The 574,608-nt window shown below is 49.1% G+C and overlaps 8 protein-coding genes across 16 annotated transcripts in view; 5 read left to right on the top strand and 3 right to left on the bottom strand.

Moving 5' to 3' along the window:
- Positions 1-139,914: 139,914 nt before the first annotated feature.
- On the top strand, positions 139,915-418,048 carry Sdk2 (sidekick cell adhesion molecule 2). Its single transcript, XM_057775509.1, has 45 exons — positions 139,915-140,324; positions 266,000-266,159; positions 299,871-299,977; positions 309,964-310,111; positions 316,891-317,024; positions 326,715-326,826; positions 328,223-328,413; positions 328,565-328,648; positions 331,341-331,535; positions 332,133-332,249; positions 333,040-333,207; positions 334,028-334,130; positions 343,105-343,281; positions 345,898-346,034; positions 346,989-347,136; positions 348,359-348,499; positions 350,926-351,107; positions 351,572-351,687; positions 359,458-359,653; positions 359,805-359,903; positions 360,349-360,540; positions 363,010-363,131; positions 363,451-363,560; positions 363,642-363,792; positions 366,977-367,214; positions 368,520-368,635; positions 369,267-369,456; positions 370,826-370,924; positions 373,274-373,468; positions 373,997-374,198; positions 375,572-375,675; positions 376,166-376,236; positions 377,622-377,757; positions 379,288-379,344; positions 381,111-381,212; positions 381,363-381,478; positions 390,978-391,164; positions 394,214-394,351; positions 397,250-397,411; positions 399,744-399,869; positions 404,163-404,327; positions 405,593-405,733; positions 406,004-406,142; positions 407,823-407,949; positions 416,303-418,048. The coding sequence occupies exons 1-45, from the start codon at positions 140,252-140,254 to the stop codon at positions 416,654-416,656; spliced, it is 6,528 nt and encodes a 2,175-aa protein (XP_057631492.1). The 5' UTR covers positions 139,915-140,251; the 3' UTR covers positions 416,657-418,048.
- A 22,835-nt stretch (positions 418,049-440,883) lies between these two features.
- Cdc42ep4 (CDC42 effector protein 4) lies at positions 440,884-465,636 on the top strand. 4 transcript variants are annotated; one of them, XM_057776675.1, is made up of 3 exons: positions 441,664-442,007; positions 456,897-457,002; positions 462,839-465,636. In XM_057776675.1, the coding sequence occupies exon 3, from the start codon at positions 462,943-462,945 to the stop codon at positions 464,017-464,019; it is 1,077 nt and encodes a 358-aa protein (XP_057632658.1). In that variant the 5' UTR covers positions 441,664-442,007; positions 456,897-457,002; positions 462,839-462,942; the 3' UTR covers positions 464,020-465,636. The 4 variants fall into 4 exon arrangements, with proteins under 4 accessions (XP_057632656.1, XP_057632659.1, XP_057632658.1 ...); XM_057776673.1 differs by lacking the exons at positions 441,664-442,007; positions 456,897-457,002 and adding an exon at positions 440,884-441,019; XM_057776676.1 differs by lacking the exons at positions 441,664-442,007; positions 456,897-457,002 and adding an exon at positions 441,308-441,328.
- A 21,985-nt stretch (positions 465,637-487,621) lies between these two features.
- Cpsf4l (cleavage and polyadenylation specific factor 4 like) lies at positions 487,622-502,187 on the top strand. The gene is made up of 9 exons (XM_057776418.1): positions 487,622-487,724; positions 488,325-488,375; positions 490,572-490,724; positions 495,878-495,973; positions 496,232-496,234; positions 496,684-496,777; positions 497,416-497,461; positions 500,231-500,376; positions 501,705-502,187. The coding sequence occupies exons 1-9, from the start codon at positions 487,622-487,624 to the stop codon at positions 501,835-501,837; spliced, it is 825 nt and encodes a 274-aa protein (XP_057632401.1). The 3' UTR covers positions 501,838-502,187.
- A 4,394-nt stretch (positions 502,188-506,581) lies between these two features.
- On the bottom strand, positions 506,582-515,170 carry C7H17orf80 (chromosome 7 C17orf80 homolog). The gene is made up of 5 exons (XM_057776795.1): positions 514,942-515,170; positions 511,933-513,401; positions 509,572-509,676; positions 508,939-509,046; positions 506,582-506,713 (listed from the first exon to the last, which is right to left on the bottom strand). Exons 2-5 carry the CDS (start codon positions 513,392-513,394, stop codon positions 506,691-506,693), a joined length of 1,698 nt encoding a protein of 565 aa, XP_057632778.1. The 5' UTR covers positions 513,395-513,401; positions 514,942-515,170; the 3' UTR covers positions 506,582-506,690.
- A 115-nt stretch (positions 515,171-515,285) lies between these two features.
- Positions 515,286-539,089, top strand: Fam104a (family with sequence similarity 104 member A). 2 transcript variants are annotated; one of them, XM_057776247.1, is made up of 3 exons: positions 515,286-515,524; positions 521,383-521,482; positions 537,904-539,089. In XM_057776247.1, exons 1-3 carry the CDS (start codon positions 515,301-515,303, stop codon positions 538,138-538,140), a joined length of 561 nt encoding a protein of 186 aa, XP_057632230.1. In that variant the 5' UTR covers positions 515,286-515,300; the 3' UTR covers positions 538,141-539,089. The 2 variants fall into 2 exon arrangements, with proteins under 2 accessions (XP_057632230.1, XP_057632231.1); XM_057776248.1 differs by having other exon boundaries at positions 521,465-521,482; positions 537,904-537,988.
- Cog1 (component of oligomeric golgi complex 1) lies at positions 539,048-550,579 on the bottom strand. Of its 3 annotated transcripts, XM_057776235.1 has the most exons (15): positions 550,229-550,579; positions 547,973-548,214; positions 547,640-547,821; positions 547,347-547,517; positions 546,357-546,513; positions 545,172-545,382; positions 543,656-544,444; positions 543,101-543,247; positions 542,718-542,879; positions 541,802-541,929; positions 540,881-540,989; positions 540,284-540,393; positions 540,134-540,212; positions 539,694-539,728; positions 539,119-539,232 (listed from the first exon to the last, which is right to left on the bottom strand). In XM_057776235.1, exons 1-14 carry the CDS (start codon positions 550,541-550,543, stop codon positions 539,714-539,716), a joined length of 2,817 nt encoding a protein of 938 aa, XP_057632218.1. In that variant the 5' UTR covers positions 550,544-550,579; the 3' UTR covers positions 539,119-539,232; positions 539,694-539,713. The 3 variants fall into 3 exon arrangements, with proteins under 3 accessions (XP_057632216.1, XP_057632218.1, XP_057632217.1); XM_057776233.1 differs by lacking the exon at positions 539,694-539,728 and having other exon boundaries at positions 539,048-539,232; XM_057776234.1 differs by lacking the exon at positions 539,119-539,232 and having other exon boundaries at positions 539,595-539,728.
- The window catches only part of Slc39a11 (solute carrier family 39 member 11), a 434,880-nt gene continuing 410,254 nt past the window's right edge, over positions 549,983-574,608 (top strand). For 2 of the 3 annotated variants that reach the window (XM_057776245.1, XM_057776240.1), the window contains exon 1: positions 549,984-550,162. The gene's annotated coding sequence lies outside the window, so the exon portion shown is untranslated. Of the gene's footprint in view, positions 550,163-574,608 lie in introns of all 3 variants that reach the window. The other variant, XM_057776243.1, reaches the window with a different exon arrangement.
- Positions 571,379-574,608, bottom strand: part of Sstr2 (somatostatin receptor 2) — a 9,937-nt gene continuing 6,707 nt past the window's right edge. The window contains exon 2 of the mRNA XM_057776236.1: positions 571,379-574,608. This exon is cut by the window's right edge and continues 2,004 nt beyond it. The gene's annotated coding sequence lies outside the window, so the exon portion shown is untranslated.

The following is a 574,608-nucleotide window of genomic DNA, read 5'->3' as shown; positions in this document are numbered from 1 at the left end:
GCTTCCCTCATTAACCTTTTTACCTTCCGGTTTTCCACTGAGAGTTCTCCTCGGGGACCTAGAGAGATGCAGCTGAGTACCTTTCTGCTGACCCTGATCACAATGGGGCAGCTCAGAGAAGTGTCCTGGCGCCATTGTCCTGTGGAGCCTCCCAGGCATTTGCTCCTGCCCTTTGGGGTCCTGACATTGAGAGGCAGTCTGCAGCCATTCTGACCATGGTATTAACAGAGCTGTGGGTGACAGTGGTGGTGGACAGTCAGGCAAGGGAGGGATAAGCACAGGGCCCTGAGCCCCTGGGTAGTGTCCATGGAGAGGAAGCAGGTTCCAAAATTTTGTGGTTGGGGGAAAAAGAATCTAATGAGACACTGTATTTTGAAGGTCTGATATAAGAGCATTTACAAAATGACTTCAGGACAGATGGCTTGAAAGGGGGAATCTGAATGAGGGACTCTCATTCAGGTGCATGTCCATTCCTCCACCTACCCACCTCCCTAAAGGTCCAAGTTAACAGGACATGGGAGGGGGAGTGGAGGGTCTTGGAGGCTGGGTTCAAACCCCTTGGTTACTACCTGGTCCCATTCACACGCTTATGTTGCCTTAAACAACCAGGTCCTGCTTGGTCACATGGTCTGATTCCCTTTAGGAGGATTAAAAAAGCTTAATTACATGTATGTATTTGTGTGTCAGCACACGTCATAGTCTGCACGTGGAGGTCAATGGACAACGTGCAGAAGTCGCTTCTCCTATGTGGGCTCAGGGGATTGAACTCAGGTCGTTAGTCTTGCTTGCAAGCATCCTTACCAATGGAGCCATCTCCCAACCCCACCCTGAGAGGTTTTACAGGGAAGGAAGGCAGTTAGCAAGCCCAAGAGAGTATCACTTATGCGGCGGCCTCAACGAAGCCTGTCTGTGTAGGGTTAGGCTATTCTCATTTCCCCAACTCATCAAAAGCAGCAGAGATCAGGCCAGTGGGGCGGGCCCCTGCCATCCTTGCTCCTGCCATCACCCATAAGATCACAGGATGATTTGGGTGGAGGGACCGGCAGAGCATACCCATCAGGGTCAGGGCGGGTTTCTCAGTAACTTCTTATTTATTGGCCTCCTCCAGTCCCGCGGTCGCCAGTTCTGTTCAATATTTTATTCTTGTTGTACCTGCTCAGAAGCAGAGCTGCGGGCAGTTTTGATAAATGGATTGAAAGGAAGGTTTGTCTGGTTTCGCCGAAGCTTCTATAAGTGCCTCTGGATCTTAGGCTGAAATGATATTTTCCCAACTTCCTGCTGTGATCTTACTCCCCAGCGGCGCTTCTCTTTCTCCCTGCTCGCTCTCCCTATGCATGCCACCTCCCAACCCCCAAGCAGGCACACACGTGCCAGGTTGCACAGATCTGTAGACTCACTCAGGACCACTCAGGGCACCACTGTGTGAGGGAGCAGAATGTATCTTCCTATTGGAGCCCATGTGACACTCTTACGCACAGATGTGCCCTCGGTGCACACGAGGGCAGATGTGCATGCCGTCTGAATTCAGCTAGTCTGACTGCAGGGGAGTTCTGGATGAGCACACGTAGAGATGAGCAGATCCCAAGAGGGAGAAGCCTGGAACTCTGGAAATCTCTGCTGAAGCTCCCATGAGCTTCAAGGAGCCCTGCCCCCATCAGCTGGATACCTCCAGCCTTCCCCCTCCCTCCTCTGCCTGCCTGCCTGCCGGCCTTGGAGGTCCCACTGGGCCAGCTGGAAGCTGTATTCAACCACATCTGAAATGGTTCAGGATCTGGATCTGTGCCTGGCCGCCTGCCCTTTTCCATAAATAACTTGCTGAGCCTGGCTCCTTGCCCTCCTGGTGATGTCATTGGCGTGGGCCCGGTGATGAAGTCATAGGCTTCCCTTCCCTGGGCCCTCCCTTTGGGTGGAGTGTGAGTCTCCCCGTCCATCTTGTGGGTCCCCCGCCATTTGCTGGGAAGCTGCCTGTCTGCACCTCTTCCTGTTCCCATCCGGCCAGGTATTGGATACAGGCTCTCCACCATCTGGACCGACTAAACATGATGGTGCCAGACAGCTCTCATCTTCCCTCCCCATTGTTTCCAGGTGACAGCAGACTTTTCCGTTTCAAGGGTGGCAGAGAGTTGGCAACTGGATGCAGCTGTATGCAAGCCGTCCCAGCTGGGTGACATCAGACGAAAGTCTTTGCACCTCTGTGCCTCGGTTTCCTCATCTTTAAAGTGAAGATAGTAGTAGGCACTATCCCAGGGCTGGCTAAGTCTTCTGTGGGTCCACGCGGTGGAACACCGAGCCTGGAGTATCGGTGCGCTGAGTGGGCCCATCATGTGACTACATTTCCATGAAGCTCTAGGGTTGTGTGTTTTCTTCCCTGTGACTTCACTGTGGTGCTCATGTCCAGAGTGGGCACATTTCCTTGGCACATTTCTTGCTGCGTCACCAAGGATGACCTTGAACTTCTGACCCTTCCACCTCCATCTAAGAAGTGCTGGGATTCCTTATCCCTATATAGTTGACATTTTTCACTCACTTCTGGTACTACTTGCCTTGGGAAAGGAAGCTGGAAGAATCAGGGAGTTGAGGCTCTGGTGGAGCATCTCTGAGGTGTTCAAACCCTGACTGTCCTGTACCTATGGACAGAAGGAAATGGTCCTCCTCCTTGGATGATCTCAAGGGAGCTCCTATGGTGTAGGAGTTCCTTATGTTTATGTGTTGCTTTCATTGGTTAGTGAATAAAGAAACTGCCTTGGCCTAGTTGATAGGGCAGAACTTAGGTAGACAGGGGAAGACAGAACTGAATGCTGGGAGGAAGAAAGGCGGAGTGGGACAGAGACACCATGGAGCCACCAGAGACAGACAGACGTGCTGAATCTTTCCCGGTAAGCCACTGTCACGTGGCAATACAAAGATTAATAGAGATGGGTTAAACTGAGATTTAAGAGTTAGCCAATAAGAAGTTAGAGTTAATGGGCCAAGCAAGTGTTTTAATTAATGCAGTTTCTGTGTGATTATTTTGGGGCTAAGCTAGCTGGGCAGCTGGGACGAACAAGCAGCTTCCTTGCAACACTCCTAGGATTGTCCTTATTTTCTATATGAAGAAAATGAGGCAGGCCTGGGGAGCTATCTCAGCCAGTAAAGGCTTGCTGTGCAAGTGCGAGGACCCGAGTGCAACGCTCAGAACTCACACATAAGCCAGGCACAGAGGCGTGTTCTCAGAATCCCAACCCTAGGGGATGAGGCTAAGTCGGTCCCTCCCTGGGGCTCATTGGCCAGCCAGCCTAGCTAACCTGTGAGCCCTGGGCCAGAGAGAAGGTCAAGGCACTCTGTCTCTGTCTCTTGCTGCCCCCCCCCTTCACACACACACACACACACACACACACACAAACTGAGGTAGAGAAATTAAGCATCTTACTACAGGGACAAACATCAATGGCATCCTAAGACACCATGGACTTGCCCAGAACCCTTGCCTGATTCCCAGTTGTGTGCACCAAGAGTGTTCCCTAGAGATCATATCTCTGAACTCAGTAGTAGAGGTGAGGCACGTTTTCTGGGTCCCACGTGGTGGCCATGGAGCCTCAGGAACTGGGTCAGTGAGATACACACCAGATTTTGATGATTTTGTATGGGAAAGAGAACACAAGAAAGCTCAGGAATAATTCCTTGGGATTTATTATGCGTCGAGCTGATAATGTTTCTCATGTGTTGAGCTAACTAAAGTATGCCATTACCATCACCTACTTCCTTTACTTTTATGAGGTGGTTATCAGAGGTTTAAAACCTCTTGCATGGATCTGGTTAGATTTCTCTCGGGTGGCTGTGTTCTGGTGCCTGGCTGAGTACTGAAGAGGGTTTGGTATTTTTCCCTGGCCAGGTTTCTGACCCAGTTAGCAGAATGCCATCAAAGATGAGGGCTGCTGCCTTCTGCCAAAGTAGCCACCCATCCCTGCTCTGGGGTTTAAGGGATAGATCAGTTGATCAGGTAAAGCTGCTTAACTTCCTCTTCATATGTGATCCAGAACGCTGAATTCGGCCTTACATTCTTGGGAGAGAACCTCGAATTGTCCAGGTGCCGAATGGATGCCACGCCCTTGGTCGGGGCCACACCTAGCAGTATTGCTGTCTGGGTTCCGTGCTATCGCTCATTTGTCCTGAAGCCTTGGTTCTATTCTCCATTCACATAAATCTTACTCATTCTTCAAAACCCAAATCAGAAGTCACCCCCTCCAGGAAGCCTTCCCAGGCTCTTTTTGTATATGTATGTTGTGTTGTGTCTGTGCATACATGTATCTGAGTCCATGACATGTGCATATGTAAAGGCCAGAGCGAGACTTGGGTGTCGTCCTCTATAGCTCTCCATCTTATTCCAGGGTCTCTTGTCTTTTTGGCTAGGCTGGCTGGCCGCAGAGCATTCAGGATCTATCTGTCCATACCCTAAACAACTTTGGTGTTACAGGCCTGTGAAGCCATGTCCAGCTTTTTTTTTTTTAAAAAGTATATTTTATTATCTAATATGTGTATATATTTGTGTGCTTGTACCACATGTTTGCCTGGTGTCCACAGAGGCCAGAAGAGGGCCTCAGATCCCTTGAAACTGGAGTTTAGAGTTGTGAGCTGCCATGTGGGTGCTGGCACTAGAACCTGGGTCCTCTGGAAGAGCAACCAGTGCTTTTAACCACTGAGCCATCGCTCCAGCCCCCATGCCCAGCTTTGTATGTGGTATTGGGGGTTCAAACTCAGGTCCTCAGATCCCCATGCCTGCAAACGCCACCGTGCCATCGCTCTAGCTCCCACAGCACCTTCAATGTGCATTTCAATTATGCTGGACCATCAGAATTTATCAAAATGTTACTAAACCACGGATGAGGACCTTCCCTGAGAAAAAGTGGTATGAACATAAATCTCCATTCTCTGACAAGGTAACTACTGGGATAATTCTTAATTTCATGTGGGAAAAATGAGGTGCAGAGCAATGAAGTAGCTCACCAAGATGGAAGAGTTTAAAAGCAGAGAAAGCAGGACTGGGGCACTTCAAGTCTAGTTTCAGGCCGACTTTCTTCTGAAGACCAAGGGTCTCAATTACAGCCGTGGTGTCCCTGGTAGCCCTTAAGGGACAACAGCATGAACCAGGGCACCCGTTCACCCACTACTAAAATCCCCACGGCACCCAGCCAGGTCCTGCATACAGTGGGTGGCCAATAAATGTTGCCTGAATTATATCAGGAATGGGATGGTGGCTCTTCACTGCCCCCATCTCTACGGTGCCTTGCTGGTGTCCAGATCTTACCCTGGCTCCACACAGCTCCGTCTGCACTGTCAGCCCAGTGGCCTCTCTCTCTCTCCATCGCCTCCCCAGGGTCCTCTCTGCACCTGCTTAACACTCAGTTACTGTCATTCGACCTCTGCCAGCCGGGAATTAATTCCCCAGGTTACCACTGCATAAAAACCAAACTCTCCTTTTATAGTCTCGGCATGTGATGCCCTTTCTTTTTATGCAGGCCCCACCACACTGCCGGGGAATAAATAAAGACAGTGCAACTTTCAGCATCTTTTATTTACTGTAGGCTGCAGACTCCCTGGGCCTGGAGTTATACAGAAGCCCAGCCGCTGTGGCCAGGTGCAGGGGAGATGAGGGGCACCAGAAGGATTCTGGGTATGGGACTTCTAAGCCTTGGGGCTTCATAGATCCTCTGCATGTCCTGTCCTCACCAGAGATTCTCAGACCCCTTTCTGGGGCTGTGTGTGTGCGTGTGTGTGCGTGTGTGTGCGTGCGTGTGTGCGTGTATGTGTGTGTGTGTGTGCGCACGCATGTGCTTATTCATGGGGAGAGACAGGGTCTCTGGTTGATTGGCCAGGCTGGCTGGCTAGCAAACCCCAGGAATCTGCCTGTCTCAGCCTCCCTAGCACGAGGATAGCGTCCACTCACCACCACGTTCAGCTTTGTTTACGATGCCTCTGGAGACGGAGCTCAGTCTTCACATTTGCATGGCGAACCCTTTCCATTCTTCATCCTCTTCCTGCCTCACCCTCCTGCTCAGCGGTTCCTGGTGTGACCCACTGAGCAGCACCTGAAAGGGATAGCCACTGGGTAAAACAGCAAGCCAAACCATGGTCTGGTAGAGATGGAAATGGTGGGCACAGGGTCCTGGATACATCAGTCACTCTCCTCCCACCCCAGGGAAAATCATAAGAGGACATTTCTTTGAGGTTTTCAGACAGTGACCTATAACCCCAGGGGTCACTGACTTGGATGCTAGTGTCTCTGGCCACCTTGGGAAGGGAGCCGCCTACTGGAGTCCAATGGTGGTTCAGCAAGCTCCCATCTTGCTTGTGTGCCTGCCTGGCTCTGCCCCCAGGGGACCCAGACTTTCTACTTTCTGTTCCTGCTTGCTCATAATTTCCCCCACAATGTTTTCCATTGGTCAAACAGGAGGATATCTCTGTTGTCCTGTTTGCTTCCGAAAGATCTGGTTGGGTTAAGTCGCAGCTCTGTGGTGAGTGTGGAGGCACCAGACTATGGAACAAGCCACTGCTTGGTGGTCCTGTTGATCCCACCGCCATCAACCTTTGCAAAGTCCATCTCTGTCAACCATTGTCTCTTTTTTTTTAAGCAACCCCTGGACTGGAGAGATGGCTTAGCTGTTAACGTGTTTCCTACAAGACCACGAAAACCTGAGTTCAAGCCCCCAGAAATCATGTAAAAAAGCCAGGCATGGTGGCATGTGTATGCAAGCCTAACCCAGGGGAGGGAGACAAGAAAATCCCTGGGACACACTGACCAGCCAACCTAGTCTAACTTGTGAGCTCCAGGTCTCATTGAGAGAGCCTTTCTTAAAAACCAAAGTGGCCAGCACTCTTGTAGCAGAGGCAAGCAGATCTCTCTGAGTTCAAAGCTAGCCTGGCCTACATAGAAAATTCCAGGCCATGCTCTGTCTCTCTAGTTTACTGGGCATCCTGTTGTCAGTCTGCCTATCCCAGCCCTGGCCATGGCTTGTGCTTCCAGAAGGGACTGTGGGGTCTGAGGATACTCTGCCCTCAGAAGAGGGTTAAGTCATAGCCCCTCCCCCCCAACTCTGACCAAAGACTATGGAGGAGGTAGTTGTCCCTTCTGGATAATAGAGTGGAGCTGCTGTCTCCTTCTGTCCTATAAATCTCACCTTAGCCTAGACTCCCTCAGCCTCTCCCTAAAATCCAGCTCTCAGGGCCCCTGTGAGCTCAGCTCCCCAGTGCAGCTGCCTGCTAGTTCACTCGCTTCCCACCCGTGTGTGTGTGTGTGTGTGTGTGTGTGTGTGTGTGTGTATGCAGGAATAGCAGAGTAGCCTTCGGGGCTAGTTTCCACACCCACTTTTGCAGCTTTCACACACGGTGACACTGTGGCCCTAGTTCCAAGGGAGAACTAACACACAGCCAGGGTGAGGCTATATCTGGGGCTTCCCAAATGCTACACCCCCGTCTTCTTGCTCCCCAACCTCCACAAGAAGTTCCCGGAGCTGGGAGAGCAGCTATTTTAGAGATAATTGCTTAATTAGGGGAAAATTACTTAAATTTCAGTGGCAGCACCGGCAGCAGCGGCAACAGTTATGGTCGTAAAACCCTCCAGACTCAGTTCCCTCAGAGAGGGGAGGTTTGCTCACACCACACCCGCCCATGGTTGCTTCGCCTAGGGGGCAGAAGCTGTGTCAGGGTCTTTCACCCATGCACATACACACACACACACAAACATGCATGCACACACAGCGTGGTTGAACAGTCCCCCTCTAAACACACATCTGCCCAAACCCTGATGTTCTGATGTTCTGTGTGGTGATTAGAGATGAAGCCATTAGAAGGTGGAGAGACTGTAATGGTGGCACAAGGTTGGAGCCCTCAGGGTTGGATTAGTGTCCTTATTAAAAGGACTAGATCAAGTAAAGGCACTTACAACCAAGTCTGATAACCCGTGTTTCATCCCCAGGTTCCATATGGTAGAAGGAGAGAACTGGCTCCCTCGAGCTGTCCTCTGACCTCTGTGGCATGCATGCACACACCTAAGCACCAGACAGACAGACAGACAGACAGACAGACAGACAGACAGACAGACAGACAGAAAACTGTAATAACCACTTTAGGGAGGAGAGCTGCACCTTGCTCACTCCCTCTCTCCTCCCCCGCCCTTGTTCACGCTTCAATATCAGACTTCAGCTTCCAGAGTGCTGAGGTTTGAATGTCAGTTGCTAAAACCTGAGACCCAAGCCTATGGTATTTTATTAAACAGCCCAGGCAGAGACAACTCTGCAAAAACCGATGGTAAAATCCTGGCACGGCAGGCTGCCTGGTGCCTGCCGTACCTACTCTGCTGAGAGAACCATGCAGACAGCCACCACGAGCAGGGCTTCTGCAAGAGGACACAGCTGTGTTCCAAGAAACTGTGATGAAAACTAATATGTGGGGGTGGGGCCGCCCAGGCCCCTGAACCAGTTTGCCGGTATAGAGGCTGACTTGCGAGCTGCCCTGTCTGCTCAGAGGTCCTTGGTGCCTGAGTAAGGGCCTGTGGGAGCAGTCCAGCTCCCCCCCACCCCCAGACACACACACAAGGCCAGGCGGTTCCCAGTAGGGACTGTGCTAGGCTTCAAGGCTGCTGTAGATGTGACTATGAGCTTTGGGGACATACAGTTCTTGTGATGTGATCTTGTGCCAGATATCGAACTCCGAGCGTTTCCATTTTCCCGTCCCCAAATTGATAATAATCGTCGCTCATTCCTGCCAGGGTCACGAAGGTAATGAATTCAGATGGCTGGGGAACTCGGAGCTGGTCGGCCCTATGCGCTTGCTGGCACCAGCTTCCAGAAGCAGGATTCAGGGGGAATGAGTTGGGGGGTCTCAGTGTTTGGACTTTCAAGAATGTTCTCCATAAGAAAGCTTAGGGGGTGTCCAACCCTTGTCTGGAGGCCATGTATACCCCAGGATAGCTATGAAGGCAGACCAACACAAAATGATAAACTTAGTTAACACAGTGTGGGGTAGATTATTTAGCAATTCTTTTTATAACATTATTGTGTGGTTTAAAGCATATATTAATTAATTATTATTCTGTGCATGTATAACATGAGTCTATAAGTACAGGTGTGTGTGTGTGTGCCACTGCATACATGTAGAAATGACAAATCCTTGTCTGGCTCTCTTCTTCCATCTTGCTTTCTGCTCTTCTGCTTCTCCAGCTGGCCTGGAGCTCCTGGGGAGGGGGGTTCTCCTATCTCCACCCCACTCTCACCACAGGGTGGTGGGGTTACAGAGGCATACATACCACCGCATCCAGCTTTTAAAGTGGGTCCTGGGGACTGAACTCAGGTCATCAGGCCAGCACAGTAAGCATTTTACCCATAGAGCCATCTGGCTGGCCTGACAGCATGATCTTTGAGTGTGAACTTTGTTAATGGCAGTATGGTCCAGAAAAATCAAAAGGTCAGACACCCCGTAAAAGATCTATCTTATCCCCTTGCCAGCTGACTACCATCCCTGCCCTCCTCCCCTTCTGATTGTGCTCCTGAGTACTTGCTGGGCCCCTGACAGAGTTCACAGAAGCATACTGGGGAGGCACAGGTGAGTTCTGACCAATATCCATGACTGCCCGGGTGCCTCTTAACAGAACGCCTGGCCTACACCAGCTGCCTTAACCTCACAGTGGCCTTGGTCTTGCCATTCTGACGAGAGAGCCCTAAGCTTGCAATGAGCCTTGTCCTGGCAGGGAGAAACCCTTCACTAGAGAGTGGCATGGGGCCTTACCCGTTTAATTTGCCTAATCATCTCTCCTCTTTCCACACTGATTCTAGTCACCCCCAAAGTCACTCCAGGACAAGGCTACACAGCCAGACACTCCCCTGTCCCCCAGAAGCCCACATACCCTCTTCTGGAGTCCAGTCCCATGGCCTAGGGAGAAAGCTTGGTGTGTAAGCTGCACTGCCACAAAGCTGGACTTTAGGTGTTGGTATCGGTGCCAGGAGAGACAGTTTGCGCCTGCTTAAGGGCCAGAGAGCTGCTAAGTGTGGGGTGTAGAGAGGGACAGGAGGGAAACTCCAGTAATGACAATGAACTGGAAATGGTGGCAACCCGGAGCCCAAGGGAGTCGAGACTGTGAGGGCAGAGAGCAGAAGCCAGCGAGCTGGGAGGTAGCGCAGTTTGCTGCATAAGCACAAAGACGCGAGTTCGGGGCCTCACTACCCACATAAAAATCTGGGTACTACAGTATGTGCCTGTAATCCCAGGGCTGGGGAGGTGGAGAAAGGAGGATTCCTGGAGCTTGCTGGCCCATCAGTGGAGTGTAATTGGTGAACACCAGATCCCAGAGTTAGACACAGTCTCAAAAAATAAAGTGGAGAGTGATTGAAACACCCATGCATGCACATGAACATAAACACACATACATGCACATATGTGCACATACACATGCACAGAGAGGGGGAGAGGGAGGAAGGGAGGAGAAAGAGTCATTCAGAAGCAAGAGCTACTCCAGACCTAGTCCCAGGGGAGCTACATGCCAGGGTTCAGAACACTCAGGAAATAGGCATCTCACCATGGACCCAAGACGAGTGGCTGCATTGCACTCCAGGGAGAGCAGTTTCAACCAAGAGCTATTGCACTTACACGCAGGTGAGACCCTAGGGTGGCCGTGGGAGGGGAACAGAACAGAAATTCCTGCTTATGTCCATGTGTTAGTGAGTGGTCAAAGACCCAGACCCAGGGTCTCCCCGGGAAACCATTCCAACCTGAATCAAGGGGTGTGTGCCTATGACATGACCAAACAACATGAGGTTAGATACAGTTGCCCCTAAGCCCCAGTCAAATATTTTGTGTGGTTTAAATACTGTCTGGCTCAGTGGCCCTCAACCTTCCTAACGCTACAGTCCTTAAGTACAGTTTTTCATATTGGTGACCCCAAACATAAAATTATTCCATCGCTACTTCATAACTGTAAATTTGCTACTGTTATGAATCGTACTGTAAATGTCTGATCTGCAGGGTATTTGATCGGCAACCCTGAAAGGGGTCGAGACCCACAGGTTGAAAATCACAAACTGATCTGGCCAGCAGAAAAACCAGGACTCGGTCTTGGAACCGGAAGCCACAATGGAGATTATCCACTCACTGGGAAACTTGTGGGTGAGCCTGGGCTGCTCGCTCGCTGACTGTCTCTTATGCCCGTCTTGTCTGTTCACGAGCGCCTACCTAAAGCAGTTCAGACAACTGCCTGCTGCCATAGTCCTGAAGAGTCTCAGTCTTCCCAGAGTCGTCTCCCTCCTGTGGGCATCAGGTGGGCCAGAAACCAGGTCTTTGAGGGTCAGTCTAGGCAGGGCCCAGGCCACTGGGGCTCTGGTTCTGAGTAAGGCTTGGCAGAAAGAAAATTCGAGGCCAGCAACTAGGTACTTAAACCTTCTGATAATGAGGTTCAAGCTGCCCCCGTCACGCCCTGCTATTCCTAGGCCTGGCATGGCTGCATACCGTGTGTGACAGACATTCAGACAGAAAGACAGGGAATTACGCACACACACGCCTGGGAGTGTCTGTTCGCATACGTGACAGATGTGTGTGTGGGTGTGGAGGCCACAGGCCGGTCCCAGGCATGCTTCCACCAGAACCATCTATCTCTTTTGTGACACAGCTTCTTTCCCTGGCCTGAAACTCTCTCCAAGGAGGCGAGGCTGTCTGGACCATGAGCTCCAGGGATTACAAGCACAGGGTGGCACAGCCTGATTTTCACTCTTGTGGTTTTAAATGGGTTCTGGAGGTGACGTAGAATGCAAGGTAAGCACTTTGAGCCATCTCTCCAGCTCCAGCGTGTGCTTCTGACCTTTGCATCCAGGGCCAGATGAATCTGTGACCGTCTCTAGTCTTGGAGCCCCCTTGTCTACAGCAGTGTGGCCTTAAAGAGCCCTGGCACAACTGCTCACCTGTGCAGCCAAGGGGGCCTGAGCTCTGACCTCGGTGCCCTCAGCTCCAAAACCAGCCTCCTGCTTTGCCCCCCTGGAGCTCGAGCTCTGCCTAGGACCGTGTTTCTACCTCCCCAGCCTTGCCTTCCTCCCTGCTTTCATCACCAGCTGCTTCGGCTCCTCTGAAATCATGTCACATTCCTGCCACCGGCAAGCCCTATCTGGGCCCTATCCCCACCCCTCGCCACTATGTCACCAGCCTGCTGGGAACAGGCATTCTCTTAAGCCTGCCCTCTCCTCTCATCATCATCCCTGCAACCATTTCTCTGCCCTGGTCTCTTTGTAGCCTGCCATCTTGTGTCTCCCCCTCCCCCATCTCCGTTCTGAAGGCAGTAGATCCTGGACTCACAGTGACACCTGGAAGCTGGTTGGTTAGAAAGGCAAGCTCTCCCCCACAGCCTAGACTCGAGTCAGACACTCTCGGGGTAGAGGTCAGTGATCTGTTTACACAAGCCCTCCAGATGACGCTGTCAAAGCTGAGAACCAGTGTTGTAGATCATAATAAAATGGCCCCACACTAGCCCAGACTGGAGTATAATAAAGGTTTCTCTATTTAGGGGTAGATTCACAGATCAGCAGTTCTCTGCATGAGTGGGGAACAGGAACTGAATCCAACAGTCAAGGGACCACACACTTTTTTACATCTGTGTATATATAGTACATGTGGCCATGCCCAAAGGGGGCCAGTATCTTAAAGGCTATTGGCTAAAGGAGTTCCCACAGCAAACCAGTGCCTAACATATCCTCTCAGCAGCTTCAAGAATATTCTTCCCAAAGTCCAGGCCAACTCCTTGAATTCTCCTACATAGCATCCAAGGGTTACTCTCTTCTCTTCTCTTCTCTTCTCTTCTCTTCTCTTCTCTTCTCTTCTCTTCTCTTCTCTTCTCTTCTCTTCTCCTCTCCTCTCCTCTCCTCTCCTCTCCTCTCCTCTCCTCTCCTCCCCTCTCCTCTTCTTTTCTTTCCATTTATCTCCTCTCATCTTTTCCTCTCCCCTCCCCTTCCTTATCTTCCCATCTTCTTCTCTTCTGAACTTCTTCTTCCCTCCTTTTCTCTTCCTTTTTCCTACTCCCCCACCTCAACCCTTACGGCCCCTCCCTCTCCCATCTTTCTTCAGAATGAGCTTCTTAAATACAGGATTTAAGGTGCTTTGCATCTGGTCAAGACATCTTTTTTGGCCTCCTGCCCTCTTCTAGTGAACCAGCCTTTTGCATCAAGCCATTCTTCCCTTTTACTCCCAGAAGAGCTCTACCCAAACAGTAGGTTGTGCTTCTCAGTATTCTGAGGCCTTGGCCCTCCCTTCCTCCCAGCCACCCTTAGCATAGCATAACTACTTAGGGACACATTTTTCTTACTGTTCACATTGAAGTTCATAATCTGGGGTAATGTTTGTGGTCTAATTTAACATTTTAACCCTGGGGCTGGTCACTGGGTTGAGATCAGTTGTCAATACATACCTATTGATGACCCTTGGGCTGAGATCAGTTGATACAGGCCTGCTGATGACCCCTGGGCTGAGATCAGTTGCTGATACAAACCTACTGTTGATAGGGATGACTATGATCTCTCAATCTGTCTCTCAGCATCATACTCCACTTCTTGTTGCCCTACCAAGTCTACCTACTCTACCTTCTTGATACAGTGCCTCTACTCTTAGAGCCTCCCAGGACAGCTGTTAATTCTCCTATATCCTGTCGCCCTTATGGGCCAAGTCATTTCCATTCTGCTAGCAGATCATAAGTCAGAAGAGTGAAGGAGAAGCCTTTTCCTGAGGCACCACTGTGCCGCCGTGAGTCCATTCCCCACTCTAGGATTGTTGGTGGGAGGCATCCTCGGACTCCCCTTCATGCTCCTTTAAATGGCTCCTGCTAACAGATGAAGACATCTTACAGCGTACTTCTGACCTCTGGCCACCCTCCTGCAACTTTTTTGACAGGAGCAGGAAACAGTCTGGGTGGTGCTTCTTTATCCCCATTTTTAGCCTCATCCCTTCCTGACTAGATCCACATTTCTGCTTAGGGATGGATTTTAGAATGGGCTTACATTTCCTGGACATGTAACAATGGCTGGACAGCCTAGAAGTGGGGTAGGTGGTTGGTTGAGAAACAGAGAAACAAGGCTCTTGCCTCAATCTACAGGTACACACACTTTGGATTTTGAAATTGACACCTAGGGGGCATCGTAGACCTGCTAATTTTGAGGATGGATTGAGTCAAGAGGCACACTGGGGATGTCTGTGCAGGATGCTCATGCCCAGATGAAGAGACCCAGCTCTCATGTGGGGTGGGATGTTACCAGGGTCCTTACATCTAGCTCTCGGTGCTGCTCTTGAGGACTTGACCCAGACCCACAGAGCCTCTTTAATCCCAGTCAATATAGTCCTTCAAAGCCCAGCTTCAAAAATGGGGGTGGGGTAGTAAAAGGAACATGTGGATGGTCCCTCGCAACCTTCTGCCCCTGGCTGAACAGATGAGCTCAGTTTGGCCCAATTTCCCCCTCATCCACCTTCCTAAACAGCTTAAGAAGAGCACACTGCTCCTCCCTCCCCTCCTCCCCACAACCATCTGCTCAAGCTTCTTCACAGTGTCCTGGGGTCCTGTCCCATTTGCCTTCTTGGAAACATCCTATTACCCTTCAGCAATGATGTGCTAGAGATGGGCTCCGGCTAGCCCCAGGTCGCCTAGCAACCCTGACAGGCAGCCAGCCTGGCCAGTCACCTGTGGCCGCTGATATCCACCTACCTCCAGAAGCTACAGGGAGTCACAAATCAAGTATTTCCCCCTCCGTTCTCCCTGCCACCAACATCTGACCTTCTTCGAGCCCCTAAAGAGGCAGCCCGATGACCACCGCGCTCATCTCACCCTTTGCCCCCACCTGAGCCCCATTCTGCAGTTTAATCTGTGACATTTAACATAAATAGTTTTCTATTCCCAGCTGACCTTTAATGGCTTTTTATCATCAACTGTGGTTCCTGGCAGCCGTACAAAAGCTGCTATCTGTTGCCTCTGTCCCTCCCGATAGAATACCCAAAGAGCCCCCCTAGCCTTCTCCATGTGAAGCCGGGGGGCCCCTGGAGATGTCTGTTGAGCCTGGAGCGCTCCACTATCCACCAGGAAATATCGTTCTGTGTTTCAATTAGAATTAGTGGGGAAGCCGGTTATTAAGTGGTTAGTTATTAGGGTAATAGAGACGCTCCACAGTATCGGGGGCAGCTGCTCGCCTTCTGCTAATGGCCCCTTCCAGCCCTGAATCCCTCCCTAATGCTCTAATGCAAACTTGCAGGATGGAAATGGGAGGGAGCAGGTCAGAAGCCCCCTACTGCCTACTGCCCCCCTCCCAGACCATACCATCCCCAAGAAGTGAGGTGCTGAGGTCACTGGCCAACCCAAATGCATATTCACCCTCCCAGAAGCAGAAGTGACTGTCCAGGCTGGTGGTCACGGCCCTGAAACCCCTCTGAGCTTCTCTGGTTGCAAGTGGTCTTTGTGGCCACTGGAGGCCTCCCTCAGGGGTCTGGGATATTCTTGTTGCCGTGGTGAGGTGGAACCAAGAATCTTGCATATATGTTCAGCACACAATGTACCACTGAGCTACAGCCAACCCCTGAGGTTTGGGTTTTGGCAAAGGCTCTATAGATTCTGAAGATGCAGAGAGGTGACCAAGGACTCCTAAGCTTGAAGGCAGTTAGATGACTCCAGATAAGTCACATGACCCCTGGGGAATATTCCAGCCTCTCCTTGAAATCATAGGTTTGGCCTCATTCCCAACCACCCTTCTTCCCAAGGGCACCCAAAGTGCATGCCTTTCATTGTAGAAGCAAGTCAGAGAGACTTTCTATAGTCACAGTAGCAAAATCAGACGGAGCCTGTCAATGTCTGCAGTGGGGGTCCTGACCCTCTGGTCCTGTTTCACTGAATCCACACTCTCCTGTTTAACAGAGATGCTCTCAGAATCCCTTCCAGCCACGTTTTCCTTCTCCTTCCCTGGCTGGGCTGAGTAGCAGCAACTCTGCAGACTGCTGTCTGTATCCTTCCTGTGGCTTTCAACCTTGTGCACCACATGACCCCAGATGTCACTGAACCCTTGGGCCCTGGCTTTCCTACATGATCATCACATTGTGGGGGTCAGTAGCCAATACAAGGGAAGCACCTGCCCAGGGCAGCAAGAGCAGAGCTCGGTCCAGGCTGTGGTCATTAAAGCTTGCCACCAGGTGAAAATGAAAGAGAAATGGCAGCCCAAGGTGGCTGCCTTCTCTGAGCACCCTGTGGAGTATTTGAGAAGGGAAAGAAAAAGAGACAGGGAGCCTGGAGATGCAGGAATGAGTGGGGCCAGAGTGCAACGGCTAGGAAGGGGGATGGATGGAGGGATGGAGAAAGAAGAAAAGAAACAGGGGGTGAAGAAGAGGAGGAGGGGAAGGGAGAGGAGGAGGGGAAGGGAGAGGAAGAGGGGAAGGGAGAGGAGGGGGAAGAATAAAAAGGGAGGAGGGGAAAAGGAAGAGGAGGAGGAGAAGGGAGAGGAGAAGGGGAAGCAGAGGAGGAGGGGAAGGGAGAGGAGGGGGAAGAATAAGAAAGGGAGGAGGGAAAAAGGAAGAGGAGGAGGAGAAAAAGGAGGGGAGAAGATGGAGCACCCCGTAGTTAGAGGAGCACCGATGGGAGGTGGGAGCCAGCACCCGGAGAAGGGCTTAATTTGTTTTCTTCTGCTCAGCTGTGCCTACAAAAAAGCAAATGAACCTGAGGAGCCCAGACAAAGTAGCTGAGACCTGATGCTGACATGCACCTCGGACCAGGGAAAATTATCTTCCTAACCTCTACCTCGGTACCATAATCGCACTCTGGCTCTTGTGGGGAGGGGCTGCAGGAGAGCCCCTGCGTTTGATTCCTTTAATCTTTGACACCACCTGTCACGAAGGAGTGTGTAATTAGGACGCACTGTACCTTCCCAGCAGCCCAAGTGCCTGGCAAGATGCGAGTTGCTGCCGTGCTGCTCCTAGAGCCGCAGCAGTGGACTGGCCGCATTCTTAGTTGGTTGATAAACCTTTCTAGGAATCTGCCCACTTTCTCAAGGGATGGAGCTATGGCTGGGACTGTCCTTCACAGAAAGCATCAATACATATCCTCAGGGAACCTACCTCTAAGGGGCCAGGCATCCTATTGTGGTGCTGTTCTATGGGCACAGCGGTGGTGATTTAACCCTAGTCTTCTAGTCACTGGTCTGAAAATGTCCACACATGTTCCTTAGAGCCACTCCATGTAACCGGATAAACCTAGTTGCTCACACATCTGAACCTCCATTCTAAATCCACCTAACCTGCTATACTCAGCTCTGGGAGAGCTTGCTGCCACCCCAAGAGCACCAGAGGGGACACACTTGCCAGGGCAGGGGAAGACTCGTATTTTCCATACTGGGTAGCCAGAAAGGGTTGTAGGAGTTCCGAGGATATGTAAAAGCAGAAAGGACCTGGAGGTGATTAAAGGTCCCAAGGTACATCTTTACAGAAGGGAGTCATGGAAACTGGATTACCTGGTTAGAGCCAGAGTCATGAGCAAGGCCAGGCTACCCTCTTCTGGGGCTGCAGGATTCCAGAGGTCTACATAGCATTATGACAATCAGTTGGGTTCCACGTAAATCAGACCAGCTGCCAAATAAGTCCCAGCTTCATCACAGTGCTGTGTGACCCGCTGGCCTGTGTGCCATTCCCCACCTTGCCCAGCTCTGTTTTCTTAAATGCAAAGTGGTGACCAAGGAAGTATCTGAGTTCTGTTCAGAATTATGAGCATCAAAGGTGACAGTGAATGTCAGAGCTTGGCACAGGGGGAAAATGAGTGTCAGACCTTGGCACAGGGGACTAGCGTTCCTTCTCATCAAGGCCTTTGACTCTAGGCAGGACAAGTCTATCAATTTTTAGTACCTATGCTGCATAGAATGATATCTTCCAGGTCTCCCTGGCCACGATCATCTTCCAGGATGTCCAGTCTAGCTATCCCAAGGACCATTTCATTGTTTAACAGTGGACCCAGAGAAGGAGGCTGTTGCTACAGCCTGAATGTGTGTGAATGCCCAGGGCATATGTTAGAGACTTTATTTCTTCTGTGGTGGTAGAGATGACACCCAGGGCCTTATGTACACTAGGCAAGCATTCTACCACATGGTTCCATCCCCTGCCCTCTTTCTACTTTTTATTTTGAGACAAGGTCTAAGTGAATTACCCAGGTAGGGGTTGAACTCACTTCATAGCCCAAGTAGGCTTTGAACTTTTGGTCTTTCTGCCTGAGACTCCTGAGTAGCTGGAGGTACAGGCCTGTGCCACCAGGTCCAGTGTGACTTGGAAACACTGTTGGGACATGGGTCCCAGTAAGAGGTGGTTTATTCATGAGGTGTGTCCTGAAAGTGAATCCAGTCTAGTCAGGCAGGATGATAGGGGCCAGAAACCCTAGAATTTGGGAGGATAAGACTGGGGGACCAAGAGTTCAACATAGTTTTCAGCAACATAGGGAAGTCCAGGCTGGTTTGTAATCTGCGAGCCTGTCCTTATTGGTTTTCTAGTATTGTGATAAACACCATAACCAAAGCCACCTGGGGAAGAGAGGTCTATTTGGCTCACATATTCCAATCAGTCTGTGGTTTAGTTTTGTCAACTTGCTACAAACCTAGTCGTGTGTGGGAAGAAGGACCCTCAGGTGAAGAACTGTTGCCATCAGATTGTCCTGTGGCCCCATCTGTAGTGCACTTTGTTGATGGATGTGTGATGGTCCCGGCCACTGTGAGCAGTCACACCCCTGAGCAGGTGGTTCTCGGTTGTGTAAGAAAGCAAGCTAAGCAAGCCAGTAAGCAGTGTTCCTCTATGGTTTCTGCTCTGCTCCAGCTTGACTCCCTGCCCTGACTCCCCTCAGCAATGGCTTTTGTGTGTGTCAGTTCTTTTTCTGTAGATGTGATAAGATTCCTTGACCAAAAACAAACATGGGAGGAAGTTTATTCTGGCATGCAGTTGCAGAGGGGTCAGAGTTCATCGTGGCAGGGAGGCATGGCAGCCTGAGCAGGACACTTCGACTTCGAGCTCACATCCTCAACCATAAGCACACAGTGTGTGCATGTGAGGGGGGAGGGGAAAACTGGAAGGAGGGCAAACCTATAAAACTCTCAAAGCCCGCCCCCAGTGATATATTTCCTCTGGCAAGCTCACATCTTCTAAACCTCCCCAAACAGCATCGCAAACTGGGAACCAATAATTCAAATACACAAGTCTATGGAGGTCATTTTTTTTTTAATTTAAGTCCCCATAGAGATGCCTCCAAAACAAAATAAAAAAAAATGGATTTAGCCTTCTTTCATGCTTTCTCCTTCCTTCCTGTCTCCCGTGTCCTCTCAAATTCTGTCTTCCTCCCTGGGCTGAGAAAGCCCAGAGGCCTTGACAGACTCCTTACTCTCTTGTCCTTGAGTATCCCAATAAATTTCTGAGCATTATAAATGACCCATCTCACACATTCTGTTGTAGCCAGTAAAACAGACCAAGACCTTTGTATTTTGCTCTGGCCTATCCTAAGTTATGACTAGAGTGAATAATACCACCACTTCAAGGATTACCTCAGGATGACCTCTTAGGGTCACTGCCCCTTCAGGTCTGGCCTACAGACAGGCTGAGTCACCATTACCTGAAACCTTGTGAGAGACTCAGAAACCCTTGGGATCCTTGGTCCAGCTCACCAAAGCAGACCTGAGTTTTGGGTCAGGTATCTAGGATTGCTGTAGGGTCTCCAAGAAGACCACGCAGGTCCTTGTCCTGACTGTATTGTTTCAGAGATGTAAATTATCATTAATTACCACCATAGAACCAATATGGCCAATAATGTCACTTTTTGAAAAAGGAAAATCTGGGGCTTGTTGCCCTCACACTTGATTCTCAGGTTCTTCTTTCCCTCTCTCTCTTTTTAGGGGGGACTAATCTGAGACAGCTCTGGCTATCCAGGAACTCATTTTGTAGATCAGTCTGGTCTTGAACTCACAGAGATCCACCTGACTCTACCTCCTGAGTGCTGGGATTAAAGGCTTATGCCACCACTGCCTGGCTCTTAAGTCTTTTCTTAAGAGAGAATTATGATGATAATTCAGATCACTGTTCTGATAATTCTCTCTTAAAATAATTCAGATAACTGTTCTGTTGCTGTGAAAAGGCATGCCATGACCAAGACAACATATGTAAAAGGAAATTTTTAATTGGGGAATTGCTTATAGTTTCAGAGGATTAGCATGTAAATGGAGACTGTGCTTTCATTTCTTGCTTTAAAAGCCCAGTCTCTGTTTACATTAGTCCGTTATCATTGATCATGGCAGGGAGCATGGCTGGGAACATGGCAGTACTGGAGCAGTAGCTAAGAGCTACATCCTGATCTGCTGGTGGGGGAGGGGGTGGAGATGATCCTAGCATAGGGGTTTGAAACCTGAAAGCCCACCCCCTAGTGACACACTTCCTCCAACAGGCAACACCTCCTAATCCTTCTCAAACGGTGCCACCCCCTGATGACTAAGCACTCAAATATATGAGCCTATGGGTCCATTCCTATTTAAACCATCACATAAAGTAAAAACCATGCCCAGGTGACCCAACCAGTGTGTGTCTTCTGAAGAAGATCATGGGTCAGACCCACCCTCCCCATAGGAGGGGGCAGTCAGTCATCTGATGCAGGAAATGCACACCTTGCTGCCCATTGCAGCCATGTTGCTGTTGGGTGATTTGTTTCTAGAAATTTCTTCCTTTGTTGGTCTGAAAGATGACCGCCTGAAACTCCCAACCAAGGTCCCTCTTCAATCTCCTACCCCATACAGAACAGCCTAGTTTTTAAAAAGAAATTACAGCATTAGTTTTTATGTATGTGAAGGGGAGGATTGTTTTTGTTACACACGGAGGACAACTCAATGGAGTCAGTTCAAATCTCTTTTTACCATGTGGGCCCAGAGCTCAAACTTAGGTCACTGGGCTTGCTGACAAGAATTCATACTAAGTCACTCTGAAATCTTCATTAAGATAACATCTCTTATCATTTTCCTTTTGCTGTGGTAATTGGGATGCTTGTTCTGGCACTTAAAACCCTGGCAACTCTTTAGGGGTCATCATTAAAACCACCACACTGCCCATTTGTAGTGAAGAGGCTAGCAGGTCTACTTTTCGTCCTGGCTGGCTCCCGCACAGCTAACTTTACACCTAAAATAACAACACACGAATTGTATTCATTTAAACACTGCCTGGCCCATTATCTGTATCCTCTTATTGGCTAATTCTCACATTTTGATTAACCCATTTCTAATAATCTGTGTAGCACCATGAGGTGGTGGCTTACCAGGAAAGACTCAGCATGTCTGACCTGGTGGCTGGCTCCATGGCGTCTCTCTCACTTCCCTTCTTCCCAGCATTCTGTTCTGTCTACTCCACCTATCTAAGCTGCTGTCCTATCAAAAAGCAAAGGCAGTGTCTTTATTAACCAATAAAATTAACACATAGACAGATGACCCTCCTGCATCACCCATTCAGATGGACACACTCTCCAGCTATCATATTTTACCTGGGCAAAACCAAATCCAGAGATCCTTGAGCAGGTGTGTTCACTGGGTATGACCAGAGTGCCCCTCTTCTAATGGGGGAGCTGAAAGACATTGGGTGGCCCATGGTGAACAGTGCATACCATTTGGATAGAGAATTAGACAAGGAGGTTATCTGCAGCAGAGATGGGAGCAGAGTGAAGTAACTGTTGTTTCTGAGACATGAGATTCAAGGAAGTGCTCACCAGCAGACTCATCCTGGGCCTGGTGAACTTCAGAACATGAGAACTACTTAAGCATCTAAGTGTGCATGAGAGGAGTAAGGGGCAGTCCCACACCTCTGCTCCCCACAGCACCCCACCATGTTGTGAGGGACACAGTCCTTTTCCTGACTGTTCCCATTAGAGATGGTGCTAGGTAGAGGAAACAGGAGGTTGATGGGGAAGTTTTGTTAAGTAATTATCTTCAAGAGGTGGTACTAAGTTGTGGTGTGGCTTTCTGGGACCTGAAGAAAAATGGGCACACAGTCCAGGTGCTCTCTCTCTCTCTTGGTGGTTCCCATGCAGCACAGCTGAGCTTGGACTCTCAATCCTGTTTCATGAGTTTTTCCCTTATAATAAATAAAAACATAATTGCTTTATCTTTTAGCTAGCCCGATTACTCCCTGAATTGAGCTAACTTCTACAATTGGTGCCCAACGTGGGGATCAAGTCTCCAGTGGCCATAGCCAGCCACCGTCAGACCACATGTCATTCGAGTATAGAATTCCCACACAGCAACCTTGAGTAGCCATTGACCATGGTCCTTCATATTTTCTCATTAAATGTCTCAGAGAACCTTGGCCACCCATGACTGTGCAGCTGGCTTCTGGGTCCAGTATGGGATGTGGGCTTCCTGCTTTCTTTCTCTCTTTGTGCTGGTGTGGCTTCAGACCAGTCATGGACTTCTGCTAGGCACACAGTCTGTGATTTACACTAAATAACTGTTTTTAATCTGAGCATATCTTTCAGCATTTAATGTTAAAATCAGATTCAAACCAACCACATGGCTACAAGTGCACCACAACACCTACTGGCAGGTAACAGTTATTGCACCTACTCCAGCTCAAACTCAAGCACAAGTAAGATTTATAATTTAAAATATAAAATATAAAGTTATAATTTAAAAGGGCAAGATGATGGACAATTTAACAATTCAGGAGTTTAATAGCCTTTTCACTTATACCATGTATGATGTTATGCAAGGTTTATATTATTTCCCTCCTACATCCCTGTATTTGACTACAGGGATTAGCTTTGTCCTTCATATTTTCTCCTTAAAAACATGGTTTGATAATAGGGTCAAGAATGAGGTGCTTTTAGAAATGATATAGTCTTTACAGACTTATGATGACCAACTAAAAAGGAAATTCAGCACTCTGGAGAAGGATACAACCAATTTGACAAACAAAACCCAGTCAACTACAGAGGGTGCTGAGACATTGTCTGAGAGAATTCATACTGCTGAATGTATTAATTGTACTCTGCCAAAGGGTTATGATAAATTGATTGATAGAATGTCTGTCTCTCCAGGAAGGTAATATGCATGCTATAAAAATTATGCTCAAGGATAAGACATTATCTTTACTGGACAGACTTTACACCTTGGAATCCTCAATAAGGACATTAGAACAGAACACTGGACAGGAGATCCAGGCTCTACAAAAGGCAGTGGTAAAAGGATTTTAAAAGATTGAGCAACTTGTAGAATTTGATGACTAGGGGCAAAAGGTACAAGGACAAAATTTAGCCTCATCAGTACATAATAAACTCTGGGATAGTTTACCCAGAGTTTTACCTGCGTTTCTAGTGATATCATCAGAAAGAGCATCTGGTACCAAATACCCTAAGGCAGTCAAAGAATATATATGGGAACCCATACGTGTGACTGATCAAAAGGAAATACATTCATCCTTCATTAGAAAAATAGTCAAAACGTGGGCTTCAAGCAACAAAGCAATTCCACAAGACTAGATTCAGTTAGTCTCAGTGGTCCTAGAAAATGAACCTCAATTGCTTTGAATGTGTTACTAGAGAGAAGAGCAAAAATTTTAGAGCAACAGAAAAAGCAAAAGGACTTGAGATTTCCCAAGATCAAATTCTGGGCAAGGGACTTTACTCTGATCCTCAGGATCAGGCTCTTTACAATGAACACATCTTGTCCCTATGTAGTACAGCAGCTTTAAATGCTTGGGACAGGAGTCAGGAACTGAGAAAGAGAATTGAATCATAGGGTTAAACAGTGTTAGAGAGAACCCTTTAGTGACTTTTTACAAAGATTAACTAAGGCTCTACAGATAGAGATAACAGACCCAGAAGCTAGATGTGTACTAATTAAATTTTGGCTTTTAAGAATGCCAACTTAGAATGCAAAAAGATCCTTGGGTCTTTAAAGGTCAGATCAGCACCAGTGAATGAATGGATCTTGCATACAATGAATGTTGAGACACTTGACTATAGTACTCAAGCTTGGGTAGGAGAAGCAATTTCCAATGGTATGAGAAGACATCAAAATACCAAATGTTTTAATTGTGGTAGAATAGGACATCTGAGAAGGTATTGTAGACAAGGAATTCCTAGAAATAATGTCTCCTCTGGGAATGGCAAGAATAGGAGAACTCAGCCTTCATGTATATGTAGGAGGTGTGGCAAAGGCTGATATTGGACTAATGAATGTAGGTCAACAATGTAAGACAGACAAAACCCAATACCATTTGGAAACTCTTTGGGGGGGCCTCTCACAAGCCCCCATGATGAATGTGGTCTAATCATTCCCAGTTACTCTGAAGACCATGTCTTACAAGGAAAATTTAAAAATCCAGTGCCTATTGTAAAAAACCATAATGGTCTGGATGATGAAACGTTGTATGGGGAATGGGCTGTGTCCCGCCGCCCAGCTAGCTTAGCCCCCCAAACAATCACACAGAGAATGTATTAATTAAATTACTGCCTGGCCCATTATATCTAGCCTCTTATTGGCTAACTCTCACATCTTGATTAACCAATTTCTATTAAATCTGTGTATCACCACGTGACTGTGCCTTACCGGCATGAGCCTAACCAGTGTCCATCTTGGGCAGGAGAACCATGGCATCTGCCTGACTCTGCTCTTCTTCCCAGAATTCTGTTCTGTCCTTCCCACCTACCTGAATTCCGCCCAATCAACTAGGCCAAGGCAGTTTCTTTAATGACCAATGAAGGAAACACAAATACAAAAAGACCTCCTACACCAATGAAATAGAAGTGGAGGATGAACCAAATATTCCAGCATGACATAGGAATCCTATCTCAAGTGAAACCAAGCTCAAGATGGGTCAAATGCATAGGGCTAGAAGGACAGAGAGGAAGGCTGAGGCAGTGAATTTGTGGGGTCATGATCTATTGCAGTAATAGAATATCCAGATTAACATTCCTGCAGCAGCCCTAAAAACTTATGTTTCTGGGAAAGATATTAGAAGGTATTATAGACAAAGGTTACCAGCCATTCAGGCTGTACAAAGAACAAAAAGCAATTGACAAACCTTCAGAGGTGCAAATGGCCCTGCCTTTAAAATGATTAACTGAAAAATCACTTTGGATTAAACAGTGGCCTCTAGCAGAAGAAAACCTACAGACTTTAAAACAGCTGGTATAAGAGCAACTAGATGCTTACCATATTGAAGAATCTACCAGCCCTTGGAATTTTCCTATATTTTTTGTTAAAAAGAAATCTGAAAAATGGAGAATGGTGACAGATCTTAGAGCTATGAACAAGGTTATTCAACCTATGGGCCCTCTACAATCTGGAATTCCTCTGCCTTCTCTGTTACTAAAGTGATGGCCTCTCATAGTTAAGGATTTAAAGGATTGTTTCTTCATTACACCTTTACAAAAACAGAATAGAGAAACATTTGCCTTCACAGTGCCTACTTATAATAATTGTCAGTCTACTAGGAGATATCAATGGACCGTCGTCCCATAGGGAATGCTCAATAGCCCTACCCTGTGCCAATACTTTGTCAGCCAGCCAATGGAAATAATACATAAGCAATTTTCTAAGTCTATAATCTACCATTACATTGATGACATTTTGTTATCTGATTCAAATGCAGTAGCGCTATCATAAGGCTGGTTTTTTGGGTACCAGCTGCTCAACTGGTGCATCTTCTAATGACGTTCTGGCCAGAACTTCAAATAAGAACGTTGGAAAAAACCCTATCAACTGCATGGAAATTGTTTGCAACTATATTAGACAGTAATCTTGAAACTTAACCATCACTTTACTTTTGTAGGATCCCATAAAGAGAACATTGCCCCCATGACAGTGGGAAGCAATTCTAGAGGACAACCTCCCCTCTCCCAAAAAAGTTTGTCTTCAGGGTTGGGAACACCGTTTCGGGGTTGTTGATTATTACTTGTGTCAGGTAGAGGGTTGGGATGGAAACTATGTAGGTTCAGAGCTAAAAAAAGGGGGGGGATAATAATAGTGGGTAATAGAGTGAATACTTCTGAGCTATTATTTATGGATAATTTACATCAATATAGTTTTTGTATATTGATACAAGTTCAAACTTCATTTGTTATTTTTATTTACAAATTTTGCACACCTATGCAAAGTTATTCTGTCAGATTGTATACATGCATGTTTCTACCTCTCTTTAGGGCATTTTGTATATTGATACAATGTTTAGGAAATATTTTCATACTGCATTAAATATTATTCTTACCTCTGATCAAGATATTTATACATTATTTACATTTTTGAGGTCATTGTCCTCATTTGCTGCAAATTTGTTTACAGATTATTTAATATTCTGACATGAAGTCTTAGTCCTTAAGTTATACAGGTATTAGATATTATAGGCCAATAGTTGTTCATGTTTGTTATACATATAGTCAGATTAATTAGGTTCTTTAGATACATAGAGATTGTATTCTGCTTAGACAGGTAATCTTCAACCACTTCAGGATCTGTAGAACATGGCATTTAAATAACTTAGGGTTCTGTTGACATGAGACATGATTGCTCCTGACAGCACCAATCTATTCCCTTGAGAATGTTGAACACCAAAGACACTCCACTCGGAGTTTGTTTTCTTCTTGGCACAACTGGCCTTTGGACAAGGAACTGCCCATGTCTCAACCACTGACAAAGTACATGGTATCTGGACTGGATAAGCAGGACACAAGGAAAAGGACTGCCAAACCTTGCCAAGACAGGGTAAGATGGTTGTGAAAAATTTCTTGCCTCTGAAAATGGTCTGTCAGTTTCGCTAGGCCTTAGCCAAAGTTGGTTGCTTCGATGTTGCCAATGAGACTTTGGGTGATTGCTCAGGTAGCCAATTGTCTCCGTCATATACCACTCACTTTGGAAGCTGCTTGATTGCTCCTCCTGCCTACTCAAGTAGCATTGCCTCTCTTCTCAAGCCTTCAATGGGGTTGAAGATTCGATAGTCATAATTACCATCCTCTTATGGTTTAGCCAAGCCTATTTCTGATGCAAGACTTAGACTCTTTGGAATAGAATGTTCATTAAAACATTTACCCTGTATTCCTTGCTTAATATTGTTTATGTTGTTTCTAATACTTGATATCTGCTCCTATTGTATATAGTTTTGTATTGGGATTGGATCACTCTTGTTTAGACAAAAGGGGAGGTGATGGGGAAGCTTTGTTAACCAATTATCTTCAAGAAGTGGGACCAAGTTAGGGTGTGGCTTTCTGGGACCCAGAGGAAAACGAGTGCATGGCCCAGGTGCCCTCTCTATATATAGTTCCCATGCAGCATTGCTGAGCTTGGACTTCTCATTCCTGTTTTGTGAGGTTTTCCCTTATAATAAATAAAAATATAATTGCTTTATCTTTTAGCTAGCCTGATTATTTCCTGAATCAAGCTAACTTCTACGGGAGGTCACTGTGAACCCCTCCCCAAGGTTAGTACATCCTGTTGGTGATGGCAGACAGGTTCTGCATTTATGTGAGGCTTGTCTAAGCATGGCATATGAGTCTATAAGAGTTTTTCCATGAATCCAGGTTTAAGTTGGAGGCTGAGGTTAAGCCTTGCCTAGCATGGTACCCTCTGGGCATCTTCCATAGGGTCTCCTGCCATCACCATACCTGGCCAAAAGTTCCAGGCAGTTTTCCTAGCCTCCCTCTGCCCAGTCTCACTCTTGCCTCTACTCAGAATTCCTGCTTTCCAAAGTACTCTCCCAGGACCCTCTCACGGGACCATTGCAATGCCCTTGGTATTCATTCATTGGCTGCTTGTGACCAAGGCTGAGCTTCCGGTTCAGATAATGAATAATCTGCCCCTGACTAAACAGTGCAGCATGGGGGTCAGACCAGGCTCCCCATCCAGCCCTCCCTACTGCTCCTTGCTGCCAAGCATCTTAGACCAGACAGCATGTATCAATATTCAGTGGTCCAGAAGAGGCTCAGGACCAATGGTGTAGTCTGATCTCCTCTGACAAAGAAGAAAATTGAATGAACATTGACTCCCGGACTGGCAGGAAAGAGACCTGTCATTTATTTATTTATTTAATGTATGTGGACTGATATCAGAGGTCAACCTTGCAGGCTGTTCCCTAGGTGCACCTTTTCATAGCCCACATGCATGCCCATTGGATCCCCTAGAATTATGGTTAGGGATGGTCGGGAGCCACCATATGGGTGCCTAGAATCAAACCCGCATCCTTCAAAAGAACAGCACATGCTCTTATCTGAGCATCTCTCCAGCCTCACCACCTTGCTTTTGAGACCAGGTCTCTCACTGGCCTGAAATTCACTAAGTAGGCTAGCTGGCCAACTGGTGAACTCTAGGGGATCATCTTGTCCCATCCAGTTCTGGGATTACAAACGTTTGCCTCTATCGCCAGTGTTTTGTCTATCTGTTTGTCTGTTTGTCATGGGTTCTAGGGATCAAATTTAGGACCTCAAGATTTCAAGACAAACACTTGCCTGACTGAGCCATTTCCTTCTGCTTGCAATCTGATTCTTGAACATGCCGAGAGCCTCCACACCGCCACCAACAGATGGCCAGACTCAGATGGATCAGAAGAGCCAGTGTGTGCTTGACTCCCAGGACTGCTAAACCAGCCAGCACCCTCTCCTGCCTTCGAAGCAGGGATCTCTGGCTTCAGTCACCAGTGCTTGATTGAACTGCTCACTCTTGGCCTTTTCCCAGTGGCTCTGTTTTCTAGACAGGACTGGGGAGCCAAGATGGCTGCCCTCTGTATTCTACACTCTGCCGCTGCTATCCTGCCCTGACTCATGAGACATGAGCCCCTCCCCATCCCTAAGCCTCCATTAGCATCCAGTTCTAACAGGCAGGTGCTTCCAGCATTGGCAAGGAGCCACTCATCCAAAGCCCTTGGGATGCCCCAAATGATTGCTCTCCATCTGAGCTGGCACAGTTCGCTGGGACGAGTACCACCTGTAGGTTACTTAGACCCCAGCCAGTGGGTCCCTGAGCTGTTCAAGATGGTATTTGTCCTTCCTGCCAGCAACAGTGGTGCCCATCCCAGAAAGGGCAAAGAATCATCTGCCGGTTGTCCTCAGACCTTGTTCTTTAGTCTGCATGGATTTAGTCCTTGAATGTATTATTTGCTGACCTAAAATCTGTCGCTCAACCTCCCTGAATGTGGACACCCTCCTCTATAAGTCAGGGTTATGATCTGGATTTTAAATGACCTTCAAAATCTCTTGTGTTGACGACTTGATGCTAGCCTTTGGTGTTTTTGTTGTTGTTGTTGTTGTTGTTTGTTTGTTTGTTTGAGTGAGGTGGGGAAGAAGGGTGGCACAGGGGTGAGGGTGACAGCTATTACTTGAATTGTAGACTCGTCACCTCCAGATCCTGGACAGAATTCGGTTCTGTAAGCCCTTGGAAGCACTAGCCAAGGAGTGTGGTTACATGACGACCCTGTGTTTGGGAAATACCGAGGCGAGGCCAGCATTTCACAGCTGCAAAGCAAAGTGAAAAACCACTGTGCTGAAAGAGGCCCAGGGGACTCTCACTGTAAGACTCCGTCTAGCTGGGACACACTCGTGGGCTTTTGAGTCCTTGTGTGTTTTCTGTATTTACTCTCCATGGGACCCTTTCACTACGAAACACAGGGCTTATGGTCGGACATTCTGGAAACTTCTTCTCTGAGGACCATTCTTCACCAAGAGTTTTCACTTTCTTTTTCTTTTGCTTTTTTTAAAAAAATTCTTCCTTCTGCCCCCTCCCAGAAGACTAGTTGAAGGGCAAAGCATCAGGAACCTAATGCATGCTGGGTGGGGAAAGGGATGTGGGGTTCCCTGCACCCTTTGCCCTGACTCACAGGGCCTAGCCCGGACCATCTCCTTTATCAGACATGCTGCAGGGCTAGCTACGCTCTGTATTTTATGGCCCTATCATGTGTGAGATCTTGCCCATGAGGGGGAAGCTGTCAGTGCGAAACATAGATTTCAAGACAGACGTTCTGCTGCAAGATTATGAATAACCCCTCTGATCATTAGAGCCAGAGCATTTTTTAAAAATCCAATTTGTTTCTCGCTTCAAAACTCATTTCGTCTGCTTCCTGTCATCTGTGTTATGGAGGGAGGGCTGAAGGCTTCCAGAGTCTTGGCTCCTAGAAACGTAGTACCCTTAGAAACCATCCATGACCCTCCTCCAACACCCCTATTTCCCCTGCGATAACCTGAGAACCATCGCTTGCAACCCAGCCCAGGTGTTTCTATTGGAAGGCATCTCTGTTACAAACTGACAGAGCAGGAGAGAGCCTGGACACTGGGTCAGTGTTTCCAAGACCGGAGCAAGACCAGGCCATGACTGAAGCCCAGGGAAGCATTGCTGAGTATGTCCTTGCAGAAGGTACCGATTCTGACTGGCCAAGTCCAAAGCCAGCATGCATCAAGATTTAGAGAAAACAAAGGAGCATGAAAAAAATTAATCACTCCATTGCTGCTTCTTCCCTCAACAGCCAGAGACACCAGCACTGGGGCTTGGAAGGTGGGGGTGATGCCCCTCGCCCCCCCCCTTGTGCATGCAGACTCCTCTCTTCTGCAGTAAAAGCTGACACATTGGAACACGTACCTTCTTCCCCCCACGTAAGCCTACCTCAGGGACGTGAGCCGTTCATCTTCTTCTTGGCTCGGTCTCAGCCTCCAGAATACTTGTGCGGGGCACCTTGCCCAGTTCTGAGCTCTGACGAGGCACCAGGGCCCTTCTGAGCACTTGGCACTCTCCCAGGTTGCATTTTGTCTGTTCATCCACCTTCAGAGACCAGACTGGACAGTGTCTTCTGGCTGAGCCAGGCCAGAGTGGACCATGTCTTTGCTGCAGGCTGCAGGATGAAGTTTCCAGGAAGCCTGGGATGCAGAGGTTCCACCCATCTGTTTCATCTCTCACGAACCCTCCTCCCTGCCACAGACCCTGAGCTGTGGGCTGCAAACAGCAGATGAGACAGCTCGCACTCCGTGCCCTGGACAAGGTCAACGTCCTGGAGGGAAGAGACAGGAGAAGCTGTTTACAGAAGCACCTGAGTTCAGGAACAGGGGCGTGCGCAGGAAGAATCTGCAGCCCTGAGAAGATGGATTTGGACTCCAGGAGGCAGCTGGGGAGGGTCAAGAGAGAGGGTGACTTGAGCCAGGTCTGCAAGGACAGCTAGCAAGTTCATCAGGCTTGCTTGTCTTGCAGGAAGCCATCTCTGAAGTCATGGTTCCCTGAGGTGATTGCCGTTTCCTGAGATGACCCATTTGCTCTTCCACCCTCTTGAAAACATCTAAATTTCTGTCTCGCCTCAAATATAAACAGTGTGAACTCTTCGGCTCACCAGACCGTCCTGGTGCCTTGCTTAGGACATAGTGGGTACACAGAGCTGCGAACTAGATATTTGGGGAATACAGGCACGGGGAAGGAGGGGTGGGGACAAGGCCCAGTGGAAGCCAGAGTAGAAAAGACCTTAGCAAAGAGTGACAAACATATACCAAGCCCCTGGTTCCCAGAATTCTCCAGACTCCCCTCCCCAGACACTGGGGTAGCCTTGCCAAGAGAGCAAGAGCTATGAGGTTTCCCTCCATAGCTCCTAGATGCATCTAAGGTTGCCATGGAAAAGGTTCCAGAGACATCCTGGGCCCAGGCTACCCCCCCCCCCAGCAGGAGTGGAAAGACTTGCCCTTATCCCATACCTTATCTTGGGCACCTTGGTGACCCAGCCCAGCATCTCGGGAGCCTGACTGCCCCACTTCTGCCTGCTCTGAACCTCAGTCCTTTTAGCTCGAATTTGTAAGTGGGCTTCAGCCCAAGCAAAAGATTCAGCGGGAATCCGGCCGGGTTCCCAGACGCTTAATTGGAGCTGGGCTCTTCATTACCCGCACACCTGTTCCCCAACACCATATGGTCCGAGGTAAATAGACTGTAATTGTTTATCCAGAGTCAATTCTTCCATGAGTGAGTGAGTGCCGGTGGGGGCCCACAGTCTCCTCAGCCTCCTCTCGCCATTCCCAGCTCCAACCTCTCCAGGAAACTGAAGGACAAACCCCTCGCAAGGTTAAGATGCCTCGCATGCTGCCCCAGCAGAACACACTTCTGCATTGGGAGACTCATCTTGGACAACTCCCCCAGCTCCGAAGAAAAGCCCCACCCAACTCTGCCAGCTGGCGGATACTTGGCAGCCAGGCTTCTCTGCCCTTGCCTGTGTGATTTAGCAGGAAGGCACCTCTCTGGCCCTGGGCTCAGTTTTTTCTTCTTCTTCTCCTATGGAAGCCAAAGGATGTCTGAGATGGACTGAAACAGTGCCAGCTCTCTGGCCCCCATCACAGCTCCACCACCGTTCTACAGCAACCCGAGCAAATTCTGTCAAATCTCAGAGCCTAGGCCAAATGAAGACACACGACCTCAGTGCCACATGGTTCCTAATAATAGAGGGGCTAGCATCGTTAAGCTGGCCTCTCATGGAGGAAGACTGTGGACTGCTCATACTTGAAGGCTTAGGTTGGTGAATGCCCTTGGTCAAGGTCACCCAGGCAGGGGGAGAGAGATTCTCACCCAGTTCTGTGAACCCCAGAACCAGATCCCTCAATCCTGTTCCAATTATACTGTGGATAACACACCCAGCGAGCCTGGCCTGGTGCCTGTCATCCAAGAGGAAATCGATAAATGCCCGTTTTCGTGTCTCTGTCCTTCAGTGGACATATCCTGCCTTCCATCCTGGCTCCAGGACCTGGGCAGCATCCAGAAGCTCGGGCTTCAAAATGTCCCCCCACAAGGTGAAGTATAAATAGGGCAGATCCTTGTCCCCTCTTCACTTCCTTGGTCTCAACTCTTGGTCAGTCACCAGGGAGAGGCGTCACTTCCTCCTCGGTCTGGCTGTCCCCAGATAGTCCTAGACTGTGGTGCTACCAAGCATGACATTCGTGCCCAGGGGGAGGAAGGCTGCTGGAGCACCCATAACGGTTTCTGGTCTCCAGTGTATGGCCTCCGGAGACATCAGATGAGTTCATCATTGGGAAATGCAAGAGCCAGTTATGGTTGGGAAGATGGCTCTGTGGTTAAGAGTGCTTATTATGAAATCAAGAAGACCCAAGTTCAAATCCTCAGCATCTATGTAAAAGGCAGGCAACTCCAGCATTTGTGGGGTTGGGGGTGGGTGAAAACAGGTGGATCCCAGGAGTTTGCTGGTCAACCAGCCTGTAATCTGGAAGGACAAGGTTCCACTTCAGTGAGAGAGGCCCTGTCTCAAATCAGAGCAGAGAGAGAGATAAACTGCTAGCATCATACCTATGCTCACAAGTGTGAGCACTGATGTCACACATGCTGGAGGTGTGTGTATACGCATGCGCGTGTGTGCACATGCGTGCATATGAGCACACACATACACACAAAGAAACAGCCAGAGCTCCTGTGCATTCTTGAGATCTGGCTGATAGTCAGTCCCAGGAGGCAGACTTCTCAGTACGGGGAAGAAAAGCAGAGCCACTTAGATGCCTGGACACTGCAGACACGTGGGGCCTTTCTCCAGGGACTCTGACAAGGCTTCTTCTAGTGGCTGTTCCCTCCCCTGCTCAGAATTCTTCACTCCGAGCCCCCACCTCCCATCCTGGCTGCCCTGAGGATGAATGGCTTCCTGGGGCTTAAGAAAATGGATTCAATGTCCTCTTAATTTTCACTGAATCAGCCCTTAATATGATGAAGGGCTTCCCAGCCAATCCCCTCTGATGCCCCTCCTCCCGACCAGATTATAGAGTCTACCTGGGCTGGTCAGGTTACCATAAAGGTGAGTTCATGTCCCCAGCCCAGGCATTCTGCCAGGCTGAGAAAGGAGGCCGAAGGTCACCTTCTGACCGCTGTCAACCCTCTGGATGGAGATACGCGCACCTGTTGAACTACCAAGACAGTTCCCTGTATCAAACACCCTGCTGTCTGGGAAGAAGCATCGCCCCAAGGGGAGCTGAAGGGAGGGGCAGAGAAGACTCTGGAACCCTCAGGGTGATTACACATTCTCTCTACAGGAGGTCTCCCAGGCCCGGGGGGGGGGGGGGGGCTGGAGGTCTCTAATTCCCACGGCTCCCTGATTATTTCATGGAAGTCAGGGGCTGAGGTAGGAGCAAGAATTCTGTAATCAAGAAAAAAAGAAATATGTAAGAAAAAGGGGGCGGGGAGAGCTTTTCCTAGCAAGTTTTCCGGGCGCCCAAGGGGACAACTTTGAAGGAGCCTGATGCCCTGAGCAGTCGCGGCTGCCTCCCACAACTTTATGAATGGGAAGGAGTTTTAAAAGATATTTAAGCTGCTGCATAAATTGGCCCCTCTGGGGATGCACGTGGTTCTGCCTTAGTCCAGAGGCTACAGGGCTATTTTCCACCCCAGGCATTGGGCAGGGGGTTTCAGGATTGGCTGATGGGAAAGGGGCGGGGCTTCCTGCCCTGGGCCTAGGATGAAAGCAGAGTGTGCTAGAATCAGGAGCTCCCCCTCACCCCACACACCCTCCCCGTGACACTGCTGGAATGGGAGCCTCAGAGAAACTCATCACTGGATCTCACGAAGCCCTCCAAAGGAAGTGTGTCCCTCAGCGGGGACCGTCAGTGGAGAAAGGGACGGGGAGGAAGATGCACACTTAAGAGTCATTCTCCATTTTGATGAAATTCCTAATAAAAGCAAGTTCAGGGGAAAAGGGCTTGTTTGGGCTCACAGTTTGGAAGTATAGTTTACCATGAAGGGAAGCCAGGGTGTCGGGAGCCTGGGGCAGCAGGTCACATTGCATCCACAGTCAGGAAGCAGAGAAGGACAGAGGGCTGAATAGGCAGCTTGCTTTCTCCTTTTCATCCCCTCCCAGAGTACAGCCACATTTAGGGAGGAGGGTCTTCCCACTTCAGCTATCCTAATCTAGAAACTCCACACAGATATGCCCAGAGGTTTGTCTCCTAGGTCTATAGCCCCATCAGTTGACAATACTAACCATAAAAATACAGAGCCCCACTCCATGACAGTCCCGGGCTGGGCATTTAATGAAACAGTTCAACCCTCTACCACTACCTTGCCATTTCACAGATGAGGAGACTGAGGCTTGGACAGTCAGCATCATTGCCCAAAGTCATACGACCAGAAGGAGCCCAGTGGCTTCAAATCCAGACCATGCCTCTCTTCAAATAGCCCCTTAGAGAGGGTCTAAAAGGGGCGGAGCTGCTGTACGGAGTCCTCAGTTGCTCATGCACACGTTGGTATGGGCTTTATGGGGTGGCTTTGGGCCCCGAGGTGAATGCAGGAGGCTGCCTGAACTGGCAGAGACTGAAATCCCAGAGAAGGGCGGTTACCCAAGCTTCCTCCTCTGACCCGTCCCTCCCGCCACTGTCATCTGCTGTGCACAGCTCCTAGGGTCTCCCTGTGCTCCAAGCACCTACAGATGTCCAACTGGGGCCTTTGCTCAGTTGGGGTGGAAGTCACGCTCCAAAGCAGAAGACAAAACCTTAGGGATCAGACTGGAGTTGAAGGGTGAGACTTCTGGGCTTGCCTCTTGGGGACACAAGCCTTGGGCTTGATCCCCAGCACCACAGAAAAACAAAAGACCTCTCCCCCCAGAAATGACTGCCATCCACTCTGCCGGATGTGTTTCTCCCAAGCTAAGCCGTCTCCCGTGCGTTCCCTGTTCCTCCTGCCCTTTAGTTTCTTTATCAGGAAGAAGAAGTCCGTTTTCTCCTGGAGAGACAGAACTAATAACCAGATTACAGGAACTCACAGACAGGGGCATCAAATATTACACAGAGGCTCCAGGTTCCTATCACTCCATCTGTAGTGTTCCATGGCTGCCGTAATGGCCGCCCGGCCCTCTCATTGATGAAGTACATTATAAGTGCTAAGTAATAATAATACTGTAAAATGCCTCAGCGCTCAAGCACGAGCTCCAGGCTCCAGATAAAATGCCAGACAGATAGATTAGCAGGCAGAGGAAGTACTCAAGAGTGCCGTCTCCCTGCAGCTCCCTGGGCCTAATAGATAGGACCAATCAACCCACTTCAATTACAGCTTGGGGACTAATAGCCAAGAGCTGATTAAATTCCTTGTGCCGGAACTGGTGTGACAGTGCTCTGTATGTTCTGGTGTCGGAAGAGCAGGTGAGCACCATGGGCTGGTGTGAGATTGCTTCACCACAAAACACTGTCCTATGGAGTTCTGTTACTAGCTCAGGCTAGCCCAGAGCAGGCCTGGTATCCATTTTCACCCTCTTCACCTTTGCTTCTCCCCAAGCTGAGAGACTCTAGTTGGTTCTGCATCAGTAGAAAAGTGGGGGAGGGTGCTGTGGGTTGAATGTATCATTCACTAATTCTCCCCCACCTTGAAGTTCATGTGTTGGAAATGAGCCCCTCGAATTTACTCACATGCTGATAGTATTGAGGGTCTGACTTTGGGCAGGGGGTAAGGAGAATTCATGAGGGTGGTCCTGGTTTCATTTCCTGTCCCCATCATGAACTATCTCAACAATATCAGCTTAGGAGAAAGCGTTTATTTTTAGCTCAGAGTTCTTGGCTACAACCCATCATTGTGGGGATTGTCATGGTGACTAGAACTTCAACTGGTCACACTGTATGCACAGTCAAGAGCAGAGAGGTGGGCAAGCGTGCATGCTAGTCGTTCAGTCCAGGGCTTAGCACGAGCAATGGTGTCCTGCTACATCCAGGGTGGGACTTCCCACCTCAGATAATCCAATGAAGAAAAACCCTCACAGGCATGCCCACAGGCCAGGCTGACGAGTCTGAATCGATACCGCCTTCCCTGGTGATTCTATTGTGTGTCAACCATCAGAACTAAGGGACATGGGGACATTAGAGCACCAGGGGCTTTACAAGAGAAGGAAGAGGGACAGACAAGGTGGCATTCTCCAGATGCTGAGTAGATGCAAGGGCTGTGTTCCTGTGTTGATTGTTGTTTTTAACTCTTTATTCTTTGGGTCTTTGCTCTCTGAGGGGCCACCACCCAGCTCCCAAATAAATCACACATGGAGCCTTATTCTTACTTATGAATGCCCAGTCTTGGCTTGGCTTATTTCTAGCCAGCTTTTCTTAACTTAAAATAGCCCATCTACCTTTTGCCTTAGGCCTTTGCCTTTTCCTATTTCTGTTTATCTTTTCTTTCCTTCTTACTCCATGACTGGCTGTGTAGCTGGGTGCTGGCCCCTGATGTCCTCCTCTCCTCATTTTCTTGTTCCTTGGTTCCCTCTTCCCAGATTTCTCCTCCCTTTTATTCTCTCTGTCTATCCTTTCTCCTGCCTTGCTACTGGCTGTTCAGCTCTTTATTTAACCAATCAGATGTTTTAGACAGGCAAAGAAACACAGCCTCAGGGAATTAAACAAAAGCAACATAAAAGAATACAGCATATCTTTGCATCATTAAAACAAATGTTCCACAGCATGAACAAATGTAACACATCTTAAAATAATACCTCACAACACTCTTGGACTTCCCAGACTCCTGAGCTGCAAGCTGTAAGCCATTAAGCCATGTGAGCAACTTCTTTCCCTTCATCTCCTCCCCTCATCCTTCTTCTCTTTTTTTTCCTTCCCTCCCTCTTATTCTCCCTGCAGAACTCACTTTACAGCTCTGGCTGGCTTTGAACTTACAGCAATACTTTTGCCTCTGCCTCTTGAGAATGAAGACTGTAGGCATAAGCTGCCATATCCCACTCACCACTGCCATAGGTTTCTTAGAGCTACAGAAAACAGGCTAAGACAAGGCTGGAGATGGTCAGGAAGATATGGGAGTACAGGCAACTGGAAGACAGCTGGGTGAGGGAGATGACTGTTGTACCAGGGAGTCATCAGAACCAACTAAAGGTGGACTAGACTCACAGAGTGGGTAAGGCTGACTGACCTCAGATGTCAAGAATGAAGGGAGGATGCTGGCCAGCAACATACGGGAGAGGGGCCCCATGGGTGTGGGCTCCAGTGACGGGGACTCATGGCGGCCAGGGGTAACCCAGAGAGTCTGGTGGTGTGGGAGGTCCTTCTGTCTATGTGTTGCTTTTATTGATTAATGAATAAAGAAACTGCCTTGGCCTGTTGATAGAGCAGAATTTAGGTAGGCAGAGAAAACTGGACTGAATGCTGGGAGATGGAGGGCAGAGAGAGAGAGACACTATGGAGCCACTGCCAGAGATAGATGTGCTGAAACTTTGCCGGTAAGCCACTGCCACATGGCGATACACAGGTTAATGGAGATGGCTTAAATTAATATGTAAGAGTTAGCCAATAAGAAGCTAGATCTAATGGGCCAAGCAGTGTTTTAATTAATACAGTTTCTGTGTGGTTATTTCGGGTCTAAGCTAGTCAGGCAGCCCAGAACCAACAAGCCGGCCCTCCTCCAAAAGTCTGGCATTGTTGGAAGTGAACCCTGCTGAGGGAGGGCTGCCCACATAAACATCCCAGAGTCACATAGATAAGTTATCCCCCACCCTCATGTTCTGTCTCCCCATGACAGGAAATGCCAGAGCCACTGATCCTGCAGATTTTGGGGGACAAGACTTTCCCAAGTGGGAAAAGCCCTGTCAAGCTGGGCAGTTTTTTATACCTGGGCTTGTTGACCTCCTGCACAGTATGACACAAGGCACATAGTCTAGATAAGGAGAAAGGAGGGAGATGAAGAGGGGGAGAAGGAGGAAGAGGCAGGGGGGAGGAAAAGAAAGAGGAAGAGAAAAGGGAGGAGGAGGGAGAGGAGGAGGCAGTGTTGAAAAGCAATTTGCACGAAACTTGTATCCGAGAGCAAACACAAAAACGTTTGATTCTGTCGTACGCCTTCAGAGAACAAAACAGTGTGAACCGTGCTGAACATGTGTTCCTTCAAAAATAAAAACAGAGAGAAGGAAAATCAGATGCAAGCCTCCCAAGAGCTAATTCTTAAATGCTCCCAGTTGGGTTTGCTGATCCTCGGGGACCATGTGGGAGGAGATGGGGAGTGAGCTGGTAGACATCAGCTCCCGGAAGCCTCTGGCCCAAGACTGCGGAAGGGAAGGCAGAGTCATTGTCTCTGCTGTGCAGAAAAGAATCAAAGCCTATTGCACAAGGGAGCCGAGCACCTACATCCAAGTTCAAGCTAGGGAGGGCGCAGAGGAGGAGCAGATGGGAACTGGGCCCACCGAGGGGCCAGGGAAAGGAGGCTCTGGTATGAATATTGTTAGGCAATATAAACAACACGAGGAGAGGCCACGGGGAAGAAAGCCACCGTGGAAGAAGATCGGGGACAGTCTCACAATAGGAATTGCAATGAAGGGCAGGGAGCTGTGGTGTAGGAGAGAAGACCACAGAGAGGGGCCTTACTCTGGAAGTCACACGATAGACACGGTGACAGGCTGCTTCTTGCTTGCTTATTCCAGAGAGCCTGAGAGTGAGGGCCAGAACCTCCTGTGGACAACAGTGTGGCTAACTGAGCCCGGGTCTGAACTCTAGTGAACCATGTGGTTTCTGATCAAGTCTATGTTCTTTCCTGATCCTCCTTTGGGTTTCTATTTTAATAAATGGGGTGGGGTGATGATGGGGGTAGGGGCAGCAGGCACTTCACAGTATTTGCCCAGTTCCCTCCTCCCTGACAGCCGCTCTGCTTTCCTTGGGGGCACCTGGCAGCAGACATGGCTCCGCCTACCCACCAAAGCCTAGGGGTCATCTGAGTGGCCTTTGTTTGGCATGGCTACTGTAGCAAGGTGCCACAGGCTGGGGTGACTCACACAGCAGAAATGTTCTTTGTGGGTCTGAAGTGTAGAAGTTTGAGCGCCTGGCTGGTTCGTCTCTCCTCCCTGACAGCCACCTCCTCTCCGTGTCCTCACATCCCTCTGGAATTAATCTCTTTCTTGTTATGAATTAATCTCTTCTTGTCTTAAGGACACAGTCGTGTTGGATTAGGGCCCACCCTAGTGGCCTCAATTAAAATTAATTACCCCTTTAATGTCTGTGTCTCCAAACCCAGAAGCGCTTTACAGGATTGGGGGTTAGGACTCTAGCGTCTGAGTCTGAGGAGGCAGAATTGAGTCTGTGACAGGACACAGAGAGTGGCACTCAGGGCCGGACGCTGTGTGGAAATGACAGGCCCCACTTCCCACTCTTAGTCCCTCCTTTAAGTCCCATAGAGTGGGGGTCTGGTCACCAAAGCGGAAAGTTGGCCACCTCTCACTGTGTACCTCCAGGCTGTATCTACTTCCCCCCCTTACTAACTTGGCTGGCTGTGTCCCATCACCCTATGCCTCCTGCAGGCGTAGGAGCCCTGGAAGAAGGGGCCAGGCTGTTCTCACAGCCCTTTCTTGTCTACCTTTTCTCCCGTCAGATATCAGGACTCCTTGAGGGAGACGAGGGACTTTGACTAAATTTGAGGACAGTACCCCACCTGGGTGCTCGGGTTCAGCAAGGAGCAGAGGAAGGAGAAGTGACCAGGAGAGATGGCCTGTTCGACACAAGGGAAGAGGACGCCACATGTAGCCTCGTCTAGCCGTGTAGGGCTCTATAGGTCTCCAGTATTTCTAGGCCACAAATGAGGAAGGGACCTTCAAATCCTCCATGGACAGTAGAGCTAGCCCAGAGTGTCTGGAAGCTTCTGCATGCCATACCAGCGAGGATGCGACCTGGAGGTTCTCTCTGGTGGAGTCTGGCTAGCTGGATTCCTTTCCACTGTCACATTGCTTGCTGTCACTACAGGTTTGGTCCTCAGGCCATGCATGTCTGTCTCAGCCCTGAGATCTCGAATCTAGGGTGTCAGGGGAGGTTGAGTAGAGCCCTGGCACAAACTAGAAGTAAGCAATGAGCCCACCCACAGCCTGGAATCCAGGGTGACGGGATGTTTGGATACATAGACAATCTCCAGAATTGGGGCAGAAAGGTAGTTTAATCAAAGCACTGGAATGTGCTCTTGGGGCCTCATCTGAGGAGGTCCTGCCCTGACAGAGCTGATCAGAGGCTCTAAGGGCCAGGCAGAGAGACTCCCAAGGCCATGCTGTTGGCTCGGTGTCCTTCTAGACATGGGGAAAGGTGCCTGGAGGTTTCCGCACCTGTATGGAGGAAGACACTCTCCCCAGGAGGTCAGCTCAGATCACCATGAATACTAACATAATAGCAAGGCAACGGTAGACACTCAGTTCAGCCAGCCCCAGCCGGTCTTCGATGCTCCTTTGGGAGTGACACCGTACTGGGGTGACTGTACTAACTAGGAACTGGGAGAAGCTAGAGTAGGAGACAATCACTGGGTTGTTTTGGGGGGCCTCGGGTGGGTGAGTGAGCCATCAGAACAGTAAGGAGACAGAAGATAGACTCCCTGAGTCGGTGTGACCTCCACGAGACTTAAGATTCTGTTTGCAAAAACGGGGGCCACAGAACCCGTGTCTCTGAGAGAACTGAAGGGATCGGAATGTAAAACATCCAAGAGGACTTGGATGGGCGAGGTTCTGGGCGTGCCAAGCATTAGCATGCACAATTGGAAGCTTCTAGAAGCTTAGACAAGAAAGAGTCTTGCTCTGAATGTATGATAATAAAAAGGGAGATATTAGGTGATGTAGAAGGGAAATGGGAAGAAGACAGGGGGGAATAGTAACAGAAATAAATGCTATGTGCATACGTGGAAATGGCATAATAAAACACCTTACTTTCTATAATATAATTAACACATGCTAAGAAAAAAAAGGAAAAAAAAGGAGAAAATTCCTTTCAGTAGAACCCGAGACTTTAGTGTTTGGGGGATGGGGGTGCATGGGTCAAAGAGCATGAACCACCTGACAGGAGAGGAAGCTTGGGTTACAGGCTGCCTTGGGGTGGGGTGGAGGAGTAGGGGCTGTGCGGAATAGGGCATTAGAGACACGAAGGACGCTCAGGTGCTAAGGAGCATGGGAAACTGGCAAGTGGTATCCATGTCCTTTGCATTTTGTTAAACCAACATCACTTCTAGAGAATAGCTACTTGGAACAGGTGAAGGGTCATTTTATTGCTTTTATCTGCCTGAATGGTGTTCCCGGAGACCATAGACAGGACCCTGGGAGTGTGCAGAGAACTGATTCTTCTCTCAGGCTGCAAAAGTTACCCAGTCCTCAGTGGGTATCATAGGTTCCCATCCATCAGCAGAAGGTCAAGAAAATGAGCCAGGCTCCCAGAAGACAAGTTCCCTAAAGGTGAAACACAGTATGTCAGAATTAAACTTGTAACACCCAGGACCGGTCCAGCCTCCCTCCAGGCGGCATCGCAGCCCTCGGCTACCTCCCCGGGTAATTTCCAGGGCATTTCAAACGGCAAAGACAATTGGATGTCAGAACTGGTTTGGGTCTGCAATCAGACCAGGGATTTTCATGGAATTCCCAATGGAAGAGCCTCCAGGCCCAAGGAAAATTTCCCCAGTGGCAGCGCTCCCTTCCCAACATGCCCCTCGCCTCCCCAGCCTGCCTCTGTTATTGGATCCAGCGTGATTGTCTCCCGGGCCCCTAATGGAATTTTATCAGGGATCTCTGTAACTGGATTGCTTATTTGCAGCCTGCGCCGCCAGCGGCCCCAGATAAAGAATGCGGAGTCTGCACTGTGCGTCAGAAATCCAGCCCTGTCGCCATCCATCACTCTGTCAAACATCACTGCAGACAGCCTGCTTCAAGCCCCATCAGGCTGGGAATTTTCTGCCCAAGAATAACAAAAACGGCCCCAGCTGGAGGGGCCTCTGTCCCACCTTATGCCTTCCATACAGGTGGATGAATTTAGTTCCACCTTCTTCGTGTCTCGCCTCCATTTCTTTAGAGTCTGGAGCCGCTCACCAGCCCTTCGATAGGTCTAGAAGCCTCTAAACAACACTGTGGATTTACAAAACCCTAAGCATGTAGAATACAGATGTGGGAATAACAGTTCTTTGCAGGTAGAAAGCATGTGTGAAATGTGTCCATCAACCTTCTCCCACTGATATTTACCTCCACCGTGAATGGGAGGTAATGCTATTATTTTCTGATCGGCAGGTGGAGTTAGGTTCAGAAAGGTTAAATTACTTCTCCAGGTTTTTGTTTTGTTTTGTGTATTTGTGCGGGGGTACATTATGTGCAAACACGTTGTGCACGTATGCACGTGTGTGTGCATGCATATGTTCCATCACATGTGTGCACATATACATGCAGAAATCACAGGTCCATGTCAGCGACCTCTCTCAATCATTCACCTCCTTGTTTTTTTTTTTCCTAAATAACTTTATTTCTTGTGTTTTAAACTTTATTTTTAGTATTGGTATGTTTGCATTGAAATAAAATTACATCACTTACCCCTCACTTTCCTCCCTCCCAACTGCCCTCTCTCGAACCCCTCTGCTATCTCCCCTCCCTTAAAGCCCTTCCACATCCCCCACTCTTAAATTGATAACTTCTTTATTATTGTTACACGAATGTGTGTGTGTGTATGTGTGTGTGTGTGTGCAAAGACAGACCAAAACAATGGCAATATCAATCAGCATGTTAACATGGAAGGGGGTAAAATTCATGGGGTCCCTTCCCTAGACAGAGAACCACAGACAGCTGCCAAAGAAAGAGAATGAGCCTTTCTTGGGAATGATCCCCCTTATTGGTAGTCCAGTGCAGAATGGTCAGTGATGATATCATATACAAACTGAAGACTTAGCAGGTTGTGTTTGTATACACAACACACTATACACAACACACACCCATATGCAGGCTCTCTTATTAAACTTGGAGCTCACTGATTCAGGTAGACTGACTGACTAGTAAGGCCTGGGGAATCCTCTTGTCTCTTCTTTCCCAGGTCTGAGGTTACAGGCATGCCCCCACACCTGGCTTTTTCCCTGGGTCCTGGGACTCTGAATTTAGGTTGTCACGCTGTATGGTGGTTTACAGACGAAATTGCCTCCCCGCCCCCTCCTCACCCCCCAGCTCATTCTTTTTACTCCAGATCGCGAACTCTTTTTCCTTAGGTTGCAGCTGTTCTTTCCTCCCCGGACTCTTCTCTCTTCAGTTTGGTCCTTCTTGGCTGTCTGTCATTCCCACCGTGGAGTGTGGGGCTGTTCAACACTGTCACTGCCCTGGCTTGTCTGCAGAAGGATACTGATTGTCACCCAGTCTGCCCTCTTCCTCTCTGAATCACACTAGCTGTGATCAGTGAGTGTAGCTCCCCAGGGGCCGCTGAACTGACACAGACCCATCTTTGGTCTCATCAGTTCAGGAGCCCAAGCCAGCGTAGGTCCCTTCTTTGTGATAATGAGCCCAGGAGCCCAGCACATCCATCAACCCCAGCCAAGAAGCAGAGATCTGAGACTCGACACCCCAGGACACAGCTGTCTGTCCTCGCTCAAGCCATCTGAGAACACTCTGACTGTCTCCACGGTAATCCTTCAGATGTAGCGATGGGTAAGTGGGGGCCTGCTTGACTTATTATAGTATAGTAAAAAACTGTTTCCAAACCCAAAGGTAATGTGGACCCCAAAATGGAGGAGGAGGAGGAGAAGAGTTGGGGGAGCCTCCCTGAAACCTTGGCTAATGACGCAGGGCATGAGAGAAAGAGAGTAATAGATACATCTCCATCTTCAGCCATGGACCCCAGGAACAGAAGAGGATGCAGTAGATAGAACTGTTCCTAAAAGGTCAGTGTACCCCAGTCCCCAGAACATGTGCATCTTTCTTTATGTGGTCTTAGTTTCATTTCCATGTTGTGATAAAAATACCCAGACAAAAAGCAACTTAGGGGACAGATGATAACAGACCATTACTCCAGTGGGGAAGTCAAGGCAGGAGCTTCAGACACTGAGTCACATCACAGCCACAGTCAAGGGCAAAGAGAACCCAACCTATGCGTGCTCATTTCCTCGCTTCTGCTCAGCTCTAATTCTCAACTCTTATCCAGTATTCAGGGGCCCTGCCCAGGGAATGGTGCCACACACACACTGGGATGAGTTACTCTACATCGATTAACTGAAGTCAGTTCCACAGAGGCAGGCCAAGAGGCCAAGCCAATAAGGACGATCCTGCACTGAGACTCTTTTCCAGGTGATTCTCGAATATATCAAGTTGAGAATTCAAGTCAACCGTCACGTGAGGTTAAAATGAGAAGAGTCTCTTTGGTTCTCTGAGTGGAACCCAAAGGAATTCAAGAGAGGTTGGGCATAGAGAGGAGAGCTAACCCCAAACAGTAGAGAAGAATGCAGAAGCAAGGCCACACACCAAGGAAAGTCAGTGGTTACCAGAACCCAGGCAAAACTAAGAGTCCCAAGGGGATGAAACAGATACCCTAAGAAGTAAGAGCTGTGGAGGCAGTGGACAGAGCCCTTCTCCTGGGACCAGCACTAAGGAGGATGGTAGGGAAATAAGTGAGTGAATGGGGTTGGTCTGGAGGACACCGAGGGAGGTTTCCAGAGCTCGGCTGGAATACAGAGTGTGAGATAGATGAGGACAACCAGGTCATAGGAACAGAGAGGAACCTAGGGAGTCTTGTGACTTTGTAAGAAAAAAAGACACCAAAGACACAGAGAGAGACCCAGGGAAGGATGACTTGTGGAAGCAGAAACAGGATGTCTTCTCTCATATTCAGAATGAAGATTTTCTTTTTTTTTTTAAGAGAAAAAGAGATGAAAGGAGAAGGAGACCAATGAGAGAAGAAAGGAGGAACAAGAGGGCATAATGGGGCATGCATGACTATGATCAAAGTCCATGATATTCATGCATGAAAATTCCACAGTGAGTCCTATCATTTGTACAATGAACATACACTAATAGACATCAAAGAGACAGGCAGAGGTTAGACTCATGGGGTAAAGGATGTCAATGACATCCAGAAGCTAGGAAGGAACAAGGACAATCTGCCTGTTCCTCCCCAAGGGCTTATTACCCTGTAGAATCTTGATTTTGGACTTGTAGCCTCAAATCGATTAGAGAACCCATTCTTGGTTTTAGCCACCAGCTTGTGGTACTTGGCCTTGGTCATACTAGAAGGCTGATTGATCTATTACATTCTGTTGGGGTTATGAAGGCCCCATAGGCTTCAGGCATCTATGAGATGTGCAACTAAGATCTCTACCAGGGATGTGGCTAAAGAAACCTGCAGATAGAGATGGAATGGGGGCTGGATGCTGTGGGAACCAATAGCCTTTAAGATACCAGCCCACTTTGGGCATGGTCTCATGTACTATAAATGCAGCTGTAAAGCATGTGCAGCCCCCTTGGCTGTTGGATTTGAGGTTTTAGTTCCCAGCACATGCAGAGGACTGCAGGTCACTACTCTTTTTGTGAGTTTCTCCCCTAATAAATAAACCTTTGGTATACTTCATTCTGGACTAGTGTGGAACTCTTTTGTATGGCAACAGTTTGGTGCCCACATGGCCAGAGTCTATGCCGTTGCCGGGCCATGTCCAGAAGGTCTGTAGCCTTCTCCCACCCCTCACAGTCTAACTACCCCTCCACAGCTGACTGTAGTGGAATGAATAGCCAAGGCTGAGCCACTTCTGGTTAAGAATAGTACTCAAGAAATACAGAGAGGCCGGGCGGTGGTGGCGCACGCCTTTAATCCCAGCACTCGGGAGGCAGAGGCAGGCGGATCTCTGTGAGTTCGAGACCAGCCTGGTCTACAAGAGCTAGTTCCAGGACAGGCTCCAAAACCACAGAGAAACCTTGTCTCGAAAAACCAAAAAAAAAAAAAAAAAAAGAAATACAGAGAGTTCAGGATTGACCCCAAAGTAGTATCATGAATCTTGAAGAAACAAAAACAAAAATAAAAAAAACTTCCAAAGGGAGATGACAATGAATGAATGAGGAACCTAAAGAGAACAGTGCCCCATAATTTGTAGAAGGAAAAAAATACAAGTTATTACCATTACTCTTGATGGCTCACTCCATCCTATTTCTGTAGACATCACTGACACTGAAGGCAGGACACAGAGAAATCAAGGAACGGAGCTGGAAGCTTCCTCTGTCTTGGACAGCATGGCCGCCAGAAGTGCTACACATCCAGCTGAGGAAGAAAATCCACCAGCCTTATCCTCTCATGAACCCTGCATACTACAAGAGTTCCAACCTGCCAGGTAAGATATAGTCACAGACACAATAGTGGCACGGCTGTTTGTGGAATAACCAACCGCTTTCTGCTTGAATTTGAAGCCACTCTACAGGAAGGAATGCTTGCCTGGGATTGTCAAAAGCCCATGGTTGGGGAGATCTTAAATTCTTGAGGAGAAAATACTACTGGTGTTTTGCTAAATGGGCATGGAGGAGAGTTACACAATTCTGTCTTTTGTGTCTAACATGGCCATTGAAGTTACAGGAACAGAAGCTACCTACACAAGAAGCTGGGAGAAGAAGGCAATTAGCAGGCGTAGGAGGAGACAAGAACAAGAGAGAGTAATGGAGGGATAACTATGATCCCAATACAATGTATCCATGTATGAACTTGTCCAAAATTTTTAAAAGAAAGAGGTTAAAATACAACAAAGCACCTTGTGCCCCCTAGAAGAACCATTCTCTATCCTGGGATCTGAAATGCAAAGCTCAGATATAAACAAGCAAAGCTAACTAGCTCCCAAAGAGTTAATTCTCAGTATGCAACTAGAAAAATAAATAAATAACTCAAAATATCTCCAGGCATCACAGTGCACAATTAATTAACAAATGAATTGCACAGGCAAAAATTGTGTGGAGTTCAGAGGACAGAGAGAGCACCTAGGGCTTCAATTGTTAGGGATGGCTTTGCTAAGCAATAAGATTAGATCCAGGCTTCTAAGAAGGAGGGGTAGACACTGTATAGGGAAAGGTGTGGGCTGGAGATGGTCAGGTCTGCTCAGCAAGCGCCTTTATCTGCTGAGCCATTTCGCCAGCTCCAAATAGAAGTCATTTTTTTAAAACATGGAGGTGATGGACCTAAAACTGTATCTCAAAGCTACCCCACCATCAGGGTGGATTAGGCGGCCTGGAGGGAAGGAATGGATAGGATCTTGGGAGACTTATGGTAATTTATTATTGCACAGAGAGGGGACGGACAGTATGCATACAGAGGTGCCAGCCACAGGAGTGAGCCAAAGGCCTGCTGATGGAGGAGTTTCTGGAGAGAGTGAGGTATACAGATGGAGGAGAGGGAAGTGTTGGCTGCACTCTTGCTGCTGCTGGGAGCTCAGACCCTACCCCTGCCTCCTTAGCAGGGGCATCCCTGTCTGCTTTGATTTTATCTCCTTCTATGTGTGTGAACGGTTACCTCCAGGGCTTACAACAGGGTTGGAGCCTGTGGTGGTTTGGATAAAATGTCTCCCATAGTCTTGGACATCTGAATACTTGATCCCCAGTTGGTGGTTCTGTTTGGGTAGATTTAAGAGGTGTGGCCTCGCTGGAGGAGGGCTGCCACTGGGGTCCAGCTTTGAAAAATCAAAAGCCCACATCATTCCCAGTTCTGTCTGCTTCCTGTTGGAGATATGAGCTCTCGGCTCTTCCTACAGTCACATCTTCCATCTGTTGTCAAAATTCCCTGCCATGAGAGACTTGTCTCCCTCTGGAACCATAAGCCCAAATAAACCCTTCTAGAAGGTGCCTTGGTCATGGTGTTTCATCACAGCAAGAGATAAGTAATTACTACAAGACGCCACTCTTCTGCTTAGCAGTCACTACTGTAAGGGTCTAGGGTGCAGCTCCAACCTCTCAGGGGCTTTGGGGAAAGGTAGCATGTTTATTACCCCGTGGAGGGCACCTTCAGGGGCTACCTTCTCTTGCAGCCTGCGGAGGTGCAGCTTCCTGCCCTTTATTACCCACAAAACCTTCTGCAGCCAATGCACCGAAGAGGGAAGGAACTGAAGAGAATATTCACCCTCTTTTTGTCTCCCAAGTTCAGAGCTGGCTCTCGCCCACAGTTCAATTTCGCAATCTCTCCTCTGGTGCACTTTAATATTTATAGTTGCGTGGCTAGAATATGGAGTGTGAGAATTTTTCAGTCTCGTGAATAGAGGCTTTAGAGAGCTGTCACCCACCTGAGGCTCACTAATCTACAAGCACTGATCCCAGGGCCATTTCTGCCCCCACCTCCAATCCCAGAGCCCTCCGAGGCTATCTGGTCGTCTCAGGATCCCTGCCTTTATTAGCTAACTGCTCCTGTTTCAGTGATAAAACACCCGACAAAAGCAACTTAGGGAAGGAAGGGTTGTTTCGGCTCATAGCTTGAGGGTGCAGTCCATCACGATGGGGAGGAGTGGCATCAAGGGGAACTCTAGCCATAGCAACAGGCGTGTGTGACAGGTGGTCACATTGAGTCTGCAGTCAGGAAGCTGAGAGAGGTGAATCCTAGCTCTCCAGGTCTTTTCTCCTTTTCATTCACCCAAGGACCCCAGATGCTGCCTGCTTTCAGAAGGGGTTTTCCCACCTCAAGTACCTCACAGACTCACTCAGAGACGGGTCTCCTCAGTTATCCTAAATCCTATCGTGTGAGGCTTGAGAGATGGTTCCGTGATGAAGAGTATGGTATCCAGGAGCCTCCTCCTGTGCCTGTTGGACACCCAGCATGTAGCCTGTATGAGCCCAGAGACTAAAGGGCTTCATTATACCATCTTTGTTCATTTACATTTGGTTTTACTGGCTACTCACAGGTGACCTAGGAAGGTGGGGTGGAGTTTCACTCTCTAGCTGGTAGCAGAGGGTCAGTCTCTTAGTCTCTGAACCCTCGGAAGCTGCTCATCACGGCTGTGGGAAGTGAGCCCTTCCCACGGTGACTACAGGTAACAGGGGCTTTTTACAAATGGCCTCATGGGAAGCAGGCCAAGGGGCTGATGAGGTGGCTCAAGGCGAAATGCTGGCTGAGCAAGTGTGAGGACTCAAGTTTGATCCAGCGTCCGTATGAAAAGCCAGGCATGATGATACACACTTGCAATCCTGTTACCGGGGAAGCGCAGGCAAGCAGATCCCTGGGACTCTCTGGCCAGCTGGCCTAGTTAAATCAGCAAGTTCTAGGCTGTAAGAGACCCTGACTCAAAATAAATAAATAAATAAATAAATAAATAAATAAAATGGTACATAGCTCCCAAGGAATGACATCCAGTCTTGACTTCTGGTGTAATATACGTACCACTGCACACATGAACCCTCTCCACATTCGTGTGTGTGTATGTGTGTGTGTGTGTGTGTGTGTGTATGCTCACACATGTACACCATACTCTGAGTGATAAACCTAGAGCACATCCAAGGGACTACATTTCTTTATTTCTTTATTTCTTTATTTATTTATTTATTTATTTTATTTATTTGGTTTATTTGTTCATTCATTCATCCCTTCATTTATTTGTTTGTTTGTTTTTGTTTTGTTTTTATATTCCGACCATAGTTCCCCCCTCCTCTTCTGCCAGTCTGCCAGTACTCTTCCACCTCCTCCACTCCAGTCCACTCCTCCTCTGTTTTTTTTTTTTTTTTTTTTTTTTTGTTTTTGCTTTTTTGGTTAGAAAAGGCCGGGCCTCCAGTGACTATCAGTCAGCTACGGCATGCCAAGCCAACCTGCAGTCAGACTCGGCACCACCTCTGTTCCATTGTTAGCCAAGGCAATCTGGTAGGAGGGAAGGGTCCCCAAAAGCAGGTAACAGAGTCAGAGACAGCCCCTGCTCCCACTGATGGAACCCCACAAGAAGACCAAGCTATACAACTGTCACATGTATGCAGAAGGCCTAGGTCAGTCCCATGCAGACTCCCTGGTTGTGGGTTCAGTCTCTGTGAGCCCCTATAAGCCCGGGTCAGTTGGTTCTGTGCCGTTTCTTGGGGTGTCCTGGACCCCTCTGGCGCCTACAATCCTTATGTGGGGGCTCATCTCTAAGAAGATCCCACGTACTGCAGAAGGAGGTTTCTAGTCTAAGCCCCTCCCTCTGCAGTGGGCACTAACATCTCCATTCTTCCCCCACAGGCAAATAGCCACCTTCCTTCTCCTTGTCTCCCTTCCTTCCATTTGCCCACACCACTCTCTTCCAGATTATTCTCTCTAAATCCTTCTCAGGGAAGAGAAGTGCCAAGCCCTGAGCCACGTCCTCTGGAGGCCTCAGCCCCAGCTACCTGGATGAAAGAAAGGCCCCAGGACTTAACCCAGCTCAAGCTTGGGCCATCAGCTCGGCTGCTTAATAACAAATCAGCTCGTGCCAGGCAGAATCCCACAGGATTCGATGCCTGCTTCTATTCCTGGTTACAGGAGTGCTCAGAGAAGAGCCGTGGAGCCTCCCGCTGGAAAACTGATTCACAGAAGCATAAGTGTGTCCATGGACCCCAGAAATTGCTGGTCCAGTCAGGGGAGAGAGACCCAAAGGCCAAGATAGCAAAGATCTCTCTTCACACCACATCTGCAGCCTCCCAGCTGTATCCCACACACCGACCAGCACATCTGTATTTTAGGCTGCCTGGTAGGGGCTGTGTCTCCTCTTAGATAGGAAGGAACAGAGAAATGCTGTGACTGAGAATCTCCATAGCTGTCCTGGAGCCCAGCGCATAGGGCCTGTGCCCATAGGCTGCCTAGTTCAGTACTGTATGCTCTGGGCATCCCCGCCTTACCTGCTTAACAGAGGTGCAGTGTTAGCTGCTGCTCAAAAGGATGGACGGAGATCTAAGGATGGGTAGCATTAATGCCTCCATGATTGGTGGGCTTGAGGTGTGTGGGTGAGGTGCCTCTCTCAGGCAGCCCAGGGTGTTAGTGGACCGTCAACATACACGCCAGGTGCAGATGCACCTCCACTGGTATCCAGTGCCCTCGTGAGTCTGGGATTGGCAGGTTGATGACTGCGGCTGCCCTCTACTGAGGGAGCAGTAAATCTCACTCTAAGTGTTCAGTGTTCACCTGCTGGCACGCATACCCCACTGTTTGCCTGTCCACACATGCACGCGCGCACACACATACACACACACACCCCTTCTTTCTTTCCCCACAGGCGTACACTTTCCCGTACAAGAATTACTGGCTCCTGGCTTACCCAGTTAACTCCTATACCTATCAATGAGCAGTGAGCTGTGATTGTCCCTGGGGCTACCCAGAGCTCCTTCCCATTCTTGGAATTGGAACTACATGGCCCTCCCCTTTATCCTGCACTCTGCAGGGCTGGAGGCAGCAGCAGTAGGTGGGTATAGGACTGGCTGGAAGACACCCAGGAGACTCAATTCATGCTCGGGACATGACTTTCATTGGTTGAGAGAGAAAAGTCTCTCTTCTCTGCAGGCCGGAGCCACAGGTCCATCTTTTCTCACTAACCCAATCAAAGAGCTGGACCCAGAGAGGGCATAGGGAGACACAGAGGAATCAACCCTGATAGCACTATTGACCCCCTCCCAGGTGCCAAGGGTGGACATTCTAATAATAAAAGAACCCTATAAGAGATGCCCCTTCCTTTTTGCTCAGCTAAAGTCACTTAGAGGTACTTATTCTGTTATCCCTACCCAAGAGGATGGGTAAGGAGTCTTTCCCCCAGTCTTTCTGCTAGTTCTCCTGCTAACCCACATGACCTACCCTGCTACCCCTTGCTAGCCTGGACTCCATTCAGGAAATTGCCTGCCCAGCAATGCCCCCAGAGGCCCAGATTTGCTATGGTTGTGTAAATGCCAGAAAGGAGGTTCCTGGGAGCTGCCCTCAGTCCCATATAGACAGGCAACCAGCCACCAGAAGCTGATGTGGCAGTTACCTTCATAGGAAGAAAGACCCATGTCCTCTGTATGTCTACTCTTAGAACAGCCTGTCCAGCAGCTTCTGCTGCATTCCTGAGGCCCTTGGAATCCCTTGCCGCAAAGCGGAGACTCAAGGGCCCTAGACACCCAGCGTGTTGCTTCTAACCACTGGCCAGGACCTTTATGAACCAGCCACCACAGTCCCCTTGTTATGGGATGACAAAGGAATAGAGCCTGCTGCCTCTGGGCGACAAGAATCAGAATCACAGGCAGATCTAAAGGTGAACCAGGACCCGAGGCTATTCTTCGTCCCTGCAGCCTGAAAAATGAGTAACAGCATATGGTAGCCGAGGTTAGGCACAGGGGACAACACCATTATGTCAGCTTTCCTAGCCTCATCAGGGCTGAAATCACGCCTTCTGGAAGTTTCTCTAAGCCATCCAACTTTTTCCGAGCATGACCGATTCAGGGAGAGTCAGCATTAGGTTTTGAAAGGCAGAAGCCATCTTTCTAACACTCAATATTTATTTGCCACCAGTGAACTGGAAACATTGTTCTTAAATCTCTCCCTCTCGCCCTCTCCCTCTCCCTCTCCCCCACTTCTCTCTTTCTCTCTCTGTGTGTAGATACTTTTGTCAATGTGTACATGTGCAGGTTGTTGGCAGAGGAAAACCAAATGGTGCCATGCCTCTGAAGCTACATACTTACTTTAAGACAGGAGCTCCCCTGGGCCTGTGTCTCACTGGTTGGATTAAGCTGGCTGGCCAGTGTGCTCCAGGGAACTATAGTCTCTAGCACCACAGGTCTGGGGTCACAGGTGTGTTCCACCAGGCCCAATTTTTGCCAAAGTGCTAGAGGGCTGAACTCAGGCCCTCATGCTTGTGTGGCAAGCACTTCAGCAGGTGACCATCTTCCCAGCCTCTGAGAACTTTAGTTATCCTATATATAAGGCCTCTATAGTCTTTGGAATTCACCATATGGTGAGACGGGGGCATAAAATTCCTAAGGAACAGAAGTGGGTACCAGACAAGGAGCTAAGGTAGAGCAAGGGACATGGTGGCTGATCCCAGTCTGATTATCAGGTATGGACTTCATCACCAAGGACTGCCATCTCCTTGACATACACAGGACTCTCTCTCTCTCTCTCTCTCTCTCTCTCTCTCTCTCTCTCTCTCACACACACACACACACACACACACACACACACACACTCCACCTTCATGTCAGCACTTAGTCCTATTTTTTTTCTTAGAATAAGTTCTCACCTGAGGATGCATAAATAACCGGGCACTTCTTCCTGGCCCGGCACACTAGGGCTCCACCCTTTCCCTGCTGCCAACATTCGCAGGCCTGCCAAGCCGACTGGATTTTGGAAGGGAAATCGGTTGCAAATTGGGATTCAAATGCATTCCAAGTAGAAGTGATGCTTGCAATGTTGGCTGTGGGCAGAGCCTTGCCGTCACCTCCTCTGTGTGGAGTGAGGGCGAGGGTGTGGTGGAGGAGGCTTGGATGCTGGGTTTTCCGTTCTTCGGAGTTATATTGTAGGATCTTCGGGGTGAGCGGCAGCTCTTGGTCCCTTCATCCCTGGCTGCTCCTAAGGTGTTGTTCAAGGTCAACCTGATGCCTTTGGGCCTGTGGTCCCAAGGCCGGACACTGCTAACCACTTCACTCCTAGGGTCTTAGGCTCCTGGCACCGAAGCTCCTAAAGTATAACCCCCTTGGCCCTGTGAGCCTGGCTCTGATACTTTAAGACACATGCTCCTGGGGCCTGATGCTCTTGCCCCAAACTTCCCTGTCTAACATGTTAGACCATGGTTTGTTCCAGGTCTGACACTCCTGGCCACATGTTCTGAAGCCCGATGTTCCTGGGTTCTGATGCTTCTGGCCCCGTGCTCCTGGGGTCCAGTGCTGCTGACCTGGGCCTGATGCTCATGACCCTGTGTTCCCAGGGCCCTAATGCTGCTGACCCTGCACTCCTGGTTCTGATGCTCCTAGCCCCATGTTCCCAGCCTTGTGTTCCCAGGGCTTGACATTCCTGGGTTCCAGACTAACGCTTTTGATGCAGTTCAAGTCTCAGCCCTATGGACGTCACCTGGGAATCTTCTGCCTGTTTCTTTCAGACACTCACACAGGGTTGCAAGTCCAGCCTCAGCTGACAGTGTCCAGCCTCTATTCGTCAGCCGACTTGTTCTCTTGTACCCCTAGGGACACTGCCAGGATGAAAGTTGGAACATCCATCCCCTTCCTGGGAACTCGCGCTCCCACCAAGGCCCTCCCCGCAGGTTCTCTGATCTCAGAAGTGCCTTCCATGTATACCTAGATTCTGTCCCTGCTCCTGAAGAAGATTCCTGTGTGGAGACATAAGAGAAGCAACAGCTGGAGGGAGTGTTCCCCGGGGCCTGTCACAACCCGAGGCTGAGCCTGCTGGATGGAGCAGCACCTCCACTCCCAACTTCTCTCTGCTGTCACCCTGAGCTGGGTCTACATGAAAAGAGAAGGCAGGAGCTGGGACTATCAAAAGGCCCTATCCTTCCATTAGCAGGCAATCGGAACGTCGGCCTTGGTGGTGCGCAATTGTAACCACAGTGTTTATTCATGAGGCTGAAGCAGGAGTGTTGTGATCTGGAGGCCAGCCTATAGTCTCACTCAGTGAGCCAATCAAATGAACAAAACCCCAGGGACAAAACCAAACACAATTCGACATAAAAGCTGGGTCCGGTATCACAGTCGTAAAACTCCAGCCACACATGCAGGATGCAGAATGCTGAGGCTAGGGGATCTCCAGTCCAGGACAGGTATGAGCTAGAGAGTCCAAGGTCCACCTGGGCAATGTAATGAGAACAGCCCAGACAGAAACCCCCAAATGGAACCTGGTGCTCTTGGGTCTCTCCTGAGGCCTGGGAACCAGGCGAGGCCTCTTTCACTGGCCCAGGCCCTGTGCCTTCATTGGCTGAGCCAATTGCCCATAGGTCTGCATTTCCCATTGAGTGAGCCTGGGTAGAGCCAGAGGGACCCAGGGCTAAGGAAGCGACTGACCCAGTAAATAGTAGGAAGGGGAAGATCTGTTTTCACTTCCTGTCCCATGATGTTCTTCTCTTTTAATTTTTTTCATCCTCTGCCCCTCCCCCACTCCCATTTTTATGTATGTGTGTGTGTGGTGTCCATGCGTGTATGTATGTTTTGATTGTTTTGTTTTGTTTGTGTACAAATGAATGGAGGCTCAGGTTGACCAATCCTTCCTCTACCTCATTCATCCATAGAGGAAGGATCTCTCAATCAAGCCCAGAGATCGATCACGTGGCTAGTCTTTCTAGCCAGCTTGCTAGAAGGATTTTTATCTCTGCCTTCCAGAGCTGGAATTACAGGCAAACTGCCCCATCCTCCTGTCACGTACGTGGCTTTCTGGGTATCCAAACTCTAGTCCTGGGCTGCACACGTGTGTGGTAAGTGTTTAATCACTGAGCCACGGAACCATCTCCCACGCCCCTCACCCCAACACTGAGGGTTTGCGGTGAGGCCTGAGGATTGACTATCGACAGCTGCGTTCCCAGGACACCGACTGTTCTCCTAGTGTCCTGTTGGGTGAGTCCACTGTGCCGCTTCACAGTCTGCATGGACACTTCGTGGGGAACTGAGAAGACACCCAGGCAGGAGGCAGTCTGGGGATGCTCTCCAGCACAGGCCTACACACCCTACCTGCCTCGGTCCAGATCCTGCATCCCAGCCAGGTCTGGGAAACTAGGAAAGACTGCTCTGTATCGGGGATGTGCACCATATGGCTTCTGATTTGAGACCCTGCAATGTGTCAAGATCCTATCGCTTTGAACTAAGGCAGTGATCACCGGGCTGTTAGAAATCACTAGATGCTTCCCAGCCAGCCTTCCTCATAGGTCCAATGCGTTTACCCACATCAGTGAATCCATTTAAGATGGGAGTCCCTGGGGAAGATGCATAAAGTCGTCCATTTTGGATTTGGGCGTGAGCAGCTGCCTGCTTGATTGTCGTGCTAGGAAAGGCTCTGAAGCTGTGTCTCAAGTCAACAACAGATAAACTACCTCGTCTCCGGGAGACATGTTACTGCGATCCGTTTATCACTCCTGTCCCAGGAGGTTATCCCCGACTCAAACTTTCTGTGCGGAGCCCCAGCCCGACGCTATGTTGGGTGAAGATTCACAAATGATCCTGGGGACTGTGCAATGCCTGTAGGGCTCCCTCTCCAGCTGCAGTGCAGCCTTACACAGGGGGCATCTTGCTGGCAAGCCTGCTCCCAGGAGCTAATCTGCATGGGCAAGATGCCTTCTCAAATTAGCAGGGCTCTTGGATAAACTGTCACCACCAGCCTAGTCCCAAACAGAGCTGTGGCCCATCTAAGTATGGATGCTGTGGCACCTGCCTGTTCCCATCCCCTCCTCCCTCCTTCCTAGAAGTCAGGGCCACAGGTGCACTGACTCTGCTTCCATCCTCAGAATCTCAGACCCAGCTTGCTAGCTAGCGGAGAAATTCCCCAGGAGACAGAGGCACTGATGCAAAGGGCTTCTGCTATGACAGGTGTGTCCTTGAGGCCTTCGCAGCTTCTTCAATGCCAACCAGTCACTCCCAGCGGGAGCATATGCTGTAGGGTCTCCAAGGCAGTCTTTGCGAGCAGGCTCATCTGTCACCCAGGAGAACAGACTCCCTTCCTGAGCCCCTGCAATGTCACAGAGCTCTGATTCAGTGACTTCTTACCTGTCCTCTCAGCTGCAAATGGCAGATCACACACCTGCACTCCACCCTAGCCCTCTTTCAACTTAAGTTGCCCCTGAATTTAACCCTGAAAGTAGTCCCAACTATCGACCAGCCTTTGTATACTAAGTGAGATGGGTAAAATGGAAGTAAGTTACAGACACCCCTTTCGCATCCATGAGGAATAGTTACCTGTACCCCTCCCTGATACCAAAGTTCCCATGTTTTCGGGTCCCCTCTACAAATCAGTGTTTGTGTCTACATTGTGGGTTCCAGGCCAGCCAGGACTACACAGTAAAACTATATCTCAAAACAAACAAACAAAAAAAGCAAAGAAGAGATACAGTTTAACTGTGTAGCCCTGGCTGGCCTGGAATGCCCCTTGTAAACAGACTGGCCTAAACCTCACAGAGGACTTTCTGTCTTTGCCTCCTAAGTCCTGGGATTAAACAGATGAACTTCCATGAGGGCAGTTAATGTTGCCCACATGCCTATGGATGGAGGTTCATTCACTGGAGCATGGCAACTTACCAGTAGCCATAGTTGCTTTGAAAACTGACTCCCCTCACACAGTAGCCATCAATTGCCAGTAACTCCTCAGCTAGGGCTGGCTGGAGCCTCATGAGACCCTCCTGTAACCATGCTGGAATATTGACTGCCTTGATCTTCTGCAAATAATAACCACGGCTACCTCCTCTCATTTATTTTATATATATGTGTGTGTGTGTGTGTGTGTGTGTGTGTTACTATAAAATAATAATAAATCAATATGTATATACATTTATTTTATTATTTTTATTTATGTGTACATGTACGTACCTTGTATGCCCACCAAGTCAAGAAGAGGGCATCAAATCTTCCATGCTGGAGTTACAGACAGCTGTAAGTTGTCTGACGTGGGTGCTGGCAACTGAACTCTAGTCCTATGCAAGAGTAATGCCTGCTATCTCCCGAATTCTCATATATTTTAATAACCAACCCAGTCTAAATGCTGTGTAAGCTGTACTGGCCCGCATCATTTAGGGAATAATGACAAACAAACAAAAAAAAAACGGTACTGTTTGGTGCAGATACAATTCTTTCACATCTTTCCCACCCAGAGTTTGTTGGATCTACAATATATAGAACAGGTGTGAGAGCCAAAGTTACATTTTCAAGTTTAATTCTTATGCCTAAGAGAGCCATGAAACAAAAATGCCTGTGAGCGGCAAGCCCCTTGCCCAAGCAGGAACAATTCCTGAAGCACTGGAGGCTGTTGTTTATGGGCGATAACAAGCATTCTCCTAAACAAATTTGTTTGACCCAGCTGCCCCACTCAGGGAAGTGTCAGTCAACAGAACCGGGCGGTGGTGGCGCACGCCTTTAATCCCAGCACTCGGGAGGCAGAGGCAGGCGGATCTCTGTGAGTTCGAGACCAGCCTGGTCTACAAGAGCTAGTTCCAGGACAGGCTCCAAAACCACAGAGAAACCCTGTCTCGAAAAACCAAAAAAAAAAAAAAAAAAAAAAGAACTTGTGTTTTCAAGGTTTGCTCACCACGGACAATGAGGTTAGGGTGAGCATCGTGGGAGTGGGGACCAAGAGAGGGAGCTAAGCTCCTGTGCCGTTAAAGGGAAGGGTGACTTCTAAAATCCCACAGGCTGGATGGTGACTCCTGCCATTGCAGGTAGCAGATATAAGTATACGGGTGGACAGAGACACTAAAGAAATCCAACCCCACAAGTCCCATGTCACCAACAGTCACGACAAATGAATGCCCCATGTCCAAGTGGGTAACTGGCTGAGGTTAAGCCTGCAGTACTTGCCTTTGAACTCTGCTAGTATGCTCTTAAATGATGTCAAAATAAGTCATTTAAATCTGCCCAGACTTCTGGCTAAGGAAGGAAAGTTTAACCACCTTAGATCCTGACAAAGAATGCTTTTGCTTGGGGTAATGGAGGGTTCAGAGGAACACTTCTCTGGGGAACTCTGGACTGTGTCTTACTCAAGGCGGGTCATATGTGCCTTTTCTTGGGTTGAAAGGCACCCAGAACTGATTCAACACATCGCCCCCAATATCTCCACATCTTGTGCCTTCATCCTCATCCTTTCCTGTCCTGAGGCCTCCCAGATCTAAGCCTCTCTGTTTGTTTGAATGGTGTGCTGGAGAGTTTCCCGTCAGCTCAACACAAGCTAAAGTCATCTGAGAGTCAGGACCTCAATGGAGAAAATGCCTCCGTAAGTTTGGGTTGTAGACAAGTTTGTCGGGCATTTTTTTTTTCTTTGGTTTTTCGAGACAAGGTTTCTCTGTGGTTTTGGAGCCTGTCCTGGAACTAGCTCTTGTAGACCAGGCTGGTCTCGAACTCACAGAGATCCACCTGCCTCTGCCTTCCGAGTGCTGGGATTAAAGGCATGCGCCACCACCGCCCGGGGGGCATTTTCTTAATTAGCAATGGTTGGGGGAGAGCCCAGTCCATTGTGGGTGCCCCCACTTCTGCCCATGCAGTCTCAGGTTCTATAAGAAAGCAGGCTGAGCAAGTCATGTGGAACAAGCCAGTGAGCTGTACTCTTCCATGGCCTCTGCATCGGCTCCTGCCTCCAGGTTCCTGTCCTGCTTGAGTTCCTGCCCTGACTCCTTGTGATGATGAACAACGATGTGGAAGTGTTAGCCAAATAAAGCCTTTATTCCTCCACTTGCTTTTTGGTCATGGTGTTTCATCTCAGCAGAAACCCTAAGTAAGATGAAAGTTTTAAGAACAATCCATGAGCCTATAGGAGCTGACATTTTCTGTTTCTGTTCTCAAAGTTTACAGAAGAGCAGGTTCTAAGATGAGGGCCCAGAACACCCTTAGAGGATGCAGGACCAGTCTGAGGAGGCAAAAAATGGCTTGGGGAAGACAGCCCAAGAAGGACAATACATCAGTCCATTGCCATGTGGGAGCCCACATGGGTTCCAGAGACCTGTTAGCAATTGTCCCTGGTTCTCCCAGCCAAGGGGAAGATACTGGACCACTGAGGGATGCGCCAAGTAAGTCCCCTCATGACAGACAAAGCTATGACATTTCAAAGAAAGCCCTAGGGCAAAGAAATGAAGAAAATGGCATCTGGGAAGCAAGAAAAAATTCCTGGAACCTGCCAGCAACAGGATATAGCAGTGTTGGTGACATGCTCTCTCCTCACCTCCCGTTAACGCCCTTCCTGCCATCTCCTTCTCTCAAAGGAGCTGAGAGACAAAGGTTGGTCTCAGGAGCCTCTGCGCCCTCCTGGGCTTTTTGCCTGGCTGCAACCTGGACAGATAGAAGGCTCATTAGCTCCAGGGCAACCAATTGCTTCTAGAAACATCTTGAAAGTCCTGAGACCCATAACCAAAATGCAAGCACCCTAGGGCTGGAGACAATTAGATGTGATTACAAAGGGCCCACTGTCATGTTCTCCTCTCCCTGGCAGCAGATGCTCTTGTCATGTGTTTGAAGAAGTCCAGATGTGTTTGTGCAGGAAGCAGAGCCAGGGCCTCCCAAGAGCAGGGATGAAAGAGCAGCTGGTACACAAAAGAGGCTGGGGGTACAAGCCAGGCCTGGGGCAGGAGACCTCACACACCACAGAGTGTGCTGGGCTGTCCCATCGAAGAAAGAAAGCAAAAAAGACATCAGCAAACCCACTGCACGGGGTTCTCACAAGATAGGAGCCAAAGTGGGAGCAGGCATTGGTAGGTGCTCCATTGGAGACAAAAGTCCAGAGCAAATGATGCACCCACAAAAGCCAGAGGGAAGGAGACAGACCTGTGAGCCTAATGAATAGATGGCAAGTGTATCATAGCCCTGACTGAGGGGTGCAGAAGCGGAGACACGTGGCATTGCCAGGACAGAGGGCGAAGTGTCCAAGGTGGAGGCAGAAGTGGGTTCCCCTGTACTGTCTTCCCTCCACAAAGAGCAGCTCTCAGGCTAAAACCTAGGTATTTCCTCTGACTCTGCCTCCCAGACTCCCAGCATTGGAATGAACGCAGAGTGGAATTAGCTCCCGCTACAGTCTCTATTACCACCTGCTCCCTGTGGCTATCATCTTTTTACATGTGTGAGATGAATCCACCTCCCTGCTCCAACTTCTCTCCCCACCCTTCTTGACGGATTTTCCCTGAGCCTTAGAGACTGGGTTCGCTTGACCTCCCATGCTTCCTCATGGCCTTGAACAGTGAGTGTTGAACTAATTCAGACCAAGACTCAAGATACTGCTCTGATCTCTGCATTTTCACTCCTATGGTTTTCCACTCCTAGGTATCACGCTGCTGTGGGTTCACCTTGACTCCCTGTGAATACCATTTTCTAATGTCCCCACAGATGCAATCTGAGCCTATGATAACAGAAGTAAATCTCAATGATAAGCCACACAAGAGTAGGAGTGTGTCCACTTCACTGTCTTCACAGAACTCTCCTGGTATCTAGACTAGGACAGAAGCTTTGGAGTCTCCCACGAGGTTGAAGTGAGTGACCAGCATTTCCACCTCATAGGCCAGGCTATCTTTGTGGTCCTTGACTATGTCTCTGAGTCGATGCTGACAGAAATTGTCTTAGTGGGAGGGCAGCATCAGGACCTCATCATCTGTATCCCTATGTCCACCTGATGTTTCCATGTCCATGTTCCCACCCACAGTCACTGTTGAATACCAGATGGTAGATGGGTAGGCGGAAGGTAGAATGGTCAATCAATGGATGGGTAGATCAGTGGTGGATGGGTGTATAAAGGGGTGGGTGGATGAATGTGTGAGTAGATGGGTGGACAGACGGATGATGAATGGATGGATGAAAGTGGATATTGGATGAATGGATTGTGAAGAATGAGTAGATAGATGGAAAGATTGATGAGTAGATGGTTGGATACATGAGGGAGAAAGTCAATGGATGAGATGAAAGTGGATGGGTGCTCAATAGATGGGTGAAACGGGGCAGATAAACAAATGAATGGACATGTGGGTAAATGAATGGATATAGGAGCAGATGGATGTATGTGTGAGTTGTATGCATGCATGCATAAACGTGCAGGTGGATGGTTAGATGGATGATGGATGGATGGATGGATGGATGGATGGATGGATGGATGGATTGATGGATGGATGATGGATGGATGGGTGGATGGATGATGGATGGATGGATGATGGATGGATGGATGGATGGATGATGGATGGATGGGTGGGTGGATGGATGGATGGATGGATGATGGATGGATGGTTAGATGGATGATGGATGGATGGATGATGGATGGATGGTTAGATGGATGATGGATGGATAGATGGATGGATGGATGGATGGATGATGGATGGATGATGGATGGATGGTTAGATGGATGATGGATGGATGGATGGATGGATGGATGGATGATGGATGGATGGTTAGATGGATGATGGATGGATGAATGGATGGATGGATGGATGGATGGATGGATGGATGGATGGATAGATGAACATTGCGAATGAGTGGATTGATGATTGGTGGGTGTGGGGGGAATTGCTTACTTGGATATAAAGGTAGATGGGTGATTGGATGGATAAGTGAATGAATGGATGTTTGGATGAGTGAGTGTATGCATAGATGGATGGGAAGATGAAACAGGAGGGAAAACAGCTAAAGATGGCTAAATCTTCCAGCTGGATGTGACCTCCTATGGAGCTTTAGCTCAGTAGGCAGGTGGGATCCAGTCAGCAGACACATCCCTGCCCAGGCACGAGGGCGAGGCAGACAAGTGTGCCTAGGTTGCCTACAGAGCATGCGACAGTCTTGAGGTGCACACATAACTGAGAAGGCTGCAGCTCCTCAGAACCAGCAGGGGACAGGCGGGCCGGAGCCATCGAGAATGGTTTCTCAGACCATGGCAGGTCCAATCCACACTGAGCCCTAACTCTGCTCAATTGCTATCTGTGTTTATGGGCCCATAATCAAATGGAAACAGCAAGGTCCTCACGAGGCTCATCCGTCAACATCACGTGGTGGTTGGGCCTGCGTCGGGAGGCTGAGTTATAAATACCATGCTCAGCCCGAGCTCGGCTCCAACTCTGGGGATTCGTGGGTCATTTTTCAACCCAGCACTAATCTGAGGAACTGGTTCTTCAATCAGACACTGTGTCTAACAGGCTGGGATACTGATTGTCCCTTGTGGGATCAAGGAAGTGAGAGAGATCACAGAAGATGATTTCTTGAGCCACACTTACCTCTCCTACAGGCCAGGGGGCCTACAAGGAACCTGCACCCTGAACCCCACCTGGTAATTGTGATCCCAGGGACAGACACTTCCAGACACCCACCACAGCCATGGAACTGAGAGCCATAGGGACACTTTTTGAAAGGTTTAAAGGAAATCCGTGAAAAGAGGGGGAAATGCCTGGAGTTCATTCATCACCAAGAAGAAAACTCCTTAACACCGTGTGTGTGTGCGTGTGTGTGTGTGTGTGTGTGATAGAAGCATACACTGTGTGTACACATGTGCATGCAGGTGCACATATACAGGTATGTGTATGGTTGTAGAGGCCTGAGGTCAACATTGGGTGTGTCCTCCTCTGTCACTTTCCACCTTATTTTTTGAGGCAGGGTCTCTCCTTAAACCCAGAGCTAGCCCAGACTAGCAAGTGGGTTTCATGAATCTGCTTGCAGCCTTCTCTTTCCCTTTCCTTTCCTTTCCTTTCCTTTCCTTTCCTTTCCTTTCCTTTCCTTTCCTTTCCTTTCCTTTCCTTTCCTTCCCTTCCTTTCCCTTCCCTTCCCTTCTCTTCCCTTCCCCCTCCCCCCCCCAGCCAGCTCTAATTTTCTGGCCATTCTTCCACATCACTGTTTTTCCTACAGCATAGTTTTTCATTGTTAATGGCCATATTAATTTTCTTGGCCAGTTCCTCTTACTGAGCAGTTGGTTTGTTTCCATTTCTCTCACAGCATAAAAGATGCTGAACAGTGCACATTGCAGAATTCTTTGTACCAAATATGATCATTTCCCTGAGATACGTTTGTGGGAGGAAGATTGTGCCAGGTCAAAGAATGTAGATATTTTTAGAAGCCTTTTTGGTATTCCTGCACTGTCTCTTCTACTGTGTGTCATAATAAGGAGCCACATACTTGGAGTGGGTAAATTTAACTGGGGACTACTCTAGAGTAACTAGAAAAGTAACTAGCTGCTTACCCTTGTGTGGGTGGAGCAGTTCATCTCTGTGCCTGCTTGGGTATTTTCAGAGTCATGGTTTATTCATTTGGGCACCTAGAGCAGATTGGAGACGTGGTTACAGCCTAGAGCAGTAAATTGTCTTAAGAAATGATCTCTGAGCCCCTAAACTCCTTCCAACTTGTTGATGCTTTAGAATTATGTCAAGGTAACATCAAACCTGCCCTTTGCTGCTCAAGAAGTTGACCTGAACGTATGTAGTTAATTGGGTGGAGGTGGGTGGGAGCCATCATAGTCAAGGTGAAAGGAGGGAGGATGCTTAGGTGGAAAGAACAGTAAGAAAGAGGCAAGCAGAAAAGCCAAGAAGAGCAACTGGAGAAGGAAGCATTGTGAGTTCCCTAGGACCATAGACTTTGACCCTAGGACAAAGTCTGGGGCAGGAGAGATGGCTCCGCAGTAGAGAATGCTTACTGCTCCTGCCTCTGCAGCATCCACATCACGCAGCTCACGGCTGCTTGTAACTCCAGGTGATCCAATATTTTCCAGCCTCTGAGGACACCTGCACATGAGTGGTACATGTTGCACTTGCACATGCAAGCCTGTGTGTGTACAGAACATGCACTTGTGTGGGTCAGAGGTCAACATCAGGTGTCTTTAAGACAGGGTCTCTCACTTAATCCAGACTCCATCAGTTTAAGGAGATTTTCTGAAAAGTGAGTCCCAGGATCCTGTCTCATCCTTCTCCAGTACTGGGGTTACAGGTGCATGCAACCATGATAGCGCTTTTAAACATGGATTCCAGGGGATTGAACTTGGGTCCTCATGCTTGTGTGGCAAGCACTGTACCCTCTGAGCCAGCTGGACTGAAAGCTGTTTTCCTATGGCCGAGCTGCGTAAAAGCATGTGTGGTGTGGAGTGATGGAAAACACACCCCTGGGCATACCAGAGCATAACAGGTAGGGGCAGGGACAGAAGAACTTTGGTACCTTCTTGCTCACTGCCACGTCCAAACTCAGAGAGATGGCCCCTGAGCCTCCTGTACTCAATCCCCTGACAAAGGATGCTCAGTAGAGCATCCCAGAGCAGAACCCGCCTCAGAGAACATCACCAAGAGGGATGAAGTTTTCTGTAAATATCCCCAGCCTCCCTGACAGCATCTTTTTCTTCTTTGGCACTCACTGCTAGGGACACAGCTCCAATCACCTGCTGCTTTTTGCCTTCTGGCATGCAAAAAAGAAACAGAAACACCTTCTATCCCAACACTCACCTCACTGCTTAGCGTCAAGAGAGTCCGTAAACATCCCTGATGCTTTCTCTGCAGAATGGATCAAAGACAGTACTTCTATTTCTTCTTGACATGGTCATAAACAAGCTCTAATAAATGCTGATGCCCAGCACACCAATAGAAACTCACATCCGAGGCCCCATTGGTGTTGTTTTCCATGTTTTCCTCACCTATAGATTCAGATGTCACTCCCAAGTGGGCTGGTCCTGGTATCAAGGCCCTGGGTGGTCACTTTGAAAAAGTGCAGATCAACTAGGTGAGGTTAAACATTGGTGAGCTTCTGTGGTTTTAACTTAAATAAATAATCAGGGGTTTAGCTGCAAAATTGATCTTGATGGTGTTGTTTATAACACCTGGGAAACAGTTGCAACCTAGGTACTGAGCAGCAGAGGAATAAATAAAAGATCAAACACACACAGGGCAAATGACTACCAATATAAATTTCTGTCGGCCTGAAGGGTTTTGCATTTCTTTAATGATTCAGTGATAGCTGGCCATCTTGTTATAATACACTCTCCATTTTCTTTTAATGTGGTCCTCCAGTTACATGATAGATACATCTTTACATTCAGTCACTATTTCTAATGTGTATATGCAAAAATGGTGTGTGTGTGTGTGTGTGTGTGTGCTGTACGCATGCATATATGTGTAGATATTAGGGAAGGATGCTCAACGCCCTGCTGTATTATGTCTTGAGACAGGGTGTCTCTCTGAACCCAAAGCTAGGCTGGTAGCTAGCCCCTGGGATCATTCTGTCTCCTCTCCCAGAAGTACTGGGGTTACAAACAAGCCCACGTCCAGCTTTGTACACAGGTGCTGGGAATTTGAACTCGGATCCTGTTGCTGACCCACTAAGCGCTCTTACCACTGAGCTATCTTCCCAACTCCTCTATTTGGTTATTCCAGTTTTTTTTTCCTCATTGGTTATCTGAATACTTTGTAAGGCAACTAATTGGCTTCCCGTCTGTGACTGCTGCTGTGTACCCACTTTCATCCCTTCCTGTCTCTATGTTTCCACTAAAGTTTGGATGTTCCTCAAGTAGACTAACCAGCCTTTTTCTAGACAGTTTCTGGATTCTGCTCCCCACTTTGCAAACTAGTTCTCATTTCCCATGTTATAAATATATTTACCCAGATTTCTCCCATAATTCTTATTGCTTCATTTTTAAAATTCTTTTAGATACTTGAACCATCTGGGCTATATTTTGGTAGGCAGAGTTAGGTGGGAATGCAGCTTTATTTTTTTTTCCCCAAAGTGTTAGTCAGATATTCCAAACCACTTATTGGATAATCCCCCCTTCAGACAAATCCTTTCGATAAATCCTTTTCGGGTGGGGGGGGGCTCACAGCATCCTTTGAGCACCTGATGAAGGATGCAGATCTCCCTGGGTGGAGGAGGGGAAGTACATCCAGATCTCCCTAGGGAGGGGGTGCACTTCTTATAGATACTAAATTTCACACATAGTCTTAACGAGCCCTTCGACCTCCCAAAGCCTTTTGTGGACTCAGAGGGCCCTGTCTTCTCTGCATAAAGTCTCTTCGCTTCATTCAACAAAAACTGTGCGGATGCAGCAGGATACAGATTTCAACACAGACCAGTGAGCAGCCACATTGGAGAGAAGAAATTGCTAAAAGTAGTCTCCAGGCCACGGACTCGATGAATAACCCTCTGGGCCAGCAGAGAAGCCCAGGGATCTACTATTCCTCATCCTTAGAGTCCAGAACATTCTAATCACCATCCTCCTGGTTCATAGCATCCAATGGTTGCTGCAAAATCCCCAAAGATGGACCTTCCTTTCTCAAGTTTAGGAGGCTTATTGAACACTTAGGTGATGGGTGATATAGGGGCATGGCTTCTCATGACTCGTATACCCTGGATTTGACTCAGTCTCAGCCTCTTTCAGATTCAGACTCTCCTCTGGGTCCTTCCTCCCCCTAAGCCTTTGCAATGTCTCCAATTCACTTTTCTGCAGGGATGAAGGAAGGTCTGTGTCACCCAAGCCCTCCCACATGTTCAAGGTGTACCTTATCTGTCTGTTCTGTCCTGTCTTGGTCATGCTGACATAAATACTGATCCCTGCCTGGATTGTAGTGGCCTCTCTGCTTATTCTATAAGAACTGGGTCCCACCTGCTGACAGGGATCACAGGACCAGGAAACCCATTGGCTGGATCTGGACCCCTCCTGGTTTCCCATCATGGCACATGTTCAGAGGTGATACTTGCTTCCAGCTCAAACCCTTTGCTACACTGACTGACTGCAGCTTAGGCCGTTGGAGGACTGTGCCCCCCGGAACTTCTGCCCAGGCTTTTATGCCCTTCTTTTTCTCTCTGAACCAGGGACTTGTCTTGAGGCTTTCGGACCATGTCTACCTAAGTTAAGCAGGAATGTGGTGTCCTGTTGCAGCTCTTTGTTTACCAACTCTTCCCTGGGCCCACTCTGCTCGCAAACCTACATGATTTCAGCAAATGATAACTTCTACTAATCTCCAGTCACTGTGCTAGGCAGATGATGAAAAACCAAGTCCTTGCTCTCGAAGTAGCCCGTCCTCTGCTTCCTGAAAGTGGAGGGTGCTCACTCGAGAAACCCATGCATGTTCCTCAGAGCCAGAGCCAGAATGTTCAAGAAGGCTATGAACCCATTAAAACATCAGTTCCTTGAGACTATCAGCATTGAGACATTCAATTCATGGAAACTGGTAGATGTCAAAAATCTTTGGGGGACTCCGAAATGGTGCTCTCTGCCTTCTTTAGCTTCCATTTTCACATTATTATATAGGAAAATAATCATGTCTACACGGCTGCCCTGACAGGAGGAGGAAATGCCTTCACTCAGAATGCTCACAGTCGACACGTCCAGGACATATCTGACTCCTTTTGTTTTCAATATATTGATATTATTTTACAAATAAATAACCTTAACACGATGTGCTCAGAATAACTATAGAATGGTAGAAGCAGAGATTTTAAAAAAAGAGAAGTGGTTACTTTAGTATGAGGAGTGGATGATTGTCTGGGGAAAGTCTGAAGGATGAGATGATATGACCAAATAGATGTGAGTAGTGGTTGACAGAATAAGTGGCAAAAACACGGGTGGAAAAAAACAACAGCAAACAATTAGAGAACAGCAGGATAATCAAGGAAATAGCATATAATGGATTATTCTGTTTGCAAATGATCTGCTTCACTGGTAGAACAAGCCCCTCCATTTGAAATGGTAAATCAGACCCCCCATGGTAAGTCGGAGCAGTCTATAAAGCACAGCAGTAAGGAGGAACAGCAGAGGGCTTGGATGTAGCTCACTGGGTAGAGTGCTCACCCAGCATGGACCAAGCCCTGAGTTCAATACTCAGCACCATGGAAGCCAGGTATGGTCGTACAGGATTGATTCCCACACTTGGGAGGTGAAGGCTGGTTTTTGGCAACAAGGTGAGTTCCATTCCAGGCTAGCCTGAACCTGTATTCACTCTCACACACACACACACAAACACACACACACACACACACACACTGAGGGAGGGAGGGAGGGAGGGAGGGAGGGAGGGGGAGGGGGAGAGGGAGAGGGAGAGAGAGAGAGAGAGAGCAGAATTAGAAGTCAAAAGAGTCAAAAGCTCAGGGTCTGCTCACCTGGCCCACAGAAAAAGCTAAATCATCCTTGAATTTTAAGCCTTGGGCAGCTAGGAATTCTGAAATACAGTCTCAAGCACCATTGCTTGAGTGCAATGAGCCAGTAGGCCATCTCAAGACCCAGCAAATGCCTGGCTCCTCGTTGGTGTTTAGTAAGTTCTTGGTGGTTGTCTTAGTCAGGGTTTCTATTGCTGTGAAGAGACACCATGACCATGGCACCTCTTATAAGGAAAGCATGTAATTGGGGTGGCTCACTTACAGTTTCAGAGTGCTGGCTACATCTTGGTTGGAAGGCAACAAGAAGTAGACTCAGTATTGCACTGAGCAAAGAGTGAACAAAAGAGAATTTAAAGTCTTCCCCCACGGTGACATATGTCCTCCAGCAAGGCCACCCTTCCTAACAGTGGCACTCCATTTGGGGGGCATTTTCTTTCAAACTGCCACAGTGATGAATCAGCAGCAATGGGAAGAGTCAGACTAGGAACATGGATGCTGAGCGTCAGGGTCACCTCCTTCCCTGGCTTCCTGCAGCTCAACTGTCTCACATCTTCCTGGAGGAGATTGGTGTCTCCCTGAGTGTCTTCAGAGGCGACAGGAAGGGTACAGGGCTGCTCACATACAAATGAGTCCTAAAGATGCTTTTTACCTCTTTCCAATGGTAAGGTCCCCGTAATAAAGAATTTAATAACCCACTGTGCCTGAGCAGGAAGAAAACTCATTTGTTTAATAGGCGGCGGCTCGGCTTTGTCATGTTCATTTAGTTGTTAATGACACACGGTTGTGCCAATATTGATTTTAGCTTATAGGGACTCAAAAAATTTTACTGTCTAGATGGATCAAAGATGCAATCATTTTATCTCACCTTCCCTGAAGATCAGGGACTCCAGACCTGGCCTGGGAGGGGGCTTTGCTAGAGGGCCAGGACCTTCCTGCTGGCTGCCAGTTTTGTGTTGCCCCTGCTTCATCTCTGGCCATCATCATCCAGGAGCCAGACTGTGACTGCAGCAGGCGTGAAGGGTTTCATCTCAGAGCAGGACTGTGTCAAAGAAACAGGGGTTCATTTCCAGGTGACTCTCTGCAACAGGTTATCTGTGCCTATGTGTGGTCACGTGTTTCTGCGCGCATGCGTACACATGCGTGCCCACCCAGACCGCGAAAGAGGGTACCTTGGGAAATTCAGAGAGTAACTTCAAATGTCATTTGGACCCCTGGGCTGGACCATCTCTCTTTAATATGACTTACCATGCTGTTTTTTTGGGGGGGGAGGGGGTTTAACCCAGGGACTGTATAAAAGCAGTAAAACAGGGTTATGAGAGGAGCTCAGATCTACCCCGTGTGCTCTGAACAGTTCATTTAAGCATAAATACATCCAACAGGCCCTTGATATTTGCAGGTTTGACATTTCTAATCTCAGCCGCGTGCAGTTTCAATTATTCGAGACGAGCACCGAAGAGTGGACGGGAATAATAACAGTCAACATTTACTCAGCGCCGACGATGTGCCTAGCGCACGGGGCCACAGTGATGGGCCGGAATTAGCTTGTCATCTTCGCATCACTACTTCAAAGTGGGCAGCTGGGTAGCTCTGTCTCCGTGTCAGATGTGACTTCTGCCTGGAGACGGAAACTAAGGGGTGAAAGGCACCTGGCCTTGACCCCACGTGCGCCACTGTTCTCTGCGTTTCTCCATTAGTCACTTTCTTCTTCGGCTGTGATAAACTATCCGACAGAAGCAAAATTAAGAGAGAAAGGGTTTCTTTCGGCTCACAGCTTGAGAATGAAATCTATCGCGACCTGGGAGGCGTGGAGGCAGGAGAATGAGGCAACTGTTCACATAGCATCTGTAGTCACGAAGAGTGTTGTGTTCAGCTCACTCCCTTTTAGAAAGTCTGTTTAGTCATGTAGCCCAGGCTAACCTTAAATGCACTATGCAGCCAAGGGTAACTTTGAACACCTGATCTTTTTGGCTCCACCTCCTGAGCTCCCAACATGAGAGTTTATGCAGCTCTGTGGACAGAGCCTGGGCTTTACACAGACTAGACAGGCATTCTACCATCTGCACTGTATTCCCAATGTGCCTTCTCGTTTTCATTCAGTCCTGGACTCTGACCCATGGGATGGTGCATTTCACATTTGGGGTGAGTCTTCCCTCCTCCAACCTCTCTGGAGACATCCTCACAGACAAGCCCAGATCTGCCTCAGTGATTTAAAGTCCTATCGAGTGGTGACAACCAATATTAACCATCACATGGGCCAGGAGATGTCTCAGTAAGTCATGAGGAATTGAGTTCCAGTCCTCAGCATTCATATAAATGTCAGACATGGTGGGCCCTGTCTGTAAACCCAATACTGGGGAGGCAGAGACAGGAGGATCTCTGGAACTCACTGAATAGCTAACCTAGGCAAACCAAAGAGATCCAGGTTTAGTGAGAGACTGTCTTAAAACATAAAGTGCAGAATGATCCAGAAAAAGACTATTTATGTTCATGCATGCATACACACACACACACACATACACATAGGCACACATGCACACACACACACACACGCACACACATGGATTGACCATAGAGGGCCTGGGATCTTACCTCACTCATTGCTGTTATCTGGGGCCCAGGATGTGACCCCTACTTGGGGTACACAAACATCACACCTCACCCCTAGGAAGGAGAGGCCTGGCAAGAACATGAGTCCCTCATCCAGGTCACACACACAAATATTTATTTCCTTGCTGCGGTTGGATACAGCCAGACATCTCTCAAGAAGTCATTGTCCCTTTGCATGGCGTCTTTCTTTCCAACTCCTGCTTTAACATTGAACTAAGGCCAGCGACAGAAGAAAGGAGATGGCTCTGTACACAGCCCATTACGATAATGAATCATATTAAATATAATTTCAAGTCGTTGGCCTGCTTAGTCCATTTATGTAAGTTTTAGCACCCACTTCATTCATCTGATAGCAAAGTCATTGGAGATTGATTCTTAGATTCCCAGAAACCTGAAAGGCCTTGTGAATCATCTCCAGTCCAGTCCCTAAGAGGGGAAATGACCTACCCAAGGCTGCACAATTAACTCTGCACTTGTGGCTGTTTTTTTAAAAAGAGAGATTAGCATTTGCACCCTCAGCAGGAAGGTGGACCCCACAAGAGCCTGGGTCCTTGTGGATAAGCAGGTTTCACCAACTTCATTTCAACCTTCGCTGCCATTTCCACGCTCAGTAACCACCCCGCCAGACTCCCAGATCCACCCCCACCAGTCTGCTGTGGCTGACTCTGCTGTTCTCCCTGAGAGCACCGCTCCTCCACATGGGCCTCCGTTCATTGTTTCTTCCTGCCACAGGACCTTTGCTCATGCCCGAGTTCTCTTTGGAGGACCGACTGCTAAATGCCTACTCTTTCTCTCAGAGGTTAATGAACCAGGTTTTCCAGGTCAACCCTCCCAAGGGTCTATGTTGTCAGTCTCGCGGCCCAGGTTCCTCACTGTTGGCATGAAGCTGACTAGAGATTTTAATATCTATCTATCCAATTGGATGCCTTATTCTTTAATAGCATCATCCAGTCACATGACCCACGCTTGACAGTTTAAGACAGTCATCACCTCTCGTTCATGAGTTCGAGGGTTGGGAATGTAGGAAAAACCCAACTGGGCAGCTGTCACTGAATTTCTTACATAGGCATACTAAGATAGCAGCCGGGCCATGGTCATCCTGTTGGAAAAAGTCCTTCCCTGGGAAGATGTAAACAGTATCAATCTATTTCTCATAGGTCCCAAGGACAAACCAGTTCCACCACGGTTTACTGTGGGGGACCAATGAGATTATTAGGCTTGCTCAGAGCATGAATGAGGAGTTGCTGGCAGGAACGTGTGTATGATCCTTAAGCGGACGCATTGGAAGGTCTGGATGATGGATAGCTTCCCCCAACATCTATAGATGGATTCCCTTTCTAATCTTCCATCCTAGATTACCCAGGGCCAATGGCTGGATACCAGTGAGAGTCTGGCAATCTTCCTACCCCTTCTACTAGGAGGGAAGGTCAACAGTGTACAGGCACCAATAAGATGGTCTCTTGCAAGCAAACTCAGCAGTTATAAGGTAGCTGTTTTGCTCGGGGGATCATGTTCTATAAACCACCCAATAGCTCAGTGGAGCTGGGCAATCAAGATGGTTCCCTTAGTGTTCTGCCAGCTCCATCAGGCGGGTTATAAGTCATAACAATTGCACATGCTCCTCCACACACAGCAGGGACATCTCAGGGTACCTCAACTTCTCACCACACCTAAGGTGAGCTGCAATGGCTTTTTCTGATTGAGCCTTGGGGGGTGGGGTCACTGTGTCCCATTGCTTTGCCCTATATCACAGTAGGTATAATATAGTCTCATTGTCAGATAAGGCCAGCTGAGATTCTGAGGAGGACACAGACCCCACCCCACCCTTTGATGGGGAGAGACAGAGCCATATTGCAAGGATGTATGAGAAGAGAGGAGGTGTCTTGGTCACTGTTTTAGTGTTGTGAAGAGACTCATGGCCAAGTTAACTCTTATAAAAGAACGCATTATTTGGGAGCTTGCTTAGAGTTTTAATGGGGTGGTCCATTATCATCATCGTGGGGAACAGTGACGCACGGGCAGGCTGGCCCCAGAAAAACAGGTCAGGGACAGGAGAGCTGGGCCTGGAGTGGGCTTTTGAAACTTCAAAGCCCACCCCTAGGGACACACCTCCTCCAACAGGGACACACCTCCCAATCCTTTTTCTTTTCTTTTTTTTTTTTTTTAGTATGAGATCTCTTTTAACAAATAGTGCTATGAACTTTCCTCTTAGCAGCCCTTTCATTTAGTATAGGTTGGTCGTATATTCATTTTCATTAAATTCTAGAAAGTCTCTAATTCCTTTCTATATTTCTACCATTTTTAAAAGTATTTTCTTTTTTTAAAATGTATTTGTTTATTTATTATGTATACAATATCCTGTCTGCATGTATGCCTGAAGGCCAGAAGAGGGCACCAGACCTCATTACAGATGGTTGTGAGCTACCATGTGGTTGCTGGGAATTGAACTCAGGACCTTTGGAAGAGCAGGCAATACTCTTAACCACTGAGCCATCTCTCCAGCCCTCTTATTTCTATCTTGACACATATTTCCAATCCTTCCCAAACTGTCCATCAACCAGGGACTAAGCTTGTAAATACACTAGCCTATGAGGGCTATTTTGTTTCAGCAAAGAGACAGGTAACTAATATAGCATGTGTAAAAGATGGCTGCCATGGTGGTTTTTAGTTACTTGTCTGAAACAAAATAGCCAATTAAAACAACCTGAGGAAAGGCGGGTTTGTTTTGGTTCACAGTTTGAGGGGTACAGTCAACCATCATGGGAGAGTCATGCCAGCAGGAGCTGTAGCCAGCTGTTCACACTGACTCCTCAGTCGGGAAGCAGTGAGAGATGAATGGCCTGAGGAAGGGTGGGTTTGTTTTGGTTCATAGTTTGACGGGTATAGTTTACCATGCCGGCAGGAGCTATAGACAAGTGTTAACATGCATGCGCAGAGCTCTGTGTCTCCTAAGTGACGCCAACTCTGGTCAAGTTGAGAACAAAGATTCACTATCACAAATGCTCTGGGCCATCTTTTCTTCCTCCACTGAATACCTGGTACCCAGCACACAGATTAAATACCTGTTGGATAATCAGATGGGTAGATGGATAAATATACACAAATATATAGAGATCCATGAGAGCAGGGAAGAAGGGAGGAAAGAGGAAGGAAGAGAAAAAGAGGAAAAGAATGAAAAGAGAAGAAGGGATGAAGGAAGACAAAGGGGAGGAAGACAAGAAGAGAGAGGGGGGAAGATGCACGGGAAGTACTCGGAAGGAAGCATAATCAGAAAGCAGGAGTAATTGAGTGTGAGCACTGTGCAGTGCTAGCTGGCTTTGACATTTGACTTTCCATGTTCCCATCCTGATGTGGCCCTCCTGCAGTCACCCACCTGATGCCTTTGGGGACTCTGCCTGTCTACTTGTGGGTGTGGACACAAAGATGACCTCATCCCAATATCAGGCAGAGAAAATTGTGCCAAGGAGAGCCAGCGGCTGAGAAACAGAGATGACGCCGGAGCCAAACGCACCCAGTGCATTTCGAAGCCCGGAAGAAATATAATTTAATTACCTCGGCCTCCTGATTTTGCGTCTGTCACAGCAGAGAGGTGACTCTGTTTTATGCTGTGTCACGCAGCCGGGGGCACTTGGGGCACAGACAGCGCCTGTGTCCCTAAAGCGAATGATTCAATAATGTGGACTTCTTTGATTTACTCCCCTTGGTGGGTGGCAGGTTAATAAAACTTCAATCAGCTCGGTGAGGCGTCCTTCCCCATGCTGGCGATGGGATTGAGCACGCGTGTGTTCAGCACTGAGCGTTCTGTTCTCTCAGCTCTGCCTCACCCTCCCCACGGCTATGCACTGTGTGCCTGGTAGGGACAGATTCATGGGCACAGTCTGTCCCCCTGGGCTAGCCTGGCAGGTAGAGCATTTGGTAAAGCAGAAACTTGAGTGTTCCAGGAACCTGCCTTTCAGGGGGTCAGGAGTACCCAGCTCTTGCTAGGTCAGGTACCTGTACACCTGTGCCCCTCACTATCAGCAGCGCCCCCACCCCCAACCCACAGTCCCTGAGGCCATCAGTCCTCTCAGCATACAAAAAGGCAATTGACAGAACACTCTATTGACAGACCCTCTTTGAATACAATTACCCAACAGGAACCATCCTGGATACATTAGCCAGAGTGGAACAAGCTGTGCTCTGGTGGGACTCCCAACATCCAGGAATATTGCCCATCAATAACAAAGTGCCATTCTTTCAAAAGGTCTCAGAGTAGCGAGCAAGTATCTAAATCATATAGCCTCCTTCCTAGCACATGCCTTCCCTTCCCTAATATGTCCTATTGGTCTGGATCGCTGTGAGATGCTCAATCTATGGTTTCATCCTTACTGCTTAGGAGGGGCTCAGCTTCATTCTCCACCTGTGCATGAAGACATCGAGAGGGAGAGAGGCACAATGGTCAGCCGCAGGTGTCTTTTACTGATACATGATAGAAAACCATCAAAACCCAGCTCCCACATCCAAAGCTGAGGCTTGACATGGTGGCCTCCAGCCAAATAAATTCCCACAACTGTCCTGGGGACACTGCTCACAGTGGAAGCCACATCCTATGCCCATCTTACTGCCAAATGACTGGCGTGTCCCTGGCATGGTTGGATCAGTTGCAAACCCATTGAAGTTCCTTTGCTTCTTGGATATGAGAGGCAGAGCCCCTCAGTCTGTGCTCAGCACCCCTGGAAATCAGCTTCTCAGGGAACGGAGGCTGCCTCAGAGGGCTGTTCTAGGGATTTCTCAGAATCCCACACCTGGCCAACCACTGTGGAAGTCAGGTCCTGACATCCCATTTTATAGAGGAACCAATGGAGGAATGAAGAGGGCAATAAAGCATCCTCAAGACTGCTCAGTTAGAGTATAGATTTGACTCCATCCTTAAGTGCCCATCGTGTACCTCGCTGCCCACAGGTCGCTCTGTTACCAGGCCTCCCGGTTCCCTTGGGCCTCGGTAGCCAAGCACCGCAGAGTGTGAGAGTGGATAACAGAATCCTGTTTGTTTGTCAATGGAAGCATGTTTGCTAGCCATATTGGAGGCTGGACATCAGATAGCAGGAGTCCACAGGTTGGTTTTTCCTGAAGCCTCTCTCCCAGGCTGTAAATGGTCATGCTTTTCCTACAGCTTCTCCTTGACTTTCCTGTATGCCCACATGTCCCTCATCTCTGTTTGTGTCTTGATTCCCTTTTCTGGAAAGGACAGCAGCCATCCCAGGCATGGCAGATCATGTTGTCTGAAGTTTCTGTCCCACAGGGTCCTGCAGCCATTAAGTCCCAAAGAATCACACAGAGTTCTACATTAAGTATAAACTGATTGTTCCATTAGCTTAGGCTTCTTATTCACTAATTCTTATAATTTACATTAGCCCATAATTCTTGTCTGTGTTAGCCACGTGGCTTGGTACCTTTTTCGGCTTCCTCTGTGGCTGGGTCACGACGGCAGACTGACTTTCCTCTTCCCTGAATTCTTGTTGCCCCGCCTCTACTTCCAGCCTGGCTACTGGCCAATCAGCGTTTTATTAAAGTAATATTGACAGGGTACAGACCATTGTCCCACAGAAGGATCGCACCTATAAACCCGGCATTCAGGAGGCTGAGGTAGGAGCAGCACTGTGAGTTCAAAGTCAGTCTTGGCTACACAGGTAAGACCCCATCTCAAGTTAAAATAACTTTGCACTTATCTCCATGGGGAGGCACACGATTGACACCATAACCTTAAGAATGTCACTTTTCTCAGGACGTGGCCAGGACAGGAGTGAGATACTGAAATAGCATGGAGCTCTTTTGTCATCCTAAAGCCTCAGTAGGCTTTCCTCTTCCTCTGCAGGAGAAGGAAAAGCAGGGAAAGCAGATATGCCTCAAAAGCATTAATGTGGGCAGGGGCATGCTTGAAATAGTACCAAGGTCAGTTGTCCTTGGTAGGGGCAAAGAGCCCCTGCTGGGAGGAACCCAGAAGGAAGAAGTTCTTAGTGACAGGAGTTCTGTGGTACACTTGAGGGGGGCACTATATTCAAGGTCAGCTCTAGAAACCCCAGCTCCTCCTAAGTTCCCATTTCAATGGAAGCCTACACTCCCTCCTGCCCTCCAGTCAATAACTCACTGAGTCTAGGGCTTAGTTCTTTCACAGGCAGTCCACAGACAGAAGACAGGCTGTGGTCTTTGTTTTGTCCTATATTGCTAGGACAAAGCACCAATGGCTAGATTCTAGATTATATTATAATCCTTCCCTGTGGTAACTAACCGTGTCCCTGAAAGCAGCCATGACCCATTCACAGTAGCAGAGTCCATGGCATAGTCAGCCCTTAAAGGTCCTCCTGGAGGTTTCCCACACCTCCACCTTGGGGGCGACGCTCCGACATCCATCATCAGACTTCATGGTTTGTGCTGACGCTGGCAGGTGGAGAGAGCCTCGGGGAACTGAGTGGGCTCTGTCTCTCAGATTCCAAGCAAGAGCACCATGCTCAGTAAATCAGTTATTCACAAAGAATGAACCTCGAACCTCTCATCAGAAAGAATTTGAGTTCAAAGACAGCAAGTTTGAGCCCCCTGTGCCTAAGCGGTTTGCTGTGAGGGGAGGGAAGAAAAAAAACCCGAAAACCAAACAAAACAGCTTACAGATCTTAAACACTAACAAGGAGAGTAGTGTGTCTCAAGCCCCGCTTCTCCCTGGGCCCTGTGGATGCTAGGACTCCCTTGGCAGCCCTACCCACTTTGATTCCAGAGGCTGTGGTGCGCGGGATCAATGAGAGAAGAGCTGCATTTTCTGCACCCTGCATTAGAGGCAAAATGCATGTGGAAATAGAGAAATCAATTCCCAACCTTGGAGCCTTCCTGGGAGACCATTCCTCTCTCCAGAAAGTGAAAATGAAGGGGAGGGTGGTGGTGCCCAGCCCTCAGCATGACTGACCTTGGCCTTGAGGCCAAGCTGATGGGTTTAGCAATCAAATCCTCTTACTCTTCAAATACCAGAGAGCCACAGAGGCTACAAGGCTGGAGCACTGGAAGTGGGGCTGATATCATGTCAAAACCTATGAAGGATGGAATGAAGCTGTGATTCTTTTATGTATTATGTATGTGTAACTTGTATGTTATCACCACGTGTGGTTTTCTGCACCCTGAATTAGAGGTAAAATGCATGTGGAAATAGAGAAATCACGAGTTCATCATGAACATGTTTACACATATGCCTGTTCCTGTATGTGTGATTGTGTGTGTGTGTAGTTATGGCCCTTTGTACTTATGTATGGACATATGCATGCATGTACAACTATGTGTGTGCACTCATGCACATATATGTCAATGCTTGTGCATTTGTGCTCACATATATGTGCATGTATGTACAATTGTGTGTGCTTAGGTACATGCATATATGTGACTGCATCTGCACACATTGGTAGTTGATGCTCTTATGTGTGTGAGATCATGCACTTATGTGTGCTCATGTATATGTGTGACCATTTATGTGTGGTTATGTGTGTTCATGAGAGTGAAGGTGATGTGTGTGTTCATAAACATATATATATATATATGTGTGTGTGTGTGTGTGTGTTCATGTGTGTACATGATTATTTGGTGGGGAGTAGACACATGGAACCATGTTATTGATTCCTGAGACTCCCAGCTCCTGCAGACAGGGAAGAGCGGGCCTGAGGGCCTAGTTACATAGTTACCCGGGAGTGTCAGGGCCTACGGAATCTTGTCCTGAGACAAGCTCCCTGGGCATCGAGTCTGACAAAGGGATCCTTCTTCAAATATGGTAGGGAGGGGATAAACTTTGAGAAACTTGTAAGGGGGTGTAAGAGTGTGGTTAGAGCAGGAGAATCATCAGACAAATACAATTTCCAGGGAGTCTAGCCTCAGATTATCCCACAGGCACCTCTACTCTAGGGACAAGAGGCTTGGGCCGTTCTACCATCTATCTATGGCTCATTCCCAAGGACAGAAGTGAGCAAGAACAATGATCCAGATATCTTTTGTTGTATGTGCTTGTATGTATATAGGTGTATGTGCATCCGTATGTATGCATATATATGTATATGTGTGTGTTTGCACGTGTGTGTACGTGTGCATGTGCATGTGTGTGTGCGTGCGCGTGCGCTCTTCCTTCTATTGTCTTTTCCATGATGAAAAGTCAGGTAAAACGCGTACCCACCAGCAAGCTCAGTCCTCACCCAGCTACCTTGTAACTGCTAGAGACTTGATCTGGCCCCAGCCCAAGCAAGGAGACACACACGTCAACATGGCACTGAGAGCTGCGCTGTACTCCTGGCCCTTTGTAGCTCCCTGTTTCTTAAAATACAAAAATAGGAGGCAAGCTCGAGACAGCTCCACTGCCTGGCTCAGAGGATCTCAGCCAAGATAGAGGAAGGAGGGGGAGGGGGAGCTCGCAAAGGGAGAAAGAAGGAAAATCAGCCACTTAAGGTCAGAGCGGTGAGAATAACATGAAAATGCTGCCAAGCGAGTGGAAGCAAGCCGCCTTCGAGGTTGGAGATGTGACAACAGAGCTGTCGTTGCCTCAGGGCTGGTGTCACCATCCCAGAGACAGGGATGCTGCACGGGGGATGTGGAGGAGGAGGCTGGGCTCCAGATCTCAGGTGGGGTTTGTCAAGGACCTCCCTCCCTTGAGGAACTGGCTACTGGTCCTGCTGGCCTCCTAACCACCAAGGGTGGGCGCCTAGGGCCTCTTCATTCAGCTCTTGGAGGCGGATGGAGTAGAATCCTGATAGGTGGCGTAGGATGGGATGGCATGGAAGTGCATGCGAACGAGGCGTCTGAGACCAGCCATGCTGTGTTTCTTTATTTAGTTGAAACCAAAGAACTATATGCTCATTGTAAACAAATCAGGAAATTACAAAAAGCGGCCAAGAAAAAAAAATCAAAACCCTTTGTTAGCCCCTCCACCCAGATTAAAAAAAAAAAAAAAAAAAAAAAAAAAGACACAAACCCCATTACCAGCATCTTGGTGTATATTCTCCCAGACAATCTTCAGCTCATACATACATAGTTTCTTTTTCCCAAACCAAAATAACTTCTTATTTTACATGCTGTTTTGCAACCTGATCTTTTTTGCACTGGAAATGTATTATAAATGAGTGTCAGGCTCTCTCATACATCCGGTGGAATCCCCACTCAGAAACTCAGGCGGTACCCAGCTTTTTTAGTCAAGTTAGAAACACCGTGCCCTAATTGAGGGGGCAAATGGGAGATCTCAAGGTGCAGGTGAGTCCTGCCCATTCAAGGGACCAGGTGTGTGACACGGATCCAGAGGGGTGGGGGCCAGGTGTGTGACACGGATCCAGAGGGGTGGAGGAAGCTCAGACCACAATGCTGTGAAGTCAAGTGGAGAGAGTGGGCGTGCCACTCAGATAACGGTCTACAGACCAGAGCAAGTGGTATAGACAGCTTGCCACTGTCCTTGCTGAAGGCCATGGGGCCCACTGGGAGTCCTTGCCAGCTGGAACTGGGATTAGGCAGTGTCCCAGGGCGAAGGAGAAAGGAATGCATCCCAGTAATTCACTCATCTCCTCTCTTGCTTTAAGGACTTGGCAGCCTAGCACTAGTACCCCACATCAGCTTTGCGAGGAAGGATGAAGAGAAGCCAAGATCAGTTCGAGCTGATAGACACTCGTCAAGGGCAATGAAGATGCTGGATACAGTGTCGGAATTGAAATATTCCTTGCACACAGGGTGTTTAAGTAAGAAAAGTTAAGAGTTGCTCCACTCACTTCAGCTGTCTTCTTCATTCCTAGCTGTGTGTACTCTCCCCATATGCACTCTGTGTTAATCCATGGCATCATTTGAAGCCTACCATGATGGTACATCTTCACTGACCACTTGGCTGGATTCGGAGTCACCTAGGAGACACACTATCGGGTCAATCTGTGAGGGTGTTCCCAAAGAGGTTTATTTGAGAAGGGAAGACCCACACTGAATGTGGGAAGCACTCTCCCATGGGAAGGCGTCCCAGTTTGAATACAAGGGTGATAAAGGAGACTGTGAGCACCCCTTTTCTGTGAGACTTGTAACATTCTGTGAACACAATGTAACAAGCTACCCTACATTCCTTTACCCATGCTTCATCACCATGGACACTGTTCCTTCCAACTATGAGCCAAAATGAACCCTCTGTCCTTTTAGTTGTCCCTCATCAGATATTTTGCTTGGCAAAGAGAAACATACACATATGTCTACTATATTCCCAGCACAGGTGGTGTTGTAGGTAGTAACTGCTTTATTCCTAGGAAGCCATCCTTCTGCAGATGGAGACTGCTGAGGGCCAGAGAATGGTGTTAACTTTCTAGAGTCAACAGGCCACAAAAAGTATGAATTTGACTGCTTCAAGACCCGAGATAAAGGGTAGGGGATTGATGGAGAGTTACGTTCATTTAATAAAGAAACTGCCTTGGCCCATTTATAGGCCAGCCCTTAGGTGGGTGGAGTAAACAGACAGAATGCTGGGAGAAAGAAGCCGAGTGAGGAGTCGCCATGATTCTCCCATTCCAGACAGACGCAGGTTAAGATCTTCCCTGGTAAGCCAGCTCATGGTGCTACACAGAATATTAAAAATGGGTTAGATCAATATGTAAGAGCTAGCCAATAAGAGGCTGGAACTAATGGGCCAGGCAGTGTTCAAAAGAATATAGTTTCCGTGTAATTATTTTGGGGCATAAGCCATGTGGGCGGCCGGGTGCCGGGGACGCAGCCCCGCCGCTCATATTACAACAGGGGATGTTGTTCTGTTGCTAGAGCAGGCTTAGCATGTTGGAGGACCTAGCATCTATTCTAAGCTCCATAGATACAGAGCAAGGTAGCATGTGCCTATGATCTCAGCATTGGGAAGGTGGAGGTAGTATCAGAAGTTCAATATTCTCCTTGGCTGAACAAATAGTTCAAGGATGGCCTGGGCTTCATAAGACCCTGTTGTTGTTGCTTGATGGAGGTGGGTCTTGTATTAATCTGTTGCTTTCATTGGTTAATTAATAAAGAAACTGCCTAGGCCCATTTGTTAGGCCAACCCTTAGGTGGGTGGAGTAGACAGAACAGGATGCTGGGAGAAAGAAGCCGAGTCAGTGAGTCGCCATGATTCTCCCACTCCAGACAGATGCAGGTTAAGACCTTTCCTGGTAAACCAGCTCATGGTGCTACACAGAATATTAGAAATGGGTTAGATCAATATGTAAGAGCTAGCCAATAAGAGGCTGGAACTAATGGACCAGGCAGTGATTAAAAGAATACAGTTTCCGTGTAATTATTTCGGGGCATAAGCTAGCCATGCGGGCGGCCGGGTGCCGGGGACGCAGCCCCACCGCTTGTATTACAACAGTTGCTATTGTTGTTTTAAAGACTCCAGAGAGTCTTCATGTGGTGAAATGCCTCAAAGGACAGGGTGCAGAAGGGGTGACTTGAAGACCCACACTGTAGAAAGAAAGGGACACAGGGCAAGCAATGCAAGGCTACTGGAGAAGCTGAGAAGGGCCAGTGTTTGGAGAGAGCCTACAGGAGTGGAAGTTACAGAAAGATTCTCCACTGGCACGTGTGCAGAACACCATGGATGTCCAAGGAGGATGTTTCGGTCTCATTCTGCTGCAGGACAAAGAAAGACCCATGACTAAAGCAGCTGAGGAGGGGAAAGCATTTATTTTAACATACATGTTATAGTCCATCGTTAGGTGACTTAGAGCAGGAGCTTGAAGTTATACCTGTTTTTTTTTTTTGTTTTTAAACCACATGGTATTACCTCAGACTAACGAATTTATGTTACAGCCAAGGAAGCAGAAGCAGGAAGGAATGTTGCTCACTGACTTGCTCATATGTAGGCTCATGTGCAGCTAGCTTCCTCAGGATTTTTTTCAGATTTATTGATATATATTTTTTAAATTGGTTTTTATTGAGCTATATATTTTTCTCCCCCTCCCCTCCCTTCCTCTCCCCTCCTCTTCTACCCTCTACCATGATCTCCATGCTCCCAATTTACTCAGGAAATCTTGTCTTTTTCTACTTCCCATGTATATTATATCCATGTATGTCTCTTTCGGGGTTCTCTTTGTTGTCTAAGTTCTCTAGAATTGTGATTTGTAGGCTGGTTTTTCTTTGCTTTATGTCTAAAAGCCACTTATGAATGAGTAATATAATATTTGTCTTTCTGGGTCTGGGTTACCTCACTCAAAATGATGTTTTCTAGATCTATCCACTTTCCCACAAATTTCAAGATATCATTATTTTTTCTACTGTGTAGTACTCCACTGTGTAAGTGTACCACATTTTCCTTATTCATTCTTCTGTTGAGGAGCATTTAGGTTGTTTCCAGGTTCTGGCTATGATAAACAATGCTGCTATGAGCATAGTTATGCACATGTCCTTATGGTGTGATTGAGCAACTTTGGGTATATACCCAAAAGTGGTATTGCTGGGCCTTGAGGTAGGTTGTTTCCTAATTTTCTGAGAAATTGCCTTACTGATATCCAAAGGGGCTATGCCAGTTTGCACTCCCACCAGCAATGCAGGAGTGTTCCCTTTACCCCACATCCTCTCCAGCATAAGTTGTCATCAGTGTTTTTGATCTTGGCCATTCTTACAGATGTAAGATGGAATCTTAGAGTTGTTTTGATTTGCATTTCTCTGACGACTAAGGATGTTGAGCACTTACTTAATTGTCTTTTAGCCGTTTTATGTTGCAAGGAAGCTGCTTGTTCGTCCCAGCCACCCAGAACCAAAATAACCACACAGAAACTGTATTAATTAAATCACTGTTTGGCCCATTAGCTCTAGCTTCTTATTGGCTAACTCTTACATCTTAATTTAACCCATCTCTATTAATCTGTGCATCACCACAAGGCCTTAGCCTACCAGCAAAGTTTCAGCTAGTCTATCTCTAATGGTGGATCCATGGCGTCCTCTCTCTGCCTTCCTACTCCCAGTATTCAGCTTAGCTTTCCCTGCCTACCTAAGCTCTGCCCTGCTATAGGTCCAAAGCAGTTTCTTTATTCATTAATGGTAATCACAGCACACAGAGGAGACTCCCACAACAGTTTTAAATTCCTCTGTTGAGAGTTCTCTGTTTAGGTCTGTACCCCATTTTTTTTACTGGATTATTTATTCTTTTGATGAGTTGTTTCTTAAGTTCTTTGTATATTTTAGAGATCAGCCCTCTGTCTGAGGTGGGGTTGGTGAAGATCTTTTCCCATTCTGTAGGCTGCCATTTTGTCTTGTTGACCATGTCCTTTGCTTTACAGAAGCTTTTCAGTTTTAGGAGGTCCCATTTATTAATTGTTTCTTTCAGTGTCTGGGCTACTGGGGTTATATTTAGGAAATGGTCTCCTGTGTCAATGCATTCAAGTGTATTTCCCACTTTCTCTTCTATAAGATACAGTGTGGCTGGCTTTATGTTGAGGTCTTTGATCCATTTGGACTTGAGTTTTGTGCATGGCAATAGAAATGGATCTATTTTCATTCTTCTACATGTTGATATCCAGCTATGCCAGCACCATTTGTTGAATATGCTTTCTTTTTTCCATTTGATATTTTTTGCTTCTTTGTTGAAAATCAGGCATTCGTAGCGTAGGTGTGTGGATTGATATATTGATTTATATTTTATGTGTATGATTGTTTGCCTGCTTGTACATGTGTGTATCGTTTGTGTACTTGGTGCCTGCAGAGGTCAGGAAAAGACATTGGATCCCCTGGAACTGGAGTTGTGGATGCTCGTGATCCCATGTGAGTACTAAGGTCCTCTGCAAGAGCAACAAGTGTTCTTAACCCCTGATCCTTCTCTCCAGTCCCCTCAGCTAGTTTCCTATACAGCCCAGGATCACCTGCTCGGACAATGATGCTGAGGCTCTGACATCAATTAGCACTGATGACAATCCTTCACAGGCATGCTACAGGCCAACCCGATCTGGGAAACCCCTCAGTTAAAACTCTCTTCTCAGGTGACTTGAAGCTGTGTCAAGTTAAGAATTAAAGCTATCAGTACAGGGGACCAGACCAGGCTGTCCCATGAACCCTAAGGGCAGACAGAAGGAGTTAAAAAAAACGGTAAAGGCTATCTCCACTCCCTGCTTGCTGGGTGAGGGGCACTCATGACCTCGTGGAGAAAAGGCAGAACCTGCCTGGTTCCTCTAAAGCCTGGCTCTTGGCTACCTGCTTGCTTCCAGCTCCTGATTTCGCCCCCTGTAATCACAGCTTAGTGCCTGAAGTGAAAGCCACTTTGGGCAGGATTTATTAAGCTTCTGCCTTCACTGCTAAGCATCATTTGTTTTGTTCCACAACGCTGGTGGCTCTGGTATGGTATGGCGTTAATGGCCTATTTGGGGTTCACAGTCCTCCCGTGTCCTCACCAAGGCTGGAGGGGGCACGCACAGTTTTTATTTGCCCATTTGGCTTGCTTTTTAATTACACTGGGGTGGGGTGGGATGGGAAGCACCGGCTCTCGGCAGGGGGGTGGAGTGGGGGAATCACTGCAGTCCAGTATTTTTCATTACCGTTAATATTTTCGCTAGCAGCGATCCCAGTAAATGAGAAACTGTAATCCAGAGGATTGGGGCTGTTAATTGAAAAATAATGCTGGGGAAAGATAGGGCAAGATAGATGGAACCGAGATGGAAAGGAAAGGCAGGCTCACCTCCTCCCACCGAGGTGAGGCCATTTTGTTCTCAAAGAGAGCTGACCTGCACCCAGGGAGTCTGAGGGAATGCCGTGGATTTTATTATTAACGTGAATAATATTGATGGATGTGGTAGTGTGTGTTTGCAACCCCAGTGCTGGACAGGCAGAGGTGGGTGGATTTCTGGGGCTCACTGACCATATCCTGTTTCAAATCACAAGGGGATGGCTCTTGAGGTCCGACCTCTGGCCTCCCTATGCGTGTGCACACACTAATATTAATAATAATAGTATTGTTATAGAAAGCATGTTTGAAGTATTGGGGCTAGGATGGATGCCCTGAGGAGAGCCTCAGACAGTCAGGAGGCCTGAGATTCTTTGAAGTTAGCTCCTTCATCAACTACTCCTATCGCTTAGGATGTAAAAAACTGGAGGAAAAAAATGCTAATAGGAACTCCTGGAGCCAGATGGGAGCAGTGGCTCTCCAGCTCAGCCACCGCAGGGATAGAACAAACTTGTAGACCTTCGCTGGAAAGCAGTTAAAAATAGGAGCCAAAGCATCTTAAATGGACAGCCTCCCCTCAGCAGTTCCAAGTCTCAAAATGTGACGTGAGGGATGGAGTTACACGTGACTGCTGTCAATAAGGATTTGGGGTCAAGGCCCCTGGCTTCTCTGTCACTAGACAAGGCTCTAGCACCGTGTCCAGTAGGATGGTCACTGGCCACATGGAGTCACATGAGCCCAGAGCAGTTCACTAAACCCAGCACCCTTTGTGATGTTAGAGCTCACTTGTCTCACAGCCACATGAGATGTGTGGCTGCCATAGAGAAGAATGAAGTTGTAGACTTTTAGACATCAAGAAATTCCTTTTGAGGATTGGAGAGGTGGATCCGATGATAAAATGCTAGCCCTAAAAGCACAAGGACCTGAGTTTGGATTCCTAGCACTCATGCAAACAGTTGGGTGTAGTGGCACAGCCCGTTCCTACAATCCCAGCACCAGGGAGACACGGACAGGCACATCCCTGGTGCTTGTGAGCCAGTCAGTGTAGTCGAATGGGTGAACCCCAGGTTTGATGAGAGATCCTGCATCAAAAAACCAGATAGAGAGAACGAGGGAGACACCCAAGGATGACCTCTGACCTCCACATGCATGTGGACACATGCGCATGCACACATTAACACGCTCACACAATGCATACAGGTAACACATATTAAGTGAATCAATAAACAAAAGCTAGCAAGCAGATGCATCTTTACAATCAATGGGGTAGTTATCTCCCTCCTAGCCTCTCAGTAGCCAGAGTGACGTATCGGGAACTATCAGTGCTGGCTCAGTTGGGTGAAAGTGTTTACTGCATGAGCCTTCTGACCGGAGCTTGAGCTTCCAGAACCCACATAAAAAGTCAGACAGATAGCACACATCTGTAACCCCAGCACTCCCACAGTGAGGTGGGAGGCAAAGACAGGAGACTTGCTTGTGAATTTTTCCATTAGCTAGTCTAGAATATGAAGAACAGTGGCAAAGACAGAGACCCTACCTCAAAACAAAGTTGGAAGTGAAAACCACTTTCTGAAAGTTGTCATCTGACATCCACATGCCCTCATGGTATAGATACCTACACACACACACATATACATACACACACACACATGCATACATACATACATACACACATGCATACACAAACATATACATACACACGTGCATACACATATATACATATACACATGCATACAGACAGACATACACATATACACAGACAGAAGACACACATGCATACACACATGCACAGATACACACCACATACACACATACATATACACACATGCATACACATACAGACACATGCATACACACAAACACACATGCGTACACACATGCATATATGCACCACCACATACACACACAAGCACACACACATGTACATGTATCTTTACACACACATGCATCTATAAAACACACACACACACACACATCTTTCAAATTCCAAACTATAAAAGGAAAATAGAAATGCTGTCCCATCATACTGAAATTGATTCGGGTCCTTCACAGTGTTCCCACAGTGAGAGTCAAACCCATGAGTCTTTCGGGCCTCACCTTGGGCCAATCTCTGCCTTATCAGATCTCAACAGCACTGACCTCCCCAGAGTACAGAATATTCAAACCCTTTCCAGCTTCAGCCCTTTGGGCAGGTCGCCCCCTCCACTTCTAAGACAGGGCTGCTGATCTGAAAAACGAGCTTGAGAACAAAGCTGGTCAACCAGAATCTGCCAGGCCAGGGTCTCATGGGCCCAACCGCCTCCTCCTCTGTGCCCTCCTAGCAACAGGGGGCCTCTGGGGTCTCTTGGTGGCCTTTCCCCATAGACAGGAAGTCAGGTAGAAGGTCAGTTTCTGGAGGTTGCAGAATACTGTGTGGTGACGTGTGAGAGGCCAGAACTGTGTCCTGGTCTTTCCCCTTACCACATGTGCCTCCGAGCTTCCTGCCTCATGGCAGACACCAGTGGGCAGGCTTGGACTTCATAGTCTCCTAACTATCACCATCACCATCCCAGACACCCCGGAGCCCTCAGTGTGGATCCAGGGAACCCATATGAAAATCCATACATGGTAGCATACAGCTATAATCCCAGCACTCTTAGGGCAAGACAGGAAACAGAGACAGAAAACAGCTATGGCAGCTACTCTGTGTACCAGCCCCTTTGGTCCTCTGTTCTCTCCAGCTCCTCACCTGTCCCCCTGAGCTGTCGTTGACTCCTCCCAGGCCCCACCCCTTCTGCAAAGGGTCAGCTCCTCCTGTCCTCTTCCCCTTTCCACCTTCAGGCCCATAGTGTGGGTGGCCCAATAAATGCTTGTGACATGAAGGAGAGAAACAAGAAGCCTCATTTCTGCTTCAGGAACCTAAACGAGAGGTTGCCCGAGAAAAGCGGCGTGTTTACAGCTGGGTACCGAATGGAGTTAAGGCGTAGCTAATGATCTTAATGGGTATTGTTATTTTAAATTAACTAATTAATCTGATTTTAATGTGCTCTCTCGATGCAGCCTCGTCACCATCACGATCATTACTTTATAGCTCTCTGAATCCAGCCTCACATTACAGCCACTGAGCTCCCGTTCACCAGGTGCATTCCCCCCATTCACTATCTGGGCACACATTTCCAGGTTTCATTAAAGGCATCCAGCGTGGACAGTCAGGAACGCTCATTGCCGCTGGCCTTGCCTGTTATTAATGTCATTATTCAAATTCCAGTGTCTGGAATGGCATCGAATAGCCAGCCCCTCCCTTGGAGATGAAATGAAGATGAGGGAGCAGATAATGAGACGAACTATACAGCTCCTATCCTAGCACCCGCTCACCATGGTGCAGGATCGCTCCAGAGCCCCCTCGAGGCTGTTTCTTTCTTCCATCTCCATCCCTAACTTAGGGTCATCTTAAGCAGTACCCTGTCCTTCACCCACTGTGGCTAAGGTCCAAATTCTCCACTAGTTCTCTCTTCTCTCTCATTTCTTCTCGCTCTGTTTGCTCATGGTTAGGGCGAGTATCCAGCCCCAGGACCATGGTCTCCTTTGCCAGATCTGCATTTGTAGCCCAGCCACGCTCTTCTTCCAAACTCTTCCTCGGCTCTGGTCTCCAATCTTTTCTTCAACCTTCCTTCCATACCCTCTCTCTAAGCGGCTGCCCTGTGCTGAGCCCTGGGCATATTAAACATACCATGTAGCCAACCCTGAGGGGAGGGCGCGGCTCTAGGAGTAGATGGCTATTAAAGTAAAGAGGGGAAGACAGACAGACAAACAAGTGCCAAGTGTTGTCACTGGTGGACCCCAAGTGCGGAGAGAGTCTTGCGTGCTTTGAAGGGCTTCTGAGGAGCGGTGATGTTGATGCCCTCTTAAGGTAGGCTATCACATGAGTCCCCCCGTCCTCAACTGCACCGTCCTCCCTGCCACAGTGTCCTCTGCACCTTCTATGTATACAAACCCTCACCAACTGAGGCAGCTCAGTTGTCACAAGCCCTCTGCTGCACCTTGGGATTCCTTTGTTTAGGGATCTGAGCTTTTAAGTTAAGTCCAAAGTGATGGAAATCCCTTTGATGGGTCTTCTCTTTGGGGGATGGCCTCACCCCAAATGTCCTCAGAGCTTACCCCTTCACCTCCCTCAGGTCGCTTTGTGCCCATCTACTCCCTGCTCCGGATCATTCTATCCCCCTTCCTTCATAACAACAAATCAGACTCTTTTGAGTTTTCCTCACAAGTTCGTATTTTCGGATAATATCGTATGTATTTTCATTTGTCTGTGATATCTCCCTCTGCTACGACAGAAACTCCACCGAGTGAAGATTCATGTCTACTTCCTTCGGTGTTGTAACTAATGGCCGCCACAGGGCGCAAGGCACACAGCAGGAGCCTAATCTGCGGCTGTTAATCTAACGGAATGAAGGACGGGAACACAGTCGTGCTCTGTCTTTTCTGGAAGGTGGCTTTGCAGAAGTCTCCTCCCTCGCTCCCGGCAACGTGACTATTACCAGAGAAAATCTCTCGGTCCCTGGAGGCCTTGGGGAAACGGAACTTGGATCTCATGGCTCCTGTACCCAGGTCACTCAGAAGACCTAGCTATGCCGGCTAAGGAGCCAAAGGCTGCCTCCCCCTTGCTACTGGCCACGCCGGGGTTTCTGGCTCAGTTTGACTGATCAGCCTCAGATCAGGCAGGGATATCTGCAGGCCCCGGGAAACACACATGCTGTCTACTTGCCATAGATTCTGAGCAGAGATCCCTGAGGCCCCAGGAGAGGGCTGGGAATGGTTTCCTTAAGCCTGGTCCTCGTGACCTTGGCTTCTTGCTGAATGACCAGCGAGTCCTCTCCTGATCTCCTGCTCTTCAGAGCCGCTGTCCTTTCCTTCCTAGGACTCAGCAGGTGGACTCGGCACAGAGCGTTCTAACCACGATCTCGCTCCAGGTGCGAGCTTTCTGTCGTGGAAGAGGGCTCCCACCCCATCCAGTGTGCCAAGGGCTTGGGGGTTGTTTGTGGCTACTGCTGTCCTCAACTCACAGAGGACAAAACACTGGCTTCGGAGACGGTGAACAGTGTGCCAAGGTCACACAGTGGGATCTAAAGCGTCCTCCTCAGCTACAAAGAGTAAGCAAAGCTTACTCTCCCCCAGCCTCATATCCCCCCCCCCCCCCCCCCCCCGCCGCCGGGCACTGTTCCAAAGTCGGGACTCGCCTGACCTCTCCTTCACCTGCCCCCACCCTGCTATCTGCCCTGGCTTCAGCACATTTGCCTCCACCACAGAGTCAGAGGTGGCCCTTGGGTACCACGTCCCATGAGGGCTTCTGAGGCTCAGCACACTCTTCCTTGCGGTCGTTTCTCACACTCTGCTGAAGTGTTCTAGCTTCCACCCCACTCTTCTCTTCTATTTCACCTTTTTCCTGCCTCCTTGAATTCCTAACAAAGGCCAGGGCCCAACCTGGGCAAGCTGCTGTGTGCTCAGCGTGAATCAGGGCTTCAGGGAAACCGAAACCTAACCACTGCTAAGTGATAGAAACGGTAGGCTTCCCCTCCCCTCTTCCCCCTCCCACCTCCTCTCCCTCTCCTCCCCTGTTCTCCTCCCTCCTCCCCCTCATCCTTGATACAGGGCTTCACAGGACCTAGGATAGCCTTAAACTAACTGTGTACAGAAGAATGACCTTGAACTTCTGGTCCTCCGGCCTCCACTCCTGAGTATTAGGATTCCCGGAAGGTGACACACACCCAGTGTGCTGTTTAGGTTCTTTGTCATCTTGACACAAGTTAGAGCCATCTGAGAAGAGAGAGCCTAAATCTAACCTAAATGCCCCCTACAGATTGGCAAGTCTATGGAAACATTTTCTTGATGAACAATTGATGTGGGAAGGCCCCACCCACTATGAGAGGTAGTCATGGGAACAAGCCAGTAAGCAGTCATCCTCCATGATGTCCACTTCAGTTCCTGCCTTCAGTTTCCTGTTTGAACTCCTACCCTGACTTCCCTCAGTGACAGACTGCAACCTGGAAGTATAAGCCAAACAAACCCTTTCCTTCCAAGTTACTTTTGATCATGGTCTTTTCCTCAGCAACAGAGAGCAAACCAGGGCACGTGGTACTTGTGGGGCTGGGAATGGAGCTCAGGGTTCCCTGCCAGGCTCATCAAGTTCTCTTCCATGTGGACTATAGCTCCAGTATGGGTCTTTTGCTTCCTTGAGAGCCTCACAGTCACAGGTTCATTGGCACGCCTGTCCTCGCCACACAGGGCCCAGGTGCCACACAGGGCCCAGGTGCAAGGGCATAGGCTCCATGCCTGGCTCCCCTCTAATGCAGCTGGACCACAAGCACCAGGGCCTGATGCCTGGAGGAACCCTCTCCACAGTGCTGCAAGGTTCAAGATCTGGGGGTCGTGCACACGCTGCCAGTTCTTGAGCCTGTTAGTTTGATTGACACATGGCAGGCGACCTCCACTATCTCCATTCAAGTCTGTGCACTTGGCTGATTGTTGGTGACCCCAATATCTTTACTCAAGCAGCATTCTGAGAGCTTAATGTGCATATGGACCTTAGAGAGATCTTATTGACATCAGCATCCCACCCAGCAGGTCTGGGGTGGTCCTGAGGTCTCGCATTCTAGAAAGCTCCAAGCTGATAGTGGTGGTGGGGACATGAATGCCACTTTGGGCTGCAGGAACTTCAGGGTACCAACCTGTAAACAGAGCCAACTGTCACCCCAGAATTACAACAAAGAAGAGGTGACGAGGCCACAGCCTCTGACTCTATGCAGGGTGCCAAATACGGCCCGAGTCAGAGTCAATTACACATCCCTCGGCTATCTGCAGCCGCACGCCCTACGCTGGCTGTGATGGATAAAATATGTTCATTTTCAAGTGCTCGCGAATCCATAGTAACTTCTCAGCTGACAGATGCCAGGCCTGTGGAGGCTGGAGGGAGGGGAGTCTAAGGGGCTTCCTAGCCTGCTTTCTTCAGGGCCTGGTGGGCAGGAAATAAGCATTGGAAAGATGAGTACCTGTGGGGGGGACTGGTGGGAGGGAGACCCCCCCCCAGGGAACAGGGACCAGAGAGGCAGCTGGCAGAGCAGCTTCCTGGAGCAAGGTAACAGGCAGGGTAACACAGTGCTGAGACTCCAACATGCTCTCTGGGTTGGCATGGAAACAATCAAGCATGTAAACAACTGACCCATACTTAATTGGCAAAAAGAAAACAAGGGGGGCCAGGGTGATAGCTCAGTCAGTCAAGCGCTTCTTTTGCAAGCGTGGGGACCTGAGTTTGATCCCCTAGGGCCCACTTCTTTTTTAAGATGCACATAGGGGTGCACATTTACAATTTCAGTGCTGACAAGGGAGAGAGAAGGTGATGCCTGGGACTTGAGGCCAAGTAGCCCAGCCTACTTAGGAAATTCCGGGTAGATGATGACACCTGAAGAGCAGGGGCCAGGATTGTCCTCTGGCCGCCACACACATATACATGAACACACACACACAACTCAACACAAACCTGGACATATCTAAGAAGAGGGAATCTTAATTGAGAAGATGCCTCTATAAGACTGACCTTTATGCAAGCCTGCGGGGCATTTTCTTGATTAATGATTGCCCAGCCCACTCTGGGTGGTGCCACCCCTGGGCAGGTGATTCTGGGTTATATAATAAAGCAGGCTGGTCAAACCATGAGGAACAAGCAAGCAGTCTTCCACCATGGCCTCTGCTTTAGTTCCTGCCCTCAAGTTCCTACCTTGAATCCCTGCCCTGAATTCCTTTGGTGATGGAGTGTGACCTGAAGTTGTAAGGAAATAAACCCCAAGTTGCTTCTGATCATGGGATTTAGCAAAGCAATGGAAACCTAAGAGAGCAGTGGATGCCGATGGAGGCCTAGAGACCTCACCCTGCTCACTACCCCCAACATTGTGTGGATGGAGCCAGTCCTACCCATGATGAACAAGGCCAGGAGAGACCCTCGCTGCAGTACAAGGACTCAGTAAACATCTCTGCAGAGACAGCAGCAGAAGTGACAGGACTCCTTTGTAACATGAGGTCTGCTTGTGGGGTTTCTGTCCCGCCTGGTCCCCCAGCCGTTTAGTTCCAGAGAAAATCACACAGAGAGTCTACATTAGGTTATAAACTGATTGACCCATTAGCTCAGGCCTCGTATTAGCTCTTATAATGTATATTAACTCATTATCCTTATCTATGTTAGCCACATGGCTCAGTACCTTTTTTAGTGGGATAGATCACATCCTGCTTCTTCTGTGGTCTGGGCAGGACTGAGGGAAGAGCTTCCTTCTTCCCAGAATACTCCTGTTCTCATTGTCCCATCTCTACTTCCTGTCTGGTTTTCCTGCCTATACTTCCTGCCTGGCTACCAGCCAATCAGCGTTTATTTAAAACATGATTGACAGAATATAGAATTGTCCCGCACTACTCCTTCACGCTGGTCTACGCACCACACCTTCCCTTCCCTGTGCAGACAAGGACGCCTAGAAAACTGTTGTAGCACCACGTTCTAAAGATGGAAAACCGAGACTTGAAAAGATGAAATGACCTTTTGAAGGTCACAGTAAGCAGCTGCAATGACCCATACATTAATGGTTGATAGTAATCTTCATTGCCAACTTGATGGGGTTCAAAATCACCTAGGAGATACGCCTCAGGGTGAGCCACTGAAGGTGTTTTCAGAGACATATAAGGAAAGGCCCACCCAGAACGTGAGCAGCACCATCCCGAAATCTGGGGTTCCAGGGTGAATAAAGGGGGAGCTGGAACACCACAGAGCACCAGCATTCGTCCCTGGCTGGGGACGTGATGGGACCAGTCACCTCATGCTCCTGCCACGGTGCCCCTTCCTCACAGACAGGGAGACACGTAAGCCTTGAAGATGCTTTTGTCAAGTATTTTGTTACAGTGTTACAATGAGAAGAACAGTAACTAATATAGTGCCCTGTGCATTCATTTGTCTAGCTGTGTGACCTGCTGTGACCCACAAGATGCGCTACAGTCAGGGCAACCAATCCAGGCCAGGCTGAAGGAAAGCCCATTACTGAGGCGCTATTCCCTAGGGCTACGCTACTGTATGTGAAGCCCAGCTATTCTGAGAAACGGATGATTGATGGGGGTGGGGGAAATCCCTCCTGCCAGTGATCACTGGCAAGGCTACAGAAGAACCGCCTCACTGAGTCCGCCCAGACGACAAAATCACTACCACTGGTGGTTCTTTAATGGTGAATTTCGGAGCCCAACTCTATCCCTACAGTATGGAACAGCTTCCCTTCCTCCTCCACACCTCCAGCCCCAGCTCCCGCTCTCTCTAACTAACTCATTGGCTGGGACAGGTTCCTCTCTCTAACTCATTGACTGGGACAGGTTCCGCCCTCTAACTCATTGGCTGGGACAGGTTCCTCCCTCTAACTCATTGGCTGGGACAGGTTCCTCCCTCTAACTCATTGGCTGGGACAGGTTCCTCCCTCTAACTCATTGGCTGGGACAGGCTCCCGGAAGCTCTCACAGTCCCACTTCTTGCTCTCCAAGCCATTCTCACTGCATCTGACCCTGTTGCCCCCACACTTCTTTCCATCTGCCCCCCTGCTCTAACAGGATGGATCCCCAGCTTACACCCCAGCCCCCTCTGCTCACTTCCCATGAGCATCGAACACACTCTACTCCTCCGTCCTTGGGAGCTTTCCCCCACTCTATGGATTCCCCCCAAAGATAATTTGCTGTGTTCTCTGATCACAAGACTGGTTTCTCCTCAGTTTTCAGAACTTGGGGTTCCTCCACGAAATCAGGAAGGTGAGGTGCATTTTATATTCAGTAAAATACTTTTATCTTGGGCCAGCAACATGACTCAGTTGATAAAAGCACTTGTCACCAAGCTGATGTTCAGTCCCCAGGAGCAGACATAATAGAGAGACAGAACCAACTCCATCTAGCTAGTTGTCCTCTGTCAGCCACCTGAAAACTATGGCGTATTATTGCCACCTTCCCCACCACACACACACACACACACACACACACACACACACAATAAGGAGACAAACAAAAAATTTTTTAAATGCCTGAATTTTAAGTGCATAGCTTGGTGAGTTTTGACAAATATTTCCATGGATACAACCATCATCCAGATGAAAACTCTTAGAATGTTTCCAGCAAGCATCACTTAGATGGAAATACGCAGAGTCCCACAACAGCAGCTTCCCGGGTCCCCTTTCAGTCAGTGTTCCATCACTCGGCTGTCAGTGCTCTGTGTACATGACAAATACCCGACCACACACAAATATATCCATGCCAAATGCTCTACATATGAATCACATACATATACATGTATCACACTGACACACAGCACACATTCACCATTCTTGCACACAGCACACCATAGACACGTAATAGATTACATACTACATGATTTACACATGCAAACAGCCTCTTCACTTCATATTATACTTTATACACATTCTATATAGGCAAACATATATATATATATACACACACCACACTAGAGGCATGTGATACAATACATACCACATACATATCATACAGGTATACAACCTACATGCATATATACAATACAACAGTACACATGTGCAGTATGGACAAACACATACACATATACTTTAAACATATCACGCACACATACATACTAGGTAATAAACACATAAACACAACACACATGCACACAACATACCCAAATACACAGTACATGCACATGGCACATCTGCACACACACACAAGCTCATCACACACACACACACACACATACACATGTACACTCATTCCAATAACTCTGAATGACAACATATATCTTTATTATATTTAAATACTCTCTAGAATTATTTTTCTTCTCTTTTGAGTCATTTTCTCCTAGTTCATATAATAAAAATGCTAATCTTATCCACTAGATTGATTTCATGACCTGTTAATAGATTTCTATGTAAATGCAAAAAAAGTTTGGGTTTTGTTGTAAGAGAAAAGACTCAGAAGGGTTCTTTCGGATAGAAGAGTCATGTGACCTAAACTGTAGGGTTTTTTTTTATTTAAAAATGTATCTTTAAACATTTTAATGGGAGACTATAAAGATGCTCTGTGCCCCTCCTTCCCATCATCCCTTTCTACTTGTTTCTCTGAAACAATTTAAAGCCAATCCTGGGCATCTTATCAGCTCACCCCAATGCATCCATACACATTACTAACAAATAACAACAGAATCATCTCCTAACCCAGCGGAAACAGCAGCGATTAGTCCCCACCTCTCACCTGGCTCCTCATCCATTTTTCTTGATTGTCTCAAAATGGGTTTTTTATACTTCGTTGATTCGAAGCAGGTTGGGAACAAGCTCCATACATCTCTCCCCTCCGGCTGCATTTCTCTATATTTCTCCTTCCACCCCCTCTCCTCTCCCTCCTTCCTCCGCCCTCAGATAGACAGGGTTAAGTTACACAGAATGAAAGGAATGATAGGACGAATTTGGGCAATCGGAGACACCTATGCAGCGATCTCTCAAATCAGTATCTAGAACGTGGTCAGCTCCCAAAGTTCCACTCAGGTTCTCACTCCTAATCCAGTAACGTCCTCGCCACTGTTTCCGTCATAGATCTGCCTGCCTGGCGTGAAGTCGTAAAGAACGTTCCTGCCTGGGCTTGTTGGTTGTCGGGCTCGTGCCTGTTGTGTGTGTCTTAGTTGTTCCTTCCTTTCATCGCTGAGTTGCATCCCATTGAGTGGAAGGAAGCTTGGTATCCATTCTCCGGTTGACAGACAGCTATTCGGCCCTAGCAAAAAATTTTCCAGGCCTTTTTTGTGGGTCTATGTTTTTGAGCACCTCAAATAACACCTCATTATTTTTCGAGACTAGCCCTTCTAGGTCTTACTATTTTCATGTACTTTAAGAGTAACTGACCAAATTTTTCTTAAGAAACCTGTGGGAGCTCAGTCCGGTGCTCCAGTGTGGGTCTCTGTCTCTATCTCCATCCATCGCTAGATGAAGGTTCTATGGCGATATGCAAGATATTCATCAGTATGATTATAGGATAGTTTCATTTCAGGTTCCCTATCCTCAGGTGCCCCAATGAGCTAACTGGGGACATTGCCCTGGGCTTCTGGTAGCCATTCCAGGTTCAAGTCTCTTGCCAACCCTTAGGTGGCTCCCTTAACTAAGGTATGAGTTTCCCTGCTCCCCCATCCAACCTTCCTTTACCCCCAATCACCCCGATTCCCCCAGTTCCCCTCATCCTCTCCTTCACACTTTTCTCTCCCCATCTCCCCTCATCCCCATCCCACCCCACCCCCCAAGATTCCCATTTTTTGCCCATCAATCTTGTCTATTTCCCATAGCTGGGAGGATATCTATATGTTTTTCCTTGGGTTTACCCTCTTGTTTAGCTTCTTTAGGATCACAAATTATAGACTCAGTGGCCCCTATCCATGGCTAGAAACCAATTATGAGTGAGTACATCCCATGATCTTCTTTTTGGGTCTGGGTTACCTCACTCAGGATCGTATTTTCTATTTCCATCCATTTGCATGCAAAATTCGAGAAGTCATTGTTTTTTACCGCAGAGTAGTACTCTAATGTATATATATTCCACACTTTCTTCATCCATTCTTCTATTGAAGGGCATCTAGGTTGCTTCCAGGTTCTGGCTATTACAAATAATGCTGCTCCCAAGGTTATAATGAGGAGCAGAAGGAGAGAGAACATGAACAAGGAAGTCAGGACCATGAGGGGTGCACCCAACCACTGAGACAGGGGGGCCGATCTATTGGGAGCTCACCAAGGCCAGCTGGACTGCTACTGAAAAAAACATGGGATAAAACCGGACTCTCTTAATGTGGTGGACAATGAGAGCTGACGAGAGGCCAAGGAGAATGGCACAGGAACTTTCATCTGGCGATGGATCGAGAGAGAGACAGAGACCCAATTTGGATCAACCGTCTGAGCTCTTAAGGTCCAAATGAGGAGCAGAAGGAGGGAGAACATGAGCAAGGAAATCAGGACCACGAGGGGTGCACCCACCCACTGTGACAGTGGAACTGATCTATTGGGAGCTCTCCAAGGCCAGCTGGACTGGGACTGAATAAGCATGGGTTGAAACTGGACTCTCTGAACAAGGCGGACAATGAAGGCTGATGAGAAGCCAAGGACAATGGCACTAGGTTTCGATCCTAATACATGAACTGGCTTTGTGGGAGCGTAGCCTGTTTGGATGCTCACCTTCCTGGACCTAGATAGAAGTGGGAGGACCTTGGTCTTCATGTAGAGCAGGGAATTTGGACTGCTCTTCAGTATCGAGAGGGAGGGGGAGTGGACTAGGGGGAGGACAAGTGGAGTGGGGATAGGGGGAGGGGAACAGGGGGAGGGGGCAATATGTGGGAGGAGGGGGAGGGAAATGGGAAACGGGGAGCAGTTGGAAATTTTAAGTAAAAAAGAATAAAAAAAAAAAAAAAGAAAAGAAACCTGTGGGAGGCTGGAGCGATGGCTCCGTGGTTAAGAGCATCAATTGCTCTTTCAGAGGACCTGAGTCCAGTTCCCAGCACCCACATGGTGGCTCACAACCGTCTGTAACTCAGGGATCTGACTCCTCTCTGGCCTTTCTGGCACTGCGGTCATGCAATAAAGTAGCCCCCCCGGAGGCCTCCACCTTACACAGAGAAGTACAGGCAGCTAAGGAACACTGAGAGTGGGAGAGAGTCTGCCCATGGAAGAGCACACGGATTAGTTACCCAGGGCCAAATGATCAGTCTGAAGACACATACACAGTAACATATAGACTGGCTGGTTCTATTTAGGAATAAACATGTATAGACATGTACGCATGTAACAACAATTAATGAGAAAAAAGCACATGAATTTGAAAAGAGCAAGGAGGGGTGCGTGGGAGGAATGGGACGGGAGAAAAGATGCCATTATAATCTCAAAAATAAAAATTTAAAAAGCAATAAATAAATAAATCTTAAAAATAATTTCCTATGTTTATAATTATGTCTTCTGGGTATAAGAGTTGTTTTCTTCCTTTCCTGTTTTTGCAGCTTTAATTCTGTATCTTCCCTTCTTTCCCCTCACTGGTCCTGGGCATCAGCTGCCTAGAAGCAGTAAGAATCACTCTCCTTGTCTCCTTCCCAGTCACGGGGAAAAAGAATCCTAGTGTGTCACCCACAAGTATGATTTGACCTTTGATTTCTAACAGATGCCTTTTATCAAATTAAAAACCTCGTTATTTTCCTTTTAAAGTTGCCTTAAAATATTTCTCTCACAAGTAGGAGTTGTGTCTTATCAAATGCATTTCCTACATTTACTAAGAAGACTAAATATTTTTTTACCTGCTTGGTCTTGTTACGTGGAACATTGCCTCACGAAGCCAAAGCCAGAAGCTTTAACAGTACTGAAATCAAACCCATGCCCAAACACACAAGCTGAGTGTGATGCCCGCACACAAGCTGAGTGTGACGCCCGCACACAAGCTGAGTGTGATGCCCGCACACAGGCTGAGTGTGACGCCTGCACGCAAGTTGAGTGTGCCTCCTACCATTGAGTTCCATCCCATTTGTTTACGAATGTTCAATTAGCTTTGTATTTGTTGGGGGGGGGGCGGAATCCCACTTGTCAATGTGTTATCTTTTAAAATATTACTGGTCAGGGTAGGAGAGATGGCACAGCAGTTAAGAGCATTTGTTTATCCTACAGGGGGCCCAGGTTTGGTCCCCAACATCCACATGGTGGCTCATCTGTCATTCCATTTCTGGGGGATATGACGCCATATTGCCACCTCCACAGACCAGACGCACACATGCAAGAAAAATATTCATGCACATAAAATTAATTAATAAGTTTAAACATTACTGGTGCCAGGTGTGATGGCACGTGTTTTTAATTCCATCACTCAGGAGGCAGAAGCAGGTATATCTCTACAGGTTTGAGGCCAGCCTGATCTACATAGTGAGTTAAAAGCCAGCCATGGCTGTGTACTGGGACTATGCCTCAAAATATATGAAGCTTGTGATGTCACCAGCTAATCATTTTCTTTTCTAGAAATGTGTCAGGTTTAGTCTTGGGGATATCCTGACCACAGGAAATGAATGGGAAGTGTCTCCCTCATTACATGCACCATGAGTGGGATATTCTCTCTACCTTAAAATTTTGAGAAAATTCACTCAAAAACTACTTAGAGCTACTCTTTCCTTTATGCTAAGCGTTATTTTTAAATTCAATTTTTAGAACCAATATATCAAATGCTATTTAGATTTCCCATTTTCATGTACTGGGTTGTGTTTTTGCAAGGAATCTTTCTATTTCACGCAAGCTGCTAAATTTATTGACACATGATTTCTTACGCTGTTACTATACAATCAATCTCTTTCTGTCCCTGAGATCTGTAGTGATGACATCTCTTGTTTCTAATGTTGGAAATTCGTTCTCTCTCCCTCCCTCCCTCCCTCCTCCCCCACCCCCTCTGTTTGGTTCAGCATTATTAATTCTATTAACCTTTCCCAAGCTTTAATATTTTCCATTCTCCCAGTTTAATTTGCTTTTTTTTCTTGGTCCCTTCAAGTAAGTTTGAAGCCTTTCTTCTCTCTCTATTACACGAATCTCCATCTGTAAATTTCCCCGAGAATATTAAATTAGCTTCATTGTGCAACCTTCGATATATTATAGCTTCATTTGCATCCGATTTAAATTGCTTTTTAATTACTTTCTTCGGCCAGTGGATTACTTGGAGCTGTGTTGCCTAATTTCCAAGTATTTGCAGGTTTTCTAGGATCTTGCTGTTATTGATGTATGATTTAATTATGCAATGCTTGGAGACGAAACTATGTTTCATTTTTCAGTCTTTGAGAACATTTCCCCTTCACCTAATACATGGTGAGTCTCAGTTTGTATTCGTGTGCCTTGAAAGGAAAACGCTCCCACTATTGCTGAGTGCAGATGGTTTCCTAAGAATCAGCTGTGTCAGGCTGTTCAGTGGCATTATTCAAGTCCTATTTGTCCTTCACTGACATCTTGTCTCCTAGGAGGTGGTAGAATCTTTAGATATGATTATTTTTGCTTATTTATGTCATTTTTCTTTGCATATTTTAAGTTCTGCTGTCATGAGTTTTAACCTTAGTGCTGGGGGTAGTGGGGGAAAAGGTTTATGCTTCTCATGAGGATCCCTTCTTGGTTATTAACCTCTGAGCACACTGTATTCCTCATGCTGTTGTTTGTATTGTTGTTTGTATCTCTTCCTACCTACACCTTTAACGCGACTTTATATTCAATTGTGCCAGCCTCCCCTTCCTGCCTCCTCCTCCTCCTCCTCCTTCTTTGTGTGTTTGAATATCAGTGTGTTTACGTGTGCATGAATAGTATGTGGGCATACTGAGAATGTTCATGTGTTTCCATGTGCATGCTGCCTGTGCATGTGGAGGTCAGATGTCATTTCTGAGGTGCTTTGCTGGCTGGCTTTTATGTCAACAGGCTAGAGTCATTTTTGCTGTGGAATAGTATTTTAACTAGGCAAAGATGTGCTATATTTGTTTACGCTGGGGAATATGAGTTCATCTGTATAAAGGTGTGTTACCTTTGTCTCTGCTGCCTCTGTTAACAATGTAAAGATGTCGTCCATTGGTTTATGCTGCATTTGTTTGATTATGAAAAGATGAGTTGCTGTTTACCTTGCTTGCCTAAGGCACCTGATTGGTCTAACAAAGAGCTGAATGTCCAATATAGTTAGGCAGAGAAAGGATAGGCGAGGCTGGCAGGCAGAGTGAATAATTTGGAGGATCAATTTAGGCTCAAGAAGAGAAGAGGAGATGAGAATGAGGAGAAAAGAGGGACATGCCTGGGGCCAGAAGTTAGGCAGCCGCTAGCCAGTCAACCACCCAGCCAGAGACAGCAGGAAAGTAAGATATACAGAAAGCCCTGAGGCAAAACGTAAAGAGAAATAGTTTAAAATACAAGCTAAGGAAAAGCTGACCATGCATAAGTAATAAGAAGACTCTGTGTCATGATTTGGGAGCTGGTGGGTGGCCCAAAAGAAAAAGCCTGATACACATTTTAGAAAAGAGAATCTCACTTGAGAGTAATTCTCCCACCAAATTATCCTGTGGGTGATCTTAACTGATGGTTGATAAGGGTGGGCCCAGATTACTGGGAGAACTGGTACTTCTAAGCTGGTGGTCCCGGGTGCTACAAAAGGGCAGACTGAGCAAGCCATGAGGAGAGAGCCAGTGAGCAGTATTCCTCCATGGCTTCTGCAACAGCTCCTGCCTCCAGATTCCTGCCCTGGCTTCCTGCGCTCACCTCTTCTCGGTAATAGACTATTACTAGGAAGAGTAAAATGAAATAAACCCTTTCCTCCCCCAAGGTTTTTGGTCACGGCGTTTAGCAAAGCAATAGAAAAGCTGACAAACACACGTGTCGTCCCTTCTCCCCTAAGAGACAAGGTCTCTCACTGCCCTTGTTGCGAACTCCTTTGGTAAGACAGGCTGCCTGGCCAATGAGTCCCAGGCATAGGCCAGTATTAAGCACACCACAGTGCCCAGCTCTTACACAAGGGGTCTGGGGATCGAACTCAGATACCCAGGCTTGCAAGGTAAGCACTTCACCAATTGAGCCATCTCCCAAATGCCAAACTTGCTTCTTGTAAATGAGATATAGCTAGATATTAATGTGTCCATTCTGGCAATCTCCATCTTTTGAGAGTTGGGCTCTTCTGTGCTTTAAAGTTCCTGATCTAGAGACTACTTTTGGCATTTGTGTTTGTCCCAAGGCCTGTCACCATGTTATCAAACCCCTACTTCCTTTTGGGGTTAACTGTTTTCCAGTGTTCTCTGTCTCGTCCACTGGTATTTTAGATATGTCTCTTCATGTCTCTGTGTGTGTGTGTGTGTGTGTTTACTCTGAGTATGCACACTTTCTACTTAATATAGTGGGTTTTAAACAATTTCATACCACTTCATAAACAACATAAAATTCTGGCTGCATAGTTTATGTCTACATAAAAAAATAAAGCACATTAAACATTGGTGCAATTTGTGCATTATCTGGTAATCTTCTGCAGACAATTTCAAATATATTCACTCTCATAAAATACAAATACATTTTTACTAACTTCAGATTGACACCTTTGGGGTCTATATGAGTTAGCTCTCTTGATGCTGGGACCACATACTGAGGAGAAATGACTTGGGTGAGTGAGGCTATTCATTTTGGCTCATGGTTCCAGAGAGTTCAATCCATGGTCATTTGGCTCCCTGTGCTTGGGCAGAACCCATGGGGGAGATGGGTACCTAGACAGAAAGCAGACATTGAGGCAAGGAGCCAGAGACAGGGTACCACCAATAACCAATAACCCAACCTCAATGCTCCCTTACCCGCAGCTAAGCCCCACTTTCTCAAGGTTCTGCTAGCTCTCAAATGGCTCTGCTGTCTGGCAGAGACTGCTCAACATGATGCGCCTTGGGGGTGAGATATGGCTCTTCACTTTCTCCTTCTCTCTCCATCCCTCCCCTCCCTATCTCCTGGGTTTAGGGTCTTCTGGGAAGTTCTTTTTCTTTAGTTCACCAGTTCACCCACCCCCTGACTTTACCTTTTCTAGTTATCCCTTGGAACACGAACCACCTTGCATTGTATACAATATCCCTTCCAGCTGTCCGGTTTTATTCATCTTTCTTGGGGGTCTGCTCTGCAGGAGAAAGGGGGTCTTGGGATTTTGCTATCCGAAGCTGAGTTTTACAATCAGTTTGGGAAGATACTTTCACTTAGATATAAGATATAAAAACTGAGATAAAAGACATACAAACCTGACATCTCTATTTGGAACCCTCTAGAGAGATCATGTCCTTGTCCCCTGGCTTCTCTTTTTGTTGATGAGCAGCTCATTCTGACGGCAGTTTCCCTGGCCATAGTGCAGGAAGTTGGTAGCTTGGGCGGTTTGCTCGTTACGGTTATTTTTCAGCAGTTCGACTGTTCAGTGTCTAGGAGATTGTGGAAACTCTTGGACCTGTGAGCTAATGGGCTCGGTCAGTTTGGGAATATTCCTGTCTCATCCATTCAAGCATCTGTTTTCCTGCATTTCCCTGCTTTTATTCCAGGACTCTGATTACGCATTGTCTTATGTCTTGTTTGTAGATGCTGTCTCTCCAGGTCGTTTTGATGTTTTCTCTTTTCTTCTCTAAGCCAGACGATTTCTTTCAGCTCATCTCCCACTACCCTGTCCTCTTATTCCACACTGTTGAGTCTGCTAGGAAGCTGACTGATGTGAGATTCCCCTCTGTGGACTATGAATATGCTTTATTCCCATTGGTTAATAAAGAAGCTGCTTTGGCCTATAGCAGAGCAGAATATAGCCAGGATGGAAGAGATATAGAGAAAGTAGGCAGAGTCAGAGAGACTCCATGTAGCTGCTGAAGCAGAAAGATACCCTGGAACCTTATCGGTAGGTCACAGCCTTGTGGTGATATACAGATTAATAGAAATGGATTAACTTAAGATGTAAGAGTTAGCTAATAATAAACCTGATCTAATAGACCAAACAGTGTTGTAGTTAATATAGTTTCTGTGTGGTTATTTGAGTCTGAGCAGCTGGGAAACAAACGAGCAGTCAGCCTACAGCTGACTGAGTTGAATTTTGTATTTATTATGAAATATATTTCAGAATAACCATTTTTCTATTTTAGAGTTTTGATGCTAAAAATTCACCATCTGAGGAATAGAAATGTAGTTCAGTTGGTAGAATGCATGCCTAGCACGGAGGATGTTCTGGGTTCAACACCTAGCACCGTGTACGCTGTCCATGGTAGGGGCACTTGAGCAGTAGAGACAGGAAGATTGAAGGCTCAAGGGCATCCTCAGCTCCTTAGTAAGTCTAAGGCTACCCAGGGATATGTGAGATCCTGCCTTAAAAGAGAGAAATCGTAAGGTCAGCAAAACGGTTCGGTAAGCTGAAAGTGCTTACAGTTAAACTTGACAGCCTGATTTAGATCAGTGGGGCCCATATGGGCGGATGACTTGATTAGGATTTCTATTATTGCCCTGAAACACCATGGCCAATAGTAACTTGGGAAGGAAATTCATCTCATATTTCCAGGTAACAGTCCTTCACCGAGGGGATGTGGAACGAGAATTCAATGAGGAACCTGGAGGTAGGAACTGAAGCAGAGGCCATGAAGAACCTAACTGGCTTGTGCCTCATGGCTTACTCAGCCTACTTTTTTATACCACCCAGATCCATCTATTGATGGAGGTGGGTCTTGTATCTATCTGTTGCTTTCATTGGTTAATTAATAAAGAAACTGCTTGGCCTTTAATAGGACAGAAAATTAGGTAGGTGGAGTAAACAGAACAGAATGCTGGGAGAAAGAAGCCGAGTCAGGCAGTCGCCATGATTCTTCCACTCCATACAGACGCAGGTTAAGATCTTTCCTGGTAAGCCAGCTCGTGGTGCTACACAGAATATTAGAAATGGGTTAGATCAATATGTAAGAGCTAGCCAATAAGAGGCTAGAGCTAATGGGCCAAGCAGTGTTTAAAAGAATACAGTTTCCGTGTAATTATTTTGGGAAAAGCTAGCCGGGTAGCGGGACGCAGCCCGCCACTCCACACTACAATCTATCCAGGGGTGCCATGGATAATAAGCTGGACCCACTCAATTCAACCACTAATCAAGAAAATGTTCTACAGGCAATCCAGACGGCGGCATTTTCTTACTTCTTCCCAAATGGCCCTAGCTTGTGTCAAGTTGACATAAAAACTAGCTGGCACAGGGACAGAATAGAGCTGACTCCAAAACTTCTTTTGTCCTCTGATCTCGACATGTACACTCTGGCACGTGCATGCACCCACACGCATGTGCACATGTGCACATGAATGAATGAATGTTTTTAATCACCCTCTGTTCTCTGCTCCTAATGTTGTTACCGCTCATTCAGATAATGAATGTTGTCATTTAGAGATCTTGCTGGCTGTCGCAGCTCTGGGTGAGCAGTGGGTCTGCTTCAGTGGCTCTCCCCAATCCTGATTAGAGGGCACCAATCCCTGTTCCATCAAGTGTTTCATAATTTTTAATTATATTGCAGGCATTGTGCATAAGAGAATGGTCGAGGCAAAAGAACATAATTGCTCACTGGGGCGGGAGGCTGAGTCAGCTTAACCTGTGGCTGAGCTGAAGACTCTTGAGCTAGGCTGTGCCTTTATGGGCAGCCCGTTCACCAGAGACATCACATGCTTTGAGGGCTGAGCCAGGACTTCCTGTAGGCAGGCTTTGGAGTTGACTCCAGGAAGCTGTGTCTCTGAGTTAGTGCTGCATGCTGCAATTGGGGTCGTTAAAGGGAATTCTTTGGGTTTTGAGTTGTAACCCTGGCTTTGTCCCTCAGTTGGAAACTCTCTGAAGACTGCCTTTCTGTACCTGCTCCCTTAGCCTGGCCGTGGTGGCGCACGCCTTCCATCCCAGCACTTAGGAGGCAGAGGCAGACAGATCTCTGTGAATTTGAGGCCAGCCTGGTCTGCAGAGTGAGTTCCAGTACAGGCACTAAAGTTACAGAGAAACCCTGTCTCAAAAAAACCAAAAGGGGGAAGGGGGAGATATAGCTTGACAGTAAAATGTTTGCCTTACTAGCATGGGGACCTGAGTTCGATTCCCAGAAACCACATGAAAACATAGTGGGGTATAGCAGTCCCAAGGTTGTCCTCCATCTCTGACACATGTGCATCTCCAAATAAATAGACCCATGCACATCTGAATATACATACACAAGTGCATACACATAATTGTTATATAAAAGAAAGAGCACTGTACCTGCCCCTTCCTTGGTTTGCCTCTACCTTGAACATGCTGCTGTTCTCAGTCCACGCAGGGATTTCTCAAGTAGCTCCATTTCCCCCTCAGTTCCTGCCAGACCCAGGGAAAGAACCAGAAGAAGAGAGGGGGCTCTGCAGAGCGTAATCTGTCTTGTGACTATTATGTCTAATGTCTGTTGGTCACAGGTCTCTTCTTGGGACTATTAAAAGTCATTAGATTTGACTTTTTTCCTTTCAGGTTGTATTTATGTGTACATGTCTGTATAATCAAGTAAGTGTGCTATCTGTTCATGTATGTGTAGGCAAGAGCATATGAGTACACACATGTGTACGTGTGTGTGTGTGTGTGTGTGTGTGTGTGTGTGTAGGCCAGAGCTTGACATCAAGTGTGTCTCCATCTTGTTCTTTTAGCCAGAGTCTCTTCACCAAATCGAACTACCCTGGCGAGCCAGCAAGCCCCAAATGCCCTCCTGACCCTGCCTTCCAAGCACTGGGGTTACAAGCCTGTGGCCCCACATCTGGCTGTTTTACGAAACTGCTGGGTATCCAAACTCAGGTCCCCCTATGTGTGTGGTGAGCACTTCACTGAGTCATCTCCTCAGCCCCAGCTGGATCGTTCTCATCCCCATGCGTGGTGGATTTACCCCTTCTAAGGCTAGCCTTACCGTTGTGGGTTCCTCCCAGCCCAGGAACAGCCTGTGCATTTGTGTCTTCGACTCTGTTATAGATTTTTAAAAGATGTGGCCATGTCGTTTATCATATTTTCATCTTTAGAATGGAAGGTAGAGGGACGGCTTCTTGTAACATTCTGCATCCTCACCCGGAGCAAAATTCCATCCCCACCAGAAGCAGATGGCCTAATAAATAATTATTAGGCCAGCGTACGTGGCTTCCTCAGGGAGAGCTCTGGAGCTCCCTGTCTGTCTAGAGGATGCTCGCTCAGCCTACACGACTTCCTTCTTAAAGTCTTTCCCAATTTCCCCAGTAGCCCTGGGCAGTTCTTTTCCTCGGCGCCTCTGTTCTTTGATCCTGCCTACATTAAAGTTATTTTTCTTACTGTACCATAATTGTTTGCATGTCTGTCTTCTGCACAGAACTTTGAGTTCCTCAAGGGCAGCAACCCTGTAGTTAATAAATTATATACATATAAATATGTATGCACAGCAATGCACATGCCTATATACATACACATGTGTGTGTGTTATACACAGAGATAAGATCCTTTAATGTACAGTCATTACAAAAACACATATTTCTATGCAACTAACACTCAAGTTTTCATCTTTTTAATTTTTATCATTTAAACTTTTATTTATATATTTATTTGTAGGTGTATGGGTGTTTTGTCTGCATTATGTATGAACATCACATGCATACCTGGTACCCAAGGATGTCAAAAGAAGGCATTGAATCCAGTAGGACTGGAGATGGCTGTGAGCTGCCATGTGGGTACTGGAAACTGAACCAAGGTCCACTGAAAGAGCAACCAGCTCTCTTAACCAACGAGCCTTCTCTGCAGCTCCATCATTTTTATTGTTGAATTATATATTTTGTGTGTGCACATGTGTGCAAGCCTGAGGATCACGTGGACGCCAGAGGTCAACCTTAGATGTTCCTTGGGCACTCTCCACCTTACTTGTTGAGACAGGGTCTCTCGCTGGTTGAGAGCTCAGCAATTCAGTGAGGCTAGCTAAGTGGCCCAGTGAGCCCCTAGAATCTGCCTGTCTCTGCCCTTCTAGCTCTGAGGTTACAGGTGTGCCATCATGCCTGGCATCTTTAAACATGACATCTAGGGATCAAACTTCGTGCCTTCGGAGGAAATGCTTTACCAACTGAACCATCTCCCCAGCCCCTGAATTTTCGCCTTTTGTGGTTGGATCTGGTCCTTCGGCTGACAGCTGGTCAGCACAGAACCCCTGTCTACGGAGGTAACATAAATGACTGACTACACAGACCCTCGCTCTCTGTCCCTGATGTTCTGCCAGGGCTGGATGTGGGCAGCACCTGTCATGTTTTGCTTTCTGCAAGATGGGAAGGGGGCTGTGTATGTTTATTTGCATATGCAAATTTTTGATTCTGCCTTAAGATTCTGAACTTTGGGTATTTGCTTTGGGGCATAGGTGATAGGCAGCTTGAGCCAGTGTCCGGAGATGGCACTCAGAGGAGTATCTGGGAGCTAGCCCAGAGCTGGGCTGTGGTTGGCGGGAGACTATGCTGACTAAGAAAGTGCATTGCAGGGAAGGGGGAGCTGCCCCAGCAGCTCTCAACCTGTGTGTTGTGACCCCTTTAAGGGGGGGTCAAATGATCCTTTCATGGGGGTCTCTAAAGACCTTTGGTAAACACAAAAGTTTACATTATGATACTCAAAAGTAGTAAAATCACAGTTAAGAAGTAGTAACAAAAAAACTTATGGTTGGGGGTCACCACGACATGAAGAACTGTATTAAAGGGTCACAGCATTAGGAAGGTTGAGAACCATTTTGGTGGGGAGACAGGCTGAAATGCTCTTTCATCAGAGCTGCTGAGGGCATTGGTGGGAGCAAGGGAAGAGGAAAACGAACATTCAGGGCAAAAAGCTGGGGTAATTGCAGTTTCAAAAGGCTCGGCTTGGCCATCCATCCTCAGTATGCCAGTTTAAAAAGAAACTTGGACTGAGGAGATAGCTCAGTTGACAAAGTGCTTATCTTCCAAGCGTATGGGCCTGAGTGAGCAGGATTCTAAATCCCCATGTTAAAAACAAAAACACAAAAGGAAAGGCATGATGGCATTGCTTAGAGTCCCACTGCACAGGAAAGTGGAGACAGGTACATTCCCAGGCTACCTACTGGCCAGTGAGTTCCAGGAGAGTGAGGGTCAAAAGTAAAGAATGACACTCAAGGTTAACCTCTGGATTCCACATGCACAAGCATAGGCATGTATATTGCACATATCATACATATCACCTGCACACACATATCAACACCTGCACACACATATCATCACCTGCGCACACATGTAACCTGCACACACATATCATCACCTGCACACACATGTAACCTGCACACACATATCATCACCTGCACACACATGTAACCTGCACACACATATCATCACCTGCACATGCAAATCACCTGCACACACATATCATCACCTGCACATACTTGTAACCTGCACACACATATCATCACCTGCACACACATGTAACCTGCATACATATATTATCACCTGAATATACATATCACCTGCACACAGGAACACACACAGAGAGAGAGAGAGAGAGAGAGAGAGAGAGAGAGCAGTTATAAGTGGAGATGGAGAGATTTATTCAATTTATTCAAATTGGCCACATAGAGAAGAGGAACAGAAAAAGGGGTCCAGTGACTCCGAGATTTCATAAGATCAGGATGGTGATTTTAGCTTTAGATTTGGGCTGGGGTAAGGGGCAAGATGCTGGCATCTTTGGTTCAGTGTGGTGGTCTGAAGTTGCTGCAGGAGGTTATCTGGTTCCTGTGAGATGTTCCAGAAGGCAGCATAGTCCTCATGGGTGATCATTGTTCTCTGGGGATGGCCTGTCCTGCCAGGTTTTGTACTGCCAAGAATCCAAGGCGACTGCGGGTTTAGGGCAATGATTATCTCTGTCTTCAGTTTTGAAGTATGATAAGATAGATTCAGACACACTGAGTGACTAGCATGTCAACTTTCCGAAGTAAACAAGTGACCCAGAGCTAAGGAGACAAACGCAGAAGGAAGGCAGAGCTGCCGGGCTTAGACTGTGCTCTGTGTTTACCCTGTGAGCCAGCCCGGGGAGCCGATGCTTTTTTTGGCAAAAGAAAACAAATCTAAGTGCCTTTCTCAGGTAGGGATAATGAGCCCCTGCATTCATCAGCAGAGTTGATGATATCTGCTGGAAGAAGAACCACAGGCCCTGCCAGGGATGCAGAGTCTTGGCCTCGTGGGACCTCCAGGCCAGGCCGAGCATACTGAAGCAGAGATATCAGTGAGCCCACAGCTGAAAGCAGTCCACTGAGGATGGATAAACGTGTGATCTGAGAGTGAGACTTTGAAATCCACCCCGTGAACTTGGGGGCAGGACTAAGACGCAGAGCAGGGCATGCTGGGAAGGAGAGCCAAGGTCTGAGAGAAACATCTTAACTCAATTCAGTGCAGTAAGTAGTAAAAGAACTGACCTGTCCGGATTTATCTAGCATCTACTCAGAGTCGACCAAACCCAGACAGAATGTCCGCACCCCATGGGGTAGGTATGCTGGTCATCCCTCCCAGGTAAGGATACTGCCACTTAAAAGCAATAAAACCAAGATCCTGGGGAAATGGCTCGATAGGTGAAGAACTCGCTGTGTAAGCATGGGAACCTGAGTTCAGAACCCCTGCACCCACAGAAAGGCTAAGCATGAAAGCAGACGGCTACCACTCCAGCCTTAAGCAGATCTGAAACAGGAGGATGCAGGAACTCACGGGCAAAACTCATGATCCCTGGGTTCAGTGAGAGACCTTGTCTCCACAGATAAAATGGAGAGAGATGGAGTAGGACCCTCAGTGCTGACCTCTGGCCTCCTTACGTGTGTGTTTGCACACTCGTACACACACCTGCACACATAAACAAGATTTTTTCCTAGGAGTGTCCGTGTCTAATGCTCACATATAATCAATTTCCACAGGATCAGGCCCCTGATCTTCAACCCTGTAAGTCTCTGTTGGTTGGGGGAAGGGAGACGGGGACAGACACACGTGGGTGGGTGGTTCTAGCACTTCGATGTAATGGATAGCAATTCTAAGAAAGTTCTCTTGGCAGGATTCAGATGTTGGGAGTTTGTTTTCCCACTCCCTGCAGGAAAGTTAATCAATTTCAGAACCAGCCCCTTCCAAGCTGCGATGACAACTGGGAAAAGGGATTGTTTTTTTAGCTGCTGGGTTTTCTGCCTAGGCCCTCTCCCACCTCCGTGGGGCTCCTTATTGACATTGAAATATCTTAACAATAAGCAGCTATTGATGCCCACCCCCCAGGTCAATACTGAGACTCATTGACCCAGACTGCAAATATGGAAGGCGGTGAGTCCAAGGTCACTATTTACCTGAAGGGATGAAGAATATATCTTGATAAGAACCAAAAAAATCGAAATCAATATGCAAGCCATGGTATGCATAGCTACATCCTGCCAGCCAGGAGGCTATTTTAGGCCTTTTCAGGGTTCTTCTGACTCAGAAGCAGAGGCCAGGACTAGAAAGGAAGTGAGAACAGAATACGATCCTTCTCTGATTGCCCCAGCCAAGGAGACTGGAGAGCTATACCGCTGGCCTGGATCAGTTCTGTTCCCATGAACCTCAGTTTCTCCAGCCACTCTGAATGAGTCCTTTGGATGCAGAACATAACAGAATTTCTCGTCACAGAAGCTGCAATGAGCCAGCAAAATGGTTACTTCTTATGGGCGAGGAAGATGGCTCAGTCGGTAAGGCGATTGCCGCACAAGCATGAGGACTGGGGTTTAATCCCAAAATTCAGGTAAAAAGCTGGTTACAGTGGTACAAGCTAGTCATGTCAGTGAAGGTGATGGTAAGATGGAAGGCAGAGGCAGATGACTCCCTGGGGCTCACTGGCCAGCTAGCCTCATCTACTTGGTGAAGTTCCAGGTCAATGAGAGACCCTGTCTCCAATAAAAAGTGGAAGGGGCCTGAGGAACGATACCGCGAGTTGTACTCTGATCTACGCATGCGTGTACGTGTAGGTCCCAACGTTAGCTTCTTGGAGAAGGTTTCAGGGCAATTAGCAATAGCTTCAGCTGCTGCAGAGACTTCAGGGTCCAAGACGGAGAAGGGAAAACAAAGGTCTGAGGCAGGCTACCTGAAGACCTGCCAGGGCCTCCCTGACATAAACATTTCAGACTTGAGTCGCTGTGACATTTCTTCTGAAGGGCTATTTTTATTATAATTATTTGTTTAGGCTTAATTAACTTCTTTCCCAATTACAAAAGAAATCCACGTTCTCTGTAGAAAATGTCAAGCCAGTTCGTGCCGATCTTCTTAATCTGTCGAGCCTTCCGACTGTTTGATGAAGGAGGGGAGCACAGGTCCGGAATTCAGAGAGACCTGAGTTCAAGCGACGAATCTGCAACTCAGCAGACTCGTGGCGCACCGGCGAGGTAGGGGCTGCCTCTCTTGGCTGCCATTTCAGATAAGAGAAACCTCCTTGGTGCAGTTGATATGGCAATTAAATAAGGATTTATGCAAAATACCCAGAAAAATGCTATAAAGTTGACAGATGTCTGACAAGTTGGATCATTAAGACACACAGGGACACGTGCAGAGAAGCAGCATCGGGGACAGAAGTGGGAGAGGCGCTGCTGAAGCAAGGATGGCTTTAAAAATTACAAGATTTTATAGACAACTAAAGCCTCACAGATGTGAACAGCAGTATGAAATAGGTGATTTCTTAAGCAGAGCAAACAGCTTTTCAACGTAACTAAAAGTAAATCTCAAACGTCCCATCACAAGAAAAAGTCAGAAATTTGAAGTTAATTAGCTTTATTTAATCTTTCTCTTTGTATTAAAACAATCACCACATCACCTTGTACACTATACTCACATGCAATTATACATTGTCAATATGTAATATGTCAAAAAAGAAGCATAAAGGTAACTGATCCAAACGCATGAGTGGGGATCTTACACCAAGGTCCCCAGGAGTTAGGGGCCAGTGAGGAAGTAGGGGTCCAGGTGTCAGACCAAGGTGGTTTCATATAAGAACTTGGTTACAGAGGTGATATCCGCTGGGGAGCCTAATATGGTTGCCTAGCAACAGTTGCTAAGAGGACAAGAGAGGAGCCATGTCTAGCGGGGGTCAGTCCCACTGAAGCTGAACTCACAAGGGAAAAGTTGAGGGTGGTGTCAACTTGACATAACCCAAGAAAGGAGCTGCCATTGATCAACCACTCAGGTTAGACCTTCACGAAGACACACCTGCGAGGAAGTATCTGGAACGCTGATATAGGAGAGCCCCACCCCTATGGGTGGCGCCATTCTGGGGGCAGGTGGTTTGGGGCTGTTAAGTGTGAGGCTGTGAGGGAGTCAGCAAGCAGCTTCAAAATTCCTACCTGATTTCCTTCCCTTCGTGAGGGACTGTGGCCTGTGAGCTGAAATAAACCCCTTTCTCCCCTACGTTGCTTTTGGTCAGAATGTCTTAGGACCGCAACAGAATGAAGCAAGACGTGATGGTAGTCGTAAAGTGGATACAGTTGCTATCACAGATGCTACACAACAGGCAGGGAAGCCAGAGAAGACCTCTTTCTACCTTTCTGTCCCTGCCTCTCATTGACTGAGGGACCCGGAAGCCCAAGAATGGGTTTGGTTTCCTATCGAGGATCAGACTGAAGGAGTGGTCTTTAGCTTTCTGTCTTTTGTTGCACAAGGACATGGCTTCCCCTGGAAGCTGGGAGCAGCTCTCACCAGACGCCAATACTGTCACATTGGCTTTGGACTTCTAACCCCTAGAAATGCAAGATGCAGATTTCTGTTGTCTATAAAATACCCAGTTTCGAGTGTTTTGTGATAGCAACACAAGCAGACTAAGACAGGTTTGACCTCTCTCCAGGCTTATGAGGTAAACCGCTGTCCATCACAGTGAGCCTTTTTCTTATATTGAACCCTCTCAATAATAAAAGATAGCTAGACTAAGGGGAAAGTTTCAACCTGGGTGAGTCTTCACGGCCATTTTAGCAAACCAGTCGGAAATACTATGCTCACAGTTATTAAAAACCAATCGGACTAAAAACGGTTTTGATGAAAGTTTAAAAGCGTTCATTCCTACCATTTAGCGTAACCATGGGAGTATAAGCTAATACGATGAGGAAATAAGAAACGTGCAGTATCAAGAAGAGGCGCCCATGAGTGTGGGAGATGAATAGGAAGCTAGAGAATACAGGAGAACCAACTGTCTCTCTGTTAGAACAAATAGAATCCAGCGGAACTTAAAGTCAATAGACAAAAATCTGGTAGCTTTTTCTATTCACTGGATACACCAATTGGAAAATCAATAGGAAAATGTGTGGCCTAGGATGATGCTGCAGAACCTATAAAATGCCCAGGCAAGATATCTCTCTCTCTCTCTCTCTCTCTCTCTCTCTCTCTCTCTCTCTGAAAATGTGGAGATCAGAGGTCAACTTTAGGTGTTTTCCTTCCTACATACTTTACTTTTAAAAATAATTTTATGTGTATATGGGTGTTTTGCCTACATGCATATCTGGGCACCATGTGCATACCTGGTATCTATAGAAACCAGGCAGCCGTGTGGGTGATGGGATCTTGGGTGATGGGAATTTAGGTAGTGGGAATTGAACCTGGGTCATCTGGAAGAACAGCCAGTGCTCTTAACCACTGAGCCATCTCCCCAGCCCCATATATATAGTCAGATCTCAATTAAAATTCATAAAAGAGATTTTTTCCCTCCTAATCCTAGGGGTAGATCCCAGGACCTCATATCTACAAGGCAAATGTTCTACTACCGAGCTAAATTCACATTCCCTCCCCCCTCCCACTTCTCAATTTTGAGAAAAGGCCTCACTAAATTGCTCAGGCTGCCCTTGTACTCCCTCTATTTCCCAGACAAGCTTTGAACTTGGAATCCACCTGCCTCAGCCTCCCAGGTAGCTGAGATGACAGGTCTGCACCTCCAGGCCCTGTTTATATTAGAGTTTTAAATAGCAAGTCATTTCTAAATCCCATATAGGGAGAAAATACCTTTGAATGGCTAAAAATGTTCTTCATTTTGTGTGTGTGTGTGTGTGTGTGTGTGTGTGTGTGTGTAGCTCAGAGGACAGCTTTCAGGTTCGTTCCTTGCATTGTGTGGGTTCTAGGAATCTAATCCAGGTCGCCAGGCCAGATGGTAAGCACCTTTACTCCCTGAGCCATCTCAATGGCTCCTGAGAGTGTTTTGAGGAGGAAGTAGCCTGAATAGGGTTTCACCCAATAGGTAGGAAAGCACCCTCTCCAGGCATTTGTTACCTGAACTGTAATGATGCCAGAACAACCAGAGGGGTCCAGTGAGGTGAAGAGGGGCCAAATCAGATGCTTTTATATTCGACAGTTTAGTTAAGGTTTGAGTGACATCTCAGAAGAGGGTAACCTGGGGAGTATACCGTACCCGCTTCTCCAAACAGTTCATCATACACATAAAGGAACCCCGAGAGCTGAACACAAGCAAAACTCAACCTTCGGGAAAATGTAAAGAGTGGTCAGAGGACAAAGGGGCTTGTCCCCAAACCAGACAACCCAAATTCAGTCCCCCTTGGGACCCACTAGGTGGAAGCTGTCCTCTGACCCTACCCGTGGGCATTCTGCCAGGTGCATCCTCTCAGGCCCCCTGCCACACAAGCAAAATTAAAAAGTGCAGAAATATTTTTATGATAGAGAAAGAAATTTAATGAAGTATCATAAAATCTAATTGCCATAAAGGCAAACAATGTGATCAAACAATTAAAACAATAACCACAGCCCAGGTGACAACGTGGGAAAAACATTTACGAGAGTTAAATGAGCAGGAACAATTTAGAAAGGAGCTCGAAAACATTCGCGAGCTTGTTTGATTCTTTTTAAGGCCCAAATGCTCATTTTTAAAATGAGAGGAAAGATGCAAGTAATTAAAGGGAAAAATTATCAATAAGTAATTTTAAACTACTTCCTACTAACTGGTGGTAGAAAAAGGGAAATGAGACAATGTTTATTTTTTTAATACTTGTTATGTAGCCAAGGCTGGCCTTGAAATGCTGGCTCTCCTGCCTCTGCCTCTGAAGGGCTGGGATTACAGGCATGGGCATGTTTATGGGGTGCTTGGGCTTGAACCTGGGGCTCTGTGCTTGCTAGCGGTCCCAGCATCACATTGTCAACTTGGCGTATCTGAGAGGAAGAACATCAGATTGGCCTAGGGGGCATTTTCTTGGTTGCCAATTGATGTCAGAAGGCTCGGCCCACTGTGAGTAGTGCATCACCTATGGTCCTGAATGGTTTAAGAAGGCCGGCTAAGCAAGCCATGGAGAGCAAGCCAGTGAGCATTGTTCCTCCATGTCTCGGCATTAGCCCCTGCCTCCATGCTCCTGCCATGGCTTCCCTCTGTGATGGACCATAAACCAGCAAGCGCACACAAGGTCTTCCCTAACAAGTTCCATTTGTTCACCGTGTTTATCACAGCAACAGAGAAGCAAGCTAAGACATCAAGCAAGTGCTAAAAAATACCCCATCGATATGTTAAATACAAACTGTAGATTGTTATGATCCTCCAACCCCTTTTCAGGGGATTCCTGATGTCCTAGGAGTGGGAACCTTTCCTATGGTCACTGAAGCATGGTGACTTAAGCCTTCATGGTGGAATCAGAGCTGGGCTTTCTCAGGATCTCCTTCCAGTCATCCGGACACCTTGGTAACCGACAGGCTGTATTAAATGCTTCCATAAGCACATAGTATCCATTTTCTCATGAGAAGCAATTGTGTAAGTTATTGCCTATCAGTATTATGAAATAAACACAATAAACCTTTTTTTTTTTTTTTTTTTTTTTTTTTTGGATTTTCGAGACAGGGTTTCTCCGTAGCTTTTGGTTCCTGTCCTGGAACTAGCTCTTGTAGACCAGGCTGGCCTCGAACTCACAGAGATCCGCCTGCCTCTGCCTCCCGAGTGCTGGGATTAAAGGCATGCACCACACAATAAATCTTTTTAAAAACAAGGTAGCTATGTATGGTCTTGGAAATATTTCCGAGACATCTTGTTAAATGAAACAAGTTGCATATGTATAAGAGTATCCAATTACATTTTAAGGACATATTCACATGCGTCTACATATTTGTGCACAGGCAGCTAACATTAGGAAGGACCTCCAAGGCACAGGAAGTTCCTGTTGTTTTGATAGAAACCTCCTGGCTTGTCTCAAAGCACTGAGTCTCCCAAGCACTTGGGTGCCTTAGGTTTTATATTTAATTGTGTGTGTGTGTGTGTGTGTGTGTGTGTGTGTGTGTGTACATGAGTTCAGGTGCTCTTGGAAACCAGAAGAAGGTATCCGATGCCTTGAAGCTGGAATTATAGGTGGTTATGGGTCACCTAATGTAGATGCTGGGAGACTAGAATTCAAATCCTCTGGAAGAGCTTATTGAACTATTTCCTATCCTCTGCAGAATGTGTGTCTAGGGCACCAATAATGCTTACAGTTCTTGCTTATTAGGTCCAATTAATATGACGTCATCTAGACACCCAGATGCCCCTGAGACAGAGAGTGGGAGAATTAACACAGCCCTGGAACAAGACAGTGGATATATACTCACGCCAGTCCTGTTAATGCAAACTGTAGAATCCTCCCACTTGGACTGGAGAGATGGCTCCGTGGGTAAGAGCCACTGCTGTGCAAGTCCATGGACCTAAGTTCAAATCCGCAGCATCTGCATTAACCCCAAGCATGACTGTTCAAGCCTGTAACCTCAGCGCAGGGGGTATAGCCAGGCAAATCCCTGGAGCTCGCTGGCCAGGCAGCCTGGAAATCATGAGCTCCAGACACAGTGAAGTTCTGCCTCAAAGGAATAAGGTAAAGAATAATAAAGTGGGATAGTCAACATCTTTCTCTGACCTCTATGCATGTACATAGTGCTCACATTCACATACATATAACCATACACACAAGGCCTTCATCTTAGGGGTCATTGAACAGATCACAATAGCCAGGTCAGGAGCTACATGTACACTTCATAGCTGCTCACCCCATTCCGTTAAAGACATTCCATTAATCCAGCGAGCACAGTTGGACCTGGAACTTGATTAAACTTGACACCGGTAATGATTCACCTCATTTTCATAAGGGCCAGACATTGTGATTAAGAAGAAGGACTACCACCGCTGCACCCTAGAGAGTTGGGGACATTCGCCTCTGCCATCCCTCCCACCGAGGATGCAGGTTTTGGTTTTGCTGTCCTGGTCTGCTGGGGTGGGGTGGTTGTCAGTCTCAAGAAGCCCACCATCCTTTTCCTAGCACAATAGCTTTGCTTGCTGTGCAGTCCTCAAAGCACCAAACAGACTGAGAAATAAAGATGGGAATCTGTGCCATATGGAAATGGCCACCAATTGGCCTGGGAACTCAATGGAGTCTCTGTGTAGACAGCCCTGACCTGGAGCTCTGTTGTCCCCTGACCTCATGTGTCTCTAGTCTAGGAGGGAAGCCACAGGAGCACATTGAGCCAGCCTTCAGATACTGTATCAGTTAATTTTCCTGCATCAGTGATAAAACTCCCTGAGAAAAGTGACTTAAGGGAGAAAGGTTTGCTGGGGTTCATATTCCCAGGATTCAGTCAGTCTTGGTGGGGAAGTGGAGGCAGCAGGAGCTTGAGGCAGCTGGTTATATTGTATCCACAGTTGGGAGGAAGAGGCAAAGACTGCTGATGCTTAGTTAACTTTCTCCTTATGTAATCCAGGTTCCTAGCCAAGGGAATGGTGCCACCCACAGTGGCTTCCTCTCTCAATTAACCTTAGCAAGATAGTCACCGCCACCACAGGCCTATGTCCCAGGTGATTCTGGATCTCATCTAGTTTATCAATGTTAGCTATCATTAGCAATCTGGATTATTATTTGGCCTTAAAAATATCTGAACAGTCTCTTTCCTATCATATGGCTATCTGAGCCAATGGACTGTCTTCTGACAAGTGAGAGACAGGAATACTTCTAAGGGTCCTGGGGTGTCAGGGGATCCTCCGTCACTACTGATCACAACCACAGGGTATCACATTAATAACCCTCAGGTCCTACTCTGTTTGCATTAGGGCTCCTGCTTTAGTAGACAAGTTGTCAAGACTAAGAGTTTGAACTTCTCTGAAGTTTTGTATCTCATCAAATTAGATTGTGAGTTTGGTTTTCATCATGTTTGGGTCTTCCAGCACTGGACTGGAAGATAAGGACCTTGTGTCTGAAGATATCTGTTCTGAGCTGATGATTAATTGTCTTGGGTCTGTCATTTTCTTCTTTTGATGCTCCAGGGGCCCTCGGAAATAGCCTCTTAATTTCATAGCCCTTGCGATGACTGTTTCCACTATATTGTTCATGTGCCAGAAATATTGCAAAAGCTGTTCCATCCCCTTGTGACTGAAAGCTGCCGTAGAAACCATGTTGTTCCCATATGCCCAGAGCAATCAATCCCACCACCGCTAACGCTGGGGTTCTCATTGTCAGCGGGTCATCTAACTCCAGAGTCCCTTGGAGTCTGCTTCTCTAAAATCTACTGCCTTAAAGCCTGGAACAGAATTTCCCAGCCCTTGGGCCCCAGGCTAGCCACAGTAGATTGCTTACATAGAACAGTAAAGCCCTTGGGGTTCTTCCTCAACCAAGTGAAACAGAGACTCGGGTGGGGGTGATGGATTCTGGTGTTGTGCGCTTTCAAAAGGTCTGTGAGTCATCTTGTACAGTCTAATGCTTGAGGATCAGACGCCTTAAAAGAAGAGCCTGGGGTGGGAAGCCTCATGCAGTAGCTGGAGAGGAAAGCAGAAAGAGACGAACAAATCAAAACAACACAGAGAAAAACACTAAGTGCCTTAGTTACTCTTCCATTGCTGTGAAGACACCATGACCAAGACAACTTATAAAAGGAAGCATGTAATTGGGGGCTTCCTTGCCATTTCAGAGGTGAGTCTGTGGCCATCATAGCAGCAGGGAGGCGTGCTGCTGGAGCAGCAGCTGAGAGCTTACATCTTATTTGAAAATTGGAGGCAGAGAGAAAAAGAGAGACTGGGCCTGGCCTAATGTTTTGGCACCCCAAAACCCATCCTCAATGTTACATCTCCCCCAACAAGGCCACACCTCCGAATCCTCCAGAACAGTCCCACCAGCTAAGGATGAAGCGTTCAAATACGGGGACCACCCTCATTCAGACCATCACACTAGGCAGAGCTGTGGATCCCATTGGAATTCTGTCCCAGTGACAGGGAGCGCTAAGCATAAATGATCCTACAGTGTTAATTCCGCCATGCCACCCATGCATACCCGGATCTGTTGCTCATTGCCTAAGACATCCCTGCCAAGGAAAATGGAGGTAAATTTCCCGGCTGCTTCGTATGGCCAAGGGCCATTCTCTGAAGAGCAGCTGTGACCCATGACCGACAGCCCTTGGAGTTTGGGCACAGGCCTGTGGAAGGGGACTGAACGGACATCAGTTCCAGGTACCTACAGCCTGTTAACTTTCTTCCTCGTGTAAAAACACCAGGAGGCGATGAGCAGTGTTCTAATTTCAATCTCCACGGATGTGGCAAAATACTCTGGCCAAGAGAAACTTGGGGAGAAAGGAATTTAGCTGGCTCACAGGTCACAGGTCATCAGTGAGGGAAGTCAGAGAAGGAATTCAAGCAGGTACTCAGTGAAGGAATTGTGGGAGAATGCTGCTCACTGGTTGGCTCAGTCTAATGCTTAGGTGACTTAGCCCTCCCAAGACCTCCTGATCATGCAATGGCGCTGTCCATGGTAGGCTGGGCCCCCTTGTCAGTCACCAATCAAAGCCATTCCCCCATAGACATGCCCACGGGCTACTCTGCTCTAAGCAATCCCTTCCCAGATGACCCTCAGGTGTGTCGAGCTGCAGTCAAAGCTAACTAGGACTTCGGGGAGGGGTGCGGGCATGTTGGATGCAGAGTCAAACAGGTGAGTTTTGAGCCCCAGCACCAAGTGGTCAAAGCCAAGCGGCTTTGAACTTGTCCTCTACCCATCATTTACAATATGAGCCGATACTGCTCTCCTATGGTTGGGAATGTCAAGTTAGATGATGCATATAAAACCGGACTGTAAACTTTAAACCGTACTGATGTTATACAGTTTACATTTCTGTTAAGTAGAAAATGAATACGTAATTTACCTTTGGTGATGGGATTTATTTTACAGACGGAATTGCTGGGGCACAGGGCTGAGCACTTTTATCTTAACTAGATATTGCCAAATTGCCCTCTCCAACGATTGCATCAATTCATGCTCGTACCAGCAGGAGCATATGAACGCCTCCATTGCCTCATGACCTGGCCACTTCTCACTCGTTTATTCTGCCCAGTCTAAATGAATACATGGGGCAGGTGCTTTAGGAGACAGCCCGTCTAACTACGTGTTTTCCAATCTTGTAGTCAGAGATAAAATTGGAGATAAGTGGAATGTATCTCATTAAGGGAATGAATAAATAAACCCTGGTGTATTCAGAGAGCAGATTGCTGTGGAACGGCCAACAATGGCCAAGCTAATTGATAACATATTCACACACATGCATATAACAATATTGGGTGGAAAATAGAAATTGCAGGTTATGTACTATACTTGGTCATTTATTCCTTCTTTCTTTCGGATTAATTAATAAAAATTTGGGCTTTTTTTTTTTTCAGACTGGTCTCAGTATGTAGCCTGGATCAGCTTTGAATTTGTGGTAATTCTCCTGTTCAGCCTCCTGAGTGCTTGGATGACAGCCGCATGCCACGGACTGAGGAGGCAGCTAGGTGGGCAAGGTGCTGAGTGAGATCCCTAGAACTCACAGCGATACCAGCCTGTGAGAGTCAGAGGCAGGGACCCCTCAGGGCAAGCTCTGGTCAGCCCAACTCAAATGCTGAGCTCTGGGTCCTGTGAAAGACCCTCACTGAATATGGAAGGTGGAACCTGGTCAAGGAAGACACCCAACCCCCACCTGAGCACTCACAAATGTTCACACACACAAGCGCGCGCACCACACATGCATGCATAAGCGAAAAAGCTAACTAAATTTAAAAAACATATACTATAATACCATTCCTATGGACACAAAGATTTGTAATAATTTTTAACTATACATTGAATGTAGCTCAAATTCATGAAACCAGTTTCTTATGGGGAAGATAAAGGCTGAGCCTGGAGAGGGAAACATGAGCGATTTTTCACCGTATCTCTGCATTTGTATTCTTTAATAAAAGAATAATCATAAAATATATATGCATGAGAATGCTTAATATTTGCTGATCTTGAGAAACATTTCCTCTGCAATTTTTTGTTTCATTTAAATTATTGCTTTAGTTGCCGAAGGCAGATTCCTTTAGAAGGGGACTAAGGGTGCAGGAGTCCCTTTCTTCCTGTCTGTCTCAGGTTAGGGGGTGCTGTGGGGTGCATACTCCAGTGAGCAGAGGATCCCCGATCATTTCCTTTGTGGAATGCAGGCCTCAAGGGGGAGACAGACCAGATCTGTGCTAAACAGACAGGAAGTGAAAGCAAGCCGGGATAAAGAAAACCGGAGAGATTACTTTTAAATCAAGGTGTTTCTGAAAAGTGGATTATAAAGTGAGGCCTGAGGGTTAGCAGGATGGGATCCTGAGCATGCCTGGGGAATGCAGAGCTGGTTCTTGGCCTTGGGAATAATGTGGGATAAACCCCCAGGCAGGAGCGGTTTCTTTGGGAATTTCAAGGAACCGGAGGGATACACAGGGAGAGCCCAAGATTTAAGATTCAAGCATGAGATAATCCTGGAGCCCTGGTGGGGCAGGAATAGACAGGGCCTGGCAGGCCCAGAAATATGTTTGTCTGGAATTTTATTTTATTATGGTGAGTAATGGGATTTCTCATCACATCTTCTTCCTTTCTCTCTCTCTCTCTCTCTCTCTCTCTCTCTCTCTCTCTCTCTCTCTCTCTCCTCCTCCTCCTCCTCCTCCTCCCTCCCTCCCTCCTTCTCTCTCCCATTCTCTCTCTTTCTCTCTTTTCTTCTATCTTCCCTCCTTCCTTTCTTATTTTTTCTTTCTTTTAATTTTATGAGTAATGAAACCCCCTTGCAATCCGTGTCAGAACTCTTTCATTATAAAAACTCCCTGCTGCCTTCAGAAGCAGAGCCACTCAGTAGAAGCCTGCCAGCCTCGCTCCAACGTGGCCAGGCTCTGCCTTCCCTGCCCGGCTGGCATCCTGTGGACAGAAATCCAGCCCACGGTATCACTTCACACATCAGTATTGCAGTGTGTGCCTCTGAAACAGACGGGCTCTTTCAGAGATGAAGTGACCGAACTTGGAGTTTACATCTCATGAAATAGTAATTTCAGGACAAAATCGGGTACCGGGGTTTTATGCAGGAGAATCCATGATGTTATTTACCCTTAAAATATCACCCTGGCTACTCATGAGCAGAATGAACTAGAAATACAGAGGCGGATTACAGAGGGCAGAGCAGAGGTCTATGAAAGACACAGATGCTAGCCAGGGGTGGCCAGAGCCAAGCGTAGATGCCGGGTTGATTTTTAAATATTTTAAATTTGCTCTTTGAAAATTTTATACACGTATACAAAGTATCTTGAGCATACCTAGCATACCTTCTGTCCACCCTCCCCATTTTTTGTATTTTTGTATTTTTTTTTATTGTATTGAGCTATACATTTTTCTTCGCTCCTCTCCCTGCCTCTCCCCTCCCCTTCAATCCTCTCGCATGGTCCCCATGCTTCTAATTTACTCAGGTGATCTTGTCTTTTTCTACTACCCATGTAGATTAGATCCATGTATGTCTCTCTTAGGGTCCTCATTGTTGTCTAGGTTCTCTGAGATCACTATTTGTAGGCTGGCTTTCTTTGCTTTATGTCTAAAAATCACTTATGAGTGAGTACATGTGATAATTGTTTTTCTGTGTCTGGGTTACCTCACTCAATATGATGTTTTCTAGCTCCATCCATTTGCCTTATCCATTCTTTGGTTAACCATTTCTAATCTCCCCCTGGAACCCTAATTCCCCTCCCAACTTCATGTCTTTTTTAATATTTTATTTATTATTGTTGTTGTTTGTTTTTAAACCCACTGAGTCCAATTAGCATGGACCACATGTACATGGATGTGAGGTCATCCACCAGGTCATGGTCATCCTCCACAAAGAAAAAGGATTCTTCCTCCTTCCCCAACACAGCCACCAACAGCCTGTAGCTCCTCAGTTAGATATGGGCTCCACGCTAGTTTCTCCTTTCTTTCTTTCTTTCTTTCTTTCTTTCTTTCTTTCTTTCTTTCTTTCTTTCTTTCCTTCCTTCCTTCCTTCCTTCCTTCCTTCCTTCCTTCCTTCCTCCTTTCCTTCCCTCCCTTAAACTGTTGTGTAGTGCCTGAATGTTTAAACGCACACCAAGTGAATGCAGTTGACCAAGGAGGACAGAACACTTTGGATCCCCTAGAACTGGAGTTATGGGCAGTTTTGAGCCACCTGACTCCTACCACGAGTCCTGGGAACTGACCTGGGTTTTTCTGAAAGAATAGTGAGAACTCTTAGCCACCAGAGCCATGTCTCTAGTCCCAGGTGTGATCTTGTTCAGGCCTTGCACAGGTAACCACTGCTGCAGTGAGTTCATGTGTGTAACTACCATGGCATGTTCAGAAGTCAGCATGTCACAGCTCTCCTCTGCACCCTCTGGCTCTTGCAATCTTTTCACCTGCTCTTCCTTGATGGTCCCCGAGCCTTGTTGAGAGATTGACAGAGATGTCCCATCTACAGTTGAGAGTAGTTCTCAGCTCTTTGAACATTTATGAGTCTCTGTTTCTGGGTGCTATCAAGAGTACGGTGCACTGACATGGGAGTCCTGGGGAAGCAGCAATGAGTGGGCAGAAAGGGAGGCAAAGAACTGGGCCTTAGGGAGTCTCTTTCCTTCCTAGGAGCTTGCTAGAGAGGCCAGAAAGAGAAGCCTACCCCCTCCCCTGTCAGAGGAAGGTCATTGGCTAATAAAGAAACTGCCTTGGCCCATATGATTGGCCAGCCTTTAGGTGGGTGGAGTAAACAGAACAGAATGCTGGGAGGAAGAGGAAGTGAGCTCACACGCCTTAGCATTGCTCTCTGAGGCAGACACAATGAAGCTCCCACCCAGGATGGACATAGGCTAGAATCTTCCTGGTAAGCGCACCTCAAGGTGCTACACAGATTATTAGAAATGGGCTAAATTAATACGTGAGAATTAGCCAAGAAGAGGCTAGATATAATGGGCCAAGCTGTGTTTAAAAGAATACAATTTGTGTGTTGTTATTCCAGGGCATAAGCTAACCAGGCGGCCGGGACCTGGGTGGCAGGAACACAGCCCACAGCTCCCTTCAACACTCCCCTCTTCTTTCTCCTCCTTTACACTGCTGTGTGCTTGGAGCGAGCCCTGGAAGGAGGGGGCCAGGGCTGCAGACCAGAGAAGCAAAGGAAACACTCGTCTTTCCAGAAAGGCTGTGCACTACGTTCAGCCAGGGCATCTGTCCTGTATGAAGAGTGAATCCTGGCATCTAGTGTCTTCAAGCCCCCCGATCACCTCCCCAAACCCAAGCTTCGTTCCTAGAATCTCTGCACATCTATGAGAGTTGAACTGTGACTTTTCTGTGTGTGAAGGTGATTGTTGTTACCAACCTGGGAGAAATACAGATGTGCCAGGGGATTTGCAAAGTCATTCAGAACCCTTGGGTAGACTAGAAAAAAATGTCCCTTCTGGGCATATGCAGCACCTAGGCATGTATCTTTGATAGCTGGCTAGTGTCTTTCCAATAATAAATGTTAAAGAAGAGGTTTATTTCTAGGGTGGTGTGACCCCATCAGGCTGTCCCTGGGTAGCAGGAGAGAACCACAACTTTTCTTTGCAGGGGCCCAAAGCCTTGACCTTCCCTTGGTTACTTTTAATCTAGCCAGGGAGATGTGATAATCACATGTTGTGAATAATTAGATCATCATCTACCCTGACCTCTATGTGCACATGTGCACATGTGTGCATGTGTACATGTGCATGTGTGTGCGCATGTGTGCATATGCAGAGGAGCCAAGTGTATTCTGTGATGATAATTTAACAGTCTGAAAATGTCTCTCAGAAGTGCAGGCATGAGCTGAGTGTCAGGACCAGGGTGGGTGAGGATGAGCCTTGTGGATGAGGGCATCCCCATCCTTCCTCCAGTGGGATCAAATAACACCACAATGACCTGAGAGTCAAGAGAAAAGAACTTTCTGGAAGGTCATGGTAGTCAGCCACAGCCAATACTGCTGGGGCACCTGAATGTAAAACAGAGTGCAAGTCTTTTGGGAAAGTTTTCTTTCTTTCTTTATTCTAGAGTGGTGAGTCAGATGCCCCATTTCCAGGGGTTTTGTAAAGAAACAGAGGCAGAGACTGCTTTTGCATAAATTTAAGGAATCTGGAAGGAAGAGAAAGTTGAGAGATAGGATGAGCGTCTGGGGAGACAGAGGGGTCAAATGAAGCCTTTTCAAGTCAGGAAATGCCTGCTTCTATTTAAAGATGTTATGAAAAGAGTCCATGAAGAATGGGAGGTTGTATGTACCTGAGAGGACCCACCACATAAAAGAGAAGGGTCCCCTGGGAATAAAAAGGCTCTTTACCTCAGAGAAGGGCAATGCCCAATTTCTAGCTCCAGAGAGATGTGAGAAGGGATTCTGGGATGGATGTGGTGACAAGTGAGGGGTGGCCTTAGTCACTTTAAGCACATACGAGGTGAGGCTGAATCACAACAGTGGTTTATAAATGTGTATGTACATTTCTTGGGGGTTCTGTCAAATTCTGTATCCAGATTCAGAACATTTAGGCTGAGGCCCAGGGTTACAATTGATCATAACATCTGGTTTCCTAGAGCCCCAGAAGATGGAAAAAGACAGCATGAAGAAGAGAAAGCATCTTAGAGAAGAATGGAGCCTATATCCCAGAGTGAAAGGGCTTACTAGCAGGATGGGTCAGGAGGAAAGGCCAACATAGAAATGAAATCTTCCAGAGGTAACAAAGTTGTAATAACCATAGGCTTTATAATAAATGTGGGACCTCTAGTATCAACGATGTTCTTGAAACTGGGTTTTATATACCTAGCCAAACTATCCCTCCAACAAGAAAATTTGTGGCTTTATATACCCAGCCAAAACTAACACTCACTTCCTTGGGAGGATACTTTGACATAAAGCACAATTTTGTTTACTTTGAGATAGAATCCTGCTATGTACCCCAGGTTGCATTAAAACCTAAGAGCTATCTTTCTCTCTCTTACTGAATTCTGGGATCATAGCCCCTGTGTTACCACCTCTAGCAAACCAAGACTCTTTGATGAAGAACCTTGGGATTCTATGTGTCCAGGCATCTTTCAATGAGTCTCTTGATATAAGGGTAGTCTGTTATAGTATAGATCACCAGGTCTTTCTCTAGAAGCCAAAAGTTGAATGACACAGGGGGAATGGGATGCATAGTGACCTAAGAATGGGAGTAAACACACACTCGTGTGTGTGCACAGACACACACACACGCACACACACGCACACAGATGCACACACAATATCAAAAGTAAAAGCTTTCTGAATATGCAAAAAAAGAAAATTGACTCAAACCAAATGTGCTCAGGTGTGTTGCATCACACAGCTTCACTGTTTCTGAACATATAACATGTGTGTACCTTCATTGCCCATGTTGTCTGTCCATGTAATGCCAACTAACATGCCTGAAATGTCATGACTCAGGTCTGAGACTGTTGTATGCTATGAACTGTGGCATTTTTTGCTGTACACGGAATTTCCTGGCTATAATAATAGAAACAGAATGGTTCAATTATAGAAAACAAGAACTTTTAATATATTACTCTGTCATTCCTCAGGATGTATCAAATTAGTATATCTTTGGATGGTATTCTGTTAGAATGTTTTGGGTTTAAAAATTGCTGTTTGAGCTGCTGACTTGAGTTTCATTTTGAAAAAGATTTTAAAGTGAATTTTGGCTTGGGATTAGGACAGAATTTCCAACAATTTCTGAAATGGCCCTAAACGTACTTCTAAAGTTTTGTATTACATATTTATGCAAAGCAGTGTTCTCAGCATTGATGACTACAAAAATCAAAATATTGATCAACTCCGAAAAAACACTGAAGATGCTCTATATCCTGCAGTACCAAATATTCAGCAAAGATTTGATTCTTTATGCATAAATAAACAACCTCACCCATCTCGTTGGAATGCACTGGTGTACTGTAGCAAATAATTGCTTTAAAATAATTCCTTTGTAACTTGTTACCATAGAAAGTTTAATTTGTTTAGCTGTTTTATACATCTATACACCAAGAGCTGCACAATTTTTCTTCAAGCATACAGTGGTTGTGAGCCAAAAAAGTTTAAGAAGGCCAGTGTTAGATCACAAAGTGTGAATCAGGAGTCAACGGGCCTGGAGTATAGAAGGTGTTCCCACAAGCTGAGCTGATCTGTACCTGAGACAGAGATGTGTTCTCTACCTCACTTTTGTATTCATAGATTCCTGCTAAGTAGGGTTTATTTTCAGCCAGATCAAAGTCAGGTTTGAGGAAGTTAGAGCAACAATGGTGAGCTGCCATCTTCAGATGTCTTGGGACAAGTAGCGAAGGACTGGCCAGTTCTTGCGTCAGCAAGACAATGGGAAAAGCACATCTGGGCAAGGTATGCGCATAGCCAATCCCGATTCAAAGGCCAGAAGGATGCATGGATGATCCAATTCAAAGGCTGGAAGGATGTATGGAAGACCCAATCCAAAGATCAGAAGGATGCATGTATAAGCTGTTTTTCTCTGCTTCTAGAGCAAGAATTAGCAAACATTTACAAAGGACCAGATATTTAATATCGGAATGTATTTGCAGTGAAAAAGACCTCTGTTGCACCTAGGTAACCTTCCTTAAATATAGCATCTGGCTGTTAAGAGACCACAAGAAAATGAACAGAGAACACCAAGGACCAGAGGAAGTATCTTGGAGGAGAATAAAGCCCGACCCCACATGAAAGGGCTAAACTAATGGCAGACAATATACAAATGACTAGGTGTGGTGAGTTTCAATAAAACTTTATTTAAAAACACACCAAGAGGGCCAGATTCAGGTCATAACTGTAATTTGCCAACCCCTGCTCTACGGAGACTTCTGTTTTCACTATCTTGAGAACTGCCAGATCATTTGAAAATGTTAAGTAACCACTGAGAAATGAACTTTAATAAAAATGGCTAATGTTATTATGAGCTTATTTGATGTCAGACCTTTTATTATCTCCTTCGACCTTCCTAACCTTACAACACAGCTGCTTTGATCAGTCTTACTTTGTACGTGAAGAAATTAACACTTAGATCTGCCTCTGACACTGTGTCCCAGCCCATCTCCACTCTTGTATCTTGCCTTCAGAAAAGAAAGCCTCCATTACTTCAAGTCCTGGTTCACACTAGTCTGGGAAATTAAGTGGAATCCTATTTTATGTGTGCTGACTTTTACAAATTCTGTAAAGTTTTACAAAGAGAAGAGTCCATTTCAGAGGGAAAGTGAGCATGCCTGCCTCATTCAGAGCTGAACACGAACGTGCATGTCTTGTGCGTAGCCATTGAGTAACAGTAACCTGGATTCCTCAACACTTCCACCCCTCGCTGTCTTCAGCTTGCAAAGCCTCGCTTCTTCAAAATGAAATTAGTGCACGTGGCTGTACGTGCGACAGATAGTCATCAAACATTGGGTTAATTTTTAGAGATTAGTGAGTGTTTGCTGTGAATCTGAATATCGGAAAACACACATTTGAGGTGTAAATAGCTTAATTTGCAAGGTCAGAATAAGCAAAGACACAGTAATGGACTAGAGAAGCTGTCCATGCTGAATGCATGTGTTCTCTTGTTGTTTTAATTACTTTGAGCGTGTATCCAGCGTGGGGCTCCACGGGGAAAAATCTCTGCCTTCGAGGGGCTTGCCGTCCAGTGAGGGAAGATAGGCAGTAAGGAACTAGGCAAGTTAAAGTGATGGATTGTAGCCCAGCATGTCAGTTGGTGGGGTGGGGGTGGGGAGCTACTATGTAAGAAAGCTGGGAATGGTGGCACACGCTTCTAATCCCAACACTGGGGAGGTGGAGACTGGCAGAGGCAGACCACTGGGACTCACTGGGCAGCCAGCTTCATTCAACCTGCAAGGTCCCAGAGGGACCCTCTGAAACAACATGGGTGGTGCCAGGGATGGCTGGTGCTGCCAATCAATAGCATCCAGAAGCACCTGGAAGATGGGTGGTGCCAGGGATGGCTGGTGCTGTCAATAACATCCAGAATCACTTGGAAGATGGGTGGTGCCAGGGATGGCTGGTGCTGTCATTCAATAGCATCCAGAAGCACCTGGAAGATGGCATCTGAGTGTACCTGTGAGAGATGACCTTCATAATGTTAACTGATGGGGAGAGAAACATACTAACCAGACCTGGCGGGGGGGGGGGCACTGTGCTGCAGCAGGTGCTATCCCTCTCTGTTTCCCGATTGTGGACGTGATGGGACCAGCTGATTCTGCCATGTTGCCATCCCCATTATGACAGGCTACCCTTGAACTGTAAACTAGAACAAATCCTCCTCTCTTAAGTGGCTTTGGCTGGAGTTATTTTATCCCAGAAGCAGGAAGAGCAACGGGGACATCACCTGTGGAAGAGAGGCTCATGAAGGTGACATCTGCCTCCCCCATACACATACCTGTACACAAACGTGTATCTGGCCAGGCAGTGGTGGCGCACGCCTTTAACTCCAGAACTGGGGAGGCAGAGGCAGGCGGATCTCTGTGAGTTCAAGGTCAGCCTGGTCTACAAGAGCGAGCTCCAGGACAGGCTCCAAAGCTACAGAGAAATGCTGTCTGTCTCAAAAAACCAAAACCAAAACAAAACAAAAAAAATGTATCTGAACACACAGAAGCACGTGTATACATACAGACATGCATATGTATGTCCCCCCACACACACACACACATATAGATATTAGTAAAAGAGAAAATTGGAGTGGGGAGTATGTGTGTATGTTGGTCACCTGTGTGCACACTTGGGCTGGTAAGCCACAAGGGGACACAGAGGCCAGGTGCCCAAGCTGAACGCTTTGAATCTCTCTCTAGAGTGGGATTGCTCTTTCAGAGTGATTGGCAGCAAGGCCTCATTGGTCAGGTACCATTTAAAAGACGTTGCTGTGAAGGCGAAGGGGTGAGCCCCCTGGCCATTTGGAGGGCGGGCAGTGCAAGCACGGGGAGCAACAAGTGCAAAGTTCAGGGGCAGGCCCGCATGTAGCATGGCTGAAAGGGGTCAAGCTGGCCAGCTCTGTGCTTGGAACTTTGATCAAAGGCCCGTGCCCTTTGAGGTGTAAAAACCTAGCTCTGGTAGCCCCGAAGGGCAGATCCACGGGTTCACTCTTGTTCTAAGCAGAGTAATAAAAACCTCGCTCGAGTCAGAGTTTATCACTCCGAGTCTGAATGGTCCTCAATGATTCTAAATCTTCATCCAATTCAAAGATCAATGACCCAGCCCCCAGAGGCAGGTTTCTCTGTGGTTACATGCTCATGCACTTTATGGCAGACACATTAAAGACATTGTCGAAGAAAACGACTCCTAAGACCGCTTTTGCAACTATCACTAAGTATGGGTTTGATCACAGGCAGTTTCCTCTTCCTAGGCGCGTTCGCAGCACATTTAGAGCGCCCTCTCCCGTCCAGTGCTATTCAGCATCCTGCTGGGAGCCCACTCCAGACATGAGAACCTCTGGCTCCCCGTTGCAGGAACAGTCCAAGATACAAACGATGCTTATCTTTTCTCACGCACGCTCTTTCTGTCCCAGACTTGCCTACATTTTGCAGTTTCACTGTTTAAAAACCCTGTCTCCTGCAGTCTCGTTACCTCTGTATTCTCTGGCTTGCATCTGGCTCCCAATCAACAAAGCCAGATTTCCACACAGGCGTCTGTGCTTGGAGAACCTTCTCAGTCTCTCTAAGTCTCTGGCTCTCTTTTCCTGGAGAATGGGTGGGCACTGGCAGGAAAGAGGAGAGATCTGCTGTAGCGCCTGCACTACGGGATGGTAAGTGTGCTGGGGACTAAGCTGCAGACTTAAAAACACACACACACACAGACAGAGACACAAGGACACGGGTCGTCCTAGATACAAGAGTGCCAAGAACGCCCACTTTATTGTGCACAGGGGCAGCTTATATAGGGCTCTGGCCACACCCCAGTTCTAGCGATCTTTTAGCTGCAGGCTGCTCAGAGCAGAGGAAAACAAGTTGTTTACAAGAAATTCAGGGTCTGGTGGTCCGCAGTCCCCAACAATCTGCCCCCAGCAGATCCATCCCAGGGCTGGGAAGCTAGAAGCCCAAGCTGTGTGGATTTGGGCCTTGGCACAGACAGGCTATAGGTACTGGCTGCCTCAAAACCAGACAGGGGTGAGCATCACCCTTGTTAGGCCCCTTTTTCCTAAGGGAAGGAAAGAAAATTTTAATGAGAGGGCCTGTGTGAGTTTGTACATGTATCATGTCAGCATGACAGTGGAAGGCCTTCGGGAGGTGGCTGGATTTAGATGAAGTCATGGGAGCCGAGAGCAGGAGATGATGGACCTGTTCCTTCCTCCCTTTCTAACTCTTTCCTTCCCTTCCTTCTCAACCCCCCCCCCCTTTGTTCCTTCCTTTCTGTGGAAGCAGGGTCTCTTGTATACCAGACTAGTCTCAAACTTGTTATGCATCCAAGAATGACTTTGAACTCTTCATTCTCCTACCTCCGTCCTTTCCTGAGTACTGGAATATAGGTGTACCGCCATTCCCGGTTTATACGGTGCTGGAAACTGAACCCAGGATTTGATGCTTGCTAGGCAAGCATTCTACAGCCAAGCTAAGATAAGGAAGAGTGGGGGTGATGGCTCACGCCTGTAATGCCAGCAATGGAGAAAGAGACAGTTCTGAAGTCAAGTGGGGTTGCACAGCAAAACCCTGTTTCAGAAGAGAGGAGACCATGGGTTGTCCATGCCAAGAAGAGTCTCACTAGAAACCAAATCAGCTGGGACCTTGATCTTGAACTTCCTGGCCCCCAGAACTGTCAGAAATAAGTATCTGCTGCTAGAGCCACCCTGCCTGTTGACTCATCGTGGTTGCCAGGGTGGTCAAGACGGGGACCCAGAACCTTCCTCTTTCTATAGGCTATTGATAAAAACACACCTTCTTCCTTTCTCTACTTTCCAACAGACCAGCATGGAAGAGACACACAATTCCCTAGAAGCTTTATCTTAGGGCTTGGGTGGGAAATGGCGACACCTCTGCCAGGCACATGCACTTGGTCCCCAGATGGTGGCGCTGTGGGAGAGGTTGTGAAACCTTAGCATCTGTAGTGTCTTGCTGGGGGTAGGGGTCAGGACGAGGGCAGGGATGGGCTTGAAGGTGATATCCTAGGACCTCTGTCTTTGCTTGCGGATCTACCAAGATGTGAGCAAGACATACCACAAGCTCCCATCGCCAAAGAGGAAGTCCTCTCAGCCGCCATCCCATCTCTGCTGTGATGGATGGATGGCTCTCCCTGATGCTATGAGCTAAAATAAGTCTCTCCCTTCTTAAGCGGCTCCTGGCAAGTGTTTTGTCACAGTGATGAGAAAATTTACTAATATGCTTATATTTCAAGGTAAGCCGTTCTCTCCATTCCTTTGGGTGGGGAAACGATGCCTATCTGAAGGTCCCTGCTCTGATGGTGGTGGGGGCAGTCTGCCCAGTCCTATCTGCAGCACCCTGAGCTCTGATGGAGAGAGAACTATATATACCTGGAAGGGGATGCTGAAACTTGTGTTGGGAAGGATACAGAGAATCTGTAATTTTGCTCTGAAAATCCATAGCTCGGGGACCACTTCAGCCGTGACTCTTCTCTGTTCTCCTTCATTTCTCTCCCGAATTGTGTGGTGTCCGGTTCTTTGGCTGACTGTTTCTGCCTTCTCGACTCCAGCTAAGCAACCACGGGAGCGGGTGTCACAGCTATGGGTGGAACCCTGTGACTTGAGCAGCGTCCACCCAAGGTGACTGTGGAAGCTTCTGTCTGTGCCTCCAGAGTGTCCCCACTGGTCCCTGACACCACTCAGCGCTGGTGGAGCACACAGCCTGATCCTGTAATTGAACACTCTGTTCTAGCTCCAGTTATGCTAGAAATTGAAAGAGAAAAAAGAAATTACACAGTAACAACATCAAAAAGCTGACTCTGCCTGACCCATCCCGAGCTCTGTGCCTGTGAAAGGGCACAGGGGGTGGGTTTGGTGTCCAAGGCTGGTGTTAAAGAAGTAGCTGCCCCCACTTCCTGCCTCAGCTACCATCTTCCTCTTGGACACAGTGAAATGACCCTCCCCTTTTATAAAGTCTCCCCAGCAAATAACACCCTCTCACTAACCATGTACAGTGGAGAGGTAGTCCTGTGGTCCATGGATGTTTTCCTAAGAGAAAGCACACACATGGAGAGGTGCACGTGTGTACAGTAGTGTGGAGGCCAGAGGCAGCCGCAGCTGTCAACCCTCGGGTGCTGTCCAGCTTTTTTTTTAAAGATAAGCTCACCAGGGATCCACCTGTCTTCATCTCTCTAGCACATGAACGCCTCCTGCCTGGGCTTTTTGTGAGGCAGGATCTGGGGGAGGGTATTGAACTCAGGATTTCCTGTTTATAAGGCAAATGTTCTACCCACTGAGCCATTCTTCCTATCACCAGGGGCACTAAGAACAAGGGTATGAGCCTGGCAGTGGTGATGCAGGCATTTAATCCCAGCATGCAGGAGGCAGAGGCAGGTGGATCTCTGAGTTCGAGACCAGCCTGGTCTACAAGAGCCTAGTTCCAGGACAGGCTCTAAAGCTACAGCAAAACACTGTCTCGAAAAACCAAAACCAACCAACCTAACAAACAAGAACAACACCAAACAAAGAGGGCATGGGGTCTGCAAGTGACTTTCTCAGAAACGAGCTCCTGACAAAGGGACAGGTTTCCCACACCAAAAGTGATAAGAAGAAAACTACATTGATGAGTTTGCCTAGCCTGAGGCCCCCAATGCCAGAAACCTCTCTATTCCGGATGGATGGAGGCAGATTGACTGAGAGCTTCAGGAGAGGACCTCTCCTTAACCATTCAGGCATGAAGACTGTCTACAAAGACCAAAGAACACCCTCCCTCTCCTCGCCCTATCATGGGGATAAAGCTTCTAGGTTTGCGGGAAACACCTGGTTTTCCTAAGGCCCGCTCTTAGGAAAAAAAAGCACAAAAGCCATTTGGGGCCAGAGCAGCAGTCAGTTCAGACATTTGCAGTTACAAGTCTGGGCTCTGGACCCAAATGGAGGAATCCACCAAGGTTTCAGACATTGCTACCCACAAGAACTCCAGCCCAAGGGCACAGACAGCCTGCCTCTCAGCTGCTGGCTTGCTGGTTAAGAAGCAGTTGCTGCAAAACTGACTCTCAGGCCCCCTCTGTGAGCAAGCTGTGTAACAACACCCCGAAGCTCAGCTGTTCTGATGGGCTGGGCAGGGCCTGAGCTCTCAACTGTGCAGTTCAGAGTCTGGGGGATGGGGTGGGCAGGATCTGGGCTTCTGCGCGATGGGAGGGGCCTGACCACGGGGGGTGGGGGGAGCCGCCACATCTAGGTTGCCTGGCCCCAAAGCTACTCTTCAAAACTCAGCCAGACAGCAAGCAAGCCTTGGGCCTGGACTGAGCAGGGCCAGCCAGGAAGAAAGAGGCAAACCTACTCTTTGAAGTGAACGAATGAAAAGCAGAAGAAAGGCGGGCTAGTTTTTCATCCGGTTGCACTAAATGCTCGCAGCTGTTCCAAGGCAGGTGAGGAGAGAACGGAAGAGGACAGAGAGATATGTGCAGTGACGGTGTCCCTTCCACAGCAATGACAAGAGGCGCCCTGGGACGGAAGAGGATAGGCCAGAGCCCTCAAAGTCAGTCAGATGCCTGAAGGGCAAAGGCCAGAAAAGGAAGACATGGGGAGTGTAGTTCAGAAGAGGGCCCCCCCCCCCCCGCAGGAGGGATGAAGGGGAAAGCTGCAAAGGTGAAGGGTCTCCCTCCTTCCTTTCCCAGCCGAAACACCAAGTTTGCACGGCTGACTTCTTTCAGCAGGCTCAGTGCCAGGGACTACAGTCTTTTAGGGAATCCACGGAAATGTTTTAATTTCTTTTAAAATCAGGGGAAAAATTAAATGAACTTTTAAATGAAAGAAAATGTTTTAATATGTAGTAATATATTTGTTTTTATGCCAACACGACCGAAAATATTACTTTTAATATTTTTAATGGAGGAAAGAGCCCACGGAGGAAGAGGCGCCTGTTGCCTGTTGAGTGCAACGGTCAAAGGGGTCTTAACAGCTCCTGGGCTTCCCACACCGGACAGTACATTCTGCTCCGTTCCCTGGGCCACAAGGGAGGACCCCTCTGGCTCTCTCCATTGTGTCTCCGCTGCTAATGTGACTTTAAAAAGGGGAGCTCAGAAGGCTAAAGAAGAAACAAAGAGTGCACGAGTTTGGCATCAACTTCACTTTCTCAGCCTTCTGCGAGTCCCAGGCTTCTCCTTTATCTTGCTCTCCTCCCTGAGCGGTTCCAGACTTTTAGAGTCTGACCTGGGAAAGAAAAACTGGAATCAACCGGCCCACCGACACACATCCTACACACACACACACACACACACACACACACACACACATTCTCTTCCCAAACTGTCCTTCCCTGTCAAGTCCAGAGTGTTGGGGACCCAGGCCTATGGAAGGTCTGGATGAGTCCTTCGAGGGAGGGAGGGAGGGAGGAAGGGCGGGCTGAACCTGGAAGAAAAGGCCTGAGAGAGAGCGGCACACTCGCCGCCCGCACTACTACTGCCCTCCGGTGGGTCAGCGGCCGCGCACACGGATTGGGTTTCTGCGGGGCTCGCTCCCGGGCCTGGCTCCGAGCCGCCGCCGCCGCCGCCCCCTCCCTGCGTGCAGGCTGCGCTCCAGTCGCGGCCACGGGGTAGCGCTCGGCCCCCCTCTCCTCGTCTCCGCCTCCGCCGCGCTCGTCCCCGGCTCCCGCTGCCCCCGCAGCTCCGGCTCGACGCAGGCAGACTCTCAGGCTCGGCAGCAGAGCAGCTCTTAAGACGCTGAGCCCGGGCAGCCCAGGGCTCCGGGCTCCCTGAGCCAGCGGCTCCAGAGGTGGGCGAGCGGCAGGCGCGGACGAGGCGGCGGAGCGGGCAGGCCGTGTAGACCCGGGGTCCCCGCGCTGGGCGAAAACGCCGGGCGGCCGAGGCGGCGCCGAAACCCCGGAACCTGGAGCTGCCGGCCGAGCTCTTCCCGTGCGGCACGCGCGGAGCTCCAGTCAGGGCACGGCGGAGAGCAGGACCCGCTAGTCTCCTCCACCGGATCGCCCGCAAGAGGCTCCGCGCCCCGGGCGCTGGCTAGAACCTGGGCCGCCCAGCCGGGTACCCGAGCCGGGCATCCATCGCTGCCCGCAGCTGGCGCAGACATGGGCGCACGGGGCTGCGCGTCGGGCGGCAGGTCCCGCAAAGTTTGCTAGCCGGAGGGGCGCAGAGCTGAGTGTGAGCTTGGTACCGAAGCCCCCCGGGAAGATAACCCTGAAGTCTCCTAATTGGGCGCGAGAACCGCGGAGCTGAGAAGGGTGGCTCGGCCCTGCCAGGTGCCGCCTGCAAAGTTAGAAGAGAAGAAAACTTCGGTACCAGGAAGACTCGGACCGTTATGCTAACCGCACCCCCCGAAACCTGTGCCCCCTCTGAAAGACACCCGGCACCCGCGCCTGCAGCTGTGCTCTGCTTGCATCCAGTCCCGGGGGCCGGGCGCCTGGAACCACGGTGACTTACGTCGACCCGGGAGAACCCAACCAGGGGGCGGGGAGGGGCGGGAGGCGGGCAACGTGGCCATCAGGAGGAAGTTTCCTGAAGTTGTCCTCTCATTTGGGAGCCTGGTCAGCAACCAGGCAGGATCGCAGGGGTCGCTCTGCGTGCGAGAAGTAGTCGGAGTCGGAGTGCTAAGGGATATAGGAACCCCGAGTTTGAAAGGAGACTTGGTCTCTTTCTGCTCTCCCCACGCCTTGCGGAGCAGCCAACGCAGAAAGAGGAAGAAGCATTTGGGGTCGCCGGCGCGGCCCCTCCGGGCATAGCGTCCCGGACTCGGCCACACAGTCTCCAGGGACCAAAGCGCGTACCGGGACCCCACAGGATTATAAAGCAAGTCGCGAAGAGGGTGCACCTTAGAGAACCCCTCTGCAGGATGGCCAGCATGTGGAGGCTGCTGGTTTGGACTCTACTGGCCCTGCATAGGATCCATTCGGCCCGAGCCCAAGGTACAGTATGGGCGACTCCACGTGGGACTGGGGAAGGGGTTGGGTGGGCGGGAAAGGGGTACCCCCTGAGAAGCCGCGCTTAACCCAGGCTGAACCATCTCCTGGGAGTCTCAACGCTCTCCCCTTCTTCGACTTTTGGTGCTCTCTTTGGGGTGGGACAGTGTCCCCTAGACTTCTGGCCTTTCTGGTTGGGGATGATGAGGTCGCCGGGGAGGTGGAGAAGCACCTAAGGTGCGGTAGGTGGGCCTTCGTGGGTGCCCTCTAGCTGGGATAGGAGGGGCGCATCATTTCATAACCTGGCTCCACTGAACTCCCTGGGTTCCGGGTCCTGCTTGGCATCCTAAAGGAAGGGCAAGGCCGTGCCTGGCAAGCACTAGGTGCCCCGGGGCGAGAAGATGGGTTAGGCAGAAGGAAGACGCCGTAGTGGGGCTCAGGGTGCCTGCTTGGTTTCCCCTCAAGAACAGTCACTCTGCTTGGCCACGTACGGGAACCCGCGCCTGGCTGCCTCGCCGACCACTGGAGCTGGGGCGGGTTGGCGGCACAGGCCTGGAGCGGTGGGAATAGCGGCAGATCTAACCCACCCTCCAGACACACCCAGCGGGCAGCCCCAGACTCTGGCTTCCACAGCTAGCTGGGTGTCAGACCACTGCTGCTTTGATCTGTAGCCGCCCAGAAGAGCCAGCCAGACGGTGAAGGTCTAGTGGGGGTGAAGATCTAGTGGGTGTGGAGTAGGTGTGTTGAAAGGTGTGATGGGGTTGTTTCTCTCCACCTCCTGCAGCGGATGCTCAGCCATCTTCCGGGTCCTCTGGAGGGTCCCAGTAGGTTAGGGCGGCTGCGCTGGAGCTTTCTTGCCTTTGGGGTTCGAGGATCCAGGTGGTGGTGGTAGCGGTGGCTGAGCGGCGCCTGCTGGGGGCAGAGGGAGAAGGAGTCTAGACTGAATCCCCAGACTCACGGATTTGGCCTTAGATTTTTGTTGGTTTTCCGGGCTCACAGGAAAGTCGGACCTACCCAAGAACCAGGTCGGGAGGGACTGGGTTGGAGGCGCCGCCCCCCCCTCGCCCCCGCCCCTCCCCACACAGAGCCTTTTTCCACCTCTGGGGTCCCAGAATCTCGGAAGGAAAGAAAGAAAGAAAGAAGGGAGTCCACTGTGTCCCAAGTCAACCAATCCTCAGAGCCAAGATCGGAAATAAAAATTATCAATTGTTGCTCACAGGGTTTAGGGGAAGACTTTACACGGTAATTTAGGTAAAAGCACTTGGAAATTTTCTAATGAACTCTATAAATGTAAGGCAAGAAAAGTTATTATTTTTATAGTCACCGTAAAACCTTCCAGTAGGCAGGGACCTCGGAGGTCATCACATTCTAGTAGCCATTTAACAGATGGGGAAACTGAGGCCCATTGCAAGGAACTAATTTGTCCAAGATCATACTGATATGTTGGGTGGGAGTCCTGAGCCCCTCTCTCTGCTACCAGGACCCTCTGTAGCTGACGCCTCTTGTCTGGAGTGAGATTTTGTGGAGAGCCAGGGCAATGGCCTTGACAGAGTAGGAATGGGTTGTCTTCCTCTCTGGGTACTGGTGAGTTTGTTTTGAGGTGGCCATAGGAAGGTTTTCAAGGGGTAACAACTTGGTGGAACCTTCTAGCCCCACTTCTATGCAGACTCCAACAGCTGTGTAACTCGACTTGGGAGGGGCAGGTAATTCACCAGGTCCTCCTGTCCAGGACCAAGCCTCTATGGAGTCTCCAGGGCACCATCTTTCAGAGCCTTTATGTCCCACCCACTTCCACGCCTGCCTGAGGCCAGGATGCCAGCGTCTACTGAAGTTACCACCTCCCATCCCTGTGCTTCTCCCAGAAGAGCTCAGTCCTCCTGACAGGAAAAGAGAAGCCCTTTCCTGACCGTTTCTCTGTCTCTCAAACTTCTGGTTGCTGTTTTCTCTTAATGGGGGGGGGGCTCGGGGGGGGGCTCCCCTTCTACTCTGATTATGTTCTCTGGCTCTGAGGATGTTTGTCTTCCAGCACTGCCGACCACCTTCCATTTGTCTCCCTGCAGAGAATTATGGGAAGACAGTCTCCAGACTCCACCTTGGAGACAATGTTGAGTTTGCTGTCTGAGGGTTGATGTTAGGGCATAAGGTCATGTTTTAAAATCTGCTTTGGGGTTTGAGGCCATGCCATTAACCCTTTGAGGGTAGTTAAAACCACCAATACTGCCTCTGAGTTCAAGGGGTCCATTCTGCAGAGGTGACATACACGGGCACCCAGCAGCTGTTCCTCCTGTGAGATAAGTGCCCAGCAGTCACTACTATGAATATTATGAAGGATTTTTTCTAGTTCTCTTTCCAGGGGCTGGACTAAAGCTACATTCCCTGGTTGTACTGAAAAACTATCATTTGGCCATTCCTCCCCAAATTGATCTTACATGATCCCTGCTCTTTTCCCAGACAAAAATGCAATGGTAGCACAGAAAGAGCATTTGCTCCCAAACTAGGAAGAAAGGGTTCGTGGTCTGGTCAGGGCAGCTGCAGAGACGTTGCTGAAAGACCCTGAGCTATGGGAACACTATCTCCCTCTTGGAAGAGTTGGTATAGTTAGAGGGATTCCAAGGAGAGGCCCCAGGAAGTCCTTCCTATACAGGAGTGGCAAACTTCCTTCTGTGACCACCGTGGTGTTCCCTGGAATGGTCTGCAGGAGCTAGTCACGTGTAGATTCCACCATTGCTCAGGGGCTGCTAGGGTTGAAAGGCCCCAGTGAACCTGAGAGCCTGAGGTTCTCTTCATATGCTTGTGGACTTGACCTTTGCTAGAAAGCATCTCCTTGCCCAAGCAGCGGGGCAGAGGGCAGGAGCTGCCGAACCAACTGGCCATTCTAGGAGGTTCTTTTTCAAGAGAATTGCACCTGGTGGGTGGGTGGGGGACAAGAGGGCACTGCAGCTGAGTGAACCAGACAGTGGGGAAACCCTTACAGAGGCCTGGAAATGCCAATCCCGAAGCTCCTGGACGGCCCCAAAGGGAGCAAGTTTAGTGCTGGGAGCTAATCACGATAAAAGCCAAACAGCACACGGGGGAATGGGATGAAAGTTTAATTACATGGTGTGGCTAAGCTGTAATTATTAATTACTGACAGCAAAAAATAACTTATTGATCAGGGCCTCTTGCTAATTACCAGGAGGCCCTAGTGTCATGCTTGCCTGGGGCTCAGCTGTCAAAAGCTCGACACGAGCCTGAGCGTGGGTGGGGAACGGTCCTGCTTCTCCCTGTCCCCTGCTCTTCTACCCCTGTCTCTCTCACCCTGGGTACCCCTTGACATCAACTGGGGAGTCTGGAACATTGTTGGTACGGTGAGGTGAGTGATGGAGTTTAGTCCTTGCTAGCGCTGTCTGCAGAAGTTCCCCTTTATAGGGTGGGGTCACCTGGAACCCCAGAGCCAGAGGCCAAACCATGCAGGGAGCCCACACCTGCTGAGGAAACTCTCATGCATGGTTTGGCAAATGCTTATCGACCATCTCCCCCCCCCCCCCCGCGTCCTCTCCTGGAAGGCTGGAGTAGGGGCCAGGAACCTCATTCCATCAGGGAAAGGGGGCTGGGAAGGAGGCCAAAATCCTTTACAGCAGACCTGTGTTAACGCAGGACCTCGGCTTTAAGATGGTGCGTTAAACTGCATATTGGGACATATTTGACCTTGATTCCTAGGACACAGTCAGCTGTAAGCTAAAGGAGAGGGAGAATGGGCTTGTTTCTTGTCCTAGAGGTTCAAAGAATACCTGGGGAGTATCCGAAGCTGCCCAGCTTTCATACTCTTGGCAATGGAGGGCTCATTACCTTATACCAGCTGTATATATGTCTGATATATATATGTATGTTTTATATATATATATATATCTGTTAGACATTGTCGCATGTTGAGGAAGGAATTGGCTTGTAAGTTGTTGGCTATTCTAGAATTTAATGGGTTCCCTGCTTGGCAGGAAGCCCTTTCCCTGACTCCTGGTCCCTTGGGGAATAGGGGACTGGAGTTGGAATTGACATTGGGTCTCTGAGCAGCTGGGGGTTACCCACTTTAGCTCCCCCATCCTCAGCGCAGTGCTGCAAAGGCCCCTGGAGCTCCCTAAGTGGTAAGAATTAGTCATTGTAATTTGGGGCCTTGGGATGCCAATAGCAACAAATGGGCCAGCAGCGGAGCCGTCTACTGCCTGTAATGGAAAGGAAAACAAGTCAGTTGCCGAGACAGCCCTGGTTACGTACCACTTACCAGTCCCGGCTACCCATATGCTGGGGAGAGGCAGAGCCAGGGAGCCTTACTGGATGAAGGAGTATTAAGACTTCCCAAGACCCCACCCCAGACAGGAATGAGAAAACGGGCACTTCTCTGGGCACACTCAGGGAAGGGAGTGTGAACCAGGCTATGACTGAGGGGGAGCCTTGGCAAAGCCCTCCTGATGCAGGGGAGTTCCTGGCTTGGGTCTGCCCCTCTCAGTGCCCACTTCGGTCGCCACGCAATACTGAACTGAGCCTGCTTCCTCATGTCTGAGGTGAGGGCATGAAGTACAGCCTCTAGCTCCCTGTGGTGGTTTTGGGTGGTGAAGTAAGAGTATACAATTAACTTTGTAGTTGCTCTCGATAAGCCAAAGACTTCGCATGTCTGGTCACATGGCTACAAGAACGGCTGAGTCCCTCCTCTGCTCCCTCACCACGTCATCTCCACGCATCCAGTTGTATGGAGCTGTGTAGACCCACATGTTCTTGGAGCTCTCTGTAAGCCAACCTCTAGCATTGGCATAATCGCTTACTGACTTCTAGTTTCCTCAGGACCCATCCGATGCCCCTTCCCCATCTCTGAACACCTACACTGTGCCATCTCAGAGCAGGCAGTGCTGTCTCTGCCCTTCCTTCTGCAGATCCTTGGCCTCCCAGTACCTTGATATGATCCCTAATCTTTCGTCTATCAATTTCTCTCTTGTATTCACTTCTGAGTTCCCAGTCTCAGTAGCAGTGCCTGGTACACAGGGACTCAACAAATACATATGAATAAATGAATGAATGAATGAATGAATGAATGAATGAATGAATGATGCTCTTTCCACCTGGCCCTGCTTCTTACTTTTCCAGCTTCCAGTCTTGCAGGGATGAGTGGCTTCTAATGTGTCTGTGATCTCCTTTGTCCTGTGGAAACCTCCTCATGCCAAGCAGCAGAACACTCCAGACTAAGAGCCTGACCCCAGCAGTTGGAGCCTCTGATGGTGGCACCACCATGCTGCCACTGAGGGAGGATCCTGCTCAGACATTCTGGCCTCCCAGCCATTTTTGACTCTGAGTCGGCCAGAGATGCTAGCCTTGGGGCCACTACTGAGTCCCTGCAAGCTGCCCTCTACCCTCATGGAGTACAGGAGCAGAGGAGAGGGGTGAAAAGTTTGGGGTGACGCCAACCTGTCCATAGATGTACTGTGTAATACACAGGATCTTGTAGAGGAGAGGAGCCAGGACACATCATGCCAGCATCCAAAGACATCAGTCCCTCTTTTAACAGCCATTGGCCCGCACTGACTATGGTCCCATCCAATATCAAGGGTGAAAAGTAGAGAAACTCAGCAAAGCTGACTGCCCAGGTAAGACATCTGGCTGAGACATCAAACCATCATAACCTCGGGATTCTGTGATCCTAATGTGTGTCTCCTTGCCATCGCCCAGGCTGCCCCTTGGCATCTTCTACCATCTTCTCAGTGAGACTTCACCCAATGGCCTGGGAGCTGCTCAGCTGTGCTGTTGGGAGACAGGATTAGTCTAAGGGAGGCAGCAGAGCTTAAAACAACTTTGGGTTTCCTCCTCTTCCTCCTCTTCTTCCTCTTCATCCCCCTCCTCCCCTCTTCTCCTCCTCACCCCTCTCCTTTCCCTCTTCCTCTTGGTTTTGGCCTCCACCTCTGTTGTATTCTCACAAGACTTGAGCTTCGCAGAATTCAGGATGCTATCCCTCCTCCTTCTTGCCATCTCCTGCCTGGGGCATCCCAGAGCTGTTGGAGAGGCCTTCCTCAGGTCTCTTGAGATTCTGATGACTGGCTTGTCAGTGACCAAGCCCCACAGAAATCTCCCAAATGGAACAGGGTTCTGGATAGGGGAGAAATGAGGTAAGAAAGACAATTAAAGTTTAATGCCAACTAGGAAGCAATTAGTGGCCCAAAGGGGCCATGAAATTTTGATGTCGTGATCATCCAGGGAGAAGGAAATATTACTGGCATGCAGCTCTCATAGGGAACTGAGCTGCTGTGGTGGCTATGGAGACTCTTGAGGGGCTGCTGGAACCAGGACCCTGGGTACCCCTCTGGGTAACCCTGGAGATGCAGATCAGGGAGGCCGTCGATATGTGATTTAGAATCCAGGTGATAGAAGGGATATGGCCCAGCGCCACTGCATAACATAAGCTCATGTTATGAGTTAAGCCAGATTCTCCATGTCTTTGTAAACTGTAGCCACCAATGCTGCATGAAACATCAGAGGCTCAGCCAGGGCAGCACAGATAGGCGGCCTCAATCATGGGTGGACCCCTGGGTTCCTACTTACCATTTATTGCCTGGGTCACCTTGGATGACTCACAGAGACTGTAGGTGCCTCGATTTCTTTATTCATAAAGTGGGAATCACAGTTCTGTCTGCCTCATTGACTGTGACAGGGTTAATGAGATCAGCTAAGCTCCTAGGACACTAGTCAGTATACAGTCAGCTCTAAATAAGTGTTGTTATAACATTATCCCTTCTTGGTAGAAGAGAAACAACATAAACTGGGCCTGGGAGTAAGCAGGTGCCCTGGCCCGAAAGAGTTCTGTTTCTTCTGTCCTTTACAAGCTTCTAGGCATCTGAATTCTGCACGGGGTGTTTATTAAGTAAAGACACTCACTGTCTCTAGCTGCAAATGCAAACATGCTCCCTGCCCCCCCCCCGAAAGCAGACACAGTCAGTTGTCCTCAGCTGTGCAAACTTCAGGGTGAGTGTTTTTACTAGATCCTTTCATAAAATGTCAAGTTGATATGGGTAGCTTTTCAGTTCAACCTGTGAAGCAGGGTGACAGAAAAAAAAAAAGATGTTAATAACATTAGCATCCAATTCAGAAGCATACAGTAACCTGCCAAGACCACTTGATCTGGGAGAAAGAGATGATGACATGTGCATGCCCTGGGTTTGATCCCCAGCACGGCTGGAAAACAGACACACAGACAGACAGACAGACAGACAGACACACACACACACACACACACACACAGAAAGGGAGGGGGAGGGGAGAAAGAGAGAGAGGAGGGAGAATGAGGGTAGGGAATGAGAGAGAGAATGAGAGACTATGAATGTAGGTCAGCTGCCTCCCAGGGCACTGCTTTTGATCTGGGCAAGATGGCACCCTCAGGCACTCCCCGCCACACTGCTTTGGACCCACAGGTCCAGGGATTTGCAAACAGTCTCCTGTGAGGCTTTCCCCCAGATTTTCAGGCACAGGAGCTGGGCAAGGGATGCCCCTAAACTGGCCTCCTGCACTCCAAGGAAAGCCCAAGCTTCCCTCAGTTCTCCACGTGCCCACCCACAGGGTCTTAGCCATTGGTGCTGAGAGCAGAGACCCCAGGCTGGTGTCACCATCCACCACCACCTTCCCTGTGCCTGTATGCAGGCTCTAATCCAAGTTCAGGCTGCCCTCTCTGCCAAGGGACCTGTGAACACCCATCTTTTCCACTAACCCAGATTCCATTTGTCCTCCAAAGTCTCATGGGAAAGCATCATTGATTTTGTAGCACAGGCCTCAAAATTCCCACTCTCAAGACCCCCACAGGCTCGGTGTCCCATCCCCTCAAGGTGCCCTCAAACTAGATTCCCATCATTTCTGGATGCCTGAAGGCTGGGAGCCCCGAGAGGACAGGGTCCTCTCTCGCCTCAGGATACCTACTGGCTGGATGATCTGCCCTCTCAGGACACCCAGGCATTGGTACCTGACCCTCTCTGAATGCCCACATACTGGGTGCCCTGTCCAATTGGGGCCCACAGATAAGATATCCCACCCCCTCTGGATGTCTGCAGACTGGTACCCCATCCCCTCAAAATGTTCATGGCCTGGATGCCTCATTCCTTTAGGATGTTCACGGGCAGGATGTTCCATCCTCTTTGGCCTTGTTGTGGCTGACTGATCTTGTAATGTGTGTGAGAGACTGATTTCTTTAATTACAAACTCCTTGAGTCTGGATAATAACGCTTCATCAACAACCATAGAGGTATTAGACATCAATTACTTTTCCCAATTAATAAACTTAACCCTTTAAAGAGCGAGCTGTGCGAGTTTATGAAGCCAGAGAGAAGAGAGCAAATTGATGATCCCAGAGGCCACCACTGTGATTCTCACTGAATCCTTCTGGGTCGGGCTTTTTGACCCTTGTGGCTAAAGAGTCCACACTGGGAAGGTATAGAAGCATCAGTAGCAGTTCCTAAGTCACCCAAGATCTGGCTGTCATGGTGGAAAAGGGTGGACACCACCTAGGTGGATCTGGCTGGATGACCCTAATCTACTCCCCATCCACATAACCTTTTCCTTTCTACTATTTTATTTTCCAAATAAATAGAAATTTTCATTCCACTCCATAGCATATCTGAATTCCATTTGCACACACAGAGACTATTTCAAAGCTAGATGATACTGGCTAAGATGTTTAGTGTACTTTCCCCATGGCTTCCTTGGACCTCTGAAGGTACATGGGGAGAAAAAAATGAGATGATTTCTTAGGTCATGTCTTCCAGAATATTCTAAGGTATCTGGCATATGTATTCCAACCCATTCTCATTTGAACATTTCTGTCACTCTCTAAAGCAATTGAGTCACACAGTTGGATGGGGGCCATGGCAGCCACCTGCCGGGATGGTTCATGATGATGACTTTGAGAGTGGCCAGTGTGAGGATTGAAGTGGGCTGTTCTGTTGTCAGGTGCCCCTGCCATTGGGTGTTTCTGGTTCCTTGGCTTTGGCAGGTCAGTTCCAGGCCACTAGGGGCTTGTCTCCTGGCTCCTCCTTTCTCATTTTGATCAAGACTGGACAAACCAATCAGCAGCGTTGTTACAGAAGCATTGGAGCCAAGCGATGAGGAAGACTTGCATACTCTCCTTAGGGACAAGACCTCTAGACATTTTGTGTTGTTTACTTTTTTGTTGCTATAATAAAAAATGAATGAAACTTATGAAGGGGTTGTTTGGGCTCACAGTTGGGGGTACAGACTGTGGCGTAGAGACCTCATGGCGGCAAGAGCTCAGAGCAACTAGCTATATTCTATCCATGGTCAGGAATTCTGGTGACTGGTTCCTTTTCTATTTGTTTGCTCCAAGACTCCATCCCATGGAATGGTGCCCCCCCAACACACACACACACACACACACACACACACACTCAGAGTGGATCTTCCCTCTCCACTTTCTAGAAACATCATCATGGGAATCCCAGAGGGGTAATTTCTAGATACATCCAAACCCAGGCAAGTTGGTGATGAAAATGAACCTGGGTGTCTTCCCGGAGAACCAAGGTGACTGTTGACCTGGGAGCAGCTGACCTTTGTGCACTGTCTTTTTCTTCTAAGTCAAGTGACCTTGGCAAGTGACCAACTATCTCTTAACTTCAATGCTCGCAACACTAATATTTCTGGCCAACTTCCTTATTGGTCTAGGTGAAGGGCAAATGGCATGTCTGTGGACATTACTCATGTAAATTTGAGGTTTTATGAAAAGATCCAGTAAAAACAGTCACCTAAGGCCTGGGTAGCTGATAACAGCCCAATACGTAGCTTTCTCCATGGCATGCTTGAATTTATCTTCTAGAAAAGACCATTCCGGCAGAACATAGTCTCTCTCTGGCAGCGTTGGGCACTGAGCTCTGCCTGGACAGTCAGCACTAGCTAAGTGCTTTTAACGTGATTCCATCATCTGTCTGCTCCTGGTGTGTGTGTGTGTGTGTGTGCGCGCGCGCGCACGTGCATATTTGTACAGGTGAATTGTGTGTGTGTGCATGTTCATATGGGTGTGTTCACATATGTGTATATGTATGTTCCTATGGATACACGTGTGCATGTGCATGTTTACACAGGTGTGTTCACATACATGTGTGCACATGTGTTCACATGGGCGTGAATCCATGTGCACACATGTTCATATGGATACAAGTGTGTATGTATGTGCACACATTTGTATGGTTCATATGTATGGGCATGCACGTTCATATAGACACACATTTATTTGCAAGCATGTTGATATGGGTGCATGTACAAATATGTGTGCGTGCATGTAGAAGTAAGACGACAACCGTAGGTGATGTTGTTCAGGAGCTGTCAATCTTGTTTTTTGAGATGGGGCTGTCACAGGCCTGGGCTCACCCATTCGGCTAGGCTGGCTGACCAGCGAGCCCAGGAGTTCCTCCTGTCTGCTTCCTCCACATTGGGATTACAAGTATGTGCCACCGTGCCCAGCTTTTTCATATGGGTTTCTAGGGATTGAATGCAGGTCCTCATACTGGCAATACATGTACTTTACTGACTGAGCTGTCTTCCCAGCCAGTCTCCTCCTGACTTCTCTAGACATTTTGTGCTTTGGGAGCCAGACTCCCAAAATGTCAGTCTAGCTTCCCAAGCGTCCCACCTGGCAGCCAGCCTGAACAGCACCATTGTTTGTCCCTCACTGCCCTGGCACAAGGTCTTGGAAGCCAGAAAGGAGCAAGGCAATGCCCAGGGTTTATGCCTACTGTCCATCATCCCTATGATCACCTCTCTCTGGGCAGCATAGAGTGCTCCTCAGTACTATGACCCAGGATGTCGCTCTTCAGAGTCTTCTCCCCCTGCCTGGGTGTGGTTCCTGCATCTGGGGGTTGGCAGATGGGCAGTCTCAGGCCAGGCTGCCAGGGAGGGCCGGGGGAGTTCCTCATTAGCTCTGCTTCAAGTTCATTATCAGTCCGCGCATCACTGGGTGAGAAATGGCTGTCGTCAGGACAGTAATAAATACACGCCTGTCAGGGTTGATGTGATTGGAGTAATGAAGAGAGAGAAGCCACTGAGAGAAGGATGCTGCGGGCTAGGGCTTCAGGTGGCAGAGAACTCTGTCCACCACCCATCCCCCCCCCACCTAAGAAGCAGAGGACTGGTGCAGGGGAAGGGGGGAGCAGAAGGGAGGCACCGGCATAGAATGTCTTTCTCCTACAACTGTGTTAAATGGAGAGCCTAGAAAGTTCTGGAAGCTATCAGGTAAAAGGGACATGGTACAACACCAGGAAGAGAGAAACGGGGTGCCAAGGCCCCTACCCTCAGCCTTGGCCTGAGCAGAGGCAAACAGGACCAGTCTTTGGATAGTAGTACTTTTGATGGCTCCTCATCCTCCTTCCTTCTAGCCCTGGTTCTAGAAGAGCCTGCGGGAAGGCGTGGGGGGAACACAAGGCCTATTATACACACCGCCCTGCCTGCCACCTCGCCTGCAATGTTACAATGCATTGTGTATCCAGGAACTTGGAATGCCCAGCACTGAGTGTGGGGAGCAGGCTTCCAGATCAGCTTCTCTCCCTCTCTTCTAGGGAAGAACCTGGGGGCACTTGGCCGAGTCCAGACAAGACCAGGCTGGCCCTCCAAGACTCCGATGGATAGGGAGAGGGGAGGGAGCACAGACTTGTGATGCCAGGCCCTGGGGCACCTGGAAGAAACTGGAACAGGCAGGATGGAGGGCGGGGTGAAGCTGTGTCATTCTCTCTGCAGCCCCAGGAACCACCTGTCTGGTATGGAGTGAGGGTGGCCAGGAATGGCAGATTCCTCGGAGGGCTTATTCAGACCCCCAGGCCCCATCCCCAGAGCTTCGAAACCAGCAGGCCCAAGGTGAGGCCTAGAACTCTGCATTTCTAACAGGTTCCCAGCTGACACTGGTGCTGGTCCAGGACACACTCTAAGGATACCTAGTGTCAAAGTTTGGCCAGAGCAGGGATGTCCTGGCTATGACTGGACCAGGTATCCTCCATCCAGAGGGACTGTGTCTGCTTCGGCTGCAGGGCTGACCTTGCTAACGCCTGGACTCGAAAGCCTGTGGCCTTGTGCTCCAGTAGAGGTGCGGCTCGGCCTTCTCATTTCCTCACCAAGTTCTTGCTCTTGATGTCTGTCAGTTGGCTTTCCATGGCTGTGACAAAATGCCTGAGCTAATTGGCTTAATAAAGGAAAAGGGTTTACATATGCTACGGGGTTTGGAGGTTTAGTGCATGGGCTCTTGGCCATGGTGCTTTGGGTCTGGGGCGGATCAGAACAACCTAATGGTGGCGTGAGGCGGAGGAGGAGGCTGCTCACCACTTTGCCTGGGGAACGAGAAAGAGGAAGGGGATGGTGCCCCAGTATCCCCAAGGACATACTCCAGTCACTTCACTTTTTTCCATTAGGCTCCCCTCACCGTGTGTGTGTGTGTGTGTGTGTGTGTGTGTGTGTGTGTGTGTGTGTGTGTGCGCGCAATACTCATGAGCACACAGGTGTTTTGGAGGGAGTGCACACATGTGGAGATTAGAGCAAAACCTCAACTGTCATTCCTTAGACACCTTGTTTTCCTTGATACAAGGTCTTTCACTGGCCTGGAGTTTGCTAAATAGGCCAGGCTGGCCGGCCAGTGGGCCCCAAGGAAGCTACTTGTCTTTCTCCCCTGGACTTGCAAGGGCATACCACCACACCCAGTTTTTTTCAAGTGTGTCTTCTGGGATTTGAACCCAGGTTCTCATGTTTATGGCAAGCACTTCACTTAGCTACCTCCCTAACCCTAGGCATTATCCTATCTCAGTGACTCCACAGGCTGATGACCAAGCTTTAGCATGTGGGCTCTGGGGAAACCTTCTCCAACCCAACCCAATGTCTTCTGTCGAAATAGACATGACAAGAACAGCCCACAGACCTCTGTCCTAGGAGGTCTGTGACTCTCCTGAGATGATGGGAAACGAAGGCTATTTGTTCTCCAAGTGTCCTCCAAATGCCTACAGGGTACAGGGTGCAGCATGTGGGCCCCAGCGAAGGCTCAGGCAGGTCCCTGGCATTGAGCTCGCCAGTGGCATTTGGGACGACATTAGAGGCACTCAGTGCAGGTAGAAACCCTGTGATTCCGGGGTGAATAAGGGTAGCTGACAATGCTGCCCAGAAGTGTCATCAGAGGGGAGGGATGGGAAAGTGAGTTGTGGAGGGTGGGGGCATCGCCCAGTTCTCTGGAACATTGCTGGACTTCTTTTCACTCTCTTCTGTTTCCAAGTGGGTACTGTGACCTGAGACTATGCACCTTGTGACCTTTCACTGCTAAGGTGACATTGTTCTTGATCTGAGGGGTCCCTCATTGCTTGCCTCCCTCCAGGCACCCTGATTCTATTTCTTAGAAACCACGCAGCTTTAAGATGGACGTGGCAAATGAAAACCGGGCAAATCATCTCACTATTGTACGCTTGTTCATCCCGGCCCGCCCGGCTAGCTTAGCTCTGAAATAACCACACAGAAACTATAGTAATGAAATCACTGTTTGGCCCATTAGCTCTAACTTCTTATTGGCTAACTCTTACATATTAGTTTAACCCATTTCTATTCATCTGTATATCACCACGAAGCCGTGACCTACCAGAAAGTCTCAACGTGTCTATCTCCGGCGGTGGGTCCATGGTCGCGTCTCTCTGACTCTGCTTTCTTCCTCCCAGAATTTAGTTCTGTCTTCTCTGCCTACCTAAGTGCTGCCCTATCAAGGGCCCAAAGCAGTTTCTTTATTCATTAACCAATGAAAGCAACACACAGACAGAAGGACCTCCTACAAGATCCCACTATATATGTTTGATGAGTAAATGCATATGGGGAGTTGCCGCTTCCTCTCCAGTTGCCTCCTTTGGTCCCAGGTTCCTAGAGCCTCCTCCAAAGGGCAGTGGGTGTGTCCAAAGTGTATCCGAATCGCTAAGACTAGGTTACAAAGGGCCTCCTCAGTTTGTAGAGGAGGGTGTGTAGCAGAGAGAGAAGTGGGAGTTCTGGGTCCCCCTCTCTTTGCAGTATCTGGTTTTCCAATTGGGAAGTCAGCCAGCCAGGCAGGACAAGGGTCCTCCAGTCATTCTTCTTGACCCATCCTCTGTGCAGGATGGACACATCAGCAGAAGTGGGAAGCCAGAAAACTGCAGGTCAGAGGGCCACTTCTTGTCCTAACAACCTCTGACTTTAGGAGCCCTGTGATTCTTTGGTGAAGCTCGTATCTCCTCCCAGACCTCCCTAGACTCCTCCCCGCTGCTGCCCCAAAAGCTTATCCCCAGGCACATGAAGCTCCAGAGCTGAGTTCAGAGGAACCTGCAGTTCTCCCAAATAATTCACTTTTATGGTTTCCCAGAACTAAGGTGTAATAACAAGAGGCCCCATAAACAGCCTTTGCCACCCTCCCAGGCATCCTTCTGAATGTCTTGTATGACTTCTATGTTTACAGTCTCTGTGAGAAGATGTGGTAGCTCCAGATGGATCAAGAAATGGAGGCAGAGAGCCCTAGCAACTTGCCCGATGTCACGAGCCTGTGAGCAAATAGATTCAGGAACCATCCCACGCATTAGGCTCTGAGTCTGTGTTCTCCACCAATGGGTGGCTCAGCAGGCCCGTTGCCTTTCCTGCCTCCCACCCACCTTTAAAGAGGCCCCATTCCCATGGCCAACCTGTAACTTGGCCTAGCTTACGAATATGATTTACCCTAACTAAATTAGCCAAGCCTCTGGTTCCCTGTCTGTTAAATGTGGTTTAAAACAGATGAGTGAAACCCCTCTTACGCAGAGGCTGTGGGGGAGGAGTGTCTGGTTTAGCCCTGGAGCTGGCCTACCACCATGGCTGGCCTGTTTGGGTGGAGCTGGGATTTCTCTAGAAGCCACTGCTAGGATCTATTCACCCAACCTTTGTAGCCTGTGTCTATGCCCTTGTGCTGATCTCTCTTGCCCTTTCAATTTGGGGGTCCCCACATGTGTTCCCCAACACATATCACCCTGAAAGTCTGTTTGCAAGGAAAGAGAGACACTGAAACATGTGATAGACAGGTGCCATTATTGTCAACGTGGTTGTCATCCCTGGCCTATCTTTGATTCAGGACCATCGGCTGTAAGGTGTGCTATGCCATTACATGCCCCTGAGAAAGAAAAGAGGAGGAGGTGCTGTGTTGTCTATAAGGTACATTCTACTCCACAAATGTAAAACAATGAAAAGGGAAGTGGCTTATCCAGAGAGTAAGGTGTGTTGGTGGCTCTCCTGTCTACACTGCTTATGCTCCCCAGCTTCCCTTTGAGCCCCTCATGTCCCTATGGTAGCCCATGGATTGGCCTTCACCACCCTGAGTGGGCCGGTCAGGTTGGTGCAGAAGATTCATTTCTCACTCATACAGCAGCGCTGCTGGGCTCCCATTGGAGCCCATTCCCCAGCCAGAGCTGACTTCTTGGCTGTAGCTGGGAAGGCAAACACAGAGACAGAGCTACCCAGTAAATGACCCCTCAACAGAGCCAGGGAAACGACTCATTTGCTGGCCATGTCCTGAGTTTCAGCCCCAGAACCCACATGCAAAGGCTGGGTGTGGTGGAGTGTGCTTGTAACCCCAGTGCCGGAGAGGCAGACACAGGAGGCTCCGCTGAGCCTTGCAGGCCAGCCAGCCTGGACCACTTGGTCAGTTCCAGGCCAAGTGAGAGAGCCTGCCTCAAAAAACAAGGTGACTGGCCAGCACTTAAGGAGCAATTCCTGAGGTTGTCCTTGGACTTCCACACTGATGTATGTATGCATGTGTGTGTGCGCACACTCAACATGCACGCGCGCGCGCACACACACACACACACTCAAGCACACATATACAAGAGACCACCAGTGAGTTACACACTACCCCTTCTATCCCCAGTACAGAGATTCTAAACTCTTAGGGTCTAACCATAGACCAGGTGTCCTAGGCAAAACCTCCTACTCTGCCCTAGTGTTTAGACACCGCCCCCGCCCCCCCAGGTCCCTGTCCCACTGCTTTCTAGAATGTCCTAGGCCGAGGAAGCCTCTCCCCACCCTGCCTGCCACAAGCTCACATTCCTTCCTCAGCTGCGCCCAGTGCCAGCACCTGTTTGCCGGGAACGTGGGCCCCGAGGAGTGAATGCCTGGCATGGTTCCTGACAGGGGTAAGGGAGCACCCCCTCCCCCACAGCTGGGACTGCCAGGCCAAGACATAGCCCCTTGCCATGTCCTTTCCCCTTTGGCTAATCCCAAAAGAGAAATGAAGAGCTTGGTGGCTCCTGTCCACCAGGATCCTGGGGACAGGCTGGCCCAGCTGTGCCCTTCCACCCTGCCCTTGGGGTTTGTTTTATGAAGGTTTCCTTGGAGAGGCAGGGCCCTGGGACAGCTGCTCCCCTCCCAGCTTCCCACTCAATCCCCCAGCCTTGACCACCTGGGTAGTCTGTCACTGCAGACCAACCTAGGGGACAAGGAACTCTCTGTCACTTTAGTCCTCCTTGCCCCTCCCTGAAGAAGGCCCCCTTCTTGCTTCTGCTGCCTCTCCGATGGTTTCTTTGGTTTCCTTGGAGCTCCAGGCCTCCAGGCTCTGGTTCTATGGATTCACAGGCTTGCAGCAGCCTTATCCACAGACTCCTCTGACTGCCTCAGCACTATACCGTCACCACAGTGTGACAGCTACTTTAGAGGGCGGTCTGTCTGCTAACTCGCTGGCAAGGCAGGCCAGCTTCCTTATCTGCAGGGCCCAGCATAAGATGAAAATGCAGCCTCTTGCTGGAAGATGGTTGTGAATTTTAAAATGACGTCAGGGAGAATTAAACCAAAAGCCTAGAGGTGACCGCACAAGTCCCCTGCCTAGAAAGTCCTTCTTGTCTAGGTGGTGGGGACCATGGAAATCTCTCTCCAGAGGGCCATTTCATACTCTGAAATTCTGGTCACCAAAGTGCTGGTTTTCTGTTACCCCCTTCCCTGAACCTGCTTCCTCTCCCTGGATGGTGAGGCAAGGGGCCCTCTCATCACAGACCCCAAGGCTAAGTCGAGGGGTGGGCTGAAGAATGGTAAGCAAGCTTGGAAACCTCCCGTGTTCTCTTCAGTTTCATACAAGATGCCAGGGAATGAGAGCCAGGGGCTGAGACTTCAGTGCCAGCATGCCTGGTCCTGTCCAGTGAATGATGCTTTCTCTGCTTCTGGCTCTTCACTTCACACGAGGCCAGATACAAAAAGCCACAGGCTTCACAGCCTTCACACACACCAGCAGGAATCCCTGCCCCACTGCTTGCTTACTGTGAGACACTCAGAGAGACTCTGCAGCTCACCCCACCTTGGGTACCTCTGCTCTGAAGAGGCACAGGTACTCAACTTGCGTTAGCCGACTCGGCTCCTGGTTTAAGAAGTTTCTATCCATGATCCATGGAAACCCCCTGTTGTCTGGGGACCTGTGATGAGGTGATTAGTCATGGCGGGGTAGGGGGGAGGTGACAGAGCAAAACCACTCACTTCGCGGTTCCATAATTTCCTCCAAAGATATGCTTTAATGACCCAAAGACTTCCACTCTAGCCCGAGTTCAATCAGAAATAAACCAAAACACTAGCAGAAGGTTTTAGACACTTCAATGTTTTGGTGCATGTAGTGGACACTCAGTAATACCCCGTCCTAGAAACTGTGCCGCTGTGATGTGGGTTGTGCATGCTGGACCTCCCCCAGGTGGTGCTAGGTCCCTGGGCTCTGGCGGTTCCTATCCTGGAGTGACTGAGAGTGTGTGCTGAGGCTGGCAGCAGAAGCGCTCAGGGGACGGGGCTGGCTGCCCCAGATGCAGAAACTGGGGCCCCACCCCCGGATGAGCAGCAGCCACTTTGGATTCCCCAGGTGGCAGGTGTGCTTACCAGAGTCCGGGAAGCCCTGGAGCTGGCTGGCTCAGCCGTGGTTATTTTGGGAGCTTAGAGACCTCAAAGTCAAGTGGCCAGCTCCACATGCCTTCCCGGAATATGTGGGAAAGTCGCGTTGCATGTCACAGTTAACACTCAGCCCTTTGGAAGCCCAGTTTTCTGTCTCGTGCCTCAGCTGGAGGGAGGGTGGGGCGGGGCGGAGCGGGGAGGCTTACCAGCTGGGCCTGCACTTCTAGAGCCCAACTCTCCCAGAGGAAAACCTTCCCAGAGGCCTCAGATTTGTTAAGGATTGTTTGCAGAGCTGCTGGGAGGGGCTTCCTTGGTATAAGAAGGACTTGAGAAAGAATCACCCCTTAAATAAACAAACCCTCAAATTCTGTAGGGACCAACAAGGAGAGCGCTTGCAGGAGACATCATTTATTTAAGGGCAGATCCCGACAGTGTGGTGCAGATCCATTAAACAGCCAGCCTGGGCCCACAGGCGGAGGAGGGGAAGCTGCAGAGGGAATTGAGTCTGGGGGCTTCAGGAGAGCTGGCCCTGAAGCAGTCGGGCCCAGTATCAGTCGGTGGAGAACAGCCAGACCTGACTGCTCCCCCCTGCCCCACTTCCGCCCCTGCAGAGAAGGGAAGGAATTGGGAGGAACTGGCAAGGGTGCCATCTTAATTTCCCAGTTGGTCTCCCTCCCCTTCTTCCTCTCATTCTCTGAGAGCCTGGGAAGAAGGCCTCTTCCGCTACCTGCATGCTGAGCAGGCTTCAGTTTCAAAGCATTGAGAACCACTGAGCTCAAGAGTAACTTAAGAAGCCCAGAGGCAGATGTGTCAATGGCCTTCGGCAAGCCTTTTAACCTCCCTGAACCTCAGTTTCCTCACCTGTACCTCACGAGGTAGCAGTTACTCTTGAGGTAACAATAAGGATTGAATTCTTTTATAAAAGGTCCTAGGAGAGGTACTGGCTCATGGGCGGCATGACATAAATATGTATTAAATAAGTAAAACTGAGATGGGAAACGATATTCAAATCAGGAAGAGAGGGCACTCCGTGGAGGAAGCAGGAAGATGAAACCTTTGAACTGGATACAGGAAGATCCATCGTTGTTAGGACCTAGAGGTGCAGGCTGATGTATGAGCGCTTGGAGGTCACCGAAAGAGCAAAGGTCCTGAAGGCAGGACCATCCGTTTTAAAAAGGATGGATGATGTAGCAAGATGGGGCCTGCAAGATGGGGCCAGGGAGTCAAGGCTCTTTAACCTCAGCCCAGAACTTTGGAGATACAGCTCCACCAAGCTGGAACACAAACCAGCCAAGCCCCACCTGTGCAGGCGCGGGGCACCTAAGCATTGCTCTTGGACCTTCCTAGATCTGAAGGTTTCCATATGGTCCTTCTGGGGCCCTCGCCCAGTGGGAGGGTTCAAAAGATGCCATGCGGGTAGGATATGGGAGGGCAGATATACTTGGGCGGCAGCACTGCTAGCCTCCCTCCCACTAGAATACTAAACCACTGAGAGGGGGGGACAGCAAGGAGAAGGAGAGGGAAAGATCGAGGACTCCCCCCCATCCTTAGCAAATGAAACTTGTCCCACACAAAAAAACAGTTCCAGTTTGTAGAGTCGAGAGGGTCAGCCTGCAGGTCAGGAAGGCGTCACCCGAGGAGGAGAGAGAGGGCTGTATTGCTGCGGAATCTGCCTACACAGGCACACAGACACAGCGGGGCGTGGGGCGTAGGGGAGGATCCAGTGTGTTGCTGATTCTCTGGCTTGCCAGAGATGAAAGAACTTTTTCCCCTTTAGCTGACCCCTCTGCTCCACAGGGAGAAAAGCACTTTAGTCAGTCGCCGAGCTGGAATGAGATTGGAAAAGCCGTCTGAAGTTGGAAAATGTGGAGGACAGCATTCCCTGTACAGCATGGGATGAAGGGGTGCGGGAAGCTGAATCAGAGGAATGCACGCATGGGTCCCTGTGTCCGCATCACACACACACCCCCCTTTGTCCTGCTGTTGGGACATCCAGGATATGCAGCTGAAGGACACAGACTCCCCTGTCCCCTTTTCAGATCTTAATCATAGGGTTTCAGAAATTTGACAATGATATGTCTAGATATGGCTTTCCTTTGTCCTAATTGTGCTTCACTGAATCTGTATACATGTATTTATTGTGTGTGTGCATATATGATGTGTGTGTGTGTGTATATATATATACATATATACTTTTATTCATTGTGTGTGTCTGTATGCGCGCATGCTCACGCGTGTGCATGCGTACAAGCACACGCAAACCTTTGGGAGTCTATTCTGTCCTTCCACCTCTACGTGGGTTTCCGGGATCAACTTGGGTCATCAGATATGTGCAGAAACTACTGTGACTCTAAGATATCTCACCTGCCCCCTTGAATTTCTATGTCTTTCACCAAGTTTGGTAAATAGTCAAATTATCTTCAAATATTTTGAGCTTTTCAAGACCATTGGCTGTTGTCCGAAGTGGTGCTGTGGGTATGTGTTTGCACACAATTGAGTATCCGGTCTCAATTCCTTTAGATATATGTTTCTAAGAATGTGATTTCTGAATCCCATGATAGTTCTTTATCTGTTTTTAAGATGATGTGTACACTTGTGTATCTGTGTGTATGCACCACGTGAATGCAGTGCCCCCAGAAGCCAGAATTGGAAGTCAGAGCACACAGAGCTAGAGTTGCAAGTGGTGGGAGCCACCAAATACGGGTGCTGGGAAGTGAACCCGGGTTCCTCTGGAAGAGCAGTGCGTGCTTTAACCTCTAGCCCTAATTATTGAACGGTTTTACATCCTCCTTGGCAGCGTGTAAAGTTTCCAAATCTCCTACCATTTTCAGTTTTCTATAACTCTCCTGGTGGGGGTGACATTGTATCCCATAGTGAGTTTGAATTTTTATATATTATTTCATGGACTTTAAAAAAGTCAATCTGTCCCCCTTCCCCCCTGCCCTCCGTTGTGCTTCTGCCCTTCTCCTGATGCTTCCTCTCTGCCCCCCCAAATGGTGTCCGTTCCCCAAATGATTTCCCTGGCACAGGAAAGGAGTGGATTTGTGTTTTCCTGATGAGCAATGTTTCTCTCACTTCTCCCATGACTGTTAGTTGGCCATTTGTATGTCTTCTCTGGAGATATTTCTATTCTTTCTTTTTTCGTGGGTATGAATGTGTGATGTATGCATGTGTGCTTACAAGTGTGGGATGCATTTGTGTATGTGTTGTGTATGTGTGTATATGTAGATGTATGCACATGTGTATCAGCCTGAGGTTGATGATGTTAATCTTCCGCCAATGCTCTTTACACTTTACCTTTTGAGGCAGGGTCTCTCAACCAAATCTAGAGCTTGCCCATATGCCCAGTTTTTCTGGCCAGCTTGGTCTGGGCATCCCTTCTTCTAAGGCTAGAATTACAGGGAAGCTGCTATGCCCATGGGGCATTTAAATGGATGCTGACCATACCAGCTCCAGCCATCTTGCTTCAGGGCAATCACTTTAATTGCCTAGCCACCTCCCCAGCCCTTCCTATTTTTAGAATATGTAGGGTTTGTTGTTGAGGTTTAAATTCTTTATATATTCTAGACGCTAGATCCTTGTCAAGTATATGCCTTATGAATATATTTTCTTCTGTGAAATCTTTCTGTTTTCTTGATAATGCTCTTTGAGAAACAAAAGTTTTTCATTTTGATCAAATACACCATCACTATTTTGCTGTTCTTCTCTTTTCTTTTGTTTTGTTTTCCTATTGGTATCTTATCTAAGAATCCATTAATAAATCCAAGTTCAACAAGATTCAGCCTGGGCTATGTAGTGAGTTCAAGGCCAGCCTGGGCTAATAGAATAAAACTGTGCTTTAAGAATATATAAGATAGATGTTTTTATCCTGTATTTTTTTTCTATGAGTTTCATGGTTCCACTTTTCTAGTTTGGACATTGATCCATGTAGAAGGAGCGGCGGGCCGCTTTCTGCCACCTGGCTCCCGGCCACTGGCTAGCTTTACCCAAAATAATTACATGGAAACTGTATTTTTTTAAATACTGCTTGGCCCATTATCTGTAGCCTCTTATTGGCTAACTCTCACATCTTGATTAACCCATTTCTAATAATCTGTGTAGCACCACGAGGTGGTGGCTTACCAGGAAGGATTCTAGCCTACATCCGTCTGGGGTCGGAGAATCATGGCGACTGCCTCACTTCCCATCTTCCCAGCATTCTGTTCTGTCTACTCCACCTATCTAAATCCTGCCCTATAAAAAAGCCAAGGCAGTTTCTTTATTAACCAATGAAAGTAACACATAGACAGATGACCCTCCTCCATCAGATCCATTTTGAGCTACTTTTGTACATGGAGTGAGGTAGGGCTCAACTTCTGTCTGTGCATGTGTACATGTGTTCTTTATCACACGTGCATCATTTCCAGTTACTCCAGCCCCAGGTATTGGAGAGACCTTCTTTCCCATTTCTTGGCCATCATCAGTTGCTGCCATCATTGATGTTTGTTTCTGCTCAGTCCACTGTTGTCTCTGTCTTTCCCTCTGAGGATGACACAACATTCTCACTACTACAGTTTCGTCCCATTGCAAATGTGGCTTCCTGGGCTGTGCCTTCAAGTTCAAGGCCATAAAAACATTGTCCCAACTACTCCTTCAGAGAACAAAATCCCTCCAGAAAACCCTGCCTACTCCATCTTGCATGTCTGTGCCTTGCACTGGTTGCTTTTTGGCATTTGGTCTGGAGTTTGTGGGATGGTTAATGGCATGGGTGTCACTCAGCCATGCAAAAGTAGGGCCTATCTCTCCCCTTCAGCCAACTATTGCTTCTGTGGTTCATAGCAACAATGGTGGTGTGGAGGAGGGCATGGAACTTTCCTGCCCCTGTGCCCTGAGTCCCCTGTGCTCTTGAGTCAGTAGCCTATAGATTGCCAAGGGGAATTTCAGTTCAGTTCACTGGTTTCTCAGCCCTGCCTCGGTCACATGGAGCCTTTCCATAACTCCTTGCCGAATATTTGAGAGTCCTGGACTGTAAAAAGGCAATTGGGTGGTCGCTCTGTGATTTTGTCTGGTGTGCCCGGGTGGATCTGTTTAGGCAATAGTGAGTGAATCTGCAGACATGCTGATCTTTACCTGTTTTGTGGGGAGGGCACACTGGCATCAATGGATGTTTGTGCTCTAAGCCAGAAGCAACATTTGAAATGTGGCCAGGCCAAGGGAGGGATGCTAGTCCAGCGGACATTCCTAAGTGTCAGAAGAGTGTTGTTTGCAGGCCAGTGAAAGGGCATTGCTTCCAGAACTGCTCTTTTCCCTCCTTGCAGGTCAGGAGGTCTGTTTATTGGTTGCCAATCTTTCCTCACATGGTGTTAAGCCCCCATGCTGTACCCTGCTGATCTCTTTCTGGTCCAGCCTCCAAGAGGCCTCCTGTGCTTGCCCACTGCCGGTAACTGCTGCAAGAGCAGTTAGGCTGGCCCTACCCCCTCTGTTCTGCTTGGTTTTGAGGGGCCAGTGAGGCCCTGATGCATTCCCAACCAGGGTTGTTCACTGGTTAGGTTCTGTCAGGTTTTACTAGATCCCTGATGCAGGGGAATGGAAGTGATGACTCCCGAGGGCTCCTGGGCTCCCTCTGGTCCTCATCCCTTTTCTCCAGGAGGTAGATCAAGAATTCTTTGGTTAATGGGCATAAAGTGCTTTGAAAACATAAACTGTTAAGTGGCACCGGGGACGGGCTTACTAATTATTTATGATTTCAGAAGAGCCAGTTAATTCACCGGGAGAGGGAGGAGCCGTGGAGGAGGGGGGAGAAAGAGCATTTGGAAGGCTACAAATAGCACACACCCCTATATACCATACCTGGATTTGTGAAGCAGGGCACACTCTGCAGCCAGGGGAACAAAGTTGGTAGGTCAGGCCTCCTGCAGTCTGGTCCCCTCCTCAGATCACCAGGGCTTCAAGACCAGTCAGGTTCTCCCTTTACCCCAGACTAAGACTATATTCAGCCCACCCAGAATAGAGAGATTGATTGGTACATCTCAGAACTCCCCAGAGGAACGAGGCTGGAGGGAGAGCTTAGAGTGTAAAGTCAGTCTGCAGTTGGTAAAGCGCTTTCTGCACAAGCATGAAGACTCCAGTTCGGTCTGCAGAACCTTAAAAATGCGGGGTGCGTTGGTGCACACGTGCAGTGTGAGTTCCAGGCCATTCAAGGACCCTGTTTCAAAAGTGAATATACCAGAGAAATGGCCCCCAAGGCTGACCTCTGGTCTCCATATGTAAGAACACACACACATATGTTCATGCCCGCCCACTTGCCTCTGCGGCAGCCCTTCGTCTCATCAAGGCCAGCCGTCTCGCCCACAAGTGTGCTCCCAGCTATGGCCACTTGTGCCTCTGTTCATTCAGTAAATATTGCCAGCTGCCTCCCCCATGCCAGGCTGCCAGGCGTAGGCATGTGAAAATCCTTGCTCCCACTCCACATCCTCTCTTTATCAGCCGCTTCCTCAGGAGAATGGCTTTGCTGCCCACCCCCACCCTCCCTTCTCAGCTGCCCCACTGGGCTGAGTCCCAGACCCATTGCAGTTCTGCAGAGAGCACTTACACAGAGCCCCTCTCCCAGGCCTCAGGCACTGCTCTAGGGCCAACCAGTAGTTTTAACTTCTCTGCTGTGTTTAGCTGCATTGGGCTCTTCCTCCTATTCTTATATAGTGATTTAGAACATTCTTTGTTCCCAGCCTCAACAGCCAGGGTAAAAACTCCATTATTCTAGAAAATGGGCCTGTCCTATTCAGTGAGGAGAGCAAACCCAACCAAACTATACCACTACACCAGTCAAAGACCACACACTCAGGGTCTAAGGGTACAGTGACTGTCCAGAAGCCCTGGGGTCAGCCCACCTCTGCCTCCTAGAGTACCTATGCAGACGGTCAGAGTCTGTGAATCTGCATAGCATTCTAGTCTGGTCCTGGGGAGCTTCTGAGGCCTCTACTGGGGAGACATGTAAGGTCTCCAGAATTTGCCTAGCTTAGGAAAGGGAAGGAAGGCAAGGAAGCCTAGAGACCTGGGCAGCTAAGGACAGGCTGGGCAATACCTCTAGGTCAGTTTGCTGAGCAGCATCCATGTGGCATTCTGGGTAAGAGGAGGTACCAACTCCAGAAGTTGGGTGATGTGTCCTCTCTGGCAGTCCATCAAGCTCACAGTGAACAGGATGCAGACCACTGCTTGAGGATGGGGTCTGGGTTCCCATCATTTCCAGGGAGCAGAGACAATATGCCTGCTTCAGCTGAGATGTTCTCTAGGCACTGAGAAATGTTCTCTATCACACAGAACCCTGAACCCCCATTGCCTTGTAGGAGTGTTTGGTTCTTACCAGTCCCTTGTAGGAGGGCAGTGGGCTGCACATAATGGGCTGTAATGCCAGGGGGCCAGCATCTGGATCTGTTCTTCTGGGGGCTGGGACCTCAGATAACTGAGAGTCACCTCCCCTTAGCTGTAAGGGACTCATTACAGGACCCTTGGAGGATAGCACCAAGGCCTGTGTGTACTATGTTCCCTATACTTCCACACCTATGATAGCTTAATGTATAACTGAAACTCAGTAAGGCATTAGCAACAAAGGGAAGCCAGTAGAACAATGGTAGCATATTCTATATAAAAGTTATTTAAAACTTTTGAATTATTTCTGGAATCTTCCGTGTACTATTTTTGGACTGTGGAAAGTGTAGTCACAGGTAAAGGGGAAGGCAGGGTGTTCTCCATGAAGCCTGGAGTTCAGCAGCAGCAACAGCATGGTGGCAAAACTGGAGATGTCTAAGGCTGTCCCCAGCTGTATCTCCACCCAGACCCTTGAATAGAACCCCATGTCGTGAGGCAACAGCGTTCACACCAAGCGCACGCTTGTTGTGTTCTGGTACGGTTCACAGGGCTGGAAAATAAAATCAAAACCAGCGATGATAATAGCGACAGAGCGCCAGCACTCGGGGAGCAGTTGTTTCAAACCAGGCGTGACTTGGGCAGCAACCGCTGAGCGGCCTTTACGAGACACTGTGATAGCCTGTCTCAATCCTGACCTCCAGCCCAGCCGAGGCTTGCAGTCCAGTGTGGGGCAAACACACCACAGTAGGAAAATCCAGGACTGCTATCCCAGGGCTAAAGGTCAGCTCCAAGCTCTTTAGGAACCCCTGGACAGGCATGTGGTCTGCTCTGAGTGCCTCTCTGGGCTCTACTATGAAGCCAGATAGCTAGGCACAGGCTTGCAGGGGAATGACGGGAATACCCCAGCAAAGGTGGGGAAGGCCCAAAGAAATATCACACTTGGGAAAAAAATCAACACAGGAGCCTAAATCATGGCAGGGATAGAAGCAGGGCAGGAGGCTGCTCTAGAGAGGGCAGAGTGGGCTGAAAGTTATCTCCTATGTCAGTGACTCGCAACCGTTCTAATGCTGCAACCCTTAATACGGTTCCTGATGTTGCAGTGACCCCAGCCGTGAAATTATTTCATTACAACTTCATAACTGTAATCTTGCTACTGTTATGAATTGTAATATAACTATCTAATATGCAGAATATGTGATATGTGACCCCAAAGGGGTCTCAACCCACAGGTTGAGAACTGTTATCTATGTTTTATACACCAAGAGATGGGGTAGAGGGTTTGCTCATCTTGTTTTCTGTCTCCTTTTCCTCTTCTGCCTCCTCATCTTCCTCATCCTTCTCCTCTCCTTCTTTTTAAGACAGGATCTCATGTAGCCCAGGCTGCCCTCAAACTCACAGTGTAGCCAAGGATGACCTTAAACTCCTGGTCTTCTGCCTCCACCTCTGGAGTACTGAGATTTGGGGCCTGTGCCACCATGTTCTTTACTAGGTGCTAGGGATTTGATCCAGGTTCTGGTCTATACTAGGTAGGCATTCTACCAACTGAGCTATACCTACAGCCCCTCTTCCTTCCTTCCTAACTTCTAGAACTCTGGCTGCACTGTGGAAGGTGTTTGCTTAAGTGCACAGATTCCTTCATTCTCCAAGATACTCCTTACCTCTTCGCTGCCTTGCAGCAAGTCTCGGGACCTTAGTTAATTCCTTCCCTATCCCTTGCCCCTGCTCCTCCTCCCTTCCCTCCCCTCCTCCCTTCCTCCCAGGGGACTTGGCTGATGCATCCCAGGCCTGGCCTGCTGGAGCCCAAAATAGCAGGGAAGGTGGGGCAGCTGAGAGGGGGGAGATGCCACTGGCAGAGGGGCCGGCCAACAAAGGGGTCCAGGACAGCCTGATGGATGGATGAGCACATGTGGGGGGAGGGACCACACAAAAGCTCTGATTTCAGAAACTGGCCTCCCCGTGCCTGCAAACAGCTGACAGCCATGGAAAGCAGATGAAACGGGATTAGAACAACCTTTCCAAAGGCAGCACAGACGGCAGAGCAGGACAATACCATCCCCAGTCCAACCAGCTCCGTGCATGATTCTGCCAGCCTAGAACCATCTCTCCCCTGAGACCTGGGGCCAAGGACCTGAAGAGTGGGGGAGGGGAGGGACAGTACAGAGAGAAGCCACCATTGGTGTCTCCAGGGAGACCAGGCTTGGACCCACAGAGGGCCCTGGCTCCTGCAAAGAGCCTTGTCCATCTCCCTGCCCCCTGCCTGGTCCAGGGCTTATGGAGTCTTTACAGAGTGGTGCCATGGTTAACTGGCCTTCACTCAACTCTGCAGGGACCTGGGTAACAAATTCCCAGGGCCAGCTGCCCTGTACCCCCATCTCCCCAGCATGCCAGTTAGCCCACAGCACCGTTACTCTGTAAGGTGGCATTACTTGGCCCACACTGTAGTCTTGGTGCACAGCACTGAGCTGGTGCCTGAAGAAGCCGGCATGCTGCTGCTGTTATTATTACCATATCTTTGGCATCACTGTTGGTTGTCTGCTGTGTGTATGGATCCCCTTCTCTGGCATACACTTCCATACCTGATAAGAGTCAGGCTGGAGAGAAGGGGCCTGAGCCAGGGGAATAGAGCCATCCTACTTGACCAAGTCACGATCTGCAGAAGACCCATTCTTGGCTTCCTCCATGGCAGGGCCCCTGAGACAGTGACGGATTCTGGGACCTTCTGAACTAGCTTGTAGCCCACATGCAGCCAGGTCACGGCTGGCCGCTGTGTATTTGTGTTTGCCTTCCCTTGCTTGAAGAGGCTGCGGCAGGGGTGAAAGGAATTGATGTTTATTTTGATAACGAGTTCTCAATGCGTTTGCAAACTAATAAAATCAACTCATTAGGCTGCATGTTTAATTCACAACTGTACTGTGGGGAGCCTTCCCTGGTGGCTGATGGGTAATGTGGGCTCCCTCCTGAGATGGGGGAGGTGTCTACGGTACTTAAACTCTCTGTGACCGGGCAGCACGTGGGAGAGGAGGATCCTGTTCTTTTCCTCCCACTTGGATCCAGCCCTAGACCCAGTCAGAGGAGCCAACGCCAGAAGACAGCTCCCTCTGTCCCTGGCCTCTGGTTGCATCTCCCAGGATGTGGGCTACAGGGTCAGAAGGACAAAGTTGGTAAGGACCTGGGTCCTGAGGGGATGAATGTAGGTAGAGCGGATAGACTTTTGAGAGCTAAAGTTGAACAGGGAACATCTTATTGGAATCATGTGGCATGGACACCCTTGTGACTTTTTCCAGAGTCGCATCTTGGAGAAGAAGCATGACAGCCCAATGAAGGAAGGAAAGGGGGTCAGGGGTCACTGGTGGACTACTAAGCCTAGAGACCATAGAAACTCAGTCCCATAATGACATACAACAGGTCTTAGACTACAGCCTCCTTGGCACATGTTCTCCTAACCAACCAAGCAGAGACACTAACACCCAAGAGAGACCTCAGCAAGGACTATGTTGGGGCTGCTCCCAGACACTGTCCCAGGGCTCTGGATGTCCAGTAGGGGCAGCTGTCGCAGCAAACAGCTCAAGCCTTGTGATTGGAACATGATCCAGAAGGCCTTGGGGAGTGTCCCGTGCCAGTCATGGTAGACCCTGGCCCATCTGTGGAGAGGATTCTGGCTCTACCATGGTCCTCTTAGGAAGTCTTGGGGCTCTGGGATGAACTGGGCCTTCCTATATGATGGCGTTTTTTTTCTCAGAGAGGGGGTTCCCTCAGGAGGTCACAGCATAGGACGAGAGCGGATGTTGGCCTAAATCCTCCATCCTTCCCAATCATTTATTTACCTCAAGGCGTATGAGTTTGGATGATAATTCAGCCTTTCTGACATTTTGGGGGGCATCCTTTAAATAATGTCAGCATGGTCAGTGTCTGACCGGGTCGTGTCTTAGAATTCCAGTAACATCCAGCATCGCTTCACAGAGAAGAAAGGACTGGGAACTGGTTTCACGTCCTTTGAAAAGTTGTACCTTGTTTCTGACAGATCTTCCTGTTGGTGAAGTTGGAGCATGGGGACACGTTGTCACCCAGGCAGGCTCTGTTGCTTTCCATGCTCCTTTCTCTGCGTGCTCACAGCTCATGCATGCTTGTCCCTTCCCCCAGCACAGTAAATACCTATGTGTATACATGAGCACGTGTGCGCACACACACATGCATGTGCTCATATGCCACAGTCTCTTGGACACATAATGCACCTTTCAGACACACGCCACTGTGCACAAACACACACCCAGTTGTACACTGGCCATGCACATGCCCAGCCTCCCCCTCAGCTGCTTTGGGAAAATAAGCAAATGCAGTCACTCTTCCAGTCTTCAGTATCTTGACTGCACTGGAGCAACCCTGTGAGTCTGAGACCCAGAGGGTGACCCAGATACAAAGACTCATACAAGCCATCCTTAAGTCTTGCAGCCACTTGGGACATGATGGGACAAAATTCAGAATGATGACAGAATGGCTTATTGAGTGGTCTCCCCTTTTCTTCAGTGTCTGGGATGGGGCAGAGAACTTCTGAATTAGAAGTGGGGGATCATATATGTGTCAGTGTGCCGCCAGTGGCTGGAAAGGCCCTCTGCCTTCTGAGGGGGCTTTGTCCTCAGGAACCTTTGGGTCCTTTCTTGGGCAATACACATACATGCTACACATACACCTGTATGAATGCATATACCCTACAATACACCCTACACATACATGCTACACATACACCCTACACATACACCTGTAAGAATGCATACACCCGTAAGAATGCATACACCCTACACATACACCCGTAAAAATGCACGCCTCTTAGGATTTAACTGCAGGACATTTTAAACCCTGCCTGTAGAGGCCTTGGGACAGAGGCTCAGGAACAGCTAGGTTTTACAGTACCTTCCAGAGGCCTGGAGGAAGGAAATGGGTGTCTCCTCCTGTCTTCTCGGAGCTAAAAGGGCCAGTGGAATATGCAAGGACCCAGGGAACCCCCTATTTTTCTTGGTAGGTTTCCCTGGAGAGTACTCGCTGCAAGCCTTGCTGGATTGACCAGTCTCGTGGCTGCCTCTTGGTTGCTGCAGTGGGGACCACCCCTACCCAAGAGGTTCTGGAGGATTCCAGGAGAGTCTTACATAACACCCCAGTCTTGGTCCTAGCATTCCCCACTTCCTCCCTGTGCTTGGCTGCTTTGATGTATGAAGCGGCCTTAGTAGGCTGTTACACACATTACCAAAGACACCTGTTGCTTCCATCTACATCACCCCTAGTGGTGGAATTAAGATTTGTGGCTTCTCAGGTCTTGGGCTATTTCTAGTCTGCCCCTCCCCCTGACTGCTCCCCCTTCCGCCACACGTCCTCGCTTCTTCTATGACATACGGCCTCCATTAGAAAGATTTTATTCATTTCTCCTGTCCCTGACTCCCTCTTCCTTTTCTCTGTGGTCTCCTACTTCTGGCTTGAACTCCTGTACCCTGCTGAACTGCCCTGTGGCATTGGTGCTTAGCCCTTAACTGTCTTCTCCTCGAGTATCCTACCCTTGCCTTGGCACCTCCCTCACTGGCTTCTCTAGACGAGAAAACTGATGTTGATGTCAGGGCATCCTGTGACCCCACCTGGCTCTCTCCTCTTCCCATGCAGACCTGCCCCTTGGTGATCTCACCACATCTCCATGCCTGTGACTTCTCCAGACATTCCTCCAGCCCAGACCAGATTCTCAAACTCTGAACTTACTTATCCAACTTGCTGTGCACAAAGATGGCCATACCATCGCAGTCTAGCATGCCCAAGCTCCCAGTTGTCTCCTGAGACAGTCTCTTCCCTGGGCCTTCTCAGCTTTGTAGAGGGCAATGTCAAGGCATGCATGTCCAAAAAGCCAGGACTTTAAAGTACCCTTGGCTCATGCTTCACTGACGCCCTATCTGCAATGAACGAATCATCTCGTAGGCAGGGATGTGCCAATGACCCCATTAAGTTCAGCACCCTGATCCACTGCTTCAGGGTCCCGGGCAGCAGTGTCTCGACCTGAGCTGCTGCAATGGCTGCCCTCTGCACAGTGCCTGTTTCACCCCTTTACAAAGAACCAATCATCCTCCCAGAGTGTGGCTTACACTTCATAGATACCTTCTAAGCCAGTTGTATCCCTAATGAAACAACCCTTTAATACTGTTCCTCGTGTTGTGGTGACCCCCAACCATAAGATTATTTTATTTATTTATTTATTTATTTATTTATTTATTTATTTATTTATTTATTTATTTTGGTTTTTTGAGACAGGGTTTCTCTGTGGTTTTGGAGCCTGTCCTGGAACTAGCTCTTGTAGACCAGGCTGGTCTCGAACTCACAGAGATCCCGCCTGCCTCTGCCTCCCGAGTGCTGGGATTAAAGGTGTGCGCCACCACCGCCCGGCCCATAAGATTATTTTTATTGTTACTTTATAACTGTAATTTTCTTACTGTTGTGAACCATAATTTAAATATCTGGTATATAGTATATCTGATATGTAACCTTAGTGGAAGGGTAATTTAAATCTCTCCCCCCCGGGGGGGTCTAGACCCAGAGGTTGAGAACCACTGTTCTAAGTACACCAAGTGGAAAGGGAGTTTGACCAGGCACCTTGGCAACAGAGAAACCTAACCAACCTTATCTCCTCGGTGGTTAAGGCTAATGTCACCTGTAATGAGTCACATAGACGTCTGTCCCCTTCTGGGATGTGACATAAAGAACACCTATGGCTGTGGTCTTCCATCCTTCTCCACCCCACACTCAAAAGAAAATCTCCAAACGAAGGCACATTATGCACTGTAGCTAACTCAGTTATAACTCAAAATGACCAAGATTATCACAGACTATGCACGCATGAGGAATGGCCACCATGTCGGAGAATCAGAGAGACACGACATGCGAGTATAATATGGGATCCTGGGTGGCGTGTTGGGGACATTGGGGAAAACTGGGAACATATGATGCACGTGGAGTGTAGTGGATGGGATGTAACAGACTCTTGTTGGTTCCCTGGTTGTCACGTGTATGGCAATAGACAAGATGTTGACAAAGGTGACACTGGGTAATGGGGATACAGGAAGCCTTCATTTTATCTTTAAAGCTGCTGTACAGAGTCCAAAATTGCTCCCTTTGAATTTTGGGTTGTTTGGTTTGTGTAATTTTTTTTTTAACACAGAGTCTCATGTAGCCCAGGCTGACCTCAAACTTACTGTATAGTGGAGAATGACCTTGAACTTCTGACCTTCCTGTCTTTACCTCTGGAGCACTGGGATTACAAGTGTGCACCAGCATGCCAGGCTTCTATGTAGTGCTGGGGATCGAACTTAAGGCTTCTTGTATGGTGGGCAAGCAGTCCACCAGCAGAGCTACACCAGTGCTGCTCCAGAGTTACCAGATAGACACCAGAGCGTGTGTACCCTACTCAACACCCACAGTGAGAGCCCCAAGAGTGAGATCCGGGGCTTATGAGGGCTCTGAGCTGTGAACCACTGTTGCTTCTCTGAACCTCTAGCCGCATGGCCTCTTCTAAGCCTCGCATGGCTATGCAGCTACACTCTAGAACCTTCCGGTCAGCTCGTTGTACTACCTGGGATATTCTACCCAGGGAACTGCTGGGCTCTGAGTTGGAGCATGTCCTTTAGGCTCAGGTCTAGCTACCTCCCCCATGGAACATAGCAGCCTGTGCCCAGCCCCTCTGTCTTTACCCGAGACCTTGATGTTTTTATTTTCTTCGCAGCATATATGACCCTCTAGTACTTTATATCATTTGCCTGTTTACCTTGCATGTTGGTGATCCTCTTCACACACCCAGACCAACTCCCAGAGGTCATCTAAACCCCAAGGGTAATGACCTCGGTCTCAGTGGTCCACTGAAGGATCCCTTAATGCCCAGGGCTGTGTCTTGGACTTGCAAGTATCAAACAACTGCAAATTGAGTTTTTGAATGAATAAATCAATAGGTGTGGACCTCACTATGAGGTGGGGCTGGGAAACTGTTAACATGTGTTATAGTATGGACATAGAGTGTTCCCACAAAGACCTACATGTTAAAGGCATGGTCACCGGACATGGCAACAGTAGAAGGTGGTAGAACTTTTAGGAAACAGGGACTAATAGGAAAAGGTTAAGTCATTAGATCCATGTCCTGGAGGGGATGCTAGGACCTCAGCTCCTTCCTCTTCTGTGCTTCCTGGATCGCACAGAGTGCCACCATGATGGAAGCAGCAGTGTCAAGCAACTGTCAACTGAAACTTCTGAAGCTGTGAGGCAATACTAAACCTCTCCTCCTGTTCACCGTTTGCTGTTTCCGGTGCTGACTAAGGCAGACAGTCATATCCCCCCAGGTCATGGCACAGACTAACTGTAGTGTCTGTCTCACCTGTGATGTCTCAGCCCTGCTCTCCACGAGGACCGTTCCCAGGAAGGTTCCCTGTTGCCGACACCTCTTCCCTCTTTGAAGCTCTGGAGATAGTAATGTGGGTCCCTCTTGATCACTCACCATGCCTGCCCCTTCTTTAACACTTGGCTCAGCCACTGCCTTCTCTGGGGGATTCATCTCTCTCTGAAAATGTGAGGTCAGGACGGTGAGGTGGCTCCGAGGTTAAGAGCACTGCCTGCTCTTCCAGGGGACCCAGGCCCGATTCTTAGCACCCACATGGCTGCTCATAACCATCTGTAACTCCAGTTCCAGGGGATCCCATGCCTTTTTTCTGGGCTCCATGGGCATTGCACATGTATACACCAACTTATTGACAAAACTCTATACACATAAAATTTTTAGTAAAGAGAATGTTAGGTGGACGGGTTATACCCAGAGAAGGTAAGACGTGAGGTGCCATCCCGATTGGCTGCCCAGCCAGCTACAAAGTCTGGCTCAGAGCCTCACATATTGGAGAGCCCCTATTGACATAAAGTATTCCTAGGCTCTTGCACCTGGCAGCCTTGTTCCCCCAGTCCTTTCTCAGAGCTTCAAGCTAGGTACCTCCGGATGCTCATGGCATCTACTCCTAACTCACTGGCTCTCCCTTCCCCTTTCTCACACAGGACTGGAAAGTCCAGATAATCCAAGACGGTATCTAGTATGGTTCCAGGGCGAACTCTAGAGTGGGCCAAGGTGACGAAAGACCAGTGTCCCTGTTTACCAGTCAGGTCATTTGGGTCAGCCGACACCACCTCCCTGAGAGTCCATATGCGCCACATGGACCCTGCCATCTGACCGTGCAGAGAGTGTAAACAGAGTGTACTGGAAAACCTGGTGCTGAGTGAGCACCAGCAGAAGGGTAGCTATGGCTATCTTCTTACCATGCCACACACCCCTAAGCTTTTCTCACAGTTCCATCACCCCCAGGAAGCTCCCCTACCATTCCTTGGGAGAGGAGTGCTGTGGGCTACCCAGCCTCCAGCTGTCCTGCTCTCCTGAGGAGGGTGGGATGCCACCCCAGATCGGTGGACCGCTGCCACAGCGTCTGAGAACCACAGGCTTTCGTCAGAAGTCCATACATGCTAGTTGAGGCATAAAACAAAGTAATAACAAGAAACAAGCTTGGCGTGCCACCCCCCGACGTGCGCCCCACAAATAAATAAGATGTTTGTGCTAGAAAAACCAACCCAGCCCCATCTGTGCTAATTGGATCTCATCATCCCTCCAAGAAGGCCACCTCATTTGGTTTTGTTTGGTTTGAGTAGCTTGTTTTCTTACTTTTCTTAAATCACAGGAAGGAAAAAGCCAAGTCCACAGTTTTCTGTGGTCTCACCAGGTTGGCAGGAAGTAGGGTTTTCAGCTTTGTCAGGCTTCGGGAATCTGAGGGGGGAGCGTAGGGGTTGAGAGAAGAGTCCATCCACTGTAAGTATGACATCACCATAACGTACCAAGCATGTGTTGAAGAGCGGGTGACATATGGGTGAACATGACCTGTTGGCTCGTGTGTAGAGTCAATGGTGGGGGCATGTGTGTAGAGTCAGTGGTGGGGGCATGTGTGTAGAGTCAGTGGTGGGGGCATGTGTGTAGAGTCAGTGGTGGGGGCATGTGTGTAGAGTCAGTGGTGGGGGCAGTGCATCTAGGCATACAAAGAGTTGAACACCAAGGAAATCCTTCACGAGGTGATGACAAGCCAACTCAGATAGGAGTGACAAATTATTAGTGATGGTTCTCCCCAGGAAACAAAAGATCCCTTCAATGGGGTCTCTTTCCCCTCCAGCCTCCAGAGTGCCTCTCCTCCTCCCCTGTATCTGCTCCTGTCTTCACTGGTTGGAGGCGGGTCTTCAGTGAGCCTGCACTCACCCAGCGTCCCTCACCCCTGCCTTCTCACCCAGGCCTTTAGCTCCTCTCTTCCCAGCGTCCCTACTCTTAGCATACAATCTCGCATCTGCCAGTCCCTCTCCTGTGCTGGTGTCTTCCCTACACACCTCCCAAAAGTGCCATCACCACTTACCTATACCCTTCCTTGGAGGCTTGGTCAAAGTGTTCTGTGATCCCTCCATCCAAAGTGATCCTCTCAACTTCTACCTCTGTGTACTTGTTATCTTTATTGAGAACCCTGCCTGTTACTTAGAACTGGGGTGAGCCCCTTGTGGTATCCCCATTTCTCCCGCACCCCTTGTGTCGAGTGACCTAGCCAGGTCTCCTGGATTTAGAGATGAGTTGCTGGCTGTCCTCAGCTCCAGGACTCTGTGGGGGAGGAAAAGGAAGATGTGGTGAGGTCCCGGAGTCACTGCTTGTCGCTTTAAGCCCACAGCCTGTTGATCCTTTGGACTGTTGTGTGCACTGGCAATGCTGTGTTACCGGCTGGAATTCCCTCAGGGCAGACTGAGGTGTCACAGTGCCTACCTCACTTCTTCCAGACCTGTGTGCCATGCCTAGGGAGAGTTCTGAGGATGCCAGTGGTAACCTTGGCTGCACACCCTCCGGAGATGACTTCTCCATCTTTCCTGGAAGGGATGTGGCTGTTGCCTATGCAGGTTGGCTCCTCGGCTGGTCTGAATGGGCCTCTGTTCTGAGGACGGGCTTGTGGGGAGGCAGCTCAAGAAAGCGTGTGTATGTGAGCATGGGTTTCCATGACCCCCACCTGGAGACCGCTCCTGGCCTTGCCCTGAAAACACTCTGTGGCCAGGCAGGCTGACGTGTTGGCGCCTGTGTCCGGGAGCTGCCCGGCGGGCGTTGCCTCCATGTGGCAGACTCCAGGGGTGTGTGCTGCCCATTTGGCCCTGGGTTCTAAGACAAGCATTGTCCTCCTGCCAGATGGACCTCTCTCTCTTCCCTCCACCTTCTCTATGCCCTCTCTGAGGGGCTCCTATGGAGAGGACACTCATGTTCTCTGGCTTCTGCCCCTTTAGAAAGCAGCCCAGGCTAGAGGAGAGCATCAGAGAACAGGGATGTGTCAGGGCCTGTGTGGTAGAAGGAGACGCTCAATGCTGTGTTGTCTCTGGCAACTTCTTAATCTCCCTGAGCCTTGGTGTCCTCTGCTTTAACAGTGGCACTGCCGCCCCTCCTCCACCCCGTTTCTTGTACTTTTAAAAGAACATAAGTTTGAAAAGCCTCCAGCGCAGGATTTTGACACTCACGTGACCACTGCCATGTTCCTAGGTTCAGCGCGGAGGGACCCATAATCCCTGTGCCTGGGAAGCCTGTGTCACCTGCGCGGCATCATAATTCCCACAGTGTTAGCTGTCTTTAGACTCATGAGTAGCTGTGATTTAGAGAGGAAGGTATCGTACCTAACATCATGTCAGTGTAATAGGTATGAGGGCATTTTAGAATCTTCTAGAAGGGATGTTGGTGCTTGGCATGAATCCTTCATCTAAAGTTAAACATCTCTGTCTGCCACATAGTAGTCTAGCCTATGCCTAAAACCCTCAGACAGGGGGCTCCATGGAACGGCAAAACACTAACGGTGGGAAGCAATGGTCCCCGCTCCCAAGGCACACCCTGCCCCTGCAGTCCCGTGGTCAGGTATGTGATGATTTGGGGTAGTCTGGAACCTGTGTCTTCTGCACCCCAGAAGAGGTGTGGCAGTGTCTGCAGACACTTTGGGTTGTCACATCTGGTGGAGGAGTGTTGAGGATGTCCCACATCCAGTGGGCAAAGGCCCTGCTAAGATCCTGTAGGGTGCAGGGTGGTCCCACAGCAAACTGCAGTCTAAACTCCAGACCATTTCGCCAGCAGCACTCGGGTGGAGAAACATTACTTTAAACTAACATCCTCCCCAAGGGCGTGCCAGCCCCAACACAGGACTCCTTGTGTGAGCTTCTTACATTTTACGGACGAAAAGTAAGGGAAGAAGCTGTCCAACTCCACGTCCACGTGACATCTAAAACACGAGCTTCGCACAGGAACTGGTAAAGGCTCGTATGTTTCTGCCATCCACATACTCATGAATTAGCACCTACCAGGCCCCTGCCAGCCTGTTCAGTACTCGAGATTCCTACATTCTGTGAGATGAGGGCTCTTGGGGGCCTTGTGATGGGTGCTGTGTGGATCTGGGGAGACTGGGGAGGGACTGGGCTCTCATCATCTAGATCCAGCCTCTTTCCAGGCAGAGGGCTGTCTGCTGTGCAAGATTGCAGTCTTCTGTGGTCTCTGAGCCTCCATGAAATTCTTGGAAGGCAGAGGTTCTAAGTCCAGTCCCATAGCCGTCAGTGCCCTGTGTTTGTGACGTGATATAAACCATTTTAAATTCTGGGCCTCAGTTTCCCAAACCTGCTCAATCTGCCGCCTTATCCAAGTGGTGTAAACCGAGTAGCTTGAGGCAGTTCTGAAGGCCAGAAGTCCAGAATAGGTATGGACAGTGTGGGCTCCCTTGGGAGGTCAGCAGGGACTGTGTGTTGACATTGTGCCTGCCTTGTCAAATAGCTTCTTTGCATTCATCTTACGGGTGCTCTGTGTCTCTGTGACATTGTCATTGCAGAAAGCCCACCCACTCCCCTGAGACCTTGTTTTAATAGTCCCACTGTAAAGGAGAGGGACATTAGGGCCCAGAGAGGATAAGAAAGTTGACAGAGGCTTGCTACATGGCTTGTGAGTAGCTCCTCCTACCACACAGGCCCAGGTATACTGCTGTTCTCTAAGGATGCTCTACCTGGGCTGGTTCAAACGATGACCGTATGTCCAAATGAGGTCACATCCTGATATTCTGAGTTGACATAAATTTGAGAGAAATATTGTCCTATCTAGCATGTACCCCACGGGTGCATTCAATTATACTCCTTTCATTAACAAAGATACAGAGGATAAAGGCCCTGCACTTCTCCCAGGTGAACTGTTGGGTCCAGATCGCTGTATCTTGCTTCCTGCCCCACATTGGACCCAGCCTGGCTTGGGCAGATGCAGAATGCTAAGGGGAGAGCTGCCTGGATTAGTCAGTCTGAGCTGCTCCAAGGACAGAAGAAGGGTACCCAAGTGGGAGTGGAGATGGACCTGGCTGGGCATGGGGGATGGGGACCGTTTGTTTGCAGGACAATAAATGCCTCTTGATGGGTTGTGGTTTTCACAGGGCCTTGGTGCCAGATCGAGTTGTCTGCATTGATTGGATGGCCACAAAACCTGTCACAGAAAGGAGAGGAACTGGCAGGGGAGCCTGATGGCCTGTCCCCAAACCATCCCCAGGCATCCCCAAAGGTGTCGGGAAGTTAGGTGCTGAGTGATCAGAGCTTGCAGGGGTGGCTGCCCTAGAGAGGCCCTGGGTACCCTGAGCTAGGACAGCTCTGAGCCTGGACCCAGAAGCTTTTCCTCTCCTCACTCCCTCCTCCCTCAGGATGGGCAGAGGCCAGCAGGACTATTGGGAGGAAATGTAATGAACAAATTAAAACCCTTGTTAGCAGCATGGATAGAGCTTTGGAAGATCAAGGGAGCAGGGACTTGGGAGACAGCCACTAATTTAATGAAGAGGATGAATTCCAGATGTGGTCTCTGGCCAGCACACAGCTGCTGTCCTTGGGCACTTGGGGAGAACCCTTAAGCTACAGGACAGAGGGAAGGAGGCAGAAGGATCAGGCTGCCCAGGACTCAGGCCATAGGGTGAACATCTCCTCCTTTTCCAGTACAATGGCCCAGTGTCAGAGAAACACAGGCATCACCCTGTGCTGGTGACTGTCCTGCAATAACCACAGCTTGAGGAAGTGCATGGTAACCGAGGCGGGCTCCAAATGCAGGCTTGCCGCTAATTGCGTCTGTATCCTAGTAACTTCACCATCCACCACTGATGGCCCATGGGTGTGGAGGTTGTAGGTCTATGTGCAGATGGGGTTGCCCACTTCCTGTACTGGAGGAGCTCCTGGGAACAGCTCAGAAGCCCTCAACCCCCATGCTGGAGACCACAGACTCAGCTTTCTGGAGGACGAGAGCAAACTAGTTTCTGGCAGAGTCTGAGGAGGAGCCAATCTGGCTCCATCCTAGGTCTAAGTAAGTAGAGGGTTAGCTGGGGGATGGGGAGGACACAGAGCTGAGCTGTGCAGAAGGGAGAGAGAAAAGGCAGACGTGGGTTCGTTCACATTGCTCTTCCTCCATCCATCTTCACCCTAGTCCTCTCTCCCTTCCTTTCTCCTCCTCTCTAAACCTTTATGCTAAACCTTACCACATGCAAATCATGGGGCAGACCCATTGTGTAGGAGGCAACAATGCTAAACCTCCAGCCTTTGCCATCTAGAAGCTTCTGAGTCTTCTAGAAGTTTCCAGAAAATTAAAAAGAGGGGGTGGGCCCGTCTGGGGAAAGTTACCCTTCCCACTTGCTCCCTAGCCAGGAAGTTCTGTTTTCATTTTCATAGACTAGGGACCTGTTTGAATTTTTACTTATGTGTTTCTGAGCTTGGGAATAGCTCAAGGACAGCCACCTCTGTCACCATACATTTCTGTAGTCAGAGGACGCTTGTTTGTTTCCTGACCTCCCAGACCTGAAATAATTACACAGAAACTGTATTAATTGTAATACTGTTTGGTCAATGGCTTAAGCGTATTTCTAGCTAGCTCTTACATTTTTTAATTAACCCATTTTTATTAATCTATGTATCACCACGTGATTGTGGCCTACTGGTAGGGTTCTGTCCAGCAACCGGCATCTATCTCCTATGGCGGCTACATGGTTTTTCCCTGACTCTGCCTACTCTCTCTATATATCTTTTCCAGCCTGGCTATATTCTGTCAAGCCATTGGCTGAAAGCAGTTTGTTTATTAACCAATAGCAATAAAACATATTTACAGCATACAGAGGGGAATCCCACATCACACTTCCTCAAACAGTGGTTGTTGCATCAATAATTCAATCTACTCTCAGTTGGTAGAGTGCTTGCCTAGCTGGCACAAAGTCCTATATTTGATACTCAGAACCACATAAAACAATACAGCAGCATGTGTATCATAATTTCAGTGTTCGGAAGGTAGATGCAAAAGGACCAGAAACTCAAGGTCATCCTGGGCTATATAGAAAATTTAAGGCCAGCTGGGACACATGAGACATTGTCTTAAAAACAAATGTTTTTATGTTGACATGGTGGTACATGCCTTTATTTCCAGCACCCAGGAGGCAGAAACAGACAGATTGCTATGAGTTCAAGGCTAGCCTGGTCTACATAGTCAGTTCTAAGTCAGCCAAGGCTACATAGTGAGATCCTGTCTCCAATTTTTTTTTCTTTATATAAAGCAAGGAAAGAAAGGAAAGGGAAGGGGAATGAGAGGGAGAAGGGGGGCTTAGTTGAAGGAGAAACAAATGGCTGGGGTCATCAGTACTCAGTCCATTCCCTGTGCTGTAGAAATAAAGGTGGAAGCCAGAGGTGTTCAAAACCCATCCAAGACCTCACTGTTCACTGCTGTTTGAGGCCACAGACTTGAGGTCCCCTCACTCTAGGCTCAGCACTTTGCCTGCCACGTGATGACCCAGATGAAGGATCTGCCACCCTGGTGAGGCCATTTGGAGCCTCTGCTCAGAGAAGAGGGCAGCCATCAGGGTTGCACCCAAGCCTCACACTTAACTGGCAGCTTCCTGTCCTGGAGGGTCATTTACTGACAGTGATGGGTTTCTAGTGATCCAGATTCACAAGTGGTTTCTATAAAGAGCAGGGCCTTGTCCTTGGGAAAGTAGAACTGGGGGTGAGTCATGAAGGGGGGTAACCGGGAGAGACAGGCACTATCAGGGTTATGGATTTTATCGAGTCCTAACCAAGGTTGGAAAATAAACAATTAAAATTGGCTGGAGCACAGGGCTTCTGGGCCAGCTGGCTGTCAGGGAGGTGTGTGGAAACAGAGAGGCCATGGTACCTGAGTATCCTGACTGGAGGGGGGGGTCGGGGTTAGGGTCTTGGAAGCTCCCCATTCTCCATCCCTGTGGCTTCAGGATTAACTTTGGAATACATTTGGAGGCCTCAGTATTGACAACCACCAAACGGGGCGGAGAGAGCTGACCCATGCTATGGGAGGGTAATTCTCATACCCTCATCCAGGGTAGATGGGATCGAAAGAAGTCCTTCCCTTGGGACATCTGTGTGTTCATTGGGTCACTGGTTGTCTAGGTAATGCCTAAGTAGCAATCAGAACTTCATTGGAGCTCTGCCCCAGGATCTGTAGCTTTAGTGAGAATATTTGTCCATGTATAGGTGCTGTAATAATAATAATAATAATAATAATAATAATAATAATAATAATATAGTTAACTACAGCCCCACGGAGCAGGAAGTCCCAATTCTCAGAGCTGTAGAGACAGGTGGAGGGAGGCTGGAGTCCTGAGAGCTGGGACCATGTTGGGTACATCATGGGTCCATTTAATTCTGTGCCTTCAATGCTCAGGGGTGACGCTGGCAAGGGTTGTCTATAGCAGGTAGCTGGGTTTCTATACTGTTTAGCAAAGCTGAGGTCACAGAAATTAAATTCTCCCCCAGTCGGAGGGTCCTGAGTGCCAGCTGACCTCCCATTGCAAATGCATCTCTTGCGTTCAGAATCTATACATTGAGATACACAGGGGCTAGCTTCTCCAGGCCTTGCATTCTTTCCAGCACTAGATAGGCTGAAGGCCTGCATAGGCACTGCCTCCACCTCATGGACCCTGTGAAATTCAACAGTCTAAATTATTTGAAAACAAGTCATGAAGAAGGAGTAACATGCCGAGAAGCCAGAAAAAACAGGAGAGCCTGGGAATGGGTTCACTTAGGACAAAAATGGACCCAGGTATGTTGCAGGGAAGATGAGTCAAGGGCCATTGGGCTTGGCTTCCAGGTGTGATACAGGGAACCTAGTAAGGAGAGGAGATTGTCCCTGGGCCCCCAGGGTGTGCAGCCGGGGTTCCCAGGAGGGAAGGCCTCAGAGTCCTACTTGTGCCTTTTCAGGCAGGTGATAGAGGGAGACAAAGGGCCCCCTAAGGCAGCGGTTCTCAACCTTCCTAATGCTGCGACCCTTTAATATAGTTCCTCATGTTGTGGTGAGCCCCCAACCATAAAATTATTTTCTTTGCTACTTCATAACTATAATTTTACTACTATTATGAATCACAATATAAATATCTGTGTTTTTGATAGTCTTAGGTGACCCCTGTGGAAGGGGTCATTTGACCCTAAAGGAGTTGTGACCCACAGACTAAGAACTACTTTCCTAAGGTCAAAGTTGGCACCTCTCTGTCACAGCCAGCCTGATCTCCCTCCTTCGTTCCAATGCTTCAGTCTGTGCCGAGATGGTGATCATGGGAAGGTCAGGGAGGTTGGCACCAGTCACTCGCTGCTGTGTATGTGACTCTGCCCCTTTCTGTCTCCCTCCTGAGAGTTAGGGAACCTCTTTGAGAGAGGCGCGTGGCCACAGGCTGCCAGGACATGGCATGGGAGTCAGGGGGTGGGGGGATAAGCCACCAGCTGTCACTTCCTATTAAAGAGGAGATGCCAGGGACTTTGCATAAACAACCATACACATGAGCATGTGGATGAAGGAGAGATGTGTCATGGCATAACATGTGTCTGTGCTCAGCAAACCTTGAGAGATAAGGGAACTAAGCCCCCAGAGGTTGAGTGCTGCGACCTCTCCAAGGTGTCTAAGCCAGATGCACCAGGTCAGGCATCTTCCCCAGGGACAGGAGGAGGCATCCTCTGGGTCATGCAGCTGAGTGAGGAGGAGGCTCACTTCTCGCCATATTGCCGTTCACACACCAGGTGCCTTCTGTCATGTATTCTGCCCAGGCTACCTGGTGGCCAAGTCCCAGAGACTCCGTGTGGCTATTTACTACCTCATATCAGGTTTTCCTCTGTCAGTGAGAGACCAGCATGTCAGCACAGGCAAGAGAAGAGGGGCTGCTTGGGATATAGAGACTGAGAACCCTCTGACATGTTAGCATCCTCTGAGCCCTGGCCTCGAATTTCTGCCATATCATAGGCTTCCCCACCAGCCCATTTGGGCCATATTCATGACATCTCCAGCTGTTTGGTGACCCTCCCAGATGGCAGAGAGCCTGACAGGGACCCCTGGAAGCACTGCAGCCCTTCCCTTCCCTTTTGGATACCCCTATGAATTCCAAAGGGGACAGACTCTTGCCAAGACTTCAGGGACAGATATCAGCCCTCCTCAAGACAGCCTTCTGGCCCCTGTCATCTGGTTCTCCCTGCATTCCATCTTCCTGCCTGTCCCTCAGTTGTTGGAAGCAACTGGGACCAGCTGGCACTGGCCAGGGGCCCCAGGCCAATGTCACTGACTCCACACCTCATCTAGAGGTCACTTGTAGCACTAGAGTCCAGACAAAGAAATAACTTTCCTGTGTTGCCCCTCTAAGCTGCTCAAGGAATGGTCTTGCTATGCAGAGCTGAGGGACATAGAGGTAAGGGGTGAGGGTCACATAGGTGAGAGCCTTAGAGATAAGAGCCCGGAGGGTAAAGACCAGAGGTGAGGCCACAGTGATGGGGACCACAGGAGTGTTTCTTACGAGTGTCAGGAGCTACGGAAGTGAGGGCAGCAAGGACGAAGACTATAGAGTCAAGAGCCACAGAGATCATGGGTGCCATGCTGAGAACCACAGAGCCCAGTGCCATGGAGGTGAGGGCCACAGAAGTCAGACCACAAGGACAGTTCTGAGAAACTCCATGGGGTCAGTCTTTGTACAACACAGGCCTCCCTCCACCACTGTCCTGCCATATGCCAATATTGTGCCCTCAGCTAGGATTTAGACGGCAAGGAGGCCATGCAACAAGTGGTGTTTGAAAGCCATGACGCTGCCTCCTGCCAGTCCTATGCTCCGACACCCATCTCTCTGCTCTCTCTTCCTGTTCCACCCCCAACATCTGTCGCACCTGTGGCCTGTCTTGTTCACAAGCACAGCCATGTAGGTCCCAGGAACACACCAGGCCCCTTGGCACAGCCTGCCTTTGCCCTGGGCTGCATCTCCAAATGCTTGTTCCCACCCTCTTTCTTCCCTGCAGCCATGTGGCATGCAGCATCTCTGCTTCTCGTTCACACCTCCTCACTCATAGGCCGTTCGTTCAGCAAATGCAACAGGAAGTCTCAGGCATCAGACATGGACCTAGGAACTGAGGGGCAACAAGGAGCAAGAAGAGCAAAGTTGCTATGCCCAGCATACGACATGGACCTTCTTGTGGTCAGGAGAGCCAACAGAGGAAGAAAGTGATGACATGTTGGATGCTGATTAGACCCAGGGAGAGAAGTCTGTGTGTGTGTACATATATGCACTTCATGTTTACATGTGTGAAGTGCTATATGCATAGGTTTAAATGTGGGTATTTACACGTATATGCATGTATATATGTGGTATAGTGTATGCATGGGTTTGAGTGTATGTTTGCATATATATATATATATATATATATATATATATATATACATTACAGTCTGTGTATGGGTTTGAACTGTGTGTTTGCATGTGTGTAGTATAGTGTTTGCATTGATTTAAATATATATGTTTGTATGTGCGTAGTCTGTGTGCATGGATTTGAATGTATATGCCTGTATGTATATTTACATGTTTGTAGTGCTGTGTATCCATGGTTTTATATGGGCGCTTATATATGTGTTTGAAAGTGTGCATATATGTAGTATTTGTGTGTGCTCTTTCACTCACCCTGGGGTGTGCAGGAGCCTAGAAACAGAACACTGGAACACTTCATGTTCTCCCCCTCCCTGCCCTGCATGGCAGCATGGTGGGTTTGCCTCTAGAGCAATGGTTCTCAACATTACTGATGCTACAACCCTTTAATACAGTTCCTCATGTTGTAGTGACCCCCCCAACATTAAAATTACTTTCCTTGCTACTTTATAACTGTGATTTGGCTACTGTTACAAACTGTAATGTAAATACTTCTGGAGACAGAGATTTGTCAAAGGGGTCATGACCCACAGGTTCAGAACCACTCACTGATCTACAGTCTTATGGAGAGGTACTAAGGGCATGGAGGGAGGGTTGTTCTCTTGTCCATGAGAGCTTCCGGGAATACCAGATGTAGTCCAGTGATAAAGGCCAGCACACCAGCCTCATGTGGCTGTCACTATAGTGAGAGGGGTCCAGCAACCAGCCTACCCTCTTGTGTCCACATCTTTACCTTTGCTGCTCTCTCCCTGCCCAGAATAACCGCGGAGGCAGCAAAGGTGGACAGTGCCCAGGAGTCCAGGAGGCCCTTGAGATGGATCGTAGCAAATGGATTTGGGTTGGCATCCCAGGCTTGCTTTATTACTGTAAGCTGTGGGGCATCTTCTTGGCCTCGCTTGTCCCTTCTGTTAAATGGGTCACTCCAACCTCTGCTGTAAATGCCCCATGAGAAGCTAAGAAGCCAAGAAGGCATGACCTGCCCGTGCCCTTAGAGAAGGAAGGACATTGGGTATGAGCTGCAAAGTCAAATGAGGGGCTGGGGTTCTTCAAGCTATATACCCCTCACCCTTCTTCCTAGAGGGAGACAGAGAGTACAAGGCCAGACTCCTGCCCACTTCACATGCCCAGGTTCTTAGGTGGTTTAATAACTTCTCTTGCCACATCTCCTCGATGCCTTTCAACTAATCTAGTTAACACCGTGCTGATCCGATTACTCTGGTACTCAGTGTAAGAACCCCCAAATCTCATCATCAGGCAATGTGTGAGGGGCATGGATTGGGGGTGTTCTAGAGAAGGATTTCCATATTGATCATCACCTGCCCCTTCCCCTGGGGCCCCAGCTCTCCTGAGCTGAGCGCTCTGCCTCTAGGACCAAGTCCTGAGCCACCTTTCCAGTCCCCTGTACAGAAAGAAAGTAGGTGCTGTGTCCGCTACCCAGAATCCCAAGTAGTCATCTCATGGCATCTGGGGGACCCTCTCTGACATACCAGAGTTGTCCTGTGGGTAGAGCCTAATGAAGAACCAAGAGAACCAGGGTGTGGGGTGCTCCTGTGGGATTTAGGAGCCCCTCTAAATCCAGTACTCCCCACCGGCACTGGACATAGATCCACTGGAAGGGACAGGAGCAGGCAACCAAGTGCATAGCCCACCCAGCCTCCAGGAAGAAATATAGGCAAATCCAGGCAGAAAAGACAGGTGAGACCCTGGTGTGTGTTTAGGGGAGTCCTCCTGACCTCCAAGTCTTTCCTGGTATGCAGTAATCTCCCCTTATCCAGGGTTTCACTTTCCATCAGCTGAGGTCAACCACAGTCCAAAAATAATGAAATGGAAAATTCTAGATATAAACAACTTTCACTGTAAATAGCTTCTGGTGTAGTGTGTTGTTCCAGTTGCTTTTCTTCATCTTTCGTTATTGCAGGTAAGGGGGACGTCTACTGTAGATTGAATGTGTAGGTGGGGATAGCTGAACTCATCTTTCTTCCTGCCTCTTCTTGGTACCCTGAGCGGTGCACAGCGGTCCCTCCCTGGGTGGCCATCCCTGCCCCCATTCCAGCGAGCAGGATGGGCTAGCTGCCTGGGTCCCACTCTTGCTGCCTCCCCTCCCCTGTCCTCCCTCTTCCCCAGCTTGGCTGGAGATTGCAGTTCCTAGAATTCCCAGTTAGACTCCAGACAGCTATATTCCTGGAAGGTAGCTAATCAGGCCGGGAGCTGATGGGGACAGATAGCTGGAGGCTGGCAGGGAAGCCACCCCGAGCTCCATGAAGTTGCTCTGGCCACAGACTCCCCCACTGGCTCTCACTGGGTCTCCACTCCATTGTGACCATTCTTCTTATCCCATGAGCTCCCTTCTGGCACATTCCAGTTGCACAGGTTCAGAACAACCTCAGGGAACCAGTCTCCAATTCTATCATGACAGAGACCCAGGACCTCAGTCATTGCTGGTGACACAAGTATTGGCCTTTTAATTGGGCTTGGCTGAGGATGGTGGGCTTGGCTGAGGATGGCCATGTGTGATTTCTTCAGGCTAGGGAGCTACCTTCCTCTGTGCTGTGAGTGGGGTGGGGACGAGGTGATGATGATCCAGTTGTTGAGCTGAGGAGGTTGAGGAAACCCAGCCTCTCCTCTCACACATACCAGCTGAGCTAGCTGGTGCCACAGGAGAAGTGCCCCCAGAGAAGCTATGCCTGCTCTTGGCAGCCTGTGGCCTCTAACTGAGCCCTCAGTGTGCTTCCCAAGCCATACCCATCTCCTCACTGCCTGCTTCTCACTTGCAAGGTTTCCTGACAGCCCTGTGGTAGCTATTCTCGAAGACTGCCCTTTCTGCCTTAGTGGGGAGAGCTGGCGGGGACCTGGGTATCGTGGTGCCATTTAAACTTGTCTCCCGTGCCATGTCCCAGCCTAGGGTTGCTCAACCTTCCTAGTGCTGCAATCCTTTAATGCAGTTCCTCATGTCGTGGTGACCCCTCAACCATAAATCACTTTCATTGCCGCTTCATAATTGTAATTTTGCCACTGTTATAAATCACAGTGTGTTTCCTGATGGCTTGGGTGACCCTGTGAAAGGGGTCACGACCCACAGGTTGAGAACCATTGTTCTGGTGCACTGTGTGACCTCCAAGTACATGGACTTTCAGATCAGTCAGGTCCCAGGCACATTTACATGGCCAGTAAACGAGGATTCGTCTTACTCTTTTAATTAAAAATAATGCATGAATATGGGTTCCTGTGAACCTGTGCAGAGGTCAGAGGTCAACCTCTGGTGTCAGGCCTTACTTTTTACATTGTTTGAGATGGGTCTTTTGTTCTAGGCTGCATGTGCCAAGCTAGCTGGCCTGTAGGCTTCTGGAGATCTCTTGTCTCTGCCCCCCACCATCTTACTGTAGAGCCCTGGGTTATGGACATATGCTACCATGCCTGGTTTGATGTGGGATCTATAGATATGAACTCAAGTTTTTGTGCTTGGGGGCTGGAGAGGTGACTCAGCCATTAAGAGCACTGGCTGCTCTTCCAGAGGTCCTGGGTTCAATTCCCAGCAACCACATGGTGGCTTACAACCATCAGTAATGAGATCTGGTGCCCTCTTGAAGAAGAGACCTGGTCAGTGATCCTCATCGACTTAGACCATGAAACCCAATATGGACAAGTTCAACAGAACCGCCATATATGGGCTGCCCATGCATGCTTCAGCACTGCCAGGGCGTGCATTTCATTCAATTCATTCTTTCTCATGCTTTGGCGGTAAGTGCTTTACCTACCAAGCCATCTCCCCAGTCCAGAACCAATCAGTTAGCATAAGTGTTCCTCAACATTGTGGGTATATCCTACATCCCCCCAAGTCTGCTCTACACAAGTCCCAGCCCTCATAATCCAGGGTCTAGAAAGAGGTTTCCCCAGGGATCCTGGTTCACATATGGCTAACCTGCCAAGTCCCATATGAAACCTGGAACTAAAGGAACTAGTGCTTTCCTGGAGGAGGGAGATAAACAGGAAAGAAGACATGATACCCCCAAACTATTTCCGGGTTACTTGTAGGTATGTCTGACTTCAGTGGGCTCACCCCATTCTCTGCAGCAAGAGCAATGTAAGCAAGCCCAGGGTGGATGGTCCTGATGGGGACACCGTGGTGGGTGGAGTCCTGAGATTTAGAGTCTTTAAGCATCACTGCAATGTCAGAATGCTGCAGCATGATTGGCTAGGGTTTGAAGAAGCAGCCAAGAATTTGATAGAACAGAGTCAGTCACTCTATCTAGCAAATGGTGCTGGGTCTCTGTTCTTGTTCTCCATGATGGGCACAACCAGCTCTGCACTGCTGACATATATTCTGCAGGACCCTCAGGCTTTCCGGCATCATTCCCACGGGGCCATCAAATGCCTGGGAAGGAGGGGCTGGCTGCCAGGTTGTCAATTCTCACATATTCCTGGTACTCAGCCGCGTTCGCACATGCCCAGATTCCGGGAACAGCCTCTCACCCGACCCTCTGATCCAGGCTCTCCCCCTGCATCCTTCCTGCAGACAGCTGTCCAATTCATCTTGCTAAAAGTCCTCTTTCATCGCACACCTTCCCCTGCCCAAAGGCCCCCACCACTCCCCGGTTCCGACAGAGCCAAGACTTTGATTGCCATCACCTTTTAAACATCTGTACCCTCCTCTGTATCTGCATCCTTGCCAGAGGCCTGGTACCCTCACCCCAGCTGGCCCTCTGACCATCGGAAAAAGGCCACTTTCAGAACAGAGCACACACATTTGCAGGTGCTTCTGATGACAGCTGCCTGCCTTCTCTTTAAGGCTGCCCCCTCTTCCAGCCCTTTGCAGTTCACCTGATTACTACAAGGACAAAGGCGTCATTAGGTGCTAATGGCACTTAGTGCTTCCTAGCACCTGTTAATCCCCAGCCTTCTGCAGGCTGGCTGTTCAAAATCCAGCACACTGCCAGGGACGAGGACCTATTACTGCTCTGCCCGCTTGCCAGCTTGCCCACCTGCCTGCTCTTAGGCTCCACCTTGGGCCAGAACTTCATGCCCCAGCACCGGCCAGCACCGTAGGAGCAGTGTGAACAGAGTGGATGCTGGGGACTGTTCATGTATTTTCCCGTCTCTCTTTACTAGTGCTGGGTGGCTGACAGCAGTGTCCCCATTTCACAGACTAGGAAACTGAGGTTGGGGTGGGAGGAAGGCTTTAGCTAAGACTTATAGTACTATTAGGCAGTAGGGCAGGATACAGAGCCACATCTGTCCAGCTTCAAGGTTACCCTCTTGGCTCCAGGCTCTTGTATGCGTTTAACTGGCTTCCTCTCTTCAACTCTATAAATCTGATCTATACCCTCACAGCCCAGATCCTCTGAGAGCCTCACTCGCTCCCTTTCTCCCGTTGCCTCAAGTACCTGAAACTCTATTGGGAGAGACCAAAAAGACACATTAGTTATTGTGTGTGTGTGTGTGTGTGTGTGTGTGTGTGTGTGTGTGTGTGTGAGCAGTAACCTCTCTGGAGCTAAAGGGTCCAGTTCTTAAGCATCCTGCAAGCATACCGTCACAGTGGTGCAGCTGGGTTGAAGAGGAGAGTATACAGTAGGCACTGACTAGCAGACTGAGTGAGCAAGCAGTTGCAGCACCTTCCTTTACTAGATCACTGTATACAAACCAAGCCTTTCCCCGTGGCATACTTTGTGCAGCGTGAGGGGTTTGTCACCCGCCCTAACTTCATTGTTCCACTCCACTGGGACACCTTAGCTTGAATTATCTGCCCCCTCCCCACCCCGCACCAAGGAGATCATTCACGGAGCCCACTTTAAGAAGACTGTAGTAGAGCGGGAGGTGGGCTGACCGGTATGCAGCACCCACCAATCAGAGAGCTCCCTGGGGCTTCCCTGTGTCTGGGCCCCACCCTGGAACCGTGCTGCCCTAGCCTATGAGGACTCTGGAGGGCTCTGTGGTGTCCCACCCCCGCTCCAGTGTGAGTTACTAGGTACCCCAGCCTCATCCCTGCTGGTCTCTGGTGCCAGGGCATCCTGGGAGGCAGTACTGTGGCACTGGATGCCAGTGTGACAACTGAAATATCTCCAGACATTACCAAACATCCCCTGGTACCATAGTGACCATGACCACTGAGGAAAACCAGTACGTACCCCACAGCCTGGTCCTCAACCTAAGGGCACATCAGCATCTCCTGGGAGACTCTTTAAAACCCACACTTCTGAGCCCCACCCCAGAGGTCCTGACTCATGCTCAGAACCAACTTTCCTTAGGGGTCCCTGAAGACCCCACTTTGAGAACCACTGTACAGGTATCCTGAGAACACTGTTGGGCCTCTGATGATGGTGAGTCAGACTCCAAGCTGAACTTCTGAATAGACTCAACTCCCTGGGAGTGTGCGAGATTACAGACTAACCCTAAGACTGGCAAATGAGCAAGAACAGTAGACTCGGAGGATAAGGAGAAAACTGAGAAGGGAGGCAGCTGTACGTTTAGGAGGAGCCCATGCAGGGAAAGAGGGGAAGTCAGATCCAGAGAGGTCAGAGGGGTTGATGTTTGTGGAGGAGCTCGGGGCTAGACCTCTCAGAACCAGATGGAAAAGCACACTGGCCAGAACCAGCGGAGCCAAGGACAGAGCACTCTACCTGATCGGGGAGTCATCAGCTCCAGAAGTGGCTGAGCGTCTCATCTGTGAAAGACTAAATGAATCCCGGCGCTGGGGAAAGCCAAGATGATAATGTGCAGAGACACCCCTGTCATCAAGCCCAGGGGACAGAGATAGATGCGTGCCCACAGCTGCTCAATAGAGTGGCGATGCCCAGCGACCCAGGAAGACAGGCGTGCCACGAGTAGCCCCGGGGCAGTGACAGTGCAGTTCCTTGGCAGCACTTGGCGCAGTGGGGGCGGCAGCAGAAACTTGGCCCAGCTTTGTCCAGCGTCCACCTCTGTCCCGTGGCTTGGGGATACACAGCCAGGCCAGGACTTAGTGGTAGACTCAAGCCAGCAGGCCCAAGGGGCCTATCCCAGTGACCCCAGACTCCACAACCCAGAGACAGAATTTCAAAAGCTGGAATTTGAGTCAGAGACTATGCCAACGTGTGGCTGGCTGGATCCCCCTGGGTGAGTCACTGAAGAGACAGTCTGTTCCCTCGCAGCTATAGGCTAGACATGGTCCTGGACCCATTAATTGGGACATTTTATGTTTCACTCTAAGCCCATATAGAAGAGGAAACAGAGGATCAGACTGGCCACTAGGAAGCAGCTGAGCAGGAATTCTGTCCAGACCCGCCTCTGAAGACCGTCTTAAATGTGGTTTTTCTGCCTCTCAACACGGCGCTTGCGTGCCCTCCACATCCCCACATAGAGATGTCATGAGAATCAGACAGGACAAATCTGAACATTACAACCCTGAGATTGCAAACACAGCCACTGAACTCCTGAGCCTTTGGGTCTCAAGAGCCAGGTGTGCTCCTCTCCAGGCAGCAGGAGACACGCTTCGGCCAGCCAGGGGGCTGGGAATCAAATTGGGGTGTCCCCCCAAACAGGTGCCCACCCCTCACCCCACCCTCCACACAGTGTACCGAAGCATCCAAAATTAAATTTCACGCCTGGCTGCACAGAGATACCAACTCAGCCCCGTGTGTTTACGGCTCGAGGAAGAGATAAGATTTGATTAAGAAGGCCGCTATTAATTTATGAAGTATGCTGGCGCGAAGGGAGAGGCTGCTTTTAATTAATAGCCAGAAGGAGTTTACGCTTTGGGTCTCAGCAAGGGGGAGAGGGCTGGGAGGCTCACGAGTGGATGGATGGATTCATCCACTCTCTCACCTTCTTTCTGAAGAGGATATAAATAAATAAAAGGCAGTGGGGAGGGGAGAGGCAGTTCGGGCTTGGGAGACTGGCAGGTGGGCTGGAGAGCCAGCCAGCAGTCGGGGAGAAAATAGGGAAGTGGGAGGAGGAAAGGGAAGAGGGAGGGAAGAAAGGAGGAAGAGTTGGAAGGAAGAAGGAAGGGGGAGGAGTTGGAAGGGGAGGAGGGAGAAGAAGAAGGGAGGAAGGACATCCAGACAGAAGGGAAAACCCTTCAGAGGGAGGACCTTGCCTTGACTTGCTCACAGCCCCAGGAGGCTACAAACATCCCCCAAAAGGATCCAATGTAAGCTGTGTCTCCTTTCCCCAATATTGATATTACCTTCCAAATGTAGTTCCAGCCACCTACTCCTCGTCCCCCAGGACCTTTGTTGAGTCCCCCAGAAGAAGTGGCAACATAGAAACTCAGAATCACAACGCTTATGTGGAGTTCTGATCCTCTAGCTGGCTCACAGTCACGAGTACAATGTCAATGCTGCATCAACGGTCTGTTGTTTAGGGACCCGGCATGGACGGAGTCAGTGTGTGTACTACAGACTGAATTTGGGAGGTAGTCTTTTCATCTGATGCTGGTTGCTGGTCATTCATTGATCACAGCGTGTGTGGGTACAAGGGTGATTCTATGCACTTCTAGTCTTAACCTTATTGTGGATAAGAAGCTGGGGGCTCAGAGAAGCCTAGTGACTTAACAAAGTCAAAGGGTTGCTCAGCAGAGCAGCCTTCTCCATGACGCCCTCTACAGGCTCACAGGAGAACTTGGCTCATTCAGGCCCCTGTGCTATAGACATCAGGGTGGTCAGGTTTGGTAGAGGGTGGAGACCACCCCAGGAGTGGTGGGGGAGGGGGACTAAGCCTGTACCTCCTGTCTGGTGGGTGTGGGAAGCTCTGGCCTTTACATCCCCATCACACCACACAGCTAGGGTACTCTTACACATTTTGAGATAGGAAAGGAACTCTCATGGACTTTATTTGAATGATGCTCGGAATGTGGCACAGACTGGCAGTGCCAGCGTTGACCAGTCACATCAGAGTACCAGGGCAGGCTCGGGGACCTGCTGTCCAACAAATCTTCCCGCCATCATTCTCTCAAGAAGCAGCTTCATTTTACAGACCGTGAAACAGAGGCCCCCAAGTATCCCAAGAGCACAAAACGTGATGGCAGACATGAGTAGGCACTAGCCCTGGACAGACTCCTAATCCTCATCCTGGTAGCTTCTGTGCTAGTCAATCCCAATAGTTGCTTGCCTGGCTCTAACAGAATATGGGACAACTTGGTTGTTTTGGCTTGGGCTTGTTTTTGGACCCCAGTGTGCGAGCACAGTCCTTCGTGGTGGGGGATGTGTGGTTATGGGTGCTCGGGGCAGCTGTCTACGTTACAGTCTCAGAAAGATAAACCCTGGCACTCAGTTCAGTTTCTCCTTTTTATTCAATGACCAGAGCCCGTGGGCTCAGCACCATGGGACGGAACCACCTGTGGTTACGGTAGGTCCTCTCACCTCACTTAACCCAATACAGACATTCCTTGACAGACACACCCAGCTGTCTGTCTCCTAGTGAGTCACGATGCTGTCCAGTTGATGGTCCATATCAGCCAGCACAGCCCCCAGCCCCCCCCCCCAGCGGGATGCCGCGAAAAGGCCATCCGAACCAGACAGGGCTGGCTTCAGATCACAGCTTTGCTTCCCGTTGCGTAGCTCTGTGAAAGTTTCTCAGCCCCTCTGAGTGTTCGCTTCCCACGTCTTAAATGGCTGAGCAGCAGCAGCAGTGAGCTGGCACCCCCGCATGCCAGGCAGGATGGCGGTAAGAAACCAGCACAAGGCCACCACCCCACCATGCCTTTGGGACAGAACTGGGGTGGGTCCTGAGCAGAGCAAACTTTCCTCTGTCCCCTTCATCCCGTCTTTCATCTTCCCTTGGACACTGGTTTCTAATCAACAGTGACCACAGCTGAGCGCTCATCAGCATCCATCACCGCCAGCAAATCGCCAGGTGTCAACCTCTGAGCCCCTGCTTCTAAATCACCCTGTGCTCTGTGATGGAGGATGGAGACCAGGAACCAAAGCCGGGGGTGTACTGGTGGGAAGGCAGGAAGGAACTTCAGCCAAATGGAGGGACCCTGCTTCAGTTGGAAGCATGACGTATTTGGGGAAACAGAGGCACAGAGGGAATGTGGTATCCAGGCTTTTGGCAGAGCTAGAAGTAATCTCCACCTAGGACCCTGCACAGGATCAAAGCTCCTTTTCCCAGGGTGTCTAGCATACAGCTATTGTTCCGTGGGTCCCTGCTGGGACCAATTGCCTTTCAGAGCCCCATCCAAGCCTGAAGACAGGGCAGTGTAGAGGTAGACATTGTCCTAACCTCTGAAGAAAATGTCCTCCCTGGGTACAGGGCATCTGGTCCAAGGACATACTAGCAGAGTCAGCCCACCGCACCCTATTCCTCTGGGACCAGCAGGCCCTTGGGGTAGGATGTTACTGTGTATGGGCATCTCGCCAGACCTACCCCGGACCTATGACTCCTACCCATACCCACACCTGGAGCCTGCCGGCTGCCCACCCTATAGCTGGGATTGAGTGAGCCAAGTTCCCCATGGCCATTCTCAGGTGCCCAGCTCTCCCAATAGCCATTGTGTAGAGGCTCCCTGCTTTTTTGGGCACCACGTCTCTTCTGCCTGCCATGCCAGCGAAACTCCAGCCATCCTGCAGTGGCCAAATCCCTGCACACCCAGTTCCCCTCTACTAAGCAATCCAGGTGTCTTTCCTGGTTGCAGCCAGTCCTTAGAGATCCACTCCACATGGCCATGAGGACCACGCCTCACTGGCACATAGAGGCCGAGCATGTTAATAGCACTTCCTGGCCCTTCTCCCCTCATCCATATGATGTCTCTTATGCCAAGACCCCTGGACCTGAAGTGGGGAGTCACAGACAGGTGATGAGGGAGCCAGCCATGCCCTGCCCCTTCCCAGGGGCATGTAGCCCCTTCCCAGGGGCATGTGTATATAGCAATCCCAGTAGCCTCAGTTTGACAGCAGGGGTGATTTTAGCTAAGGCACAGGACACAGGTAGCCCATCTCTTCCTAACCTGATAGCCAGTCTTCCTGTTTTTGCCTTTCACAGTGGTTCTCAAGATGTGGGTCACGACCCCAAATGTCATTGTAGTTTGAATATAACTGGCCCCATAATCTCATATGGAGTGGCCTTCTTCAGAGGTGTGACCTTGTTGGAGTGAGTATGGCCTTGTTGGAGGAAGTGTGTCACTGTGGGGGTGGACTTGGGGACTTACTATGCTCAGAATACTGCCCAGTGTCTCAGTTGACTTCCTGTTGCCTGCGAGCCTAAATGTAGCCAGTACCACATCTGTCTACATGCTGCTATGCTCCCCGCCATGATGATAATGGACTGAATCTCTGAAACTGTAAGCAAGTCACCCCATTAAATGTTTTATTTGTATTTAACATAATTATGGTGTGTCTTCACAGCAGTAGAAACTCTAAGACCATTATGATTCAAAAAAGTAGCAAAATTAAGTTATGAAGTAGCAACAAAAATAATTTTTGGTTGGGGTCACTACAACATGAGGAACGGTATTAAGGGGTCACAGCATTAGAAGGTTGAGAACCACTGCTCTAGAGTGAGGGAGACTGGTCCTGCCTTGGGAAAGGAAATGGATTACCTTGTACAGACCAGGGAGCTGCTTCCAAAGGAGAGCATCAACGCCCCTGCATATGGGACAGCCTGTGCCAGCTGCCCAAGGTGCCCACTCAGAGCAGCGAAACCAAGGTCACTACTGCTACATAGCATCTAAAGCCTGTGTGAACCAGGACCCAACCACAGTGTCTCCTCCTTCAACCCATGGACATTTAGTAATTGACACCTGATGAAGTCAGCAATGGGCAAGAAACCGCCCTGGTCTAGAAGTAAAGAAAGAAGTTAGCTTGACACTTTTTCGAGCTCCAGAGGAACTGACAGAATTCTCAACATATCCGCCAGTGAATCTATGCTCTAGAATGGGAGGCAGGATTCAAGATCTTCCCAAAGACCAGTGAAGCCGACCCCTAAGGGATATATGAAGGAATAGGTAGACAAAACTAAAAGATAATTGTCCAGACAACAGAGGCAGAATGTGTGAAGGGGTAGGGGTAGATGTGGGGAGCTCACCTGATTTGGGGGCCTGGAAGAAAGTCAGTAAGGAAGACTGTCGGGCTCTAAGGGGCTTATGCATGGGGGTGTGGGAAAACCAAGGAGACAGACATGAACCTCCTTGATCATACTTGTGCCCACAGTATGATAGTACAGTGGTGGAAAGAATGGAAACTTCTAGAACGCTCTCTAGATAGATAAATCTAGACTGTTTTTAAGGGGTAGAAGGCTGCCTCCCAGACAGGGGAGTATTTCTGTTCTGATCCACGGGTCAGCAGAACAAGAGGAGACATAGAGGGTCAGTCAAGGGCACAGTCTGGCCTGGCAGTGAGGTGGCTGGGACAGGATTGGTTGGGGTCAGCAATGAGTGGGGGGCAGGGCAGACCATTTCCCCAGAGCTTGTCCCTTGGATGTCACTCTTTTTGGCTAGCAGGCTGGCAGGCTTCTCCATTATTAATGGTGACACATAGTAAACATTTTGATAATTGTCACAGCCACAGGCTTTGCGAGTCAGCACCAGCTGTTGCCAGCATGAAGAAAAAGCAAATTGCTGGCGCCTGCCCGCGTACCAGGCTCCCCACTCTCTTTATTCTCCCTGCCCCTCATCGGTCAAGTGCATCTGCCTCGGCCTGAAATGGGACACTCCAGGGGTGCAGGAGAGGGACACTCCCTGCTTTCCTCACCCAGCCCCAGAGATGGGGCTCAGCCACGCTCTGTGCCTCCCTAAGTGACAGAGTAGGGTTTACAATCCCCAGTAGGTTAGACTGCCCTCCCCAAATAACACTGTTCCCACCCTCTACCCAGCCCAGTGCCTCCACTGTCCAAATAAGCTCTGTCCTGTGGAAAGGCCCCAGTAAAGGAGGAATGGGATGCAGGGGGACCTTCTGGTGGGAGAAGAGGGGTTTCTTCTTCCAGCTGTCCGTGGACAACAGCCCCTTGCAAAGCTGACATTCTGGGAATGTGCCTTCCCCAGAGTGGGCAGATGATGACAGGTGGTTGGTGGCTGGTCCATGAGGCTCCTGTGTATAAGTGGATGTCATCCTGAATGTGGAGACCTGGCCAAGTGATGGGACACCAGTGACAGAGTATGTGTCAGTGTGCATGTTAGAGCTAACCTGGGCAGCCTGTGGATCAGAACTAGAGCCCTGAGGCATAGATATGAATGTCAAGTCCCCCTCTGGGAGCCTTGGGAAGTCACCAAGGAAAAGAGACTGGCCTCAGGAGCACTTCTGGGAAACAAGCTAAGGCTCGGTGGTTTCTTCTGGGGCTGACTCTGTGGCCTGTGGGGCTTGGCGCAGCGTGGCGCATGAGGCATCAGCGACACGGAGTGGGTTCTCTTCCATCTCTCGTCCTCTACGATGCATGTCTGCTTCCTCCACAGCACTTTGCTTACAGAGCCCGAGGTCAAAGGTGAAAGCATGGAGAATTCCTTAAGCCGAGTATGGGCCATGCATCCTCACACCTCTGGGGCTGTGCTGGGTCCCTGGGAGCCTCCGTATTGCAGAGAAGTGAGCTGTAGTTAGAAGCACCATCCTCGCGAGGGAAGGGACAGGGCAGGGGACCAACTCAGGGTACAGGATAGAGCTGGGGGTCGTATGCACAGGGTGTGGCCAACTGTAATAGGAATTCGTTTTTGAATGAATACGGGAAGGAAGCAGGGATCTGTGGGAGAACCCGCTACCGGACAGGATCAGGGAAGGCATCTGGATTCATTTTTCAGTCCTAAGAGGGATTTGTTTCTTGAGGTCCTGGAGGCGGCAAGGTCAAGAGCCGAGGGTAGCAGGATCAGTTTCCTCTGACCCTCTCCACAGCTTGCAGGTAGGCCATTTCCTCCCTGTGTCCTACAATGGTCGCCTCTCTGTGCCTGTCCAAACCTGCTGTCTCTTCCTCCATCTCCCATAATGGTAACAACCCCAAGACTTTTTTTATGGTGGGCAAGCTCTCTGACCCAGCTACGTCCCTAACCCCTGTTTTTCTGAGATGATGGATTGCTGTGTATGTGATCCAGGCCGGACTGAAACTCAAGGTCCTCTTGCCTCTGCCTCCAGAGCACAGTGGTTACAGGGGCACATGACCAGACCCAGAGCAAATCTCTTCTTACAAAGACAACATAGTGAATTGGAGTCCCCTCTAGTGGCTTCTGCAAAGTGTCCCCCTCTCTTAGTCAGCAGGGACTAGACCCTCGTGGGAATCAAGGAGCCACATATCCTCCCATAGAAATGTCCCTGACGAAGTGCCGTTTGGACCGGGATTTAAACAAGGACTTTAAAGACAGTGACCGGAGGGGAAAGCTCTTCCAGAGAGATGAGCACTGCCCAAGAAGCCTCTGGGGTTAGCCTGGGGCAGGTGAGGGCAGTGAAGAAGATTCTAGAATATGGTACCCAGTAATTTGCAGAAGACAATTGTGGTTGATGTGGGCCTTGATAAGAATCGTGGTCTCTGATCCGAGAACCTGCAGCTGATTTGAGACGATCGCTCATCTCCTTGACTGTAGTGAGAAGGGGCTGAGAGGCTGCATGGGGTCAAGTGAGCGGCCCTTGAGAGGGCAGGGGAAGACGGCAGCAGCTGGACCAGCACCATGACTTTGTGATGGGCAACGTATAAGAACACACAGAGGAAGAAGTAGAAGCATTGGTGGGGACATTGTGCCGTCTAGGGGTATTGGAATGGCTCCTGGCCTTCTGCCTGGCCAGTGTAGAATGTCTGAATGAGAGAGAGCATAGTAGACAGGACCCCTGAGCAGGGTGCCTGGGATGGGGACACTAGGTTAGGTACATAGTGACTCTTGAGTCTTGGAGATACATGGCGGAGATGAGTGAGAACATGGGGCCTAGAGAATGCAGATTTCAGAGGGATCAACCATATGTAGGCCACTTTCTCGTCCCCTTGGTTCTTTTGCATTTAGACCAGTGTGAGGACACCACCCACCTGGAAAGTCCAGGATGCCCAGTTTTATAGCCCAATGATCCAGATCCTCCATTCTATCTTTGCCATGGAACCCAAAAGGGTGGGGGCCATCTCCTTTCCACTAAACTCAGTTCTTGGGGTCCCTAGCCTCTGCCTGTACCTCCTCAGTGATGCTCTCTGTGTTTGTAGAATAAATAAGATGTTGAACAATGGAATCCGCCCCCTGAAACTCCAGTACCAACAGACTTAAGTGTCTTTGGGATTCTCTCAACAGAAGCCTTTATAGGCCCCTGGAAAGCCCTTATCTTCAGCTAGTGTTGCTTTGGGCATCACATCTCTGCATCCCTTGACTCCAGTTCCGTCTCCCAGAGACCACTTTCAAAGCTCTTTAAGATTCCCTCCTCCATTTCCTGTCCACATCTTATTGCGAGGGACATACACCCTCTTGGAGGCAATACAGGTAGGGCTGGGTGGAACCCGGGAAAATGGTAACTCCATGTCCTCAAAAGCCCTCCATTGATCAGAAATCATGGTGCCTCCTTATCGACTTACTTGTTGTCCTTGGGAGTTGATCAGGGTAAGGCAGGTCAATTCTCAGAACTACACAGAAGGCCTGGGTGCCAATGGGGCAATATAAGTGGCATGTTGGTTTGCCAGCCAATGGTGAGTGAGGTAGTTAAGGCGGAGGGTTCATAGGAATGACTGTAAAGATTTGCTGACAGGGGGACAAAGTCCAACAAGGCACAGAAGCCCTACTCCACTGTCCCCCATAAGGAGGAAAGGGGAAGGAGAAATATTTGACCCCCAAGGAGCCTGAGCTGGCCAGGGTCTCAGAAGTTAAATGTTCACCCTCAAGTGTTAGAGCTGGCAGGGACCCTGAAGAGAATGTCCTTCTTCCTCTACCCAGAGGATGCAAGCAGCCAGCAAAGTTGGTGTAGCATCAGTACTGGATCCTGGGTCTCCAGACTCCTTGCATGATGATCTCACACTTGAAGCACAATTAATAAAAACTCAGAGACAGATACTGGGGTTCAACCTGAAGATCAGAAAAGCAAAGCAGTCAGCCACTGGCTCTTACGATCCTGCCTCCAGGAATCTCAGAATGAGACTGAGACTGAGAGCTATTTCTTCCCATTTTATAATCCTCTCTAGTTCTGGGATTAAGGGTATGCACCACTATCGCCTGGTTTCTATGGCAAACTAGTGTGGCTCCTGGGATAAAAGGTGTGTGTCATTGCTACCTCGTCTGTAAGGCTGGCCAATGGGGCTGTTTTACTCTCTGATCTTCAGGAAAGCTTTATTTATTAAAATACAAATGAAATGCCACTGCATACGCTAAAATATACAGTGGGCAGGGTGGAGAGAGGGCAATTAGTGATGTGCTTGCTGTGAGACCATGAGGACCTGAGTTCAGTTCCCCAAAACCCACATACACACTGAGCATGAGCAGTAGAGAGCTGGCACAAAGCAAGCACAAGGCTGATTTTGGAGGGTTTTTTGCTTACTTATTCCATAATCTTTAGTAAAAAATATGAATTTTTTTTACACTTACAGTATTTTTGCTTATATATTATGGTTTTTGGTTTTGCATTTTTATAGGATTCCTGTGTGTGCAAATGTGTTTGTCTCTGCGTCTATATGTTTCTTGTGATTTTTCTTCGGCTCTTTTTATTTTTTCTGTTGGTTTGCTTGTTTTATTCTATTCCGGTTTATTTGTTTTTATTTTATCTCATTCTGTTTTAGATGCCTGTTTGTTTTCTAGTGAGTGAGAGCAAGAAAGGAATTTGGTAGATTTGGATTGATGAGGGGGTAGGAAAGATCTAGGAGGAGCTGGGGGAGGGGAAACCATAATCCAAATATATTGTGTGAAATAATCTATTTTCAATAGAATGAGGAAGAGGAGGAGGAGGAAGAGGAAGTGGAGGAGGAGAAGAAAGTTTGAGCATGGTGGTTACACTTAGAATCCCCATGCTGGCGAGGCAGGAACAAATGGGTTCCCAAAGTGCTTGACAAGCTCAGCCAATGAGAGACTGTCTCAACGAAGTGAATGGCTTCTGAAGAGCAACATCCAAAGTTGTTCTCTGACCTCCTCGTATGCATTGGCCCACATGCATGTGCACGTGCACACACACACACATGCGCACACACAAGCGCACAAGTACACTGTTGCTAAGAGAAGTCAAGATTCTGCTATCTCTAGGTACTAGGGATGTTTCGGGGTTACTCAGGCCATGAGGGGTCACTGAGGGGGTCACAGGCGCAGTGCCTGCTGCAGGCTGACACCTACATGGTACAGGTGAGGTGGGCTCACTGCTCCTCCAGCCCTAAGTGTCTCTTAGTGTCTTCCTAGCTCCCTTGGACTGACCCTGAACTCCCTGGGCCTGCCCAGATCTTCTATAGGTTTAATACTGGGGAGTTTCCCCCTTCTGTAGAATATCCTCTTCATCCTTGGCCTAACCTTTCTATCCTTGGGGTATTGCCCGCCCCATCCTCGGAAATCCTTCTTCAGCCTTTTGCCTTCCAGCATGTTCTGTATTCATCTGTGTCCCCACCTCCCAAACTCTTCCTTTTTGACTCAGGAACTTAACAGCTGTTCTGTTTTCTTTAATAAGAGCCTATTGGTCCTGTTTTGACCTTCAGTGAATCTTTCCCCTCCCATCTTGCCCATGCATCTTGCCCAGGTCCTTTCCCGGTACCCACATCTCATTACCAGGGTGGAGGGTGCCCACAGTGCACTTTGCCATGTGTCTCTTTACTCCGTGAGTGTACAAGCCTCCAGAGACCAGAGCTCACTCTCTGTGAGCCCCAGCCTCCAGATCTCATTCCTATTCCTCTCCTGGGCCTGACATGGCTGTGTTGCAGGCGTCTGGGTGCACGCTCTGTCTCCCACGCTAGGATCAGCTCCTCGAGCACAGCAATTGTCTATTCATCTTTAATTCCATAATTACAAAGACAACAATCCTATCGCGCCTGCCAAGTGCCAGGCACAGTCCTGAGTGCTTCATACATATTAACTCGCTTAATCCTGACCCCGCCCCGGGAAGCAGATGTGACGATGACCCTGGTCTATAGACACAGTAGAAACACACAGGGAGGTGATATGGCACGTGTGGCAGGTTCTGTGGTCATCGAAAGACAGAGCTTTAGCTCCAAATGGGTCTGCCTGGTTCAGAGTGACTTGGACAGATGCAGGGTCTGTGAAGGAGATACCTAAGGTTTCTTCTAATGTAAGTATGGGTCCAGTTAGAGTTCATTCAGGTGTGTTGTGTGTGTGTCTGTCTGTCTGTGTCCATCCATCCGTTCATCTGTTGGTCTGTCTGTATGTCTGTCTGTGTCTATGTATGTATCTATGCGTGGGAGCCAAAAGGCAAGTTTAGATGTTATTCCTCAAGACACTGTCCACCCTATTTTTGGGGGACAAGATATCTCACTGACCTAGAGCTCTGAAAGTAGTACTGGTTGGTGACCCTCAGGGATCTATCTGTTGCTCCCTCCCTAGTGCCGGGATTACAGGGGTGCACCACCACACCAGGCTTTTAGTAAAAAGCAGGTTCTGGGGATTGAACTTGGATCCTCATGCTTGCACGGCAAGCACCTTACCATCTGAGCTAGCTCCCCAGCTCTCCCCGGTCACGGTTTTGACCTCTGCTGCCTCCCTATTAGGTTAGGCAGGTGTCTCAGCCCAGCACAAGCACCAACAGCAAGTGGTAGAAGCAGGGTTGTCTGATTCCTGAGGGAAACACACACCCAGCTGATGCCCAAGGCTGCGTCCAGCTCAAGCTCTTACATGGAATCCAGTTTGTCACTGAAAGACTAAGTGAGGGCCAGCTGGCTTCCCCAGGCCTGTTCTGTGCTGAGGTACAGATGCAAACTCCTGGCTGGTGTCCTCTCCAATCCCAGAGGCCTCTGGGGTGTCCCCTAAGCTCCCCCTCAAGATCTGGACTTCTCATGAGTTGGAACCCACTTGGTTCATTTCTTCCTGAGCCGTACCTGTGTGAGCGCCTGATACCTGACTCAAGCCGTGATGACAGGAGGTGTCTAGAGGCATGTGGGTGGAGAGGCAGGGGCCCGGCGCCAGCTTGGCATTAAATGTTTATTAAGTTGGAGCTAGATGGTTAGTTAGCACACCTACTACTTCAGGAGGGAGGTGGAGGGGATGCCGTGCCCCTGGGGGACTTTTGTCTCTTGAAAGACAGCTGTGCCTGATGGGGAGGGTGGAGCTGAATTACTTCAGGGATTACTCCACCACCACCACCACCACCACACACACACACACACACACACACACACACACACACACGTAATGATCACAGAGTTATTACTCCTGGGAGAAGCAGCTCATTAGTTGTGTGGTCCACAGCACTGATGGCACAGATGAAAAGGGGGAGGGTAAGAAGGGGTGTGTGTGCTGCCGGGCATATGTACATGTGCCATGTCGTGTGTGACCTGGTTTTCCAGCTGATTTGCCTTCTCCACACTGACCAATGAGTCAATGAGTTTGACAACTGCTAGCTATCTCATATCTCATTTAATAACTACTAAGCATCTTCTGTGTAGCAGACACTGGTTTAGGGCCACGGGTTCAGGGGCGAAATGACATAGAGTCCTTACCTTCCTAGTGTTTCCACCGGAAGGATGAACGATCTTGAGAAACAGAGATCCATTCGAGGGTTCATTCTGTCTCTACCACTGCGTAAGCACGGGCTCATTACTGAGAAAAATAAGTAGGTTAAAGAAAATAACAACAAGCAGGTGTGGTCCCTGTGCCTGCTGGCTAGTTTTATATCAGCTTGACACAAGCTAGAGCCATCTAAAAGGGAAGACCCTCAAGGGAGAAAATGTCGCCATAAGATCTGGCTATAGGGAATTGTTTAATTAGTGTTTTGAGCAGAGCCATGCATAGACTGCTGGTCCTGGTTTCTATAAGAAAGCAGGCTAAGAAAGCTGAGAGGAGCAAGCCAGTAAGCAGCACCCCTTCATGGCCTCTGCCTCAGTTCCTGCCTCCAGGTTCCTGTCCTGCTTGAGGTCCTGTCCTGACTTCTTTCAGTGTGAGCAGCAATGTGGAAGTGTAAGCCATGTACACCCTTCCCTCTCCAGGTTGCTTTGGTCCTGGGGTGACATCACAGCAATTGTCACCCTAACTAGAGACATTGTGCTAGTTTTTTGTCAACTTGACACAAGCTCAGTCATCTGGGAAGAGGAAACCTCTAGAATTGACTGGCAGGCAAGTCTGTGGGTGGTGCCACCCTTTAGCAGAAGGGTCCTAGATTGTATAATTAAACAGGCTGAACGAGCCACAGGGAGCAAGTCAGCAAGCTGTGTTCCTCCATGGTCTCTACCTCAGTTTGTGCCTCGAGGTTCTTGCCCTGCTTGAGTTCCTGCCTTGACTTCCCTCGGTGATGAGCTGTGATTGGGTAAGCAAATAAACCCTTTCCTCCCCAGGTTGTGTGAGTCGTGGCGTTTATCACAGTACTCGAAAGCAAACTGGGGCAGTGTCCTGTGGGTAGGGTTCTGATGATACTGGGGGAAAATGGCCAGTATGCAACTAAGTACAAAACTACAATTTGATAATGTCATATATGCTAAGGAGGAAAAGAGCGGGTGATTGGAGATGGAACTGGGACTATCAAGGCCTGGAGAGTGGTGGCATTGGCAGCCGAGAGGCGATTGGGTGTTCTGGGAGGTGTGGGTCACCCGGGCATATCTCCATTTCCCTGTGCTCAAAGATGCGCAGCTCCTGATAGGTGGGAGCTATGACATGGCAGGACAGCTTTGCACCCCATAGCATCCACCCCGACTAAGTAAGGATCAGTGCATTCAGCTCTGACTTCTCTGCTGGAGCCCTGGGTTGCACAGCTGTGAATGTAGGGGAGACACCTGGATTGATTCCTGAAGTCTTGCCTGCCTGAGCTTTAGGCCCCAGCAATGACCATTATCCGCAGGGTTAGTTGGGATGCCACCACCAATGGGGAAAGAGAAGTCTATGCAGGGACCTTCTGGGCCTTTCCTTGCAAGGGGTTCACAATAGCCTACTCTCCTCCCTTCTGATTAGATGTCAACCTGCCTTTGGGGTAAGGTTATCAAAGTGGCAGAGAGCACTCTGGGCCACAGCAATGACAGACCCATAGGCTGGAAGCTTCTCAAGGAGGGGAGTGCCATCCATGAAACCCCATGGGACAACGAAGGCACATGAGGACAGGCGTTGGCCAGGTCCCAGCCACACTTACGTTTCCTGGAAGACTGGCCTGGTGGGCCTGGGAGACTGTGTTTCCAGTAAGAAGACAGAGTCAGGCTGGGCACACACCCCCTCACTCAGAGAAGGGAGCTCGGGGATCCTCGGGAGTCCTAATGACTGCTGCAAAGAACTGTTTACAGCTAAGTGAGCTGTAATGGCTTTCTGCGGTCATTAGATACAGGCTGCCAGAGCCCTGAGGGGCTGCCTGGCCTGGCTCCCACACACTCCCCCAGGACCCCGATCAATGAACTCAGGATGGGGCTGGGGGACCTCAGCTCCCTGAGCACAGGTGGTTACTGGGACCACACAACAGCTCATAGATGTCACTCTTGACTTTTAGCCATGCACTGGGTAGCAGGAGTCCCCTTCAAGGAGCAAGAACCCTAAGGGCATGTGGAGTGAGTCACATTTCTGGAGGCCTGGCCCAACCTGGTAGGGAGACCACTTTGGGCTGAGTTGGATTGTTTCAGTGAGGGCTGGGAAGAATCTAGGGGCCCCGGAAAGCAGACCAGGTTCCCCAGTGGCTCTGGTGTTTAAAACAAGGTCTAACCTTGAACTCAACTCTGGCCCAGGCAAGGTTGTTCCTTTTCTGAGCTCCAGTCTTTCCATCTCTAGAACGGAGCTAAAATAACAGTCTGGGTAGCCGTGAGGATGCGGTGAGTGGTGGGTTGTCTGTGCTTGATGTGTCCCAAGTGCTCGGGGAGGATAACTGCCTGGTCATTATCATCACACTGCCATAGCCACACCAAAATCACCACCACCACCATTATCACCATCACAATCAACATCACCATCACAACCATCATCACCACCATCACCTTCACCACCAAAATCATCACAACCATCACCATCACAATCAATATCACTATCACAGCTGTCACCACCAACATCACCATCATCACCAAAATCATCATAACCATCACCATCATCAACACCACAATAAATACCAATGCCACAACCACAACAATCAGCATCACCGTCACCACCATCACAATTAATATCATTACAACCATTACTACCACCATCACTCCCATTATCACCATCACAATCAACATCACCTGTATCACCATCATCACCAAAGTCATCACCACACCACCACCATCACAACCAGCATCATCACCATCACAACCATCACCACCATCGCAATCAATATCACCACCACAGTCATCACCACCACAACCATCATCACCACCATCACAACCATCATTGCCATCAACATCACTACCACAACTATTACAACAGTAACATTGCCACTACCCCTATCAACATCACCACCACAAACACTATATCTACCAGTGTTACCACCCTCATCACTACCAATATCACCACCAAACCACCATATCCACCAATGCTACCATTTCCACCATCATCATCCCCACCACCATCCTTGATATTGCCAGCAGCACCATTATCATGCCACCTGCCCTTTCTCCTCCACCACTATTTAACCACTGCCATAGGAGGTTTGCTTCCTAGGTGTTCTTTTTCTTTTGTTTTTCCTCCAATCTAGTTAAAATCAGCAGAGCAAAACTCCCATTAAATTGTTCTGAGTCTGTTTATTGAGCATCTTGTCTGTGCTGGAATTTAGGGAACTTCTCCTAACGCCTAATCTATGGGTCACGTGATTTCTGGATTAGGTGTTGGGAATAGGGTGGGGATGGCCACATCCTGAAGCCAGGTAACTTGTTTTGTATGTCATTCTTTCCTGTTGTTGTTGTTGTTGTTGTTGTTTTCACACACCCAGAACTGTATTGGACTGTATCCTGGCCAATGTGAGTGACACATTGTGTCAGTGTGACATAAAGTTATTTGGGAAGACATTAGCCTGGGCTACATGAGACCCTATCTCAAAAAAAAAAAAAAAATCATTTTTTACTGAGAGGAAAAGAAGCTCACTCTAGGGTGTTTGATTTTTTTTTTTTTTTTTGATTTTTTTCGAGACAGGGTTTCTCCGTAGCTTTTGGTTCCTGTCCTGGAACTAGCTCTTCTAGACCAGGCTGGCCTCGAACTCACAGAGATCCGCCTGCCTCTGCCTCCCAAGTGCTGGGATTAAAGGCGTGCGCCACCACCACCCGGCTTTCTAGGGTGTTTGAAATGAGGTTGTATTGTTTGCCTTCCCCCCACCACTGCCATCAAAATCTACCTGGAACGGAACTTTCTAGAGTTCTGTTGCACTGTGGAGTCATCTACAGAATTTAAACCTCTAGGTACGTTAGAACAGTTACATAGAGAGTCACAAAGTCTTTTTCCCTCTGAAGTTTCAAGACAGGGTCTATGTATCCCTGGATGTGTTAGAACTCATCTAAAAGCAGGCTGGCCTCAGACTCACACAGATCCTCGTGCCTCTGCCTCCCAAGTGCCTGCGATTGAAGGTCCGTGCCCCCATACCCGGCTATAAGTGATTTTTAAATGTTATTAATTCCGCTAAGATGTTTGAGGTGTAATGTAATTTATAAAATCAGATCTGCCAATTCCTAGTGAGAAACAGCAAGCAGATAGCACCTTGATGACTGGAAATTGCCCGTGACCAGTTTGGGCCTTCATCCTGGGAGACAGCACCTGCCCACGCCTGCTTCCAGCAGTGGGCAGATGGCCACGGGGAGGGGGTGGCAGCAGAGCCACACCTGAGCAGAGCCACGTGCCATCTGCCATCCCCTCCTTCCTTCCTGAAACCGTGAACATCCCTGAAGTCTGAGTTGGCTGTCTAGCTGAGAACTCTGGCTTCCTCCAAGTTCTGCAGCCTCAGCTACCTCCCTCTCCTCGTCTGAAACAGGAACATAAAGAGACTCACCTTGTAGACCTGCTCTCAGAAAAAGCTAAAGGGACATACAGAATGGGGACTCAACATTTACAGGGCCTGTGGTACATTCTGCAGCGTATCCTACTGGTCCTTGGCTCTTCACTTCTACTCCCTCTGCCAAGCTTAGTTTCTTTTTCTCCTCCCTCCTTCCCGACGATCCCAACCCAGTGTCTAACCTCATCTCCCCTGTCCTCAACCCTCACCTAGTGACCCGTACAGACACTCGGGACAGCTCCTATCCCCCTCCACGCCTGACACGTTCTCTTTCCCTCTTATACAGTAGCAGTGTCCTTTTTGCTTCCTTTGAGACAGGGTCTCACTATGTAGCCCAGGCTAGCCTGGAACTTGTGATCCTCCTACCTCACGTGAGACCACGGGTATGGTCTCCATAGCTAGGCTGTCGTGCCTAGCTCATGTTTCTTTGTCCTTTGAGCCTCATGAGCCCTTGGACTGCATGTGCCCGCTGGCTTCTCTCATTTTGCCTGGGGAAGGAAAGATTTTCAGAGAACAGGAGCAAGGACAGAATTTGAGGAGGTACCCCTCAAAACTCAGCAGTCAAGTCAAGTAATATTTTAATGTACTGTTTGAAACTCCAGATGAACACAGACATCCCCACATGGACCACATAGGAAAACGTTCCGTGGAAATAGCACTCCCTCCTCCACTTTCTGGATCCCCCTGCCCCATCAGAGCGCATCTCTGTCAGACACTTGGATTTCTCACTCCTGGTGTGAGTTTTCACGTTAATTTGGGAGGGCCACATCTAGGAACCATTTGTCTCAAATGCCCAGTTGGGGTATCTCGCTCTCGCTACCTCATTCCAAGCTCCTGAACAGAGGGTCCTCAAGTGCAGGGACTTCACTCAGGGGAAGCATCTTGGGGTCTCCACACTAACGAGAACTGGGAGCTCGGTTTTTTGGTGTTATTGTTGTTGTTTTCAGTCCAGCTTCGTGGCTATTGGACGTTCAGTCCAGTATCACACGCAGGAAGAACATAAGTTGTGATACAATGACCCCAAGGGTCCCCAAAGAACCTATGTCCTTTGTACCTCAAGGGTCCATGATGGAAGCTCCACAGTGCCGCTTGAACAAGAAAGGCACATACCCTATGTCTTCTCGGTACTTCTCCCCAGCCACGCTATCCTTTGGACATCTCCCACGGACCCTGTGGTGACGTCTGCTGTCCCCACCCAGCCTTTTTTGGGTGTGTCTCCCCCACCTCCCACAGCCCTTCAGCTTCACCGCCCTCTGTATGAGACCTGACCACAGGGAGGGACACGTGGGGGAAGAAGGCCCTCAGGAGGGTGCCCAGCCCCACTGACCCTGTCATTGTCTCCCCGGCCTGCCCACAGTTAGCCACCACAGCTCTCTTTCCAGTTCCAAAATAACTCGCCCAGCTCCTCCCTTGACCCCTCCTCAGCCACAGCTAGCAATGCCAAGTTGTGGAGATGAGGAAAGAAGTTACCAGGTTCCCCCCAAAACTTGGACAGAAGAGGTGGGAGCAAACAGGTCTCTCTCCTTCCTGAAGCTGTGGGCAGTGAGGGGAGCGGGCAGCCAAAGTTTGTGGGGGAACAAGGTTACATCCCATCCACTCCTCATCCTGACCTCTGCCCTGGATCTCTGAGTCCTGGCTGCCTACGGTTAGGGGAATCCTATGTGTCTTTAAATCACATTGGGGGTGGGGTGGGAGCCCCACTTGTGAGCTCTCTGACCTTCACATTAAGGCTGGAAGCAGAGATGTGGCCCCGTGTTTCCCTCCAGCAGCATGCCAGGTTTCTGGATGCTGAAGTTCTGTTCCCTGTGCCCAGTCTGTCATGAACCAGTATCCGGACAGCTCTGGAACATTCTAGCTTCTGGCAGCAGCAGGACTGACGAGTGCTTAGCCCAGTCATGACCATTCATCTCTGTTCTGGCTTAATATATACTGATACTTATTATATGTATACTTTATAACCCAGGTTAAAGCCTTGAGCACTTTTAATGACCCTGTCTACACTTTGTCCTGGTAGTTTTGGGTGGTGGGATTAGCAGTAACCCCTCAGACACTAAGCTTAAGTGCTTAGTGCACACAAAGCTGCCCTTGAACCTGGTCCTCTGTGCTCCTTCACACAGGTTTCACACTGCACCGTGGATCAAGGCAGAGAGACAAGGTAAATCTATTGGGGGCTTATACGTACCTCCTGTGGTGAGACAGCTGAAAGGATCCCCCAGCTCTCCCTGACACCAACCCTGGAGACACACACACACACACACACACACACACACACACACACACTGAGCCAAGCAATGGAAGGTGAAGGAGCCTTGCTGAGTAAGGGGCTCTGACCAGCTGTGTCAGGGCTTCTGTCACTGACAGACTAGGAGGCAGGAAGATAGAAGGGGGAGAAACTGGCCTCTCCTGCCCCTTCCCTCTCAGGCAGCCTATTTGGCCCTTGCAAAGCTGGGAAGAGCCACTCTGTGGTGCAGTATATGGCAATGAAAGCAGGACTGGCTGAGGAGATGGCTCAGTTAGTAAAGCTCTTACCGCATAAGCGTGAGGCAAGTTCAATCCCCAGCATACCAGAGTAGTTATGCAGACTTATGATCCCAGTGCCAGGAAGGCAGTGGCAGGATCCCTGCGCCTCACTGAAAGGTGAGAGACTATCTCAGGTAACCCAAGGTTGACCACATCCACACACGGGGGTGCACACTCATGTGCACGTGTTCACATACACAGGAGCGAAAGGCAGGAGCCGAGCCTGCGCCCCACCGTCTTCTCACTTGCTCAGCCTGGTGCTCTGTTGTCCCTCTGTGTCCCTCCAGCCACTTCCTGACCCCCTGTCAGCAGAAAGTTGTCATTCCTAAGATGCCATGGGAAGAATGGGCCTGTGAGTTACCGCATTGTTATGTAATAGCGGACCCCATCCGTCGCATTGTGCTCTATTCTGCCACCTCTGTGCCCGTGGCATCATCCCTGTCAGCTACTTGGTTAGCTACTCTGATTTCTGTCCCAATCGCAAGCTGTGTGAGAAGGCCACTACCTTACTGGGAAGCAAACCCAAAATTCAAGGAGCTTAACCAGTCTCCCAGCATCTGCCAGAGAGACCAAATCCGTGCTCCCTTACTGTTCCTTCTGGGAAGGGCCTGGATGTAGCCTGCACCTCAGGGCAGGAGGGAGGAGAATTCCAGGGGTGGGAGGACTAGAGATAGCAGCCTTTTGTTCCTGCTCTATCCCATCAAGAAGGCAGAGGCGGAGGCACCACTGTCTTGCTGAAGTGTTTGCCTTTCTTTGTGTTTTTGGCTTTTTCATTTTCTGAATGGAGACTCAGAGACAAAGCCCAGAGTAAGTGCTTTGTCTGCAGACCCGGTTCTGTGGCACTGGAGTACCTCCCAGTTCAAATGACCAGGATGCTGGACTGTCGGAGCTCAAGTAAGGATGCCTGTGGGTGCAGGGGGGCACTACCAGAGGTCCCCTCAGAGGTTCAGTGGAAAGGACTGAGGCCTAGTTCCAGGACCCTGAATCTTGTAGACTTGGCCACTGACTGCTCTCTCCCTCCCTCTCCACTCCATCCTTCCTTCCTTCCCTATCTTTAAGCCCCTTTCTATCTTTGCCTGAATAGGGTCACTGTCATTCACAGAGATTCTAGAAGGTTCTAAAAGAAATATGGCAGAACTCCGCTCAGCTGATCACATTCACTAACTACTAGGTCCCCCACCCCCTTCGGCATCTGCGGTAACACTGCAGGCTGGAGGGCTTTGCTCCCTGCCAATCACCCAGCAGAATGTGGAGGTTCCCTGTTGGCAGCTGACCTGTACCCCTTCCCCTGTTTCACTCGTGAGCTTGCAGACAGATGCCGCTGAGTGGTCCTGAAGCTGAGGTCTGCAGCCTGGTGCTTGGGGTGGTCTGGTTACAGAGGGACAGTGCAGGAAGAAATCGCTAGAGAGGAAAAAGATGGGGTCCTGGCAGGGAAGTCTACGAGGACGGCAGGAGCCAGGGGATGCTCACTGCCATTCCTGCCATGTTGTCCCGAGGTGCCTGTGCCTGTATGATGTCTCCACAGTAGAGGTCAGAGCAGATCCCACGGAGGGCAGGAAGTCTGGATTCCTGGAGTTCAGAACTTTCCTCCGTGACAAGAGGACATGCTCATGGCGGGGCTGTGATGGGGAGGAGGGGACGACACTCAGGATCCCATGATTTCTGTGCTCCATGGAAAGAGCAGCTCCAGCCACAAGAGAAAGGAGGAGGAAAGAAGGAAGGGAGGGAGGGGGGAAAAGAGGAAAGGAAGGGACATTCTTTCAAGGTGCCACAGCCCTTATAAAGCTCTGACTTAGACCTTGGTGGGGTGGCCTGGTCCAACACGGTCAACTGGTGTGGGGAGGGGGGGGCATAAGCTTGTCATTCCAGGAGCTTCACCCGCTTAAACATACCTGTTTATGTGGAACATATCACTAGTCCCATTTTACAAAGACAAGTGAAGTGATTGGCTTGGGTCACGCAACTAGGGTACTCTGTATCCACTAAAATACAGACACACTCAAAGCTGACTGCCCCGAGGCGCTGTACCCTCTAGCTGCTGGCGACTTGTGAGGGAGAACTGAGGGTGGATTGGCGCTTAGGCTCAGCTACTAACCAGACACGTGCTCTAAGGCTGGGATGGATGGCTTGTGTTTTTTAAAAAGTTTAAAAAAAAATGCTTACAAGGCCTACGCAAGGAGTTTCCATGATAACCATTACCCCTTTGTCCAGAAGGCCACACCTGGCTCTTCAGAACAGGTCAACTCCCTCCACCCTACCCCAGAACTAGTCGGCCACTTCCTCACCACACACTTAAAGGAAGCTGGCCGCTTCACTTGGTCCTACACTTCAAACCCAGGGCTCTCTCAGGCCAGGCTTACCAGCTCCCAGTGTTGCTCATGGCAGCCGAGGCTGGGGCTTTTCCGTTCTGGAGATCTGTTTGGAAAGACTCTACTGCGTTCCTTGCTGATCACCTCCAGGCCGACTGCGTCCGTCGTCCCTATCAGGAGAGTGATGCCCACCCCATGTCGTTTCCTCTGCAAGCTGGCATTGCCTTGCCAACTGTCTAGCAAGCCCGGATCCTCCTGGACAGTGCCCCTGTGTCTCCTAAAGCCCTGGGCGCACCCCTTTAGTCCAGGAGCCCATGGGGCCCCTCTGTGTGTCCACAGCCCCCTCTCTGCAGGAACTGTCCACTGCCTGTGGCCAGCAGAAGGACTGTGCCCTCATCCTGCGCATCCCTCCATCCATCCCTCTGTCTCAAGCTCGAGGCCCTTTTCCTTTGGTGCGAAGCTCCGAGGCCTGAACCCTCCCCAGGTGTTTAGACTCTGCATCGTTTCAAGTCAGTGTTTGCATTTTATAAAAGGGAAGCCAGCCTGCCTGTAGAATATTAATTGGCTCAGGCAGCTTTGGGAGGCAGACTTGTGAATTCATCGACATCTGCCCATGTGATCTCGGAGCCCCGCAGCCCCGTGGTTGTCTCCCTACCTCAGCCCTTCCTTTCCTACCCAGTTGAGCTCTGAGACCTTAGACAGAGAGGCTACCCAGCTGTGTTTGACCAGTGACCGAGAGAATGGCCTCTGAGGCCCAAAGCAGATGCCTGGCTGAGACCTCGGGCAAGCAAGTCCCTTCCTTTCACAGGTCTTGCTTGACACCCCTGATAATGGGGTAAAGGACAAACTATAGAGCATCCACTGTCTGTTCTTCCTGAGTGCCTGGTCCAGGCTGGCCCACCAGCCTCCCGTCTATGTGGCTCCCTTATCAGGGTCTGAATCTTCTTGGGGTTAACAAGGCCAGTTCCTGACACTCTTCAGGACTAGGTCAAGACCAAGTTCCCTACAAGGACCCTGCTGGTTGATCACCATAGATAGCACCTCCATTATTCCACTTCTCCCTGGCCCCTATAATTCCCTATGCTCTACTCCAGCTTTCTTAGAGACAGAACCACATGCACATCTTTTACAACACTCTGGCCAGACCTCCACAAAATACTCAGAGACTGTTTGCAGTTTTACCAGACATTAATCTTGGAATTTAACCGTCATTTACTTTCACAGGATCCCCTAGAATGTCGCCCCCATGACAGCCAGTTTAAGGCTTGCCTGGAATCACAGGAACCTATCTCAAATTTTTCAAGAGACTTAGTTTATTTTTAAAATTGTGTGTGTGTGTGTGTGTGTATATACACGAGTGTATGCATGCATTTGCGTACACATGAATTCTGTTCTTGTGGAAGCCAGAGGTGTTGGATTCCCTACCCCCAGGCTGAGGTTACAGACAGTTGTGAGCTGCCTGACATGAGTACTGGGAATCAAACCCAGGTCCTCTACAAGAGCAGTATGTGTTCTTCAGCACTGAGTCATCTCTCCAGCCCCTAAATTCTTCTCAGTATACTGCAAGTTTGCTTCTAAATTGAAGACGTAATAAGAGTGCTAAGGTCACCATGGGAACCCTTGTATTAAGTAAATGATGTCCAGGGATAAAGCCCTGACTCTGGAAATGGCGGGCTAACATCAGCCTCCCTATGGGAGGTGCCATAGCTCTGGGCACTGGCTGCTGGGGCCTATTACACCTCAGCTCTTGACTCTGGTAAGATCTAGGAAGAACATGCACCAAGTCCTGGAGATTGGGTGCCTCAAATTCTGCACTGCTTCCATGCCTGGGGGAGCATGCATTCTCTTCATTCCCATTCCCCAAATCAGCCCTCAGTCCATCCATTCAGATAAGCATTGTAAATCTATAGAGCAGGAGACTCTTAATCTCAGGGTTGTGGGTTCGAGCCCCATGATGGGTGCCAGGTGTAGCACATATAATAAAAACACAGAGATGTATATTGGGGATCAAACTGAAAGATCAGAAAAGCAAAGCAGCCAACCTCTAGAGAGTTCTTACCTCTACAAAATCTTCAGCCTGAAAGAAGGTTCCTGTCTCATCCTGCCTTATATATTCCTCTCTAGTGCTGGGATTAAAGGCATGCACCACCACCGCCCCGGCTTCTATGACTAACTAGCGTGGCTGCTGGGATTAAAGGTGTGTGCCACCACTGCCTGGCCTCTATGACTAACTAGTGTGGCTGCTGGGATTATAGGTGTGTGCCACCACTGCCTGGCCTGTATAGCTGACTAATGTGGCTAGCTTTGCACTCTGATCTTCAAGCAAGCCTTCTTTCTTAGATTGTAAACAAAAAATCACTACAGTGACAAGTGCCAAAGGGCAGGGCTCAGTGTACGACACACTTAGGGCCCTGATAGTGCCACTTCTCAACAGCTCCCCTAAAGGTGACTGTCCCTATCTCTGAGTGCCAGACAGGATGCGCTTGAGCTGAGGGGCTTGCCAGGCAAAGCATTAACGCGTGGAGCAAATGAAACCAGAGCAAGACATGCCAGGGGGTCAGTTCCAAAGAAACCCTGCCAGAGACATAGCCCACATCATGCCACAGTGGCTGATGCCACATGGACATCAGCTGTGGGCTCTGCAGTCAGCTGGGCCAAGTTCAAATCTTGCTCCCTGACAACCCTACCATTGAGATCTAGCACAGACCACTTAAGCCATAAGTCTGTTCCTTCTCATCACTGACATCAGCTATGACCCAGTGGTAGAGCTCTTGCCTAGTATGTCGAAGCTCTAGTTTGGATGCCTGGCCCAGCAAGAGAAAGAGAAAAACAATACAAAGGTGGTCATGGCCATAGTGCCTACCTGGTTACTTGGATGCTAGGAAGTGAGGCCAGGTAGCAGGCATTGAACACCCGGTGCATGTGGCTCCTTGTAATGAGCTGAAAACACAGAGAGTCTAAAACAGAGGACCAGGAGCCTTTCGTGCCACGGACTCTTGTTCCTCCACAGCAACAGGCTGGCTTCATTGCATGGTATCTCTGCCCAGCTTTTTTCCCTCCTCCAGATGATCCTTAGCTCTGGCTTTGGCTCAGATAAATAGGATGTCTGTCTGCCTGAGAGGCTTTGCTCCCTGGGTGCAGATGATCCTGCATTGCTAGGCTCGTACCTCGTGCCCATGAACACAGAAAAGGAAGTAAAGAGGGATGGGGCAAGGAGAGATGGGGTGCGTCCAGGTATTCTTTAAGATCGGCAGTGGCCAAGGACAGATGTGCCCTCCAGATGAGCCCTCCCAGGCTGGGACCGCCACCATTCACCCATCCCCCCAGCTTGAGGATGTCCACCTCCATCACCCTACCCCTGCCACCCTACTTATGACACAGATGTCATGAGTCCTCACCAAGCTGCCTTACCATGAGGGAATTCTATCTCAAATATGTTGCACAAATGAATAATAAAAACAAAGGAAAATTACCCTCTTTATTGAAACTCATTTTATGAATAAAACAATTATTCTGGTAATTGAAAAAATGTGTCGTTAAATTAAATGCAGTGGTTCCTATTAAAATTTTAGTGCGTTTTTGCTGCTGCCGGCTAGAGGCTGGTAATTATAGTCAAGAGTTTTGCTTTCTCTTTATTGTTTTTTAATCTCTCTGTGCTGCGGATCTCCAACGATATTTTATGTCAAAGAGATTTAGAACTGTGCCCCAGAAGGGGGGGGTGAAACTGGCCGGGGGAGGGGGAGGCTAACAGGGAGACTACAGCGACATCTGCCTCTGACTTGGAACTTGCCTGTCATTCCAGATGTCCAACAGTTTTGGTTGGTCGCCTCACCCATCTGTCAGCCTATTAGCCAATCACAACGCTCGAAATGTAGTTCCCGCCCCTTTACTCTCCTCCCTGACAGAAGCAACTGGAGTAAGGTGCCCAGGATGCCTGGGTCTCACCGTCTCTGGAACCTAGGTTCGGAAAGCCGCTAGGTGAAGTGGGTGGGACCAACCAACGGAGGCTCCTCCTTCCTTAGGGGTGGGGCCACTGAGAAAGGGTACCTTGGGGTTTGTAATAATACTGAGGAGCAGACAAGTCTGTGCCCTTCCTTATCCTTAACTGGCCTCTGTCAGTTAAGGTGGAGAAAGGAAGAGGAAGGCTGGCCCACTCCCTGAACACATTTCACAAGTAGTAGGCAAGATCCCCAAAGCGTCACAGCTTCTGCTCCCACACTGGCAGGAGCCTCGAGACTCGCAGGCTGACTTCGACACGACCGCCATGACTGCCCTTGATGTGTTATATGTTTCTGGCTCGCTTCGCTCTGTTCTTTGTCTGGGAGATTAAGCTCCTGGTGGGCAAGGTCTCTGGCTGCGCAACGTGCCACTGGGAGCTTGATGGATGAAGCTGGGCTGAGAACATCCTGACATTTATCTCTAAGACACCAGGAGTTGATTAGGATCCAGATGCCATTGTCCGGTGATGCAGGATGAGGCCTGAGTAACAGACAGTAAGGAAGGCAGAATGAGCCAGAGCGCAGGCTGGTATGCCATCTTGCTCCCCTGTGCCCACCTGGACTATTGCTTCCTAGATCCTTTTCTCGGCCTTGCTATAGTTCATTTTGAATGGCACAGAGCTTTCTTCTCTGTGTCCTGAGCTCTGAAATTAGCTGGCTTCAGGCTGGGTTTAGCTAATGGGAAACCCTGGCAGGATACGGGATGTGGAGAAGAAAGAAACTGGGGTATTTTTAACCCCCTCTATACTGGGCACTCCTGTAGTGGCTATGTCTGGCTCGTGACATCCTCTCTCAGTGGGCAGGTGACTCACCCTGGTTTTAGAGCCTCCTTCCTTCCTGACCCCAGCACCTTGGGGGAGATTGAGGCTTCCTGAATTGTTGACCTCTGGGTTACTATATTGTCCCATTTGGCTTAGACACCCTCCCATCACGGATAGCCAGTTCCTTAGAGCAAACTTCAGTGTTAGTAAAACAGTTAGCTTCTGTTTTCCTCGCAGGACTCAGATGAGACACCCACCCTGGTAACACCCCAGGAAGGAGAAATGGCTAGCCCAGGGCTGTGGGTACCCCGCTGAGGATGGGAGAGATTGTGATCTCATAAGCTCCCTCCTCCCTCTAGCTTCCTTTCTGGACGTCCTATTCCCCAGGTAAAGAGACTGTGTGCAGTAGCTGGTCTCCACACTGTCCTTGCCATCTCTCCAAACAAGTGGCTCTGGTGTTCAGCCCTTTCTGATTATTGTCAGATGCCACCCCATCCACCCTGGTACAGCCCCTCAGCTTACAGGGACAGTGATTTTCCCAGTAGGCCAAAGGGTGTGGTGTTTCCATTGACCTTAGGGACGAGTGGCTAGGAAGCCAGGATCCCACTCACCTGTCACCCTCCTGCCTTTTACCCTACACTGTATCCTGGTCAGAACTCTAGCAACCTTAGCTCCAGGGCCACTTAGCTCACTCTGACTTGGAAATGCCCAGGACCTCAGACCAAGGAAACACATGACAGCCACAGAAAGGTCTGGGTGCTGCCACCAGCTGTCAGCTACCCTGGGAGCCCCAGAAGCGAGGGTCTCTGTAGCATGGAAGCATGACACAGAGTTTCGGGCAGGTGACAAGCAAGATCTAGAATTCACCTGCCTCTCTCGGTCACCCTAGCAACGTCCATTGTTTCAGTCCAAGATTTTGGTCCCAGGATCATGGTCCCTACCTGGTCTCTCCCTTCAGGCCCCAAGCTGCAGCCAGCATGATCTTTGGATATAGAAATTAGTTACTCTTTGGTGGCTCCCTCCCTCTTGATTACCCCTTTAGCCACCCTTCTCACTACTTCCCCAGAATCTCTACTCATCCTGGTATACATGGTGTCCCCTATACTCTTCCTGACATACATTGATGGAGGAAGGTCATTTAACCAATGACCTTCCTCCATCAATACATGGTGTCCCCTATACTCTTCCTGACATACATGATGTCCCCTATACTCACCCTGGCATACATAGTGTCCCCTATACTTACTCTGGCATACATGGTGTCCCCTCTTCTCACCCTGACATACATGGTGTCCCCTCTTCTCACCCTGACATACATGGTGTCGCCTCTACTCACCCTGGCATGCATGGTGTCCCCTCTACTCACCCTGGCATGCATGGTGTCCCCTCTTCTCACCCTGACATACATGGTGTCCCCTCTTCTCACCCTGATATACATGGTGTCCCCTCTACTCACCCTGGCATGCATTGTGTCCCCTCTGCTCACCCTGACATACATGGTGTCCCCTCTGCTCACCCTGACATACATGGTGTCCCCTCTACTCTTCCTGACATACATGGTGTCCCCTCTGCTCACCCTGACATACATGGTGTCCCCTCTACTCTTCCTGACATACATGGTGTCCCCTCTGCTCACTCTGGCATACATGGTGTCCCCTCTGCAGACAGATTTATTACATTTCTCTCCCACTCCTGAAAGGAGAAAGAGAGAGAGAGAGAGAGAGAGAGAGACCCTCTCTTCCCACCCCTCTCTCTCCTGAATCCCCCTCTCTCGACACTCCTCGCCCTTGCTTCTTTGCCAGCCCCAGAGCATCTTCATGAAGGAAGCCTGCTGCTTGCTGCTCCTCTTAGCAGGAAAATCATCCCTTTATCAGCCAACAACAGGGCCAGGGAGGGGGCTGCTGGTGTCTGGGCAAACAATGAGAAGACCAATGGCGTCATGGTGACAGGAGTCCTTGACGTGTCTTCTTAGGAGGCAGCCAGGGTCGTCATTGAAAGTCAGAGCGGCTAAGGAAGAGAGACCTGACAGCAGCCGCTGCTGCTGGTGCAGATGACATTTCTAGGGTGTCCGTGCTGGCAGCTGGAGCCAGAGAGGACCAGGCTGGGCCTGGGAAAAGCTAGAGTCTCCGTTCCTGTCCCCTGTGGCCAGTGGCCACCTTGACAGAGCTGAAGGATTGGTGGGTGATCTGGTTTGTTTCTGTTGCTGTGGTGAGAGACCCTGGCAAAGTCACTCAGGGAGAAAGGGGCTTATTAGGCTTAGAGTTCCAGGTCACGGTCCGTTCTGTCGGGGAAGGAACTTGAAGTACTTAGTCATATCGCATCCAGCGTAAAGAGCAGAGAGAGAAATGAACGCATGAATGTTTGCTTCTGCTCAGAAGCCTAGGGAATGGTGCTGCTCACAGTGGACTGGAACGTCCCACATAAGTTAATGTAGTAAAGTCAGTTCCCCCGTAGACACGTCCACCGATCCATCTGATCTAGACAATCCCTCATTAAGACTCTTTTTCCAAGTGATTCTAAGGTGCATCAAGCTGACAGTTAAAACTGACCATTGCAGTAGATAAGAGGGGAGAAGGCTCTCCCGGCCTTCCAGATAGTGTCGAAGTTCAGGACAGGGTCCAAGGTCATGGCTTCCCACAGAGCATCCCGGGGCTTCTCTGAGCTCTAAGGTCTAGGGACAGCAGAAAGGAAAGAGGTCCTAGGGTGGAATGCCATCCTTGCCCCCTTCTTGCTCTGTAACGTTAGACCTGACATTCTGTCTACCTCAGTTTCCTCACTGTGTAAAGTGGAATCGTCATACAGCATACCAGAGATACAAACAGCATCTGCCCTGTCTGAAGTAGAGAAAGGTCAAGGGGCTCCCTGCTTCTCCTTTCCCTCAACCTACTGCAGTAACGCCTGTCCTGCATGCCCATGTACTCATAGGCAATGTTGCCACTGCCACCACCACTGCACAAAGAGGCTTACCCTTCAGAACACGTGTGGCCTGAGCCCCTATCCAAGCTCTAAGGGAGGAGACACTGTGTAGACACTAGCAGTGTTGATTAGCAGGACCAAAACCCAACCAGGTCTCCTGAGGTGGACGATATAGCTCCAGAGCCAAGTCCCCAGCCGTCCCATCAGTGTGACACAGGGACCTGACTTAGAGTGCTGGTGCCATCAGGCTATATGGTTCCTGCACCTCTCAGAGCTGCCTACCTTCAGGTCCCTTGAATCAGTCACCAGCATTTGGGGGAAAAGAAACCATCCAGATTCTGAACATAAATTCGCCAGCAGATGACAAACCTGACTGTCAGACCAAAAGGGATATCTGGGTTATAGATACTTCCTTCCAAAGACTACTGAAGGCCTAGAGACGACATGGAAGGGCTCTGCTGAAGCCCCAGTCAGGCTTGAGAGGTAACAGGCAACCTCTGATTAGATGGAGACAGAGAGATGGCCTTGGCGTGACCAGGAGGTAAACCATCATTGCGTTGCTCTCTCTGCCTCACCTGCCTCAGGGAGCCACCTGACCTGCGGTTCCTACAGCTTTGAGCATGTCCCATGCCATAAAGTAGCAGCTGGCCCAGGTGCCATATCAGAGCAAAAGTGCCCATTAAGTCACCACTGGCTGCCAGGCCCACAGTGTCCCAGGAGCAGTGTCAAAGATATGTCAGCTTAATGAATTAATTGATTCTTTTCTGCAGCTGCCTGAGGGGGTGTGGGGGGTAGTCCAGGGGCAGCTGGAACCCAGCCAGACGCCTGCTCAGCCCCCCTCCTTTCTTACAAATTCCCAGAGGCAGTTTTTCTACCCTCAACTCCCTCTTTGGAGTGGGATCTGAGTCTGTGATGGAGTCCACCTTGTCTCTAGGTTATACCCCATATCCCATGTATCCCTGAACTCAGCCTGCCTGCTCTACCCAGTCCACCGAGGCAGAGAAGGAATGTGTCTAGTCCCCGTATACACCTCCCAGCTAGACGACCCTCCCTGTCTCTCCTAGTGGTACTGAGAAAGTCTTATCTCAAGATGGGAGGAATGGGGCTATCTGTAATCTGGGGAGCAGTGTTCAAGGGCCCCGTTTCTCCCAAACACAGGTCAAAGTCTTTCCCCCAGGTTCCCTGTGATAATAGACAGATGAACTGAGCCCAGAACCAGTCCCCACCTGAAAACCTTGAGATAGATTTGGGCTGCAGCAGGCCACCCCTCCACCCAATCCCAGAGCAGCTGGTGGCTGGACCATAAAGTCTGGTGGGTCCATCCATTAATCGGCTTTAATCAGATCAGGGGAACCATCTGGAAATGGCAGCACTGTCCCCAAGTGTGACACTCCTAATCAGGTTGCTGGGGCCTCAGGCAGTGGAGTGGGGGGTAGGGCTCCTGTGTTTCTCTGACCATCTCTAGCCTTTAGGCAGGACAGGGGTAGATTGGCATCTGCTCTGTTCTGTCCCCTCCTCCAGGGCCCCTCTCAGGCACTTGTCCCTTATCTCTCACATCCTCCCATCTCCACATCGTCTCTCAGATAGTTCTGGCAAGTCTGCATTAAGTGCTGGGAAGGGGTCTCCAGCCAACTGTCTGGGCCGAGCTGGGAGACAAATTGGGTGGGTGAAGGGGAGACAACAGGCTGGCAGCTCGGGGAGGGAGATAGGATGAAGTGAATCCCATGGGTGAGCTCCCCTGATCTCATCTTGGACCAAGATAGCGGCGCAGAAGCCCAAGACCTGACAGGATGGTATGAACTTGACAGACCTTTCTCTGAGGAGACAGGAGGGAAGGAAGAGAAGTCTCGGGGGTCTGGGATCTGTGATTCTCCATGTGATGAAGGACAAAGGACCTGCTGTCCTGCAGCCCAGGTGATTGACAGGCCCTGGCGTGGGGATTGCAGAGCTGGCTCTAACCCTGCCTGCCGCCTGTACTCCTTAGAGGTCTCATGGGAGCCATCTCTCCTCCTTGAGGCTCTGTTTTCTACCTGCAAAGTGAAGGGGTTAGCTTAAAAACTAGCTGAGGTAGGATGAAACATGCTGGCTAAAATGACAGACATGGTTATGAGATTGCTATCCCTATCTGTTGGTCTGTCTGTCATCTACCATCTGTCTTGTCTATCATCTATCTGTGTGTCTATCATTCCCATCTATCATCTACCTATCTGTCTATCATCTACCTGTCTTTCTATATATCTTTCTCTTTATCTGTGTCTATCATACCTATCAAGTACCTACCTATCATCTACCTGTCTGTCTATCATCTATCTATCTATCTATCTATCTATCTATCTATCTATCTATCTATCTATCTTCTCTCCCTTCTTCCTTCCATCCACCCAACTAGCCAACCAATAAACAAGGCACCTGCTACAGTCAGATCTGGATGCAGACTCTGACAATGGCCATGATCTAAGACCCAGACAAGTCTCACCCTCATACAGTGCAGAGTTTGGTGGGGAGACAGATATAGGAATAGTAATAAATAAATAGCAAATTGTAAACAGGCAATAAAGAGGTACTGAAGAAGGGAACCTGGGAGAATGCACATGACAGGCCAGCCAGCCAGCCAGCCTGCTGGGATCAAAGAAGGCTTTCTGGAGGAACTGATGGGAGCTACGGCCTGGAAGCTGCATACTCGGCACACTGGCCCCAAATGCTAGACATTTTCATGAGTCAAGTGGAAGTGGGGGCTCTTGGCAAGCATTGGTGGCCTTTAGTGTGTGACACATTGTAGTGGTCCTTGTCTCTAGGTGTCCTGACCCAGTGAAACTTCCTTCTGTCCCCTGACCCTCCGTACCCACCTCTCTCTTTACTCATTTCCCCCTCCACTCACATCCAAGACCATGCTGAAGAGTGGCTTCCTCTTGAGTACTTCCGTGTCCTCTGATGTCCCTGGGCTTCCAGCTTCTAATTTCTGTACCTCCTCCCCTGTTCTGGGCCATGCTTGCCAAGCAGCTGCCTCTCCCCCTGTGTCCTGGGCTTCTGTCCTGCCTCCTGAGAGCGGCATTTTATTTATTTATGTATGTATGTATGTATGTATGTATGTATGTATGTATGTATGTATTTATTTATTGAGACTTTTTGTGCCTAATTTTCTATTTGATATATTGTGTTCCTGATGAGAGCCGCTAACTCCAATAAGCTTCAGGCTCCTTGGGGTCCAAGGCTAGAGAAGAAGCATGCAGAGACCCAGGCCCTACAGTTCCTACCAGCCTAGGGCCCCTCCATAGTGCCTACAGGGCCCCTCCATGGTAACGTCTCAGTTTTGCTTTTCAGGAGAGGGCTCTTCTCTTGGAGCCCCACAGCCTGTCCTATCAATCACCACCCGTCCCCACAGTCCTGGCCTGGAGACCCCGTTCTCCTGAGGCTGTTCTTCATCCTTCATTATTGTTGAGCTGCTTCGCAGCCCCTTCACCAGGGCACGTGCCCAGGAGGAGATCAGGCAGCTATCCAGGGAAGTACAGACATTCCCTCCTCACACCACTGTAGATCGACTGTCCTGTCTGTGGATAGTAACCACTGTTGCTACCCGGCAGACCTGGTCTAAGCTTCATTCTCTGAGCCATGCAAGTCCGAGGAACTTGTATCCAAAGGCCTAGAAGTAGACCTTGCATGACACAGGCCACACGCCTGTGGCGTCCAGTTTACTTCCCTCCCCCGTGATCCTGGGCATTTTAGATGTTTCCTGGGGCCCAGGATCCCTAAATACAGCTTTTCCATTGTGTGACACTCCACCCTTTGCATTGTGTACCCCACAGATGTGACTCTGTTTCATCCTGTCCCAACACCTGCACTAAGGGAAGTGTGACCGTCACATTAACAGCAGACTGAGGCTCAGGGCAGAGGGGTCTGTCCCAAGGGTCTGCAGGCAAGCATAGGCCAAAACCAGCTTCCCAGGCTTCCTCTTACCATGCCTCAGCCCATGAACTAGGGCCTCATGCTGGCTTTTGTACTGTTTGCTTCCTGGGGAATGACTCCAACAACACACTGCTTTTTATTCAATGTCCTCTCCCTCTGGCCCCTCCATGTGGCTCCTCCCCTTCTTTCTGCTGCTGCATGCTGAGTGAACTCATTTTCATATGAAACCAGACAAAGGCAGAACAAATTAGGAAGGTGAGAAAGCCCCAATAAATGCTGAGGCCAGCAGGAGTTGGGGGAACTCTGGCCTGGGAGCATCTGGGATATGGACGACAGACGGGTGGCCCACCACAGTGTCCTTACCTGTGAAATGGGGACATCCCAGTCTCACCCTTAGAAATAGAAGGGAGGGACCCAAGAGGAACAGGAGTGGGGCACTCAGCGGCTTGCCCCATCACTGACTGACTGTCAGTCCTCCTGGCCTCTGACCTCTGTGTGTTAGCCTGGGGACCAGTGCCCATGTGTCCACTTGCCAGCAGGGAGAGCCAGGCCCTGGCACTGTCCCATCTTTAGAAGGACACTGAACACTTGGCATGCAGCCCAGTCCCCACACCACAGCCCACTCCCTTCAAACCCTGGGGACCCAACCCTTCCCCCTCATCAATGTCCCAGCTTGAGTGAGGAGGGGTACCCTCACAGTGAAGCTGGGCAGCAGCTGCAGGCGACTCACAGGGCATCTGTCAGCAGCCATTTGGCAGTTGGCTAGACTGGGACCACATGGGTGGGGTGAGTGGAAGCAGAGGGGATGCCACAAGAAGGGCGTCTGGGGAGGCTGAGCATGTGGTAGCAGCCGTAGCTTGGCATCCTCCATCCAGTCTACACTGGGGGAGATACTGGACCGCCTAGCTTGTCTCCTCATTCAGACCTGTTTAAAGAGTAGACCAGAAGCCCAAGGAAGCACAGGAAAGGACCTTGAATGGGGATCTAAGCCTGGAACTCTGTTGCTAGCAGATGGGTATGGTGTTTTGAAAGAAATGTCCCTCCCAGGCTCAGACATTTTAACACTTGGTCCCCAGCTGATGGAGGCATTCTAGGGAGGTGCGGCCTTAATAGAGGAAGCGTGACACCAGGGTCCAGTGTTTGGAATTGATAGCCCTACTCATGTCCAGTCCATTTTCTGCTTCATATTTATGATTAAAGACATGATCTTTCGGCTTCTTGCTTGTATGCCTCAGCCCCATGGTGATGGACTCTGATCCCCCTGCAGCTGTAAGCCAAAACACACCCTTTCTGCCTTAAATTGCCACTGGCCGTGGTGGTTTTGCCACAGTAAGAGAAAAGGGACCAAAACAAGGAGTGTCCTCAAGTTTGACCTACCTAGTCAGCCTCAGTTTTCTCATTACTCAGTTGGTTATAATAGCACGCGTCATGCATCACCTCAGGTTCTGCTGAGAGCTTCACATAGGTGAGCCTTGATATTCCTGAATTTAAAGTGCTGTCCTTGCTACAGCCAGAGACATTGAATTCAGATACAAAGAAGGTGTGTGTGTGTGTGTGTGTGTGTGTATGTGTGTGTGTATGTGTGTATGTGTGTGTGTGAGAGAGAGAGAGACAGAGACAGAGAAACAGAGAGAGACAGAGAGACAGAGAGAGACAGAGAGAGGTCACTTCCTGCTGGTCTTTAAATTTAAAACCAAACAATCCAAAGCTGGAGAGATGGCTCAGTGGTTGGGAACACTCATTACTCTTGCAGATGACCTGGATTTAGTTCCCAGCATGTACAAGCTCATAATGACTCACAACCATCTGTAACTCCAGAAGGCCCTCTTCTGGTCTTCACAGGAACTGTACACGTGCGGTACACATACATGCATGTAAGCAAAACACTCACACGCATACACTCCAATAAATGAATGAATGTTTAAAAGTTTAAACCCAACCTCAGTTGAGGACTATTCCACCAAATATTTTGATAGCACCCTAAAAACAAGGAACCTTGAGAAACAGAGTTGAGGTGTGGAGACTCATAGTTGCCGAATGTAACATGCTACCCTGGGAGTGACCCTAGAGTAGATAATAGGAGAAAACTCCAAAGGCCGAACGGAATGTGTCCTGTCATTGATAAGAATGCACCAGCATTGGCTCACCCCCTTTAGTAAAGGTACCTGGGGATGTAAGACATTCCCAAAGAGGGAAACTGCGTATCCCATACATAGGAACTCTGACTGTTTTTACAACTTTTCTTACAGTGAAAACTTAATCAAAATCTGTTCCTACTGTCAAGCATTGCCTTCCATCTGGGCACACTGAAGTTGCTCTTTTCGATTTTCTGTCTTGTGTTTAACTGTTTGACACAGAAGTGCTCTGACCATTACAGAAATGACGTAAGGGAAAGATGTCTTGTTTGGGCTCATTGCTTCACAGGGCCTTAGTCCGTCACGGTGAGGATGGCAGTGTTTGTGGCTGCAGGAGTGTGTGGCAGAGGCTCTCCACATCATGGTGGACCAGGCATCAGGTACCAGCAGCCATGCTACTTTCTTCCAAAGTCCACTTGCAGTGTTCTACTTCTTCTAGTCAAACGCCAACCCTTGAAGGGTCCACAAGCTACCAAAATAGCGCTACCATCTGGGGATCAGACATTCAAAACATGAGCCTATGGGGGAGTGCTTTAACATCCTCCCTAAACCTTGCTTACATACCTACAAATAGAATCTGTGGTCTCCACTTGATTCCCAAGTATGTGCTATGGCCGTCTAGAGTAATGGAGGCAGGGAAAGCCAGGAGTCAGCAGCAGAGACCCTGACCCCACAACCCACTACTGGGTTTCAGAGTTGCTCATGGAGGAGTCTGTCTGTGCAAGCTGAACTACCCCTGAACCTCAGCTTTGTCGGGGGCAAATCAAGAAAGTAAACATGGCAGGGCAGAGGCTCCCATCTGCTATAGATGTTCATTAAACAGACCATGTTTTCCTTTCTGTGTGTGTGGACGTGGAACCATGTCCACAGAACCCTGGTAATCCCACAAGAAGGGCTCCTGGAAAGCTATGGCCAAGTTTTCAGAGGACCACAGGCAGCTCAGACCCGAAGCCAAAGGAATAGCCTAGAAACATCTTCCGGATCCCACTGTCGCCATGATTCAGCTATTGGCATCTGCCCTGATCTCCTTCTGTCTATCTTCCCTCTTTTGATGGGCAGCCCACTGACTTAGCTGCCCTGTGATTCTCGTCTTTATGGCCACTTTGCCTGTGGCATGCTCTGCTCTAGGGCGCAGAAAATGGTCCTGATGTAGAGAAAGCATACAGCCTTTACATTGCATGCACCATGTAGAAGAGTCAGTATTACTGATGGGGACAAAGGAAGCCCGGGAAGCAATGATAGGACCAGATCAAGTGTCTATAGGGAACAGAATAAGAGCTGCTGGGGCTAAGTCACCCACAGAGGTACCCTGAGGAGATGACACTTTACCCTGAGTTAACAGAGCTGTCCAGGTGTAGGGGAGGCTATCTATGTATCTCAGAACAGTAGTAGAAAGTGAACATTCGGCTGCCACACAAGCTGCCAGGCTGAGTCCCCTGAAAAGAAGGCCCCAACTTTTCTTGAGGGTTGGTAGAGGCAGATTGAAATATGGTTTTTCTTTTTATTAAAATGAAATATAGATGAGCTAAACACATCTGCATTATACATCTGCGTTTGTGCAGATCTGTGGCACTGAGTATATCATAGTCCGTGCAAGCATCACCCCCATTTGTCTGCAAACCATGCCACCATCCCAAACTGGAGCCGTCTGCATTGAGCACCCACTTCTCATCCTCTCCTCACTGTCCTCCCACCCCCATTTTGTTTGTTATCTCTGTGGATCTGACCACTCTGGGGACTGCATGTTCATGAAATGATAGAATATTTGCCCTTCTGTGATTGGCTTAGTTCACTTAGCTTCATGACCTCAAAGTTCAGAAACAGCGTGGCTAGTGTGAGCATTTTCTTTCTCTTCAAGGTTGGATAAGATTCCATTGTATGTGTACACCACATTTGTTTATCCATTCAGCCCTCAGTGGGCAGTTGGGTTGCTTCTACTATGAACAATGGTGTGCTAGTATCTCTTAGAGACCTTGCCTTTAGTTTTTCTTGATCCATACCCAGCCATGAGATGACGGGACCGTATAGTACCAGAGAGGATGTTTAGAGCATAGCAATGAACTAGGTTTGTTTGCTTTATTAAAATGCAAACAGGTGTAGTGGTGGTACATGCCTGTAATCCCAGCTATTGGGAGGCGGAAGTGGGAACTCTCAAGTTTGATGCCAACCTGGGCTATAAAGCCAGACCCCCGTCTTACACAAACAAGATGCTCCCTGGTGGTTAGAATTCCGTGCTCCCAAACAGAAAAATGAAAAGTTTAAAATGCCCACCTAATTGTTGAGGGATAACTGATAGACAGTTTGGGGGCAAGGGCTACAGACGGGAAATATGACCCAGGTGAGAAGTAACATTGGATTCAGGGAAGTGGCTGGATGCTGCACTATGCCTTGGTAGAAATGACCATGGGACACGCTGACTAACTGTCTGTGGAGCTGACAGAGTCAGGATCAAGGACGACTCCTGGGTTTGGAACTGAGCTGACCTGGGTCTGGATGGCAGCAAGCCTTCCTCCCTAGATGGCAAGCTGGGGAAGCTTTACTGGAGAAACTGGGTCAGGGTGAAGTGGGCCCCGACCGTATTATTAGTTTCCCAGAGCTGCAGTAACAAAGTGCCACCAGCTGGGTGGCTTAAAACACCAGGAATTTATTGTCTCCCAGCACGCAAGGCCAGAAGTCTGAACTTGAGCCATCAGGGCCAGGCTCACTCCCTCTGAGACTCTGAGTACGATATTTCTGTGTTGGCCCCCTTCAGCAGCAAGTGGTGCCGTGCTGGGCTTTCTCTGGGCTACCAGCTGCGGTGCTCTGGTCTCAGGCTCTGAGGTCCACATTGTCTCTCTGTTAGCATTCCCTTTACCCTCTTGTTAGGACCTGACCGTGCCAAACTAGGGTCTACCTCCACGCTACCAACTGGATGATATCTGCATACTCAATATTTCCTAGTAAATGCACTCTTAGATGCTAGACAGGGTGGCTTGTGTATGCACACAGGTCATGTAACATGTTAGGCCGGCACACATGATTCAAGTGAGAGGTGACAATGGGGGCTGGGGAAGTGAGTAGATTCTGATATACCTCTTGGTAGATGTGACCACAAGACTTACTTAGGTCACAGGCTCCACGCCCAACTACCCCCCCCCACCCGAATGGCGTGATGTGACCCCTTGAGTCTCTGGACTTCCCTATAGCTCCAGGGTCCCAGCTTTGGTCTCCCCTCTCCCCTCCGTGACCCTTATCCGTGTCTGCCCCCCTTTATCTGTGCTTAGCAGAGCCCAGGTAACATGCATGTTTAACCCCCTGCCTCCTGTTGTCCTGACCGCTGCTCCCCCTCTCTCAGAAACTGTCTCCCTTCAAGAACAAAACAGTAGTTTCTCACTTGCCTGCCCAGAGTTGTTTTTCCTCTTGAAGGAGCCTGTACAATGAGTGATGGCCAAACAGATGTCAAGTGACAAGGAAGTGTCCCCAATGCATCTCCTTAGCTCCTTTGGGAACTCAGGAGACAGAGCAGGCGTAACCTGAATCCTCTCCTGTTTGCAGATGGGGGCTCCAGAGGACTCAAGACATGGAGGCTGACCCTCCACCTGCCCTATCTCTTCCCTTCTCCTGAAATCACCTGTCCTGGCTTCTTGGGAATTCTCTATATCCAAGGTGTCAGTCCCAAATTACAACAGCAATAGATCAGAAACTAAGGAACCCACAGTTTTCAGCAGCACCAGGTTGATGGAGGAGGGGGCAGTCAGAGACTGGGCTTCTAGTTCCACTTGGCTCCTAACCAGACCTCGCTCTAGAAAGTGGGGAATCCCATAGCCAAGGTCCTCTTGAGGTGAAACTCTAGTATCCTGTGGGTGTCAAACAAATGTTGCTTCCCGTTCTCTTCTACTAACGTGGCAGTGAGAAGCTTTTGAAGGAACCAGATGTCCTTCTCTGGACTGCAGTGTGACTTGGGCTGAGTCAGCCCCAACTTAACACTGTTTGCTAGGGGCCCAAAAGGCCTCTTGTGTCCATCTTTATAAATGGTATCCATGCATATAAACTTGTTTGTGTACTTTCTGTTGAAAATGTACTTGAACTAGCAGGGCGGTGGTGGCGCACGCCTTTAATCCCAGCACTCAAGAGGCAGAGGCAGGCGGATCTCTGTGAGTTCGAGGCCAGCCTGGTCTACAAAGGGAGTTCCAGGACAGGCTCCAAAGCTACAGAGAAACCCTGTCTCGAAAAAAAAAAATGTACTTGAACTTGCTAAAACCAGCCCCACATAGTGAGCGTCTAGCAAAAGGCCTTCGTGGATCCTCTCAGAAGATAGCAGAGACGGGGGCGGGCTGACAAATACTAGGTAATAGTATCTATAGCACCGACCAAGGGACGGATAGGTCAATCTACTGACTTTCAGCTCTGTGACCTAAGGAAGTTGCCCAGCCTTCTGTGCCTCAATTCTCCCATCTAGGGGGAAAAGCACAATCATGACAATAGTCCAGACCTAAGTGTGTTTCTTGAGCCCTTCCCACCAGACCCAGACATCACAAGTCTCTGTCTGCTAGAAACTCGCCAGAAGACCCTTGGCTAAGTCACTGTCCTTGCTCTGCAGAATGGGGAGAAAGATGCTCGTTCTGAAGGGATAGGTCTTGGGTAGCACAAAGGCCCAGCCATCCAGGCCAAATGCATCAGGCTTCTGCCTGCTGCAGCCTCCACCCCCTCAACCCCAGAAGAGCTCCTGAGCTCCTATCCACTGCAGGACCAGCCTCTCCTCCCTCCCATCCCACAGCTGCCTCTCCATTAGCAGACCCAGAGCCCCATGAAAGGAGCCCTGTGAGCCTGGTCGGGTCAATAGGTCTCACTTTGGGAGATAAAAGCATGGGGGTGGGGAACGATGTGGGAATGGAGATCGGGTGGGCAGGGACTGGGGCAGAGTCAGGAGAGTGAGAGAAATTGAATTCCGAGAGGCCCAAAAAGCAAAATTGACAGATTGGAAATCTGCTTTGATGGCCTCTCCGTTTATCCCCCTCGTTAACAGACGTGTCCATTTGGCAGGGGTGAGGGCGGCAGGGCAGGAGGCTGGCCAGGTTTCAAGTTTGATTTCTCGGGGCTTACGATACATCTCTCTTTGCATAAAAAGGGATTAATATTTGTGCCTAAGTATTAACTGAGCACCCAGGCATGAGCTTGCAGACACACACACACACACACACACACACATACACATCATTATCATGAGCTGCCAACTGGAACCAGCATAGTTGGAGACCCATCTTCACAGTCTCCAAAGCTCCACACCCCAGGTTTCACTCCTACCTCCCCACAGCTGGCTAGAGGAAGGCTTCTCTGGTCCCTTATGTAAACAAAGGACAGGGACCAAGATGTTGATCCCATTATGGGAGGATTAGTTACTCTGGAGGCCAGGAGATTAGACTATCAGCCAAGAGGGGGAGGGGGGACACCGGGGAGGAAGGGAGGGGGCAGCAGTTGCACCCTATTTAAAAGAGGCCCTTCTGGCCAACTGTGTCACCTCCCCCAGTGTCACTCTGATTATATGACAGAAACTACCTATATACCATTAACATTTCTTTCTCTTCCTAGCCCCTGGGTAGGTGGAGTGAGGACCTCAGTCTACCTCAGAGAAGGACAGCAGCAAATGCCTCTAACTTCCCTGGCATCTGGGTCCTCCTCAGCTCAGCCTGCCGTTCTCCATATCCCCACTGCCTGTTTTAGATGGGTTCTTTCTTCAGGCTAGCAGTTCTAAAAGTTTGGTCCCTAGACTAGGGACTGTACAGTCACCTAGATGCTTGCTACAAATGATGGCTCCTGGAGATGGCGTGTACTATGCAGTAGCGTTGTAGCACATTGTGTATGGAGACTGATGCTTACCCAGGGGACAGAGCAAATGCAGCCCCGGTATGCACTGGTCACAAACCCTACAGGGCAGGGCCCGAGGCTTGTGAGCCATGTAGGCAGAATGCATAGAAATCACGTGAAATGAGCACAATGCTAAGTCAGGCGTGGTAGGGAGGGGAGAATTAGAAAAGATCCTCAGTGTTTGACACGCGCACGTGTGTGTGTGTGTGTGCATGTCATGGGATGCTTGAGAAGGTCAGAGGGCAACTTTTGAGAATTGGCGCTCTCCTTCTTTTACATGATATGATGGTTAGCTTGAATTGTCAACTGTACACAAGCTAGACCTACCTGGGAAAAGTCTCAGTAGGGATTGTCTATACATTGACTTGTCCTGTGGGCGTGTCTCTAGGGGACTGTCTTAATAAGTTAGCTGATAAGGGAAGACCCAGGTCTACTGTGGGCAGCACTATTCCCTAGTCTGGGGGTTCAGACCGTGTAAGGGTGGGAAAGGCCAGATAAGAGCAAGCAATCAAGCATGCATACATGCATTTCTCTCTACTCCGGTTAGCTGTGATGTGATCTGCTGTCTCCAGCCCCTGCCATTGGGAGTTCCCCAGACTGATGGGCTTTCACCTGGGACTGTGGGCTAGAATAAGCCTTTCCTCCTCGGAGTTACTTATTGTCTGAGTGTTTTATCTCAGGAACAGAAGTGAAACTTGGATACGGGGGTTCCAGGACTTGAACTTATGTCATCAGGCCCACGTGGCAAGTGCTTTTGCCTGCTGAACTGTCTTGCTGGCTCAGCTGTAACCTTTACAGAGTGTTTGTGCCACCAACTGTTGGCTCTCAACCTGTCCCAAAGATGTGTCCACGAGGAGCAAGTACTTAAGTCCATGTTGCTGTGTGCCCAGGGGCTCGATTGGCCTGACCCTGGATGGGTCTGATGGGCCCCTACCAGCAGACCCATAAGTCGAGGGATGTCTACTCACAAACCTTAGTTAGGTGACATACAGGTATATGCGTTCTGAAGCCACTACCCACCATGCACCTCTCTTCCCAATCTGTGTCCCTTGATGTCCCACTGACTGACTACAGGGTAGGCAAAAGCAGCCAGTCAGAGTCCTTCACCTTTCTCCTGGAGTGTCGGAGTCAGACATTAAGCAGGGTACTGCTGGCTTCGAGGACAGAGGAGCAAATGGCATGCTTTCTTTTTTATTTATTTATTTATTTATTTATTTTTTTTTTTTTTTTTTTTTTTTTTTTTTTTTTCAAGACAGGGTTTCTCCGTAGCTTTTGGTTCCTGTCCTGGAACTAGCTCTTGTAGACCAGGCTGGCCTCGAACTCACAGAGATCCACCTGCCTCTGCCTCCCAAGTGCTGGGATTAAAGGCATGCTTTCTTAAGGGCCCACCGGACTGCACAGTGCCCACCTCCCTTCACTCAGCAGATATATGGAACAGCAGACTGTAAAGCTATCCGCTCCTTGGCCCTGGTGGCTGCCATTGTGGTTAGTGTTTCCGGCTTCACTTCCCAGAGGAGTATACAAGCTCAGAGAAACAATACAGCAGTTCCTAAGCCACACAGCCAGCAAGTGGCCTAGGAGAAACTTCAGCCACCATGTGGTGTGATTCCTATAACCCTACACTTGAGGAAGATGCGGGAGGTGGGGGGGTTGCACAGGACATATGCACTGTGAGGGCAAGCCCAGATAGGGCCCTTGGGCTGAGATCACTATAGACCCTCTGGTCAGGACTGCAAGTAGGAGTGTGTGGTGACTTCCATGACGTCACTAGGAAAGAAACAGGGCCAAGGCTCCACTCTTGCCCCTGCAATTGCAGGTTGTTCCAGAGCCTCCCTGGAGAAGGTTGGCTGCTCTGGGGACTGCAGTTCCCTTCTACCTGGCTTCCTTCCACCCTGGCTGGCGGCCACTGGTCTCAGAGCATCCCCGTAGGGAGCCCTAGGAGACTGGGGGAGTCCAAGGAGCCAGTCCTGCTGCCCAAGGCCTGAATAGAAAGGAACTTTGAGTAATAGCAGGCACTCTGCCGGAGAGGAGAGGAAGGGAGGCCAGACCTCAGGCCTTCTCCAGGTCCAGGCTGTTGTTCAAATGCATGGCATCAATCCACGAATCACAGAGATTTCTTCCCAGTCCAGTCACACGTCCTCACCCAAGCCAGGGCCACCCCTCTGACATTTTAAGGCCACAATCCGTAGCTTCTCCTCTTCTACCAATCTTTGCACCCCCCTACTTTTGTGATGCCATCTTTGGTCCTTCTCCACCCCATCAGCCTTTCTTCCCACACCCCACTGGATCCCCACACCCTCCTCTCAATACCTCTCCAAAAGCCCCCTTCAGCCCCACCCTCTTTGGGGAAGGCTCTTCCCTAGGTTCCTGGAGCAGAGAGCATCGTCTTCTTCCGAAAGGTGGGCAGTTCTGTGTTTCGCTGCCCATCAGTTCATAAATGCCACTCCCCTTCTCTCAGCGGTCCACTCCGCCGTGTCTACTCATGGACTGGTCTTCCCCCAATCCGTTCCTTTAGACGTGCATTCGTTTATTTATTCTAGATTGTATTGAGTTTTCACTGCCTGTTCCGCAGTGCACTGTGCTGAGGAGCTGAATAAAAAGAGCCGGCAGCCCAAGTCTTCTGGAAGCTTATTGGGAGGAGGAGGGAGGCGGGGTGGGAGCAGCTGAATGGCGCCTTGGCTCCAAGCAGAGGTGCAGATGTTGCCCCCGCATCGCTGCGCTCTTCCTGCTGCCGTGTTGTGTTTGGGAAGTGATGAATTTCAGCACGAGCTAATTAGTCTCTAATTAGCAAGTGGAGTGTAAACAATCACAGCAGATGGGGGAGAAAAGGCATTAGCAATAATGACCCTTCTTTCGGGGGCACCATCTCCGAGACGGGCACTTCCTTGACAGAGCAGGAGCCGGAGGGCAACTTAAGAAGGCCTGCTGGTGACACGCTTGAAGGCCTGCTGGTGACAGGCTTGGCCGGGATGCAGGGTCTCAGGGAAAGTACTCGTTGGTGCCCTCATGGCTTCCCTGGTTTGCCTGGGAAAGCAGGTCCCTTTCCTGAAAGAGTTACTATAGTCAGGAATATAGCCCGTGTTGCAGGCCAGAGCACCTATAAAAGCGAGGACTTTTTTCTTTTGCTTCAGTTATTATTGTTACATATACATACATATAAATATATGCATCCGAGTTCCTGAGTACATTTAGTGTTCTTGGTATATATATGTTTTCAGGGCTGAGCACTTGGTATTGGATAGCCAGTTAGGGGGCTCATTCTTGGAGATGATTAATTTTCCCCCTTTTTAACTGTCATTAATTGCCTGTAGCTCTTCATCTAGGGTGGGACCCCATGAGACTTCCCCATCTATGCTGGCATATCATCTGATGTTATCATCGCTCAGGTCTTACTTAGTCTTATCAGCTACCCTATTGTTGAGATTTCATGGGTACAACTTTCCTGTCCTATATAAAAAATACAATCTTTCAGCAGATATACTATAAATGAATATGAGGACAAGCAGGAGCATTGGTCTAGACTCCAGAGAGAGGCATGGCCTCTGGGGGGCCTTGGGGTGTGTATCCAAGGACCTGTAGGGGTATGAGACCATTCCCCTACTGCTGGGGATATAAATCTATGTTAATGAACCTGCTAAGTGGTATGCTTGCCTGCTCTGGGGTTGTCCCTCTAGGCTAGGCAACCTGTTCCTGAAGCTTGGCCAAGCCACCATGCCAATCAGCCCCCGGGAGACTTGAGCATATCCTGGCTCCCAGCCTGCCTAAATCCTTGGCTGCAGGGCCAAGGATTCTGAGGAATTGGGTCAGAATGGGTTCCTGGCACCTCTCCATTAATATGTACCTAATGAAAAGAATACTGGTAAGATGTCCTTGATCTTCCGAGATAGACGGTTGCTTTACCTGCATCCCTTCAGAGTCACCAGGCTTCCCCGGAGGACTGGATGAGAGCATTCAGCCTCCAGGGCGACAACCAGAGAGGACCAGAGGCAGCACTTGAAGCTGAGAAGAGAGAAAGGATGTGATGCCCAGTCTCTCCCTTATTTATTGTGTGTCATCTAGGCACATTACTGGGCTAAGGATCACAGGAGAGTTATCCAGTGTGTCCCCTGTGGCTGAAGAAGCCATGTCTGACTTCTCTGTCCAGCCCTTTCCTAGGTCCCGGAATGGCAGCTATAGTGAGATAAGCCTTTCTGCCTCTCTGCAAAATGACAAAGCTCAGCCTCAGGCTGAATCTCTTGTGGGACAAGAAAGAGCTACCATCTAGTCCCTATCCCCATTTTCTGGAGAAGCGTCCCCTTCACAGCTGTTATTACAGGCCTAATTAACAGGCTTGTTTGTATCATCTGCCTGGCAGTCCGCGTTGGTAAGAAGGGCAATTTCACTGTCTGGCAACAGTACCGTGGCCCTGGCAACTTGTTAGCTAAATTGGTTGCATCCGCCCTGGATCCTGAAGGAAGCCGGCAACTCTCTAAAGACGCTACTCTCCTCTGCCATTGTCCTTGCCACCTGATTCGGGTCTGGGAGACAGCCAGCTGCCTGCCTTTGCAGCCTCCAGTTTGCAGAAGGGATTGGACTGTGTCCTTGAGCTGGAGTATGAAGTAGCTACTCAGCAAGCTTCCAACAAGGGCTGATAAGTGGCAAGGACAAGGTGTGGTGGTTTGAATGAGAATGCCCCCCCCCCCCCCGGCTCATATATTTGAAGACTTGGTCCCTGTTGGTGGAACTGTTTGGGAAGGATTAGGAGGTGTGGCCCTTGTTGGAGGAGATATGTCACTGGGACAGGCTTTGAGGAAGATTCATGCAATTCCCAGTATTTGTTCTTCTATCTATCTGTGTCTGTCTGTCTGTCTGTCTGTCTGTCTATCTCTACTGCCTTGGGTTGTGGATCAAGATGCTCTCAGCTGTTCCTTTGCCCTGCCATCATGGACTCTCACCCCTTGAAACCATAAGCCAAATTAGATGCTTTGTTTGGTGAGTTGCCTTGGTTCCAGTGTTTTGTCACAGCAATGGAAAGTAACTAAGACACAAAGCAAGGCCCCCAAGTGTACAGATTACCTTGCTCAAGCCCCAACTGAGGTTCCTCAGTCTCAGACTGACACATTGAGCTGGGTCACTCCTTGTGATGGGCCTGTCCTGAGCAGTGTGGGTTGCTCTAGCTGTCAGCCTGCCTGCCATACCACCTTGGCTGTGGGACCAGGGATTCTGAGGAACTGGCTTGGAACCCAGTTTCTGGGGCCTCCTCATTGACATATTCCAAATGAAGGCAACACTAATGGGCCAGGCAGTGATTAAAAGAATACAGTTTCCGGGTAATTATTTCGGGGCATAAGCTAGCCATGTGGGCGGCTGGGTGCCGGGGACGCAGCCCCGCCGCTCCTATTACAACAGAGTGGCACCCAACGTGCTAATGAACTCCACGTAAAACCTGAGAGGGCTTAAAAAGGACACAGAGAGAGAATTTAAGACAGCTTTTTGCTGTTTGTGGGTTGCGTGCGGCAAAGAAATTGTCCTGACTCAGCAACAGAAAAAAAATGGCTGTTTTAAAATGCCGGCTTTCTGGGCTGCGCTGCCATCGCAATCTCTGTCTGGCTCCTGCGGGAGACAGAGTCTTTGAATGGATCATTTGGAGTAAAGTGCTACTACGGCTTGCTTGATGGCAATGTGGACTGCTGTGTGCCTGGAACTGCGTGTGGCTCAGGGGCACCAAATAGCTCTGAGGCAGGAGCGGCTCAACTCCGCCATGCTAAACTGTGCTGGTCTCAGGCAGGAGCTACCGTAATTACTGTAATAACAGCACAGTTAAGGTTTAGACTGGGCAGGACACAGGCGGTACCATATTACCCCTACATGGTGCAACTTAAGTTTTTGAGAACTGCTTAACATTTTAAGAAATGCTCCTGGATAGTAAAAACATTACAGATTCACAATGGAACTGATTCAGACACTGTTGGATGAATGTACGTAGGCTTGAGAGAAATATATATATATATAAAAAATAAAGTTAATGTCTTAAAAAAGGGTAAAGTCTTTAAAGAGACAGAGTACAGATAGTTATAGATTAAAAGAAATAAAGAAAAATAAGCCATGTAAAAATGGAAAATTCACAGAGAGTCTGGATTCTTTGTATTATTGTGCTTTCTTTAAAATTTTTGACTGTAAAGGAGCTAAGTGCAGAGAGACATTTCATTATATGGGCTGCCAAGCTAAACCAGAATGGATATAAGGGTATTATGATTTCAGAATATGGGTCTAAGGATATGATGCTTTGGAGAGGGTCTTCTTTTGTTTTCACAGAGGATGCGACTCTGTGGATTTCTTCTATCCCAATATGGTATGATAGACCACGCCCTCCTGAAAGGTTACTGTGAACACCCTCAAAAAATTACTTCACTCAACTGCCAACTGAGATGACCCTGGCACACAGGTTATCCCATAAAAGACCTGAATAACAGCGCCCCCATACAGCAGGAAGCAGTTTGGAGAGAAAAAACTGCGCCCATGTTCCCAAATATTGTTTATAAATGTTCTTTTACATTTAAAGGGGGATATGATATAGATATGAATAATTTACATTGGTATGGATTTTAAGGTCAATTTTGTTATATGTATATGTATTTCTGATCTTGATTAAGGTATTGTGATTATGTAGTTCATCTAAAAATGTAATGTATAATTAGGAAATATAGGTTGTTAATGGATAATCATCAATAATAGTCAAATTTGTAGTCATGTTAGATTTTCTAGATATATAGAGATATATTTCAGTTGGATAGGCATTCTTCATATCTTTCAAAGACTACAGAATATGGCATTTTAAATGTTTTAATAACTTAGGGTTTTTCATGACAATGAGACACGTCTGCTCATGGCAGCACCAAGCTACTTCAAGAGGAAGATGGGCATCGAAGAGGCTCCTTATGGAGTTTGATAGCCATTTGGGCAAGAAACTGCTCTTGCCTGGACTGTTGCATAAACTGGACACAGAGAACCTGCAGAAAGAGGACTGCTGAACTTGCCTAAAGGTGAGATGGTTTTTCGGGGTTCCTGACTCATAAAAGAGTCTGTGAGACATTCTGTAGGACACAGCAAAAAGTGACTGAACTGTCTTTGGAATTTCCTGCTTGATGAAAATGTCTGCTGGATACTATGGGCCTGAAGGCTGAAGATGGATGCCCCAACAGTACAAAAGAAGTTTGGGTGACTGTCCAGGCAGCAAGATGTCTCTGTCATTTCTAGAGTTTTGGATTTCTTGTTTACTTAGGTAATATTATATCCTTCTGGAGTCTTTGATGGAATTGAAGAATGGATAGATAGTTATAGTTTTCCTTAGTTATGATAAAAGATAAAATAGATATAAATATTGTAACTGTAATTCTTGCTTGATAACTATTTTGTTATATGTAATCTTACTATGTTAAAGTGAAAGCCATTTTTTGTTTAAACAGAAAAAGGGGAAATGATGGAGGTGGGTCATCTTTCTATCTGTTGTTTCATTGGTTAAGTAATAAAGAAACTGCCTTGGCCCCTTTAATAGGACAGAAAATTAGGTAGGCGGAGTAGACAGAACAGAATGCTGGGAGAAAGAAGCCGAGTCAGGAGTCGCCATGATTCTCCCACTCCAGACAGACGCAGGTTAAGATCTTTCCTGGTAAGCCAGCTCGTGGTACTACACAGAATATTAGAAATGGGTTAGATCAATATGTAAGAGCTAGCCAATAAGAGACTGGAACTAATGGGCCAGGCAGTGATTAAAAGAATACAGTTTCCGGGTAATTATGAGCATTATCGTGTCCTGCTTCCTGCAGGGAGGACTGGAAGAGAGCAGTTAGCCTCCGGATCAACAACCAGAGAATGAGAGGATGAACCAAAGATGCCTCTTATTGCCAGGGTCACCAAAAGCAGTCTTTCTCATTGAGAGTCAGGAGAAGTAGAAAATAGGTACATGAGGACACTGTTATAATGGGGCATGGCAGAGCTGATCACAGGAGGTGAAAGATGACCTTGTAGGATTCAATGTCAAGGTCAAGTAGGTGTGTGGGAGCTCAACAGGCAAGAGCCTGAAAGGGCTGATAAGAGTGTAGGCCAAGGATAAGCCTACATGGTTTAAGAGGTGCATTGGTTACTTTTTCTGTTACTTTAACAAAATATGTACATCAGCAACTTAAGGAAGGAAGGGTATATTTGGGCTCACAGTTTAAGGGTCCAGTCCATCATGGTGGGGAAGGCGTAGTGGCAGGAGTTTGAAGTGGCTGGTCACATCGCATCCACACTCAGGAAGCAGAGAGAGAGATGCATGCTGGTGCTCAGCTCACTTTCCCCCTTTTTATTCAGCCTATATCTCCAACCCACAGGGCAGCATTGCCCACTACTTAAAGTGAGTCTTTATTCTTCAGTTAACCTAATCTAGATAATCCCTTACAGGCCTGTCTCCAGGTGGCTCTAGATTCTGTCAAATTGACAATATTAATTGTCATAATAGGAAACTACAAAATGTCGAAAATCTATTTAACTGGTATTTTCTAAACATCTGCCACATGTGTGGTTAAATAATAGAGAGGTCTGTGGATTCTTTGCTAAGATAGGGGATTCGACCTATAGACCATGGGGTCCTGTGCATGTGCAAGAAATTTGAACATGAAACACATAGTTAGATATCCCTTTCATTTAGGTATACCACTGAGCTAATAACATGTGGTCAGAGGTCAGCGAGGGCCTGGAGGATGGATTCCAGAGCAGAGAAGAAAGAGGCAGGGCTGGGTGATTTGCCAGCTTCAGTAACACTTAGGGTGCAAACCCAGCTGGACTAATTGCTTAGTTATTTCTTAAAAATGTTTATTAGCTACTGCCTATGGGTCCCATGCTGTGTTAAATACCAGGGTTAGTGCAGTCATAACATGGCAGCTGGGCTCACACACAGTCTGGTGGGTGAGTAGGTGGTGGAGGTGGCAAAGAAAAGACACAAAAGCTACCATTGTATCCAGCTTGGGTAACTTGGCCCAAAGTGCCACTACCTGTACTAGATAATTAGGGGAACCCTACAAGTTTACAGGACCTTGAGTGTTGTATTGGATGTTTTATATTTGTGAACATGATGACCACCAAAATATAATTAACTTATTCAGGCAAGAAGTGAGGATTGAAGATAAGGGAGGTCCATCCATTACACAGTGGCTGAGACCAGAAATGCTGATATTCTTGCCTAGGGAAAATGATGGTGCCAAGCAGAAAGCTTGAGTCTGTGATGTCTCAGAGGCTGTGGAAGAAGAAAAGGCAAGGAGGCAGTCAGGGACTTGGGTAGGACCAAGCTAGATGGTGGTAATGGAAACCCAGGGTTAGAGAGAACATGGAGGGGATAACTGTCAGCAAACTCATGGCTTGTGACAACCATGAAAAACAGACAGAGGGAGTTTAGATAGTGAGGATTCCCAGAAGTTTAGATAGTGGTGATTCCTACCCAAAGTTACCACAAATGGCTCACTTCTTAAAGGAAATACTGTGCATCTTAGTCCATTTTCTGTTACTCATAACACAATACCACAGACTGGTAAATTATGAAGAAGAAAGGTTTATGCTGGCTTTCTCAGTTCTGGAGGTCACAGGTCAAGGGGCTGTATCTCCTGATGGACTTCTTGCTGGCAGAGTCATGAGGTGCTGTGTGGTATCTCCTGGCAAGAGACAGCAGATGATGTAGATGTGATTTCTGCTTTCTCTCAGTCTCCCTATAAAGATAGCAGGATTGCATCATAGGGTCCTACCCTGATGACTTTATTCAGTCCTAATTACTTCCTTCATATTAAACATTTAGACATTGTGGCCAAGTAAATCTCCACGATAGGAACTAGAACCAGAGTGAGTTTTAGGAGGAAAAACCATACTGAAGCCACATCATGCCCTGACATATGTTAAGATGATAATGGGAGAAATTTTTTATCAAGATAGATGGGAACAAGCCTGTGAGATGTATGAAAGGCAGGCATTTGGTGATGCTTTGTGACACAGTTGTTGTCATCTAACCAACAGTAGATTCACCATCTGTAATTAGTCTTTGTCAAGGCTTTAAAAAGCCCCTACATGTGAGTGTAGGGAGTTGGTATCCCATGTATCTTAGGGAGAAGAATATCACAAATGAGACATCAGAAATGAAACATGAAGTCTAAATAAGCTTGCCCTTCTTTCTTTTTCAAGTTCAGTACATAGAAGGACAGGTTCATTCCCCCTGGATCCATGTCCATGTAGGTATCACTCAACGCCTACTGGGCACTGCACAGGGAAAATGGGAGTGGTTCAGGAATAGAGAAGTATCTCTCCCCACACTTTATACCAACTGTATTAGCTTTTTTGTGGCTGCTGTAACAAGTTACCACAAATCATGTGGCTTAAATAAAAGAGATGTATCATCTGACAACTCTGGACCACAGATGTCTGAAATCAAGGAGCCAAAAATGTTGTTGGTTTCTATGGAGGCTTTGGGGGCGAGCCTGCCTCAAGCCTCTCCTAGCTTCTAGTATCTGCTGTAGTCATTACTGTATTTAAACTTTAGATATGCCATTTTAACATCTGCCTGTCTTCACATGCTTTTCTTTTTTGTGTATCTCACTTTCTTCTCATGGTTTCCTTATAAGGGCCCTTCTCATTGTGTTAAAGGATCATTTTATTCAAGTGTGACCTCATCCTAACTAAGTATACCAGCAAAGACTCTAGTTTTCAAGGAAGCCATATTCGAAGAGCTGGGTGAACAAGAGTTTTGATAAACACCATTCAGTTGGTTTCTTAGGGCCAGAAATCATGAAGACATGAGAGGCATGATCACCCATGTAGTATCCAGAACCAGAGACATGGATGTTCTCACTTAGGGACATGCCAAAACAGAAGACTGGAACCCTCAATATTCCAGAGGTCAAGAAGGCAGAACAAAGTGGGAAGATAGCAAAGGAAGAAAGAAACCTAACTTACTGTGTTTATGAGCCACCTCCCATACCAGATTCTTGACTGGCTTGTTTACCATTATACACTTCATTCTAATGCCACTAACCCATCTCCAGATGAAAGCATCAAGACACAGAGAGATTCTGTCATTGCCCAAAGTCTCCCAGCTCACCATGCAATCCCTGTGCATCCAGCCTGGTGTTCCCTCCACTGCATCTCAGCTTCCTACATCCTTACCACATATCATAGCCTGACTCCCTGGTGCCTACTCATAAGCACTTCTTGCTACAAGCAAAATTACCTCATTTCTCCTCAGAACCATCTTTCTTCTGGATAGGGAGATATTTTCCACCTATGACTGAAAAGAAAGCTAAATCCCCCAAAGTGGGTATTTACAGAAGGTTCAGAATGGCCAAAATGATCTAAGAAGACTCAAGAGGGAAAGAGATGGAAAAAACATGCAAGCCCCATGAGAGCCAGCAAGAAAAGTGCTGGAAGTTGGATAGAGTGCAGAGATACAAAAGCAAGAGAGAATCCTAGATAGTGCTGCTTCCCTGGTTCCTTCCATCTATGTTGGTACCATAGTTCAAAGGATAATGAACTCACTGATGGTACATATTATCTGTGTGCAGGAATAACCAGAGGGATTTTTCCTTGCCCAAACACAGAAGATCTGACCTTCAAGAGATAAAGGCATTATGTGCACATGAGGCATGGAGAGATGGGTCTGTTGTCCCATCTGATAACCCTACTGTATAGAGAATGAACAGAGGAGTGGGAAAGCCATGGAGAAATGGGGGTGGGGCTGTAACTACCTTCTTGCAAGAACACAAGGCAAGCTGCCATCCTTGTTCACCTGGAGCTTGGCATGGAGGCAGGTGTCCTTGGGACAAAAGTCTGAGCCAAGGACTTTCTTGGCCAGATCTGAATGTGAGTCCTCCTCTGCCACTCACATCCACATGACCTTGGGCACATCCTCTCTGTCAATTCACTGCTGCCTCCCCATCTGTTAGAGGAGTGATAATGACCTAGAAAGATTGGCATGTGGATGTGTATATATCTCAAGCACCCCGGACAACCTGGCATCTTGCAAATTGGCGTTATGTGGTCGCTGCCTCACTGCACCTGCAGACTATGAATAGGGCTGATCTGGAATGGAGAAGGAACTCCATGGGACAGACCAGAGAGATGCCTAGAAGTTCCTAGCTCATCACTCTCCCTTTCTCTCTGGGGAATTTTGCAAGGTACACAGCTCCAGTTTACCCCTAGATAAGCTGATGGTTCCAGAGTCCCAGTTCTAGACACACACCTGAAATTCCCACCAGGACATCTAATGGACCACAGCTATCCCCAACTGGACCCAGCACCTTTGCATGGGTCCACTCTTACCCTAGTGTGTTCCTGTTAGTATCCAGGACTCTCATTTCCAATTCTTCCCAGTCCTGCCTTAGTGGAATCTTAACTATCTTCTGAAGATCCATATGACAAAGACTGGGTCCCCAACAAGACACTACTTGGCAGTGATGGTCATTGGGAACTTGTCCTTTAAAAAGTTCTGTGGAACCACAGTCTCTTCCTTTTCCTTATTTACTTGCTGGCTGTGAGATGAGCAGTTTCTGCCCTGCCACATGGTGCACTATCCAAAGCCCCAAAGCAATGTGTCCATGGCCAAACACTTCCCAAATTGTGCCAAATGAGCCTTTCCTCTCATCAGTTGCTATCCTGGGTGATGGACAGCTGACTCGCGCATCTTCAGACAACCCTACCCTCTCCTCTGCTACAATTCCCAGGGCTGTTTGCTCCACACTGCTTGCTACCTTCCTCCCCGCTCCCAGCTCCCTGCAACCACCAGACTCCAACCAAACTGCCTGCTCCGCTCTCCCCTTCATTCTCCTGAATAACAACAGAGAAAAGCAAACAACTCCTGAGGAAAACAGAGTGCCACCTGGAAGGTCATTGTCTTTGTTCCTTCTCTATTGCTGTGATAAAACACCATGACCAGGGCGGCTTATAAAAAAGCGAGTTTAATTGGGCTGACAGTTCCATTCCAGAGGCTTAGAGCTTATGATGGCGAGGAGAAGACATGGAGGCGAGTGGCTGGAGCAGTGACTGAGAGCCCACATCCCGATCCACAAATGGGGCAGAGGTCACTAATTCAAAATGGCACCAGACCTTTGATTCAAAGAAGACCCCTAGAGACATACTTCCTCAGCAAGCCCACATCCCCAAAGACTATAGCCACCAATTGGGAATCAAGTGTCCAAAAACACGAGCCTATGGGAGTTATTTTCATCCAAACCACCCTACCATCTCTGTCTTGGATCCTCGCTCGTCTCTCAGTGTCCACTGTGACATTTTTAGTTCACATCTTACTGAACTTCTGGGGGTGGGTGGCTATGTAACCTCAGTGGCTTCCTGTGGCCCTTGAGATAAAGCCAGTCTCTGGCTACAGCCTGCTAAGAAGGCTAGGGACAGAAACTTGTGCCTTTTCGGAACTTTGTTTGCTTTCCATTCACCACAGATCCAACTGTGGAGCGTCTAGTTCTAATTGTCAACTTGGCACAAGCTATGTTCACCCGGGAAGAGCATCTCCACTCAATAGAGTCTGCGGGCATGACTGTGGGCAAGTGCCTTATTTACTAGGACAGACCCAGCCCACTGTGGGCATCACTGTCCCCCACAAGGGGTCTGGGGCTCTATAAACGTGGAGAAGCCACACTGAGCACAGAAAGCAGGCAAATACGCACGCATGCACTCATTCTCTCTGCGCTGGACTGTGGAAGCGATGTGATTAACTGTTTCAAGTTCCTGCCATGACTTCCCTGCAGCGGTGGACTGTAATCTGAAATTATAAGATGAAATGAGCCCCCTTCTCCCCTAACTTGTTTCGTGTCAGGGTATTTTATCACAGCAGTGGAAACAAAATGACTACGGGGCTCCTTCTGTCAGGTGCGACTGGGCCCGGCCACCTTCCCTCCCATCCTCCAACATGCCTACGGGACCTTCCCTCTGTACTGGACACAATCAGCCAGTTCTTGTTACCTGGCTGTGACTTGTGATAAAAATGTCACCTTTGGGGGCTCTCTGCTGTGCACCCCCATTGCCCTGTCACCCGTCCCATTGCTGTCACATCTTTTCTTTACTCTTGCAGCCTCACTCTCAAGCCTGAGTATCTATAGACACGGCTCCATGAGCTCAACTATGTCATCCTCCTATGCCACCCCCACCGCTGTCCCTGAGAAGAACTGTCCTTCCAAAGACTTCAGTTTAATCAATGAACCGATGACTCACAGCTGCCTTGTCTCTTTCCTTTTGTGGAGCTTTACTGGCAGCCCTGCCAGTCCTCAGTGGCCCATGCTGCCTTATGTGCCCATCACCCGATTTCTGTACCTTCCACAAGCGTGCTCAGTGATGCTTCGGGGCCTTAGTCATCTCTTGCCAAATGAATCCTATCTCTGCAGCCAGCTGGCCATGGCCTCCGGGCAGGGGTGGTGCTCCCAGGGCCTGGTCCTCAGCTGAGCCATAGACACTATCAATGAAATAAGTTGCAATGCTGAGAGCCTTATGCTGAGAAGCCAAGGGTCCTCACTCCATCCTCATCCAAGGCCAGACGAGAGCACCTCAGTCTCTTCTGCCTGCTCCAGGTGGTGGTCTCCCTGGAAGAAGCTGTAGATGAAGGCCTTGGCTAGCATGAGGACCTGGGTGAGGAACCACCCAAACCATCTTCTGTGTATACACGATGCTTTCTAAATTATTGTGGATTCTCCGTTGCCCTTTGGGTCATTGCCAAGATCCTTGATGCTACCTATAGGCCCTTTATTCTCTGGGACATGGCCCTTCCAAGCATCCATCCATCCATCCTTTACTTCCTTCCTTTCCTCCTTCCCTCCCTTCCTCCTTCCCTTCCTCCCTTCCTCCCTCCCTTCCTTCCTTCCTTCCTTCCTTCCTTCCATTATTCATTCATTCATTCATTCATTCACTCAAAAACCAGGAACTGGCTTGGAGAAACACCTGCATCTAAGGAAGGAGAGTCTGGTACTCACATGCCATCCTCTCCCCAGGTGAATAAGCCAGCTTGACAAGACTAGATGACTTGACCAAGGTCATGTGGCGTCCTCCTGGAGAAGCTAGGTATTGGATTCAGCTCATCGTACAAGGCCTGCTCTTCAAGTCGTCAGGTCCTGGCTCCCACCCAGCTTACACCCTCCCACCCATCATGTCAAAACCAGTGAAGTTCCCAGAAGTCACTGTGTCTCTTACACTCCCTGACCTTTGCACAAGTTGGATCTTCTGCCAGGTCGACCAGACTCTCCCGCCAACCTTGAGACACCTTCTTCCCTTTAAAACATTGTTTGGGGACTCTTCTTACCCCATAATCGTTGCAGTACACAAGTTCTGCCCCCTTGGCAGGCCTTGCCTGTCAAAGGCTTTGATCTCCAGTGTGTTGTCTCTATGTCAAATGATTCCTCCACCACCTGTGTACCTGTGAGCTCTTGAGAGCTAGGGTTTGCTGCTTGCTGGCACATAGTAGGTGTTCAGAAAGCGCATAGTGGGTGTTTAGAAAGCACATAGTGGGTGTTCAGAAAACACGGTGAATGAGCGTCATGGGCTGGGTGAGCAAACCTCCTGTAGTGCATGATTCTGTTATGGCTCAGGGCTGAGAGCATTTATATGGAATGAGTCAAGGGCACCAAAAAAATGGGGGTGGGGGTAGTCCATGAAGGCTTTGTGGGGAGGTGAGGATGAAGGAGCCAGAGAAGGAAGGGGATCTGCCGTGGAAACCCTGCCCAAGGCTGATTGAGTGAAGGGGGGGCTAAGGCGGCCTCTGCCCCGCAGTTTTCCTCCACCGCTCTGACACCCCCGATCCCATTATTTCTCCTCTGTCCTGCCTCCCATCCATCCTGTTGACAATCTCACATGGGGCTGTTTTGGACCACATGTTTTATCCCCTGTCACCAGCCACACGGCCCTATTATATTAATTTATTGTCCTTTCCAGTAACTTGTAGCCTTCCTGTAAACTCCCCTTTTCCCATGCTGGGTCAGCCACTGCCAAACCACAGCTCAACACTTCCCTCCTGCCCAAGGCTGGGGGACAGGCAAGATGCCAAGCCAAGGTTTGCCTCCAAGGGCCCTATTGGTCTGTTCCCCATGAAGGCCCTTTCTGGTACCCTCTATCCCCCTGTGTCAGTTCCCAGCGAAGTTCTTTGGGCTCACAACACTAATAAGGAACCCTCTGCTGTCCCTGGCTTCTCACTTCCAACTCTTTCTCCCTTATTTCCTAGTGTCTAGGGAAGACTGGGTGCCAGATCAAAAGGTGAATGGAGCCTAGAAAGTAATCTAGTTGGCAGGTCACACAGGACCTAAGGGACATGGGTGTCTTTACAGCTTGTCACAACCATGTGAGGCAGACGATGGCTTGGCCTCTGGTGGCAGCTATTCTCTCGTGAGCTATCCCAGGCCAGCCTTGGCCTTTAGAAACTATGGTAGCAAGTTGGAGCCTTTGTCTCTGCCTCTCTCAGTGCCATGGCTGCAGGGGGCGTACCTGGAGGTGACTTCATTTCTTGTCCGACACACTTTGTGCCTTTTAGGGGTTAAACAGGGGCTTGCAAGACAGTCCTGCACTCAAGCTGTGAAGCCCTCACGGCCCCTGAGAAACGTGGGTGACCACTCTTGTTCTCAGGTATCAGTTTTCTCATTTTAGAGCGGGGCCATCAAACTTCCCAGGATGCGGGATTACACACAAACAGCACAGAGACCGTGCCCCATCTCCAGGCCAGGCCAGCCACAAGAGAGAAGGGGCAGCAAGCATATGGCTGTCACATCACTCTCTGAATGAGAGTGTCCTGCAGGAAAAATAGTGGGGTACAAGGAACATTTTATACAATTCCTGGGAACAACATATATCCCATCCAGTGCCCCTACTCCCCCACCCCCAGCTACAGGAATGAGCAGGGCCTCTAGTTCTGGGAAGGAAGAGAGGGCAGAGAGAAGGCTGAAAAGGCCATGGGCAGGGGATGTAGTGCTCTCCTCCCCAGAGGCCCTGGCTTCCAGGAAATGAGTTGAAAATGGTCCATGATGTAGAGTCATCTATCATGTTCTTGCTGCCTGCCAACCTGCCAATCCTGCCACCATGGGCTCCCTGCCACTCAAGACAAAGTCACTTACCATTAGCTGTGCTCTGGTCCCCCTGCAGAGAAGCTGGCATGCTGTGGCTAGGGCACAGGGAGGGCAAGCCGAGGCCTGTGTTTAAGGTGACCAGGGAGAATGGGAAGCGAGAGGTGGAGGGCTGGAAGTCATCGTGCAACATTCTGGAAACAAGAGGATTCTGTGTAGCCATTCCTTCGCTCTGTATTTGCTGAACTTCTCCTCGGTGTGGGATTAGATACTGAAGGTACTAAAAGGGCCGAATGCTGGTGGCATAACTTGGTCATAAAGTGCTTGCCCAGAATGTTCAAAAGGGGCTAGGCTATGTCTGCTAATGGGCTAGCGTTGGGAGCATTTAGACATTTAGAGGCATCATTCTGGGTTGCCCTCCAGTGGGTTTGTGAGTGAGCACGCAGAGACTATCTCCACTGGGGGGATGTCCAGAAAACCTTCTCATAATAAAGGACTCTGTGCAAAACTGGCTTGTATTTGGGTGTGTTTGTGGGGGTGAATTAACTTTCTAGGGATCCCCGAAAGCACCCCAAGTTAGTGGCTTGAAACAACAAGCCCTTCTCATCTCCCTGTCCATCTTGACTCTCAGAGGCCAGAAATCAAGATGTCAGCAGAGCCATTTGCACAATCCCTATAGGCTATTAGGGAACCTCTGTCCTCAACATTCCTGGTTCCTGGCACCAAGGCCACCCTTGGTATCATTTACCTGTGACTCTGCTTCTGTCCTCATGGGCCTCCCTGGGTATTTCTGTGGCTGTCACCCATATCAGAGAATATCCCTCCCCAGGACCCTCATCTAAACCTAATGGTGTCCGCAAAGACATCACTTTCAAATACTGTATACATTGCCCAGGGATGTAGCTCTCAATTCATAGACCCCTGGGTTCCATTCCCAGAACCACAGAAACCAGATGTGGTGGTGCTTGCCTGTCATCCAGGAGGTGAGGACAGGATCAGAAGTTCAAGGTCATCCTTAATAACAGAACAAGTTCCAAGCCAACCTAAGACACATGAGACCCTGCCTCAAAAAATAATAACAGACAGGCCACAGTCACAGGTACCTGGTGAAGGGTTCTGTGTATGTTTATGAGAGACACAACTCAACCCATAGCAGGGTTCTGCAATGCACGTTTGGGAATCCACTCTTTCTCCCTATCAATTAGTAAAGACAGGGCTATCTGAGGGCCAGGGGCTGGGATGGGGGAAGAATCTGAACTTAGAAAGGGGCAGTGAGAGTCTCCTGAGCCCTTGCACACAATTTAGAATTGGGGAAATGAGTCTGTCAAGTGACAAAGAATAACAGGATTAGGAAGCCAGCATTCGAGTTCTCTGTTAAACTCCTGTGCCTCAGTTTCTCCATCTGCCAGTCAAAGAGCTGTGAGTTAGATGAATACCACGGCTGTCTCTCTCTGGAAAAGCTACAAGGGGGAGGTGGCCAAAGGATTCTACCTAATAGGGACCAAGCTGAATCCCCAGCTGTCCTGGCCTCCAGGCCAGGCTCCTCTGACTTCCAGCTAAGTCTCAAGAACCCCCCTCACCCCACCTTCAGGAGGGTCCAGGGACCCAGAGACAGAACCCCAACTCATTTCTGTGAAAACCACTGTCCTGATGGAGCTGTTCATTGCAAAATGACCTGTTTTGCCTGGTGGCTTTCTTCATCACTCTGTCTCTCATTTTCTTTGGCATCAGCTACAGGACTCAGGCTTCTGTGGGAAAAGACCCTGGGGTGGGGCGCGGGGGGGGGGGGAGGTGAGGCACTTAAATCATCAGTGTGTTGGCCTTTGTGGCACTGACTGTCAACAAAAGCCAACAAAGGGGATTGACATGGTTCCACCACACACACACACACACACACACACATACAAGCATGCACGCACACACACCCCAAGATAAGCTGGGAAGATTTGAGAAGCTTGGGCGCTAAATCAATGTCAGAGCTTCTGCCAGTGCAGCTGTCTTTCATGTCCCATCTGCCCCTGCGAAGCCCAGGCTTCCTGCCCCCATTCCAAATGCTCTGGACCCCAAGGCTGATGAGAATCAGTGGGAACCCAGACCCCTCTGGCACCCAGAGATCAGACTAGCACCCGGGATGGAGAAGGTGCTCCTGGCGTTGGACAAGCCAGGGGTGAACTGCTGCAGACTGAGCCCAGTGGCTGCCTACAGAAACAAGCTGTTGCAATTCCTAGGCATCCCCTCCTAAGGGCTGCCTGGGACTAGGCATGGAGTCAGAGGGCCAAGGAGGTTAGGGTCTGGAGAGGTGGGGGAGGGGCTGCACCTGTCAGCTGAGATTCCACACAGTACCAGAGCAGGCAAAATTCAGTGACATCACTGTCGTGTGCGGCCACCCTTCTACTTCACCCCAAAGCCTTTCCACCACCCCACCAGCAAACCTTGTACCTATCAAAAGCCACCAGGTCCATTTCCCTTCTCCCAACCACTGCACATCCACGTTTAGGGACCAGCCTGCCTTGGGTGTCTCCTGGAAATGACATCATGCTACCTGGGCTCATTTCTACTCTAGTGATAAAAAGAACAGAGAGTGGGGCTGAAGCTCCTGCAGGTTCTGCCTGAGCCCTGCTCCGAGGAAGTCTTTCCAGAGGCAGTGGGTCAGTCTGCCCATCTACAGACCAACCTCCATAGGGCTCTGTGTCCACAAACTAATGACCACTCTCCCCAGATTTGGGCCTCTGCACAGCAGCCCATATGGTGATCTCAGGCAAGTTGTCCCATCCCTCTAGGCCTAGCAGTCTCTGCTGATGAAGCCTCAACAGGCTGCCCAAGCTTCAAAGGAGGGAAATGGAGCTCCCGGTGGAGACGGGAAACCACTTTCTTTTTCAAGACTTATTTTCGCTATTTTAAATTATGTGCATGGGGGCAGAAAGGGGTTACATGATTGCAGATGCCAAGGGCGATCAGGAGTGTAGGGTCCCCAGAGCTGGAGTTACAGGTGCTTTTGAGCTACCTGCTCTGAGTGCTGGGTACCAAAGCCCTCTGCAAGCACAGTATGCATTTTAAACCACTGAGCAATCTCTCCAGCCCCAAAGGGAGCTACTGTGTCCCCTACACCTGTTCCAGCAAGGGCCTAAGACTGCCGGGCAGGGGTGGATGGCTTCACACCCAACTGCCAGGAAGGAGGCCAGGAAGATGGGCCAATGGAGCAAGTTCTTCATTGTGCCAGGGAGGGGCCGTATGCAGCTGTGCAGGCCTCTGTGGATAATCCAGCTTGTAAATTGCTTGGGGACTCTAACTGTGGAAAGGGCCATAGAGCCGCGTGTGTTATTATTTATGATAAAGCGCAGAGGTGCCTGCCAGGGACTGGAATGGGCTGAGCGCTGCGCACGGGATGGACGGCAAATTGAACTCCAATTTTCTGCTCCGCAGTCTTTGTTACACGCCACAAAGCGCCGGTACAGCGGGGTCACCAGCCTGATGAATGTGTGCTCTTCCTCGTAGGCGGGTTCCATCTCTCAGCCTCTGTATAGGGAGGGTAGTCTAGCTCCTGAGTTGCTTTTTCCTCTTCCCCCCAGCCCTGGTAGACGCCTTTCCTGAGATCAAATCCAGCTCCTGACCCTAAGAGAGATCAGAGGCCTTGGCAAGTTCAAACCCCATTCTGTCACTGGTGTTCACGTGACCTGTCTCTCTCTGCAAGAGCTTCAGATGAGAGAAATAAAGGGGTGGTTGATTGCAGGGTCCCACCAAGGCAGCTAGAAGGATTAAATGAGACAGGAGGGGCTCGCTCACATGGATTAGGCCCTTAGCCCATGCCTGCTTTCCTTTCCTTTGTGGGTTTAGCTGCCCGATGCTGACACCAGGGAAGCAGAGGAGAAAGAAGCCAGGGAAATTGAGTGGATAACACTGACAGGATGGGGGAGAGGGGAAGGGAGGCTCAGCTGTCTCCCACCAGACTTTGGATATTGTTTCATGCTAGGGTTAAGTTTGTCAACTCCCCGAGTGCCTGTCCACCTGTCATCTGTGTCTTGGTGGATGAGAATCCTGATTTCTAGTAAAGATATGCAGAGTTGTTTCTGGGAGTCATACCAGCCAGATTCAGAGAACCAAGGGCCCGTTCTTTGCTGCAGAGCCTTCTGTGTCCTGTGTCCTGAGGATGTGTCTGAGGATGCTATCCTCAGTCATTGGGGTGGACTCCTGAGGCCTCTGGGCCGTGGGCTCTCCAAAGCATCTTTCTGATCTGTGGATGGCCAGTGTCTCTCTGTCATCACAGTCCCCCGACTCAGTGGATGATCTGAGAACTGGTACCTTGTAGGGCAGCAAGCATCACCTGGGAGAGTGGCAGGGCTGGGGTGGGATCAAATCACAGAGACCCTGGATTTGGAGACAGCTAAGCCCCAGTGCTGACCCTTGATTAATTTGTGAGGCTCCTGGGTCCCTCCTATAACTGGAGAATTGCCCCAAGCATACCACCCCGCACTGAGGTCACCAAGGACAGTGTGTGGTCCGTGCAACACGATCGAGTTCCTGGAGTTGGTGTAAATTTTTATTATCAGTGTTTTACGGCTCGAGTGACTCTGACTACTCCGACATGATAATAGAACCGTTAGGCACAAACATCCTAATCAATGGATAAGTTTAATCTCTGAACCCTCTGGCTGAGGCGGGAGAAAGGGCTCCCTCCTCCTGTTAATTAGAAAATAAGCCCACGGGGAATGAGAACCATTTTTTTTCCACGCCAGGCTGGGGCTGATCCGATGTTATTCACCTTAGCAGTCCAGCATGGAAGGCTCCAGCTGCGATGCTGAGCAGAGGCGAAGGGTGACAGTGGCCTCCTCGCTAATGCTCTGTCCGAGCCACACTCAAGTCATAGCACCAGCCCCTCTCGGCAGCTGCAGGTGTCAACCCAGTTTCCAGGAGAGGAGACAGAGGAGCAGGGAGTTCATGCCTAGGCTCACGTGGCTAGGGATTGGGAGGACCCTCTGGAGCTGAGCCCAAGAGGTCCCATTCCAGGATTCAGTAAAGTCAGGATGCACTCAGCTACTCAGATCTTGCTGTAGCAGAGCTGAAGAGGCGTGTGTAGGGATCCTCTTGGATGGCCAATCACTAAGAGGAACATACCATGCCCAGGTCTACAAGTCACCTGGACATGTAGACATCCTTCATGCAGTCTAGTGCCTGACTCTGGGTATAAGAAGGTTGGAGCTCCTCAACCTGCCTTCTGGCACATGACGTGATAGTGTGAGGGTCACCTCCATACATCTCTGATTCTTGTATTGCTGTGAGGGGCATACCCTCCACTATCCGGGCATACAGACGAGAGCTCAGGAAGAAAATTCGAGAGAACACTGCATTTGAATTTCATGAGATGCATCTAAGACCCATATTTTCCCAGGGAAGAAGGAGCAAAAGGGATTTCTGTGGGATAGAACAGTATTGCAGAGGCGCTGGGGTAGGGTGCATGGTGTATCGGGGGCAGCTCTCTAAGGACTCTTGGCCTCTGCCGTGAGTGAGATGACAGGCACAAGTTGCCATGAAGCATCCTGTGAGTTTCCTAGATTGGCCATAACAAACTCCTACCAACTGAATGACTTGAAACTTATCACCATTGTTCTACAGGGCAGAGTCTGGAGTCTGTTGGCCCCTTCGACAGCTCTGGGAAGAGAGTCTTCCTCTTTCCTTTTCCCCATGGCTTCCCCAGCAATGCCTGGTGCTCCTTGGCTTGTGGGTTCATCAATCTAGTGTCTTCCTGTCTCCACGTGGCCTTCCCCTTCCCAAGATTCTCAGCCCTTGCGTTAACTCTCCTCTTCTGGTTGTCAGGCTTTGAGCCAGTGTGACAAATCCCTAAGGATTTGGGAGGAAAGATTCTTCTTGGCTCCTCACATCTGTGGTTTCAGTCCAAAGTTGACTGGCTCCCCTGTAACAGACACAAAGCCAAACATCATGGCTGGCAGCCCATGGTAAATCTGAGCTGCCCCCCCCCCCTCATTGCAAACAGGAAGCAAAGCAGAGATGGGAAAAGTGGTGCCAGAGACAAGGTTTGTCTTTCAAAAGCGTGACCCCTAGTGACCAACTTCCTTCAACAGACCCAGTTTTTGCAGTTATGCTGCATCCTGGTAGCCTATTTAAATTCTGAGTCTATCAATGCACCAACCCACTCAGGAAGAAGAGCCCTCATAATCCAATCACTTCCCCAAACTCTACTCTGGATGTTTCTGCCTCCGGAACTAAGCTTTCAAGCGTGTGCTTTTAGGGGGGGACGTTTCCTGTGTAAACCATAATCCCATAGCACCCTTTACTATGCACTGGCGACTGAATAGGATGCCTTGCGCATCCTAGGCAGCCCTCCTCCCCTGGATTATATCCCGAGCCCATTTATTCATCTATTGAGACAGGATCTCACCAAACTGCCCAGGCAGGCTTTGAACCTTTCATCATCTTATCTGACCGTCGGCATTTGAATGAGAAGTGTTCATAGGATCATATATTTTCAAATACACTTGGGATTTGAAATCAAAGTCACTTGGTCCCCAGTTAGTGGCATTGTTTGGGAAGATTATGGAGCCTTTAAGGGGTGGAGTCTTGCAGAGGAAGTTTATCACTGGGAGTGGGCTGTGAGGGTTTATAGCTTCTCCCCACTTCCTGTTCTCCCTCTTTATCTCTGCTTCCAGTACAGGGATGAAATTCTATCTCTCTGCTTCCTGCTTCTGCTGCCATGCTTTTCCTGTTGTGATGGGCTTTTGTCCTCTGGAAGAGAGAAGCTAAAATAAGCCCTTAAGTTGTCTTTGGTCATGGTAGTTTATCGTAAGAGCTGAAAACAAAGTAATGAATAGGCCTGTGTCTCCTGGCCTGCATTACAACCTCTTTTAACAACATCCATCACATAGAGCTAGTTCTACTCTTGTGTGGCTTCATCTTCTCTGATTCCATCAGCAATGATTCTGTTTCCAAGTAAATTCACATTCTGAAGTTCTTGGGAGGGGTTTTTCAGGGGAGAGAGGAGTGTCACTGTTCAATCCAGGACAGCCATCACTTAAGTCTTGTCCCGAAGATAATATTTTCACCACCCATGGCTTTAGGGAATCCCAGAAGACCACAGTGCTACCAGGTCTGATCATTCATTCACAAGGTGCTCCCAGAGCATCGTGTAAGCCCCGGGCCCTGTACTAGGCCCTGTACCTGCTGGGGTTGTAGACAGCCCAGAGCCATCAGCTCAGTCCTCGGGCATCCTCACTGAATAAATATACTTCCCTGTGTCATCCTTTGACTGGCCATTCAAGGGGTCCAGCCCAAGGGAGCCTGTTGGGTAATGGGGTCAGGCACATGCTCCCCTTTCCCTAACTGGATCCCTGCCACCCCAATTACAATTCCCCAGGGCTTTGTCGATGCTAGGTTATGCTGGCTGCCCTGGTAGCCGGGCCCCCCTAATCAAATTAGATGTGTATTCAAACAAATTGATGATCCGTTCCATTAGATGCTTTTGAACATGCTTTTCTGAGTGAGAAATTCATCCGTCCGCAGCTGTGGAGGCTGCGGTGGAACTAATTGCCGCACCCTCCCAGGCTCCCAGCGTCAGAGGGTCACCAGCTCCTGAAGGTCACCGGCAAGGATTAGATTAAGGAGGGCAAGAGCCTTCTTTCCTGGCTAATGAAGCACTTGGCATGCGGACAGCAACAGGCCAAGAGGGCCAGGCATCTGCCAGGAGACAGGGGAGGAGCATTGATTAGCCTCTCATTTATGGGCATGCATCAGGAGAGTGGGGGGCACAGGAGTTCAAGGCCCTGGCTCAGGTGGGCTAGGAGTGGGCAAGCAGGTGTGCCAGACATGAGCGTGGAAGCGAGGGAAACAGCTGGAAGTCTGGGTCTCTTGCAGGGAACACCTGCTGTGCCTCCTCTGCATTGTGTACCCCCAAAACATTCTGCTGGAGAACAGGGGCCAGAAGAGCCCTAAAACCTCCTCTTGAGCTAGGATAGCCTATTCCTGAGCCCCCTGCCCAGAGTTCAAGCTTAGTACTAACCTCTCTGCACCCCATATATCTGGGCTTCCATGCCCAAAAGACCTGTAGAGTCACAGACATTGTGGGGAAAGCCCCATAAGAACTTATACAAACCTAGCTTGCCTCTAACCCAGACCTGAGCTAGCTTAAAACCATACCGTTTGGAAGCTTGAGAAGGCCTGGCCTGAGCCCTTGCTCTCTTTCTGATCTGACCTCTCCTCGGGTACTCACCATCCAGGTTTCATGCATACAGGCTTCCAAGCCAGACAGCCCTCCGGGAAGCTGTGGAGGTCAGGACAGAGATGGCTGACCAGGGGATACAGGAGAGAAATTCCTGAATCTCAAAACCATAGCGTTCTATGACCCAGGACACTTGCTGGCTCGCCTGGAGGAAGAAGGAGTTGAGGGCATTCAGAGCTGGAAGAAAATTCTTCTCTGTTTAGTGGCTTTTGAAACTTTCTCTGAAGGGCAGAGGGAGGCCCTTTGGCTAATTAGGAGCCTGGCAGAGGATGCCTTCACCCCAGCTTCTCTTCTGCCTCTGGCCAGTATTCCCAGCAGGAATGGCTCCATGGGAGGTGCTAGTCCCGGGCCAGACTGAAAAGTGAAAGCCCCTAAAAGATGAAGCTGAGAGAGTCTGGCCAATCAGGAGAAAGATGGTACTATGTAGCAGAGGGACTGGCGGAAGAGGGCAGTTTAAGTTGAGATTAGCTTCTGTATGGAGCTATTCAGCTTTCAGCCTGGCTTCCACCGGTGACAATGAGGGTATTTAGTGGCAATGTCAAGAGGAAATGGCAGTCAGGGCCTCCTGACCTGACACGGGAAATTAGAAGGAAGCCAGCACTAAGACCTCTTGCTGGCCTCTGCAGGCAGCAGTTCATTCATGGGAGTCAGTCTCTCATGACCAGGGATGCCCCCCGCTGTGTGGCACTGGTGGATCACACACAGGGCCTGTTCTTCCCCTGTCCTCAGCGCAGTTGCCCTGTAACCATTCTCACTGCCCACATACACTCCTGGGTGCTCATGGATGGAGGTCGGAGCTCAGTTAAAGATTGCTTGCCTACCATGCACAAAGCCCATAATCCCAGCACCACATACACCAGCATGCCTCCAACCCCAGCACTGTGGAGGTAGAGGCAGGAAGATTAGAAGTTCAAGGTCATCCTGGGCAACAGAACAAATCTGAGGCCAACTTGAGCTACAGGAATCCCTGTCTATAAATAAACGAATACGGCAGTAGCAGATTTCGTCAATGACACAATGGTGGCTCTCAATGGTTGTTCTGGGGTCCCCTGCCATGGAGGAGTCTCGTACTGGAGATGCAATCATTCTTTTGCTGAGTACCCTCTGCATCAGCATGCAAGTACCACAGCTCCGAGATGCTGCCATCCTACATATGCAGAAGCAGAGACAGGGAGCTGCGTTTGGAGAGCTGGAGGAATGGGAAGGTTGTAATAGAATTGTCAGGTTGCGCTCCATAGAAGGCATACCAGGTCCCAGCTCCGAGAGGGGTGTGTCCCCTGGACACCTGCCCCCTGCACTCCACTTGAGTCCATTGGGTCTTACACTCTTACACCTTGGCGGAGGAGGGGGGATGGGGTACCCTGTTGTGACTTACTACACTTGCTTCATGAGGAGGTCAAACATCCTCACCTTGTCTAAACCATTTACATCCCTGACCCATTGCTACTGCTTGTTTAATCTAATGGATTTATGAAAACATTTTTTTTTTATGAGGCAGGGTCTCACTATGTAGCCTTGTCTGGGTTGAACTCACTCTGTAGACCATGCTGGCCTCGAACTCATAGAGATCCACCTGCCTCTGCTTCCCGAATGCTAGGCTTCAAGGCCTTGTAATACTGTACCCAGCTGAGAACATTTCTTTTCTACAGGCAACTCAGATCTTTGTCTGTGATAAGTGTCGAGAATATCTTCCCCCAGTCTGTCATGTGTCGCTGCTTTTGATGTGTGGGTTTTCTCTTCCCTCTGAAGAATTTTCGTAGAGTTGAAGGCATCGTCTGTCTCCTGACCGTCTGGAGCTCTCGTGGTACTTAGAAAGTGCTTGGCAGCGTCTTAACTCTACCAGCATTGTGTATTTTTAAACTTTTGTGATTTCACCCCTCAAGTTCTTTTAGAATTTCATTTTCATGTTTAAAACATCAATCCCTCCAGTGTTTATTTTGAGGTAAAGTGTGAGGAAGATATTCAGTTCTATGTTTTATTCCCACATGGCTCTCTGGCTGTTCCAAAGCACTGTGCTGAGTAATTGATCCTCCCCACCCCCACCCCCACCTTGATTTGCAATTCTGCTTTCATCGTACATTAAATGTCCTATTATAGATTTGGATTCATTTCTAGGGTCCAAGATCATTCCTTCATCCCAATAGTCATAAAGACCACATTGTCTAAGTGGTGGCTACTTTATCTTACACTTCAGCATCTGGGCTAGTCTTTCCCAGACATTTAAAAAAAAATTTTTTTTTCTTTTTGGTTTGGTTGGATTTTGTTTTGCTTTGTTTTTGTTGCTGGCTTGTTTGTTTCGTTTTTTAGCTTTCTAAAAGATTTTTTTTAATTTAAATTGTGTCTGTGTACTTGCAGGTGAATGCAGGTACCCCAGGGCCTAGAAGCATCAGGTCCCCCCTGGAGCTGGAATGACAGACAATTATAAGCTGCCCAATATGAATGACAAGGGCCAAATTTGGGTCCTCTGCAAGCACAGGACATGCTCTTAGCCTGCATACAAGTTGAGCCATATCTCCAGGCCCAGTTTTTAATCCATTTTTGGAGGTTTTTTTTGTAAATTTTAGAATCACTTTGTCTCACTTTGTAAAATCGGGGTAGAGGGGGAGCAAGATGGATCAGTGGGTACCAGCTCTTGCTTTGCAAGCCTGGTGGATAAGCTTGATCCCTGAGCCCATGGTGGAGGAAGAGACCTGATTTCCACAAGTGGTCCTTTCACCTCCTCAGCGTGTACACTAAGGCAGTGAACGCCTGTCCACACGTTCGTCATCATCGCTGTTGTCAATTTAAGTATTTTAATAAAGATTGGGGGGGATGACATGCCTGTAATGTTGATTCTATTTACCCAGAATTCTCTGTGCAGTTACCCCTTCTTGCTGCAGGAGCCTCACCCGTCTGTGGTGGACATATAGTTCTGCAGGTTGAGCACAGCTTCGTCGGAAAACAAAAGCAGAGAAGACCTGGCAGCCTCCGCTACCGGAGTACTAGTTTCTATGCATCACGGTGTGCCCATCCACGTATGTGACTGGTGGGCGCAATCAATGTCTTCTCTTAGGCATGTGCCGGCTTCTGGTCAGTACTTATTACTTTATTTAATCAGTGCTCTGTGCCCATTTAGTCTTTGCAGTAAACTTGCTCCCAGCTTACTGCTAAGAAAACTGAGGTGCAGAAAGTCAGTGACTTCCAAAGCCTACGGTCTCTCCGTTCCTGTGAATTCATGAGCAAACAGGAGACAGATTTCCAGGTACAGATATGCGGGGTGGGGGCAGATGTGCCCAGACACTCATAGACACGTCAGATACACATGTGGGCATATGCATACTGGCATGTGTACACACACATGCATATGCACACACAAGCACAAGTCACACCCTCACAGTCATCCATCCTCCTGTGGACCACACCCCAGCTCCTGCTTTCAGATGCTCTTGGGGCCTACTGGTACACTTCTACACTTCCCAATGTTTCTTTTGAATAGAGCCTCCCTCCCAGGGTCCCTGTACCCAGAGGGCAAGGAGCACTAGAGCAAGGGTGACCACAAAGCAGTGGCCTGGGGAGAGGCACTTCTGTCCCTCTGTGTCACCTCAGGAGGATAACATGAAAGAAGGGATGGGGAGGACCAAGGCAGGGCCTGGTACCCAGCAGGTGCTCAAACATGAGCTCCCTCTCCTTCCCCCATGGCCATTATCTCCAGCAGCCACTGAAATCAAACCATCCGAGCACGAGGCATTTGCCCAGGTTGTCCACTCCTGGGGCCTGGGCAGTGAGCTGGTAAATTCATTCGGAGCAAGTGACCCATGAGCGGGCCCACAGAGGCTAGATATGTCAGTGCAGAGCGTGGTGCGTGCGTGTGTGTGTGTGTGTGTGTGTGTGTGTGTGCTCGCATGTGTTCAGACACACCCACCGCCCTCCTCTTCCTCTCACAGTGCTGGCTCTGAGTCAGCCCACATCCAAGGAAGGGATTTAATCACGCGGGGCTGGGAATGTTATTGTTTTAAAACAAACGAGCAATGACAGCCTCAAACCGAGGGTTTTTAAAACCGCGATTCAAAGGGCTCTTGAAAGCCGCTGGAGAATATGAATGCTCCTTTGAAGTGAGAATGTGCCCATTTGTTAAGCCGAGAGCAGCACTGGCTGCCTCCTGAGGTGGCAAGTCGCTCTTCCCTGGCAAACAGGTACCCACTGGCCTCTCTTTACCCAGCCAACCAGAACCGCAAAGACACAAGCACCTTGGAAAGGACTCAGCTTTGGGGATCCAAAAGAGGCGCCCTTTCAACTACTCATCCTGTTTCTGAGATGGGGTCTCATATAGCCCAGGCTGGCCTCCCTCACTAGCTTTTAGTCAAAGGGCGCCCTTGAACTGTTGATCCTCCTGCCTCCACCACTTGAGTACTGGGAGGAGAGGTGTGCATCACCATGCCTGCTGTGTACAGTGCTGGAGGTCAAAGCCAGAGCCTCCTGCATGCCAGGCAAGCATGCTACTGATTGACCTGCATCCCCAGCCCCCTCAATTGCTCCTTAGGCAGAACAGTCACAGGACAGTTGCAAAGAGAACCAAGGAGACAGTATGAAAAGGCATTGGTAGTGCTTGCTCTCCAAGCTACCCTCGGGCTTGTCCTCTGGGGCAGGAATTCTAGGAAGAGCCCCCTCCTTCAAACTGTATAATTTATGCACTCATAAAATGGAGTATATAAGTGGTGTACAAGGCTATAAGGTTTAGGAGTGCTACGTCAGAGCAGGGTCACTTAACTGGTCCCTCAAGAACCCACTGTAACTTTTACTGAGGTACAAATCAGTCCTTGAGCCCAGGTTAGACCTGGAAACAAAAGGTGAACGTGACTGTGAGTGGCCCATTCTGGTAAAACCAGAGGATGAGAGGAGACCCAGGACCAGAGATCATGGGCCCCAACCTGGTATGCAGATGGGCCCAGCACAGCCCTGTCCAGCCCGACTGTCCGTGCCCCTCCTCCTCTTCCTTTCCTTTGCTCCCTTCCTTAGTCCCAAAGCACACTGTCAAGTGTTTTAGGGGCTTTCCTAGTTCTAGGCTCTCAGGGGAGCATGAATTCTGACCTAGCCAGCGCTGAGAATGTCAGTGCCCACTCCTGCCACAGACACCCACATAGAAATAGATATAACCCCACATGGACCATCCATTCTCAGAGGAAGGCCTAGGCCAGCACTGTGCCAATCTTTTTTTTCTGTACCCCTGTTTCTCCTTTATATCCACTCATGGCAAAACTGAGATTCTTAAGAGCCAGTGCTTGCCCTCTGCCACGCAGCTGACCAGCATGGGATGAATATAAGACAGTGGCCTGCAAATGCTGCAAGAGCTCTTGCCACTGGCCTGGAGGTCAGGACACCCACACTGCCCGGCTGGCGACTTCCTATGTGACTCTGATCTCTTGGAACCCGTCGGCAGCTTATGGGTTTAGCCTGGAAAGGTGGGATTCGACCCTGTATCTGCCACTGAGTGGTGTGTGGTCCTGAGTAGGCCTCTGGAGATGCTCTAGATGAGCTGTAGGGGTCGCTCTCTGTGGCACACTTCCTCAGGCTGTTGACGCCTGGACCAGGGCACACAAATGTTGAGTTCACCTCTCACCTTGTACTCACCTACTCCTGTAAGCCCTGGCCCAGCTACCTCCGTCAGGGAGGTAGCCCAGCTTCCCCAAAGGAGGTAGCTGGTCCTGTGGTCTGGATTTTTCTTCTCTGCTGTATGATCTTCAGTGTGACCTGGCCTCACTGTGCCCTTTCTAAAACATACATCCTATCCTCCGGAGTCATGAAGTCGCTGTGAGGCCCAAAAGAGCATATGTGGGATCTTCTAAAATAACAGAACCTGTGAGGACTAGGGCTGCTGTTGATGCTCTTACCAGATGTTGACATCTGCCCACTACCTTGATCCATTCCAAGTTCCAAAGGCTGGCGATGCAAAGATGGCCTGGGAACTCTGCCCCCCAACCTCCCTCTCCTTTTCCCAACACCCTGGTCTAATCCCATCTCCCACCCTACCCCACTTCTGTCCTCTTCCCCATGGGGAAGAAGGCTCCCCTCCATCCTGAGTCATTTGCCTGAGCAGTCTGAGTCTGGGGAATGAAGCATGTCACTCCTTTGGAAGGAGCTTGGAGCTTTCATACTCCATGTGGCTGAGCCAGGCCAGACAGGGGCAGTGACTCTGCAGGGCAGTACAGCAGCTACCTGGGCCTGGGAAGCCAGAATGGGGAGACTAAGGCTGCCTGGCTGGAGGCCAGCAGTCTGGTGGCAGAGGAGCTAACTAAATAGACTCTACTTTTGAGGTGCTTTCCAGCTTCGGGGAGGGACCCTTCTATCACTTGAACCTTGTGTCACCTCAATTCCGTGTTTCTTTTCCCTTTGTGTGTGCATGTGTGTGTGTTGTGTCTGTACATGTATGTGTACAGGTGCATTCACCCCACACATGAACATGGAGTCCAGAGGAGGATACTGAGTATGTTGATGTCACTCCCTGCCTTATCCTCTCCAGACAGGGTCTCTCATTAACTTGGAGCTACTCTGGCTGGCACCCAACAAGCCCCAGGGATCCTTCTGCCTCTATCCCCACAACACTGCTGGGGATATAGGTGTATGCGCCAAAGCCTGGATGTTTATGTGGGCACTGGAGATTGTAACTCGGTAACTCGGGTCCCCATTCCTACACAACAGCTGAGCCATCTCCCCGGGACCACAGCTCTGGGTCTTCCTAGTGAAGCTTACCTTCCCTCCGGCTGAAGCCCAATGGGCATCCCTTTTCTTTCTTCCCTGGAGTTTTAAAACCCAGAAGCAAAAGATGAGAACTGGACAAGACTTCCAACAGTGGCGGGGGCTGGGGGAACCAGAAGTGATGGACGTTGGGGAGGGTGGATCAGAGGCAGAGGTTGGAAAGAGAGGGGAGTAAGCGGACAAAGCTTTGCTTGGTAGGTGAGGATGCTGAGCACTGAGCGCCAGAGTCACACTGGCCCGAGTTCAGGTCCTTCTCAGCGTATGACCTTAGGCAGGTTACCCAGCTGCCCCTGCTCTGTCTGCCTTGGGTATCCGGTGGGCCAACACGTGGGGTTGAGCAAGTGCTAACTGGTGGTTCTGTGACCTGTTTCCCACAGATGATGTTCCGCCGTACTTCAAGACAGAGCCGGTGCGCACACAAGTGCATCTGGAGGGGAACCGGCTGGTGCTCACATGCATGGCCGAGGGCAGCTGGCCGCTGGAGTTCAAGTGGCTGCACAACAACCGGGAGCTGACCAGGTTCTCGCTGGAGTACAGGCAAGTCATCCCCTCCCGTCTGCCTGGGGCTAGCCTGTCCCTATCCAGAGAAAGGAGGGTGGGAGACTTGGGTACATACACAGGTCACAGGCTCCCATGCAATACTCCTGAGAGGCTGGGACTGCCCTGCTCTGGAGCTGACACCCTACTCTGGTGATGCCTACACTAGATGGCTGAGCAGTAGGCCTGAGTGTTGCCGATATGACACTGGATGGGGCAGAGATGGCGTTGAGGATGTAACTAGTGCCTTTCTCACCTCCTCTCCCCTGGAAAGAACCCCACCATGTCTAGAAAGTTCTATTGAAGGAGGCTGGATTCAATGGAATAGGACATGCAGCAATGGGGGAGGCAGCAACGCAGGAGACATGCCTTTGGGGAATTGTGTGGATGGGAGATGAAGGGGACCTGTCTTGAGTATTGGACTTCATGACTCCCCCCTTCCCTCACTCTGGCTGAATAGGGACACATAGGGAGTGAGAACATGGAGTTAGCACAGGTGGATTTTTGCCACCAGTAACATATCTGAGGGGCCCTCCCCCAGTGGAGCCTGGCCTCTGCTTACTTCCTGGCCCTGCAGAACAGGGACTCCCAGTGCTCCCACCTCCCACTCTTATCTTCCCATCTCTGCCTTTTCTTATTGGCTCCCAGCCCCTTGCCTGTGATTAATCCCCAAGCCTGATGTGCATAATCGGTTTTGTTGGGGAAACAAGATTGTCCTGCCCTGGGGATGCTGATACAAATCTGTCACCAGGGATGAAAATGCAAATAAGAGGGGGATTCGCTACCAGAGCAGCTGCCCACCCTCTCCGGATAGTCAGCCTTACCATTATGAAGCAAGAAGGCCAGAGTTTGGGGTGACCTCCTTTCGCCATCTGTGACCCCACTCTGGCTCAGCTGGTGCAGGCTGATTGTATCAGCCAACAAAGGAGAAGAGGCCACACCATCCCTTCTGGGGAGGTTGTGTGGAGAACACCCGGAAGTAAGAGACCATCGTCCTCTGCCAGCTATTATAGACCATCCATCTCCTACACGGAGGCCAGAAGGACCTCTTCAAGAAGCCTACATGAAGGCTTTTATTTGGGTACCTGGAGCCATTCCTGACTACCAAATGCCATCACCGGGAACAGTAGACAGTGTGTAAAAAGGTCCCTACATCCTCTTTGGTGGGAACTTAGTTGAATGGGGTACCAAGAGCTTTCTAGAAACATATTGTAAGTACAGGTTTAGAAGCAGCCTCCTGCTTGCCCTTGGCTAGGGAGCTGGAGAAGGACCCTGGAGGAAGAGGCTTTGGTCCCTAGTTGGATCGGAGCCCCTTGTGGTATCCTATAGTGCCAGGGCACAGGTGGGTGCCACTCAGCAGCAAAGCCCAGTTTGGATCATGGATCAGTGGTATGTGTGTGCACATGTGTGTTCATGCATGCATGAGAGCAGACGTGCACATGTTCATATGTGCCTGGAGGCTGGAAGAAAACCTCTGTGGCTGTTCTTCCTTGGGTACCATCCACCGTGCTTCCTGAGATAGGTGTCTCACAGATCTGGAACTGACCAGTTCAGCGAGGCTGGGAGGCGAATGAGCCCCAGGGATCTTCCTGTCTCCATTTCCCCAGCACTAGAGTTACAAGCGCATGCCACCAGGCCAGATTTGGAGGAAAAAGAAGTGAGCTCTGAGGGTCAGAGTCAGGTCCCCATGTTGGCACAGTGAGCATTTCACCAGCTAAGCTATTCCTTCAACACCACAGCACTGCCAACCATCAGCTTCGCTCAGCGATGGAGTGGGCTACCTTTGGAAATGGTTCTTGGCCCCGGCAGCATCTAGTGAGCCATCCGGATGCAACTACTGCAGATGCTACCACCAGGTACAATTGCACAGTCACCAATCCCGGCCTTCGAGAGCCTAAGGGCAGGAAAATATTGAGTCTAGGACCAACCTGAGCTACCTAGCAAGTTCCTGGCCAGCCTAGGAAAAGGATGTAAAGGATGAGATGAGACTCTGTCCCCAAAACAACCCCCCCCCAATCGTCAGCCTCAGTTATGATGGTGATAACCATGATCCATGAAGAAAAGACTCATAGAGGGTCGGCATGGTGACGTATGTTATGGGGTAACACCACTGGATTCTGCCAAGAAGCCTGTGAATTTCACAGATGCATAAACTGGAGCTTAGACGGGTTCAAGGGCCCATCCAAGGTCAGCCGTGTAAGCTGAACTTCAGCGATAAGCTACAGAGATTGGGGGACGGCTCAGTGGGTAAAAGCGCTTATGAGCCTGGCCACCTGAGCTGGGTTTCCCAGAACTTATCTAAAAGGCCAGATGTGGTGTTGCACATCTGTAAAGCCAGCTCTCCTACAGTGAGGTGGGAGGCAAAGACAGGAGGTCAGGGACCAGTTTGCCTGGAGTATGTGGTAGAGTGGTAGAAACCAGTAAGGGAGACCCCCACTTCCAGGCAAGGCAGAAGGGGAAAGCGACTCTCAAAAGTTGTCCTCTGGCTTCTACACGTGCTACGGCGTACGCACATGCACACACAGCGCACACGTACAAACTTTTTCTTATAAGATGAGCTGCGTGACTCCAGAGCTGAGAGTCTTTTCCATCCACCACCCTGCCTCTCAAGGAGAAAGGATCGCTACAATTGTTTCCTTAATGTGTATCCTTAGCCATCTTTCTGCTAACTGTGCTCTGCAAATTCTAGAAAACAAAGCAGTGGGGAGAATGCAAATATCCTGCTTTATAGCTGTGCTGGGTGGAAGTCATCCAGGGGAAATAAATGAGCTTCCACTTGGGAAGCTCAGCCCATCGCTTTGCCGCTGCAGGAACAGCGGCTTTCATGGTATGGCGGCAATGAGATACTTGAATGGGAAGCCGGTCAGATGGCCGGTTCATCAAAAACTAGCTGTGGCTGTGAGTTAGGGCCAGGCTCCTCCGTGTGACCTTAGCACTCTTCATGGTCAATGTCCTTGGCGTCTCCTGGCCTCATGCTGGTTCCCTGGTTCCATCTAGGGAAGACACTGCCAGCAAGCCAGACAGTTTATGGGTCTCCAGACATGTCCTGAATGTTTATTTTCTCTTGCCTCTTTGTCCAAACTCTCCCAGCCTTCCCTGGGCCCCATCCAAGTGACTTTCAGAAAGCCCAGTTTTGTATATCTGTGTGTCTGTCTATCTATCTCTCTTTCTCTCACTTTCTTCTCTCCCTCTGTCCCTCCCTCCTTCATTCCCTCATTCCCTCCCTCCCACTCTCTCTGTCTCTCCATGTCTGTATGTATGTCTGTCTCTTTCTTCCTCTCCCTCCCTCTCCCCTTCCCCTCACACATGCGCGCACACACACACACTCGCCTCTCTTCTGCCTTTTGTGACTATTACATCCCATGATCCTTTGCCTTCTGAACAGTATGAACAGACCACAGGGCTAAGGTAAGAACCTCCACAGCATTGATTATTCCAGGAACTGTGGGTCTTTGAATCCAGAGCTTGGCAAATCCTAGCCCTCTTCCCTATAGACTATTTTGCTATCCCTACCTCTGGATTCAGGCTTCATTCCCACACAGTGAGTGGCCTGGAAGGCCACGGGTGGCAGGTTGTGACTATTCTTGACTTCCCTAGAAACATTACTTAGAAAGTTGCAGAAGAGGACCTGATCGGGCAAACTCAGACCATCTCCAGCCCATTACAGTAGCATGCTCCCTGCGCCTAGCCAGGTCTGTCATGTGCCCTGTAGCACAGACATTCCTCCATGCTCCAGCCCCAGGGTAGTAAGAGGAGGACAGAAGACATTAGCAGAAGTGCGGGAAGGGGTGATGGGCAGATAGAAGCCTCTTGTTTCCACTACTTCCCACCCTATGCCCAGTGGGGTCCTGGCCAGAGTTGGTGCTTTTTCTCATGTTTAGGTTTTCAATTTTGAAAATTGTCAAGTCTTAGGAAAACAGTAGGTATCACACTGTGAACACCTGCACACATCTTACCATTTACCCATCACTCACATGTGACCCCCTTCTCTCTCCACGTATGTATATACATATGCACACTGGTTTTGCTCAACTGTTTAAGGATTGGTTGTGGATATAGCTTCCATGTTAGGTAATGTTTCTTCAGGACAGGCTGTTCTACAGAACTGTGACATGGTAGAGACAGAACATAGATACAGTTCTGCCACCTTGAGTACATTCATATCTAGATCTCTCATTTCTGCCGTTCTCAAGCAGCCCCATCCCTAGCCCAATGTGCTTCATGGCCATTTAGTTTATCTTTGTTACAGGGTCTAGTCAAAGAGCACTGGTTCATTGTCCTGGTTCTTTCTCCCCCAGATTAACTGGCTTGGGTATATGTGAGATACCAGCCAGCTTTACTAAATTTTCCCCAGAGTGGATTTTTTCCAGCTTCATTGTCCTGTACACATTCTCATTTGAGCAATGTGACATAGATGTGGCATGGAGGCTTCAAACTGGAGGCATCAGCCATTGGGTTGCCTGCATCAAAGGTGATGTTCTTTTGGCTTACATGTACACATTAATATGTGTGCTAGTGCACATGCATGTGTGTGTGTGTGCTAGTTCACATGCATGTGTGTACATGTTACTGTAGTAGCTAGAGAATTTGATGTTTTGTTCCTCAGGTGCCATCCATCTATTTTAGAGACAGGGTCTGCCATTGGTCTAAAAGTCACCTAATTAGGCTAGCAAGTTCCAATGGTCTTCCTAGGTCTTCCTGATGCTGGGACTCCAAGCATGCACCGCCATGAATGGCTTTCTTACATGGGTTCTGAGGATTGGACTCAAGGTCTCATGTCTGCACAGTGTACATTCTGTAGACCGAGCCACACCCCCAGCCCTGATCCGGTTTATCTCTTTAAGGCGACACCTACTAGATCTCTTTTCTTATCAGGGAGTCAGGTCAAAGGTGCACTCAGCCAGCCTACCACAATGTCTTCAGGCCTTCCCTTCCACCTTCTTACCTGAATACTCATTGAGGATCACATGATGCAGTATGGATGCGTGGTCACTGACATGTCACACCTCACTGATGACCAGTGATGGGACCGCTATTCTTTCACAGACTCAGCGTGTAGAGAGTCTGTGTATGTGTGTATGTGTGCACATGAGTGCGTGCATGCAACTTATACCAATGCAGTCCTATGCATCTAAGTACAGTCATGCATTCCTTAATGTCCAGGATGTGTTCTGAGAAATTTGTCCTTGACAATCCTGTCATTATCAGCACATGAAAGGGTGAACTTACAGAAGCATCAATAGCAAAGTCGGCTGATTGACGTGGGCTTGTGACTCAGTCAGGAGACACAATGAATACTACCACGGGCATAATAACGCATGCCATTTTACAATACCTTGGTTTTATTAGCAGGCAGAGTGCACGTGAAAATAATGATAAAAAGTATCATGTAGTCAATATATAACCCAGCCCTGTATCATCTAGCATGTTCTGTTCATAACTATGTGGGTAAAACTTTTGTGTGATCAGCTGTTGGCTTGAGACACATCAGCACAGGCACAGACATGGTGCATTCCATGCTGGGATGTCGTGATGGCCACTGTGCAAAAAAACCAGATCTTTTCAGCTCTATTATATGTTACAAGATGGCTACCATAACTGTGGTCCATTACTGACTTTATTATTGCTGTTATATGGTTAATCTGGTCTTGCTGGTGAGCAGATCCAGGGGCAGAAACTTTTGAGTTGGCAGTAGTGGGTTAGTGCCTCTACTGGTTCTATTATCTTGGGCAGTATTAGTCTCCCTGATTCCATTGTCTTCTCAGAGCAAATCACACTGACAGTTACCTTAGAGGGGTATTCACAGAGACTGTTTGTTCGTTTCCCAGTTGCCCAGATCTGAAATAATTACACAGAAACTATGTTAATTACAATATTGTTTGGCCAATAGCTTAGGTATATTTCTACCTAATTTTTCCATCTTAAATTAACCCATAATTCTTGTCTGTGTTAGCCGCGTGGCTTGGTACCTTTTATCAGCGAGGCATTCTCATCTTGCCTCCTCTACATGGGTGTCAACTGCAGACCAAGCCTTTCCTCTTCCCAGAATTCTGTTCTGGTGGCCCTGCTTATACTTCCTGCCTGGCTACTGGCCAATCAGCATTTTATTAAACCAACACAAGTGATAAATCTTTACAGGGTACAAGACTGTTGCTCCACAGTAGAGAGGTCCATGAGATTCTACAAGTCAAACCCCATCTCCAATGTAACAAACATGTAATAAATGGTGCTGTAGGATTATATAGGTCATCTGTCCTCATATAAAACCATGGGACAACTCTTATAACCAAGCTGACATACTCAGGATTCAGAGAGACCCACCCCATCCTCCAATACCTGCTGCTGTGCACACCTGTTCCACCCTCACTGCCACGGCCCCGAGACCTTTTGAAAAGAACCCCACAGTGGCAAGTGCCGGGTTGGCTCCTTGTTGGTGACAGGCCTTTGTTCATTTTTAACCCACTCTTCGATTTGAATTCAGGAAATAGCATTCAGGTGGGAAGGCTACTCTAGGCTACAAAACGAATCTTAAGAATGGAATTACGTTTCTCACAGGTGTGTAGAACTGCCAGGGAGACCCTCCCAGAGGTTACAGCCCTACGACCCACCCTCCCCTCTAGCAGATGTCCAGTTTTACCGAGGGATGGCTTACTGGCAACATGCTGTGGAACCAGGAAGAGACGAGATACTCTCCTAGATTCAGATGGTCTAGCGTGTCTGAGAGTGCATCCCTTCAGTCCCTTCAGTGGGCATAGCTTTCCATCATGGGCCCATCTGTAGGGGTATCTGCACTCTGCAGTCTATGTACAATGATGGCAGTGTCATCAGGCAGGCTATTCTGTGTCATGATGGTGACATAGTTGCTTTCACACTTAAAGAAGAAGAAAAGAATTTGATGTGCCTGGTGTTCCACGTATACACACACAGAGTCCCACACATAGCTAACCGGACTTGCACACATTCAGAGGAGAGCTGCTGTCTAGCGAAGCTGACAATGCCCATCAGAGACTTCACACTGGCCATCTCGTAGCAGCTCTGTGAGTTGAGTGTTATTGCTCTTAGCCTCTCATTCTCCACACATGGAGCCTGGAACTCAGAAAGGGGAGGGTGGGTATGCAAAGAGTTAGTGCAGACCCAGGAAGTCTGAGGTACACAAGTGTGTTGTCTTTCTTGTACAGACCCTCACAGACATTCTAACTAGACCTCTTCTGTCCCCTACCCCATCACTGGTTGCTGCCCTTCTGTCCCAATGGGGGGAAAAAAAACTCAGGGCCAGGTGCCCAACACTGTTCCAGTGGGGAAGAACCGGCATAGAGGAAAAGCCAAGAGAGCCAATTCTCTGGCCAACCCTACTGCCCAACTGCCATCCCTCGGGAGGGAACTATGGAATCTAGGAGCTCAGAGGTAGCCTGGAGAGGCAGGAAGAAGGGGAAAGCCCACGTGTGACAGCCCGTGAGAGGCATAAGTCAGGGACATGTGCAGACACAGACAGCATGTAGAGCCTTTGAACCTCTTCAGAGAAAAAGGTGGCAAGCTTGGCAGCCAGGCGACCCAACTGTGTCCCTCCCTCCTCCACCAGCCCTATATCTAGCCTCTTCTTAGAAGTGAGGGTCACTGACAGAGGCAGCAGCAGGGAAGAGAAGCCAGTGGCCTTCCCAGAAAGCACCTGTTCTCCCATCAGGGTGGGTGGCTGCAACCAGTCAAACCTTTGTTGGTAACAACTCTAGGACCCTGGCTGTCCCTGCCTTTTATCTAGGAATTGCCAGCAGCCTCCCACCCGCCCAAGATCACATTGCAGCAGTATTTGGAGAATCCTGGTAATCTTTTGAACCTCAGTCCTGTGTTCTTCTCCCTGGTCCATGCTGCCCCAGGGTGGGAGGGGTTGTCCTTTCCCAGAATAAGGCCACTTGCAAGTCGCAGCCTTTTGAGTATGGTCCCAGTCAGTCATGTAAATTCACAGTGTAGAAGATGAATGCTCCCGAGGACTCTCAACCAGCGTTAACCCCAGACCCAGCCCTGCTCTAAGCACCTCGTGTCTGTCTGTTAACTGTCATTAACAAACCCTCCAAACCAAAGGGCTGATTGATGGATGCCCTGCCTGGTCTGGCGACTCCTTTGGGTTCCTCTCTCCAGCCCCTCCCACTTCATCAGACAGTTGTTCTGGGCAGAGAGGGGAAGGAGGTGATAGTAGAAGCCTAGTTTGGGATAGCCCCAAGAGTATGCAGCTCTTGGCTTGAGTAGGGAAGAGCTGAGAGGTATGAAGGGAGGTACACCGAGCAGGAGGAGGTGACATCACAGACCACGCGGGTCCATGCAGTCAGATATTGATGCTTGCCATACAGTATGATGATGACAGATCCTTGCCCCAAAAGGACAGGAACAGAAGTAAATAATGTTGCCGGTATTGACAGGGGACAGGCATCAAGAAAAACTACCAGAAGTTTCCATGAGGGATATGAGACTCAAGATGACCCAGGCCCAGAGGAGGAAGCAACAGAGACACACACAAGAAAGCCAGAGGAGCAGAAAAGTCAACTTAACACCCCTGCCTGCCTCTGCTCACCCCTCCTCCACACCTCTGCTCCCTGACAAGCCCCGGCTGGCTCAGCTTCTGAGATCTAGCACAGCAAAAGGCGGGCTTCCCAGGCCTGCATCCCTATGCCCTCACCATTCACCTTGGAGCCCATGGTTTCTTTCAGCCCCCACTGCCAAGTCTATGAAATGGGAACAACTGAGAAGCTAGTAGCTACTTTCCAGGGTGGTCCTAGAGGTGAAGATATAGACACAGGTGAGCTCTGAACGCTGAATAGAAAGAAGGGTCTAAGAGCCATCAAGAAAATGACCCCAGCCCCTCTCACCTGACTTCTCTTGTGGGACTGGCAGCCCTGTCTCCTTTGTACTCGTGGTCTCTGTCATTCTGTCCCAGGAAACCAGAGCTCTTTCTTTCCATGAAACCAGCCCCATTGTGCCTGCCCAACAGCCTCCTGGATAGTCACTCCAGGCTGACCATCACTTCGGGCATCTGAAAACTGAAGGCCAACGCGAGCCAGCTGAAGTGCAGGAATCCACTATGATGGACGTAAATTGAATTTTAATAGAGATGTAGGTGGCATGAAGCCAGTGTACTGGGGCAGAGGCAGGGCAGTAATTAGAAGTTAACGAGTTTAGAAATGTCGTAATCCACAGGAGAGCGGGGAGGTGGGCCAGGAGGAGGAAGAGGACCCAGCCTGGTGTCCTTCCCCAGGACCCAGAAACTGACTCCTTTCCCTTTGGAGGAAGGCTATAGGGAATGTGTGTGCTGTCACAGACCCACCTCCTGCCACAATAGCTTGAAGGCCCCTCGGGGCCCAGCCTCATTCTATCTGGGAGAAAGGAGGACTAGAGCAGGCTTTCCCAATCCGGGTGCTCCTAGTATTAAGGGAAAGGCAATTCTTTATTATCGAGGTATCCATGCACGGCAAGGTACAGGTTACAACCCTAGTCTCCACCCACTAGATCACAGTTGCTGCCCTCTGCAGATGGATGTGACAGCAGAAACATAAAACAAAACAAAAAAGCCCCCAGGCTCTATGTATATGCCCAGAGGAGCATCACCCTGCCTTGGGGACCTGTGTCCAGCAAGGCCCCGATGTCCCCAAGGTTCTCGCAGCTGAAGCCAGTGCTTCCGTTTCTGAAGGTCCCTAGATCAACACAATTGGAAAGAACAGAGACAGCTGGCTACCCAGTAGATCCTCTTGGGGCCTTCTTTGGTCCCCTCTCCTTTACACGACAACCCAATAGGGTGTTTCTCCTGTCTGGTTAGTTTTTGTCAATGTGGCCCAGCTACTCATTGGACGTCAATTGAGAAGATGCCTTCCTTAGATTGGCTTGTAGGTAAATCTGTAGGACTGTTTTCTTTTTTTAAATTAATGATTGATAAGGGAGGGGCCAGTCCATTGTGGGTGGCGCCATTCAAATGGTCCTAGGTTGTATAAGAAAACAAACAAAGCAAGCCACGGCGAGCAAGCCATGAGGAGCGAGCCACGGGGAGCAAGTCAGTTAGCAGTGCTTCTCCATGGCCTCTGCTTCAGTTCCTGCCTCCAGGTTCCTGCCCCCAGTTCCTGCTATGGCTTCCCTCAATGACTGACTGTAGACTGTAAGCCAAATAAACCCTTTCCTCCCCCAAGCTACTTTTGGTCACGTTTTTTTAATCACAGTGATAGAAAGCCAGCTGGAACACAGTCACTCTGGTATCCTTTTTAAAAATTTATTTTAATCAAAATATAATTGCATCATTTTCTCCCTTCCTTTTTCCTCCCTGTCCTCCCTCCTTCTCAAATTGATAGCATCTTTTCCTTTGATTATTATTGTTACGTGTAGGCATGCATACAAATATATAAATACAACTTGCCAAGGCCATTTAGTTCTTTTGGCAGGTGTATGGTTTGAGGGCTGACCACTTAATATCAAATAATGAATTTCACCCCTGGGAAAGACTGTGTCTCCCTTTCTCGGCCATCTTTAGTTACCTGTAATCCTATGTCTGTGGGTAGGGCTCTGTGGAATTTCTACCTCCCAAGTTAGTGTGCCTGAACAATGGTATAACAGACATGTTACCATGTCTTTTAATGATGCCCCAGCTCCTTGGCCTCAGACAAGGAAGGCTGTCATTTACATACCTCTAAAATAAAGGCTCTGAGGGGCCCTAGAGTCTGGCCATGCCCATGCAACTGTGAGCTGGCCTCCAACCTCAGCCCTCAGATATAGAAAGAACCCTCTCTGGCCTCCTCCAGGCAGCCTTGTCAAATGCATTGGTGGAGACGGTCAGGACACTGCTTTGAGAGGACATGGGCTGTGGCCGTGGATCTTGATTTCCTGTGACACCCTTGATCCATTCCCCAGAGATGTTCAGAAAAGTCTCCTGGTACAGCCTGAACTCCAGCTTAATCCATTTGCCAGGGAGGATCCCTGTGTCCCTCTGTGCAGGTTCTGCCTTGACCAACCTGGGGTGCAGGCCTGACTTCAGCGTCCTCTGTGAGTGGCAGGAAAAGCCAGAGGAGAGGCATATAGGAGAGAGAGGAGTGACAGGGATGGCCTCAAAGGGTCAGGGCTAGCAGTGGGTGGCAAGAGGCACAGCTGGCTCCTTGTGCCTCCGGTGGACATTGCAATAATTATGTCAATTAAAACTAATAAGTTCAGAGTGTAAGTGGAAAGGCAGAAAAAAAGCAGGCAAAGTCTCAAAAACCTTGGCTGGCTAGGTTTCCATGGCAACCTGTTTCCTCACCCTCTCCTTTAATAGGCTCTGATTTGAGAGGAAGTGAGGCCTTCATTCCCCCATTCCCAAAGAAACTGGGTTTAGATGGGGGTGTCACTCACTGCACCTGAGCCTAGGGAAGGGCTTGCTGAGGGTGAGGAAGGTGAACACCACGGACCTTGAGAGCATCCCACAGAAGGCTTTGCCCGGCATCTAGGCCAAGCCATTGGTCTCCCAGTTGGTCCATTATGGCTGTGAACAGAAATGACTTCCTAGAGGTAGGGTGAGAACTGATGTAAGTTGGAATTGAAACCCATGTCACCCAAGATGCCCCCTAGTCCACTCAAATCCCCCTGGGCGAGTGGACTGGGCAGCATCCTGTCAGATAAAAGGATCTCAGGAGCTGGCTTGATTTGGTATCATCCCATCGAGTTGGGCTGGGAACCATGGTAGAGTTGACTGTGTTATGGGTAGGGACTCTAATAGGGCGTTCGCCATGCTGAAGGTAAGACCCCCGAATCAGAAGTTCCATTCTGCCCTTACTCCCATGGATATCTGCTAAACTCTGTCAGGATCTTCATGTGTCACAGGGACACAACTGGGGTCATCGATCAGAGAATGGTAGGTAGCACAGGACACGTCCATGAATCCCTGGATTCCCTGTGAGGCTGGGGCTGGCAGAGAGGAGCTGTGGTCTTCAGGTGTTGTGGGTCCCACTCTGACTCTTGTTTGTCTGTCCGTCCCAGCCCGACCCCAGCACTTCCCAGTCATTCAGGGTACCTTCATTCCTGTTCTCACTGGTCACTCATAGGGTGGCATAGGAAGCCATGACGAATTTATGGATACAGAGACTTGGAGTATGTGCGTGTGGGAAGCAGAGGCAGGAGGCCATCCTGGGCTACACAGTAAGATCCTGTGTCTAAAACAAACAGTCTAAAAGAAGAAGAGAAAAGAAAGAAGAAAGGGAAAAGAGGGATGAGCAGAGGAGAAGTGGGAGGGCAAAGAGGGTGAAGGAAGAGAAGAACAGGAGTAAGAAGAAGAGACAGTAAGTCCCAGGCAAGCAGAGTGATGTATGTCCAGGGTCACAGCGCAGACACAAAGCAGGTCAGGCCAGGGACCGTGAAATCATCTGGAATAATACACATGCCTAGCCACGTCCTCTCTTTTCTCCTATTGTGCCCTCCCTCTTTTCCAACAACCAATGAATTTCCCATGGCCAGTCCCTGTAACCCTGGGGACGAGGAGCTGCACCTCCAGGTTCCCCATATTAGGAAGCAAGGAACATGTAAATGAAGGGCTGGCTGCTGCTGTATACACGAAAGACTCCCGAAAGCTCGTCTCTGATGAGCTGAGGCTATTTATTTCTACCACGAAGAAATTTAACATGCAAATTAAGACGGATTTGATCATCCATCACCCAAAATTGACATGCTCGAGTCTGGCCCAAATCCCTGGTAACCATCACACATCGTTGGGCGTAGGGCGTGCGTGCAAGGTCTATAGGGAGGTAGAGAGAGTTGAGTTCCACCGAGGCCCATATGGTTCTGATCTGGGCCCTCTCAAGGCATGCAAATGAGGCGATCATTGCCTCTTCCCGAACAGCTGGGCTGGAGAGCACAGCTGTCCTGGGGGGGTTCCCCCTCCCATGCTTTAAGTCTCCCTGTGCCCCCTACCCTTGGCTCTCAGTCAGGACACAGGCATGGACCCAATCTCTCTCCACTGTGCTCCAAACTGTACAGATAGCTGACCGGGACAAATACCTAGAGAGCTGACCAAGCCCCTGCTCCGTGGGCTGCCTTCTTACCTGCCCCTCACCACTGTCATCCCTCAGAGCCTGACCTCTGAAGTTTCCCCTGGGATTTCTCTGTTGTCTTTCCCCTGACTGTTGTTCCCCACCAAGGCCCGCCCACTCTTCTGATGTCTGCCCTGTGGCTTTAAACTTCAACCTGAGTCTGTTCCTAAGGGTTGTCCAAGTCCCCAGGGCCACAGAAACCCTGAGATTGGGCATAAGCAGTGGTGAGGGACACGGGAGAGTTTCATCAGGAACCCTAGTCCCTGAGGCTGAGAAGTGGGAGGGTGTGCGGGCTCAGAAAGAATAAGCATGCAGGTGGTTGTCAGGCTCTGAGCTCCAGAAAGCTGGGGGAAAGATCCTTGTGAGCCCCAGAAGTCTGCTGGGAGAGGTCTTTTTCAGACTCAAATATAGAACCCAGGAAAGGCCATCCACTGAAAGAGCCTGGGCACGAGCCTAAAGGACAGCCATAGCCAAGCCAAGGCCTGCAGCCACTGTGCTATCTCCTTAGCCTTAGACCCCTTCAGAATGGGATTGCTGCCTGTGAGAATGTGCTCACCTCAACCGTGAGCATGACTTCTAGCCAGGGATCTCCTGTTGCATCTAAAACCACCCCCAAAATTTGGTGACTTAAGCAAACTGCTGTCCGTCATTTCTCTGCCAGCCCCTCTTATCTTCTAGTAGTCTACTTGGGCTAATTCCTGGGGGAGCTCGAGGCTGGCCCCCTCATGTGGCCGCTCCTTCCTGACATGGAGGACCCTGAGTCAGATGCTCTGAGAGGCACAGGTAGAAGCTTCAGGCCTACTGAAACCTGTGCTGTCACTCTTGGGGAAATGACAAGGCCAGCCCAGATTTGGGAGAAGGGAGATAGAGCCTACATCCTGGGGAAACTGCAGAAAAATACCAGGTTTGCACTCTTCAGTCTCCGAGCCTTCGCTCAGCTTTGGCCAGTGTCCAGTGGCTTCACAATCACCGTTTCCAGATGGTGGCTCCCAGGCAGGTCCCCTTGGGCCTAATTAGCACAGTTCTGGTCTACTTCATCCAGAAGTTGCCTCCGAAGTCACCTGCAGGGGTGACTTTGGAGAGTGGAGAGAGAAGGCGTTGGGGCAGGTGGGCTGGAGGAACAGGGGTGGGGTGGGGAGCAGAGTGATGGGGCTGCCTCTAGATCCCTGGTCTGAGCAAGTGTTCTGGGGGACAGAGAAGAGTCCACTCAGGGAGCCAGGGCACAGTCGTCACCGACACGCACCTGGTACCCATGCAGCACTAGCAAGGACTCTACCCCCAGGCTGCCTGCAGGGCGGGGTTTCACCTGGCTGAGTGAGCCTCGGGCATGGATCAGGACCATAAGGAGGACAAACGGCTTTGTTCCTTGCTGCCAGGATAGATGAATGAGCCAGCTAGAACAGCAGCAGCAGTGACTGGTGCTGAGTCAGACAGCGTGTGTGGCGTGCCTTATGGCAGGCCCTGAGCACACTGTCTGTGCTGTCGCCCTTAATCCTCATGGTACCCCTTCAGGCGGGAGCTATGTTGTGTTCTGCCACCTGCCAGCTGCAAGGCCCTGAGGCACACGCCTTCACCTCTCTGCGCCTTGGCTTCTTCATCGTCTCCATCTGCCTAATGGAGATACAGTTCTAACAGAGGGCGATTCATAAGGCCAATAAGAAAGAGATAGGAAAGACTTGTTACTGTGGCCTGCCCTGGGGAAGAGCACTGTGGATAAAGTTTACATAGACAGGATAGTTCAGTGATATAGATAGAGAGCCAACACAATGGAGGAACTCAGCCATACCTTGTCGTGGGGACTGTAGGTCATTGCTGACTTTGAGTCTGGTCTGCCTGAGTCAGGAAACTCAGTCTGCTCAGACCCAGTACAGTGCCTGGGTTGCTGATGGTGGGCCCTGCAGGGTGCCAGGGAGGCTTCTTCCCAGTCTCCCCCGTCTGCCGCCCACCTGCCTGGCAAGTTGTAGGGAGTCCGTGAAGACCCTTGGCTCAGCCTCCAGGCTTATCAGCATTCATTCATCCCACAAACATCTGGCCTGGGGAAATCAAGAGCCCGGGGCAGCCCAAGGAGCAGGGCTGGGCTAGGTAGGAATCTCACGCCAGCTGGGTAGAGCCAGGCAGGGTTCATTATATCCCAGCTCACCTGTGCCCACGCAACCCCCACCTCAGTGGTCACTCAGTGTCGCCATTGCACACTCATCCTTCCTCGTGATGCTTAGAAGGGTCTGTGTACTACAAAGTCATTCGTGTCCACAGATACACAAATCCTCATTCTCTTAAGGTCCCAGGGACCCAGAGATGCTAGGGCAGGGACAATATTTAACACCATCCCTTCTGTCTCCAGAGAAGACTCCTCCGTGATCTTGGTCATGGATGGACCAGAGGTGTAGCTGGGGATCAACTCTAAACCATGACAACAGGCGTTCATCTGATTGTAAGGATGATGGCATCACTGTTGCTGCTGCCATTGTTACTGTTGATATGCAGAGCCCCACACAGCATCTGGCCATGGAGCGTTCCAGGGAGGGGAGAATGAGTCACAATGAGCTATACAGAAAAGCCTATTTCCTGACTCCTGACTCACTTTCTGGGACCCAGCTAAGCTGTTGGCAGCCCGTTCTGCTATGATGTAACTTACACATTCGCAAATATCCCCATGCCACGCAAAGTCACGCAAAACTCTGCAAGGCCTGTGGGGGAGAGAGAGGGGACATGACACTCAGAATCTTCCTTGGTGGCACACGGAAAAGGGGGGGGGGGTGTCTGATAAAGGTGGCCGTGCGGCTTTGCAGGTGTTCACTGGCTAAGAAAAGCAGAATGCTACCGCAGGGGTGATGCTTTGTTGGAAGGGCTGGAAGTGGGTTTTTGAAGTGGGCGTCGGAAGGAGTGCGGCTGGTGAGCTTTTTGTGGTGATAGCGGAAGAACCATCTACAATCAAAAAGAATGTCGGAACTCAGGTGTGAGTGGTAGCAACCTCAGGGAGCTGAGGACCCTGGAGTTTTGAGTATTTGGTGCATATGTGGTGATAGATTCAGGTTTCTGCCCGTGCCTTTCATTTCTTGTAGACAAAACCATGCATAGGACCTACATGGGTTGGGCTGTCAGCATTCTGTGGTGGCCCCACCCCACCCTGAGGATCTATGGGCTATAATGGTTGCTGGGGGAGGAAGAGGCGTTTGCTTCAGTGATGTAGCCCACGCTCTGTAAACAGCTCCTCACACATCCTCCTGAAGGCAGCCATATTGAAATTCACAGACACTCTGCACACGCTTACACACACACATACACACACACATACACACACATACACACACACACACACACACCATGAAAGCAGAAGGGGGATTTAGTTAGGAAAAGAAAGGATATTCCCCACAACTGTGAGAGAATAATAGGAGGTGAATTATGATCAAAATACATTATATATCACTAATATATACACAGGCTAGAGATGGTTGGAGGATTAAGAGCACTCGCTGCTCTTCCTAGGGCCTGAGTTCAAATCCCAGAACCCATGTTGGGAAGCTTACAACCACCTGTAACTCCATCTCCAGTGAATCTGACCCCTTCTTCCTGCATCTTCCCGCAGTTACAGTTACAGCTCCTGGATGCAGGGAGAACAATCCAGAAGCTCAAGAAAGCCAGTCCCATCCCACCCGAGAGCTGAGAAAAAATAAACACTTGCATGCTTGTGTGTTCATTCTATGGATTTCTCCACTCTGCTCGGGTCAGGACCCCTTACCTAGGGAATGGCGTCCCCCACAGTGGGTTCCCACATCAATTAACTTAGTTAAGACTCTTCCTCATTGAGACTCTCTTCCCAAGTGATTCTAGGTTATGTCAAGTTTGTGATTAAAGTTACTTATCATCTATAAAACCCATTATTATCTATAATTGTTAATAATATATGCTAATAACTCTGAAAACCATGCATATGCATTTCTAAAATGCACAGGTGCTCATAGCATTTTTTAGTCTTTCTGAAGGATTAGACAGATGTGCGTTCTCAAAGCAAGCCCTCCAGCTGACCTGTATTTATGTTTCTCGTGAGGCAGCTGCCCTGATTTTGGCCTGACTTTGAGATGGAGTGTGTAAGGTTTGATGAAGTTTAGTCCTTTGTCTGAGGTCATTCAGGGTTGGCTGAGGTCATAGCATGGGCTGGTGTTTTGGGACCCTATCAAAGTTGTTTCCCAGATGGGGAAAGAGAGGATGGATGAGGCACACCCTGCCCCTTGCTAGCTCCAGGAGTTCCTCTGTTCTGAAGCCTCACTTCTGGCCTCACCTCGGCCTCTCCCTCCTCACAGTCTGGGGTGGCTAACATGGCCTCACCTCAGTCTCCCCCTCCTCACAGACAGTCTGGGGTGGCTAACATGGCCTCACCTCAGCCTCCCCCTCCTCACAGACAGTATGGGGTGAATAACATGGCCTCACCTCGGCCTCCCCCTCCTCACAGACAGTATGGGGTGAATAACATGGCTTCACCTCAGCCTCCCCCTCCTCACAGACAGTCTGGGGTGGCTAACATGGCCTCACCTCAGCCTCCCCCTCCTCACAGACAGTCTGGGCTCTTTTGCCTCCCTTGGGAAGTCCAGGATGCACTACATTTCAAGTGGCCGAGCTGGAGGAAAGCTTCCTCCTCTTGGTCAGTCCCACCTGAGCTTTGGAGATGTTTCCAGAGAAACCATCATTCCTCATAGCTTCCAATGTCTTCCCTTCTACCCTCACCCCTTCCCTCAGAACCCAAAACCACCATACAGAATTCTCTCCACTTCCTGGGCATGAGACCCCAGAACCCCCATACTGTCCCCGGAGATGGCTCCCATCCTTATTCCCTTTGATTTCTCCCTTCTGCCAGAGTTCAAACCTGTTCAAGGATCATGAGGCCCCTCTGTGGTCCTCATTCCACCCGTATGCCCTTTGTATTTTCTGTCCTCCTCATTCTTCTCCTCAGCCCATGTCATGTTTAGTTTTATGTCAACTCGACACAAGCTAGAGTCATTAGGAAATTGGGACTCTCAAGTGAGAAAATGCCTCCATAAGATTCGCCTGAAGGCAGGTGTGTAGGGCATTTTCTTAACTAGTGATCGATGTGGGAGGGCCCTGATTAGGTGAGTGATGCCACCCCTGAGCAGGTGACCCTGTGATGTATAAGAAAGCAAGCTGAGCATGCCATGGGGAACAAGCCAGTAAGCAGCACTCCTCCGTGGCCTCTGTATCACTTCCTGCTTTCAGATTCCTGCCCTGAGTTCCTGCCTGAGTTCCTGGCCTGGCTTCCCTCCGTGATAGACTTCTAAGCCATAAAATGGAATAAACCCTCTCTTCCCCAGGTTGCTTTTGGTAATGGGGTTTTTATCACATCAATAGAAACCATAAGACAGCCAGGACCCAGTATCCCACTTACTCAGTCCCTTCTCTCCTCAACCTGCTGTGTGCCCTCCACAACTACCCCACCACCAACAAGGGTTGTCGGCGTTCTTGTGCCTAGTCAAAAACACCTGTCGATCACCCCCAATCTCCAACACCATCACATGGTGAGCCCCATCTCATCCCCCTTGTGCCAAAGACCAAATTGGCCTGCTGTTGACCTTGACTGCCTCGTCTCTCTACCTGCTGAGCGAGGGTTCTGTGACCATATTTCTCCACACCAGGCTAGGCAAACCCTTTCTGAGAAGGGATCTTGAGGGGGTCTTTTCTGAGACTCCAGGAGACACAGCTGGGTACCACTGCCCTCATCCACGGTGGCACAAGGCAGTCACGGATGATGCAGATGGTGCCCGGGCTTGCTCGCAGGTACTGAGACTTGAATCTCACGCAATTTTCACCTCTCACAAAATTTGTCTTCTTTTGGTTTCGTTCCAAAACCTACCCATGTAAATACTATTCTTAGCACGCTATTGTAGATCTGAAGCGCCGTGGTTCGCCTTCCTGCTGTGTATCTGGCTTCACAGCCTCCCCCGATTCTTTCGTCCTAAAGGAAAACCCAACTCCTTAGCCTGGCCCAGGAGAGCCTATGGGACTCACAAGACCATCAGCCCAGCCTCTTTCCTGTCCACCCTCTTCCTGGATCTGGCTCTCCAACATTCATTTGTCATGTTTCCCCACCTCCTATCCTTCCTCTCCTTCCTTTCTTTTTCCCTTTGACAACAGGCTCCTCCCCAAAACCTTTCCTTCATTTGCTCCCAGATCCCTGTTCCTCCCTCCATCTTGGACCCTCCCACCACCCCACCCCTAAAGTTCACCCACTCTCATCTTTTAACAACTACAAGGCTAGACTAGAACCCCAGTCATTAGACCATGAGTATCTTCGAGGACCTCTTGTTATGGAATGAATTGTGTCCCTTCTCTCCCAAAATGTATGACAAACCTTCCGCCCTGGCATCTCAGAATGAGGTTTCATTGGGAAGATCATTGCAAATGTAGTCAGCTCAGATGAGGTCACCCTGGAGGTGACCAACACAATGACTTATTTACAAGAAGGCTCTAACAAAGGTACAGGAAGAAGTCATATGAAGACGTAGATAGCTTGGAGAGATGCAGCCACAGCCAAGGAATACATGGAAACCATGAGAGCTGAGACAGGCAAGGCAAGATTGGGGGTTGGGGGGGGCTTGAGTCCCAGCTACACCTTGACTTCAAACTCCTGGCCCTCAAGGCTGTAAACAAAGTTTCAATTGGGCTGAGCCACCAGATTCCTGGCACTTTGTCATTAGAAGAAACAGATTGGCCCTTGGATTCAGTAGAGACCCATGTCCCTAAACCCTTGGCCACTTGATTCAGGACCCTCCTGCTTTGGAGGGACAGGAGGGCACCAAGGCCCAGATTGTACTACACTGAACAGGTCTAACCCAGACCTGGAGACAGTTTCCCCCAGCAAACTCTGGCGCTGGCCGAGGCCTGCAGGAGACAGGCCATGATGCTGCCCTCAGCCCTACCCGTGTGGCCAGGCCTCCCTGAACCAGCCCTTGGCTCCTTGAGACCTGATTCCATGTGATCTCTTTATCAGTGTGCTGTAATCTGGTTTCTTTCTGATCTGCCTTGGAGTGAGAAGGATCATAATGAATCATACGCAGATGCCAGGTGCCCAGGACAAAAGAGCCCTCCTGGCCCTGGGGCGGGTAGCCAGATGGTGGGCTGTTTTCTGGGAAGAAACCTCCAAGCCACCAAAGCAGAGTGAGAAGCCACGCTCCCTCAGTTTGTGATTGTGTTTCCTTGTATTTGATTTTTTTTAGCGTAATAACCACACTGCCCCCACTAAGCTTTGGTATTTCTAATTTCCCAATTCATATATATCTCTAAACTGAGAGATCTCTGGGTGAATTCCTAGCACCATAGATAAGTGCTGTACCCCACAGCTTTTTATTCTTTCCTGCTCTTAGTCGGATGTTTGACACCTTCTGACTGAATGATCTAGGAAGTGCCCAGCCCTCTCTGAGCCCAGGCCTCAGAATGAAAAGATGACTAGCAACCACTTGTGGTTCACATGGGAGAATAAACCAAATAACGACATCAAGTCTTAGACTCAGAATCCGTTTCTACTCCCATTATGGGAGGAGGGTTTCTGTTTTAGCTCCAGACAGATGGTCCCACTACCACTGCTGAGTGGCTAGCCCCATTCTCAGGCTGACCAACCTGGCTCTCCCCTCAGTGACCACACAGCTTTCACTCCCATTTCCCCAGCCAGCCAGTTGCAGGTTGAATAGGAAATGTCCCCCACAGGCTCATGTCTTGAATACTTGATCCCCAGTTGGTGGTCCTATTTGGGAAAGTGCTGGAAACTTTAGTTGTCACTGAGGGTGAATTGAAGTTTACACTTGATCCCCAGCCCCCCCCACCCCAGGGTCCTTGCTCTCTGATTCCTGTCCCCACCATGAAGTGAACAGCCTCCTCCTCCAGGATGCTCCACCCAAGTGTAGGTGACCTGGCAACCCTGGGCTGAACTCTCCTAAACATTAAATCAAAGCAAACCTTCCCTTCTTGTCCCCTTGGGTACTTTTGTTACAATGCTCCTGAAGTAAGAATTACACAGGCCTCTCGGGGATGGGGGTCTCAAGCTGATAGATAACAACTTAATGAAGTCTTTGTCCTTGTTCATTGAGATCAGTTAATTGGCCAGAAGGTCATAGGGTTGATGGACATGCAGCCCAAGCTGGGGCTGTCACAGTGTTAGCGGCCCCGGCTCAATAACACTGCCAGCCCTCTCACTGAGGATCGATCATAGCAGCATGGACTGCTGCAAGGGAGAATCAGGGTGGCCAGGAGGCCATGGCAAGCCTGGACGGCTGAAGACAGTTCCTTTGCTTCTGCAGCAAATGCCCTTTGCAAGGGGTCATATGAGCCCATGGGGTACAGCGTCTGAACGCGGTCTTCAGGGACCAGAGCGACTCTGGCTCCAGAGTAACCTCCCACACCACCTGCTTCTTAAGAATCTGCAGGAGTTGATGAGATGGCTCGATGGGTACAGGTGCCTGCCACCAAGCCTGATGACTTAAGTTGGACACTGGGACCCACATGGGAGAGAACTGGGTTCCTGAAAGCTCTCCTCTAACCTCCCCACGCATGCCCACATACGTGCATATATGCACTAAATAGACTAATCAATAAACTTGTTAATTAAAATGTAATTAAAATAATTTTCAGAGCAGCTGGACCCTCCTTATCTACTAATGCTCACTGAAGCTGCGACCTACATCATCCCTCCGGGGTCCCCAGAAAGAGTTTTCCTGCCTGTGTCTACCTCAGTCTGGGGAAGCCAGTTGTGTTAGTTCCCCTGACAGAACAACAGATCATCATATACTTAAGGGCTTGGATTTAAACTGAGACAAACCTCAGTGATCGAATGCTTGCCTGGCATGCTTGGGCTTGTCCCCATCAACACACAGACACACACTCCACACCACACACATTCACACACACTTTCACACATACATGCACACTCCACACCACACACATTCAAACACATACATACACACACACACACACTTTTTAAGTAAGGTAACAGGGTCCAGACTTAGGATTTCAGTGTCTTGTTTTTTAGCTACACTTACTTTGTTTTGTTTTGTGAGATAAGGTTTCTCTGTAGCTTTGGTGCCTGTCCTGGAACTCGCACTGTAGACCAGGCTGGCCTCGAACTCACAGAGATCCGCCTGCCTCTGCCTCCCGAGTGCTGGGATTAAAGCTGTGCACCGCCACCGCCCGGCTGATCCACTTATTTTTACTGTATATGTATTTCTGTGTACCATGTGCATGCAGCACCCACAGAGTCCAGAAGAAAGCATCAGGCCCCCTGGGACTGGAATTATAGGTGATTCTGAACAACCATGTTGGTGCTGGGAATCAAACCTGGGTCCTCTTCAAGAGCAGCCAGTGCTCTTAACTGCTGAGCTGTCTCTCCAGCCCCCAGAAACTCTTTTATGGAGATACAAATCAACCAACATGCAGCATGAATGGCACATTTATGAACCTTGGGGAGTAGAGCACGGGCAACTTTAGGGCATCCCTAGGCCTTCCCTACTGGTTGTTCCAATTCAGTCACCTAGAAATTAAATGTATGACAATCTAAGCAAGGTGGAAGGATGACAGACATGGCCTCGGGGAATACATGGATTACTTTTTCCCCCATGCTCTGACAAAATGTCTCATAGACATAACTTGAGAAGGTCTCATTTTGGCTCACAGTGCAGGGCTTTTAGAGGGCACAGTGTCTGGTGGCTCTGCCTACAGTTGCACAGTTTATGACTTAGTGGAGCCGGAAGCAGGGCATTCAGGCTAGAAGTGGGGCAGGACTCTAAGCTCTTGAGTATAAGATATGTCCTCCACAGGCTCATATCTGGACACTTGGTCACCAGGGGTGGTGCCATTTGGGGAGGTTGTGGAACCTTTAGGAGGCAGAACCTTACTATAGAAAGTTTGATGCTCTGAACAAGGTTTGAGGTTATATAGCCAGGCCCTACTTCTAGTGCTCTGTTTTTCTCTGTCTCTATCTGTGTCTGTGTGTGTGTGTTGCTTTGTCTTTCTGTCTCTGTGTATGTGTATCTCTCTGTGTGTCTCTCCCTGTATCTCTTTGTCTCTGTGTCTCTCTGTCTCTCTCCGCAGCTCCCGTGTATGTGTCTGTAGTCTGTACATGTATGAAATGTGATCAGCCGGCTTCCTGCCCCCTGCTAGTATGCCTGCCTGTTCTTCCCCATCATGAACGACTGCCCCATCAGGAACGACTCTATCAACTGGAACGATGAGCCAAAATAGGCTGTTTCTCCTTGAAGTTGCTTCTGTCAGGGTATTCTGTCACAGAAATGGAAAAGGAACTAATTCAGGCCCATCTTCCGTGGTGTGCTTCTTCCTTATTAGACCCTACCTCCCAAAATGGCTACAAACATGGTACTTGTGGTAGTTTGAGAGTAATTGGCCCCCATAAACTCACTGGGAGTAGCACTTTTAGGAGGTGTTGTTTTGTTGGAGGAGGTGTGGCCTTTTGGAAGAAGTGTGTCACTATGGGGGTGGACTTTGAGGTCTCCTATGCTCAAGATATGCCCAGAGTCTCAGACCACATCCTGTTGCCTGTTGTTCAAGATGTAGGACTCTCAGCTCCTTCTGCAGCACCATGTCTGCTTGGCACACTACCATGTCATGCCATGATAATATGGACTAAGTCTCTGAAAATGTAAGCTACCCCAATTTAACACTTTCCTTTATAAGAGTTGCCGTGGTCGTGGTGTCTCTTCGCAGCAATAAAAACCCTAACTAAGACAGCCACCTGCTGGGACAGAGCATTCAAATACACAAGCCTGTGGGGGACATCTCCCATTCAAAACCATAGCAGGAAGACATGCGCCAGTAGACAGGATGTTAAATTAAGTTGTGAAAAACACACCAGCTCTGGCAAAAGAAGACCCTGGAGGATGACAGGGAGATTCCAGAAAGGGCTCTGGAGGAAATACCTTGGCTGAAAATGTAGAGGAGCCTTCCAGGATGAGATTTAGAGACGGAACCAGCTGCTTTTGCTGAAAGCTGCCAGACAGGAGTTTGCTCAAGCCTGAGAATGTGCTGTTTGGGGCCTTGCACATCCTAGAGACAGGGCTGGGTCTTCCGTGGCCCTGAAGCTCAGCCCAGTTCCTGTTTGCTGCTGCCGCCACCCGTGATATAACCAAATGCTCGCTGCTGCCTGCATTTCCCTTCTTATCTGTATCACAAGAAGATATGCCCAAAATCTCAGCCTCCCCCACATGCCTGTGTGGACCAGCATGCATATATGTAAACAGACCCGCTGCCTGGCCTGGCATCAGCTTGTCCTCATGTCCTGAAGATGGTACATTAGCTGAGGTTCAGCCTATGCTGAGGTTCAACATAGAAACAGACTCAATAAGATATCCATGTGTATAATAGTATGCCATCCTATGTGTGAGATTTCAGATGAGGCTATGAAGACCAAGAAGTCTCACAGTCTGAAAGTAGAGACCTAAGAAAGATAGGTGTGTAAAACACATGAGTATAAAGGCCTGGAAGCTGGGGAGGTCACACTTCTAAGAGTCTAAGGGCTTGAGCACCACGAACTTGAGCATCTAAGGCCAGGAGGAGATGGACATATCAGCTCAAGACAGATCCAATCCCTCCTTTCTCCACCATTTGGTTCTGCTATAACAGCCCTCCAGGACTGGAAAATGCCTAGTTGTATTGATGAGGGTAATCCCTTTTACTCAGTCCTCCAGTGCAAATGTTGGTCTCTGTCAAGTACCTTCGTGGACACCCAGAATCAATAGACCAGCTTGCTGTGTGGTGGTTAAGTTCAACTGTCTACCTGTCTGGACGTGGAATCACCCAGGAGACACACCTCTGGGCATGAGAATTTTTTTCAGAGGTTTCATTGAAGAGAGAACATTTACCCTGAATGTGGGTGGTACCATCTCATGGGTGTCCCAGACTGAATAAAAGAAAAGAAGCAGACTGAACACCCCATCCATCCCTCCAATTCCTGACTGAAAACAGTGTGACCAGCTGTCTCACTCCCTGCCACCATGCCTTCCCTGCCACAATGATGAACCATGTCCTCTCAAACCACGAGTCAACATAAGTCCTTCCTCTCTTAAGTGTTTTTCTCAAGGGTTTGGTCACAGCAATGAGAAAAATGACTAACCCTGAGTGTCCCTTAGCCTGGTCAGGTTGACTCCTATAATCAACTTTCAGAGTCACAGGTTCCTCTCCATCTTGTCCACAGTGAGCATCATCCCTGCATCTTCCAGGGCCCTAGGTGGCAGGGGAGCCTATTATGCTCATGTCTGCCCATATCTGAGAGCGACTTTGTCTCTTAATATCCAAATGTCGATCTAAGACCCTTTTTAGCCCCCGAAAGATGCTGGCAGACCTCACTTCCCTGTCTGGGCCCTCTTGCCGGCTCCTGTTCCTTTCCGTGGGTTCCTCATCAACAGGTGCTCCTGCCCCAGCCAGAGTGCAACATCCTTCTTCCCCAGATGCCACTGCAGAAGCCAGTTGAGTGTGTGTGTCAGACTCTTACCTGAGACGTGGAAGGGAATTACAACACGAGACAAACGATGCTTAAAATAGAAGAGTGGAAATCATTGCTCCCAAATTGTCCCTCGGGTGCTCACCATGACGTCATCCTCAGACTTGCTGTGCTTCCTGTGCAGGGGAGTGACTCTCTCTCTCTCTCTCTCTCTCTCTCTCTCCCTCCCTCCCTCCCTCCTTCTCTCCCTCCCTCCCTCCCTTCCTTCCTCTCTATTCTTTCTCTTCCCTTTCCCTAACCCCCAACTCCATGAGCTAAGCTTTTAGTTGGGGTGACTTTATCATCCACCACAAGGTGACCCTAGCTGTCTCAAACCTTTCCATTCCTTGGTCTCCCCTTCCTTCATTAAAAGGCCCACCCCAGGAGGAGGGTGAGATGATTCAGTGGATAAAGGTCCCTGTTGCCAAGCTGATTTCAATCCTGGGGACCCACATGGTGGATACACATATATACAAAATAAATGTAATTGGACATCTTTTAAAAGGCTCAGTTCTGGCTTCACACAAGCCATCCACACCTTCATCCCAAACCTCCCTCACATCACTATCTTCCGGATCCAGTTCTTAACCAGCTCAGAATGGCTCTCTCCTGCTGGGCATGGTGTCTCATGTCTGTAATCCCGGTACTCAGGGCAATGAATCTGGAGAATTACAGCAAGTTCTCAGTAAACCTGGGCTGCAGAGAGGGATCTGAGAGCTACGTGTGGTGGTGGATGCCTTTCATCCCGGCGCCCTGAGGACAAGACAGGCAGATTTCTGTGACAGCAAGGGCTACCAGGTGAGACACTGTCTCAAAAAGGAAAAGCTGTCTAAATCAACAGCCCGCTCCCCACCAGCATGCAGAGCTTCTCCATGTCCAAGAGAGCAGGCAAACTGCTCTTCAGAGTGAACCCCAGGAATGAAGGGCTCCAAGTTCCTGCGTGCACACCCATGCGGGTCTCATGTCCTCTACATGCCAGACTGCGCTGACATACGGTGTGACCACGACAGGTTAATGACTGTCTCCGACCCTGTTTTTCACCTATGAACAGAGGCTCCCATGAGCCGCGATTCTCACGTTTGTTCAGGGTTGAAGGGAATTGGCTGTAAGTGTTGAGGCCTCGGGACGCTGATGTTTCACACAGCCACGGCAGGGGTTGTCAGGTGTGAGCTGCACAGTGGCATGTTGTTACCACACAGCGTGTGTCTGTGGCTCCCTGTGAAGCGCAGAGCCCTCTTTCTTGAAGACTTTTTATGAAAGCCAACTCCAGCAGCTAAGAGTGTACGAATCTCCTCTAGAGGACCCAAGTTCAAGTCTCAGAACCCACACCAGACAGCTCACAACCACCTGTAACTTCAGCTTCACCAGATCCAACACCCTCTCCTGGCCTCTACAGGTACCCATGCTCATATGCACAAACCTACACTCAAACCCACACACACGATTAAAAATAACAACAACAACAAAACCACTAAAACGCAAAAGCCGACTCCATCTCTAGTTGGTCAGGTCCCATACTATCTTTGTCCCCTGTGTCATAAGCAAGCTGAGAACATACGCATTCACCTCCATTCTCACAAGCACATACCTGCATACATACATGTACTTACACATGCATACACCTACACACATGTACATGCACACATTGTGGTGCTTGCTACCTGCTCCCTAAGACCCTATGAGGAGACTAGGAATGCTCTCTCCCTGACTCTAGTTGCTCGATACTGACCATGAAAGCTGTTGGTCCCAGCTGTCTATCAGCAGGTGGCAGGCACAGGGTCCCTGCTGACCACCAGTGGACATAGTGGCCCTCTGAACATGGTTTACATGAGGAAAAGTGGCAGTCGTGAGAGCTGGGACACGAGTGTGTGTACGCCTGTGAGTTTGCGGGCTGCTGCGATCCCTGACCATATACATACACGCACAGTAGTGTGTACAAATGGTGGTGCATGCTGTGGATATGCAGGAGTGCACTCTGCGTGTGGCAAGTGTGCTCCCTATAAGTGCACGTGCATGTGCACCCTTCCTCCCCATGAGAGTCTGGCATGCATCTCCAGGCATCTGATTTATTAACCAGGACAATACAAGGAGAGTATGCCTATTATTTCTGCTGTCCGCATCAGCTCCTGACAGCTTCGTGGAATTGAAATATCTTATTTAATGTGGGTAAGAATCATTTTAAATATCAACCGTGACACTCAAGGACTCCAACCAAAAAGGGCATTGTGTGTTCCACCGAGCGCTGGAGACGACGCAGCACTTGTTAGGCGGTTATTCGCTCACTTCCTTGTCTCTTGTCTCTTTAAAAATCCAATTATCTCTCCTGGTCCCCCTCCCCCATAGCTAAGCTGCACACTCTACCCCAGCCCTTCTCGACTTGAGAGGCGGAGCCGTACTAAATTAAATCAGGGGCGCACTTTGACAAACATCAGGACAGGTGTGGATTTGTGGTATAACTTCCTGCCCAGTCCAAAGCCCCTTCCCTGCACCCCTCTGCCCCCAGCTCCCTTGGGTCAGCTGACTCAGAGAATGGAAAGTTGCCTGCATCCAAAGGAGCCAGCAGATGTGACAAAGTCCAAGGCAGAGCTGGGCAAGGTGGTGGGAAGGTGTCTAAGACACAGTCACCAAGGAGGGGCCTGGGTTTGCCTGGTTGTGAAGGAGAGAGGTTGACACTTGAATTTTGCTCACATTTGTGTAAAGAAGTTTCGAAGATGTATTGAAGAAGGCACTGCATGTGAGCTTCTCCATGTGTGTTTACAGGTCATCAGTGACAGGCAGCTGGGGTGCAGGGAGGGTGGGACGGCCTACCACATGTTTCCTGTTTTAGTCTTTGAGTTCTGACTCGTGGGGAAAGTCCTATAATTGAGCCTTTGAAGGAACCAGAGCTGGGAGAATTCAGATGTTCAGAGCCAGGCGCAGGCTCCTCCTCTTTGAGAATAAAGGGAAATGACTAGGTTAAGGGTTTCAAAGCCAAGCAAGGAAGTCTGAGCTCTGCTGGTGCTTAGCACAGGGGTCATACATGTTCTCTTCTTGGTCCTCCCCTCTGAATCCCCCCCACAGCATCCCAGAACCTTCCACCCGTGGTCCTTACATTTGCTCTCTCATTCAACAAGCCTTTTGTGCAGAAGCTGCCCTATGCCTGGAGACGTTCACATCCAAGTAAAGTGGGCCACCATCATGCCCACTTTACAGATAGGGAACCTGAGGCATGAAAACTTCGGTAGCTCATCCAAATGACCAGTCTTGAAAGTCTAGCCTGCATCTTCCCTGCAGGAGAGTCCTGGTACTTTTCTCCCTCACTATGTTTCCTCTTGGTGTGGCAGGGACAGTCAGCATCTGCCCATCCATGACAGCTCTTCCATGACTGCTCCTCATGGACCTGAACCAGGGCTGGCTCTTCCAGTTCCTTCCTGGCCAAGAGGCCACAGGCGAATGGAGTAGACAGAGCTGTGGTTCCAGGGTGTGTGTCTCCTCCGCCACAGCAGGGGACATAATGACAATAATGAATATGGTTACTGTCGTTCCTGGGGCTGCTTATGGTGTGTGCTGAGTCTGAAACCAAGACACTGGCTAGCTGACTCCTCCCATCCCAGGCGGGCGACGAGAGCTGCATTCTGGTGCTATGTATAGAGCTCCCCTGGTAGAGAGGCAGTGTGTAAAAGTATTGATTTAAATAATGGGACCTGCAAGCCTGAAATAGGTCTCCCAGGCTGGAGCAGTAGCGTTCAGACAGTCAGGGAGGGAAAGGCAGGAGAAAGGCAGGGAAGCTACTAGCGCTGCTAGGCGAGGAAGCATGCCTGCCCTCCACTACAAGAAACAAGAAGGTATCCCCCAAAGGTCAGGGAATAGACGAACAGCCTGTGTCCTTCCTCGGGACCCCCAGGTGGGACTTGGGGCTGTCTGGCTGCAGGACATGGACATCGGTTTTTCAGCAGAAACTGGTTTTCGTTAAAGTTAAAATTTTGCCACGCATCACTGACCTTGGCAAACAAACTCAGCTTGAACGGGTCCCTGGTGCCTTTTTAACGTGTACTTAGAGTCTGTGCACGAAGTGCGCTTTTTAAGTCTCATCTTTAAAATTAAAACAATCCATGTATATGATTAAGATGATCCCAGTGACATAGAGAGATGTAAAATCAAAAAAAGTACACATGGCCCTCCCCCAACTTCAGTCTTGGGTTCGTCTCCCAAAAGAGAAATAACTCATTATGGATACAGGGTCTCAAAAATATTTGTGTGATTGTGAGTGCACACTTGTGTACATGTGCACACATACAAATGAGTATTAGTATATACATTAAAAAAATTAGTGTTTCGATTTGCCCAGATAATGTCCTAACGTGTTTTTTTTATTTATTTATTTTTTTAACTTGAGGATAGGGAACGATCTCAATTGTTTTTATTGAGTCAGTTTCCAACCATTAAGGATTTGATAACACTTCTCTAAACAGCAACAGCCAGGGATCCATTATATCCATGTTTCTAACAAACAGTCAGTTCTGAGGTTGTTTAGCCCCACTCACAGCCTTGTCTTTGTGTTTTGATTCATGTAACTCTTCTGTCTCCCTGCTTTGGTTTCCCTTTCTCACCCTGGGTGTCTTAGAGACTTTTTCTAGTTCATCCTACACAGGTGTTCTTCTCTCACTCAGGAACCACAGCATCCTTTATTGATCTAATTCTGGTTTGATGGACAAGTCTGTTGCTTACCGTTTCTCTTTGTTTTTCTCTACTACCACAAGCAGTGCTACAGTAACATCCTTGTACACATTTTTTTATTTTCTGTCACACTGTTGCAAGCGTAACTAAAGAGCCACCTCCAGGGAGCACAAGTTCTTGTCAAAGAATTTACATGTTCTAATTGCCATAGATTTTTGCCCCAAAGGATAGATCAATTCCCAGTATCACCGACAAACCACAAACAAGTCTCTTTCCCTCCCCTCCCCTTCCCCTCCCCTTTACCTTCCCCTCCTCCTCCTTCCCCTTCCCTTCCCCTTGCCCGTCCATTCATTATTGTGTTTTGGCAGTCTGACACGCAAACAGGGTCTTGCTTTGATTTCAATTTCTTTTATTGCAACAGAGGCCAAGTGTCTCCTCATGAACGTCTCAGCTGTTTCTCTTTATTTTCCTTCCCCTGGTGTTTTGTTTGTTTGTTTGTTAGCAATAACAGATGGCATTCTTTTGCTTCTCTTTGCCATCATTGTGTGGATATGTGTGGGCATGCACACCTGTGCTGCACACACGTGGTAGTCAGGAATCCTCTGCCTCCACCTTCACTCAGGTTCTGGAGATCAGACTCAGGCCCTCGGGTGTCACTAGCTTCTACCCGCTGAGCAGTCTCACTGGCCTCCAGGTCCCATTTCTAAAAGGAGATACTTTTTTCAGTCCACCTCTTCTCCCGCCATCCTCCCGGGTTACCCTGCCCCTTTCAAGACCCAAGCAATCTTCCCACAGCCTCTTGGCTCAGAAGAGTTGGGATAGCAAGCAGAGAGCAAGTACTTGGGACAGGATTGAGAATAAAGAAGGGTACTATTTACCAGAGCTTAGGCCCCTTGACCACAAGGGTCAAGACAGATGTGACCTGTGGCTGCTGGCATAAATAAGGGGCTACAGCAACAAGAAGGTTCTGGATGATACTGCAGGGTCCGAGAAACTCTACACATGCTTGGGCAGTCCCCAGCTGAAGGTGGATCTCTTTTCGGGGTGTGGCCTCAGCCTTGAGCTACTTCACAGGCTCAGTGGGACCCGGACCCTGCCTCTTATTATGTGTGGAACTATAAGTCAGTGCCAAGGCGTGTCTGATCCTCAGAACTCTGAAATGGCTTGCTAAGTACCCTCCATCGTGTTAATGTGAGGACCAAGCCAAAGCCCCTCCAATGCCAGCAGGGACAGAGTGCAGCAGCTGTGCAGGTAGCATGTTGATGTAGCGGTGTAGGGAGCTTCACATAAAATTTAAAGTATTGTGTAAGTTACCTTTATATTAAGGTTCTTTCTTATCATCTCAGAAATATCTTTTGGGGAGGGTGCTAGCCTTTTGTATTTATTTTTCTCTCTCTAGCACTTTACAATATTATTATTTTCTGTTTTACAATGACTTTCCCTTGATTCAGTTTGCCCTTTGGTTGATTGGTTTTAATGATCTTGATAAAGTTAAAAAGTTGATAGTCTTACGTAAATCCATATTTCTGAAGTGCCACTCGTCCAAGAGTCAGGGAATGGATGTATAAAATGAAGAAATCTATGAAAAGCATCTGGAACACAGATGGTGCCATGATGGGGATGGTGACAATGGTGATGGTGGCAGTGAAGAGGATGGTGACCATGGCGATGGGATGGAGATGATGATAATGGTGGTGGCAGTGGTAATGATAGTGATGGTGGAGATAATGATGGTGATGATGGCGATGGTGATGGTAAGGACAGTGACCATGATGGTGATGGGGAGTTGGTAGTAATAGTGATGGGGTAATGACTATGACCATGGTGATGGTAGTAGAGGTGTTGGCAGTGATAGTGGTGATGGTAGTAATGGTGGCAAAGGTGGTGGTAATTATACTGGTGACGATGGCAATGATTATGGTGGTGGTGATGACAGTCATAGAGATGGTTAAGGATGGTAATGAGAGTGGGGGAAATATTTAAGAAAATGGCGACAGTGATGATGGTCTCTGTGATGGTGATGGTGAAGATAGTGATATGGTGATGATGATAGTTATGATGAAGTAGTGATGATCACGGTGGGGAGAAATGATGGTGATGATGATGGTGATGGTAGTAATCATAGTGATGATGTGGTGGTGATGGGATGAGGGGTGATGGTGATCATGGTGGGAGGACAGTGGTGACGATGATGCTTGTTATGGTGATGGTGAGACCACCAGTGAGTGATGATGGTGGAAGTGATAATGATGAAGACAACAGCGATGATGATGGACAGTGGTGATGGTGATGGAGGTGACAGTGAAGATGTTGATGTGATGGTGGTGATCACGGTGGTGGTGGGATGGGTGATGATGGTGATGTTCATGGTGATGGTGATGGTGGAGATGATGGGTAGTGGTGGTGATTATGATGACGGTGACAGGGATAGTGCTGATGGTTATGATGATGATGATGATGATGATGAATATGATGGTAATGTAACAGTGGTGATGGTGATGGCAATTATGATTATGGCAGTGGTGATGATGGTAGTGGTAGGAGCACAGCTCATGGTGGTGCTGGTGGCGGTGATGATTGTGGTGAGGTGGTAATAATGGTAGTGGTGGTAGTGATGGTGGGTCCAGATCAAGACTCTTAGAACACTAGCAACAACTCCTGTGAATGAACTACTCCATCCAAGTCTTGGCGTACCCTGGAAATAGATGGCTTTGAATCTGTCCACCAAGGTACCTGGACAAACTCAAGGACCATGAGAATTGGGGAAAGATATCAATGATCCTAAGTCCTCTTTCCTCTGACAACCTGCTGGACCATGGCCTAGTAATGCCAAAGGGAATCTCTCAGGGCCACCATCCCCATCGCATTTACCTAGTGTCTTCTCCACTGATCGCCTCATTCCTGCCTCTCTGGAAGGCAAGTTCACCATAGACCTGCTCTCCTGCCACCTGCCCACCAGTGACAACTCTCTGGTCCCTTGGGTGACAAGCGCCTGATGATCTGGCTGAGGGCTTGTCTCTGAGTCAGGTACGTGGACAAGAGCCAAGTCCTCTGGCTCAGAAGGCTCTGTCCCCAGCTCTACTGCACAGCCCTGTATGTGGCAGAAAAGAAGAGCTGATGGAGAACACTTGGGGAGACGTGTAAATTTCCCTGCCTCTGTTACCTGTCTCCTTTGATTAGTACTTACAACACAGCCCTGTGCCTGGCCTAAAACCAAATGTCCCTGTCTTCTCAGTGAGGCATAGGCAGGAGGGGACAAAAACTTCTTAACAGAGCAGCCCTGGGCAGGGAGGGTTGGACATGAGCAGAGAAAAGAACTTCAAGCTGAATCCTGAGCAGATGAGCAAAGTCCTGTGGCCTATGGGAGGTACCATATCCTGTTGATGAGGACCTTGCTGGGATTACATGTCAAGGCCCAAGAGCTTTCTCTAATCTTTATTCAGAATAAGGTGTACATGACCTTTGACCCTGAGCCCAACTTGACCTCTGCACCTCTAAAACTACCTTCCTTCCTTACTGACTGTCTCCTCTGTCCCCCAGGTACATGATCACCAGCCTGGACCGCACCCACGCTGGCTTCTACCGCTGCATCGTGCGTAACCGGATGGGGGCCCTGCTACAGCGGCAGACGGAGGTCCAAGTGGCCTGTGAGTATACTGGGGACTTGGGCAATAACGGGGCCAACACTGTTGTTTTTCACCCCTGTTCCAAATCACTGGAGCTATTCCTGCATGGCCAGGCCAGTCCTTTCATTTTATGCCTGGTAGAACCGAGGCCCAGAGAGGGCATGGGAACTCAGCAAAGCTACACAGCTCATCGGTGACTTACACCATTTCTCTGTGCCATGACTGGAGAGCCCAGCGCTCCCTGGCACTTCGTTCCAGCAAAACATAACCTTGACTCTGCCACCCTCTAGCTCATTCGGCAGGAGCAACGGTTGCCTTGACTTGACTGTGATGGAGGAAGGTCATTGGTTAAATAATAAAGAAACTGCCTAGGCCCATTTATAGGCCAGCCTTTAGGTGGGTGGAGTAAACAGAACGGAATGCTGGGAGAAAGAAGCTGAGTCGGGAGTCGCCATGATTCTCCCACTCCAGACAGACACAGGTTAAGATCTTTTCTGGTAAGCCAGCTCGTGGTGCTACACAGAATATTAGAAATGGGTTAGATCAATATGTAAGAGCTAGCCAATAAGAGGCTAAAACTAATGGGCCAGACAGTGATTAAAAAAATACAGATTCCGGTGTAATTATTTCGGGGCATAAGCTAACCATGCGGGCGGCTGGGTGCTAAAAACTTAGCCCCGCCGCTCCTTATTACAACATGACTGTTCTCGGAATAACCCGCCTAGAGCAACCAGAGCATAGGCTTCCCGTGATCTCCAGGAGGCATAAGTGGGAGAGCAGTAACCCTATGAGGGGGCAGGGAATGATGTATTGGGGCTCCCAGAAGTACCAAGGGGGCAGGGAGTAGAGTAAATCGGTCACACTCAACCTTTAGTGGTTGACTCCTCTTCGGTACCATCAAAGCCCAGAGAGGTTTCCTCTGGTAAGGGGGAGGGTCGTGTCAGACTCTCAATTCCCCAGGGGCAGGGGCCACCACCCCTCAAAGCACTCAGCATCCCTTCCCCAGACCCGCTGCTTCCTGAAGAACCTGCCGCCTGCTACAGCCGAGACCCATTGCAGGGTTCTTCTAAGCTGCCCAAGGCCACCATCGGTGGTTACAGAAGTCTGGGAAATCTTCATGGGTGCTGAAGCTCCCAAGAGAAGCCACCCTAGCTCTGAGAAAATAACTGCAGAGTAAAAACCAGGAAGAGGCTGCTTTGGGGAGAGAAGTCGGGGATAGAAAGAGCAGAGAAAGCCTCACAGCGTGTCAGAGAGTGTGTGTGTGATAATTAGGGAAAACAGTCGTAAAGAACAGCCGAGGACAGGCGGCCCATAAGCCAGCATCAAAGGCAATTCGGTTTACACCCTAAGAGCAAAGCCCTAATCGCAACACTGGGTTTCAGGAAGCTGACAGCCCTGGCTGGAGGAAGGGCATGGGGCATCTTCCTCTAGTGCCAGGCATGCCCACCTTTGTGACACTTTTGACATGCTGTTTGTCATTTACAAGATTCACTCTCAGAAACCATGCTTTCAAGTCACAAAAGAAAACACACATACACACATCGCGTTTGAAGTGCATTTCTGATTTTGTGTTGGCCACATTCATAACCGTAGGGCACCTGCAGCCCATGGAATATGAATTGGACACACTAGCTTCTCTTCGTGTCCCAGAAACCTGCAGGCACAGAGCTGGGGAAGCCTCTGCGTGTATGTCCGTGTACATGTGAGTATATGCACATGTTCAAATGTACTCGTAGAGGTTGATCTATCTGCCTTTTGGATCGTGTGTGTAAGGAGAATGAACATGTCTGTGTGCACGTGTGTACACATACACATGTGTCTTGAATATGTGTAACTGTGTCAGTCTGCCTCTGCATAGCAGCGCATGTGTTTGTGCAGGTGTGTGTTCATGCATTGTATGGATTTGTGTGTGCAAATGTTCACACAGGGATATATATATATGTATATATATACATATGTATGTATATGTGCACATATATGTGTGTGTTATGTGTATGCATGCATCTGTAGAGATGTAAAGGTCTAGTTTGGCCTGTTCTTTCCTCTTGGTATTACAGAAGAGAACATGCTCTTTCAATTTTCTCCATCAGTCTGTCTATCTGTCTGTCTATCTTCTTGCACAGGGATACCATTCTAAGAGTGAGTGGTACCTGCTGTTTCTCCCAATCCCTGGCTCATTCTCCCCTCTTTTGCTGCACCCACCTAGGGGTGGGAGGAGACTCTGGACCTGTGACTTCAAGCAGCTTGCTCCCCAGTCCCTTTTAAATGGATCCCGGAGCTGACAGGCCCCACCCCAGCTCCTGCCCCTCTCTAGAGAGGCCTTGTGACTTGTGTTCTAATGAGAAATTAATAAGGGCAGCTGTCTAACAACTTATGATAATGGCAAGGTCATTTTTAAAAAAAGATTCTTTACATGTTTTTAATTACAGCAATTAAGGGGAGTCAATAAAACTTCTCCCCTGACCCGGCTCCCTCCCTGATCCCACTTAGTCTCTTCTTTTGTGTTTTAAAAGTCACCATAAATTTCTGCCATTGTAAGTAGAATGAATGGCCAGGAGGTTGGAAAGGCTCTCCAGACTTGGGATTCCCACAAACCAGGCCTTCACCACATTCAGGGTCTGTGGTTACCTCTCTGATCCTCTCACCTGGGTGATGCCCCTCCCTTTTCCCTAGACCTTGCTGACATGCTCAGAATGGTACTTGCCAAACCATCCCATTCCATCCCACAATGCCAAACTCAACCATACAGGATATGGCAAGGACCTGCTTGTCCCAGGAGCCACTTCCCGTGTTAGCAGCATCCTTCTAACCACTCATTCAAAACGGGATTCAGGATGGCTCTGTAGTCACGGGACTGGCCTGACACTGATTGTTCTGCTTCTCCTGATTTCCCGTCTACAGCATAAAAGTGGGTGAAGGATAAGATAGCAGGGGCTGTGCAGACATTTGGGATGACGTGACAGGTTTGTCATGAGCGTCCATTGCTGAATATTTACATCAGTCATGAACGGCTGTAACTATCCAGATGAGTGGCATATGCCTGGCATCCCGACTCTCAGGACGCTGGAAGAGAGGGATGTCAGTGGATTACAGGCCAACCTCAGAAACATGGCAATGACCTGCCTGGAGAAAAATAAAAAAAATAAGGACTACAATTACTGTAGAATGTCCCACGGCATTCCCAGCACTTGTCCAAGTAGTGATGATATAGCAGGAAACACAATCAAGATCCCTCCCTCCAGGAAAGCTAAGCAGTCTGCAAATATAATGTAATATAATATAATATAATATAATATAATATAATATAATATAAATGAGACTCATGAATGAATGCAATGTATTACAAGAAGAGTGGAGCCTGTGAGAGGAATAGGGGACAGCGGCAGGGATCCTACTCCATGAAATAATGGAGAATGGCCACTAAGGATCTGAAACCGAGCAATCTGGTAGGCAGGTGGGTGAGCCACATAGAAAGAAAGATCATCCCCAGCCAGGGAACAAGTGCAAAGGCCCTGTGGTATACTTGCAGGTCTGAGGCGGGGTGGCTGGAGCAAAGTGAGAGCAAGAGAGAGCATCAGAAAGTAGACTGGGGATATGGGAGCTTCGGGACAGACCGTGGGCGTAGCACGCTGTGCTCAGAATGAGCTGAAGTCTTTGATGGTGGAGGCAGGGCTAAGGTAGGATCCGGTGGGGGGGGGGGTATTTTCATGATAAATCCATAAAACCACAAAGAGAATCTTGGGCGTGTATCCTATGGGATACACCTATGGGATACATGGGATACACCTATGTAATTGGTAAATTGATGAGATTAGAGAAGTGGTGGGTGGCATAATTAGTCAAATTACCATGTATGCACCCTTCCAGCCAGCAATTGCCTCTTTGGAATGGAGCTCTAGAGGGATCCCAGAGCCTGTGTGCTGAGAGGGCCCTGGAGAGGGGGGTGCTGTCCACAGCATCAGCACCATGTGACCTGTGTACTGGGAGGACCATAGGGGACTGTGCACAGCATCATCATCATGTGACCAGTGTGTGGGTAAGGCCATGAGAAGCTGTGCATAGCATCAGCATCATGTGACCTGTGTGCTGGAAGGGCCCTGGGGGGCTGTGCACAGCATCAGCATCATGTGACTTGTGTGCTGGGAGGGTCATGAGGGGCTGTGCACAGCATCAGTACCATGTGACCTATGTGCTGGGAGGACTATGGGGGGAGAGGGGGCTGTGCACAGCATCAGTATCATGTGACTTGTGTGCTGGGAGGGCCATGAGGGGCTGTGCATAGCATCAGCACCACATAACCCAGGGAATTCCAGGAAGCTATGAAGATGGCTGATTTGAAAATCAGGATTTCAGAGTGGGGGAAATGCCACTAAAAAAAAACAAAAACAAAAACACACACACACATTATCCCCCACCCACCCACCCATACAGAGTAAGCCCAGAGGTGAATGTTTAAAAATAGGTTGAATTAGCCACAAAAAGACTGAGTAATCCCTGTCTGTGAGGCCATATAGGTAGGTGGCCCAGCATTTTGGAGAGAGGTTAGCCCTGTAGAGGCCAGAATGGGATGGGGAGGCAGCCGGGGAAGGGGAACGGAGTACCCACAGCATCCTGACTTTTAACTGGGTGCTGCATACAGACAGGGATGTTAATTTTTCCTTCAAATTGTACATATAATATATTCATTTTTGTATGCATGATCCAGCTGATGATTTAAAGATAAGTAGGTGGAAGGATGTAGTCTTCAGTGGAATTCTCTCGCACAGGCCCTTTAAGCTCTAACAAAGACATCAAGGTAAGTGGGTGCAAGGATGTCGTCTGCGGTGGAATTCTTACCGCACAAGCCCTTTTGAGCGCTAACAATGACATCAAGAACTGATCTCCCGGCCACACCCGCTGTGCCTCGGGCCTGCAGACCTCTGCTCTGGTGGGAGTGTGTCTAGAAGGCTGGATAGGTCCTGCAGGGCTTAACGTGGTGGGTGGGTAGATGGATTAGCAGCATTTCAGGGAGTTAGCAAAGGGAGTGAGGAAAGTTCCCGGGAGACCTGGACCCAGCCTGTCCCCCGCCCTTCCTCAGTCCAGCTCCTGCACTGACAGGCTGACCTCCTCAGTAGCCTCCCCCTGCGCAGTTCAGTTCATCCCAGCGGTGTGCAGTGGGCTGAAAGGGGCGGGTGTATACAATGGATGCTGCCTGCTTGGGCCAGGGGCTCTCTGAGTGGATCTTGGAGCTCATGTGACATTAAAAGGGAGAGGATTCCTGGGGCCTGGGAGTCACGGTAAGGTAGGGACTCTGAAGTAGAGGGGTAGAAGATGGGATCTGTGCAGACTAGGGACCAAGGCTAACTAAGCCCATCTTTCCTCTACGCATCCCACTGTAAACGTATACATGCATGCCCACCTACAACCATCCACATACAAGTAAAGCATATCCAACCATCTAACCCATCACACACACACAAAACCATCTACTCTACATATCTACACCCCTCCATATATGTAATCATCCACCTATACATAAACCATATATAGCCACATGTAATTCTTCCAGCCATACATACAAATAGCATGTATACATAGAAACATAAACATACATAATTCAATAATCTAGCCCTCCATCCCTTTCTTCCTTTCCAGTCCTCCATCCATCCGTTCACCCATGCGGCTCTCTGTCTCTTCTTCACGGCTGACCTTTTACTTGCTGTACACCCCCTCCCTCTGCCCCACCTTATACCTTTTTTCCTTACATACCACATGCACACATACACACATATGTGCATCCACACACACGGGTGCCACACGTGCACACACACCTAGCTATACCTACCCCTTTTTATGCCTCACCTTGAAAGATGCCTCCCAGCCTGAGGAAGGCTTTGTTAGCACCTCTCAGAAAACTCTGTCCTTTCCTTCCCAGCAGCTGTCACAGAAGCCACTAAACACTTTCTTATGCCCTTGTCTGCCAGGCCAGGTTGTAAACTCGGTAACCAGGTCTTTCCTTTCTTTAAGATTTTTTTTCTTCATTTTATGGGTATGTGTGTGTCCCTATGTGAATCTATGCATGCCACGTGCACATAGAAGCTCAGGGAGCCTAGAAGAGGGCGTAGCATCTCAGGACCTGGAATTACAGTATATGCTGTGCATGCTGGGAACCGAATCTGGGTCCTCTGCAAGAACAGCTCCAGGAGACCAGGTCTTTCCGCCTGACACACAGTAGGACTCCATTAGGAGCTCTTGGTTCTAGGAGAGCCCATTTGACACACAGTAGGACTCCATTAGGAGCTCTTGGTTCTAAGCAGAGCTAGGACCTAGCCACCTGGTAGGCAATTGCTCGTGAATACAGTAGGCCCCATATGTCCGTCCATGCTGATCACTTAGAAGGAAGTAGGAAAGAGCATGGGTTTCCATGGAGAATGCAAACCGCAGCTGAGCAAGGAGGGTGTGCAAAGGGAGGCGACACCGTGCTAGACCCTAACTGCCTAATGTCGGACTGACCGCTTCATCTCCATGAACCTTCATTTCCTCCCAGTCCAAATGGAGCTAATAAAACAAGAGAGAGTGGGGAGAAAGAAACACTATTATCATGAAATTGCTTTAAATTGTTTAAATCTATCTTCTTAGTTCTGCAAAAAGTTTTAAAAAAAAAATAGATGAAAATTATTATAAGAACTAAAATCCACCTGATTTATTGATGTGACTTTTTTATAGAAAGGACCAAATAATAGAAATTAATAAACAACTAAAAATGCATATTTATTAAAATCTAGCTTGTCATGTTATCAGAGGCTCAAATGAGATAATGCATGTATAGTCTGTCTGGAAGAAACCCAGAAGAGGGTAAATGCCGGGTTTTCATTCTATTTGGATGGTTTGGGATAATCTTTGTTGAGGAGGAAATGTTTACACTAAATCATGAAAAATGTACAGGATTCCAGTATTTTAATGCTGGGGATATTAGATATACTTATTTGACAGTTTTACATTCTCCCCGTTTCTACGACTGCATAACAAATGACCCCAAGACAGCATGGTACAGAACAATGGCTTAAAACTCACACCATGAGTCTGGAGTCTGGGAAAGGCACAGTGGGGACAAGACACAGCCAGTCCTGCTTGGCGGCAACTGAGGTCTCCGTAGTGGCCACAAGGCTGCAGTGAAATCACTCATGTTCCTCTGGGCCTCTAGGGTTGATGGCGATCGCCTGGGAAGCCCAGTTCTTCTCCACCACGATGTTCAATGGAGCCTCCACACAGCATGGTGGCTGGGTTCTAAGGGCAAGCATCTCTCAAGGAGAGCCGGGTAGATGCTGTCTCCTTTGAATGACTTCACCTTTAAGACCATGCAGCATCGCTTCCAGCGCGTTCTATTGATAGAATAGTCTTAAGCTCCCGAGACTCGAGGGGAGGGTATCTGTGGGGGAAGTGTGAGTCACACTGTAATAAGAGCATGTGGAAAGGGGGATAAATATTGATTCAGGCACCTTTGGGAAGATGCAATCTGGCATATACACATCATCTCATACAGCCCTCGGTACCACTCACGAGGAAACTACCCAGGCATTTCACTCTTACGGGAGAGGAAATCATCGTCCCCCAAGGTCGAGGGTCAAAGACTTGGAGTGTGTGGGGCTAGGAGTTGAACTTGACCCTTGAAGTCTCCGAAGTTACTATATAATATATTCAGTGCCTGCCAAAGTTAAAACAAAGATGCCGTCTATAGCTGTTTTCTTTTGAAACCCTAAGTTCCGTGAAGCAGGATGCTAGAGAGCCAAGGTACCATGGTGAGCTATGGCTCATCCTAGTAACATCTGTGCAGGTGCCTAACAAAAAGCCTAGCGTGGCGAGTAGGTTATATATGCCACTCAAGGTGTCAAGACGAGACTTGGGCATTAAAGCAAGAGAGGCTGTTTGCTGTCTGGTTGTGGAGGACCTCGAATCTAGGTGAAGAGGATCTAGACTTTCCTGGGGCAATAAGGAGACCCCACAGGCTCTAAATAGAAAAAGAAAAACAGCCTAGGATAACGTACGGGGTTGGGGGATGATCTAGATCAGGACCAGTGGCTCTACAAATGGGCTAACTTGTCGGGAGGGCCTTGGCTCATGAAATGGTACCCAAAGGAAGAACTGAGGACTTTGTGGGAATTGGGAAGAAACATCTGTGACTCCAAGGATTTGAGCTAACGTGGTTAGGGCAAAGCGGCGGATAGAGGACAGTAAACGGCACAAAAAGTAGAGCTTGTTGAAGATGTAGCAAGGTCTCCCTGCCTTCCCACCCCTCACCCACAACCACCCACAGGAGACTGTTAGGAATGGTGCCTTGGAGCCCAGGGAGGAGCCGGAGACCTGGAAGTTGTTTGCAGAGAACTCACAGTCGAGGTTCGGTGAGCCAGCAAAGGACCGGGATGCCTAAGAGTGTCAAGTCCGGGGCTGGAGAAAATGAACGCGCGTGTGCTAGCAGCCTTACACTTCGGAGTGCTGCAGCATCTGCGAGCAATGGAGTCAGGAACTCAGAGACCCAATTGTGTTCCATGGGGCCTCCCATGTCTTAGGGAAGTGGGGAGCACCCTAGCAGGTTTGCCCAGTCCCCAGTAACTGCCTCTAATAGGGTAGAAGAGCCTGGCTGCCTTCAGCCAACACAGCAGGTCTCAGGCTTGGCTCACTTTAGAAATACTAATGCCTGAACCCCGTGTTAGGAGTTGACATAAAGTTTCTGTTGCAGTAGGGCACGTGTTTTCGTAGTTAGGAAGGGGACCCTGGGTAAAGGAGAAACTAAGGCTCCATAAGTCATAGTCTGAACTCCCAGTACATATAGGCCTGCGGGTCAGGCTAGCCCAGGTCTAGCCTGTCACAGTAATAGATTAGAGGGCGGAGTGGGGACTAACAGGGATATCCCCATCCACTCTACACCAAAAAAAAAAAAAAAAAAAAAGGAAGCTCGCGGGAGGGGGAGATACCCCAACAGCATTTAACTCCCGTGCCTCCGATGCATAGTCAATCAGTGCTTGTCACAGGTGGGCATGGGTGCTCTTCACTGGGTGTTCTGAGAGTCTATGGCTTCTGATCAGCAGGTCCAGGGGCTCTAAGACTCCACAGGATACCTGTGCTGTGGCTTCAGGCTGCACACTTGGAGTCTCAAGGATACACATCCATTGTCAAGGTCATAGAAGCCCAGTTGCTTTTTCCCAAAGCCCATTCTAAGACAGTGCTGTGGAAGCCAGCCCTTTACCCCAGCCCAGCTCAGCAGGCAGACGTACAGGAGACCAGAAGACACCCTCCAGTGATTACTCTGTTCTGTTTCCTGCTGGCTTACAGAAGGTCAGGGCTAGCAGCAATGCCTCGGCTTATCTGCCAAGGGCTGGGCATGCTTTGAAAAGAGCAATGGAGTGTTTATGTTCAAGGGAGGCCTCACTCATTCCAACATACCCACCCTTCCCTCTGCCTAAGGGCACAGAGGTCCCATCCCCAAGACTCTACAACCTAATCTCCTTCTCTACTGAAATAGCTTCACAGGGCAAGGAAGGGGAAAATGTAACCCAATTCCAGAGTTCAGGGTCTGAGTTCAAATCCCGGCTCTGTTCCTTGCTGGCTATATGACCTTAGACAGGTTAATTAACTTAGCTGAGCCTATCTGAGCAGGTTTTTTGCCATTGTAAAATGTAGGAAACAATAAGCCTCTCATGGCTGTTGGATAAATTGAGACAAGGATGCATGGGTACAAATTACACAAAACCTAAATATCAAAGCAGGACACATCACACAGACTGCTAGCATCCAACACCATGCCCCGTGACAGAGCTTATCATTTATGGACGTGTTGAACTGTATTCATAGCTGTCCTGGAATGCGGGCAGCCAGGCGAGGGCACAGGTTTGACACGCCTGGTGGGATGTGGGGCGCTCCAAGAGAAGTGGCCTTTTCTTCATGGTCTTCCTCTTCACAGCGTTCTCCCTCTGCTGAGCACGCCCTGAGACTGGATTGACCCCTGACCTCTGCACCTCCTCTCCCTACAGACATGGGGAGCTTTGAGGAAGGTGAGAAGCACCAGAGCGTATCCCACGGAGAAGCTGCCGTCATCCGAGCACCCCGCATCTCGAGCTTCCCCCGGCCACAGGTGACCTGGTTCCGTGATGGCCGCAAGATCCCGCCCAGCAGCCGCATGTGAGGTCCTACTTGGGGTAGACTGGCGGGAAAGACCTGGGGGAGGAGATCTGGGGCCAGATGAAGTCTCCAAATGCAAAGGAGGAACCTTCTTATAGAAACGTCTTAGTAATTCTGTAACGCAGCCAGCTGGGCACTCCCCTGGACGGTGAGAGAAGTTCAGTTTATGAGGGACCAGGGTGTTACCTCCACATTCAACCGGAGGATAATTATGCTCCCAGAGGATTTAAGTCACCCAAACATGCCCATGCAAAGGCACTGTTGCCATAGGAACGTGCCCAGGACTCAGGCCATGGCAGGGGTGGGTGTGTGCAGGTGTTTATGCTTCTCGGGTGTGGCTGGGCTTGTTCAGTGTATTTTGACTGCAAGGAGATGGTGTGGCCAGAGAAGGCTGGAATAGACACACACACACACACACACACACACATCCCTTTCAGCATGCACAAAGGCCCTTTTGTCTTGCCCTGGCCTCGACTGGGGGTTTAGCAGTGAAGCCAACACCCTTCACCCCCAAGCAGGCTTCACCTCCTGAGCTGCTTGCTGTCTGGAGCTAGCCCAGGCTTTCCTCTCGCTGCTCCACTCCAACTATCCCTTCGTTAGAGAAAGACTACCTTCTCCCAACCTGCCCTGGCCAGCTACAACTTGCTACCTGTGCAGACTGCTGGGAGCTCCCCACAACCCCATCACCACGGTCTGTAGTGAGTGTAGGAAGATGGGGGCAGATGTGCCTTTGGGAAGCATCAAGTCCCACAATAGAAGCACAATAATAGTAGCATAGTAATATAGCAATTTCAGAAGCTGCAGGCAGTGGAGTTAAGTTCTTGGGACCGTGCTAAGCACCCACAAATGTATATCCCCTCTCCCCTACCCACCCCTTATCCATGGCTGATGTAGCCCCTGAGGAAGGAGGAGCTCTGTCTTGCTGTCTTTCCTATCCCAACTTTGTTGCCCAGTGCTCAGCCCTCACAACAGCCCTCTGACGCGATTGATTTTATCCCGCAGCAACCATAAAGCAAAGCAGGCAAGGTCCAACTCTTTTTCCAGATCTTTCCTAGATGCTGAGTCATGATAATCCTTGCCTTCTGTGAAACATATGTGCAGACAAGCACACAGACACAAGTAAGCAACTGTGCATCATAGAGCTGATCCTGATGTAGCAATTCTCAATCTGACCCCCGTGAGAACTTTGAAATGAGCCTATCCTTAGGTTCTTGCCTAAGGCATTCAGATTCAATTTAAATGGGATGCTTGCTGTTTGGCTGTCAGAATTTTTTAAAGCTCCCAGTTTGATTCAAATGTGTAGCCAGAGTTGAAAACTATCCTCAGAGCCAGGCTTAGTGGCACCCGCCTTTGATCCCAACACTTGAGAGGCAGAAATGGGTAGATCTCTGTGAATTCAAGGCCCACTTAGTGCACATAGTGAGTTCCAGGACATCCAGAGCTGCATAATGAGACCCTATCTTGGAAAAACAAAACAAGGGAGGAGAAAGAAAAGAATCCCCAGTATGTATCAGCTATTTACAGCATGATGTTGCTGTGTAACAAAACATCTCAATAGATCAATAACTATTTACTGTGTTTTTCTTAGAAGTGTGTGGATTGGTGATCTAGCCTGAGCTAGACTCAGTCCTTCTTATGGTTGGGCTCACTTGTCTGGGATTGTCTGTTATTGACTGCCCTGGAATGGCCTTTTGCTAAATGGCAGGACACTTGGCCATGCTCCACATGCCTCATCCTCTAGCCTGTCAGCCCAGTGAATTCTCTGGATATTTCAGACAAGAAAGGAGGAAGTCCACACATAACAAGCTTGTATTCACATCCCATTGACAGAAACCACAACATGGCAGGATTCAGGCAGAAGGCTCTCTGTATCCACACCACTAGGCTCTGGGTCTCTTCCTGAACAGATGGCTAGCAGACAGCATGACGCATGGGTACCCAGCAAGATGAGAGATGGAGCACGCTTCAGGTGAACAGGTGGACAGCTGCCCTATGAGTCAAAGTGCACGAGCACACACACAGAGACACACACACACAAGACACACACACACAGAGACACACACACACACCACCCAGGCATAAAACTCAGTAAAGCCAGTTGAATGGATCACCCATCATGAAGATATTGAGATCACATTCTAGAAGGGAAATGTTCTACCACAGAGATGCTGGGATATGTCAGTGAGTCCCGACCCCATCCTCAGTCCCTTTTTGAGCGTAGCTCTTGGAACCCAGGTGTATCAATGAAGGCATCCTGCAGGCTAACCAGTTGGCAATGGCTGCCTGGAACTCAGAGCTGGAAACAATTCCGAGGCTCCATCCACACTCATGGGAAAGAACATCATGAGTTGATTAGTAATGTCTGCCCTGACTGTGAAAGGGGGCATGATGGCACTCACTCCATTTGCAGGAGATAATGCCTTTACTCCAGGCTCTGTCTATGATCACCTTCCTAATACCATCCTTCATCCTTTTCTCATCCCCATCCTCCATCCTCATCTGCTTCTCATGCCCAGCACTTTTGCTAACAGGACATAACAACCTTGACCTGCGGAACTACATACGTGCACGTGCGCACACACACGTACACTCCTGGTTATACATGACCACGCCTGCCCACTTTCATTAACACGTCCACCAAATTTGTGATGAAGCATTGGAGTGGTTTTATTTTGGTAATTACAGCAAATTAATATTCATAGGTGAGCAGAACAGCTCCCTGGAAGCAAGTCCCCTGTGGTGTGTGTGTGTGTGTGTGTGTGTGTGTGTGTGTGTGTGTGTGTGTGCGCGCGTGCCAGTGCTCCATATCTGATAAGTGCTATTAGCCGGCAGGCTATGCAGAGCATGAAAGGCTCACTATCTATAGAGTGTGCCTCTCAACCACCAGGCAGGGCTCGGCCCCGAGCCTGCTGTTAAAAGGGGACATGATTCCTAGCAGAGACACATGCTGGGGCCTTTGGGCACACTGTAGGATGGCTTACTCTCTCCTTAATTAGATTACAGATCCAACACTCTTGGAACTGAGAAAGGAGCTGCTGAATGAGAGCAGTGAATTAAAGGCAGAGCTAGGGTTAGGCTATTCATGGCAAACTGAAGGAACAAGGGTAGAGGACCCAGCCCCTGCCTGAGAGGTGAGTCTTGCTATTGGCGCCCCACTCAGAGTTCCTCTCCCCAGCTTCTCCCAGTGTGGGCATGTCTGGGGTGCAGCAAGCTGGATGCTATGAGCATATTGGAAATGAGTACAGCATCCTTCCACAGTTACCTGAAAAGGGACCGTTGACATGCACAGGGCTAGGGACCCCTCCTGAGAGAATCAAAGTGACAAGTCAGAGAGCCTGTGGCTCCCAGGCTCCACGGCTGCCAGGCTAGAGTGCTGGAGCAGGCAATGCCAGTCACAATAACCATTAGGCCACATTCCAGTGAGCTAAAACTGCAGAAGGTAAGGTTTTGCCCATCCAAATTCCAACTTGGAGCAATGGACAGGAAGGGTGACTTCATATAGTCACTTGCAACCAGAGTCACTAGAGCGCTGTCATCACCAAAACTGGTCTCCAAGGTTACCCTGCTCTAACAGACGGGAATGGGACAGGGGTTCCCATCTTCCAAGAGTAGCTGTGTCCACACACCCCACCCTCCTCACCCCATTGAGAAGGATGCAGAGCTGTGCTTTGCTGCCCAGCAGCTACAGCCTCCTACGGAAGAAGCTGCTTATGGCCCCTCTGCAAACAGGCTTTTACAGCATCTTAGCCCACTGCCCACTTCTACTTGTGCCAACCTGCAGACTGACTGAGTTAGAGAAGGGGCCATGTTTTGACTCCTGGATCTAGAGGTCCAAGTTTGAGGGACCTTAGCTGGTCATGACCTTGCTGGCAGAGTCAGGAGGTGGTACGGGGCATCATATGTCTAGAAACGTGTGTGTGTGTGTGTGTGTGTGTGTGTGTGTGTGTGTGTTCTGATCTCTCCCTCTTATGCAACCCCCAATATTCACACATACAGTTCTGCCCTAATGACCTCGGACCCCACCCTAATCAAGCCCTACAGCCCCACCCCCTAAATGCCAGGGTCAGGTAAAGTGCCTCCTCTCTTCCTGCCTCATAATGGGGATTAGATGTATTGAAACCCATCAAGCTTGGGGCAGACATTCAAACCCCACCCAGGCCACAGCATTCAGTCTCCCACTGGACATCCAGGGTCAGACATGTTCCCTTGGGGACGTGCATCCTGGGCTTAGGCAGAAGTCCATGGTGCTCTCCCACAGCTACGGCAACCAATTGTCCAGCAATCGTAAGAGGTCCACTGGGAGCAAAGTGACTGCTGCCGGCTGAGAACCTCAAGCAAGGCGTATGGTGTCCATCACACTGTCATTTGCATATCATTAGCCTTGCAGAACTGCCGCTCCCGTCATGCAGCGAACACCGTGCCACAGCTAGAAAGCTCCCTACGAGGACAAAAAGTGGCATGAATCCTATTCTGGGAAAACCTCAACCTGTTTCTAAAATCTCCCCTTCGCTCACGAGTAATGCCTCCCTCCAGTAATTTGCTCACAAAACGAGCTAGCGGGACTCCCAGTGTCATGGGACGGAGGGGGACAAACAGAAAAAATGCTCAGAACCCGCACAAAGTATAGCTAAACCTGAGAATGGGAGGGGGGGTGGGGGGAAGGCTGGGAGAAGTCTTCGCAGATACTCCCATCCACCTTTGCAAGGGCAAGAAGATAGGGTCCAGCTAGCCCTGGAGGAAATACATGATCCTCAGAGTCCAGGGGCCCAAACCACAGCTCAGCCCCACCACCCTGCACAGCCCAGACCCTTCCTGCAACTCACAGCTCTGTACTCCACAATCCACATCTAAGGACCAGGGCTCTAGGTGAGACAAGGAGACCCTCAGATGGGAAGATGCTCACCACCGCAATCCCACATCTGGCATTTCATATGTTTTGGCATGGTGCTGGGAAAGCTGGACCTACATGATCCAAACACCCTAAAAGTCCCTCCACTCATCCTGAAGCCAGACCATGCGGGGTGAGGGCTGGGGAGACAGATCAGTTAGCAACGTGCTTGCCTTGAAAGCCTGAGAATATACCAAGCACAGTATGGGGGCTCCCACTTGTCATCCTTGCACTGAGGGGTGGAGTGCAGAAGCAGGGAGATCCCAAGAGCTTCCTGCCCCTGCCCAGCCAGCCTAACCTACTTAATGAGCTCCAGTCCAGTAAAAGACCCTGTCTCGAAGTGGGTAGACAGCACCTGAGAAAGAACAACCAGTGTGGTCCTTTGATTGACACACACAGCGTATGCACGAGGACCCACATAAACATACATCCATACTCTTGTTTGCACACACAGAGAGAGAGAGAGAGAGAGAGAGAGAGAGAGAGAGAGAGAGAATTCTAGCCTGTCTATGATCCCATTCCTGTCACCTCGTTAGCTAAAGAACTCTGCATGAGGAAAACAGGGCATCGCTAGGGTCCCTAAGCACTAGGGATCAGAGAGCTTGCCACCTTACTGCCCAGAACTCCCCTGATGGTATGAGAACTCTCAGTCTGAAAAGCCCCCAAATGAGGAGCAAAGGGGTGGGGGCAGCACCACCAGGCTAGGAGAGAGCTGGGCCAGAGAGACATTAGTGAGAATGTTTATCTGAAAGCCTGTTTAAAACTCTGTAACATTCACCTAATGGGAAAATTTGAAGAGAATTCAACTGGATTTGTCCTTGTTAAACTAACATTAAGGATGTTTAACAGCTGTCTCGGGCACATCGCATTACAATCTGGAGACAGACTTGGCAAACTAATGGTTTGGTTTGTCATCAGGAGAATGGGTAAAAGAAGCTGGGCAGAGCCGGTGTGGGCAGCCCTCCAGAACCACTTCATACCCATTTAAGGGGGTCCCCGGCTCCCTGTTTTCCTGCCTGCTGAACTTGTGATGAGGACTGGGAATGAGAGCAAGAGGCTCATACACTGTAGACCAGCCCAGTTTGCAAAGGAAAGGGAAAACTGATCCCCAGGGAGGAGACTAGAGGTGTATGGCCCTGGGAAGTCTGGTTCAGGCCAGCTGTGGCCTTTGAGTCTATCTACTTAAACAGCTTTAGAAAGTGACCAACCCCAGGGCTGGGGAAATAGCTTCATCCAGAAAGTGCTTGCCTTGTGAACACAAGGACCTGAATTTGATCCCCAGAACCCAAGTGAAAAAGAAGTCTGGTGTAGCGAGCCACAGTTTTAACCCCAGTGCTTACTGAGGAGACAGAGACAGGCTGACCCCTGTTCACTAGCCGACTGGGTTAGCTGACTCACTGGGTTCTGGGCTAGTGATGAGCCCTGTGTCAACCAATAAGGATGGACACCTGAGATTGACCTCCGGCCACACACACACACACACACACACACTGATCCTGGATTTCACTTTTGAAGTCACTCTGGTCACTCGTCGCTCATTGTCAATCACTCATTCGCTCTGCAAACCGCGAACTTTCGGCAGAGGCAACCTCATAAAGCGCCAAGGCTATGACATGGACAGGAACATAATTCCTAGAGGATTGGAGAAAATGGCCCGAACCTGACCCTGGGATAGGCCCTGAGAAAGCTGCAGCTTCAGGGAATAGAGGGACGGCTGGGGTGCCGTGGTAGATTCTCTACAGACACTGTCAGTGGGGTGGGCTGGGGGGCCTCTTGGAGGCTGCCAGAGGAGTAAGTATAGTCAGACCACTTACCTCAGACCCCCCAATCACAGGCCCCTGGCTCCAAGCCCTTTGGGCCCCTGTCCAAAGAATCTTTTGCCTCTCCTCAGAGCCATCACACTGGAGAACACCCTGGTCATCCTGTCCACGGTGGCTCCTGATGGTGGCCGCTACTACGTGCAGGCAGTTAACGACAAGAACGGAGACAACAAGACGAGCCAGCCCATCACTCTTGCTGTGGAGAGTAAGTAAGCGCGGGACCGGGGACCATCACCAAGCAGAAACAAGGCGGGTCATTAAATCTCAGGAATGGGGCTCCAGGGGGCTGTTGGGAAGACAGAGTAGTAGGGAAGGCTAGGGCTGGGGAGGTGGAGCCATCTCCAGAAGAGGAGGAGCCACAGTCTGAGTGGAGGGACGTGGTGGTGGTGGTGAGCCAAGCCAATGAAGGTCACGGGTAGGGGGAAAGTGGAGTTCTGGAAGATGCTTCCATGGCAGACACAGCTCCGGGAAAGGGTAAATTTATTTTTACCACTACCGTGTCCACTGGAGGCTAGAAGGAGGCAGAAGCAAGTAAGAGAGTGTGTGCTCACATGTGTGGGTGCCAGCCACCCCAGGCTCAGGTGCGGATGGAGAGAACACCCGGGGAGAGCGGAAGCTCATTTTAAAAGAAGTACACTGTCTGCCCAGCTGGCACATAAAAGTGCTGTTTCCGCTCGGAGCCAGGCATTCCTCTCAGCAGGCTCGCCTCCAGATTTCCACCTCTGCCCCTCTTCAGATGCCTGACGCCCCTGGAGAGATAGGCACAGGAGCTCAGCCCAATATAACCTGCCCCAGTGTCCTCCAGCACAGAGACACCCCCCCCCCCTCCGGATGAGACCAGAGCGGGAATGTTTCTCCTAGTCTGGTTCTCTTTACCAGAGTGGCCTCACCCTCAGAGCCTAACCTCAGGCTAGGCAAGGTGAGGTGGATGGCCAAGGTCCCTCCTGGGCTGGGAATCACTAAAATGAAGTCAGGGTTGGGTTTGCACTTCCTAAAGCAGCTAAGCCCCACACCAGCTGGGGGAGCCAGATGTTCACATACCTCCACATCTGTATGATTCCCACTCCCACAGCACATCTCATTTATCATCCTGCTGCGCCCATATGCATCCGTCAGCGGCAAGTTGAGTGTCTCTGCCACCTTGTATCCTAGCTTCTGTCTGCCAGTGTCTAGAACATTCCCAGCCCCTGCTGTCTCCTCCCTGGGCCTTCTGAGCTCTGACGGGACTCTTTTCTGTAGACCCAGTTGGTTCCTATCTCCAAGCCAGTTTTCCATCTGCCTGGGAAGAAATCTGAATTAGGGGGTGGAATATCCACTCTGGATACTGACCAGTGAGGGTCATGGATGTCACCTCTGACCTTGATCTGAGCCAGGACTCTTTGTACAGGAACAAGGAATTTGATGACAAGGAGGGATTGTTTTTCTAGCAATTTCTTAGTGGTAAGCTTACTCAGAGTCTCCTGGGATCCAGACATCTTTTTGAAGAATTAGTGTCAAAGTGGGTATATAGCTCCGTTGGTTGAGTGTTTACCTACCACACACAGAGCCCTGGTTTCCCTCCCCAATGACACATAAAAACGAGTATGGTGGCAAATGCCTGTAACCCCAGCATTTAGGAGGTTGAGGCAGGAGAATGAGGAATTCAGGGCCATCCTTGGCTACGCAGCAAGTATGGGATAGTCTGAGACACAAGACAAAGAGACAGGTTGGGAGTGGTGGTGCACGCCTTTGATCCCACCACTCTGGAGGCAGAGGCAGGTGGATCTTTCATTATGTAGATCAGGCAGTTCTTGTCTAATGAGATCCTGTCTCAGAGAGAGAGATGGGGGGGGGGGAGATACACACTGAGAGACAAAGTCATGGAGTGAGTTGTCCAAGTTAAATCCAGGCATCTTCTTGAGTGACTTAATTTACCCCAGATGCATGGTCAGAGAGGCCTTCTGTTTCTCCTCCAGCATCTGACTGTTCCTCTTAAGAACTGAGGCAACCCATGGCGGCCCTTTCTGTTCTACCTCAAACCACCCTCACGCCTTCCAAACAGCCCAAGTGAGGCCAAAGAGCCCCTTCCGCCCCCCTCATCTGCCTCCATCCCAGTCCCACCCAGCCGCCAGTCTCCCTTATTCCTAAACCCCTCCATTGCTGCATCCTCAACTGAGTTGAAAGCTGGATCCAGCGCAAACTCGCCTGATTTCTAGCTAATTTCCCTCCCACGAGGGATTACACTTCAAAACCCTGTGCTGCGCTGACATGGTCCCCCAGCCTGCCTGCCAGCCAATTTGTGAGAGCAATTGCCACCTCGCCCGCCCACCAGCGGCTCAAAGCCCCTGTTACCTGGCTTGAAGCCACACCCTCCTTCTCCTTCCCCCTCCCTTCCTTTACCCATCAGGCTCTGTTCCCACCAGCTCAGCTGCTTCCTGCCAAATTCATCGGGGAGCCATGCTCACTGTTAACAGAGAAAGAAAGAACCAGGCTGGTGACCCCAGAAATTACACCTAGCGTCACAGTCCTGAAAGGTCACACCCATCTGATGAACACACACACGAGAGAGAGAGAGAGAGAGAGAGAGAGAGAGAGGAGAGAGAGAGATCAGACATGCCTGTACTATTATATAGAATAAAAAAGAATATGAGCCCCACATATCATTTTAAATTTTTCCAGTGACCCCATTTTTATTCATTTATATTATTTGTGCGTTTTATTTTTGGGTGTTGGCTTTTGTTGTTTTGTTGTTTTTGGGGGGGGTTAATGGAAGCAGAATTTCACATAGACCTTGAACTCCCTGTGTAGTTGAGGTTGGCCTTGAACTCCCCATCTTCCTGCCTCTGCCTCTCGAGCACTGGGATTGTAGGCACACACCACCACACTGAGGCTTACCTCATTTTTCACAAAGTAAAAAGGAATAAGCAGAATTCGTTTTATTAATGTGTTTTATTTAACCCGATGTATCCAAAATATCCTTTTAGCATGCCATCAATATAGAATATATTAGCAGGATATTTTACATTGGTTTTTTTTTTTTGCATGTTAAGTCTGTGAAATCTCTGCGTGTCTTACACTTGAAGCACATCTCAATTTGAATGCTAAATCTTCATCTGAAATACGTGATCTGTATTTAGATTCCGTCAGATTTAGAGCCATAAAGGTATATAGTCTTACGCCAAAGTTCTTCCACTTCTACTTAAAAGTGTTCTAATAACTGGATTGGGGACTCTGTTTTTAATTAAATGTAAATTAGTTAAAATTAAATCTCATTAAATCAAAGGGACGCAAGCCACATTGCAGGAGCTTGGTGGGCATGCGTGGCTCGTGGACCATGCTAGATGGCCTGGACTTTGAGGCCTGGATGCTCTGAGGATGGAGAGCTATTGTCGGAAATGAGCAGGTGTCTGTGTCCATCAAGTCTTTTCAGGAAAGAGCTAATGGCCCTTTGATGCCCACTTGAAGCTCTTGGGGCCAAGTGAGTGACGTGTTCCCTGAGCCCAGCTACTTCCGCTATATGGTAATGTCTGAAGCAGTGCTGAGAGAAAGAGCACGGAGGGAACTGTCCCTGGTTGCCACTGTGACAGAAATAGTTTAAGGCTGCTGGATCCAACATGGCTTCCATGTGGCAAGCTCCATCCGTCCTTGCCCCTGGGACCCTTTAAATCAGGAGTTCTCAGAGAGATGTCCTCCCTGTTTGGGCTTGCCTAAGAAGTCACAGCTTGATTGCTGAGGTTCTAGCTAGCCACCACAGCATCCCAGGACTGTGGGAAATGTTGTGATCTGCACACTCCAGAGCCACCTTGTTGAGTCTCCATCCCAGCCATGGTTGTGAGGCCCTAATCCTCCTCGAAATCAGTAGCCCCTGCCAGGTGCCAGGTCTTGCCTCCCCCACCCTGTCTGGTGGCAGGAACCCCATAAACATGAGCTGAGTTCCCACAGACCCCCAAAGTTAAACCTTGGCTTCTGCCCATTCTGCATTGAGGTCTTGAGGGCTGTCTTTAAGCCTTTATCCGGAGCATGAGTTGAATGCAGCACACACTGAATGCATTCTGGAGCCTGGGCTGTGCCTCCTCACAAGAGGTCACAGGAGACCTGGTGGCCAGACTCCCTGATTCAGCACAGTCTCCCAGCAGACAGCTCAGGACAACCAGGTATATCCTACAAAGGTGAGTCGCGCCATACCTGGGGGCTTCTGGCATCACCTTTGTTATCCTCCATGCAGAGCCATTGCCTGCTTCCTCAGGACTCAGGACTCTGGGCACTCTGATGGCCTGCTGGTGTCCTCTTACGGCAGTCGCCGGGGGCAGATGGTTAAGCTGTCATTATCCGTACTTTATATGACGGTTATTGGAGGGTACACATGCCACAGCTCCCACTCGAGAGTCAGAGACAACCTGAAGGAGTCTCCTCTCTCCTTCCACCGTGTGATCCTCAGACCTGGTATCACGTGCCTGTCGCTGCTGTGTCATGTAACTGGCTCCCGTTATCCACATTTCACAGGTGACAAAAGCTGAGGGGACAGACCAAAGAAATCATATCATCCACATCCCAGTGGGTTTTCCTAATCCCTGACAGTCAGGCATGGGAGCCACATTGGGTAGCCACAAAGCCTGGGCCCTGGGCTCCACTGTACCCTCACGCAGTCCATATCAGGAGGAAAACACAAGTCTCAGGTCGCCGATGTCTCCCTCCCTGGCTCTGTTAGAGTCACCCTAGCTAGGCTACCTCTCTCTGCTTCTTCCCATCTTGGATGCCAGCCCCTGCCCCTATCACCTAGACACCCCATTCCCTCACCCCTGGCCTGGCCCTATCTCCTGAACTGTAGGGGCCTACACCCCACACTCTGCACCTTTCACGGGTCCTCCCACACCACCACTTCCTGTTGCCGGAAGTGAGAAAGCCCAGCATCCAGGCTCAGCCTTCATCCCTCACTTCTGAATGCTTAAGTTGATGCCAAGACCACACCAGGAGGCCTCAAGTCTGGCACCTCTGAACATCTCCAGCCATCCAGACATCCCCTCGCCATCTCAAACAATGCGACAGAATCCAAGCACATCTCCCTTTAAAACCTAGTTTCTCCCCGGACTTTCCCACGGTTCTATAAAGGGGTCCGTCACTAGGCTTCCTCTCTCAACCATCATGACCCTTCTGCCCTCTTCCTCTGCCTCTAGACAATCACTGAGATCTGTTGGCTTTGTCCCCTTGTCCCAGCTGGGCACATGTATCTTCAGCCATCAAGCCCAACCCAACCCAGCATACCCCAGTCGAATCTGGTTCACCCCCACAGCAGCAGGGATGGAAAATGGGCTTCCTAGCATGAGGTATCGCTCACCTTTTGTTTGCCCTGTGCTAAGAATGGTGCTGGGAACACAGGTGGGTGTGGCTGGGTAATGTATGAGAACCCCTGAGCCCTTCCTCCAGCAGGCCAAAAGGAGTGGTCTGGGGAGGGCCAGCAAGCCAAGATCATGAACACTGCCTCCCCCCTCCTTGTCTCTGAGTGCCACCACTGTGGTGTCTACACCCTTGAATACATAGTTAGAACACCCTTCTTTCTTCTCTCAAGACCCCTCAAGTCTAGGAACTTCTCTGAAGCCGTACACCTACCCCCGTACACTTACCCCTCAAAGGCTGAGCATGGCTGTCTCTCTATCAGTTGGGAACCCTTGAGGCTCTGTAACTCCCACCTCTCGGTATAACCCCAAGGCCCAACACTTAGCTGTGGGGTGATGGGGCAGCTCTTCCCAACACAGGTAGGTTGTTGCCAGGAGGACTAACTTCACTGAGCGCCTACTTTGCACAGCGCATTCTGCACGCATGCTGGACCAGCTGAACCGCTCCTTCCAGCCCTCGCTGTAGGCATCCTTAAGTCACTAACGCGCTGGTATTGGTGAGACTCCCAGCTTTCCTCTCCAGGGGGACAGTTCCTACCACCTCTCTACGTGGGAATTCCCCATTCCTGGTATCCACCAAGCAAGATGTGTTGAGCGGGACCTGAATTCACACCACCCAGACAAGTGCTACCATTTTTTTTTTCAGTATTAGGAATCGATCTCAGAACCCAGAGATAGCTGAACTGTGTTCCCTAGTTCCTCTTAGTTTTTATTTTGAGACAGGGTCTTGCTGGGTTACACAGGTTGGCCTTGAATTCTCTGTCTTCTTGGTTTAGTCTTCATCCTCCCCACCCCCACCCCCACCAAGCAGCAATGATAATAAGCTTACATCACCTAGCCTAGCTCTGGTGGTTATTTTAATTTTTTGGTTTGGAGGCTATTGTTGTTGTTCAGACAGGGTCTCCTACAGCTCACACTTGACCTTGAACTCCGTATATAGCTCAGGATACCCTAAACTCCTGATCATCCTACCTCATGCCTTCTGGGATTACAATGTGCTGTCATGCCTAGTCATGGTTTTGAAACAGGATCTCACCATATAGCCCTGGCTAGCCTGGAACTCACGCTGTAGACCAGGCTGGCCTCAAACTCACAGAGATCCACCTACCTCTGCCTCCCAGGCGCTGGGAATAAAGGCTCAAGTCACCACATCCACTACCGTCCCCTAGCTCTGCTACTTCTCCCAGCTACCACATTGGAAACTGAACCCAGAGCTTCCTGCATGCTAGGCAACCACTCTATCCTCTGAGCTATATCCCAGGCCCCAATAAAATGACTTTTATTACCCCTTTGTCCTGAGAAAACTGAGTGAAATAAATCTCTGTCTCTTCTCTTCTCCTCTCCTCTTCTCCTCTCCTCTTCTCTCTCTCTCTCTCTCTCTCTCTCTCTCTCTCTCTCTCTCTCACACACACACACACACACACACACACACACACACACACACAAGACCCGGGACAAAACAAGCCCCCTCCCTGTACCAAGGGTCCTCAGCCAGCACGATTCCCCTCCAGCCCCGTAGGCTGCTGCCTGGACCCAGCCACATGCTGGGGGGGGGGGGTGTTTCCGGTGTCACGCTGGCAGCCCTCCTTATTTAATCTCTACCTCCCCGTAACTCGCCTTCCTCCAGGCTGTCTGTTTATCAGGCCAGCAGCACCGACTTGGACTCTAACAGTCTGTCTCCTCGGTGTGGCCCATTAATCTGGGCCATGGTACCTGCGCGCGGGCATGTAATAAACAACTTAGAGCACACGTTTATGGATTCAGCTATATCAGCAGCTTTCAATCCGATCGCACTTTATGGCACCTACATGAGGCTTTATATTGTTGCAATTACTCTGCTTTATATGCCGCCTCCTTGCCCCTTCATTTTACTTTATTTTTACATTTTATTCCTATTCTTCCTTGGCTGTTTCTAACAAGGCCAAGAGCTCAGCTCAGGAAACCTGCCTGGGGCTGGCCACGGCAGCTCACAGTGGCGACAAGGATATAATGTGCCCCCCTCCTGGCCCACAGAGGATACCCCCACACCTACACCTGTGCAAGCTGTCACAGCCGTCTCCCTCTAAAGAGTCCTGGAAGGGGGCCAACTAGATAGATTTGTCGTGCAAGAAAAAAAAGTCCTCTCAGGGTGTATTTTAAGAGCTAGGAACAGGTGCAGAGTGGATGCCAAGGCTATAGGCAGTGCTGGGCCTGTGCTGACCCCCTAAAGAGGAGCCGGGCGCCTCTGGCAGGGCCCAGAGTACACAAAACGGCCATGACACCACCCTGTCCACACAGCAGGGGTGTTTCTTTGCCTTTGATTTCATAAGCCCTCTCGTGAAATCTATCATTCATTTCCGTCCTGTGTCCTGGAAGACCGACAGTGACAACGGCAGCTGTAGCAGTTTGTCAGTCACACAAGTGTGTTTGCACACCTCCCGACCAGCGTGTGCATGTCCTGTGCTGGGGACGTAGTGGCTGCCAGGACTAAGCATCAGCTCAGGGGCTGTGACAAAGCCGTATGCCCAGCCTTAAGCTGTGGCCATTCATACTGTCACGGGTCTGAAGTTAGAGACCAAGGTCGGGGAGTCACATGGCAGAGCCTGTGAGGACATGATTCCTGACAGGGACCTATTGCCTGCTCATTCACTGTGTCCTCATGTGGCTGAAGAAGAGAGGAAGGGAAAGAGGGAGGGAGAGAGAAACAGACCGAGATGGAAGGAAGAGAGAGAGGAATGGTAAGTGACAGAGATAAAGAAAGAGGTAAGAGATATTGAGAAGAGGAGGGCAGGAAGGGAACAAGAGAGGCTGAAGGTACCAATCCCATGGTGAAGGTCACACCCTCCCAACCCTAGCCAATCTCATCAGCTCTACAGGCTCAGCTCCAAAGCTATCGTGTCAGCAATAGGGCCCCAACACATGAACCATCAGGAGACACAGTTAGGCCCACAGCCAGCACCACCTCAGCTCCCATGCCAACATCTGGACTGGTCCCATGTGGTCACCATAACAACATGCCACCGCATGAAGGATTTTTAGCATAAGAACAGACTCTTTTGGTGGGTCTGGAGGTAAAATCGGAAGCCAAGGGGTCAGTAGGTCCCCATTGTCCCTCAGGGGGCTCTAGGGACCACCACAGCCTCCTCTGCTGCTTGCAGCTGGTGGCATCCGTGGCATTCCCTTCTTGGCTCCGGTTTCCACCTCCACCTTTACTCGGCTTCTCCCAAGTGGGTCTTGTATCTGGAGTCCCCAATTCCTGTGCAGAAGGATGCCGTTCCATTGGATGGCGAGCCCATCCCAATGCAATACCGTGATCTCAGCTGAACCAGTTACACCTGCAAAGACCCTGTTTCGAAGGGAAGTCACATCCACAGCTGCCGAGTGGCCCTGAACCAGGAGAGGAGACTACTGGGAAATGCCTCCCCCTTCATTATAAGGTGTCAATGACAAGCCAAAGTAGAATTACATCCAAGCCCCCCCCCCGCCCCCGCCCAGGTGTACTAGTTGTTTTTCGTTGCTCTGGTAAAACAATTTTGACTTCCGGTCTCAGAGGGAGAGTCCATGATGGCAGGGAACCATGGCCACAGGCAGCCAGGGCAGGGAGCTAAAAGAGCACCCATCACTCTGCTCAAACGTTAAGTAGAGCAAGCTCAAAGGTGGGCAAGGGTGTAAACTCTTGTAGCCTGCCCCCAGTGCATACTTCCTTCAGCAAAGCTGCACCCCCTAAAGTTCCCATAACCTCCCCAACAGTACTACCAACTGAGGGCCAAGAGTTCAAACGCGTGAGCATGTGGAAGACGTTGCTCATCCAAACTACAATACCAGGGAACCAATGAGTTTACCAGGCTTACTTACAGAGCTTGGGAGAGGGACTATGGACAGGAGCTTGGAAACCCCAAAGCAGCCATATTGGAATGTCTTCACCCTGCATGGTATTGGCTTCCCCATAGCCATGTAGCTTCAAGCCCACAGAGTAAGCTCTACCACCACCCGACCTTGAAGCCTCCTGAAATTAGGGCTTAATTGCAGACAGATGGCTAAGAGGAGCAGCCAGAATTTCAGGTGAGAGTGCAGTCGCTCCCCACCCCTTCCTTCTCTGAGGGAATCTCAAGCATCCTCAGACAGGAGTCTAATGGACTCTTGCAAGCCTGTGCCGCTGATCTGAGGAAGATGGCATCCGCTTTGCTTGGAAGATTCACCCAGGAGGGACGGGACACTGCTGTGTTGGGTGTTGAGTGTGTGGGGTCTGGTATAGGAGTCAAGGATGAATGGCAAAGTAGGGTCAGTAAGGCGGATTTGGGCCAGGAGGAGTGTTTTTGAGGGGAGTAGTGAGTGGAAGGGTGTGGCTGACTTGCAGGTCTCCGAGAGCAAAGGACCCCCCCCCCCCAGAGCTCCCCTGACACTTAGACTCATGAGGAAAGGAAGAGGGCAGTCCCAAGTCTGCCCAGAGGTACAGCTATGGGACTTCCCGTATAGCCACCTACTCTGTGCTCTGAGGACCAAAGCCTCTGACTCCACCCTCCTAATACGTGACCTCTTCTCAGATGTCGGGGGACCCGCTGACCCCATCGCGCCAACCATCATCATCCCACCCAAGAACACTAGTGTTGTGGCCGGAACCTCGGAGGTGACCATGGAGTGTGTGGCAAATGCCAGGTGGGTGACACTTCTTTGGTTGAAGTGGAGTCAGGAGCACAGTCGTCTTTCGGGAGGGTCCGGAAGCCCGGTCAGAGGAAGACCAGTGAGAGCAGGAGGGATGGCAGGTGAACACTGTAGCTCCAGAGTGTCAGACACGCACAACTGTGTTCCTTAGTCTTGGGTGTCCACGGGGAAAGGGCCAGCCATGGGGAGTTGGTGGGAGATAGATTTTGCCCAGTCTGTGGAGCCAGAGGGTGGATCTCTGTGCTCCCAACACAGAGTGGTCCAGAGAGGGGAAGCCGGTCCCTCAGAACAGAGCCTTTCTGTATGCAGGGTACGTAGAAGTGGGTCGTGTATGGTAGATGACACACAAGGTGAGCCCAACATGGACTTTGTAAGGTACTATTGTGTCTCTCCAGTTCCCACAGAGGAGACTGTTAGATCGTCTCTGAGCCTCCTCCTAAGAGGACTGACTGTGTGATGAGAACTTTCCATGGGGCCTCTTTTCCCCCCAACATGACATGGGTGCCAAGAGCCCTACAGCCCAGAAAGGGCAGGCAGTCTACACACAGTTACCCATGTGGCCAAAAGCAGGGCTGAGCTGAAGTCAGCTCCCCTGGACGCCCAGCTCCCTGCTCCATGATGGGCCTCAGTGTGCTTGTCTATGAGTGTGTCATGACGCACAAGACACGCAGGGGGTGTCCTGACTGCAGCCTGTCCTGCCTGGATACCCTGTGGAGGTGAAGTCATGCTGTAGCTGGAGAATTAGACTGACGGTCCCAAGGTCCCCTCCAGCTGAGGATTCCAGAGGATTTTTCTGGAAGATTCTGAGTGCCCCAAATAGCTAGCCCCACCCACTTGGGGAGTTCCATCCTTAGGAACCGCTAGGAACTAGGAAGGAATATCCAAGCAAACCAGGTCCCTGGAGTTTGGAGTACAGGGGCCCATGGTAGCGGGAAGGGAGCTGAACTCTCCTTACTTCTCAAAGATGAGGGTGGGTTTGTCTGTCTGCCCTTGTGTCAGATCTCTCCTTATCATTTCCCCTCACCCTCCATACCTCCTAGGTCACATATTCAAAGAAGGGAAGGTGTGGGCCCTGGGAGAGCTGAGCTGTGGGACAGGCTCCTTCAGTGCTGTGTGTGCAGCTTCCACTGTGTCCCGGCCCTGTTGGGAGCTTTGTCCGTGACTGACAGGCTCACCTGTCACCCAGGGCTGCTACAGCTGCCCCCATCCTACAGATGGGGAAGCTGAACTTCGAGGCATTTTAGGAACTTGTCTTAAAGCTTCCTTCCACTAGGAAGTGACAAGGTGCTAGCCAGCTCCGTCCTGTTCCTTCCCGTACTTGCCCTGCCCACCCCCCATCGCCTTCCAGACACCCTTGTCTGAGGGCAGCTTTGCTTCCCTGGTCCCCTAGGCCTCTGATCAAGCTGCACATTGTCTGGAAGAAAGATGGAGCCCTGCTCTCCAACGGTATCAGTGATTACAACCGCAGGCTCACTATCACCAACCCCACCATCAGCGACGCCGGCTACTACGAGTGTGAGGCCGTGCTGCGCAGTAGCAGTGTGGCCCCCATCACCCGGGGAGCCTACCTCTCGGTGCTGGGTAAGTCAGGGAAAGTACTGGGGTTCCTCTGCTGTGGGAGAAGGAAGGAACAAGCAGAGACTGCAGCAGGTGTGGCCAGCTGCCATCTCCACCGTGGCTAAATATAAAAGCAATAAGCCTCTAATCCTGTCTCCTGGTCCTTCCTTGGCAGAGCCCCCTCAGTTTGTCAAAGAGCCCGAGAGACACATCACAGCAGAGATGGAGAAGGTGGTGGACATCCCATGTCGAGCCAAAGGTAACACAGAGGCAGGGGTGTGGGAACAAGGACCCCAGACCACCAGCCTCTCCCACCCCTGTCAAGACATCTTTAAGCCCCACCTCCCTCTTCAGACCACATCACTAAACAGTGACAGGCTGGCTAGGTGCTGGCACCCAGGAAACAAACAGCCAAATTACCGTAATCTCAGGCTGCAAATCAACCAACGTAACTCCAGGGTTACAAATGAGCCCAAATTACCGTAATTTCAGGACAGGTGACAGACCCAAATTGCCCATAATTTGAGAGTTGTAGACAATGCCGAATCACCATTTTGCCAGCATCCGCAGACCTGGTGTGTCTCACCTGAACGAGTGTCACCCACTCAGCCCATTTGAGGTGGGGGTTGCCTGACTTGGTCCTCTCCCCCTGCTGGTCCTACTTAACCCGTGGTTTCCCATGCTCACTGCTCCCATCCTGACAGAGCCGAGCCTAAAGGTAGCTATAAACAGGGGATAGAGGGTTAAAGGGTACTATCGCTTGGAGTGTGGGAGCTGAAGCATCCTAGCAGCCAGTGGCTGAGGCAGGAGAATTGCTGTGAGTTCCAGGCTGCCCAGAGAATAGAGAATCCCGAGCCAGGGAATAGATATGGACCAAGTAGCGTAGAGGGGTTTCCGGAGCTGCATCTCTCCTGAGACCCTTGGGCAGAGGCAAAGACGAGGACCCGTGGGAGCAAAGGAGTGGCAGGTGGACACTGCTGCCACAAATCTCAGCAGGGTCGCTCACTCTTGGCCACCCAAGGGGAGTAAGCCGGGCTGCGTCCACAGATGAACCATAGAGCCAGATCCCTCCTGTTTTCCAGCATACATATTTGCAAAGAGATGAAGAAACCAATAAACAAATAAAGATGCCTTATTTCATCTCATTCAAAATGCCACGAGCCATGAGGTGCCCCCTTATTTTATGTGCCACTAAGAAAGAAAAAAGGCTGCCAATTAAATCATGACAAGCTGTCGATTGTAAGCCACACCCTGATCCCCATCATGTTACAATGAATAGCAGGGAATTGGTGTCATCCAATGGATGAAGCGTGGTGATGACGGACTGCAGGGTGGGAGGGTACAGGGGGTGGGTGCAGAGATGTGGCTGCCACTTGAGAGTGTAGAATGCCCCTGGGGAAGTCAAGTTTGAGCAGAGTCAGAGGGAGGGAGGATGAAGGGGACTTTTGGAGAACCAAGAGACATCTATGAGGAGAGAGAACCAGACCAACGGATGGAGACATCCATCTTCCTCTGTGTGAAGACCAGAGATGGGATTTCTGGGCACCTGCCACAGGACAGAAGCCCCTCTGTCAGCTTCTCCACCTGGGCTCCATTGTCAAGGGGTTGGGAGAAGCATGGGGTTAGCACAATATACAGAAGGCTGAGCTAAGCGTTACCGTAAAAAATTAAAGCCACACCTGCCGTCCCTGCTCAAGAGGCTGAGGAGAGAGGGTTGACATGAATCCAAAGCTAGCCTGGGCTATAGTGACTTCCAAGACAACCTGGGCTATCGAGCAGGGCCTTGTCCAAAATACGTAAGAATAAGAATAATGAAGATGTAGAAGTCAATGAATGCAAAGCCAGGGATGGAGAGTTTGCTCAGTTAGCAGTGTTTGCATAGCATGGGCAAAACCCTGCTTCAATTCCCAGCACTGTATAAACCAGGCGTGGTATCACACACCCTTTGTAATACTAGTCTTGGGAGGTCCTGGCAGGAGGATCAGAAAGTCAAGGTCATCCTTGGCTACATTAAGAGTTAATGGGCAGCCTGGGCTACATAAATCTCTGTCTCAAAAATACCAATAGGGCCTGAAGAGATGACTAGCAGTTAAAAGCACTTGTTGCTCTTGCAGAAGACCCAGGTTTGACTCCCAGCACCCATATACATGGTAATTCACAAGGACCCATAATTCCAGATGTCCTCTTCTGAACCCTATGTGCACCAGTTACATATATGATGTAATACATACATGTAGGAAGAATACTCATACACATAAATACATATAATAATAGTAATAATAATAATTATTATTAATAGCTCAGAGGTTAAAAGTTCATACTACTTATGCCAAGGACCTGGGTTCAGTTCCCAGGATTCACATCAGGATTCTTACCACTCACATCTCCAGGTCTGGGTGGGATGGATGCCTCTGACTACTTTGGGCTCTCACACACACACATACACACACACACACGTACATACACATACACGCACGCAAGCGCACGCACGCACATAATTTAAAATGCAAGTCTTAATATAATAGGAGCAGATGGGATGCCTCTTTGGGTAAAGGTGGTTGCCAAAAAAAAAAACCCTGACAATCTGGGTTCAATGCCTGGAACCTACATAAAGGAGAAAACTAACCTCACAAAGCTGTCCTCTGGCCCCTACATACATGCTGTGGCACATGCATGCCCTCTCCCCATAATGATACATAGACATTTAAACGACAATAGTAATGAATCTCCCCTCTAAAAAAAATGCCAGTGAAGCATTTCTGTGGAAAACTGATTCTAAGAAATTTTAATTTTCTGAAAACTCTCTTCTCTATGCCAAAAGTCTTGAGAGTTTTCCAAGAACAAACTCTCTAAAATCAATGTCTAGGAGAAGCTTCTAGAAAGCAAAGTGCCCTAGGACCTCCTGCAGACAAGGGGACATAGTGGCTGACGGTGGCCCTGGCCTCCTACAGGGGTGCCACCTCCCTCTATCACCTGGTACAAGGACGCTGCATTGGTGGAGGTGGAGAAGTTGACCCGCTTCAAGCAGCGCAGCGATGGCAGCCTGCAGATCAGCGGCCTACTGCCCGATGACACTGGCATGCTCCAGTGCTTCGCCCACAATGCCGCTGGAGAGGCGCAGACCTCCACCTACCTGGCCGTCACCAGTAAGTGTCCTCCCTGTGCTGCCACTGAGCTGCCCCATGAGGCACAGTGTCCCTCCCCACCACCGAGGAGTACGGTGGGTCGGGACCGCACTAGGATAGGAGCCTATCCTTTGTAGCACCAGCTCATCGGGTCCTTTCAGCACTACATCTTGCCAGAGGAAAGGGAACCTGCTCCCTCGTGACCATCTTCGGAGGTCCTAGGGCCCCTGATGCCCTTGGAGAAGAGCCAATCCTATTTGCTGTGTCAGGACACAGGAGTCCCCCAGGGTCCTGGAGCCCTAGCACAAGGCAGCTCTCAGCTGTGCATTCTTAGACAAGCTACTGCACGTTCAGTGGAGGTCAAATCCTACTGACTTTGTCTCTGAGGCTGTAAGCTGCCCTCTGGGTTCTCTGTTTCCCCTCAGTGGAGGCCTGAGGTTCCAGAAGGCAGAGCTATCCTGACAGGTACGTCTGGATCTCTCATAGGCCTCCCTGCAAAAGACCCTGTAACACCAGGGCCAGCGAGTGGAGAGGGCCCATCTTTTTGTGGGCTCGGAGCTTCTGGCCCCTGGTTAGGTCTCTTCCTAGGTTAATAGATCCTGCTTTCTTCCTCTACAGGCATTGCCCCTAATATCACCAGGGGCCCCCTTGACAGTACGGTAATTGACGGAATGTCGGTGGTCCTGGCGTGTGAGACCTCGGGGGCACCGCGACCTGCTATCACATGGCAGAAAGGTAGATGGGACAGACATTCAGAGGGCATAGCCATGTGACAGTCAAGAACACAAATCTCATTTCAGAAGCTAGGCAAATCGAGTTCCACAAGTATAATTGGAAAGGCTTTACAGTGTACCACCCATCTTCACAAACCGTGTTGCTCTGTGTTTCTCTCTCTCTCTCTCTCTCTCTCTCTCTCTCTCTCTCTCTCTCTCTCTCTCTCTCTTTCTCTCTCTCAAGACCTCTTACATCCCACTGTAAGAGGTCAGTCCTGACCTGGTGGTATCTTTATCCATCTGCCTGTCTTATCAGTCTATCTCTTTATCTCTGTCTCTCTCGCACACGTCTCCCCCGCACTGCCCCACTGCACCCCTCATTCATTCCTCTCCTCCTCAGGTCCCCTGAAGGTGACTCTCCCCAGAAGCATCCTGTCCTGTGGCAGGGTATACCCATCATCACCTTGTCAGCCTGTCTCCTGCCCTCTCTTCCCAACCCAAATGCAGTTGCCTCCAGGCCATGGCCATGGGTGGCCGGTGCTAGCATCAATAGCACACAGAGCGTGGCCTCCTCTGGTGAAAGGCAGACATGGTGGTGGGTGGAGGCGTGGCAAAAAGGGTGACCTGTAAGGGGTGCCACTACCCTGTGTCCCTGTGAGCCTGGGCCTGTCACCAAGCCCAAGCTCAGGCCTGTGTCCAACCCATTTAACATTTCCAGAGCTGGGTGGGTACCTGAGACCTTCTAGGACTGAGCATCTAGGGCCAACATCAAGGCTGCCTCTGACACCCCGGCAATCGCTTTGTCACCTCAGGGGAACGTATCTTAGCCAGCGGCTCTGTCCAGCTGCCTCGCTTCACCCTGCTGGAGTCTGGCAGCCTGCTTGTTAGCCCAACCCACATCTCCGATGCTGGTACCTACACCTGTTTGGCCACCAACTCTCGGGGAGTCGACGAGGCCTCCGCAGACCTGGTCGTATGGGGTGAGTGACTCTTCATAGTTGGGGGCTGCCAGCATGTGCACTTTCATATTGTGTTGCTGACACAGCCAAGGCTCTTCCTGTCACAGGGATGGTGACAAATTAACTTAGAAGCCAAGAATCAGGGGGTGATGGCTCTGCCAGCAAGGCCACGGGATGGGGAGGCTGTGCCATGCTTGGCTGAGTCCAGAGATCTGTAAAAAGTTGTCTTGTGTATTTTAGGGGCAGAAATCAACACAAGGCCAGAGTGTAAATATTTTTGACTCTGTGGGCCAGACGGTGTCCCTCTCAGCCCCTTTCCTGCCCTTGTGCTGCCAAGAAAGCAGCTGAGACATTAGTGGCATTGGTGGCATAGTGGTAAGGCCCATTCAGGTGAGCCACCTGACGCTGATCAGCCTGGAGAGATGCCACCAGATGTCTCAAGCCTCTTCCACTTGGAGTGTGCACCCTGACTGTGTGGCCACCTGTCCAGGCTGAGCCCTAGGCCCTGGGGTGAATAACTAGACCCTGCCTGTCACCAACAAGCTGCCCTAATGGTCTTGATGACTCTCAGCTTGCAGCTTCCCTTCCCTCCCTGGCACTCTGAGTCCCCAGCATGTTTGTGGCTTCTAAGGATCAGTGTCCCTGGGACATTTTGTCCTTTCCACTCTTCTGAGAGTTTTATATGGTATCCACACCTGTCTACACATGAGGTCATCGCACATCCTCTCCTAACATCTGGATGTACAGCCCCAGATCACCTCAGGAATGTCCCTCCTGTGCCAGCCCCACATCCCTGCCACCATATCCCTGTTTGCTGCACTGTCTCTACCTTGTCTTACAGCCCGGACCCGCATCACCAAGCCCCCCCAGGACCAGAGTGTCATCAAGGGCACCCAGGCCTCCATGGTGTGCGGAGTGACCCATGATCCTAGAGTGACTGTCAGGTACTCCAGGCAAAGTGGCGGGGGTTGCTGATGTCAGGATGACATCATCAGGAGCTGATCCCAGAACTGGGTATGGATGAGGCTGAGTGAGCATCTGGGGACCCCGCTGTGAGAGCTGTGTGGACAAAATGGAAGGCAGAGAAACAGAACAAAGAAGAAGATCTGGGAGATGACTCAGAGCTAAGAACACTTGCTCTGGAAGCATAAGGACCCGAGTTCAAATCCCAGCTCCCAAAAGTTGGGTGCAGCTGCTGCATACATATATCCAAAGCAGGATGTAGCTACATAGATGCTTATAACCCTAGCCCTGTAGAGAGGCAAAGGAGGACTGTTGGAGCTTGCTCAGCCTAGTGCCAGGTTCAGGGCAAGACACCGTCTGAAGAGAGCTATAGACAGGACACCTAATGTCCGCCTATGGCCTCCACACACATATGCATATACACCATGAACATATTACACAATATACTGAACACATGTGTGCATATGTGCACACACACTACACATATATGTGCATTTGCACCATGCACATATTGTACACACACAGTACACACACGTGCATATGTGCACATACACTACATACATGTGCATATATACCATGTATGTATTGTACACATACACTATACACATGTGCACATATACCATGTCCATGTTGTATGCATATACTACACACACATGTGCATATACACCATGCACATATTGTACACAACACACACATGTGCATATATATACACCATGCACATATTGTACACAACACACACATGTGCATATATATACACCATGCACATATTGTACCCATACACTACACACACGTGTGCATATTTGCACATGACTACACATACATGTGCATATAACCATGCACATATTGTACACATACACTACACACACATGTACATATACACCATGCACATGATGTTCATGTACACCACACATGCATGTGCATATACACCATGCACATATTATGCACATACACTACACACATGTACATAGATAACATGTACATTTTGTGCACATATGTTGCACACACAAAGAAAAGGAACCACAAAAGAGGAGGAGGGAAGGGAGGAAAGGAAAGAAAGGCATTTAGGATGAAGAGATGGAGGACTCCAAGGTGCACGCTCCCTACTTTTCAGACCCCCAACTAACCTCTTGTGAACTAATTAGTTTAAGCACCTATTGTAAGGTCTTCATGTCTTATTTTAATATTCATAATGGAGTGATCTGGTTAGGAAAACAAAGAGAGGGATGGAAAGATGGCTCAGCGGTTAAGAGCGTTGGCTCTTCTTCCAGAAGACCTAGGTTCAATTCCCAGCACCCACATGGCAGCTCACCACTGTCTGTAATTCTACCTCACAGACATACATGCAAAACATCAATATACATAAAAATTTTAAAAATCTTTAAAAAGGAAGAATACAAAGAGATGAACATAGAGATAGGACAGGAGCTGACCCCAGGGGATGACCATGGAAAAGGTCTTGTAAGGGAAAATTCCTGAACTGAAGTCACCCCTTCCCTGCTGTGGGGAAGCCAGGACCTTGACCTTAAGGTATTTAGTTCTTCAAGAGCTCAGTGTGGCTCTAGAAGCCACTGTAGAGAATGAGAAAGTCATCTGTGTACTGAAGTTTCCAAATACCCAAACTTGAGCAAGGATACCCGGTGTACCCCCAAACTGTAAACAGACTGGAACTACAACCAGGAGACTGTGTGGTGTCCCTTTGTGCTCTGAGAGCTCCAGAAGGCTGGGAGTCGGCGTAACTCCCTCTTTAGAAGACCCCAGCTTGTTGCTGTCCTGCTAAGGAGCGGTAACACTATCACACAATTGGCGTGAAGGCCAACGGGGTGGGCACTCCTGCCTCCGGCAGACAGGGCCTCTTAGCTACACAACTGTATCCTGGGGCGCCACCTGCTGGTCACTGGACAGAGGACCAGAGCAGAGTCAGCCAGTCAGTATAATAGAGTTCTGAGGACCCAGGAATGCAGGGCAGCAGGCAAGGAATGACTCGTGAAGGGTTCGACGTGGACCTTTGGGGGCATTTTCACATGCCAGCACAGAACACAGACATAAGCCTGAAGTCACGCAGAGCTGGTCGGGATGTAGGCAGATCAATTTCAGGATCCTTAGTCATGACTTTATCAGACTTTTCTCTAAAAGAAAAAGTTAATAAAGCAACTGTGAACCTGTCCTCAGGGAAAAGCCACATCCGTGCCACTGGGACTCATGGTCTGGCAAAACATGGTAGTGTCCTTTTCTACAGCCACTAGTTGAAAAACCTGAGTAACCACTGTTAACTCAGCAACTGTTTCCATTGTGTGTGTGTGTGAATATTTGTGTGTGTGTATGCAAGTGCGTATGTGCCCTGTGTGTGTACACACGCATACATGTGTGTGGATGTGTGTGAATATATGTGTTTGTGTATGCGAGTGCATAAGTGCCTCCTGTGTGTGAATATGTGTGTGCATACGAGTGTATATGTGCCTTATGTGCACATGTGGGTGTGTGAATATGTGTGCATGGGAGTGCATGTGTGCCTTGTGTGCACATGCATGCACATGTGTGTGTATATGGGAGGAGTGCATATGTGCCTCTGTGTGTGTGTGCATGCATGTACGCAAATACATGCATGAGCATGCAGACCAGAGATAAACATCAGGTGCCTCACTGAACCTGGAACTTACAGCTTGGCCAGATCAGCATGCCGGTGAGCCCCAGAGATCTCCATGCCTAGGCATTGAGATAACACACATGTATGGCCTTGCCCAGCTTTCTACACAGTACTGAGGAGCCAAATTCGGGTCCTCATTCTTGCATAACAAGCACCGTATCCACCGAGCCATCTGCCCCAGCCCCTCTGTTGATATTTATGTATTAAAATGTCACTTATTTCTATTTCAGAAAGACAGTGCATCTTATTACACTTGTGGATGGTTCCTGACAGAATAGAACTTGGGGTACCCTTGCTTCTACAGACCCACTCTCTGGGTTTCTTAGCAACTTACATATAGGAAACCCCTGGTGGAACTTTCCTAGAAGTCATCTGTAGCATGATTAATAAAAACCCAGAGACAGGGGCTGGAGAGATGGCTCAGTGGTTAAGAGCACTGCCTGCTCTTCCAAAGGTCCTGAGTTCAGTTCCCAGCAACCACATGGTGGCTCACAACCATCTGTGATGAGATCTGGTGCCCTCTTCTGGCCTGCAGGCAGACACCGTACTGTATATATAATAAATAAATCAATCTTTAAGAAAAAAAAACCCAGAGATAGAATTTGGGGTTCAACCTGAAGATCAGAAAAGCCAAATAGCCAGCCACTGGCTCTTACCTCTACCTCAGTTCGAGATGGCGATCCTGCCTCTGGGAATCTCAGAATGAGACTGTGTGAGAGCTGTCTCCTCCCATTTTATAATCCTATCTAGGGATGGAATTAAAGGCGTGTACCACTACCACCCAGTTTCTATGGCAATAGTTTAATCCCAGTGTAGCTACTGGGATTAAAGGTGTGTGTCACCACTGCCTGGTCTATAAGGCTGACCAGTGGGGCTGTTTTACCCTCTGATCTTCAGGTAAGCTTTATTTGTTAAAATACAAATGAATTATCACAACACACATCCCCACCTGAGGATGAAGTAGCCATGCCGCATAATCTTCTTATGAGGAGAGGAGAAAGAAGTGAGCTCTTGTCACCACCTCCTCCTCTGCAAATTGGTAGAATGGATACCTATTCTATCCAGAAGACCGGCCCTTTGTCTCTACTCCCAGCCTGTGTCCCTCGGGTGGTGCAGGCTGCTGCTGTCCCCTGCAGCCTTGAGATAAATGGGTGGGGAGGGAAAATCTCAACATTTTGAAAGCTCCGCAGTGATTCTGATATTTTTTTTCCAGAAACAAGGCATTCTAGCTACAAAGCACAACAGGGCTCCCGGAGCAGGCTAGAAAGGGGTAAACCGATCACATTGAAGCCTTGGCCGCTCAAATCCCAAGTGATGTGTTGTCAAGACAAAGCTGGGTCCTAGGGAGGAGGTCCAGACAGCTGCAAGCTGCCAGCATAGAATGTCTTTAAAGCCATTCTAGAAGAATCTATTTCGTATCTAGGTCCAGATCTAGACAGAACCTGATGGATACACTCAGAGACATTATTACTATTAATAAACATTTTTTTTACTTTTACTGTGTAATGAATCGATTACATTTTAGGAGGAGAATGCAGATCAACAAAAAAGGAAAATGATGGAGAAAAACACCAGCTAACCGTTCCCCTTAATTAGACACCGTCGCTAATGATATTTGAGTTCCATTAAGGGAGCCAGACATTCTCTGTTCTCTAATCTTTTTCCCTTAAGGACCTACTGTGCCCCGTGTGCCATGTCAATAAATATTTTTGCATCAACTCAATTACAGGATTGCTTGGAGTCCATTGTGTGGGTGAAATATAGTTTGCCAGTTCACACTGACTGCATTTTTTTTATTATTTCTAAATTTTTGCTAATATGGAGAAATCTCATTATAAGCGTTCTGGTATCCAAGTTGTTGGCACGTCTCTGATTTGTTCAGGATTGTCTATTGTGATCTAGAGCCAAAAGGGTCCCAGAAGGACCGCTGGCCACATGATTTGACAGACAGTTATATAACTAGATTAGTCTGGAAATTGTCCACCCTCATGAGCTGAAGAGACTTGGAGGTTATTTATGTTTTTATTTATTTTAACTTTGATTTGTGAAAAAATAATGCTAAGCCGGGCGGTGGTGCACGCCTTTAATCCCAGCACTCGGGAGGCAGAGGCAGGCGGATCTCTGGGAGTTCGAGGCCAGCCTGGTCTACAAGAACTAGTTCCGGGACGGGCACCAAAGCTACAGAGAAACCCTGTCTCAAAAAACCAAAATAATAATAATAATAATAATAATAATAATAATGCTAAGTGTGATTTGGGGAAAGGGAGAGAGGTGTGTCTGTCTGTGTGTGTGTGTGTGTGTTCGTGTGTCTCTGTGTGTGTGTCTTTTAAATAAGGTCTTATTATATAGCCCAAGGTGGGCTGAAACTTGTAGTCATTCCCCTGTTTCAGTGCTAAAATGACAGACATGAGCCACCATGCCTGGCTAAGTATAGGTTTCATTTAATTTTGTAATAAACCATCCAAGCCAGGGTTGATGGTACACATCTCTAATCCCTGGACTCAGGAGGCAGAGGCAGACAGATCTCTGTGAGCTAGAGGCCATCTTGGTCACATTGTGAATTTAGGTCACCCAGGGCTACATAGTGAGACCCTGTGAAAAGAGGCGGGGAGAAAACAAGCACCCAACCATCTTCAAGATTGGTAGTGCACGTCTTGGAGGAACGAGTATTCCCCTGGCAGGCACTGGATGATTGATGCTGGCCATTCTTAGTTGTGGTGTGGCTCTTGATCTTGTTGCTGTTCTGAGGTTTGTTTGTTTTTTTAATTATGCGCATATGTGTCTGGGGGTGGGGTATGTACCTATAAGTGCAATGTCCATGGAGTGCAGAAGAGGGCGTCAGAGACTTTGGAGCTGGAGTTACAGGCAGTTGTGAGCTTCCTGACCTGGTGCTAGGAATGGAATTCCAATCCTCTGTAACTGTATACACTCTCCACTGCTGAGAGTCCAGCCCATTGGCTGCTCTAATTTGCATTTCTCCGTGGCCTAGAAGGAGAACATCTCATTTCTGCTTCCCTCTGTGTGTGTCTTCATCAGACAGGTGCCTGTCAAGGACTTCAGCTGGGTTTTAATCGGGCGTTTGTTTTCTTATGGTTGCGTTTTAAGAAGTCTCTGTATATTTTGGATAACAGTATCTTATCAGACATTTGTTATGCAAACATTTTCTCCCAGTCTGTGGCTTCTCTTTTCAGTCTCTTGGCAATATCTGTAGAAGAGCAGAAAATTTTAATTTTGACAAAGTCCATCTTATCAACCCTTTCTCCCAGGGATCAGGCCTTTCGTGTAGTATATGGAGTTAGTACCAAAGGCGAGGCTGTGCAGATTTTACATTACCTCCTAGCATCTGGGGGATCCTGCATCCTACATTTAGATTTGTGATCAATTTTGAATTAATTTTTGTGACAGGTACGAGGCTTGTGACTACAGCTCTATCTGTCCTGCATGTGACATTCCACTCAAGGTTCCAGCATCATTTATGGAAAGGACCTTTCCTTTTGTCTTATCCCCGTCTGTTGTTGGGAGGGAATTTTTACATTGTTTCATTGTGTGAACGTGTGGAAGGCAGAGGAAAACCTAGAGGAGGAGTCAGGTCTCTCTTCCCACGGTGTGGATGCTTGAGTCATCTGGCTGTCAGGAAGCACCTTTACCCGCCGAGCAATCTCACCAGCTCTGTTTTTGTTTGGGTTTTATGTCATTGAGTCATTGTAGAAACCAGATTTTATAGCACAGTGGCCAGTCAATAAACCATTTCTATAAAGGACCAGAAGTAACTGTTTTAGCTTTGAGAGCCCCATTGTCTTTGTCACCACTAAGCAACTCCATCTGTAATATGTCCACAAATAGGTATGTCCATGTTGCAATAAAACTTCCTTATATGGGGCCTGGAGAAGCAGCTGAGCAGTTACTGCTCTTCCAGAGGACCTGGGTTTGATTCCCAGCATCTATATAGGAGACCACACAATTGTCTGTAACTCCAGTTCCAGGGAATCCAATACTCTCGTCTGTCCTCCATAAGCACTAGGTACACACACACACACACACACACACACACAGAGAGAGAGAGATATGCACAACATTAAAATAATAAATCTTTGTTTCATTTTTAAAAAATAACTTTAAATATATAAGCATGTAATGGGCCATAGCTCACTGAGCCCACTATAGAATATCTACATTCTGGATTGGTACACATACTGTCCTATGCTGCTAACCTATCCTTCTAGCCTTGTATTCCTAATTAGAATCAAGTACCTATTAATTAGATTCGCGTTTAGTAACGAATGCTTCCCAGGCAGGGACATATGCTCCCTGGAGCATCATGTCCTAAAGCAAAGAGTGTCTGCTTGCCATGAGTATCTCTTAAGCAGCAGTAACTCTCTGCAAATAGATCTGCTTTTAAGGAAAAGCCTGCTCACTCCGCGGACGCTAGCAAGGATCATTCTTTTCTGGGTAACGAGATGAATGGGAAGTGACTGCTGTTGTCCATTTCTAAGCATATATTAAAAGCCTTTAAAATTAACTTGGCAATTTCACTGCTGATAATTTATCTTCAAAGAAGTGGAGTGCAGGTAAACATTTTTCAGCGAGGGTGTTCACCACATTATTAGGTACAGTAGAGGGAAAGGCGGAAACAGTATGTCCAACACTCCCGAGTCAGTGACGTGACAAAGGGACTGTATGCGAACCCTCTGCCTCTGAGTGTTTGTATTTTTTATGTATGGTATGGAAATAACACATGAAAAGAGCATATGATACTTTGTTGAGAAAAGACAGTTTTAAAAACAGTATATATGAAAATGTGGATGATGGATGGATGGATGGATGGATGGATGGATGGATGGATGATGGATGAGTGGGTGGATGGATGGGTGGGTGGATGGATGGATGGATGGATGGATGGATGGAAATTCAAAGGGAGATGTTGTGGGTGGGTAAATAAAAGCTCCTATAGATAGATGAGTGGATGGATGGATGGATAGATGGATGGATGGAAACTTAGATAGGCAAATGGTAGGTAAATAGAGTAAATGGATGGATTGATAACTAGAAATCATTGATATACATATTCTTCAATGGAAACATCATGGCTGACTCTTACTGACCCTTTGCCACGTTTGGGACTCCCCTAAGTATTCCATATTGGCTTTACCAGCCTTACTACCTTAGGAAGTCAGAGGGTCCTACGTGTTACAGATGGCAAACTGGGTCACAGATGGTTAAATAAACCTACCCACAATCTCATCGCAAGCTGCTGGTGACAGGGACAGCCTTTGGCCGGAGCTTCTAACTCCGGGACAGAGCATCACTGCAGCCCCCCAGCAGAGCACAGAAGAATCTAGAAATAGAGATTTATGTTCCCATTTTAATCGTAGGCTCCCAGTACTGGAAAACTTTTCTTTTCTATGGTCCTTCTTTTCCTCGTTTGTTTGTTTGGTTTTGACTTTTTTTCTTGCCAGTAGTTAACACCTCTGTTGATTTTTCTATTTAAACTCAGGGTTAAAATACGGCAGGTATACTCTCACTGGTAGTCTTTCATTCTCTACCTCCAGGTAACCTTAGGACCTAAGGCTGACCCAATACTGTCCCTGGGTGACATCTTGCACTTTTGAGAGCTATAGCCCACCCTCCCCGGAGGGCACTGTCCATCCCACCTCCGAGGAGCAGGTTCTTGGAATATGTCCATGACAATGATAATGGCTGTGTTTTCTCCCTAACAGCTCTAGAGGAGGTACTTTGTTCTGTCACGCACCGGTGTGTATGTCATTTCTCAAGTCTCCCTTCGTTCCGACTGGCCACAGCTAAAGTGATTTTTTTGTGGACACTAAGGTCAATTTGTCACAGTGATGCATCGATCTAATGATCCCCCTCGTAGAACTAATTCCAAAATGTAGTCTCCCCAGAAACTTTGATTTCTTCTCCAGCTGCAATCTTTTAAGAGCTTCAGAGGAATTCCTTGGGCTGGCTCTTTCCCAGAGGCTGTTTTGCGATGGCTTCTGGCCAAAAGTAGCAACATTTTGACCCAGGTCTGAACCCAAGGTGTAAATGACCGGTAATGGCCTGCTGCTTGAATGCTCCCGGACCTAGCCCTTGTCCCAGGAGCGCTGGACTTCCAGGCTTTTCACCAAGAAACAGCCTCCTCCCAGGCCCTGTTCCCTGCCCACAAGCCCAATCCTGGAGGCAGTCTATGTGAGGCCTGCAATGGCCTCCTGTCTCCCTTTGGCTGATTCCTCCCAGGAGGAGGCTTGGGCATGGCTGACCCTAGAAACTTCCCTATCTCCTTTCACTGACCCATCTCTCCTCCCACTCCATAGATACGTGTGGGAGAAGGATGGAGCCACCCTGGCTGTGGAGACCAACCCCCGGATCCGCCTAGACAGAAATGGCTCCTTACACATCTCGCAGACATGGTCAGGGGACATTGGCACATACACCTGCCGGGTACTCTCAGCTGGTGGCAATGACTCTCGAAATGCCCACCTGCGCGTCAGGTAAGGACGGGGGGGGGCACCAGGAATGGCAGCACTGGCATATTCGAAGCCATCCAGCTCCTTTTGTTCATGACAAGAAGTCATGTATGACTAGGCCCACCCAAGTTCCCTAAGACACCTCCTGAGCATCCTGCTAGGTCTGTTCCTCAGCTCAGGGACACCCTGTGAGACGCAGAAGTCTGCAGAGGCCTCTGACGGGGCTCTAGCTCCAGAGAGAAGAATCTGCAGGCACAAATGTTTACACACTCCAGATAGGTCACCAAGACATCAAAGGATGCTTCCACCCCAGTCCAGCCCAAATAAGTTTCTTGGACTTACTTGCAGGTGGATGGGTGACCCCAAGGCAGCTGTGTCACCAAAACGTCCCACTCCGGTACGGATGGTGACTTCATAGTGGCATTGATGGAGTCCCCTCTTCAGTTAACCTTCTACTCTGTATTTACACTTCTGAGATCACATGCAGCTGGAACAGGATTATAGGCCTCCCTGGGGAGGGGAGGGAAAGAGGGATCGGTGGCAATCTCAGGTGAGAATCTGATAACCAAGCCTCCCTACCTTCCTCTATGAAGGCGCATCAACAGGCAATCTTTCCTTTTCCATTTGAGGATTTCATGCTTGCATAGTGTGTACTTAGATCAAATCTACCCGCGGTCTTCCCCTCCAAGTCCTCCCCACACCCCCACCACTTCTCCCTCTCCACTTCATGTACTTTGTTCTGAAACCCACTGAGTTCTCTTAGTGCCACCTGCATGGGCATGGGGGTAGAACCATCTACTGGAGTATGGATAGCTTCTCTGGGATTGCACCCCTAAAGAAAAGGGATGATTTCTCAGCCAGCAGCTGGCAGTTTCCAATCAGATATTTAGCCATGGGTCAGACTCATGAGCCCTTCCCCCTTCCATGCTGCGATTTTGGCTGATTTGGTCCTGAGCATCCAGCCATAGCCACTGTCAGTCCCTGTGTGCAGTGTTCCTGTTATGCCCAGCAAATACTGTTTCTGTGTAGCAGCTCACTCCCTCTGGCTCTTAGGGTCTTTCTACCCCTTCTTCCCAGATGATCCCTGAGCCCTGGTGGCGGGGGGGAGGAGGGGCGTTGATACAGATGTGTCATTTATAGCTAAGCACTTCACAGTCTCTTCCTATCTGTACGTTGACCAGCCATGGGTCTCTGTATTCTTCACCATTTACTGCAGGCAAAAAGCAGCTTCTCTGGTGAGGACCAGAAAAGATAAAAACCAAGGAGGCAGTTAATTTCTTTATCTACTTAGGACAATGATGATATTAGATTTTTTTTCCCCCTATGAATATAGGTTTTAGGCCCCTTTAGTGGTATCTGGCCTGAATTCCATCTTGGGAAGCAGGCCTTGAATCCAAGCAGAAAAAAAAAAAAGTGGCTGGTTACTCCTATGACATCTGTGCCATTATTGTACCAATGAGTGTATCTTGCAAGCCTAGTTGTTGTTGTAGCTTGCAGGATTCACAACTGTATAAGACTATTGATTACTTTGACCCCCCCCAATAGTATATATTGAAACTTCCAGAAATATAAAAACAAGCAAGTAGGGCTTCAGGTTGGTGCCAGTTTGATTTATCTATGCCCTGTAACACTAGTTTACGGTGTCCTCAGCATCAAGCTCTGAAAGGTAACCAAGAGCAACAGCAACAGCCTATAATATTGGAGAGACAGTTATGGGATCCCTTCGACCAACAGCTTAAAAAAAGGACACCCTATACATGGCACTAGACTTTTTTTTTATTGGATAGCCTATAAAATTATAGGCTGGTATCTAGGCGAGCCATTGTACCCCTAGTAGAGAGTAGCTCCATTTGAACTCCTTTTGTTTTTTATTTAATTTTTTTTTTTTTTTTTTTTTTTTTTTTAAATATTTATTTATTTATTTATTTATTTATTTATTTATTTATTATGTATACAATATTCTGTCTGTGTGTATGCCTGAAGGCCAGAAGAGGGCGCCAGACCTCTTTACAGATGGTTGTGAGCCACCATGTGGTTGCTGGGAATTGAACTCAGGACCTTTGGAAGAGCAGGCAATGCTCTAAACCACTGAGCCATCTCTCCAGCCCTTTTTATTTAATTTTTAAGATGTGTTTATTATGTATACAGTGTTCTGCCTGCACTCCAGAAGAGGGCATCAGATCCCATTATAGATGGTTGTGAGCCACCATGTGGTTGCTGGGAGTCGAACTCAGGACCTCTGGAAGGGCAGCCGGTGCTCTTAACCTCTGAGCCATCTCTCCAGCCCCTGAACTCCTCTCATATATGTATATGTGTGTACACATTTTAGGAAGCTTCTCCGGTAGTAGGTTTCCATATAGTAATCTGTGGGTGATCTCAGCTACTTAGCTGAGGATGGTAATGGCTGCCAAGCAGCACATGCCTATAATCTAAGGATTTGGAAGGTGGAGGGAGGAAGATCAGAAGTTCAAGGTCATCTTGTTCTACAAAGCAGGTGGAAGACCAGTTTAGCATGAAGGGCAGCATTATCTAGTACACGGTGTCATGGAAACATAAGACTCGCTGAATCTACAGCATTGCTGTCACCCCGTGGCAGAGCTTAGCACTTGGGATGGGCCCCCACACATCTCTCTCCTCCAGGCAGCTTCCCCATGCCCCTGAGCACCCCGTGGCAACACTCAGCTCTGTGGAGAGGCGCGCCATCAACCTGACCTGGGCCAAACCCTTCGATGGCAACAGTCCCCTGATGCGCTACATCCTGGAGATGTCAGAAAACAGTAAGGTCCCCACCGTCACCTTCCTGTGTCCCTTACGACCTGGGCAAAGGGGCACATGAGCTGGAAGATGGCCTGTATGTCGGCCACCCCCATAATACTCTTCCGGGCCTCTGAGATCTTCCCCCTGGGCAACCATGGCTTCCTCACGTGTGAAAAAAACAATGATCTTACTTCCAGGATCACAAGTGACCCCCAGACAGTTGGTAGGTTATTATGACTTCCCAACAAGACTTGCACAGGGGAGCCTTGAATGGGAGTATAGCCTGTAACCCCAGCATTTGAGAGGATGAGGCAAGAGAATCATGAGTTCAAAGCCAACCTGGGCTTTGAAATGTAGGGGGAGGGGCTTGTGTGGGACCTGGCCCAGCAGCAGTCTCAAAGACATCAGTTATTCTTCTTACAAATGCCCCACTGCGAACTTCAGTGTTAGCCAGTGCAATCTGAATGATATCCTTGGTGCAGCTTTTCCAGAGCTCATTGGTTCAAGGGGATGAGGCATCTCAATTCCCATGAACCCCTGCTTCTACTTCCTCCCATCTCCCTCCAACCCCTGGGTCACATGGGCTAGTGGCATCCAAAAAAGCTGGCATGGTGACCTATACTGGACCAAGTTAGGGAGGCGCTCACTATCCTGACAACCCAAAGGAGAAGGATGGGAATAAAAAGTAAAATCCATCCCATCACTGGCTGGCAAGATGGCCCAATCAGTAAAAGCACCTGCTTCTGAGCTTGATGACCTGAGTTCAGTCCTTGGAAGCCACGTGGTGGGAGAGATCCAACTCACTCAAGTTGTCCTCTGACCTCCAAATAACACCGTGGCTCATGCATACCCATAGAAACACATATATACACACAAAAGGAAATAAATTTGAAAATTAATATAATAAAAAAGGAGCATGTCTCATCACCCACCCCCACAATGGCCCCCTCTGCCCCAACCCTATGTGTCTGCAGATGCTCCATGGACCATTCTCCTTGCCAGTGTGGACCCAGAAGCTACCTCAGTGATGGTCAAGGGACTGGTTCCCGCTCGTTCCTACCAGTTCCGCCTCTGTGCTGTCAACGACGTGGGCAAAGGACAGTTCAGCAAGGACACAGAAAGGTGAGGGGCACAGCTGTCCCCCTAAGTGAGACTCCACCTGCCTGCCACCAAGCCAGGGTGACACACTGGGGCAAACCACAGGGTGGGTCTGGTTCAGTGTGTCTGCCTGCCCGAGGCCATATTCCAGTCTGTAGAATGGGGGAATGGTATCTCTGACTTGTTTCCCAGGGAAGGCATGAGACTTAAATGAGATGACTGAGGTGGCAGAGATGAGCAAATCCTGAGGTTTCTGATGTCTATATCTAGTCTGCATGCATATGCATGCATGTGCACACACACACACACACAGAGGCACATATTCACTCCTCCCATACACACACACACATTCACACACACACACACATTTACTATGTGCCAGTCTGGGTTTGGCCCCCAGGTGGCACACTGAACGAACGGTGGTTCAACCACTGGGAAGTCTTGCAGACGCAGCAGGGAACCTTGGAGTGCCAGGAGCCCCTCCCCACTTCTGCTGTGCCTGTGACTGTGCTAGGCACCAATTCGTACTTGGCAGGAATCTCTGTGCTTATAGCCCCGAGACACCGCTGGAAAGGTTAAAACTCCCTCACTTTAAAAGCTGGGAGCAGACAGGACTCTTCGAGAAGCTATCCATCAGAGAGCAGAAAAAAGAAAAAAGGGGAAAACATCCATCAAAAATAATTAACTTTTGTTTTTAATGGACAAGTGTCAGTGGCGTGAAAAATAGGCTCGGGCAGAGCACTGTGTACCCCAGCCATGCTGTAGACAGAAATGCGGTGCTTAGTTTGAGAAAGCAGGCTAGGGGCTGGCAGGCTGGGGGCTGGGGCTCCTCCCCAGAACCATGAGCACACACCTGTCCTGGGACTCTGCTTACCCAGCAAGGGGGTCTAGGTGAGGCCCACCACCTGAGCCTCTGGGACATAGCGGATCCCTTATTCCTGAAAAACTCAAAAGCCTGTAACCCTATCCTCAGGAGGCTGAAGGAGGAGGGTCACAAGTTCAAGGCCACCCTGGGCTGCAAAGCAAGACCCTGTAAAAAAAAAAAAAAACTACAAAGAGACAATAACTGGGCTACTCAAAAGCACACAGCAAGGGTTTCAGAATTATCCCCAGACAGTGTGTAATGTGACTGGCCCCTTTGTCAGCTATCACATGCCTGTGTAGACGGGGTAGAGATGAGGGGGTAGAGATGGGGTAAAGGCCTAACCATACTTACTGCGGGTTTTTTTTTTTTTTTTGGCTCCAGGGTTTCCCTCCCCGAAGAGCCCCCCACGGCCCCTCCACAGAACGTTATTGCCAGCGGCCGGACCAACCAGTCCATCATGATCCAGTGGCAACCGCCTCCTGAGAGCCACCAGAATGGGATCCTCAAGGGTTACATCATCAGGTACAGGCCCACCCTAGGGCCAGGAGGGCACCCTACCCCGAGGGAGATGCGAGGTGGGAGTGGATGAGAAAACGGTAAAACTCCATGGTGGATCCTTGCCGACTCACAAAGACCAGCTGATGAGAAATGCCCACGCTATGGCAGGAGGGGTTTGCACCGAAACGGCAGAAGAATGGACAGCAGTGGTAGCCTTGGAAACTAGCAGGAATGGCTGAACAAGGGTACAGTTTAATTCCTTCAAGGCTGCATGAAAGACAACGCTGCCATGGGGCAGGGCTGATGTGGGAGCAGACAGGGAGAAAGAGTTGACTATGCCCACACAGCTCATAATGGTCTGCTGCAGGCCTGACTTTTAGAATAAGGTGTGCCCAGCGCGTGGACCGCGTGTGGCAAGGCTAGCTCTCAGTGAGTCTCGACAGAAAATCAAAACTTATTTAAAATGTTATGAGATATTTTTTTTTTTTGCAACTTCTGTCTGGACTTCATTTGCACAGCTCTCAATAGGAACTTTGTAGATGACTGTGGTGGTGTCACAATAGCCAAAGGTTGAACACGTCAGCCAGATGGAACTCGAGTGGAGAAATTGACAGGGAAAGAATTGACTGAAAGGAGAAAGTTATATCGCTGGTTCTTGCTGAACACAAAGGCTGGTTCTGTGGACTTCTAAGCTTTGCATTTGGCTGAGAACTGTTTCACTAGGAACCTAAAAGAAAGCATAGGAGCCGACCAGAGCAAAATACGCCTAAATTCAAATAGCTCAGTGAGTGGCGATGCCTGCTGCCAAGCCTAAGGATCTGAGTTCAATCCCCGGGATTGGAGAGGGAAAAACAGTTCCTACTACAGATTGTCCTCTGACCTCCACAAGTCTGCTATGGCATGGGCATGCCCCCCCCAACACAAATAAAAAATTTTGAATAATTTTTGGGGGCTGAAGAGATAGCTCAGTGGTTAACTGTGCTTGCTTACTGCTCATCCAAAGCACCCAGGTTCAATTCCCAACATCCTCATGGCAGTACCCACCATCTGTAAGGATCTAATGCCCTCTTTTAGTCTCCCTGGGCCCCAAACACACATATGGTGCACAAATAGACATGCATACATGCAAAAACATTCATATACATATTTTTAATTTGATAATATTTTTTTTAATTATCTTGGGGTTTGTAGTTACTAGAAATACCTATCTGTAGTCTGTAATGGGCTGGCTGCAAAATGCCTTTCTAAGCCTGTGCCTCTTTCTTACACATCAATATCCCTGGGTGCTAGAGGGCCCCACAGTTAGAAAAGCCCATGTCCCTGGCTGTCCCATGACCGGTTGGTTTTGCTATGGTTTGGGATGATCCTAAAGGTTCTCAGAGTGTGGCCCTAACCCAACAAGGTCAGCACTACCTGAGCACTGGGCCGAGACTCTAATTGTCAAGTCTGTCCCCAAGATGTTCTTACTGGGCAGCTAAGAGGATGGCAAACAGTCTGTGTTCTAATGAGCCTCTGGCTTGTACTATTCCATGCTAAGGTCTAGAACATACCAGCTCTGGCGTTTTTGGGATGCATAAAAACACTTTGGGGGGCTCTGATTTTGCAACTGTTAGACCCCAAAATAGATAAGCAATATACTTCTTGCTAGAACTAGTCCCCTGTCCATGCAGAGCACCCCACATTTGCTTGCTGGTATCCCCTCCTTTGCCATGGTTGCTTTACAGTAGAAGGTAGATATGTGGAGGTCAGTAGCCTTGGGGGTTCTCAGTCCCCCTCAGCAAAGAAACTACTATACCAGGCAAAGAAAGAGAATGAGCTAAACTTGAGGAGTGCTTTCCTGGCAATGATCCCCAAAAGCTGACACCTATGACACCTTCCCCAGAGACTCTCAGCCTCCCTGGATGGCAATCTTGTCCATGTTTCCCCAACCCAACAAAAAGAATGTCCCAGGGGTAAGGGATGTTTGAGGCTCAGCTGAATAGGATCAACTAGCATGCATGAAATCCTGAATTTGATATCTAGTATCAGAGAGACTGGGTATGATTATGCAAATCTGTAGTCTCAGCACTGGGGAGAGGGCAGGAGGGGAGGAGAGGATTAGAAGTTCAAGGTTACCCTCAGCTACATAGTTTAAGGCCAGGCGTCCTGGGCTACATGATTAAACACGCTCTCTAGACCTAAACTATCCAACAAGGTAGGGTGCAGTCAACTGTCATGACTCAAAACAAAACTGCACCAAAGTCAAATCCATTCCTCATTGGCACCAAACCCATGTCACATGGCTAACAGCCATGACCTCTAGTGGTGACCCTATTAGACGGCCCAGACGCAGCCCTGTTGATGGAGAGCTCCCGGAATCATAGAACGTTTTAGCAGACGGCACCACTGTGGGTAGTTTGCTACGGACAAGTCTGCAGGCCTACTCAACCCACTTTCCCCTCTTCCTTCAGATACTGCTTGGCTGGGCTACCTGTTGGGTACCAGTTTAAGAACATCACGGATGCTGACGTCAACAACCTGTTGCTGGAGGACCTCATCATCTGGACCAATTATGAGATCGAGGTGGCCGCCTACAACAGCGCCGGGCTGGGCGTCTACAGCAGCAAAGTCACCGAGTGGACATTGCAGGGAGGTGGGTGGGGAAAGGGGCCGTGCAAGAGCAGGTGTGGCCCTTTTTCCAGGTCCCCAGGCCTGTCGGCCTGCATGCCTGCTGGGCCATCCATGTGTCCAGTCATGAATACCCCAGTCCATGTTGTTGACTTCGCCTGGGCCTTGATCATGGTGGTTGGTGTCATCTGCCCCCACCCTGCCTAGCTCCCACGGGGCAGATGGCAGAGAGGAAGAGAGTGGTTAAGAGTCGTGTGGAAAGAGGCAGAGGGACCTTCTGTGATGCTTCACCTTTAATTGGATCACAAGACAACTTGGGAGGTGACCCAGACAAATGTATTGAATTTGAATTAATCCAGGAAGTAGGAGAGGAAGAGGAGCTTTGGTTTGGTCAAGCATTGTCTATAGAGTCTGCCTGTATCCTTTACCATGATGGACAAGATGGCAAGGCAGCCCCTTAGCTACAACCAATCTCTTGATCTCCTATAGTTCCCACGGTGCCCCCAGGAAACGTGCATGCAGAAGCCACCAATTCCACGACCATCCGCTTCACCTGGAATGCCCCCAGTCCCCAGTTCATCAATGGTATCAACCAGGGCTACAAGGTAGGTGAGGGTCTCTTTTACCCTTCAAAAGGACTCTGAGGGACTCAAGGTGAGAGAAGGGAGAAATGGGGGCTCCAGGGAAGATCAGTGGGTCACTGTGGGTTTCTAAAACCAGACTCCAGCAGGTAGAGGTCAAAAATAAAGGCAGACCCCCCCCCAGAAAGAGGCCACCCTCGGTAAACTCCAGCCACAAACAAGGCCTGTACACCTGGACAGAGCCACAGTCCATTAGAACAATGCAGCCATCCCTCCTTACTACTATGGTGTGGTTCTCACATGCCACCTGCCAGGCAAGTCTCCATGGGCTGTCCATGTCCCCATACACAGTGTGGGACAAAGGCGTGGGATTAGGACTCAGGCAGACTTGGACTAAAAATCCCAGCTTGCCTCTTGCTGATTGATGTCTTGGATTTTGGTGTGAATATCACGCCCACTCCTTATATCCTCATGAGTGTCCGTGCCTCATTCTCTCTTCTTGCAAGAGTGCCAGTCACACTGGGTTAGGGTCTGTCTCTGATGGCCTCACTTAACTTTAAGCAGCCCTTTAAAGGTCCAAGTTCCAAACACAGCCACCCTCCGGGAGTCAGGCTTAGAACTTTGACATGTGAAGTCAGCACAGGCTCGATCCAGCCAACAATAGAAGCATCCGTGCTGTAGCTATTCCGATGATAGTTGGTTTTCTGGCTGGTTTAAGTGCTGGGCATCTGGACTTCTCAGACATCCTGTCCTGCATCCCAGGTCTGGAGTCCTCTTGTCCTCCTGCACGGAGGCCTGCTTTCCTCTGAGAGAACTAAAGACAGACCACATAGTACAGGGCAGACTCCACATTTGAAAGATGGGGCGCTTGCCCTCAGCACTCAGGGGCAGGTAGACAGATGCCACATGCTCATTTCCAGGGGTGAAAATAAAACAAGCCAGGAATTTAAGGTGCTGGGAAGCCAGGGGAAAGGAGAGAAAACTACAGACTCTGGGTTTGAGCTATGGCTCCCAGTGATTTCAAGGTGACAGCTGCCATATCCTCAAGTCTCCTTCACCGAGGCTGCGCATGTGCCACAGCCAAGATCGTCTGTAGGACAAGTGCCCGCACCATTGTGACTGTGAGGTTAGGAAGCAGGAGAAGAAGGAAGGGCAATTGTTTTGCAAAAAGAATGTTCTTGTACTAGGAGCAACCTAGGGACCAGGGCTGGAGCCAGTGGGCCACAACGCTTACACTTCCACAAAGACAGAGAGCACGGGCCAAAAAAGAGTCTTTCTGGGATAGGGGCTGCAGCCCAAGCTTACGGTTGCTGACTGGCTGGAAAAGGCTGCTAATTGGGACTCAGGGGAGGGAAGAGGTCTACATGGCTATGGAGCACAAAGCCCGGCTGGGAACAATTAAGCTTCTGACTGCCAAACCTAAGCAGAAGTTTTATTCTACGTGTGGGAGGGATGAGCTACCAACTTCCAAGGCAAAAAGCTCCCCGAGGGCTGGAAGGCCACCAAGTAGCCAGGACAATGAGGGCAATGGCCTGTAGTGACCCAGAACAAGAAGACAACGCACAAGCCCCCTATCCTGATTGATCCCAAGCTCATCCCGTCCCTATGCTCAGGAACTGTGCAGTATAGGCCAATGGCCACCAGCTGACCGATATGTTGAACTCAGGAGCTCAGGAGATGGTAGCAGGACATCACACTGATGGGGGCATACCCAATACCAGGCAACTAGCTACACACTTCATTCATTCTCTCGTGCAGGACCCCGAAAATTTAAGCATTGTGATCATCACCCCACTTCCTAGAGGAAGAAACTGAGTCATGGGGGAGAAGTCATTGTTCACAGGTTGAACATAACTGAGAGAGCACAGCTTGAACCCACAGCCATGCTTTTTCTTACATTAAAAAAGAAAGTATGGATCGGCGGCTCAGTAGTTAAGAGCAATCGCCATTTTTGCAGAGGACCAAGATTCAGCTCCCAGCACCAATGTGGCATCTGACAGCTGCCTCTTAAATCCTGCTCCGAGGGATCTGATACCCTCTGGCCTCTGCAAGCACCTGCATCTTTGTGGTGCACATAAACTCATACAGGCACATACACACACACACACACACACACACACATAGCATTAAAAAACAAAACATGAATGCTGGACGGTGGTGGCGCACGCCTTTAATCCCAGCACTCAAGAGGCAGAGGCAGGTAGATCTCTGTAAGTTTGAGGCCAGCCTGGTCTGCAAGAGCTAGTTCCAGAACAGGCTCCAAAGCTATAGAGAAACCCTGTCTCAAAAAACAAATGATATGTAGACAGACAGACAGACTGACTGACTGATCGATGGAGGCTCATGTAGCTGAGGCTCTGGCCTTAAATTCAGTATGCAAACAAGGGTGGCTTTGAACTTCTGATCTTCCTGCCCCCACTTCCAAGTCCTAGGATTACAATATGTACCACCACATCTGGTTTATGAAGTGCTGGGGATTGAACCCAGAGCTTCAAGCCTTCTAGGCAAGCTCTCAACCAACCGAGCTACATCCTCAACTCTGTATCTAACTGTAAAATGATACCTACAACTTGATATTTTCAGAGTACAAAGGAATAGAAGTGAAAATCATTTCTCTCTGCTTTTTCAGCCTTCAGAAATCTTAGACATGTAATAAGATAGATTCCCTCCTTTAAATTATTAGAATGTTTGAACATCTACAAGAGTTGGGGAAAGAGTCAGATGACCACCTAACACCCATCTCCAGCTTCTACGTGACCAAGTCACAGTCAGCTTTGTCCCTGTGCCTCTCAGATCCTCCTAGCCTGTAGCGTGGTGGTCTTCAATGTGCCAATACTGCCATTCTTTAACACAGTTCCTCATGTTGTGGTGACCCCAACCATAAAATTATGTCATTGCTACTTCATAACTGGAATGTTGCTACTGTTGTGAATTGCAATGTAAATATCTGATATGCAAGATATCTGATATATGATCCCTTTGGAGTCACAACCCGCAGGTTGAGAATCACTGCCTTAGCCCATCCCCAGAAACGAGCTGAAGTGAATCCCAGGCAGCTGGTCGCATCATCACTAAATGTTCTTGGAGAGAAAGCTTCTATACAAGGTCTCTCTATTAAAAAATAAACTCACATTGATTATATTACCATGCCCCAAAATGTCACCCATCCCATTGCTACAGCCTTTGGATTTCTATGATGATCTTCTAGCCAACTCCTGCTGCTGGTTGGTTTTTATATTCCTGGATGGAGATGAAGGCTACCCAGTTGCTGTTGGTTAAAGGTTTAAGTCTCCATTGATCTTTGAGTCTCCCCCTCTCTCTCTCTCCCTCCCTCCCTCCCTCCCTCCCTCTCTCTCTCTCTCTCTCTCTCTCTCTCTCTCTCTCTCTCTCTCTCTCTCTCCCTCTCTCCCTCCCTCCCTCACTCTCTCCCACCAGATTTATTTGGCGAAGAAACTTAGTCATTCATCCAATGAATTTTCCACAGGCCTGGATTTTGCTGATTGCCTCCCTGTGGGGTCATTTAATGCGTTCCTCTGAGTACCATGTCTGCAGTAAATTGGAATGTAGAACTAGTGGCCAATTGGATTTAAGTTTATTTGATTACCTTTTTTTTTTTTTGCAGGGCGGTAGGGGTCCCCCAAATGGTGCTGTGTGTTGACATCAGAAGGTGCAAAGTTTGCTTGCCTCTTTAATCGTGAACTTGGTGGCCACAGACAGCCCTTGTAGGGTTTATGATTTTAGTAGGAGTTATAAAATGAGGGTGAAGACAATACCGTCTTTTCCTCTTGATTAGCTGAGATGCCTCCAGGAAGGAGGGAAGGAGGGGGAGAAAGGGAGGGAAGGAAATCAAGAGAAAAAAAGAAAGGAAGATGACGGTTCCCTTAGTCAGTTTTCTATATTAGGAAAATATTAAAAACCCCATTCTTTTCCATGGCTTCTCAATTCTCAGCATTATAAAGTAGCTCCCCAGCATCTTCTAAGGCGACAGTGAAGGTCAGGTTGAAGGGGGTATCTTTGGCTCCATTTTGCTTTTAGTGATGTCGTTATATACTTAAGAATTTTTAAACACATCTGCTATGCTCCAATCCGCTGTGGTTATTATCCCTACTGTTGCCAAATGATCACTGGCCACTTCAAGTTGACTTCTGAGTCTTTCAGCATGGTCCCAGGAGTCTCTGATGGCTGCCTGACTGGCTGGAATGACAAGATGCTTCAAGCTATATAAATGTATATGAAATTTACATACAAAGGTTGCCAGGGTTGGCAATGAGAGCCGGTCATCCCATCCATGTGGGGAGGCTGAGGCAGAAAAGCCACACGGTCCAGGACTGCCTGATCTGTGAGTTCAAGGCTGTCCTATTCTGCTCTCTGTTGCTGTGCTAAAGACCATGACCAGGAAGCAAACTGGAGGAGAAAGGCTTTATTAGGCATACCAATCTTGATCAGTCCATCACTGAGGGAAGCCAGAGCTGAACTTGGAAGCAGAAACTTAAGCAGAGGCCATGGAGGAGTGCTGCTTACTGGCTTGCTCTCCAAGGCTCGCTCAGCCTGCTTTCTTATACAGCTAGGACCTCCTAGTCACTGCCCACAGTGAGCCACGGGCCAATCTGAAGGAGGTGTTGTCTCAGTTGAGGTTCCTTTCCAGATGACTCAGCTCCTGTCAAGTGCTAAGGGGAGGGGAAAAAAAAAAAAAAAAACCTACGATAAGGCAAAACTGACCAAGTCAGTGAGTCCCTGTCTCAAAATAAAAAGTGAAGAGAGTATTGGGTATAGCACAGTATGCTTGTCTAGCATATGTGAGTCCCTAGGTTCAATCCCCAGCCCAGGGCTAAATAAAAATGTCTTCACTGTACCTGGGGGTCAGACATTTTCCCAAGGAACTCTAGATCCCTTGAGATAGAAATAATAGATACCGTGATGTGTTTCTTGCTCCAAAGATAATATTGTTTCTAGACTCTGTTAGTTGACAGCAGGGAGATAATTTTAAACAAAGAACACACCGATGGGGCTGGAGACGTGGCTCAGTTGGCAGTGTTTGCCTGGCATGCAGGAAGCCCTGGGTTCCATCTCACAACACCACATAATTCAGGCAGGATAACACCTGTAGCGCTAGCACTCAGATTGTGGAGGTAGTAGGAGGATCAGAGGTTCAAGGTCACTCTCTGCCACATCACAAGTTCAAGGACAACCTAAGCTGCATAAAATCCAGTCTCAGAAAAGGGGGGGTATTGATAGTTTCCATTCAACATCAAGACTGCAAGTTTTCTCACAAGTCTTTTGTTTGCAACTCTTCTGTCCACAGTAAAAAGTCCAGTTCTTGAACAGATTGCTTGGTACCAGCTCCCTCATCCCGCAGACAGAATAGCTTCAGAACAGTGATAGGGGTGTGAAACTACGGACCAACAGCTCCAGTTCTCGGCATCTTTTATGGTCTTGGGATATAACCCACGAGGGCCACACTTCACACAGCTCTGCTATGGTCTTTTTCGAAGAGTCTCCCTTGCTGTAGTTTTTCTACAGCTCAATACGCTACTAGGTCCATCGGTTTCATGTGGGGTTTGATTTTTAGGGATTGATTTTTTAATTTAATTTCATCCTATAATCATGTACATTATTTACATGGCTTCAAAGCCAAATCCACAAAACAGTTTTTAAGAAAACCAGCCTTGGGCAGGGGACTCACTTGCCATACAAGCCCAACAACCTGAGTTTATGACAGAAATGAGAAGCTGGACACAGTCACCACTCACATCTGTTATCTCAGCATACCCTACTTGGAGAAGGGAAGCAGAGCAAAGGCGACCTCCAGCAGCTGGCAAACCAGCCAGCCTGGCACACACAGCAGCGAACAACAGCAGAGACTGTCTTAAGCAAACAAGAAGGCAAGGGAGGACTCCTGAGGCTGGCCTCTGAACTCCACGTGTGTGCTGTGGTGTGCTCAAGCCCACGCTCACGTTTGCACACATACATGTCATACACACTGAGAAAAGGAAGGCGGGAGGGAAGGCAGGCAGGCAGCCAGGCAGGTTGGTTGACTCGCTTGGCCCAGCTCTGTAAATTCATCAGTGGATTAACCCATTGATTATATAAGAGCATTTATTAGTAAATCACCTTCCAGGAAACAAACCTTCAACACGTGAGCCTTTGGCCAGGAGGGTTGGGGTATCCAAATCATAATACCAAGAAACCTGGGGAACTTTGTGACCCTACAGTTCCATATCCCTGTAATATACATATCTGACAAAGCTGTCTTGGGATGTCTTGGCCCTGCTGCCATTTTGGGTCTCAGGTGTGGAACTAGGGGAAAAGTTAATATGGTCGGTCACAGAACCACACTTCCTTTGCCTCGTACTCATCCCTACGAGTCATTTTTTTGTGGACAAGAGCCAGAGATACTATTTTAAGACATCTGTAAAGAAACTCTTTTTCCTTTATTTTGTTTAAAATGGTAGTGATTATTATGAGTTTAAGCCCAACAAAATAATATTTACCCAAATTTTACACTTGCTGGGGAACACACCACACAATTAATTCCAACAGCATAATTAATTCAAATTTACATTAATTAAATTAAATTAAAACATTAAACTCATTTCTTCATCTACTCCAAGGAAGTTGGGCAATTTAATTGCTATGAAACAAGATAACTAAAATAAAGAGGATATTTAACATACTTATTAAATGCCACTTAGTATTTCTGATTAGTATTTTTAGGGTCTAATTAGTGTCTAATTAACTTGCTATAGGCTATCTTTTCACAATACCAATTAAATTTCAAAACATCCTTTATAAACATCCGGCCCTGAAAAGGAGAAGATTAAGCATTGTTACGGGTGCGAGTTAATCAGGAGACATTGGCGTGGTATTGTTTTATATCTATAAATACCATGCTTATTAAAACTCCTCGAGTGTAGCTTTTCACCATTAATTGCTATTTAATCAACTTCAAATAAATGAGGAAATCTCTGGGACCAGCTGCCATTGTTGGAGACAGATGAAGGGCTCAGGAAACAAGAGCAGGAGGTAAGAGTGCAGGAGAGGAGGGGCGGGCGCGGGATGAGGGGGAGAAGAGGCAGGCTATCCAAGGATGGAAGGAAAATACACAGGGAGACGGGAGAGAAAGCCGTGGGGGTCCAGATGGGCTCTCTTGCCATCTCCTCACCTCTGGGTGAAATGTGAGATCGACAGCCTGACCTGGAACAAGGGTACGACAGTAGTGACTGACACAGCTGTGACATCGGACCTCGGAGAACCCCATGGGAAACTAGCCAGTGGAAAAACAGGGGTGGCAACTGCAGATCCTCAGCTTCCCCCACACACACACTGTGTGATAGCGGGCAAGTGAATTGGCCCTTCTGAGCCTCAAGTTCCTTGTCTTTGCACTAAAGGGGTGGATGCGCGACGCACATGGTCACCCAGGGCTTCAGGCTTAGGAAAGCTTCCCCTGGTGAAGTGGTCTGCTGTAGTCACTTGGGAGGAATTTCAGAACTAATGGGTCTCTGGCTCGGGTTCTGTGCCCAATCTTCAGATCATGGAAATGGTTCTGGTGAAATACTTCCCTTGTCGGATAACTTGGAGAATGGGTGACGGGTCCCTAAGGGAAACAGCCAGTACCATCCATGTCTTGCCTGGAGTCAGGGACCAAGACACCCAGAGCATCAGAATGCACACAGGGGTGACCTGTCTTACTTCTCTCTTCCCTGGGATGAGTGGCCACAGGAACAGTGTCCATTGGCCTAACCTATGGGATGGAGCTTCATTTTTTTCTAGAACATTCTTCTGGTTTCTCCTCAGCTGATTGCCTGGGAGCCAACCCAAGAAGAGGAGGTTACCATGGTGACTGCCAGGCCCAACTTTCAAGACAACATCCACGTGGGCTTTGTGTCCGGTCTGAAAAAATTCACAGAATACTTCACCTCGGTGCTGTGCTTCACCACGCCTGGAGATGGGCCCCGAAGCAGCCCCCAGCTGGTGCGCACCCATGAGGACGGTAGGTGTCACGGGCCTCTACTCTACCCACCCACCAACCCAGGCCCTTGGGAAGTCCCTGAGCATGCTGGAACACAGCAGCCATCTTACCTTGGGCAGCCATGTTCTGACTCTAATGGGCACTGGTGGGTGGGGGACACTTTTGGGGACAGTGCCTGGGCCAGTGGGACACCTGAGCTTCAATGACATCCTGGACACCTCGCTGAAGGTCAGCTGGCAGGAGCCTGGGGAGAAGAACGGCATACTGACAGGTAGGCATGCTGATGCTGATACTCCTGAGCCCAAGGGTGGGGAAGTTGAAAGCCGGGGTTATCAGCTATCTGTGCCCTGCCTGCAGCCAGCTCCTGTCCAGACCTCCCCACTGAGCCACACTCTCAACTCTTAGTTTTGAGCTTTCATTCTGCAGCGCTTCTCAGGGCCCCTTCCTCAACTCTGTAGGGCCTCAGAGTTTGGAGGACCTTAAGGGTCTGTCACAATACCTAACTCTCTCTGCCTGCAATCCCCCCCACGGGACACCCCACTGAGACTCCACCTGGGTCCTTAGGCATCACACCAGCAGCTCCTAGCTCCTTTGGTCCCTCTGCTCCTTGAGTGAACCAAACCGCCAAGCTAGAGAAGGAGCGAGAATTGGAATAAGGGTCAGGGGCAATGCACAGTCCCCACCCAGCTCATGCTACCTCTGTGGACTCTCGCCAGGGTACCGGATCTCCTGGGAAGAGTACAATAGAACCAATACCCGTGTGACCCACTACCTGCCCAACGTAACCCTAGAGTACAGAGTCACAGGCCTCACAGCGCTCACCACCTATACTATCGAGGTGGCCGCTATGACCTCCAAGGGCCAGGGCCAGGTGTCAGCCTCCACCATCTCATCTGGTGTGCCTCCAGGTGAGTGCTCCCATCAGGATTCCTGTCTCTGCTCTGCTGAGCAGCACTTGTTCTGAAGGGGGCTCTGTCTGTCTGTCTGGTTTGTTGGTTAGTTGGTTGGTTGATGTTTGATTGGTTGGTGATTGATTGATTGGTGGTTGGTTGGTTGGTAGTTTGCTGGATTAATTGGTGGGTTGGTGGTTGGTTGATTGGTGGGTTGGAGGTTAGTTGGTTGGTGGTTGGTAGTTTTTTGATGGTTGGTTAATTGGTTTGTTAGTAGTTGGGTTTTTTTTTTTTTTTTGGTTGGTTGGTTGGTGGATGAGTGGGTTGATGGTTGGTTGATTTGTTAGTAGTCGATTGGTTTGGTGGTGGTTGGTTGGTTGATGATTGCTAGGAGTTTGTTAATGGTTGGTTAGTTGGTTTGTTAGTGGTTGGTTTGTTTGTTGGTGGTTGGTTGGGGATTGGTTGGCTGTCAATTGGTGGGCAGGTAGCTGGTTGGTTTATTTTTTTTATACAGGGTCTCATTCTGTAACTCAGGCTGGCATTAAACTCACAGTAGTCCCATTCTGTAGCCTCCTGAGTAACTGGCGTTATAAGCATCAGACAGTGCACCAAGGTTCCGTCTATTTTAGGGACAAAATCTTACCATGCAATCCATACTGACCTCAAAGTTTGTAGTACTCCTGTCTCAGACTTCCCGGTTCTAGGATTACTAGTGTGACCATAATGCCTACCCTTGAAGGGGCTCTGTATTGGGGTAATGTTGATATTCCTTCCACAAGGTTCTCTACTTTGCTTGACTCTATGGGCCCAGGGTCCTCCCCTGAGCAGACTTGGATCCCATGACCTTGAGTCCTAGGTGAAGAACTGTGTGGCTCACTGTCCTCCCCACAGCCCTGAGCACAGTAGATGGACTAGGAGGACTCCACCCTCTCACTCCCTGCACCTTCGTCCCATAGCAGACAGACACCCTGCCAGACAGCAATGCTAAGAGATAATTCTTACTGCCCACACTGGACTGCAACTTGTGGACAGGCGGCAGGGTGGTCGAACAAGATGGGAATAATCTCAGCCCTAGATACAAACACTAAACAAATCAGGCATCCCCTCCAGGCCTCAGTTTCCCCATTCATACACATATAAAACTGCACCAGGTTACCATGTGGTCTTATGCAGGTCAGAAAGGCTGTGCCTGCATGACCCACCCAGATGACCTGGACCCACCTACTGAGGTGGCCAAGGCACCTCAGGCTCCTTCAGCCCCCTGTGATGACATGTATCAGTAATACTAGTAGATATCTGTGTGGGACTTCCCAGGCCTAAAGTTCCTGGATTTCTATGCCTCCTCAGGGCAGCTCTCCCTGCCATATGTGGTCATTGCTGTCACCATTATTCTGGGACATAAAGAGGGAAGTAGATTGCTATGTCAGTAGCTCCCCTTGAAACTCTGACAGGACTCCTGACAAACACAACTTAAAGGAGAAAGGGTCTATTTTGGCTCACAGTTCAAGGGTTCAACTGTCATGCAGTGAAAGTCACTTCAGGAAGAGCTCATAGCAGGTAACATAGCATCTGGGAGCTGGAGGGTCGGGGGTGACATGACACATGACGCTGGTGCTCAGCTCTATCTCTCTGTTTTGGGGGGGTTTTGTTTGTTTGATTGATTGATTGTTTTATTTTTACCTCAGCCCAGGACCTCAGCATATGGAGCGATGCCACCTGCAGTTAGGGCGGGTCTTCCTGTCACCCCCTTCACCCCCTACCCCACCCAACCTAGAAACTCACTCACATGTGTGGAGGCTTGTCTCCATGGTGATCCTAAACCCTGTCAATCAAAGATACAGTCTGTAGTGGAAGGGGGTGGAAGAGTTAGTTTCAAACTGATGTGTGTGGATGGTTTGTGCATTTGTTCGTTTGTTTCATTTGTTTGTTGGTTGGGTTTTTGATACAGGGGCTCACACTATAGCCTCAATTGGCCTGGACTCACTATGTAGCCAAGGTTAGCTTCAAACACACTGCAGAATCTGCATTCTTTCTGTCCATCCTGAGCTCGAAGAACTCCTGAGCTCCTGGCTGGAAAAGAGAAGCTGGCTCCTGCCTGCCCCAGCCCCACCCCTTCTCATCTCTCCAGGCATCACAGGATATGGAGGGCTGCAGCACTGTGCGGACAGAGACAATTCTGATCCAAATGCTTGTTCTGAGCCTAGCTTGATTTGTGCAGCTTTGTGGGCATTTTGCTTATTGCCAAACCTTCCGAGGGAAGCCCCCGGCACACATTACTCCAGGCGGTCTGTGCCCTCAGATCTGCCCCAGCCTCCCAACAGGAATGCGGTACCTGTAAGACAGAATCAGTGTCACAGATAGGCCGTGGCTGGGCTTCTTCTGAAATGTCTCCAAGAAAAGCCAACTGCTCCCATTCCTCCCTGTTGCAGAGTCCTGTTCCCAGGGGAGCCACCCTCTTACTTTGTCTACCCTACTCTTTCTTCCCAGAGCTCCCGGGGGCACCCACCAACCTGGGCATTTCCAACATCGGCCCACGATCCGTGACCTTGCAGTTCAGGCCTGGCTATGATGGGAAGACATCCATCTCCCGCTGGGTGGTAGAAGCTCAGGTAAAGCTTGCTAGAGGGGACCCAGAGTCCTCCCCAGGCGGCCTCAGGTGACCCTGAGAAGATCCTGTAAGGGGTGGGGGGCCCACTGAAACTACAGGTATCTGGTCTATCAGCTGGTCTTGGGTTCAGGCCTAAAAATGCGTTTACGCAGCCTGCTGTGAGGCGCTAATGCAGGAGACTTCGAGCCACCCTGCACTCAGCTGTGGCTTTCAGACTAAGACCTTCCGTGGGTGGGAATGATGCCTGCTAGGGAGTTGGGGAGTCAGAGCATCCCACTCAGGCACAGCAAGTTGGACAGGCCTTAGGTTCCCTTCTCCAGGTGGGCGTGATCGGGGAGGGAGAGGAATGGTTGCTGATCTACCAACTCAGCAACGAGCCTGATGCACGCTCCATGGAGGTTCCGGACCTTAACCCCTTCACTTACTACAGGTAAGGCACAGATGGGAAGGGACGGGGGCGGGGGGGGGCAACCCCCTCCATACCTTGCTCATTCCTTCCACCCCACCCCAGCTTCCGCATGCGCCAAGTGAATATTGTCGGCACCAGCCCACCCAGTCAACCTTCCAGGAAGATCCAGACCCTCCAGGCGCCCCCAGACATGGCCCCGGCGAATGTGACTCTACGCACAGCCAGTGAGACCAGCTTGTGGCTCCGATGGATGGTGAGGCTCCCTCAGGGGGGCAGTGGGGATGGGCTGTTCACAGGACTGTCCCCACAGGACTGTTGCAACGTGGTGACCTCCAAGAGGTCATTGACTGAATATCTATAATTCTTTCTCTTTACTTTGGGTTGGGGGGGGGTGCTGCTGTTATGGTGTGGTTTTTACTTTTTGATATTTTTAAATTTCTTCGTTACTAACCTGGAAGGTGCCCAGTAGTTCACTGTGGCAAAAGGAGAGGAAAGAGCTAGAAGATTTTCTGTATGAGTTGGGGAGATAACCCAGTTACAAAGAGCTTGTTGTGCTGGATGTTGGTGGCGCACGCCTTTAATCCCAGCACTTGGGAGGCAGAGGCAGGCGGATCTCTGTGAGTTCGAGGCCAGCCTGTTTTATAAGAGCTAGTTCCAGGTGTGAGGATCTGAGTTCCAGCCCCCAGCATCGACCTTTTAAAGCCAGGTATGTTAGCATGTGCAAGCAGTCTCAGTGCTGGGGAGGCAGAGACAGGAGGATCCCTGGGGCTCGATGGCCGGCCAGCCTCTCCTTACTGTCAAGTCTCAGGCCAGTGAGAGACTGCCCCAAACAAATAAAGGATGGAAGTTGGCCGTGGTGGCACAGATCAAAGTTGTAGATGGGTCTCTGTGAGTTTGAGGGAGTTCCAGGCCAGCCATGGATACCTAGTGAGAGACCCTGTCTCAAAAATAACCAAAATAAAAATTAAAAAGCAAAGTGGGGTGACTCCTGAGAAATCACACACACACACACTCACACACACACACACACACACACACTTTGCATACCTGCACGCACTGGCGGCTTGGAGGGCAGATAAAATGCTGTTTACCAGAAGTAATGCCAGATGCCAACCATCCTAAACTTCCTGCCTCATTGACCCCTCCCAGGAACATTGAGAAGGATGCAGTCTTGTCCTAATTCACAGCTAAGAACACTAAGGCTCAGAGAGGTTAGGAGCTTGCCCATGGACACACAGCAACCACAAAGTGGACCTAGGATTTAGAAATGGCCAGAAAGTGGGCACCTGCTGCTGGGGTAGAGACTGGGAAGGGGCCACTCCCACAGGTCAGGGCTGGACGTGGAGGGTCACGACAATGTGACCTGCAGGAAGTAGCTTTCTGGTGTGCTGTGGCCTCCTCTGAAACAGGAACTTTATTCAGACCCTATCTTTAGACGCTCTCATTAAACCACAACAGAAGCATAAGGCTAGTCCCCATTTTGCATAGAAAGAAACTGAAGCAGGGGGGCTGGAGAAATGGCTCAGTGGTTAAGAGTACTGATTGCTCTTCCAAAGGACCCGGGTTCAATTCCCAGCACCCACATGGCAGCTCACAACTGTCTGAAAATGCAGTTCCACAAGATCTGACACCTTCACACCAATGCACATAAAATAAAGTTAAATAAGTCATTAAAAAAAGAGAAAAGAAAGAAACTGAAGCAGAAGGAGGTCACATAGCCTCCCCATGACCCCCCCATTCCCTGAGTTAACAGCAAGAGACTGAGCCCCCAAATCCACAACACAGGCCACTGAGCAAGCACATTGTCCTCTCACAGCCAGGAACCAAACACTGCTGTGCCCCTCATGCCACACTGGCACCGTGCACCTCAGCGGGAGTCCCAGGCAGCAGTGCTAGAAACCTGTGGAGTGAATGAGAATAATTCTGAGAGTCGTGAATGAAAGCGAGGGTGGCATCTGGCACCCTATCCTCCTTGGGACACCCAGAAGCCTTGCAAAGAAAGAGCCCGCTCAGTGGCTCTCCGGTGCCTCTAAGAGAGAGCACTCATTGGCTGTGTAAACTAATACAAACCCCCGCACCAGGGAGCCATGCTGTCACTCACAGACTGGGACGGTATGGCAGAAGGAGCTGGTGACTATGAGAAGACTTGGCACCATAAGCCCCAATGGACAGTGGTTATTGATAATGGCTCCTCTTCAGATGGCAGGCACTGAGCAACACTCTGGGGCCAGCCCAGTGGCCCAGGGCACTGTGAGTGTGTAAGTGGGACATATAGCCTCTTGTGACCTCAACTTCAGCTCTTCCCTATGCCCCGCCAGCTGATCTCACACACACACACACACACACACACACACACACACCACTTACTCCTTAATTGTCTCTGAAGGTTTCCAAACATAAAAGTTAGAGAGTGGGTGACTGGGGTTCCGGGGAGACGGGAAATCAGCAGCCACTTGGCTCATAACAGTGCATGGCCCATTACCTCTCCTTAGCTGGTAGGGGAGTCGCATGCCAGGCCCATCTCAGCCTCTTGGGCCCATCCATTTCTGTCTTAATGATCTCTAGCTCATGCCAGTAAGTGTCTGGAGAGGCACATGGAGGCAAGAGAAGGCTGGGTGGGTGAGGGAGAGGCTAGAAGGAATTGGATGAAGTGGGTTAGGAGGTGGTACACTAAAGATTGTGGACATTTGGAGCCCTGGAAGGCAAATTGGAGAGAGAAGCCCACAGACACACCCATTTCAGAAGAATGGGTGCCAGGTTCTCAGCTGACGTCTGCTTCAGGCTCAAGGCCCACCTCCACCACCTACCAACATCACCAGATTTGTCCCACCTTGAACCCACAAGCAGGGCCCCTCCCACTGAGCTTTATGACCCAGAGAAAGAACCTGCCTGTTCCCCTTGGTGAGACCCTAATCAGTAAGAAAAAGATGAGATCCAGCAGGAGAGACTGAGGTTTGCTGGATTGCAGGATTTCCTGGCAGTGACACGCATCCTGTCCACATGAAGGTGCCTCCACCCTGGTCTCTCTCCTCTGAAGGGCAGCATGAGCAAAGGCCAGGTGTTGTAGGCAATTAACAAAGTGTGTGTTGACAATCCGAGTAAGGGGGCTAAACAGGAAGACGGCCAGAGCTAAAGGGTCCGGTTTGTCAGCACACTGGGCGGACAGGTTTTGAGCGTGCTGGAAAGGGCCAGCCTCGGGGGAAGGACATGAGTCAATCACGTCAACCATGTGCACAATGAACAAAGGTGTTGCCTCTCGTGGGAGTCCAGCGGGGACAGATGGGGAGAGGGACATGGAAACAGTGTTACCAGCTCAAGCCCAGCTTAGGGATAGCACCTCTTTGGGGCACCGGCTGCTCAACCGGTGGCTGGGGAAGAGGGAATACAGGGTGGTCTCCCTCCTAGCTCCTCATCTCTCTGCCCCTGCTTTTCCCCAGCCCCTCCCAGAAATGGAATATAATGGCAACCCTGAGTCGGTGGGCTACAAGATCAAGTACAGCCGGTCCGACGGCCACGGCAAGACACTGAGCCACATGGTACAAGACCGTGTGGAGCGGGAATACACCATTGAGGACCTGGAGGAGTGGACGGAGTACCGCGTCCAAGTCCAGGCCTTCAACGCCATTGGGAGTGGGCCCTGGAGCCAGGCAGTGGTGGGCAGAACCAGGGAGTCAGGTACCGTTGCCCTTCTTTTGAGACCGCCCAAGAGCAGGCCACGCTGCACCCACTTTCTACAGACAGCTTAAACAGCTATCTATCCCATGTTCCACCCATGGCAGAGCACCCTGCCCCGCTCCTTGGTGCCCAGTACTGCCCTTCCCTGTGATAGGCCCCACTCTGGGGGAGTCAGTGGGACAGTGAGGCAATACTAGCTTCCAAATAACCCACCCCACCCCACTGCCCCGACACCCAGCTTTAGCCCCAACACCCAACAGAAGGGTTTGAGCTCAGAACATTCAGGAAATGAGACCTCCTAGGAGTAGGAAGGCATTATCATCCCTAGACTATGAACCCCGATCCACAGGCAACCCTTATTTGTTCAATTTGTGGTTCACTGCCCTATGGGGTTGTGTGTGTGTGTTTGTGTGTCTGACTGTCTGTCTGTGTATGTGTCTGTGTGTGTGTGTTTTCCTTGACACTTTTTAACTGACAGGTGTGCCTTCTGGCCTCCCTGATCCCCTAGCTTTGCCCTCCTTTACTGACTGGAAATGCAAGGTCATCCAAAGTTATTCTGGAAGCAGGGTAGGCTGAATTCCTGAATTCAAAGCCAGCCTAGCTACATAGTGATAATTCATATCAAAACCAGGTGAAGGTAGACGACAAGATGGTTCAGCCAGTAGAGTCACTTGTCATACAAGCCTGGTGACTTGAGTTTGATTCAGGATACATATAATGGCAAAAGGAGAATCAGCTAACGCTACAGTGGTGTCCTCCAAATACACACTGGGGCATGCACACACACCCTTCACACTCACCACATACACAATAATAATTAATAATTAATTTTAAAAAGTTAGACTGAGCAGACAAAAGCAAGGGAGGCAGGGCTGAGGATACAATTCAGCTGGCAGCGTGCTTGTTTGCCTAATATGCCCTAGACTGCATTCCCAGCGTAAACTAGACATGCCCATTGGAACCTATAATCCTAGTACTTGGGAGGTTGAGGCAGGAGAATCAGAAGTTCAGGATCGTTCCTGGCAGCATGGTGAATTCAAAGGCAGTACATGAGACCCTGTCTCACACCTCAGATCCCCAGAAAAGGAAAAGGAGGGGAAAAGCTGACCCCAGAAACCGCATCTGCAGCATCCCCAAACCATCGTAGGGTCCTTTGTAGTTGTGGTCCGCACGTGCTGTCTTTTCTCTCACGGAGCTGGTGACATGGAGCTGGCTCCTCGGGTGGCCCCACATCTTGCTCCGCTTCCACCACTGTAGGGCTATCCTTGGGTCCTTATTCCTCCTCTTCACCCCTCGCTCCCACAGTCCCATCCTCTGGCCCCACCAACGTGTCAGCGCTGGCCACCACCTCTAGCAGCATGCTGGTTCGCTGGAGCGAGATCCCAGAGGCAGATCGCAACGGCCTTGTCCTGGGCTACAAGGTAGATCTCGGGGTCAGTGGGGTTTATTGCACCATCTTCCCCGGGTCCCCCGTCCAGGGTATCCTGTCCTTGTCTTTTTTCCTCTGGATCTCTGCCTCACAGAGAAGGCATGGGGTATCTGTCTAGCTTCCCATCCAGCAGTCACCATAGCAACCAGGAAGTCCTCCTTTAGGGATAAAGAGACATCCAGTGAATGACAGCGTTCTTCAAACTGTTCCCTTCTTCCAGGAGGCTGAGCTTGGGAGCCCCAAATCTTATCCTCAGCCGTAAGGAACCCAGTTCAATTACTATGATCTTCTAAAAATTCCTTTCCAAATTGTTCTGGGCTATGTGGCCATGTGATCATGTGGCCTAGCCCTGGCCTGAAAGGGAAGAATCATGGGATTTTATCACCTCTGTCCCTACTCCCTTGTGGGCCTACAGGGACTTCTAGCTGTACAGCTGAGTCTCCCCTTGTGCCTTAAGCCTTCCAAAAACAATAGTAGTTTTGCAACTGACCCTTTGGGGTCAAGCCCCTCAGAGGAGCCTAGTGTGCCTGCCCCATCCCCCGTCCACTCCTGGAAAAGACTCCAGACAGAGGCTGGCAGGACCAGACCAGTGCTAAGACCCTCATCTGTGTTGGCTATGGCAGGTGAGGTACAAGGAGAAGGACTCAGACTCCCAGCCCCGGTTCTGGCTGGTAGAAGGCAACTCGTCTCGCAGTGCCCAGCTCACAGGCCTGGGCAAGTATGTGCTCTACGAGGTTCAGGTTCTGGCCTTCACACGCATCGGTGATGGCAGCCCCAGCCACCCTCCCATCCTGGAGCGGACACTAGATGACGGTAAATCTCCATCCCAGTGAACCCCAAGGGTCCATCCTTCCTCATACCCTGCACCACCGGCATCCCCAGTCTCAGGCTCCTCCTATGGAAAAGAGGGTCATTTTCCATATCCACTGCAAGAAGATGCTATTCCTAGCCAATAGGGGAAAATGGGGGAAAAGCCATTGGATATCTCATGGTCACTCTGTAGGGCAGGTAGCTTGAACAAAAAATTGGTGTTGGTTTTTATTTTATTTCCACCTGAGGCAGATTTACTTGCCTTGAGCAAAGTCTATGGGAGAAAAAGTCTTAATTCCAGGCATGAGCCTCCTTCCTGTTTGCCAAAGACTGACACCAGCAACGCTCCGCATTCTGCAGAATTCCCCAGCCTCGGGCTGACAGAGGCCTCTATCCCTCCATTCTCCTGCACGCAGTCAAACGGCCTGCCCACCACAAACATTTGCGAGGCCTAGACAAGTGCAGAAGGAAGCCCCAGCACCGTATGTCTGTATATTCTAACTATAAATCAAGCTAATGAGCTGTTAAATTAAATATGTTCTATCCTCCTGCCTTGACAAATAGACCCACATAATGACCTAGAAGGCCAAGTCTGAGTTACACATCTCATCTCCTTGACATTCTGGGCTGGAACAGAGTGTCACAGGAAGAGGTCCCCTCCCCCTCCTCTGTCACTAGGTCCTTCTCACTGTCCTTATTTCACCCTGTCCTCATCCTCATGCTCCAGCCGCAACCCCCAAACAACGCTCCCTTGACCATCCCCAGGGCACATAGGAGCTAGATCTGGGGAACAAGCCTGCTCAGAGTCTAGGAGTACCCTTGGGCCCCCCTGAACTTTTAAATGCCAGGCTCCCAGAGCCGGGTATGGAGAGAGGATTGCCCCAGGCTCAAGATGAGCACTTTCCTGTCTGCCACAGCTACCTCAGGAGGTGGAAGATGCCACAGTCGGGCCTTCTACAGCACAGACCAGGCTGGGGTCTGCAAGGCCCTGGGTGAATGGTCTGCAAGACCCTGACTGAGGCCCCCTGATCATTCCAGCACAGATTTAGAAACAAATACAACTTAGAAAACCAAGAACGCCACACCCACTCCGAGAGCCCATGCATGGACACGTAGAACCCAAGGAAGTCAGAGCCTTGGGTCCCCCACCAAATAATTAAAGCCTATTTGAGGAGTCCACACTCCTCATCTCACCTTCTAGCCTGTAAAATTAGCCTGAGGATAGATCCTGTTTTGTGATCCTTTGCTCAGAGATATATACTATACACGAGCCCACTGAGCCAAGGGATTCCCTTCCCTCAGTGCCCAGCTGATCCTGGACTGGGTTTGGGATGGAGCAGCAGCCTCACCTTCTCCCTTCTGCCTCCTCCAGTCCCAGGCCCACCCATGGGCATCCTGTTTCCGGAGGTGAGAACCACGTCCGTGCGGCTCATCTGGCAGCCCCCCGCGGCCCCCAATGGTATCATCCTGGGTAAGTCTGCACCCTTTCCTGTGCCCTCCCTAGGAAGGAAAAAGGGAGTGGCATGATTGGTAAAGGAAACAGAGATAGGATAGACCTGAGAGGTGTCCTCGGCCCCTGAGGCATAGGATCTGACGGTCCAGTCGTGGTGGTCACACCTGTAACCCCAGCACTTGAGAGGCAGAGGCAGGAGGATGGGGAGTTCAGGGCTGTCCTTTGATACCAGCAAGCTTGAGGCCAGCCTGGGCTACACGAGACCCTGTTATTAGTTACAGAACGGCGTGACCCAAAGCCGAGTTTATTTAGGCATATGGTTCCAGAGGGAGAAAGAGTCCATCCTGGAGGGGAGGCAGGGCAGTGAGTGGCAGGCATAGTGACAGCCAAAAGCAGGAAGCGGAGAGATCTCATCTTTAACAGAAATCACAAATCAGAGCAAGCAAGCTAGAAGTAGAACGAGTCTTTGTAACCTCGAAGTCTACCTCTAGGTGATGTACTTCCTCCAGCAAGGCCTCGCCTCTGAAACATCCCTAGTGTCACCACCTAAGGGTCGAGTGCCCAAATACCTGAGCTTATGGGAGATGTTTCTCACTCAAACCAACACACCCTCTCAAAAAAAAAAAAAAAATGAAGTCTGAAGACCCAAGAGTGATGATGCCCATTATGTAATGCCAGCTCGAAAGAGGGAAAGGCAGGGGTTGCACTGCAACTTTGAGACCAGATTGGTCAATATAGAAAGTTCTAGCCCAGCTAGGTGCGCAGCGCAGGACTCTCTCATGATGGGGGCCAGGGTGGTGAGGGTGATGGTGAGGAGGGTGATGGTGAGGAGGAGGATGGTAGTAGTGATCATGGCAATGATGGTGGATGGTTGGGTGGTAATGGTGATGATGCCAGTGGCAGTAATAATGGTGATGATAATATCTTGGCTTTCATCCTCATTTCTTCTCCTATTGTAATAAAATGCCCTAGCAAAGGCAACTGATGAGAGAGAGGATTTATCTGACTCCCAGTTCCAGGATAGAGCCCCTCATTGACAGAGACGTCACAGCAGCAGGAGCTCAAGGCGCTGGTGACATCCTATCCACTGTCAAGAGCAGAGCAATAAACCAGTGCATGCTCAGACACCGCTGGCCCTCCCCCACCCACAGGATGGTCATGTCTACCATCAGGCTAGGTCTTCCCAAATCAGCTAATGTCGTCAAGACGATCCCTTGCAGGGATTCCCAGCGGCCTGCCTCCTAGGTGAAGAGCTGTCGAGGAATGCTGGCCAGCAGTCTTGTTTCCTCTGCTGGAACTTTGAGCCCATCACAGTATCTGCAGGAGAGCAAGGTCAAGGTTCAGCTCTCCTAAGAACTACGCATTGTCTTTATCCTTCCCAGTGCCTCCAGCCGGTCTTCTTCCAGCTTTCCATCCAGTAGACTTTGGTTAAGCTAGATTCCCTCTACATGCACACACACACACATACACGAAGGCTTGAGGAGTTCTAGGCCAGCCTAGACAGCCTAGCAAGTAGATCTTGTCTAAATAATAATAATAATGCTTTTAAATAAAATAAACTTGGCCTGGAGAGAGGAGTCAGTGGTTAAAAGCACCAGCTGCTCTTGCAGAGGACCTAGGTCTGGTCCTCAGGGCTCACAACCATCTCTACCTCTAGTTTCAGGGGATCTGATGCCTTCTGACCTCCATGGGTACCAGGCACACACATGGTATACATATATGCAGATAGGCAAGAACATTCATACAAGTAAAATAGATTCTTTTTCATTTTTAATTAAATAAACTCATGAATATACACCCCAAAGGTGACTTGGTCTACCTGCACCTCTCTCTTGGGCTTGTTTGACACTAGTCTTGGAGGAATGGCACACCTGAGAAGACCAAACGATGAAGGATATCAAGTTCTTGCCGGGTGGTGGTGGCGCACGCCTTTAATCCCAGCACTTGGGAGGCAGAGGCAGGCGGATCTCTGTGAGTTCGAGACCAGCCTGGTCTACAAGAGCTAGTTCCAGGACAGGCTCCAAAATCACAAGAGAAACCCTGTCTCGAAAAACCAAAAAAAAAAAAGAAAAGAAAACCTTGGGATGTTGCTTCAAAGCCAGGTGACTTGGCCTCTCTCATCCCCATATGGACTAATACTGGCATCTAAGACGCTGTGCATTGAACTCCTTAGCCCACCAAAGCACGCCTTCCTCCACCATAGCTGAAGGCATAAGGGTGACGAGAAGAATGTCACACAGCCAAAGCAAAGCCATGGAGGCCTGACGGCATGTGTTGCTGTACCCATGTAGGGCTAGGTTCTCTCACAGGGCACTGGGGCTGCTTTCTCTGCTGTCCCTCATTGCCCTTTGCCTTTCTTCCCTACAGCCTACCAGATCACACACCGGCTCAATGCCACTACAGCCAACACCGCCACGGTGGAGGTCCTGGCACCCAGCGCCCGCCAGTACATGGCCACCGGCCTCAAGCCAGAGTCTGTCTACCTGTTCCGCATCACGGCCCAGACCCGGAAAGGCTGGGGAGAGGCTGCTGAAGCTTTGGTGGTGACCACAGAGAAGAGAGGTGACTGCCCGCAGAGCGGGGCAGACCTGGGGAGTTGAAGCGGGGCTCTGTAGCCCACCCGGAGGCTTAGTGCCCCTCCTAGTGGGTGACTGGGATAAGCAGTGAAGACACATGATGCTTTAGTCTACAATACAGAATGGGCTCTACAGAGAATGGAATGGGGGATGGTGGGAATGAATTCCCACAGGGAAGCATGGCTCACTCCCACTCAGGCAGGCACAAGGCAGGTCCCATCTCTGTCAGTAGCAGAAGCAAATGTGTCAACTCCTCTGTCAGAAGCTGTCACGAGAGGCACGACTCTCCAGGCACCCAGGGCTCTGGGAGCTGAGGGCAGGTCTCACCTGAAGACTCGTGTGTTGACTTCTGGCAGAAACCATACAAGACTCACAAATGTGGAAGTGAGATAGAGTGGAGGCGTCTGTGTCCAGTTCATAACACCTTCTCCCTGCCCTGGAGAAGGGACAGCCGCTCCACTACCACCCCTACTCAGGCTATCCTGTCTCACCTGTGTCCTCCCCTGCCTCCCAGACCGCCCGCAGCCCCCTAGCAAGCCCGTGGTGCAGCAGGAAGACGTGAAGGCTCGCAGCGTTCTGCTGTCCTGGGAGCCAGGCAGCGATGGGCTCTCCCCAGTCCGCTACTACACCATCCAGACGCGTGAACTGCCCAGCGGCAGGTGGGCCCTGCACTCCGCATCTGTGAGCCACAATGCCTCTGCCTTCACTGTGGACAGGTAAAGCAGGGTTCGCACCCACCTCTCTGTTCCCTTCTCTCCCGGAGACCTCCAGTAGTCCTTGCAGGAGGGAGGGGGTGGTTTCTGAGAGCACCTTCAGCTGGTCACCCAAGTCTTCCTCGGCTCACCCCACTAGGCACACTCACCCCTTCCAGCTCTCTCCCCCTCCTTGGGAAGCTATTAAAGCTACCTCTTAATTATCTGTGGACCCTGCTGGGCTCCCTTAGCGAAGCGCTTGCTAAACTTCATTAGTGATTCTCCTGGCTGCCCGCGTCCTCCTCCTATCTCTAATAGGGGTATGAAGCTCCTCTCTAGAATGCTGGCCTCAATCTAATCTAATCCCTGGTGGATGTATTTTTTCATATTCCAGTCAACGTGACCTGGAACCTGAGCGAGGCTTTCCTCCTTCTCCCCCAGCCCTGTAAATCAAGAAGAAAGACATTTATCGGGAAGAAAATGAGACTCATAGAGACAATTCGTCTTGTCTCTGGGGAACTCCACTCCCCACCTCAAAAAAAAATTCTAATTTTAGGAAAGGCAGTGTAACTGGTGGGGAACCATACATTCAATTGTGTGGAGAGAGAGGTGGGAATGGTTTGGGTTTTGGTTTTTTCAAGACAGGGTTTCTCTGTGTAGCCCTGGCTGTCCTGGAACTCACTCTGTAAACCAGGCTGGCCTCAAACACAGACATCTGCCTGCCTCTGCTACCTGAGTGCTGGCATTAAAGACCACCACTGTCCGGCATGAATGTTTTCATGACCACCAAAACATGGGTAAACATAAACCTGGAGATGTATAGCTTATGAGTACAGTGAAAGACAGCCTAAGCAGGGATGGTGTGGGACCTGGCCTGGGCACTCAGCGTCTCTTTGAGCCTGTCCCAAAGTGACTCCTTCCCCAGCCTTCATGTTTCCATCTGTGGGGCGGGTCAGCATTCACACCTTACTTTCTCCCCTGGTTCCCCTTCCGGCAGGATAGATGAGACCCCACAGTTGAGGTGTGTGGGACCGGGTCTTGAAGAACACTATGTCAGTCAGACTTGTCACTGTGACAATCTCCAGGAGGAAGCAGCTTAAGAGGGAAAGATTTTTTGGGAACACAGCCTTAGAGGCTTCAGCAGAAGACAGCTAGTCTGTTACTTTGGAGTGTGTGACAAAGGCTCATGGTGACCAGGAAAGAGACCTAGAAGGAGGACATAAGGTGTACCCTCTTATGCTCTGTCCCCAGTGATGCGCTTCCTCTACCAAGGCCCCACTTCTCAAAGCAGTCACACCAATTCAGAAACAAGTCTTTAACACGTGAGCCTGTGGGGGATCGTTCATGCTCAAATCATGGTTGACACCGTGGTCCTTGGCCCCCAATTCCCTCTACAGACTCAAGCCCTTCACATCCTACAAGTTCCGAGTGAAAGCAACCAACGACATCGGGGACAGCGAGTTCAGTGAGGAGTCAGAGTCGCTGACCACCCTGCAGGCCGGTCAGCGCCACCTCCCTGCTTGGAGCTCTTGCTCTTGACCCTGATCGCTTCCTGGGCATGAAGTGTTCTCCCGTGGGAGGGGCCTCTAGGGGTGAGAGAGGGCTCACTAGACCTGCTAGGCCTGTCTGCCTCCAGGCCACAATGCCTCAAGGTCTGGGACCAAAGGGATTTTTCCCAGGGTGCAGGGTCCCAACCCCAGCCTGGAATTTGAGTGGTGCCCCTCCAGCTAGCAGGAAGTAGGGGCAGATGCCTACCCCAACCCTACACCTAACAGCATCCTAAGTACTATGGCTTTGAGGGGCTCCAAGGCCCTGGCTTAGGCTAAAGTCAAGCCCCCAGTTCACCCCGGCTGTTTGCTCTGAAGAAATAGGGGTCGTGGGTGTCCGGGACCTACCTAGCCATCCAATGTTGACAGAATCTGGTCCCTGTGTTCCTGGGTGGTGCTGACACTCCTGGTCCCCAGAGTTCACTCCTCTGCCTCTCTCCACAGCCCCTGATGAGGCACCCACCATCCTGTCGGTGACACCCCACACCACCACCTCTGTGCTAATCCGATGGCAGGTACGGCTAGGTAGACAGGGTGGGTTCATTTCCAAGGACTCGAATATGCTCTTGCCTGAGACTGAAAACTCCACCAGCCCCCACCAGAGCTGCCTTTGCCTCTGCTCTACACCCACAGAACCCAGAGGAAGGCATGAGAGGTATAGGCATGTTCACATCACAGAGCACTAGATACATGTGTGTCCATACATGCACACACTCCGCCTCTGGATACATACGTCAGGCAGACGAGCACAGACTTGGGAGGGGCGTTCTGTGACCTGAAGTCACACGGCTCAAGTGACAGGGTTAGTTTCATGACCCCTGGTCATGAATCTGTGTATAGAAAAGCACCTGAATGCTGTGAGGAGCCCAGGGCTCCACAAAGTGCAGACACGGAGATCAGTGACAGGCTTCCCAACAGAGACCTGTGACCCTCATCATGAGTGGTATCCCCTTGTCTGGGTAGAGTCTCCCCCAGCTGTCTGCTCTTTGGTGGGCACTGTTGATTCTACCAGGGCCAGAGGCAACCTCATCAATCAACCTGCCCGTGAGCTCTCTGAAATCTAGTCTTGGGCTCAATGGGTCACCCACAGAAGCCCTCCCCCAAAAAGGCCAGCTCCTGTCCCTACTTCTTGGGATCTGAGGAACTGGCCCAGCAGCAATTCTTGTGCAACTGAAGCCTGGGAATCCCAGAGGGGATACCCACTAAGTGGAAATGACTTGGCAGCCATACGTGAGCCAGAGGAGGCTGGAGTAGATAGGAAACCCTGACAAAAGGGCCAGGCGATGCCTATGGCAGCCAGGGAAGCAATTAAGAAGGTAATAAAAAGGCTGAACCATTTCAACAGATTTCTTAGAAGATGTATCATAAAGAGCATAGTTTCCACTTGGCAAAACGCCTGTTCTCCAGCTCAGCCAAGGACAGGAAGAGAAAAAGGAAAGAGGGTCCGTAGACACGGGCATGTGCATCTTCACGCATACTGTAGTACAGGCAGAGGGCTCAGCTCATGGGAAATACCAGGAAGTGGTGGCTGGATAGTCATCAGCCCTGGGGAGGCCAGAAGTGAGTCATGGAGTTCCTGGACAGGCAATGGGTGGTGACTGCAGAGGTGTATTGAGGTCTTATGGCTGCTGTGTGACCATGGCTCAGTACCTAATGTCTCTGAGTGTGTTTCCTGCTCTGCTAAAGCTGGGGCGGGGGTTGCATGGTGATTCCTACCCCTCCCCACCTCCAAGGGACTGTGACAACTTCTTCGGAAATGTCCCAAGCCATTCCAATTTCTTTTTCCGGGTTGAGACAGAGTCCCTGCTGTGTGGCTGCAGGAGGTGGGGTGGGAAGAGGGGGAGAAGTGAGGTGAGCAGTAGGCAAAGGCCCTCCCCATACTTGACCCTCATATCTGTAGCCTCCAGCTGAGGATAAGATCAACGGCATCCTGCTGGGCTTTCGAATCCGGTACCGGGAGCTGCTCTATGAAGGGCTGAGGGGCTTCACTCTTCGAGGCATCCACAACCCCGGGGCCAAGTGGGCTGAGCTCACCTGTAAGTAGCCATCATAGGGTCTTGGGGAGGGTGGGGTCATCATACTCTCCTCCCTGCCCTGAAGCTCCCAGATTCCTTGAGTCTGCTAACCTGCAGCCCTCCCCCACTTCCCTCCCTCCCCTTCATGTTCCTTTCCCGACCCCAGTCACTCACTTGCTGAGCATTGTTGAGCACCTTCTGTATACTCCAAGATACTCTGAGCACACACCAGTGGTTAAGCAGATAGGGTCTCTGGCCTCTTGGATCAGTCTGATGGACGAAGAGTCAGGCATTCAGTCCATAAACCCCAAAATAGATGTCAAGGACCATGGGCATGAGAGTGTGGGAGAAAGTTCCAGAAAAGTTCCAAAGGACTCTCGACATGGGAAGATGATTCCAGCTTAGGCAGGCAAATGTGTGTGGGAGGAGTCACCAGCTTAGAAGGACCATCAGGCTCAACAGCTAGACCCCCACCAAGGACAACAGTCAAGACCCCCTCCTAGTCCCCAGCCCTACAACAGTCAAGACCCCCTCCTAGTACCCAGCCCTAGGGCCAAAGAAGCCAGCCTTCAAGCATAGAAGACAGAAAGGGGGAGGCATGCTCAGGTGGGAATCCCAGGGAGAGAGGATGATGGGAAATTCGTGAGCAAGAGGAGGGTGTGAGTGGACGCTGGGTTTGTAGGACACACCGGTGCGTGGAGGTGATGACCTGGCTGTGGAAGGAGTGCAGGAAACAGTCAAGGAAGCTTTTATGTTAACACAGCGCATGAGGCCAAGTGAAGGAGACAGGCTAGGTCTGCCATGGATGTAGATTCCACAGGGCTCCATCTCTGTTCAAGGAGAGGAGAGGGAGGGCGTGTTGAGGAGGAGGAGGAGCACCACTGGTCACCAAAAGAAAAGAAGGAAGGGAAGAGAAGACAGCCTGGGTCCCTGTGGTCTGTGGCGCTATGTCCTGTATCTCCTAAGCTTGTGGAGTCTTAGCTTCTGGGAATGTTCACAGACAACAAAATGATGGAACACAGAGTGAGAGAATATTAAAAGAAACCCACGGAAATACCCAATCCAACAGCTCATGTTATTCCCTCATCTTTATTTATTTATTTTGGCTGATGTTTGCCTATGGCTGTGGTTTTATATGGCCTGCATCTAATTCACTCATATTTCCTGACAATAAAATTGTTTCTGGTTCATATGAGAAAATTGACAATGCCAATATTTCACCATGGTTTGCCGAGAGCTCCAAAGTTGAAACCAGGGAGCCAATGGGATGAGAGGGTTCCCCCGGAACTGTCCCCAGTGTTGGTAGGCTCCAAGGGGCTCCCCCATAGTCAGTGTACACCAAGGGAGGAACACCAATATTTCAGGATCTACCCTCTCCCCGATTCCCATCTTGGCCCCTGCCTCAGCACCAGGAACTGGAAGCGTGCCCCTGCGTACTCCATCGCCAACTTTGTTGTCCTTCCCAGGCCTGGTTGGTTCCCGGTGGGTGGGATGCCTGTGGACACTAACCTCTGTCTGCTGTCTCCCTGGCTCTCACCTCCTGCCCCCTAGCCTTGTACTCCATGAGGAACCTGACCCGGCCCAGCCTCACGCAGTACGAGCTGGACAGTAAGTTCCTTTGCATGGTGGTTCCTCATAGCCTAGGCCTCCTGGGATGGGCTGGGGAGGGGTCCTCAAGAACACCTGGAGCCAGGCCAAGCAGGCATCCACTGCCCTCGTTTACCTTCTGTTGCTGTAATAAAGAATAGGACAAGAGACTGAAAAGATGGCTCAGTGGTTAAGAGTTCTTTCAGAGGTCCTGAGTTCAATTCCCAGCACCCACATGGTGGCTCACAACCATCTATATGGGATCTGATGCCCTCTTCTGGCATGAAGGTGTACATGCAGATAGAGCACTCAGATATAAAATAAATACATCTTTTTTTTAAAAAAAAAAAAAAAGACTAAGAAAAAGCACCTTGAGGAGGAAAGGGTTTGTTTGGCTTACACATCCCAATCATACTCCATTGCTAGTGGAAAACAAGCAGGAACTCAAGGCAGGAACTGAAACAGAAGCCATGAAGGAACGTTGCTTCCTGGCTTGCTCCCCCATGGCTTTCTCAGTCTGCTTTCTTATACCACCCAAGGGTGGCCCCACCCACAGTGAGCTGGTCCCTCAGACTTCCCTACAGGCCAATCTGATGCAGGAATTCTCGCAGATGAGGTTCCCTCTTCTCAGACACTCACCCAGTTTGAATACTAGGACCGTCTGTGGCACGTATGTCTTACGAGCTTGGGAAGCAGGGTCCTATCAACACTGAGTAGCAAAGTATAGATGTGAGTGGCTGAGGGGCCAGCAGGTCAACAGGAGGTAAAGCATACTACAGGACAGGTAGGCAGGCCTCTACTGCTATTACCTGACCTGACCACTGTAAGGAATGTTGGCCCTCGCTGTCTCCCTAGCCCTGTCTGAGGCTCCTAGAGTTATGTGGCTGGCTCACTTCTGTGCCTTCTCTGTTTCTGAAGCCTCAGCAGGTTCTTATACACACACATGAACACACGCACATGCATACGTGCACACAGACACACACATATACACACATGACCTTCTGATCAGGAAAAACCAACCTCAGAGTCTAGACTGCCCTTCTCTCCTCAACATGGTCTACTCCATGACAGAACTGTCTTCCTGGGGAACAATGGTGGGAAGGAGACGGGGACAGAGAATGGGAGGACCAACTGGCCACCAGGGAAAGAGATCACATCTCCCATCCATGACAACAGAACCCATTTTTTGCAGCAGCTTCTGTTCACCAGGCCTCCTCCCCCAAGCTTGACTAATACATGAGATTTCTTGACCCAGAATTCACATTCCATAAGCTCTTTCCCTCTAGGACTGAGCCAGTAGGGTGGGGTGGAGTTTGGAGTACAGCTCACTAGTAGAGCTTGTGCTCAGCCTTCTAGAGATCCTGGATTCCATCCCTGGTCCCTGAGAGAGTAGGAAAACAAAAGAGATGGTAAATGGGGACAGGTAGGACACAAAGGAACATGGCTGAAATGGTTTGCATCTGCCAAAATGGGAAAAAGTTTGGCCCTCTGGTCCAGGGTGGCCAGGACTGTTAATATGGCCCCCTTCAGTCTCAACACTATTCACTTGGAGATGCAATGGTCTGTTTGACCCTAGAACAGGAGGCTGCTTTGTGTCATGAGTTCTGTTGGCAGGGTACAGCCCAAACATCTAAGGCTTGCCTCTTACCTGTTTCCTCCCCAATGCCACATAGGGCACTAGAATGCTAGATATTCCTCCTCCCTCCAGTCGGTAGCTCTAACCTCCATGGAGGACTCCTCCCACGGGCTCTATGACCTGTGTTCCTGATCCCCACTCTTGTCCATAGATCTGAGCAAGCACAAGCGTTATGAGATCCGGATGAGCGTGTACAATGCCGTGGGAGAGGGACCCTTGAGCCCACCACAAGAGGTCTTTGTCGGGGAGGCAGGTGAGTGTGGCCTCCCTCATGAATCCCAGGTACTCGTCCAGGGTCCCCACCCTGCCCTAGCCACCTCCTCTTCCATAGCTCACTCACCAACCTTCATGCCCTAGGCACCTCCTCTTCCATAGCTCACTCACCAACCTTCATGCCCTCCAGTGCCCACAGCAGCACCTCAGAATGTGGCCATTCACAGTGCTACAGCCACACAGCTAGATGTGACCTGGGAGCCACCCCCACTGGACAGCCAGAATGGAGACATCCAAGGATACAAGGTACGAGTGATGCGGCAGAGGAACGAGGTTGCAGAGGGACAAAGGGGTGGGGGAAGGGTTGGGTGAGTCCCAAGCCTTAGGATGATGCCCCAAGCCCTTTCTGATCACAGTCCCGTGTGTCAGCTGACAGAAGTAAATACTGTGGTGTTGTAGAAGGTACTTACATTCTGAGGCGGACTGAGCTTGGTCCAAGGAACTCAGACCACACCTTGGCTTATTCCGCTCTAAGGCACACAGTTCAAAACTCCACCACCTTCAGCCCCTTAGTCACTTAAGAGTTCTGAGGAGTAGGGGCTGGGGATGTGGCTTGGTTGATAGAGGGCTTGCTTCACCTGCACAAAGCCCCAGGTTCAAACCACAGCACCACATAAGCCAGATGTGGTCTATGTAACCCCAGCACTCGGGAGGTAGAGACAGAAGGACTGGAGTTCAAGGTCAACCTGAACTTTATAGCAAGTTTGAGGCCAACCTAGGCTACACGAGACTCTGTCTCAAAAAAAATTTCAAAAAGTCTGTGAATTCTTAGGCCCTAATAATGATTAGATTATCAGTTTGCCAAGCACCTCCGGCAATATTTGAAAATTGGCTTGAAGGTCATCTCTGATTCAGGATGCTGTGTTATTATGGTGGGGTTCGTATCTGCAGAAACTAAACTAAACTCCTGCAGGCTACCTTGTGGCCATTAAGGCGCATTTTCTATGGATGAGGAAACTGTGGCCCCGCTGATGTGGTCGGGAGAGGTCACAAACCAACAGGTGTTAGAATCCAGTGCCCAGTCCCACCTTGCCAGGAAGCAGAAAACACAGCGGGTCCCGGGAGGAGGAGAGTGTGGAGCACATGGCCAGGTCCTGGGAGGAGGCAGAGTGTGGAGCACATGACCAGGTCCTGGGAGGAGGCAGAGTGTGGAGCACATGGCCAGGTCCTGGAAGGAGGCAGAGTGTGGAGCACATGGCCAGGTCCTGGGAGGAAGCAGTGTAGAAAAATAAAGAGCTAACCAACCTCATTCCTTCGAGCACATAGTCCCCAGCTGTGACCAAAGCTTGCCTCCCTAGCCAGCATCTGGGGGAGACTGGTTCCTGATATTTGGATGGTATTTCAGAAAATTCACCCCATGCAGTGACCCTGGAAGCTCTGGGTATGCAAACCACAGGATCCAGTGGCTTTCCTGGCCCAGCCTGTCATTCCACAGATGACAATGAGAGTCCACCAGGGTGAAGCACTGTTCTCTGTCACGCAACCTGTGGAGAGAGGCCGCCCTGATGTAAGGCAGAACCCAGCATAGGAAGCTTTTCCATCCAAGCTGGAGGAGGAGAAAGAAGGGGAAGGGAGGCATCATGCCAAGGAAGCTCTGAAGATGGGTGATATCCCCTCAAGGCTTTGCCCAGGAGTGCCAGCTGGGAAGACAAAATATTGCATCCCATAGCATATGCCTCTGGAGGGAAAAGAGGCGCCAGAGGGAGCCAACCACAGTGCGACAGTCACTGGACTATTGAGGTTTAGAAGGTGTGAATTTAACTACAGATCCAGGAAATGTGTGGGTGCCCAGGTATCATAGAGAACACAGCAAATGCCTTCAGTTTCCAGAAAATATAAGTAATACATGAGTCTGACGTTAGGGATAGAACTGTCGTGTCCCGGATGCGAGCTAATCAGTGCTGTGGCATTCAGCACCCATCGACGGGGCCTGATGTGTTCACATCAGCATCCAGGCTGCAGGCGGGGGGCTCAGCTGCCAGAGTGCTTACCTTGCATGTGTGACATTCTGGGCTCTATCCCCAGCACCATATATCCAGCTGTGACGGTGCACACTTAAAGCCCCTGTAACACCTGTGTGTGACACCTGTAACAAACACCTGTAACCCCAGCACTCAGGAGGCAGAGGCAGAAGCATCAAAAGTTCAAGGTCATCCTTTGCAATATAGCAAGTTCAAAGCCAGCCTAGGCTACATGAGTCCTTGGAAGAAGCAGGGGAAGTGGGTGGTGCTGGTAGATTCTGACAGATGACCCTGGCGTGAGGGAAGAAGCAGGAACATGGACAGCCCCACAGCCGGGGAGCATCAGCAAGACGAAGCCTCAGTCACAGAGAAGGAAAAGGGAGGCGAGCTGGGGAGACCCAGAGTCTGGCTTCCATTTCAGAACATCTTGCTAGTCACCAAGAGAGACTATGACACTGTAGCTACAAGCAGGGCTTAGGAGGAAGGCTCCGCCCCAGAGATGTGCACCGTAGAGTGCTCAGCACGTAGACTGTGCACCGGCACAGATGGAAAACAAAAGACCCAAACCTGAGCCCTGAGGGGAAGCCTGAGTGATGCTGACTCAGAGTGCAAAGGAGAAACTGCTTCTGCGGGGAGGGAAACGAGGATTGTCAGTTCCTGGTGCGAGACAGAGCAGGTACAGCCCGGGGAGCAGTTTTTCGGGGTGCTAAGAGAGGATTACAACCCAGATGGTTTGTGGATTTTTTAAAGATTTATTTACTTTTTATAATGCAATGTTCTGTCTGCATGATTGCCTGCATGCCAGAAGAGGGCATCAGCCCTCATCACAGATGAGCTTCCGTGTGGCTTCTGGGAATTGAACTAAGGAACTCTGGAAGAGCAGCCAGTGCTCTTAACCGCTGAGCCCCAGTTTGCGGATCTTGATTGGTTTTATCTAAAATATCAGAGGGTCTGGGGATGAGCTAAATTGATTGGACCCAAAACCCGGGGTTCATTCTGCAGATGGCATAAACCAGGCATGATGGTGCACATCTGTAATGCTAGCACTAGGAGGCAGAAACAGAAGGTTCTGAAGTTCCAGATCATCCTTTCTTCCTTGACTGCCTAGTGAGCTTGAGGCCACTTTGGGCTATGTGAGATCCAAAAAAAAAAAAAGATGCTGGAATTAGGCCAGATAATTCAATTTAACAGGATTGGCCAACTAACTGTAGCCCATAAGCCAAATCTGGCCCACTGTCTTTGCATAAATAATGTTTTGTTGGGCTATAGCCATGCCTAGATATTTACAAATTGCCATGGCTACTTTTGCACAAGAAGGTGCTGAGCAGACCTGAATACTTGCAGCAGAGGCTAAGAGGTCTGTGAACCCCAAACCTTGATCAGATAGTCCTCTGCAGAAAAAAAAAACATAGTCAAGGTGGTCTTAAATAGAGCCAGCAGAGCCGTGGAGCCACACACCTTTAATCCCAGCACTCAGGAAGCAGAGACAGGCAGATTGCTGTGAGTTTAAGGCCAACCTACTCTATGTAGCGAGTTCCAGGCCATCTAGGGTCTCAATTTTTAACTAGTTAATTAAAAAGTGAACCATTAGGCCAAGCGTGGTAATCCATGTATAGATGGTAAGAGGGGCTAAGACAAGAGAATTTTAAGTTCAAGGCCAGCCAGTGTTACAGTCTTGAAAATTAATGGGAAAAAAAATGGATGGATGGATGGATGGATGGATGGATGGATGGATGGATGGATGGATGGATGGATGTGGATGGATGGGTGGATGGATGGGTGGATGGATGGGTGGATGGATGGATGGATGGATGGATGGATGGATGGATGGATGTGGATGGATGGGTGGATGGATGGATGTGGATGGATGGGTGGATGGATGGATAGGTGTGTGGATAGGTGGGTGGATGGATGGATGGATGGATGGGTGGATGGATGGATGTGGATGGATGGGTGGATGGATGGATAGGTGTGTGGATAGGTGGGTGGATTGATGGATGGATGGATGGATGGATGGATGGATGGATGGATGGATGGATGGATGGAAAGAGAGCCACCGGGCCAGGCATGGCAGTACACACCTATCATCAAGTACTGGAGTGGAAAGTAGAGTTGAGGCAGGAGAATTGTGAATTCAAGGCCAGCTTAGGCTATCTATCAAGACTCTTACTCCAAAATAACAGGAGTGAAGTTGGAGACATGACTTATTAGTGAAGATCATTTGCCGATTTTCGCAACATCCACATCTGGCTATAACTTCAGCTCCAGGAGCTCTGGCACCTTCCCCTGACCCCTACGGGCACCTGCGTTCATGTGCACAGCCACAAACACAAACACATGCACAAATAATTAAAATATCAATATAAAATAGAAACAACAGCTATAAATTGGTTGTGATATACATCCATAATCCCAGTATTCTGAAGGTGCAGGCAGGGAGATTCAAACTCCAGGCTGGAGAGATGGCTCAGAGGTTAAGAGCACTGACTGCTCTTCCAGAGGTCTGGATTCAGTTCCCAGCATCCACATGGTAGTTCATAACTGTCTGTAACTGCAAGATCTAACACCCTCACACAGACATACAGGCAAAACACCGAGACACATAAAAATAAAATAAATTATTTTTTTAAAAAAGTTCAGAGCCCTTCTCAACCGTACAGCTAGTTTAAAGCCGTACCAGGTTACATGGGGCTATATCAAAGTAAACAAACAAAAAGGGGCCGAGAACGTTAGTGATAGAATTGTTGCTTACCATGCAGAAGGCCCTGGGTTCCATCCACGGCACTGCCTCCCCCCTCTCCAGGAAATAATAACTAAAGATGGGAGAAACACAACCACCGTCAGGACGATAGGAGACAGCAGAGAACCGCCTGGTCCCTTCAGTCCCCATCTCAGTGCCCTCCTGGGAGTGAAGTGAGAGGAAGGGCAAGGAAACGGGGACTACAGCTGTCTATTCCCAGGGGCTCTCCTGTGACGTGGAGTCAGCCTGCCAAGGATCGTAGACACTGGAGGGAAATGTTGGGCCTGACATGTTCCCTGTTCCCTGTTGGTATTCCCTAGACAGTGTGCTGCGACAGTGGTTTACATAGCCTTGACCTCGCGTTAGGTGTTCTTAGCAATCTAGAGATGGCGTGAAACTCACGAGAGGCTGATGGAGTCCGTGTTGCTGTAAGTGGCAGGATTGCCTTCCTTTTAAAGCAAAATGATATGCCGTTGTGTATACACACAAGCACCACGTTTGTCTCCTCACCCACTGACAAATATTTAGCAGGGGATTTTGGTCTGTGTTTGTTTTTGAGACAGGGTCTTATGTTAGCTCCGGCTGGTTTCAAACTAGCTCTGTGTTGGAGGCTGACCTTGAACTTGCGACTCTCAGCCTCTACTTCCAAGTGCCGGGTGACAGGTATGCAATAGGGTGCCTGGGTTTTCTACATCTTGGCTACTGTGGATCTTCCTGCAGTGAGCACAGGAGTATAAATATCTTCTTCAAGATCCTCATTTTAATACTTCTGGATTCATTCCCAGAAATGAGATTGCTGGATCATATGGCAATTCTATTTTTAATTTTCTTTGAAGAACTCCAGACTGTTTCCCACAGTGGCTGGGCCATTTTGCATTTTCAGCGATGGCACAGGAGACTTCCAGTTTCGCTCCGTGGGGCTGGTTTTCTTTTGACATCTTGACAACAGCCACCTACAGGACAGGCCCTTGCAATTTGCTTTGTTTGAGACAGGGGCACATGTAACCAAGGCTGGTCCTCAACTCACCATATGGCTAAGAATGATATTTAACTTCAATTGTCTTAACCTCCACCACCAAGTGCTGGGATTACAGCCACGTGTCATGGTGCACAGCTGGTCACTGTGGCACGGACTTTCCAGGTTCCTCTTAGCCATTTATTTCTCTTCTTTTTTGAAACGGTCCATTTGTTTTCCTGCCACAAAGCTGTATGAACCCAGAAGTCATTGTGTTTAGTGAAATAAGCCAAACACAGAAAGACTGGTCTGCGTGACCTCACTTATACATCAAGAGTCCTTGGATAGCAATAACAGAGTAGTCTAAGTCATGCGCCCAGGAAGTAGAAGGTGGTTGCCAGAGGAGGGAAGGACTGGAGAGATGTTGGTCAGAGGGTGAACATTTCAAGCCAGGCGTGGTGGTGCATACCTTTAATCCCAGCACTAAGAAGGCTGAGAAGAACTTGGAGTGATCCCAGGCCAGCCTGAGCTACATGGTGAGTTCCAGGCCTTCATGAGTTCCAGTGAGACTAATCTCACAGAAATAAAAAAGAACCCCTAGCCAAAAGAGTTTCAGGCATCTAAATTCTCGGGTCTAACCTGTAGTACTCTAGCTGTGACTGATAAAGCTGTAGCGAGTACCTGAAACACACAGAGAATCTCACTGTTCAAGCTTCTCACTGCGCATGATAAAAGCTAACTGTCTGAGCTGATGGATGCCAGTTAGCTTGGTGTGACGATGTTCCATGGTTTCTGTGGATATCAAAACATTTGGCTCAGTTGGTAGAGTGCTTACATAGCATGCATGATTCCCGGGGCTCAACCCTCAGCAGGCCTGAAACAGTCGTGGCAGTGTACACTTTTAATCCCAGCACTTAGGAGGTAGAGGGTAGAGGCAGGAGGATCAGAGGCTCCAGGTCACATAAAAAGTTCAAGAGTGGCCCAGGTTACAGAAATCCCTGCCTCAAAAAAAAAAAAAAAAAAAAAAAAGCACAATAATGCATGCTTGCCTAGCTTGCATAAGGTCCTGGGTTCTGTTTCTAGCACTATAAACAACAGCAATAAATAAATAAGAACATTAATTATATATCTTAATTATATTAAAACTTTGTCAATTATACCTCAGAAAAGTTTTCAAAAGGAAATGGGGCCGGGCAATGGTGACACACACCTTTAAACCCAGCACTTGGGAGGCAGAGACAGGGCAGTTCTCTGTGAGTTCAAGGCCAGCCTGGTCTACAAAGTGAGTTCCAAGACAGGTTCCAAAGCTACAGAGAAACCGTCTCAGAAAAGAAAAAGAAAACAGGAAATGGGCTAGGGATAAAAACAAGTAGATGAGAATAGGGATCGGAGTCACTGACTGCTGCTCCATCCTGTCTGTATCAGGCGTTGCCCCACATGACATAGGTCTGTTGAGTGTCAACCATGTGTCAGGTGTGATTCTAGGTGCCCGAGACACAAAGGAGCCAGATGGAGTGGGATTCCTGCCCTCTGGAGCCCGCAGCCTGGTATATACCCACTTCCCCGTGAGTGGGCACTCTACCCATCAACCAGGGAACCAGGAACCGGGATCCAGACTTAGCCCCCTTGTCCTTTTTACTGTGTATCATCCTCTTACAAAGGTTTCCTGGCAGCAAACAGGGGTCCTGTCTCTGTATGTTCTACACTCTGACACTGCCCTGCCCAAGCGCATGGTTCCCAGCCATTGTCCTTGTCCCCCCCAGAAGCACTGAGTATCTCCCTCTGGGGCCTGTCACCCACAGCAGGTCATAAAGGCTTTCTGAAATTTGTTTCCTCTTTTGTTCATTGTTTAGTATTTTTCTACATAAAATATGTGTTTGTCAGCATGAGTTTGTGTCTACCACATGCATTCAGGAACCCAAGGAAGCCAGAAGAGGACATCAAATCTCAAACCAGAGTCATAGGAAGTTGTAAGCCACTAGATATGGGTCCTGGGAACCAACCTAGGTCCTTTGCAAGAGTGCTGCTAACCACTGAGCAATCTCTCCTGCCCCTTTTTTTGAGGGGTGGGGTATTTCGAGGCAGGGTTTCTCTGTGTAACAACCTTGGCTGTCCTGGAACTCGCTCTGTAAACTAGGCATCTACCTGCCTCTGCCTCTGGAGTGCTAGAATTAAAGGCATGCACCACCGTCGTGCGGCCCTTATTTTGTCTTTTAATACCCTTTCCTAACCTCATGTTTTTGTTCACATCTCATTATTTCCTCTCTTGGTCCATTTACTGGAGAATTCAAGGCCATCCTCCGTGGGATGGGGAATGTAGCTCATCTTTAAAGTGCTTGACAACAGTTTGCTATGCTCCGGTGATACACAGGCGTGATATAGTATACATAAAACCTAAGCTTCATCTTCAGCAGAGAGAGAGAGGGACCAGGAGGGAAGGGAGAAGAAGGGGCAGAGGAGGAAGGGGGGGAAATCAAAGACAGTCTCCCGGGCTCACTGCCCCTCTCACTCGGCCCTCTATTCTCTTTCCCAAACCTCACTCCAAGTAGATCCTCATCCCCACCACCCTTCCAAACCTCATCCTGCTAAGGCTGCTGATAAACACACCGTGATCTTCATCAACCCCATCCCAGGCTTCACTCTGCCTGTCTCTGCAGTGGCGTACCTTACACAGCTGAGCCACTGCATTCTCCTGCCCATTTCTCCTCATGCTGCCTATTGCCCCCCTCAGTCTCCGTCGCTGTTCCAGCTCCCCCTGCACATGAGCACAGAGGTTCGGGAATCCATCTATTCCTCGCCTCTGGCTAGAAGAATCGGGCAGTCCTCTGGGCGTGCTCAGCAAACTGCTGGTGCTCAGGGAGTGTGCAGATCTGTAAGACTCCAGCCGAAGCTGTGTAGCTGCTGTAGTGGCCTCATAGTCAATGGATGAGTGATTTTATGAATGAAGACCTCAACTCTCCATATAAAGAATCAAAAAAAGAGACAAGGTTGTAGAAAATCAAGGCTTTTGTAGTAACAAGATGTCCTAACTGCCGTTTGTGCATGCTGGGGGCGGACACTTTTATTAGCTCTTTCTCACTTTTATTGGTATAGAGAAAATGAAGAGCCAATGGCATACAGAAACCTCTTTGGCCAGCAGGTGGCGCCAAATGATCTCTGATCTTGTGCATGGTTTGGCACTCCAGGCTTTACAGAGGGTCCCAGCTCAACATTCCTAGTGTAGTTTGAGAATCTTCTATGTGTGTTTAAAAGCACTAACCCATGCTTGTTGCAGAATGCCTGGAGACTCCATAGGAAGCTCCTGCTGCGTCGAGGACCTAACATCTTCCACAAATATGCCATATCTTTCAAAGCTGACCAGTTCCCCTGGGGAAGCCCTGCTCCCTCTTCTTCAGTTCTTATGGCCTGCAGCTCTCATACCCTGGAAAGTGGGAGTTCTCGACCCCTGTGTAGCTGAGAGAAATCATGCCTGACCAAGTCACATGGCTAGCAAATGGTGCTATCAGAATTCAACCCTGAACCAAATGCCATCTTACTCCAGTCTTCCCCTGCAGCAGGCTTTGCAAACTGGCATATCTACACGTGTCAAAATTGGATTATACACAACCACCACACAACTGTAGTGTGCATACATGTGTGTGTGTGTGCGCGTGTGTGGTGTGTGTGCGTGTGTGCGCATGAGCATCATCAGCGGTCTTAGTAGCCTGCAGCTACTGATGTGGTCAGGATTGAGACCCTCTGCTCCTCACCAATTCCCTGGCATTCCCAGGCACTTGTGCCCCAAACATGAAACAGAGTCCTTGTTTGCTCTCACCTCTACAGCTCAGACTCTTGAATGACAGATTCCTATCCTGAGGTTAGCATGTCTGTGTCATATGCTACAGATACCAACCACAGTGACCCAAGATACACAGTTTACAGTCTAGGCATTGCCTATTAAAAGGAAAGTTCTGGAACCTTTCTCAAAGAGCTCTGAGCTACTTCCTGGTTGAAGGCAGATGTGTCTTTGAACCCTGCGGTGGGCAGAGGCAGAGGGGAAACCTAATATCTTTACCCTGCTCACTCCCACTATCATTGGGGTCTCCATAGATTTATTTCTGGGAAGTCCAGCGGAGGAACCTCACCGAGAGGGTGAAGACGCTTTTCCTGGCTGAGAACAGTGTGAAGCTCAAGAACCTGACAGGCTACACAACCTACATGGTCAGCGTAGCAGCCTTCAATGCTGCGGGGGATGGGCCACGGAGCACCCCCACCCGAGGCCAGACTCAGCAAGCAGGTAAGGAGAAGTCTTGGGGAGGTGGGTTTGTGGGGGACTCGAAGACCACACCTGGTATCAGAGCTGTCTCGTGCAGCCAGGAAGCTGGGTTTGATAGCCAGGCCCTGCTTCCAGATGCCCTGCAGAGAGAGAATCCAGCCTGCCAACAAGGTTCTAGATATGAGTCAAGACAAAAAAGAAACTCTCACCATGAACCTGGAGACAACCCCCATATCTCACCCAGCCTGTTCTACCCACCTTGTCTTAGCTTTGGGGCTAGCCTCCACTCCCAGCCCCTACCTGGCTTCCTCCTCCTTTCTTTTGTCTCCTTGACTTTGTTCACCCCACCAATGTTTATTATTTTCTATGAGCCCACACTTTTGATTCATCCTGGTGATGTAACAATAAGAGAGAAAAAAAACAATGTCTGCATCCTAGTGAGAGCCACGGATGGTAAACAAACACAGATGAGCTGGCTGAGAACGTGGTAAGGATGGAGAGTCTAAGAGGAGCAGGTATGGGAAGCTTTGGACAGGCCCGCCCACAACAGCCTGGCCAAAAGATTTGAATGAGAGAGGGCCCGCTGCTGTGGGAAGTTCTGGAGACAGCGCAGGAAGCCAGGTTCCTGTCAGAAAGACCAGCAGGTGCAGAGGTTTGGGGGCTGTAGAGAATTAGAGAACAGAACTGGGTGCTGATAATGAAGTGGGGTGAGTCTCCAAGGGTCTGGAGGATGGGAATTTGCATTAAGTGTAATAGGAAGACACGGGAGGTTTTGAGCTGTTGAGAGGTAGATCTTTTTATATTTGGGAAAACTGGCTCTGCCTTCTGAACTGGGAGACTGGAGGGAGAGGTGGAGAGAGGCAGAGAGGCCAGGTGGGGACTAGACACAGGACAGGGCAGCGGAAGGAGAGAGGGTGCAGATCCTCTTGTCCTGAGGTGTCCCAAACCACTCTCGGTTAGTGTCACACTGGGTCCCCCCATAAGTCCCGGGGTGAGCAGAACAGTGTCCCTTCTTTATCACAATGGGCAAGGGTCACCCCAGAAAGCATGCTCTTTGCCCAGGGTCCCCTGGTAAGCCATAGGGGAAAGAGCAGATGCTGGAACCAAGGGCATCCAAGGGAATTCAGGGGTTTTTCTGTTTGTTTGTTTCCAATGTGGACTTGTTCCAGCGTAAACACTCAACCCTCCAAATCCGTGAGCTCCAAATCTGCAAGAAAGGAAAATATTCCCCAAAATCGCTCCTGCCTGGGTGTGGCAGCACAGACCTGTAATCTAAGCACTTGGAGGGGAAGCCAGGAGGATCAAGAACTCAAAGTCAGGACCGTCAAGATGACTCAGCGGTTAAGAGCATTTGACTGCCCTTCCAGAAGGCAGAGTTCAACTCCTAACACCCACACCAGGTGTCTCACAACCACCTTATGGCCTCAATCCAGGGGCTCCAACTCCTTTGTCTGACCTCTAAGGGCACCTGCGTTCATGTAACATACACACAGACACATATACGCATAAATGAAAATAAAAATAAATCCTTAAAATAGATAAGCTCAAAGTCACCTCCAACTATGCGGCAAGTACAAGGTCACACTGAGCTACACAAGAATGTCTCAAAAAGCAAACAAAAAAAGTATCTGTACTGAACATGTATAGACAACACCACATAAAAATTATTTGGCAATATTGCATTGTGTCCAGAATCATAAGTAACCTAGAGAGAGTAAAAGTATATGGAAGGGGCTAGAGGAGAGCTCAGTGGTACACCTCTCGCCTAGCCTAAGAGATGCGTGTCTTGGCTTTAATTGCCAACACCACAAAAGAAGGATGCATGTAGCTTATATGCTGAAGTGACACCATTTTATATACGACAAGCATCCTCAGATTTTTGTTAGATCCAATTGACTATGGATACAGAAGGCAAAAGGACAGCCTTCTGCCTTTGCCCAACCAAAACCAGCTTTTCTAGCCCGATGCACCCCTTACTGTGGTTCCCACGATCCTTAAGGAAAGCAAGCTACTAGAGACAGTTCCTAACCAGAATCATCTCTGGGACAAGCCCCCACTCCAGGGGAGCCTTTCCTCCACTGGCTCCGCCAGCTCAGCCAGAGGCTGAACTTGGGTGTGCTAGCCTCCATCTGTCTGTCTGCCTGCCCATCTCAACGATGCTCAATATGAACCCCGGAGACACTAGAAGTTTCCGGAGCTGTAGCAGTAGAACAGAATGTCCTGTCCCATATCCTACCCCTGAGTGTGTTGGGGTGGGGGTGGGGGGCAGGAAAGGACCCTGAGTTCACCTCCCCCCTTCAAAGACAGCAGGGGAGATGAAGCCGGAAGCTGTTGAGATTAGTTCTGACTTGGAGGGAGGCAGCACTGGACAATAATAGCCTGGCCATCCACCCAACCAGCTTGGGATGCTGGGAGGAAAGGAATGCTTCCCGCCCCCCCCCTCCCACTGCCACACACCAGAATATTCCATCTCCGCGTTTTCAGAGTTCACCCCAGGGGTCTCAGTACAAGCAAACATCCCTTCCAGAGGATCTGACTGTCCTTGGCCTGGCTCCTCCTGACAGCGTGGTGTCTCTTTGACAAGCCCCTGCAGCCCAGGAATGAAAGGAAGGCCATGTCTCCGGAGTTCTGACGTCTTGTTTAGGGCCCACTTTGAGGCAGAGACACCCCCACCTTCTCCAGCAGGATTGCTGAAAGACACACCCCACGGTGCCAGGAAATGGTCTTGCCCCACAGTGACTCTTGAGGATGCAGTGGCTGGTCCCATGCTGCTAGCCAGGGCTTAGAGCCACATAGGAAAGAGGCCAGACTCCCCATCTTTAAGGAGGGCTTTTTTGTCCCAGGGCCGGGGCCTCTGATGCTAGACAGCTGAGTGCTAATGATGTCAAGGGAGGAGGAGAGAGGGTTCAAGGGCCTCAAGTGACCCTTTCTGCCTTCTTTTTGTGCCTCGCTTCACTCTCCTTTCCGGGCATGGACCCAAACTCTCCTGCTAGTTGCTTGGAGCCCAACCTGAGGCTTTGAACTTGCACAGAAAGAGAAAAACACAAGCCCTTTGCTGTCTCTCCAACAGCCCCCAGCGCCCCAGGCTCAGTCAAGTTCAGTGAGCTGACCACGACTTCAGTGAATGTGTCCTGGGAAGCCCCCGAGTTCCCCAACGGTCCTCTGGAGGGCTACAGGCTGGTGTATGAGCCCTGCACCCCCGTGGATGGTGAGTAGGAACCTCCCACATGGCCTGAACTCTCCCCTGTCTAGGGCTGACTTGCACCCAGAGATCATATCAAGATCACCACTCGGGAGTTAGAGGTGGGGACAGTCTTTCCTTCTTGTAGAAAGGGTGCTTCTGAGACAAAAGCCTCTGAGGACAAAGTCGAAGCAGCCACCTAAGGCACGCCATCTTCTGTGCTGGCAGAGGATGGACACTGGAGGGAGGAAGGGAAGGAAGAAGGGAGGGAGGGAGGGAGGGAGGGAGGGAGGGAGGGAGGGAGGGAGGGAGGGAATCCAGGCAAAATATAGTTGCCCCAAGATGGGACAGGACCCCAGAGAAAAGTCCTCTGATGTCCCTCTCATTCTATCCTGGCCCTCTTCCTAACCTCAGAGTTCTCAGCAGCTCCCCCATTGGAGGGTCGGAGGCCCCTTTAGAAATCGAGTCAAAGCCTGGGGAGCGTCCCCAGGAGGATGTGTGAGAGTGGCAGTTACTGACCCCTGACCCCTGCTCTGCACGCGCCGACTGTCCTAGTTCAGGCTTTCTTCAGACCGGTCCCTCGCAGTCTCTACCCTTCCCAGTTCCCCAACAGGATCCTGCTCCTCTTCTGGGGCTCTCAGGAGGAGCTGGACTGACAGTCCCGACAGCTGACATCCGGTACCCGCCAACTTTCTCACATAGCATAGCCCAATGCCAGCTATGCTATTCCCAATGTAGGAATGAGGAGGGGTGGGTGAGCAGAAGCCCCCAGAAGTCACTGTTTTATTCCCTGCCGTTATCGTAAGAGAACAAGGGACTTAGAAGAAAGGAAGGGACTAGGTTCCTCAGTGTCTGGGTCTACTTACAGCAAGGCATAGGGATGTGACTGCCTTAGAAGTGACACCCTGGTGGCAGGAAGTGACCACTTTTGTGGTCGCCTCCCCCTCACTCTCTCTGCCCAGCACTGGAACCTGGCAAGAACAAGGGGTGGAGCCTGAGAACATTAGGCAGCTAGCAGTTCTGGGTCAGTGGTGGGAACAATGGCCCTCAGTCTTTCTTGCCGTCACCTGGATGCCAGCTGCCTGTTCCACAGAGCAAAGCAGAAGCAAGGGAGAAGCAGGTCCTGGGGAGAGATGCAGTCAGGAGCAGGGCTAGGTCAGAGGTCAAGAAGACCAAATGCAGGGAACCTAGACAGGCCCCTGTCCCAGTGGCTTCTACCTGACCTGAGGACCTCCCACTGAGAAATGGATCACTTGGCCTCTTGTGATCCTGTTCCATCAGGGTTTAGACCACCTGGCTAAACTCCATCTCCCTATAGGTTTCTAACTTCTTTAATGGCCTAACTAGTAAGTAAGGGGCACCATCTAGCATGTGCCACAGCTCTGGAGCAGGCCAGCAGCACCCCATTTTCTTATAGATCTAGACCAGTAAAGGGTTTGCTCAGTGGTGTCTAAAGCAGTTGTTCAATAAATAAATAGGGGTTAGAGATAGGACTCCATTGGTAGAGGGCTTGCCTGGCATGCGCAAAGCCCTGGGTTCCATCCTCAGCACCACATAGACCAGCCACGCTGATCCATGCCTATAATTCCAGCGCTCAGGAGGTGGAGGCGGCAAGATTGGGTGTTCGAAGTCATCCTTAGCTATATAGCAAGTTTGAGATCAGTTTGAGCAACTAGAGACACTGTCTTAAAAGTAAGTAGGACTAGCCTGGAGGTAGTGGCACATGCCTTTAAATCAACACTGGGGAGGCAGAGGCAGGTGGATCTCTGTGAGTTTGAAGCCAGCCTGGTCAACAGAGTAAGTTCTAGGTCAGTCAGGACTACGCAGAGAAACACTGTCTCTAAATAAATAAATACACAATAGGGCCTGGAGATATGGCTTAGAAGTTCAGGGTACTGTCGGCTGTTCCAGAGGACCAATTCCCAAGCACCCACGTGGCAGGTCATTGCCATCTGTAACTCCACTTTCAGGGAACTCAGTGCCCTCTTTTGGCCTCCTCAGGCACCTGGCATGCAAATGGTATGCAGATATGCATGTGGGCAAATCATCCATACATGTAAGATATAAATTTTTTAAATTAAATAAAGTGCCTACTATGTGTTTGGTGCTCTTTCCCCATATGTGAGACTCCACATCCCTATTGGAGATGCTCCTGACACTTCAGCTGAGCTGTAAAATAAACTGAAGCCAGCTGGAGGCATAGCTAAAGGCACCAGGCCAACTCCAGGACACAAAGCCTGTCCCTCTGTGTGGTGACACCTTACACAATGAACCTTGGTCCTGACTCTCAGGGAGACTTTAGGCTTGGGAAGCCCAGAGCACACAGTACCGCCCTGTGAAAGCCCTCGTCCTGCCCTTGGCTGCCATGACCCGAGGTGCCAAAGCATCTCTACTTTTGCCCTAAAAGTCAAATGGTACAGATGATGGGGCTCCTGAAACTAGGTTCTCATTGGCCAAGAGGAAAGAGGGACCATAGGGTTAGTGCTGGGACTAGAGCTGGGGCTGGAATTGAGGTTGGAGGAGTCACTAGATGCCATCCAGCTCCAATTCTGGGGGTGTCTTCACAGAACTTCTCAACAACAGAGGATGCCTGGATTTCAAGTTCTATGAGATGTTGGGGTGGGGGTGAACTGAGGTGGGGCATAGAAGTGAGACAGGAGGGGGACTTTGTGGCTCTTCTGGACTGGGCAGACAGGACATAGCTTTTCCTCCTGGTACCTTAACCAGAGAGCCATCTTTTCCTGAGCTCACTTACAGAGCCCATGCTCCTGACACAGCATTGGCAGCATGTGGGCTTGAGTGACAGCTCAACCTATTTCAAAGGTTGGGGCCATAACTGTCACCTCTTCCCAGTAGCTGCCGGTGGCCTTAGTGGCCCTACTCTCGGCAGCGACTACAGCCCCTGCTCACAGTCCTTCCCCACAGGGGTCAGCAAGATTGTGACAGTGGATGTGAAGGGGAACAGCCCACTGTGGCTGAAGGTGAAGGACCTGGCCGAGGGCATGACCTACCGTTTTCGCATCAAAGCCAAGACCTTCACCTATGGGCCTGAGATAGAAGCCAACATCACCACGGGCCCTGGAGAAGGTAGGAGAGATGCCATGCCTCCCTATGCCCCGTGTCCTCAGCCCTCCTACTAGGAGGGGACCCGGAGCTCCAGAGCCAGAGCTGAAGACTGTGAAGCCGAGAGCTTACTCTTCTAACCCCTATCCTAAGGTCCCTCCCCCTCCCCCTCCTTCTTTCTTCCTTTCCCTGACTCCTCCTCCCTCCTTGCCCCTCCTCCTGACAATTCCACTCTCTTCCCCCATCCTGGGCTTGCTTATATCATCTAAGTCCTCAGGCTATTCCAGCCCCAAGCCTGGAGTGGCCCAGACCTCTCACCACCAGCAGGCCCAAACACACAGCCCAGGCTGCCCCAGGGTGGGCCTCACTATAGAGCCCTGGTTAGCCTGGTACTTATGATCCTCCTGCCTTGGCTGCCCAAGGGCTGGGTTTACAAGAGTGAACCCCCATGCCCATCCTGCTTTCATTGTCTTTCTTCTTCTTCTCTAACCTTCAGCCTCTGTCACCTCTGTTGTCACCTCTGTCCAGGAAGCAGGCTGCCTGGCAGGTGTCCAAGCCTCTGGGCTAGCTAGAAGCACCTCCCCATGCCTCCCCCTCCCCCCACCCCAGCAGGGGCTCTCAGAGCAGAGTGCAGAAGACTCACCCCTCAGCACTTGTCCAAATGTACACTCTCTGGGAGGATACAGAGGTTCTCATTGCCATGAGATGCAGGCATCTCCTCTGACCACCACCCTGGAGGTGGTAATTAACACCTCCAGTAACACTCCTCTTCACAGTCAGGCCAGTGTCTCCAACACCCAAGACCCCCTTTCCCAGCTGCCTTTATACCCAGAAGGCCACTTCGTACTTCCCTGTCAGCGCCCAACCCTCTGCTCCTCCCCTAATCACCTCTTTCACTGCCCCCACGACCTTTGTCTTGCTCCACCTTCAACCCAGAACCCTGGGGCAGTCAGAGTTTCGTCTCCACAGGCCCTGTCATGGCTTCAGGTTTTCCCATTCTGAACATGAAAACCACCTCTTAAGCAACCCTGCTGTTCCACCCCTCTCTTGAGGAAGCATCCAGCTGACCCACTTCCTTCAGAAGACCACCAGAAGGCCACCTCCTCCTTCCCCCTCCCTGCCCCATAGCCAGAAAACCCGCGGCCACCCTTCCTCAGCCCTGAGCGATGTCCTGTACAGAGTGAACAGCAAGGACTCTGAAGGCCACCACAACCTGAACCCCACTCTCAGGTCGTGTCTCCCCTCTGTGGGCTGCAGGCAGGATGCTCCTTAGAGAAGGAAGGGGGGAAGAAAATGAGACCCCCCCCAAAACTGCACCTTCAGGACCAGATATAGGGGCCTGGCGATGGGATATCCAGCTGTGTGAGGAGCCTCTGGTGTCCTGTCTGAGTTGACCAGCTCTCCTGGGCCCCAGAGGGCTTCAGTGGGATGCTGGACTCATCTCTCATCCCTTCGGGCAGCCAGAGGCCACTAGCCTGCACTCAAGCACACAGTGTTGCCTCAACCCCTGGGACTATGAGCATACAGAAAGCACCTACTGTGTGCTGTGCTCTAGGGATGGCGAACTCCATATCTAGTGGGAAACAGGCTCGGTGGGGACCACACGTGGCAGGAGTCACAAGGCAGGTACTAGGTTTATATTGGCACACTCCCAGGGAAGTAGTGGGGATACAGAATAGACAGATGCCTGGCCCAGTCCCGTGTCAATGCAACCTGCCTCCTGGGTCTTATTCTGCCTTCCTCCTCCAGCATCTCAGTATGCTAGACATATCTTTTCCTAAGTTCTCCTCTTTAGGCTTCCTAGGGCCTGAGTCTACTCTCTCCCCCACCTAACCTAACAGCACATGCACATGGGGCTAGGAGATTTCAAGTAAGAGACAGGGAAGGCATTATCCATGCCAGGGAAGGAGATGGTGGAGGGACCTTCAGCCCTGGGCATGTTCACCATCAGCTCATTCGCCTCTGCTGCTCGCCATGATTCCTCCTTTCAGGATTTTCTTCCACAAGGGCCCTCATGGATGGGTAAGATGAGGTACCCACCCCTGAAGGAGTCCATGAATGGATCACGTAATACGTTCTGGCTGGACTTCAATGCCTCAGCCCTCTGAATGATCATCACTTACACCCTACCTTGACCTGAGATTCGGAATGTGGGGTGTAGGGAAACAGGGCAGATGGTAGTCACACTCTGGTAGGCCTAGGCTGAGACACCCTTTTCAGATACAGGATTTGCGGGGGTCTTGGAGGCGCTGTGCCTAGAGCTGGTCTGGTTGCCCAGCCCCCTCCCACCAGCACAGGTTGTTGGAAAGCTATACTGGCTCCACGGACACCCTTACCCACTGTGGGGTGTTTGCAGGTGCCCCAGGACCACCAGGAGTACCAATCATCGTTCGGTACAGCTCAGCCATCGCCATCCACTGGTCCAGCGGAGACCCTGGCAAAGGACCCATCACACGCTATGTAATAGAGGCCAGGCCGTCAGGTATGCCCGCCCAGGCTAGGCTGTTCTCTCTCCACGGCCCGCTTCCTGCCTTCCTCCTGTTCTTAACCCTTGGACTTGTGTCTGTCCTCCATCTGTCAAAGCACGTGCGTTGTGAAGTTTAGCACCTTGTACAGACCAGTTAAAGTTGAAGATCATTCCAGGAGCCAGAGGAGGGGCTGGGGAAATGGTTTAATCAACCAGGTGTGTGGGCAACGAGGATCTGCATTCAGATCCCCAACGCCCATGTTAAAAAAAAGCCATACATGGTGGTGCCCACCTATAATTCCAGCACTGATCCGATGAAAATGCGAGGACCCCCGAGAGTCTGCTTGTCAGAACAGGCAAACTCTAGTTTCACTCTGTCTCAAAAAGCTACGGTAGAGAGCAATTAACAAAGACACTCAACACCCACCTCTGACCTCTACACAGAAGTGCACACACACATGCACACACAGACACAAGAGAAACTAGGAAAGCAAGGGTTTGGCTCATGCTGGTTAAATACCCATGTCCTACTTGTGACTAGCTCTTGTTGTTCTACCAACGTCTCCTGTCAAGCCTGAAATCCAATCACAAGAACTTCCGAAGCCATCAGAAGGAGAGCGGCTGATAAGTCACTCCTGAGGGGGACTGCTCTCCGCTCCTCTTTCACCCTCGCCCGTCCCTGCACCTGCTTCCCAGGCTCCATCTCCCTCTGTTGCTAGGTTTCCAAGCTAATCAGGGTGGCCCAAGTCAGCCAAGAGCTGCAGGCTTGCTCTTTGTATTCAGAGGATCTGTGCCTAGGTGATAGAAGAAAGATAAGTCTTTGTTGCCCAAATGAGAATTATAGTCAGAGGCAGAGGAACCTGGAACCTATCAGTAGTTGGCGTGTGTGTGTGTGTGTGTGTGTGTGTGTGTGTGTGTGTGTGTGTGTGTGTATGTGTGTGTGTGTGTGTGTGTGTGTGATGTTGGTACAAACGTGCATGCATGTGGAGACTGAGGTGAGCCTCAGGTGTAATTCCTCAGGTTCTATCCACCTTGTTTTACAAGGCAGGGCCTCTTCACTGGCCTGGAACTCACCCAATTAAGCTAAGGCTGGCTGCTCAGCAAGCCCCAGAGATCCTCCTGTCTCTGCCATGAGGTCACAGATGCTTACCACTGTACCCATGTCCCACTTTAAACAAAACAAAACAAAACCTGGGTTCTGCCCAGCATTCTGTTCTGTCTACTCCACCCACCTATGTTCTGACCTATCAGGCCAAGCAGTTTCTTTATTAATTAACCAATGAAAGCAACAGATAGATAGATGACCCTCCTCCATCACTAGGGATCGAACTCTGATCTTTATTTACACTTGCAGGGCAAGCAGTTCGCTGGCTGAGCTGTCTCCCCATCATACTTATGGAGAATTGAACCATCCCCACCACAGGCTTTCTATTCCTCAGGGTGGCTTGGTGCTCATCACCCCAATAACGAAGAGTAAATTACTCTGGGAGGTCCTGGAAGCCACCCCCACACCATTGCCCTTATCTTACACTAACCAGAGTAGCTAAGCATCTAGAGACCTCAGATCCACCGTATCACCCACGCCACAGGTGCCGCTGGCTCTCCCCCAACTCCAGATGGTCCCTCCCTGGACCTCCAGCACCGGCTGTTGCGTTGGCCCAGAGTTTTCCACATGCATCTCCTCACCAAGGCCTGTGCCTGCTTATTCTGCCCAAGCAGGCCCACCTGGTGCCAGGCTGTGGCATGTTGGCCCTGGAGCTCAGCTTGTTGATTTTCCAGTATTCCCTGGGAGGCCCAGCATCAGCCACTACCCTTCCAAGTTTGGGGGCTGTGACTTGGTGCACACCGGTGGAATGGAGGATAGACTGAGCCAGCACTCAGTGGCAGGCCAAGAAGGGCCAAAGTCGGCAGCTCCAGGGAGGGCAGGATGATTGGAAAGTGCAGAAGGGAGCCAAGGGGATGCTAGAACAACCCCTAAAACTGTTGGAAAGTGAGCTGCTTTTCAGAGATGGGTATCCCCCTCTGGGATGTCTGCCCCCTCTTTTATCCTCCCTCCATGCTAACAAGTTGAAATAGCCCTGGAGGCAGCAAAATACCCCTGCATTGCTGTGGGGGTGGTGGGGGTTTGTTGTTGTTTTTGTCTAGAGACAGGGTTTCTCTGTGTAGCCTTTGCAGTCTTGGAACTCGCTTTGTAGACCAAGCTGGCCTCGAACTCACAGAGATCCACCAGCCTCTGCCTCCCAAGTGCTGATATTAAAGGCATGCACCACCATGCCTGGCTGCTGCACTTCTTTCTACACAGACTAAACTAAACATACTAATTGCTTCAAGCCAGAGAGCTGCCAGGCAGAACAGAGCTGGGGGGAGTCACTCGGGGACTGACAGGCCTGTGTACTGCCCCCCCCACACACACACACACCAACACACACATATCTGCTGACCAGAGGACTAGAAGCCACTGAGGGACATTCCAGCAGCTTCTCTCACTGCCCAGACCCCATCCTTTGTTTGGGGGGGCGGGGGGCGGTAAATTAGGGGAGGTACAAACAGCAGGCAGGAGGCTCAGCTTTTAGAAGGCAGCACCTATTAGCAAACACCAGTTACACCCAGCACTTTCCTGGCCACCAGGAGGAAATTCAGTGCCAGGCTGAGTCAGGTAACTCAGTAGAAAATGCCAGGCTGCCGGCTACCCACGGTGGTGTGACCTTGGGAAAATAAGTTAAGCTCTGTGAGCCTTGGTTCTCTTATCTCTCAAACGGGAACAGCAGTTCCTACCTCCTGCCATTGCGGTAGGCTTGAGAATTTAAAACTCAACACCACCACCACCAGTTGGGTTGCCTTACACAGGAGCGTCAGCTTGGGGGCGTGGGACATCTTCATGGCTTACAGTAGTTACATGAGGAGCTGAACCCCAGTACATCTCAGGGAATGAAACGTTGACCTATGCACTGAGCTGCTGATAATACTATGACAAACCCTGGGGAAAGTCTGCAGTCCTTGGTTTAACACACACTGGGAAGGTGTCTGAGCTAAGTGCCATTTATAAAGAAACAAAGACAAGCCAGGCGTGATCCTGCCCTTGAGGATTTCACAGCCTGGGAGATTAAACAAAAAGACCATCGGGTAACTAGATGTGCTAGCACAAGAGAGGAGACTGAGGCAGGGGGAATGAAAGTGCCAGGTCTGCTTGGGCTACAAAATAAGACCCATTAAAATTAAAATAGTGTAGGTAATAACCAAGTAGATACTCAAAAGTACCAATGATGGGGTGAGGAGCATGGCCCAGTAGGCCAAGTGCTTGCTAGCCATGAATCCCTGGCACCCATGGAGAAACTGAGGTTGAATCTGGAACCTTGGTACTGGGAAATGGAGGCAAGCAGGGATCCCCATAGTCCATAACCAGCCAGTCTAGCCGATTGCTGAGTTCAAGATTTGATGACAGGCACTGTCTCAAAAGAAAAGGGGGAGAGAGAGTGATAGAAAGGAACCCAGACATGGTTTCACATGTTCAGGTGCAACACACGCATTATTTGGGCGAACTCACATCTAAACATAAATTTCCTTATGAGATATACTTTATACACTTAGCCCAAAATTAATTTTATGCACTATTTTAATACTTTGTGACGTAAAGTTTTATCGTGTGTGGTCTTTCCACTTGATTGTTACAGGTCTCAAAATGTTTCTGTCTGGGAACATTTGGGATTTTATTTTTATTCTTTTAGGTCTCACTGTACAGCCCAGGCTGGCCTCAAACTTGGAGTCCTCTTTTTCCTTGACCTCCAGACTGCTAAGATCATAGGCATGTCGCTTTTAGAGTTTAGCTTCTCAGATTAGGGTGCTCAGGCTGTATTGCTTTGATTGTTGGAGAATTTTTTGCACAATATGTTTTTTTTTTTTTTTAAAGATTTATTTATTTGTTATGTGTACAACATTCCTTCCATGTGTGCCTGAATGCCAGAAGGGGGCGCTGGGTCTCATTATAGATGGCTGTGAGCCACCATGTGGTTGCTGGGAATTGAACTCAGGACCTCTGGAAGAGCAGTCAGTGCTCTTAACCACTGAGCCATTTCTCCAGCCCCACAATATGTTTTTTTTACATGCTTTCAAATGTTTTAGTTTTAAAGAAAAGATTAAGAGATACCCCCTCCCGACATCCACAAGACTTCCTAAGAGTCAGGCTCAGTCTCAGTGTTGAGCCACTGACCAGATGGGACCTGCCCTCAGGGAGATGCAGCTAGAACCAGATGGCGTGGGGAGATCTGAGACTCCTCCACCTCACGGTGCCTCCTCTCTGTGCTCCTGCAGACGAGGGGCTCTGGGACATCCTCATCAAGGACATCCCCAAGGAGGTAACTTCCTACACCTTCAGCATGGACATCCTGAAGCCAGGCGTGAGCTACGACTTCCGGGTCATCGCAGTGAATGACTATGGCTTTGGCACCCCCAGCAGCCCTTCTCAGTCTGTGCCAGGTACCAGCCTTTAGGGTGACAGATCAGAGTCCTTGAAGAGCCTGATGACATGCTTGATGGTGGGGGCAGGGAGACAGACATCGGGCAGCGGAAGCATCAAGGTTGGCATTCAAATGGACTGTCAATCTCTCCCTCAGTCCCTCTAACTGTGAACTCTGGGTCCCAATCCTGATGTATCTCAGAGTTCCGAGGGAATGTGGACGCCATGGAATAGTCAAGTCACAAACTTTGTTTTCATGGAAACTGTTTCACCCCACTCCCAAAAGACAGCTCCCAGGTGGGCCATGGGCTAATCCTGGTGCCATCTGAGACCTCACTGAGTGGCACCCAGGTGGGCCGTGTTCACTGTCTCCCCTCCCCCTTTCTTTCATTCCTCTCATCTAGTTCAGCTCTGGGTCCACACAGGACACTAGGCCTCCACTTATGACCCTGGTCACTCACTGACCACTGGAATATGAAGGTAGAAATTCAACTCAAAATTGTGCTTCTGCTCTCTGGTGGGGCATTAGCAACCCAGCTCCTCTTTTCACCCACATACTTTCTCCTATGCTCAGATGACTGGCACCAAATTATAGAAAACAAAGAGTCTGAGACAAGAATAGAAGAACCATCTCCTCATTGGAAGTGACATGGATTAGGAGTTTCTGGGTACAGGAAGCAAATTACTAGGGGGCTTTGGTAGAAAGGGAGCCCTACCTGGCAGAGGCATTTAAAAAAAGCCCACATGTGATCTCTCTCCCAACTTCTCTAGCTTTCTGCCATCAGTAAAAAAAAAAAAAAGAAAGAAAAAGAAAAGAAAAGAAAAGAAAGAAAGAAAAAGAAAGGAAAGGAAGGAAGGAAGAAAAACTACAATTTTGAGGGTAGTTTTCCCAGACTTCCTGAATGCCAGAAAAGCACCCTTTCCTACACAAATTAGAGTCTGTCCATCAAGGTCTCTTTCCCCAAGGCAAGAGAGTGAAAAACAAAAGCAGCTAACATACTGCTATTCTTCCTTCCTGATCCCCTGACAGACATCACTAATCAATCCCAGCAGTATTCCTTAATAAATCCAAGGGATTCTTAATCAATTAAACCATAAAACTCTGCTCGAAACAGTCCTCCAGGCAAAACTTTGCCTACAGATCAAAGCTGGAATTCTGAGTGCACAGGTCCCATCTACCCATAACACCCATGAACAGTTGGTGGAACCCCAAATGAAACAGGAAAGTCTGTGGCAGGAGGATGTGGAGTACCCTGGTCCTGATGCTACCCTACCCCCGTTGCAGCCCAGAAAGCCAGCCCCTTCTATGAGGAATGGTGGTTCTTGGTCGTCATAGCCCTTGTGGGCCTCATCTTCATCCTGCTTCTGGTCTTCGTACTCATCATCCGAGGTCAGAGCAAGAAGTACTCCAAGAAGACAGACTCAGGTGACCCAGCCTGCACCCCCTAATGGCAGACTTGACTCTTGGGGGTCTCCTTCCCATTGGTTGGGGGGGGGGGGTAGGTCTCTTTCCTGGCTATGCATCTTCTCAGGTGGAACAGCCAGGAATTCCTCCACACAACCTCCAGCTCTAATCTGGGTCTTGATGCTAACAAGCATGAAAAAAGAGCATGCGGGCTAAGTGAGAGAATGGAGCTGGAAAGGAATAGCCATGTTGTCTGATGGGTACCAATCCCCACCACCACCCCATCCTTAGGAGGCAATACCAAGTCAGGAGCCCTTGGTCATGGGGAGATGCTGAGCTTGGATGAAAGCAGTTTTCCCGCTCTGGAGCTCAACAACCGGCGGCTGTCCGTAAAGAACTCTTTCTGCAGGAAGAATGGCTTGTACACCAGGTACTGTCCATCTGTCTGTGCGTGTGGGGGCAGAGGACAGAAGCTTGAGGGCCTCTTGTGCCAGCTGGGGAGGAGCATGGAACATGCAATGCCCGCTTGGCCTTCCAGGTCCAGGAAAATAGCATCCGAGCTTCAGAGCTGCCAATGGCCAGCAGAAGGTCATGAAGGACCCCAGCAGCACCCCCAGGGGTCTGTGTTAGTCCCACCAAACCTAGCCACAGCTTAGGGAATGTTAGAAAATCCACGAGGAGGTGGGTGGGTACTAACAGTTTTGCTGATGGCTGCAGAATGCAGAAGCATACAGCCTTGTGGAAGCCAGCTTACAATTGTTCGGAGTCAGTTGCACTAGTAACTGGCCTTAGAGATGGCCGTTATACCCCAGAGATGAACTGGACTCAGCTGAAGCACCCAGTGGGAGGTACCATTGTTGCTTATGCTTTGCTTAGCAAGGGAAGAATAAAACCTTCTTCCCTGAGCTTGACTTACTCCTGTTTGAGGGTGTCCTCCTGCCACCGTCTTTCAGCCTCTGGAAACAGCCTGGAAAGGCCTTGGGGTATTGCTCATCAGGCAAAGAACTTGCCTGCCATGCATGAAGCCCTGGCTTTGGTCCCTAACACTGGAAACTAGATGTGCTGGCCCATACCTGTGATCCTGGCAGGTACTTGGGAGGCAGAGCCACAAGGATCAGAACTTGAAGGGCATCCCTAAATTCCATAAAGTTTGAGGCCAGCCTGCATTGCATCTGACCCTTTCTCAAAAGCCCAAAACAATGAAAAAAGTAGAGGCTCTTGGTGGGAGCCAACTTCCACTCCTGACTTCTTCATGACTCCAGTCTCTCCTGGACTTGCTTCCCTGGAGCCGTCAGGCTGCCCCTTTGCAAGGGCAGGGATTGTTCCTGAGGCCCGCCTGCTCCTCTGATAGGATCCAGGCAGTTGTATGCTTCCAGAAGCTCAAAGGAGGTTGGGGCCACAACCAGAGGGACTCCTGTTTCCAGCCTCAGCCATATTGACATTCACAGCTCACTGGAGGCAGCAGGCTGGGAGAGGCGGGGCAGCTTCTTGAGGGAATTTCACAAAGCCCTTTCTGTCTCCTCTTGAAGGGGTAAGCCAAGGGGGCGGAGGGAAGGCTGAGGGCAAGCGGGCAGGCTCTCATCCCGCCAATCCAGCCTTCCAAAGAAAGAGGCATTTGAAGCTGTGGTTAAACTCACCCAAGGCCAGCATGGCTACCACAGCCCCACTGAGCAAGCTCCTGAGCCTGCCACAGGGAACAAGGGGGCATTTTACCCACGGCCACACCTCCCCTTGTCCCCTTGCCTCTCCTACTCATAGGACACACACATGGAGGTTCACATGTTCCTGTGCCCCCATGGGAATGAGAAAAATCTTGTTTTCACCAGACCAGACCTAAATTGAACCTGAACTGCTCTCACAGTGATGCTGTGTGTGCCTGGGCACACAGACACACATACCGTTTGCCCTGTATGATCAAGAACATAAGTGTGGCATCCTTTTCTCTCCCTCCTCTTCCTCCAAGCCTCTCTCTGTAGTGCCTGGGCTGACACAGAGTTTGTTACAGGGAGGAGGAACCCAGGACGGAGGGGCTTGTAGCCTGTGTTCCTCGCCTGTGTTCCTCCAGACCTGTCTGAGGCCACCTCTCTGCCTCATTCCCTTCTCTCCATAGGTCCCCTCCCAGGCCCAGTCCAGGCAGCTTACACTATTCTGATGAAGATGTCACCAAGTACAATGACCTCATCCCAGCCGAGAGCAGCAGCCTGACAGAGAAACCCTCGGAAATCTCCGACTCCCAGGTGAGGGGCACAAGGGTTCAGTCGGTGACCGGACAGGTAGTGTGGCTGCTACCAAGTGGGGATGAAGGGATGAACAGTGTCTCATCCCACAGCCAACCTTCCTCCGTCCCTCCTTCCCTCCCTCTTCCTCCCCCTCCTTCCCTCTCTCCTCCCCTCCCTTTCTTCTTTGGCTAGTGCTATAAAGACCAAAGGGCCTGGAGAAGCTCTCCAGAAGTCATTTATAGGTCAGTCACCACCACTTCCTGTTTGCCCCAGCGTGGTCACCTGAGACCTGAGAGCCTGGTCTCCCACACTCGCCAAACTCCCTCCCCCGCCCCCCCCCCCTTGTATCCTGGGTTCTCAGTAACTGACTCATGAGGAACCTTGGTACCGAAGATAAAGAGTTAACTAAAGGAGTGCTGTGTGAGGGAGGGCTAGGGCCAGGCAGCGGTGGGGCACAGCACCAGAGGGATCTCAGTGAGTTCGAGGGCAGCCTAGTGTAGAAAGCAAGTTCCAGGGCAGCCAGGACTGTTGCACAGAGAAACCCTGTCTCAAAGAACAAAACAAAACAAAACAAAAGGAGGAGGGGGAGGGGCTAGGCATGTTGTTCATTGGACAAGAGTACTTACCTAGCATGCTAAAAGTCTCCCAATCTGTCCAGTCAGTGAGACATCTAAAGGAACCAGACATTCATTTCCACTCCCTCTAGGTCATGTTTACAAATAACTTGTAGAGTTTCAAAAAAAAAAAAAAAAAAAAAAAAAAACAGGAAGAGGAAATATAATCAAGCCCACCATTAAAATGATACTCCCATCTCCCCAGAGGGCTGCAGTGGGGATATATTCATTCGAAAGGTAGCACTGGGCTGTGATATGATGCCTAAACCTGCAAGGAGTCCACTCTGTCTCTTAGCACCCTGTGTCTGGGACGGTCCTTAGTAACCCTTCACCCGCACAGGGCGGGTAGTGTGGTACACTGAGCAAGATGAAGTTGAGCCACGCAGCGCCGGGCTCCTCACAGGCTCGGGAAAAGGCACAAAGTGGGAATCAGGTCTTTCAGGTTTTCACAGTGTTCTTGAAAAACCAAGCATTTGGCTTTAGCGCCACTGTAGAGAACCCAGGTTCCAGGGGGCTGGGCTAGAACCCTGGCATCTCAGAGACAGGAGTGCCTGGGAAGACACCGAGACCATGGTGTAAGAGAACACCTCCCCATGTGTAGCCTTGCCTTGCATCCCTTAAGATATAAACTATTTGCCTGGCTGCTGGTAAATAGCCAGATGCCCAGGTTCTTAAGTGTCTTCAAAGGGACCCCAGGCAAGCAGCTTTGCCGCTCTGTAATTACCAGGAACACGGACCCTGATTCATCTGGGTGGCTTTCTTCTATTCTAGGATTGGCAGCCATGGGAACTGTTTCTGCATTATCCCAGGGCTTAGGGCAACTCCAGCAGAATCATAGAGGGTGGGGCTGTCTCTGATTTCTCTCAGATTTTCCTGCCTCTCTGGTCCTGGGAATGGAACTTAGGGTCCCCCTAGTAAGAATTTTACCTCTGAACCACATCACTGTCCTCTGGCTCGTTTCCTGAAACTACACTCAGGTCATGGAGGTGATGGAGACATGGCTGTGACCGCCAGGTGCTCCTTCGGATCTGCAGGGTTTAGACCTGGATGTACAGCAGCTGACCTTATCCCTTGGACACCCTTGTTACACACATCTGGGAACCCTCCCTCCCAGAGCTCTCTGGGTGATCAGTCAGGGTCAAGAGTGTAACATATCCACCCCAATGATAGTCCTGGGTAGATAACAGATTCGGTCCCTGAAGATCAGCAACCACTCCCCCTCAGTGTCACTGGCTTTTAGAGAATCACTGCCTCTTTGGGCTGTCCCCTCCCCCAGGTCTCCTGTGCATGGGCGTGTATGGGCAGCCTGGCTTATACTGTGAGTCCCGTTCTCCACAACTGGTGTGAGCGCATTCTGCCTCTCTCCTGTGAGACAGCCATAAACAAAGCATCCATCTGATTTAAAAATAAACATAGATGATGAGATGCAGTGTGAGAGAGACCGCCAAGTGTGATGCGGGCAAAGGGTGAGAGGAAGAGACTTGACTCTTCCCAAGGACCCAGGGCCGTGCCTCTAGAGATGCTAGTGAAAAGAGCCCCGAGCACAGTTAAGGCACGCGCAAAGAGATTTGCCTGTGGCGTGTTTGATGGACTGTCTCAAAATGCAGCCTGGCTGCGTTCCAACTCCATTTTCAAAATAACAGTAGTAAAAAAGCACCGTATTTAGCACACAAACACATGCCAGTGGAAAAGAAACGCCAAGCTCACCGCGCGTGCCTTCTGATTTTGAGCTCCAGCTCCTAGCAGTTTCATGGTCGGGCGGCTTCAAGCTCGTTTGAAAAGAATTAAATCTATGTGGAAAAGTATAAAGAAAATGTGTTGGACCAATCATATCCTATATGACATTTGTTGAGTGTGTGGAACACTTACTAGTTGTCAGGATGGGCTCCAAGAATTGGGGGTAAATGATACCGCTGGGTCCTCAGAGTCCCTAGGTGGTACTGGTGGCATTATGACCACTTCTAGACTAATACAATAATTGAAAGAGTGAGTGGGTGGTGGGGGTATCACACATATATAACCCCCCAACAAATCCAGAACCCCCTAACTCCCTTTTATACCTTCCCTAGTACAACTTGACGTAGGTCAGGCACATTGAGGAACTCAGTGCTGACTCCCAGTCTTTGTGATGTCCCTGTTATGGTCTGGAAGGCTACCTGTGCATAAGTAACCACGTATTTCAATTCTTGCCCAACCGTCACGGGACCAGAATGACTAACTGTAGGAAGAAAGGAATGTCTGAATGTCTCTCTGTTTCCTGTAAGGTTTGAGGAAGTTGAAGCAAGGAAAAGAGACCTGGGGGAAAGGTCACTGCCCAAAGGCATACAGTAGAGGGATGCAGGGGGTGGGGACAAGGGTCCCAGAAGAAGCTGGCATTCAGTCTGGTGTGTCCATGTCTGGGCCAGGCACAGAAGGAGCCATGTGGGTCTGAGTCAGGTACATGGTCCCCTTCCTGCATGGCCTCTGCCTGCTGCAAATGTCTAGGATGCTTCTGTCCGGTTTTGTTTCTTTGTCCATCGATTGGGCCATCCCTGGTATAGGGTCAGCTAAGGCTTTGTCTGTCTCTCATTCTCCTTAGCCCAAAAAGAAAGGTCTCTAGGGCAGAAAAGCTTGCGATGGCTTTTCCATGCTAAGCCACCTGCCTTGTGCATCTCATTTAGCGTCCAACAGCCCCACCGTGATAGTGGGTTGGTCTCCCACATAGCACTTGGGAATGCCGAGACTTGGAGATAGAGATGTCAAGCATCTAGCTCCTGGTCACAGAGCTCAGGAGAGCAGGTCACTGAGACTCCGTCTACATCCTGCTGACCCTGAGGACAACATCCACTCCAAACCTATCTCAGGAAGCTCCCTCAAGGCCACTGACCACAGACATCCCTGACAGCTAGGCATCTGTAGGCCATCACTTTACCTGCAAGGGCACAGGTTGGGAATTCACATTGACATTGTCTAAGCTGATATTTTTCAAGCTGTTTTCCCTCGGGGAACCCAGAGGTCTGACAAACGATCCTTCAAGGGAACATCAGTGGAGTCCTCTGACTTAGGAGCCCCTTTAGCATGGCGTCACCCTAGCCCTGCAGAAGGCAGCAACTCTGCCTTTGAGGTCAGCACATCCAAGGGGCAGGGGCAGAACTGTGCCCAGAATCTCTCTCTCTCTTTCTCTCTCTCTTTCTCTCTCAAATATGTCTCAAAGTCCTGGGTCGCTACATCCTACACCTTTGGAGATGAGCAGAGAAGCAAGGGGCTTTGTCTCCTCTTTTGGGTTTCAGCTTTTTCTCTGGGGTTGGCTTTCCATCTGGGTCCCTCCCCCACTCCTATCCCCCAGCCTGGCATCTGCCCTCCTGCTCATGAGACCCGGGAATAGCTGATTGAACAGCTCTGAAGAGCTGTTAAGAGGCCAGGGAACTGAAGCAGTCACTTGATGGCCTGACAGGCCGGGCCCTGAAAGCCCCCTTTGTGCTTGCCCGCTCCTGGGAAGCTGCATTCAGTTCCTGAGAGAGAGCAGAAAGCTGTCATTGGAGCCCCTGGTCCCCGCGCTCGTTCTTCTCACCCCCGCCCCCACCCTGAGAAGAAACAGATGTTCAGGGAGGTGGAGGCGGGAACTGCTCTGTTTGTCTGAGGCAAAGACCACCCCCCTTCCTCCTTGGCCTTGGGGAGCTGGGGGGAGGGGCTGACCAACAACTCCGACCCCACCTCCTGGGCACCCTCTCTTCTAGCCTTCCCATCTGTCAGGGCCACTGTCCCAGAGGGCCAGGCATCCAGTAGGTGCTCAACAGAGAGCCTCTGCTGGTCTGTGACCTGAGGTGATGAATGGGCTTTCAGATTTGGCCCCAGAAGAGCCAGAGAGGACCCACCCCATCCCCAAACCAGGCCCACCTACTGTGGGTTAGCAGGGGCGGGGTGGCTGCCCCGTTCTGGTGACATCACTGAAGCAGCCTCCAATCCCTGGCTGCTCCTGATCTCTCCGAAGGGGGCTCTGAGTCCTCCCACTGAAGCGCCGGCCCTGCCCCAGACTTTCTCCCCAATAGTACCATTTACTTTCTTTTACCCTTGCCTGCTTTGACTCTTTTTGACTGATTAGCCACAAGCTACCATTTTACAGACCAGTCCCCCAAGCTGAAAACCTGAGTGGCAGCTACAGTCATGCTGGCTAGGGCCGCGCCACCACCTCTCACCCCAGAGGCTCAGGCATTGTAGGAGTGGCACACACTGATCTGGAGCTTTCCTCAATGACTGGACTATAGCATCTATCCCACTCGAATCCCCAAGACTGCAGCCCCTGCAGAAGGCAGCAACTCGGCCTCTGAGGTCAGCACATTCAAGAGGCAGGGGCAGAGCACTGTGCCCAGAACGTGGTCAGGTAGGATGGAGCCTCTGGTAGCCCAGATGAGGGAGGGGATCACTTCCAGTCTCTTAGTCTCTGAAGAACCTACCTCTGTCCTCAAAATACACACACACACACACACACACACACAAATGTATGGACTGTGCCTTCTGGAGGAGAGATACCCTACCCACCCACCACCCCCCACCCCACCCCCACCATCACCCCCAGCCTCCCTCCTCAGGGCATTATTAGCCTGGCCTCAGCATATGGAACCCTCCTGTCTATATGTCTTTTGTTCTGGGTAGGCAGCTGGGCAGACACACACACACACACACACACACACACGCACTCACCGCTCACATTGTGCTGCCTTGAATCCATGGAGAATTGACTGAGGGTCTGTCCATTGTAGGCTCTACCCTCCTGGGGAAGATGGCTACTGAAGAGGGCTAAGGGGAGAAGCTGAGGCTGCAGGGGTGGGTAGGAGGGGAGGAACAGAAAGGAGGGGTAAGCCAGAGAAGTAAATTAGCAGATGTCTGGGGAGCATTTGTCTCCCTGGCAGGCGGGAGGGGGCTCTCATTCCCCTCTAGGAGCTCCAGGTGGGAGTAAGGGCAAGAGCAAGTGTGGGTTTCAGAAAATCAGGGTGATCTGAGCTGAGGTCCCAGCAAAACCCTCCCTCCCTCTCTCTCTGCACTTCGTCCACTTCAGCACTCAGCAACAGCCCTTGCATCACACATTCCCTGCGTCAAACAACAGGGCTTCAGCACACAGTCAGTACATAGTACCAGGGCCTGTGTGCATCAGCAGTACTCACTGGGCCTCAGCATCCGCGTTCCTTCACATAGCATCGGTACGCACACAGAACAGATGCTTACACGGCATCAGTACCCATGCAGGTACCCATGCAGCATTAATACTCACATAGTAGTCACAGAATCAGTGCTCAATCACATAGCATGAACTATCACTCAGCACCAGTACCCATGAAGCATTAGTACTCACATAGCACCAGTGCCCTGCAGTAGTAGTGCTCATGCATCAGTACTCACCCAGCACCAGTGCCCTGCAGCAGGAGCACTAGTACCCACGTAAGATCAGTACTCACAACACCAGAACCCATAGAATCAGTACTTGCACAGCACGGACACTCACATGGTGACGGTTCCCATGCTCACAAACACCAGTGCTACATGGTGTCCGTACTCTGGCAACATACACACGGAGGCAGCCTTAGCATTCTCCTAGTGGAAGAACAGAGGTGTGAACACTCATTACAGAGATGCCAGGCCAGCAGCTCCTGCCTCCCCAGGAGCCTGAGAAGACACCATAGCTTTACCTCTCTTGAGGGTCTAGATGTCACAGAAGATTTTGTCCCTAGAACACTTCGTGCGTTCCATCTCCTGTGTCTCAGGGAACAAAGCCACCTCCAATTTCTCCACTGTCAAACAGGATGCAGTGGGTCACCCCAAACTCACTGGTGTTGGCCAAGCTGGGTTTTGTTGGCAGCACTCTCCCTGACAAGCATGTTTTCCTTAGGTTGGCATAAGTAGTGAACTGGGCAGCTAGGGACACTGGTGGGCAGGAGTGAGGAAGGCAAAGCATGCGGAGGAGCCAGGCAGCCTTGGTGGCATCCTCTGAGCTGCACGTCGCTAAGTGTGCCTTCCACCATCCGAGCTGGTCTCTTCCCGAGTCTCCATCTGTTGTCTTATTCCTTCTCAAAACATTGCTGGAAGCTGGGGGTGGGGGAGGAGCGGGTGATATTTTTAGTTCTACAATTGGGAGTTGACAATTCAGATTGACTTGTCTCCTGCAGAAGACGCATGTGCACAGAACTGCAGAATGTCATGGCGGAGTTAAGAATAATTGAATAGCTTATGGGGGGCGGGGAGGACCTCCAAAGTCATCACAGGAGAATTTGGAGCTTTTCTTGGCAGTTAAAACTCTTTCTCAAGTGTTTCTGTGATTCGCATACATATGAGTGTAGCAGCCCAGAGAAGTCAAAAGAGGGCAAACCCAGGTCCTCTGGAAGAGCAGGAGATGCTCTGACTGCTGAGCTATCTCTCCAGCCCCGTTGACATGATTTTCATGATGATTTTCTGACTTTAGCTTGCTTTTACTCTGAATCATGTATTCAGGGTGGGCACCTGCATTTTCACTGCCCCCGGGGTTTCCCAACTCTTAATCTAGCTCAAACTTAATCTCGTCACAGAGTACAGGGGTGGCCCAGGTTAGAATGTTTCTTAGGGCTGGAGAGATGACTCAGTGGTTAAGTGGTTCTCTTTCTGAGAACCCAGGTTCAATTCCCAACACCCACATGATGGCTGGCTCTCAACTGTCCATAACTCCAATGCCCAGATTCATTTTCCTCTTCTGACCTGTAGACACCAGGCACACACATGGTATACAGCCATACATCTAAGCAAAACACTCATACACATTAAATCAATCTTTTAAAAAAATTGATAGAAAGCATCTTGTCATGGATGGTGAGGGTTCAGAAATGGAAACTATCCTTAAAATCACTGGGCTAAGTCAAGGACACCAGATGCAGCTGGGCATGACATGTGTGATTCCAGCACTCAGGAGGCTGAGGCACGAGGATTGTCAGACCCTTGAGGCCAGCCTGGGATATATAGTATGTTCTAGACCATCTTGGACTAAACAATGAGGCTGTTTCTCAAAAAACAATGAACTAAAAGAAGACACTAGACATAAAACTATGTAGTGTGGCCCATCAGTATGGAGAATTCAGAACAGGTAGGTGTTCCTGAAGAGAAGTGTGGTTGTGTTGGGGAGGTGGGGGGGACAGGGAAAGAGGGCTTAATAGATCCAGGGTTGTACTTTTGCGTGATCAAAATACCTGGAGCTGGATAGACCTAATAGCTCACAATGTCACAGACTGAACAGTGCTGAATGGCTCACTTTAAAATGGTTGACTTTATGTTAAGTGAATTTTATTTCAACTGGGAAGAATAAAGGGTTTGATTGTGTTGGTCTGTCTGTCTCGGTGGTGTGGGTCTGAAATCCTAGCTATCATGAAGCTAAGCAGGAAGAATACAAGTGAGTTAAAGGCCAGCCTAGGGAAACCCTGTCTCAAAATGAAAAACTAGAAAGGGGGATTGGGTGTGACTCAGCGGCAGAACACTCGCCTAGCATGGGGGAGGCCCTGGTTTTCAAGCCTTAGTACCACAAAAGGAAAAGATGGCCTTCTGGTCCTGGACAACACTTGATGGTAGACCTCTCAAACTGACTCTCCCTGAAGCGGGGAGGGGGACATGAAGAGACAATGTGGTAGCCATGGTAGCGAGGGGTTGAGATGTTCAAGATCCAAGGCCTGAAAGGGGCAGAACCGAGAATGGAGCCAGAATGCTGTGCCTTTGATCCCTGACCTCACAAGGACACTGACACCCCTGGTTCTCTGTCCTCCTAGGGTAGCGACAGCGAATACGAAGTGGACACGAACCCCCAGAAAGCCCACTCCTTCGTCAACCATTACATCAGTGACCCCACCTATTACAACTCGTGGCGACGCCAACAGAAAGGCATCTCCCGGGCCCAGGCCTACAGCTACACAGAGAGTGATTCTGGTGAACCTGACCATGTCACTGTCCCCAATAGCAACAGCACCCAGCAGGGCAGCCTTTTCCGGCCCAAGGCCAGCCGGACTCCAACGCCCCAAAACCCCCCAAACCCTCCAAGTCAGCAGAGCACCCTCTACCGTCCCCCCAGCAGCCTCGCCCCTGGTTCCCGGGCACCCATAGCCGGGTTCTCCTCCTTCGTTTGACATCAGAAGAGGAAATAGGATGAAAGAAACGACACCAAAATCCTCCTTTGACACTTCTCAAAATGCCTGCCAGAAAATACACAAGAAACCCCCACCAAGACATCGGATCAACTTTTCACCTCTCGAGTTTATTTTTCCAGAGATTCCAGGGCCAGCCAAGCCGGTGTGGAGGAGGCAGGGGAAGAAACCCATGGGACTTGGACGTGTGTGACCTGCAGCAGCTTCACATCCTTGGGGTCCATTGTGCAGTGCGGAGGGCTGGAGACCAGTCACTTCTACCGAGGACAAAGAGGCTTGGGACTCTGGAGAGAGGGGGCTATAAGGCAGGTGGGGCTGAGAGATGGAGATGCAGCCAACTTTACCATTCCCTGTGGGCTAGATCTTGCTATCCTTGCTCCTCTGCAGAAAGGATGGGTGTCCCCAGAGGTGAAGCCTGCCTATCGTCTCCGGCTCTCCCTGGCAGGTGTCCCATGCCTTGCCAGCCTCCTGCCCGGCCTTAACACCCTCCAAGGGCTCACCGCCGTTGTTCAACTTCTCCACCAAGCATTTGGTTTATCTGGGGAAGGGGAAGAAAAAAGCAAGGGGTGAGAATCCACTTAGCAACTTCCTCATTCCTAAAGAAAAAAAAAGCAATTTAAAAAAAATTGTGAATTCAAGGAAAGAGGGCCTGAGGGCTGGGAGAGAATCCTTACACAGCTGCGTAACTGAGCCCTGCCTCCTGTCGTTTGGATTCACTTCCCTGAATGCAGATAAGGAGAGGTGACATCTGGGAATGTCCCCTAAGGTGCTGGCTCCACACTAGGGCAAGCGTTAGGGAGGTGTCCTGCAGGAAGTCAGAGGTGCAAGGACTGTTTTCTTCCCATCCACCAGCCCAATACAGAGAAAGAGAATGGGGTCAGGGTGTGGGGGCTTAGGATAGGAAGCTCAGCTCAGGCCCCCTAGCTGTGTAGGAAGGTTGTATGCTTAGATATACCATCCCACGCCCTCTGAATGTACACCTTCCTGTTAACCATGCACCTGCCCCCATGAGCCTGTAAGGAAAAGGGTCCAGAAATCCCTCCCAAGAGGGTACCCTGGGATTTCTTCGCCCAGCATTTTCACTTCAAGATCTGTGCGCCCCGTATCTCCTCCCACAACACACAGGTGCCCAAAGGGTTGCCCAGTCCCAGGTCCTGAGGCTTTACAAAGAATCAAAGATCACTTGAACCCCTTCTAACATCTCCCAGGCTAGGTTCAGAGAAGCCAGAGCTGGGATGGACCCATGAGGGGCCAGACAAGAAGCTCTGTCCGAACTGGACACGGCAGTTGAGATGCCTGGTCAGCCAGGAGAGGCGGGTCAGATAGGATCGAGGGACAAGAATAGCTGTTACTCCCTGGAATGTTCTGGAAAAAAGCCACGGGGGGGGGGGGTACTGGGGAGGTGAACTTCACTTCAGCTTTAAGCGTCTAAGGCAAGGGTTTGGGGAGGAGGTTTTCTGATGTCCTGGGATGGCTGAGGTCCTTGGGGACACTAAACAGCCCCCTGACTGAGGCTCAGCCTACTGCCAGGAATACATGACTACCTCCTTCAGAGGCTCCAGTGGGGCATGTCCAGTTCAATAAAGGACCAGCTTTAACACTGAAGTTACTCCTGGCCCTATCAAGAGGCCCAAGGGGGGGAGCCTATGGCTTTCCTCAGCAATCCCTAATTAGTCACTGCTATTTCTCACTGGTCAGGGAGATGTGAGTCAGAGCTGGGATAGGTGGCCGAGGAAATGTCTGAAGCCAGGTCAGCAGGCAGGTGACCCAACTGCTGTTTGTGAACAATGGCTTTTCTCAGTGACCTCTCCTAAGCAGGTCCTAAAGATCCTAAGCCTTGTTCCCCAAAGGACAACAAAGGGCCAGAGGCCTTGCCCCCCTGGGGAGTCAGGTTCCCAGGGCTACCTTGGACTTTGTCAGTCAGCTGGACCCCCATCCCTTCAGCATCTGGCATCTCCAGAGCCACACACATGCAGACGCTGCCTGAGCTCGCACTGCCACGCTTACTTTTCGTCCTTCATGACTGTTTCAAACAGCTTCATCTTTTTTTCCCCCTGTCTTTAGAGGCTTTAACCATTGAAGGGTGTTCCCAGTTTACATTAGGGAATTATTAGCCTAGCCCAGCCCAGTGAGGGAGCGTTATAGAGGAGGCAGGAATTGGTGTTTTTTTTTTGGTGTTTTGTTTCTTTAAAAAATATTGTGTGTGTTTGTGTGCACGTGTGCGCGCTTGTGTGTGTGTGTGTGGTGTTGCACATGACAGCAATTTTCCTTTGCCTTTAATGAATCACCTGGTGCACTGAGATCCCCTCCCCCTTCTGTGTGCTCATTGGAACCCTTGCTAATGTCCATGTGCACATGCAAACGTGTGCTCGTGTACAAGCATGCAAAGATATTCAGAGAACATACATGGATGTGTGGTAGCAAAGGGCCTCTTGCCATGCTCTCTGATGTGCCTCATCTCCAAGAGGCATGGGTAGCCTGGGTCACCGGCATTTCAAGTATCACTGGGACTTATTGCCCAAGCAGCTGGGTGCATCATGAACTGTAAGCCCTTGATGAGCCTAGGATAAAAGTCTCCCTTCAATCACTACCTGCCCAGGGGGATTATTGCCTCCACCGCCCCAGTCACATCTGGACTCCTAGTAGGTTTCCAGCTGTGGAGCTCTGGGTTGTTTTATGATATCTCCGGGCCCATGTTTACATTTCTGCTAGGCAGTGGAAGGTCCCAAGAATTCCACCCAGACATTGTGGTGGGTGCCCACCCTGTGTAAGGCGGAGCTTTCAGTCTCCTCAGCCATTAAGACCAGGGTTACTGTCTTGTGACTCTGTGAGAAACAGGTTCACAGAAGGACATGCCGAGCTTGTCCTTTTGGTGTTGCCTCTCTGTGCCCTGAGGAAATCTGCAATGTATTCAGAAGCCCACGCTTAGCATGCTGGGGCTGCTCTTTCCTCTCCTGGCAGTGCCTCCTGCATTCTTGCAGGCTCTGCACCCAGATTGCCAAGACTAACCAAATAGCTGCTCTGGGTTCCAGAAGCATCTTCCTCCAGAGAGCTGCAAGGAGTTTACAAACCCACGCTGCCTCTCCCAGGCCCTCTCCACCCCAAACCCGACACTGCCATGAGTCAGAGGGAGCAAGAAAAGAGCCAGGCTGCCTCGCCAGCCCATGCTCCTTGAGGCCTTTTGTCTTTGTTGTCCATGCCTGTCCTGGACATCTTTTCTAAGGGTGCCAGAATCTCGCAGTAGGCGGGCCTAGGCAGGGACTCCCCTCGCCTTCTCACATGGCACAGGGAAGGTGTCACGTTGTGCAGCCAGCCAGGTGAACCATCGGCAGGGGAAGGAGGGGACCCATGAACAGCCACCACCAGCTCCTGAGTGCCTCTGTGGTCCCAAACAGGGACACCAACCCTAACCAACACCTTGAGCACAGGTGCCCCACCCCTTTGGGACAATCCCCCGCTCCTCTGTTTCCATAGAACCAAATCCAAAGCATTTAAATGTGTTACCTTTCTTCACCCATATAGACTCCCAAAACGAAACTCCATACAAATCTTTATTTTTTGATTTAAAAGCTATAATGAAAAATAATGGGGAGAGTATTCATTATGGCAGGTGTCTATCTGTAAGAAAAAAAGTATATATCTATATGTCATATAGCTTGTTAGCAAGTTTATTTTTTAAAGGAAAGGTAAGAAAGATTGATTTGAAATATATACCATGAGAAGTCCCATGTCCTGTCAAACTGTCAGTATTTTATAAATAAACTTTTTCTTTTGGAGTTGTGAAGTGGCCGTCCTTCTCCTCACTAGACATCGTGTTCCTCAAATGTTTGCTTCTATTTCTAGCCACGTGGGGATTGTACAAAGCAAGCCAAGGGCAGGAACCTCTGCCCTGTTAATTCATCAGCAGGTGGTCTCAGACCTTTAAACAAAAGATCCTACTTCAGGCTGGGAGTGTAACCTGGTGGTAGGACTCAGTCCAGCGTGCAGGTTGAACCCAGGTTCAGTCTCAGGAAGAACGTGTTGTTTTAAGTTTGGGGGATAAGAGCCCCTCAGATATGTGATGCAGCTGATAATCGTCAATAATGATGGCAGCAGGGGGTGGGAGAGATGTCTCGGTGGTGGTTAGGAGTGCTTGTAGGTATTGCTGAGGTCCCAAGTTCAGTTCCCAGCACCCACACGGAGGTGGAGGCTGCTTGTTTGTTCCCGGCCACCCAGACCTGAAATGATCACACAGAAACTCTATTAATTACAACACTGCTTGGCCTCTTAGCTTAGGCTTCTTCTGAACTAACTCTTACATCTTAAATGAACCCATTTCTATTATTCTATGTATTGCCACGAGGCTTGTGGTTTACCAGTAAGTTTCCAGCGTCTGTCTCCTTCAGCAGCTATGTGGCATCGCCCCGACTCTGCCTCCTTTTCTCCTCTATCTCTGTTTGGAATTCCTGCCTTGCTCTATTCTGCACTGCTATAGGCCCAAAGCAGTTTCTTTGTTAACCAATGGTAATAAAACATATTCATAGCATACACAGGGAAATCCCACATCACCCACATGATTGGGATGCCTACAACTAACTGCTGTGACTCCAGTTCTAGGGGATCCAACTCCTTTTTCTGACCTTCACAGCCACCTGTACACACACACACACATATGAAATTAATGATAAATACGTGAAATTATAATGACAGTAAGAGGTGACACATACATGCCACACTCCATGACCAGCACGGGTCAAATGATCACTTGATATGCAGTATCTGATGATGCCCTTGTGACAGCCAAGAAGGGTGAGAGAGCATTTTAAGCTTGTTCTCTGGAGGAAGCAAAGTCAGGGATCATCTATACTACTGTATTCTGACCCTGGAGGCGCGCACTCCCACAGATCTGGTGAGCATCCCCGCCCCTCCACTTAAGGTTGCTTTTAATGTTTGTAGTAGGACTTTTTGTTTTGCATTTATTTACTTTTTACCTTTTTTTTTTTCTTTTTTAAGAGTCTTACTTCCCATACTGGCCTGGAAGTCACAACAATCCTCCTGCCTCAGCATTCCAATTGCTGGGATTACATAACTGTTGAACTGATCAGAATTCAATTAACAGCACTTGGAAGGTAAAGGCAGGCAGGAAGGTGAGTACAAGACCGTCTTGGTCTATACAGTGAGTTCAAGGCCAGCCAGGGCCACGTGGTGAGATCTTGTCTCAAAAAGAAAAAAAATATATATATGTGTAGATTAAATAGTTTTTGCTTAAAATGCACAAATGTAAATTCATTCACCAGTCTGCTGGTATCGAGCCATGGCATTATTCTCTTTCTGCAACTTGGCAGTTCTCTGTGATCATCTTTTTTGCATAAACCACATCTATTTTACATAAATCACACTTACCATGCAACACTAGTGCATTCCTCTTTCTGCTTCTTCCTTTTTCTTCTTTCCTTTCCTCCGCCTCTCACTCCTCTTCTTCCTGTTTCTTTTTAAAGTTGTTTTTGAAATATTTTTTATGTGTAGAGGTGTTTCTCTTACAGGTGAGTGTGCACAGTGTATGTGTAATGCCCTTGGAGACCAAAAGAGGGTGTTGGAGCCCCTGGAACTGGAGTTCCAGACGGTTGTGTGTTACCATGTGGGCGCAAAAAAATCCAAAATGAGTCCTCTGGAGGAGCAGCCAGCACTTGTAACCACTGAGCCATCTCTCCACCCCTTCTGTTTCTTGAGTTTTTACTCCCAGACCGGCCTTGAACTCAAAGCGCTCCTGCTTCGGCGTCTGAGTGATGAGGTTATAGAAGGTACTACATCTGACTTTGTTTGTTTGTTTGAAGAAATCTCTCCCTCTGTAGCCCAGGTTGGCCCAGAATTCACTGTGTAGTCCAAACTAGCCTGAAGCTCATAGCAATTGTCCTATCTCAGCCTTCTGAGTGCCTGGATTACAGGCATAAACTATCATTCCCAGATTAAATTTCTATTTAACTGGACATGGTGGCACATGCATTTAATCCCAGCCGTTGGGAGGCAGAAGCAGATGGATCTCTATGTGTTTGAGGCCAGCCTGATCTACATAGCAAGTTCCAGGTTGGCCAAGGTTACCTAAGTAAGACAGGGTCTCAACATCATCCCACCCCAAAAAATACTGGGGAAAAAAATAGCAATGTGTGTGTGTGTGTGTGTGTGTGTGGTGTATAGGTGTGTGGTGTATATATGGCTCATGTGCAGAGGTCAGAGAATGGCTCCTCCCACAGTTTGGGTCCAGGGTCATTACTCAGGTCATCGGGCTTGGCGGCTAGCTTCTTTACCCACACAACCAGCTGGCCAACTCTGAGTTTCTGTTTCTTTCTTAGAGTCTGGGTCTTTTCTTTCTTCATGTTCCTCTGTTAAGCCATGAGTTCATAGAGGGTAGGCTCCTTCCAGCAAGCTCTCACACAGCCTGTTTCTCCAGGAGGCGCAGGCTGGCGCTGCAGGTGAACCCAGGTGCTGTTCTCCTTCTGGTTTCCTTTTTCCTTTGATCATTCCCTTGCCCGCTTCAGGAGATGATCTCAACTCTCAGAGAGTTTACTATGCTTGCGCGTGCGTTAATCTCTCGGCAAGACTCTTGCCCTTCCCTTGCTTGTTTATGGCGATGCAGACAGCACACTGAGTGACGCTCTGGCCTCTCCAGTTTTTTCACAGTGATATTTACAGGGCGTTCCATTTTGAGCAGTGCTCATTCCTCTGATGTCTGCGACGCCACCCTTGAAGATACATGTACCCAAAGGACTGACCCCCCCCCCATTTTCTACAATGCCTAGAGAATACGCAGTGGGTCCCTCACTCTCCTCATTTTGTGTCATTTTGAGGAATTGATGGAAGTTGGTGGTTCTGGTTAAAAAGATGAGTTCCTGCTTTTTGGTTTTGGTTTTAGTTTTAGTTTTTCGAGACAAGGTTTCTCTGTAGCTTTGAGCCTATCCTGGAACTCGCTCTGTAGACCAGGCTGGCCTCGACCTCACAGAGACCCACCTGCCTTTGCCTCTGAGCGCTGGGATTAAAGGCGTGCACCATCACCACACAGCTGATTTCCTATTTCTTTCTTTTGCTCTTTTTTTTTTTTTGCTTTTTTTTTCTCAGAGACCACGTGATGATTTCCTATTTCTTTAAGGAAAAGCAGTTTACAGAAACGACCAGTTGCTGAGAGAACACACCTCTCGCTCTAATGACCTTTCCCAAGATCCTCCACAGGTCTTACCCATGACTATGTCAACAAGGCTTTATGTTTGTTTTGTAGCTTCCCTTTACCAACAGGGACATAATTTGCAGAGAAATAACCATTCTCTGTTTTCCACTCTTATTTTACATCTGACATCATAGTTTATGAAATTATGTAAAAGCTACTAGAAGGTCTACCAGCATAAACAAGTCTGGGACAACTGGGGCTTTGTGGAAGCCTGGCTCAGAGAGGGGAAACATGCCTACTCTCAGGGCTCTAGAGGGGTCGGTCGCCTTGCTCTGCAAGGGAATCTAAGGCATGCATTGAATCCAGGAGTCAGGTCAGAAGAGGTCAGATAAGAGATATCTGTTTATATCACATTGCAAGCCCTGTGTGCTATACTTTACAGCCAATTGATAAGGGGTTCTCAGTGGTCATTTTGACTACACATAATTTCTATCTTGTATATAATTTGGAACCCCATTCCCGCATTAAAAGTAACTTCCAGACCCAGAGTCTGAGGATGTTTGCTTAAGGTATAATAACGGCCTCTTTCAGGTCTTGGCTTCAAGACGAGCAAAAAGACAAGGAACAGCCGTCTCACTGAAAAGGGCCGCAGCCATGTGTAGTAAATTTCTTGTGGGAACCGTGCCCGGTGCAGGCCCAAGGACAAGGCCATTTAGACTTCATCGTCGTTGAGACATCTGCATCATGGACATTAATGAAACAAGTGTTTTCAATGTGTATGTACTTCCTGAGCTCTGCGTCAAGCTGCTACACCACAGCGTGAGCTGTGCCCTTCATAGCAAAGTGCTCAGGGGCGGATCCCATGAAACCTGGAAGGACCAAGCAATCCCACCTTAACGTGGACACGACCCACAACCTCCACCAAAGCCCACGTAAATAACAGGTTTCATGAGAACAGAAGAAAAGCCATCTGGAGCCGGGCGGTGGTGGCGCACGCCTTTAATCCCAGCACTTGGGAGGCAGAGGCAGGTGAATCTCTGTGAGTTCGAGACCAGCCTGGTCTACAGAGCTAGTTCCAGGACAGGCTCCAAAGCCACAGAGAAACCCTGTCTTGAAAAACCAAAAAAAATAAAAAATAAAAAAAATAAATAAATAATAATAAAAAAAGGAAAAGCCATCTGGGGAAAATAAAATGGAGATTCTATATAAAAAGAAAAGTATAATACCATGGGAATCAGGAGGATTCTAGAACTGTCTGTTGGGACTCAGAGTGCTTCCTTGTTTTCTTTTCCTTTCTTTTTAAAAAATATTTATTTTATGTGCATTGATTTTTTTTTTTTTTTTTTTTTTTTGCCTGTATGTATGTCTGTGTGAGGGTGTCAGATCCTCTGGAACTAGAGTTACAGACAGTTGTGAGCTGCCATGTGGGTGCTGGGAATTGAACACAGGTCCTCTGTAAGAGCAGCCAGGGCTCTTAACCACTGAGCCCTCTCTCCAGCCCCATTTTTTTCCTTTCTTTTGTTCTGTTATGATAGAATTTCACTATGTAGATTTGTTATGGAGCCCAGACTGACCTAGAATTCATGATCCTTTTACATCCATCTCTCAAGGGCTGGGATTACAGACCCGTGCCTCCCTGCCCAGCCCTCCGAGTTTACTTAGGAGAATCCATGAGCCCTGATCTACCATCAATGAGATTTCTGGGGATGAGGGCAGGGAAGCCAGGAATGGTGGCACATGCCTTTTATTCCAGCACTCAGGAGGCAGAGATAAACAAATTTCTGTGAGTTTGAGGCCAGACTGGGCTACAAGAAGCCCTGTCTCCGAAAATGAAACAAGGGGCCTGGGGAAATGGCTCAGTGGGTAAGAATGCTTGCTCTGCAAGTATGAGGACCTGAGTTCAAATCCCAGTGTAAGAAGATGGGCAGGAGTGTACACAACTGCAACCCCAACACTGGAGGTTGGAGAGAGAGAGAGGCACCAACTCTTCTGACTTCCATGGTCCTTTCCAACTGTGCTCCTCTCTCCTTCAGGATGTTCCATAGCTGCAAGCTAGGCCTGAATAAAACCTGAATCCTAGGAATTCAGGAACCCTTGGGAGGAGGTAAACAGGCCTATCAGAGTCCACAAGGCAAGCTTCAAGACAAACTTACACCCAGATGAGGCTCAGCTGGGGAAAGGTAGGGAAAAGATTAATGCTGATTAGGTCTATTTTATTTTATTTTGGAAACTTGTCACAAACTACAGTCACCTGGGATGAAGAATCGCCTCCATCAGACGACCCTGCAGGCAAGCCTGTGGGGCCTTTTCTTGATTGTTGATTAATGTAGAAGGGCCCAGCCCACTGTGAGTGGTACTGTCTCTGGGCACGTGGTCCAGGGTTGTATAAGAAAGCAAGCTGAGCAGGCCACTGGGAGTAAGCCAGAAAATAGAGTTCTTCCACAGCCTCTGTGTGCATCGGTTCCTACATCGGCTTCCCCCAGTGTTGGACTTGGCCTGTAAGCTGAAATTAGTGTGTTTTTTTCTTTGTTTGTTTGATTGGTTGGTTGGTTTTTCAAGACAGGGGTTCTCAGTAGCTAAGGAGCTGAAATTAGTGTGTTTTTTTGTTGGTTTGTTTGTTTGTTTGGTTGGTTGGTTTTTCAAGACAGGAGTAGCTAAGGAGCTGAAATTAGTGGCTTCTCACAGCCACGGAAAACAGCTCAGGACAAAATCGCTCCCCTCAGTTGTTAGTAAGGGACAGGAAATTACAAGGGGTCTGACAGCTGAATGCCATTCCCTCTGATGCATAGTGTGGCCAATGGCAAGGGCTTTCTAGAACTTGCAGAAAAGGTTGGAGGGAGAGGGAAATACCCAGTGGAGGTGAGGGTGGGGTTTACCCTGATCCCATGCCTTTCTCTCCTGTCTGAGACCCTTATAATCCAAATCCAATTCCCAACAAGAATTTGGGGATGCTAGAAAAGACTCCCTGTGGGGTACAGAATAAGGCAAGGCATAGGCGTGAGGGCACCACAAATAAGAGACGGCAGGCACATAACGAAGTCTACTGGTGTTATTATCCCCATGAAAAGTACCACACTTGAGTCTACCACATGTGATATGTACTTCCTGTACAGTGTTTTCTCAGCATCCCCTTAGGGAGAAACAGTTGGGTTTCATGAGGCATATTGGCTTCTCTATTGCTTGCTAGTATGGCCACATGCCTGCCCTGAGACCCCAGTGGTACGTCAGTCAGTCCTCACAGCACCCCAGGGTGTGGAAATATCCCACCCACATTCCCTAAAGAGACCAGATATGGAAACACTAGAGCCAAGATTTGAACCCAAGCTTTACCAGGTGCTATAGTGTCCCTTATTTTAACTAGCAAGCAGCTTTGGCTCAAAGTTTAGACACTACTCAACTGAACAGAGGAAGGTTCAATACTTGGGGAGACTCCCAAACCCTGTGTGGGTGGCCGATTAGCAGGAGGCCATGTCAAAGCTTCTACCATCATACTGAGAGGATGCATGAATGGATGAGCATGTCAGTGCTCTGGGCAGATTTCATGTATGGATATAGAAATTTGAGTCAGATATGATTTCATGTGTAGCCAAATAGCATTTTGGTTGGTTTGTGTGTTTCCCTGACACACCAACCATTTTTAGCTCATGAGATACAAAGAAACAGAATGAACTAGTGGTTTCTTTGGTATCTAATGTGTCTTGGGGTCAAATACGCACTCGCTGGACCTCTGTAGGCTTTTGGCACAGCCCCTGGTTGAGGTAGGCAGGTAAGAGTAATGTTTCCCCCAAATTCACAACCTCAGAAGTTAGGTCTTTCCAAATGTAGTTAGTTAAGAGGGGGCCCAAGGACACAGAGCATGTCCAGGAGAGAAGGCCACACGGGAAGGCAGAGGCAAAAGGCGGGGCATGGTGAGCTGCACTTTATAACCTTGGCCCTGGGAGGCAGAGACAGACCAATCCTTGGGGCTTGATGGCCAGCCAAGCCTAGCCTAAAAGACAAGTTCCAGATAAAAGTGAGAGACCCTGTTTTGGAAAAAGGTAGACAGTGCCTTAGGGAAGACACTCAAGGTTGTCCGCTGGCCTCTGAGCGCCCGTGAATAGGTAGGTGTGCCTGCCACACCTTCATACACGTAAGCACACAAATGCACAGATGAAGACCAAGTGATGCTGTTGCCATGACAAGCTAATGATGGAGGAGTTGCCAGGAACTATTAGAGGTTCCAAGAGGCCGGACCTAACGCTCGTCAGGCCCCTACCACCCCGAAAGTACCCTGTAGACACCTTGATTTTGAAGTGCTGGTCTCGTTCTCTGCAAAGAATACATTTCTGTTGGTGTAAGCCACATCGTGGTCAGTGGCCATTTGTCACAGCACCAAGGCCCCACTTAAGAAACTGTCCTTGGAGTTGATGTACACATCCTTTCTCTCCAAAAGTTTGATTCAATAAACTTACAGGAGATCCCAGAACCAGAGACCTCAGGCCTCTGTTCCCTTTCCTCCAGGGACCTTAGGCCTCTGTTCCCCTTCCTCCAGGGACCTCGGGTCTCTGTTCTCCTGAGTTAAATTGGCAATTACAGGGTGCTTCCTTCCCGCCTCTCCCTAGCCTCCCCCTTTTAAATTGTTTCCACTTGTCACTGAGAGCCAAGCCTACCCTTCACCAAAACTCACCACTGACCATCAGAAAAACACCAATCCCAAATGCTGGGGACCAGAACTCAGGGCTTCTGCCCTCTGAGGGGAGCATGAGGTGACTGGGGAGCACAGAGGACACAGACAGGCCTGGTTGTGATGGAGGACGGACCTATCGCTTTCTAGGTTGGCATCAGGCCTGACACGTGGGAGGCAGAAGCAGGCATCTGACCTGGCGGCTAGGACCTCATCTCCCTTACCCTTCTCTGGGATTGCCGGAGGGAAGATCAGGCTAAATTAGCACGTGTTCTAGAAGTCAGCAGCCCAACAGCAGAGAGGGGAAGGAAACCAGAAACCGTCAACGCAGGGGAACACAATGATAAGGATAACACTCTCCAGGACACGGCTGGGCTTCACAGAAACTCCCTCGTTTTGTGTCACAGTGATGAAGACAAACCTGGCCATCATCTAAGAGGAGACAGAACTGAGGATGCCAGAGACGTAGTCAATGCCTGGAGACCGTCTCAGACAAAGCATAGCTTAAAGAAGGCTCAGCTCCAGGGGCGATGGGATCTGCCTACCTTCCTACAGAGACCAAAACAGCAGGCCTTGCGTGACTCCTGGCCTGGGTCGCTCAGCCCTGGTTTGCTGGGTGGAGATAAGTAAGATCCTGCTTAAGGCCCCTGGGGCCACAGAGAAACAGTGTTGACAATCTCAGCATAGTTTGCTTCCACGGCATTTGTCCCTTAAAGGATTTAGGGAAGCCTTGTGAAGAATATTCTAGATGGATGGGAATGGCTAGAGGTTGGAGAAGCCACCCCAGAATTAGTCGGGATGTCCTCCTTGGTGACTGAGGGTTGTGATAACCACAACTGACTGCACTTGTCCATCAGCCTCCCACCCCCACCCTGTCCTTCCCCTGTAATCAGCTCACTGCCCGTGCTTGCCTAGCCCCACCCTCCTGCCTAGACCAGTCCTGCAGACTCTGGGGCTGTGAATCAGAGGCTGGCTCATTTCTGCAGCCTTCTGTGGTTCTCGGGGTGTTCAGGTCAGGATGCTTGGATTTCACCATAGTGGGAGTTCCCGGGGTTCTGCCCCAGGGAGCTTCCTCTGGGGGGCACACCCTCTGACACCCAAGGAACAGGCAGCAAGGAACCAACCAACCACGTGAGAGGACTCTAAGGGAAAGGACAGCTCAGTAAAATGACTCAATGGCAAGTGACAGAGGGCCTCGGAAGAGGCAGGCACAGGAAGCAAATGGGTCATTTGGGGAACCCGCTGGCCTCTTAATAGGGGCTGCTCTTAATGGCTGCTGACATGGGGAAATGAGAGCCTGAGGCTTTTCAGGTTCTTCTGAGTTTGAAAGGCTCAGAAGTCAAAGTTACGTAAATTCCCTCATGTTTAAATACTAGCAACTAAAAACACCACACATTTCAAAGGCATACTTGCAACAGATGAGTCCTCTAAAAATGACTCCAACTGCCTCCTGTCTTAGACACTCTTGATGTTGCTCCATCAAAAAGCTAGACACGGTGGGCCATGCCTGATGTCCTAACACGTGGGAAAGAGAGCCCAGGTCTGGGGCTGGAGGTTAGTGGTAGAATGGTTGCCTAGCACGCGTGTGAAACTTTGGGTTTGATACCTAGCATGGCAGGACGCAAGCAAATTAAGGAGGGGATGAAGTTCCTGTTGCCTCCCTTTTCACAGTGGATGGAGGTGTGATGTATCTACTCTAAGGCCGCTCTGTCGGGTGTTTGTTTTCTTTTTGAACTTTTCTTTTTGTAACACAATTTCACCCCATAGTGCAGGCTGGACTGGAACTCACTATGTGATCCAGGCTGGTTCCAAACTTGAGGCAATTCTCCTGCCTCAGTTTCCTAAGTACTGGGTTTACTGATATGAACCACCATCTCAACATTTTGGGTCCTTGTTGGAAACAGATCTCAGGAAAGTCCTGTCTTGGTTTCTCTTGCCCCCAGGAGGCAGAGACAGGTAGATCTCTGCCAGTTCAAGGTCAGCCTGGTCTACACAGTGAGTTTTAAGCCATCCTCAGCTGTGTTGGAAGATCCTGTCTCAAAAAATAAAACCAGCCGGGCGGTGGTGGCGCACTCCTTTAATCCCAGCACTCGGGAGGCAGAGGCAGGCGGATCTCTGTGAGTTCGAGACCAGCCTGGTCTACAAGAGCTAGTTCCAGGACAGGCTCCAAAACCACAGAGAAACCCTGTCTCGAAAAACCAAAAAAATAAATAAATAAATAAAATAAAACCAAACCAAACAAAAAGGAGCCCCAACAAAACCAATGTAAGGGCTTAAGGGAGAAAAGAGTTTACCCACCCACAGTTCAAGGGAACAGTAGAGAAGTCAACCTGCCAGGAGCTTGACACAACTGGTCATGTCCTCTCCACATCAGGAAGCAGAGAGCAATGGATGCTGCTGCTTTAAAAAGTTTATTTATTTTTTATGTGTTTGGAGTGTTTTCTCTGGATGTATGTCTGTTGTACATCGTGTGCATGCCTAGGGCCCAGGGTGGCCAGAAGACGGAACTTCCGGATGATTCTAAATCACATCAAGCAGACAACTGAGATCGACCATCACATGTTCTAATCCCAACACCTGCAAGCATGATTTTATTTGGAAACAGGTATCTTTAGATAATCGAGTTAAGATGATGTGACTGAAACGAGCCTCAATCCAACATGACTGGTGTTCACATAAAAGAAGAAAAAAACTGAGCCAGGCACTGTACTGTATATCTGCATAGCAATGAGTAGGCTAAAGCAGGAGGACTGCAAATTGGAAGCCAGCCTGGGCTACATAGTGAGGCCCTGTACCAAAAATCTAAAACACAGGTGCAGGTAAAATACCCGTACACAAAAAATAAAAACAAGTTGGGCAGTGGTGGCACACACCTTTAATCCCAGCACTTGGAGGCAGAGGCAGGCAGATCTCTGTGAGTTCGAGGCCAGCCTGATCTACAAGAGCTAGTTCCAGGGCAGGTTTCAAAGCTACAGAGAAACCCTGTCTCGAAAAACAAAAACAAACAAAATAATCATCTTTTAAATAAATAGTAAAAATTAAAAAGAGAGAAGTTCACATTTCCATGTCTTCAGGTTATCATAGGTTCAAAGATTCACAGATTGCAAAGGCTCCAGATACCTTTACCCTAGCCTTCTATGACACTCTTCGGGGACCTTGGGCTAAGCTTTGCCTTGGATATGCAGGTGCTCTGGGCTCAGGGCCTGGGTCCGGGGAACTCCTCCACCCTCACTGTGGCTTCACATGTCTCTCGCCTTCAACTTCAAGTGCTTTCTGAAGAGCAACTGACTCCTGGAACTGACAGAGGGCTTGGGGAGGGGAGAAGGCAGCATCCTGCGGCGTGAAGCTGTCAAGCCGGGAAGTTAAATCAGCCTTGACATCGACTCGGTTGAGTTATCGTTATGACTCTAAAGCTTCCTGGGACTAAAGGACACACACACAGGCGTATACACACTCATGTATACATACATATATACACACTTTTGTGTACACACACATGTGTACACGCCCCTCCAAGACCACATTTTGGAAACCAAATCCTCCAGAGAAGGGATAACAATCACAGGGACAGTGGAAACACATCCTTCTCCTCACCCTTCCCTTGCGGATAATGACTCCACACGTAATCTCATTGACAATCAGTTCTAGGATGATTTGTCTAGACAGAGTGAGAGAGATGTTTCTCACAACCCTTCCAGACAGCCTCCCTTCCACACTTGGAGGTTGGGACCGTGCAGGCTAGGGTGAGGCAGAACTACGAAAGCATCCGAAGCCCAGCCCGGGTCTGAGATGTTGAGGCTCAGCATGAAGGGAAGAAAGGGGAGCTAGAGGAGTTTCCTAACCAAAGACACAGACACCTGAACCTCCTGCTTTGAGGAAACTTCCTTTAAGCCAGTGATTCTCAACCTTCCTAATGACACAACCCTTTAATATGGTTCCTTGTGCCCTCCCAACCATAAAATTATTTTCATTGTTACTTCATAACTGTAATTTTGCTACTGTTAGGAATCATAATGTAAATATTTTAGGTGACCCCTGTGAAAAGGTCATTTGACCCCAAAGGGTGGTGACCCACAGGTTGAGAACCGCCACTCTAAGCATTGGGGACAACTGAGCAGAATGTCACAGCATGTTGGGCTTCAGAGGGTGTTGAGTGATGCCTTCAGTTCTAATCAGCTTCCTCCTTGCTCCTGGACTTTGCAGTGAGCTCTAGGGAACAATTTAATTGGTAGTGGCAAAGGCAGTAATTTTAGCCATTACTGTGGCTGTCTAGAAGTACCCAGAAGCAGGCCAAGTTTCCTTAAAATGCTATTGATGTTTTCTAGACAGACACGCGTCTGCTATTTTGGTAAAGATAGTGTCCAGTCTGCCTGGTAACCTCCTTTTGCTCACCATCTTCAACCTAGTGATATGATCCCTTATAAGCTAGAATCTTCCTTCTGTCCTGCTTCCCATTGAAAAGCCCTGGTTACAGGGGCCTTCCTGTTTCGAGATTGGGACTTTCCTGGAGTATTGTTAGTATTTGTTAGGCAAATTGCTCAGTCTTCCAGGTTTTTTAAAATTACTGGTGTATGTATGCATGATGCGTATTCGTGAGTGTGTATGCCACCGTGTGCACCTGGAGGTCAGAGGCAGTTTTATGGGGTTGGTTCATACTCCACCGTTATGTGGGCTCTAAGGATTGAACTCAGGTCAGCAGGCTCGCATGGCAAGTACCTCTACCCACTGAGTCATCTAAGTGGAGCCCAGAGCTCAGACTGGCTCTTTCTTGAGAAAAATTTAAACTGAGAAATGGCAATAATGGCATCTACCCCATGAGCTTAACATGCAGAATCAGTAATTACTTGATCAATAAATGAAGTAAGCCCAAGGTTAGCTCCTACTTTCTTTCTTTTTCTTCCTCCTCCTTCTTCTTTTTCTTCTTCTTCCTTTTCCTCTTTCTCCTCTTCTTCGACAGGGTTTCCTCTGTAGCTTTGGAACCTGTCCTGGAACTCACTCTGTAGACCAGGCTGGCCTCGAACTCACAGAGATCCACCTGCCTCTGCCTCTCAAGTGCTGGGTTAAAAGGCATGTGCCACCACTGCCCGTCTTTCTTTGTTTTGGAGTTTCCATGTAGCCTTGGTCGGCCGTGAACTATGTTGCTGAAGATCTTCTTGAACTTGTAATTAATTCCCTTACCTCTACTTCTGAGTGCTGAGGTTACAGGATTCATGACCATTCCTGGTTTGCGCAGTGCTGGAGAGCAAACCCAGGATTTTGTGCAAGCTCTATACCAACGGAGCTACCTCCCCGACTCTGGCTCCTGGTGTTTCAGTGTTCCTACTGAAGGCATATTTGCCATGAGAGGAAAAAAGGCCTCCTTCCTCCCAGAGTGCCTGTCATTTCCCCATCACTCTAGGGCCTGGGAGAGTTCCAGCTAACAGGGTCTGATCTCCAGTGGAACTGCAACTCTTCCTGGCTCTGCCAACTGCTGAGAGTCGGTGATGGAGAGAGAGCCACGCCCCGGTGGAGAAGCCCACCAGTCTTTAGTAGATACTCAGGCCTTAGTGCCCAGGGTGTAGTTTGTAGTAGAGTCCTTACTTAGAATGCACGAGGCTCTGAGTTCCATCCCCAGCAAAGGCGGTTGAGAGGCAGCGGAGGCCTGCCTCCTGCAGATAATGCTACTAACAGTTTTCTGTTAGCTCAATTCTGGGAAACACTGGTGGTGGTGAACCGGTTCTGTGCAAAGATGGATGCCAGAGACCAAGCCAGGTCCAGCTGGCACTTGACTTTGGGATTGCTTGGTGCCTCCTGTGTGTCCTTAGTTCTGATTAGCTGCAGCCTCTTTTTACTACACACAAATACCATAGGGTGTGTGCCTATGTGGTCCCCGTAGCATAGGCCTGGGAGAGGTCAAGTGACACCCCTCAGGTGGTGCAATGACAGCTGGGATTCATGCCTAGGATCCTTGTCCCCAGAGCCTGTGTCCCTAGTCTAGGCTTGGAGACACTGGGACACCAAGGGGAGGCCTGCTAAACAGCAAGCCTGGTCTCTTGTCTCTTCTGGTCTTCAGGGGTCAGTCACCTAGTACACTCCTGCCAGGAGCAGTTCTCCCAAGACATACTGTCTCTGGTTGAAGTTTATGCCAGTTTTGACAGGAGCCCAGAGCTCTGGCTGGCTTTCTTGCCCACTCTCTTCAGCCACCCCCCCCATCTTGGAAATGTCCCAGCTCAGGATCGGGGAGCCTGTTAGTAACAGTGGCACACAGTGGCCCTGGATTTTGTTGGCAAACACCGGCAAACAGGCTCAGCCGCTCATCAGTCATCCATTCTCAATACACCAAATAGAGAGACAGGATAGTGAAAAGGAGAGAAAGATTCATTCAACGCGGCTACCCTGGGAAGAGCGAATAGCAAGGTCCACTGACCGCACTAAGTCATTCTTTGGGGTACTGTCTTGAGGTTTGGGTTGAAAAGAGGCCTAGGGGTGATCATAGCTACCTGATAGTCCTGATCAAGGCATGATTCTGCCCATCACTGGTCCATCATTGTCTCAGCTCTAGCCCCTCCCAAAAGATGCTCCTATAAGTCATCAAAACTGTGTCAAGACTCTCTGCCCGTCACCAGGCTTCAGCCTCTCCCTTCCCCCAGCGTGAGATTCCTGGGCAGGTTTTAATTCTCTGGGGATCCTTGTTTCTATCGTTTGAAAGTACCGGTGTCCATCTTCCACAGATTCTCCCTCCTTCCAGAATGCTCCATCCTTTCTGTTATAGAGAGATGGAGGAGACCTGACAGCTGGTTTAGCAACAGTGATAGTAACTTGCTTCCCTAGCCTCTGAGGAAGAACTCCTGTGAGCTAAACTATGACTGTGTCTTCTTCACAGATGTGACTCAGACACGTGACCCCAAGTTCTCACAGCTAGGAAAGCACAGCCAACTTGTTTCTGACTCCCCGGCCCCCCGAGGTCAGGCCTGATTTCTGGAAGACTCCACAGCCTGTTTGCTCTGTTACCTTCCCTTAATCTACTTCAGCCCTTCTTTGGTCCTACCTCAACCCCAGTGTCACTCCTGTCCCCAGAGGTGCCCAGCCAGGCATGCGACATCTCCCAGGCCAGAGGGTCTTCTGATACAGTGGCCTCGGTGGTACCAGAGTTCATGTGTGCTGTGAGATTTCTTCGGGGCTGTCACATTGTCCCAGTGCCCAGCTCTGAAGACAGTCAACAGAGCACACATTAGGGAGGACGTGTCCAAAGTTCAGCCTAAAACAGGACTTCTTTGCCAGGCGGTGGTGGTGCACGCCTTTAATCCCAGCACTCGGGAGGCAGAGGCAGGCAGATCTCTGTGAGTTTCAGGTCAGCCTGGTCTACAAGAGCTAGTTCTAGGACAGGCTCCAAAGCTACAGAAAAACCTTTGTGGTGCCTGAACAGGGAAGGTTCGCAAGTCAGGCAAGGGGCTAGAGATTGAAACACACACACACACACCGGGGGGGGGGGGGGTCATCCTTGAAACAAGAATGCCAATTTTATTGTGTTCCAGGGCAGCTTACGTAGGGCTCTCCTTGACTAATGGCCACACCCTAGCTCTCAGGATTCTTCAGCTGCAAGCCCACCAGAAACCACTCCCCTACCATCAGGAACTCATGAGGGTCTTGTGCCTAGAGCAGCTGCAAGCATAGGAAAACAAGTTGTTTACTCCGGCAGGCAAGGGATCATAGAAAATTCAGGTTCTGAGGGTCTGCAGTCCCCAATAAACCCTGTCTCAAAAAAAAAAAAAAAAAGCTTCTTAAATTTTCCTTACTCTCAACTCCTTTAGGCGCAAGAAATTTTTATGCGACCCCCCCAATGTAGATGGATGTGTAAAATAAACATACAAACCGAGCTTTTAGTAATAATAAATCACACATAAATTCATTGTAAAACAATTTGGGAGATGCATATAATTTTGCCATTTATTAAAGGAAGATGAAAGCAAATTTGTACTAATGAGATGGATGTGCTTGTTTATTTTTACATAAATAATTCAAGGTTGGATGAATATTTGATACTGCAGGGAATAGTGCCCATTTCAACATTTCCAGAGTTGACGGATATTTTGATTTTTCTAACAGTCAGTAATGACAACATCATTTTGCATGAATATGCAGCACAAAATGGCAGAAGTATGTTCAGGGCCATTTCAGAAATTGTTTGAAATTCTGTCCTAATCCCAAGCCAAAATTCACATAATTTTTTTTTTACTTAATGAATTTATTTATTTATACAATACTTAAGTCAACCACCCAGAGATCAATGTTTACAATCCAATACTCTAACAACATAACCCAGTAGACTAATTGGGGGGGGGTGGCTGGAGAATGACTCAGAGGTTATGAGTGTGCACGGCTCTTGCAGAGGACCTGGATTCAGTTCTCAGCACCCATCTAGGTAGCTTACAACTGTAACTCCTGTAACTCCATCTCCAAGACCTGACACCCTCTTTTGGTGTTCTAAGGATACTGAATACATATGCATATTCACACAAAGGAACACATACACATGATTAAAATTAAAAATATTTTAAAAGATATACTAATTTGATGCTTACGTGCTGAGGAATAATTATTGGAAAACCTTTTAAAAATTAATTTTTATGTGTATGGGCATTTTCAATGCACAGGGAACCCAGAAGAGGGCGTTGCATCTTCTGGTACTAGAGTTACAGATGTGGGTGCTGGGAATTGAGCCCAGGTTCTCTGGAAGAGCCCTTAACTGCTAAGTCATCTCTCCAACTCCATTTATAGGAAACCATTAAATGTCGTTTTTAGGTGGTGGTGGCCCAAGCCTTTAATCCCAGCACTTTGGAAGAAACCCTTGTCTTGAGAGAGAGAGGGGAAAAAAAGTCATTTGTAGTTAATCCTTATTCACCTGTAAGAGCAGAAAGCTTTTTGTGTGTACAGTAAACATGTTGCAATTCATAACATACAATTGTCTAGGTCTGAGTGGAGGCAGAATTTGCCGGGGTTTTGTGGTGTGGCAGCACACATGGTGCGAAGAACAGGTGTTCACCGAGGCTGCAATGAGGCCATGCAGCGCTAGAGGGGCGAGCAGGGCTGTGGGAAGCACCTTGAATTCATTCTGGGTATTTTGGTTGTTATGCTTCCACACGCCACCTTTTCCCCGTGTCAGTTTTTTCCCAGCCTCCATGGTTACAATCCTCCATAGTGGCAGGAGGCAGGGTCTACAGAAGCCGAGAGAAGCCAGCTCCAACCTCCTACCATTCATTCCTTTGGAGACAGAGGTGCTAACTACCCTCTGGGAGGTTCAAACTATGGCCCAAACTCCCCACTGTCTCCAGGAAACTTGGGAAAGACTTTGTCTGACTTCCTAGGATCTCTGGTCACTTAGACCCCAGGTGTATCTGACCTGAGGCCTGGGTCAAAGAGCCCCCAAATGAGGTACTTTAACCTCACAGTGGGGCGTAGAGACAGGCCCCACCTTGAGTGCCAAGAACCATTTGATTATCATGGGGATTTTCCCAGGAGCTCCGTTAGAGGTTAGCCCAAACCTTGGAGGTGCCCCAGGTGGTTCCCGAGGACTGGAAACTCCAGTGAAAATGTCTTTGTCCTGAGGCAAGAAAGTGAAGGAGCCCAAGTCATAGACAATAGTTCTTGACCTGGGTCACTCTGGCTCCAACCTCAGACTCTCAGCACCAGGCTCTCCTTTGTAGAGAGGTCCCAGAGAAAGAAATGTGAGGATAACAGTGTTCTCCTGGGAAGGGGCTCTGGAGACAGCTCATTCCGAAATGGAAGTGAGGGCTGGGGGGCATGGCTTGATGGTAGAGTGCCTATCTAGCAAGCACCAGACCCAGGTTCAAATCCCAGCAATGCTGTATGGAAAACACCCGAGCAAACTGAGTGTGGTTTCCAACTCCTCCGCAAGGAAGTTGGATTAGCCAATCCTTTAAAGGCTGGGGCAAGGGTAAAGAGAACTAACATCCCAGGGTTAACACCAAGAGGTATGCCTGGGGCTAGAGGGTGTTTTGGAGGGACGTGCAGCTGCAGGAATCACCCGTGCACAACTCCAAAGGCAGGCTCCAGCAGCCAGGGACAGGCGGAGACACATGCCCAGACCTAAAGGCTTATAGGTCAGGTAACACCTTCAAGGTTCAGTTAAGACCTTAGATCCCTCCCCAAACTCCGGGGCGTAGGCCTCACTACAGCTTTCCAGCTGGGCATTCAAGCCTCCATTTGGTCTGGTTGATTTTTGCAGCAGCCTAAAACGTTGGGGTGACATTTACCTTCGGTGGAGTTTTGGGGAAAGGGGAAAGATGGACAGGACTGGGATTGTCAACAATGGGGGCGGGATTAGCATTTTCCTTTTGCTATCTTCTCATCCTTGACGAGAGCTTAAAAGGAGTTGGTCTAGATCCCCCACGGAGAGAAGGGGGGCGTCCATCAGGCAATTTGAGGACTAGGACCCAGGTGGCTTTTGTCCTTGAAGGGGACCTCTTCTAAATACAAATGTTTGTGGAAGACACTTGCATTTTAAGAAAAGGAGAAGGAATTTCAAAGGTACTAGAAGAAGGAAGGGAAACCCAGGATTAAGGGGGAAATCTGCCACTTGAGAAGAAGGAGCCTGGGAGCCTGGCCATCTGCTGGGGACAGAGCCTGCTCCAGGATGACCTAGGGATAGCATTCACTCCCGACCTCACCCGCAGGAAAAGAACCTAATTTTCTGTAAGGAGGAGAGGACAATGTACCCCTTCCCTTACTGGGGCGGCTGGCTTTCTCTTGAGGCGGGTCGGCATTCCCAAATGGTTTACTGAACATGAAAGAGATGAGGGTGAGGGAGAAGTCTCAAAGAAAACCAGAAAAGCATTTATGGAACAAATAAGAAATAAGGTGAAAAAGTCCTGGGACTCAAGCAGTACAGAGAGGCGCCCAGCAGGGAAACACTGGGGTGCATCTGTGGGAGGGCCATCGAGAAACTGCATCTGCTGGCTCTCTCATCAGGGGAGTGTTAACATTTGGGATGTTATACCCATTTTACAGATGGGAAGGCTTGGGGGCCAGAGTTGGAATGTTAAGCCAGGGGTAACCTCAATCCTATCCAACTAGTTTGTCCTAGAGCGCCCGCTACAGCCTCCTCTGGCCCAGATCATGACAGCCCTATGAATCCGTAATCCGTCGGACACTGCTCGGTAGTCTACACCAGGTTTCTCCTTGACTACCTCCAGGTGAAGTTAGGAAGGGACCCACCCACACAGGGATTGTCTGACTAGGGGAGGAGCTATAAACTCCCCCGGGTCACCCAGTCAGGGTCAGAACCCCAGGGCTATTCCGGTCCCTAACTGCCTTGGGCCGGTTTTGTGTGTGTGTGTGTGTGTGTGTGTGTGTGTGTGTGTGTGTGTGTGTGTGTAACTTTTGTCTCTTAGTTGTCGGTAGTTGGTTCTGAGGCTTGAACGCAGTGAGCTAGCCTCGTGCTCTGCAGCAGGAGCTAGCCCCCTAGACCAGGCACCCAGTTTATGGATTTGATTTTCACACGAGAAAAGTTTTTTCGGACGGACTGGAAAAGGAGGCGCGATCCTGAGAAGGCAGGGTTTCCAGAGGACGCAGAAGGAGCTTGAGGGACTTTGAAGCAACGCTGGGGGAGTGGAGGATGGGGCCTCCACCGCTTCCACGCCCACTTCCTTTAAATAGTTAGGGAACTTCGGCCTAAAGTCGAATTTATTTCTTTCAATGATGATTCGTGGCTGGAACTTCCTCTACAAAGAAGAGAGCTCGATGGTGGCTGCTTCTCAAAGGATCCGGTCGGAGAACTCGGGAGTGAATTCCAGCAGGTTCCCTGAGAGGGTACTAACGATGCCCGTGGTCGCCAGGCAGAGCGATCAAAGCCAGTTCACCATGCTGAAAATTTACCGTTGCCCAATCCGGCCGGGTATGGACTCGGGCTGGCCTAATCCTCCCGCGTTCCAGATTGAGACGGAATTCACAGAAATCACGGAGCTCACGCTCCTGCTCGTGTCCCCAGAGTCTCTGGCCCAGAAGTGGGTAGCTGGTCGTGGAGGGAGCTGGTGGGGGGCGCGAGGGATGCCTCCTGGACAGGGTGGGGAGTAGATTCCTTACCATTGTTCAAAACTGGAAGAGCCCAGAGAGGGCCTTCTCTTGGGCTCTGGGGAGGGGATGCGCTCCTGGTTCTGCGGAGTCCAAGTCTGGTTCCGCCCCAGAGCACGGGGGACCTGGGGTGGGGGCGACTCCTCACAGCAGGACCAGCTCCAGCTACCCCACAAGGAGCTGGGGGGAGTCTAAGGCTTTTAGGTTTGAACCTGGGAGGCCGAGCAGTCAGGCTGAGTTCCGGGACAGCCATTGGCTGCTGCGGCGGCGTGACATAAGTGCGGAGGGGTGAGGGAGGGAGGGCTGGGCGGAGCCAGGGAGGGGAGTGTCCCAGAGCCTAGCACACTCGGAGCCCGGGAGCCAGAGGAAACAAACGCCGGTGCTGCCATGGGTCGTCAGCCCTGCCCAGGCGCCAAGCACACAGAGGGGAGTTCACAGCCGTGTCCCGCCCGCGCTCGGGGAGCTGGGGACCGAGGTAGGCGATGGGCACCCGTTTGTGGTCCTGCAACCGTGTGAGGCCTGGATTGGCTCGAGATCCTTGGTCGCGTGGAGAGGATAGAAAGACCCCGGGGATGGGGAGACGAAGAGCAGGGCGCACACACACAACCTCTGCGCCCAGCGTTGGTAGGCATGGCTGGCCAGGGGCATCTTGGGTGTCCTGGATCCAGAGCCACACGCCACACACCGTGTCCCAGAAAATCGCAATGTGCGAAGGAAGGGGTGACAACAGGGCTCAGCGTCGCCAAGACTCGCCAATCTGGCCACGGGAGCTGCTCCGGGTGGGGTGAGTGGGAAGGTTTTAAAGGTCCACCCCCTCGCGCAGGAATGGGGTGTGTGTTGCCGTGGGCCAGGCACACAATAATCGCGGTCACCCCGAGGGGGGCGTGTTCGCACAGACTTCTCCATGAAGAACAGCCGAGTTCATGTGTAGTGGCAGAGAGGTGTACTCGCGCTCTCCGGCTTGTACACACGCCGCAGTAGGCGCCACCCGGTGTCGCCCGGCCCGGGAGAAGGAGGGCAGGAGCCGTCTGGAAGGCCATAGCCTAGCGAACAAATACTCCCCCCCTCCCGGCCCGCACAAGCCCTTCCCTCCCCCGCCCCGCCCGCCTCCCTCGGAAGACTTGGAGGCCAAGGCCGCAAGAGGCGCAGGCTCCCGGCGGCGGGGTGGGGCTGCCCGAGCTGGCCGCCCCATTTGCAACCCGGTTGAGGCTTTACGCTGGGGCCCCGCGCGCGCGCCGGCTGCTCCCCGAGCACCGTGCTCGAGGCTTGTTCAGGGGCGGGTAGGTAGCGGTCGGTTAATGATTTAACCGCTTGCTCGGGACGTTGGAGCAGCGATCCTGGTCTCTGGCTCCTCCCCATTCCTGGAGCGCCCCCAGCCGGGGGAACAAATCTGCCCTCCTATGTCTGTGGTGTCGCCTGCAGGAGCTGCCTCTGACTGTTAAGGGGTCCTCTGGCTGCTGTAGGTGAGTGCCCCAGACTGGAGGGGTGGATGGCGGTTGAGCTTCCTGGGAGAAGACGGTGGGACTTGCGTGAGTGTGTGCCTGAGGGGGGAGGGGCGCTCCCTCTCTGTTAACTCAAACCAGGTTCCTTGTGTTTGCCCAATGAAATACTGCGGCCTGGGCTTCGGAAGTTTTCTTTTTCTCCCAGGGAGAATGAGGAGGAAATACAATGCTTTCTCTTTTCTTCTTGGCTGGGAACTTCTCCCCCCTCCAACACGCTCACCTCTTGCAATCTGACCGGCTCCCACGTCCCTTTCTGGCCCACAGCTTCCATTCCTTGCTCAGGTAGTCGAGCAGTGAAATGGGCAAAGAGCCCTTGTGGGCGTCTCTTTGAAGCCCCTTGTCTAATCTTTCCGGAGAGGATGGGGTACTTCCCTCCTTACCCCCAGCAGCCATCTGGACCAGAGACCTGGGGGAGCATAAACAATGAGAGGCCCCTGGCAAGGGGGCTCTGCCACGCAACTTCTTTGCCCCGTCTGGGTTTTCAGTAACGCCTGCAGCAGCTCCTCCCGCCCTTTTCTGAGGGCAGGCTGGAGGAGGGGACCACCAGTGGGGTGAAGTGAATTTTAAAGAACAAAGGACAGGGCCCACAGCAGGGGGAACTCTGCTGCAGGCTACAGGTTTCTCCCAGAACTTGGGAAGGAGGCCGGGTTGTGCTGGAGCCGAGCCAGGCTTCTGGGCAGCCCAAGGGCAGTTGGCAATAATGGGACATCCACTAGGGGCCCAGGAGTTGCCGTCCGTGTTGGGTAGCTGGGACTGTGCTGCGTGTGTTGCCATGTGCTACCAGCTCTGGGCAGCTGCCGGTATGTGACTACTGATTAATGGGTTTATCTCCTCGGAACTGGGACTTTGCCCCTCAATGATTTCCCACCTTGGGGAACATCGGGAGACATGGAGGGGAGCTTCTGGGGGGGGGGAGGGGGTCCTGGGGACCTGCCTTTGGAGGGATTTGGGGAGCTGGTGTGCTAAAGTGAGTCTGCTCCCAAGCAATGGTGATTTAGGAATGTCTCTGCCCCCGCTGGTAAGTTCTCAGCATTCACAGGGTCCCTTGCTCACTTGAGGTGCTCATTGTCCTATACACTCAAACTACTCATTTGAGCGTTCCTTCCATTTTCTGGGGCTTCTGTCTTTTTTTAAAGCCCTCCTTTCCCCCTTAGTTTGTTTGTCACACAAGCTGGCTCTCCTTGTTCTAAGCCTGTGTGTGCCCAATGGTCTCTTGAAACTGACAATCCAAACTTCGGAGCAGGAAGTTGCAAGCAACCTCCAGTGGTCCCTGGGGGTGGGGGGTGTGCTATGATGTTGACTTGTAAAAGGAATCCCAGACCCTCCTTTCAGATCTTTTCCAGAAGGTCCTTGGGTTGCCTCTGGTTCAGGATCACCCCCTTCCCCAGCTGATTTCTATGACCAGGATAGGCTGTGCCCAGCGGTGGCAGGCCAGGTGTCTGATGTTGGTGTCTCTGTCTCCTTCTCTTCCTCCTGGTTTCCCTGCCTCCCCCTTTCCTTGAAGTTTGGATGGAACTGGCAGAGGAGGGAGGTCCAAGGCCAGCATCCTGGATGGCCCTGGAGTAGCAACTCCAGCTGTTCTGGTTAGGACATCCCACAGACACTTAGGCGCTTGCCCCTGTTGGGGGGAGGGAGGAGTCTGTCCCTCAGAAGAACAGAGGAGCTGGATTGATGCCAGCGATAAGGCTGGGGAGTGGAGAGGGGTTGAGCAATCTCACCCTGGGAGTTGAGCATGGACCCGAGCTATGCTTAGGGCTTCTGACCTAATGTCTAGATGCTTTTCCTCAACCTTGGGAGAAAGGACCAAGTCCCAGGGCCAGGGAACACGTTGAGCAGTAGTTTAGCAGAAGTCCCTTGACTGCCGACTCCAGCTTCTGAAGTGCCTCAGGAAGGCTCAGCCCATGTCAGCCAGAGTCTGGGCAGGGCCTGGGACAGTCATTCAGGGAGGGACAGGAAAATGGCTAAAAGTAGCCCTGCCTACTTGCCTGGTGGTGAAAGTTCAGCCATTAGCTTTCCACATTCCTACTCCTGGTGAAGCCCCGGCTTTAAAGTGGGCCTTCTGGAGCCTTGGGCTTCCTTCCAGTGGAGGAACACTAGAGCTCTTCCCTGCACCCCAGGCATCGCTAGCTTGCTCCTCCGGCTCAGTGCCAGGAGGACAGTGCTGGCATGCTGGCAAGCAGAGCTTCCTCTACCTGATACTGGTGAGGTAGGGTCTCCCTTTTCAGTCTGAGGTGTAAACAGTTTGGGGGTATCATGTATGCACACCTAGTGTTCTTCCCCTTAATCCTAGGGCCCGGGCAAGAGAGACCGTTGTATGTCTTGGTGCTCAGTCACGGCTGCTTGGGTCCCCACCCTCTGCCTTGGTTATCAAGGTGGCGGATGATGCCAGCTGACATCACCCCAGCTCCCCGCTGTCTCTGGGTTCTCCTTTCTTCTGTCTCCATTTAGTAGCTGAACTCAGTCTAGAGATCCCAGTTTTCGATCTTCCAAGATGAGACAAGAAAGCAGGTCTTATGTCCCAACTTCTCCCCAGCCCCACCACTTCCTCTCTGCGTTGCAAGCATCCCTCCAAGACTCCCATTCTTTTATAACCCTCTCCTTTCTTCAGAATGTTTCCCAGACCCTGAAGCTTCAGAGAGGGACACTCTGCTCTGGTCCCGCTCTGTCCCTGGAGATTAAGGCTTGGAGAAGAAGAACTTAGATGGAACAGAGGCTAATGGTACCCTGTGTGGAGGACTCGGGAGGAACTGCTCTCTCTAGGGGTTTGGCAATCTTTTGAAGTCTGTATATTGTTGCTGGTAGCATCCAGGTCTCCTAGATTTTGGTGTGGTCTCTCCCTTACCCTTATCCTAGGGAAGAAAGAGAGGGCTTACCATCCTTACTGAACTGAAATCAGAGGGAGACGGAGTTCTGCCTGAGAAGAGCAGGCCCTCTCCATCTTGCATCAGCAAAGGTCAAAGGTGAAGAAGAGGGGAGGCTAAAGCCACAGGCAGGGTTGCCTCACGACCCCGCCCCGGCTACTGGGTGGCAGTGAGGATGGACTCTGTACCCCGGCTTTAGGGGTCAGCTTCATGCCGCACCCTGGGACCTATTGGGTTAGGTGTGTGCAAGTGTGCCCAGGGCTGACCGAGGATCCTGTGTCACTGAGCATGCTGGATGTCTCCCCAACACCTGAGACGTGGGGTACCAGTTGAGAAAGCACATCTCAGTGTGGTCTTCATGTCACCTCTTGCCCAGTGTTGACTGAATACTCCATGTATTTAAGCCTGTTACATATTCACCTTAAGATAGGTAGGTGGCTTTGAAAACTATGAGGAAACGGAGGCACAGATAGCAAGCTCAGTGTGGTGAGCCAGATTATGACCTGGGGATTCTGGCCCTTGACCTGTTTAGCCCCAGCTCCAAAATCAGGAGTGAAAGATGGGCCATCCTTCCTGGGGGGTTTGGTTTCCCTGGAGATTCCACAGTGCCCTTGTGTTCTCTACTCAGCCGAGTACCACTTCCTAGGAGATGTGAAGTCTCCACTCGGCTGAGTACCACTTCCCAGGAGACAAGTGAAACTGAGCCAGGCCTGGGGCGGATCTGGTTTCAAGTGCGGTGGCTTCCTTGTGAGATGAGATTCGGAACAGGAGCGCTGCCACCAACAGCAGGACCACTTCTAGGCCCGGGCAGCTTGTCCTGCATAGGGACAGCTCACTTCCCCACCGGACACCCTTTCCTGTTCCCTCACTGGTGGTGGCAGACTCCTGGAAGCCCACGTTTCCAGGAAGGGAAGTGTAAACAAGTGAAGCCGCCGGATGCCGTGGGGCACTGGTTGTGCTATGTCTTGGCTCCTTGGTCAGTTGTCGTTTCCGGTCCCTTGCAGGCTCTGGCTCCTTTTCTCTTCCCTTGTGGGCAGTCCACATTCCCAGGCCATGGGTGAGAGAAGCCTTTTCCTTCACCCCCCCACCCCCACTGGCTTCCTTCCCCTGGTTCAAGGCAGAGGGTTCTGGAATGAGGATAGAGGTGGATACAGGGCAGAGACTAGAGCACAGCTCACAAGGGCTCCCCGAAGGTGCACCCCCTGTCTTACTGTCTGTTTCTCAGGATTAATAACTTTCTCTGGAATGGTAGAAAATGAAGTACCCAGACTGGTGATTTTTTTTAAAAAAATAAAAACTTTATTTAACTTTATTTTATGCACATTGGTATAACAATGTCAGATTATCTGGAACTGGAGTGGTTGCTGGGAATTGAATCCAGGTCCTCTGTTTTTTTTTTTTTTGTTTTTTGTTTTTTGTTTTTTGAGACAGGGTTTCTCTGTGGTTTTGGAGCCTGTCCTGGAACTAGCTCTTGTAGACCAGGCTGGTCTCAAACTCACAGAGATCCACCTGCCTCTGCCTCCCGAGTGCTGGGATTAAAGGCGTGCACCACCACCGCCCGGCTCCAGGTCCTCTGGAAGAGCCGCTAGTACTCTTAAACCACTGAGCCATCTCACCAGCCCTGGTGATATTAAGAATTTTTATTTATGTGTATGAGTGTTGGCCTGCATGTATGAATGTTCACCATGTGTGAATTGCCTGCAGTGGGAGCCAGATTCCTTGGAGTTAGACTTGGGCACCTCCATTTGCTTGCTGGAAAGCAGACTCTGGCCCTCCGCAAGAGTACCAAATACTCTTACCGAGCCGTCTCTGACTCCTGAGATACACACACACACACACACACACACACACACACGAATGGGGGTGGGGCATGTGACACTGTGGAGGTCAGAGGGCACTGTCATGTGCTCGGTTCTCTCCTCCCACTATGTGGGCCCTGGCCATCAAGCTTGGTGACAAGTGTCTTTATCTTTGTTGATCTGGGGAGATTTTTAACAGGAAACTGTGGAGCTCTGGGCTTCCTCTGGGTGTTCAGCACCTGTAGTCCCCACCACTTCTTCAAGACTTGGGGCCCAACCATGAGAGGTCCCCCCCCCAACCTCCAATATGCTTTATACCAGAGTGGAAAACACGCAGAGTTGTCTTGATTCTCCTCTTAGCTCCATCTTTAGGAGCTATGTGACTTGGGTGATTTAAATGGACTCTGTAAGCCTCAGCTTTCTTTTCTATGGGATGGAGACTCGGTTGTTGAACTGTGGTGTTTGGTATCGCAGATGCCCAGCACAAGGGGCTTAAGTACCCAAAACAGTTTAATGAGAACAGTGCATCTAGGACCTGGAGGGGGTGGTCTACCCCGGACTTCTTGCGACCTGTACACTGGGGAGAGGATCCCCTGGTGCAAGGTCTGGCTGTTTCCCTGAGTCTAGGGGACATCTCACATCTGAGATGTCCGTCGATTGGACCAACATTGGGAGGCATCATTCCAGACGACTCCTGATTCCAAAGTAGACAGCAATCCCTCCTTTCTCACAAGTACAGGGCTGATAGCCCTGCCAGGTTGTGTTTCCCGGACTTCTCGGCCTGGCGCAGGTCTTGGAGTTGTACACCCTTATACATGTTAAGGATTGCAAGTTTGAGTGGGACGTGGTAGCAGACATCTGTAATGCGAGTACTCCCAGCGCTGGGGGGAGGCAGGAATATCTGTATGTTGGAGATGATGACGAATATCTGTCAATCCTGGAGAAGGTGACAATGGCAGTAACTGTAGGACAGTGCTGTTGCTAGGAACATAATACTGGGAACCGAGGGTGACTCAGTGGTAGGACACATGCTGACATGTGTGAGGCCCTGGCTTCTCTGCCCACTTCTGAATGCCACTCCCACTTCTCCCGGTGAAGGAATAGAAGGCCAGGCATACACGTAACTTTAACTTTCTATAAACATTTGCTGAGCCAGGGTTTCTCTGTGTAACCCTGGCTGTTCTGGAACTTGCGTTATATACCAGGCTGGCCTCAAACATATAGAGATCTAGGCAAATCTGCCTCTGCCTCCAGAATTCTGGGATTAAAGGCGTACACCACCACTACCCAGCCTACTTTTTTTAAAAATTAAAAAAAAGATGAATTTTTAAATTAACCCAGCACACTCAAAAAAATATTGCCATTTCCATGCATTTGTTGAAAATTTGAAGTGGTGGGGCTGGGGAAGTGGCTCAACACACACACACACACAAATAAAAAAGTCAGTGGACATGGTGAAGTGCACCTTTATTCCAGGACTTGGAAGATAGAGGCAGGCTGTTCTACATAGTGTGTTCTAGGCTAGCCCCAACTACATAATAAGACCCATCTCAAATAAATACATACACCTGTGGTATATTTTATGTTCTTTAAGATACAAAAGCTTCCCCTGGACAGTGGTGGTGCACTCAGGAGGCAGAGGCAGGCAGGTCTAGACGGTCTACAAAGTGAGTTCCAGGACAGCCAAGGCTATTACACAGAAAAACCCTATGGGGGAGGGGGATAGAAAAGCTTGAGGATCCGTCCTGTCTCTCACACTGTGTACTGTAGTCTGGATGCCAAAAATTTATAAATATTTGATTAGTGTTTGGATTTCAGAAAATTTACAGTAACAGCCACACACTCAGGTTTTCCCAACACGCTGAAGTATTCCTGTAAAAGAACCAAAAGTCTGATTTAACATTTAAAATAATTTGAGTTAGATGTTAAGAATTTGTTTCCCAAGTCATACCAGCCACAGCTTAAGCACTTGGTGGCCCCTCCTGGCTGGTGGCTACCATATTGGGTGACTAGGTTTAGGATATCATGGGAATGCCAGGTGCGAAGGAAACACTTTGTGTCTTCTGTAGTGTTCCGTGCAGTGGTGACAATTGTCGTAGATGGGACAAGATTTTTTCTCTCCTCCCCTCTTGTGGCCCAAGCTGGCCTGGAACTTGGAATCCTCCTATCCCAGCCTTCCCGGTGCTGGGACGACAGGTGGATGATGTCCATCCCTTTCTTATTCTGAGATACAGATGGAAGAATAAGTAGGTTAGAAAAGCCAGGACAGCTTTAGAAGAAACAGTTGAACAAGGACCCTCACCCTGCTGGATGTTCAAAATCTGTTCTGCATGGTGAGACTCCGGATCTGCTTTAGAAACAAGCAGAACAAGGAACAGAACAGCTCTTGTGGAAGCTGGCCCAAGCTACACCGGATCAGGAAGAAGTTAATATCTGATAAAGCCATATTCAGTTACTTTTTGCCAATTTTTACAACAAAGCTGGTTTTATATAAGAGTTCAGGAAAATTATTGTTCTTTGTTACTGTTATTTTTTCCTAGTTTTGTTATTTTATGTGTATTAATGCTTTGCCTACATAGACATCTGCACCGTGTGTGTGCATTGCCCAAGGTGGCCTGAAGATGGGATGGGAGTTGCAGATGGTTGTGGACTGTAGTGTGGGTGCTAGGAACTGAAACCGGGTCCTCGGGAAGAACAGCCAATGCTCTTAACCACTGAGCTATCTCTCCAGCCCTTTTTCTGTGTTGTTTTGTTTTGTTTGCTTGTTTGTGAAGTCCTGGCTGGGCTGGAACTCACCACATAGACCAGGTTGTGACCAAGTCACAAAGATCTGCCACCATACCCAGATTTGTTTTTAAAGAACAAAAACAAACAAACCAGATAACATCCTGCTCTGTGCCTCAGGCTAGGCCAGAACTCACGTCAGTCGACTCAGGCTACCTCAGTTCTCCTCACGCACCTTACCTCCCCAGTGCCGAGATTATGGGTGTGAACCCCTGACCTCGCTAACTTGGTTGTTCCTGCTTGTTTTCACTGTTATTTATGTTATATTTATATTTTATATAATACTATTTATTACCTCTGTGTGTGTGCGTGCGTGCATGCGTGTGTGTGTGTGTGTGTGTGTGTGTGTGTGTGAACAGGGTCCAGGTGAGCATTCTACCACTGAGCTGTAACCCTGACTTAATGTTGAAAGAGGCTCTGGCCTACATTGCCTAGGTTTACCCTGAGTTTACGGCATAAATGACGTGCTATACTTGAACTTGTGTCCCTCCTGCCTTAGACTGAGGAGTTGGGCTCCCACGCTGGTAGCTCCAGGCCCGGCACTTGCCTGTTGCTGGTCTTTGTGTCCCCTTTTTTGTGACTCTGTAGAGGTCACAGACGTCTGCACTTTCCGCGTTTCTTTGGTGGGGTTGTCCTGTCTCCTGTGACTAGTTAGTTTGCCTTTGCCCATACTCTCGCTTTGTTCTCCCTTGGGAGGAGAAGTCTTTGATTGGTGAGATGAAAGCCAGAAGACAGGGAGCAGCTTGGACCACATACAAATGAGGCACTTGGCAAAGCGTAAATCACTATAATGTAAACAGGCATATGATAAGTTAGCCAAAATATTTGCAGACTATGTCTAAGATTTAAAGAACCAGGCAAGTCCACTGGAAAATGGGAAGCCCCTCCTGCCAATAATGGAATGGGCAAAAAGCTTCAGTGAGCAGTTTCCATTAGAGAAGGTATGAGCTACAATGCTACAGTTTTTTTTTTGTTTTTGTTTGTTTGTTTGTTTGTTTTTTAAAAAAACAGTCATTTTTAGTAACCAGAGAAATGCAGACCTCAGGCTTGGAAGGAGAGGTTGTGTTTGCATTTTAGTTTGAGTTCAATGAAAGCCTGGTGTGATACATGCTTGCCATTCATTACAGCAGCTGGGAGGTAGAGGCAGGAGGATAGCTGACAGTCTGAGGTCAGCCCGTCTGTGTAGCAAGTTCCAAGACAGTCGGGGCCACAACCCTGTCCCAAAGAGGAAACAGAAGCTCTGCAGTGGTGGCACACACCTTTAATCCCAGCGCCAGGAAGGCAGAGGTAGGCCAGCCTGGTCTACAGAGTGAGTTCCAGAATAGCCAGGGCTACACAGAGAACCTGTCTCATAAACATAAACATGAAGCAAAAAAGGAGCTAGAGACTGAGACAAACAAAGGGAAGGCGCAGGTGCCGAACGTTGGGCACTGTCACCCTGTGTTGCTGGAACCCTGTGATGGCACAGCATCCTGAAAACAGAAGGACAATAAGAAAAAGAACTGATTTTTTTTTTTCCCAGCAATCTTACAGAAATAAATTCAAGCTGGCATTTTCAGGGAAAAATGGAAGTTACAGAGTCTAACCAAAGAATAAAACATTTATGAGAGACTGGCTGGACGGACACTGGGGGCATCAGGACTGCATTTGAAGTGGTGTGTAATTTACGAGCCCAGGAGCGCCTTCAATTTCCAGAAGGAACAATGGCGGGCTTTCTTCCCTGTCTGCAGTGCAAGGTCCTAGCTGGGTAACGAGGGGGAACTATCCAAAGCTCTGCTACCCCACGGAAGTATGCGAGCTTTAAAGTCAAGTTTTCGTTATGCTTTTAATGTATTTATTTTAACTGTATGTGCATGAACATGTGCACATGTGGGGTGCAGGTGCCCACAGAGGCCGGAGCCCTCCAATCCCCTGGAGCTGGAATTACAGGCAGGGGTAAGCCCCTGGTGTAGTTGCCGCAAACAAAATCCAGGTCTCTTCTAAGAGCAATTTTACATCCTCTTAGCCCCTAAATCATCTGTCTAGCCCTTCTTTTTTTTCTTTTTTTTCAAGACAGGGTTTCTCTGTGTTACAGCTTTGGCTGTCCAGGAATTTATTTTGTAGACTAGGCTGACCTCAAACTTAGAGACCGGCCTGTCTCTACCTCCTGAGAGCTGAGATTAAAGGTGCCACCACCGCCTGGTTCAAACTTTATCTTTTGAGATAGGGTCTGTCACCTGTTTGGCACAGGAACTTTCTTGTCTACCCAGTGCTGGGATCACAGGCACGTGCCACTCTGCCAGAGTGTTTATATTGACGCTCACAAATCCGAACTCAGGGGCTCATGCTTGCATAGAGCGTAGTTTGCTGACTGAGCTGCCTCCCCAGCCTCCAGGATGGAGTATTTAACAGCTCAGCGACCACACAAAGCCAGTGGCCACTCTGCTGGACGTCAGGTGTGGAGTGTTTAATAACCTGAGGGTGAAGAGGTGGCTTGGGGCCAAGAGCACTTTCTTCTCTTGCAGAGGATTCAGGTTCAGTTAACATTACCTCCATCACGAGCCGCACAACTGCCTATAACCCCAGGATCTGGGCTCTGCCTATAACCACAGGATCTGGGCTCCCTGGACACCTGCAAAAATTGCATGCAGATATGTACACATTAAAAAGTAAATATAAAACCTTTTTTGTTTGTTTAGTTCTGGTTTTTCGAGACAGGGTTTCTCTGTGTTAGCCCTGGCTGTCCTGGAACTCACTCTGTAGATCAGGTTGGCCTTGTACTCAGAGGTTTGCCTGCCTCTGCCTCCAGGTGCTCTGATTTAAAGCATGTTAGAAATTAAAGGATTCAAGGCATATGCCACCACCGCCCGACTAATATAAAATTATACACATACATACATACACACACACACACCCATGGAGAAGTGGTGGAAAATGGGAACTGGAGAGATGTTCTGTTATGGAGGACTGCTTTTTTCCTTGCCTGATTCACTCTGTGGTCCCTGCCCTGGCTAACTTACGGCCGCCCAGCTCCAGCATCCTGCTACCTCACCCCAGCAAGCAGGGATGGCCAGGCCATGTGCATCCCATTGCAGCTGTGGAAAGCATGGGGTGATGCTGGCGCCTCAATCACTTTCCCCTCCCGGAAGGAGCCATCAAAGACAGGATGTTTCTCTTTAGGAAGCAGGATGTGTGCCCTGGCTCTGCTTGGGCAGTGTCAGCCTGGCTTGACTGGCCTCTGGAAAAGGTGGAGTAGATGCCTAGATCTGAAGATTAAAGGACTGCCTTGGGTCAGGATTCTGACCTTCCTCCTTGAGATCAGTGTTGGGTCGGGGCTTCCTTGGGAAAATTTGAAGCTAGACCTTGTGCTGACCCCATTCCTAAGTACCCAGGAGAAACCTGGCCTGAACTTCTGATGGGTCCTTTCTGCTACCTTCTCTGTAGGACCTTGGGAGGCATGAAGTTGAGCCGTCCCTAGGGCAAACCTCTAATCAGGGAGCTGGGAAAGCAGATTCTGATCCTAGTCGTGTTCTTTAGGCAAGCCCATGCTCCTGAGCCTCTCCGAGTGTATGTGTGCCAAGGACGGCTAGAGATGGTCTTCCATCGATTGGTTCAGAAGCTATGAGAGGGAGTGAGGACATTTGACCTGCCTGAGCCTCAAATCCCCTTCCTTTAAAATAGGGGTGAGCATGACACCCTCCGGCATGGTTGTATTGAGGTGCAGAAGCTTGCGTGCCTGTTCTCCTGGCCCTGGTGCTAGACACACAGAAGCTACCCAGTAAAGGGGAATAGTTGACAGCCAGAATTTTCCTGTGCATGGTCAGTTGAAGGGAACACCTTGTGCTCCTCGCCCTTGAGTGACCCCTGCCCTTTCCTGTTTCCCCTTGTCTCATGCTATTGCCTCATAGCATGGGGTGGCCAAGCTGGGACTGTGGGAGGAGCAAAAGCCCGGCTTTCACCTGCCGGGAGTGTCTCTTGACAGGCTGTCCCTGGGGGTGGCTGACCTCTAGAGGTGCTGGCTGGAGGCCAGTCTCTGTTGGGTGGGCATGGTTACCGGTCACCTGCTTGGCCAAGAAAAGGGGTTGAGCACCAGGAAGCAGCTGCTGGGGAGTGAGTTCTCTTTCTGGGGGTGGGAAGTGTGTGGGAGGGAACAGGTGATCGGGTTTTTGCAGATCTAGGAGTAAGTCTATTTAATCTTTATATCTTTTTTATTTTATGTGTATGGCTGTTTTGCTTGCGTGCATGCAAGTGCACCTAGTGCCTGCAGAGCCCAGAAGAGAGCATCAGACTCCCTGGGGCTGCATTTCAGATGGGAACGGCCATGTGGGTGCTGGGAATCGAACTTGGGTCCTCCAGAAGAGCTGGCAGTGCTCTTAACCTGCTGTGCCATCTCTCCAGCACCCAGAGCTTTATATCATAGATTGCCCACTCTTACCCCCTAGACATTTAGCAGAAAGCATGAATCTTGGGGGTGACGAGGAGGAGGAGGGAGGGACAGTTGTCAGTAGGAGAGCACTTGCTGAGGTGCAGAGCCACTGGTCCTTGATGCTGTCCCGCTTAGAGATGCTGCGCCCTGACAATGGAGAAGAGTTTGAAATTAAAGTCTTTTCCTTAAGCCTTTGATGCTTTGGAATTTTTATTATTATTATTATTATTATAAGTTTCACCACATTAAAGGGAACTTTTGGGGAGGAGAGGCTGGGGAAATAGCTCAGTCAGGAAAGTAGAACAAGAACCTGAGATTGATTCCTGGAAGCCATGGTTAAGGGTGTGTGTGGTTGGGGGCGTGGTTCAGAGGGTAAGGGCACCTGCCCACAAGTCTGATAACCTGTTGATACCTGGGTCATACACAGTGGAAGGAGAGAACTGACTTGTGTAAGTCATCCTTTACTAGTGTGCCATAGTGCCCATGTGCACACACACATAAAATGCACACACATGCATGAACACACGCATGCACATGTGAGTGAGCACCAGGAAACTTTTTATTTTTTGAGACAGGGTATCATTGTGTATATTAGGCTGGTCTCAGACTCACGGAGAGCCACTTACCCCTGCATCCCAAGTGCTGGGACGAAAAGCATGCACCACCACGCAGAACCTTAGTCAGTTCGCCTCTTGAGCCCAACCTATTCTCAAAAGGGTTGAGCCCAGTCCTTTCCAGGGATTGCATATACAAGCAGTTGAATGGATAAATGCCCCCCTCTGTGTGCCACTGCCTGCTGTTTGGGGAACTGTTCATGTGGCTGCATGGCCTCTGGACAAGCACCCCACCCCTGCCCCCACCCCTCATGGTTTCGTGACTCTCCACGAACCTTCTGCTTCCTCATTTTCTCAGCCCGCCCGCCCCTTACTGCAAAGCATCTGGTTCTTCCCTGCTTGTCCTCTTGTGAGTAAGGCTTTGATGGTGATTAATTGTGCATTTGGGGTTTTCTCCTTTGATACAGTTCCATGGGGTCTGTTTCCAGATGTGGAGGTGGCTGAATTACTTCCGCTCCCCGCCTCAGTTCCTCAGCTCCCTGACAGTTATGCCCCTCGGCCACCCGTCCTGAGGTCGTTAGGATGTGAGCAGTTCCTGGGATGCGGTGCTATGACTGTCCCTGCCTTGTGGAAACGTGCCCCCCTCCCCATACACCTTTTCTGGCTCTCAGTTGACAAGTTGGTAGACAACACAGGAAGGTCTGACATCTCCCTGGGGCTGATTCATTTGCAAGTGTTACTTGGGGGAAACTTTCAGGTTGTCAGAGATGTGAGTTCTCATACCACCTGGGTCCCCGAACTCTGTGACCTTTGGCAAGTCACCTGTCCTTACCCCACCCCCTCTGTGGCCCCAGAGAGCTACATTTTAGCACCCACCCCTGCTCCTGGGCTACGTGACAAGAATCCAGTCATGTGTGGGAAGAACTTAGCAGAGCGTCACAGCTGTCCTTCGGTGTCCACAGTGGATTGATTCCAGGTCCCCTGGGACACCAGAGTCCACAGATGCTCCAGTCCCTTCCATGAGACAGCCTAATATTTGTGCAGATCTCAAGGGGCGCCTAAGCTTTCGATTCCCACAGTACCAGATGAGATGTGGATGCTGTGAAAAGAGCCGTATGGCATTGTTCAGGGTTCTACGTGTTCAGTAGTTCTGTGTGTAGCGGAGGGGTGTGCTCGCCTGGGCATGCGTGTGGAGGCCGAGCTGGACGTCAGAATGCCTTCCCTCTTTCCCCACCTTTATAAAAACTTAATTTTATTTATGATTAGTGTACCAGTCTATATATGTGTCTGTATTTGATGGTTGCTTGGGTGGGGGAGGGGCACGCACTTGTCAGTGGATTGCAGGGACTGGATTCGGGAGGTCAGGTTTGTGCCATGGGAAGTCAGGTTTGTGCAGCAGGTACTTTCCTGCTGAGCCATCTTTCCAGTTCGCCACATTTTTTTTCCCTCCACATTTCTTTTACTTATAAAAACTTGTTTTTAAATTTATTTATTTTTATATGTTATAAGTGTTTTATGTCCAGATATGTATGTGTGCCATATGCATACCTGGTACCTGTGGAGGCCAGAGGAGGGGATTGAGTCCCTTGGGACTAGAGTTACAGTTAGGAGCCACCACGTGGGTGATGGGGATCCAACCCAGCCATCCCCGCCAGCACTGTTGACCACTGAGCCACTTCTCCAGCCCCCGCCTTACTTTTCAAGGCAGGTTCTCACTAAACCTGGCTGACAGGGATCTCCCAGGATTCACCCATCTCTGCCACACACGTGTACCCCAGCCTGTTCTGAGCACTTGTATTCTGATCGAGTCCCCAGTGGAGAATCTGCAGATCTAGAAGGCTGTCCATCTATTGATTTTATTTCTTAAAGGACAAAAAACTAAGCCTTAGTAGTTACTGCATGGTTGGCAGTTTAACCTATGCGGAGCTGAGCATAGTGGTGCATGCCTTTCACCATAGCACGTGTGGGGCAAAGGCAGGAAGATCTCTGAGTTCAATGCCAGCTTGGTCTACTGGTGAGTTCCAGGACAGCCAGGGCTACATAGTGAGACCCTGTCTCAATCAGTCAATCAATAAATCAGAAAAAACAAAAACCAAAAGCAAAAACACAAGAACAAAAACAAGAATTTATATACACATAAAGGACATTTCAGGTAGGCCTTCCTTCCTTCCTTCCTTCCTTCCTTCCTTCCTTCCTTCCTTCCTTCCTTCCTTCCTTCCTTCCTTCCTTCCTTCCGTTTCTTTAGAAAGAGGTGTTTCTCTGTGTAACAGCCCTGGCTGTCCTGGAACTCACTCTGTAGACCAGGCTGGCCTCAAACTCACAAGCATCCACCTGCCTCTGCCTCCCAAGTGCTGGGATTAAAGGCGTGTGCCACCACCGCCCAGCTCAGGTAGGTGTTTCTTACATGGTACCTCCACGCTTTTGATTTTGCGCCTCTGTTTCAGCAGATGGAATCTGGAGGAGGATTTAAAACAGACTTCAACCTGTAGTCTGGGCTGAGTCCCCTAATGTGATGTTCCCATCTCTTAAAGCCTGATTCCTCGCCCAGCCCAGGTATTTTAGATGTTTGTCATGGGGTGGGAAGTGGGGTCATGATGTCGTGATGGTGAGTGTTCATGATTCATCCCCAGCTTTTATTTCTTGGAATCAGGACTGTTTGGGACAGAGAGTATCTTAAATAAGTACAGCCCAAGCTCCTTGTACAAACAGCAGACTTTGAGATACCGGGATCTTCTGCAACCACAATACCACACAAATCCTTAGAAGTCCTCCTCTTTAACAGTGTGTGGCAAAGCCCCCACAGCTCTGCTGTCCCTCAGCTGCCCAGCCCTGGCCTCTCCCTGTCTTCACTTCATAAAGGCTAGCGGGTGTTGCGGAGAATACCAGATCTCTCTCCTGAGAAAAGCCAGAGCTGCTGGTCTCTCTTAGAGGTGCGGCCTGCGGCAGCCTGGCTTTCTTGCCCCTTAAATGTAAAGAAGCACAGGACATTTGGACACTTCATCTTTGGACAGAGTTAAGTCCTGCCTAGGGGCAGGTACAGCATTGTCTCTGTGAGAGAAGGCATGACTCAGCTCTGGGAACGGATCCCTGGAGTCCCCATGGAGGCTGCCCTTTGACCCACCCTGGCCACAACTCTGAAACCCTCCCAGAATGTGTCCCCCGGTGTCCTCCCAGCCACTCTCATGGCTTGCCTCCTCCATGCCTAAACTCCAGAAAAAATACTCGGACTGGATTTCTGTTTCCCCCTCCTCCACGACCTCCAGGTCTAATGCCACCAGGAACTTCCCAAGGTCCTTGGTTTATATTCAGCACAAAGGACCAAACTCAGCTGGCCTGTGCTCTGACCATGTGGGTTTTCATTCTACCCTTTAAATACTACAAGCATGTTCCCACCCCAGGGCCTTTGCACATGCCATGTAGCTTCTGTCTGCCCAGGTTTCACAGGCTGCCTCCTGGCTGCTCAGGGTTCAGTTCACAGTACCCCTTCCCTAGTGGGCTCTTCCGCTCTGTCCCCATTTCCACACTTGCTCGCATCACCCAGTCCCCCTGTTGCACACACACCCCTCCCCAGTCTCCATCTGTGTGTGCCTTGGGAATGATAATGGGCCATTGTCACTGCTCTGTTTTCAGGGCCTGGAAGAACACAGTCATCCCTCAGTATTCATGGGTGATTGGTTCTGGGATCCCCTCAGATACCCAGATCTCAGATGAGTCCTTTGTCTAAAATTGCATGGTTTGCATATAACCTGGGTACGTCTTCCTGTGTCCTTCAAGTAGGCTCTGGGTTCCTTGTGCACACACAACGCGTGGGAATGGTTGATAGAGTTGTCAATTTTGTTTACAGTAAAGGATATGTGTACATGTTTGGTGCCCTGTAGATTTTCCCCCTGCAAACGGTTTTCAGACTGTGGTTGGCTCAGTCTTCGGGTGCAGAAGGAATCCTTGCAGGTACAGGGGGGTGGCTAAATGTCAGTATTGTGGGGGTCTGGAATAAGACAGTGAGTGAGTGAGAGAGCAAATGAAGGAATGGCAGATGCAGCCTCTCAGAACCAGTCCATCCGGGCGAGGGGCTAAAGTAACCACGCTTAGTGTCCTCTTCTATCCGGCCACACTGCCTGGAGCTGGTGTCAGAGGGAAACCAGGAAAGGACGGACAGAGGGTGTGGCTGCCCTTGGCAGTGGTGGTGGGCGTTGAAGCATGTGTAACTCTGTACACTGACTGGGGTGAGCCTCCGGTCAGCTGCAGAGGGGGAGGCCAGCCTCCCTGCCTGGGCATTTAGAGTGGGACATATTGGTGCTGCCTGACGTGTTTGTCAGTCTGCTGGCCAGTCTGGGAGGGTACTTTTCACCGTTCATCCCTCCAGGGAGGGTGGCGACAGGTCCAAGCAAAGGCTGTGCTGTGCTCCCAGAGTCCTGGCTGTGTGTGGGGTTGGTGGATGGGCTTGTTGGTGTCCTAGGGAAGGTGCCGGTTCCAGAAAGTCTTGCCCTTGAAGGCTCAAGAAGACTAGGGAACATTGCAAGCTGCTGGCCAGTTTTCCTTGTCTACCCAGGAAAGTGGGTTGTGGCCTCGGGTGGGACGGGGTACCCACCTGGTCTCATGGGACAGCCAGTTTTAGCCACTTCCCCAGAGCTGAGTCATGGTGTTTAGCAACACTCCTCCCAAAGCCACAGCCCCTGAGGTCTGATCCCTTTCAGAAGGGAGGTGGAGGCCTCCAGGGCCAGCCCCAGGCAGGCCCTCGCTCTGCTTCCCCCAAAGTCCCTGACCACCTTGTAAGTCCCAAACACTGTCTGTTAGAAGTTTGGATGACTTGCTGTTGCTTGGGCCCTTGAAGCCAACACTTCAAGGTTAAGTTTTCATTGACCCTAAAGTCTGTTGCTGTGCTCAAACTCTGAGACCCTGGAAGATGAGCCTCATCTTACGACCGGGGCGACAGGAGAATTTAGGAGAATTTCTTGCTAGATTTGGAAAATGTTGTCTCATGCCACACAACCTGTGCCTGGTCTCGTGAACGAGATCACAGGAGGTAGATAGCATTGCGCAGACCTGCATTGTTCTTCAGGAGGCAGAGAAGGGGCTCTAGGTCTGGCCTAGGATGGCATGCATGGATGTGAAGTGCCACACTGATTTTCATTAAGTGTCCCTACTCTCCCTTTCTCTATAACCCCACTGGCAAAGCAGTGTTGGGGGAAGGAGTCAGTCAATGAGATGTTGAAGGCCTCTTCCTTCCCTCTAACTGTTACACTCTGGATACGTGGTCCCTCTGGCTGGCAGCGCGGGTATCTCTGGAGAACCCCGGGCTGCCGAGCCTGCGGGTCCCCCACCTTTTCTTCCTATTGAGCTCTTCAGATGGGAAACCACAGTATGGCCAAGCTTGTGGGGGACGGGTTCCTAGACTTAACAGTGCGGCCTTTCACAAATGTTACAATCGTGGGTGCCCTCCTGCCTCTCCCTCGCTCTCGTGTTCCTGTTTCTTATTTTCATCTTTGCCTCCGGGGGAATTAGGGAATAGGCACCCTGACCATTTCGGATGCCATGACTAGGGGGTTGGGATGGTGCTGGAGGCTGCTGGTATCTTAGAAGAGATCAGGGGTGCTGCAAATGACCTACCACTCAGCCAACACCACCCCCAATTTAAAAAAAAAAATTGACTGTCCCCATGAATCCTTAGGCCATCCTAGAAAAATGAGTCTGTTTTTAGAGGCAGCAAGCAGGCTCCTTCCCGGACCTTCTGGGCAAGTGGTAGGGGGCACTCCGTTGGTGGTGGGCAGCAAACAGGGCTTAGTACAGTACCCAGAATCAGAAGAAAGCCTTAGCAGGTGCTCACCCTGGGCTGGCAGTGCTCACTGGGGTGTGAACCCAGCTGAGGCTGAGTCACCACCTCAGTGACCCTGCTTTCTCACCCGAAAGATGGAAGAGTCTGGTGTCCCTTTCAGCAGTGTGGGAGTCTAGCACGCTGGGTGAGGAACCTTCTGTTCACCTGGTAGCAGAGAAAACAGAGGGGTGGCCGGGGTCACATTTTAATGACAGAGACTATGCCTCCTTTTGTTTTTCCCTTTTTTGTTTCCTAATTGGGGTGTGGGGATGAGAGATGGCTCAGCAGTTAAGAGCACTGCTGTTCTTCCAGAGGACCCAGGCTTGGTTTCTAGTACCAGCTTTTACTCCAGTTGCGGGGGATACAACACCCTCTTATGGCCTCCCTGGACACTGCATGCATGTTGTACACATACATACATACATACATACACCCCACACACTTAGAAAAATGTATATGACACGCACATCACACCACAGTCCATGTGCGAACCTCCCACCTAACCTCCCACCTTGTTTGAGACAGGGTCTCTGGATAACCACTGTGTAGGTCAGGTTAGTGAGCCTCCATGTGTCTGAATTCGTTGACTGCCGTCTCTCTGTAGGTGGAAGGATGCAGGTACATCTGGCTTTACACAGATTCTGAGGCTCCAGACTCAGGTCCTCACACTCGAGTGGCAAGCATTTTACCCATTTCCTCAGCCCTTTTTTTTGTTAGGCTAAAGAGAGTTTTCCTCAAAATTTGCTCAGGGTTCTCCCTGACTCTAAGGTGGCCCAGGTCACCTGTATAGTAGATCTACCTGCCGTTGTGTCTGGTTCCTCTTGGTGTTTGCTGAGACCATTAGTGTAATTGCTTGGGTGCTGCTCTCGGTGGTGAGGTGGCCATCAGACTGGCTGTTTGACTGGAATGACAGACTGTAGGGGAAGGAAGATGCAGGGAGCAAAGAGAGGTCAAGCAAGGCGCCCAGGGGCTGTGCTGTGGGCTGAAAGGGGCTGACATGAAGGCAGACGGAGAGATACTGAAGGACTGCATGAGGTTGGGGTGGTGGTGGCCCCACTTTAAATGTTGAAATCCAGCTGTGTGACACGGGTGCTAGACAGGAATTAGAACTGGGACCTGTTAGAACCCTCTGGAAGCCTTAGCTTGACAGGAAGGTTAGAGTCCAGCTGGCAGGGACAGAGTGATGTAACAGGTGCCTTTCAGGAGGGGGACATTTAAAATGCTGTGCAAAGCAGATGGCCTGGAGGACTAACTCTGGATATGGAGGCCTTCTGGAGCAGCACTGTCCCTCCTTAGGGTTGTTGTGGGCACCGGATGTTGGGGTGTTAGAAGAGGATGCCTCGTATCAAACGCAAGCGGGGAGGGTGAGAGCAAGGGAAGGGTGGGTGGCTGACTGTGACATCTGGAGGGTAGCAGAAACAGTCCTGGAGGTTTGCAGGGAGGGGGTGTCACTGTGGTTGGGTTTTTGGGGGTGTGGGGTGGGGGGGTCATTTGTTTGTTTAGCTAAGAAAGCAAAAACAAGAGTGAGAGGCATAGGGCAGGCTGGAAGACCAGTTAAGCAACAAACAGGAAGGGACAGGTGGCCTGGGTGGCCTGGCCTGGGGCAGCGGGAGCAGCCCAAGCCTGCCAGGCCTCACTGAGCCCTGCAGTGCAACTGGTGTGTCCCAGTAAGACCTGGCTGTCCAGCTGTCAGTGGGATAGGGAGGGAAGGGGCAGACATCCAGGGGCCCCTGCTCTGCTGGGGGAAAAGGACCTAGTTTGGGACCTTGACACTAAGCTTTCCTTGCCAGAGGCTGTGCCCTGAGATCCCCCTGTGCTGTCCCTGAACTTCTAGTTAGTCACCCAGGGCCCTGCATTTCCCAAAAGAAAGTCATCTAGAGTCCCATCTAAGAAACCAGGAGGGAGTTTCCCCCAGCTTCATCTCCTCAGGGGATGGGAGATAAAGTGAGTCTCTAGCAGAGTTAGGGGCCTCACAGTGATGTCACAGGCAGGAATCTTCATGCATGTGGCACCCCATAAGAGCTGGAAGGTCAGGGAGCTGGTTCTGTGGGTTCCTGCATCCCCACCCTAATTCTGATTCAGAAAGAGCGAGGCTGGCCAGTCGCCCACATGTGTGAAGTGACAGGCTCCGTTTGGGCCTGGCCTGGCCATTCTGTTCTCTCTGACTCAGGCTGAGGTGTCCACCGACTCCACAGGGATCCAGGTTAGACAGCAGGAAGCTCCTGTCCACCACTGGCTGTCTGGACCCTGTTTGCTTTAGTACGTTTGGGATTGTAACTGCCGTTTAAGGTGGTTTGTTCAAACAACAGTCCAGCTCAGGCAGGGATGGGGGTGACCGTGTAGAATTTGAGGAGATTATTTCCATCTCAGGTGTCAGAGAAAAATATGTCTCTGCTACCGACCTCTTGCCCAGTTTATAAATATCTTTCCGTTAGGAGGCGTAGATGAGGAAGGCCACTACTGGCAGTTTTCCAGCAGTTTTGATGAGAAGTCAAGGGTTAAATGGTGATCCTTTGGTGCGTGGACATCGTGAGGCTCGTCTATATTAACCCTTTGCTTTCTGTTCTCTGCTTACAGCCCTCTGATTACCCTGCCTACCCTTTGCGCTTGCTGGACTTCCGATCTCACCCCACAGCTGCCTGTTACCTTGGGAGTGTCCGCCTCCCCTCCCAGCCGGCACGATGCCCATCCTCAAGCAGCTGGTGTCCAGCTCTGTGCACTCCAAGCGCCGTTCCCGGGTGGACCTCACAGCTGAGATGATCAGTGCCCCTCTGGGTGACTTCCGCCACACCATGCACGTGGGCCGGGCTGGAGATGCCTTCGGGGATACCTCCTTCCTCACTAGCAAGGCAGGTGAGGCTGACGGGGAGTCCCTCGATGATCAGGCCTCCACCTCCTCGTCTTCCAAACGCAGCCTCCTGTCCCGCAAGTTCCGGGGCAGTAAACGGTCACAGTCCGTGACCAGAGGGGACCGGGAGCAGAGAGACATGCTGGGCTCCCTGCGGGACTCAGCACTGTTTGTCAAGAATGCCATGTCCCTGCCACAGCTCAATGAGAAGGAAGCCCCTGAGAAGGGCTCCAGCAAGCTACCCAAGAGCCTGTCGTCCAGCCCTGTGAAGAAAGCAGATGCTGGAGATGGTGGCCAGGAGACTGGCTCAGGGGAGGTGGGTCCTTATCGGAATGGGGCCACAGGCCCCCACTCTCCTGACCCTCTCCTTGACGAGCAGGCCTTTGGAGACCTGACAGACCTACCCGTTGTGCCCAAGGCCAGCTATGGGCTGAAGCATGCTGAGTCCATCATGTCCTTCCACATTGACCTGGGGCCCTCCATGCTGGGCGATGTCCTCAGCATCATGGACAAGGATGAGTGGGACCCGGAGGAGGAAGAAGGTGGCGGTTACCGTGACCAAGAAGGACCCGGCAGCATGGTCCAAGCACCCCCTTTGCTGGAGGTAGCTCCTCCTCTAGGAAGACAGGAAAGCAAGGCCAGCTCGGACCAGACCTCCATGCTGCCCCCACATGCTCTGGAGGATGACGGGTGGGCGGCAGCAGCCCCCAGCCCCAGCTCAGCACGCAGCGTGGGCAGCTATACCACCCGGGACAGCAGCTCCCTGTCCAGCTGCACCTCAGGTGTCCTGGAGGAGCGCAGCCCAGCTTTCCGAGGCCCAGACAGGGCCCGGGCTGCTGCCCCAAGGCAGCCAGACAAGGAATTCTCCTTCATGGATGAAGAGGAGGAGGAAGATGAGATCCGCGTTTGAGCTGGACAGAAGTCTGACGGTAGCTTCCACAACTCTGGGCTACATCTTCTCCCTGCTGCTGCCTTCACGATGACCTTTGACCTTCCTATGTAGGTGCAGCTAAGAGCCTCATATTGGAGTAGACCCTGGACCTCGGGGACTGGGGTGCCAGGGAGGTAGCATGGGTACTGATGGCCTGACTCTGACCTGTCCTTCCTCCATCGCAGCAGCCTGGGACAGAGCTGTGTCCCAGCAGGAATTCATTCTTCTCTCTCTGGGCCCCTTGCTTCCAGCCTGGCCTCAGATGGATGCCAGATGTTAGTCTGTGTTCCCATAGCAATGCCAGAGCAGCCGGGTGTGGCCTCCTCGCCAAGGTCATGGACCCTGGGGACCAGGGAGGTAGGGTGGCCACATGTCCGGGATCTTCCTCCACCCCTGGCTCCTCACTGGAAGCCTGGTGCTCTTAGGGTTCAGCTGGAGCAGGGGACAGCCTCAAGCAATACACTAACCACAGTCCTTCTGAGGGGCCAGGACAGGGTGACGGGGCAGAAGGAACTCCCCCAGGCCCCAGCTTCTTGGGTTTTTAAGAAGGGGCCCTTCCTCGGTGGCACTAGGAGCAGGAAGGGCTGGCTCTGCCCTATGGGTGCATTTGTTGGTTGTTCTTACATTTAAACCGGAGTAGAGCAGTGTCAGTCCCCTACCAGGGGACTGTAACCCTGTTAGCAAGATTGTCTTGGTGGCACAGTGACTGTTAGCGTACTCCAGTCTGGGTGTACAGACCCCATCCAGGCTGAACCATGTGGGGCAGCCGCCACCAGTGTTTGTCCATGAACCCACCTCCATAGCTGTTAACAGCTGAGTGAGGACTATGTAGGAAAGTTCTGGAATATGACCGTTAAATAATACATTGTTCCCCGAAGTGTGAGCTGTGTTTTGACCAGGTGGTTCCCTCCCCTTGCCCTCCTCTGAAGTGGGCAGGGTCTCCTTCCCTTCTCAACCTCTTTCAACTTGGGGTGGGCAACGGGCCAGGCTTAGCAAGACTGTATTCAGTTTGAATTCCAAGTTAAGGAAAGTGGGTTTTTATTTGTTTGTTTTTTGAGACACGGTCTCTGTAGCCCAAGATGGCCTCAATCTTGGAGCCAAGCCTCACCCTAGGAGCTGAGGTTACAGGTATGCACCACGGCTCCCGATGGCTTGTCTGAAATCTGTTTGCTCGGTTCCTGTAACTCTACCCAGAACATGAGCAGAATCAGGGGCCTGAGCCCCAGGGGTGTCTGTGCTGGGAACAGGCTAGCCCACCTCCTGGTCTAGTATAACCAGTAGGAATCTGGAGAGAGAGCAAGCTAAATTACAGCAGGATTCTGGCCAGATGAGGGTGGTGGCCTGCCATGGGCTGCTCTCCTTCCAAAGTCCTCCCAGATCCTGACCCTGGAACATTCACTGGGCTCCTGACTGGTGTTCCTACATAGGTAGGCTTTGACAGAGCCACAGACCTGTGCCTCTGGCCAACAGCACACGCCCCCTCCCAATCTACCTGGTCATTTCTAGACTCTAAACTTTGTATTTTTTTTCCATGACATTGATAAAGCAGTAAGAAAACATTAAATTTCCACCTAGCACCCCTGGTGTCTGCCTCTCTTTCCTGGGGTCTTATTTCAGGGTGTGGGGAACTGGTCAGTGTCTCAGTTCTAGCAAAAGCAGGAGCTTGAAGCAACTGATCATGCCCAGTCCATAGGAGAAAGGGCAGTGAGTGCTGGGGCCCGACTCACTTTCTCTTCTTTTCATACAGCCTAGGAGGGCAACCCAGGGAGTGGTGCCACCCATAGTGGGTGGCTCTTCCTACCTCCAGTAACCCAGTCTCTCTCTCTCTCTCTCTCTCTCTCTCTCTCTCTCTCTCTCTCTCTCTCTCTCTCACGCACACGCACACGCCCAGAGGTTCTTCCAGGCGATTCTGGATCTCTTCAAGTTGACCATTGAACCATTACAGTCAACCAGAGGCTTCTCAGTGAGTTTCTTTTTTGATTTTCGAGACAGGGTTTCTTCTGCAGTTTTTGGAGCCTGTCCTGGAACTAGCTCTTGTAGACCAGGCTGGCCTCGAACTCACAGAGATCCGCCTGCCTCTGCCTCCCTCGAGTGCTGGGATTAAAGGCGTGCGCCACCACCGCCCGGCCCTCAGTGAGTTTCAAAGTAGCTTCTTTCCCTGCTTGCGGCCACCCTACCTTCAGGACTCTTGGAGGGACAAAGCCTCCTGTGCCTCTCAGCTTGAGCAGGCCCCTGCAGGCTCTGTCTTCTCCAGGGCTACCTACCAGTTGGGGGCCCCCTCAGTTACTGGGCCCCTCTGTTCCTTGGCCCTTTCTGTAAAATGGGAGAGCTGCTGCTCTTGCAGGGTGGGGTGGAGCCTGTGGCGCAGGGTTTATTCATGTGTTCCTGGGATGGGACTGCCCTGTCCTCAGGCCCCAGGATTCATGCAAGATACTGCAAGCCCCGGGACTTAGGGAGCAAACATAAATGGCCTCCTTCCCATTCCACCATTTGTCTTGGAGAACAGACTTCCAGATGGCATGCTTCGGGCTCAGCCTTGATGCTCAGTAAGGACCTCCATATTCCAGAGCTGCTAGATAACAAGCCCCTCAGGCTCAGTGCAGCCTTGGAGCCACCAAGGCCACGCGTGCCAAAGCTGCACCACAGTGTAGAATCGGAAATCATTGACAACCTCTGCCCTGGGCGCATCTCTGGAAACAGGTCAGGGTGCGCCTGCCCTGGGTGTGGGAACCAGGTGACCCCTCCACCTACAACCCTGGTTCCCATCTCAGACCACGCCTCCCCCACACCCACACTCTAACAGACCGGCTGGCTCTAAGAAGCTTAGACAGGGCCCCTGCTTGGCTCTCTGGAAATTTAAGGAAATGAAAGGAATTCTTGAGCTGAGTTCTGGCTGAGTTCTCCAGAGTCGACAGAAATCTGGGCTTCCTGTTCATCCTCTCCCTGGGAAACAATTAAAGGCATAATTAGAGTGTCACCCGTATCTCACTGTCCCCAGACAGGCTCATTAAGACTACATGTTTAATGAGGAGTTAAGAGTAGGGTGGGGCACGTGGGAACCCTCTGAGAGTATTAGGGCTACTCTGGCCTGAAGTCTGTCTTCAGTGATTTGGGTAAGAAGGAACTATTGGGGTATTGGAGCAAGAGATACCCTTCCCTCCCAGTCCATCTGCCCACCCCAGACTGACCTAGAAGTCAGCAGCCGCGGCACAGTAGGAGCCTTCCCACCAGGCCTTCCGGGGACTTGCACAGTGACGGGCTCCACAGACCCAGGAGATGCAGGTAGGAGAGCTTCGCTGACTGCCCCCCACCTTCTAACTCACGTGGCTGTTTTTGGTCTCTGAACTGTACCAGAGAAACCTAGGGGTTCCACACCGCAGACCATACCCCACCCCTTTCTCAAGCTGATCTTGAATTCTGATAACTGTCCTCCTGTCTCAGCCTCTGGAATGCTAGGATTTCAGGCGTGAGTCACCAGGCCTGGTCCAGGTCTCATGTTCTAGGAGACCTTGTTCCTCAGATGACCTGAAACTGTCATTTTAATTCAGCTCTCAAAACCTGAGGAGACACCCAAGGCTACTGGCCCAATAACAAGTCAGCGTGGGGCCTACTGCCTGCCCTGCCCGGACCCAGCTCTCCTCCACGTATGCTCCTCCATGCCACCCCCGAGGCTCTCTGTTCTGTCTTGGACCCACGGCATCCTGTCCTGTTCTGCTAATTGATAAAGGTGTGTGTGTGTTAGTGTGACTGCCACACATCAGAACCCAGTGTTTGGTCTCTCAAGTGTCACGCAGCCTTTATGAAGTGGGAGTATCCATAGCACATCCACTTAAACATTTTTAATGACATTTATTGAGGGCCGAAGTGGGAGGAGTGTTGTCCACAGTGTACCTGGAGAGGTCTGAAGACCACTTACAGGACACGGTTCTCTCCTTCCACCACACGGGTTGCAGGCGTTGAACTCAGGTCCACTTAGAAGCAAACACCCTTACCCACAGAGCCACCTCCATGGCCAGCTCAAGGCCGATGAAGCAGCTTAAGATAAAGGACCTAACGGATTCCGTGCAGCTAGGGAATTGAGAAGTCGGGACACATCAGGAATGGCCTATGGAGTCACTGCTCAAAACAGCTTGGCCTTTCCGGAAAACGATCTACACACTGGGACCCCAGAATGAGCAGGTAAAAACTGCCCAGTGGGCAGCACCTGGCAGAGGCCTGGCTGGCAACCCCGCTGGGTTTAAAGTCACAGGAAAATGGACAACTCCTGACTTTTCAGTGACAACTGTTCACTCGCTGAGAGGCTGCTGGCTCTGCCCAGCAGGCAGTGCAAAGGTCCTTCATGTCCCAGGTCCACCTTGTCTGTCCCACCTCAGCCAGGCTGGACCTTTGCCCCTGGAGCTCACAGCCTCAGATAGTCAGTTTGGTCCTGTGTGCTCATCTTTGATCCCATCATACCGCATACCCTCTTCTCTCCACCAAGACTCAACACGGGGAGGGAGATGGAAGATGGCAGGATCTCGACATCCTGGGGATTCTTAGTATCATTCAAGCCTCAAATCTGGTTCCCCGGTTGTTCCCACATTACAGATTGGAAGACAGAGACTGGAGGATGGGACTGAGGAGAACCACAGAGCAGAGAGAAACTTGCCAGGCTGGCCTTGGTTCATCCAGCTTGGGAGGAGAGGAACATTGAGGGTTGGGCCCTGTGCATCCCAACTGGGAGGGCTTTAGGAACTCAGGGAGAGATGCAGCCAGGTGGCCTTCACAGGTGTGCAGGTGCTATTGTCCTCCCAGCCCTGGAAACATCCTGTGACAGCTTTTCAGAGACCCCACCCCCACCCATCCTATCCACAGGTTGTCATTCCTCTGTACCCTGGACTATAGCCCTAACCTGTGCATATCCATCCCTGGCCAAAGAGACCCTGATGGAGGATGCAGGAAGAAGTTAGGAATAAAAAGAACATTCATCTGCTCACTCATCCTTCTCCCTTCACAAGCCCCACTAAGCCCCTGAGGCTTCCTGCCATCAGCCAGATGGGAGTCTATGAGGAATGATCTGGGGGAGGAAGTCAAGCTCGCTGACAGATGGACGTTGGCGGTTTGGCCTCTGCAACCTGTTGCCCAGCCACACTTAGCTGCTGTTCCCCTGGAGAGAGACTTTTGGGAGCTGGGGGGGAGGGGGCAGGGTGGGAAGAGTCAAGGTTAGCTGTGACCCTCCACTCCAGGAATCCAATCCTAAGGTTACACTAGGCAATAAACAAACAAAAAGCAACCTGCCAAGCCCACGGGAGCTCCACTGAATTGTGTTTTGTTTTTATGTCCCACTCTGATCCAGAAAGGTTTGGAAGCAGCTTATGAAGTTACACAAAATACAATAGGGTAAAAATAGACCAGAGAGAAAACAATACTAGAACAAACAGTACCATGAACTAAGTGCCCGGTGGGCCTGCCCCGGGCTCTGAGCTCTCAAGGTAGGGAAATATTCTCTCCTGTTTGTTCATTTACAGGGTTGAGATGGATGGAGATCAGGTTAGTGTTGATTTCTTGACACTAAAGTCTCAAAGGAATTTTTGTTTTGGTTTGATTTTGGGTTTGTTTGTCAGTTTTTTTTAAGAGCCCTTTTCTTGCAGAGGACTTAAGTCAAATTTCCAGCATTCACACTGTAGCTCACAGCCGTCTGATCCCAGGGAGCCAATGCCCTGTTCTGTGTCACCTCTGTAGCACAAGGGATGCACAGAGTGTATATACACGCAGACAAGACATTCATACATGTAAATAAATCTACAAATTAAAAAAAAAATAGTCTGTCCATGGTGGTCCACAGCTTTAATCCTAGCACTTGGGAGGCAGAGGCAGGCCGATCTCAGTGAGCTTGATGCCAGCTTGGTCTATATGGTAAGTACCAGTCTGGCCTGCATTGTGAGTTCTGGGCCAGACAGAGCTACAGAGTGAGACCCTGTTGTAGTAATATTTTGTTTATGCTTTAACAAATAAAGCTTGCCTAAAGATCAGAGTGCAGAGAGCTAAGCCACTAGAGGTCAGGGAGTGAGAAGCAGAAGGATCTCTGTTAGTTCAAGGACATCCTGGGCTACACGAGATTGAATCTGTCTAAAAGAGAAACAGAGCTCACACAAAGGTGATCCTGCCGACATTTGGGATCTGTTGTAATAGGAGTAGCGGGGCTGCGTCCCCGGCACCCAGCCGCCTGCATGGTTAGCTTATACCCCGAAATAATTACACGGAAGCTGTATTCTTTTAATCACTGCCTGGCCCATTAGTTCCAGCCTCTTATTGACTAGCTCTTATATATTGATCTAACCCATTTATAATATTCTGTGTAGTACCACGAGCTGGCTTACCAGGAAAGATCTTAACCTGCGTCTGTCTGGAGTGGGAGAATCATGGCGACTCCTGACTCAGCTTCTTTCTCCCAGCATTCTCTTCTGTTTACTCCACCCACCTAAGATTTGGCCTATCAAATGGGCTAAGGCAGTTTTCTTTATTAGTTAACCAATGAAAGCAACAGATAAAATACAAGAACCACCTCCATCAGGGATCCCATGCCGTTAATCCCAGCACTAGGGAGGTAGAGACAGGAGTGAGATGGCTGGGCGAAGAGAGGAGTATAAGGCGGGAGGAGACAAGAGCCTGGTATAGTCTAAGGTTTGGTGGAGACAGTTGCTGTCTGAGGACCAAGTCTGAGGAGACAGTCTGAGTATAGGATCACCCCTTTGATAGAGGTAAACCGTCTCTTTAGTGGTTGGCTGCACGGCTTCACTGACCCTTCAGCTTTTACCCCCTAATATCTGACTCCGGGTTTTATTTATTAAGACCAATTAGAATTTGCGCTACACCCGGTCTCAAAAATGTAGGAATAAGCCGGGCGGTGGTGGCGCACGCCTTTAATCCCAGCACTTGGGAGGCAGAGGCAGGCGGATCTCTGTGAGTTCGAGACCAGCCTGGTCTACAAGAGCTAGTTCCAGGACAGGCTCCAAAACCACAGAGAAACCCTGTCTCGAAAAACCAAAAAAAAAAAAAAAAAAAAAAATGTAGGAATAGACATAAACTGATAGGTATCCTGGCCCCTTAGGAAGAACCATTCAGCTGAGCCCCAGAGGACAGAACTCGCCATGTGAAGACCAGGATAAGTTCTTAGCCAAGAGCACTCAGCTGGCCCGAGCATGGATTCTGGCAACTGTGTAGGGGGGGGGAGGCTGAACAGGCCAGTAGCTGGGGGAGTTCGTTGTCAGCTTTCTGTCACCATAACAAATGCCTAGGAGAATCTCCCTTAGAAAAGGTTTGTTTCGTGCAGGTTTGGAGGTCCCCGTTCAGTCTGTTGGTTCTGTTCTCAGGACTGGGTGGAGACAGAGCATCATTGTGGTACAGACAGACAGAGATAGACTTCTTAGAGGAGAGGCAGGGGTGGGAGGAGGGGAGCATTGTCCTTTTCAAGTCACACCCCCAGTGACCTAAATACCTCCCCGTGGGCCCTGCCTTTTAAGGTTTCCACCACCTTCTATACTACTGTCCTAGGACCAAAGCCTTTAACACATGTCTCTTAAAGAAATGAACATGAGCCGGGGGTTGGTGGCTCACACCTTTAATCCCAGCACTTAGGAGGCAGAGGCAGGTGGGTCTCTGAGTTCAAAGCCAGCCTGGTCTACAAAGTGAGTTCCAGGATAACCAGGGCTACTCAGAGAAACCCTGTCTCAAAACATATAGACACACAGACACAAACCCAGCATGGTGGTGCATGCCTTTAATTCCAGTACTCTGGAGGCAGATGGATCTCTGAGTCTAAGATCAGTCTCAACTACATAGTGAATTCCAGGATAGCCAGGGCTATGTAGAGAAACTCTGTCTCAAACAAACAACACCCCCCTAAAAAAAAGAAAATCAAAGAAATGGGGCTGGAGAGGTGTCTCAGTGGCAATTAAGAGCACTGGCTGCTGTTCTTCCAGAGGTCCTGAGTTCAATTCCCAGCAACCACATGATAGCTCACAAACATATATAGTGGGATCTGATGATCTTTTCTGGCATAAAAGATGTATATGCAGATAGAACACTCATGCACAAAATAAATGAATTTTTAAAAACAAAGCAACAACAACAAAACACAGAGAGAAATAAATACACAAGCTACAGAAGAAGATGATTCCCTACAATCACCCTAAGAGTTCTGTCAACAGGAATGGTCTTAAGAGGTGGGGCCTCTGGGAAATGACTAGGTTGAGATAGGGTCGTGAAAGTGGGGACCAGAAAGGGACCACAGCTCAATCTCCTCCTCCTCTGCAGGCTGTGATAACAGGACCTTGCCACCCAAGCAGAGAGCCCTCCCCAGATATCTGTTACATCTTGGATTTGCCAGAATTGTAAGAAAAGTCTGCTGGGCCTTGTGATTTATGACTGTAACCCCAGAGGCTCTATGCAGAAGGTATCATAGGTTTTAGCTCAGTCTGTCTACATAGCTAGATTCTGTTTTAAAAAAAAAAAAAAACCAACCAACAACCACCAGAGGCTGGCCGGCATCAGGGCATGTGCCTTTAATCCCAGCACTCTTGAGGATGAAGAAGGGTTATTGTAGCCAGTAGCTAGCTTGGGCTACATAGGGAATGAAGGCCCTATCTCAATAAAACTCAGTCCCCAGTGCTGCTGAGGTGCAGTTCAGTGGTTCAGGGCTTCTCTAGGATGCACGCAGCCTTGGATTAAATCCTTAGCACTGGCCGGGCGGTGGTGGCGCACGCCTTTAATCCCAGCACTCGGGAGGCAGAGGCAGGCGGATCTCTGGGAGTTCGAGGCCAGCCTGGTTTACAAGAGCTAGTTCCAGGACAGGAACCAAAAAGCTACGGAGAAACCCTGTCTCAAAAAAAAAAAAAAAAAAAAAAAAATCCTTAGCACTGCCCTTCATGAAAGAACTGTGAGTACCAAAGGCGACTTCCTCAGTCTCACCCTTCACCTTCTTCATTGTGTGTATGCACATGATACACGACTATGGTACTCATGCCATGGCACATGTGTGGAAGTCAGAGGAGAGGACAGCCCTGTAGAGTTACCTCTCTCCTTCCAGCTTTATGTGGGTCTCAGGGAGTGAACTCAGGTCATCAGGCTTGCAGACTAAGCACTTTTACCCTCGGAGTCATCTTGTTGGCCCTACCTTATCATCATCATCATCATCACATCATTATTATTATTATTTATTTGTAGCCAGGCAGTGGTGGTGCATGCCTTTAATCCCAGCCGTCAGAAGCAGATGCAGACGGATCTCTGTGAGTTTGAGGCCAGCACTGTCTACAAGCGCTAGTTCCAGGACAGTTATGACTGCCTTGAAAAACAAATTAAAAGATTTCTCTTGTGTGCATATAGGTGTTTTACTCCGTGTATGTCTGTGCACCACCTGCATGCAGTACCCATAGAGGGCAAAAGAGGGTGTCAAGATCCCCAGAAACTGGAGTCACAGATGGGGAATAGCTGCCATATGGATGCTGGGAACCAAATCTGGGTCCTCTGCAACGACAACAAATGTCCTAAACTGCTGAGCCATTTCCAGCACTCTCCCTTTTTATTTTTTTTATTTATTTTTTTAAAGATTTATTTATTTATTATGTATTCAGTGTTCTGCCTGCATGTATCCCTGCAGGCCAGAAGAGGGTACCAAATCTCATTACAGATGGCTGTGAGCACATGTGGTTGCTGGGAATTGAACTCAGGACCTTTGGAAGAGCAGGCAAAGCTCTTAACCACTGAGCCATCTCTCCAGCCCCCTCCCTTTTTATTTTTGTACTTTATTTTATTTTTTTGACAGACTCTCTTTACTAATCTGGTACTCTGGTTTTGCCAGGCTGGCCAGCCAGTGAGCTCCAGGAACCTGTTTGTTTCTACCTCCCCAGTGTTTTGTTTGTTTGTTTGTGTTTGTTTTTGTTTTTAGGTTTTTCAAGACAGAGTTTCTCTGTAGCTTTGGAGCCTGTCCTGGAACTAGCTCTTGTAGACCAGGCTGGTCTCGAACTCACATAGATCCGCCTACCTCTGCCTCCTGAGGACTGGGATTAAAGGTGTGTGCGCCACCACCGCCCGGCTCCCCAGTGGTTTTTTACACAGGTTCTAGGGCTCCAAACTCAGGTTCTCAAGCTTGCATGACAAGTACTTCACCCGCTGAGCCAGCCCTCACCCTTGACTTTTGGAGACAGAGTCTTATTTCTAAGGCCCTGACCTTGCTCTGCTCTCTTCCTCCACCTCCATAGTGCTAAGATCACAGGCATGCACCGGTACACCACTGGGTCCAGTTAATGATGTGCGAGGGATGGGACCCTGGGCTTCCTGCCTGCCGGGGAGCACTCCACCAGCTGAGCCACATCCCTATCTCCAGTGTGTGTGCTTCTAAAAACAGTCTGTGTTGTAACAGCAGCCCAAGCCGACAGAGGTATCCACCAGCTGTCTACTCGTCTGGAGAAGATGCATTGGGACCAGGAAATCAACCAAGAGATGGAATTCACCACCTCGTCTAGGAGCGAGAGCCAGGACAGCTGTGGGTTTGATGAACTCCAGAGGAAGGCAAAGTCCTAGGGACAGGAGGTCCTGGAGGATGCGCCTGTGCCCCTGTGTTGTTCTAAGTCTCCCTCTCATATCCTGGCCCCAGGTCAGGCGGTTTATTCAGGCAGAGAGGAGGGTCCACCCTCTGTCACCTGCTACTCCACCCACGCCTTCTGGGCTGTTGCACAAAATGGGCACAATGGCTTCCCTGTCAATAGCCGGGCCTGGAGGGTGTTTCCATCTGTGCTCTGTCTGTCTGCCTTGTGACCCAATAATTATTTAGAAATAACAGGCCAGAGGGCAGTTGGCGGGGATGAAAATGGAGTTTTTCTTATGGACACAGTAGATCTCAAAGAGAGATAGAATCTGTGACCTCGGTCGGACTCACAGTGAAGGACGCTGCGCTCGCAGCCAGGCCTGGGAGAATCATTCCTTCTAGGTCAGTGGGTGCCAATCTCCATGGATCCCTGCTGCATGACCATCCATAGTCCTGGGTGGTCATGCTGTACCCCTTGGGGGGCCCAGACCCCCAGGTTAGAAGTTTGCTAACAATTACAGTCTACTTTGGCGATTTACAGGTTTGTTTGAGAAGAGACAGTGCCCGAGGTGTGGGGGAAGAACCCATCCTTTCCAGGACTGCCTTTCCAATGCTGAGAGTTCCTAGCACAAGGACTGTGGATGCCACGGTTTTAGTCTTCTTTCCAGAGTGAGTTCAGGGCTTTGCAAGCAAAAGATTTTTTTCTAAAATACACGTAAGTAGGATATCACAAGGTGGCTGTCTTTAGAGTGTGGGCAAAGGTCTCAGGTTGGAGGTCCTTCCCAAAGTCTGGTTATCAGAAATGGCTTCTGAAGTTAAGTACTGTATTATTGATCTAAGTCCCCAGCCCTAAAATGAAGTGTGACCCTGGGTAGGGAACCCAGGGCAGAACATATGTTAAGGACATATTCTATAACTGGACTTTCTCTTCGAACCTTCTTCTGCTGACCCAAGACTGACCTCGAACCAAAGCATGGGAAGACTTTCTTTTCCAGGTTCAAATAGGGACTCTGGCCAGGCAGTGGTGGCACATGCTTTTAATACCAACACTTGGGAGGCAGAAGCAGGCAAATCTCCATGAGTTTGAGGTCAGCCTGGTCTACAAACTGAGTTTCAGGACAGCCACAGCTGTTAGACAGAAAAACCCTGTCTCGAAAAAAGCAAAAACAAGAAAAAAAAAACAACAACAAAACCAAATAGGGACTCTGTTTCGGACTTTTCAAGAAATAGAGCCTAACCAGGTATGCATAGCTTTAACCCAAGCCCTTGGGGCAGAGGCAGAGGCAGGCAGAGCTCTGTGAGTTCAAAGGCAGCTTCGACTATATAGTGAGTTCCAGGACAGTCAGGGCTATGTAGAGTCCCTGTCTCAAAAACCCAAAATAATAAAGTAAAATAAAAGCTCACTGAACCTGTGTTTCTTGGCTCATGACCCCTTCGTCCACCTTCAAAGTGAGCAGGTCAGCATCTTCAAGTCTATCTTCTTTTCATTCCAGATACTTGGTTGCTGGGCATGGTAGCACACATATGTAATCCCAGTACCTGAAGGCTGAGGAAGGAGGATGGTCAGCGAGGGATGTGTAGTGAGACAGTCTCAGAACAAAATACATGTTTCTTTATTGCCTCCGAAGGTCTCTCTTGCTATTTTAGTGGTGGGTTCTCAGGTTCTGGAGACCAGGGCATGAGCCATCATTCTGCTGTCCACACTAGAAAATAAGTGGTTATGTCTTCTTCATGCTAAGTCCTCCAGAGGGAGAAGGTGGCAGGTTCCTTTGGCCTGCCTCTGACTCCTGAGTCTTGGGATTAAACTGTGTGATTCTATTAGTGACAAGCACTTGCGAGTCTGAGTGAGTGAATGAGAGGGTCCCGCCCAGGGACTAGTACACTGTGATGTTTACTATTTACTCTTTTGGCTCTTTTGGGGGGGGGGCTGCTACCCAGCTCCCAAATAAATCACATGGAGGCTTATGTATTCTTAGTTATACACGTCCAACCTTAGCTTGACTTGTTTCTTGTCAGCTTTCCTTAGTTTATAATATTCCATCTACCTCTTGCCTCTGGGATTTTCCCATTCTGTTACTTCTGTAAATCTTACTCTTACTCCGTGGGTTGCTGAGTAGCTGGGTGGCTGACCCCTGTCCTTCTCCTTCTCTGGCTACTTCTCTTTCTCCTCCCAGATTTTCCTTCTATATATTCCCTCTGCCTGCGGGCCCCACTTATCCTTGCTCCTGCCTTGCTATTAGCTCTTCAATTCTTTATTAGCCCATCAGATGTTCTAGACAGGCAAAGGATCATAGCTTCACAGAGTTAAACAAATGCAACATAAACAAAAGTTATGGATATGGAGAGATTCATATAAAAGATATGGAGAGATGACCAGAAATTTGGCTGTCTCATACCATGGGAGACTTTCTATGAACTCAGGATGAGAATGTAGGGGTGAGACAGGTACTCAGGATGAAAGGGAGATGGGCCCCAGGCAAGGCTGGCGAGGTGAGGGAAAGACGGGTTGCTGACCTCACCATTCTCTGCAGCCAGAGAATTCTAGAGCTCTGGGCACTCTGGGCAGATGCTTTTCAGAATGGGGTGTTTATAAAAAGGGGCAGAGCGGCGGCGTAGTGGTGATGATTCATGGAATTTGTAGCTGGGGTGGAATGGGAGCCTCGTAATGACAGTGATTAAAAATGAATGCCAATGTGTAGCAGTTTTGGTGTCCACTCTGCACCTGTGAATTAATTCACAAAGGACAACACGAGTGTTCGAGGCAAGCTACAGGGCTCAGAAGCTCGATCTGGAATGACTCAGATGGGACGTTCCTGCATGGGGCACCTGTCACCATCCCCAGAGCATCCCTAGACAGGGTTTGCGTTCTATCTCTGTACAGAGGGATGCTGATCCACCCCGGGAGCCATGATGTAGTCTAAACTAGGGGACAAGAAAGTTTCCCCCAGTCCCAGGGACATTTGTCATCAGTAACGTAATACAACTGGAGGTGGCCAATCTGAGTCCCCATGGCAGCCTCCTGGTATGGGTCTCAGTCCAACCTAGTCTGGGACACAGACACTCTGTATAGCCAAGAATCACTTTGAACTTCTGATGTTACTACTTTTACCCCTCAAGGGCTAAGATTACAGGCATGGGCCACCATACTCCAGCTCATGTGATGTTGAGGATTAAACCCAGGGCGTGGCACATGCTAGGCAAACAATTTACCAACTGACCTAAACACCCAGCCTGTTTTTTTTTATTTGAGACAGGGTCTCACACTGTAGCCAAAACTGGCCTGTAATTCACTATGTAACCTAGATATCTTAAGTTACCACTTTTCCATTGCCATGAATAGACACCATGATCAAGACAACTTACAAAATGCAGCATTTTGTTTGGGGACTCACAGTTCAAGATGGCTACAGTTTGTGATCATCATGGCAGGGAGCTCGACAGCAGGGAGGCCGGCTGTCATGGCGGTGGAGCAATAGCTGAGAGCTTACATCTGATTCATGAGAGAGAGAGAGACTGTAGCAAAATATTACTGTACTCTGTGTGAAGATGTGTCACTGTGATTGGATTACTAGAGTGCTAAATGGCCATTAACTAGGTGGGAAGAGGTTAGGTGGCACTTCTGGGGACAGAGAGGACTCTGGGAAGAGAAAGATGGAGTTGCCAGTCAAGCACAGAGGAAGTGGGATGGGTAGTTACAGAGTAAAGGTAACCAAACCACACAAAAGAACATAGACTTTAAAATATGGGTTGATTTAAGTTTAAGAACTAGTTAGGAACAAGCCTAACAAGGCCAAGCTTCCATCATAATTAATAAGTCTCTGTGTCATCATTTGTGATCTGGTGGTCCTGATGAAAAGGTTTGTGGGGGCTCGAATATCCAAACATAGAGCCCGAGAAAGGTAAGAAAAGTTCTAGACAAGGAGCTCGATGCGGCTTCTTAGTTCTGCAGTCTCTCAGGCGGGCTGGTAGTTGGCAAACAGAGGCATGACTAACTACTGACTGGAGGCAGCTGCCAGAGCCATGTGCCCAGCCGAGCTGCAGGCAGTCGACATGGCAGTTTAAGATTTGTGTCGCGTGGTCAGAGAATGCTGCAGCAGGTGCCCAGTAAAGACATTGCTAGACTGAAAAGTCTCTAAACAGGTTACAGTATGTTTTTAAAATGTGCGTAGGCTTAAAAAAAGAAAAGAAAATGCATATAGACAATCATATAAAAACAAATAGCTTATTAACAATAAGATAAAGTCTTTAAAGAGAAATAAATGATATAAAAAAGATAAGAAGATAAGCCACGTAAAGATGGAAAATGCATGGAGAGTCTGGATCCTACATAGTGTCTTGTTGACTTTGAATTTTTTGACTGCTGATGAACGAACGATGCTGTGGTCCAAGCACTATACAGTAAGAGTGCAGCTAACAATCTCTAGGCTAATACCCAACCTGCAAAGCTCTGGGGACCTGCCTTTTGAATAGTCTTTGTCATTTCTGTAGAACCTTTGTCTTTTTTGTTTGTTTGTTTGTTTGTTTTTTGGTTTTTCGAGACAGGGTTTCTCTGTGGTTTTGGAGCCTGTCCTGGAACTAGCTCTTGTAGACCAGGCTGGTCTTGAACTCACAGAGATCCGCCTGCCTCTGCCTCCCAAGTGCTGGGATTAAAGGCGTGTGCCACCGCCCGGCTTCTGTAGAACCTTTGTGAAGTTGTAGTGTTCCCCCCTTTCCATAGTGAGATTTGTCCCAGCAAACCTCAGCAGTGTATTAACCATTTGTTGAGCACAGCTTCTTCCTGTACTGGTAACTGAATGACCTTTTTCCACACCGTGGGGCCCTGGTGTGAAAGTATTTACTCAATGAAACCTTCATTCTCACGGTCAAATCTCCATGAAGCTAGTCTCCCACAAGTATCCTTTGTACAGAACATCTGACAAGGAGAGGAGCCTTGCAAATGGACCGCATAAGAACCTCAAAAGACAGGTACTGAGTAGGAGAAACAGCATGTCTGCCCTTACTGATAAGTATGACTGCAAGGCCCTGAGTTCTCTGACAGCCGACCCAGGAGCGTGTAACCTACTGGCCTTTGTTCTACCCTAACAAGCTATTGATATTCTGTACTTACCTTCACCTTGGTTTCATTCGGACAAAGATCTTAGTCTAGGAAATCATCCATTTGTGCCTTTACCCCTGGAGATACAGGGGAAAAAAGCTTGGATCGCTAAACCAGCCCCAGAGGAAGAAATTTCCTTCTCATCTAGGTGCCAGTGGGCACCCCGACGCTTAGCCAGGGACTGGAAGTGACAGCCTCTGGATTTTGCATGTTCCAGCTTCTCACTTTGATCCAGTGCTAAGAATTAGCACTTTAATTCACCTTTAATTCAGCTAGCAAAAGAACGCCAGTGCACAATCGCCATCGCTTTCCTCCTGTGGCTCACTCTGGTCGCCATGATTACCACAATGCTGTGTTCCCAGGGAACCAAGCGAGAGTGCTCAGGGAGAGTGCAATGGCACCGGCGCGTCCATTTTCCTCCATCTTTTCCTACACTTATCAATTACAAACTTCTAGCTTAACTAACCACACAAAAGTAGTGAACACACAAGCTCTCTCCCTCTCCTCCTAGAAACCATCGCCCTCTCCATTTACCCTCTTCAGATGGACCCAGATGCTTCACAGCCCCCTCTGAGACAGAAGCAAGCTAACAGGTGCCCGTTTTGTCAGCCTCTTCTGATTTCTTGACCCTGTAAAAATGTGTGCCTGGTATCATTGTTATTGCCAAAGAATTGTTAATTATGTCTGTGTGGATGTGTAAACCGGAAACCTTGTGGGGTAGAGGAGAACACATTGAGAGGGAACACCAAGAGAGAGAACATCGAGGGAGCACTGGGGAGAACATTGAAAGAATAAATGGACAGGATGAGAAGACTCATGTGAGCTGATTCACTCCTTTACCCTCAGATCCCTTTTTGTCAGTTTTTGCTTGCTATAGCATTCCTTCTGGATCCTGAGAGGTTTAGGGGGCTGGTACCCCAACATAAATCTCACTAGAAGTACAGCTGCTGAGAGGCATGGGGCTGTAAGAGAGACTGCTGAATTAAACCAGCCCATATACTTTAAGAATGCCTTAACTTGTTGGGTGATGGTGGCACATGCCTTTAATCCCAGCACTCAGAAGGCAGACAGGTAAATATCTGTGAGTTTGAGGCCAGCCTGGTCTACAGAGTGACTTCAAGGATAGGCTCCAAAGCTGCAGAGAAACCCTGTCTTGAAAAAACAAAACAAAACAAACAAAAAAGAATACCTTAACTTTAAAATGAAAGTCAGAAAATGTATTGCTTTGGGGAAGAGGTTATGGTTTTGTTTCCACAGAAAACAAAAGACTGTCCTTCAAGATTGCTAGAAACCAGGTTTGTTTGGGGAAGAAACCATGAAAACCCTGGCTATAGACATAAAGAAATAAATATAAAAAAACTATAACACAGGAAATGTATAATTTACTGCTCAGACATAAAACAAACAAAAAATCTTTGACTGTCTTGTGTACAAATGCATAATCCATACTTGTGTTAATGTAGATATGTATATTAATTTTAAAAGTTTGTGTGTTTTCAGAACAAGGGGACAGGATACCAATGAAAATGGCGATCCAACCTCTCAGTACACCTCAGTTACAGTTTCCTCAGAGTTCTGCATCCAGAACAACTTCAAAGCAGTTATCTATGATGGTTCAGCCTCATAAACTCCTCCAGTCCGGATTTGAGATAAGCCTTGCACCCTCCCATCACACTGAGACTGGACAAAAGCTAACTAACTCTCCCAGAACTTGATCTTTATCTCAATCTTTTCAAGTTCTCTAACAATTCCCCTGCAGACAACAAAAAGCAGTCTAGGGTACACAACCCCCACATTCCCAAGAGGTGGGGTGGGTGGTTTTTGGTTGTTTGATGAATGTTTGTCATCATTTAGGGGGCTTGGTCACAAACTGTTATTGGTTAGGTTCAGCGAGGAAACTAAGCAAAAGAATTTAGCTCAGGTGAGCTGGAGAGATGGCTCAGAGGTTAAGAGCATTGCCTGCTCTTCCAAAGGTCCTGAGTTCAATTCCCAGCAACCACATGGTGGCTCACAACCATCTCTAATGGGGTCTGGTGCCCTCTTCTGGCCTGGAGGCATACACACTGACAGAATATTGTATACATAATAAATAAATAAATATTTAAAAAAAAAGAATTTAGCTCAGGGATCTTGTTCTGAAAAGAAAAATGGGGATACAGAAATTATAGAATCAAAAGGTAGATTATTGTTTCTACTTTCAAGCTAAAAAAACAACTACTATGCCAGGCAGTGGTCACACATGCCTTTAATCCCAGCACTCCAGGAGGCAGAGGCAGGCAGATCTCTGTGAGTTTGAGGCTAGCCTGGTCTACAGAGTGAGTTCCAGGACAGCCAAGGCTATACAGAGAAACCCTGCCTTGAAAAACCAAAAAAAAAAAAAAAAACCAAAACAAAACAACAACAACAAAAAAACCACTAGTCTCATATAATTTACATAGATAGGTAGGAATTTTTGTATAATTATACCAATTTAAGGTCAATTTGTTATACTGTATATATGTTTATATTCTTATTTAAGGTATTGTACCTATGCAACTCATTTTAAAAGGTAATCTAAAGTTAAAGCCTCGAAGGCTGTTTAGGATACTAAAGAAATATAGGTTAATAGTCACCTATAACAATCAAACTTATAGTCATGTTAGGTATATTTTCAAGGTCAAACAGAGATATATTTTAAATAGATAGATGGTCTTCTAATACTTCAAAGACCTAGAGAATATAGCATTTTGATATTTTGGTAAAATAAAACTTTTCATAACAGTGAGACAATCTGTTCCTGGCAGTACCAATTACTTTAAAAAAGGATGATGGGCATCGAAGAACCTCCTTATGGGGTGTGCTTTCTTTGTGACAAAAGCTAGTCATTTGGGCGAGAAACTGCCCTTGCCTAAACTGTTGACAGTGTGCTGTCCAAACTGGACAAATAGGTCACACACACACACACACACAACTGCTGAACTTTGCAAGAGATGGTAGGACAATCATTCAAATATTCCTGCTTCACAGAAAAGTCTGTTGGATATTCTAGGCCTGTAGGACAAAGATGGATGCCTCAACGATATAGAGGAAATTTGGGTGACTGTCCAGGCAGCTGTTTCTATCATTTCTATAGCTTTGTAAGTTGCTCGCTCTGTACTTCTTGTTTACTTAGGTAATTTTGTATCCTTCTTGGGTCTCTGATGGAGTTGAAGATGAGATAAGAATAGTTAGTTTTCTTTGTTACCAAATTCAAAAAATAAACTTACAAAAGAGATATAAAATGTATAAGGTTGAGAGACATAAAAACTTAAATTGTTTATCTAAGAAAATGTTTTGAAGTCTCCAAAGATAGTTTAGGATGGTAATACAAGTTATGACAGAAATGGTTTGGGTATAAAACTTTAAATTCACCAAGATAAGACAGATAATAGAGTATTTTCTCTGAATTTGCCAAATACAAATGGACTGGACGTTGTGAATGTAATTCTTAACTGATAATTGCTCTTATTATTTATAGTTTTATTATATTAGAGTTAAAACCTTTCCTTTTTAAAAATATTTATTTATTTATTATGTATACAATATTCTGTCTGTATGCCTGAAGGCCAGAAGAGGGCGCCAGACCTCTTTACAGATGGTTGTGAGCCACCATGTGGTTGCTGGGAATTGAACTCAGGACCTTTGGAAGAGCAGGCAATGCTCTTAACCACTGAGCCATCTCTCCAGCCCCAAAACCTTTCCTTTTTATTTAGACAAAAAGGAAGAAATTGTACGGGAATGTTTCTTTACACTCTGTGAAGACGTGTCACTGATTAGTTTAATAAAGGGCAGGAAGAGATTAGGTGTGGGGACCAGCCGTGATAATTTAAGTCTGGGCAGGTCACCCAAAGGAAGTTCTTTACTTCCAACTATTATCACCTGGGATTTGGCCATCAATAAATTTAAATAAGAGGCCTGCATCTCAGTAGTTTACCCTGAAGCAATACCTGGGTAGCAGGAAAATACCACTAGCTGAGATTACCCAAACCCCACCCAAGAGTAGATCATTTAAAGGAAATGCCTAACGTTCCAACCGTTCCAACTGCTGTAGATATAGGATCACCTCACCAGAACACCCTTACACAAATGTCAGCCAATCAGGGGTCCTGAACCTCAGAGACCCCTCACCCCCACCTTTACTACTACAAAAACCCAATTCCAATTGAGCTCAGGGCTCTCTGGTTATTCCAATACGTTGGACATGTGGAGAGACTGAGTTTGCAAACTTGATTAAAATAAAGGCTCTTTGCTTTTACATATGGGACTCGGTCTCCTTTGTTGGCTTTTGTGGGGACCCCGTGGATTTGGGCATAACATTAGGCAGGACTTCTGGGGACAGAGAGGACTCAGAAAGGAAGAAAAGCATAGCTACCAACCAGATGTGGAGGAAGCAGGATGAGTAAAGGTAGCTGAACTATGCAAAAGAACATAGACCTTAAAATATGGGCTAATTTATTGGAACTAGTTAGGAACAAGCCTAAGCTAAGGCCAAGCTTTCATAATCAATAATAAGTCTCAGTGTCATTGTTTGTGAACTGGTGGTCTTGATGAGAAAGTTCATCAACAAGAGACAGAGAGTGAACGCATACTAGCTAACTGGGAATGGCACACCTCCTCCAACAAGGTCATACCTCCTAATCCTTCCCAAATAGTTTCACCAACTGGGAGAGACCAAGATTCCAAATATATGAGCTGATGGGGACCATCCCCATGTAAACCACCATCCTAGATTAGCTACACAGTCATGGCAATTCTCCTTCCGTAGCTTCCTAATTTCTGGGCTTCCAGGCGTGAGCCCCCACGTTGGGTTCTTTCCTGTTTATGTGTCCTGCTTCGGTCTCATTTGTCCAGCTTCTTTCTGTGTTTTGCAGGGGATCGAACGTAGGGTGCCATGCACAGTGGGCAAGTTTTCCATCGCTGAGCCACACCCCAGCCCTTTCTTCTGCCTGCTGTTAGCTCACCAGTGAAAGGGGTGAGGTGCGTAACACCCCAGGGGGTGTGGCGTGACATTTGTGGCAGCTGTTGCAGGTGACAAGAAGGGGACTGAAAGCTACTGACGGGTGTGTTCTCTAATGTTCTTGAGGTCAAAGGTGCAAAGTCCGGCCATGCCCTCTGGAGCCTCGGGAGACAGTGTATGACTCTCGTAGCTTCCCGAGTGATGGCTGCCTGCAGTTCTTAACTTCCTGAAGTAGCAGTACGGCTCTGGTCTCCACTTCTCTCTTCATGAGGCCTCCTTTCCCACGTCTCCTCAGGATCTGGATGTCTCCAATTGTTCTTTCCTTTCTCTGCATTCTAAGATAGACGCTGTGTTGCCTGAGATGGTCTGTAACTCTTCTTGCTCCTGCTTTGGCATCTCAGTACCAGGATTACAGGCGTGTGCCATGCCTGCCTCCTCTTCTCGCACAAGGGTATCCACTAATCGGGTTGAGGACAGACCCTAATTTCAGGGTGATCCTATCTCTAGACCGGCAACTTACCGATGCCTGCAGTCTCTATTTCCAAATAAGGCCAAGCCCACGATAGAAGGCGGTAGAACCAGGTAGGGGTCAGTTCAGCCCACTACAGAAGGACTCTTTCTTGTACTGCATTAACCATGAGAAGGCCAGGGGAGAGGGAGCCCATGCTTTGACATTCAGGAGTGCGCTGTGCAGACCAGATACTGGAATGGCCCCTTAACCTAAGAGAGGAGAAGCGTGCCACTCAGGGGAAGCGTTTCAAATGAGGGTCTGAGGTTTTACTTTGGAGCACCGGAGTTCCAGAAAGTACCTCAGGCCACATCCCTGCTCTTCAACTACTACATCCTCCTTCCCGCCTTTCCTCTCAGCCCATCCTCCAGAGCATCCGTCCTCTCCAGGGAGTCTTTGGGAGGTTTGGCTACCTTTGTGATAAAAACCTACGGCTGGCCGGGCGGTGGTGGCGCAGGCCTTTAATCCCAGCACTCGGGAGGCAGAGGCAAGCGGATCTCTGTGAGTTCGAGACCAGCCTGGTCTACAAGAGCTAGCTCCAGGACAGGCTCCAAAACCACAGAGAAACCCTGTCTCGAAAAACCAAACAAAAAAAAACCTACAACTGTAGTAACTGCTCACTGCCTTTCAACCCAGCAGGGGCAGGCCTAGCGGGTCTTTGTAGCCTGTTCTACCTCCTGGGTTCCAGGTTGGTTAGGGCTATGTATAGAGACCTTGTCTCACAAAATAAAAACAAAAGCAAGCCACCAAAGTGGCAAAAGACTCCACTACCTTCATCCTTCCATCCTGCCATCCACTGTACCCCTTCATTGAATGCTTGTTTCTTGCCTCAGGTCTTAGCTCTGGCTCCTCTTCTGGAACATTCCCCCCACCACCACCCACCCCCATCACCCTTCGTGTCTAGACTTTTCTCCTAGCATGCTCTCTGCCACCTTCTCCCTGCCCTCACCACTCCATCCACCACTTATTCTCTAGAGTGTTGAGGGCAGTGATCCACCATCTTTAGGAGATTGCTCTGCACTGTGCTCTTGGCCTCGCGGCACCTGATTTCCTGCTCTGTTCTACCTTCTCTCAAATGAGCCCAAGGTAACAGTCCTGGGACCTAATCAATACCTAGGGGTAGGATCATGAGATGCAAAGGCTTCTTCCCCAAGGACCCCTAGACCCTAGACCTAGACAGTACCATAGCCATTCTGCCTTCAGTGCCCAGTGTGGACAAGGACAGGGTGGGTGATCCCAGGCAGCTCTTACTCCAGCCTCACCCAGCTCCCACGCCATTCCCACTGTGGGTTTATCTCTCCAGCTGTTTTCTTTTCAGATTTGGAGTTCAAAAGAACAACAAACCTAGGTGTGGCAGCCGCAGGAAACAAAACTGGCAGGCTGGATCCTGTCCACTCAGCCACAGGCCTCGGGGCACTGCTTACCTCTCCCTACTGGGTCCCGGGAGGAGAACACTCTGGTTCTGGTTCTGTGGTCCTCAAAGGCCAGTGCGTCCCATAAACAGTGGTTCCAGGAGAGGCCAGGCTAGTTCAGGACCCAGCAAGGGGAGGGGACAGCCTAGTTTAATTAGAGTTTTAAAAATGTTTCTAAGAAAGCCAATTCAGACATCCTCAGCCCTGCAAGGCAGGGCTGGCATCATAATAATAAAACAACGTCTGCATGGAGATTTCATTTTCAAAGCACTTTGAGGGTGGCTGGGAAGGGGAGGCTCTGGGGTGGCCCAGTCGATTCCTAGCTGGGAGGTCACCCCCCCTCAAACCAGTCTTGGGTTGGTTCCACCAGCCAGCCAAGAGTTTACAGTTGTGATTGCCTGCAGGGTAAACAAAGGGCCCTTCGTGCAACTATTTCCGATTCTTCTGGCCTTCATTCCTTTAGTGCTCTTCCAGGAAGAGAGCACACTTGGGGCTTGTCATTCAGCCTGGAAAAGAGGCTCTGAGGACTTTGTGAGAGGGAAAGTGCCTGGGACCTAAGGGAGAAAGCGTTCCTCTGTCCCACGCCACACCCCACCCGAGGCTCAGGCAGTTGATGGCACTTCTGTAGTAGGTTAGCGCCAGCATCTCCCTTGCTCACCTGTGGCTGTGTCCCCACAGGCACAATGGGAGCCTTAGTTTGGCTGTGTTTGGCGACACACAGAGATAAACAGGTGTAAGTCTGCCAATCCCTCCCCACCTGAGGATGAGGATTGTGGGAACAGTGTGGGGGCGTTGGGTCCTGGGGTGCTTGCACCTGCTTGGGTAGGAGGGCTGAGACAGCTGTCAACCCAGTTAGAGAGTCATATGCAGACACCTAGCCACTGGCACCCTGAATGAAGAGGTGACGTGGGGGAGAGGCTAGGGGCAAGCATCAGCTAGGGCCTGGCCCCTTAAGTGTTGATGGATTATATAGGAGCCACCTGTAGGGGCTCTAGCAACTTGGAGCGATCCCAGTGAGAGACTTAAGATGGAGGAGATCATCGCAGGGCTGGAAGGGCTCACGTTCGCCTTCGAGCAGGATGTGGAATTGCAGAAGGGGACTGGGCTCCTGCCTTTCCAGGGCATGGACAGTGAGTGACAATGGCCTGGTTCCCCTGCCTGGGTCCTTGAAGCTGTCCTCTCTGACTTCCTTCCATCTGTCCGATAGGGCTTCTGGGTGGTTCACGGTCCAGGATAGACAGATTTCTGAACTTCTCTCTGGCCTTCAGGGCTCCCTGGCTGCCCCCAAATACTTGTACCTCCTGTCTCAGAGATATCCTGAGTTTAAGTGGAATTTAGAAGCTGGCTCCAGAAAGCCGGGGTGGGGTGGGGGGAAAGGGCTTAGGAAGAGGGTACCTTTGACTCATAGTTGCCACAAGAGGGGACAAATGACAGCTGCTTCGGATGGCAGAAACTGTAGCCAGCATGAGGCTGGGACAGGAGGATTGTTATGAGTTCCAGGCCAACCTGGACCGCAGAATCAGACCTTGTGTCATAAACAAACAAAGAACCAAGCAAACAACACCGGAAAGCAAGAACCCAAAGATGGTAGCCAGGAAGAATAGTCGGGGCCTCACACAGATCCAAGCCCATAGGAGGCTTTGGTGGGACTTGCTGAAGAGGAACTTGAGGTGCCCTGGCAGGGAGCTCAGCTCTGGGGAAGCTACCTTCTCCTCTGTTCTCTTCTCTAGAGTCCAGCTCAGCCGTATGCAACTTCTTCGCTAAAGGGCTCTGTGAGAAAGGTGAGTGAGGCCGGCCTAGGCTGGGCAGGAAGAGGAACAACTGCATGGGCCTTGCTGTGTTCAGCCAGGGCCTAGGAGAGAGTGTGAGATTTGCACCTGGGGTAGGACAGGATTCAGCCTCACGAGGAGAGCAGTGGCCTGGAGGTGGCCCACCCCTGGCATTTGTACCAGGGCTACCTCATTCCCTTCCTTAAAAAAATTTTCTTTGATTATGCGTACCTGTGTGTGGTTATACAAACATAAACACGTGTGTCCTTGGAAACCAGAGGTGTTAGATCTGTCTGGAACTATAGTTACAGGTGTTTGTGAGCTGCCTGCCGTGGGTGCTGGAAACCAAACTCAGGGCCTTTGGAAGAGCAGCCCGTGTTGTTAACCACTCTCTATCAGCTTTCTCTCCAGCCCCAAACTCTCTTCTTGATGGAGGTAGTGATGTGTCAGGCTTTTTGGCTGTGTTATCAGGCTTCTGTCTGCCTTAGTCTAACCCATCCTCTTCCCAACCAGGCCTCCCCACCTTGAATCAACATGGGAACTAGTGAGATCATCCAGGCTATTTCTTTTGCCCTTAGGTAGCCTCTGGAGTGATGGCTACTGCTGTTCAAGGATCTCCCTCTCAGATCCCTCCCCCAGAAGTAGCCTGACTTACTCCCAGGCCTCTGGCCTTCTCTTCTGAATCGTGTGTCACTTTGAGGTTTCTCCAATAGAGACATACAGTTGCCAAAATAGCTTACCCCTAACGGCTGGGTTCCCATTCCTCCCCGAAGCCTACCTATAGATCCAGATGGAGAGGCTCTTTAGGGGCACGCCTGGGGGACCCTTATTCTTCTGTTCCTAAAATCCAGGAGGTAGGAGGTCAGGCAAGGAGGACCCCGAGCCTGTTTGTCCACTTTCAAATGGTTGGATGGGAAGGAAAAGGAGCTCACTGTCATTCAGGGCTCTGGGCAACCGGAACCTTCCAGGTCCATTCCAGACCAAGTCTCCAAGGAGTTATTGGACTCAAAGAGATGGCTTCTTTCTTGCAAAGACAGCAAGTTGCTATTGAGGAAGATCATAGCACTAGGGATGTGCATGGGAAGGGGCACTAGAAGGCACTCTGGTCAGGCATGACACAGGTCCTGTTTAGCCACAGCCCTCCCTTCTGCTGGCAGTATCTCCTGAATAAAGACAGAGAGGTGGTCAGACCTAACTTTTCTAGTGCCTGCCCATTGTAAGCCTCACCTATTTCATAGCTACGTTCTTCTTTAGTTTTTTGTTTTTGTTTTTTTGAGACATAGTTTCTCTAGCTTTGGAGCCTGTTCTAGAACTCATTCTTTAGGCTGGCCTCAAACTCACAGAGATCTGCCTGCCTCTGCCTCCCGAGTGCTGGGATTAAAGGCGTGTGCCATCCACCACCCAGCGACTGCATTGTTCTTAATATTTGAAGTCATGAATGCATGCTGAGCAGGTGCTCTGTGGGTAGCCTAACATACATTAGGCCTGTGATCCCTAGCATGCATGCATACACTGAGCATGCCTGTAATCTCAGCACTCAAGAATTGGGGGCAGAAGGATCAGAAATCCGAGGTCATTCTTGGCAACATAGTAATTTGAACCCAGCCTGGGCTACATGAGAACCTATTTCAAAACGTAAGAGAGATGATTCAGCAGGTAAAGGCATTTGCTTCTCTCGCAGAGGACCCTGCTGCAGTTCCCACCAACCACCTGGCAGCTGACAGCAGTCTGTATTGCGGTTCTAGGGGATCGGCTACCTCTTCTGACCTCTGAGGGCTCCTGCACACACAACGTGCACACACACACACACACACACACACACTCAGGCACACACACAAACACATACAAATAAAAACAAGAAGCAAATTCAAAAAATTTCCCCTGCTGCAAAAGTCATGAACTCAACAAGCCCTTATGGTATGCCTAGAGCTGGGCTGTCTGTCTATGGTTGTGGGGTGAGGCCACTGCTCTCTTACGGGGGAGGCATCCTGGAGGTTCTTGGGGTCTGACTCTGGGAGAGCAGCCCACTGTCTCTTAATAGAGCCTCTTGCCCGGTGTGGTACTCTCTGGCCCCTGTCCCAGCCCTTCTGAGGTCGTGTCCAGGTGATGGACACAGATGACTTAGGTGGCCAGTGGCGGTGTCATAGGCCCTGGGGAGCTCCTCCAGGCAGGTCAGGTGAGGCCTACAGCAGGTGCCATGTTCTGCAGGGATGCTGTGCCCGCTTCGGCATGAGAAGGGCAAGAAGATGGTGGTGTGCAAACACTGGCTTCGAGGGCTCTGCCGAAAGGCTGATAGCTGTAAATTCCTACACCAGTATGACGTCACCAGGATGCCGGTGTGCTACTTCCACTCAAAGTTCGGTAATGCCCTGCCTGGTCTGTGGGAGTGATGGGTAAGGGTCGAAGAGGCCTGAAAGACCAGCCCTGTCTGTCTGAGCCCAAGCTGCCTGCTTCTCTGAACCCTAAGAAAATCGAACCAAGGCTGGGCCCGGTGCAACGCACCTCTAGTCTCAGCGCTAGGGAGGCTGAGGCAGGAGAATCAGGAATTCATGGCCAGTCTCAGATACAGAGAAGTTCAAGGGTAGCCTGGACTTCACGAGACTTTGTCCAAAAGCAACAACAACCAAACAATATGAAATAGGGTCAGTTGTGACTTTTCATCCCAGGAGGCAGAGGCAGGCAGACCTCTGGGTTTAAAGTCATCATCGTAAGCTTCAGGCCAGCCAGGGCTACACAATGAAACTGTCTCAAAAATAAACCAATAGGGGGCTGGGGAGGTGGTTCAGTGATTAAAAGCACTTCAGCATTTCCAGAGGACCTGGATTTGGTTCCCAGAACCCACACTGTGGCTCACAGTCACCTAGAACTCCAGTTCCAGGGCGTCTGATACCCTCTTCTGGTGCTCTCAGGTTCCAGGCAAGATATGCTTCATATACACACGTGCAGGCAGGCAAAAACACCCATACACATAAAATAAAAAGAAACAAACCTTTAAGAAGCAAATAAAAAATAAAAATAAATAAAGGCTGCAGACCCAAATCTGCCATTGGTTAGTCTCAGTGTGGCAGTCAGCTCCAAGGGAAAATAATATTGTTTTCCACTTCAGGCTAACCCACACCCAGAAATGGCCAGGAACAGCCCTGAATGACCCACCTCTCAGTCCCTATGGTACCAGTCAGGCCTTCCCACATGAGATGTATTTGGTAGCTGCACTCAGAATGGTCACCAGAACCCAGGAGACCCCACCCCCACCCCGACTTCTTTCTGTTCTCCTGCTATTTCTAACTTTTATTTTAGATGAAAATGTCATCTTACCTCCCAAAGCGGAAAGCCCGCATCGCTTGATGGAAAGAGAAGGTCACTGTGTATATAAAGCCACGAAGTTCAGAAGTCTGGTCCCTAAAATTATCTTGTGTGGTCAGGTCTGCTCCAGACTCCCTTGGGGCCTCAAGTCCTTCTTGGTCATCCCAGGAGCTATTTAGGGCAGCCACAGCCACCTTTCCAAACTCACCAAAAGATGGAGCCCATGAATGTTTACCTTCCCAGTGTCAAGTCTACATCTTGGTGTTTGATTAGTTCCAGTGTGGCTGGGATTATCTAGTCCACTGGTTTCTAAAGTGAGGGGTTGGAGGAGGGAAGGGGAGAAGAGTGGGGGGGAGGGAGCATGCTGGATCTGCGGGCCCATCCCTCATTCAGGAGACCGCAGGGCCACACTCCTTGCAGGTAGCAGTTCCATTAGTGCTGATGAGAAGGGTCCTGGCTACCCTGAAGCTGGCACAGTCTCTCTGGGTGGGGGGAGGAGGCAGGCAGGGAAAGTTCATCCCATTCTTCCAGTCCAGCATTCCAGACTGCCTGCTCCAGAGAGCCGAGTCCTGTGGCAGTTCATGAGGGCTGCCAGAATATCTATCTAAAATAGAAGGACAAAGTTTATCTGGAGACAGGTCCCTGAAGCCACTGCCTGAAGCATTTCACTTAGAAATGTCCTTTTACTCTCTCAGCCCAGGGTTTCTTAGCTTGGTGATCAGATGTGGTACTGGACCATATTTTCCTACAAGTGATTTAGGGCAGATGAGTAAACTCATGATTATATGTAAGCCAAGGTTTTGCTTTTTTTTTTTTTAAGGTTTATTCATTATGTATACAGTGTTCTGCCTGCCTGTATCCCTACACACCAGAAGAGGGCACCAGATCTCATTACAGATGGTTGTGAGCCACCATGAGGTGGCTGGGAATTGAACTCAGGACCTCTGGAAGAGCAGTCAGTGTTCTTAACCACTGAGCCATCTCTCCAGTCCAAGGTTTTGCTCTTAACAGTGAGTGAAGATCTCTAGCATTACACAAATAATTATATAATTATATGCTAGATGTGGTGGCACATGCTTTTAATTCCAGAACTCAAGAGGCAGAGAGAAACAGGCCAATCTCTGTGAGTCTGAGGCCAGCCTGGTCTATATGTAGAATTTCAGGCCAGCCAGAATTACATAGCAAGACTGGTTTCAATATATATATATTGCTTGCTTTTATGCTTTTTACCCTAGTATTTTTTTATTTTTATTTATTTATTTATTTTATTTTTTTTCGAGACAGGGTTTCTCTGTAGCTTTGGTGCCCGTCCCGGAACTAGCTCTTGTAGACCAGGCTGGCCTCAAACTCCCAGAGATCTGCCTGCCTCTGCCTCCCGAGTGCTGGGATTAAAGGCGTGTGCCATCACCGCCTGGCTTTTTTTTTTTTATTGAAAAAAAAATTCCCGTCTCCTCCCAGCCTCCCATTTCCCTCCTCGTCCTCCCACTCCTCTCCCCCTCCCCCCCACTCCTCTCCCCCTCCCTCTCCAGTCTGAAGAGCAGTCAGGATTCCCTGCCCTGTGGAAAGTCCAAGGTCCTCCCTCCTCCATCCAGGTCCAGGAAGGTGAGCATCCAAACTGGCTAGGCTCCCACAAAGCTAGTACATGCAGTAGGATCAAAACCCAATGTCATTGTCCTTGGCTTCTCATCAGCCCTCATTGTCCGCCATGTTCAGAGAGTCCGGTTTTATCCCATGCTTTTTCAGTCCCAGTCCAGCTGGCCTTGGTGAGCTCCCAATAGATCAGCCCCACTGTCTCAGTGGGTGGGTGCACCCCTCGCGGTCCTGACTTCCTTGCTCATGTTCTCCCTCCTTCTGCTCCTCATTGGGACCTTGGGAGCTCATTCCGGTGCTCCAATGTGGGTCTCTGTCTCTATCTCCATCCATCGCCAGATGAAAGTTCTATGGTGATATGCAAGATATTCATCAGTATGGCTATAGGATAGGGCCATTTCAGGTTCCCTATCCTCAGCTGCCCAAGGAACTAACTGGGGACATCGCCCTGGGCACCTGGGAGTCCCTCTAGAGTCAAGTCTCTTGCCAACCCTAAGATGGCTCCCTTAATTAAGATATATACTTCCCTGCTCCCATATCCATCCTTCCATTATCCCAACCATCCCATTTCCCCAAGTTCCCCCCATCCTCCCCTTCCCACTTTTCTCTCCCCATCTCCCCTTACCCTCATCCCACCCCACCCCCAAGATCCCAATTTTTTACCCTAATATTTTGGAGGTTGAGGAAGGAGGATTAAAATTCAAAGACTACCTGAGCTACATAGGTTGTCTTTTAAAAAGCATGTATGTATGTGTGCATGTATGTATGTGTGTATGTATGTATGTGTGTGTATGTATGCATGTGTGTGTATGTGTGTATGTATGTATGTGTGTGTATGTATGTATGCATGTGTGTATGTATGTATGTGTGTATATATGTATGTGTGGATGTGTGTGTATCATTCTTCATTCTTCCTTGTCATGCCCCCTCCACTTTGATACAGGGTCTCATTATGTAGCCCTGGCTGACCTGAAACTCACTATGTAGACTAGGCTGGCCTGAATCTCACTTTGTAGACTAGGCTGGCCTAAATCTCACTTTGTAGACTAGGCTGGCCTCAACTCAAAAGATTTGTCTGCCTCTGCCTCCTAAGCCCTGGGCTTAGAGAAATGTGCTACCATGAGCTTCAGCAGTGTCTCTATTTAAAAAACAAAAACAAACAAAAAACAACACCTGGCATTCCTTTAAATGGTGGCACATTCCTCTAAACCCATCACTTAGGAGGCAGAGGCAGGTGGATTTCTGAGTTCAGAGTCATCCTGGTCTACAAGAGTGAATTCCAGGATAACCAGGGCTACACAGAGAAACCCTGTCTTAAAAAACCAAAACAACCCAAACCCAAACAAACCAAAAAAACCCAAAACCCCTGCTGGATCAACAAGTGCTGAAGAGAGAACATGAGAAGTAGACTGACCGGAAGGGGCTGTGATGCAACACTGTGAAGCTGTCCTCGCAGTGGCCTGAGACTTTGCCGGGATGGCACTGTTTTGGGGTCAGTAATGCCTTGTTCATGGTCTGTAACTAAGCCTAAGAAACTCGCATGCGTACTCACTCACTCACTCACTCACTCACTCACTCACTCACTCACTCACTCACTCACTCACTCACTCACTCACTCACTCACTCACTCACTCACTCACTCACTCACTCACTTGTGTTGAGGCTTGGGAGCCAGAAAGAACATTTAGTTAGAGACAGGATGGCCAATGCTGGAAAGGAGTATGTGCAGTTACAAAGGAGAGTGGAGGCTGGAGTGTTGCTGCCACCTGCTGGCTAGGAGCAAATATAGCAACGTGCAGTGGCCCAAGCGTTCACCAACTCCATGCATGAGGTCGTTTTGAGTCCTAAAGAGGCTTAAACCCAGGGGACAGCACTCTACCAGGTTGGCTAAGGATGTGTCACTAAATGCTTTTGGTGTGAGGAATCATGGCAAACAGATGAGGTACTTGCTTCTCCCTGAAGGCTGGCATTCGCGTTTGTGAAATGGAAGGGCTGGGAAGGAAAGACAAACGCTTAGGAATCGAGACCTCTTCCTCAGGTGAAGCATCATCTTGGAGAAGAACCCTGTGTTTAAGCTAACTCTCTGGCAGATCGTATGAAGTTCCTGTTCATTCCAGAGCGCACAGTTGTAGGGTTTTAGGGAGGGTGAGAGCAGAGACATTCACAGGTTCTCCAGGGAAAGTCAACAGAATGGGTCATAATCTCTCTCCTTCAGATCTGCCCAAGGGAAACCTAAAAGCCACAGCTGCAGGCAGCCTGTGTCTACAAGGCTGTCTCCTTGTGAGAATGCAGTAGAATAAGACTTGGTTTACTGTATAGACAGCACAGCCTAGGCTCACAGCTAAGGGGTGGGTCCTCTGAAAGGGGCCCCACTGGGCCCAACCAGAAGCTCTGCTCTTTCCATGGTATTTCCTCCAAAACACCTCTACCCCTCCTTGGGCTCTGGGAATAGTGGACGGGAACTTCCTCTTCCGGTGGCAGAGGTCTTCCAAAGATGATGGACAAACAGAAGACGGGCCAGGGGATCCCATGGGAGGGAAGACGGAGGTAAACCAGGTGGGGATGCAGAAGTGGTCCAAAGCGTGGACCTGCTTATATACAGAGCACAACGGGTTTTTCAGGTAACTGCAGCAACAAAGACTGCTTCTTCCTCCACGTGCAGCCAACTCCCAAGCCCCAGGACTGCCCTTGGTACAACCAAGGGTTCTGCAAGGATGGTGAGAGCTCGGCGGACAGGGATGGAATGCACTGAGGGACGGGGATGACCCAGACGGGGATACTCAGCAGGCAAGGAGCAATGCTCCCCACCAGGGCTTATGCCATCCACAGGCCCCAGTGGAAAGCCTTTCTGAATTTGTCCGAGGCTTGTACGCCTGTGGAGAAATCTCCCGAGACACTGGGGAATGCAGCCTTGCATAGGGCACAAGGGCTTCCCAGGGGGCTTCCCAGGGGGCTTCACAGCCTATCCTTCTCAGTGGGTGGATGTGGGACCTTGGCTGAGAAGCCTAGCAGGATAGTCATGTGCTGAAGGCCACTTAAGTTCTACCCTTTGCCCTGCTCCCAGCCAAGCATAGAAGGTAGGGTCCCTGGGACTTACGATTACATGTCTTCCAGTGTGATGGGGAAAGATGGCTCGAGCATGCTCTCGCCTTTTTTGGGCTGGGAGAGGGTAAAGAAAGGGATGGAACCCCGGGTAGCATGATCTACTCCTGCTTTACCACTCAACCACATGCCCAGCCCTTCCCAGAGCCAAGGTTTCTACCCCTGTCTGTCTCCTGGCCTCAGGGACATCCATGGCAGGAAGGTTTATGCACCCTCTTCCCAGTGGAAAGCCTACCGCAGCCCATGTTCTTCCTCATGAACTATTTCATGTTTACTCCCTCCTCGGGAAGGAAGGCTCTCTTGCCATTTGCTCTTTGTCTACTAGGTCCCCTGTGTAAATACCGCCATGTCCATCAAGTCATGTGTCTCAACTACTTCACCGGCTTCTGCCCCAAGGGACCTAAGTGCCAATTTGGGCAGTAAGTATGATTCTTCCATTCCCCAATCCTACCATCTGGATCTAGACCTTTCTGGACTTTCCTTTGCCCTTAGTGGGAGATTATGTAGATAGTGTATCCCTAGTGATTTTCATCTCTTTATTATTTTTATTTTATGAACATTAGTGTTTTGCCTACATATGTCTCTGTGTGAGGGTGCCAGGTCCCCTGGAACTGGAGTTACTGGAGTTACAGACAGTTGTGAGCTGCCATGTGGGTGCTGGGAATTGAACCCAGGTCCTCTGGAAGAGCTGTCAGTGCTCTTAACCACTGAGCCAGCTCTCCAGCCCCATCTACCTAGTGATTTTCATTGCACTGTTCTCCTCACCCTGGAGGTCTGGGTGCTGTTGGCTGGGTAGACTCCAGCCCTCTCTCTTAACACATACTCACAATGGGGCAGGTGTGTACCTCTCTCACAGGCTGTTCTAGAAATGAGTGGAAACATTCTCAGTCACTTCCTGAGTCCTCTGAAGTGCTGTGCATGGTTTAGGGTGAGGACTCCTTCCCTGGGGGTTCTGGAATAGGAAGTCTGCAGCAAGCTAACGAGCAGGACTAGAAGGCTAGAGCTGACTCTAACACACACTCTCTCTCTCCTGCCATCCCGTTCCTCCCTCCCTTAGTCCTAAGATGAGTCCAGTCCTGTACCCCAGTAATGTGAAGGTAAGTGTAGTCCACATAGCGTTTCCCTCTTTTGGCCCCCACACCTGTCTGGGTTTCCTGGCATTGTGCTGTTCTCAGGAGACCCCACTCTTTTGAGTCCCAGTCCTGTAAAAGGTGCGTGGGGTCCTGTGTTTGGGGCACCTTGTTGAAATAACCAGGCTAGCTAGGATAAAACAATTATATTCTATTTATTATAAGGGGAAAACTCACAAAACAGGAAATGAGAAATCCAAGCATCGCAATGTCCCGTGGGAAAAGGCACAGAGAGCCGGCACATGGGAGGTGCACATGGTTTACCCTGGGTCCCAGCACCTGCATACAGTCCTCTGTCATTTCTGTACCCCTCCATAGGACCCCTCCATAATCACCCCGAGACCTTCCTTTTCTCTAGCTGGGTAACACGAGGATGGTTTCTTTCCTTTGCTTGCTGTTATGTTTTTTATTATTTATTTACTGTGTGTGTATGTGGGTATGTGCATGCCACAGTGGGTGTGTGGAGGTCAGAGGACAACAACCGGGGGCCATTGGTCTTTTCGTGCCACCCAAGTCCCGAGGGCAGAGCTCAGGTTCTCAGGCTTGGCAGCAGGCACTTTTACCCACGGAGTCATCTTGCCACTGACGAAAACCCAGGACTTCCAGTCCAAAGTCAACTTTCTGAATGAAGACTAGGGCAATTCATAAATTTTCCTGGTTCCTAGGGAGATACATATTATCCCCATTGTTACCAGGCATCAGTGAGAACTCACACCAAGGGTCAGCACACTGCTGTCTTCAGGCAATGTCCAGCTTATCATACGTCCCCACCCCTACCTCAATGCTGGAAACTGGATCCAGAGTCCTAGATGGCTAGGCCAGTGTTCTATTACTGAGCAACAGCTAACATCCCCAGCTTCCTAATGAGTGACTCCCCCTCCTTCCCTCCCATTTTCTCTCTTTTGAGGTTTTTGTCGTTGCTTGTTCTTTAAAGATATATTTATTTATTATGTATACAACATTCCTTCCACGTATGCTTGCATGCCAGATCTCATTATAGATGGCTGTGAGCCACCATGTGGTTGCTGGGACTTGAACTCAGGACCTCTGGAAGAGCAGTCTGTGCTCTTAACCTCTGAGCCATATCTCCAGCCCCTGTTGTTGTTGTTTTATTAATACAGGGTCTCACTATTTAGCTCTGATTGAGGTCTGGCTGGCCTGGGACTTTTTGTGTAAACCAGGCTGGTCTCACATTCAGAGATCCACCTGCCTCTGCCTCCCCAGTGCTGGGACTAAAGGCGGGTGTCATCACTCCTGAATAATGGCTTTTTCTGTGAGTAGAGAGATGAAATAGGTTTTAAGAGGCTGTGGGAAGGGCCGGAGAGACAGTTCAGTGGTTCAGAGTAAGCGCTGCTCTGACAGAGGACCCCAGTTTAGTTGCCAGCACCCAGGGGAGCTGATTCCTTCAGCCTCTCTGGGCACCAACACCCACTTGCACAAACCCACACGTATGTACCTCCTTAATCAAAACTCAAATCTTAAGAGGTTGAAGGGAGCCGGGCGGTGGTGGCGCACGCCTTTAATCCCAGCACTCGGGAGGCAGAGGCAGGTGGATCTCTGTGCGTTCGAGACCAGTCTGGTCTACAAGAGCTAGCTCCAGAACAGGCTCCAAAGCTACGGAGAAACCCTGTCTCGAAAAAAAAAACAAAAAAAACCAACCAAACAAACAAACAAACAAAAAAACAAAAACAAAAACAAGAGGTTGAAGGGAAATGAGAAGACTATTTTGTGTCGTGGAATAATCTTTCCAGGGCTCGTAGCCACCTTACTGGACCAGCATCGTCTCTTCCATCACCTGCACATTGCCTCTGTGGTTTGAATGTGCTAGGATCACCAACTCAGCTCCAGGCTGGATGTCCTCAGGGCAGTAGTGCCAGGCTGGTGCCTGGGGGAGGTCTTAAGCATCCTCATGGGACTAGATCCTGATGAGAGTGGTTGTTATGAACCAAGTTGGGCTTTCCCGACTTCCTTGCTCACCAGACTCCTGCATGCACCTGCTCCCTCTTCACTTGGTACAGCACAAGACCCCACCCAGAAGCCGAGTAGACACCCCTTACAGGTCTTGGCCCCCAACCTCCAGAATGTGAGGTCAGCAAACCTCTTGTCTTTTTTTTTTTTTACAAAAAAGAGGGGAATGTTGTGTTGTGTAATATTTGTTTGCACTGACACTCCAATGTGTGTGTGTGTATGCACATATATTTTTTATTTAACTTTTATTTTATATGTGCACTGGTATGAAAGTGTCAGATCCCCCAGAACTGGAGTTACAGACAGCTGTGGTCCGCCATGTGGGTGCTGGGAATTGAACCCAGGTCCTCTGGAAGAGCAGCCGGTGTTCTTAACCACTGAGTCATCTCTCCGGCCCCATATCTCTTTTCTTTTGTAATTACTGAGGGGCAGGTAACTTCTTCCAAAGGCAGTGATGGATAAAAGTGTTGATAACACTGAGGAGGTGGAGGCAAAAGGTTCAGCTTCAAGTCACATGGGACATTGTCTCAAAAATAAAGTGTGTGTGTGTGTGTGTGTGTGAATATACTCATGTCATAAAATTCCTGAAAAACTAATTAAAAAAATACATTGGGAACACCAAAACAAATCAATGCCAGCCCCCTATCCCAAAGCAATCTCTCATGTCAAAATACAAAAACCAGACCCCCAAACCTCAGAACCTGGGTATTTGGGTGACCGTGTCTACCCCGGGAGTCTTTGCAGCACAGGTACCTCCTGGCCTTCTGTCTGTAGCTTGTCAACCAGCCCGGGGATGGAACAGCTCCAGCTTCCTCTGGCAACACTCTAGCAACCCCTTCCCTGGCAAGGTTCACGGTCTACCATCAGAAGAGGCCAGCCCTGCCTCCTCCTGCAGCTCCAGCGTCCCACCCGCCCCATAGGTAAGTGAAGGAGCCTGCAGGGCAGGCAGAGCGCTTCGGTCTCCTGAGGGCTGCAGGGGAGGTGCTAAGCATCTAGATGGAGACCGTGACTCCACATCTGCAGCAGATGAGGATACCACGCTGGGGTTCAGGGATACGCATGGAGAGAACCGACGGTTTGGTGGGAAGGCGCATGCCTGTAATCCCAGCATGCACCGGGCAGTCTGTAGGACTGCACCAAGTCCGAGGCTCATTTATTTTACTTAGTGAGCTCCAGGCCAGACAAGGTTGTGTGCAGAGTGAGTCCCTGTCTGAAAAGAAAACTGAACTGTTGGGTGCGGTGGTGTATACCTTTGGTCCCGGCACTCTGAAAGTTTAGAGGCAGGGGATCTCTGTGAGTTCGAGGCCAGCCTGGTCTACAGAGTGAGTTCCAGGTAAACTAGGGCTGCATAGTAAGATCTTGTCTCAAGATAAATAAGTAAAGTACAAAAAATAAACAATGCCTTTATGAAGTAGATTACTGTCTGTCCTGCACTGTGAGTTTTCTCTTTAATCAATGATCAGGTGGCACATACCTTTAACAGCACTCGGGAGGCAGAGGCAGGTGGATCTCTGTGAGTTCGAGGCCAGCCTGGTCTACAGAGGGAACTGAATCCAGGACTGCCAGGGCTACACAGAGAAACCCTGTCTTGGAAGACAAAAAACAAACAAAAAAGTGGAGGCAGGGGGATCAGAAGTTTAAGGTCATCCTTGGCTATAGACAGAGGTAGCCTGAGCTACAGAAGACCTAGCTTCAAAAAGAAAAAAAAGTACAGTTACACCCGGATGCTGGGTAAGAGGGCAGAACCCTTTATTTTCTTGGATTTTTGACTTTGAAAAGCACGAACCACCTTGTCTGTAGGATGGGAGCTGAATGGGGATCTGACTGAAGTCTCTTTTGGGTCCAGATTCTGCGATTATTCCCAGGCTAGTCTCAAACTATTGTACTTTCCAGGTCTTTCCATCTCAACCTTCTGAACAAGACTCCTGTGAGGCTGGAGCAGCCAATAAGTTTTTGTTGTTGTTGTTGTTGTTTGTTTGCTTGCTTGTTTATTTTGAGACAGGGTTTCTCTGTGTAGCCCTGGTTGTCTTGGAACTCACTCTGTAGACCAGGCTGGTCTCGAACTCACAAAGATCCCCCTGTCTCTGCCTCCCGGGGAACTGAGATTAAAGGTGTGAGTCATCACTGCCCAGAGCTGATGAATTCTTTAGAAAACTAGCCCGTGGTTCTCCAGACAAGTGGGGACTTTTCTTTGCAGAATTCATAAAAAGGCATGATCCTAACTTTCTCTCTTTTCTTCTAAACCCAGGCCACCAATGCCAGAGACGAAGGCTGTACCAGTCGGAATCATTAAGACCCAGCCTTGTAGCACAGGAACTGGAAATTCTAGTAAAGGGGCTCCATGGCTTCCTCAGGGAATTCTGCACCCAGTGGTCCAGTGAGCCCCATCACCCCAGTGAGATACAGGATGCAGAACAGCCTACAGCATCTGGCCTATTTCCAACTACCCTGGGCATGAACAAGTTGCCAAAAAAAATACAACAGGACCAGAGGAGGTCAGCTGACTGTGGGAGGGAGTTATTTGTGAACCAGTAGACAGAGTGCACCGAACCAGGTCAGTCAGTATCCTGTATTCAGTTCCCATGGTCTTGGCGACCACTCTGGGCCAATGGTCTCAAGAGCTCTCGAAAATGGGCAATCCAATCAAACAGTGGCTTTCAGCTTGGGAGCTGCTTCCCAGTATGTCTTGTTTAAATCTGAGAATATATTCTGTGTCTTACATGAAGTTGTATTAATTCCTCCTCCTCTTCCTCCTCCTCTTTCTTTCTTTCTTTCTTTCTTTCTTTCTTTCTTTCTTTCTTTCTTTCTTTCTTTCTTGCTGTGGCAAAGCAGCTATCTTGGGGCTTATTTTGAGAGGACATAGTCAATCATGGCGGGAAAACCACGGTGGGAGTGTGAACTGGCTGGTCGTGTTGAATCCATTCAAGGAAGCCTAGAAAAAGAAATGTTCAGCTTTCTCCTTTTTCAAATTCGGTCTGGAAATCCAGGACATGGAGAGGGTACTACCCATGTACTGTAGCATGCTACATGGATTGCATGGATTCATGGGTTCATGGCCTGTCTTTTCTACTCAGTGAACCCTAGCACCTTCCCAGACACATCTGGAGGTGTAGCTCCTAGGTATGCAGCCCAGCTGACATAGGTTAACCCTCACTGGGGGATTAGGCCTTGGTATATAGAAAAGGCTTAGCCTGCTGAGCTAGAGCAGTGACCAGGACAGTCTCCACCATGACGAAGCAGACACAACAATGCCATTTATCCACTGGGAAGAAGGGGGCAGCTAAGTGGACTTTTTCAGTACAGAAAAAGGCAGTCTGCAGAAGGACTAGGTGGAGCATGGCTACCTGGCCTCCTTCAGCATGAGGGCTTTGCTGAGGCAAGGCATAACACAGGCCCAGGGGACAGTTTGCGTGTTCGGATACCATTTCAAACCACCCTAGGATGCTATGTGATAGCTTTTGGCTATGTAGGAAAACTGCCTAACCTCCTCTAGCCTGCTTCCTCAACCTAGAACTCAAGCAGCCATGACATAGGGCTGTCATATAGGTGAAATGACCCAGTACATGTGACAGAACTCTGCAGGACACATGGTGGCATGGAGCACATGGTGACCGCTGCTGTCATGACAAGCGTGCATGTCAACGGTGCAGACCACACTTGTCCAGGGCCTTTTACTTTCATTTTTAATGGCTCTCAATATTAATGCCTTTCCCTTTGGGAAATTTTGTGTGGGATAAAAATGTGTACAATGGTTGTTAGCATCCAGGCAAACACAAACCTGGCCCAGCCCCTTGGGGACCTGGCAGAGGCAGAGTGGGCACCCCGCATGCATGGCAGGCAGTACCCTGACTCTAGGCAGGTGCAAAGGTCCTTTTAAGAGACAAGTCTCCCCTACTCCTCCTCTCTTCCTGTCGCTCTAAAGAGGCAAGTAGTTCTCTGCCCCTCCCTCCCTCCCTCTCTCCCTACCCCCCCTCCCTTCCCTTTACTCTTCTCTCAATAAACTCAAGCTCTGTCTGCATGGTCTATTTGTCTTTCATCTGCCACGGGACCTGCTAAAGGCCCCTCCCACTTCACCGTGTATTCATAACAATGGCATCCCCTCTAAACAAAATAATTCTTTGGGGAAAAAGAAATCCCTGCTACCATGGAACCTGAAATTCTATCGTGCCCTGCTAATTATACCAAGAACAGGAACGTTAGAGATTTACTAGGCGCACCTGATCGCAAGGATGAAATGCCTACAGTTCAGATCCAGAGCCTGAGGCCATTAAAGGCAAGAGTTCAGTTAATAAATACAGAGGAATCAGAATGGTGCGGTATAATGAGAAAAGAGTAAGACATCAGGACCTTCCCTTTTAGGAGAGTTATGAGGGGGAACAGGCCCATATAGTAAGACTGAGAAACTGTAATGTAGCGTCTCTTCATTCCCTTGGGGGCCTGAGGAAAGTTCCTACTTGAAAAAGCAGTCATTCTTATCTCTGGCAAGAGGAACTTGTGGTCCTTTCATTAACACATAACTGGTGCCTACTGTCAAGTTCAAGGCTAGCTTCAACTCCAGGTCTCAAGCTGCACCCCAGCTCACAGGCCCCGTCTCCAGTTTAATCCTATATGCAACTATGCAGTATACAAGGGGTAACCTTTTATCAATTAAAGGCTTCAGGCAGCCATCCTGATTCACCCTCAGATTGTGTCCATCTCTCTGTGCCCCCTCTCCCGCCTCCTCACCTCCTCTTTGGAACCTGACCCCCCTGCCGAAGCTGGTCCAAGTGTGGGCTGCTGTGAAGCTTCTCTTCCCAGGTTGAGAGCTTTTAAACAATGTATGCGTCCCTGTGGTGGTTTGAATGGGAATGGTCCCCATAAGGCTTGTATATTTGAATGCTTGCTCCCCCTAGTTTGTAGAAATGCTTGGGAAGGATTAGGAGGTCTGGCCTTGTTGGAGGAGTTGTGTCATTGGGTTGGGCTTTGAGGTTTCAAAAGCTTATACCATTTCCAGTTAGCCCTCTCTGTCCCTCTCTCTGTCTATGGTTATCTCCAGATGGGAGCTCAACTCCTGCTTCAGCACCAGGGCTGCCTGCCTGCTGCCATGTTCCCTGCCGCTGTTGTGCCCACAGGACCCCCATATAAGACCATATCGGATGCAAACAAACTGGGGTTTATTCAAGCTAGCTTGGACCATAATCCAACACACTGACACAGCAGGAGGGGGGAAACAACCCCGAGGCTTCGGGGCAAGGGTTTTTTAAAGGGAAAAACCACAAGCAGAGTGGCACAAGCCTTGGCATTTCAGGATTGGATACAAGTATACAACTTTTAATTTCGTTAGTGGGGGTAGAGGGGACTTTCAAAACAGTGATTGTAAGCAGACAGGAATTTTAAAACAGCCATTAATCAGATACCTACAAGGATCTTCGAAGCAAGCAGATGTTGTTTGGATACCCTGGTGGGTCGCTTTGACCAGGGCAGGCCCAGTTTATGATTGCTTATGATTTTGCTGGGCTGCACTCATCCCCCTCCATAGTTAGGTACTGTATAAAATATTCTTTCTCAAAATGGAGTTTGTTCTGTTCCTTCACCATGATGGTCATGGACTTACCCTATAAACCTCTAAAGTTGCCTTAGTCATGGTGTCTTAGCAAAGCAGTAGTGTAGGAAAGTAACAAGTTCCCATTAGCCGTCCCTTCTTGGGTTAGAGTTACACATCTCTTCAGGGAGAGTCAAATCTATCCCAATTTAAGCGTTCAGAAAGGAGGCTCAGGGAACCTATACCACCCGTCCCATGGTGCTGCCAACCACTTCTCCGAGGACGGAAGAGGTGAATGATCCCCTCAGAGGTATTTATTTTTTTAAAAATATTTTCATTATGAAGAAGAGTGTTGACTGGTTTTCTCATTAAAATAGCCTGTGAATAATACAATAAATTGTATTTTCCTTTCTTGATACAGGGTCTTATGTTGTAGCCCAGGCTGTCCTCAATCTCACTATATAGCTGAGGCTGACCATGTCTCTAACTCCTGAGTGATAACTACATATACAGCTCTACTGTATTTCTTTGTGTGATGCTAGGGAACGGAACCGATGGCCTCTAGTGACATGCGCTCTTCCACTGAGCTACTTTAACCCTTAAAATAGCTTTTAAGACAAGTTCTCATTTTGTAGATCAGATTGACCTTGAACCTGTGATTTCTTTCCCCCGATTTTGAGACAGGGTTTCCCAGTAGCTGTGGAGCCAGTTCAGGACTCCCTTTGTAGACCAGGCTGTCTCTGCCTCCTGTGTGTGTGTGTGTGCCGCCACCACCCAGCGAATTGGTCATCTTCTTGCCTCAACCTCCCAAGGTGTGCGGTGGTGCCTGGTTTACGATCCAGCATTGCTTTTGTTGTTGATGCTGGAGATCATACCCAGGGCCACATTCAAGCCAGGGAAAATCTACCTTTGGGCTACATCCCCAGGTCCTGGATGGGGGGGGGTGAGGTTGGGCATGCATACCACATTCTAGTGGAGGTCAGAGGTGTGGGAGTTGCTTGTCTCCCTCTACCACATGGGTCCTGGAGAGTCAAACTCTACATTTGTTTGTGTGTATTTTGCCTGTATGTATAAGACCATAAGCATGCCTAATGCACTTGGAGTTCAGAAAAGTGTAATTTTCCCTGGAACTGGAGTCACAGTCATGAGCTGCCAAAAATACCTCCATAAAACCCAGCTGCGGGTTTAATTGGTGATTCACGAGGGAGGGCCCGGCCTATGGTGGGCAGAGCAATTCCTAGAAGACGGAGCAAGCCAACAAGCAACTCCTCTTTCCATAGCCCCTGCATCAACTCCTGCCTCTAAGTTCCTGCCCTGCTTGAGTTCCTGCCCACTTCTTTCAAAGATGAACTTGTTGTGGATGTGTGACTTACCCATGCCTGGTGGCCCACACCTCTAACCCCGCAGTCTGCAGGTGGATCTCCGTGGGCCAGCCAGGACGACAGTGTGACCCTACTATGTTCAAAACAAAACACGTGCAGTGCGATGACTTGACTCTTTTCTACAACCGAGCAGCTGCTGAGGTTTATAGCTCGTTTGCCCCATTTCGTCTCTTAAACTCTAATAGAATTGTTTTTTAACAAAAGAAGCAAAGAGGTGGTTTCGGCAGTTTTATTATTGGCACCCTCTCTGCCTGCAGCACAAACTTGGAGTGTTTTGTCTGCTCTGCAGCTTCTCTGTCACACCCTCCGTGGCTCTCGGACGTGCTCGGCATTACTTGCGCCAGCGCTGCAGCTCTTGGGACAAACAGAGACAAAGATGAGAACCTGGGAAGACGTGTCTTACTGGCTTGTTTTTTTTTTTTAATATTTATTTATTTATTTATTATGTATACAATATTCTGTGTGTATGTCTGCAGGCCAGAAGAGGGCACCAGACCTCATTACAGATGGTTGCGAGCCACCATGTGGTTGCTGGGAATTGAACTCAGGACCGTTGGAAGAGCAGGCAATACTCTCAACCACTGAGCCATCTCTCCAGCCCTTACTGGCTGTTTTTTATCTTTGCTTTTTAAATACTTTTGTTTCATACATTTAGAAATCTTCTTGGGCCTAAGAACATCCTGCTTCCGTCTTGAGATGAAAAAAAAAAAAGTCCAGATTGGGTGCATGGCACCAGCGGGGGGAGGGGGGGCTAGGTAGGACAAGGTCAACCTGGGCTAGACATTAAAATGCCACGTGACAAATACCTTTGGATTGGCTCGCCTGAGAGCAAGCACTGTCTTTAGGGAGATGGAATTCTGCTTTTAGGCTTCTCGTTTGTATCAGGATCCCGTGTTTCACGAATGGCCCGCTGCCTTACACCAGGAGAACTTGTGTCTATGGCAGGATGCTCAGCATGCAGGTGTGCTGTACGCCCCTTCTGCTCAGTCACCTCTCACCCTGACTCACACCGAGTTTTCATCTGAAATAGCCTAGGCTCCTGCCACCTCTTAAATTATGAAAAAATACTAAACTTTTTCTGGGGTAGTTTCCTATGAACCATGAGTTTTTTCTTTCTAAACCTTGATTTTTTTTTTTTTTTTTTTTTTTTAAAGACCAGGCTGGCCTTGAACTCGGAATTTTGCCTGCCTTTGCCTCCCAGTGCTGTGGAGTTTTTTTTTTTTTTTTGCAGTACATGTGTGCCTGGTGCCTGCAGAAGTCTGAAGAGGGTGTTGGGCTCCTCGGAACTGAAGTTAAGAATGTCTCTGAGCTGCCATGTGGATGCTGGGAACTGAACCTGGATCCTCTTTAAGAACGACAAATGTTCTAACCACTGAACCAACTCTCCAGCCTCCAAATCTGTTTAAATGAACAGAAGTTATCTTGGATTAAGAGAAAAGAAATTTGGACATTTTCCTCCTGGTCAGGACTTCATATGAGCACAAGTATAACTAAACAGGCGATATAGTTTGAATTTTGGAGACAGGGTATCATGTGTGCGTGCGTAGTCTAAACAAGCTTTGAACTCATTACCCTCCCACCCTACCTCTTGAATGATGGGATCACAGGCATGAACCACTGTGTCTGGTTCAGGGAGCTTGGTTTTGAATATTGAAGGTAGCCAGACTCAGTGGCTGGAGAGATGGCTCAGAAGTTAAAAGCACTTGTTGGATTTTCCTTAGGTCCTGGATTAGATTTCCAGCACCTACAAGGCAGCACAAAACCATCTGTAACTCTAGTTTCAGAGGATCAGATGCCTTCTCTGGTCTCCACGGAAACCAGTCATGTACTTTGTATACAGACATACTTGAAGGCAAAATACTCATACACATAAAAAATTTAAAAAAAATGAATTAAATTAAAATACAAAAAAGCTGGGCAGTGGTGGTGGCGGTGCATACCTTTAATTTCAGCACTAGGGAGGCAGAGGCGGGCCTGGTTTACAAAGTGAGTTCCAGGATAGCCAGAGCTGTTACACAGAGAAACCCTGACTTGAAACAAAACAAAACAAGAAAAACAACAACAACAAAAAGATATGCAGACTCTAGCCAGGTGTGGTGGCACGTACCTGCAACCCTAGCACTCATAGGCTGAGGAAGAGGGAGTGAGAGCTCAGGGCAGAGGTCAGGGTGGGGGTCTGAGTCTAGGTCTAGCCTGCCCTGCGCAGGGAGACCCGGTGATCCAAAGGCTGAAGCTGCTGTGTCTTAAGCACATGGTCTGTTCTGTTCCTCCTGCTCTAGGTGGCAGAAAGCCCTTCTAGTCCACTGTGGAAAAGGGGTTCTCAGGCACAAAGGACGGCGCCTCCCCCTAGTGGGGAACAGTTTAAAGCAGGAAAAGCACACCAACCAACTAACTGAAGGCCTCCGGCCTATGACAGGTATCACTAATGGGCAGCGAGAGCAGCCATGTAAATATAACTCAAATCTTGCGGACCTTTAAAGGAGCCCCAGAGACCCAGTGACATCAGAGCTCCCGGATACTACCACCAGAGCCCAAAGGGAGGTGACGAGTCACTTAGGCTACCTATTACGATGGCTTACTCAGATGCTTGAAGCTCCAGTTACAGCACAGGATGAAGTAGCCAGCGAAGAGCATGGTGAGGCTCCCGACGCTGCTCTTCTTTATGGTGGCGTTGTACCTCACCCAGCCTGTGCAGGGGGGGGGGGAAGATCACGTGGTTAGTGGCCGGGCACGGCCCAGTATGTGCACACCATTCAAGTCAGTCCTGTCAGACTGTGCAATGAACTCTAACTCACAGAACTTATGGGCCTATATAAGTGTGGGCTATACAAAGTATATACATTTCCATAGCCGGCAGCAAGGTTCAGCTATGGAGGACTTGAGTAAATTCAAATCATGTGTTCCCACGTTGGGAGTTGGGTTAAACTCTGGAGCGATGCAAAGCATACACGATTGGTTAGCTGAGGTTCAGCATTGCCTCGGCTGATCACTGTGAGGAGGGGGTGGTTGGGGACAGGTGGCAGGGCTGTCTTTTAGGAAGAGTTGCTGCTCTGTTAGCTTTGGGGTTCCGAATGACACCCGACTCTGAAATGGAAACGTGGAGAACGACAACCACTCCTTTCTCTTCTTGGCTTAACAACCTACAGTGGAGAAACTTCTCCACAAGCCTGGGGCCAGCGAGAGAACCCACCAGTCAGTGACAGCAACCTCACCTTTGTGCACGGCTCCCAGGAGCCTCATAAGAGGGAAGCTGGAAGTTGTGTGCGCCGGGGCTTCGGAACTCCAGCTATCAGCCGAACTTCGTCCCAACCAGGGAACTACGGTTCCAAACAGAAGTCACTGTGACAGTCCATCTAGAATTGCCCCTTCCCACCGTGCAGCTGCGGGGCCCCATGGCTAGGCCTCAGGAAAAGCACACCCCGACAGGAGGGTCAATGAGCACCTCACTGGGATGCAGTTACACCACACACTGAAGTAAAATCCTCCGCAGAGACCCTGTACTGCGATAGACCCATCAGCTGCCCCCTCTGTGTGCACATGCCTGGTTAAACCATCTGCTGAGATTTTAGCAAGAAGTAGCTATTTCTACTACAAGTTGAGTATCCTGAAATGCCTGCACCAAAGAGTTTAGATTTGGGCCTGAAAACAATCTTGAACCATCTACATGTGTACAATGAACTGTCTTAGGCCCCAAACCAGAACCAACTATGGAATCTCTGTTCTCTGCCCCACAGGTGACTGAGCCCAGGACCCTACGGACGGCAAAAATGCATGTCTGCCTGCCCTCTACCACTGAGATGCATCCACAGCCCTCAAATCCATCTTCGCTTCTGATGAATTTGTCCGACGAACCCTGTCAGCATATTCTGAAGATTTTTTTTAAGTATGCCTGTTTGGACTGCGACTGCCCATGTGCGGCTAGGCTTGGGATCATCTCCTCCCCAGGACCGCAGATACCCACGTCAGCACTCAAGACGCTGCTGTTCTGGAGCACTGTGGATTCGAGCTTAGGGACGACGTCACACACACCCCTACTCCGTCAGTCATCTTGATCTGGTATGTCTGCTCTGACCCCAGTGCCAGGCCTCGGCTGACCCGTCCTATTTATGCCGACGTGTGACTAACAAGTAGAACCAGAAAAGAAGGCACGTGTTTCTCTTTCACGTTTTCCTCCGTGTTCAAGTCAGAAGGGGATCCTGACTGGCTGTGGTTTTCTGAGCTCAGTTTGGTTTGTCAGGACAAAGGATGAATTAAGATAGATGGAGTCAGCAGGTGTGGTGAAAGCTGCCGTGAATATAAAAATGCTCAAATGATTATATAACATATGGGGGCTGGGACAGAGGGCTCAGCAGTAAAGAGCACTTGCTACTCTTGCAGAGGACTCAGTTTTGGTTCCCAGCATCCCTGTAGTGACTTAAACCATTTTGAAATATGATTCCTGGCAATCAGATACCCTCTTCTGGCTTCCATGGGCAACTGCATGCGTGTGGCACATGGTACACGAACTCACATGAATTACCACACATATACATAAAAAAAAAATCTTTAAAAACAAAAGCATGCTGGTGTCCAAGGAATCACACAGTATGTATTTGTGCAAGGTCAAAGTATCTTAAAAACAAACAAGAAAAAGATAAATCATGGGGCTGGAGAGATGGCTGCAGTGCTGAAGAGGACCTAGGTTCAGTTCCCAGCATCCACATCTAGTAGCTCGCAACCACCTGTAACTCCAGTTCCAGGGTCTCTGATGCCCTCTTCTGGCCTCTACAGGCACTGCACTCGTGTGCACATTTTACCCCAATACTTTCACACACTTGAAAACAAACAAAATGAACAAAAAAAAAAACCCGATCATAAAGCCTGGGGAATGTAGCTCAACTCAAAACACAATGTGTACCCTCTAGAAACTGCCACTGTTGGGCCGTTGTCTCAGCGGTATTGGTGACCATGGACTTTGTTTTTCTCTGTTGTCCAAACTGGGTTCACTTCCAAGTACAGTTTTGGAGAAACATACACAAAAAAAAATCTGAGCTATGATCACGGACGGAGCGCAGAGGCCATGGTCACTGCACCCACAGGCCTTTCTTTGCTACGTGCCACTCCGGACACTGGGCTCTTATCCCTTATAGCCTTTCCCATCCAATTTCTTTTCTTTTTCTTCAAGACTATGTAGCCCTAGCTGTCCTGGAACTCATTCTGTAGACCAGGCTGGCCTTGAACTCAAAGATCAGCCTGCCTCTGTGTCCAAGTGCCTGGAATTAAAGGCGTGTGTTACCGCGCTCTCAGCTTGCCCATCCAATTTCTGTTAGGCCTCTTCCCAGCATAGAAACGCAACTGCTGTCAGGATCAGCAGCCTGGCCCAGTCTAACCCTCAACTCTCGATGGAGAAGGGAGAAGAAACATTCCAGTTGACTCTGGACTGAGAGGTCTCTTCTGTCAGTTAAGTCAAAGGTAGGGTAGACTGTGTAGGTGTGGCTAAGTTAAATGAATGAAAACAAGGACTGTCATCCCTATTTCAAAGGTGCAGAACATTCTGGAGGGGCGGGGTGATCCTCGCAAATGAGCCTGCTTACCTTTCGAGACACTCACACCCTGGGAAGAGGCAGGGGGAGGCATCTGAGCCACTGAGTTCCAATGCTGAGGCCCCCTTGGCAACACTCCTAGACCAACATAACCTGGATAGAGTTCTGGAAACCATTCGAGTCCCACAGACCGGGGAAGAGCCTCTGAGTCCGCAGCAGCAACACGACTGACGAGGGAGCATTTAGAGACCAGGTACTGAGCTGAATATGACGGTACCTGGTACCCTGTCTGGGGTGCATGGGGTTGGCGGAAAGACACGGGTTCCAAAACGTCCCTCTTGCTTCCCACTAATAGTGTTATGGCAGGGACTTCTGGAGGAGACTTCACAACCGGAGAGGCAAGGCACTGATGCCCTGATTCTGGTACAGAGAGAAGCTTCCTCGAAGTTCCCTCTGGTGGAGTAAATACGTTCAAAAGTGCCATGGCCGCCTGTGTTTTGGCCTTTGTGGGTAAAATGGGGTCCTTATTATCAGGGCTCGAGCAAGCCTGCTCCTGTGCTTCCGTGGCAGACACGCTGTTGTTCTCAGGATTTCCCTTGTGCTGGCACAACTCTGTTCCGAGGTCAAGCTCCTGGTGCTCTCTGACTAGTGTTTTACCCAGTGGAGCAGGGTGAAGGTCCAAGAGGAGTGATTCTGACTTCTTTTGGGTCTCAGCATTGCCAGGGTAGGGAGAGACTTCTGAGACGTGGTCTCCATCTCGGGAACTGCTTTCCTTGTTCAATATCAAGGGTCGGCCTCTCTGAACCCCATGGTTGCTATTCTTTGGTGAATGACAATCACTAACAGGCACGTCTAATAATTTTGCCAGAGGTTTCTGTCTTTGGGGATCGACTGTGTCCAATTTCAGACCTGCAGAAGTGGCCGGTTTAGCATGATGCTGAGTTGAGGAATATTTTCTACCTTGATCAGATAAAACTGATTCTGCCGAGCCAACCAGCAATCCTTCTGTTTCTGAGGGATGACACGGACCTCCCTTGGATCCAGTCACATCTTTGGCAAGTTCTCTCTTGGGAGAGGTGGCCTCTGATGCACGAGACCGAGGGGTTGTGACTTTCTGCAGAGTCACCTTTATCTTGGCGTGACTGAGAACTTGGAAAGGGGGCTGGTTTTGATTATTGGTTTTTCCTCCTGCCTCTGTTGTACCCACTCTTTCCAGGACACCTGCTGTCAGTGGAAAGGTGGCAGCTGTCCATTCTGGGCTGCCCTTTTCTGAGGGAGCACTTCTTTTTGCACCTTCTGTCTCTTGCTCTCTTCTTTTAGCTCTGGTTAGGTCTTTGGTAGGCCTTGCCTCTTTTTTAGCATGTGAAAGTGAAGCTGGTTTGGACTGATAAACTTTTTGATCAGCAGATATGGGCGTTCCTATCATCTTACAGTGTGGCAAGTGGGATTTTAATCGCTTAAATGGCTTCTTACAATAAGGACACACCTCCATCCTGGGGCCAGCATCAGCCATCCTCTTTCTGGGAAAACAATGAAGAACACAGGTAATCATTTTATGCATGAATTTTAACTCCTTATTTTGTTTGCTTTTCTTGGCTCAATGGTTAAGAGCACTGGCTGCTCTTCCAGAGAACCTGGTTCAATTCCCAGCACCCACATGGTGGCTCACAACCATCTATAATGAGATCTGGCGCCCTCTTCTGTCATGTAGGAGGAACACTACATAATAAATACATACATCTGAAAGAAAAGAGATCTTGCCATACAGTGGTGGTGCAAGCCTTTAATCCCAACTCTTGGAAGGCAGAAGCAGGTGAATCTCTGTGAGTCTGAAGCCAGCCTGGTCTACAGAGCGAGTTCCAGGACAGGCTCCAAAGCTATACAGAGAAACCCTGTTTCGAAAAACAAACAAAAACAAAACAAAAGATAGGCTCTTGTGTGAAGCCCAGGCTGGCCTCAGATTCACTCTGGTTTACAAAGTTCCAGGAAAACCAGAGTTACATAATAAGACCATCTCAAAAAAAATAAATAAATAAAAATAAAAAACCCACCACCAACAAAACAAACAACAACCCCGCCCCAAACAATAACAACAAAACCAAACCGAAAGATTTAAGTCTAATAAACTAAAGCTTAGTCAATGAAAAAGACATTAAAAATGTCAGCCAAAATTCAATTTTGTTATTTATGCCAAGTAGAGGTTACATGAATCTAATGAAATTGTTTAAAAACTCTTAAATATTAGAAGAGGAACTCCTTAGGGCTTTTAAGAGTAGTTAAGTATTGCGGGATATTTGATCTCAGTGTGTAGCCTTGTCTGCCCTGGAACTCGCTAAGCAGACCAAGCTGGTCTTGAACTCACATAGACTGGCTTGCCTCTGCTTCCCGAGAACTGGGATTAAAGACTTTTGTTAGTGTGTCTGACCTCTACAAGACCCCCATGTTTGTGGATCGCTGTTCACGTGTTTGGCAGAAACTTTGAACGTCAACCTCTATAACGATTAGAACTGGAGAGCTGATGCAAAAGGTGCCCAAGTACTGATTCCTACACAAATAACTGGATTATGCCCCTGGCAGATAACTGGGGATGCTTCTGAAGACCAGAGTCAAAGCTTCCCCAAGTATCCCGGGCCCAGAGTACACTTATTCGAAAAAATAAAACATTTAAAATCCGAGACAAGGATTTTTTCTAGTTTCGTCTCATAGTCGAGAATGACTTTGACCTGCTGGTCCTCCAACCTCCACCTCCCAAGGTTGGGATGACAAGTGCGCGCCCCGCACGCCCCACTGGGACCTCGTGATTTCCCCTGGTCACCCTCATCTCCCCACGAGCAAGGCGTTCCCATGCCTGCCGGCCTCCCCACACCTTTCTGCCCGGCCTGTTCCAGCAGGTGGGCGGGACCGCTCGGGGCTGGGACTCCGTTAGTCCGTTCTCCTGCACTCCCGACCTACAGCAAAGGTCGTGGGAAACAGCCTAGCCCTCGGACACTCCACCGAACGGCTCCGCACCGCTCGAGACGCAAAGTTCCACGCAGCCCTCCCTTCGAACTCGGGACTCACCACCGCCTTCCAACCATCGAACCCAGAGCCTGTGGCCGTCCGCCTCAGTGCCTGATGGAGCTCGCCCAGCTCTTTTCCTTTTCATTTTCCACCGCACAGAGATTTAACATAGATACACGTATCAGTTAGTGTTCCAATAATTTAATGTATTCAAATCTGGCTTGACTTTTACAGCTTGTCCCCGTTTGTTTTTGAACAGGCCAATGCCTTGGACACCTACACGGGGTCCTGGAAGTGCCCGGTCTGTTTTTCCCTCTCCGGACACGCCTCTTCCTGGGGGCGGGGTCGTGGGTGAGCGCGGCCAACGGCGTCCCCGCCACTGCGCAGCCGCAGGAGGACGGTACCACGGCGCCTGCGACATGGGGGGGCGCGGAGGAGACGCCGGAAGTCGCGGTGGTACGGGTCGGCCTGAGGGGTACTCAGCGCCCGCAGCCTCTACCCGCGCGGCGGCCAGAGCCCAAGCCCGTGGGGGTGGGCGTGGCGGTCGCCGGAACACAACTCCGTCCGTTCGCTGTCGGCGCGGGGCGGCGCCGCCGCGTCGCTCGCCTTCACCAGCGGCCATGAGCGAGCGCCTCCGCCCCAGGTGAGCGAAGGGACCCACTCACTCTCCCCGCGGCCCCTCGGTCGAGGATCCCTGCGCGATGGAGCCGAGGGGCGCACGAAGCCGGGGTGCTGCGAGGCCCCGTCTGCGTCGCTCTGCGGTCGGAGGAGGCGGGGAGAAGGTTGCGCCGCCTCTGACACCTGGACCCTGCGGGGAGCCAGAGAGGTGACTCTCTGGAATCCAGGTCTACTCCTCCGTCTTTTTCTGGTTTGCTTCGACTTCTGCCCTTTCCACTTTGGAATGAGGTTTGTTCGGTCCTACAAGACAGACGGTGGACCTAAAGCTTTCCTGTCCTAAATTTAGGCGGGTGGTGGTGGCGGCGGGGAGTGGGGGGGGGATGGGAGGACTAGCGGAGCTTGAAGAGGCCAGCCCCCCAAGAAGGCGCCTCCGAGGGGGACGGGACGCGACGGGGCGGGGAGATGCTGGCGCCCCAAGGTCAGGGGAAAGGCGGGGGTTGGGCTTAGCCCTGCAGATGGGAGGGCTTAGGGCCGATCGCAGCTCTGTCTCCTGAGCTGTTTTTAACCCAGAAGGACAGATGGACCCGGGAGGGTCGTGACCCACTCTCGGTTGTGACATTAACAGGCAGTATTCTAAACTGTCTGGCTGAGGAGCCGTTTGGCTTTGAGGCGGGAGGTGGAAAACATTGCGAGTTAATGCTCGTCTTCAAGAAGGTGGGAAGAGAGCCGGGCGGTGGTGGCGCACGCCTTTAATCCCAGCGCTTGGGAGGCAGAGGCAGGCGGATCTCTGTGAGTTCGAGACCAGCCTGGTCTACAAGAGCTAGTTCCAGGAAAGGCTCCAAAACCACAGAGAAACCCTGTCTCGGGAAAAAAAAAAAAAAGAAGGTGGGAAGAAGTAAGTTGGGATGCCCTGCCTCAGAATGAAGAGGGCCCGCATTATTTCTTATTAGAATGTCACCTCTAACTACGGAGCTCGACGACCTGTACAAGTTTTACTTTCTCGTTTTTCTCATGAAGAACAGACTCAGAGAGCGTCGTTTAAGTTTATCCAGATTCACGTCTCTTTATTCCATAGTAGTTTCAGGTGCATCATAGTATTGCTTTTTTATTTTCTCTTTTAAAAGATTTTATTTATTTTTAGGTGTATGGGTGTTTTGCTTGCGTGTATATACATAGACCACGCGTGTCCATAGAAATAGGAGGAGAGCATCGGATCTCCTGGACCTAGAGCTGCAGTTGGATGTGAGCCAACATGTGGATGCTAGGAACCAGACCTCAGTCCCCTGCACCAGCAACAACTATTTTTCAGTCTTGAGCCATCTCCCCCAAGCCCTGTATCTTATTCCATGCATTCATTGGTTGTGAATGTAATCACTGTTTTCCAGGGCTTCTCCTTGAAATAGTTATTTCTTGGGATTGAACTCACCAACATCCTGAGCATATTCGGTCCAGTGTTGAAAATCTAGATGTCCCTAGACTGAATTGAATTGTTGATTTTGTTTATGTAGTAATTGTGGCAGAAAGTCTGTACTTGTCTGAACAAGATGTTCAAGCTAAACTGGAAATTATAAGGTGCCTATCAAAATTATCATCTGGTCTTTGGCATTGATGCAGGACCTAAAGGTTTAATCTTACTGATTGTGCAGATAGCATGAGGTCATAATCTTGCTAATTATTGAAGATGATTTATGGTCCAGCTACAGTCATCTCTTTAGGATTAGTAAGCCTGAGCTGACTGCCATTATTTGGAAACTCTTGGAAAGTCTCCCTCACCTGACAAACCCCAGCGTTTTCTACCAGGAATAGGTTTTTTATTTATTTATTCATTTTTTTTGGTTTTTCGAGACAGGGTTTCTCTGTGGCTTTGGAGCCTATCCTGGAACTAGCTCTTGTAGACCAGGCTGGCCTTGAACCCAGAGATCCGCCTGCCTCTGCTGGGATTAAAGGCGTGCGCCACCACCGCCCAGCTAGATTCTTTTCTATAGTTCTGTAAGCTAGTAATCTGAGTTTGTACTGACTGTAGATTCTTTTATATAGTGCTGTAAGATAGTGGTCTGAGTTTGTACAGAATGTAGATTCTTTTATATAGTGCTGTAAGCTAGTAATCTGAGTTACTGACTGTAAATTCTTTTATGTATCTAATTTACAGGAGTCGTAGTGTGTTTCTATCTTCTGGTGACTTCTTTAAAATAAGCGCTTTGGTGAGGACAGATCTTTCTTGCCTACTTTTCACCCATGAGCTACCTTGACCAGCTACAGTGTCTATCTCCAAGGCAGTTCCTGTCTCTGAATCTGGTCCCTCAGTTAAAAGATGTAGAGCTGAGCTCAGACTTTTTTCAGACTTTGACAGTCAACTGTGCAGGTTGTAGAAGGGTGGGCATGTGGGTGGTAAGAAAGCCTGACTTACCACACATCCCTAATTTTTACGTATGAATCGTGGGGAGAAATGCCCTACAGCAAGAAGTAAACTCTTTTAAAGAAACACATGACATGAGGTGTAGTTATACTTGCTTTTGATCCCAGCCAGCACTCAGAGACAGAGAATCTGCATTTGAGGCCAACTTGATGTCCAGGCCAGTCAGGCTACATAGTGAGACCTTGTCTCAGAACAAACAAACAAACAGATAGACACACAAAACCATTTGAGAGGCAGTTTCTGTACTCTGATTCCATCTGCCTAGGTTCTCCAGAGGACCAGCAAGATAGGGCAGAAGAGAAATAAGGAAAGTGATGGAGTCCGCCGTCCTTGGGGTAATAGATGTCCAACAGTTTTCTTTACCTAGGTGGAAAGGAGAGAATCTGATCAATTACAGGGTGCCTTAGTAATAAGGCGATTGAAAGCTGCTTCTAGTTATCTAATAACAGCCAAGAACAACGAAAATGGAGGACTCGTAGAGTTCCTTCTGAACATTACTACCCAGAGGAGAGGACAACTCAGAGACCCAAGAGATGGCGCCTGTACCGTGAGAAAGCTGACCGCTCTCTCACATGGCTTTCTCAGAGGTAGATAGGTGGGAACTAGAGAGCAGCCCTTCTGCTAGTCTCGTTACCGGGAGGAAGCGTGCCCTGCTACCCATGAGGACATAATAGTTTTTGGTCAGGCTCATAAAGTTTGGTGGGAGTGACTCAGCAGCCCCAAGCATAACCAGCTGTTGGCGTACTGATAATAGACGTTTGGAGACAGTCTACTGCCTCTGAGTTTTTCTTTGACTGTCATGACTCCCAGCAAGCATTGCTTTATTTTACATCCCCAAGGAAGTTGCCTGTCTTATAATATTTTCTATAATAAATTAGTCTTTTTTTCCCCAGTGAAGCAGGAGTTCTGTCTGTAGTCTTTGATAAATTTTATTCTTGATTTTTTTTTTTTTTTGCTTTGTATTTGTTTGTTTATTGGGGGGGGTGTTCACTGTGTAGCCCTGGTTGTCCTGGAAATCGTTCTATGTGGTTAACTGTGGTTGTGCGTGAAGATGTTAGGGTTTGTGTGCTTCCACAGTATATTTATGCTGGGCATGGCTACAGCAGCAGTAGCTACAGGGCTGCAGCCAGCCTCTCGTGAATGCGCTAGTAGCACATTGGGTTGATGTGACTCAGCCTGTGAGGAAGTTAGCTTCAGTACTGAAGGCTGGTGTAAGAACAGCAGGGGCTGGCATTAGACACATCTTGGGATGAGTGAGTCCTGGCACTCTGAGTGGTCCAGTGAGTGCTTGGTCATAGTTGAGCAGTGAGACTGGGAAGGTAGTAGGTGGTGTGTCCGAGTCTGGGGTAGCTGTGTGAAGTAACCTGAAGGAGGTGCTGGCTGATCACAGGGTTGGGCACAGCCTGTTTTTTGTTTTGTTTTGTTTTGTTGGCCATTCTCTGTATATTGGTGATGAGATGCGCCTGGCACTCTTTGCTGAGTCAAAGCTCCATATGGTGATCCAGTAGAGCTTCTGTAGCGAAGAGACTGCTGCTCAGTGTAAAGAGATAAGGTCTCACGATGTGGCCAGGCTGGCCTCAAATGTGCAGTGATTGTCCAGCCTCAGCTCCCTGCTTGCTGGCATTATAGCATAGCCACTGTGCCTGGCAGCAACTAGATTTTTTTATTTCTAAATTAATTAATTTTGCTTTTTTTGAGACAGACTTAGATTGCTGACCTGGAGCTCACTGTACAGAACAGGCCTTGAACTTGCAGTGATTCTCCTGCCTCTGCTTCCTGAATTCTGGGATTAGACATGCAAGCCATCACACCCAGCAGGATGTGGATTTTAAGTTTTGTTTTATTTAAATTTAAATGGCCACATTATTAGTGCCTGCCATTTTGGGCAGGTTATCCCAGGCAGTTGGTTCTGGAGCTCTTCCTCCTTTGATTTATTCCGGTTTTCTAGTTTGGGATTAAAATCCTTCTGATAGCCCTAATTATTGTAGATAGTTTAAATAAACATATATTCTTTTATACTGACTGAAAGCACTTGCTGGAGAAAGATGTGATTTATTCCCCACCTTTTACCTGGCAGTTTTAACCAGAATATTCTGTCACTGAGTGACAGCCCAGTGCAGTGATGTAATGGTGATAGTGGTGTAGCCAAGCGTTTTCAGTGATGGCTCAGAAAAGTAATTGCCCCACCTCACCCCAGCAGGGCTTTAGGACCTCTCACCTCTGCATTCTGTATGACAGAATGTTGTGTGTATTTCAGGACAAACAGGCAGTCAGCGTCCTCACTTCAGTGCTCTGTGGGGCAGGGAGTGGAGTGGGGTTAGAGTTATAATTTTAGGATTTGTGGTAAAGGAAACTGAGTTGTTACCCTCCTCCTCTCTCTGTTCCCAGCAGGTGTTTGGAAACTAGTCTTTCTCCATAAGGCTCGGCCTCGCTAGCTGTCTCGGCTTAGTGTCCAGCATTGGAATATTAGAATTCTCCCACTGGGGTGTCGTGGTTGTAGTAGAGCTCTTAAAATAACTCTAAAGCCATTTCTGACAACTCTGAGGCCTCTCAGCAGTAGTGACCCCCCCAACCAGGAATCTAACAATTAGTCTTTGTGAATGCTCTCCAGAAATTGGGGCAGATAACCTTTAAGATGTTGACCCAGGCCGGGCGATGGTGGCGCACGCCTTTAATCCCAGCACTGTGAGTTCGAGATCAGCCTGGTCTACAGAGCTAGTTCCAGGACAGGCTCCGAAGCCACAGAGAAACCCTGTCTCGAAAAACCAAAAAAAAAAAAAAAGTTGTTGACCCAGTTCCTGATGTACATGCCAGGTGGGAGGCCTCCCGGAGACTTGATTTGATTCAGCCCCTGGGAAAGGGGTCAAAGTGACCCTTAGATGTTTTCTCTTACCTGGCAACTGCTCTCCAGCCAATTATTGGTAATAGCCCTTTTGAATAAGCCAAACATAATAATCAAAGAACAACCCCCAGACACCCACCTTGCTTCTGTGGCTTTTTCCTTTAAAAGTAGCCTGTAGCTGGGCGGTGGTGGCGCACGCCTTTAATCCCAGCACTCGGGAGGCAGAGACAGGCGGATCTCTGGGAGTTCGAGGCCAGCCTGGTCTACAAGAGCTAGTTCCAGGACAGGAACCAAAAAGCTATGGAGAAACCCTGTCTCGAAAATCAAAAAAAAAAAAAAAAAAGTAGCCTGTACCAGCTATTCGGGGTCTTTCTGGCCTCCCGAATGCTGAAAGACCCTGTCATGACAGAATTAATAAAATCCTCATTCTTTTACATCAGCTGTGGTGTGACAGGTGGTCTCTTGGGGTGACTCCTCCTCGGTGTTTGGACTCTAGGATCCAACAGTGGTAGATTAATTTTTTTAGCCTAGAGGGTACATTTTTTTGTGTGTTGTTGTGGTTTATAATTGAAGTATCTGCAAGCTCCCTAACTGCTTATTTTTCTTCTTTGTGTTTAAATTTTAGGAAAAGGAGAAGAAATGGCAATGATGATGACAACCACCTCCCACCCCAGACCAAAAGAAGCAGTAGGAACCCCATCTTCCAGGACTCCTGGGACACAGAGGTAGGCAGAATGGCCACAGGGTCAGCTGCATGACCTGGTCTCCATTGCATAATTGGAAGGAGTTCATTTTTCCAAGAACACCTCACCTGCCTTGACTGTGGGAGTTTCCACCTTTACTTGCTTCTTTGCATCCTTATGTTAAGGCAGAGTTTTGATGAGTAGCCCTGGCTAGCCTGGAACCCAAACCTCGTTGGCCTCAAGTTTGTGGCTGTCCTTTCCCTTAGTGCCGGGGTTGCAGTTATGTGCTGGCACAGTAGGCAACCTGTATTTCTACTTTTGAATCAAAGCCTCTTTGAGGAAGGTAGGGACTGTTTGTCCTGCCAGGTAAGCAGTGTGCACATGTTCATTTTCACTCATCCCCACCCCATTTATTTATAATCATTTCTTGGACTTTGGAAGCCATCTTTGAATCCTCTAATTTATATTTCCTGGTGGTTTATGGGAGGCATATTTGTTACTTGCATTCAGTAGCAGCTCTAGACAGCAGAGTGTGTACAGCGTGTGTACATGGATCCCCTTTTTGTCCTGGGATTAAAGGCTTGCACCGCCACCGCCCAGCCACAGATCCCTTGTTACAGGGTTTTTATTTTATTTTTATTTAAAAGAAAGGCCAAAAGAGGGTACCAGATCTTATTACAGATCTCATCTGTGGGCCACTATGTGGTTTCTGGGAATTGAACTCAGAACCTCTGGAAGAACAGCCAGTGCTCTTAACCGCTGTGCCATCTGTGTGTGCTAGAAACTGTTCTTCCACAAGGCTGTGAGGGGAGGAGAGTGAGGTAAAGGCGGGAAGCACACTCAAAAGTTTTTTGCATTTTGTGTTTTCCAGAAAGAGTACTCTGCTGTGGGGGATTTTTTTTTTTTTTTTTTTTTTTTTTTTTTGTGCAGTTGGGGATTGATAATAGGACTCAAGGTTGAAGTGCTGTTGGTGAATCATGCTGCCTAGACATTCTGGCTCCTAACAGTTGTCATGCTACGGACATCTGGGTTCTTAGACACTGAACAGGTCCTGCTGTATTTGGTTCCACTAACAGGGTTTGCCTCATATCTAGACTCTGAACTAATAATCCAAAGTCACCAATGGGGGCACTGACCTTCATGTTTCAGGACCAGCTAATAAGCAAATCTAGAGTATGTTCCTGTCATGATTAGGCTTGAGTTCTGATAACATTTCTTTTAAAATCTTAGTTTACTTTTTTCTTCTTCTTTTTTTTTTTGGATTTTTCGAGACAGGGTTTCTCTGTAGCAAAGTGTTTAGCCTGCCTGGGGAGGGGTGGGGTAGGTGGATGGCATGCCCTTAGTCCCAGCACTCTTGAGGCAGAAGTAGGCGGATCTTGTGAGTTCAAGAACAGCCAGGTCTATAGAGTGAGTTTGAGGACAGCCAGAACTACACGGAGAAACCCTGTCTCGAAAACAAAACAAAAAAGCCTTTAGGTGAAAAGAAGTTGAGGTTTGGTTGAATGGAATGATTGAGAAAATACTGGGGGTGACAGAAACCAGAGGCCAGAGTGTGCTGTGAACATCTTAGGTCAAAAAGTAGCGGCCATGGCTTGCCACCATCCTGTCAGTGGTTTTGATGCTTTAGAACAGGCTTAAAAATGTCATCTTTTTTAACCTAAAAATTTTGTTTCCTTTTTAAAAATTAAAAACATTATCTTTACGCCGGGCGGTGGTGGCGCACGCCTTTAATCCCAGCACTCGGGAGGCAGAGGCAGGCGGATCTCTGTGAGTTCGAGACCAGCCTGGTCTACAAGAGCTAGTTCCAGGACAGGCTCCACAACCACAGAGAAACCCTGTCTTGAAAAAAGCAAAAAAAAAAAAAAAAAAAAAAAAAATTATCTTTATTTGTGTGTGTCCTGGAGGCGGGCACTGTGGAGGGCAGAGGATAATGATGCACAGAGGCACTGGTTCTCAGATCATTCCACCGTGTGGGCTTGGGAATCAAGTTGATTGTCAGACTTGGGCAATGTCTTTGCCTGCTGAACTGCCTCACTGGACTTGATTTTGTTGTCTGTCTTCTTTTTCTTCTCTCTCTCTCTCTCTCTCTCTCTCTCTCTCTCTCTCTCTCTCTCTCTCTCTCTCTTTCTTTCTGAGACAAGGTTTCTCTGTAGCTTTGGAGCCTGTCCTGGAACTAGCTCATAGACTAGGCTGGCCTCGAACTCACAGAGGTTCACCTGCCTCTGCCTCCCCAGTGTTGGGATTAAAGGCATGCGCCACCACCACCTGGCTTTTCTTTTTCTTTCTTTCTTTTTTTAATTTTTAATTTAATAATTTTTTGTTTGTTTTGTTTTTTGGGGGTGGGGTTCAAGACCGGGTTTCTCTGTGTAGCCCTGGCTGTCCTGGAACTCACTCTGTAGATCAGACTGGCCTCGAACTCACAGAGATCTCCTCCTCCCCTCCTTTTTGTTGTTGTTGTGTTTGGGGTGGGGGTGGATAGGATCTCTCCCTGTAGCTCTTGTTAGCAGGAACTTGCTGTGTAGACAAGGCTGGCCTTAAACTTGAAGAGATTCACCTGCCTTTGCCTCCCAAATGCTGGGGTTAAAGGTATGTGCCACCATGCCAGCCTGTGTTGTTTTAATTGTAGTTTGTAGAAAATACCCTTGACTTAGTTTCTACCATCTATGCATTGGTGTCCCAGAAGAAAATAGTGGCTTGTGACTTAATCTTTGGGTCCACATATCTTTCTTTCTTGTCCAGAGAAGTTTCACTGTTGAACTAGTCTGGCATCAATAGTCTGAAGTGTGGGCTAGCTGGTCCTCATTACAGTTTAAGGCCATGGTAACAACCTTTGTCTGCACCCATTGGCAAGCTCACTCAACTTGGCATCTTAACTATTACTTTCAGTGTTGCTTGCTGGACACTGGCTGCTGTGCTGTGCTGAACTTACTCAGTGCTGGGGTGAAGAGTGAACAACAGGTGATCCAGAGAGTCAGAGGCTGGGGTCTTCTGAAAGTGGGAAGTGAAGCCCAAGTGACTGACGTCCCCACTGGAATAGGTTCTTTTGTTTGTAACTCTTTTCTGATAATTGTATATAAAAGAGAAGGATAAATTATTAATATTGTCGGTTGATGTAATAAATAAACTACTGGCTTAATACAAGTGTTAGTTAACCTTCTAATTCTGAGGCTGAGTCAGCAAGATATGCTTCCTTTAGGGTGAGATAACCCATTTCCTGGGGCTGGAGAGATGCTCAGTGGTTAAGAGGACTGGCTGCTCTTTCAGAGAACCCAGGTTCAATTCCTAGCACTCAACAACTGTTACTTCAGTTCAAGGGGATCCAACACCCTCACACAGATATACAGGCAGACAAAGTGCACATAAACAACACCAATGCACGTAAAAACAAAACAGTCATTTCCGGGGCTATCTTGAAATTCTAAAATAGTTTTAGAGGGGCTGGAGAGATGGCTCAGGTTAAGAGCACTGGCTGCTCTTCCAAAGGTCCTGAGTTCAATTCCCAGCAACCACATGGTGGCTCACAACCATCTATAATGAGGTCTGGTGCCCTCTTCTGGCCTGCAGGCATACACACAGACAGAATATTGTATACATAATAAATAAATAAATTTAAAAAAAATAGTTTTAGAGTTTTTTTTTCTGGTAATGTTTTTCCATTTGTGAGACATTTGTTTGAAATCACTGCCTCTAATCAACTTCTAAGACTTGCTCTTTTCTGCTGCACGTTACAGCTGGCCGTGCAGCATTTGTCTCCTGCAGCTGTTGCACTGGGTCAGTTGTCTGAAAGCTGGAGGTGGTGGACACCTCTTGCCCTGATGTTCTGAGTGAAGGGCTGTGAGACCTGACTCGGAGAGTTGCTCTGCCAGCAGGAGCTTTGCTTTGGGTGCGTTTTCTTCCTTTCATTTTAATTAAGACTTTTCCCCACTCAGGTGGAGAAATTGGGCCACAGAAACATAGCATAGTTGATAGGAGGCAGGGAAGAGGCATACAGCCTGGCCTTAGGGCTGCTTGCCCTCAGCGGGTGTGAGCTGCTTTCAGAAGACATGCCAGCTCAGATGGGCTTTGCTAAGTATAGCCATGAGCAGCCAGACCCTAGGCTTCACTTCAGTCACAGCAGAATTCTATCATCTGGAAAGTTTCCCAAAGTAGATGCTGTGATATGTAGTATCTGGGGAAGTAGACAAGAAAAAGCAAAGAGATGAGTTATTGTTTGAGAACTTAAAAACCTTTAACTCCAGTGACTTAGAGTTAAGGACATGTAAGCCTTAGGATTCTCCTTTGCCTGGCTTTCCTTCTGTGTGCATGGTGCATGCATGTATGCAGGCCAAAGACTGTGAGGTTGGGGGGTCTGTTCCTCTATTGCTTTCTACCTTGTTGCTAATTTTTAAAATTATTATTATTTGTATGCAGTTATATTTGTGCGGGAGTGTATGTGTGTGTGTGTCACACTGCATGTTTGGAGGTCAGGGAACAATGTTGTGGTTTTTCTTTTAATTTTTTTATGATATATTTATCTTTATTTTATGTGCATTGGTGTGAAGGTGTCAGATCCCCTGGAACTGGATTTTTCAGACAGTTGTGAGCTGCCATGTGGGTGCTGGAAGAGCAATCAGTACTCTTAACTGCTGAGCCATTTCTCCAGCCCCCAATGTTGTGGTTCTTTCCTTCTTCCTTTACATGGACTCTGGGGATCAAACTCAGGTGGCCAGGCTTGCACAGCAAGTTCCTTCACCCACTAAACCATCTTGTTAGCCCTCCACTTTATATTTTGAGACAAGATCTCAGTGAATCTATAGCTTTCCATTTTGGCTAGATTGGCTGGTCAGCAAGCCTTCAAGTTTCTCCTGTCTCTAATTCCCCAGTGTAGTCCCCTGGGGTTACAGATGCATTCCTTCCACTGCCAGTTTCATATGTGGGCTCTGGGGATACAAAGTTGAGTCTTCAGACTTGCGCAGCAGGCACTTTGTCAATTGAGTAATCTCTCCAGCCCCTGGCACTATTTTTAAAGTACAGTTTGCTAATGTAAGATAAAATTTTTTTAAGCAATTCTTAATGAACCCTGATAGTTAACACATTAGCCAGGCATGGCTCTTTGCTCGGTGAGCAAGACTGGAAGTGATTTAATAACTTGTATCTTCCTTTTGGGTCCTGTATAAAGGCAGCAGAATTTTCTCTTTTCTCTTTCTTTTCCTTCCCTCCCTTCCTCTTTCTTTTTTAAAGTTTACTTATTGTATGAGTGTTTTACCTGCATGTGTGTACATCACATGTGGCCCTATTGCCCCCGGAGATCAGAAGAGGCATTGAGTTCCTTGGAACTGGAGTTTGAGTGGTTGTGAGTTGCCATGGAGATGCTGGGAACTGGCCCCTTTGTCCCTTGTAAGAGTAACTCAGCAATATTATTGAGCACTTACTAAGGCTGGTAAAAACGGACTAGATTAGGCTATGTCTATAATCCCACTACTTGAGGCTGAGGTAGGAGGCTTACCATTAATTTGAGACCAACCACAGGGTCTTGAATTACCATAGTAAGTTCTAATCCAGCCTGAGTATAATGTAAAATCCTGTCTCAAAAGCAAATAAACACAAACAAAAAAACTGTAAAGAAGCCGGTTGACCTCACAGGAACTACTCTGCTGGTTGAGTTGTAGTTGTACACATGTAGGAGTTTCAGAGGCAGGATGAGCACTGCTGTAACTGAGGAGAAGTAGCTGTTAGCTGACAGTGGGAATGTGTATTGTGTATATTTATTCACTAATTTATTATTTACATGGAGGATTGGACCTAGAGCCTTGTGTAAGTGCCAGTCTAAGTGTTTACTGCTAAGCTACATTCCTAACCCAGTTTAGAATCATTTTTTTTTGCTTGTTTTGTTTTATTTTATTTTTTATTTGTTTTATTTTAGCTCCCCCCACAGGGTTTAGCTCTGGCTGTCCAGGAACTTGCTCTGTAGACCAGGCTGACCTTGAACTCACAGAGATCTTCCTGCCTCTGCCTCTTTGAGTGCTAGGATTAAAGGCATGCTGCACCACTGCCAGACTAGTATAATCTTTTAAGAAGATGTTTTCAAGTTTCAGTTCATGTGTAAGAGTGTTTTATTTGCATGTTTATCTGCACTATGTGTCTGTGGAGGTCAGAAGATGATATAGGTTTTTCAGGAACCAGAGTTACGTAATGTTGTGAGCAACCATGTGGGTACTAAGAACTAAACCCAGGTCCTCTGCAAGAACAGCCAGTGCTCTTCACTGCTGAGGCATTCCTTCAACTCCAAGTTGGGCATAATTTTAGAAATGTTTAATATTAAAGTGGTCATTTTAAATTTTGCTTTAAAATTAAATATTCTGTCTAATTTACTATTACATTTACTAATACTACATTTACTTAGTGTGTGTGTCTAGGTCACAGGACAGCTGTGGGAGTTGGTTCTCTTCACCACGTAGGAACTATCTCAAGGTCATGTTTTGTTGTTCTGTATAGCTCAACCTAGCCTTGAACTTACGTTTTTGTGATCCTGCTTCCACCTCCCAGTGCTGCAATTGCAGACCCAGCTAAAGCTCTTAATTTTTTTCCATCTTAAATCTTTTTGGGGGTAGTAGGTATTTGCCAAACCCAGAGTTGTTTTAGCTGACTCTTGCGAGGAATTGGGGTAGTTTGTTTATAACCCTGTGACAAACAAGCTTTGTCTTTGTATAGCCAAGGCTGGCCTTAGACTCGGATCCTCCTGCCTCACTGTCTCTCTGTGGGATTATGGGAGTGTGCCATCACATTGCATATGAGAGTTTTTTCTTTGTAGGTTCATGTAAATTGAAAGCATTGGTAAATGTGGACATGAAGGTGAAGAGAAACTATGGCCTGAAAGACTGAAGTATTTTTCTAGATGGGCATAGCATGGCATAAGTGTGACATACTTTTAATCACAACATTCAGGAGGCAGACGCAGGCAAATTTCTGTGAAGCCAGCTCGGCCCTAAATAGTGTGTTCCAGGACAGCCTGAGCTACATAGACCATGTCTCAAAAACAAATAAACAAAAAGTCAGCCAAAAAAACCAATCAAATAAAAACTATAAAATGATCTTCCTCCAAAGAAGTCAAACTCACTATTTGCTGATGATAAGATAGTTTACTAAGTGACCCAAAAAATTCTACCAAGGAACTTCTACAGTTCATAAACGCTTCAATAATATAGTAGGATACAAGATTAATTAAAAAAAAATCAGTAGCCTTCCTTTACACAGATGATAAATGGACTGAGAAAGAAATTAGAGAAATATCACCCTTCATAATAGCCACAAATAACATAAAAAATATCTTGGAGTAATTCTAACCAAACAAGTGGAAGACCTGTATGACAAGAACTGTAGATCTTTGAAGAAAGAAATTGAAGAAGACACCAGAAAATGGAAAGATCTCCCATGCTCTTGGGTAGGTAGAACTAACATAGTAAAAATGGCAGTCTTACCAAAAACAGTCAACTTCATATGGAAAAGCGAAAAAAACCTAGAATAGCCAAAACAATCCTGTACAATAAAGGAACTTGTGGAGGCATCACAATAGCCTGGTATTGGCATAAAAATAAACAGGAGGACCAATGGAACCGAATCGAAGACCCGGATAATAATCCACACACCTACGACCACCTACTTCATTTTTGACAAAGAAGCAACAAATATAAAATGGAAAAAAGAAAGCATATTCAACAAATGATGCTGGTATAACTGGACATCAACATGTAGAAGAATGAAAATAGATCCAGATCTATTGCCGTGCTCAAAGCTTAAGTCCAAATGGATCAAAGACCTCAACATGAAGCCAGCCACATTGAACCTCATAAAAAAAGTGGGAAGTACACTTGAACACATTGGTACAGGAGACCACTTTCTAAATATAACCCCCAGTAGCAAAGACACCAAAAGAAACAGTTAATAAATGGGACCTCTGTAAACTGAGAAGCTTCTGTAAAACAAAGGATATGGTCAACAAGACAAGCAGCAGCCAACAGAATGGGTAAAGATCTTCACCAACCCCACATTGGACAGAGGGCTGATCTTAAAAATATGCAAAGGACTCAAGAAATTGGTCATCAAAAGAACAAATAATCAATAAAAAATGGGGTACAGTCCTAAACAGAGAACTCTCAATAGAGGAATCTAAAATGGCTGAAAGACACTTAAGGAAATGTTCAACATTTAGTCATCAGAGAAATGCAAATAAAAACAACTCTTGAGATTCCATCTTACACCTGTAAGAATGGCCAAGATCAAAAACATTGATGACAATTTATGTTGGAGAGGATGTGACTTAAGGAAATGTTCAACATTTAGTCATCAGAGAAATGCAAATAAAAACAACTCTTGAGATTCCATCTTACACCTGTAAGAATGGCCAAGATCAAAAACATTGATGACAATTTATGTTGGAGAGGATGTGGGGTAAAGGGAACACTCCTGCATTGTTGGTGGGAGTGCAAGGTGGTACAACCCCTTTGGATATAAGTTTGGCGATTTCTCAGAAAATTAGGAAACAACCTTCCTCAAGACCCAGTAATACCACTTTTGGGTATACATGTAAAGGATGCTCAATGGTGCCATAAGAACATGTGCTCAAGCCGGGCGATGGTGGCGCACGCCTTTAATCCCAGCACTCGGGAGGCAGAGGCAGGTGGATCTCTGTGAGTTCGAGACCAGCCTGGTCTACAGAGCTAGTTCCAGGACAGGTTCCAAAGCCACAGAGAGACCCTGTCTTGAAAAACCAAAAAAAAAAAAAAAAAAAAGAACATGTGCTCTACTATGTTCATAGCAGCATTGTTTGTCATAACCAGAACCTAGAAACAACCTAAATGCCCCTCAATTGAAGAATGGATAAGGAAAATGTACATTTACACAATGGAGTGCTACAGAGTGGAAAAAAAAAATGACATCTTGAAATTTGAAGGCAAATGGATGGATCTAGAAAACATCACATTGAGTGAGGTAATCCAGACCCAGAAAGACAAATATAATATATACTAACTCACAAGTGACTTTTAGACATAAAACAAAGAAAAACTCGCCTATAATTCACAATCCCAGAGAACCTAAACAACAAAGAGGACCCTGAGAGAGGATCTAATCTACATGGGAAGTAGAAAAAACAAGATCTCCTGAGTAAATTGTGAGCATGGGGATAATGGGAGAGGGTTGAAGGGGAGGGGAGAGGGAGGGAGGGAGTGTTGCAAAGAGAGCCAGGCCACTTGTTCTTCCTGGCTGCCTGGCTAGCTTAGCCCCGAAATAACCACACAGATACACTGTGTGGCCCATTAGCTATAGCTTCTTATTGGCTAACTCTTATATTAACCCATTTCTATTAATCTATATATCGCCTCGTGGCAGTGGCTTTCTGGGTAAAATTCCCAACATCTGTCTCCAGCGAATCCATGGCATCTCTCTGATTCTTCTCCCAGCACTCAATTCTGTCTTCCCCGCCTACCTAAGTTCTGCCCTATCAACAGGCCAAGGCAGTTGTTAATAAAAACAATTTAAAGAAAATTATTTTCCTTCCCTTCCTCCCTCCTTCCTTCCATGGTAAAGGGAGGATAAAGAGAAGCCTGTGAGTCTAGGTGATAAATACACACAAGCTTTCTCTTTCTGTTTCTGATTATTTTAGTTGGCATATGTTAATTATACACAATAATAGGCTTTATTTTGGCCACCTTATGCATACATGTAAGGTATTTTATCATATTTACTCCCTCTTCCCCCTTTCTTCCCTTCCTTCCCAGAACCTCTTCTACTTTCTGTCTTCATTTATTTTTTGATTTACTATTTTTGATGACCTACTGAGTTTCCTTAGGGTTGTTTTTAAGATTGTGGGTCAAGTTATTCTAGGAGCATAGGTTTCTTGCAATGGATGCACTACAGAGCATGTTGAAACCTTGCCCTGCAACCATTAGCTTTCTATAGATACTCGGGGAGGAGTGAAGGTTTGTGAATCCCTTCCCCCTCTGCTACCATTGTGTGCATATAGGTCACGGGGATACTGTTCCGCCTGCATGTCAAAAGAGGACGCCATATCTCATGGTTGTGAGCCACCATGTGGTTGCTGGGAGTTGAACTCAGGACCTCTGGAAGAGTAACCACTGAGCCATTTCTCCAGCCTAATCTTAAACTCTTAAAAATTGCATTTATTTATTTAGTTAGTTAGTATTATATTCACCCAGAACAGTGGAAAACTTGTGGAAGTTGGTTTTCTTTTTACAGTATGTGTGGGTCCCTGCTGCTGAATTCAGGTTGTTAGGCATGGCAATAAAGTACATTTACCCCTCAGCCATCTCACTAGCCTAGACAGGTCTGATCTTGCGAAGGTCTTGGCCAGTAGACATTGCTCCTCTAAGACAAGACCTCACAGGCATTCTCTATCCTCTAGTCCTCCCTCTGACGCCTCCATTCTTTCCTTCCCAGCCCTTGATGTTAAGGAGGAGGCATTACGGAAGTCCCACCTGTGGCTGAGTATCCCTTACCACTTGCCTACACTAATCTGTAGGTAGAAACACCATGATTGAGATAGCAGTTAGATGGGCACAGCATGTGGACAGGTTTATGGTACCAGTTGAATCCTTCCCTTGGAGTAGGTCTCACATGCAACACGGGAGGTTGGTTTACCTTATGGATTCAGTGCCATAGGCACTGGCCGGTCAGTAGTGTAACACAGCTGAGAAAGACTCAGTGAGAGTGCTCCCTCAGCAGCCTGCATAGCGTCCTGTCCTTTAGCAGTGTGACAAGTAGCCGTCAGGGAGGAGGCTTCCATCCTTGATGGCTTATTTCTCTCTGTTCTGTATTCAGTTTTGTTTGCATTTTGAGAGTCTTACAGCCCAGATGGCCCAGGCTGCTCTTCTTACCTTCATCTCCAGAGTGCTGGAACTGCAGGCATACTGCCATGCCTGGCTAAGTTATGACTTTATGAAGCAGAGAGACTCCACAGTTAATATGCTTGCTTGGGCAGGTTTTGAAAGTTTAGGAGTAGAAAGCCGTATTTAGAGGTGTTTAATTTCTGCTATGGTATAAAGGGGTTATCATTTAAGCTAATGTCCCAGCCTGGTAAGGATAGAATTACAGGCAAGCCTACCCAGAGGAGCAGCATCTCTGGTGAGCAATTTGAGAAACTAAAGATGCACCGCAGTCCTGCATCTTCCTGTCTGTCACACAGCTTGCCAGTGTCCCGGGGTGACTGCTGGTTTTTCTCATTTCTTTGCACCTCTCAGCTTGAACATGGATCTTCTCTGGTCTGCTACTTTGCCCCTCTTGCTTCCTAACTCACCCATCTATAGCTTCCTAGGTGCCTCTTCCTTTCCCTACCCCCAGCTGTCTTTGCTTGTCTGCAGCCATCTGGTGTTTTCTCAGGGACCTTCCCTCCCTCTTCTCCTTGCTGGGCTTCCTTGTTGACTAAACTTCGTGGGGGTGTGAGCAGTGGTTGATACTCAGCAAATGATTCCCGTGTCACCTGCTCTTACGTGCATGTCCTACCAGGGCCCTCTCACCCCCCTGTTGGGTATGACACACACCTGCAACACTTCCAGGCCCTGTGCCTGCTTCCTGCTTGGCCTATGAGGAAACATTAGTAGGCCTCTTTTCCATCTCTCCAGACCTCATCATACACAGATCTTTGGGATCCTAACTCTCTGGGGTGGATCTGAGCATGACTTGAGTGTTTGGAACCTCTGCTTGTGCCTCAGTGGCTCTTGTAATCTGGCCATGATCTCTCTTTGTGTTCTGTTTTACCAGCTCCTGACACCGTCCAGGTGTGTCACACTGAGCCTATCACCCTCAGGACACTCTTTTTCCATTTGTGCTTTGAGTTTATGCTGCTTGCCTTGGTTTGTCATTCTCTGCCTATTCCAAGTTTTCCTCATGGACCAGTGGAACTTATCCAGCATGCACCACTGCATTTCTTTTCCAGCAGTAGCTGTGGACTGGTTATCTGTGGATGCATTACCACCATTTTCCTCAGTTGAGCTCAGTAAATGTTTACCAACTGCTTGAGCAGCCCTGGTGACATGCTCATAGCAGCCAGTGGGCATGAGAACAGCTAGTGTTCTGGCAAGTATGCCAGAAGCCCACAAGTGACTCCAGAACGTCTGGTCAGGACAGCGCCCTTCCGGCTGCACCGCACTGCAGCAGTCATGAGGATATAATGACCATCTGGACTCTTGACTCTCCATGGGTTTTAGTAACGGAACTCTTCGGAGTTGTCAATGTTTCCATAAGATTATTAGCAAACAGCAGGGAACCAATTTGGGCAAAAGAATTTGGTGCCTTCAGATGCAAGTATAACAGGGATAGGATAGTTCCTCTGGACAGAACGGCAGTTTGAACTCAGAAGTGTGTTCCATCACATAGGAGCATCTCCTTCCAGCCATCTGATACTGAAAGGAGGCATCACTGCCTGAGAGCAGCTTGATCAGTCTTTGCCCATTTCACCTTTTCACCTGTGGCTGGGAGCGCACGGGGCGGACAGCACAGGGCAACTGTTTGTGCTCAGAGACCGGTGAGCAGCTCATCCCAGGGGCCGGCCTGCCTGCCTGCCCTGCCCACAGGCAGCTCCTGGATGCCCTGCACCACTTGTCCCGTTCCTCCTCTCTTCTGGAGGGTGAGGGAAGGCCTTGGTGAGAGGCTCCCCTGGAGGACTCATTGCAGCTACAAGCTTCTCAGTTCTTGTGGTTAGTCATGGAAGCAGAGCAGCCTTCCCAGAATCTGACTGATAGATCAGTAGCTTTTTCAGAGTCTGTCTCAAAGTTGAAAGTAACTAAAGACCTTACTCTGTTTTGTAGTAACATTCTTTCCTTATGGTTCTCGTTCTCTCTCTCTCTCTCTCTCTCTCTCTCTCTCTCTCTCTCTCTCGTTCTCTCACTCACTTTCTCTCTCATACACACACTCATGGGGACTTTAAAAAAGGAAAGTAAACAAATAGTTAAGTAAATAAGTAGTTAAATAAAGTAGATCCAAATTCTAAATGCCTTTTTTTGATGTACACTATACACACACACAGATGTGTGTGTGTGTATATGGCAAAGAAAAGTTTTTTTAAAAAAAATATATTGTGTGGTTTGATCATATTAACCCTCTTCCCCTGCTCCTTACTTCCCTCCTGCCCGACTTTGCGTTTTCTTTCTCTTTTAAAACACTCATTGAGTCCAATTTGTGCTGCCCTAATACTCTTGGGTATGGGAGGAAAGATTTTTTTTTCTCTCCAAGACAGGGTTTCTATGTATAACCCTGGCTGTCTTGGAACTAGCCAGCCCAAGAAAAAGAAAAGAAACAAACAACCCAGATAGATGATACATTATATGTAGGGTTTAGTCTGAAGAAAAAGTGACTTCTTAGATGTTTAAGTTTCTGGCATCTCTGGTAGTGCTGAGAATAATTTTGTGGTGCATATATATGTAATGAATGTATTACAGTTTAACTAGTTTGACCAGTTAGGTTTGTTTGTGAGACATTTTACCCATGTTACCATGAGTTGGTTTGCAAGATTTAAAAATGAACTAGGAAACAAACAAAAAAATGAACTGGAGCATTGGACATAGTGACATCTCCCAGCACGTGGGAGGCTGAGGAAGGCATGATAAACATGCCAGGCCAGCCTAGACTACATCTGGAGGCTGCAGCTCGAGAAACCCCACCAAGACCAGCTAGTTAGAAGCATACTTTTTAAAAAAGAGCTCCTTGACCTGTTAATGAGCTTTCATCTTTTCTGAACAGTGTAATTTTGGCTGATACAGTTTGAAATACATGCAACTTGACATGCAAATTTGACTCACTAAAGACTTAACTCTGGTTCTGCCTTGATTTTCAGAAAGTGCCTGTAATGAAAGACAGTAAAGAAAGCAGACTAAGAAACAGAACTTTTTGCTCCATGGGTTTCTGATCTAGGGTAGTGACCTACTTAAATATCCATGACCTCAGTGTAGGTAGCCATTCTAGCCTGTTAAGGTAGCTTGGGACAGGCCTTTGTAGAATAAGCTTTTTGTTTTGGCATTGACTTTAAGACTTATGTAACTCCAGCAGGACTGTGATGGTGCATGCTTTTAAGGCCAGCACTCAGGAAGCAGAGGCAGGCAGACCTCTACGTTCAAGGCCAGTCTTATCTACTGGTGAGTTCCAGGATATCCAGGGCTACAGAGCCCTGTTTCGAAAAACAAATAGACAACAACAATGAAAAGGAAAAGAAAATTGAATACTGCTTTAGTTGTGAGCACTGGGTATGTGCTTGTGCTGAGTAGCTTAAATCATCTGTGGGCAAATGTGAGTGTCAGGTGTATCAATCGATGCTTCTAAGCAGTGCATTTTGACTGTTTCAGGTGAGTTACCTGTGTGCATATTAGTACCTAGAGCTAGGACTTAATAATCACTTTGAAAATAGAGTAATCACTTTGAAAATAGAGATCTAGAAGCATTTATAAACCCTGTTTTTATGGGATGGAGAGATGCTCAGTGGTTAACAATGCTGGCTGTTCTTACAGAAGACCTGAGTTCAATTCTCTGCACCCATATGGTAATTGGCAACCATTTAACTCCAGATTCAGGGGAGCCAACATCTTCTAAATTCTTTGGGCACATGGTGCACATACATATATGCAAGCAAAACATTCATACACATAAAATCTTAAATCCTATTTTTAATGGAAATATATAACTACAGAAAAATTGATAGAAGGGAAAAAGTATCTATAATCCTCCCATTCTTTTAAGATTTGTTTTATGTATTTTATGTATATGAGTGCTCTATTTGTATGTATGCCTGCATGACAGAAGAGGGCATCAGACAAAAGAAGCCATTAGATCTCATTATAGATGGTTGTAAGCCGTCATGTGGTTGCTGGGAATTGAACTCAAGTTCTGAGGAAGAGCAGCCAGTACTCCTAACCATTGAGCCATTTCTCCAGCCCCGTAATTCTCCCATTCTAACAGAGTAACTACTTTGGTCTGTTTTCTTTCTAGTCTTTTCTTTCATGTGTAGACTTTACGTAGCTGTAAACATATTTCAAAGCAAATATACCTTTGTCAAGGGAACGTACGTTTTATATATATATATAGCAAAGAGCCAAATTTCAAACCAGATTCTAAACCAGCTCAATTTGTACCCCTTCCTTAGGTTTTGATTCCTTCCCAGATAAAAGAGGGTAGTTTTAATTCTAGTGTTGAAAGGCAGACATTTTTCAAGTGACTTGCTCTGATAAAGCCTCTGATTAGCTTCTTTAAGATAAGTAAATGTGGGCTGGAGAGATGGCTTAGGGATTAAGAGTGCTGCCTGCCCTTCCAGAGGTCCTGAGTTCAACTCCAGCCACCACATGGTGGCTCACAACCGTCTATAATGAGATCTGATGCCCTCTTCTGGCATGCAGAACATTGTATATGTGATAAATTAATCTTTTTTTTTAAAGATAAATAAATGTTAGGTCATGCTGTGATAGGGCACAGGGGCACATACTCAGGCACACATTGTGTGTTGGCACTAAGGTGGACAGGCTAATTTTTAAGTGTGTTTTGTATCCTACTTAAGTAGTTACAGGACATTATTTTGTGTGCAGGTTGTCAGTTACCTGTGTCAGTGGTTCATTTTGTGGACAGGGCATGACTTTTCTATCCCTGTACCAGTAAGTAGCTGATACTTCCTGGAAGCTGAGAACCTTTGTTTATTGGAAGTGGTGGATTGAATGAGAGGTTAAAACAGAGAAGTGAAGAAATAAGATGTAGGTGAAGGGCGTGCAGTCAAGGTCCATGTATTAGACCCAGCACTTCCTACCTGACAGGGTAGTTGTGTGTGAGAAGCCCAGTGTTGTGAGTACATGAAATAGCAGTTTCTTTGTGGTGGTTCAGTATATACTTTTTGGGGGATTTTTTCTCCTGTGTTACCCGAGGAGTCCCCTTCCCACTTTCATGTCTCATAGGTTGTATCACACTGTCCATCCCACATCCTTAAAATCTTTTTTCTTCTCATGACCCCTCTCTAGTTGCACATAAAGTCTGGGAGAGCTTAATATCATGCTTTCATTTTTCTTGCCGTACGACCCAGAGGACCACTTTCTGGGCATCCCACCACGCAGCACTTGTGCATTTGTGTGTATTGCTCTTTTCATAGCAGCAAGATGGAGTCATCTGAGGTGTCCATCAAAAGATGAGTGACTGAAAGCGCTGAACACACACACAATAGATCTTTTGTTTTTGGAGACAGTTTCTCTGTGTATCCCTAGATGTCCTGAAACTCACTCTGGAGACCATGCTGGCCTTGAACTCACAGAGATCCACCTGCCTCTGCCTCCTGAGTTTTGGGATTAAAGGCATTTGCCTTTAATTTAAAGAAAAATCACAGTGGAATTTTCTTGAGCCATTACAAAGAAGACTCTTAAAAGGGTGTCTTATTTTAAGCCCAAGTAAAGTCTTTTTTCAGGAAGACTGGCTGATATGACCCTGGCCTTTTCTTTTTCTTTCAGTCTTCGAGCAGCGACAGCGGTGGGAGCAGCAGCAACAGCAGCATCAACAGCCCGGACAGGGCCAGTGGGCCAGAGAGCAGCTTGAGCCAGATCATCCCTGGATCCTGCCCCAGCACCCCCCAGCCGGTGCTGCCCGAGCAGTCTGCACTGTGCCAAGGTCCTTACTTCCATATCAATCAGACCCTGAAGGAGGCCCATTTTCACAGCCTACAGCACCGAGGCCGGCCTCTGACATGATGCTCTGGCAGTTTCTTGCCTTCTGTGAAGGGACAGCACTGTGCATATTGAATATTTCAACTTAATGATTTGTTTTTAAAAGTTGCACACAGGAAAAAAAAATGCCTGTTGGCTTTCAGTCTATATTGAGTATTGGGTCAGCAGGCAGCTGTTTACGTGGGGTTTTGCTGCATTATTGTGATTTCAGAGGGGCTTGGGAGCAATTTTTTATAGGATTCTTTTGAGAGAGGGCATCAAGTCCATGTCATGGCAGTGTTTGAGGAAGTCTTTGACTGATTTCCACATCTGTCAGTTAGACATTTACTGTATGTAAGAGCCTCTTAAAAATGTGGGATCTTCAGTTTTTGTTTTTTTTTTTTAGCTCAATAAACTAGTAAAGAATATCTAGTTTCCATAGGAAAAAAAAACCCGTTAAGTTTTCTCTCCAAATATAGGAAGTTTGACTCAGTCTTGCACTGATGCTAACTGCCATACTACCTCTTAGTATGTAGGTGTCCATGGAAAGCCCTCCCTGGAAGGGAACAGCCGCCTACCCTGAAGACCATGAGGCCAAGCACTTTCCCTGCCTGGTTGTGTCTGTTCCACATTCGTATTCCCAGGGAGAATGTCACTTCAATACCTGTTTTCTTCTAGTCTTCACTGCAGATGGTACAAAGAACCCCGCAGTCTAAGAAATACCTAGTAACTGTCTTATAAATTTGCGTATTAACAGCTTAACTGCTAACCTCGAGCAGTGCCCATAGCCAAGGCAGTGGTTGGTGCTGATGAAGCACAAGCTGCCTGCTAGCTAAAGAGAGGATTTAACTCATGCTTGACAGCACCCCTGCCTGCTAGGGGGCCACATTCCATCATCAGAACCGGGAAGATTGGGGCAGTGTAGAAACACAAGCAGAGGCACCTCTGGGAAAGCGATGCAGAAGTATTTTTATTTAGAGCCTGGGCATTGTTTCCACGCTACTTTGTCATACTAGAGAGCCAGGCAAGCTTGAATAAGGAAGATGCAGGTGAGTCGTCTTCCTCGCTGGCGAGCTGTCTGAACAAGGAGCCAGGATGTGTCGGGTCACCTGCTCTGGAGAGTGCTGGGGGGCCAACCTGCCATTAGATGAAGAGGAAGTGCCTTAAGCCTCCTGCCAGCTCCCCCTCCACTGCACCCCACTCAGGCCACACGACACAGGCAGCAGCACTGAGGAGCAGGGATGGCTCTAGTAAGAAGGGCCCGAGGGAGCTGCTGGACCAGAGCAGGCTAGACTGAGACAGCTACAGTCTGAAGACGGCCCATGCGCTGCTGCTCTGAGGGCCACAGCATGGAGGCCAGCTGTGTGACATAGGAACTAGTGTTATGAAGCCTGGAGGTCAGAAAGAAAGTTGCTTTCTTTTAGGACTGTCTTCCAGATTTTAAAACCCTGTGTTTGTTGAGGACGCAAATCTTACTGGGTTTGCTGGCAGGGAATGTGGGAAAGGAGACTTTTCTGGAGTTCTATCTAACAAACAGGCAAACGGTGCTCTAAGAAAAGCTGTCAAGCACACATGTACACAACACAATCCAGAAATACCCAGGAGGGCTCCGGCAGGCTTAATGGATGGCGTCCTACCAAAACAAAACATGTATTAATAAAACAATGCTCAAGAAAGCCCACTTCCTGTTTCCCACCCAGCTAAAGTCACAGATGGGACCATCTGCAAGACAAGGGTTTGCTCCCCATGCTCTGATGGCAGTGCTGGAGCCCGTCACCAGTCACTCTCCCTACCCTCCAACATGCAAGAAACCACCTCTGTTCTGTGCTGTGTGTTCTTCATGGGCTCGAGCCAGTGGGCATCCTTCTATGAGCTCAAGCTAGTGAAACCTTGTGTTCTTGCGCCGCCATTAAAAAGCAGCCTTAGTGCATTGCCATATGGTGCCTAATTGGTTATTTCTAAAAGAGCTGGTGGGGGGTTGGCTCCTGAGTGGAGGAGGGGGTTGGAAGAACCAGGAGAGCCTCTTCTTGGCACTAACCTGGGTTTGTGTTTCGACGCCTCTGCCGGTTGTTTTTGCCTTTCTCGTGCTTGTCATGCTCAGGGGAAGCAGCCCAAACCTCAAAGAAGAAAGACGATTTCATGCGGTGAACAGTCAGCCGCGGCCCGCAGAGCCTCTCGAGCTACTCACCTGATCTGACTGGAGGCCAGTGGCAGGATGTTATGGGGTTCCTGGGAGTTGAATGTGCTGCTCCGGGAGGCAAACTGTTTCTCTGTACCAGTAACCAATCCAAATAGAACCTGCAGGTCAGAAAGGGAGGGGGCCTAGTGACTCACCCCAAGAGACAGTGGCTTCCCTGTCTAGCCATCGTTTGGGAGAGTACTTTTAAGTGCTAATTTTTCAGAATTATTCCTTAATCTGCCAAGGGTGAGACTCTTCAAAGCCATGGAGTTCACTTCTAAAACATTTATTGTGTATGCGAACAGCCGTCCATGTCCACAAGCACGCCTGAGGTCAGAAGACAACTTTCTGGAATCAGTTTTCTTCTCACATCTGGGTCCCAGGGACTGAACTTGGTGTTGGTGGTGCACACCTTACACACTGAGCCCGGCACCCATGTATTTCTTTTTGTGAGGCTGTATAAATAAACTAACCCTTACCTCCAGCATTGCTATTGAAGATCTCACCCCTGTGCCCGAAGGACTGGGGCAGACTTGCTTAGTGATTTGAACCAAATGCACCCACTCTCCTCACTAGTCACACTAGCATGGCTGTGACCCAACTTACAGAAGTCCGCTGTACTAGGCGATTAAGGTTGCTGTTGAGATGCGGTGTGAAAACATCCAGGTCAAAAGGGTCGATGAGGGCCTCTAGCCTGTCGGTCACTTTCTCAAGTCTGCGAAGAGTCAGAGACTTTACTTTCCACACACTTCAGGACAGAAAACGACCTGGCAGTTCTTACTACGATAGAAACCCCAGAGGTGGGCATTGTCCAGCAGAGTTGCATAGTGTCCTTAGGACAATCAGCCAGACATGATGCCTAAGTTATGTGTCTTCCACTTACCAAACAGGTTCTGCCTGCTTCACTTGGCTGTGAAATTTATTCAGCAAGCATTACGTAACCCACCTGTTACACAGTGACTCACTGTAAGAGAAACTAAACAATGTGCAGGATGTGGCAGGCTTTCTTTGGGAGTACCTCAGGAAAGGGGCCTCAGCTTAGGCTGTTGAACACCAGCATACAGACTATTGTGAGATTGTGCCCCACCATAGCTAAGTAGTACAGGACACACAATGGGGGATGTTTCCCTGTGGTGTGGCCTCAGGGCTGCCCAACTGCTCAGCTCATGGACACCACTACCAAGACAGGGTTTGTCTGCTTGTAGCCCTGGCTGTCCTGGAATTTGCTCTGTAGACCATGCTGGCCTCAAACTCAGAACCGCCTGTCTCTGCCTTCAAGTGCTGGGATTAAAGATGTGTACCACCATTGCCTGGCAGCTTTTAGATATTCTACACAGTGCAAGACATAGTTTATTGCTGGCGCAGACAAAGCTCTAAATCCTGGACCTGAAGTGTGGTTTCAACTGAACGCTGCACTCTCCTGCCACTGTAAGTTGGGAAAACCCCAAGAGGAAGCCTTCTAAGTATACTGTCCATTAATTACATCAGAAAGAGGCTGCCTTGGAGGCGTCTAGAAGGAATAGTCACCTGGAGTCTGGCTTGCTCCGGCCACTCTTCACTTCTTCCCCCTTGCTGGTCAGAACGATGTTGAGGTAGCGCAGGTCATAGAGGAGCTGCAGGGCTCGATTCTGGGTCACTGGAAATGTCCCTTCTTTCTGCAAGTGAAGGCTGGCTGGTGAGGGGGTGATTGCTTACATGGGTCTCAGAGCAGCTGCAGGTTCTGCTTGTATTACAGCTTGGTACAGTTTCAGAAGGTGCCACTGACACCCACAGGTTCAGTATAGAACCCTGGTCTTAAAATCCCAGAGACCCAGCCCTTAAAGTCAGGCTCTGGGCTGAAGGTGGCTATCAAAGGGGCAAGGTTTCTTGCCTGGAGATGTATATGAGCTCTGAGGCCCAGAAGGGAAGACTTCTAAGTCAGGATGGCCCCGCCTTTAAATGTTCCCAATGAAATAGGACAAGTCAAGGATCAAAGACACAGGTGTAATGGTGGCCAAGAGACTAGGGCCTCCTCCCATCCTAAAAAGAACCTCTGGTGCCAAAGGTTCCTCCATCTTGCATCTCACTCAGCAGCCAGCGTGGAAGGGATGGGTGTATCTCCTGTGTGTGGAAGCCACTCCCAGCTGGGCAGCCTATCTACTGCTATCTGATCCTGCGTACATCAAGGGTTTAAAGGCTTGCCCAGAGCATGCATGAGCAAATGGTGGCACTGGTGCCGGAGCTTAGCTGTTTTCACTGTGAAAGCTTTTACCATGCTGTCCACCAGTCCTGACTTCAGGGTGACAGAGTCAACCTGCGGAGCTGAATGCCTCTCCTAACACAATGAAGCATATTTATGGGACCTGGGCCAGGGCTGGGCAATGATGCCATCCTGTGCCCCTCATACAAACTGCCCAAATCCAAGAAAAAGGTCTGTTGGTTTGGGAAAACATTGGATATCTACCGTTATCTGTTGTTCCTCTGTGAGTTGCTCATAGGCAGCTGTGACTTGGGCCACACAGGTCTTCAGCATCTCCTGCAGGGTCACCTTGGGCAAGGCATGGCCTCCAACCCGATTAACTTCCTGGCACAAGCTAAACAGGAAGGACTGTACATACCAGGACGGCTGAAAGATAAGAACACGTTGCTAAGTGCACTCAGCAAGCCCCACGCGGTCCTCACTTAGGATACCTTGACCTCTTCAATCAAGCATCTGCCCACTGAGCGAGCGCTCAGCTGGTCCTCGGAAGGCACACATGGAAATGGCTTTCTCAAACCACCCCGCTCCCCCAGAGCAGTTTGTCCCCTTCTGCGGCCCAGGCACCCGTGACAGTGGGACAAACTCACTTGCGTAGGGAGGCGTATCTTGGACGTGACACTGCTGCCAGACTCGGTCTCCTCTTGAATTTCTAGTTCATCCCAGTTGGTGGCAGTGGCCAGGATGGAGCCAGCGTCACTTAAAAGCAATGACTGAGTGAAGCCACAGATCAGGAACTGGTGATAAGAAGAGAACAGACCATCAGTTCCTCGGGGCCCTCGCAGCTTTGGTTTAAAATGGCCAGTATGTGGGTGGCAAACAGCTAGCCCCATTCCCCTGGCAAGTCAACACCCAGTGGGAGGATGCAGTTGCTAGCCACCTTAGTAATGCCAGGTGTCGCCTGGATGGAGACCACAGAGGGCTGTGGTATTGACACACAAGCAGGAAGCAGGATTCCCTGTCCAGGTTGGTAAGAGGGAAACATGTCATAAAGTCTAGGGTGAGGATCAGAAGTTTACACAGGAGCTGCCTGGCGCAGGTTACGGCAGCTATGAATAAGCATTAGCTATGAATATGTCAGCAGGACTGAGGATGGCCAGACTGGAGTAAGGCCCTAAGAAGTCCCATCACGCCCTGTCACTCACTTTCACAAGCGCTGAGCTCCAGACCCGGTAGGCCACGACGCTCTGTTGGAGCAGGACTTCCTTCACTTCCTGCCACTGGGCCTGCACGGGGAGCACCTCCTGAGCTTTCTCCTTTCCCTGCTGTTTCAGAGCCCTGGCCTCTCTTGCAGGTTTTTCCAAGCCCCCACACTTTCCCACAATACATTGCTTCAGGTGAGGGCACAGTTCTCCCAGGGACTGGCAGAGTCTGGCCATGAAGAGGACTGCATGCAGTTTGCTGCCATGAAGGATATCCTTCTGATCGCGTGTGACTTCTTCAATGGTCTGCAGCTCTGCCTGGATGCAGTCCACGATGTACTTGATGCAGGCCGCGGACTGAGTCCGCAGCATGTCCTGCACAGTCCCGGCATCTGCATGTCTGTCAAAGGCAGAGTTCTTAGCCTGGTGCACGGGAGAGGGGTCCTTGGGCAGTGGTGTGTCACCGGAGGGAAGGTAGGCCAGGAGGTCGTCCAGTTTAATCTTCAGCTTAGAATCCAGGGCAGAACAGAAGCTCTGGACCCCAGGGCTGACCGCTTGGGCTTTCATGGAGAGGCCACTATTGGCAAACTGAGGCCGGTTTGCCACGCTGACCCAGGCAGCATCAGAAGGCAGGTCGCTGGGACTCTCAGACCAGAGGAAGAGAGACATGTTCTGCTCAAAGTGGACGTGCTTATTCGATGTGGAGTTGCTGCTCTCCAGGTCCTGCAAAGCTGAGACCAGAAGCTCTTTGGAGCTGCTGGAGATGGATTCAAAACCTTCTCTGGTCAGGGTCTAAAGAGGAGAGCAGAGTTTCGGTCATTACTTCATGGAACTTTCCAAACGAGCTGAAATGGCAATTTATGGCAGCATCTGGAACGTTCTTGACCACACTCAGAGTGAGTATTGGCGCCTGAGTGTGAAATGCCACGCAGGCTCAGGGGTTAACGGCTTGCTCTACCTTTGTGGCACTCTGGGAGGTTGTGGCTACTTTAGGAGTGGGTTTAATGGAAGCAAGGCCACCGGTGTCTCCTCAGGATCTGTGCTGTTGTCCCTCCCATCCCATCTGCTTCCTGTTTGCCACAAGGTAAAAAGATTCTGCTGCATGCTCTGGTCACATGTTCTGCCTCACTACAGAGGCTCTAACATGCTCTGGTCACGTGTTCTGCCTCACTACAGAGGCTCTAACATGCTCTGGTCACATGTTCTGCCTCACTACGGGCCCAAACCAGCCAAGTGACCATGTACTGAACTCTCAAAACTCTGAGCTAAAATACATGGCTCCCCAAGGTATTTCACAGCGATGAGAAAAAGGGCTAACGCTGTCAGCACTGTGTGGCAGAGGACAAAGCATCATGGAGGGGCATCTGACAGGGACCTGCTAATTCTCTTAGCTTTTAGAAAATTTAGATGTGGTAGGAAACAGGGAAAGAGAGCATCCAGTACACGAGGGCATTTTCACCGTGGACAAAAGGGCACGCTAGGCGTGGGCATCAGGCGGTCCACGTGATGCTTACCGCACCTGTAACCGATCTAAGAAGAGCTGCTGCATCAGGTCCTCCCAGAACAGGAGCGGCTTCTCCAGAAGTCGCTGACACACCACCTCCCAGCTGTGGCTGGCAGACTCGTTGGTGAGCAAGTCCCACACGGCATCTCTGATCCCTGCGAGACCTTTCATGCTCTTCACGTACATAAGCAGGTTGGTGATCCCATTCTTAATGTCTTCACTGCACCTGTAACAAGACCACTTCCTTGGGCTCCACTAGATTCCTGACTTCTGCATGTATGTGTATGTGTGTGTGTGTGTGTGTGTGTGTGTGTGTGTGTGTATGTATGTGTATATACACACACTATAAACTGGCTGGCCTGGAACTTGCTATGTAGACAGGCCTGTTTCCTACGCACTGGGATTGAAGGTGTACACTAGCATACCTAGCCTTGATTTGTGGTTTTTATTTCATTAAGAAAAATTCTTAGAGCTTCATTTGAAGCCTCTGGCCGAGTCCATCAGCACATTTCTAACTGGACGGAAGCAGGGGTTCTGCAGCCCTTAGCAGGCCACGTTTTATCTAGAGCTCCATGGCATGGCTTCAGAACCAGCACATTAAACAAAAGCTCAGAGTAGACATAACTCAAACATAAGGAGAAAAGCTTTTACTTACTGTTTCAGAAAGATAATTTTAAAGATATTATTATTATTATTATTAGAGACAGGATTTCTCTGTGTAGCCATGGCTGTTCTGAAACTCATTGTGTAGTCCAGGCTGGCCTCAAACTCAGGGATCCCTCTGCCTCCCAAGTGCTGGGATTAAAGGCGTGCGCCATCACTGTCTGGCAGAGATTTTATTTTTAATGATGTGTACTTGTGTGCTTGTGCAGGTACCCCCAGAGGTCAGAGGCAGCAGATCCCCTTGGAGCTGGAGTTACAAAGATCGATGTAGGCCCTGGGAACTGGGTCCACGTCTTCTGGAAGAACAGCAAGCGCTCTAGACTGCTGAGCTATTTCTCTAACCCACGAAAAAAATAGCTTTCTGATTCTCCCACACAGATACTAAGAGGGTACAAGGGGAGCAGTGCACCCCGAGTGGGTGGCTGACATGTGCCACGTCACCCAGGTGACTGAGAGTCTCAGCGCATGCCTCCCAAGTGTGGCCACATCAGAGGCTGCATGCAGGTCAAGCCTCGGGGATGCTCTCTGACTGCTTACATGTCGATCCATTTCTGCAGCGTGTCCTTCAGGTACTCCTGGCTGATGGGATGAGCGAGCGTCCGTAGCTCTGGCTGGAACTCCATAATGGAGGCTGGCAGGTATCTGAACCAGCTGCACAGCCGCATCTCCCCTTGCAGGACACCGATGCCCTTTCCTGGAGAAAAGCCAAGGGAGAAGAATCCAGGCTGTGCTTTGAACAACATATTAAGAACTAAACAACCAGCAGGGAAATCCTAGCCCACTGCCCTTGTGGGGCAGTCTGGATAAAGGTTAGATAAAGGAAGAATAGGAAATATCGGGCCTTCATTGTGTGTGGCAGCTTCCCCACACTCTGCCATTCTGCTGGTTGAGAAGAATAGAACAGCCAGGAGAGAAAGGAGGGCAAAAAATGGAAGGAATGAAAGAATGCTGTACAGTCGTGTGTGTGTGTGTGTGTGTGTATGAGCACGTGTGCGCAGATGGGATCTTGCCATGTCACTCAGACTGGTCTCCAAAGCCCTAGTGGTCTTTCTGCCTAAGATTTCTGAGTATCTAGGGATACAGGCACATGGCACCGAGTAGCTAGGGGCAGGGTCTCTCTGTGTAGCTCAGGCTGTCCTGGAACTCACTCTGTAGACCAGGCTGGCCTTGAACTCAAAGAGATCCTCCTGCCTCTGTCTCGTGTGTGATGCCAAGTAATAGGCCTGCCACTTCCCGGTTTCAGTTTAACCTCACTTCCCCAGGGAAGTCCTCTTTGGCCTTGAGAAGATCTCTTCAGCGTTGCTAGGCAACCGGTACTTTGCATTTACAGCAATGACTATGCTTGGCATCAAGCAGCACCCTGCACCGCTGAAGATTCAGCATCTGCTTTTACAACTCAACTACGATGTTCACAGGGCAGGAGACGGAATCTTCCCAGTTCACTGATTTATCCCCCAGAACCTGGCATAGGAGCTGGGACATGGGGCAGATCAGCTGACCGAATGAGGAGAAAGGTGCTGAGCTCACCTGTGGGATGCTGGCTTGTGATTGTCTCCAGGGTGGAGAAGAGCAAGCCACAGGGCAGGGATGGGTCGGGCAGCACGCCTTCCGGTAGAGTGTAGAAAAGGGCATAGGCTTGGTTCAGAGTGGTAGCCAGCAGCTCCACCAAAGAGCAAATCTGGGCCTTGATGCTAGCACCTGGAAGAAGAAGTCACCCTCTCTTAAACTTTCCCTTTACTGAGGCTGGACACAGGACACGTCTCGATACACGCCCACTCCATCCCGTTAGAGAATTACATTTTAGAGGAAAGCATACCCACCGTGGTGAGGCTGGTTCAGGAGTTTCTGAATAGTCGCTTTTCTGGCCATCAGGAAGTCTGTGAGGGCTTGGCGGGGAGAACTCTCCTCCAGAAGCATTACAGAGCAGAGGGCCTCGGCCACAGCCTGCTCTGACACATTCTGGCATCTGAGCAGCATCTTGCTTTCATGCAAAATAGTTGACCTAGGAAGACCCACAAAGATCAACAAGGAATGGCTAACATTTGGGGTGAAGTATCTCACTCCAAACTAGGTGAGAAAGAAGAGGGACTCCGGGACACAGTAGGGATTAAGTGAGGTCCAGACATCCTTAGAGCCAGGATGCTTTCACTTACCGGAAGTGGCTGGCTGCTGCCACCTGCCGGATGAGAATGGGGAATCTCGAGAGGATGGGGCTGTATCTGGAGCTAGAGGAGTCGAGCTGGAGCAGGCTGTGCAGGTGGCAGCAGAGCAGGTAGAGCTGTGTGGCCTGGAGATGCTGAGAGGCTTCCATGGAGCTCCAGATCTTCTCGGGGATCTCGAACAGCAGCTTGATCTGGGCAGCCACGCTGTAGAATTTCTCGGATGGTGGCTGCGCCTGGAGGGCAGAAGGAGAGCGAACAAAAGCATGGCTCCATTTATACGGGCTTGGGGAGAAGTCGGGGGATACTTTAAGGTTTGAAGCTTTTGCCAGATGTAGTAGTGCACACCTTTAATCTCAGCACTCAGGAGGCAGAGGTAGGTGGATCTCTGTGAGTTCAAAGCCAGCCTGGTCAACACAGCGCGTTCTAGGACAGCCAGGGTTTAACAGAGAAAACCTGTCTTTTTTAAATCAAGTTTCATTAAGCTAGACTTAGTACCACTCAGCCATGGGGCAGTGGGGTCTGATGCAGGCCAACATCTCCCCATCTAGTTATTGGTGGCAGAAGCCCTTTATACAAGTTCCTCCTTTGTCTGATGTCCAGCCTTCCTACTTTCTCTCCTCCCTCTTTGAGGGCACCAAAGATTTCTGTGCTCACTGTTCATCTGGCCCAGGCTTCAGGCCTCTCAGTCTTCCCTCTTACCTCATGAATCTGTCTTCGTTAATGCTGTGTATGTGTGTGTGTGTGTTGGGGGCGGGGCGGGTGGATTAACTTTGGCTCTTGTGTGCTCCTCCCTATCCGCCATGAGAGGCAAGCAGGTCTTCAGACATCAAATGCTAACAGTTTGATCTTGGACGTCCCAGGACCCAATGCCGTGGGAAAATTAATTTCTATTCTTTATGAACCACACAGTGTCGAATATTTTGTTAACAGCCTAGCTGGCCGGAGACAATCTCCCAAACCTTAGTCGTCCTCACTGAGGAGGACCCACACCTAAAGCACTTCCTCCACAACTGTTATGTTAGACGGACACAATTTTGGTGATTAATCACTTTCATGCTGAAGTATTTTCTACTGTTATTCTAAGTTATTTCCATTAAATAAACTGAACTTCTCATGGATTTATTTCTTTGGTTAGAATGTAAGCTGCAGGAAAAGGATTTGGGAGGCTTCTTTTTGTGATCTGAATGGGGAAGGAATTTGTGGGGCTGCCCTAGAAATGCAACAGCCATAACTATGAAAATCAATACATTTTAAAAACTAGGTTTATATAGTTAAAGTTTTGGGGGCTTTTGTTTTATTTTTATTTTTTTGGTTTTTCGAGACAGGGTTTCTCTGTGTAGCTTTGGAGCCTGTCCCGGAACTAGTTCTTGCAGACCAGGCTGGCCTCGAACTCACAGAGATCCCCCTGACTCTGCCTCCCAAGTGCCGGGATTAAAGGCATGAGGAAATTAGCCAACGAAGTCTGGTTCTCTGAAGGGGGCTGTACTTAATGCATAGACTAGGGAGTGATAAGGACCAATGTGTTTCCAACCTTCTATGCCCATTTTCATTATACTTGCCCAGTTTTTTTGGTTTGGATTTTTCTAAAACCCAAGTAGCACGAGAAAGCTAGCTCTGAATGAGAGTTGGATTGTGTTTTTGCTGTTTCTTCATCTGAAGTTCTCCCAGCTTAAAAATATTTACGCTATATGTTCTCTGTTCACGCCTAGGCCAATGGCCACGCTTAGGATGCGCTTCCCACCCCACCATTCTGCATCAGGTCTTTAATGTTTCAGGGAACGGAAGACAGGATGCCCTGAATTTTCTAGACCAGCTTCGTTGCCTAAAATGAAATTGTTCGCCTATTACAAGGGGGAGGGCCTGACTGCTGAGGATGCCCTCCCTCAATCCTCCAGGCTCGGGTACCGGGTGGGATGAGGAATGAATGACTTGATGGGAAGGTGTGAGCAAACTGGAAGAATCTGTTCCTTGACTGTCGAGAGACCCCTGGCGTTTTCAGTTGAAAGGGAAGGAGAGCACCGGGAACCTGAGGGACGCGAGGGAATCGTCCGGAAGTCCGGGAAGGCTCCTGAAGCAAAAGGCCGGTCGCCTTTTCGGGAGCAGACCAGCGTCCTGAGCAAGGCCAGCAGACGCCTCCCCGGAGTCCGGACCTGCGCGAGGGGCGGGCTCCTCCGGCGGAAGGTGAGGGGTGGGATCCGCCGGACGCCGAGGGCGGCGGGACGTGGCGGGTTCGGGTCCCGGACTGACCTGCGGGGCCCGCGGGAGCCGGGGCGCCGCGGAGCCGGCTTGGCGGAGGCGAGCGCAGTATTGATCGGTGGCCCGCACGGCGTCCACCAGCCCCTCGGCGCAGCGGCGCATCTGGCCGATGGTGTCGGCCGCCTCGATCAGGTCGCGGTAGCGCTCGCCCACCATCTGACGCAGCTCCTCCTTCTTGTGCTCGATCTCGGCTCGAACCTGGCGCTCCAGCCCGCGGATTTCCTCCGCTCCATGCGTCTCGAAGAGTGCGTTGGGATCGCGCAGATCCAGCCGCTTCAGAGCCGGGGAGGCGGTCGCGGCCGCCATGGTGCTGAGCCAGTGGCCACCCGGCCGCTTCCGCCTGCCGACACCGTCCCGCCCCCCCGCCATCTTGGATGAGGGCGGAAGTACTTCTGCCAGGCCGGGAGCTGGTCCGGTCCCAGGGCCTGAGCCACGGTGGCAATGTTGGCCTTGAGCGCTCGTTTTTTCTTTTTCTTAACATCAGAACTTCTCCTCTGTCCCTCCCATCTTCCTTTCCCTCCCCCTTCTTCTGTCACTCCGCGTAGGGCATGTGTGGAGGTCGCAGAACAACCTGCGGGAAGGTCCCTCCTGCCTTCTGGGTCTCAGGATAGAACCTTAGACAGAGGCTTGGAAGCAATAGCCTTTACCCGCTGTGCCTTCTCACCTGCCCTGAGCACTGGTTTCCTTGGAGAAGCGAGGTTGTTAAGGTCTCTGAGTTAAGCGCTGAATTGCTACTAGCTGGTCAAAGCCTTACAGTGACCTGGAACCCCCTACGTCGCACCCTTGCCCTTTCCTTGTGAGAGAAGAGCTTCGCAGAGCGGGTTAATCATGTCAAAGACGCACCCGTGGCCATGTTGCCGTCACTCTTAAGTGCACACCCGTGCCCTGGCTAGACCACGTCATCCAGGACAGGACCTTAGGACTCTTTCCTAATCCTCTGGCCTCGACAGCTGGAGATCAGCGTGACAGCTGTGGTCGACCCAGTGAGCAACGTCAAGGTATAGCTTCCTGGGTGGCCTGGCGTCTGGGTGCAGTAGCCCCAGCTCCTTCGTTTTTCAAGAACGTTGGTCAAATGCAACTTTATAGGAAGACTAGTTTGAGCCTGTGTTTGTTGATCGGAAAAAGCACCACGTACAGTGGTCACCCCTTAAAGCATTTGTTTTATTGCTGATTAGTTCTTTGGATCTTCCATTTTATTTTAATTACTGTTTAGTAGCCACAAAACAGGTTTCCCCTGTTGCAGTCCTCCTGTGATGGAGACCGGTGGGGAGTCCATGATACCTGAGGATAGGACACCTTACGATTGACCCAGTGAGAAATCCTGGACATTCTGGTCTGCTCCCCTTCGTTTTGGAAAAATTTGCTGTTGAAGAATCCCTACCTACGTTAATGCAGAGAAAACAGTATTATGTATTCAGCAGTACTGTGTCGCAGCCTCTGGGTTTTCGCTCCCATTCTCCACCGTCACTATTTTGAGACAAATGTCACAGCAATAGATTGATATCTAAATAAGCGCTTTATTATGACAGTGTTCCTGCCCGATGCACAGGGAATTTTATTTACCTTGGGGAGAGGTGTTATCTCAGGAAGAATTTTATTTACTTTGGGGAGGGGTGTTATCTCAGTTATCATAAGCCTCTTGGCTCTAGATTTCCTTCTCCGTCAGTGTTCCCAGTACAGCGCGCCCCCTGGTGGCGTAGCTGCGATGTGCAGTCCTTCCTACGATCTCACTCTGCAGGCTGCAGGCGGTTTGCTTCTGAGCCTGAGAATCTGTTTCCTGTGTTCGGCAAGTGCGGCTCTGTCTGGCAAGACCTTTCCCCAGGACTCCTTGTACCTATGCGCCTGCCTGGGAACTGGGACTGGTTCAAAAGACAAAATTAACTGGGGATTTGGAGGCTTCGTGCTGCCAGAGTGTGGGTGTCGCTTGCAGCATCTTATGAGGGGTGGCAAGGACAAGACTGCAGCCATAGCTCGCAAGGGCTGGTGCCGGTCGCGGGTGTCCTCAGGCTATGCCCCGCCCCCATCACCCTGTGGCCTGCTTTGGATTGGGAATGCTCTCCCCCCCCACTTTTGCGCCTGCCTCCTCGACTTATTTGCCCATCCTTCCCAGCAGTTATGCAAGCTGCTTGATGTCTTATTGATGCATCCAGAACCGTGGGCTGTGGCTTGTCCTGGAACCTAATGCTCGTTCCTCAAGCTTCCAACTCCAAAAGAGTTGCTAAAGCCTTCTCCGCAATGAGGGGGACGGGGCTGGCTACAGACCAGTTAGTGTGGGACTTGGGGCTCTCTCTGTGAGAAGCCCCACTGCTAAGCCTGTTTTGAGATCGGGTTCGCTTTCCCGGCCTTGGTGCAGTTTCCTTGGCTGAGTTCGCCAGACTGGCCTGAAGATGCCGCTGTAGCTCCTCTTCCTGCTCAGGGCTCTTCCCAGATACCTTCTCAGCCTGGGCACTGGAAAAGCTCCCTGGGCCCAGGGAACATGTGCCTTTGGCCCTGCTTTCCAAGCCTCCAATCTTTACCCCTGAATTCGTGGAGCAGCCCCCCTCCTTTCCTGATGTTTTCCTCCTATCGACTAGAACTATGAAAACCAGCAACTGGGCGAAGAATGAAGCCCAAGCAGCTAGAGCAGGCAGTGTGCTGGGGATGTTGGGGACAGAGGTCACTTAAGCTAGTAGGAAGTGCAAGACAGAGTTTAGTTTCAGTTTATGATTGGATGCAGGGATGTGTTGAATGTGGCTTTGATTTTAATTTAATCTTTGCAAAATCTATGAGTGTGTGTACCTGTGTTTGTTTGTACAGAGTCTGCAGAGGCCAAAAGAGGGTGTCATATCCCCTGGAGCTGGAGTCATAGGCGCTTGTGAGCTGCGAACCAAATTCAGGTCTTCTGCAAGAGCAGCAAGCACTCTTAACCACTGGGCCATCTCTCCAGCCCCTTGAGTGTTACTTCCGGTATCAGTCTTCCTTTTAGCTCAAACTTTAAGCTGTAGCACTTGAAGCAGCCAATGTTTGACCAGTTCTGTTCGGCTCCACCCAAGTTCCTGGAATCAAACAGGCATTCTTCCCCAGTCCTCGCTGCCATTCAGAGCGCCATATACTGTCCGCATATGTCATCTCTGCTTCTCATAAGGATCCTATACAGAGGTGGCATCACAGATAACTAAGGTTCTGGAGGACTAAGTAACCCGCCTGAGGTCACCAAGCTGCGCAGTGGCCAAGCCTGTTGTCATGGTGTCAACTGGACACAAACCTAGAGTCACCCCGGAAGAGGGAACCTCAGTTGAAGAATTGCTTTGATCAGATTGGCTTGTGGGCGTGTCTGTGAGGCATTTAAAAATGTTGCTGACTGATGTAGGAAGGCCCAGCTACTGTGAGTAAGGCCATCCCTGGGCAGGTGGGCTTGGGCTCTGTAAGGCAAGCAAGCCAGTAAGCAGTTCTCTTTCATGGTCTCTGCCTCCAGGTTCCTGCCTTGAATTCCTGACCTATCATTCCTTCAATCAGTGATGAACTGTGACCTAGAAGGTGTCAGGTGAAATAATTCCCCAAGTTGCTTTTGGCCAGAATATTTTATCACAACAACAGAAAAGCAAAGAGGTACACTTGTTTTTGGAGTCCCGGATCTTTTTACTGAGTCTCCTGATTAGCTTTAAAAAGGTTTCAGAATATCAAGATGGCCCAGACAGCACTGACCAACATTCACTGCAGAAGGATCTCTGCAGTTAGGTTGACAGGCCGGGGAGCACGGTGCAACCATGCCTGCTGGCCAAGTATTGGGACATTAGCAGGAGGGTTGCCTTTCCAAGTTGGGGACATAATGTACCACTTTTTCTCGAGGCCTGTAAGTGTGTACCCTTGTGTCATTGAGAACATTGAGGGGAAAGATTTGTCCTTGGCCTGTTTTTCTTCCTCTTAGGCTAGCCTGGACCTCAGCAGGAGCCCAAGCTGGTCCCGAATCCAAGGCAGTACTCCTGCGTTAGCCTGCTGAGGGCTAACCTGGACCTCAGCATGGAGCCTGAGCTGGTGCCGAATCCATGGCAGTATTCCTGCGTTAGCCTGCTGAGGGTTAGGGTTACCGGTCTGAGTCATCATGCTTGTGGTTTTGCTCTTGTGTTTTGGGTGTGTGGGGGAGGAAGACAGGGTTTCTCTATGTAGCTGTAGGCTGACTTTGAATTTGAGGTACTCTTTTTTTTTATTTTTTAACAATATTATTTATTTATTTATTATGTATACAATATTCTGTCTGTGTATATGCCTGCAGGCCAGAAGAGGGCACCAGACCCCATTACAGATGGCTGTGAGCTACCATGTGGTTGCTGGGAATTGAACTCAGGACCTTTGGAAGAGCAGGCAATGCTCTTAACCTCTGAGCCATCTCTCCAGCCCTGAGGTACTCTTTTACTTTTGCCTCAGCCTTGTGAATGCTTGGGTTTGTAGGCATGTGCCACCACAATGCTTGGCCCTTGCTTACTTAACACAAACAAAAACACAGAATTTTTTTTTTTTTTTTCAGGACGGGGACTGTCTGTGTAGCCCTGGCTGTCCTAGAACTTGATCTGTAGACCAGGCTGGCCTTGAACTCAGCAATCCACCTGCCTCTGCTTCCCAAGTGCTGGGATTAAAGGCATGCACCACCATGCCCAACTGGATATCAACTTATTTTTATTCTAGGCATATGTGTGTTTTGTCTGCATTTGTGTGTACCGTGTGCATGCAATGCCCATAGGGGCCAGAAGAGGGCATCAGAACCCCTGGGAGTGGCATTATGGAGAGTTGTAAGCCACCATATAGGTTCTGGGAACAGAATTCAGGAGTTCTGGAAAAGCAGCCAGGGCTCTTCATTGCTGTGCCATCTCTCTAGCTCCTCACCCTTCTTACTTTTTAATAGAAATATAGAAAACTAGCTTGAATAATGCTTAAAACAGAAGAATCTTGCTGTACTTTGGATAGTGAGCATCTGCTACAGGTCCATAGGCTAGAGGTTTGGTCTGTCGGGTGGTGCTTTGGGGATGTGGGGAATCTTTAAGAGGTAGGGTCTCCTGTGAGGTCAGGTCATTGAGAGTATGCCCTTGAAGGGGATTGTGTGACCTTTGCCCTCTCCTTGCTTGCTCTTTGCTTTCTGGCCATGAGGTGAGCGTCTTCACTTTCTGCTGCGTGCTCCCCCTGTGATGGGCTGACTCACTGCAAGCCCAATGCAAGGGGTCAACCAATCACTCAAACTGGGAAAAAGCAGCCTCTTTCTCTTTTTAAGTTGACGGCTTCAGGCATTTTGCTACATGAACGCAAGTTCCTAACAGATTTTCAGATACCGTGCGTCTTTCTTGGGACAGCCTGGTGCCTGGGAAAGGGTCCCATACTTTGAGTCTTATGCAAAATGGCCCAGATGATACTTAGAAAATATGCCATGCTTTTAGATTGTATAACGACAAGGTGTCTACACAAAGGATGCATAGGAAAAGGGATGAAGGATTTTTTTTTTTTTTTTTTTTTTTTTTTTTTTTGGTTTTTGAGACAGGGTTTCTCTGTGGTTTTGGAGCCTGTCCTGGAACTAACTCTTGTAGACCAGGCTGGTCTCAAACTCACAGAGATCCGCCTGCCTCTACCTCCCAAGTGCTGGGATTAAAGGCGTGAGCCACCACCGCCCGGCTGGGATGAAGGACTTTTTTTTTTTGGTTTTTCAAGACAGGGTTTCTTTGTAGCTTTGGTGGGATGAAGGGCTTTTAACCATGCGTTGCTGAATGGTTTCTAGACATTCATACAAGACTGGTCTCACCCAGATCCTGCTCCAACCCCTGTCTCAAACCTCCCCTTAGATGTGAGATGGCCGTATTCCTGCATGTATACACAGACCTGAACGGCGAGCCTGTGAGCTTGGTGTGCGCCCTTGCCCTGGAGGGAGTGGTATTCACATCTCAGATACGCTCACACAGAGGATAGTCAGGGAGAGTGGCAGACTTACTGGAAGTGGAAATCAGAAATTTAGCGCTGGCTAATGGGGAGAGCAAGAAGGAGGGGGAAAAGGAAAGTGGGGGAGGTGGCATTTGAGGAAGCGGAGACTAGACCGTGTCAATAAAAGCCATGTAGGGGTTGCATAGATGGCTGAATCCTACACGTTTGCCCAGTGGGATTCAGATAATTGGTGTTTGCTCTTGGCCTGAGATGCCGATAGGATTAATGCTGGCTGTCTTGACGTCTTATCTTTATGGCAGCATTTATCAGCCTGTGTCTGCTGGAGGTGACATTTGTGGTAGAAGGGGTGGGTGTTTGACTTGGCCGTTTGCAGATACCCGAGGGATTACCTTCTACTAAGAGTTAGGCACGCATCTCTTCTGGTGAAGAAGACTGCACGTCTGGGCTCCCCTGGTCCTCAGCGCTCTGACTATAAAGGGCGATTGTGAAGACCACAGTCCGTGCTTCATGCTGGCCGTGCATGGCTCCTGCCATGGGGTCTCATGGTGTGCTGGGTGCTCCAGGGAGCACTGAGCTCCTGCTTTAGCTTGTCCTCTTCTCCCTTCCACCCAGCTCTATTCCCCAGCACTAAAAGAGTAGAAGAGAACCATCAGGAATAGCCTTAGAGGCCTACCACTAAGTCTCATGTAGCCCAGGCTGGCCACAAACTTCCTTTGTAGCCAAGGATGACCCTGGACTTCTGATTCTCTTGGCTTTGCTTCTAGTGCACTAGACTTACGGGCACGCACGACCACACCTATTTTATGTGGTGCTGGGGATCGATACAAGGGTTTAGCAGCTCCCATGGTCTCTGTGGCACAGCCACAACCACATAAAGATCAACAGTAGACAGTAGATGCTTGCCTGGGAGTGGCCATGTTCCAGTAGGTAGGGCCTGTATACCAAACCAAGCAGAGAGCCAGTGACTTCTTACCAGCCCTGGCTCAATGACCCCTGTGTGACCCCTGTTCTTTTCTGCTCCACTTTCTCCACTGTGAGTCAAGCATACCGCTTCTCAGTGAAACTAGAATTACCTGGCAGTTCCTCCGGTTTCTACTCCGGGCCCCCCTTGAGTTCCCGCTCCTCGATGCAAAAGCCAGCCAGATCCTTTCTGTTCGCTTATTTGAATAGTTAAAGCCTTAAATATCTCCTGCATGGAAGGTGGCCATCCTTTCTTTTCGGTCAGGGGCTGCCTGGTGAAGACCTTCAAAGCCCTTGCGCAGCCTCACTTCTCCTCCTTCCCTCCGTCACCCGCAGCCTCCCTGGTCTTTGGTTTGTAGGAAGGAAGGCTTTCTTGCTGTTTCTCTCTCCAGATCATCCTAGGCTGGGGAGCCAACCTGGACCCGTGCAGGTGAAATAACAAAGGCTCACATTGATCAAACGTCACGGTGCGAGCAACCTTACTCCGTTCTCTCATATCCGACGATGCTCCAGAGCAGGATCCTGGTTCTTATCTTTATGGAGGAGGAAATTGGGGCAGGGAGGCTTCCGATTTGCTCCCAATCATTGAGGAAGTAGCAGAGCTGATGTGAAAGTCAGCTGGCTGCCCTCTGGAACTGGTGCCGCAGCCCCCACACTTTACTGCCTATGTATTTTCGTGGCAGCATTTGCTACTGTACTGAAATCACAGGTCATTTATTTGTGTATTTTATACACACACACACACACACCCCACACACGGGAGGCGGTGCAGGTGGAAGTCACAGGACAACTTGCAGGAGTCGGGGAGTCGGTTCTCTCCTTCCTCCTTGTGGGGTCCAGGGATCGAACTTAGGTTCTCAACTTGGGAACAAGCACTCCACTCACTGAGCCATCTCACAGGTCGATTTGTATATTTTGGATCAAGTGTCTACTACTACAAGGAGCGGAGAACTGCACTGTCTTTTGTCTCCCTGAATCCCCAGCTTCTAGAACCGCCTCGGGCATATAATTGACACAGAGTGTTTGTAGAATCCATGAGTAATTTAACTTCGTCAGTAAGTAATTTCTTGGCATGCTAAAAATATATCTATGAGATATAATTACATTGCATCTCACTCTAAAGGAGAGAGACAGTTCATATTGAGTTCATTTATACTGTTTTTATGAACATTGTTTATTTTTAAATTTTTTAATCATCCCATAATGATGTAGATGGATGGGCTTTATTATGCCATTTTCATACATGTAGATAATTCCCTTTGATCATATTCGTCTTCCATTGCCGTCTCCCCCTTCTCCATTGATCCCTTCCCTTTCCCAGTTAGTCTCCCCAACCATCTACTTTCAGGTCTTTTGTTTTAGTGACCCAGTGAGTTTAATTATGGTTACTATCTCAGGAGCATGGACAACTTACCAGTGACTACACCACTGAGGAAAACGTCTCTTCTTTCCCCAGCAACTGCCAACTGCTTAGGTCCTCAGGGACCCCTTCTTCCTTCAACATTCCCACAGAATGATGATGGAACCAGTCTTGTGCCCAGTTTCTTATGTGGAGGTAATCATGGCCGCCGTGAGTTCAGGAGCATGTCAGCCATGCCATGCTTGGAAGACACTGTTTCCTGTCTCTCCACCTCTTCATCGGGCTCTTATGTTCTTCCTTCTGGTCTTCCGTGACATTCTTTGAGCGTTGAAAGTGATGGTATAGAGACACATTGAAGGGTGAGCCTACAGTAGTTAATCAGCAGTGAGACCAGTTGTGAGCCTCTGCAGCAACTGCCACTCACTGAAGAAGGAAGCCTCTCAGACCGAAGCGGATGGCAGCACTAACGACGGGCTTAAACATAATTATTCAGACAGCAAGCTGGCAGGCACATCATGCCCACTTAGCAGAAAATAGCTATAGCTGTCTACTAGGGACTCTGTCCTCATTTTGATTAGGTCTGCATTAACATGAGTTCATTTATATTCAAATCCAACACTGGTGTCCTCATGCCAAAGTGTGAGACATCTTTGCACTATTTTTTTTAAAGATTTATTTATTTATTATATATACAACATTCCTTCTGTGTCTGCCTGCATGCCAGAAGAGGACACCAGATCTCATTATAGATAGCTGTGAGCCACCATGTGGTTGCTGGGAATTGAACTCAGGACCTCTGGAAGAGCAGTCAGTGCTCTTAACCTCTGAGCCATCTCTCTAGCCTCATCTTTGCACTTTTGAATGTTGTGTATGGAATTATGCAGACGCTGCTACATGGGAGCGCTCTGATCTCTCATCTGGAAGTTTCTGGGCTGAGTCTGTTTACAGATACGTACTCCACAACAGCTATACTGCGTATGGTGATTTGAGTGATAAAAGTCAGCCTTGGTCTCAGGCATTTGAACACTTGGTCCCCAATCGGTGGCACTGTTTGGGGAGGCTTAGGAGGTGTGGCCTTGCTAGAGTGTGTATGTCACTGGGGGTGGATTTTGAGGTTTCAGAGCCTTGTGTCCCTCTACTTTCCCATGTGTCTCTCTACTTTGTGTTTGGGATTCAAGATGTGAGCCCTCAGCCTCCTGTTCCTGCAGCCATGCATTCCATGCGCCATCGTGGCCGTGTGGACGCTGAGAACCACACTTGGGAGCACTGCAGGAGGGAACATTGAGGAAAATACAACCATTTGACTGAATCATGGAAGAGCCTGGGCATTTAAACAAAGTTATTGATTGGGGCTCGAGAGATGGCTCAGTGGTTAGGAGCACAGAGCTTGATTCTCAGCACCCACATAGCAGCTCACAATTGTCTATAATTACAGTTTCAGGGGAACTGATGCCCCTTCTGACCCCCTCAGGTACCAGGCATGCACATAGTGTACATGTATATGTGCAGACAAACACTTATACACATGAAATAAAAAAATCAATTATATTGTGTAGATGCAAACTGACATGGTGTACAATTGGAGGTCAGAGGACGACCTTGTGTAGGTGGACGTTTCTGTTGGTTCAATTCCAAATAAAGACACAAAGGCTTATATTAATTATAAACTGTTTGGCCTATTGCTCAGGCTTATTACTAGCTAGCTTTTATAACTTAAATTAACCCGTAATTTTTATCTGTGTTTGGCTGCATGACTTGGTACCTTTTCTCAGGCATTTTCATCTTGCATCCTCTGTGTCTGGCTTGTGACTGTGTCTCTGCCTTTCCTCTTCCCAGAATTCTCCTAGTCTGGTTGCCACACCTATACTTCCTGCCCTGGCTACAGGCCAATCATCGTTTTATTAGACCAATACAAGTAACAAATCTTTACAGTGTAGAAGAGCATTATCCCACAGCAACCTTGTGGAGTTGCTTCTTTCCTTCCATTTTAGCATGGTCCCCAGGGATTACACTCAGGTCATCACCTTGCATAGAAAGTGCTTTGCCCACTGAACCATCCCGCCACCCCCTTGCCTTCCCTTTCGACTGTGCTTTTGGTACAGATGCAGGCAGCAGTCTCCTGCATTTGAACACTCATGTACCAAGGCTCCATTTTCCCAAGGGAGATAGATACAAGCAACATTAGAGTTGAGTCCTTGGGCGCTGCCCACTCCAAATGCCGTTCAAGAAGCTAGAAGTCCCATCCTTCGTCTCTATTGGAGCCCACAGGTCGTGAGGTTATTTTTGGAAAATTCTTTAGGAGTTGGAGCACTGTCATGTTAGAAAGCCTACTGGTGCTTGTCTCTTGTTCTGAGTGTTTATTTCATTATCATTATCTGTGTGGGGTGATGGTGCATACGCATGTGTACAACTCTGTGTGAGCACTCTCATGGGGTCATGTAGGGAAGCCAGAGGTCAATGTCAAGTGTCTTCCTCAGTTGTTCTCCATCCTGTTTTTTGAGACAGGGTCTCTCTTGCTGAACCCAAAGCTCACCAATTCACCTGACCTGGCTAGGTGGTTGAGCTCGTGGGATCTCTGCCTGTCTCTATTCCCAGCACTGGGCTTACAGACATGCCCCATGGTGCCCTGCTTCTATATGGGCTCTGGGAACCCAAACACAGGTCCCCATGTTTGCATGCATAGCAAGCAGTTTACCTACTGAACCATCTCCCTAGCTCCGGAAGTATTTACTTTGTAATTGATCTTGTCAGTTTAGTTATCTTATCGTTTGCTGTGCTGGGGACCAAGCCCAGGGCTTCGTGCATGCTGGGGAAATGCTCTGAGCTATAACCCCAGCCTCTCTTGGTGGAGATTGTGCACCCGCCATCCGAACAGAGCATCGGGAGACAAATAAGAGGATGTTCTATGCCTTTTGTGTGTACCTCTCCCCTGCTTCACTGTCTCAGTTGCCCACTGCACCAACCGAGCCCAGCCAGCAAAGGGAGATCAAAGGAATCTACTGTGATTTCAGTGGCCCTTAGACTGTAGCACTTCCTCAGGGCCTTTCATGACATTGGTCCTTCTGTTCCTCCTTCGCTCCTCTGCTTCAGGGTTGGTTGACCTTGTCTCCAGGCCCATCCCTTGCCAACTTCCTTACTGCCCCCCATTCCTCTGCACGTGGTTCCTTTATGGCATCCATTTCTCTGTTTCTACTGGGCCATCTGTTTCTATTGGACCCGTGACTGATGCAGGAAATGATAGACTCAAGACAAAGGTGCTTCTCTTTCGGCTTAGCACAAGACCTAGGCTGGGCATGACTCCACAATGGAGGAGATGAAGAGTATGGGGTGATAGTTTGGTGGTTAAAAGCCCTTGTGGTTCTTCCTGGGGACCTGGGTTTGGCTCCCAGGACCCTCACATCCACCTATAACTCTTCCAGGGGATCTGATACCTTCTTCTGGCCTCTTCGGGCACCAGGCATACACACTGGTATAATACATACATGCAAGCAAAACACTGACACACACAAAAAATAGAAGTAAAGACCAAGGCAATGGGGCTGTATTGTGTTTAATTAAAGATGTGATGATACCCATCTGCACCTATCTAAAGCCTGTCTCTAGTGCAGGCTCTCAGGGATGCAAGGTTGGTTACACTCGGGAAGATGCTCACCCATTTCCTTGAGCGGGTAAGATCTCTTCCAGAGGCAAGTGGGGACAGAGGAGCGTGCCCATAACAGCCCTAGTGGGCAGACTTCAGTCTGAGTTCCTCTGGTGGGAACGCCGTTTCTTCTGAAAATGCCATATATGCAGCACATTGGGAAATGTTTAAGAAGTAAGTCACCGAAGAGAGAGAGAGAGAGAGAGAGAGAGAGAGAGAGAGAGAAAGAGAGAGAGAGAGAGATGTTTGCCTTTCATTTTCTGGTATTAGTGGTTGTCCAGCTACTTTAACAGCAAACATGGAGGCCAGTACATCTCCAAGTGAAGCCAACAATGACAGGAAGGAAGGAAATATGGTTCTAGGTTCTCCATTGAAACCTGACAGATGAGCATGAAAACCAGTGTTGAAAAATCATAAGGACATATTGTAGGAAGAGAAAGAAGTCTAGTGATGGGCTGGGGGAGAGTTTTGTTGACACGTGTATGGAAAGCACCTATTATGTACTTGAAGTTGTTGCTGCAGTCTGGGCTGTTGAAGGCTTTTCCTGGGTGCCTTGGGTTATCTTGCATCCACGGGGCATAGGAGGAGAAGGGAGATCCCATTTAGCCCAACGTGTGTGCTATAAGAATGTTCAGTCTCGGTATTGGTGTAAAAACAGACAGGAGGACCAATGGAACCAAATCGAAGACCCGGATATTAATCCACACCCATATGACCACCTGATTTTTGACAAAGAAGCAAAAAAAAATATATAGAATGGAAAAAGGAAAGTATATTTAACAAATGGTGCTGGCATAACTGGATATCAACATGTAGAAAAATAAAAATAGATCCATATCTATCACCATGCACAAAACTCAAGTCCAAATGGATCAAAGACCTCAACATAAAGCCAGCTACATTGAACCTCATAGAAGAGAAAGTGGGAAGTACACTTGAATGCATTGGCACAGGAGACCACTTCCTAAGTATAACCCCAATAGCATAGACACTAAGAAAAATAATTAATAAATGGGACCTCCTGAAACTGAAAAGCTTCTGTAAAGCAAAGGACACAATGAACAAAACAAAACAACAGCCTACAGAATGGGTAAAGATCTTCACTAACCCCACATCAGACAGAGGGCTGATCTCCAAAATATACAAAGAACTCAAGAAATTTGTCATCAAAAATCAAATAATCCAATAAAAAAATAGAGTACAGATCTAAATAGAACTCTCAACAGAGGAATCTAAAATGGCTGAAAGACACTTAAGGAAATGCTCAACATCCTTAGCCATCAGAGAAATGTAAATCAAAACAACTCTGAGATACCATCTTACACCTATAAGAATGACCGAGATCAAAAACACTGATGACAATTTATGCTGGAGAGGATGGTAGGGTAAAGGGAACACTTTTGTATTGCTGGTGGGAATGCAAGCTGGTACAGCCCCTTTGGATATCAGTGTGGCAACTTCTCAGAAAACTAGGAAACAACTTACCTCAAGACTCAGCAAAACCACTTTTGGGTATATATCCAAAGGATGCTCAATTGTGCCACAAAGACATATGCTCAACTATGTTCATAGCAACATTGTTTGTCGTAGCCAGAACCTGGAAACAACCTCTACCAAAGAGTGGATAAGGAAAATGTATATTTATACAATGGAGTACTACACAGCACAAAAAATAACATTTTGAAATTTGCAGGCAAATGGATGGATCTAGAAAACATCATTTTGAGTGAGGTAACCCAGACCCAGAAAGACAATTATCATATGTACTCACTCATAAGTGGTTTTTAGACATAAAGCAAAGAAAACCAGCCTACAGATCATAATCCCTGAGAACCTAGACAACAATGAGGACTCTGAGAGAGACATACATGGATCTCATCTACATGGGAAGTAGAAAAAGACAAAAATCTCCTGAGTAAATTGGGAGCATGGGGACCTTGGGAGAAGGTTGAAGGGGAGAGGAGAGGCAGAGAGGAGAGTAGAGAAAAATGTAGAGCTTAATAAAAATCAATTAAAAAAAAAAGAAGGTTGGGGCTGGAGAGATGGCTCAGAGGTTAAGAGCACTGCCTGCTCTTCCAAAGGTCCTGAGTTCAAATCCTAGCAACCATATGGTGGCTCACAACCATCTGTAATGAGGTCTGGTGCCCTCTTCTGGCCAGCAGGCATACACACAGACAGAATATTGTATACATAATAAATAAATAAATATATATATTTTTTTTTTTTAAAAAAAAAGGATGTTCAGTCTCCTTTGACTGTGACCGGTCTCCTTTGTAAAAGGCTGCCACTATTTCTTGGTGACAGCCAGAGAGTGATGGATTAGAAATGAGGAAGCATGCTGAGAAACACATACAGCACAAGTTCAATGCACTGTAAGCAAGTTTTAAACGTGAGCTCATATGCTCTGTTTTGTGTGTGTGTGTGTGTTGGGTGTATATATGTGTATGTAGGTACGTATGCATGTGTGTGGAGGCTAGAGGTATAGCTATGTTGTGTATGTTACTCTTCACTTTTTAAACAATGTTGAGTGTACGAATGTTCTGTTGGCATATATCTATGTAGACTCTGTGTGTGTGTGTGTGTGTGTGTGTGTGTGGTGCCTGTGGAGGCCAGAGAGGGTGCTAGGTCTGTTGCAAGTAGAGTCATAGATGGTTGTGAGCCTCTGTGTGGATATTGGGAATTGAACCCAGGTCCTGTGGAAGAGGAACCAGTGTTCTTAGCCACTGAATCATCTCTCCAGCTCTTCTCCACCTTGTGTTTTGAGATAGCAGCTCTCATGGAATCTATGGCTCATCAATTGGCTGGACCGGCTGTGGGGTCCCGTGGGCTCCTCTTGTCTACACCTCTCCAACACCAGGATTGTAGGCTTTTATCACAGCTTCTGGCTTTCATGCAGACGCTGGGGATTGGAACTCCGATTCCACGCTTTCACGCAGGCACGTCACTGACTGAGCCATCTCCCCGGCCCCTGCTGCTCTTTGATAATGAGATATTCCCAGCGTATTGGAGACCTGAAAGGGAGGGAGGCTTCCAGTCTTTGGGAGCATTTGAACGTCCCTTGTTTTTGGCAGTTCATCAGATGGAGTGATTTGGCTCCTGGGGCTTCACTGGCTGGCTGAGCTGGCTCCCGTCCTCTTCTCTATTGGAACAGATGGGAGCCCACTCTTCATTAGTTGTCGCGCTAAGGGTCTTTTCCTCTTGCTCAGCTCTGTATTAAACTCCCCATGTCAGTGTCATTTAAAGACCAACAGGAGGAAGAGACGGAGGAAGAGGGATCCTGGCACCGAACCATCAGCTCACGGGGAGTCAGAGTCTCTTTTGGCTTGTACCCTCGAAATCACTCCCCAGCCCTGCATGACGACATGGAGTTCCACTTCATTAAGGGAAATTTTAAAAATACGTTGATTTTAATTAATTTTTAAATTGTGTGTATGTGGGTGTTTTGCCTGTGTATATGTTATGTCTGTGCATCATGTGCTTGCAATGCCTGTGGAGGCCAGAAGAGGACATCCTATGCCCTGGGGCTATAGTTGTGAGCCACCATGTGGCTGCTGGAATTGATCCTAGGTCCTCTGCAAGAGCAGCCAGTGCTCTTCATGCTAAGCCATCTCTCGAGCTTGAGCTTTTTTATTTTAACATAAATTTTTACTTCTAGAGAACACTTTCATGTTTTATTAATTTTAAGACAGGTATTGTGTAGCTCAGGCTAGTCTCAAGCTTATGGATTTATTTTTGTCTCTGCCTCTGCCTCCCTCAGTGCTGGGTGTACACATATGCACCATCATGCCTGGCTTGGTAGGATAGGGTGGATATAGACAGGAACTCGAGAAAGAGGCAGAGACAGAGACAGAGAGAAAGCATACTAGTTCAGAGACTTTGCCTTTACTAAGAGTATCTGGGTCTCTCTTGACCACAGCACTGTTTTTCCTTGTAGTCTTACCACGTCCCCCTGACTGGCCCCAAACTCCAGGGCTCAAGTGATCTTTCTGTCTCAGCCTGTGGGTTCAAGCCACCATCTCAGTTTTCTTGGTACTCTTTGAGGGAAAGCAAACTTCCCAAACCATACTCTTGTGGTAAAGTGGCTTGCTGTAGAGGGGCCCCCATGAGTTCTTCCCCTGCTGTTAAGATGTCCTTCATCAGGATGGTGGCAGCGCACACCTTTAATCCCAGCACTTGGGAAGCAGAGACAGGCGGATCTTTGTGAGTTCAAGGCCAGCCTGGTCTACAGAGCGAATTCTAGGATGGACTCCAAAGCTACATAGAAACCCTGTCTTGAAAAAACAAAACCAACCAACCAACAAACAAAAAAAGGTGTTTATCATAGGTACATCCTGGAGCATAAAGAGCCCTCGAACCCTCCAGCCAGTTTCCATGTCTGCTCAGCAGCCCCAGGACACATTGCCAGTGCCAAACCACATTTTGTGTGTCCTCAGTTGGACTAGAGATGTTCTACCTTACTAAGAATGAGCCCTTTTGGCTGGGAACATGGTCCCTTGAGGGGGTTAGGGTATCCCTTCTGATACCTTGGAGCTGATGAGCCTAAGAAAGCAAAAGGTGTCTTTGTTAATGCCTAGTGAGAAGTGACTTAGGGAGAAAGGATTTATTCTGGGTCAGAGTTTGAGGAGGTACAGTCTATCGTGGCCTAGACAGCACGGTGGCAGGAACAGTTTTTGGTTTGATTTGTGACAGGGTTTCCCAGTGCAGCGCTGGCTGTCCTGGAACTCACTCTGTAGACCAGGCTGGCCTCGAACTCAGAGGTCTGCCTGCCTCTTTCTCCTGAGTGCTGGGATTAAAGGTGGGTACCACCACTACCCAGAAAGGCTCTGTTTCGTAGACATCCCCCAACATTCCCAAACACTGCGAGCAGCTGGGGACAGGTGTGAGCCTATGGGAGGCATTCCATGTTCAGACCTCAACTGTGGCCTTCTGAGGGAACAGAGAGAAGGAGAGACATACCGTGTTCTGTCCCATCCTAGGTCTCTGGGTGGGAGCGTGGAAAAGAGTTTTAGCTAACTGTCTGACTCTGCCAAAGAGCGTTTAGGCAGAAGCTGAGCAAAGCGAGTCTTCACTGAGGCCTCCTCTCCATTTGTGGCTTCACTGAGGTGGCCAGGGCTTCTATCCATTCACGACTTTCCTGAGGCTCCTTGTCATTCTTTTCCACCAGGCTCTGTTGGCAGTGCGGAGGCAGCTCAGCCGACGGAGTAATCCCAGGCTTGAACACTGGAGGTCAGATTGCGGCTCATCACAGACAGGAGTCACAGCATCCTCAGCTCTAGCTTATAGATGTGGGCTGGAGCAAGTCCAGGCAAGGGAGACCAGAGTCTCCTGTTATAGTGGTCTGAGAACCCCACCCCCAGCCTCCAGAAGGCTCACATGTTTGAATGCTTGTTCCATAGTTGATGGAGCTGTTTGGAAGGATGAGGGGGTTGCTCTCATTGGAAGAGGTGTGTCACTGGAGATGAACCTTGAGGTTTCAAAAGCCCAGTCCCAATCCTAACTCACTCTTTGCCTCATGCTTGTGGTTTGAGATGTGAGCTCTCAGCTGTTCCTACTGCCTGCCATGCCTTCGCTCCGCTACCATGGACTCTAACCCTCTAAGCCCAATTAAACTCTTCCTTCTCTAAGTTGCCTTGGTTTTAGTGTTTTCTCCCAGCAATAGAAGAGTAATTAAGAGCTGAGCGGCGGTGGTAATCCCAACACTTGGGAGGCAGAGGCAGGGGGATCTCTGTGAGTTCAAGAAAAGCCTGGTCTACACTTGCTTAGCTGCCCTCCTGGGAGAGAGGGACCTACAGCCGCAGGCATTTTCCTCGTGCTGAAGTCCCAGCTTCCCCAATGTGCTTAACTTTCAGTTTACATTAAGAAACACGGGGTATCTAGGGTGCTCTCCTGTAAAGGAACAGCGAACTGCATTCCTGCCGCCCGGCTCCCAGCCGCCTGGCTTTACACCCGAAATAATCACAGAAACTGTATCCATTTAAACACTGCCTGGCCCATTAGTTCTAGCCTCTTATTGGCTAATTCTCACATCTTGATTAACCCATTTCTAATAATCTGTGTACCACCATGAAGTGGTGGCTTACTGGGAAAGATTCAGCATGTCTGATCTGGCGGCTGGCTCCATGGCGTCTGCCTCACTGCCTTCTTCCTCCCAGCATTCTGTTCTGTCTTCCCTGTCTACCTATGTTCTGACCTATCAGGCCAAGCATTTTTCTTTATTAATTAACCAATGAAAGCAACAGATAGATAGAAGACCCACCTACATCACTCTCCTACATGGGGTATCTAGGATGCTCTCCCACATGGGGTATCTAGGATGCTCTACTACATGGGGTATCTAGGATGCTCTACTACATGGGGTATCTAGGATGTTCTCCTACACAGGGTATCTAGGATGCTCTACTATATGGGGTATCTAAGATGTTCTCCTACATATGGGGTACCTAGGATTCTCCCCTACATGGGGTATCTAGGATGCTCTCCTAGTGTGCTTCTGTTGCTGTGATAAACACCACAATCAAAGGCAACTTGGGGAGGGAGGGGTTCATTTGGCTTACACCAGGTCACGGTTCATCACGAAAGAGGCTGAGGCAGACACTCCAATCAGGAGAGGCCACGGATGACCAAGCCTACTAACCTGCTCGCTCCCCCGGCTTGCTCAGTCACCTTTCTTATACAGCCCAGAACCACCTGCCCAGAGATAACACTGCTCACAGTTGGCTGGGCTCTCCTACATCAAATTGCAATTAAGAAAAATGCCTCAAAGTCACGCTGACAGGCCAACCCAATGAAGGTGACTCCTCGGGTGAGGAATCTTCCAAGGTGTGTCTAGGTTTGTGTCAAGTTGACAGGAACTTTGACACATACTGTCCTTGTGGGGGACCCATTTAAAATTGTCTTCAATGATTTTTTTTCCTTCTGGAGAAACATTGCTGTTAGATGGTTATGCTTTATGCTGGCTGACCACAGAGTGACCAGCCATTCATACTCTTCAGCAACTCTATTTTTGCTTTCAAATGAATGACTTCCCTTACCCGGGAACAGGACTGCTACCCCAGATCCCCACAAGGCACAGGAATTACTGATGAGGAATGACAGCCCCTGCTGTCCCTAGTGTGATGGCTAATTGTGGATTTTGCTCCAGGGACTCTAGAAGTTGCTCTCTGGGGCCCCAGCCCTGGCCCTTTACAGTGTCTACTTTGTGAGGAGCCGTGTGCAGGGCTAGCAAGGCTTTATTTAGTAGACCCGCACTTGGGCTGGGCTCCCTGTAGACCTCCATGTTACTTTCTTTGGTGGCTTGTGCTGTCAAGGAACCTTCTCCACTGCTTAGACAACTGGGGCCTCTGCTGCTGAATAATGGGTGGACCCAGCCACGGCGCAGCAGTTCTGATTCCTTTGGGGGTGGGCCTTGCATCACCCCACCCCATCTTTTTTGTGCGTTTGGGTGTTTTGCTGGCATGTTTGTCTGTGTACCACATGAGTGCCTGGTGCTCACAGAGGCCAGAAGAGGGCATCAGATCCCCTGGAACTAGAGTTACAGGTTGTTTGAGCCACCATGCTTGGAACCCAGGTCCTCTGGAAGAGCAGAGAGTCCCTTGGCCTCTGAGCCATCTCTCCAGCCCCTTGTATCACATTAACGGACTTCATAAAAAGGCCAGACAGTTGTCTCTCTAAGCCAGGACATTTCTTTTCTGCTTCCAGTCCTGGTAGGAGCAGAACAGAAGAGGAACAGGCGTGAGTAGCTCTCCCTGCTGGATACGGTGTCCCAGCAAAGAAGTCTGGTCTTTCTGCTCCCCACCCATGCCAGGGAAGAGACAGATGCTTGCCCCCATCCATGTGTCAGCTCTGTACCCGTGCGCTGAGAGCCTAGCCTGCGCCTTTGACTCCCCCCTGCTTCCCGTCTTGGTCCACCGGGAGGCAGGTGCTCACTGGACCAGGTGAGCCAACCCCAGCATTTCATTTTAATGACATTACATTCGCTTCTATCTTAGGAGAATCAATAATGCTTTACAGTGGGTTCCGCTAGGGCTTGGTTAATATTTAGCCCTGTTTTCAGGCAGAGTCCAGATACGAACAGCCAGAGACATCTCTAGGACAACAAGTGGCTCACCCGCTAGTGTGGTCAGCCCCTCTGAGTGCCAGAAGGGGTGGGCTGGTGTTGAAATGGCCAGGGGGGAGTCTTTGTCTTCGAGACAGTATTCTCTGCTCAGTGGTTGTTGAATAAGTAACGACAGCTATGAAAGATTGTTCTCTGTAAGCAGAACTCTGTCCCTAGATGAGCTGCTGGAAAAAAAACAAAAACAAAAACAAAAACAAGCTGGGTGGTGGTGGTGGTGCAGAGACAGAGACAGGCTTGGGAGGCAGAGACAGGCAGATCTCTGTGAGTTCGAGGTCAGCCTGGTCTACAAGAGCTAGTTCCAGGACAGCTAGGACTATTAACACAGAGAAAACCCTGTCTCAAAAGACGAGAGAGAGAGAGAGAGAGAGAGAGAGAGAGAGAGAGAGAGAGAGAGAGAGAGAGGAGAGAGAGAGAGAGAACGCCAATGGAAATTTATTCATAGAGGGTAAATAAACTCTTATGTGAAGATTGCTTTGATGGAGCGTTTGCTGGGGAATTCAGTCTTTGGAAGCTGGCAAAAATGTGGATGAGACAAGTGATTGATTCTAAGTTGTTACTTAGAAACCCTAATCACTTTCCGACCATGCACCCCAACCGCTTGGATCCTCCTGCTGTATATCCCCAACAAGGCAAAAAGCTTGGCTTTCACCCATTGTGACTTCCCTTCATTGACCGGTGACCATCAGAGCTGCTTGGGGGCGGGGCATGGCTGTCAGCCGCCATTGTCTTCCCGCACACCCCAGGGCTCATACTGAAACCTCTAGGAAAGCTGGGGCCAGAAGCTTCAGTGAGCAGCGCTTGTGCTGTGCCCATGGAGAGATCAGATCCGTGTAAGCAAACAGGCTCCTGTCCACCAGTCCTCTTCATGTCATCAGAGCATGTTCTAAGCTAAGGCACAAACCTCACACAGAACAGCTCCACGGCCAAGGTTACTCAGCTGTCTGGTACTGAAACCAAAGCTAAGGTCATTCAGCACCCCAGTGCCATAGCGTTGCCTAGTGTGTCTCCTGCTAAGTTTTTGCAGGATTAATCAGCCCTTAGCAACCCCCGCTCATGGGAGATGAGGAGTAGTTTGCAAAACCCATCATACCATTGGGAATCACAGATTCAATCTGAGGCATTAATTTAAAAAAAAAAAGAGGTTTATTTTACTTTAAATTACGCTCATGTGTGTGCTTTTGTGTGCACCTGCGTGCAGGTGTTCACAGAAGCCAGAAGAGGGCATCAGATCCGTGGAGCTAGACTGTGAGCATGGGTCCTAGGAACCAATCGGGTATTCTGCAGGAGTAGCAAGTGTTCCTAGCTGCTGAGCTGTCTTTCTGGCCCCGACGGATTACTTTTTATTGTCTCACCCCCAGCATCCAGGGGACTTATCTTCACGATGTTGAGTTGAAGCTAAGAGTGACTTTCTGAACCAAAATTGTGTTAACATCCTTTTTTTGTTCCTCTTTTGGATAACAGAAATCCAGAGAACAAGTCATCTTTAAAAATAAGATGTTTCAGGGGCTGGAGAGATGGCTCAGGGGTTAACATCACTAGCTGGTCTTGTAGAAGACCCAGGTTTGATCCCTAGGACCCACTACAACCATCTGTACCTCTACTCCCAGAAACTCCAGTGCCCTCTTCTGTCTTCCACAGGTACCAGGCATCCACATGGTATACAGACAGACATGCAAGCAAAATACTCATACATATAAAATAATATATATTTTAAATTTCTAGTTAAAATATAAATACAGGTAAAACATACATTTCCATATCATAGGACCTGACTGCTTATCTGTAGAGAATTAAGCATCCATCTTGTATGTGTGCTTGTATGTATGTGTGTCTGGTATGTATGTTGTGTGTATGTATGTGTTTTTTTGTGTGTGGTATGTATGTGTATATATTGTATATTGTGTATGTTATGTGTTGTGTGTATTTATTGTGTGTTATTTGTATGTGTATGTGGTGTGTGTGTTTATGTTGTATGTATGTGTTCATGTATACGAATACACATGGGTTGGAAGTGTGTGTGTGTGTCTGTCTGAGGAAAGCCTTGAGTATTGATCCATAGGCACATCTACTTTTTGTTTGAGACAGGGTCTCATTGGCCTGGACCTTTGCCGCTTAGGCCAGGCTGGATGGTTTGATGCACTTTCAGAGGTCCAGCTCTCTCCACCACCCGTCTCTCCATTTCTGGAATGTAAGCACTGCCCTTATCTTTTCATGTGGGTTCTAGGGATTGAACTCAGGTCCTCAAACTTGTGAGGCAAGCATTTTCTTGACTTATCCACTTCCTGGCCCTGTACCACATATGTTAAAGTCCCCTTCTTCCTGCCTTCCAATGACCTCCCTGTTGCCGAGTACCCCAGACACCACTTAGACGGTCCATCTTGAGGTTATTGGTGGCTGCTTAAGATCAAAACCTTGTTGGAGGCAATTTACTAAGCTTTGGGAGCATGAACACTATAGAGTTACTCTGATCTATCTTCTTGGAATGATTGCCAGCAGTTCTGGGTTTCCTAGAGAGATTTCCCTAAATGAAAAAAAAAAGACATTTATTCAAGACGAATATTTCCGATTGTAATGATAAAGTTGTATCTATAGTGTTTCTTTCCTTTTTTTTTTTTCCTGTTAGCATTAAAAAGAAAAAGCAGTGACTCACTGTTTGTTATGGCTGCCAAGAAACCAGCCCAAAGCTGAACTCGTAGCTAACTTGGCCTTTGGTAACAGTCTGGGATTTTTCTGTATATGTTTGTCTTTTTGCAACAACTGTCCCTGTGGTCTTGTTTTATGATTGTGCTTTTACTTTTGTGTAAATTTATTTGTCTAACATAAATCCCCAATGAATGTATCTTCCTAAGCCACAGTTGGTAGTTTTGGGGAGCCAGTTGGTATGAGTGACGTAGCCTGAGAATTAAGGTGGCCACAGGGTTGGATAGCCAAAGGTAGGGCAGTCAGCCATTGTGACCACTAGATAGTCCTTCTTAAGGAGACAGAAGAAGAAAGCACATTTTAAAATACATTTGAAGTCTACGTGTGGGATGTTAAGAGTGATGCTTCTAAAACCCAGAGTGCACGGCATCTTCCGCACCTGCGCCTGTGTTTCTTCATCTCCTAGAGCCGTGATCAACCAAGGGACGAGGGCTGGACCTTTTTCTGTCATCTGTATACAAATCCATCTGTAGCTGGAAACAAAAACCACTGGTAGTGTGAGGGACAGCTTGGAGAGGCCACACGCGTGCGCAGCTGATGGAGGAGACGTAGCTATCCCTGTGAAGGAAGGGGCTCCCAGTCCATGCCCTGCACATACCTATATTCTCCATTAGCTGGTCTTGATTGAACATTTCCTATACATGTTCCTGAGTCTCAGTATTGTGATTTTCAAAATGCCCAGCTTTGCATAAAGTTCTTTAAAACTGTCTTTGAGATAGGGCGATGACTTGCTGGACCAGCCTGGTGACCTGAGTTTGGTCCCCATAACCCATTAAAGAGGTGGAAGGCAAGAACCGTCCCCATGAAGTTGTCTACTGACATCCACACATGTGCCATGGTAAGCATGCCCCCTCCCCACTAATAATAATGACATAAAAACTCCTTTGAGAGTCTGGGAGATGCTCTTTCGGGTAGCACACTTGCTGCTCAAGTGTGAGGGCCTGAATCTGGGTACCAGAGCTCATGTAAAGGTTGTCTGGACATGGCAGCATGTTTGTAAAGCTCCGTGGTTGGAGATGGGATCCTCTAGGCAAGCTGGCTTGCTTGACTGGAAAGCTTCCTATTCAGCAAGAGACCCTGCCTAGTAAGTAAAGTAGAGCGTAACGGAAGGAGATAGCAACGTCAACCTCTGACCTACACACACACGGCACATGCACACACATGCTCATGTGCACACATACTTATACACACAAACACACATATACACATGCACACACACTGACACAGGCATAAATACATACATAGACAGGAAGAAAGAACAGCCTCCCCCAAAACCAAGAACAACAGCAAAACCCCAAAACGCCTTTGAGGGGCTGTCAAGTTACATTTCTGTTTTCTTTCATTAAGGAGTCTTATCCGGCATTAAAAACAAAACACTTTCCAGGTTTCTATTAAAGGGATAATTCTACTTCATTTTTCTTCTTCTCATTTGTGTGTGTGTATGTGTGTGTGTGTATGTTGGGGAGCAAATTGTTTGCCCGCAAGAATCATAGTCTGTTTTTTGCCTTTCAGGTCACCGATCCCACCCCTTCCCCAATGTCTCCCTAAGTAAAACTAAAGCAATCTGAGGAGAGAAAAATTCAGTCTGATAACAAAGCATGCTTTGTCTTGATAAACACAGTGGTCAATGACTCCAACCCTTGAAGTTCTTCTGGGTAAATGAGTAACTGATTGTATCCGAGAGGTGAACTTCC

The sequence above is a fragment of the Chionomys nivalis genome, chromosome 7 (assembly GCF_950005125.1).
Source record: "Chionomys nivalis chromosome 7, mChiNiv1.1, whole genome shotgun sequence".
Classification (NCBI taxonomy): Eukaryota; Metazoa; Chordata; class Mammalia; order Rodentia; family Cricetidae; genus Chionomys; species Chionomys nivalis.
This window is presented reverse-complemented; position numbering and strand designations above follow the sequence as displayed.

What these genes read in the sequence shown, in the direction of transcription:
- Sdk2 (XM_057775509.1), top strand. Translation starts at nt 140,252, where the DNA reads ATGGCCAGCATGTGGAGGCTGCTGGTTTGGACTCTACTGGCCCTGCAT. An exon ending in TGCTATCACATGGCAGAAAG is followed by an intron (nt 332,250 to 333,039) that starts GTAGATGGGACA and finishes TTGTCACCTCAG; the next exon opens with GGGAACGTATCTTAGCCAGC. An exon ending in TTCAGCAAGGACACAGAAAG is followed by an intron (nt 347,137 to 348,358) that starts GTGAGGGGCACA and finishes TTTTGGCTCCAG; the next exon opens with GGTTTCCCTCCCCGAAGAGC.
- Cpsf4l (XM_057776418.1), top strand. Translation starts at nt 487,622, where the DNA reads ATGGAGGAGATCATCGCAGGGCTGGAAGGGCTCACGTTCGCCTTCGAG. An exon ending in TAAAGGGCTCTGTGAGAAAG is followed by an intron (nt 488,376 to 490,571) that starts GTGAGTGAGGCC and finishes CATGTTCTGCAG; the next exon opens with GGATGCTGTGCCCGCTTCGG. An exon ending in GCGTCCCACCCGCCCCATAG is followed by an intron (nt 500,377 to 501,704) that starts GTAAGTGAAGGA and finishes TTCTAAACCCAG; the next exon opens with GCCACCAATGCCAGAGACGA.
- Cog1 (XM_057776233.1), bottom strand. Translation starts at nt 550,543, where the DNA reads ATGGCGGCCGCGACCGCCTCCCCGGCTCTGAAGCGGCTGGATCTGCGC. An exon ending in CCTGAACCAGCCTCACCACG is followed by an intron (nt 547,518 to 547,639) that starts GTGGGTATGCTT and finishes TTCTTCTTCCAG; the next exon opens with GTGCTAGCATCAAGGCCCAG. An exon ending in CTGGCCTCCAGTCAGATCAG is followed by an intron (nt 540,213 to 540,283) that starts GTGAGTAGCTCG and finishes TTCTTCTTTGAG; the next exon opens with GTTTGGGCTGCTTCCCCTGA.
- Fam104a (XM_057776247.1), top strand. Translation starts at nt 515,301, where the DNA reads ATGGGGGGGCGCGGAGGAGACGCCGGAAGTCGCGGTGGTACGGGTCGG. An exon ending in AGCGAGCGCCTCCGCCCCAG is followed by an intron (nt 515,525 to 521,382) that starts GTGAGCGAAGGG and finishes TTTAAATTTTAG; the next exon opens with GAAAAGGAGAAGAAATGGCA. An exon ending in AGGACTCCTGGGACACAGAG is followed by an intron (nt 521,483 to 537,903) that starts GTAGGCAGAATG and finishes TTTTTCTTTCAG; the next exon opens with TCTTCGAGCAGCGACAGCGG.
- Cdc42ep4 (XM_057776673.1), top strand. Translation starts at nt 462,943, where the DNA reads ATGCCCATCCTCAAGCAGCTGGTGTCCAGCTCTGTGCACTCCAAGCGC.
- C7H17orf80 (XM_057776795.1), bottom strand. Translation starts at nt 513,394, where the DNA reads ATGGCTGATGCTGGCCCCAGGATGGAGGTGTGTCCTTATTGTAAGAAG. An exon ending in GGGTGTGAGTGTCTCGAAAG is followed by an intron (nt 509,677 to 511,932) that starts GTAAGCAGGCTC and finishes TTGGAACCGTAG; the next exon opens with TTCCCTGGTTGGGACGAAGT. An exon ending in CCTGGGAGCCGTGCACAAAG is followed by an intron (nt 509,047 to 509,571) that starts GTGAGGTTGCTG and finishes CCCCCTGCACAG; the next exon opens with GCTGGGTGAGGTACAACGCC.